This window comes from Agelaius tricolor, unplaced genomic scaffold (genome assembly GCF_023055355.1).
Source record: "Agelaius tricolor isolate 1412-34295 unplaced genomic scaffold, bAgeTri1.0.p SCAF_11, whole genome shotgun sequence".
Classification (NCBI taxonomy): domain Eukaryota; kingdom Metazoa; phylum Chordata; class Aves; order Passeriformes; family Icteridae; genus Agelaius; species Agelaius tricolor.
Window position 1 is genome coordinate 1320209 of NW_027269271.1, and position 574037 is coordinate 1894245.

The 574037-nt window shown below is 45.8% G+C and overlaps 13 protein-coding genes across 37 annotated transcripts; 2 read left to right on the forward strand and 11 right to left on the reverse strand.

The window, feature by feature from the left end:
* Positions 1–65512: 65512 nt before the first annotated feature.
* On the reverse strand, positions 65513–70408 carry FASLG (Fas ligand). Its single transcript, XM_071435724.1, has 4 exons — positions 69511–70408; positions 69190–69235; positions 68204–68242; positions 65513–67021 (listed from the first exon to the last, which is right to left on the reverse strand). The coding sequence occupies exons 1-4, from the start codon at positions 70258–70260 to the stop codon at positions 66627–66629; spliced, it is 1230 nt and encodes a 409-aa protein (XP_071291825.1). The 5' UTR covers positions 70261–70408; the 3' UTR covers positions 65513–66626.
* Positions 70409–76959: 6551 nt separating this feature from the next.
* Positions 76960–117080, reverse strand: SUCO (SUN domain containing ossification factor). 4 transcript variants are annotated; one of them, XM_071435725.1, is made up of 24 exons: positions 116833–117080; positions 105419–105527; positions 102746–102841; positions 101337–101482; positions 97645–97785; positions 97323–97473; positions 96281–96401; positions 95924–96048; positions 95400–95467; positions 94671–94778; positions 93607–93712; positions 91674–91694; positions 91386–91441; positions 90359–90450; positions 89817–89882; positions 87508–87582; positions 86881–86977; positions 84809–85957; positions 83368–83455; positions 82047–82151; positions 81002–81156; positions 80569–80660; positions 79412–79467; positions 76960–78860 (listed from the first exon to the last, which is right to left on the reverse strand). In XM_071435725.1, the coding sequence occupies exons 1-24, from the start codon at positions 116895–116897 to the stop codon at positions 78414–78416; spliced, it is 3735 nt and encodes a 1244-aa protein (XP_071291826.1). In that variant the 5' UTR covers positions 116898–117080; the 3' UTR covers positions 76960–78413. The 4 variants fall into 4 exon arrangements, with proteins under 4 accessions (XP_071291826.1, XP_071291828.1, XP_071291827.1 ...); XM_071435727.1 differs by lacking the exon at positions 116833–117080 and adding an exon at positions 116551–116630; XM_071435726.1 differs by lacking the exon at positions 91674–91694.
* A 9395-nt stretch (positions 117081–126475) lies between these two features.
* Positions 126476–127614, forward strand: PIGC (phosphatidylinositol glycan anchor biosynthesis class C). The gene has a single exon (XM_071435606.1). The coding sequence runs from the start codon at positions 126636–126638 to the stop codon at positions 127512–127514; it is 879 nt and encodes a 292-aa protein (XP_071291707.1). The 5' UTR covers positions 126476–126635; the 3' UTR covers positions 127515–127614.
* A 6355-nt stretch (positions 127615–133969) lies between these two features.
* Positions 133970–305727, reverse strand: DNM3 (dynamin 3). Of its 7 annotated transcripts, none has more exons than XM_071435756.1 (22): positions 305539–305727; positions 288963–289036; positions 279842–279991; positions 278204–278407; positions 277550–277648; positions 276529–276689; positions 274702–274844; positions 272783–272918; positions 271806–271873; positions 270850–270988; positions 269685–269771; positions 267729–267799; positions 264285–264333; positions 262613–262642; positions 255860–255973; positions 201374–201483; positions 189953–190064; positions 186265–186276; positions 159422–159586; positions 154567–154793; positions 152350–152583; positions 133970–134370 (listed from the first exon to the last, which is right to left on the reverse strand). In XM_071435756.1, the coding sequence occupies exons 1-22, from the start codon at positions 305682–305684 to the stop codon at positions 134307–134309; spliced, it is 2595 nt and encodes an 864-aa protein (XP_071291857.1). In that variant the 5' UTR covers positions 305685–305727; the 3' UTR covers positions 133970–134306. The 7 variants fall into 7 exon arrangements, with proteins under 7 accessions (XP_071291857.1, XP_071291861.1, XP_071291859.1 ...); XM_071435763.1 differs by lacking the exon at positions 133970–134370 and adding an exon at positions 138341–147461; XM_071435760.1 differs by lacking the exons at positions 133970–134370; positions 262613–262642 and adding an exon at positions 135285–138332 and having other exon boundaries at positions 305539–305726.
* Positions 305728–314903: 9176 nt separating this feature from the next.
* Positions 314904–322701, reverse strand: METTL13 (methyltransferase 13, eEF1A N-terminus and K55). Its single transcript, XM_071435764.1, has 8 exons — positions 322279–322701; positions 320186–320933; positions 319318–319517; positions 318587–318782; positions 317828–317971; positions 317027–317236; positions 316545–316676; positions 314904–315606 (listed from the first exon to the last, which is right to left on the reverse strand). Exons 1-8 carry the CDS (start codon positions 322564–322566, stop codon positions 315332–315334), a joined length of 2193 nt encoding a protein of 730 aa, XP_071291865.1. The 5' UTR covers positions 322567–322701; the 3' UTR covers positions 314904–315331.
* A 95-nt stretch (positions 322702–322796) lies between these two features.
* ITPA (inosine triphosphatase) lies at positions 322797–326802 on the reverse strand. Its single transcript, XM_071435778.1, has 8 exons — positions 326648–326802; positions 326510–326567; positions 326282–326346; positions 325713–325786; positions 325086–325117; positions 324368–324483; positions 323336–323412; positions 322797–323081 (listed from the first exon to the last, which is right to left on the reverse strand). Exons 1-8 carry the CDS (start codon positions 326708–326710, stop codon positions 322961–322963), a joined length of 606 nt encoding a protein of 201 aa, XP_071291879.1. The 5' UTR covers positions 326711–326802; the 3' UTR covers positions 322797–322960.
* A 2357-nt stretch (positions 326803–329159) lies between these two features.
* VAMP4 (vesicle associated membrane protein 4) lies at positions 329160–339958 on the reverse strand. Its single transcript, XM_071435779.1, has 7 exons — positions 339670–339958; positions 338387–338433; positions 338035–338085; positions 331574–331674; positions 331033–331112; positions 330811–330862; positions 329160–329848 (listed from the first exon to the last, which is right to left on the reverse strand). Exons 1-7 carry the CDS (start codon positions 339733–339735, stop codon positions 329820–329822), a joined length of 426 nt encoding a protein of 141 aa, XP_071291880.1. The 5' UTR covers positions 339736–339958; the 3' UTR covers positions 329160–329819.
* A 65-nt stretch (positions 339959–340023) lies between these two features.
* Positions 340024–343448, forward strand: MYOC (myocilin). Of its 2 annotated transcripts, XM_071435771.1 has the most exons (4): positions 340024–340801; positions 341229–341348; positions 341435–341586; positions 341716–343448. In XM_071435771.1, the coding sequence occupies exons 1-4, from the start codon at positions 340300–340302 to the stop codon at positions 342217–342219; spliced, it is 1278 nt and encodes a 425-aa protein (XP_071291872.1). In that variant the 5' UTR covers positions 340024–340299; the 3' UTR covers positions 342220–343448. The 2 variants fall into 2 exon arrangements, with proteins under 2 accessions (XP_071291872.1, XP_071291871.1); XM_071435770.1 differs by having other exon boundaries at positions 340025–340801; positions 341435–343448.
* A 2797-nt stretch (positions 343449–346245) lies between these two features.
* Positions 346246–416351, reverse strand: PRRC2C (proline rich coiled-coil 2C). 13 transcript variants are annotated; one of them, XM_071435731.1, is made up of 35 exons: positions 416195–416351; positions 400246–400413; positions 398973–399150; positions 395509–395612; positions 392413–392544; positions 390344–390516; positions 389918–389997; positions 389176–389309; positions 389007–389094; positions 388603–388744; positions 387566–387640; positions 386238–386847; positions 385274–385440; positions 383654–383900; positions 382385–382598; positions 379419–381782; positions 378579–378787; positions 377837–377991; positions 377009–377348; positions 376456–376541; positions 375348–375536; positions 372722–372973; positions 367967–368056; positions 366143–366244; positions 361993–362200; positions 360974–361177; positions 360131–360252; positions 359433–359569; positions 357275–357509; positions 356771–356893; positions 355057–355275; positions 354197–354271; positions 352944–353047; positions 351628–351754; positions 346246–348091 (listed from the first exon to the last, which is right to left on the reverse strand). In XM_071435731.1, the coding sequence occupies exons 2-35, from the start codon at positions 400358–400360 to the stop codon at positions 347822–347824; spliced, it is 8070 nt and encodes a 2689-aa protein (XP_071291832.1). In that variant the 5' UTR covers positions 400361–400413; positions 416195–416351; the 3' UTR covers positions 346246–347821. The 13 variants fall into 13 exon arrangements, with proteins under 13 accessions (XP_071291832.1, XP_071291836.1, XP_071291833.1 ...); XM_071435735.1 differs by having other exon boundaries at positions 377837–377910; positions 385274–385443; XM_071435732.1 differs by having other exon boundaries at positions 360131–360243; positions 385274–385443.
* An 822-nt stretch (positions 416352–417173) lies between these two features.
* Positions 417174–427263, reverse strand: LOC139594106 (dimethylaniline monooxygenase [N-oxide-forming] 2-like). 2 transcript variants are annotated; one of them, XM_071435767.1, is made up of 8 exons: positions 426696–427263; positions 425094–425282; positions 424014–424138; positions 423490–423635; positions 421904–422103; positions 421372–421724; positions 420778–420847; positions 417174–419448 (listed from the first exon to the last, which is right to left on the reverse strand). In XM_071435767.1, exons 1-8 carry the CDS (start codon positions 426959–426961, stop codon positions 419073–419075), a joined length of 1725 nt encoding a protein of 574 aa, XP_071291868.1. In that variant the 5' UTR covers positions 426962–427263; the 3' UTR covers positions 417174–419072. The 2 variants fall into 2 exon arrangements, with proteins under 2 accessions (XP_071291868.1, XP_071291869.1); XM_071435768.1 differs by having other exon boundaries at positions 424014–424176; positions 426696–427022.
* A 1964-nt stretch (positions 427264–429227) lies between these two features.
* Positions 429228–436133, reverse strand: LOC139594010 (flavin-containing monooxygenase 1-like). The gene is made up of 8 exons (XM_071435607.1): positions 436008–436133; positions 434632–434820; positions 433937–434099; positions 433440–433582; positions 432146–432345; positions 431315–431670; positions 430668–430740; positions 429228–429570 (listed from the first exon to the last, which is right to left on the reverse strand). Exons 1-8 carry the CDS (start codon positions 436131–436133, stop codon positions 429228–429230), a joined length of 1593 nt encoding a protein of 530 aa, XP_071291708.1.
* Positions 436134–470384: 34251 nt separating this feature from the next.
* PRRX1 (paired related homeobox 1) lies at positions 470385–510072 on the reverse strand. Its single transcript, XM_071435783.1, has 4 exons — positions 509581–510072; positions 478049–478224; positions 476669–476850; positions 470385–471475 (listed from the first exon to the last, which is right to left on the reverse strand). The coding sequence occupies exons 1-4, from the start codon at positions 509819–509821 to the stop codon at positions 471337–471339; spliced, it is 738 nt and encodes a 245-aa protein (XP_071291884.1). The 5' UTR covers positions 509822–510072; the 3' UTR covers positions 470385–471336.
* Positions 510073–534091: 24019 nt separating this feature from the next.
* GORAB (golgin, RAB6 interacting) lies at positions 534092–543663 on the reverse strand. Of its 2 annotated transcripts, none has more exons than XM_071435785.1 (5): positions 543518–543663; positions 541594–541945; positions 540146–540247; positions 538295–538435; positions 534092–535732 (listed from the first exon to the last, which is right to left on the reverse strand). In XM_071435785.1, exons 1-5 carry the CDS (start codon positions 543579–543581, stop codon positions 535282–535284), a joined length of 1110 nt encoding a protein of 369 aa, XP_071291886.1. In that variant the 5' UTR covers positions 543582–543663; the 3' UTR covers positions 534092–535281. The 2 variants fall into 2 exon arrangements, with proteins under 2 accessions (XP_071291886.1, XP_071291885.1); XM_071435784.1 differs by having other exon boundaries at positions 541582–541945.
* Positions 543664–574037: the final 30374 nt, after the last annotated feature.

Below are 574037 nucleotides of genomic sequence, written 5' to 3' on the forward strand. Positions count from 1 at the left end.
AGAAGGGGAAAGAAGGGGAAAGAAGGGGAAAGAAGGAAGAAGAAGAAAAAGAAGAAGGAAAATAATAATAAAAAAGAGAATAATAATGATAATAAATATAATGATGTAATGATAATAATAATGATAATAATTATGATAACGATAGAAGCTTCCCATGAATGCTGTGCTTTTGGACAGGGGTTGCTGCTCTCTGAGTGGAAAAGGACTTGTGACTCAGGAGGGAAAAAGGGTAAAATGTATATAAATGGCAGAGGAGATGCTGCTTCTGCAGGCATCACAGGACAGCCAGAGAAAGTGGCAACCCCAGAATTATCACACACAAGTAGGGAAAGGAGATTGCTTGGTGTCACTCAAATGGAAAGAGGGAATTTCCATCAAGGATGCTCCTGTTTGTCAGAACTCATTTAAGTGGCAGTTCTTGGCAGAGATTGAAGCAGCACAGGCTGAGCACTGCCCAAGATGAAAAGCTCTTCATCTCCCAGCTGGGGGAATCTTGTGCTGCTGGGCAGAAGGAAGCACAGAGGTGATGTGAAAATGCAGAGTTACAGGTAGGAAGACAGCTGGACACTGCCCATCTAAGCCAGCTCCAAAAATCCTCCTTTTCTTTGGCATGCAGAGCAGGAAGAGCCTCATTTCAGAACCATGACCCTTATTTAGAACCCTACTGCTTTGCTAATAAACTGGATAAAATAACACAAAACTGAGGGACTATTCTTACCACTAGAACATATTTCTTACGAGGTTATCTTTCTTTAAAAAATAAGAAGGATGTAAGCAGACAGTTCTACTTAGGAAGTGAACAAAAATAAAAGCACATGGGGAAGTAATTATTAGCAAGACAAAATTCAGGAAACACCTGAATTAAGCTTGCCTTTGTCCCTTCAAACACTCATGGTGTAACTTCCAATTACCCCTAAAAATAGTGGTTTTCCCTAATCATCATCACACACAGAACAGACAAAAGATCATTTGCTGAGTGTTAGTTGTCATTTGTCATCTCCTCATTGTTCACTACACAACCCTGATCTGATTTAAAAGCATTGACAACTTCCTCTGATTTAAGTCTCTTTAAAACTTCCACTAAAAAGGAGTAATTATTCCTCTTCTCAGAGAACTTGCTATAATTGTCTGTACGAAGCAGAGAGCATTGCAGCACTGTGAGCTGTGCACAGAAATAGGAGCAGGGGGGACAGGACAGCCTGGGGATGGACAGGGCAGAGGTGGCACAGCCCTGACACAGCTGGCTTGTCCAAAAACAGCCAGAGCATGATTTTTTGGGAAAGTCCTAACAGGAACAAGGATTAGGCTGCAGGCAGCTCCACCCAGCACAAAAGATGGGCCCCACCATGCAGACCTCAAGGCACCACAACCCCAAACAACCCTGTCACTGTGCAAGAATTGAGGAACCCCCTGGCTGAGATCCCATCCCTTTAGCCTTTGGACAGGTGTGCTTTGGCCCCTGCTGTCCATAAAATCCACAAAGGCCTGCACACAACCTGCTTGATCTTGGCTTCCTGGGGAAATTCTGCTTCAGAACAACTCACAGCATTGATTTTCAGCACAGATAGTTAAGATGGTCCAGGTTTCAAAAACTGAAAACATACATTGTTCCAGGCTGAGCCCTCAGCTGTTTCATTACAAAGAAACCATCTGCACCTCTACCTCTTTCCAAGCAGTCAAACCACTGGGAAGCAATGTATTGTAAATGCAGGGCCACCCACGAGGGGAGAGAATGGTGCATCTGACTCCATCTTATCAGAAGGCTAATTTATTACTTTATTATACTCTATTATATTAAAGAATACTATACTCTACTAAAGAATACAGAAAATATGTGAGAGCCTGAATGAGGGACGTGGGACTTCAGGCAGCTCTCCAAACTGCAGTTTATTCCATCCAAGGTGTTACAGCAGTCCAGGGTGGTGGGTGACAGAGCTGTGCCTACAGCTGTCAGCTCCAGCTGCAGGCAGCCCTGCAGATCCTTAGTTCAGGTTACATTGCATTCTATACTTTTCTTTGCTGAGCATCTTAATACAGCAGAACCAATCTATACCTTTTATCTATAGCCTATCATAACTACTATAATTACCATATCCATGTTACTATTCTCCAATCACTAAAAGTCAGTACATTCCAGATTAAGCTAGAAGATGTTTTTCAGTTTTCTTGCAGTAGAAGATTCTGAGACCTTTTTTCTACTTGCAACATCTGCTGCCTTGTTTGCCTGTGCTTGGTAAAAACATCTTCTTGTTTGGGGTGGGTTTATCTTTTGCTCTAAGTCATAAAACCCCTTTTAACTAACACATTCTTTGCCTCCTTGGTTATCCAGTAAGACTGGCTCAGCAATTCTTTTCTTCTATATCAAAACTTGCTTCCATCTCTATTCCTTCTTCAGATTTTACATTCAAAAATCTTTCTGCTAAGCATACATATCTGAGAGACTTCTTCGTCAAACTTCCATCCTTCCCAACAAAAAGATACTTGCTGAATGCTAAAAAGATAAAAATGAAAACTCGTGACTCTTTCCAGAGTCCCCACACAGCTTGGCCCTGATTGGCCAAAGAATGAAAACAACTCACACCAGAGACCAATGAAACAATCACCTGTGGGTAAACAATCTCCAAACACATTCCACACCAGCACAACACAGGAGAAGCAAATGAGAGAAGAATTGTTTTCCTTTTCTCTGAGGCCTCTCAGCTTCCCAGGAGAAAAATCCTGGGTGAAGGGATCATGTCCAGAGAATGTGAATACCACATCAATGTCCTTCCTACTTTTGTCAAGAATGGACTCAAAACAAGTGAGGATGGACACACCTCGTGTTTGAAGCAATTCTCTAGAACAGTAAAATACTTTCCTCCTTGGAGTTTCCATGACAAAGTCTGACAGCTCAGTTCTGCCCCGATATTTGACATGGAATCAGCTGAGGATCTTTAACATGCACTTGTGGTATTTGCTGGGTCCCCAGGACAAAGGAGGAATTGAGAATCTGACTCCATGTTCTTAGAAAGCTTATATTATATTATATTATATTATATTATATTATATTATATTATATTATATTATAATTATATTATGCTATACTAAAGAATACAGAAAGGATACAGACAGAAGTTTACAAAGAATGATACCGAAAACTCCTGAGTGCTTCCAGAGTCCCGACACAGCTGGCTGTGATTGGTCATTAAGTGAAAACAATTCACATGAAACCAATCAAACAATCACCTGTTGGATAAACAATTTCCAAACCACATTCCAAAGCAGCAAAACACAGGAGAGAATAATGAGATAACATTGTTTTTCCTTTTTCTCTGAGGCATCTCATCTTCCCAGGAGAAGAAATCCTGGTGAAGGGATTTTTCCAGAAAATATGACAGTGACATGTACTCATCTGTTGCTGTAGAGAAAAAGCTATTTCATCTTAGCCTCTATCTTACAGCAAACACTATTTCCCAAGAGCAACCCAGCATGGGAAGCAGGAGGTGGCAGAGATCACATTATTCATTCCCCATTGCTGCTAATTCCAGAAGACATTCCAAAGTCCTGATGAAGCCTTGCACTCTTCCCTTGCTGTTGCTCAAACATCAAAGCATTCACAAAAATGCGGTAAGGAAAATTGATTTTCTTCGTTAATTAATCTCTGATTGCCTGAGTAGTTTGTATCTGAACTTCAGTGCCCAGACAAGAGGATAGCTACAAAGGTGCTGCTACTGCTGACTTCCCACCTTTTAGGGCTCCATGATTCCCTCTGGCAGTGTCAGGGCAGCAGCTGGCCTCCATCTCAAAGGCGTTTCCCAAGCTAAATGATTCTGTGATCCCAAGAGCATCAGCTGTCCTGAGGATTGACCACTGATACCCTTTAGGGACTAGTTAACCACACCTTCACTCCAGGTGAGCATCACCAGGGTGGCCTTCAGAACCTGAAGAATGCTCAGAGATTTTAATTATCATCCAAAAAACCCCATTTATCATTCATGAGAAAAGCTAAATCACATTTATGCTGGTTGAAAGCCACTGAAGCTAAATGGAACTGTATCAAAGTCAAGTCTGAAATAGTTCCTGTGCAATGAAACCATCTCCATCTGGGAAGGCAAGGCTCCCACCTGCAGAAACATCCTTTAGTGATTCTGGAAAGCTGAATTCAGGGTGCTCAGTACCTAAAAAATGAAGAATTACTTCACCTTATCAGTATGTCCCTAGGGCTGGTAGACATACCATCTCCCTGCTCAGATGGACTGACACTCTAAAAAAATGAAATGCAACATTCCAAAGCAAAATTCCAACTTTATTGTGGGTGATGATCTGTTCTGTCCACACACCAGAGAGCTCCAACCCTGCTGTTCATCCTCAGAGCCTCCAACCAGCACGTTCCTCCTTCCACTAAAGACAGGCAAAGGTATTGTGTTTCCCTACCAGCTGTGGACAGTTCATGCAGAAGTTTTCAGCCACCCAGGATCCAAGGAACTGGACAATATTTATAAAAACATATCCCTCACAGGCTCTCTCTTCTACTTCCCCCCAGTAAATGCAGGTTTAGGCCTGGAAAAATGCTCACAGGGAACATTTTTCTTCAGGAAAAACTAAGTTGCACCATTTTCCCTAGAAAATTCACCTTTTTTTTTTTTCCCTCATTTTTTTTTATTCTAGAAACATCAAGTGATGCTCCTGATTAGGTTTTCCAAGAGAGAAAAGTAACAGTTTTTTGAAGTGCTTTTATTCAAGCCCTATTTTCCATCCAGATACATCAACTTGAAAGGCCTGGATGAAACACCAGGGCTAGTGTTTCCAAGGGTCATCCAAGGGTTTTATTTGTTCATTTTTATGAGCTCCCAAAATGCACTCCAGCTCCTCTCCAGTAGCACTGGATGAGATTTACAGGAACTTCTCCTAAATGCAAATTCCCCCACAGCACATTCCCTGGAGCCAGTGATGAGAAAAGGCTCCAGCTGGGAGATAACATGATGACATTTTTCTTGAGGAAAAGGCAATTTTCAAGTAATTGTTGATATCCCACCTCCACAAATAGTTCTGGGATTGCTTCTACTCAGTGCAGGACAAAAATTGGTATCTTTAAACATTCCTATTTGCCATGGGAAGAGGGTAGAATTTTATTTTTTTATCAATGAAAGCTCTGCAGTAGGTTCTGCAGTGTGATTCCCACTCCTGTTTAAGGACAGATTGGAGGCACCAGCAGGTCCATCCTATGGGAAAGCACAGTTTATCAACGCAATGCCTGTTCTCATTAATATATTTATTAAAGAAGATATTAATTTACCTTGGATGAGGAAAAAAGCAGAAGTGATCCATCCCTGGGAGACCAGAGCACCTCCTTTATCTGAGCTGTGCCATCTCACCTGCTTTGCAAAAGGACTGTGCCTTTCTGTGACAAAGCTTCTTTGAAATTCAAAGAGTATGAAAATAAATCAGTGCCAAAATTATGCTTGCACAGACTTCTCTGAAATGCTCCACCAGAAATTCAGGTAGTAAAGGAAAGCACCAAGAGGCATCAGACCTCAACAATGGGAGGATGACACAGGAAGGAAAAGGGTTTATTTTCAATGCCTTTCTTTTGCAGGTTTCTTTTCAATTCTTTTCATTTAAAAAGAGAGTAGGAATATCAGACAGGATTTCTGCTCAGTGACAGGACATTTTCTAGCACTGCCACAGCTGTTGTGCAGTTAACCACAATTTCCCTGGAATATGAAGCACATCAGATCTCTATTGTAAATGCACGGCAAGCCCTGTGGCAGGGAAGAATGATGCATCTGACTCCATCTTATCAGAAGGCTAATTTATTACTTTTTTGTATATACTGTATAATTATTATCTTACTACATTATACTTTATTATATATATTAAAGAATACTATACTATACCATACTAAAGAATACAGAAAGGACACTTACAGAATGCTAAAAAGATAATAATGAAAACTCGTGACTCTTTCCAGAGTCCCCACACAGCTTGGCCCTGATTAGCCAAAGAGTCAAAACAACTCCCAGCAGAATCCAATGAAACCATCACCTGTGGGTAAACAATCTTCAAACACATTCCACTTGAGCACAACACAGGAGAAGCAAATGTAAGAACTGTTTTCCTTTTCTCTGAGGTTTCTCGCTGCCTTTCAGATTCCCAGGAGTAAAACCCTGGGTGAAGGAATTTTTTCAGAGAATTTGAATGCCACAGGTCTGTAAAGGAGGAGCAGAGCCAGCACAGTGGTGCCAGGGCAGTGTCACACTGCAGTCAGGTTACACACCTGGTGCAAAGGACACTTGTCCAGGTGCTACACAGCACCCAAAGCCCAAACCTCAGGGCCAGGAGGGGTGTGGATGGAGAAAGCCACAAGGTTAAATCTGTCACAGGATCAGTGTCTGACTGCCTGATAGCATCAGGAGAAAAGAGGAGACATGGAAGGCAGAAGTGACTCTCAAAGAGCAGCGTCTGCATGTGCAGCAATGGATGACAAATACTGTAAATATTTGTGCTGGCAACAGCAGTGAGAAGAACAAACCCACAATAAATAACTGTTAGTGCCTCTCTCCAGTCAGTCAATGCTGCTGAAACAGAAAATCAAAGTGCAAAGATGTAAAGGTAAAGGAGGAGAAGGATCAGGCCACAAGGTGACAACAGGCAGAAGGGCACCAGTTTTGGCTGGAGCTCTAGAATTACAGCTCCTGGCCTAACTGGATCTCAGCCACACCACTCCTCTCTCCAAGACAAACCCATTAGAGAAGGGGATTTCAGAGGTGGCTGTTGTACCCTGTGCAGCAGGGAGTTGTTCCTGCAGTAGGTGAAGCACATTGATCACACACTGGTAAGGGCTTAGCCTTGTGTTTGCCTCACAAGAGTTCAAGGCCAATTTAATCTCAGCTCTTTCATTTCTGAGATACTTCTCTCAATGTTTCATTGGCTCCAGTGGATGTGTCCCTCACTCCCATCAGAGCAAAAAGGACCAATTAGGCTCACTTAGCTTCTCTCAAGGTACCTTATTTTCCCCCTCCTCTGGTCTAATGCCATCCATTTATTCTCCAACACATGCTGTGCCAACTTGCATTTCCTACTTTAGGCCAGAAATATTTACACATACTCCTCCCAAAAGCCATTTTGAACGTCTGTTGACCCAACAGCCAGAGCAAAAGCATGACAATCATCACATTAGCAGGTTGAGAGTCTTGAACAATTTCACAGAAAATGATCTTGTATGTGAGAGCAAGGCTAAGAGCCAATCACTGATTACACAAAAAGCTGAGCTGGTGGCTGCATGCAAGCCATATAAATAAGCACTCACATATGTATAAAGGATGAAGATTTCCCAGCTCAATTCCTTAATTCACCCCTATAAACTCCAGGAGGGAACATTTTTATAGCAGAAGTGGGAAGCAGAAGTCATCCCACAAGCATCTGAGCCAGCTGGTTTTTTTCATCCAAGTATAATACCCAAGTACAGGCTCAAACATCAGGAAATCACTAATAAAAGGTCTGATTCCCCCTGGAGTGGGTCAGCACCCTGCTGTGTCCTTCAGAGAGACTTTATTATCACCAGTTTTCTTACTTGTAACTCTACAACTCTTTGTTTAGGTGGGCATGCTAAGCAATGAAGAGCAAAGATGATAAAATAGAAGCCTTTTTCCTCATATTGCAGATTTCCAGTGTAGGGAGACTGGAAAGGACAAAAACAACACCCCAGCTCCCCAGATTTCAGCAGCCAGGTGAGAGGAACAAGCCAAGTCCTCCCCCTGCCCTCCTCAATATCATTGCAAGAATTATTTGCATGGCAAGGAGCAGATCTGTGCAAGGCACCCCATCAGTCACATTCAGGGCATTTGTGCACATTTAGGAGGCAACAGATTCTCACAGCATCCTCTGAAGAGTGTGTGAGGCTGCACATCACCCTCTGTGGGAAAAATAGAGAAGGCAAGAAGGCTTTCAGAAAGCTGTGAGAGCAGAAACAGAAAGAGCAGAGAACTCAGAGCTAGCTGCAGCTGCAGAGTCTGGAAGCAGAAAAGTTACAGTAGCAGAGCAAGCAAGGACATGAAACTATAGTTTGTGTTTTAGGCTTGGCTAAGACAGATCTTAAGACTGCAGGAGAATATGCCTAACAAGATAGCAGAAGGTTTTAAGCTTAATAATGAAGTATTGTGGATTGTTAATAGAGAGCAGACAAGCAAGCCTTGTGAGAAGCAGGTGTAGGTGTGCTTTTAGTGACTGGCTAGAACAACTATCTGTAAACTTTAGCAATGTGCTATTGGCTAGAAAGTTTGTAAAATGCTCTGTAACAAAGAAATCTCTGGCTGCTGCTGGCTGTACATGAGCTGTTGCCATCTTTCAATTGTCTCAGCCATGTGATGAGGCTGATGGCACAATAAAGCTCAAGGAATGTACCCCAGCAGTCCTGAACCATTTGTGCTAACCCCCAACAGAGCCTTCCACCCCCTGTGTGATCATTTGGCTAAAACCTAAGCAGCTTTCCTGCCCTTGCAATTTAGAGATTTCAGCTTGGAATAAAACTGCATCTTCTGTGGAGCTTTCTTGTCTCCCTGTGCTGCTCCATCCAGCTCTGTGAGAGCCACAGACCCTGCAATTTGTGAGCAGCTTCTTGGTGGGCAGAAGGGAAACAATACACCCATTTTCACTATGACTCCAGCAGTCCAAGTGACAAGAAACACCTCTGAGGGTGAAGAACTCCCAGAAGGTCCCTTCAGAGCAGGCAGTGGGGTCACACATGGAACACAAGTGCAGGACTGACTGAAGCAGCCCAGCTTGCCTTGCAAAACCCCAGCTGGGAAGGGCAGATCCAAGAATCTCCCCCTGCACTGGACACCTCCACTGCTGTCCCAGGCACCTCTCAGCTTCCTGCAGGACAGTTCCCTGGTGGGAAGGGGATATAAAGTGGATTTGCAGGCAAATATTCACTGATGAAAGGTGTATCTTTGCATCTGTGCACAGGATCAGGCAGTAAAGGGTAGCTGGGATGAGAAATCTCATTTACCTCGTCCAGCAAGTGCTTTAGAAGGAATATCACTGTGAGGATATACCTACATCCTTGTGTGGATCTTCTGAGCTCAAATAGCAAACTGTTGTTGTGCTTTTCCTAGCAGGAAATTATGCCAGGGTCCACATGGGAGATCCATTTCTTGGTGTCCTACAACACACTGAGGCAATGAAATCTCCAGGTCAGTCACAGGTCCCTGAGAGATCTCCAGCCCTTTTTTAGGAACCTTACACAACCAAATGCCCACACCCTCCATAAGTCATAAATATATGGAAAATTAGCAGAATATTGAGTCTGCCTTCTGGGAGATGATGCAGGGTCTGAGGGGAAAGCTCATGGAACCAGAGAACACCCACCACACCCCAAAAGGGCAGCAATTATCCCAAAGAGAGGAGGAGACCATGCAAACAAGGGAAATCTGGCTTCTCTTGTGGGTGAAACCACAAAAATTATGTGAAGCTTCTCCTTCCTTCCTCTTCCTTTCATTCTGCCCACACACATCCTATGCAATCCAAGCCTGAGAGCAATGAACAGAACTCAGCTGAGCATGAGAGGGGTCCTCTCAGATAGAAATCTGTGCAAAAGAGCAGAGTTTAGGGCAGTTGCAGGCTGGTGAGCAGGTAATTGCTAAAGTTCTGGTGGTTTGTTCTGAGCACATGCTCAGCTCTCCTCAGTTACTCTCCTACAGGATCCTCTGCATCTCAGGATTCAGGCTCCATGCCAAGAATGGGCAGCAGGTTGGAAAACCAACTCCTCTTTTCCCCTGGAGTCCTCAGCCTGAAAAAGCACATTAATGCAAGAATGTTGGCTTGATTTCCCCCTAACATTTCCAGGTAGAGCTTGTGCAATCTTTGTTAATATTTCCCTGCTCACAGTACAAAGTGCCTGCAGAGGAAAGGGAGCACCAGGATATGGTGATTAAAGATCTCCCAACAAACCAAGACCTCCCTTCCAAGCTGTCCACACGTGTCCCTGCCCACCACAGTGCTCTCAGTTCACACAAACGCACCCATGGCCCTCAGTCAGGGCAGCTGCTCTCTCTAACCCAACAGCTTCCCTCTGACACTGCTAAAAAGGGATTTGCAGAGTATAGAAAGGTGTGTGTGCATAGTGCAGGACCCTGCTTTATCCATCCCAGCAAGCAAAACTTGCTGACTTCCCAAACTAAGACATTTAAGTCAGTCACAGACCTACTTTCCACAAATGTAACTAACCCCTGTGACCAGGCACTTTTCTGGCCTCAAAAATATCCTGCAGCAATTCCTTGCACTTGGATGGGGTGTTGGGAAAACTCCACTTTCCTTTGGCTCACCTGCAGCTGAACCATTTCACCTGTGCCTCTGCACTTGTGCTTCACCTGTGATTGCTTGTAGCACATTTCAATTCCCTGTGGATAAATACACCTCTCCCCAAAACTGCCTCTTTCTCCCCCAAAACTGCCTCTTTCTAAACCAAGAAGCTTTGTGAGGTTACCTTGCACATGAAATCTCACCGCCCCAGCTGAAACCTCTGCATTTCCTACCCCTCTGCACTGCAGTTTCTCAGGCTGAAACTGCCACCAGCATTGCAGATGTTTGGGTTTCTATTTCACTTGAAATTAATATTTTGTATTTATACTAAATATGGAATTTATATTTCACTTTGCTCCAAATTCTCCCTGTTTGTTGCCACTGAGAGCTGCAGTGAGGCTTTCAGCAGGATATGTGATTCCAGCTGCCTTCCAGAGACGAAAGAAGCAATTGCAATGTCAATTTTTATGTGCCTAAATCAAGTCCTTGTTCCCCACACTCATTGCTGTTCAGTGATTGGTAACAAACTTCATTTGCTGTATTCTCATCCAGTCACGTGGATTTTGTGACATCCCCAGCACCCTCTCTGTTAATGGACAGACTGATGCAACTGTCTCTGTTTTGCAAATATTTGTGGTGTTTTGTTACTCATTTCCAAGGAAGATGTTGTGTTAGGAAAAACCCACATTTTTGTTAGTAGATAGCAGTGGTGGTAAATACTTTAAACAGGCTAAACCCTCACAAACTTATTTCCTAACTTCACTATTCCCAAATTCCTTTTCATTCCTATTTTCAGGCAGCCTAAAGAGGAGCAAACACTATCAATAGCTATAGAATAAACATAATTAAATCCAAACCACAGCCCAGAGCTAACTGTGAAAGATTTCCACCCTGTCCTGAGCTGCAAGGGTGTGCATGGGCAAAACTCTCCACTCTTCCCCGGGGTGTGGCGCCTGTGCTCCTCTAGCCAGATCCCCAGGATTTTAAACATCACCCTCTGAATCTCACTCCATGTCAAAAAATCAGCCATGAGAGCTGCAAAGTTTAATACCCACACTCAGGAACCCAAGGGCTCCACCAGCACCCAAAACATGACAGGAAAGGCCCCAAGATCCAGGCCAGCTATTGTTGGCTGGGGGCTGTGTACAAATCACAAACAGGAGAGGAGTGCTGGGTGTAAGAGCTTAAATGAGGGATGTGGGACTTGAGGCAGCTCTCCAAAATGCAGTTTATTCCATCCAAGGTGTTACAGCAGTGCAGGGTGGTGGGTGACAGAGCTGTGCCTACAGCTGTCAGCTCCAGCTGCACGCAGCCCTGCAGACCCTTAGTTTAGGTTACATTGCATTATAGACTTTTCTTTGCTGAGCATCTTAATACAGCAGAACCAATCTATACCTTAACTTTTATCTATAGCCTATCATAACTACTATAATTACTATATCCATGTTACTATTCTCCAATCACTAAAAGTCAGTACATTACAGTTTAAGCTAGAAGTTGTTTTTCAGTTTTCTTGCAGTAGAAGATTCTGAGACCTTTTTTCTACTTGCAACATCTGCTGCCTTGTTTGCCTGTGCTCTCTTTCTGCTTGGTAAAAACATCTTCTTGTTTGGGGTGGGTTTATCCTTTCCTCTAAGCCATAAAAACCCCTTCTAACTAACAGACCCTTTGCCTCCTTGGTTATCCAGTAAGACTGGCTCAGCAATTCTTTTCTTCTATATCAAAACTTGCTTCCATCTCTATTTCTTCTTCAGATTTTACATTCAAAAATCCTTCTGCCAAACATACATATCTGTGAGACTTTCTTGTCAAACTTCCATCTTTCCCAACAGCTAGGAATGTGCCTTGAGCTGTTTTATTTTCCAGCATCAGTATCATTACATGTGTCCTGGTTTAGGGCAAATTTGGGAGAAAAGCTCCAAAGGAGGCCCCTCCAGAAAGCAAACCCACAAAGCTCCTCCCTCCAATTCGTTTGGGAAGGATTCCTTGGAGAGAAAGTAGAAAGAACCTGTTTATTTAACAGGCACAGCACCCCCAGCACACAAATGAACAATACCAGATGACACCACTCTTTCACTGCTCTGTAAAAGATGACAAATTCAGAAAGTTTCTCTTGGGGGTGGTCACTCTGTTATCAGTCCATCCTGTGCTGGGGCAGCTGCTGCAGCCACAAGGTGCAAACTCTCAGTGTTCCCAGGTCCCAATCCGGAGCAGGTTCAAGTGGATCCAAGAAAAGGGAAAGGGGAAACAGTCCAGGGAAAAATTCAGACTGCTTAGCTAAACTAACTAATGAGCAGAAGCAAAAAGGAAGAGCAAAGCAGAAGCAAGAACAAGAGCAAAGCGAAAAGCCAAGTGCCCCAGATTGCAAGGCAAGATGTTTTCCATTACCATCTGTATGGCAGATTATCTTTTGTCAAGTGGGCAGTTTGCTTTATCTCTCTCTCTCTGAGTGATCACAATCACTCCTCCCTGGGGAGGGGACATCTGCTGATAACAGCTATTGAATGTCCCTGCATGGCTGATAAGAACTGCAGCATCCCATTGGGAGCTGCGAGCCCAGAGGGAGGAGCCAAGCATTGCTACCCAGATATAATCCTGAGGTTTTGAGACACCAGCACGGCTTCTGCACTGGATTCCCCAGAGAAACAGCAGCTGCCTCTTCCACTGGATCTTCAGAGGAAGAATACACCTTTCTACAGGATCCCTGCTCCAGCAGAACCAGCCCTGACACTGCAGGAGGGCTGAGCCACATTTCCAATGGGACTGCTGCCAACACCCTGACCCACAGGGTGTCAGGTCGGGTTCTGACTCTGTCAGTGTTGTTTTGGTTTACTGCATTGTTTATTTTATCCTTTTATTTTTCTTCCCTATTAAAGAACTGTTATTTCCTGCTCCCATATTTTTTGCCTGAGAGCCCCTTAATTTAGCATTTATAGCAATTAGGAGGGGTGGGGAGGGTTTACATTCTCCAATTCAGGGGAGGCTCCTGCCTTACTTAGCAGACTCCTGTCTTTCCAAACCAAGACACCAAGCAAAAAGCAAAAGCAGCACCATGTACTGCCCTGTCTCTGTGTCCTGCCAGCCATGGGGGAGCAGCTAATAGCAAAACCAAAACAAAACTTTCACTCTTCAGAGCCACTCTTGAAGGCTCTGAAGAACATGATATCCAGCATAAACAGAACACATGGATGGGGATACAAGCATCATAACATCACCCTAGGACACCATGGTGATGACAATGGGAAGCTGCCAGCAGCTCACATCTCAGGCAACAGACCAAGAACTTAATGTTACAACTTACTTTAAAAGTTTTTTGACCACTCCCACAAAGCAGAAGTATATTGACTGTAGTTCCATCCAACCACTATAAGCACATGTACCTTTGGTTAAACAATGCTTGCTTATTTGGATACAATACCTGCTTGTAAGCCTTAAAACACAATGCACAAAGTTCCATTATTAAGCTTAAAACTTCCTAATATCTTGCTAGATAAACTTTTCTGCAGCTTAGGGAGTTATTCTAGACAGGCATTAAAACAGACCATTGTTCTATTTGTCCTTACTTTTCTACTTTTTATATAATTTTTCTATTGACCAATCTCATGACTACAGCCTAGCTCTAATCCCAGTTCTGCTGTCTCTGAGGCCTGCCTTTTGCAGCTCTCCCAAAACCCTCTGATTTTATGGATTGCCACCAGCTTCCAGCTGCTCCTGGTTAGAGAACTCAGCTTCCCTTTGCAGGGTCTGACACAGGCACAGCTTCCTGAGCCCTGCCTGCAAGGAGTCTCCCAGCCCAGGGATTGAAATAGCAGGGACACCACACTCTCTGCAATAGCCCTGGCAGAAACAAGGTCTAAAAACTCTGCCCAGCTGGAGCCTCCTGGCATTCCAGCACCCTGCATTCCTCCAGCCATTCCCCTGGTGCTGTTTATGAGCTTCTGCTGTGAAGGAGGACAAGGAGCAGCATTTCAGGCACTGAGCTCACCTTCTGCCTGCCCTGGGGTGCCTTTATCAGCTCCTGTGCCACTGGGCATCCCTGCTCCTGCAGAACCAGGTGTGACACCCAGCTCACTGCTGAAGCTTCCTGCTCACAGCCAAGCCACGTGGATAAGTGTGGCATTCACATTCTCTGAACATGATCCCTTCACCCAGGATTTTTCTCCTGGGAAGCTGAGAAGCCTCAGAGAAAAGGAAAACAAGTCTTATCTCAATTGCTTCTCCTGTGTTCTGCTCACATGTGGAATGTGTTTGGAGATTGTTTACCCACAGGTGATTGTTCCATTGGATTCTGCTGTGAGTTGTTTTCACTCATTGGCCAATCAGGGCCAAGCTGTGTCGGGATCTGGAGAGAGTCACAAGTTTTCATTATTATCTTTTTAGCATTCTGTAAGTATTCTTTCTGTATTCTTTACAGTATAGCATTCTTTAATATAATATATTATTATAAAGTAATAAATTAGCCTTCTGAGAACATGGAGTCAGTTTCATCATTCCTCCCTGCTAATACAAATAGCTGAGCATTGCCTGCAGCCCCCATCACTGACTGCCAGGCTGCCTTGAGTGCTTCCAGGGCTGGAGTGGCCTGGCCAACCTGCTGGGGTGGGGGGCAGCATCAGAGTGTGCCCCTCATTGATGCCTCAGGATTTAGCTTTTATGTTTTTCAGATCCTGTACTGCTTTAGTGTCTAACTCTAAAGCTCCATAGCTTGTCAGCTACTGTCTTCCCATTTTATTTTATTCAATTTATTTTATGCAGACAAAACAGTCCCTCTCCCTGGGCCTGAAACTCAAGGATACCTTACTGTCTCAGGCCCTGAAAAGTATAAAAAAAAGTGAGTTGGAGGGGAACAAACTGGGGGAATATGACTTCGTTACCTGAATCTGTAATTGGAGGATTAACCCCTGATATGTAAATGCACCAAACTTAAAATTGTCTGAAACACTCATGACCATTGTCCATCTTGAGTGTAGCCCCCAGAGGCTTCTGGCTGCCCAAGGTGTGCTTATTGAACACCTTTAATAAATACCCACTTTTACTCTTTTAAACTTGTCCAGCCTCTGTTCTGGGTGGCCACTCCAAGGCATCACCACCAGCAGCAGACAGGGACCACCCAACCCTGACAATCCTGTTGGGCTCTGCCAAGTGCCCTGCCAGTGCCAGCACCATCCTGCCAAGGTCTCTGCAAATTGTTTGGGCTGCAAATGAAAAGTGCAGTCAGGAAGACCCATGGGGTTTTCTCACCCACAAAGAAAATATCTCTGCACTGAGATGTCACGGGAAGAAATCCAAGCAGGTAACACCAGCAAGGACTCTGATGTGTCAGAGTCCAGGCATTTATTTCCCCATCACGGAAGGTAGCAGGCTTGGCAAACAGCAAAGTTCATGTGTGTGTGTTTAGGATGGGGAGCAGCTGGCAAGCCCAGAGGCTCAGTGAGCAGCACAGCACTGGTGCACTAGAACTGGTCTCCAGGACACTGGCAAACCAAAACAGCAACAAGATGGCTTTCTTCCGAGGAATTGCACATGGGAAGAGAGTGCAGTATCCAAATTGTTTAAAAAAACAAAAACAAAAAAACCAGCAAAAAAACCCCATTCCCTTTCCTGCTGAATCAGTTAAGAATTAGTCAGGAAATCCTACAGAGGCAGCAACACAGTTGTCACAGTTATTTTTGGTATCAGGAAGAAATCAAGAGGGCTGCAACTGTACGGAAGAAGATTAATGTGGTGCAAAAGGAAGTTAAAGCATAAATGTTTAAACAAAGGCAATAAATCTAGAGGGAGCTTCCTGCTTTAAAAAGTAATTTGGCTCATCAGCTGATTTTGATTTAAAGGTGGTGTGTGCTGGTTTTTGCAAAGCCATCAATGCTTCCCTTGTAGTTACTAAGATATCTCAAGACACTGTTTCTGGCTCAGCTCTGCCTGACTTGCAGCCCCAGATGGCCTTGGAGAACAGCAGCATAATCAAGCCCAGCCACAATGGCAGCCCCAGCATTTCTGCTGGGCTGCCACAGAATCACAGATCACTGCAGGTGTATTTGTTCTTGCCACAGAGGCCTTTGAAATCCAACCACTTTCAGGGTCAAAGGTCCCCATACCCTGAAAGTAATACACGCTGAGGCAGTACACCTCAGTGTGACTGCCCCAGTCACAGAGGGGAAGTGCTGCCTACACAGAGCACGTGTTTGGGACAGGAAGGTTGCCTCTGAGTGATCTGCAAAGACCCAGAGCAAAACCTGAGCAAGTGGAGAACTGAGGAGTGCTGCAACCCCTGTGGCAGAGCCAGAAGGGCCCCAGCAGCTCCAGCATCCCTCTCAGCTCAGCAGATTGCAGCAGGCAGCCAGAGCTGTGCTGTGTAGGATGGAGGATCTGCCTGCCCCACCCAGGAAGATGTGTCCAGCTGTGCCTGAGCCCAGCTTGAGAGAAGGAGGAGGGATAAACCAGCCTCCTGTTGTATCTGGCACCAGTCTGCCTTCTGCCAGGGGCACCATGGGGCCCTGCAAAGGACACGAGCAGCCCTTGGCATCTGCAGATAAATACATGTGGGAAGTAAAGATCCATATCTATAGACAGAATATTAAATTTAGTTTCCAAACATAGAGTTAAAATACAGATAAATTGAAATAGCAGGTGGAGGCAGAGCTGTCAGGTCTCACATCCCTCAAAGGGTGCATAAGAAAGTAGTACCTCAGTCAGGAGCAGCTTTCAGGAAGCAAGGCTTTCCCACAAAATGTTCCACAGCCTGGGAAACCAGAGTTAAGCTTCCTCTACGCTGACAGGCACTTCATGACCTCACCAAACAAAACTGATTAATGGCAGGAATTAATTGAAAAGTCATCTATTATTGGGCAAGAAGTCAGATCTGCATTAGGAGGGAGGCCAGATCCTCTTTCCGTTGTGCATCAGCCAGAATTTCTGTTTGATGCTGTCACCCCCAGTTTGGATGTCAGTCTGTGTGTCCCACCCACTGCAGACCCAGGCTGGTGGAGTTCTGGATGCTGAGAATTTTGGACTTCCTGTGCTGACAGGCACTGACCCCCAAGAGAACACTGCACTGACCTGAGGCTGTGGAGAAGGCTTCCAAAATGGAATGATAGAAGTTTGGTTAGAAGTGTGCTATATCACAGGGTGGAAACCTTAAACTCTAAGTTTTCCACCCTGTGATATATTATAATATATAATATATTAATATATTAGTAATATATTCGTATATTATATGAGTACAGTATATATATTATTATATACTATATATATTAGTATAGTATTTATATTATATTATATATTTAGTATATTATATTAGTATATTATATATATTATAGTAATATATAGAGAGCAAGATAGAGGTATTAGGGCAGTAGCTGGTCCTTCTTCCTTCTTCTCCATGGGTTTCGGTGGTTTTGTGTAATTGGACAGAAAAGTCCACATTGTGGACTTCGAGGGATCAATTACTGGGTTAAAAATGAAAATAATTTAGGTGTCATTTCTTAATTGGATAGTTTAGCCTTAAAGGACCTTGTAGAGAAAGATAGTTAGCCATTTTGTAGCTTGTTAGTGGAATACTGCAGAACTGACTTCTGTGAGACTGTAACACAGATAAGAAATAATAAACACTTGAGTCTGAACACGAAATATCCTCTCAAGTGCCTTCAATCCCCACCTGGACAGAGAAAAGAAGCCAAGAATTGGCATTTAGTGGTGCCCTGTGTGAGGATTGAATTCATGACCTTCAGCCCATCCTGAGCCATTTCCTCCTGGCAGCAGCAAACCCCTTCCTCCAGTGCTGTGTCCTCAGTGCCACCAAGGATGGCTCCAGAGGCAGATCCAGGAGCTTTGAACCACCCTGGAAGGAGAGGTGCCAGCAGAGCCACAAATGGGACCACAAAGAGCTCAGCAAGCTGTCAGCAGTTATGAGAGGCAGATTAAATCTGTAAAAGTACCCGTGGTTTTTGTGTGAGGGAAACAAATGCACACTCTGGAATGAATAATTCAGAATAAGTGTGTGGATTGTCAATTGGGGCACAAAAATGACACAAAGCCCATGCAAAGCAGTTGAGTTGATTTGCGTGGAATGGCAGGGGTAGAACCTACAGACATTTCTCAATCGCTGTTTTTCTCCAAATTCACCCTCACATATCTGTTTGTAGGAAGATAAACTTTCCTGTCCCTGCCTCCTAGGACACTGAGGGTGTCAGATTTGTGCTGGATTTGCTGAGCTCCCAAGCAGCTCCCACAGAACAGTGAAGGAATTGCTCCTCTCCCAGGAGCAGACACAAAGAGGTATCGATGCAGGGCACCCCCAGGCAGGGAATAATGTGAATAATGTGCTCTGGCTCCATGATTTCAGAAGGCTGAACAAATACTGAACAGTATAGTATATTACACTAATACTATACTATATTACAACTCTATATAACTAGAATTAATTATACTTATATAATATATATACTTATGTTATAATAATATATATACTTAGATTATATAGTATATAATACTATAACTTATATTATAATATTATTATATTATATTATAGTATTATATAATACTATATTATAACTATACTAAAGAGATACTACAGAAAAACCTGTGACTGTCTCCAGACAGTCACAACACAGCTCTGACCTAATTGGTGAATCAATCCAAACAACCATCACCAGTGTCCAATTAATAAATCACTCTTGGTAAACAATCTCCATAACACATTCCACATGTGCCAAACAACAGGCGCAGCAAGAACAGATAAGAGTTGTTTTCCCTCTTCTTTCTCTGAGCTCTCTCACTGCTTTCTCCAGGAAAAATCCTGGGAGAGAGAATTATGTCTCTCTCTGTTCAGAGAATGTGAATACCACAAAGAGGCACCTGAGCTCAGGGCTACAGCTCTCAGCACCAGATTTAGGGTAAAATTGCTCCCAGTGCCGAGTCAGGCTAAAATGGCTGGGAGAGGTCATGGTGGCCACCCTGAAAAGTCTTGCAGTTAGTCAGGCTCATCTACCCAAACCTTCAGTACTGCTGGCCCAAAACACCTCCAGAATCAGAATTCCCCAGCTGAAGCTTGCAATTATTTCCAGATAAATATGTACATGAGCAAGTGCTGACAGTCTAAGTCTTCTTCCTTTTTGCCAGAAAAGAAAATATAGAAGGCTTACAGTAAATAAAGATGACAGTCTAATTGTCTGCTGATAAAGTCCAAGTTTCAGTGTGTTTCTTGGTTTTATATTAAAATCACACCCTGTTAAATTTCTTTAACTGTAATAAGATAGACCACATCATTAATACACATCAAGCCACAAGGAATTTATTAGTGGTGCTGTTTGAGCAGAGGCTTGTTTCATACCACGACAGTTTATCATACTGCATTGGCAGCTTATCTGTAATTTATCACTGTCTGACTGGCAGCTATGAAAAAAGAGCCTCTGCTTTGCTAAGTGAAACTCTGAACAGTTCATATTCTGCTGCTAAAGAAAGCTTGACCTGTTTAGACTTTACTGTAGAAAAATCAACCTTTTCTGACCCAAAGACTTTCCTGCACTCAATTTTCAGGAAGCTTCAACAACAGACTCTTACTAGAAAGTCAGTCTTGGTAAGCCAGCTATCTGGATGATTTCACTGCCTGGACCAGGAAAACAACAAGCTCCAACACGTACTTTGGCTTATAAACACAGTCCTGAAACAAAAACAAACACATGTGCCATTAACCATTTCACCCTGGAGTCTGAATTTCACAGGAATTTAAACAAACAGACTGCTTCTAAAAGGGGGTATCCCAGCTCAAAACTGTACCAAAACAGGAGAGTCTTTGTGGTGTTCCCATAAAAAGAAAAACAGCCTTAGTCAAAGTGAAATCCTAAACTCTCCAGTGGTTCTTTTAAAACCAGTGGCTTTAGGAGTAAGCTTGATATTTGGCAGTTGCTACACACAGAGAGATGCATTTCAAAATACAAGAGCTGCTCCTGATTTCACTCACATTGAGGGGGTTTAGAATGACTCCAATGAATTAATAAGCAAAATTACACCTCAGAAAGGAGGATGCAAGTGGGAAAAGAATGAAGCCCACAAGGAGACTTCTCCAAATGAGAATTTCTGTTTAAAAGCCATTTCTGAGTGACCCATCCAGCACTGAGTCACTGATAGGTACCTGTAGAGCTTCAGGCAAAATACACCTCTGGTGCTAAATCCCAAACCCAGCTCACTTCCCTCCAGCCCTGCCCAGATCAGCCTTTTCCAGCCGCTCCAAACAGCACAGAGAGAAGCCAGGACTGGGTGACTGCTTCACACTTCTGTTAACATCAAGGGCACAGATCAGGTGTTCCCACACTGCTCCAGCAGCTTCCCCTTTGTCTTGCCTAAGCAAGGCAAGGAATGAGCCATGCAGAGCTGCCCAGAGCTCCATTAGCAGCAAACACAAAGGTGGGACAGCAGAACTGCTTCAGCAGGACCCCCTGGCTCTGAGGGCAGCCACAGGGGGCTGGAAAAGGCACCCATGGGAAATAAACTCAGCAGAAAACAGCAATGTGAGAATGAGCCCCCCCTAGGGAGTTTGGAGCAATTCTCAGAACAAGCAGAATTCACATGGAAGGATGATGATTTAAAAAAAAAATATTTAAAAGCTGGGTTTGCTAAGGTGTAAGAGCCTGAATGAGGGATATGAGGCTCCAGGCAGCTCTCCAAAATGCAGTTTATTCCATCCAAGGTGTTACAGCAGGACAGAGCCTGTGCCTACAGCTGTCAGCTCCAGCTGCAGGCAGCCCTGCAGACCCTTAGTTTAGGTTACATTGCATTCTAGACTTTTCTTTGCTGAGCATCTTAATACAGCAGAACCAATCTATACCTTAACTTTTATCTATAGCCTATCATAACTACTATAATTACCATATCCATGTTACTATTCTCCAATCACTAAAAGTCAGTACATTACAGTTTAAGCTGGAAGTTGTTTTTCAGTTTTCTTGCAGTGGAAAATTCTGAGACCTTTTTTCTACTTGCAGCATTGGCAGGCTTGTTTGCCTGTGCTCTCTTTCTGCTTGGTAAAAACATCTTCTTGTTTGGGGTGGGTTTATCCTTTGGTCTAAGCCATAAAAACCCCTTCTAACTAACAGACCCTTTGCCTCCTTGGTTATCCAGTAAGACTGGCTCAGCAATTTTCTTCTGTATCAAAACTTGCTTCCATCTCTATTCTTTTTTCAGATTTTACATTCAAAATTCTTTCTGCTAAGCATACATATGTGTGAGACTTTCTTGTCAAACTTTCATCGCTCCCAGCACTAAGGGCCAACCTGCTCGACACCAGCTTTGGAACAAGGTCTTTGGGTTGCAAGGTGAATGTCCCCAGGGATGAGTGACCAGTGGCCTGACCCCCCAGGACTGCAGATGCCAGCCTGGGCTGGCAGAGCAGTGGATGCCTGCTTTGTGTAAGAACAATCTCCATGGCAGGGATGCAGGTTTGGGGCTGGAACAACATCAGCTCACACTGGCTGTGATTTCACTCCAGCTGCAGGTGGATGTCTTCCCTAGGCTTATTTCCAACGTGGAAATAACATTTCCAACATTTCCTGTGTAATAAACACCCAGACATCTCCAGCCTCATTCCTCACAGCTGCACCATGCAGGGGACCAGGGCTTGCCACAACTCACCTGCTGGATCCTCACACTCAATTTGCCTTTTTCACCAGAACATGGTATGGATGGTTCCTAGTCATCCTGTGAGCAGCCACTGCACTGACATCTTCTCTCCTTCTCAGTATTTTCTAACTGATCAGGCTCCTGCTAAAGAGCAGTTTTTCATTATTAGTCACTGCTGAATTTCACCCTTTTCTTCTGGTCTCAGCATTCCTGGTACCATGTTCCTTTCCATGCTGAAGCTGTTTCCTAACTTCTATCCAAAGCATATTTTAACCAGCACCAGGGGAATTAAGGACAACAGTGGCTGAGGTTGAGCCCTAAGGAGCATCCCTCACCTCCAGCCATGCCAGGACCACATTTTGCTGTAGCTGTCTCCCAATGGAGCAACTCCTGTAGTACCTTTTAGCAGTCCCTGTCTTTGACTAGGAGATGTTTTTCTTCCTGGAATGCTGCCCAGCTGGTGGAGGGGCACAGTGAGCTGGGAGCTGCATCTGCTGAAGCTGGACAGGCACAAAAGCTCTGGATGCTCATTCTCGTTTAGGGAATTGTCCCTCTCCTGCCAGCTTTAAATGACTCCTAATGACTGAAACCAGCTCACAGCAGACCTGGAGCCACTGCCTGACAGGAAAACCTCTGGGGTTTGCAAATCCTCAGAGGCACGAGTGTGTCCATGCATCAGTGGGGAGAGGCATGGCCTGCCTGTGATGCCTTAAATTTGAGCTTTCATGTTTTCCAGATTCTGTATTGAGTTAGTTCATAACTCTGAACTCCATATAAAGTGTTGGCCAGTTCTCCTCACAGCTCAGTCACACAGAACAATCCTTTTCCAGCCCCAGAACCAAGGGCACTGCTGCAGCTTCAGGCCCAAAAAGTGCAAACAACAGGGAATGGAGGAGAGCAAACTGGGAGGATGGGACTGCATCACCTGGAGCTGGAATTGGACAAATAACCCCAAGATGGAAATGGACCAGAACTTAGAAAAGTGTGAAAACTTGTGACCCAGGGTCCATCTTGGGTGGAGCCACGGCCAGATCTTGTACTGCCCAAGGTGTATCCTGTGAAGGCCTTTAATAAATCCCTGCTTTATTCCTTTAATAAATCCCTGCTTATTCCTTTAATAAATCCCTACTTTATTCCTTTAACTCTGACTAGCTCCAGGGAGCCTCCCAAGGCATCACCTGCACCCAGTGCTGTTCCCACTGGTCAAAGGTGGCCAAACACACATTTCCTGCTGCTCAGCAAATCCTAAAGTCATCCTAAACCAGCTGCATCCCCAAATTCTGAGGGTTCTTCTGTGGGTTCTACCCCAGTTTGATGGGCAAAGATTTTAATCACAGCATTAATTAAATCCAGGCAGCTTTTTTCCTTGTTTACCTACACATGGACCCCTGTTCCAGCCCACAGAAGGCAGAACACCTCATCTCTTGAGCTGGTCAGCTCACTGAGGGCCTGTCTTGTGTTCTCACAGTAAGGACATGCCCTGAGGAATAATCCTCTGCCTTGGCAGATGAGAAAGACATGACATGGAGCCAAGGAAAAATCTGAATACACATCCCAGACACCCAGGCACCATCAACCCTCCAAATAATGCAGTAATACAGCTGCTGTTCCCGAAGCTGAGACAGAAGGGACAGCTTCAAAGAGACTTCTCTGAATTTACTGCAGAATTTAGGCTGCACTTTCTTCAGTCTTTGGAAGATATTGCCAGAGGCTCCCAAAGCCACATTTTTATTGAGATCAGTTTTCTCCTGCCAGCTTCCCACTGGTTTCAAAGCTGCACAAAACACAGATGGAGCCCATGTGCATTTAGACCCAATCCCTCTGAGCAGGTTGGTTGGGCAATGTCAGACTGGTGACCATCCTGAGGGATTTTGTTGGAACCCTGCTTACTGAGAATTTCAGACTTTCTGTACCAACAGGCACTGACCCCCAAGAGAACACTGCATTGACCTGAGGCCGTGGAGAAGGCTTCCAAAATTGAATGATAGAACTAAGATTATAAATGTGTAATTTAAATAAAAGTGTGCAATATCACTGTCCTGGGTTTACTATATGACCCCCATATTAAAAAAAACTAAATCATCCTAAGATTCTAGAAATAATTACAAACTAACCAAAAAATAAAAACTTTAATCTTGCTAATAAAAAAACCAAAAGTAACACGTGCTAAAAAAAGCCACCATATAACCGACTACCAGCAGAAGAAACACGATACACTCTTTTTACTAATAATTCTTGCTGAATTGTAAAAATAAAACAAAAATAAAAACCAACTGTATAAAACCCCACACAACCAAATAACAACCAAACTCTACCTCTCCACTAATTCATAAATAATAACCAATGCTCAATAAAAATAGCGAAACAAAAATTAAAAGCTAATTAACAGCATAAAACCCCCCCAGTTTAAACTACTAATAAATAAAAAATCACTACCAAAGTAAAAAAGCTACCTGTAAAAATCCACCATATAAATGCCCATATCCCCAAAAATAAAGCAAATAAAAAACACCAAAACAATAAGCAATTAAACCAATCTACAAAAATAGGGGGGGAGAGGCCAATAAAATCTGCTTTCCTAAAACAACCCCTTTAAAAGTCCTGTCTGAAATTTGCCCTAAACCAAAACAAATACAATCACATAGTGAAAAACTTAGAGTTTAAAGTTTTAGAATATAATAATATATAAAACAAGATAAAAGTTTTAAAACAAAGACTAGTCCTTCTTCTTCACAAGTTGAAGTAGTATTGTGTAATTAAGTAAAGTCCACATTACGAACCATGAGTAGTCATTAAGTTAAAAGTAAAAATAATTTAAGTATCATTTCCTAATTAGACAGTTTAGGATTTTGCACCTGCTGATGGTGCCGTGACCCAGGTGCCTTAGGCAGCTCCTTCCTTTTCCATGGCCATGGTGAGGCACAGCAGCTCCTGCAGGGATGGGAATGGCTGCAGCACACAGGGACCTCTTGGGCTTGGAACTCTGGCACTGTTCCAGGCTACTGCTGCAGTCAAAAATCAACTCATTCCCATGGGCAAAACCCTCCTGGGCTAGGAGAGGTGCAGCTGGGAGCTCACTCATCTCCAGCCCTCAGAGCACCAAAATGAGAGGCCTGGTGTTGGCCATGGGCAGCCTGCCCTGCAGCCAGCACCTAAATCCCCTTCTCCTTAAAACCCACTCTGGCTGGGCAGAACCACTGCCCATCCTGCAGCACTGGGATGTTTTTCTCTGCTGGCCAGCCCTCTCCACCCTGAGAAAGCTTCTTCCTTTGTTACAGCCTCAGTCAGGGCCTGCCCATGTCCCTGTAGGGTTTTTGGAAGGGGAAGCAGATGGGTGAAGAGGGAATGGTTTCCTTCTGCAGTGCAGGGTCACTGGGGCCCCACTGAGCTCCCCAGCTGGTCTGAGAATTTTGGACTTTCTGTGCTGACAGAGCCTGAATTCCAGGAGAACACTGCATTTGACCTGAGGCCGTGGAGAAGGCTTCCAAAATGAAATGATAGAAGTGGATTACAGGTGTGTACTTTGAATAGAAGTGTGTAATATCATACTTGGAGTTCGGGGTTTTAGAATATAGCAATATATATGGGGCAAGATGGAGGTTTTAGGGTAGAGGCTGCTCCTTCTTCTTCCCTTTCTTCACCTTCTTCTCCATGGGTTTTGGTGGTATTTTGCAATTGGACAGAAAAGTCCTCATTGTGGACTTCAAGGGATCAGTTATTGGGTTAAAAGTGAAAATAATTTAGGTGTCATTTCTTAATTTGGTAGTTTATCCTGAAAAGACCTTGTAGAGAAAGATAGTTAGCCATTTTGTAGCTTGTTAGTGGAATACTGCAGAACTCACTGCTTGTGAGACTGGAACACAGATAAGAAATAATAAACACCTGAGTCTGAACGTGAAGCATCCTCTCAAATTCCTTCAATCCCGACTTGACAGAGGAAAAAGGAAGGCAAGACCCAGCACCCAACCTCTTGAGGTGGCAGTGGCAAGGCAAGGGCACTGCTTTCAGTGATGCCTGCAGAGCCACCAGCCCACACAGGGGCCATCAGCTGCTGTGCTTGACAGGCTATTAATAGCACCCCAAAGTCACCTGAGACTGGGACTTACCTCAAATATCACCTTTCTCCAAAAATATCTACAGCATCAGAACCTCTCAGTGCTTTCTGTTCTGCACTGGTGCCTTGTTGGTACCTGATCAGATATCACTGCTGGGTTACACACAGAAAAGGTAAAATGAAATGAGAAAAGGGTGCAGGGGCCAAACAAGCAGTGTGTGTGCCTGGCACTGCATCTGGGGGCCAGGAAATCCTTAAATTCAGGCCCCAAATACTGCCACTCCTTCTGAGGTTCCAGGATCTTTATCTGTCAGGAGCAGGCAAGAAAAGCTGGTGGGATGGCAAAACAATCACAGAAGAGGCCCCTCCTCAGCACCTGCTGAGGGGAAGGATTCAGCAGGTGGGAAGGATTCTGGATAGGATACCCAGAGCCCAGGTGGCACCAGCAAGAGCAGGGGCTGATACAGATAGAGGAAATCTCACAGGATTAATTGCCACAGGAAATCTCAATCCATCCTTCAGCATCGAGCAAACTCTGTAGTGAAGTCCTTCCCCCCTGGGCCTGCCAAAACAAAGCCTCTTGCAAGTGAGTAAGAGATAAAGGTCACAGCAAAACCAGCGAGTTTCACAAAAAACAGATAATTCTAAAAGAAAAAGAGGAAAGAGTTTTGTTCATTTCAGTGAATCTGAGTCAACTTTTCATCTGTGTTTTTTGTGAAACTCCTCTGACTTTCGGTGACCTTTCTCAGAGAGATGCAGAGCGCTGCCAGCCTCTGACATTGGAAGTTAAATGCAATTATTGCACAACACAACAAAAGGAAATGGGCCAGGCTCTGGGAGATGGAGCTGAACACTGCTCAGGCCAGAGCTCTCAACAACCAAACCCACAGTGATGCAAACTCTCTGCACTTCCAAATCAAATTTGCCAATAGAACATAGGGCACCTACCCACAAGGCAAACACAAACAGACATTTCTATTTCTAAGGGTCTCATAAGGGTTTGACCTAAGCAAAATATAAGAAAACATTGCAGGAAAACCTTGGCAAACTGAGGAGTCCAGCCCCTAAATATGCTACAGAGATTTGGCTAATTTGCTTCATATATCTTTTTTTCCCTTCTCTTCAAAGGAGGCAGCAGAGGAATATGAACTCAATGGCAGGAGGAAAACATCATGGAAAAACATCATTTCCTTTCTGGAAGAGCCAAAGAGACCCTTCAGTTCAAGAGGATGCTCCCAGAATTCCCTGGTTAGATTCTCATCTGTCAGGGTGGGATCAGAAGCCAGATTTTAATGCTGACATCACCTCTTCTCCAAGCCACAGTTTTATGGGAAATCTCTCAGGATTTTTACAAAGTAGAACATTCACCTTTCTAAAAAAAGGCTTTAATTGTATTCCTGTTTTCATATGAAATCTCTTCTCAGATTGAGTCTCAATTCTGGGTGACTTCAACCACCAGTTTCTATTTCTCACCTCCAGCTGCACAAATTCCTTCTGTTTGTGCCTCTCACTGACCAATTTTTGTTCCTTTGTGTGCTATTTTGGAGCAGAGCTGCAATCCCCTTCTCATCTAGGGCACCCTTTTTCCTATCATCCTCCCACTACCACTCAGACACCCTGCACATCTACTGCCCTTGCCAAAATAACATAAAATAACATTGCCAAAATAACATCCTGTCCCTCTGGCTACTGTTCAGCAGAGGCAAGAGGAACTTCCATCCCTGATTCAAGGGGTCAGGCCTTGTTGGGGGCTCCTCTTGCTGCTTTAGCTGGCTCTGCCAACTTGCTGCTGAAAATGCAGAGGGGTGAATGTGATATTTTTGGGGTCCTCCATTGTGGGGAGGAAAGATGAATTTGACTTTATGTTTTTAGAAATTTATATTATATTATATTATATTATATTATATTATATTATATTATATTATATTATATTATATTATATTATATTATATTGATACTTACAGAAGGCTTAATAAGATACTAATTCAAGAATCATTACTTTTTCCAGAGTCCCGACACAGCTGGACTGTGATTGGTCATTAAGTGAAAACAATTCACATGGAACCAATCAAGAAACCACCTGTTGGATAAACAATCTCCAAACCACATTCCAAAGCAGCAAAACACAGGAGAAGCAAATGAGATAATATTGTTTGAATATTGAATAATATTGTTTTCCTTTTTCTCTGAAGCTTCTCAGCTTCCCAGCAGAAGAATCCTGCACAAAAAAATTTTCAAAAAATATGATAGCAACAGGTGAAGATGCAGATAAGAGCACAAGAGCCAGACAAACTACAAGCTGAAGTGTGCTGAGAGGGCCCTGTTTTGCACCAGCTCCACTTCTTAGGTACCTTCTCCTCTAATCAGCATCTTCCTTCATCAGCTTATCCATATCACATTTTCATACCAAAGTGATTATGACACACTTTTCATAACCACCCTGCTAAGCCAAGAGAGGCCTCTCCTGGGCCTTGTGATTCATGGTCCTTCTCTGCAGATGCACCCACCCCAGCTCCAGTGGAACAGGGCACAGCATTTCTGAGTGAAGTGAGACACCTCAGGGTCTGGGCCAGCAGCAGTGTGGCAGCTCCAGACTGGAGCCAGGCCCTGACACAGCTGTGCCTGACCTACACATTCAGAGAAACCAGGGCTCCTGCCAGGTTTGTGCCCACTGTTTGGTTTGCCATGCTCTAGCAGAAAAGTCACAGATGTGTGGAAGGGGCTAACAGCAGCCTGTCAGCTAAAGGAGTGAGAAGAAGCTGAGAAGCAGGAAGAAGCTGATAAGGAGCTCTCTCCAAGGCTGCAACCAAGGAGACCATGAGGAGTGAGGAATTGAAGAAAGATAAGGAGAGCACTTTGTAGCTGGACAAAGTATTTTTAGAAAGTTAGCTGAAGTCACTGTAACTTTTCACCAATGGTGTTATGTTGATTTATTGTGGCAAATAGTTGGGGTAAAAGAAGCATAAACAATTAGAAAGTGTATAAAAGGTCAGCCATGTTCAATAATAAAGAGTTGCCATCTGAGACTGCTTGTGCTCTCTGCTTTGTGTCGTGACTGCCTTGACAGTGACAGAGATGCTCACAGCGTGTCCCATCATGCCTGGCCCTGTCACTGCTGTGCCACTGTGCTTTGGCAGGCTGGGACACCAGTGCCTGCCTTTTAGTCACTTAAAGCACACAGAAGAACCACCAGCAGAGCAAGCACCTTCAAAGCTCCTGTCACTGTGATATTTTCTGAAATATCCCTTCCCCAGGGTTTTTTTCCTGAGAAGCTGAGAAGCCTCAGAAAAGAAATGTAAACAATAATTATCTGATTGCTTGGAATGTGTTTTGGAGGCTGCTCACCAACAGGTGCATCTTTGATTTGTTCCCTGTGAATTGTTTTTAATTAATGACCAATCCCAGCCAGCTGTGTCAGACTCTGGTCAGTCGAGTTTTTATTATCATTCTTGTCTGGCCTTCTGATGTGTCTCCTTTCTCTTTCTTTAGTGTAGTTTTAGAATAGAATAGAATAGAATATAAATATTGTTCATAATATAATATAATATAATATAATATAATTAATATAATATCAGCTTTCTGAGAACTTGGAGTCAATTCTCATCTCTCACCTCGTCCTGGGGACCCTCACAACATCACCACAACAATTGGTGACCACAGCTCCCATCCTGTGGCAGGTCAACACCAGGACTCTTTGAATCTGTCAAAATTCAAGTTTTGCAGCTACTTGGCGATGAAGAGGTGGGAATTTGGCAAGTGGGGAATGAGACTGGCTACCAGCTGACCCTGGGGAGCTCCATCCCACCCTGGAGGGTGGCTGGGGTCCCCAGCAGCTCAGGGCTGTGCCTGGCAGGGTACAGCAGCCACACACCCTCACCTGCTGTGGGCACAGGGAACCCCCAGGTGAGGCTGGGAGAAGCTGAGGCTCCCAGAGGCTCCCCAGGGTATTCCCACACAGCATCTGAGCAGGGCTCACACCTGCCTGTGAAAGTGCACTCTGGTGATTCAGAAAATCAAAAGCACAGGAGGGCCACATGAGCAATGTTCCACGTAACCACAAACCACATCAGAGCAGCTCAGCTGCTGGGACAGGCTGCAGCTCTCAGCTTGCCTGAGGTATGCTCAGAGGAATTAAAGCACCTTTAGACACTGAAAGAACTCTCTGAAGAGCAAGAGTGAACCCACCAGACTGGCCAATAAATGGCTACAATGGGGGATTTCAGCTGGTTTTCCCTTAGACTTTATAGGATGAGGGTTCCAATCTTGCCAATGGAAAGGTGTCAGAGCTGCCTTCAGATGGGAGCCCATCCAGACTTGCTCAGCAGCACATTTCAGGAATGCCAGAGGCACTGAGTGCAGGGCACTGGGTGTGGAAGGCTTTGGCTCATTTCCCTGGCACAGTTTGGGTTTGCCCACTCATGGCTGGCTCCAACCCTGCATCCCCAGTGCTGTGACACAAACCCTGGCAGGGCTGGGGGTTACCCAGGCTCAGGGGGCAGTGACACAGCTGGGGACACAGCTGGGAAGGGCTCACAAGGTCTGGTGAGAGCAAATCTCCCACCTCCAGCTCCTGACCTCACCTTAAACCCCCAGGAAGGATTTTCCCTTGTCATCAACATCTCCAAACAGAGCAGACCAAACACCTCACCCACATGTGGCAGAGCAAGGCTGGGCTTACAGCAGGTCTCTGTGGTCTTGGGTGGCCTCAAGTCCTCTCCCAATACCTCCAAGGAGAATGCCAGCCCAGCAGTGATGGGCAGACCACCAGAACAGGTCCCACCTGGCTACAACCCTGCCAAGATTTGCTTGTTGGGGACCAACAGGCCAGAGGCAGCAGCCAAAATGACACAAAAAATACAATAAAACAGGAGAAGGTGCTGAGATGGGACCCCAAACCCAGAGATAGGAAATTAATCATGAATTTGAAACCCAGCAGAGGCCACAGCTGCAAACATTGCTCAAGGATTGCACCCCAGGCCCTGCTGCTGTCAAACCCGTGCCCAATCCCCAGGGTACCACAGCTGGAGCTACTGACAAACCTCCTCAGCTGGGAGTCAGAAAATGCAGCTCTGACCACCCACAGAACAGACTTCTTTGTTGTCCTGGTGCTCTTGGCTGCCCCTGTTTCCTCTCTGGGCTCTCTCTGCTCCTGCACAGGCTGGAAGTGCAGCCAGACAAGGCACAGGGAGCACAGCACTGGCTAAGGTGCTGGGCAAAGAGGTTTCTACAAGAAGAAAGTTCAAAAGGATAGAGGCAAAAGGAGATGGCACCTGGCAAAGGATGGCAGGTTCTGAACTCCTCTGGTGTTATGTGACTCCTCTGCTCAGCAAGAAACAAATCACAGCTTGCTCAGCACTGGTGCACCCCCTGATTCCAGTGGTGGAAGAGTTGGGTCCTGTCCCAGAGCACCCACAAAAACAAAGTATTTTTCTGCCTCAGCTGCCCTGAGGAGGCCTCTCCTGCCCACACAGCTCTTCTGCATCCAGCTGCAATCTCTTCCTGCCCTTGGGAGACTGCAGCAAAAGGTGCCATTTTTCTGCTGCTTACTTTTGGATACAGAAGGTGCTCCAGTATTCCCAGAAAGCACAAACAGTGTTAGCAATACATCTGCTTGGCTGGGGAGTAAATCCAGGGTTTAGAGAGTTAAAAACCTGATGATTATACATTAAATACATCAATCTGTAGAGCTTTAAAGTGTTATAAAAAACCTGTCTGTGTGACTAGGCTGCCTGAGGATACACACATCCATGCTGAGGGCACAGGATGCAAAGTTCCAGTTTGGCCCAGCCTAGCCTCCACAGGCTCCACACTCTGTTCCCAGCTGTGTCACAAAGGCAAGTGCTCAAAATTTATTTCCCAGGAAAGAAATACAGTCCCTTCCCCTTACACTTTCCCAAAGCAGCTGGCAAGTGTATTTTCTGGATTCAAAATGAGGTGCAGCAGTGATGGGCACGCAGGAGCAAGCAGGGATTATTTGGTTTCCCCAAAGGGTACATCAGACGTTGTCCAATGCCCTGATTTAACGAACTCATTTGGAAGCTATCTGTCCAAACTTTTGAGAGAATGCCTTGCTAACTGGAATTAAAGAAAAAAACAAAAAGAGAGGATCCCCAGGAGACACAGGGTCTGCTCCACACTTCACAAACACTGGCCCTGACAAGCCCCGTTGAGCAATACCCTAATGGGGCACAGACAGCTGTGGGCAGGATCTTCCTGAAAGCCCTTCCCCAGCAGCCAGACAAATGTGCTTTTTGGGAAGGGCAGGAGAGGGGGTCAGCTTTGTCCAGGAACCCCTTTCCTCATCTGCAGCCCTGCTATGGCTCCAGTGCCCCCTGCAATTCCCCAGCTCCCTGGGGCTCATCCTCCTGCCTGAGCTGCCTCTCCCTGGGCTCTGCCAGCTCCCCAGTGTGGGGGTTCCAATTGTTGGTTTTTCTGAGTCTGGATTGAAGGCACTTGAGATGATAGTTCATGTTCAGACTCAAGTGTTTATTATTTCTTATCAGTAAAACAGTTTCAGTACTGTGAGTTGGGCAGTTTTTCATTAGAAGGCACAAAATGGCCAACATTCTCTTGTTACGAGGTCTTTTAAGACTAAATTATGCAATTAAAAGCTGACACCTGGATTATTTTCCCTTTTAACCCAATAACTGATCCCAAAGAGCCCACAATGAGACTTTTCTGCCCAATTACAAAATGCCCCCCAAACCCAAGAAGCATGAAGAAGAAACCCAGGACAACACCCTGTGCCCTCCATCTTGCTTCCACCCACAACACACTAAAAATCCCAAATCCTAAATTTTTCACCCAGTGATACACCTACACTGCTCTCTATAATCTACTGCACACTTTTGTGGATTCCAGTCTATCTTGAAGTCTGGGAAACTTTCTCCATGGATGAGGGTCAAAGTCAGTGCTGCCCTGGGGGTCAGGGCACCCCAGAGCAGGCACAGAAATATTCCCTGTGGTGCCCTGGGCTTCCACACCCCGGGAATATGGAACACCAGAGGTCCCTGCTCAGAAGCTCCTGGTCCCCCCTCTGCTCTCCACAGCACAGTGCTCCAGCCTGGGCTGCTGGGGGGGTGGAACTGGGATGGGAGCACCAGGAACACCAGGAATGGGAGCCCCGGGAACATGGGAATGGGGATGGGAGGCCCGAGACCACGGGGAACAGGGGATGGGAACATGGGGAACAGGGGATGGGGGAGCATTGAAACAGGGGGATGGGAGCCCTGGGAACATCGAGAACAGGAGATGGGGGCACCAGAAACACGGGGATGGGAGCCCCGGGACCACGGGGAACAGGGGATGGGAACATCGGGAACATGGGGAACAGGGGATGGGAGCATGGGACAAGGGGCGGGAGCAAGGAAACAACGGGATGGGAGCATCGGGAACATGGAAACGGGATGGGAGCACCAGGAACACGGGGAACAGGGGATGGGTGCACCAGGAACAGGGGATGGGAGCAAGGAAATAACAGGATGGGAGTATCAGGAACATGGAAACAGGGGATGGGAACACCGGGAAACAGGAGGAACAGGGGATGGAAGCACTGGGAGCAGAACAAGAAAAGTCTAGGTGGATGAGAGGCGGTGTCAGCAGAGCAGAGAGGGAGAAGATGGAATTTGGGAGGGATTGCTCCTACCCCAGCCCAGGCTGCAGCACAAGCAGCTCAGCCAGGAGTGCTCAGGAGGCAGGATCGGATGGATGGATGGATGGATGGATGGATGGATGGATGGATGGATGGATGGATGGATGGATGGATGGATGGATGGATGGATGTCTCCCCGCAGGGATGGCCGGGCTCGCTCGCCCTGCTCCTCCGTGGAGCCTCCCTGCCCTCTAGTGGGTCCAGAGAGATTGTGCGGGAGGATGTGAAAAACGCCAATCACTTGTTTTTAAAATTTTAAAAGTTTAATAGTAATGAAATGGTTATAAAAATAGAAATATAATTAGAGTAATAAAAATTTGGACAATTTGGATTAGGACAATATGAGACAATAGAAACAAAGAGTTACAGACAGTCCAGGTACCTCTTTCTGGGCAAAACAAGCCCGAAAAAGGACCCACATTAACAGAGGATTAACCCTTAAAAGCAACAGCCTGTTGCATATTCATACACCTCATCCATGATGCATAAATTCCATTCAAACACAGGATTCTGTCTGGGCAGTGTCAGCTTCTTCCTCTGAATCCTAGTGGCATCATCCTGCCTGAGTGAAGCAGGAAGAAGTTCATTTCTCCTGATGATGGAGCAATAAATTCTCTTTCTCTGAAAGATTCAGGTGTCCTGTGGCTGCTATCTCAGTGTGAGTCCTCTCTTTAAAAAAAGGATCTCACATAGGATAGTTTCTATTTTAACATTTTGTTATAACCTAAAACTATATTTAACACACTACTTAAGAAAATTAATACAGCATCACTTTCTGACATAACACATATAATATTCATTTGAATATTTGCAAAAAGCCAATCATAAAACATGCATTTTTCACAAGGAGAAGCCATGGGAGTGCCCCTTCCTCCTCCTCCTCCTCCTCTCCCCCACAGTGGGCAGGAGGGCAGGTGCCCCTGGTGCTGGCAGCACCCTCAGGCAGGAGCAGAGCTGCTCTAGCAGGGACACAGGTCCCAGCCCCTCTGGAAAATCTGGAGAGCAGGGAGCTGCTCTCTGAGTGAGGGAATGGGAGCAGAGCTCCTTCTCACCACCCTGACCTCCCTGAACCACCTGAACCTGGAGCTTTGCATTTCCTTTGAGGCCCAGAGCACTCAGAATGCTCCACACACACCTTAATGCCCACCTCAGTGACAATGGGAGAGCATCTTGTTCCCTGGGAGAGCAGAGCTGCACCAAAGCCCTCTCAGCAGAGACTGAGGTGGGGTCAAGCCTGCAGCTGGAAGAATCCACTGAATTCAGGCCTCTCCTGCCATTAAACAAAATGAGAAGAAAAGGAGACTCAGGGGTGCCCTCATCACCCTCTGCAGCTCCTGAAAGGTGCCTGTGCTCAGCTGGGGCTGGGCTCTTTCTCCAGGAACTGACAGAACCAGAGCACACAGCCTCAAATTGCACCAAGGGAAACACAGGTTGGATATCAGGATAAAGTTTTTCACTGAAAGGGTGATAAAGTTCTGGAATGGCTGCCCAGGGAGGTGGTGGAGTCCCCATGCCTGGGTGTGTTTAACAAAGCCTGGATGTGGCACTGGGTGCCAGGGTTGAGTTGAGGTGCTGGGGCTGGGTTGGATTTGATGATCATGAAGGTCTCTCCCAACCTGGTCATGCTGTGAATTTCACTGCAGTTGCAGGAGCTCCTTGTTGGAGTTCTGACCACGGTGGCAGAGTAGTGTGGCAATCACTAGAGCACTGTGAAACGATGACATTAACCTGGCCCCAGGCTCCTGTGAGCCACCTCCTGTCACCATGATATTTTCTGAAAAATCCCTTCGCCAGGATTTCTTCTCCTGGGAAGCTGAGAGGCCTCAGAAAAGAATGGAAACAATATTTATCTGATTGCTTGGAATGTGCTCTGGAGGTTGCTCACCAACAGGTGCATCTTTGATTGGTTCCATGTGAATTGTTTTTATTTAATGACCAATTACAGCCAGCTGTGTTGGACTCTGAGGATTCTGTCACAAGCTTTCATTATCATTCTTGTTTAGCCTTCTGATGTATCCTTTCTTTTTCTTTAGTATAGTTTTAGAATATCATATCCTATCATATATCAGCCTTCTGAGAACATGGAGTCAAATTCTCATCTCTCACCTTGTCCTGGGGACCTCACAACACCACAACCTCCTGGCCATGCAGCATCCCCTCCATGCTGCAGGACCTGCCCCTGAACCCCTCCTTCACTGCCGCCCTTTGTGCTTCTGCCCCATGCTGGAACTGATGCATAACATGTAAATGTTATCCCCACGATGGAATCATGCATAACAGGTAAATACAGTGAAAAATTCAGTGTTAATAAAATTCATTTCAAACAAGCAAGCTAAGTGATTGACTTACAGGGTCAGCTGGTGCAATGTTAGAATCAAATTGGGTCAGAGTTTGTGAGCTTGAAGAGCATTGGCTAAATGTAATGTCTCCCACTGCTGGACAGACAGAGGAGAGAAGTCAGCATGATGAGGAAGATGAGAGTAGAAGATCACTGAGGAGATTTAGCATACTAGTTCAGAGGTTGCACTGGAAATAACCACATTTGCACAGGAGAGTACTTCACCTGGGAAGCAGATATAGATACAGATACAGATATAGATATAGATTAGATATAGATATGAAGTATTTCTATTTCTGGGATTGTTGTGGAACCAAGTTTGTTATCTGGCAATATTAATCTTTATATTCACATTTTATAATGAAGATACAGGTGCACAGGCCACCCAGAAGTACCTTCAGAGTTAACGCTTGCCAATGAACATCATATGAGTAAAAGAACTGGTTACACCGTTCGTATCATTTAGAGATAAAAATCAGAGACACATTGTGTGCATTTGTAGTCATAAAATCCACAGAAAGGTTCCTCACCTTTGTAGCTGCCCAGTTTCAAGCCTTTTTAGTAAGTGCTGATTTTGTTACAGGATCCCAGACTGAGCAGGGTACTCCGGGCACATCAATCACTTTGCCTTGCCAGTGCAACCCCCGGCCGTCAATCCGGGCTTCACCTCGCCGGGATGAGCCAACAAAGCGGCAGCTGGGAGCGCTGCTGGTCCCAGCCTGGTCTGTACAGACATCTAGTGGCCTCTGCTCAAACTCCACCCTTACCTGCACTGCACAGCAAAGCCAAGCCCTGACCCCAGCCGGGCTGCCACACACTCAGAACAAACCTGCGTGACCCCAAGGAGCTGATGCTTAAATAAGGAAACTCCTCAAATCCCACCCTGCTCTGCTACCCTTTAGGGAGCCCAGGCCACAAAACAAATTATTTCAAACCCGATGTTTTTGAGAGCTCAGTTTTTACAGCTAGAGGAGGGAGCGCACAGGCTGTGTGATGAACATCTGATAAACATCTGTGCATCCCTGCACACAGGAAAGGCAACGGATGGCACTGCCCTGATAACACCGAACCTGCCAGCCCAAAATAAAAAGCACAGGAAACCCAAAAATGGGAGATCTCAGCAAGCACAGCCCCCAGAGTGGCAGGACTGAAGGCATCTGCCACAGACATATTTTCTGAAAAATTATTTTGCCAGGATCTTTTCTCCAAGAAGCTGGGAAACTTCAGATTCTCCATGTTTTGCTGCTTTGGAATGTGATTTGGAGAATTGTTTACCCAGCATGTGAAATTGTTTTCACTTGATGACCAATGACAGCCACCTGTATCGAGGCTGTGAGCAGTCACAAGATTGTGACTTTCCTTTCTAGCCTTCTGATGAAACCCTTTCTGCTATTCTTTAGTATAGTTTTAATATATAATTTTCTTTTAATATAATATATATCATAAAATAATAAATCAGCCTTTTGAAACATGGAGTCAAGATTCTCATCTCTTCCCTCGTCCTGGGACCCCTGCAGACACCACCACAGGCATCACTCATTGATCAGTGCAGGGACCTCAGCTCTGCTCTTCCCTGTGTCCTGCAGGGATTCTCTCCAAAAACCACAGGGCTGGGACTCTGACAGCTTTAAAGAGTTTTTATTTCCCTCTGTGGCCTGAGATACTTGAAAGGTCCCCAATACACACCTAAACACCCATTTCACAGGGAAACTGCTGCCTGAGGAAGCTGTGCCCTGCAGGGCATGCCCAGGCACCACCGTGCTCAGCCTTGTCCCACACCCCCAGGGCTGTGACTTGTGGCAGCCATCCCCTGGTGATGAATTCACACAGAGCAGGGCAGCTCTGAACACGCTGAGTTCTGACACATCTTGCTGGAAAATAATATTCACACCACCCTGACAGATTCTTTGGCATAACCAAACAGGCATTAACTCAGCCTAAATTTGTGTTTCTACATCTCCACTTTGGAATGAGGACAGCCTGTCTCCCCCAGCAAACTCAGTCTTATTTCAGTCATTTCCACAGAGTGGTGGGTGCAGCAGATGGCAATGACTGAAGGTTCACACAGAGTTTACAATCAAACACCATGGATCAACAGCTGGGCACCACCACCAGGAGAGACCAGAGAAATCCTGAACTCCCCCTCTTTTGCCAAAGCAAAAATCTCAGGTGAAAAAAAAAGCATGAGAACTGCCCTGGCAGCTGTGTGTGCACAGCAGCCTCTGCACCCACAGCCTGCCTTGGCTTTCTGCAGTTATTTAGAGTGACTATAATCCCAAAATAGAGACAGCCTTCCCACCCTGCTCTGGACCTCTCCATCGGGCTTTCCCCCAGGGCATCCTCGCCTTGCTGTGCACAGAAACATCCCAATTGTGACTGTGTGACAGTGACACCTCCCAATTGTGACTGTGTGACCGTGACACATCCCAATTGTGACTGTGTGAGATGCTATTTCTTGTTGGGACTCAGGTGTTTATTAGCTCCTATCCATGTTACAGTCTCACAAACCCTGAGCTCTACAGCACTTAAACAAAAATGGGGCCCCATCTCTCTCTCTACAAGGGCTTTTAAGGATGTGAAAAATGCCAATCACTTGTTTTTAAAATTTTAAAAGTTTAATAGTAATACAATTTCTATTTATAAAAATAGAAATGTAATTAGAGTAATAGAAATTAGAACAATTTGGATTAGGACAATATGAGACAATAGAAACAAAGAGTTACAGACAGTCCAGGTACCTCTTTCTGGGCAGCACAAGCCCGAAAAAGGACCCACGTTAACAGAGGATTAACCCTTAAAAGCAACAGCACCTCATCCATGATGCATAAATTCCATTCAAACACAGGATTCTGTCTGGGCAGTGTCAGCTTCTTCCTCTGAATCCTGACAGCATCTTCAGGGCTGAGCCAGGCAGGAAGAAGTTCATTTCTTCTGATAAGGGAGCAATAAATTGTCTTTCTCTCAAAGATTCAGGTGTCCTGTGGCTGCTATCTCAGTGTGAGTCCTTTCTTTAAAAAAAGTATCTTCCATAGCATAGTTTCTATTTTAACATTTTGTTATAACCTAAAACTATATTTAACACACTACTTAAGAAAATTAATACAGCATCACTTCCTAACATAACACATATAACATTCATTTGAATATTTGCAAAAAGCCAATCATAAAATACACATTTTTCACAAGGATAAACTGTCCAATTAAGAAATGACACCTGAATTATTTTTAGACATTGCTCCCACTGAGGAAAGGACTGGAGCACAGGGCAGAACAGCCCTCAAAGGGTTCAAAAAGCCCTCAAAATCCCAGCTCAAAGCAGGGAAGAGAAAAGCCACCCCAGGAGGAATCCCCGCAGAGATGACCCTTGTCGCCCTGTTCTTCTAAGTTCTTCTGAGCCTTCTGATGTTTGCATTCTTGTCACAAACTTTCTCACACACTTTTCTGTAAATAATCATTGTTTTACATTCTTTTCTGGAGGAGGAGAAATTTGATGGCCTCTTGGTTTGTCCAGTGTCATTGGAGAGGTGGCACTGTCATCCTCCAACCCGCTGTCACTTTTGAAAAACCTATAAATGTTGGAGTCAGAAATGAAACTTCCCTTCCTTTACCTTGGAGGTTCCAGTGTCCGCGTGGTTTTATTTTGTGTTCTAGAGCGACAGACCCCGCCGTGGAGGAGGAGCGCGGCTCCTTCATCTCCTGAGCACATTTGAATTTGGGGAGGTGGGTGTAGGAAAGGCATTTTGTGCTGTTCTTGTGAGCCAGCAAAGGCTTCCTGAAGATAAGGAAAGCCCTGTATCTCTCTCAAGGAAGACACCAAGGCTGTCCCCATGACAATGTGATGGAAGAGAGAAAGTTAAAAGATACGGACTCGAGCTGGCTCACAGAGTGACGTGGCTCCTTGTTCACCTATTGAGAATTTTGTTTCTTTCTTATGACCAATGGGCAGTGAATGTGTCACAGACATCTTTTATGAAAAATCCTTCCCTTAGGATTTTTTCTCCTGAGAAGCCTCAGGAACAAAATGTAACCAATGGTTATCTGCTGCTGTGGAATGCAACAGGTGCATCTAGGATTGGTCTCATGTGATTGTTTCTAATCCATGGCCAATCACAGCCCAGCTGGCTCAGACTCTGTCCGAGACACAAGCTTTTGCTATCATTCCTTCTTTTTCTATTCTTAGCCAGCCTTCTGATGAAATCCTTTCTTCTATTCTTTTAGTATAGTTTTAATATAAAATATATCACAAAATAATAAATCAAGCCTTGTGAAACACGGAGTCAGATCCTCATCTCTTTCCTCATCCTCAGACCCCTGTGAACATGGTCACAAATGTGTCTGTTAAGTAAATGTAAATATCTTGAAAAACTGTAAAGGCCACATGTTGCTGTAATAAATCTCTCTTATGCACCCCTCTGATGGAGTTGTGGGGCTTTGCTCTGTGTCGTGCTCTGTAGTGACAGGTGGGGATTTGGGGAGGGGAGGTGTCACAGACATCTTTTATGGAAAATCTTTTCCTTAGGATTTTTTCCTCCTGAGAAGCTGAGAGGCCTCAGGAGCACAATGTAACCAATGGTTATCTGCTGCTGTGGAATGCAACAGGTGCATCTGGGATTGGTCTCATGTGGTTGTTTCTAATTAATGACTAATCACAGCACAGCTGGCTCAGACAGAGAGTCTGAGACAGCTGCCTTTGTTATTCATTCCTTTCTATTCTTAGCCAGCCTTCTGATGAGAACCTTTTCTTCTATTCTTACAGTATAGTTTTAATGTAACATATATGATAAAATAATAAATCAAGCCTTGTGAAACATGGAGTCAGATCCTCATCTCTTCCTTCAACATAAGACCCCTGTGACCACGGTCACAGGGAGGATTTGGGGAGGGGAGGATTTGGGGATGCCCTGAGCTGCTGCATCTCCCGGAGCTGCCGGGCCCGTGGGGCTGAGGAGGAGCCGCTCCCAGCGCGGTGAGCGCTCGGTTTCCTGCGGGGCACAGCGTGAGTCACCAGCGCTGCGAGATGCAAAAGCGTGGGCAGGGCAAAAACAATGCAGAGATGCTGGGGGTGATTACGGAGAGGCAGAATCACCACCAGGATGGGGTTTTTCCCTGCTTATCTGTAAGGTGTCTGTAAGGCTGATGGCATCAGCACAGCGTGCAGAGCAGCTGTCACCTCTCCCTGACCCTGTGCCAGGAGTGGTGAATGCCTCCCCTCAGAATTTGGGGTCCTGGGCTCTGCTCCTTGCAACAAAACTTGCTTGGGAAGGATTATATTTTTGGGGGAAGCAGCCAAAGCCGGAGGAAGGGAGAGGAGTTTATTGGATTTGCATGGCAAGGTAGCAAAACCTTGGTAGTAAAACTCTAGTTTGCAATTAACCATTCTTGGGAAAAAATAGAGAAAGCTTTTACCCTTACTCAAGAAAGGCTGGCACCTCTCTCTGCCCCTGTGCCAGGACTGGTATTCACCAGTCCTTCTCTTGGGGTCCTGTGCTCTGCTCTTTGTAACAAAACTGTCACAAACTTGGAAAGGACTATATTTTTGGGGGAAGCAGCAAAAGCAGGAGGAAGTGACAGGAGTTTATTGGATTTATGTGGCAAGGTTTTGGTAGCAAAACCTTGGTAGTTACATTCTAGTTCAAAATTTTAGTAAAATTCTAGTTCAAAAGTAACCATTCTTGGGAAAAAAAATAGAGAAAACTTTTACCCTTATGAGAGAAAGGCCACTGGTGAAAAACAGCCTGATCTGGGTGAGAAATGAAACACCTGGTGATTGAGCAAATCAGAATTTCTCAGGCTACTTATTCTCTAAACCTGCATTTCCCTTTCTCCCTGATTGCCTGGCATCCAGAGAGCCCCTTCCCAGGGTTCCCCCAGGGAATCCACCCTCCTTTTTCACAGCCTCCAGCCCAGGGCAGCAGGAATGGAGCAGGTTTCTTTATGCCAGGTGCCACCTCGGGCACAGCAAGCAATGCCACCCAGATGAGCTGCCTGCATTCATTCCCCCACACCCTTGATCACCATCAGTGTTTTCACCAGAAGCAGTGTTCACAGAATTACAAATAAACACAGTAAAAAAAAAAAAAAAAAAAAAAAAAAAAAAAAAAAAAAATCAGAAACAGTGCAAAACCTCAAAGGAAAAAGCATCACACAAGAATCTTGCTGTTCTTACAGCAGAACTCCAGCTAGAACAAAGATTTTATACCTTTGGGGAGGATTTTGAAACAGATTAAAGAAACAGCTACTCTCTTTACCAGCCAGTGTGGGAAAGTAAGCCACTAATGTGGTTTCCAAGCATGTATTTAAATGAAGAGTTGTCTGTTATCTTGGAAATAAACATGATGTTGTCCCCTATGCCTGGTGGCAAACGTTCATCCCCTGGCAGCAGAGCAAATAACTGAGCCTGGGCAGCTGCAATGCTTTTGCCCAAGCAGGGAGTTTCAGAGCAGAACAGGGCTTTGGAAAGAGAAATGGTATTTCTCCTGATTATTTTAAGTGAGCTCGTTTCATACATAAAAATAACAGCCCTGAAACAAAATTCTGCATCTCAGGAGTGGCAGAAACCACCTCAGCATGGGTGAGAGGGTGAGGCAGCACAGGATGGAGAGAGCACTGCAGGGAGTGAGCCTTCCTCACTCAAAGCCTTGCAAAAAACCTTCCCAGGCACTTATGGAAGAGAGCTCCCACTGTGCCCTCTCAGCAGCCCTGGACAGGCACATTTACCCTCTGTGGCAGCACAGCCTGGCACTGGGCACAGCTCTGAGCTCCCTGCCAAGGAGATGCTCAGCCTCTCACATGCAAAGAAACCAAAAGGAGGACACAAAAGTTAAAAAAATAATAATCATTTCAAAGCAAGTGATGGAGAGGTCTTTTTCCATCCCCCACAGCTCCTCAGTAGAAACACAGAGCTCTTTGCCTTTTTCCAGAGGGGAAGGACAGAAGCACACTCAGCTGAGGCACAGCAGGGCACAGGGTGAGTTCAAAGACCCATTTCTGCAGGGGCTGCTGACAAACAGTGCTGGGACAGCCATTCCTTGTGACTCCTGCTCCATGTCCCATGTCCCATGCAGCTGCAGAGCACTCCTGGGCTGCTGCCAGAGCTCCCTGGCATTCAGCTCAGCCCACTCAGCCCTCCTGCCTCCTCATCTCCTTCCACCAGGGCGTGGAACAAACGTGGTGGAGGTGGAAAAGAGGTTGTTTCATGTCTCATGGAAATGCCTGCCTGGTCTCTTATCTCCCCAGATCAGTTTTCACAGAGGAAGCACTTGCACTGCACTGCCTCTAATCAAACAGTGCTGAGGAGCTGGAGGTGCACACAGGTGTCCCCCAACACCACTGCTGGACCCAAAATACACCAGGCACAGCAGCCAACCCCTCCCTGCAGCAGAGCCCCTCTTTGCCCTCCACACCCCACAGCCAGAGCCCCTCTTTGCCCTTACCTCACTCAGTAGTGTCCACAGCCAGCTCCATCACTGCCTCCACTCCAGCCAGGCGCAGCTCAGCCAGTTCCCAGTGGGTTGATGGCAGCAGAGCTGGGAATGCTCCCTGTTCCCAGTGAATTGGTGGCAGCAGAGCTGGGAATGTTCCTTGTTCCAGTGGGTTGATGGCAGCAGAGCTGGGAATGCTCCTTGATCCAGTGGGTTGATGCCAGCAGAGCTGGGAATGCTCCTTGTTCCCAGTGGGTTGAGGCCAGCAGAGCTGGGAATGCTCCCTGTTCCCAGTGGGTTGATGCCAGCAGAGCTGGGAATGCTCCTTGTTCCAGTGGATTGATGGCAGCAGAGCTGGGAATGCTCCTTGTTCCCAGTGGGTTGATGCCAGCAGAGCTGGGAATGCTCCCTGTTCCCAGTGAATTGGTGGCAGCAGAGCTGGGAATGCTCCTTGTTCCCAGTGGGTTGATGCCAGCAGAGCTGGGAATGCTCCCTGTTCCCAGTGAATTGGTGGCAGCAGAGCTGGGAATGCTCCCTGTTCCAGTGGTTGAGGCCAGCAGAGCTGGGAATGCTCCCTGTTCCCAGTGGTTGAGGCCAGCAGAGCTGGGAATGCTCCCTGGAGGTGCCCGTGTTGGGGTGAAGCCTCCTACGCACCCTTTAGCCCCTCTGGCCCACGTGTGCCAGCCTGGGGGAGTGACAGAGCTCCAGCAGAGCTCTCTCATCAGGTAAAGTCATCTAGGGTGATTTCTTAGGTGGCTTCCTCTCTTGTAAACACTGTTTGATCCCTGGCAAGTGCTGCTGGGCCTTGCTCGCTCCCCTGTGAGATTTAAGGCTCGTAACTGCAGAGAAAGATTTGTGTAACTGCAGTCCTGAGAGCCTTGTAGCCCCAAATCCTGCAAACAGGGCACTGTGGAGCTGCACAGCAGTCAGGGGCACAGAGGCACAGCTTTCACTGCTTTTGCAGCTGGGCAGCCTTGACAGAACTGCAGAATTTTAGAGCCAAAGTGCCCCAGTCCCTCTGCGCGCCAGGCATCAGGCACAGAGGAGGGAAACAAAGCTCTCCTTGTGGGCTGGGATTCTGCTGCCTTTGGAGCAGCCCAGTCCTCAGCAGCTGTCCCAAAGAGCTCAGGAAACGTGGTTCCAAGGGGTGATACTGCGATATCCACACAGCTCTGGGTCACACAAAAGCCTCTGCCCACAAACAGATATTTGGTGCATCACTTAAACTCCAAGCCTCCTTTTGGAGCACTCTCAGCAGCCAGAGGTGAATTTGCACAAAGCCAGGCCACTTTCAAGCACCCACAGCAAACTCCAATCCATACACTGGCCCAGGCAGGAGCACTAAATTGCAGAATTTAAAGCAAAAAGGAGAAAAGCACACAGCCTCACCTCCCACCAGCACAGCAGAACTGACCTGACCCCCACTTCAGTAACTTGCCCAAGCAGGGCCATTAAGATTTGCTCTGCCTTGTTCTCCACACAGGTGTGGAAAATGAGCAAATCAGAGTTCCTCAGGCTACTTAATCACCAGGTGTTTCATTTCTCACCCAGACCAGGCTGTTTTTCACCAGTGGCCTTTCTTGAGTAAGAGCTTTCTTTATTTTTTTCCCCCAAGAATGGTTAATTTTGAGCTAGACTTTTACTACCAAGGTTTTGCTACCAAAACCTTGCCATGCAAATCCAACAAACTCCTCTCACTTTCTCCTGCTTTTGCTACTTCCCCCCAAAATATAGTTCTTTCCAAGCCTGTGATAGTTGTGTTACAAATATCTGACCTTTTTTAGGACAGTTTTTTGTATGCTGGGCTGTGAAGAGAGCAGTGATTCCTGGGCAAGGACATCTCAGTTAAATGGGTTATCAACAGCAGAGGAAGAGCAAGGGAAGGCTGAACCCCATCCAGGTATTGATGGGTTCTGTGTGCTTGGGCCCTCTGCCTTCCCATCACTTTGCTGATGAGCCAACCCAGAACTTTCAATTTGATACACTTCACATCAACTCAACCCACACTGGTCCCAAGAGGTTGATGTGACAAATCTTCCGAAGAGCTGGGAGAGCTCCAGTCCCTGAGCAGTTTAATGTCAATTTATCTGTCTACAGCTCTTCAGGACACAGCTGGCAGCGACATTCCTGGCCCTACCTGGTGAGCAGCCCCAGTAACTCAATGCTGGCAACATCCACCTCCAGCTTCTTTGAGCTCAGCCAGTGCTTCTTTGGATCCTAATCTACTTTGGAGTCTCATGGGGATTTTACTTTTAAGATTACTCTGCATTCAGCTTCCCATTTAACATTCTCAGAGCAGCCTGGGTATGGATGGATTTTGCCCAAACCCAGTTTGGTATGCTCACATCTCAACAGCTCTGCAGGTTTGCACGTGTAAAATGTGTTCATTTAAACAGTGCCCTTTGAGCCTCCTTTCCTCAGCCTTCAAGGCCTCCATGGGTTTTGATCACAGCAGTTCATAAGCTGCCATGACTTTCAGATTCTTCCCTGCAGAGCTGTTTCCTGACAAAATCTTACCTTCTTCTTTCCTGACAAAGTCTTAACTTCTTTTAGGCAGGGTAGGGATTAAATGTGTGAGATGGAATTTCTTGTTGGGACTCAGGTGTTTATTAGTTCTTATCTCGGTTACAGTCTCATCAACCCTGAGCTCTACAGCACTTCACTCTAACAAACTAAAAATGGAGCCCCATCTCTCTCTACAAGGCCTTTTTAGGATAAACTGTCCAATTAAGAAATGACACCTGAATTATTTTCACTTTTAACCCAATAACCAACCACCCATGGCCTGCAGTGGGGACTTTTTTATCCAATTACACAAAACCACCCAAACCCATGGAGAAGAAGGTGAAGAAGAAGGAGCAGCCTCCACCTCCACCCTAAACCTCCATTTTGCTTTACATATATGACTATATTCTAAAACCTTCAACTCTAAGTTTTCTACCCTGTGATATTGCACACTTCTATTCAAACTCCACACCCACAATCCCAGTTCTGTCATTCCATTTTGGAAGCCTTCTCCATGGCCTCAGGTCAGTGCAGTGTTCTCTTGGGGGTCAGAGTCTGTCAGCACAGAAATGTGGCATTGTGGGGTCCCCAGGACGAGATGAGAGATGAGAATTTGACTCCAAGTTCTCAGAAGGCTGATTTATTATGATATTATATTATATACTAAAGAAATAGAATACATCAGAAGGCTAGAAAAGAATGATAATGAAAGCTTGTGACTGACTCCTCAGAGTCTGACACAGCTGGCTGTGATTGGTCATTAATTAAAAACAATTCACATGGAACCAAAGATGCGCCTGTCAGTAAGCAACCTCCAGAGCACATTCCCAAGCAATCAGATAATTATTATAATTATTATAACATTCTTATACATATAATTATAACATTCTCATATATATAATTATAACATTCTTATATATATCTTATATATATATTAACATTCATATATATTATTATAACATTCTTTTCTGAGACCTCTCAGCTTCCCAGAAAAAAATCCCAGGCAAAGAAGATTTTTCAGAAAATATCATGGTGACACAGAAAGTCTCAAATTCTCAGCAGCCAGGGCTCCAACAACAAAGCTCATCCAGCAGTGACCGGAGGTGCAGGATGCAGAGCAGAGCCAGCTGTGTCTCATCCCTGCTGCCCTCAGGAAGCCCTCTGGATCTCCCCTGTCAGGGATTAAGGTGGTGACAGCTCTGGAGCACAGTGGATCAGCAGCAGCACGAAAAGAAGCACACATCCCCCACTGGCTGTCCTGTCCCTGTCCTCAGTAACCTATGCTTCCTGCCCACCATGCCTTGGTTTCCTGTAGCTGCCTTACCACCAAACAAAGAGACATTTTCTGTTTGTGTTTGCTGTGCCATCAGGCCCTGAGCTGTTTGTCACCCTTGCTCCTGATTTTGTCCCTTCCAGGTGGCAGAAAGGCGTCACTGTAGGAGCACCTGCAGCTGGAAGAAGTCTGTCACCCCAGAGGTGTCTGCAGTGGGGAGGAGCTGTTCCTCCCCTCCTGCACATCCCCTCCTGGGAGCATCACCCTGAGAGCAGAGACAGAGAGGGACAGTTCTAGCTGGGACCTGGCACTGAGATATGGGATCAGGAGGTGAGAGAGGCTCTCTGGGGAGTCCCTGCCCAGCCTCCTGTGCCAGGCAGGGCTGACAAGCAGAGCAGAGGGCTGGCAGATGTCATCCCATGTGATGGTGTTCACAGGGGTCTGAGGATGAGGGAAGAGACAAGGATCTGACTCCATGTTTCAGAAGGCTTGATTTATTATTTTATGATATGTATTATATTAAAACTATACTAAAAGAATAGAAGAAAGGATTTCATCAGTAGGCTGGCTAAGAATAAAATAGGAAAGAAAGAATGATAACAAAGGCTTGTGGCTCAGACAGAGAGTCTGAGCCAGCTGACTGTGATTGGCCATTAATTAGAAACAACCACATGAGACCAATCCCAGATGCACCTGTTGCATTCCACAGCAGCAGATAACCATTGGTTACATTTTGTTCCTGAGGCCCCTCAGCTTCTCAGGAGGAAAAATCCTAAGGAAAGGATTTTCCATAAAAGATGTCTGTGACAATCCCACCCCAGGGCTCCTGTCCCTGCCACCACCAGGTGACATGGAAGCCTCTGATGGTCACCTCCCACCCTCCAGGGAGCAGCAAGGGTGGTCACCATGGCCCTGCAGGACACATGGAGCTCTCCAGGCTGGGGAACACAGTGCATGGAGGGGGCTGGACACCCTCAGCACCATCCCTGCTCACAGGGAATGGCCCTGCTGCAGGATCAGGGAGGAAGGAGCTTCCAAAGGGCCTCAGCTCAGCACAGGCCATGGAGCCAGAGCATCTGGGGCAGGGAAGGCTCCAGCAGTCCAGCCTTTGTGGAAGGATGGGCTTCATCCTTATGGAAGGATGAGCTTCATCCCCGTGGGAGGATGGGCTCTGTCCCCATGGGAGGATGAGCTTCATCCTTATGGGAGGATGGGCCGTGTCCCCGTGGGAGGATGAGCTGTGTCCCCCCAGCCCTCAGCAGCACCAGCTGTGACTCACCCTCCCCAGTGGTTTGCAGGATGCAAATGTTGATGAATCAGCCTCGGTGTCTCCAGGCTGTTCTGGAGCCCCCTGTGTCACGGTGCCACACCAGCCCTGCAGCTGAGGGGCTGTCACAGCTCCTCCTGCAGCAGCAGGACACAGGGACACGGGGATGGTGTCAATGGTGCCCGTGCCAGGCAGCTGGGAGGTGCCCAGCTCTCCCTGTGCCATCAGGGATGCGCTGGCAGGGCCTGCAGCCAGCATGGAGCTCCTGCCAAAGCTGTGCCCATCCTGGGCCTCCCCTCACGGCCCTGCCCCAGCCCCTGGGATTGCTGCAGCCTTGGTGCCTGTGGCCACACCTCTGTCCTGCTGCCCTGGATGCCTTTTGGGGCTCCCCAAAAACAGAGGCCAGACAAAAATCAGGGAATAAAAAGCTGTTCTATTTATTGAGGGGCCTTCAGGTGCATTTAGGGCAGATGGAGCCCTCCAGGGGCTACACCCAAAATGGACCACAGGTCAGAGGTTTGCATGCTTTTATAAGTTTGGTCCATTTGCATATTGGGGGTTAATCTTCCAATTACAGCTTCAGGTAATGAAGCCATGTACCCCAAGTTTGCTCCCCCAAACTCACTTTAGTTTTACATTTCTCAGGGCCTGAGGCAGTGAGGTGTCCTTGATTGCCAGGCCTGGAGAGGAATTGTTGTGTCTGACCAAAATGGGAAAGCAGCAGCTGACACTGGATATGGAGTTTAGAGCTATACACTTAAAAATGGCAAGATTACAAATAGATGAAAAATATAAAAATCCTGAAATCCTAAGGCATCACCCTTCTGCTGAAATTGTAACTCAAAAAGGGCACACTGAGAGTCAGATCAGACCAGCGTCCTCAAAGTACCAGGCACTGAAGGGAAACATTCATATCTGTTTTGTTCTCCCTCCTTGCCCTGAATTGTTCTTTACTAAAAAGAAGTATTTCTTAGTTTCTATCCAGGCTTTCCCTTCCAGCCAGTAGCACAGAAATTTGACTTTTGGCAGAGCTCAGGCCACCACCCTCTCCTCAGCACACACCCAAGGGCTCAGCTTGGTGCATCTCCAGCAGCTCAGGTGGCTCCAGACAGAGCCACAAATCAAACAGAAATTCCATAGAAGTCCCCCAGGCCTTCAGGCTCTAAGAGTGAAATTGGGGGACTCACTAAGACAGGAAATAAAAGCATTACATAAATTGCAGAACAATTACATTCCATTTCCTTGCCAATTTAAATGCAGCACAGTTCAAGGGTCCTGCCTGAAGTGCTGACATTTTACCTGCCCTGGCTGGCTGTAAGTCGTATTATGGGTAGGTTTGCTTCATTTGAGGAGGAAAATGCCCGTCTACAGACAATGACAGCATTTATTAATAAATAATGAGTGTCATTTTCCACACAGACCGTTTGCCACAGCTTCTAGCAGCTCAGCCACATGTCGCCCACTGTGCCAGCACAGCCCTGCCTGTCTCCTGCACAGCCACCTCCAGAGCCTCCTGGTGCCCACCCCAACACCTCCCTTCCCATGAGTGCCTTCGAGGATCCACACCATGGCAGGGGAGTGCATGAGGGGGGAGGAAGGGCAGGGAGCAGTTTTATCAGCTGGGAGAGTCAGGGGAGCTGGGAATGAATGCACAAAGGGGAAAAAAATGGGCTGGAGGAGTGTGAAAGGCATTGCTTTGTCTTTGTTTCTCACCATGCAAGCCTCTTTGAGCAATAAATTGGTTTCCCCAGCTGAGTCTGTTCAGGCAGTGAGGGGAAGTGCTCTACCTGCATTTATCCCAGCCATGAGCCTTTCCAATGTATTTTCTGTGCTGTTCAGGAGGGGCAGTGAGGGTGGCCATGGGGGAGCTGACTGGGGTCAGCCCAATATGGAGATTTCAAGCACAGAGAGGTGTGTGCAACCAGCAGGTGTCTGTTCTGTAGCACACTCTGAATGCATCACACCAGGCTCAGCCCTGCTTGTCCCATTCAGCACACAGGGATGCTGAGAGGGAAAAAATGACATTTCCATCTGCATCTCTGTCAGGGCCCAGGGAGGGAGGGGTTCCCAGCAGGTCCTGCCCAGCTGACCCAGCAGCTCCGTGTGGGGCTGAGGGTTTACTGGAAATCACCACAGAGTCTCACTGCCCATCCCTTTTACACCCAGCCAGAAAGAAGAGAGATGCTTCACATTTCTGTGTTAATGTGCTCCTGGAGACCACAGGAAATAGCACTTTTTAAAAGTAGGTCTTCAGGAGAGGGGTAGCTGTCTTCTTTTTTTTTTTTGGTCACAGAGGAAATCAGAAGTAAAGAATGAGATGAGTAAAAAGCAGTTAAAGAAAGGCTGAATTTCCACACCAGTTACGTGATGGGTTCTGCCTGCAGGTGATTCAATGGTTCTGCACGAGGTTTTCACACCCTGAGAGCAAAAGCAAAGTGTTCAACAGTGGTACCCGAATTACAGAGGGCACAAACCACTAGAAAAGAGTTGCAAGAAAACAAAAAAGAGCAGTTTGGTGACAAGAAAAGGTCAGTCTTCCAAAGAAGGCTATACAAAGAAGGAACAATTGCTGTCTAAGTGTTCCTGGAGAGGCAAGGCTTTAAGGCAGAAACCATGAATTTATTTTCTCTAAGCCACATCATTCCTAGAACATTATTCTCTCTCTCTCAGTGGCTGTGGGCTGGTGGGGGGACAAGCTCCCCCTTGTCACCATTGCCACACACATTTCTGGTGCTGGGCATGGCCCCACCACCCCACCACGGGCACTGCAGGGAGCCAGGCAACTTCTCCTCAGTGCCTGCAACCCCAGAGCTCCCAGGCAGCTTCTCCTCAGTGCCTGCAACCCCAGGGCTCCCAGGTGATATAGAAGCCTCCTCGAGCCAGGTCTCATAAGCTCTCAGAGGCCTATAACACACCCAAGATAGCTCAGCTACCTTTGGAGGCATAAAAATCAGCAGGATGGCTGCTGTTGCAGTGTTGGAAACAAAAAGGTTTAATAACAGGCAAAATAACAAGCAGAGAAAAACTGAGCCGGGTGCAGGAGGTCTTTGTTCTTGGTAAGACACCTCACAAAAGCCATTAGTTTCTTTGTTCTCTTATTTTTCTACTAAATTGCCCAGGCAATTTAGTAATTTTTGGCAATTTTTAGCAATTTTTGGCTTCTGTGTAATTAGCTATCCTTAAGTTTGAGGTGAAGTCCCCCAGGCCTATGAGGAGGAGAGAAACTTCTGGGCTTCTTTCCTTTTTGAGGGGACAAAAGATAGTTTTGTCACTCTGTAAAGAGGGGGCACATTCCTACACCCAGGCAGCTTCTCCTCAGTGCCTGCAATCCCAGGGCTCCCAGGCAGGCAGCTGAGACCAAAGTGCTGCTGCCAAGTGCCATTTTTAGGGTTTGGGGGTTTTTCAAAGAGTTCAGTGGTTGTATGGCAGCTGGCAACTCTGCCTTCAGCCCCAATGCCCCCACCAGCACTCTTGAACATGGCAGCCTTGGTGGCTGCCACCATGTCCCCAGGTTCTCTTGCTTTGTCCCCTCTGTGCATCCTCCATCTTCCTTCAAGCACCAGGGTGAAGCGAGTCTAGAGACTTGCAGAAAGCATACAGGCTTGGCTGATGGAGAAAGGGCACGGTTATCTGCAAGGGGTGCATCACCAGGCCTGAAGGCAGCAGACAGTCCTTGAAATGCCCTTGGCCAGGCCATAAAGAGAAGTTGGTCTGTTACACAATGCCTCCAGGCCCGCTAGCAGACTGTCAGTAAACCCCATTGCAGAAGTAAGCAGGAGCATGAACAGCTGGCTTGCACCAATCATAGCATTAGTAAAGCTGCATGAACAGATACTTGTGACCAATAACATGTAAGCTACAGCCACATGGACAACTAACAATGGTATAAAAGAACCTATCACGCAGTAATAAATCGAACAAGATGCATACCTCATATTGAGTTGCTTCTTGATTCCAGACCCCTTCTAGAGCCCTTATCTCTACATCTGGCGCCCAAACAGGGACCTGGCGTTGTGCCTGATTTTAGAAAGCCTGCAATTCTCGGTCAGATGGCCAAGAGGGAAGCTGTGACAGGAAGAAGGGGAACAGGTGAGTGACATCCACTCTGCGGGTAGCTGGACCAGACTGATCGCAACAGTCAACGACCGCCACAGTATGACCGCTTACTCGGGTCATGGATGGAGAAGCGTCACTCTCACTGCTGGAAAAAATGCTCACTAAGCAAGAAGCCAGTGTGAGTACCAAAAAGCTCCATGAGCTTTGCAAGTGGGCTAAGGAAAATGGTCATCTTCGGGATCCTGGATTGATGTTTAGCTTGACTGAATGGAATGAGGTTGCAATTAGCTTGTGGGACGCTTGATTAGACAACAGCAGTAAAACTCTTTCGCAGTTGGGCAATACCTGCCCGGAGGTGATAAACACCCTGAAGAAGATGGCTGCGGAGAAAAGAATGGCACTTACTGCCTCAGAATTACTAGGGAAAGACAGTCCACTGCCTGAGCATACTCACATTTTGACAATGAATGCTCCCGAACAGCGAACGGTGTTATTGCTACTGTTAAGAACAGTGTCACAGAAATCATTTCGAGCATGAATGAGGGAGCGGGCTTGTCTGAAGTTGCAGGTTCATCTGTGTCCTCTCAATCCCAGGGAGACATAGAGGGACCAAGTTGCCGTTCAAAAATACCAAAACCTGTTGTTTCTGATTCAGATGGACTGGGAATTCAGTCAGACCCTGAATCGGAGACTGAAAGACCATCCTCCCCACTATCAAAGCAAAAAAGGTGAAATAAACCATCTAACCACCTAGTAGATTCGGTCCTTCAGCAACTGTCAGACCTGGGAGCAACAGATTTGGAGGCAAAAGAAGGAACTCCTGTGGGGGATATGCAAGTAATTACAACTGAAGGGGTAGCTATTAAGCCAGTGACCCCACAGAGCCGGTGGTCGGGCATTATCTGCGATGATATTCTGGAAGGTGAATGGCAAGTGGCATCAGCTATTGCCTGCCCGGTGCATATGGTCAACTTAGGAGACGGGCGGCAGGCTGGTGAATGGAAACCGTGTGAGTGGAAGCCTATGCAACAGATACACAATACAGTCTCAGACTATGGGTTGCATTCTGAACCAGTGAAACATCTTATCAACTTCCTTTCTGGTGCTGAAATTCTGACACCCATTGATTGCATGACTATGGCAAAGCTTCTGCTGACCCCAGCACAATGTATATTGTGGGAAAAGGAGTGGGAAAGACAGGCACAGCGCATAGTGTCAGTAAATCAGCCAGTGCAAGACCCGTTGTATGCAATTAACATTGACATGCTTCTGGCCAAGAAAATTATGCCAACACTGTGGCACAACTTCAGTTTCCTGCTGTCTTCCACAACGCAGCTGCTGAAGTGGCAAAACAGGCTCTATTTTTAGTCCCCTCTGAATGCAAGGCTCCTTCATATACTACTATTAAACAGGGGCTACAAGAACCATACGAGAGTTTTATCAACAGACTGGTGCAATCACTCGAGCAGGCTCCTGATCTATCGGATGACATGCATAATCAAATGCTGCTAACCTTTGCATTTGAAAATGTGAATGGCAAATCCAAGATGATTTTATCGACTTTGCCAAGAACTGCGACTAAAGAAGAAATGGTAGAACGAATGGCACACAGTGCCTTGAGCCAACAAGCTGCCTTTGTTTCAGAAGCTGTGAAAAGTGCTGTATCTACTCAAACTCAAGTTCTGGCTGCAGCATTAAAGCCACCGACAAAGACTAATAATCACCCCAGACCCAGGGATAAGAGGTGCCTGTTATCGATGTGGGAAAAAAGGCCAATTGTGTAGAACTTGCTCTGTTATGGTATAGTGCAACCACTGCCAGTCCAACTCCCACTCCACTTTGGCGTGTCGCAGTTTGGGAAACATAAAGAGGAGCACGGGGAGCAGTCGCGCGCAGACAATAATGGCTGCTCAAACTCTGGAATTGGCCAACCAGCAACCCAGGGGAGCTTGGGGATCGACCTGGCAACAGCAGCAGACATAACGCTAATCGATGACAAGCCACTGCGGATCCCTACCTTGATAAATGGCCCATTGCACGAATCACAATACCAGATAGGGGCCCTACTGATGGGCCAATCATCCTCCGGCCTTAAAGGAATCATAGTAATACCAGGTTTGATTGATGCAGATTTTACTGGAGAAATCCAAATTGTTGCATATACTATGTGTCCACCCCTACACATTCCAAAAGGCAGCAAGATTGCACAACTTGTACCATTGCAAAATCTTACCAGCCAAGTATGTAAAACCCCCTTGAAAAAAGTCAGTGTGTGAGGAGATACAAGTTTTGGTTCCACAGGAGAGATTGTCTGTCTTACATTGGACATGCATAATAGACCAGAGCAACAAGTGACTATGACAAATGGCAGTGAAACTATCACTCTCACGGCCTTGTTGGACACTGGAGCTGATATTACTATTGTTTCAAACAATATTTGGCCAAGGCATTGGCCTCTTCGGCATAGTGACGCGGCGGTGAACGGAGTGGGAGGAGTGTCCTTGGCATACCTCAGCCCACCACCTTCCAGATAGAAGAGAAGATTGCTACCATACTAGTTACAGTATTGCCACTGCCAAAAGGAGTGAACACCCTGATTGGAAGGGAATGCATGACACAATGGGGAGCTGTTCTTACCACCCCAGACATGGTTTTCTCGCAGTGGCCCCTGTCAAGCAGCCGCCCCTTTCTAAAGCTGACTTGGGTAACAGATGAGCCTGTTTGGGTAGAACAGTGGCTGCTAAGCCAAGAGAGGCTGCAAAAGGCTCATGAGCTAGTCAAGAACAACTTGCAGCTCAACATATCAAACCATCTACTAGCCCATGGAACACCCCCATTTTTGTCATTCCCAAGAATTCTAGAAAATATTGGTTGCTGCATGATCTCAGGAAGGTCAATGAGCAGATGCAAGCTATGGGAACCCTACAACCTGGTCTGCCACCACCTTCCATGTGACCAGCAGGGTGGCCCCTGCTGATTACAGATCTCAAGGATTACTTTTTCACCATTCCATTGCACCCTCACGATACTCAACATTTCACCTTCACCCTGCCAGTAGTAAATAAGGACCAGCCCGCACAAAGATTCAAATGGATAGTAGTACCACAAGGAATGCATAACAGCCCCACCATGTGTCAGTTGTTTGTGGCCACAGCATTGCAGCCAGTACGGTGACTCTGGCCATGCTCCCTGATCTGTCATTACATGGATGACATCTTATTGGCACAAGAAAATCCTTTCACCAATGATCAGTTGCAGATTCTAACAGCAGTCCTCTTCAAGGCAGGATTGCAGATTGCACCTGAAAAGGTCCAACGCACCTCACCATGGAAATATCTTGGATGGCAGATCACTGATAGTGTTATTTGCCCGCAAAAAACCACCATCACTACTGAAATCAAGAATCTTACTGACATTCAAACCCTGATGGGCGATTTGCAATGGGTCTGACCCCCCATTTGCAATGGGTCTGACCCCCCCCCATCGTCATTACTAATGACGATCTGGCTCCTCTGTGGCCTCTCCTGAAAGGTACAGATGCAGAGAAACAGATTTCTCTCACCTCAGAACAAGAACAGTGCATTTCTAATATCAGCACCCTTATATCCACACGGTGAGCACCCGACGCCACCTATGTCTCCCTATCCACCTCCTGATAGTTTCTCAACCGACTTCTGTGTTTGCCATCATGGCACAGTGGAAAAAGAAAACCAAGGGAAGAAGAAATGAAGACAAACTATACATCCTAGAATGGATATTTGTCAGTCTCCAACCTAAACAAAGTATTTAAACCCAACTGGAAACAGTAGGAGATGTAGTCCAGAAAGGATGAGATCGGGTGACAGCTATCTTCAGGATGGAGGCTGCAAGTATTCGAATCCCTATGAGCACAGCTGACTTTGAATGGGCACTCAGACATTCTACTGCTCTGCAACTTGCGCTCTTAGCTTACACAGGGTACATTTCAACAGCTCTTCCCAAAGGAAAAGAAGCTTAGTTTCTTACAGAGCAGTCTTAGATAGCATTGGAAAAATGTTCACATAGACCATTAAAGGATGGCCTCACAGTATACACTGATGCTGGAAAAAACACCAGAAGAGCTGCAATCACTTGGTACCAGAATGATCAATGGAAATATCAAATTTTGCAAGCCCTACCAGAGGATACACTCCAAACATTAGAGCTGGCAGCTGGCTGCTGGGCATGTCGCAATGGCTCTCTACACCACTGAATATTGTCATGGACTCTCTTTATGTTGCTGGAGTGGCCCAAAGGATAGAAGGTGCATTCATCAAGAATATACAGAACGAACAGTTGCTTGCCCTTTTCCAGCAACTGCAGACAAGACAAAGAACAGCTGCCTATTGCATTATTCACATTTGGAGTCATAAGTGGCAAGAAGGACTCAGGGAAGGAAATCACAGAGCTGATCAGTTGGTTAGCGTGGTAAAGAAAAATCAAGCACCAGTCAATCAATTTGAAGCAGCCAGAATCTCCCATGAACATTTTCATCAGAATGCTACAGGACTAAGGCGACAATTCTCTTTATCAATAAATGAGGCTAAAGGCATAGTCTACACTTGCCCTCAATGCAACAATCATGGGCCAGGCCTTGGAATAGGAGTAAATCTAAAAGGTTTACAAGCCTTAGAACTCTGGTAAATAGATCTAACTCATGTGCCCAAGTTCAGAAGATTAAAATATGTTCATGTCACTATAGATACCTTTTCAAAATTTATATGGGCCACTGCACAACAAGGAGAAAAAGCTGTTCATGTTTGTAAACATTTGACTGCCTGCATTGCTGTTATGGGCATACCAGAGCTGATAAAAACTGATAATGGGCTGGCCTATACTAGCGATGCAGTCCGACAATTCATGCTCACATGGGGAGTGCAACACAAAACAGGCATTCCCAACTCCCCTACAGGACAGGCTACTGTAGAGAGAACCAACAGAACTTTAAAAGACTCTTTAAGCAAATTCAAGGAGGTTCTCGATCCAAAAGAACGCTTGACTCAAACCTTATTTGTGTTGAATCATTTGTGTGTTTTGGGGGAAAATCAAGAACCTCCTGCAGTAATACATTCCAGTTGTGTTAATGCAGGAACGATAAAAAGAGATATGCTTGTGCATTTTCACAATCCAAGAACCAGGGAATGGGAAGGGCCTGTATCTGTCATATTTAATGGCCAAGGATATATGTGTGTTTCCACTCCCACAGTCCTCTATGGGCACCCAGTAAGTGGACTTGAGCAGCAGTAAGAATGACACAGAAACTCTCAACCCAGAAGCCCGTGCCCATGAGTAATACTGTTGGGCTCTTGTTTTAAAACCAATATTCGAGGAAGCAGGAGGAATACTGGGATTTACCGTATCCTGGCAAGATCCAGACATACTGCTATCCGCCATCAATGAGCAGATAACTGCCAAAGTCAAACCAGAGAATTGTTTCTGTGGAAAGACTGGTTGTGGATGGTTTAGAATTTACTGTGGGAGTTGTGAGAGAGATCTGTGGATAGCTAGAGTATGAAGAGCAGCACAAGGTTGCCTCATGTGCCAATTCTACCAACATAGAAGAAATGCACATAGATCTTTAGGTGAGTAGTTGGGGCAAAACCTCAGTGGACCAGAGTTCATCAACTATTTGAATCAAAGCCTCAGAAAGAGAGGGCTCCTAGAGTTTGGCAATTGCAGGGTCTCCTGAAGGAACTTAGACTTAGAAAGCTAACCAAGCAGTTAGAATTCTGCTGTGGAAGAGAGGTGTGTATGCCAGTACAATGTGAGGTTCCCAGTTACTGTTGGGCCGAGACTGGACAGATCTGGGCAGAAAAGAGACTGAGTAACAGGATGGTGGGTACTTGTCGTGGTAAATCTCGTCCCAATAACAGGAAGTAGCAGGAAAAGGTTAGAAATCCCTAGGCAATGGTTTGACCCTAGACAGAATGTGTGGGTATCCTTGGCACGAAGTTTGAACACTACTGCCTTTTGCACGAGCCTAGCTACACCAAGTACCCCATTTTTAACTTGCCTGGTAGGGGTACCTGTAAATGACTCAACAGGGAAATTTTTCACGCAAGCCTTAAAGGAGATGGGAACCTGCCGTTTACACACTGGAGGGAATGCCAGTGTGGGTATGGGAAATGATGACTCTTGGGATGATAAACTCCCCATAGGCCCTGAGCCACAAGAAATAGACCTACTGGATTCCCTTACAGCAAGCTACTGCATCTTCATAAACTCTACAAAATGGAAATGCAATGAGCCATTGCCAAGACCTTGTAATCAGACCATACCTACATCTGTTAGCCTGGTAGGTAACATAACAGAATGGAAGGTTAACTGGTGCAAAAATTTTAGCCCAATGAAAAAAGAGCAGTTGGCCAAGGCACCCTGGCTCAAACCAAGCGCAGCAATGGGATTTAACTGCTGAATGTGCTGGAATCCTCCTGGTTCAGGATTTCCTCCTGAAATCCTCCTGTTCCTTCACTGCTGATCTCAAGCAGGGAACCTGAGAAAATGGCATTCTCCTTTGTGCATTCTTGGTCTTCTATGGTTTGGATTTTGCAGCAATGATATTTTATGCAAAATTCTTTTGCTAGGATTTTTTCTCCTGAGAAGCTGAGAAGGCTCAGAAGAAAAGAAAAAATAATTATCTGCTGCTGTGGAATTCAACAGGTGCATCTTTGATTGCTCCATGTTGGTTGTTTCTAATTAATGGCCAATCACAGTCCAGCTGTCTCTGACTCTCTGGTCAGTCACAATATTTTATTCTCATTCCATTCCTTTCTATTCCTTTCAAGCCTTCTGATGAAATCTTTTCTTCTATTCTTTTAGTATAGTTTTAGTATGTAATTTTCTTTTAATATCATATATATCATAAAACAATCAATCAGCCTTCTGAAACATGAAGTCAAGATTCCCCTCTCTTCCCTCATCCTGGGGCCCCTGTGAACACCACCACAGGATTTCTCCTTCAGGACTGTAATGAAAGTTAAATCTCAGATACCTGTTCTTCATGCAGGAATCCCATCAGGAGGCACAAATGTTCCTCTCTGCTGCCTTTTTCTCTGACATATTTTGCCTCTGTGTTGACATAAACCTCACAGGAGTGAGGAGAGAGAGAAACTTCAGGGGAAATGGATGTGCCCAGCACAGAGCTGAGGAGAACATGCAGCCCAGTCCTGGGGGCCATTCAGGTGGCCCAAAAGGCCAGCTGTCCCCTGCCAGGGCAGCTGTTCAAGGTGAATTCCCCAGGGAATTAGGTGGCCAGCTGGCTTTCAGTCCCCAGGAATGACCTGACCAAGGGGAACCAGAGGAATCCCCAACAACAAAAGAAATCTGGACAGGGAGAGTTTTTCAACTGTTGTTGAGGGAAGCTGATTGTGGAATGTGGGAAGAAGAGAGAGGGAGACTTAAAATAAAATATCTGTGGTGGTTTGTAAGGGGGGAGAGAAGGTGATTCTCTCACAGCCCATGCTGAGGAATGGGGAGGCAGCTGAGGGAGATCCTCTCAAGCATGTTGTGGTTTGAAATTCCACCTGCAGCTTTGAGTCTCTGCTGCCCAGAGGAATGAGCAGCTCATTTCCAATCAAACCTGGGAGCTCCCAGAGCAGAAAACCTTTGTGCTGTTCCCACAGCTGCTGGGACAGGCCATGTGCAGGAACAGAGCACCTGGCTCTCCTCATTACCCCCAGAGATCAATCAGCAACAAACTGTCAAGCTTTTCTTCTTCCTCATTTCCTTTTTTCTTCAGTCATTAAAATCAACCAGAAATTCGCATGCAACTTGCCTCACGTTGCAGCAAAATTACTCTGTCTTTACTCATCTCCTCCTCTCTGCTGTGTTGAACCTCAGCCACTTAGTCATGCCTAAAATTCCACTTCTGTCACCATGATGTAATACCCCCATGTGTCAGAGCACTAGGAGAAGAAAAGCAATATCTGAATGTACCCCTCTTTCCTTTCCCCTGTCTCTAACCACCAGACAAAGTCCTTCCCAACTGGTAAAAATGTGCCAGAGTCTGTGCAGCTCCTTGGGCTGGAAGTGACCCCACACAGGACATTGTGACAGAAACTCAGAGAGCCCAGGGCTGGCTTCAGGGGAAAAAGGAAGCAAAAAGAGATTTAAAAAATAAGTCTGTGATGTAACCCCTTGGTTACAGCCCATCCTGAGCCTACACAAGGTTTGCAAGGCACTTGAACCTGGTCTCAGGTAAATGGGATACAGCATCTAATGCACATCAGCCCCAAGAGAGGCCAAATCTCTACCAAGCAGCTCTCTGTGCTGAACAAACAGAATAAATATTTGCCATAAATATTTGCCATAAATATTTGCAGAGCCCCAGTTTGGGCAGCCTAATTTTCCTCTCTGCTCCCCCTTCTCCTTTACACTATTCCCCTGTTTCTATTCCTTTATACAGCTCCCTCCAGAAATTCAGGTTTATTATTTATGTTCAGCCTCTACTAAAGAAGCCTGTGATCAGAGCACTGAGCATCCAGTTCAAATGAGAGCTCCCCTTCCCCTAAAGGGGAAAATTTATTGGTAGAGGAGTTGATGAGAACCCTTTCCCAATTTTGGGGTTTTTTTTTGGTTTTTTTTGTTTTGGTTTTTTTTTAATTCAGTATCAGAACAAATTTGAAAACAAGTTTTCTAATTAATAAAATTCTCAAGTGGGAACAAATTTAAACTTCTCAGATCTAGAAAAAACCGTCTAGAGGACTGAAAATTTCTTTCTCACTTGGCCATTTATGAAAAGGATATCCTCACTTATAATAATAACATGGAATGCAAAAGAAAAGCAACAGTTTGGAAGTTCAAACCACAGTTTTTAAATTGTTCCAAACAGCTGCCCACAGGAGCTCTCTGTGTGCCAGGCGGAGGGAGCAGACCAGAGATCTCTGATCAGGAGATGATCTGGGCTCCTCACTCCCTGTCAGCCACGTTCTCTGCAGAGGGGGATGGAGCCCATTTACAGCCTATTCCCTGCAGACAGGGGTCTCTGGAGCCTATAAATCTCTGTAAATATCTGGTGCTGAGACCCCTGAGGCACCTCCACACCTGACCCAGGCTGCTCCACCGGGGGAGAGGATGTCAGCTCAGGGCCTGCAGGGCAGAGAGAACCCAAACATCCCAATTCTCACCCTGCTGGTGCACCTGGGATTGCCTTTCTCCTGCACAGACCTTGCCCTTGCTGGGGAGAGAACAAAATACTTGGAAAGTTCCAATTAAATTTCAATAATTTATTTTTATTTTAAAAAGTTTAAATACAGCCCAAGGGCTATTAAAATCACAGAATGGTTTGGCCTAAAGTTGGGTCCAACACCCCCAGTTCATGGCAGGGACCCCTCCTGCTTGCTCAAAGTCCCATCACACCCCACCAGGCCTTGGGCACTTCCAGGGATGGGGCACCCACAGCTTCTCTGGGCACTGCCAGGGCCTCATCCCCCTCAGAGGGAGGAATTTGTTCCCAATATCCAATCTAAACCTGCTCCCTTTCAGTTTAAAGCCCTTCCCCATTTTCCTGTCACTCCATGCTCTTGTCAGGAGTCCCTTCCCAGCTCTCTGGCACTGGAAGGGGCTCTGAGGCCTCCCTGGAAACTTCTCCAGGCTGAATAACCCCAACTCTCTCAGCCTGAGAGAGCCTGATGTCAGCATTAAACATTAACTGAGTATTTAATGGTAACAATTAGCAAAAATGTCTTCCAATGAACAGCTAATTTGCTAGATTGGGGGATAACTTTGATAAAGTTGGTGTGGCACAAGCAGCCTGTGAATTGAGAAGGTCCAATCCTGCCTTGAGCTGGTTCCCAGGCTGCAGGCAGAGCCCAGGAGCTCAGCATGGCTTTGCTCTGGGCACTGCAGGCATGTTTGAGGGAGGGATCACAGAGCAGAGCCAGTCCCACATCCCACTGGGAGCTGTGCCCCTGACCAGGAGCAAACCTGGGAGCCCCAGCCTGGTCCTGCAGCAGCTCTGCCCTCCTCAGGAGGCCCAGACCTGTTTGTAACAGCACTGCCCATCCCTCTGTGCCCCTGCCCATCCTCTGTGCCCCTGCCCATCCCTCTGTGCCCCTGCCCACCGCCCTGTGCCCCTGCCCACCCCTCTGTGCCCCTGCCCATCCCTCTGTGCCCCTGGGTCTGAAAGGTGCAGCTCTGGGGTGCCCTTGGCACTCCAGGTAAGGACAGATCTCATCCCCTCCCAAGGGCTCCCCTCATCCTGCCCCAGAGCTGGCTGCAGCCACAGCCTGCATGGGCACTGTGGGGTGACCTAGAGAGCCCTTTGGGATCCTTCCAGCCCCATGCCAGCTGTGAGAGTCTGTCTGAGATATCCCTCATCTGCCTCACGATTGTTGTTTGGGGACCTCTGGAGAGAAGACCCCCCTGTTTAGAACCTCTGGCTCTGAAGGCAAAAGTCACACACCAATAAGGGCCTGAGATGTGAGAGCATTGCTAAGTTATTGTTTTCACAGGTGTTTGCTGTATGCTAAGAAGGGGGCACCGTGCCCTTTTTGCAACAACAGCCTTGGGAGCTGTCCCACCTCTCGGCCTGGCAGGACTTCTCCTGATTTTGGGTGGTCTCCCACAGAAGACCCTCACCTGTTTTACAACCACCATGACAGACAGACTGAGATGTGAGAAGCCTCTCCATCAAGGACTGAGACATGGAACCCCCATGTGAAAAGGCCCCTCTCTCCTCCTTCCAAGGACTGGGACTGAAACCCCCAGCCCGGGGGAGGTGTGTGGGGGATCAAAGCTGACCAGAGCAAGATGTTTGCCTGCAGGTTGTGACCACTGGAACAAGAAAACAATGGCTCTCACCTGCTGCCAAGCTTGGACTCTGTGTACCCCTGTTGCAGTGTGGTGCCATTTCCTGTTTCACCTATCCCAACCCCTCAGGTGTGCCAACCTTTCCTTTTGCCTCCCCCTTTGCCCTCCTGCTAAGAGCTGTCCATCAATCTTAACATTCCAGCAGGGTTGTGGTGTGGTTGGCAGAAGTTCAAAAGATGCCCCTCAGGTCCGGCCTGTCCAAGCGTCTTTATCCCTTGAGCCTTCCCCTCCTCCCACCTGGTTGGTCCTCACCTGTCCCTTCCCCTCCCCCTGTCCCCGGGCTTAAAAGGAGACGGGACCATGCGGTCGGGATTCTATTGGGAGCTGTTTCAGAGGTCTACCATCCTGGAATAAAACTCTGGATTAAAACTCTACGATAGAATCCTCTCCTTTCTCTTCACCATTGCCTGAACCTTTTCCACCAGAGGTAAACTGAGTTCCTACTATGCCTGGATTTGTTCCGAGTGCCCAGCTGCAGCATCCAGCTGGCCAAAGGTACCTCTGAGGTGAAACACCACAGCTGCTGCCTTTGGCCCAGCAGCAAGGGTCAGACGGGGCCAGGCACGTCCAGCCGGAAATATTGGGATTAATATTCCATATACCCCCCTTTCTATTCTTCCCCCCTGAAGATCTTTGTTTCAGTTGTGAAATTTATTCTCCCTTCCCCCATTGAAAGAGAGTGTAATCGGTGTCCAGATGAACTGTGCCTCTGAGATCTCCCCAGCGTAACAGGCGGATCCTCGACTGGAGCGGACCAAAGGACTTTGTCTCTACGTTTGGTAGCTATACCCCCCTCTTTCTCTCTCTCTTTTCTCTCTCTTTCTCTATATTTTTCTCTCCCTTAATCCCTCTATCTCATTTTGTTGTGGTCATTCAAACAGGTGTATTTGTTTTGATTATCACTGCAAACCCCCTGTGCCATGTTGGATTCTTGCACCCTGAGATCCAATCCAGGAACCATCACAAACCCTGTTCATAAGGACGGACTGTGACAGCAGCAGGCAGAGGAGCCTCAGGGCAGGTTCCCTGTGGGCCCCAAATGCCCTGCCTCTCTCCAGGCTGCTCCCAGTACAAAGGGAAGCCCCTGGTGTGCTCGGCTGGTTTGGCTGCAGAGGCAGCTGCACAAAGAGCATCCCACTCCTCACTTGGATGTCCCATCACCAGGAGAGCAGCACAGCCCAAAGAGCAAGCAGAAGAGGACAGCAGTTCCCAGCCTGGCCTGGAAAGCTCTGGATGCAGCAGCTCCATCCCTGTGCTGTGCAGTTTCACCCTCTGATATGTGCAGAGAAAAGGTCAAGCCAGAGAAGACCCCTGAACTTCATCCTTTTGAGATACTTTCCACCCTGAGAAATGCAGTGGAAACATCAGCAATGTTCACAGGGCTGCAGTTTTCCCCTCCCACTGGCCACAGCAGTAGCCAGACCACCGAGAGGTTTCAAAGAAATAAACTTCTCTGAAGCAGATAACACAAACCACAGCGAGCTGAGAGCAGCACAGGGCAAAGGAAACAAATGCTGCAGGCTGCTGAGGAGCCCCAGGCACTGGGAGCAGCAGTAGAGCTGCAGAGGGACCAGTGCAGCCTCTGTGTCCTGCCTGTGGCAGTGACAGCCCCACGGTTAGAACCCCATGGAGCTGACACCAGGGTGAACAAATAGGGTTTGGGGCTATTTTACACCACTTTGTCTCTCTCACTTCTCAGTGAGAAGTGCTTCTGGGGCCAGAGGTCACTCAGAGGGAGCCTTTGGGGACAGACAGCAGCAATTCTGCTCAGCCACCAGTGCCCAGCTCCAAACTGTGGATTGAGATCAGCCCCTTCCTGCTGGGCTTGGGCTGCCTGCTCTGTGCTGCCCACCCCACACCTCCCCAGGCCCCAGATCCTGATGGTTCAGAGCTGGAGCTCCAAAGCCTCATGGAGAGGGCCCTGTGCAGTGCCAAGCAGGCAGCAAAGAGGGATGATGGCACTGTCATATTTTCTGAAAAATCCTTTCGCCGGGATTTCTTCTCCTGGGAAGCTGAGAAGCCTCAGAGAAAAAGGAAAACAAGAATTATCTGATTGCTTCTCCTGTGTTTGCTGCTCTGGAATGTGGTCTGGAGATTGTTTATCCAACATGTGAATTGTTTTAACTTAATGACCAATCACCATCAGCTGTGTCAGACTCTGAGGAGTCAGTCATGAGCTTTCATTGTCATATTCTTGTTAAACCTTCTGTCTGTATCCTCCTCTTTCTTGAGTATAGGTTTAGTATAGCATTCTTTAATACAATATAATATCATAAAACAATAAATCAGCCTTCTGAGAACATGGAGTCAGATTCTCATCTCTCACCTCATCCTGGAGACCTCACAAACACCACAGGAGGAGGCTCCCAGGTTTCTGCCAGGCTGCTGGAGGAGGAATGGGGCCCTGAGCCCTGATCACAGAGGCCTTGCAGTGCCTTGGCCATGGCCCAGCACCAAATAAGGAGAGGACAGCACCACTCACTAGAAAAATATGTATTTACCATCTGTGTTTTTCTCAGGAGGGAACATCCCATGGCAAAGCCATGCCCTGACAGTGCCAGGTGTCACCAGCTGCACCAGGACAGGGGGGACAGAGCAGCCCCCATGGAGATCCCCCATGTGCTGAAGGTGAGGAGGGGGCTCGAGGTGCTGCCTTCACCTCAAACCCCAGTGCCCAGCCCTGCTGTGTGCAGAGCCCATGGGCAGCCCCACACCATGCTGTGCTCACACTGCCACATCTGGGACACCCCCAGGGCACTGCTGCTCCTAGCACCTTCCTTACAAGGCACTTGGGATGAGTTAAATAAAGAGGGTGGGGAGCATTTCCTGGGCTGGGAATGGTCCATAGCTTAACAGAGAGGCTGAACACAGCCCTGTCCCAGCCCAGCTGGCAGGAGGGACAGCAGTGCCAGTGCTGGGCAGTGCCAGCCATGGCTCAGGGGGAGCAGCTGGTCACACTGCTCATCCCACACCACTGTGGTGTCATGGCACAACACAGACACCTCCTTAACACCCCCAGCTGTCCCCAGCAGTCTGTGCCACCACGGGGAGCAGGTCCCACCATCTTCTCAGGCAGCAGGTAGTGAGTTCCAGCAGGGTCTGCAGCACGCCACATTCTGAGTTTGGTGGGTTTTTGTCAGGAGAACACGTGCAATTCTGTTCAGGCTGATGCAGCACAGCCCTGGTGCTTTCAAACCTTTCCCATTGCTTGGATCCCCTTGTGCTGAAGCCCAAACATGGTTTCTGGTGGGTTTGGTGGTGCCCAGGCAGCTCCCAGCCCTCACACATCCATGTGGGGCTGTGTGTGTGTGTGTGAAGGGGCTGCCAGCCATGCTCCACTTCAAAGCTTAAACAAACCAAAGAAAGTCTTGGATTCCTCAAAGTTGACCAGGGCGATTTTGGAGACGTTGACGTGCAGGCTGTCCATCCTCCTGAGCCTGAAGAGAGCCCCCAGGTAGCTGCTGCGGGCCCACATCCTCTGGCCCGAGCAGAAGTTGGTGGCTCTGTCCTCCATGAGCACCAGGCTGCCCGGGGAGGCCGGGTTCCTCTTGTACACCACGTGGGCCAGGAGCTGGGGGTCACAGGCCGTGCCCCGGAACAGCACCTGCGAGTACACAAAGTACAGCCCCGGCTCGCTGACCCGCAGCCCCCGCTCCTCGTACTGGATGCCGCTGGTGTAGGCATGGCCAGAGCTGGGCTCCCACTCTAGAGGCAGCCCCTGCTGGGCTGGGTTGCCTGGAAGGGAAACAAGGCCAAGGAAAAGATTGGGAAGTGGATTTGCTTGGGTGGGTTTGGCTCAGGTCACGCCCCACAGCACAAGGCAGTGCTCTGCTGTTGCAGTGGGATGCCATAGCCTGTCTCAGATATCCCTGTTCCCTCCCCAGGTGTGCCAATCACCTCTCCCTTCCCCTCCCTTGCCCCTGCTGAGTGCTGTCCGTCAGTCTTGGCATTCCAGAAGGGCCTCGAGTGATTGGCAAAGTTCAAAAGATGCCTTACACCCCTTGAGGGACATTGGGCCATCCAGGTGTCATTTGTCACCTGAGACTCCCCCTCCTGTACCTGGCTGGTGGCTCCCTACCCCTCCCCTGCCCCTCTCCCCGGGGTTCAAAGACACAGCAACCACGCTGTGGTTCTGTTGGAGCTGTTGCTGCATTCAGAGCCCTGTGGGCCAGGAATAAAGCTCTGGATCCAAACCCTCCATCAGAACCAACTCCTTTCCTTCACCATCGCCTAAAGCCTTTCCACCAGAGGGAAACCTGAGCTCCTGCATGCCTGGACTTGTCCCCAGTGCCAGCTGCAGCATCCAGCCAGCCAAAGGTGTCTCTGAGGTGAGACCACCACAGCTGCTGCCTCTGGTCAAGCAGCAAGGGCCAGATGAGCCCAGGCACGTTCCATCCGGCAATATTGGGATTTAATTCCAATATTCTCCAAGCTTTGTCTGCAGTGTGGAAAGTCCTCCTGGGCCTCACCCCTCACCCACACCAGCCCCAGTGCCACTCCTGCCCTGCACAGCCCAAAAACCGAGCCAAAGCCAGGCCTCACTGAGTGGCACAAGTGAGGGGGAGGGTTTTGTCTGTGGAGCAAATTTCCACTGTCAGAGCAGATGTGTCACCTGAGGAGAGCAGCAGGGCCTGCGTGGGGTGGGCTCCTCATAACTCCAGCCATGGCATCCCCTGACCCCGTCCCACCTGCCATGGCATCCCCTGATCCCACCCCACCTGCCATGGCACCCTCTGTCCCCCTCTCAGGTGCCATGATACCCTCTGGTCCCACCCCAGGTGCCATCTGGCCCCACCCCAGCTGCCTTGGCACCCTCTGATCCCGTTCCAGCTGGCTTGCCACCCTCTGATCCTGTTCCAGCTGCCTTGGTACCCTCTGTCCCCATCCCAGGTGCCAGCCCTGCCCCCCAGCACGTACCTGTGACATGGGCTGCCCTCCTGGCCTCCTTCCTGTGCCCTGCACAAAGAGAGGGAACATTGGCCACGAGCTCCATGGAGGAGCAGGGGACACCTGAGACCCTGCAGACCACCCATGGCACTGGGCAGGCAGGAGCTGGAGCTGTGCTCAGGAGGGGAGAGCAGAGCTGGGGAAGCTCTGCCTGCCCTGCAGGGCTGAGCTCCCTCTGGAGACATGGGCCTGTTCCAGTGACTCGGTGTTAGGAGCCCATCCACTCCATCCCTTCATTTTCCCCAACATCTCCTTCATCTTCTCTAATTTCAGAATCATCCTTTTCTCTTTTCTTTTCTTTTCTTTTCTTTTCTTTTCTTTTCTTTTCTTTTTTCTTTTCTTTTCTTTTCTCAAGCCTATTAAATTTTCCTCTTTGCTCCCCCTCCTCCTTTACACTATTCCCCTGTTTCTATTCCTTTATCCAGCCCCCTCCAGAAATTCAGGTTTATTATTTATGTTCAGCTTCTGCTAAAGAAGCTGTGATCAGAGCACTGAGCATCCAGTTCAAATGAGCTCCCCTTCCCCTAAAGGGAAAATTTATTGGTATAGGAGTTGATGAAAACCAGGACTTCCCTTTCTCAATAATTTTGCTATTTCAATTTTTTTTTTTAATTCAGTATCAGAACTAATTTGAAAACAAGTTTTCTAATTAATAAAATTCTCAAGGGGGAACAAATTAAAACTTTTCAGAGCTAGAAAAAACTGTCAAGAAGAGTGAAAATTTCTTTCTGACTTGGCCATTTTTGAAAAGGATATCCTCACTTATTAACATGGAATGCAAAAGAAAAACAACAGTTTGGAAGTTCAAACCACAATTTTTAAATTGTTCCACCTAAATTGAAACTTTTTTTTTTTTTTTAATGAAATCAAAACCATCTAAATGAAATCTAGGAAAATTGGCAGGTTCTTGTGAAAGTTTCAATTTCGCTGTGTTCCCCCTGCAGGCACGGACTCACCTGTGAGTTTCTGAGCGGCAGGAGGGATGTGCTCAGCGCTGGCAGCCTGGCAGGAGAGAAGAGGAACATTGGCTTAGAGCGTGAGCAGCCTTTGGCAGTGCTTAAATCTGGGGATTAACTCCATGGGGAGCTGAGAAATACACAGGGAGAGAGCAGGCAGGAGCACAGATATCCCGAGAGAGCAGTCCCTGAGGGAACAAGCACCCTGTTCCTCTGTGCCAGCAGCCACCGAAATGCCGCCCCTTGGGAGCATCTCAGCCCATTCCAAGGGTTCCTTTCCCCCTTTCCCCAGGGACCTGCGCCCAGCCAGGCAAACCTCACCTCTCTGAGTTCATCCACTTCCTTCTCCAGGTGAAAAATCTTAAATATGCTCAGCCCCACTCCGGTGAAGGCCACCAGGATCAGCAGGAACATCACGAGGAAGCCGGCGCTGCCCCTTTCCCCGCGCTCCCTTCCTTTGTTCCGGGGTTTTCTGCTCCGGTCCGGGACGGGCGGTGGGAAGGGAGCCGTGGGGACAGCGGGGGCGCAGGGAGCGCCTGTCTCGGCACAGCCATCCACCCAGAAGATGTGCGGGCAGTAATTCAGGTTCTGCTGCACGGGGGGCAGCGGCACGGGCCGGACCTGCCCGCCGGGCTCGTCCCCGCGGCAGCCGAGCCCCGCTCTGCCCTGCGGCGGCTGCATCCGTGCGCTGCGAGGGAAGGATGCTGAGGAAGGATGCTGTGGCTTCGAGAGGCTCCGAGCATCAGCAGCAGAGCCCTTTCCGGCCCCGCAGGACCCACCCTCCTCCCACAGCCCCGCTCCGGGGGCTCCCGCAGCCGCTCCCCAAAATCTGCTGCCTCCGCAACGCCCGCAGGGCTGGGGAGCTGCAAGAAGGACAAAGCCTGCGACATCCCGCACGGCAAGGGACAGACAGAGCCCAGGATGGACAAAGCCTGCGGCATCCCGCACGGCAAGGGAGGGACGGAGCCCTCCCCGGCAGGGGATGTGGTACCGAGCCCGTGGGATGAGGGATGAGGGATGAGGGATGAGGGATGAGGGATGAGGGTGGCTCCGTTCCTGCTCCCCGAGCATCCCTCCCTGCCTGTGAAAAATGCATGTATTTTATGATTGGCTTTTTGCAAATATTAAAATGAATATTATATGTGTTGTGTTAGAAAGTAATGCTGTATTAATTCTCTTATGTAGTGTGTTAAATATAGTTTTAGGTTATAAAAATTGTTAAAATGGAAATGATGCTATGTAAGATACTTTTTTTTAAAGAAAGGACTTGCAGGGAGATAGGAGCCACAGGACACCTGAATCTTTCAGAAAAAAAGAATTTATTGCTCCATTATCAGAAGAAATGAACTTCTTCCGGCCTTGAAGGCGCTGTTAGGATTCAGAGGAAGAAGGACACTGACCAGACAGAATCCTGTGTTTGAATGGAATTTATGCATCATCTATGAGGTGTATGAATATGCAACAGGCTGTTGCTTTAAAGGGTTAATCCTCTGTTAACGGGGGTCCTTTTTTGGGCTTGTGCTGCCCACAAAAAGGTACCCAGATGTCCATAATTCTTTGTTTCTGTTGTCTCATATTGTCCTAATTCAATTTGTCCAAATTATTATTACTCTAATTGTATTACTATTTTTATAACCATTTTATTACTATTAAACTTTTAAAATGTTAAAAACAAGTGATTGGTGTTTTTCACACTGCCTTTCCCCACTCCACAGGGCACAGCCCGGGCACAGCCTGGGCACAGCCTGGCATAGCCTGGGCACAGCCTGGGCACAGCCAGCTCCAGGGCTGCCCTCCTGCCTTCCAAGGAAAAACACAGAGTCCAGACCGTGCTGCACTGTTAAGAGCTCATTACAATATCCTAATGAGGAGAGACAGGGATATCTCCATTTTCCAATTTCCATTCCTTATGTACTGCAGATTTCTAAGTGGGGACAGCGAGATTTCCCCACAGATTTCCACACGTGAAAGTATTAGGAAAATAAGAATTAATAAAATAAAATAAAATAATAAATTCAGAAAAAGTATTAGGAATACTTTTTCTTTCACTTTACAGACAGGTGTTGAAGTGTGTATTTCCATGGGGCAGTGTTAAAAAAAGGAAATGCTTAACACAAGAGCAAACCAGAGATTAGTCTCCTGTGGTTGAAGGAAGCAATCACAATACACAGGCTTTGATCTTGAACATCAAAACTGGGATCTGAAAAGGGCACATCTGAACCTTTGTACACTTGTTTCTCCGAAGCAAGGGCTCAGCTTTGCCTGCAACCACACCAATAAATCAGATGTGCCTACAAAGTCTTGCACCACCAGACACCCCAGTGCTCTTTGAAGATATTCACCAGCCCTTTGCTTCAGCAGCAATCCACAGCACAGGTTTCAATAACCCCATCTGGCTCTTCCTCACACGTCAGGGTTTAAGAGACACAAAAGCAACAAAAATCCAACTCTGACAAGGTCAAGCTTGGTCACACCTGGCCTGGCTCAGTCCCTCTGCCTCTGTCCCAGAGCAGTCACACAAGGACAGATCCCCATCCTCTCCCACAGCCACTACAAGAGAGGGTAACACGGTGGCTTTGCCTGGGGAGGATCCACTTCCACATTCTTCCGACACTGTGTTAATGCCAACAGCTTGTTAAGGTGGGATTGAAGAGAGAGTAGCAGCTTCCCTTAAATGCCACAAGTGTTCTTACTCCACACCCACTGCTTCCCACTTTCACAAAGATGCTTTTTTAAAGGGTGGCTGAGAGGGAGAGACAAGGAAACCAAGTGAAGCCATTTCAGCTGCACCTGCTTTTTTGGGTGCCCAGATCAAGAGCCTGCTAATACCCCGTGTGGAGGCAAAACAAAGGTTGGGGCTATTTTACCATCTAAAATGTTCTAAAATGTTTAGTGCCCAACATGCTTCCAGGGACCTCTCCCTCTGCTCTCCTGCTGTCACTCTCTGTTTTCCTGCCACCCCCTTCAGACACCATAAGATGCCAGACACTGACTGGGAGATGGTGCCAGGCAGGGCTGTGTCTGCACAGCACATCAGGATCACAGAGCCTGGGGCTGGAAGGGACCCCTGCAGATCCTCTAGGCCAAAAACAAAAGCAGGTAGTGGTGCCTGCAGGCTCTGTGTTCTGCTGGCTTCCTGTGCCCAAATGACAGGATAGGAGCAGGACTGCTGAAATCATGGCAGGACAATTTGCTGCAGGTAGGCACTTCAGTCAGGGGAATTTTGCTAGAAGGGCTAGAGCCAGAATTTCGAGAAAGCTGAGGCCTCCTAACAAGGACAGCTGGGCATGAGAAGGACAGAAGGGGTGTCAGATTTGCCTCCACCACCCTATCCCCTTCTTGAACCAGCCTGCACACCCTGTTTCCAAGCAGCCCTGTTATGTCATTTGGTCAGGAAGGAATATTTTCCAATGGAAACACCTTCCATAGCACTCATGAGAGAATTGTTCCCCTTTACCAAACCAAAAAAAAATACTTTACACAGACTGTGAAAGAGGATTTGCTCAGAAGAACACTCTCCTTCCCCAGCTCACCCCCAGAGGAGAGGTGGGAGCTCTTATTATTAACAAGACACACAATTATGCTGAAGGTGATGGCAGAGAATCAGCCAGCAGCCAAGAGTTTGTACCAGCAGGACTTAGGGACCTGCCTGAAACAGCCCAAAGCAAGCAGGACTTGAACAATGATCCAGATCTAATACTTGACAGAAAACCAACCCTGAAACTCAAAACAAAAACTGAAGTGTGAACCTCTGTGTAGGAGAGGCTCTCACCATGTTTTGGACAGAGTCTCTCTGGAAGCAATTAACAAATATTTCCTATTACACTAATGACTAGTGGAAATGTTAAAAAGCAACTCTTGAAAGCCAACAGGGCTGCAGGAATTACACCCAAGAGCAACAGAGTAAGTTGAGAATCATTTGCATTCAAAAACACAATAAGGATTCAACATCACGAGCACAGAGAATTGAATCAGAAAAAAGCAAGGCTAGAAACAGAGACTGCAGATCAAGCTCTTTGGGTAGAAAACAATGTGCTAGAAAGAAAACAAGTCTGAAGTTGAGAGGCTCCTCAGCTGGACATGAGCTTCCAGCAGAGAAAGCCCAGAGGCTCCTGTGAGAGCTCACACAGCTCTGGGCATAGACCCTGCCCTAGAGATCCCCTGGAACCTATGGGGCAGACAGGATCCATGGGGCACAGGGGATCTGTAGGGCAGACAGGATCCATGGGGCACAGGGGATCTGTAGGGCAGACACTCCTGGAACTCACTCCACAAGGCTTTGTTCAACTCCAGAGAGGCTCTGGAAGAAGTTGCAGGAGCTGTTGGACAGAAAGGAGCTTCAAATCTGTCTGTTCAAGAGCAAATTGGCAGGGAGGGATGGACAGCGTGTGGAAAACCTGTGAAGAGAGGGATGATTTCCAGCAGCAGAGAGCTCTAAAATCTCACAGAATAAAAAGCCTCCCAAGGAGCCACTCGTTGTGAGCCAAATCTGAAGGAGTTTGAACAAAAAATGGATTTTTGAGTGAACACTGGTATGGATGGTTGTGAGAGCTGCCTCCAAAGGGAGTGGGTCCCCACTTGCTGAAGCCTCAGAGGGGTGTGGAAGGCATCAGAACTCACCCAGCCTTTGCAGCTAGCACCAACATCTTCATGTTGTTTCCTCTATTACGTGTTTATTAACAGTTTCATTTCTCGAATTTCCTCCACGACTGCTTTCCTTGCTAGGAGCATTTGTTGCACACATAAGCCATGAGAAGGACATTCAGATATTCACACACAATAACAGGTTTTAAAGTCCACTGTTAACAGCCCTGGCCTGGCATTACAGTGCTTAATACATTTCTCTTCCATGGAGCAAGGTGCTCTGTGCTCTCCTGCACCCTGATTCCAACAAGCAGCCAGCAGCCCTGGATTCAGCAGAAGAGGCCTCTGAGGTGAGAGAGAACCCAAGGAGCCAAAGCAGATGAGGAAAAGAGTAACTAAAATATTACTCTGCTGCTTTCATTTCTTTTGTGCCTGTGGTAAGGGCAGGGAAATGAGGTGGAGTGGCTGTGAGGTAAAGGGCTCTATTCTGAGAACAGAGCAGCAGGGTCATTCCTTGGTGCCACAGGACAAAACAGAACAAGGTGCTGGGGCCAGCTGTGAGGAAGACCAAGAGAACATGCAGGTGTTGAGTTCCTGTCCCCTCAGCTGAAGGGAGAACAGGACATTCCCAAGGGTCTCATTCCCAAGCCCTTCTGCAGGGTCTGTGCTCTCCCGCCCCAGCCTCTGGGCACAAAGGCAGCCCCAGCCCTGGCTCTGCTGGCCAGGGGGCCTGGTCGGTGTTTGACAGTTTAATTTCTTCTTGGGAGCAGCCAGTCTCAGCCCATTCAAGGCAAACAAACTGTAACTGTGTCATCACAACTCACAAAAGCTTCAGTAGCTGCTGCTTTCAGTTATTTTTCTGGGAAAAGAGAAACAGCAGCCAGGGACTGTTGTTTGCTGCGAGCTCACTGAGGGCACCGCAGCTGGACCAGGCTCCAACCGCATCTGACAGGGGAGAAAAACAGGGCAGAAAAACAGGCCCCAAGGTGGCAAACGCTTCCTTTGCATCTCTGGGTCCACAAGGGGCAGAGCTCAGTTTCTGCATTGCCTCCCAAGAGCTGCCCTGAGCGTGGGAGCTCCTGGTGACTCAATGGAAAGCAGCACAGGCAGGGCCAGCCCCAGCCCCTGGCAGGGTCAGACAGCAGGGAGGCAGCAGGAGCTCCTTGGAAGCTTCTTCCAAATCCATCCTGCTTAAATTAGAGAAGGGCAAAGAGAGCAAGGTGAGTTTCAGCACTAAGCTTTGACCTGTGGAGCTGTCACAAAGCCCAGCAGCAGCTGCAGTGGGACACTCAGGGTTTCCAGGAGATGAGACAGCCCACAGCACTCCGTGGGCAGGGCTCTCCACTTCTCTGTTCCAAAGAAGTGGAACATGTTTGTACCTCATTAAGCAAAACCTGCTAAGCTGTTCCGCCTCGTGCTGTCACTTGGCAAAAGCAGAAGCCACACACCACCTTAGATCTGAGTTTTCTGCTTACATCACCACACAGCTGGCAGAGTGTGCAGCTTTCAAAAGCCTGATTTCCACTGGTAGTTACTGTATAGAACCTCAACACCTTGGCAAACACAGCAATGCACTTACACAAGGTGTGCTTGCACCCATCCACCCTCACATGGAAACCTTCACATTAAAGATTTTTTTGACCTTGGGCTCAGGACCTGCCCAAGGACTGAGGGACACCATCCTCACTCCAGCACACACTTTGCTTCTGGGTGTTTTACACCAACAGCTGTCCAGCCTGTGCTTGCAATACCATGAGACTGTCACACAAGAATTTGAGATGTAAAAACTCTCTTCATTAGAAACTATTATCCCTACAGAAAGTCTATAACCAATCTAAAAGACTTGATTCTAAAGAACCAAATTTTGAAAGCTACATTGCATGACATTAATAAAATTGAAAGTAAAAAAACTACTCAAGAGCCCACATGAAAGGAAAACATTAGGCAATAATAACCTGATGGTAAGAGAATTTTTTTTTTTAGCAGTGGTTACAGACAACTAAAAGCAGGGTGTCAGCAGCAGGTGGAAGCTGTGGTTCAGTCTCCAGTCTCTTACCAGAACACACTCTCAAGTCTGCAAAACCATAATTGGCCCTGTAGGTTCCTTCAGATGCTTTATTCCCACGGCACACTTCCCATGTGTTCATTACAGGACAGGCTTTATCACTGATACCTTTCCACAAATGCATCAACTCCTCAGACCTAAGTCAGGCCCAGTATTACGGGAGCAGATTAGAACACATTTGGTTTTACATCTGCAATTGTTAACTTGGAAATCTGAATGTGTGATTGGGATTTCAACATGCAGCCTCATGTATCAGCACAGGATAGAGCTGGGAGTCCTTTAGTTCATAGCCAGTGTCTGCTTTCAAAGAGGGGCTGTTTTAAGAATTCAGTCACATCCAGCTTCAGGTGATTCTTCTGGAAAGCCCAGTGGTTGCCTGGGCAATAAAAGGTACATGTGCTTCTAACAAGTGACATAAGAGGAAGGAGTAAGTAAAAGGAACCCACACTTCCCCCCACAAACCACCCAGCACTCTCCTCCCTCAGCAAACTCCACACTCGGTTTTATTTTTAAATCATAGTTCTGTGATGAAGCAGAGTCCTGAGACACACACTCCAGTGGAAACTCAGTGCTGGGGAGGTCTCTGACAAGCAGCTGCTGGCCAGCCTGTGAACTTGGCATTTGGCTGCCCAAGTCCTGCTGGGCTTGACAGAAACAAGTCAGAGGGAGAGCAACCAGTACGGGGCAAACTTCAAGCTGAAAACTCTGGTTTGAGATAATGACTCTCTAACTTTCCTTTCAGGGCCTTTTGTACCACCCTTCACAAGCCTTAGCTCTGAGTAGCAAGAGGCCATTTCATGCAGTTCTTCTCACAGAAAGCCAGCACATGCAGGGGTCCCCCAGGGCAAGGTGTGAGCTGACCTGCTGGAAACCTCTCCAGCAGTTTCACAGGGCCACAATTCCTGACCTTTCAGACAAAGCACCACTGAGCCCTCAGAAACCACTCCCCCACACTTTTCTTTATTGAAATAGAAAAACACATCTAGGCTGACAAGTTTATGAACTCCTTACTACAGCCCAAAGGATCCCATGTCCTAGTCCTGGACTGAAATTTTAAGACCAGTCCTTCTCAAAGAATGTAAGCCACAAGTTTCATTCTCAAAGGAAAAAATGCCAGTAAATGAAAGACAAAGTGTTCAGATTTATTTGGAAATTCACAGTTTCTAATGGCACTACAGCTCTGTAGTTACATACTCTTGCTCCACAACATTGGATGCTGCACTCTGGTGGTATGAATTTTCTTCATCCAGGTTTGACATCCTTCTGAATTCACGTTCAAAACGTCTGGTTCATGTGCTCTGACTGGCTAATTGTGCAGATCAACTCTGAAAGTACATCACTTTAAAGTACTCATAAACTAACAAGAAAGCAGCAAAAAAACAGAGGCTTTAAATAAGTCACATTACATACAATACCTAGGAAAGGCATCAGATCTGTTAAAAAGGGTACCACTAAAAGTGCTCAATAAATTAACTTATTTTGTACAACGTGAACCTGTAACACCTGTCAAAAGGAATAACCTTTTGTTCCACTCACTCAGAACCACACTCAACAGCTCAGCAACCACACATCCTATAGTATCCAAGTACACAGTCACAGTCAAAATAAAAAACACTTGAGTATGAAATACCAGCCATACCAACACTGCACATTTGTTAGCCAATACAAAAGCAAACGTTGTGGAAACATCTGCTGTGAGCCAGCCCCAAGGCTCAGACTCCCAGGCTTGGCAACCTCAGCACACCCAGAGCAGGCTCTGAGAATGCACCCTCACATTCTTCAGCACAACAGCAGTGAGCATTCCTCATCCACCTCCTCCAGAGAGCTGCAGCAGGCCATTCAGGTGACAAATGCATTCCTCAGCCTCCATCACCAGCAGGAAATCCTCAAGAGCCACCGTCACTGATTCTGCACATCAGAGTAAGCTCCGATTGTGACTGAAGGTGCAAGTAAACACAATTGCCATCCCTGGTGAGAGATTTTCCTCAACAGAGTTTGCAAAACAAGAATCTAGTCAGGCAAGTCCATCTCTTGGTATTTTTACAGTATCCAGTCCACATTACTGAGTCCAGCTGAAGGCCAACATGTCCCTTTACAGCACTGTAGTGTTGCATCTTCAAAAAAAGCTAGAGAAATTACAAAATAAATCAAATGACAAACAATTGTATCTCCCCTCTTCCAGTGGCATTATAAATAGACAAAAGGCACATAAATATGGGAAGGTGCAAGAAATAGGAACAAAGCTAAAGGAAGAGGATTAGGCTTTTATCCCTATTCCACCCAACAAACTGGGTTTCAAAAAATTTCTGCCCCAGGAACTGTGAAAAAAAACCTTTATAAAATGAACCCTGCCCTCCCTCCCCCCCACGCTGTTCTCATAGGAAATTATCAGCCTTGTAAAGCTGCAGCTTATAGCCAAGATTGACACAATCCCATCTATTTAAAAAGGCAGAAACCAAATTTCTGAATACTTTCCAATGAGTCGAGCTCTTCGTCTCCCACTATCCTCCCCCAGGATACCACAGACTGTTCTCAAACGAACAAACACTCTCCTGTTTGAGAAGTTCAGCTAGGTTTAGATGTGTCCAGAGACTGTCGTGACACCGAGCGTTCCCACTGTGATATCTTTGTTTCCTTTGATTATGTCATGCAGGCTTGGCATCGACCCCGACTTAGTCTGTATTAGAGTTTTTATGAGCTTCCCTTGGTCTGAAACTTTCGACCTCCTCCTCTTGACAGCTCTCTTCTCAGTCTTTGTCTTTTGGGTCTGCCCGTTGCACAGGCTGGTGCAGGCTGAGATGCCACAGAAATAGGACTCGTCCGACTGCGACGACGTCTCGGAGCTCCCTTCCGAGGGAGGGCCCTTGTAGGAAGAGTGATAAACCTCCCCAATGTTAGAGAAGTCCCTCTGGTTCGTGAAGGGCTTCCTTCCTTTGATCTCCCCGTTGGCTATTGGGTGCAGGGGCTCTGTTGTTGGCTTAATAGTCTCTGGTTTTTCACTTTTGTACTTGCAACGCTTTTTCTGAAACCACAAGTGAAAAAAAAAATTAATGGTGAGCTTCTGGGAGGCAAGCAGAGCATGCAAGCCAAGCCTAGGAACCAGCAGGGAGAGCAGCTGAGACGTGCACCACCTGCCAGCACAAACACCTCAGCCCCAGTGTCACTGAGATGTTTTATGAAAATCCTTTTGTTAGGATTTTCTGCTGAGAAGCCTCAGAAAAGAAATGTAAACAATATCTGATGGCTGTGGAATGTGGTCTGGAGATGGTTTACCAACAGGTGCATCTATGATTGGTCTCATGTGAATTGTTTTTACTTAATGACCAATGACAGCCAGCTGTGGCAAGGCTGTGAGCAGTCACGAGCTTTTGTTATCATTCTATTCTATTCTTGTCCAGCCTTCTGTCTGTATCATCTCTCTATTCTGTAGTATAGCATTTTTAATATAATATATCATAAAATAATAAATCAGCCTTCTGAAACATGGAGCAAGGATTCTCATCTCTTCCCTTGTTGGGGTTGCCTGCAAATTCCACAGCCCAGCAGCTCCCTCCCCACAGGGTGAGACTGTACCTTCTTCTCTGGGGAAAACTTCAGGGGCTCCACAATGTACAGATCCTCTGGATCCACTGCAAGAGAGAACAGACACTCAGCAGTGCTGACTCTGCCAGCTCTAGAGCAACACAGTCCCAACTAAACACAGCATGACAAAGTATCCCCCTGAGCAGGCACATTTCTCCCTCTCTCCCTAAGTTGAGGGAGGCACAACACGAGCACTGTAAGTAAAGTCAGCACAGAGAAATCCCCCTGTGCTGTTGTGGCAGCTGTCAGTGACACACACCCGAAAAGCCCTGGCCTCCTCACAGTTATGGCCATGGGAGAGGTGCAGAGAACATCCTTTGGGAGAAAGGAGCAGTCAGAGTGCTGCAGTCTAGGCAAACAAACTGCTCCCAGTGTAAGAGTGTGTCATGTGCAGCCTGACACACTCAGAACACCAACAAGGCAGATGTTCACACTGACCTGAGACCAGTGGGGAGAATTTGGGACAAGTGTTGTTTTGAAAAAAAACAGTCTAGGCCTTAGCTAGTGTTCATGGCATCACACTGCCAACTCCAGAGTTTTAATGGAGTTTTATTCACACAACAAACCTGTGAGGCAAGTTTGCTGCACCCAAAGGGCTGTGTCAGCAGCATACTTGCTAGTTACTATCATCTGCAACACTTGCTTTTGCATGGCACTCATGGCCTAAGAAATCATAAGTCAGCTGTCCCAAATCTACCATGAATACTGCAAAGATCAGATCATTCCTCATACCCAAGCCAAGATAAATGGTCTAAGTTTTCTTACTGAAGTTGCTAAATTTGAATCCTAAATACCTGCCAAGTTTCAAACATAGGCTATCAGGACTTCAGGAAAGTAGGACACTAAGACTTCCCACGTCTGGCATTTCCAAGAGAAAAAAAAAAAAAGCTGTTTTCTGCAAGCTTCACAGCTTTGCAGACCTGAGTGCCTGCACTGATTGCTCCTAACCCTAAAAAACCATCTGCAGAGCAGAAGAGATCTGTAGCAAAAACTGCATGTAAGGTTTTAGCATAATTCAGCACAGTTCTGTGAGTATCTGGTAACTTGTTCACAAACCACCTTCTGTTACAGAACACATACATGGACACACACACATTGTGCAGCACCAAGAGCAACAGCACAGACCAGATGTATGATATGAATAATACCTTCTTTACCAGCTAGCTGAAAAGACTGGGATCTGACCAGTGGAAGGGAAGTTCTTCTTTTCAAATTCATATCATCATAGGAAGAGAAACACCTAGGAAATTCCAGAAAGCTTTTTTTAACACATTTTTCTCAGTACATTTCTCATGAAAAGTCATTCCTGGCAGAAAGACAGAACTGTCTGTTGAGATGCCCAAAAAAGCCTGGCTATCAGTCACAGTCCTGTGTTTGCTACAAGTTATCAAGACATGTTTTTCAAGTACAGGAGCCCCAAAAATGCTCCTAGGAGAGTGTTATGATGAGAGCCCCTTGCTATCAATTCTGAGTGTGCAGAAAGAAAACTCAAAATTAAAGCAGATGTGCCAGTACCAGCACACTTAGGAAACATTAATGAAAGCTGCAAGAACAATTAAGTTTCAGATATAAATACATTACCTTTTGGGGCTAGGGTAGTGATTGCTTTTGGGAATTTTTGAGAGGTAATCTTCACAGAACTGAGAAGGGCTCCTGCAGCGCTGCACAAAAAGCACCAAGCCCAGGATGAGGCAGAGAACCAGAGAAATCACCAGGTAGGTCTGGCGGTCAGAAACCTGCAGGGATTGAACACAACTGCTGAAGACACAATCCCATGACATTGCCATTCTTATGTTCTAAGCTCTAAAAGACAAAAGCTATGTTCTCAACTCACTTTCATTTCACTAAACACCTGTTCATGTTTCAGTAATTTTTCAGAGGTTTGATGCAGTCTATTGGCTGTGCAGCATTTAGGAGTGAAGGCTGATAACAGGAAAAGATCCCCCTGCCTCCAATATCAGCACAACTACAGAAGCTGCCACCCCTTGCTAAGAGCATCCCAACCTCCCTGAAAGCAATACACTTCCCATAAGAAACCAGGCTCAGAAAGTAACTTCTCTGGTTCACAGCTGACATGGATGCAACACTATGGCAAACCTAAACTGACACTGCAGTATTCACAAAATACCATTACCATCACTTGATTCAATGTGGTTTCATTGACCACAGCACTCAAACAGGAGCTCAGCCAGCCAGGCATCAAAAGAGGAGCCTCACCAAGTGTGTTAGCTCAAGGGAGGTCTTTGGCAATACCCACAAAATATAAAAGATCATGTTTATGGTACTGCTTGAAATGTCAGGCGGGCAGAACATAAACATTGGAGAGAAAATGTTCCTAATATTGTTGCCAAGATTTCCCTAATCTCTAAAGATGACAATAGCCAGTAGGGAAAGGAGAAGGGTGCCTTTGCTCAGACTACAGTCACGGGGGCTAGGGGGGGCTGCACTAACCATGACCAATTTTGCTGTGACCAAAACAGCTCATGTTACTCTAATTTGCAGCTAGAAGTTTCAGATAGAGTAGGCTGAAAGCAACCCAGCAGACAATTTAAAACTCCATTTGAAGACTCTGGTCTCTGCAAAAAGAGATGTGTTGATGCATCCATTTCCTCTGGACTGTCATTACCTCACGTTTCAGCTCCGCCACGGTGGCTGACAGATTGGAAGCCAGCTGGGTCATGTTGGTGAGCTGTGCTTGCAGCAGCTGGATTGCCTCTGTCTGACGCTGGTCCTGTGGAGAACAGTCATGGGCATGCTGTCAGTGGCCAGTTCCACTGTCACCTGCCCTCATGGCCATAGAATTAGTGTTCTGTCTGTCTGACACAGCAAGGCACTCAGCACAGCCTACCCAGCATTGTTTCCAACACAGTGCTCACATAACATCTTTGTTTGTCAACACTTCCTACCATCATGCCAAGTGCACCTCATTAGAGACGCTTGTGCTGTCCTCACCACGGGCACAGGGAGCAGGCAGCTCCACACAGTCACTGTCAGGAGGCCACAGAACACACACACAGCTCCAGCCCAAGGCTGATGCACAGGACAGGAGCCCACACCAGCCAGGAATGGCTCCTTCCCAGCTAACAGCTGCTGCCTGCAAGAGCCCTAACATGGCTCAATCCTATGAGAAATTAAGGAAGGTGAGCAGAACACCAGGGAGACTAACCTCACACTGACCAGCACTGATACTCTTGCAAAAAAAGCCCAAACCCAACCCAGAAAAGGCAACACATGAAAGCTGTCATTTTCTTCACTGTACATGCATGAATAAACTCCAGGCCTGGGGCTGCACTTCAGAAGCTTTCAGACAGTCTGGGATCAAGTCTGCTGTGCCATGTGCACAGATGCTTTAGTGAATGTTTAGCACAGCAGTTACTGCTCTATTTCACAGCTGCTCAGGAAAGCCAAGATGGCAGAGCAGGGAAAACTCACATTTTAAAGAATGAAGTTTTTGTTACATGCACAACATTTTTAAATGCAGATTTGGCCTAAGCCATTGCTGTACCCCTCTGCTTTTCCATAGCCTCAGTCTCTTCAGCAGCAGGGAAATTGTCCATCGATACTTTAAATCAGATATGAAAAATGAACCAAGTTAAAAAAATTGTTTTGAGTGCAGTTACAACCAAGAAACAAGCGTTGGAACTGACCTGGGTAACTTTTTCATTGACAAAGACATTGAAGAGTTGTAGCCATTACCAGCTGACAACTGATCTTGTCTTTAAGTACAAAATCAGAAAACAGAGCTGAAAGTGGCTTTATTCTGAAACAACTGAGAACATGTCTAAAAATTTTATAATGGAGAAAAACAGGGAAGCATGGAATGGATGCTCTTAAAAGGCAGATATACAGCTCAGTTGAAAGAAGATTTCTGTACCTCTGTGTAACTCTTCATTAAAAGCAAGCCTTTCTAACTAGGAAAACACCTCAATACTCCAAACAAATCATACCTGCTCTTCTGCTATTCTTGAGGTGTTCTGAAGCTTTATTATTGTTTTATTGAAAGCCTTCTGCATTTCTTCCATTTGTTTTCGGTACCTAAAACAAAAGGTGTTTAAGGCTGAAATATTAGTGCATAAAACTCCTCAGCTTAGACTTGTCTTTAAGTCTAAAACATGATTATGCCAGTAAAAACCTTCTCTTTGCCCAAAGAGCTTTATTTAAACATCAAGTGGTACCTGCTTTTAAGTTTCACAAATAAAACAGATGTCCCTTTTGTTTTGTTTTTCTTCCCCCAAGGTTATGGTCCAATCTATTTCAACACCTTCAAGCTCGGTGCCAATTTACTGAATTCACTCTGCACAATAATTATAACTGTGAGCCCCTTCCTTGGAACCAACTCTGAAATGGGTGTAACTCCCCACTCTGCTGTAGCTAAGGAACACCACAGATAAACACTAATGCACAGAGACATCCTTCACAGGAAACTCTTGAGTCCCTCTCCACAGCCACTTATTCAACCAGAGTTACTACAGATAACAGGGTAGTTTAAGTGGAAACAATTTAATAAAAAAGGCATTGTAGGTGTGTGCCATTCAGTTCAACAGTAACAGAAGGATGTGCCCTTTTGTAGACAGAATTATGGACAGGATTAGTGCCTACATCCTGACAACACTATATTCTCTTAAAAATCCACAGCAATACTCCTCAAAATAAAACAAACAGGATTTTATCTGAAACACAAAGAGGGAAGAAGCCCTGATTCACACAGGGTAACTCCAACAGCCACCTAGGCCTGGGTCCTTTCCTCAGCTTTCCATAAAGCTTTAAGCTGTGATTTACTACTGTATTGCACTAGGTGGTTTCTTCAGTTATTGTTTTGCACTGAGTGGTGGTGTTATTTTGCATTGAATAGTTCACACAGTTTGTTCCACACACACCCCTCTCCCCTAAGCCCCAGTGGAGGTGATCTTGTCCTGGGTCAGTCCCTCCCATCACCTCTATCCCATTGGCTGTGGTCCCTCTCCTCTGCCCCTCTTCCCCTGGGTTTAAAATCTCCTGGGATGAGACCCTGCAGTCTCTTTGGTCTCTTTCCTCCCAGGGACTCAGCCTTGCCCAGGTGGCTCCTATCCAGGACTAAAGTGGGGCTCTGGTCCTGAGAGGAAAGAGCTCCTTGAGTCTTTTACTTTTGCCCTTGTAAGGCTGTGAGGGGCCGAGGGTCCAAAGCTGGCTGGATCAGACCTGAACAGCCCCGAGAGGTCAGCCCTTACCAATGTATCCCCTGCTCAACTCCCCTGTACCTCACAGCCTGGACATTCAGCCCTTACAATGTATCCCCTGCTCAACACCCCTGTACCTCACAGCCTGGACATTCAGCCCTTACAATGTATCCCCTGCTCAACTCCCCTGTGCCTCACAGCCTGGACTCCTCCCAGCCCTGCTCAGCCTCACCTCTGACTGAGCTCCTCCAGGTAGCGGCTGCTGAGGGACATGTTGACCTCCAGGGCCTTGATGCGGTTGTTGAGGCGCATGAAGACAGATTCCTTCTGGTTGGATCCATGAACCAGGTTCCCATTGGTGTAGCCCAGCTCTGTGGAGTTCTGCAGCTCAGCATAGAAATCTGTGGCTGTTCTCTGGGGCCCCCCTGAGACAGGGAGTGCCAGCAGAGCTTCCTCCGCTGCCTGCTCCTCCTCCTTTGTCTCAGCAGGCACGGCAGGCTCAGCAGGAGGCACAGCAGGTTTCTGCACTTCTGGAGTGCTCCCCTTCCCTTCCACAGCATCACTGGCTACCACATCCACTGTGCTTTCAGGCTGCACAAGAGTCTCTGTGGGCTTTGGAATCACTGGGGTAGCAACAGGCTCTCTTGTGCTCACCTCCTTTACCTCAGTGGCCACAGTGGGCTCGGGGCTTTCTTCTACAGCTGAGCTCTCAGCCTTTTCCATTTCAGTGCTGAGCTCTGGGACATCCAGCTGGGGAGTCACCCTTGGTGCTACCTGGCCTGAGTCTTCTTTTGGAGGCTCCAGCACCGTATCTGTTGTGGGGGATGGCTTTGCTTCAGAAGTAACTTCTAGCAGGAGGGACTGAGAGACAGTTTGAGGATGGCTTGGCTCCAGCTCAATGGACTCTGTGGTATCATTGCTGATCTCCTCATGGACTGCACTGAAGTCAACTGCAACAGCAGACCCAGGGGGTTTCTCAGCTTTGCTGTCCACTTGCTCAGGCAGAGGCTCCTGTGCTGCTGTGTGGGCAGACTCAGCCAGAGCTGGCTGCGGCTGCTGCACATCCACAGGGTGAGGAGGCCTCTCCTCCCCTCCAGTTTCACTGCGCTGCCGATGCACGGCTGCTGCAACCGAGCACCACTTCAGCAGGTACTCGGAGAAGGTGGAGATGCAGCACACTGCTGCCATGTCACTGCAGTGCTTCTCTGTCTCCAGCTCAAACCATGCTGCTGCCTCCTCCTCCTGCTCATCACTGGACAGCAAAGTTACTGTGGACTGGCTGCTATCTTCTTCATACTCCTGCACTAGCTGAACAATTGGGCTTTCTTTAGTCAAATCCACTATTATTTGCTCTATCTGTGGAATATCTGTAGTAACAAGTCTACAACAGAGTTAAAAAGACAAGGTGTTAGTTAATTCAACAGTTTTACATCTCTGCTCTATAAGACTGTGAAAATAGTCTTTTAGAAAATTAGCAAGGCTTAGTCCAGTGACCAAAAGCCAGTTTTGAGACAGAAATTCGGCAAGGTAATATTTTCTCTGGTGATTTTCAGTCCCAATAGGCAAAGAAATTATTTCAAACCCTGCCTCTTAAACAGCAAGCCTTCTCAATTAGATATTGCCCCTTCCCTCACCCCTGAAAAAAGTCACCAGTTCAAATCCTCTTTTTTACACAGCAAGCATCTTACTCTGCTGATGCAATCCTCAAATGCAAGAATCACAACATTCCCACTGACCTTCCTGAGCCTCACAGCAAGAGTGATAGAAAATTGTAAAGCCACTAAATACAGCACAAGTCATGTCTTAATATTTAAGAGGCAGGGTCTTGGCCTTAAGCAGCCTAATTATCAGCAATGTAATTACTGAAAAACAACAGACTCTATACAGAACTTCTCATCTCAAGCTCACTCTGTACATCTGCATACAGGTTTCATTATGGAAAGTCTACCAAACTATAAGCTTCCAAATCAGAAGTTTATACAAACCAGAAGTTTATAGCAACACATTTTACATTCCTAATTAGTCTCCCTTGCAGGAGACCACAAAACCTGGACCAATATGAAACCAGTTTCTGTGTCAAAACTAAACACACCATAATGGAAATAGCTATAATAGACAGCAACAAAACCACTAAATGTCTCTGATTAGTGCCATTACCATGGTACAGATTTACCAAATACTTGCTTTTCCCCTTGTTTAAGTCTGCATGCCATACCTGAGCATGCTACCACCAAGGATTGCAGACTGGCCCATGTTTGTCTCTGCTGGAAGCACATTACAAACACCCCTAGAGCAGTCACTTACTCTGGTGAAGGAACAGGTGTTGGTTCAGGCAGTCTTGGTGCAGCTGTTGAAGTTGCAGGGGTGGCAGTGACATTTTCAGACACACTTTTGTTCCCAGCTGCAGGAAGGAGGAAAATGTGAACATGGAAACTCCAGAACCATCTTTGTTTTCAACAAATTCTGAGGTCTGGGTTTATTATTGGTGGTTTTGTTTTTTATGATTAACTGTGCTACCAAATTAACTGCAGATGTCACCCCAAGTTATCTGAATGAAATGCTACTGACAGTTTTTGAGTATGATGTTGTAGACAGTCTCAAAATACTTCAGAGAAAGAAGCAGCAAGTTAGGACAGCTCCAGCTGGGTAACACTGAGTAAAGATCTCTAAATAAAGCTGAACAAGCACGTGTTATCTTTGTATTTTTGTGTTTTCTTCTCAGCAAATTCAGCATCTTTGCTCCACTTTTCAGTCACTAGGTTCTATGACACTAATCAGATGTGTCATAAAAGGTGAACAAAGTCATTTAAACCATCAGAGAACATCCAACTCCCCACCAAAAAAAAAAAAACCTAATAACAAACAAACCCCCAAACTTTACAAAGAAATGCAAACTTTCCATAATGCTTTTCATCTAAAAAACTACAGTACCTTCAGCTTCAGATGACTCTTCAGTTTTGGCTCCAAGCATATTGGCAGCAATATTCACCATACTCAGGATAGCATCTAAAAGAGACAACAACTCCTCAACAAGGGCACTCTCAGAGGGCCCAGAGATCAGCAGCACCAAGGAATTTGCTATTTTACAATACTTGCTTGAAATTAATCACAGTGTAAGGACATAATATCTGGTCATTCTATTACACTGGAGGCAGCTGTTTCTTTTTAAGGTAAATGTCTAAGTCAGAAACCTGTATTTGAAAACCTGCACCATAACACCCACAGATCTGGCTTACACATCTATTTATTTTAAGGAGCTGTTAAGTAGGACAGTTCCTCTCCCCTCTGAATTCACAGAAGTAAATTCCAAGAGGTCCTACTCTACATCAGCACAGGAATTAAATACAGCTCCTCTTTGGTCTTGATATTGACAACAAACATAATGGCCAGGTTTATTTAGAAGCTGAGGATCAGGTAAAGAGTACTACACTGTAAACACACAGGAGTTGGCTTGGTTTTGCCCCTTTCTCCCCCACCCACCAACACATGGCAGTGGCACATGGCCAAGATCCTCATGTTAGAGAGGCATTTTAGCAGCAATGACAAATTCCTTGGGCTCCATGAAGTTGTTTTCAAAACTTTGGTTCTGCCTTTCCTCCAGAAAAGGAAGCTGCAGAAGCTGCTGCCAGAAGCTGCATTCCTAATTTATGTTAATTTATCTTGGTTTGTATAATGAGAAAAGTCACAACAGTCAAAAGATGCTGAACTTCAGCTGTGGATGGCTTCTTACAAAAATGAGAAAATGAGGGAGAACACAGAGTTTGTACAGAAGCTTTAAAATGTGAGGAAATGGCAGGAGAGGGACCAAGACTGCAGAATGCTTCTTAAGAGATTAAATGTCTGAGAACCCCCACCTCCTCCTCTTTCTCACTCCATTTAAGATGCAAAAAGGAAACCTGTCCTATTTGTCTATATGCATCTAATAAAAGCCCACTAAAAAACAATACCCACAAACTCTACTCCTTCCAAAAGAGGAGCACTGACCACCCTGACAGAGAGGAAACTCTCAGTAACAAAACCCACCAGCCAGAACTAAATACTGGGCACTGCAACATTTCAGTGCATTAGAGAGCCAGCTGAGCACCATCAGCAACAGGTGTTTCAAATCTTTTAATCTTAGCTTTGGTAGTCTGAAAAATTAAATGGAAAGTCACTGCCTTTTTCAGACAGTGAATATAAACTTGTAATACTGCTCTTGCAGACAGATCATGTGAATATGCATCACCAAGATAGCTTGAAGATAAAAGTTTAGAAGTCACAAAGAAGAGATAAGCAGTGTCAGGGAAGAATTTACTGTTTTATCTCATCTGTGAGAGGCACACATGTAGAAATAAACTGCCTTTTCCACTATCTATTAGCCTTTTGAAAACTCTTCTAAGCTGTGAATATTCCTAGCCATTATTCTCAGGAGAAAACCATGTTCTAGGAAAAAACATGAAAGATTTCTGTGGCTCTGATCCACTGGAGGATGAAAGCAAAGGCTGACTCCAAACAGCATTACCTGAGTGCAGGCCTACACTGGAATAACAAATCTGCATTAGCTGGGACAGAAGGAAGAGTGGTACAGTGCAAGAGCTCCTTAGGAAATGGTGTGAGGAGGTGAAACCATCAGGAATAATTCAGCAATGAAGACTACCATTAAAACTGAATATTCTAGGATTCTCAGGCAAACTAAGCCTACACATGGAGGTTTTCCAATGGGAAAAGTGAGAGGAGACAGTCAAGAACCTTTAGTTCTCTCAAAACAATACACAGCCCTTATGAAGAAAATGAATTACAGTATTTACATAAAGCCTCCTCAGAAATTGTAGTATTCTCCATCCTTCTCTGCCCCTAAAGTTGTGCAAAGTAAATCTTTATATTGTCTCCTGTAGGTTAAGCATTTTAATTAAACACAGATTTCCAACTTCCTAATAATTACAGTTCTACAACACTTTAGCACTGGCCATTTACAGCCCTATGCAACTTTTACATGATCTTCAGTATTCAGAATCCTTCAGCACAAAAAAAGTTTCCACAAAATAGATATCCGTATAAATTGAAAATTCATTTTTAGAACACTAAGAACAACCCCCCAATTCCAAATTTTTAATGATTCCTATGAAACTAAAGAAGAATCACAAATTGCTTCAGCAGAATAGAAAAGCTGTAGATGTTGCACAACAAAATGTCATTCCACTTTCAATTAGCACATCTTGTTTTAAGCACAGGAATAACTTTTTCTAATAAATCATACTCACTTGTAGCAGAACCAAGAAGATTTTTGGAAGATTTTTCTTCCCCTGTGTTATAATCCAACAGATAATCTATGTATAAAGAAGAACAATTCGTGACTATTAGAATTTCATCTGTCATGGGCAAAGAATATGAACCTCAAGATTTAACATGTCATTCAATGATGTCAACTTGACAGTGTGGAAATACAACTACAGAAAGCTTGAGGTCAGATATAATGAACTGAAATGGACACTAAGAATAGAACTTTCCATGTAAGCTGCTTTATTTTAGTAATCCTTTCCTACTGTCAGCACATGAAGAAATTGTCTATTCTGCCAAGTGAAACAGAGACTCATTACTATAATTTTAAAGCAACCCTCTACGTAGCTACATTTAAACATATTGTTTAAAACTTCAAAGGATTGTTGGAAAAGCCCAGAAATGCTGAAACACTGTCAACAAGTAAATTCAAGGGTCAAATCTTTCATCATATGCAGGAAGTGATGAGCCACCAACAGCACAAGAGCTGTCTGAATGGCTAAAAACGCACAGAATATTTGCTTACCATAATCTTCATCAAACAGTTCTTGTCTTTCAGACTGATACTGAGAATCAGCTATTTCTTCATACTCTTCAACCATGCTAGTACCAAATACTCTATGATCAAAGTTTGAAAATAAAAACTTAGTATTAGGAATCATGTGACATAATTTATAGGCAGTACTACCTTTATGTAACAAGTAAAGGAGATACAGCAGTTGGAGTCATTTAAGCAAGATCAAGCAGCAGGGATGTTTATTTCCTCTAAGTTCTATCTACAAGGAACCTAAACAAGATCCTGTTTCCCATTCTAATTCCAAAGAGTCTTTTCTTCCTTTTAAACTCACACCTAGACTTCTTTGTCTTTGGCTGTCCATGAGTTCTTACACCTCCTCTTCAGTTTCACCTTTGACTTGCTCTAGGAATATCTGTTCAGAACTACTCCCTTTGCATACCGCATTCTCTTTGACCTCTTCTGCCAAAATTAAATCAATTCAATCCAATGTAAAGCAACCTTGTGGATTGAAAATATGGTTTGACTTCTAATACCAGAGACCTCCCAGGTTCAAAACCTGTTTTTTAGCAGTACAGAGGCTGATGGTTCTCTGAATTAAAAATCCACAGGTTTTTTTACTCAGCTATTGCAAACATTACTGACTGCAGGCACTGTGGTGCCAAACAACCCAGCAGCTTCCAGAAAGCACTCACCACACCTGCTCTTTTTAGCTCACCACTTGTTCCCTGTTTTGCTTGGTCAGCTTTGAAATGCTCATGTCCTGCTCTAAAGCTGCTCAAGGCTCCTGTTTCCTCCTCCCCTCCTCCTGCAAATATAAACTATTCCTGACATACCAGAGAAGCAAATAAAGAGATTCAAATCTCCTTTACACAGACATGAAAGACACTACACAGCAGGCAGGTCAGGCAACTTCTTCAATCCATAATGCCTACAAGTAACTGCAACTGAAAATTGGAATTGTTGCCCAACTATTCCAAAAGCAGACTAATCTTCACTGCAAGGAGGTAGGAAGACTAAGCAAAACACAAAGTATTACCTTATAAGACTTAAAGGACAAAAATGTTCTGATCCAAAGTGTGATATCAACTCCACCTAAAGAATAAAAGGTACTTAAAATAAAACTCCGAAGACCCACAGAGCCAAAAATTCAGTTAAACATAAACACTCAATCTTGAAATTGCAAGTTTTGTTCACTCCAGGGAGTTGCAGATTGCCCAGAGCAGAAAAGGCCAGATTTATTCTTGCCATGCATTAAAGAGCTGAGCCGCAGCAGAGAACACCCCCAGCCCCATGCATCCATCACTCCACAAGAAGAGTTGCTAACCTTTATGTACTTGATGAACATCTGAAGCGAGAGAGAGGAAAGGAGAAAAAACAAAAAACAAAAAGTAGATGTCAGTACAAAGGCTGAACACATGCCACAGGCAACTACAGAGTCCTGCTGGGTTTAATTCAGTACTATAAATGCCTAAGAGGACAAGCTGGGAAGGATTAAGGTGTAACACAACTTCATCTGCCTTGGGTAGCAAGATTTCATTTAGCCCTTGTACCTTGCAGATTGAAGGTAACATGCAACAAGTGTTTTATTAGGCAATTGAAGTTATTCCATTTTTCAGGGCAGCATGACTGCAGATAGAATACTGAAGTGTGTTAAATGTACTAAGTGTATTTTCTCCCCTTAAAGAACACAGACTACAGAAAGTGACTCAAAAGGAAAAACAAACCCACATAGCATGCACTCTGTATGTACTGCTCGGGCTTCAACTCACTGTAAAATACTTCCACTTACAAAGCACAACTGCAACAAACAGAGCAGCTGATGACAGACCTAGAGCTTCAGACATCTGTGTATCTCTAGTGCAACCTTGACTACACACTGGTATTTATTTAACCTGAATTAATTTGCAAGCATTTATTAAACCACTATGTAGACACTATCACTGAAGGACTGGAATAATCTGCAAGTGAGACCAAGACAATCCCACAAAAATCCCATTGTTTTTGATACAAGTTCAGTAAGCCACTTCAAAAAAATTAACTTTTGGAAATATTTTGGAGTCATTCTGTAGACCAGACATACTTAGAACTTGCTTGCTTTTCACATCATGAAGTGAAAATATTATGAGAACAAACCTTTGGAAATGTTACCATGCTGTACTATTCAAGGCAGAGCACTGTATCCACCAAGGAATTAAGTGCTGCAGCATCTACAGGAATTCTGCCACTTCAGTGACAATGGCAGCTACCTTAAGGCATTAATTAATTCAGCCAGAAAACAGAATTAAAAATAAATGAAATCTCTGTTCTGTGACTCATGCAGGATTTCTAGGTAAAGAAGTTAGACAATTATCATTCATAGCTACTTTTTCATAAAAGCACAAAGCATAATTAAGGAGCACAAACTAATATTTTTGGCCATACCATAATTGGAAGATAACACATCACTGAAGAGGACCTAAAGGTCTGTATTTTATTTCAATTTAAACCTTCACTACAACCCAATATTTTCACAGAAGCTTTTATCCAAGTTCAAGTATCACATTAATTATTTATGGAGTTTTATTCCCTTTCAGTCTCCTGAGTAAAGATAGCTCAATGCAAACTGTTTTGAAGGTGGAGGTATCATGGCAATGCTCCAGTAGCAGTGAGCATAAATAATTTGCCTGAGTCAGAGTTATGGTTGAATAACTGGAAAACTGCACTTGGAGTCTCTTAATGAGAACCAAGATGCAATCCCATACACTTTCAGATTCACTAAACTGTACAGCCCAACATGGTACAAAAATATCAAGAAATAGGCATATTGTGATCTGTGCTCCAGGGACTGAGTGGGCAGTGTGTGTATATACACAAATAAATCTCAATAGGTATAGATATATGTGTGTATATGTAAAGCAGGTACAGCCAAGAAACAAAATAGGTCAAGATTCTTCTGCTCTTACATTCAGGGGACAGTTGGGTAAAGTCAAATAGAACAGAACTTTGTCTAGATTTTCCTTACTTCAGGTATCAGCTAAGTATGTACTTGGACCCAAGGGGCTTCCCAAGATCCTCTCAATTACCAAAGTGAGCAAGGTAATAAGGTCACAACTGTGACAAGGATTTAGTACCCAGACAAGCCCAGCTGGGGCCACTAATTAACCAAGGGCAATTAATGGTAAGGCAGGCTTTGATAACACATTTCTTGTTATACAGAGGAAACCCAGCAAAGCCCTCCTTCCCTGAGGAGCATGGATGCTTCTGCAGTATTGAGTTACCTTCACATATTTTGCATACATCTGTTCATCCAGAGGAAAGCTCTGGACATTCCTCTCATCTCTGGCATGGAAAGTACCTAATTTAATCCATTTGTTTGTTGGATACCTAGAAAGGAAACAATGGAGTCAGGTAATGAAATGCAGGAACTCACTGTTTACAGGTATTTACAGAAGTTTCTCCCAATGCCTTTCCAGAGCAGAAATACATTTTGTTCTTTCCAGCTGCAAGGCAGCAGTGAAGTTCCCAACCCAAAACCTCAGCAGGACCCTCACACAATGACAGCAACATGCAAGCCCTTGAAGCACAAAATCCCAGACTTATCCAACCACTGAAATTCTGCCAGTCTGGAGTGAAGCCCCCCCAGATGAACAGAAGAACACAACACCTGGCAGGTTGCATCACTGTAGGCAGGCAGCAGAAAACTGAGCAGAGCAGAGCTAGAACTGCACAACAGAACAAGTGTTCAAAGTCTAACCCCACCTGCTTTAGGCAGCCCAGAAGTAAAGGAGTTTTCCTGATGCCCTTTGAATGCCTGCTCACTCAGACCAGAATTCCCTGCTTACTCCAGAAAGCAGTGAGGGCACAGCACTGCCTAAATCATCCTCAAGGCACCCTCTAAGCAGCCATCTGAGAGATGGCTCTCTCACCCCTTCCAACTTCTCAATGGTGAACTACTCTCCCTTTCTTTTTGAATAATCTGTGGGGTTTTGGACATGGTTCAGCATTGAAGACAGCTCAAACCATGTGAAAATGGTCTGAATGACAAGGGAGGGGAGAGCCCACAACCTCAGTAGCATTTTATTAAGGAATTTTATAATCTGCCACCCACTACCCAGCTACTGTATCAATTCTGCTCCTCAACAAATTTTTCCTTTTCATTTTTAAGGTGGCACAGGAAAAAAAACCTGCTAGCAACTGACAATAGACACAAAGAAAAACCATGTGACTTCACATTACATTACAGTTTGCATAATAACAAACATACAGATATCCTGCTTCATAAAGCCTTGCATCAGTAATTATTTCATTTTTTCATTCAGAAGGATGAGTTTAGGTAACATACCTGTCACTAATTGACACCAGAAAGTCCTTTGGAGTGGAAGAGAATAATTCATGATTTGCAATGTCAAACTGCTTAACTTGCACTGGTTCACAGAGCTCAACAACAAACCTTAAAGACAAAAAGGAAGTATTTTTTAAGAAAAGACTTCTCCTTCTGCAGTTACAATCTTCAGCCCTTCCCCTCATCATCACATCCTTCACTGGGTGTAAGGAGGACACTATAAAAATGCTGTACCATTAGAATCACTGGTGGTGTTTTTCTGAGCATCACCTTAAATAACTCCTGGCAGCACCTGCAGCTACAAGAGCTTCATCCATCTTGTACTCAAAGGGATCAAATCACAGAACTAAAAACTAAGGACAACAAACAATTTAAATCACACCTGAAGTGCCAATTAATGTATGGTAAATTCTGTTCACCTGTCCTACAATTATTTGACAGTCAGGGAAAGAAACCAAGAATCTTTATTTGAATGCTCAAGTGCCTTATCTGCCATAAGATAATTATGCAAAACTTACACATATTAAGATATATAAAAATATCACCTTAATATTACTTGTCAATACCAGAGCTGGATTTCTATGAAGACATAATTTATTATCTTGTGCTAATTCTGCCAGAGTTCCTCACACACCCATTCCAAGAAGCAACACATCAAGGTCAAGTCAGTCCCACTGCAATGGAAAACTGTCACCACTCCTGCCACAAATGTGAACCTCAGGAACCTACCAGATTTTAGTACTGCAAGGATTGAGCATATAAAGGTCCATGTTTTCCATCAAAATAGCTGAAGTGCTCTGTAGAAAGAAAAGAATTTGTATTTTAAATTGCATGGTAGATACCAACAGCATCAAGGATTTTCCCCTCTTTCCAGCAATAAATTGGAAATTAGGTTTGTAGACTAGTTTCAACAACACTCTGAGCAAGACAATTATCCAGGACACAGCAGGCCATACTTTGGGGTAATCATGGATTATTTACTGTGGTGAGCTCTTTAATGTAACTCTGTTCAGTTTCTGTAGGAAGTAGACTCTGCTCCCATTTTCTGAATTCACTTAAAAAGACATCAAGTTCTATAGCAATCCCTCTTAAAAAAAGCACTGACCATTGTTTACATCCTATTTTTATTAATCAAAATCCCAATAAATTCAAACACAGAACAACAACTTCACAAACCAGTGCTCAGTTTTAAGTGTACTTTGTTGCATAACAGTACACTAAAAACTGAACACTAATAATTAATAAATGCTTACCTTTGCCTCTGGATTTGCTGCCAAAATTTTGGCACCACACTCTACAGAGGCGTAGTTATTCCTGTTTTTCTGGACCTTTTTAGTGGAATGCTGCCCACCAACAGCAGAAGGGTGCATTGACTGACCTAGGAACAAGAAAATATTGCTACTATAACAAACCACACAAACAAGCAGTATTTGCACTGTCAGGGAACTTCTGCTCACTGCTTTTATATAATGAAGGCTATTAATTACATAGTTCTAGCAGAAAAATGAAGTTCCAGGCTGCATTCCAAATGGAGACAGTCCTGCTATTCAGCTCTGCCAGGAGATGACAGTGCTCTGGATTTAGACCAAACTAATGAATCCTGAACTTACTCTTTTCTTTCTCCACTTCCATGACTTTCTTCTTCCATTCATCAAATGTTGGAATGTCTCCAGGGTCCTTTGGAGTTATTACTGATGTAGGGTCAATTTCTCCTGTCTTCTTAAAGTCTTTCTGCAAAAAAAAGAACCACTGCTTGTGAATATTTTTCAGGACCAACAATGAAAACAAAGATGAACTTGAAAAAACAAAGCATGCTCTGATCAAGTCAAGGGCAGACACATCATTTGCACCCATGTTAACAACTTAGAGCCAATGTAAGCAAGATTATAAGCCAGAAAAAACAAGTGATGATTTTCTCTCAGAATTACAGATTATTTCACTGAAATACTGGCAATTTTTGTGGCTAAGCTAATATATTTTAAATAAAATGTCAGCCTTCTTCTCCAACACCTGCATTTTCTTCCCAAGTTTTGCTTTTCCTCTTCCTAATGAAGAAAGCTTTCCCTGTAGCAAAAATCTTTAAACATCAGTGCTTGTCATGACAGAATTCCAGAGGTTCTCTGGGATTTCTGAACCTCTCAGAAACAGCAGAATGATTAAACATTAAAGGAACCATTTTAAGTATCTCAGAAATAATGTTTTGGACTTGCCTGACAAAGCAAAAATCCTGTCAACTAAACTGTACATTATTCCATTTCAAGTTTTCATTTCTCCTTTATACAAACATATTCAGCACACCACCACATGAGTGAACATTTTTTGGTAGACATTTCAAGTGTAGAGGTTATTTTGTGGACAATATTTTAGAGGTAGTTGCCAAGTGACAGTTTAAACATGATCCTAAAGCAGCAAAAAATGGTATTGCCACGGCCTTAGTCATTCTGATTTTAAAAAGAGTTAATTATTAAAAACCAGAAGCTTTAGGAAGTACTTCACAACCAGAGCATGAAAAAAGTCATACAGTTAGAAGGCCTGGCCAGCTACATATCCCCTTGTAACAAGGGCCAAGTGATACTTCTGGGACAGAATAAAAGCACACCACATATTTTACCATAAAAACAGAGGGCATTACTCCTGTGTGTACCAACTTACCTCCCTTTTTAGGTTCTCTGAAGCATTAAGAGCAGATTTTTGCTCATCTGCCCCCTTTTCAGCTGCTGAAACTTTGGACTCAAACTCAGATTTTGTCTTCTTTCCCTTGCCATGTGAAGATGATATGTTCTCTATATGTTGGCCTGCAAGGCTGGAAGTTGAAGGAGTGTCAGGATCTGTAACATGGTCTCCACATGCAGTATCACACTCACACAAGTACACAGATAAGCAAGCACATGCAAATGTTTGTTGCAAAGCCAGCACAAGAGAACAACTCCCTTTGAAGTATTCAGAGCCACACACAACCTGCTTGGATACTCACCTCTCTGGTGGACTGACAAAAGAGGAAGGCTCACTCTGAGGGTCAGCCTCAAGTGTCCCACCAATATCACAGTCAGGTTCTGACTGCTCAGCTTCACTAGAGCTGACTACAGGGATATCAGCACGGGAATTCTCTATTGCACTGAAGGGAAACAAACAACAGCCTTTTTTAGCCTTCTGATAATACAAGGAACCCTGACAATCAACCACAAAGATAAGTGAAAGGTTTAATACAGCAACAGTCTGACAGAAATAATTAAGAAAAGAAGAATGAAGCACACTGTACTTGTGGAAGTGCATTCTCAGCCGTACCCATGAAAGAACAGAATTTCCTTTTCCAGCCTGTTTGTCCCAGAAAGGAACTCAAAAGAGGCTTCTCATCTCCCAGTACTCTCATCCAACATCCAAACACTGCACTGGGTAATTCTTCCCAGCATCACTACAAGCTAACAACATCCTCACAGTTACCTGGCTGCCAGCAATTTTCTTTTCCCTTTCAACAAAAGAAGCAAACAAGAGACTGAGTTCCCTCACTAAAAGCTCCTCATGCTCCCAAGTCAAGAGGCAGCAGTGAGAACAGAACTTGGCTAAAACTAGAGGAGAATAGGGGGGAGAAAAGCAGAGCCAGCCTTTCTACTCATGTATTTCTCTTTTTTTGCTGGTGTAATAAAAATCAGGTAGCCCAGCAGACCATGATCCCAGCTGTACCAACAGCCCAAACCAGCTCATCTGCCACTGCTTCACCTCCTGGCTCCCAGAAAGGCTGAGCACAGCTCATCAGACAAACCCTGAGACACAAATCCAACAGAAAACCTCCCTCTGCTCTTCAGGAATGATGGGATGGGCAAAGAGTGACTTTGAGGTGCTAACTTCTGACTGTCCTCTCCTCTCCAGCACAGGGATGACTCCCATGCTGATCAGCCCACAGCCAGGTCTAAGGAAAGGCTTTACTCTGCATTCTAAATTTCCACATAAGCTTTCTTTAATGGAAGCAGCAAACTAGGTTAATCCAGTATCATGACAGAGCTGCCAAAACACAAACAGCACGTCAGCAACTTCAAAGGGGATCTTTTTGGTTCCCTGACTGCTACAATTATCAACAGAAGCAGCTGCAACCAACCCAGGGAGACAATTTTAGTACCTTTCATATGATAAATTTCCTGTGGAATAAAACAAAAAACTCCTAGGTATTCCAAGACTTTTTGCTATGTAGCAAAATCTAACAAACATCATGAATACAAGAATGTATTAGCAATAAACAGAGAGTATTTACCCTGCATGTCCCAAAATGCCTCCATCTGAGATGCAGAGTGTTTGGCTCTGCCTGCAACTCTTTACTGACTAAATAATGCTGACCACTACACAAAACTGAAAAGCTGCACATATTCTCCATTTCAGTGGGTAGGTGACTGTATGAATAATTATCAACTGAATAAAATATGGGACAAGAATGAACTTAAAAATTCCTTGTTCTCAGGGTGTACCTGACTGGCCTCAAGTAACTAATTTTGGCAGAAGGTGAGTCTAAAAGCTGTGGTGCTCCCTCTCCTTTGAGTACCTTGATTTGCCTTAATTTTTAAAATGCATTATGAAGGTCACTTTGCACAGCATGTTCCTCACTTCCAGACAAAAAGAGCTCAGATTATTTTTCAGTATTTTTTCCTCAGATTAGACTGAGGTAGAAAAGTTACACTCAGTGCTGTTCTAAAAAAAGATTCACTACAAAGTAAAACTTGTTTGGGATAAAATTCCTTCCAAAATATTTTGACTAAGAGGTTCTGCTGAAATATTAGACCAGTAACACCTGAGAGAGCTGGACTCGGTTACACTGTCAGGAATCAGCATCTAAACCAGCAAAAGGTAAAAAATGTCTGAAGGTAACAAATGCAACTGTGTCTTTCTAAAGACCTTGTTTGAGTATGGAGCTGGACCACAGCTGGTTTGGATATTCACCTGTTCAGTAAGAGACCACCTGTGAGTACTGAGAGCTGAAGTGCAGTTGGAAATAATGGATAAACATTATTTTTTTTAGCTTCTCTGCTACACCAGGTCTGCCCTTTCTTCCTGTAAATGGCACTGGTGTCCCAACACCACTGCCCAGCATGAACTCCTCCATCAGGTGCTCCAAACCAAGTTTCTATTTTCATTTGTTTCACAGCTCAAGTCTTTGGAGTTCAGCACTCCAGTATTCCCCAGCTGTGACAGCCAGACAATTTCCAACAATTACCAGACACCAAGCTGAATGTTTCAAAGGAAATAACATCCTGTCTCCTTCTAGGACCTGACAACAGTAGAGCTTACAACACATTACACAAATAAATCAGTGGAGTAGTCAAAAAAAAAAGCTATAAAAAGAACAGGCTGAAGCTACATTCCAGTTTTGCCTTATAAAAACTGCAAATTTTGGAAGGCTTCCAATTAAAGACATTGATGAAATACCAAAATGTGTTTAAGTGTTAGCCCTGGCAAACTAGGCAAAATCAGCCAGCAAACAAAATTTCCATACCTTTTCTATGGTAAAGAAATGAAATTTGGTAAAGCAGAAAAACTGAAATCTTAAAAAACCCAAAACACCAAAGACACATCTACTTCATTTTCACTATGTTCAATTTTTATCCAGCAAAATACTTCATCTTCATCAGCAGTCAGAACAACATTACTTCCCTTAGCACACACCCAAAAGCCCAACAGGACTTTGTGAACATCCTTGGAAGATCACACACGAATTTCCATACTACAGTTCACTTTTACAGCACAACATCCCACAAAAGGGAAACAAAACAAAGTTCATGGACTCCAGAAAGATGCCTGCAGCAGAGGCAGCTCTGCAATACACTACTGAGCACTAGAACTGAACTGCCTTGACTGCATTTATATGACAATTTGCTATTTTGTCAGAAGTCTCCCAATATCAGAACTTGAGACTCTCTGTTTTTAAGTCCCAAGATAAAATTCTGCAGAGTTCCTCCTTAACTGAAGGCAGAGGCCATTGCTGAAGCAGCCTCAGTGCTTGTTGACACAGATGTGAAAGCACATTTGTGAAGGCAGAAATGCTAATGGTAAAGCCCTGAGGGCTTTTCTAGTACAGATTATCTAAGCATGCTGGCTTAGAAACTGCTCATGGCAATGGTGTCCCCCTCGTGCAGGGGCACAACTCTTCATCCACACACTGAGGAAATGGTGGCACGCTCCCTGAGCACTGACATGTCACTGACAGATTTTATGAAAAATCCCTTTGCCAGGATCTTTTCTTCTGAGAAGCTTCAGCTTCTCCATGTTTTGCTACTTTGGAATGTGATTTGGAGAATTGTTTACCCAGCATGTGAATTGTTTTTAATTAATGGCCAATCACAGCCAGCTGTGTCAGACTCTGAGTCTGTCACAAGATTTTATTACCATTCCTTTCTAGCTTTCTGATGTATCCCTCCTTTCTCTTTCTTTAGTATAGTTTTAGTATATCAGTTTTAAAAACATAATATAATATCAGAAAATAATAAATCAGCCTTCTGAAACATGGAGTCAAGATTCTCATCTCTTCCCTTGTCCTGGGGACCCACAAACACCACCACACTGACACCATAAACCAGCAAAACAACTGTGGGGAGCAATCCCATCTTATCCCTACTACACATCTTAACAAGAGCAGAGTGAGATTCTCTCAAAGACCAAAAGAACAAAATTACAAGAGCTTACTCAGGCTGTGAGACTGGAGGTATCTCTGAGGTAGGTGAACTGGAAGTGTTTTCAGTGCTTGGAACTATGCTGGAGGAAGCTTCATTTACATCTACTGAAGGTGGACTCACAACGTCAGGCTGGCTTGTTTCACTTATTTCTGTTGTCTGTAAAAACATTCCAGGTGAATATACATTTTTCAACACCTGAGTAAGAAAAGCATTCCCACAGTAACATCTAACATGGAGTTCTAACAGTTTGCATTTCTGTCAGAAATTAATAGTCTTTCTTCCTAGACCTGTGTGGCATTCTGTGCTACTCTGGGACAGCTGCAATAATCATGTAAAAATATCAACTGGAGTAGGCCTGTGCAACAGCTTCCTCAATGATGCATTTCTACAGAGACTGACATGAGAAAAGCAGTTTGAATATTGCAGCAACCAAAAGAAACACTTCTATTTGCATGTTCCATTACAATTAAATTTACTGTTTTCATCCTAAACTAAATTTTAGAGAAGAAGGCTTTTAATTTCATCACTCCAACAGAGGTCCAAAATTATTTAAAGCCTATTCCATGCTGTAAGTGAACAAAGAGATAAATCACTTTTCTCTTTTGAGTGTTTAGTAGTCTTGACTCTTATTTATTCTAGGTCTTCAGTTGTCATAAGCACACTCAAAATAAGGCTTTGTAAATCTGAAAGAGCAGATAACCACTGAAACAGGTCAGGTTAACTCCTGCAGCAAAAAGAAATAATATTGTACAAAAATTGCTTGTCAATACCTACATTACTCTATGTCATCTCACTAAACATGAAGGGGTCAGGACTTTTTAACACATTTAAACACCCAAACCATGAAATAAATATTCTGAAGTATGTCCTGCATATGATATTTTGTAAACTACAAAACAAAAATATGCACTCAAATAAATAATCTTTAACAGTTGGTTTGTAACATTTAACACCAAGCACAGACTTTACAGTATCAATGGCACAGAGCTGAAATACAACCCTTTTCCCATTTTAACAAAGGAAATGAAAGTGATAGAAGCCATGAAGGATCAAAGCTAAAATGGACTGCTATAATCTCCAAGCCTGATCTACATAAAAGACCTCAGAGAAAAGACTTTTTATGTTTTATTTATAAATAGACATCCATACCTACAATATCCAATTTTAATTTATCTTGGAAAGTTTTTAGTCAGTACCTCCAAATACTAAATTACTCATTATTTATGCACATGGGAAATGCAAGGTCTGTTAGCTCACACATTTTCTCTTTTACTGGAAACATGAGTCTGACAGCAACCCAGTGAACAGGTGAAACATGAGAGATAGTTACTATGAACTCTAGATAACCAAAGTGAAAGACTGAAATCCAAGAAGCATTTGAAGACTGTATGAAGAGAGTGAATGAAACAAAAGCCTTGCCTGGTGAGATTTTGTCAAGTCATGGAGCAGCTCTTCCATAGAGTAACTCCGTGTGCTGGAGTCCTCGGGCTCCAGGCTGGGAGCAGCCTCTTCCCCCTGGGAGAGTGAAGGTGGAACATCAGTCAGTCTGCAGGCACAGCTCCACGCTCAGCCAGAGCAGCTGCCCCAGGGACACACTCAACAGCAGCACTTCTTTCACCAGCAGAACATCAAAAACTAAACTACATTCACCTTCAGAACTGCTGCTCACCTGTGTTTCAAATCTCATCTGCACAAAGACTACAGCAAGTTAAAATGATTCAATTAAATCTTCCCTGGAAAGATCATTTTAGCACTGTCTTAATTCAGTTTGTTTGCTAAGGAGATTTCCTCATTCTTCTATGACTTCCTGTCACAGACACATTTTATGGAAAATCCTTTCCTTAGGATTTTTTCTCCTGAGAAGCTGAGAGGCCTCAGGAACAAAATGTAACCAATGGTTATCTGCTGCTGTGGAATGCAACAGGTGCATCTGGGATTGGTCTCATGTGGTTGTTTCTAATTAATGGCCAATCACAGCCCAGCTGGCTCAGACTCTCTGTCCGACACACAAGCTTTTGTTATCATTCCTTTTCTATTCTTAGCCAGCCTTCTGATGAATTCCTTTCTTCTACTCTTTTAGTATAGTTTTAATATACTATATATCATAAAATAATAAATCAGCCTTGTGAAACATGGAGTCAGATCCTCATCTCTTCCCTCATCCTTGGACCCCTGCAAACACCATCACAACTTCCCATGTTGACAAACTCTCCCCTATCTCCCTGCTGCCCAAAAGAGGAGAAAAAGAAAATTCTAAGCTGACTTGCATCAGACAACCATCAGAAAATAACACGTGGCACATTTCAGTTGTAGCAGCCTTATCAGCAGAACTACAGTAATTACACAAATCTGCCAGAACCTTGTAAAACAACCTTTTCTTCTACAGCTAAAAATTCACCATCAACAGCAGGGAATTCACAAAATAAAATGTATCAGACCTTGAGAGGAAAAAAGTTTTAACCCCACCAGACTAAAAGCAGCAAGAATTTACACTTGCCCTTCAAACATTAAGTCATGACTACAAAATATGCAAGCTGGTTTTGAGCAATACTTTAAAATACAGCAAGAAATGTGGTAGAAATTTATACCCATTTTGTTGTATAAGGGCTACCTAAAACCCCATGGCCAAATACTGGAGGTGCCAGTGTTCAGACCCAAAATGGGCTGCTGTGCTATACAACACTCCATGATATTCATTTGAGAGAATTAAGCATCCACTGAAGTGCAGGAGCCACAAATCTGAGCTGACAAACCTTAAGAGACAACGGAGCAACATTTTCCCCCAAATAACTATTAACTCATATCCCAGTCCCTAAGATGAAATAGCATCAATGGCTGAAGAGACAACTGATCTAAGGCAAGCTGATCAAGGTTGCACAACTGCTCCTCTGGAGCAGGACAGCTCCAGCAGCCTCATCAGGAGAAACAGACACTTGCTTAAGATTTCTCACCCACCCTAGACATCTTCTTTAATGAGTCTAACAGTGTAACATCAGTTTTCACATCTTTGGGTTTAAGTTCAGAAATCTGCTTACCTATGCATCCACATTAACAGAATGAAAGGAAGAATGTGGCAGAGTAGGAAATCATTTACCAGTGGCTTCCCAGTCTCAAAGCTTACTTAATCTTTCCAGTATTATTGCATCAGACATTAAATTCAAGCAGAACTTCTTTTTAGGCAGCCTGAGGAACAGGAATGCTATTTGGCTGCACAAGCTGGCAAAAAAATAGAGCTACCCTAGTTGGTGCAATGCTTAAGAAACCTACAGTATTTAAAGGGATTTTTTATGGTCAGGCAGCTCTCCACTTGAGCCAGCCAGACTGCTCCACACACATTTTCCAAGTTTATTGTGGCATATAAAAGCTTTTTTGGAATGAGGACTGTGATTAACACTACTACAGATTGCTGGAGGAAATAGGAAACCCAACATATCAATACTACCCATGTTTAGAACAGGACTGATTCTGTACCTGGGTAAATAAATAAATGAATGAAATCATCATGATTTTCTTACTCAACAGCTTGGGAATTTGCTATGCAATGCAAGATGCAGAAACTTGCCATGAGTTAATCAGGGTGGGACAATTACACTCAATTAACCTAAAGTGCTGAGTAAAGTAAAAATGAAAGGGACCACAGCTAATTTATTATACTTTTCAGAAACACATTTTAGCCCTCTTAAGTTTTATTGAACAGAAGGAATGCAAAGTGATAAATACTGACTTGAACCAATTAATCTTAAATCTTCTCTTTAGGATAACAATCATCTGTGGCCTAGACTTACCCATCCCGGCTCTACAGAGTCCCACACTTGCCCAGTGCCCACTTCTAACATCTGGCCCCCAAATTAAAAAAAAAACCCAAGCATCAGTAGCTTTACTATTCATTCCTTCTCTTGCCCCAAACTATCCACCTGAATTGTTGCATGACTGCAAGAAATGAAGTAAAGGAGAATAAAACCATGGGAAGATATCACTGCTCAAACAAGTGAGTACATTAAACATTCTAGCCTTGAAGAGCCTATGAAGAATCTTATTTTACAGTTTAATATTTAGTCAGAGTGAGTAATTAGCATGATGTATCCAGCATACCTTTTCCTGGACATTTTCATCCTCGCTGGCCAGGGCACAAGCATCACCTGAAGCATACTGCACTGCTGATGAGAGAGTGTCTTTACAAAAGACATTCCAAACAGGAAGCCTATGAAAAAAGGTCAAAAAGCTTTATTTAAAATGAAATTTTAGAATTCCCTCACATTGTCTCCCTCAATCTTCTTCAGCTGTTCCCATGAGGCATCTAAAAAATACATGTACAGTTCATGGATACTCATTCATAAAATCCATTTGAGGATCCACTAGAAGTAGTTAGCAACAGAAAACACCACAAATTTACTGCTTCCAAAAGAAAAAAAGTATCACCAAACCAGATCCTGGAGTGTCACCACATTAGAAAGTGAAAGCTGGCACAAATTAGCTAAGTTACAGCAAGTTAGGAACAACTTGAATCAACATCCTTTGACACAAAGCAATGAGATATTTTTAGCAATCATTATTACTAAGCAAAAATTTAAGTCACAGACTAAAAAGCAAAATCTCCTTAATCCCCTGTACAGAGCCTACCTGAGAAGGTTTTGTATAGTCAACATCACCAAGCACATTGAAGAAAATTAGAGAAAATAAGTACACTAAAAAAAAGCCCCAGGCAAAACCTCCCATGAGATTTGTTTTGTACTTTTTTCCAACAGTTTAATTGTCACCAGAAATGGATTTATTTCTGCAGAAAAGCAGCCATCCCCTCTATAAACACTGGTACCAGAAGGCATCTTTTCTTTCTCATCATACACGGTCCCTTCACACCCTAGGGAGCACCTGCACAGTGAACCACAGGCTTGGAGGCACAAAGGTTTCCATGCTGATTTTAACCAAGGCCAGCAGAACACGGAGCAAACTGAGCTTTTATGGAGTCTTCAACCATGCTGGAACACCAGCAAGCCAGCACTTTAAACACAAACATTTTCCATCCAGGAAATGCTGTTTACATAACAATCAGGTGATTGGAATGAGCTCCTGTGAACAAACACAAACATCACCCTGCACCCTGAAAACAAGAGCCACCTTCTCCTCAGAGGAGGGACAGGGCTCTAGCACAGAACAACCTGCATGCAGCAACTTTGTGACAATGGTTTTGAGAAAGGAAACTGCCTTAACATTAATCATAACAGTAAGATTTTTAGCAGGTCATTATTCACACAACTGGGATCACTACTGCTTGGAATTTGAATTACCAGCTTTCTTCAAACTTGAATATCAACTTTATTGGGAAGCCTGTGCAGTGTAGAGTCCTCCACTAAGAAGGAACCCATGAAACAACAGACCACAAACAAGTATTCAAAATTTAAGTTTCATGCATATATATATATATAATATATTTTTTCATTGGCTCTCTCCACAGAAGAGACAGTGAACAAGGAACTTGTGGAATCTGACATATTACAGAGATGAGCAAGTCAGGTTCTCCACCTCTGTCTCAGCCCCAAAGCACCTCAGTAATTTCTCTTCTTTTTGAGGTAGCATCTTTCTTCTATACTAAATGTAAGCCTTCAAATCAGGCAGAAGCAGCTGCAGTCGATGGAAAATAAAGAACTGAATGTAAGGTATGAAAACATAATACCACATATTATAGCAGGTACAAAGTCACATCTCAGTTGAGAATTAGGCATAAGCTTCTCACACAAATTCCCAAGTTACCTGTTAGTATTGAGTTTTCCATCAAACCTCTGTCCTACCCTATGCACAGGAGGCTCACTGCAGAGCATGAATGAAATGTTACCAGATTTCTATGGCCTTATTACCTAGCTCTCACTTGGAAAAAATTAGTTATGCAAATCCTTTGAGTCATTTCTATTTCTGAAAAGGGGTTTCAATCATTTCATGGTGAAATTCCCAAGCTCTTAGCTCCAGTACATCTCTTCAGAGATATAAGGACTCCCTGGTACTTCATAAAAATACACCAGAAACATCAAATATTACAGAGCATCATCCCATTCCTTCATTACTCAGGCACAGGCACTTGTTTCCCATTTCACTTCCACTCTGGGGGGCACCTTGGGTGAGCTGCACAGAACAGCAGTAACTCCTTGGGGGCAGAAAAGGAAACATTTCAATGGCTGTGAATTGGCATTTTAAAACACAAAGGTCTACCCTCAAAAATGCACTAATAACTGCTTTAGCACAAAAAGCACAGAAGGCATAGATTTCTTACCTTAATCTACTGAGAGATTTCATGCAAGAAATCAGGCATTATCAGGTCACAGATTTTAGAAGAATGCAGACTGGCAGCTCAGATTTAAGTTACTCTGACATGATCTGTGTCCAATGTCTGTCTTACTTATTTTCCAAAATTCTTCTTGGTCTACTCCCCAACTCCAACAAGATGCCTCAAGTCTCCCAAAAGCCCTCCAAGCTAGGGAGGGGACTGAGAGCTCATTTTGTGTGTGTGCATGCACCCACAGGAAAGCCTGATCCCTTCCTGCAGCAGAGCATGCAGCTCTCAGGATGCATCACTCATCAGACAGAGCACTCAGAACACAGAACCATGAGACACCAGCCAGTCTGGGAGAAGTCAAGTTAATAACCTGAGCAACACCACCAGCAGTAGTTTTCTCCTTCTGACTTCTAACATTTTGCATATTAATTCAACAGGCTTCTTTAGCTGAAAGGATAGAGCTCACAATAAAAATAACCATTTAAAAAAATCAACAAGGAAACCAAGAGTTAATTTACAGAGAGCAAAATTCCCCTTGAGTTTAACTGACTTGCAGGGTACACCCAGTGGAAGTACAGCACATGCTGATCTGTCTTTCTCTGCCTTGTGACCCAGGAGTGGGATCTGAATGCTGACTCAGAACTGAGCAGACCTAATGCCCCAATGAGATCAGTCCCCAGAGACACTGTCTCAGGTACAAGGTAGATCTTCAGATGAAGAGATTGTTCCAAACACATAACCCACAGCTGCTGACTTACGTGGATGCTGAAGTTCTCAATAGTTCCATTTTTGTAGGCATGACTCAAAACACCACCTGCTATTAAATCTCATCAAGAACAAAGGAGCTTAAGCATGACTCTTTGTCCTATCATTAATGCAGTTTAAAAGCTATTTTCTCTAATAGCACCACGAACTTTCCAGCTTCATGTGCACAAACCCAAAAGAAAGGCTACAAGCTCAGACAAAGCAGCAGGGGTGGGTGGGGGAATCTTGACTCTTCTCAGGGCAGGCTCATACTGTGGTTGCCCACTGAAGCAGAAAGGCTGCTCAGCCCTATCTGGATGGTTCACTACACTCACTGCTGCACAAATTGCCCATGCCCTGCTGATGAACGTTCTGCTTTTGAAAAGGAACACACTGAAATTCAAAAGGGCAGGTGGCTTTGAAATTGCAGTGTAGTTTCATGTGAAAGACCATCCACTTCTGATATGGCTGAAACTCTTCAGGTAATTGTGACGAAGGCTGCAGAAAACTACCAGAGATAGTGAAGCTATGGATAACTGTTCTAACAGGCATAAAAATCAAGTAGAAAACAAAAAAACTGGAAATAAAAATTAATCATATAACTTACAGCTAAAAAAAATTCAAAATATGAAGGTAAGAGGAGTTTTTCCACAATTTGATCAGAGAGAAAGAGCTTGAGCTTTCCTTTCCAAAGACTTCATCCAACACTGACACGCAGCTTCAGTTCAAACACATCTGTCCCCAAAATTATTAATTTCATAGATTCTCCAAAAGCAGGACCTATTTCTGGACACTGGAGAGTGAAGCAGTTCAGAACAGTTTACATTTGGCACCTGCAAGACAGAGGAATTTGAAGCAAAGGGAAAAGAAAAGGAATTTATCACCAGTGCACCAATTCCAAGGCCTCCATGCAGGGTAAGCACTGACAGATCCCAGAGGGCTGTGTTACCAATAGTGCAGCTGTGCCAGTGCCCACCAGCTAAGAGGGGAAAGAAGATGTCACTGTCCCTGCCAGGGCACAACTCCCTACCCAAAACATTCACAGATCACTTCAGAGAGGCCTGTGCAAGAGGAGGGGCTGGAGCCAGCAGAGCAGGCCTGTGAGTGCTGCTTGCTGAAGATCGCCTTCATTACAGAGCAACTGACTTCAGATCAACGAGCCTGAAAGGGCAAGGAAAGCAGCAAAACCCAACACCTCTTGCTGTGAGCAAGTCCCACAGGTCTGGGACTGCTTTCACCAGCTAAATGACAAAGAGTTTGAAAAAGGCTCTGCAGGAATGAGGAGCTCAGCAGATCCACAACCAAGCTCTGCAGTCAGCAGCAACCTGCCTGGCAGCCTCTGGCAGCACAGGAAAAACAGCAAGGGCAGGGAACCCTCCTCTCTCCCCAGCGACTTCATGGAATCAATCCTTCCCTCCCAACAGTTCAGCCAGGGGGACTTGTACTTGAGAGCCTGCAGAACAAAGTAAATGTCATGGAAAATGAAGATCAGGACATTGTTTTAACCTGCCACAGGAGAAAAGCCACTTGCAAGACACTGAAGTGCTGCAGCACAACCTCCCCAGACACAACACTCATTTCTGCAGGTGAAGTGGAAATACATCTTGATAAATGCAAAGAAGAATCATTAATCTTCTTCAATACAAGTAAGAAAACCCCAAAGAAAACAACACCATTCATTTAGAAGCCATTTATTCCCACAGAAGAGCAGCATGTGTTACTAAGATAATTTTGAACTTTATGATGGACCTTTAAGGGAGGAAAAAGCTGAAAACTACAAGTACAGATCTAGACTAAGCATCACTGGTATCACCTCACTTCCTACCACTAACTCAATTCACATGCTCAAAAAAACCCAAGCCCAAAATAGCTGAAATTGGAGCTTTTTTGCAAATTCTTTACCAATCTGTGGTATTTTGCAATTAAGTTTTTAATAGCTTGCCCACACTTTGCAAAGAATGTGCTCTCCAAACAGTTATTTCACTTACTCAGAGGAGCCAAACACAAAGATACTTCTGACCATACTGAATTTCATAGCTGCATACAATGAGATTCCAACCTTTGGTTTCAAATAGGGCTTTCAGTATTTTATATACCATCAGCATGCACAGCTTGCAAAAGGAGGTTCCAGGAGCACCAGATACTTTATCAGATTGAACTGATTTACTGCATCCCCCCTTGAGCCACACAGGAATCTGCACCCTCTGCTCTGATCTGGAGATTATGGAGACATTCCACTAAGTCCTGAGGGGGGAAGAAAGTCAGCTCTGAGCCAAGGAATGCTCAGATATCCAACCCAAAAAGACACAGTGGAACACAATATTTGCTCTTGACTGTCCACTGCTCTCCCAGGTTAAACAACAGAGACCAACTTCATTCCTTGCTTGCAGTGCTCCCAGGGTTACTCCCATTCCCTCCTGGAAAAGGCTGCTGAGATAACAGCACCTTCACAGGGCTCTGTGACCACAGCAGACAACAACCTACCTTAAATGCAGGTTCCAGTGTAACACTGAAACAAACACAAACCTCCTCTTCCTCCAAAGGACTATCCAGGTGCCCTACTTTAGGCACTAAAAGCAGGGCAGATGTCACAACCCCCTCTGGAAGCACTCAAAGGAACAGGCAGTTCCTGGTGTTCCTTGGAAGCAGACTTCTGCAATCCTGAAGGAGGATTGCAGAGTATCAGAAGCTCCCTGCATTCTCAAACTCTAGTTATTTTCTCTGATGCAAGAGTTTGGGGAAGAGCACCCGCTCCAAAAAAGAAAACACAAAAAAACCCAAACCACACCAAAAAACGTGATAGGAACCACAAAGGCTACAGGGAAACAGCACAGCCATGCACTGTCAGTAAACTTTGAGGTTTTTGGAGGCTGCAGAAATGTATCACACACACACTTTTCAAGACTTCCCTCACTGCTTAAACTCACAGCACAGCAGCAGCAGTGGCAGCTGCTCTGCCCCAGCTCTGCTAAAAAGCCACCCTCAGTCAACAGAGCTCAGCACAGTGCCACGGAGGGGGGGTACTCAAGTGTAGAAATGGCAATTTCAGCCTTTTAAAGCCTTGTAAAGCTGCTATCACCTGACTCCCAGACATGGGTGATGTATTTTTAATAGGCTTCTTATCTGTAAGGGATTTCAGCATTATCTTGATTGCCATTTCAAAACCCAGCCAAGCCAAGGCATTGCCACTCCTTTGTGCACCCAAGCTGATTTTTGAACTGTTGGAACCTTTTGCTAATATTCCAATCCTGTTTGCCATTCACATCAACATTTTCACCCACCCAAGCTGTGGGACCAGTCTGTTACACCAGCTCAGTATTTCCAGCAAGAATTGAGGAAGTTTTCAGATTTACAGTTCTAGGTTAACCTGGTTTTGGCTAAAACTTTTCATGCACATCCTCTCCAGGATACAGCACCTCCAGCGTGAACTTTAAAAGACACTGCATGTCCTCCCCTTGAAAGAGGCACACAACTTCCCAAAAGCTGGATCAGTAATGAAAACTAAAGACAAGAAAAAAATGTCTCTGTACAAGACACAGTAAGAACATCAAAGTGCAAAAGAATTAATAGCAGCTTAGAGAAAGACGTTTCAGAAAGAGTTCAAATGAAGTGCTCAAGGGACACATTTCACTGCAACAGGCAGGGTCTCCTACACCAACACAGACACCTCGTGATGGGGTAGAGGCCACTTCAGTACACCATTTGCATAACAAACAAACTAACTTGAAGTTTCTAGGACAAATCTTTTAGAAGATACTGCATGAAAGCAGTTCACTGATTTCCAAATCATCCTAGAAGGAAAAATATTCAATAATTGATTGAGCCAGGCACTTGGGCCCCTGCTGGCATGTACCATCTTCAGCATGAGCAGGCTGCAAGCTGGGCACATTCGATTTTCATTTGTAGGAGTGCAAGAGTTGCAGGGCAGCTTTTGCCCCAGCCTTAACCACAGAGCAAAGACCCTTCCAAACAGGATACTCCATACCTAGGAACACACTTCCCATTCTGAAATCAGATGCCTGGGACAACAGTTCTGATTAGATCAGTGCTCAAATAATTTCATTTCTTCCTGCTATAAAATGCACATGCACAGTGTTTATTTTAGCATCAACCTTCTAAAGAGATTTAAGTTCTCAAGAGGAGAATCAGCAGATAAAACTCTGAGCCCTACCACAGGCCAGTTACTCTTGTAGTCCTATCCAGATCATGAGGGCACTCATGAGAAAAAAAAGAGGATTTCATTGGTAAGGGGCACATTAATGAGGCACACTGGAACACAAACCTCTCACTCACACCTTTCTGCAATTAACAGAGGTGAGCTCTAGGTGTGAGCCACAAGTCAGTAATGAGCAAATAAAGGTTCAATCAGCAGAAGCTCCCTGGTGTGATATGCACAGCCCTCACCTGTGCAGCAGCAGCACACAATGAGCCTGGTGGTGCTACCACAGTCCAGCCCAGCACTGGGGTTCTCAGAGCTCCTCCTGTGTTACACCTTCCAAACCAAACAGGACTGCAAATGCAAAGCCAAACTAGAAATATCTTCTCTCATGAGAATCCACACATTACTAGGTGTCAATACAAACCAGTATCCCTTTCCACTGTACTTGGTAACCCAGGCTTCACTCCTGGCTGTGCTACTGACCCAATCCAACCTTTACAGTTCTCAGGGCACGCCCTCATGGTGGATTTCAGTCAGAGCTCCTAGGCCAGGGCTTTGCCATCAAAACCAGCACATCTTGCTGCTAAATCACTTTGACACAAGGCATTTCCTGATGCAGGATACTCACAGAGTAACAGCTGAAGGATCCTGAGGTGCACATGCACTGAGCCCATCCTCCTTTTACTCACAGCTGTAAACCCAAGCAGCAGAGTTAATAAAAGCTAAGTAGGTCAGGATATGACAATGAATTTTCTGGGATAGAAAGACATAACTGGATGCACGATTTCTTTATTAGACCCCCAATTAAACTTTGGAAGTGCAGCTTATGGCAGGCAAAAGCTGATGTCAGAATAATTTATACAGGTCACTCTTCAAACAGCCATCACAGCTGGTCTCACCTCACAGAGTCCTGGTATCCTACAAGCTTCTAAACCTACTCCACTTACTCAGCTCTGGATAGAGGCAAGCTACAAAGCACTGCAAGTTTGAAATGTGTTTTTTACATTATGATCATGCACAAAGGGATTAACTGGAGCATTAAGGAGGTCTCTGAATTCAGGACAACAGCAGACATTTGTCAGGCCCAGTGGAGGCCCCAAACTGCACAGATGCCCATTATTTTTGGAGCACTGCATTCCTGAGCCATACCTCCAGCAGAAGGATTTCCCCAAAGCCATCCTGCTCTTTTGACACTTGGAACAATCCCGTTGGCTCAGGGCTGTCAGAGCTGTGGCTGGCCCAGCTTCAGAAAGCCTCAAGCACTGAAAACTGACCCAGAGAGCATCACATCCCCTTTACTGAAAAGGCACAATTTGGCAACAACCCTCTACTCACTCCTCTGCTTTTCTGGGCACCTCCTAAAACACTGCCACATTTTCAATGCCCAGGATGACATCTTCCAGTTCAAGTTCCAATCATTTTTTCCCCCCACTTGATCTTTACTAATCAGTACTTCCCCACTGAACCAACTCTCTTAGGTGAGCTTGAAAATGCATCAGGAGAGATTTTGAAAATTCCTATTTTAAGCTGAGTTTCAAGGGAAGAAGCAACAGCTACTCAGAAAGAAAACAAAGCCCAGATTAAAAAAAGGCAACAAGTCCAAACAGCCCCAAGTGTTCTTTGAGCAGTTGTTTTGTCTCATGGACTCTTCCCTGATTTTGGGGTTCTATTTAATCATCTGTTGACCACCACTTCACCAGTTACACCTATAAGGAAAATATTTCTCTCCTACTAGCACAAAGTCCTTTGAAAATTACATCTCAAAACAACTAAATTTAAAAAGCCAACATTTCTAACACAAATCCTTCTGTTTGCTATTTGAAATTTCTTAACTGCTGAAGTGAACAAAGGTGCTGATTTTCTTTACAGTAAAAAGTGAAATAAATCACAATTTATCAACTTCTATAGTCCACCAACTATGTATGAACCAACAGACTTCAAGACTTTCTAATTACAACTCTGACATGGCTGCTGAAATTAATGCAGGTCCGAAAGCCATCCTGCAGCCAGGATTTCAAACTCTCTAATGTGAATTCATGCTTGAACAGCAGACTAGAAAACTAGAGTTGCATCTCTCAACATTGAAATTAATCCACTGGCTCCTAACCAAAGGCAGCCAGTGAGCAGGCTGCTTTTCTCAACTCTAAAAAAGAGTTTTGCATTGGGGCACTGCACTGCAAGTTCTGACATCAGTTAGGACACTGCCTGAAAGAGCAGCTCCATTCTCCTCCTAACCACACCAAAGAAGAACACAGAAGTTGTCAGAGATTTACAGAACAGATACATTACTCCAACAAGATAGCTGAACATGACATTCCTTCTTTCATATGGAATTATCCTGAAAAAAGCCTGAACTTTTTCACTAAATCAAGTCCTGGTGAAACAGCAGACTAAGAACACAGCAACAAAACAAAAAAAAAAATCAACGTGCCCACCTATTGATCATTAAGCTAAAATCCCCTTCCACTAACAAAGGACCTGGAGGCAGGAACAGATTATCAGCCCTCAAGGCACTCTAACCAAGAAACAAAAACTGCTTTCCTGATAGGAACCCAAGCTATACAACTAAAACCTGCTGCCAGAACTTCACTGTCCAAGGAGCAAAAGCAAAGCAAAGCTGTCTGGAGACAGTTCCTGAGGCTCACAGCTCACCTGATCAAACCCACATGGCCAGGAAGATTGTTTTGTTTTCAATTTTGCTAAGTGTAAACACAGCAACCGAGTTTTCAAGATGTGCTTTTGTCTCCAAACCCCAAAATGTCATGACATGAACCAAAGTTGCTTCAGGACTGTCCAGACACAGTAACACAAGCACCAGCAGCAGATTTGTAAATGATTGTGTAAAAGAGAGGTGCCTGGGCTCCCACTCCTCAACCAGCTGTGAGACAAGCCAGAGCTTCAGGATGATTTCTTTTTTTAAGCAAACTATCTGAACAATCTACTGTAGTAAAACACCAGAGTGTGGCTGTTCCATTTGCAATATTTGCAGTTTGCTGTTCAAGCTGGCTATCAGTTCTCAAACAGTGACTCACCAAGTTCAAAGAGGGCCAAAGTTTAAGAAGGTTGGAACTTACCATGCAGAAATACATTCTATTAATATTTGTATTCTGTTGGATGTCATCTCTTAAAGGAAGTTTGAAAAGAAAGCAAACAGGAGATGCTGGAACTAAGTACGGTTCAGGTAATCAGTACAAAAAATGCTATCAAAGGCATAATCAATGCAAAAATAACAGGGTTCATTTGGTTTAACTTAACACTACTCCTGATAGACTCAGAGAAAGGTTTCAAGAATAAGGCACCGTAATCTTCCAGAGGAGAGTGCAAGACCTCAGCCTGAAACTGGAAATGCAGGGATTCCTCCGGTAAAAGCACAGAGACAACAACACACATGTAACTCTGACCCTCGGTGTGTGGGGTGAGCCCACACCTGCCCCCGCCGGGTGACCACTGCCGCTCCTGGCAGCGGGAATGGCCCTCCCGAGCGCTGTCACCTTCGGGAATGGCCCTCCCGAGCGCTGTCACCTTCGGGAATGGCCCTCCCGAGCGCTGTCACCTTCCCCAGGGTGCCACTACCGGGGAACCCATCCCGGGCAGCCCGGGGGCAGGGCTCACCATCCCCAGGGTGTCAGGCAGGGCACGGGAACCCATCCCAGGCGTCACTGAACGGGAATGGGAACCCATCCCGGGCAGCCCGGGGGCAGCGCTCACCTTCCAGGGTGTCAGGGCACGGGAACCCATCCCGGGCAGCGCTCACCATCCCCAGGGTGTCACTGAACGGGAACGGGAACCCATCCCGGCAGCCCAGGGGCAGCGCTCACCATCCCCAGGGTGTCACTGAACGGGAACCCATCCCAGGCAGCGCTCACCTTCCCGAGGGTGTCAGGGCACGGGAACCCATCCCAGGCAGCGCTCAGCTTCCCCCGGTGTCACTGCACAGGAACCCATCCCAGGCAGCGCTCACCTTCCCCAGGTGTCACTGCACAGGAACCCATCCCAGGCAGTGCTCACCCTCCCCAGGGTGTCAGGGCACGGGAACCCATCCCAGGCAGTGCTCACCTTCCCCAGGGTGTCACTGCCCGAGAACCCATCCCGGGCACCGCTCACCGTCCCGAGCTGCCCGGGGAGGCCGCTGGGTTCCTCCCGCTGGAAGCTCTCAGAACGCACCCGGACGCGCTCCCGTGTCACCTGCCCCAGGTGTGCCTGCCCGGCCTGGGGGCTGCACCGGACCCTCTCCACAGCTCCCTTCACACTCTCCCGGCCCTGCGACTGCCGCACCCCCCGGCTCTCCGCAGCCCGCCCAGGGAGCGCTCCCAGCGCGGCGGAGAGGCCGGCACTCACCAGAGCAGGGCGCAGAGCAGGAGGCAGGAGCCCAGCGCAAGGGGCCGGCGGGGCGGCTCCCTCATGGTCTGGCCGGTGTGGCTGGCGCGGCCGGGCCGAGGCGGCGCATCCTCCTCCCGCGGGCAGCGGCGGCGGCGGCGGCGGCGCTGAGGGGGATCGGCCGTTGTTGCGCACGGCCCCTCCCCGCGCGCGCGGCCGTTACTGCCCGCCGGGCCGGGCCCCCCGCCCCGCCCCTTCCACAGCCTCACGCGCTGAGCTGGAAGGATGCGCGTCACCCGCTGCGCGCCGCCAGCCAATAGGCTGAGCGCCCCGAGGGCTGGCCCCGCCTCCCCGCCCCGCCGATTGGGCAGCGGCCTCGCCTCTACCCGCCCCTCCAAGGACCCCGCTCTGTGAGGTGTCTGCGGCAAACAAGCCGTTAAAGGGAAATCGCCATAGTGATAAACGACTGCTGGCGGTCAAACCACCGGCTGCGAGGCGTCTGATGCGCGCCGCTGCCTCCGTTTCCAGGGGCGTTTCAAGCACCAGCGCGCCCACGTGACATCTCTTAATTATTTGATTTTTATTTTGATCAGGCTTCCCTGCAGGCTGCCGAGCGCTGAGGCCCGCAGCGGGATAGCCGCGCGGGGGCTGCCGGGAGTTGTAGTTCCGGGCTGGGTAGGGCCGACGCTCGGGTCTGCGGCCGCCATTTTCCGCCGCCCTGAGGGGTCCGTGAGCGGCAGCGGGGCCCGGCTTCACTGCGGGCTCGTGGGCGCGCCCGAGATGTGTCAGCGCATATTCCTATCCATCGTGGGAGCGGGGGGCGAGCGGGGAGCGCTCCTGGAGTGCAGGCCGGGTGGCATGTGGGACAGAAGCGAGGAGCCTCCGCCGCACCGGGACGGTAGCAGAGCACCCCGGCTGTTACCAAACACGTTCCGTGGGTAACCCGGCCCAAACCTGCCCCTCCGCAGCGCTGGTCTCCACCCCGAGGCAGGAAAACCTTCCCTGCGGCTCACTCCTGCCAAAAACACCCTCAGGATTGGGGCTCTCCGTGAGACGAGCGGGGGGAGCAGCACGGCCCGGCCCGGCCCGGGAGCCCTGCAGGGAGCAGGGGGTGAGGCAGGAGCGAGCCACGCTGGAAATGTGCACATGGCAGGACTCTGACCGGGGAAAGCCAGCTCAGCCCGCAGGGAGCGGTGAATCACGGCCATCCCGGCAGCAGCAGGTCACAGCTGCTGTTTGCCCAGAGCAGCTCCAGCCTCATGACCCGGCCCTTATGGAGCTGTGGGATGCCGTGAATGGAGTCAGTCAGTTCTTTCCCTGATTTTTCACCCTGTAACTTTGTGCTTTCGCTAACACCTGGCACTCCCTGCCCCTCTGAAGTTCCCAGAGCAGCGCGGTCCCAGCGCTGCTGTTCTGTTCGAGCCGGCTCCGGGAGCGCCTCTCCCCGCCGGGCTGGGGGCGCCTCGGGGCGTTTGCCCATCCCAACACACAGCCTTCCCCACAAAGTACCCGATGGGCACGGCCAGGAGCACAGCGTCCATCCATGAAGCGCTGGAAATTCAAACACCTGCTGATGTGGCTGCTGGAAGAGCTGGTAAACATTCATTAACCTGTTGCTGAGCACTGCCAGCTCTCGGCCTCAGCGCTGCCACAGGGTATGGCTGGGCCTGTCTCCATTCCAGGGACAGGAATTCCTGCAGCCTCCCCCACTACTGGAGAAGGCTCTGAAGCCACACTGGCTCAGCCCATGGGGCTGCTCCCTCCTGGCACAGCTCCCACACGCTGTGATCCCGTTAGGAGTGAGCCCAGCTTGGACCAAACCCAGCCAAAGAGCTGACACAGGGGACACATCATTTCAGGGGAAGCTTTACAGAGCTGGGATCCTGGAGGAAAAGCCCCCTTAAGTCAGTCCCTGAGAAGAGCCTGGATCAGCCAGGCAGGGTCCTGATGTCCCCACCTCTGCCATACCCAAATACCAGTGCTTGCTAAGCTTGTTTCCCAACAACTGATGAGCAATTCAAGAGTCAAAAAATGACAGATTACCCAATCTCCTAACTAGAGCCCCTAATTAACCCAAAACCCAGTTGCCCATGGGGTTACCAGGGAGCAAATATTTGTATGGAATTCTCACAAAGTGCTGTACGTTTGTAGCAGGGGTTTTTTGTTTGTTTGTTTGTTTTGGTTTTTTTGCTTGCTCTTGGCCAGATTTTTTATGGAAAACCTCAGGAGGAGGTGAGCTGGTGCAGTTCCTGTGACATCCTGGGCTGAATTGGAGCTCACCCTGCATCCCCTGGGCAGGGAACATCACTCTGCTGACCAGGAATAAACCTGGGCTGTGGAGTTTGGCACCCTGGGCAGGGAAAGCTGGAGGAGGCCACCAAGGGACACCCTGGAAGCAGCAGGAAAGAGGAGGTGGTGCTGTTTTAGCTGCACAGTGATGGGGCAGTGCTTGTCCACTGCACCCCAGCTTTCCAACAGGCTGGCTGTAGTGTCCCCCAGAGATTTGGGCATTTCAGGACTGCTGGAGAGACACCTGACCCTGGGCTACACCCTGGCCTCTGCCTTTCAGCACTTTGCAGCATTTGTTTACTGCAGTGGCAAAGCCTTCTCTGCCATTCATCCCTATCTGCTCTTTACAAAGGCTTCTTGTTTTCCCAAGTGTTGCCTTTTTTTTTTCTCTTTTTTTTTCACGTGTGATTTAATTCACACAAACTCCTTCCTCTTCTGACTATTGATCTTGGCTCCTTACTGGTTAAAATAAACTAAATCTTTCATAAGCAGGTTCTGACAACACAACTTTTGTTCCTTCCAGACACAATTTCCTGTTTAATTTCCTGACTGTTTCTTACTTGGTCAAGGAAAAGCTGTAAATTGCAAGATTGCTCCAGAGACCTTCCTCTGACTTCAGATGAACTGTTAACCACTTACAGGAGAGAATCCAGCAAACCAGCACAAAACTTGTAAAAAAACCTCAATTTCTTTTATGTCTTCGGCCATTTGCACCGAAAGGAAGGCTGTGCAAAAAATAAAGGTTGGAATAATTTTCCTTGGGAAATCAAACGGGAGCAACTCCCCCTCCAGCTGAGCAGGTAATTGCTCTTTCATCACTCAGCACAATGCCTGTGACACACGGGCCGTGCCTCTGTGCTCCCAGATGGGGACGTGGGCTCTGGTTCCACTCCCACACTCCCTGAATCCCGGGAGAGTCCAGCGGTCACAGCGACCGCCGGATCCAGCGCCACATTCCGGGCTCACCCGGGACATTCCCGCAGGCGGGGTCACCTGAGCGCTCAGGGTTAATTAACGTGCTCAGCGTTAATGAACGTGGGCTGGCGCCGGGCAGCCTTGGCGAGCAGGGACACGGTGACACCCGGCTGGGGCTGCCTGACCTGCAGCAGCCGAGATCGGCAGCCACAGCCCCAAAGAGCCCGGAATTGTGGCACGGGTCCCAGAGCAGGATGGAGCCAGGAGCACCTGTGACAGCCCCGGGGCACAGCCAGGGCCAGGTCTCCTCTCTAGTGGGGATTTAGTGGGGTTTTAGCTCAAAACCTGGAGGTCAAAACTTCATGTAAGATGAAGAAAATGAATTGAGGTGAGAATGTCACTTTTGAAAATGTTTGTAGTTTGGTTTCTCATGTCATGTGGCTAAAATTTAACTTTGCCTAGAAATAGGAGATAAAATGATTGCTCCAGCAGGGATGCCCAGGTAGGGTTCAGCTGCAGCATCTCCTGGCCCTGCTGCAGAGCCACAGAGCCTCTGCATGCCAGCAAACACTCTGTGCTACAGCCAGTGCTTGGGAATGGCTGGGACACAGCTGCCTGGGGAAGGAATCCACCTTATGCTGCTGGCAGCTGTGTTCCAGGCACAGCTTGGGCAGCACCTTGGCAATGCTGTGACACCAGTGCAGAGCCTTGGTGCTGGAGAGCACAAACGGGCTCAGCCACTGGGGAGCTTCTCTTGCCATCTGATGGGGCTGATGGAATGGGGAAGGTCCACAGGCTGCTGACAGCTGGGACACAGAGAATCCAAATTAAGTCTTGCTCTCGTGATGGAAATGTGGTGTGGGCCTGGGGCCTTGCAGAGGGGTGAACCCACCATGGTGGGTGTCTGGGTGCCCCTGGTGCTTCCCAACACCTGCTGTCTGAGCCCCCCTGGGAAAAGAAAAATCAGATTTCACTGCAGAAACCGAGAAGCAGCAAAACTTCACAAGGAAAGTGTGAAGCTTTTTTAGCCTTCATTTCTGAGAGGACAGCGTGGGCTGAAGCTTCCCCTTCCCTCTTCTCACTCTGCCCCAGGGGTGGGAGGAAGGGCTGGGAAAGCACCTGGTGCAGCCCAGGGCTGGGTTCCTCTATGGCCCTGGGCAAGTCAAGGCCACAGTGGGGGATGTCCAGGCACCTGCTCCAGCAGGGCAGGGCAGGGCTTCCGTGGCTCTCTCAGCACAAACCCAGACCTGAGACCCACCCCCCGGGCTGAGGGGGGGTCAGAGCCCGGGGCAGCAGTGCCAGGAGCACGGCAGGGTGGCACAGCCCACTCAGGAGCACCAGCACCTCTGCTGGGGATGAGGGACCCAAAGGGCTCACCAGGCACACACAGGGAACCCCACAGGCTCAGCTGCCTCCTTTCCCTTTCTGCCCACTGCTGAAATAAACTGAATTCCCACCTGGCTCCATCCCCTCCCTGCCAGATATTTAAAAATAGGCAGGGGGGTAGGGGGTGGTGGCAGCAGGAGTGTCACTGCTCAGGGACTGGTGCTGCAGGGGAACAGGCACACCAGGCACCCCTCCCTGTGCTTTGTGGCAGGGAGAAGCACTGAGGGGTGAAACAAACACCCCTCAGCCCTTACTGAGCACATGGCTCCTGCTTGGAGCTCCAGGAAGAGGGCAGGGAGGGCTCCTGGTGTGGACATCTCCTGGGAAATCTCTGTGTTCCCAGACTGAGGCCATGCTGTGCTTGAACAAAAGCTTCTTTACTTCTTTACTGGGCAAATGGGAAGGGGAGCATAGGGGAGGATCCTCTCTCAGCACACCAGGCTGCAACAGGCAGTTGCAACCTCTTTTTGACCTGTGCACAGCAAGTTTTTCCCCAGCTACACTTCTAGAAAAACCAACAGTGTTTGCATGCACGGTTTCATCCAATATCCCCCTCTCCATTTATAGAACAAAAATGTCTCCATGGCAGACACTAAAACCTTGTCAGAAACTCTGTGTCCCTTCACACTCCGTGTCCCAGAGCTGCAAGGGGAGGGAAGCGGCTGCTGTAGGAGGCTCAGGGTGGGCAGAGTTGGTGCTGGGCAGCTGCTGTGGGGCTCCAGCCACCACCCCTGGGGGGACACTGCTCTTACCCTCTGGGCAGGTGGGTTTTGCAGTGTTCTGCCACCTGCAGCTCTTGATGCCTTTCCACCAGCTGTGGAAGAGCTGGGTCAGCAGTTCACATCCATCCCTACACTACACATTTAGGGCTAAACAAGGGGGAACAGAGTGAGAAACCACTTGGCAAAGCTTTGTTTGGAGCCCCAGCCCTGCTGTGCCAGGTCTTGGAGACACTCTGTGCACCATAAGACCCTCCTTGTTCCCAAATCTCAGTTTTCACCTTCCATCTTCCATGACAACCCCTGCTCAGGTCCCACAGGCAGTTTTAGTATTTTATCTCTAAGGTCTGGTTTCCTCCCTGCATCTCTGTGCTAGAGATGTGCCACATACAGCTGAAGGTTGAGCTGAGCTTACCTGAGCAGCTGAAGTTTGGACTCATCCCACCCTGGAGCACCCTGCAACTGCCAGAGGACATTGCTGGTGTCATTTTTGGCTGTAGTTTCCTAGGGGTTTTCTTTTTCTAAAGCAGATTAAAAAACAAAAACATCTTTACTAGGTGTCAGCTTGACCCTGATGAGCTCCCCTGCAAAACAGGCCCTGCTGCCCTCCTGCCCTGGAGCTGCCAGGCCCTGGGCTGGGCTGGGCTGGCTTGTCCCTTTCTCCAGAGCCCACAGTGGGTGCTGGGGAGGCTGTTTTGCCAGAGGGCTGCAGGGATCCGTGCTGACCGGCAGGGAATGCCAGGAGCGAGGCAGCTCAGTTTCACAGCCCCCCACGTGCTGTGCTGTGTGTTCCAGAGGTCACATCCCTGCAGGCACGTGTCTTTCCACATCTCATCTCTCCTGCCCCAGATCCTCAGCCTTCCCGTCCTTCTCCCCCTGCAACAGGCTCAGCAAATCCCAAACCTTGCCCTGGCAGATGCCAGTCCAGTGTGGGCTTCTCAGACCCAATCCCATTTTCCTGGATTGCTCTGCCAGCTCTGAGCAGGGTTTCTCCAGCAGCCTTGGTACCTCCTCAGCTCAGGAAATGTGACCTGCACACAGGAAAGGGAGAGCCTGGGAGAGCTGGAGCAGCACCATGGGCAGGCCCTGCAGGGCTCCCAGCCCTGTCTGCCCCAGTATCCCCCCAAGGCTCTGGGCTGCTGTCAGCCCAGTCCCTGCTGGGGACTGAATCCAAACAATCCTTACATAGGTGACTGCAGGAGAGCAGGCACAGCCCGTGCCATGGGGCCTTTTAAGGCAGGAGACATTTCTGGGCATGGAAAAATGCAGCAGCTGGAGCTGTGCCAACCTCCCCCCTCCCTGAGCAACATTCCTGTGGAGGGAGGGTTTGGCTCCAGGGTCAAAGGGGAAGGCTGGGGGATGGCTTGGCAGAGAAAGGAGGCCCAGGGATCTATAGCTGTTCCCTGTCATTCCTGTGGGGTGACACAGGGGAAGAGCCTGTCTGGGGGACAGGGAGAGGCACAGGACCCATCCTCCTCCATGCAGGCTCAGGCTGGCTCAGCCCCTCAGCAGAGTGTGCTGCTGAGTTATTTGGAAGCCTCTTTCTGCAGCACAAGTGATGGTCCTGTCCTGAGGGGAATCAGACACACCTGGAGGCAGCCCCCAGCCGGGGGGGGGAGCAGTGCCTGCCATACTTTGATATTCAAATGTTTCCAGTGGAGGTCCAGATCAATCCCAGCTATTTCAGTCCCAGCCTGTCACCTTTTCCACCTTCCCTCCAGACAACCCCAGCAGTGAATTCCAACATTCAGAGGAGGCAGACTCTAAACAAATCTGCAGTGGGGTCCCTTTGCAGAGGGCAGGGCAGAGCCAAGCCCCAGCACACACAGAGTTTGTAGGGCCATGGCACCCAGCTCCTCATCCCTGCATCTCAGCAGAGGGGCTCAGAGCCCTTGCCACCCCACAGCCTCTCCAGAGGCCAGTGGCACTTGGGGACACCGAACTGTGAGGTGAGGGAGGTCTTGTGGCACAGAACCCAGAGTGGGAATTTCGATGCTCACAAAGAACTTTTGTATTCTTGACCTTAGCTATTGCTTATCCTGCCAGGAGAGCTCCCAGGAGGGCTGGGGGGTGACTCCATGGCACAAGGTCCCCTCTGAGCAGCAGGGCTGGCTGGTCACGGTGACGTGGCAGGTCCCATGGCAGGTCCTGCCAGGACAGCTGTGCAGGCAGGAGAGTCACTGCCCCTGCCAGTCACTGTCCCTGACAGTCACTGCCCTGGACAGTCACTGCCCCTGCCAGTCACTGCCCTGCGGCAAAGTCTGGGCCACCTGGGCAGCGCTGAGCTGTCCTTTGCACCGTGGGCGGTGCCACCACACGTGGCAGTCACAAGCTGTCCCCTCCCAGGGACATGGTGCCAGCACAGCAGTGGCAGCTGCTTCGTCACTGGGGTCCCCCAAGCACCAGGTGGGTGCCAGGTCCTGTGGGTCTTGGCCCTGGGCTGGCATTGCCAGGGGTGCAGAGCCAATGCCAGAGAGATCCCCTTGCCCAGGTGGGCACCCGTGGGGGGCTCCAGCTGCTGTGCTGGATCTCCCCAAGGGTTTGGTTTTGCTGGCATCACCCAACATGGCTCAGGAGCACTCTGAGTCACTGACCAGCCCCAGCTTCCCACCCTCCCTGCCCCCAAAGGCACTCTGCTGGCCCACAGCAGAGACTTGAAAGGGCACACAGAGTACCCATCACCTCTGTTCTCTCCACTGGGGTTTCTGCATGGACCTGACCACATGGAAGCAGCCTCATGCTCCAGCCCCATGCTCTTCTTGGTCCCTAAAGCATCACAGATGTGCAGAGAGCCCAGGGCCAGGTGACAGCAAACCTGCTGGCACCACCCACAGTGAGAGCACAGCATTGCCCTGCACCTGCCCACAGGGAATGGCTCTCTGCCCTCCCAGCTTTCCTCTTGCATGCCCCAGCTTTACTCCATGACTCTGGGAGAAGGACATTTCGTTCAAAATCTCAAGTTCCCAGGCCCTGGGCACCGAAGCAATGCCAGCAATCCCAGGAGCTGGCAGCACTCCCTGTCCCTGTGGGCGCTGCCTTGTGCACATGTAGGCACGTGCATGGCTCTGTGCAAAGCTGGGGCTGGGGGCTTTCAGGGAGGGCAGCTGAAGCTGAATCCAGCTCCATCCTGGCTTGGAGCCTGCTGGCATTGCCCCTTGGCAGGGGGTACCTGCACAGGGTGAGCAGCTGCTTCTGCCCTGCCAAGCAAGTGCAGTGACACAGGGCTGGGAGGTGGCACTTGTGAGGTGTCACTGTGGCGTGGCCAGCCTGAGGCCCCCCCAAAGGCACAGCAGCAGTGTGGGTGTTTCCTGCTGCTCTCACGTATCTCAGGAGGTGGGATCTGTCTGGGGAGTCTCCTGTGGCAGGCTCTGGGTGAAAACAACTGACAGCTCTTCGCCTGTTGCCGCTGGGAGAGCGGGGCCATGAGGGCCCCTTCCCACAGCACAAACCAGGCCCTGTTTGGGGCTGCCTTGCCCTGGGCCGAGGCCTCTCGGGTGAGGCCAATGAAGCAGCTCCTCAGCAGCAAACACCTCTCTGGGGCTGGGAAGGCTCTGACCTGAGCACAAGCAAACACAGACTTAGGGAAAACACCTCTGGCCTCTGTGAAACCTCCCTTAATGTGCCCCTGTCCCCTTGCTGCACATGCTGAGTCCCTTTGTGGACATGGGCAGCACAGGAGATGGATGTCCCTGCAGAGCTGCCCCTCTCCTGCCCTGCTCTTCTCCTCCTGCTCCTCTCTCGGGCAGGACAGGACTGAGCTGTGAGCAGGCAGGAGCTGCAGGGGAAGGGAGCCCTGTGGCATCACACCCACATTCCTGAGCTGCCTGCTGGAGCCTGGTTTGGCCAGAAAAGCAGGTGCCTGGCTGGACCGGGACAGGGAGTGGGGCTTGCAGCATGGGCTGGGGTCACGCTCCCAGCAGCAAGGCTGGGCACGCACCGGGATGTCCAAGCACAGAGAGGCGCCCTGGCTAAATCCCATCGGCCGCTGTGCCCTCCTCGGCCGGCTGCAGGGATTCTGCCCTCCGCCACGGTGTGGGAGCAGGGCAGGGGCATCCCTCCTACCCGCTGGGCCGGCTTGCGGGGCCAGGCAGGAGAGAGACCGCCCCGAGCACGCTGCAGTGGGACACGGACTTGAGGCTCTCGGGATGAGGGACACGGGCACGGAGCTGCGCTGTGCCCTGAACCCAGCCCAGCTGAAGCTCACACGGAGCGGGGAGCGCAGCCGGGGGGAGGCGACCCTTCTGAGGCGGGGCGGTGCCCGCCCGGGGTTTGGCCCGTGGCCCACGGCTTCAGCCCGTGTCCCGGGGCTCCGGCCTGTGTCCAGGGGCTCCGGCCCGTGGCCCAGGGCTTCAGCCCGTGTCCCGGGGTTCGGCCCGTGTCCGGGGGCTCCTGCCCGTGTCCAGGGGCTCCGGCCGGCAGGTGGCGGCCGTGAGCGCCCCGGCGTCCCTTGCGCCACCTCCGGCAGCGGCGGCGGGGCCGGGGCCGGGGCCGCGGAGTCCCCGCCGTGCCGGGGCCATGGAGCCGGTGCCCGGGCGGCGGTGGCAGAAGGTGCTGTACGAGCGCCAGCCTTTCCCCGATAACTACGTGGACCAGCGGTTCCTGGAGGAGCTGCGGAAGAACGTGCACGCCCGGCAGTACCGGTACCAGGCCGTGGTCTTCCAGTCGGGAGCGGTGGTGCAGCAGCTGTGCAGCGTCTGCGTCTTCGTGCTCACCTGGTGGTACATGGACGCCGGGCTGCTGAGCCCGCAGGGCCTTTTCGGAGCGGCGCTGGTCTCCTCCCTGCTCGGCTACGTCCTGTTCGACGCCGTGGACGGCGGGGCCGGGCGCTGGGCGAGCGGGCGGACGCGCTGGGCTGACCTCAAGAGCACGCTGGTGTTCGCCGCCTTCACCTACGGCTTCTCGCCGGTGCTGAAGACGCTGACCGAGTCCATCAGCACGGACACCATCTACGCCATGTCGGCCCTCATGCTCCTGGGGCACCTCATCTTCTTCGACTACGGCGCCAACGCCGCCATCGTGTCCAGCACGCTGTCCCTCAACATGGCCATCTTCGCCTCGGTGTGCCTGGCCTCGCGCCTGCCGCGCTCCCTGCACGCCTTCGTCATGGTGACCTTCGCCATGCAGATGTTCGCCCTGTGGCCCATGCTGCAGAAGAAGCTGAAGGCGCGGACGCCGCGCTGCTACGTGGCCGTCACGGTGCTCTTTGCGCTGGCGGCGCTGGCGGCGCTGGCCACCGTGTCCAGCGTGGGCGCCGTGCTCTTCGCCTCCCTGCTGCTCGCCATCTCCTGCCTCTGCCCCTACTGCCTCATCCGCCTCCAGCTGCTCAAGGACAACATCCACGGGCCGTGGGACGAGGCTGAGATCAAGGAGGACCTCTCCAGGTTCCTCATGTAGCCGTGGGGGACCCTCTGCTGTGAGCAGTGGAAAGTCCTGGCTGGGGGACAGCCCTGTGGGGGAGGACACCTGAGCCAATAAAGTCTCACACGGCAACAAGGACCAACCACTCTTGTGTTCCCCCAGGATCCGCTTCTAGCCCTGACTTGCCAGGCTGTGGTGGAGGAAGAAGCTGAGCCCTGCAGGGCTAAGAGCAGGGGAGGGGTTGGCTCCAGCCATGCAGCCCCAGATGGGTACAGGGGATGTGTCCCATGGAGTGTCAGCCCCACACTGGGGTACAGGGGATGTGTCCCACAGAGTGTCAGCCCCTCACTGGGGTACAGGGGATGTGTCCCATGGAGTGTCAGCCCCAGGACCCTCAGGGGGTGCTGGGGACTGGGCACTGCCCGGGAGGGCTGCAGGGCAGGGCCTGGTGAGGTCGCTGGGGCAGGGGTGCTGATGGAGCTGCAGGGCCACTGCACCGCGGCCCTGGTGGGTGCCAGAATAGCCTCCCACCACCGCCAGACACCACGTTACCCTAAATCCCTTGGGAGAGGGGGCGATGAGAGGGCATCACGCCCTCCTCTCACCCCTAACCCCTTTCCAGAGGCAGTTCTGGCCTTGCTGCAGGGCCAGACCCCGAGGCACAGGGATGGAGCTCAGCGCAGCCCCCAAGGGCGCACACCCCGCTGCTGGGGGGATGCCAGGGGCCGGGAGCTCCCACCCGCCCCCGTCTGTCCGGCGTCCGTCTGTCCGGCAGCGCTCCCACACAACAGAGGGCGCTCCTGGCAAGCGAGTCCCGCTGGAGGCCGGGCCGGGCCGGGCAGTCGCGGTGCCGGCGCCTCCCCTGTCCCCGTCCCTGTCCCCGTCCCTGTCCCCGTGCCCGTCCCTCGGGCAGCCAGGCGGGCAGAGCCCTCCGGAGGGGCACCCCGGAGCCAAGGGATGCCCACACCTGCCCCAGCCCCATCTCCCAGGGCTGCATTTGGCACCGCCCCGGTGTTGATGGAATTTCTCTTTCGGAAAAGCTGCAGGAGTGCAGCTTCTGCTCGATTTTCCCGTCCCAGCGAGCCGGAGCTTTTCAGGCGCTCCTTTCTCGGAAATGAGCAACCCCCGGCGGAGTCCCCAACACCTCCAGTGCTTTGTTACTGCTCTTGCCAAGTGTTAAATGTTGCTGCTGTCGTCGTGGTAACGACTACATCTCATTTTGCTTTTAATTAAAACCTGTAGAAGTCTGGAGCCCGTGCTCAGGTCTCGCGGGGAGCACAGCTCGCCAGATGCTCAGAGTCAAGATGACATTTTTTAGCTCTTTTTTCACAGAAGGGTTCCCAGAAAGCTGCTCAGTGACCCCAATGTCCCATCTGACACTGGGCTAATGCCACTGAAACGCTGCCATCCCAAACAGATTCACAGAACCCATTGCTACAGGGGCAAGGCTGGAATGTAAATCAGAACTAAACCAAATCTCATCTCCTTGGCCCCTGGCTGTCACAGAGAGGTTGCAAGGAAGCAGAATTTCTGTTGCACCCACTCTCCAGGGGGAAATACTTCCCCACAAAGCACCTTCCCAAATTCACACAGTCAGAAGCAGCCGTGGGTTTGGAAAACTGCAGGCACTGACCACTCAAACACTTCAGGTGGTGGAGCTGGGCACAAGCTGCCACCTTGCCCTCAGCCCCAGCAGGGACCTGTGAAGATCTGGGGACCCACAGCAGGCTCCATCCCCCAGCTCCAGGGGACGCAGAATGTCCCACCCAGCCCTGCCTGCTGCCCACAGCCCCAGATCTCTCTGCTCTGCCCCATCCTTCCCTTCACCTCCTTAGAGCCAACCACAGAATTCTAGGATTAGATTGGAACAGCCTCAGTCCTTGCCCAGAGACCCCCTGGGAAAGGCTCAGCTCCCCTCAGCTGCCCACAGAGACACCCTGCCCACCCTAACCTGGGAAATGGAAACCAAATCCACAGCCTGGATGCACAAAGGGACCTGAAGGAAGGAGGAATGCAGAAGAGAGCCAGGGAGAGGAGAGGAGGAGACACAAAGGGCAGACAGGGTTTCCCTGGGACTTCCCTGACCTTCTCCTGAGGACACGTGCTCTGCAGGGCTGTTGCTATTTAAGCTGCTGTATAAACGGCCATTATTGGTGTGTCTGCATGCCTGAGGTCAGAATATCCTCTACAGAGCAGGATTTGGCCATAACTCTGCACTGACTCAGTAAAGCTGGATGCCCTTTGGGCATTTTCTCCCTGAGCAAACCCCCCCTGAGACCCAAGAAGTTGGTCCTGGCTGTTGATGCAACAAACACTTCATCAACCAACCCTAAGGGGTTAAATGTTCTTTTGCATTCCAAATTTCTTTCCCTTAAGGTTCAGTCCACTGAGATCAGTCCTTGCATGGGATTTTCTTTTGATTTGAAGCTGGCCAAATGTGAGTAGCTGTGAGGTGGCTGGGGATCAGCCTTGCTCCTGGGGGAGCTGCTGACACGTGCCAGCTGGAACCTCCATCCATCTCCAGCTTTGCTGCAGGGAAAGGCCAGGGGCAGCCACCCACACCGCGCTCTCAGGGGCCACGTCCCTCCCACGAGGGGGCCTGGAGCTGGGGAGCCTGTGGAGAACAAAGCCTGGCTCTTTGATCAGGAAAGCAAACCAGGATTTTGGTCCTAACCCATCCACTGCCCTGTAATGTCACCCTTGTCCTCCTGCCCCTGGCCACAGCAGCAGGGCAGGCTGCAGGCAGCACACACGAGGTGAAACAGCTTCAGGGAGCCTCCCTGTGAGCTCATGTTGAAGAGTGTGCCAGGGTTTCCCAGCACACCAGCTCCTGTGCCTTTCTACTGAAGATTTTAGAAATGGCTGCCACAAACCCATGGAATCTGGAGTCCAATTTTCAATTTTTTTTACTAAATATTTCTTAAGAAGGTAAAGATTTGCGTGGAGGATTTCCCACCATAAAATGCCCCAAGAAACCAGTTTGTGCCTTCCACCCCAATGTGTGGAGGCCAGCAGGCAGCTGGGAGCTCAGCAGCAGCTCCTGGCTGGGTGCTGTGGCCAGGCCATTGAGATAAAATATCATCCACCTTTAATCTGTTGTTGCTGCTGTGCTGTAGCTCAGAGGGACTGCAGGGAGAGCTTCCCCCAGTGCAGAACAGATTTTTGAACAACCTGGAGAAAAAGCAGTTTGTAAAGTTCAGTCCATCCCCCTTCCCTTTGACCTGAGGCATGGGCAGAACCTCCTCAAGAGCTCCCCAGTACCAACACTGTTGCTTCTGCAGTAGTCCTGAGATGCACAATTCCTGAACTCTGCTGAGGGGTTTCTGCCTCAGCACCTGGTGGGTTCCACAGGTGAGAGCTGCAGCCACCCTCAGCTCCTCCATTCTTGGGACAGTTGTTTTGCTGGAACTGTAGATCCAGTTGTTTTCCAGTTGTTTTCCTGCAGCTGTAGGTCTCCCTTTCTCCCTGTCTCAGGGTGCTGGGAAGCACCTGGGCCAGTCCCAGCAATTCCCAGTTTAGCCCATGCAGTTCAAAGGCATTGAGCAGGGTTTGGGGTTTTCCCCCACTTTTTACTACACCATTGCTGCTTCTCTGTTCTACTCTACCAAGAGACCAAGTCTAAGTGAGAAGAAGGAGAAATGTCTGTAAGTCCACACCTTTCTGGGCTTATATTTTGAGCAATCTCGGTGTCTGCTATTTACCGGCTCATGCAGGTGCTTCAGCAGCTCCCTGGATATTTTAGAGGTCAGCAGGACCTAAATCAGCTGCAACAAGAGGAACTGCCCAAATTCAGCAAAGCTGCATCAGACCAGGCTGGAAAACAAGCTCAGGCTGGCTCGACCTGGCCCCTTCTGCACACACTGAGTGATCTCATCCCCTCCTCTGCCCATCCTGAGCAGCAGCCCTGCAGCTCCCTCTCACCATCACCTCGCCTCTGCTTTGGGCCCCAAAACACCAAGGTGGAGTCCAGTGCCCTGTGGTGCCCCCTGACTCACCTGCATGGTTTGTGATACCCCCTTGGCTTTCCTGTGAGGAAAACAGCCACTTAAACCCATCAGTTTCCCCCCTTCTCAGACTGACCCTTCACAGACTTCTCTGGCACCCAAAACAAGCACATCATCTAAATCCCAGATTTTCTCTTTCCCACAGGGATGGACACATTTGGAATCCCAGAGGTGGCTCCTTACAGCTGCTTGAGCTCAGATGCTCCAGTGAGGTTGGCTTGCAAGGAATCCAGAGGCTCAGCTTGAAAAAAATGGTCAGAACAGCTGCAGTTTATTTATAATTGTGCAGATTAATCAGTCTAGGGACTGTCTGGAATCTGCTGCAATCTTCTCCTTCGAGTTTCCGCTCAGCCAGGTGCTGCTGCTGCTGCACTGGACATGTTTTGGAACTCTGCTGCCTGTTCTTCCTGCTCATGCTAAGCCAAAGCCATTTGTATGGAGCAATCCTGGTGCTGAATGCATTCACCAGTGCTGGAACTCCAGCAGAATGTCCATCCCTCCCTCCACAACCTTGGAGGGTGGGAGGCTCCACAGAGCCCAGGGTAAGAATGTCTCCATGTGGGAAGAGGGAGTAGACCCTTCAACAGAAACAAAGGACACACTCCTTTTGTAGTCAGAATTTTATTTTCTTTACATCCAGGCTTATCATTGACATCTGAAAATAAAATCTTTCATTTACAAATAGGCTAGTGCAAATTAAAGGTAATTTTGGATTAAAAAAAAAAGACACTGCATGTAACACAAAAGAAATGTGTGTGTGTTAGGATGATCTTCCTGGAACAGCTGGTGGAGGTCGCCTAGGAAAAAATCAAAAAATAACCCAAAAATCACAGGGAGAGGGGGAGATTTAAAACAAAAGGCCAAGATACAATAAAATGACTCATATAGAAAATTATCTTAATAAAATGGGTTAAGAGAAAAAGGCACAGAACATGCATATTAAGGAAAAGAGCAAGAGCAAGATTAGAATCAGCTGGCTCTCAGCACAGCCTGGCTTTCATCCTCACCCCTCCCTTCTGACCTGCCAGTGCCAGAGAAGCAGAACAATCCCATCCCAGGTGTGGAGGTCACTGATCACAGCCTTTCTAATTTTCTTGCAGCAAATTCTACCCTGGCCAAGAGCTTTTCCCCAGGCAGCCTTAAAATCCTCACCATTATCTGCTTCAAACACTGCTCTTGAGTAGAACTTCTGTGAGGCTCTGGTGAAATGAGGAATGATCAAACTGGATGGCCCTGGGGTGACAGGAGGGGACATTTCTGGGAAAGAACAGAACAAGGCTGGAGAGCCCTGGGGCAGTGAGGGCACAGAGCACAGAGCCCTGAGCTCTCCTGGTACCCAGCACAGAGCACTGAGCACCCCCTGGTACCCAGCACAGGGCACGGAGCACTCCCTGGTACCCAGCACTGAGCTCCCCTGGTACCCAGCCCTGAGCTGCCCCTGGTACCCAGCACTGAGCACCCCCTGGTACCCAGCACAGAGCACTGAGCTCCCCTGGTACCCAGCCCAGGGCACTGAGCTCCCCTGGTACCCAGCACTGAGCTCCCCTGGTACCCAGCACAGGGCACTGAGCTCTCCTGGTACCCAGCACAGGGCACTGAGCTCTCCTGGTACCCAGCCCAGGGCATTGAGTTCCCTGGTACCCAGCACAGAGCCCTGAGCTCCCCCTGGTACCCAGCACTGAGCTCCCCCTGGTACCCAGGGCACTGAGCTCCCCTGGTACCCAGCCCAGGGCACTGAACTGCCCCTGGCCAACATTCCTGGCTCCAGGCTCGTGCAGGGGGCCCTGAGGGGCTGCAGCAGAGGGGACACATGGGACACTGCTGTTCCCTCAGGGGGAGGGCACAAACTGCCTCAGCCACGGCCATTAAAGACCAATAAAAAAATCTCCAAATCTTACAGGAAACAGCAGAGATGTTCCTGCTGTGCTCATCCCACCTTTTGCTCCCTCTTTTCCCAAAACCGAAGGACCCCCTTAGGCACTGTGGGGTTCCCAGAGGAAGCTGTTGTGTTCTTTGTGCCCCACAGACCATCTCCAAGCACTGATTGCAGACACTTGGCTGATCCTGATCTGCAGGAGGAACTGAGTAATCAGGACATCTGCACATTTGTACACAATCTTTAGGGGGAAATCCCTTTCAGGCATATTTTAACTCCAGCTCCTGCTTTGGAGGACTGTGTCTGGCCTTCTGCTCAGCTCTGAAACTCCTCTGAACGTGCTTTCCCCAGCAATGCAGTGAAGCCCAGGTACTGCTTGTAAAACATTCATCCATTTCCCAGCAGAACATCTCTGCAGCACTCCGAGCCCCTTGCAGGGGAGCAGGCTGAATGCTTCCCAATGGGTCCCCCTCCCCTTTAATGACATCTCCAGTGCTCTCAGCACAGCAGCACCTCCAATAAATCCTCCCTGCAGTCCCCACCGAGGCACTGTGGAATGCTGAGATGATGGTGCAAGAGACAGACGACACCACTCATACACATCCAGAAAGTAATAAGAAAAGCCCATCAAGAATGACAGTTTATTTTGGGTTCAGAAATGCAGCATAACATTTTTACAGCAGGTGTATGTGATGCTCAGTGATGACCACGGTTTCGGGAATCCACTCGCTGTGCTCAAAGGTCAACACCAGGAACCATTTACAGATTACGAAACCAAAGGCAGATGTTTTGGCTCACATCAAGTACGGCATTAACATACAGAGCAAAAACAAAAAAATCAGAAAGAAATTAAGCGTTTGCTTCTTACAAAAAAGAAGTCATGGTTTAGCCTGTCCTGGAAAAGTAAAGAGACAGCAGTAAAGCAAACGGCCGGCAAGGCGGGACAAATCATAGATCAAGCAAGAGTGGAGGGCTGTCGGGACGGGAGGAGGAGCCGTCGGCATCAGCTCGCCTGCGGACAAAGCAAGAGGAAAGACAGGCAGAGTAACATTCATTTACACAAGGGAGCTGCTCTGCCCCAGCCTGGGAGCAGGGCAGTGCCACAGCAGGAGGAGCTGGGCCAGGAGGGCACCGGGAGGCTCCCTGGTGGCACAGGGACAAAGCAGGTCTGCTCTCAGCTCGGGAGGGTTGGGCTGTTTTAGGACAGAACTAGTCAGGAATGTCAATATGCTGTACACATCATGGTTAGTGGAGCTCTCTCAACAGGGAGGATAATATTTTCTATGTTATACTTGAACACGAAGTGCCATAACCTATAATGTATCTTCTTTAATATAATAAATAATCTACTTTTAGGAGGCTTACTCAGAAAGTGCAAGAAGATCAGCAATAAAATAAACACACATTAACTATGTACATAAAGCCTTTTTGTTGAACATACAATCTTTTTAACCCTAGCACAAGATCCCTTGAGACCCCAGGCCCAGAGCTGTTCACAGCACACACAAGCTCTTCAGCTGCTGGTCAGCCCCAGCGGGGTGAGGTGGAAATGTTCCCTGGGCAGAGATCCAGGCTCAGCCTAAATGCAGTGTCAGATGAGCACCCTCCTGAAACTTAGCAACTACACCACCCAGATCTTTGTGCACCTCACCTAAGATCAGAAACTCTGGTGTTGCTTCATTATTGCTCCACTATGGCCTGGCAAGCAGAGCTGTGCCAGAGGGAAGCAGAGAAGGGCAGAGCAAGCTGTGCTCCTCAGACACAGAGCTCAGACCTGGCTCATCCCACCTGAGGGCTCTGCAGAGGTGCTCAGTCCCTCTGGCAGACCCACAGGGTGTTTGTCCTGCTTTCCTTTGGGCATGGAGTGAGTTGCTGCCAAGGCTGCTCCTCCAAGAACAAGGGACAGGATGGATGGGATAGGCAGCATCAGGAGTAAGTGGGACAAACAAACCCATTCCAGGCACTCCACAGCAGAAGGAAGTGGGCCAAGGCTGCAGGACAGTACTTACTCAACTGGATGTGGCAATTTCTTGGGAAGCATTCAAGTGGTTTTCCTAGAAACAAGATTCTGTGGTTTATTCTCACAAGCACATACGCAAGAAGAGGTGAAATCATCAAACCCTGGATTTGTGCTTATGTTTTTTTATTAACCTGGACACCTACAAGTGTTGCATTTAGGGCCCAGGGCCAGATGTAGATGAGATCTGAATGAGGATGCAGAGGAAGGAGGGCTGTGCAGCTGTGTCCTGCACCCTCAGCATCAAGCACAGGACCAGATGGTGCTGATGCCTCACTGCCTCCTCCTCCTCTTTCGGGTAAATCCACCCTTGAGAGCTTTATTTACAATTCAGGAGTACTGCTGAGAAATAGTTTCTTGGGGGCAGAGTAAAGGACAGTGCTCAGTTGTGCCACCTATTTCCTTATGCTTGGCAGAAACAGTCATCAAAGTAAATCAGGGAGTCTCAAGGAGGGAGCATTTAAAAGCACATTTTAGGCCAGGAGCTGTGCCATGTAATTGAGGCTCCTGACTTACCAGCATTGCCCTTGTGTCCCCTGCAGCCACACTGGCCTGAATCCCCTCCTGGGGGTCATGCTCTTCCCAAAGGACAAAGGACAGCTGAGTCCTGGGGCTGTGGTGGGACAAACCCAGACTGTGGCCTTGCAGTGTCCTAGAGTGGGCTGGGTTGGTCCCTGCTCATGGATGGTGCCACGAGCAGAGACACCTTCCACTAGACCAGGCTGCTGAAAGACCCATCCATCCTGGTCTTCTATCACCATGTGGGTATCAGAATTTGATATTCTGATATCAGAAGTGATATCAGTGATCTCTGTGGCTCAGGCATTAAACCTGGCTTCCCATCAGCAGGCAGCTGCCAGTCAGTAACAGAGTTCTGTTAAACTGTTTGAAAATACAGGAGTGCTGGCAAGGCTATTTACAAAAATGTACCCAACAGATGCAGCACAGCTTACAGCAGAGAGCACTAAGCAGTGGAAAGCTGTGTAGAAGACAAGAAGAATCATCAAAATGTTTTCTTTTTTGTAGTAAAAATTAGTATGACTGTGCTTGTGTTTTCAACCTTTTCTTTTCCTTGAAAGCTGATTCTGTGCACTTGGCACTGGAGATGTGGACCTGTTCCCCACACAAACAGCAGCAGTCTGCTGAGATCACCAGGATGCCAGGGCTCTGACAAACTCCATCTCCACCGTGCCTCACATGTGACCTCCAGACTCCCCAGGAGTGTGGCACAAGTATGGGGTTGACAGAAATGGAAGTTAAACTAACACACAAATCATGATGCTGTCCCAAGCTCGGCTCTCTTCTGCAGGCTGAAACATGATTTGCTGCACTGGTGAGCACAGCTAATCAGCAGCCTGGGAATTAACAGAGTGAATCCCCATTTGTTGTGGCTCTTTGATTGGATTCTTCCTAACCATGGGGCTACAGCATACTGGAGCCCTACAAGCAGTCTCAATAAATACATTTATTAGACTGATTGTACTGGGGCCTTTGAAACCACCAATTGCTTTGCCAAGGGATCTGTAACCATAATTTTAATAGCAGCAATTCATATTTTCTGAAGGAACAAGGCCAAATTCCTCTCTAGTTTCATTCTGTTAACTCAGTAAGTTCTAAGCTTTAAGGGTGACACTGACCCTAAGTGTTTAAAGTGAAGTAATGCAGTTAAGACAAAAGGTTTTTTATAATGCATTAATTTATAACGTGCAAAACAAGAGGCAGAGAGCACCTCTGCAAGTGAGCAGCTGCTAAAATAATCCAGGATGCACAGCTGAGCACTTCCCAGAACTTAGCTGGATAAAGCAACAGTAAACCAAGGTGTGTGCAAGGACCATGTAATGCAAAAAGAAAATCTTTACACAGGGGACACAGGGAAACTTTATTGACTGGCATGTGAAAATATCACAGATATCTCACATCCAAACCCCTTGGGAAGCTCAGCTGCCAGTCCAGGCTGGAGCTCCCCCGGTGGGCACAGGAGGGGACCCAGCCCAGCTGTGCATGTGTCTGTGTCTCTGTGTCCTTCTGGGTCACAAAGGGACCAAAAGCAGTGCTCAGTTTGCAGGCTCCTGCACACAGCACATTTCCATGCACTCACTCCCCTCCAGCACTTCCCAGGAGTGCAGTGGGAGCAGGAGTGGGAGTAGGGTCAGAGGGAGCTGCTGTGTCAACCCCAGCCCTCCAAACCACCCTGTCCCCTCCTGGCTGTGGGGTGGGACAGCTCCCTGTGAGCTGGGGCACCCCAGCCTGCTCCTCACCAACCCAACCAACCTGGCATTGCAGCTGCCAGGATGGGAATACAGCAAAACATGCCTTGTCCCATGCACACCCTGCTCGTTTAACAACATTCCTTAAAACTAAAATTTGGATAAGGCCAGTTTATAGGAGAAGCAAGCTTCTTACAAGAGAGACCAGGAAGTGTGGGGCCTTCAGAAGAGCTTGGTAAGAAACCACATGGCTTCTCTTTGCCCAGTTTAGCCATTACAAGAGAAAATAGAAAACCTAGAAGGTACAAATAAAAGCAAGATTCCTTTCAGGTAAGGGAGAAAAAAAAGCAGCAGATCAAATCAACACATGCACAAAGACACACAGAGTCAAGCCCTCCAGCTGCTGTAGAGGACTGTGAGCACAGTTGTCTGGGTGGAGATATGTGTCAGTAAGTTAGCTAACATCAGTTATTGCAGAAGGAAAGATCAAGGCAGCACAGACCTTCCCCAAACATTGAAGACCTCATAAACAATGCAGAATGGACAGAGAATATCAGTAAAATTGGTTACTTGCCTAGAGATGTCCATACATGCGACTATACACGGGTTATTGTGACAGTTACCAAGCAATTTGTTTCCACATATTTGGTTAACAACGAGTGACATGCCAGAAACTCCTTTTAGTCTAACAGGGAGGAGTCTAACGGACGGATTACAGTGGGCCGAGTAGGTGAAGGGGGCGGTCTTCGACTGGAGAGAGAGAGAGAAGAAACAATGAGCACAAGCAATGAGCACAAACATTGAGTACAGACCCTGAGCACAAGCACTGAGCACAAACCCTGCGCACAGACACTGAGCACAAGCACTGACCACAAACACTGAGCACAAACCCTGAGCACAAACACTGAGCACAAACCCTGAGCACAAACACTGAGCACAAACCCTGAGCACAAACCTTGAGCACAAGCACTGAGCACAAACCTTGAGCACAAGCACTGAGCACAAACCCTGAGCACAAGCACTGAGCACAAACCCTGAGCACAAACCTTGAGCACAAGCACTGAGCACAAACCCTGAGCACAAACCCACACCTACACCTCTGGCTGTTTGACATGGACATGCACGTGCTCATACACACAACAATCCTACTGCCACGTACACCAAAGCCAGACACCCCTGAGCATGCACAGGGAGGATGGAGAAAATGGGTTCTGCCATTTCTGCCATGCTTTACCCTCTCACCCATCACTGTGCTCAGCCTGGGGGCTCTGCACACACCACTGCCTTCTGGAGCCACGCAAACCAGCAGGGCAGGGGGGTTATTCCCTGGTTTCAGGGGTCAGTCCCAGCCTGGACACTCACAGAGCAGATTTACAGGTACATTTCAGAGCAGGCACAGGACTGGGGAAAGCAGCCTGCAGCAGCTTCAGGTCTGCCTTGCAGGAGCAGGAAAATCTGCAGCTTCTGGCATACCTGGGCAAACTGTAGCCCTATTGATGGGCCTGAATCTGAGGCACATTTTGAGGCTTTAAATCAATGGCCAGTCTTGAAAATGCCAGCCATGGCCAGGGCTACTGGATTCATTAATTTACCATGAATGCATTTTTCTATCAACTTCAGGAAGTGCTACAGAGTGATGGATTTTTTGGGAAGACTTAGGTGCCTTCATTCAATTTTCCTTTGTACTGAAAACCCCTGCATTTTAATTTGGACTCTGTCATCCTCTGATAAGAGACCCCAGAGCAAGGGTGAGCAGCAGTGATCTCCAAGCACATCCTACCTGCAGTCCAGGCTGGCACTTATCCCTCTCTCCCTTCACCAAGGATAACACCCAGCTCTGCTGGAGCTGTAGACAGAGTCTCTTTGGTAGCTGTGTAACACTTTACCTGTTTGTGTGCAGGAAGGTCCCCCTCAGGGCTGTGTGGAGGTAATTCCCTCAGCTCAGTTACAAAGAGTATTTTGTTGCTGCTCCATTCCACCTCTGCCCATGCACAGAGCCTGGGCTGACATTGCCTGCACGGCTGGCACGGTCCTGCCTGGCACTGCTGTGTGCTGGACAAACAGCCTGAGACTGTTCAGCCTGCTCCTCACTCAGCTGTCCAGCACCCTCCAGCCTGCTCTGGTGCTGCATTTATCCCAATCCATGCCTTACAGGGTGGTTTTGCTCCCTTTCTTTAGCAGGAACTACCAGGTACACTCTCTCTATTCCTTAACCCAGCCCAGATCACCAGGAGAGCCCATGGCTGCACCCACATTCTGAGCAAGGTGGGGCTAAGGCCGGTTCCCATCAGCTCCAGCAGAGCTCATTAATAATTTTTTAATAAGAATAGATTAATAATTAGCCCCAACAAATGTGCAGCCCTTTCTAACTCATCCTCCACCTGTGCAAGTAGGGACAGTTGTGGCTCTGAAGAAGATTAGGAAGGAAATGTGTCTCATTCTGCTAAAGCTCAACTGAAGATGAAAAGAATGTAACACTGTGTTAATTTTCTTTGAACAGGAACAAAATATGTGAGACAAATTTACACTTGACAAAAAAAAATTTCGTTTGGCTCAAAGTGCATCTTGTGCGACAATATTCTCTTTTGGTGAAGAAACGAGAATTTTAATCCCTACCATGCAACAAATACAAAATATGCCAACTAAAGCATTCAAGTAAATCAACAAGCTAAAAAAAAATAGGCAAAATATAATTTCTTCATGGTGTATTTTTCTTACAGGAAAAATGTTACTGTGTTAACTATTGTTTCTTGTGTTGCTCCAGTGTAGGTCTTCTGGACTCATTTCCAAAATTTGTAGTTTCATAAAGAACCACTTCTAAGGCTCTGCATTTCTGATGGGTTGCATTAAATTATTCCTTTGTTGAAATGCCTCACATTGCATTGTTTAGCGCTTACTGAAAACATTGTATCATATGTATGCAATTGACAAACAAGGGAAAATGCATACAGCTGTCTTCATATCAAATTTAAAAGCCCAAACATGCATTTTAATACCAGGCTAAATGCAGCCCACTGGATTCAAATAATGCAATTTAGCCAAGTTGCCATTTAACACAGAAGGATCAGAAACTGGAGAGCACAGTGGGAAGATTTCCTGCATACAATCAGTCAAACCAAACCTGAACCACAATCAGGCCCAAGCCCTGTTCCCGCCTTGAACCAGCGCTGTTACTGCACCCTGGCCTACTTTGAATTTCCACTCAGGCCCAGTGCAGACCTGAAGGGAAGAACCCTCCATTAGCTCTTCCCACTGCAGAGTGCCAGGCACTTCAGGAGAAGCTGATTACCCCAAGGGGATGCTCTGATAAGGAGCTGCTGCCCAGCCACCCATCCTTGTCCCTGTGTCACTGCCCTACAGACAGGAGTGCTCAGAGCAGGGAGCTCTGACCTGGGGAGCTCAGTCCTGTCTGTGGATGCTCTGTCCTGTCTGTAGGTGCTCTGACCCATCTGTGGATGCTCTGACCCCTCTGTGGATGCTCTGACCTGTCTGTGGGTGCTCTGACCTGTCTGTGGGTGCTCTGACCTGTCTGTGGGTGCTCTGACCCATCTGTGGATGCTCTGACCCCTCTGTGGATGCTCTGACCCGTCTGTGGATGCTCTGTCCTGTCTGTGAATGCTCTGACCTGTCTGTAGGTGCTCTGACCCATCTGTGGATGCTCTGACCCCTCTGTGGATGCTCTGACCTGTCTGTGGGTGCTCTGACCTGTCTGTGGGTGCTCTGACCTGTCTGTGGGTGCTCTGACCCATCTGTGGATGCTCTGACCCCTCTGTGGATGCTCTGACCCGTCTGTGGATGCTCTGTCCTGTCTGTGAATGCTCTGACCTGTCTGTGGATGCTCTGACCTGTCTGTGGGTGCTCTGACCCCTCTGTGGATGCTCTGACCTGTCTGTGGGTGCTCTGACCTGTCTGTGGGTGCTCTGACCTGTCTGTGGATGCTCTGACCTGTCTGTGGGTGCTCTGACCCCTCTGTGGATGCTCTGACCCCTCTGTGGATGCTCTGTCCTGTCTGTGGGTGCTCTGACCCGTCTATGGATGCTCTGTTCTGTCTTTGGATGCTCTGACCTGTCTGTGGGTGCTCTGACCTGTCTGAGGATGCTCTGTCCTGTCTGTGGATGCTCTGACCCCTCTGTGGATGCTCTGTCCTGTCTGTGGGTGCTCTGACCCGTCTGTGGATGCTCTGACCCCTCTGTGGATGCTCTGTCCTGTCTGTGGTTGCTCTGACCTGTCTGTGGGTGCTCTGTCCCACCTGTAGATGCTCCCACGTGTGTCTGGGATGCTGTGACACAAACACCCGTGTGTCCTCCCGGTGGGCCTGGGCAGCACATCCGTGAGGAGCAGGCAGAGCCCTCCTCAGCTCCAGCCCCTCAAGGGTGCTGCCTGCCTGCCGTGCACTTCCAGCTCCTTAACCCCCCACATAAAGTGGGGCAGCAGCACCTCCGCCTGCAGAGCCTCCTGGAGGAGGGCAATGCTTGGGAAAGGCAGTGCTGGGGAAAAGAGCTGTAGCAGCAGCAGCATGTCCCTCCAGCCCTGCCGCTGACAGGCTCCTGGAGTATCTGCAGCAGAGCAGGAAGGGGCACCGTGCTCCCGAGGCCCTGGGCAGAGCAGAGGGGCTCAGCTGGGGGAACAGATTGGGGGGGATCTGTTCCTTTTCCCTCCCTTTCTTTGCCTCTGGCACTCGGCATCAGCTGGAGCTCAAGTGCCAGTGAAGGAAAGAACAAGCCCTGAAGTTGCCTGTCCTAGGCTTCCCTGTCAAGGTGACAAATCATTCTGTGACCATTTCTACCCTGGGAGTAGCATTCAGACTTTTTTTTTATCCCCTAACAAGAATCTCAACCCCAAAAACAAGAGGCGAGGTTGTATCTCTTGTCTCTCCCTGGCTCCTTCAGGGCCGGATGAGTGGCCGGGAGTCCCGGGAGCGGTGCAGGAGCCTGGGCCACGTAGAGACAACAGAGACAACAACTCTGGGGCAGCTGCACCGAGCACAGCCCCGAGGCAGCCGAGCGTGGGCTCGGCCCCATGGCCCCCGAGCCCCGGCCCCTCACGGGAGCCGCGGCCCCGGGCAGGCCGGGGAGCGGGCCTGCAGGGCGGCAGGGGGAGCTGCAGCCTGCCCGCGGCCCGGCCGGGGGACAGCGGGCACAAACAGCCGCGAGCTGCCATCCCAGTGAGTAAATATGTGACTAAGGCCGGTTCAATGTTTAGTCTGAGGCCAGCGGGTGATAGCGGCGCAGACGGCGCGGCCGGGCCGGTCCCGGTTATCGCAGCCGGGCAGCGGCCCCGGAGAAAGCTCCGAGGGAAGCGGCGCTGCTGCGGGAAACCCTTTCGGCTGTTGTCGCCAACATTTCAGCTGCCTTTTCGGGCCGGGTCCCGCTGCCTGGCCCGTTTAACTCACTAACTCACTCTCTTGACTTTGGGGTTGTTGTTATTTTGCTGCTTTTTTTTTTGTTTTTTTTAAACTGTTTGTAAAAGTTAGTGTTAAAGGGGCAGGAGATCATAGGTCCCCCCGGGGTTGAGTAAACGAGTCTGCAAAAAGAATCAGTTCTTCTAACTAGCACACATTAAGCAGACATAAAGAATTTACCAATGAAAATTGTGGACTAAGTATGTATTTAATAACTCCCTGATGTTGCTGCAGAGACTTCTCCTTTGAAGAGCTCAGTGGGGTTTTGAATGGAGGGGAGCTCTTACCCCCTTGCAAAAACTTTTTAAAAAAGGCAAAGTTTTTACATTTATTTTTAACCTTAGCAGCACCCCCCCCCCCCCCCCCCCCCATGTTTCCAGTTTTAAAAGAACTCCTAAAAGCTTTAGCTAGGCAAATGCCGAGTAAAAGAAACTAAATAAAGCAAGTCTAGACTTAAAATTAGATCAGAAACATATGGGAGTTCTTCGAGCCTTTGCCTTTTGAGAAGCCCTATCGCTCCTCACACAGAGTGCACAAAATGTGCTTTCAGTAAAGCATGGCTGTAATTACCATGGGAGGCCCCGCTCGAAGATGGCTCCTCACAGCACAGCCAGAGGACTCCGAAAGAAAAGGCTTTCATTTCCACTTATATTTGACATTCTTGCTTGCTTGTGACCACCAGAGAACATTTGTGGAAGGCATGCACAGAACTCTATTTTATGATACATCCTATAGATCTGAAGCTGTGAACAGAAGCCCATTATTCTCTCCCTTTTCCATCATGTTGGTTTCCCTATAACGCAGCCCTCTCGGATACCCCAATACGTGACATCGTCTTTGTAGAATTTAACAAGAAAATACTTCAAATCTCTAAGCAGCTTTAAGACTGACTGCAGGCAAATTTGTTTTAGGTGACAGAACAAACCTGGAATGTGAGGCATATGCTAAGAGTGGAGTGACTTACTGCAGGTGAGGAATAAGTCTGGTTTCCTGTTTGGGCAATTATTTAGAGAACTAAGTAGCTTGATCCTGAGAAAGTTATAATGCTTTGACTGGTTTTATTTTTGTCCTGTTTCTCTGGTTTTCTCTGTTTCAGTAAGATTCTGAGAGACCCACACCTTCTATTACTGGTTCTTGTATCAACTTAACTTTTATATGGCATCTCTCGACCTCCATCAGCCTCAGGATTTGGAGGACAATCCAAACCAGAAGTGGAAGTACTGTACCTATCATGCTTCAAAAACAGAGGCAAGACATGGTTTGTAGACCTAATTAGTCTTCAGTCTGTGCAGGCTTAAACTCTGTCCTACAGCAGATGCAGCACAGCTGCTGCAGAGTCTCCCAAACATCAACTCGGGAGTGGAAGTGGGAAAGCCAGGGGGAAGACAGGGGGAGGAAAGGCACTTGGTCCTGCTGACACAGGTCATAACAAAGCAGGAAAAGCAGAAAAAGGATGATGACATTAGGAGGACTAAAGCAGGAATCACAGACAGGGATCAGGAGGAGATGGTGATTGCAGCGGAAATGAGAAACTGCATGGAGTGGTGATGAAGGGTGAAAGGAGCTGGGGAATATCTGCCTAAGATGGTCCCTTAGCCCAGTGGAATGGTCCAAGAGAGTGAGAATTGCTCAGATTTGTTTCTGTACTGGAAAATGTAATTTTGTTAAACACAAAATGTCTGTAACTGTTGCCCAGAGGATCAGTACGGTCAGGCAGGCCAGGAAGGGAAGCCCTCAGGCACAGAGCACAGCTTTAGAGGGTGGCTGCTAGTTCTGAAGCATTCTCCAGCTGAACTCAGGCTCTACAAAGCACAGAGGCCATGCTCAGACTGTGCTGCCAGGGACTGCCTCAGCTGTCCCTATAGCTGAACCCCAAAACTGCAAATGACCCCTCTGCACAGTGCTCTCAGTGGAAGAATTTTTTTGTTCAGTATAAGCAAGTTAAGGTTATTAGATTATGCTGTTTTATCAGATAACTGAAAGAAACAAATAAAAAACCGACACTGCAGAGTATAAATCTCCATGAATTCAAAGGCTTACCCTGTTTGAAAGCACTGGGTTAGTGAGGTTCCACTGTGTGTGATTTAACTTAATACAGATACTCCTTTCAGAGGCAATGTGGTCCAAAATATGATGTTCCAGCAGAATAATTTATTATCTACAACTCAAGCTATGTTTTCTATATGACCATAATAAATCAACGTCCATCACACACACATACAAATATATTGTATGTTTATGTGAACACTGCATTTTCAAATTAGTCATTTCAGGGAATTAATGTGTCATATGAAAAGCTCAGCTTGAATAAACACAAAATTAATTCAACGGAGTGACCCAAGACAGAGTATTATTCTTAAGAAACTGTGTGTTCTTGTTTGCCCTTCAGCAGAGAACATGTCAAGTAAGCAAGTGTGCAGTGCATCTGTGGAATTCTGCCCCAGCCTTTCAGAAACCTTAGGTTGGGATGGTCCAGAGGGTCACAACTGGCCATGAAGAAGAGAAAGTTAGGAGTGCTGAGTGGGAGCATTCAGAATGCTGTTCTGTGCATGGAAGATGACAACAGAAGGGCCACCAAATCAGCAGGAAGAACATCTGATCTCTTCACAGCAGCTCAGGACCTGTGCACTGCTCTGTGTGAGCTGCAGTTTGCCATCAGTGTGAACCATGGACCCCCTTTTGAATACATCTCCGTTCTTCCTTCCTACTCAGCTTTGACCTTCCTCTGCCTTGTTGCCTCTCTCCTCTTTACTTACCTTGGTGCAAGAAGGGGAGCAAATGTCCTGGTTGTCACCTGCAGCTGGAGTTGCTCCTCTTCTTGTCCATGATGCCAACTAATGGGATTACCACTGTTGTTAGTGGAGCCATGGAGTGCCCTCATCACTACTGATCCAATACAGCTCGAGGGGACAGGAGAGTTTCAAGACAGCCTTTCAAGATGCCTGCAGGTGCAGGAAGTTCAAATCATCCCTGTTTCTCTCTGTTTACTCTCAGATGTTTTCTCTTCTAGCATAAGGCAGCCTAGAAATGCGGTGCTATTCACCCACTCTCTCAGACAAGGCAGGAATTCCCTGCTCAACAGCATCGCTCTTAATCCTGCAATGTCTTCATAGCAACTGTTATTAAACCACTCCATTATGAACCTAAATCATTTCTTGGCACAAATAACATCTTCATGTTCCTGTATTTCTGTCAAACAACTGCTGTTGCTTGATTCTACTTTCTTTCTTCAAGTAGAGAGATGTTAAAAATAAAACCATTTCCTTCTACTAACAGTATCTTGAGAGAGAAAATGCTAGGAAGAAAAAAAAGAACCAAAACCAAACCAAACTCAAATTTTTGCTGAAATTCATTCACTGCATCAGCTGACACTGCCACTATATTTGAGGACTGCACTTGCAACATCATCTTTATTCCAGAACCACTTCTTTTGATGCTTTTCAGGTTCCTTGTTTTTCTGTCTTCCCCTCTCTTGCATCTCTTTGCCTACCCTTCGCCATCACATAGCTCTGGTCTACACTAAGAGTAATGAAAAGCCATTTCACTGCCAGATCCTCTTTGCTGAACTTTTAAAGTGACTTGCAGCAGTCCCAGTTGAATGTCACTTTGTTTTAAAACAATTTTTTGTTGAATAAGGCAGGAGCAAGTAGCTCAGGAACAATACTCAAGATGATTACAGCTACCTGAGGTGCAGTAGATAGATCAAACCTCAACCCTATGCAGGACAAGGGATTCTTCAGATACTTTTGTTAATTGCCACAGTGAACTGCCCATCAGAAAATTCCTGGGCCACTGAAGATATGATCAGCCTGTCTCTGGCTGATGGAGGGAGATGCTGAGAGAGGTTAAGAGTCAGTGGCAGCAGACATGGTACCCAGTCTGAAATGTCTGCCATCCCATGAACTTTGTTCTCCTCAGTCTTCAGGACAGCCATCTGGGGGAGAGGAATATAAAGGAAGGCAGTAACAAAATCCTACTGCCAGTGTAAAAGAGAGCCCTCCTTTTTGGGGCAGCAATCACTGAAGCTCCTGGAGCAGAAGTGAAGACTCTCCTGTATCTCTCATGGCATTACAGCTCAGGCAGCTGAAGAATCAGTTCTGTGCAAATGCCATTCCAAATCTCTCATAAGATCAGTACTGCAGAATTACAATGAAACTGCCAGACTTGCTGGATTGTGACATTTTACATGTTTTTACAACCTGCTGGGACCTGCTTTGTGGCCAAGCCCTCCAATACTTATCCTCATGCAGAATGCTCCTTCTTTCAGTGCTTCTGTTGTCTCTCTTCATTGCAGGGGGGTTGGACTAGATGACCTTTAAAGGTCCCTTTCAAACCAAAGGACTCTGTGATTCTATTCTTTGATTCTATCCCATGACCAGAGTTGCAAGATGAGCCCAGGTTTGCATCTGGCAGTGTGACTGCCCCAGGCAGAGGAGCTCGTGTTTTTTGTGGGTGTCACAGCCACTGCCACCAGGATGCTGGTAAGAAAGATTGCCAAATATTGCATTCTATGGCTTGAAAACTGTCTGAAAAACTCTAAAAGACAGAAATGCCACGTGACAGATTTACAAAGGTGGCAGGGATGGGATAATTTGGAAGGAAACCAAGACAAGGTGGTGAGAAGGAAAGGAAGGAATACATGGGGAAAAGAGACAAACGTACCAGGCAGGAAACCAGGTGAAAGGAGGAGGTGAAAGAGGAAGCAAACAGGATGGTCAAGAAAGGGACAGAGAAGGAAAGGCTGAGAAAAAAAGGGAAAATAGTGAAAAAGGACCCAGTGGAGGAGGGGAAAATGCAGAGCTTCTTTCTAAGAGATAAGAGAAAATAAATGGAGTCTGCTGCTGCTCAAAGCAGTCAGCAGCAGAAGTAACATATTACTGGGTGTGCATTTCAACAAGAAATGTACATTAGACTGGTAACAAATTACACAGGGCTGTCTTGCCCCTGGGCAGAAATCACAGAAATAATAACTGATATTCTCCTAAGTCTTGTGATTTTGGGGTCCTTGGACAGGCAGAGTTGGAAACATACTGGCTACAGAAGGGCAGTGTCCCCCCTGGGAGGGGCTCTGGCTTTTCCCATGTAGCTGTATATTCTTGACATGAGATGCAGAATTAAATTATTCTTTGGCTTTCTTTTCTCCTGAGGTTCAGCAGGAATTTGAATTCTGTCCATGTAACACTTTTGTCTCTTTGCTTGCATGAAACAATCCTAATTGCAGACTATACTTTTTGAATATAACTTCTGCCAAAGATCCATTCAAAGAGGACAGAGAGCTGTGCTCTCCTACTTGGGTGTTCAGATTAAGATCATCCAAGTCAGCATGCAAACACTCTAAGGTGGCTCTCACTCATCCTGCCAGAAGAATTTGGTGAAATGACTATTTGATTACAATTTATATTCCATTAAAAAATACAGTAGTAAGCTTTTAAAGCTGCAAGGTCAAACTTTCAGGAGAAAGAAGATTCCCAGGCTCAGGCAGGATAACCCTTCTGGCCTTATATGCCTATGCACTGTGACAGATTTTATTCAGAGGATCATGTGCAATTTTTGCACAAAATCTCCTTATCATTCAATGCACAGGGTTAGACATTTCATGAAATCTTTTCAAAGAACTCTAATCCATAAAAATCCATCAGAGAAAACTTTGTGAATGGTTGATATTTGGCAACCAAAGAGTTGAGTGGGAGCCTGTGGGCTGGGAGTTGTCAGGCAGGAATGCTTTCTGCACTGCTCCTGACTTTGTCTGAAAATTTCTAACTGCAATTACTGTTAGGTAAAAATACCTTTTCCTGCCAGTTTGGCAGAAAAATGTAATGGTGGCTTACAAGGTAGATTAGCTACCAACACAGCAGGTGATGGAATCAGCCTTGGTGGCATAACAAAGGGGAGCTGCAGAGCTGCCACCAGCCCTTCCCTGCTGGCTGCCTGTGGGTGGAAGTAAATTGCAGGGACAGTGTGTGAGCAGCACAATGTGAATTTTCTCCCCACCACTTGCCTCACATGTAAAGACCAGCCCCAGCCCCTGGGGAGCAGCCCCAGCCTGCCTGAGGGTGACACACGTGCTCCAGGGTTTCACCTCCTGTGGGGTCACCTTTGTCTCAGTGACAAAGTCAGGAACCATCTCCTGGTTCCAGACCAGGGCTTTGCTGGGAAAGCCCTGGTGAATCCACAGTAGCAGCACACAGGGAGAAAAGGGCAGCACCCTTCCACCCCCACAAACACCATGGGCTCTGCTGCCAAGAGAGAAAAACATTTCCAGTTCAGTTGTTTTCCTTGTGGCAAAGCTGAGATTTCCATTCAGGACATTTAAAAGCTGAAAATCAGGCATCCACAGTAGAACTTAAATTGGTCAAGATCAGGCTTTCCACACAGGCAGGCAAACAAACATCAGGGTGAGCTGGAGTGCTTCTAGTGCCTGCCTAAAGCTGTCCTACCAAACCAAGCACACAGCTGCATTTTCTTTCAAAATACTACTGAAGCCTTTTAAGAGAGAGGGGGAATAATCCAGATTCTGGCAGTGGGGAATATTTCACAAATCATATATGCTTTGGCATCAAGCCCTTAAAGCCAGGGGCCTTTACTCACAGGCTTTGCTGGGAGAGATCCACCCACCTCAAGTGGGATTAATTAAAAGAGGCATGTATCATGCAAATAGTTTCTGTTTCCTTACAGAAATATTCAGAGCACATAACCCAAACCAGCTTTAGAATCAGAGCGAAGCAGGGAAGAAAATGATTTCCTGTTCTCCTAACTCTTTTCCTTTCCCTGTACACTAAGGGAGGAACAGTGAGAGAATGCTGAGAGCTCACCATTTCTGTACAGTTCCTTTGATAAATCCTAACAAAGTAGAAGAAAAAAATCTGTGTTTTCAAAGATGAGCTGTATCTCATGGTAAGGTGCCAAATTTTCCACATCAAACGTGTGCTGCTAATCTGCTCATTGGACAAGGACAGACCAAGTCTCACCCCTGAAAATGATCTTTTTAGCTTAAAGCAGAACAGGAGAAAATGGAAACTCTGTATTTCTTCAGCATGTCAGATTTTCAGCTCCATGTGACAGGGACAGGGGCTGTAACAGAAAGCTCCTTTGGAAAGGGAGATAAACTTTAAAAATACTACTTTCTTCTCAGGAAGTTAAACTATTTCCCTAGATAAGAGAGATCCCAACACTTCAAGGAATCCCTGCAGAAAATGGTGGTGGAACAGTCAGAGCACAGCGCCCCAGTTCAAAAATAAGTCACAGAAAAAGCTCAAGTTTCCACAAGAACTCTTCCTCAAAACTCTTTTTTCCCCCTTTTAATATCTCGGACCCATTTTCTGAGTCAATTTCCTATGATCCTGCAAAGGCTGTTATTAAAACCAGACCAAGCGTAGCTGAAATTCCAGGGCTCAAAAGAAACATTGAATAGGCAAAGGAGCTGGCCACACTGTCCCCCTCAGGTGATTTCCCTGCAGCCCCTTCCCTGGGATTTCCTCCCTCACACTTTAGTCAGCAGAAGAAACCTGAAGTTTCAGCAGAATGTCAAACCCTTCCTTCATTCTTTAGCAGTTGAGATTTTTTCTGTCTGAGGCTTTCATAGCTCTAAAAGACAGAACTAGGATCTAGTCCAGAAGATGTGTATTGCAGATTATTTTTTTCCACAAAAATGTCAGGCAGTCTCACATTCAGTTCTGTATCCAGCTACAATTTGAAAATCACTGACCTCCTTTATCCACCACTGCTTTTCCTGCCACCAGTGGCGGTCCCGAGCGGAGGCGTTCCCAGGCTGCTTACCCCCGTGTCTTTTGCGTGCTAGAAAATTCCTTCCTGGTCTCCATCCCACCTTAGCCCTCTGGCACGAAGAAGAAGATCAGCAGACATGCTCTTGGCAAGGCACCCTGGGAAAGCAGCGTCCATGCACAGCCAGGGCGGGCAGGGGAGGGAGACGCGCTGCCTTGCGGGGCAGGGCACGGGAGCCATGGTTCTCTCGGCTGGCACAGCTGGCACAGCTGCACCTCAGCCCTGCATCCCTCTGAGGTGGCCCCTGATGGCACAGAGCAAGCAGCAGGGCCAGCGCCCTTTGGCTCAGCCCCAGGCTCTCCCAGCAAGGGGATGGTCCTTGGGTTCTTCCCTTCCAGCGCAAAGTTTGGAAAGGCAATTCCAGGTTTCTCCCCAGCGGTCCCTGCTGCAAGCTACAGGATATCCACTGAGGTGAAAGGGTGTTTCATGGCTGGGCATTGATGCAACAACGCCCTTTTCATAGCAAATGTAGAAAAATACTTCATTCCTTTGATATACCTCATTTATTTATGCTTTCTATTATAAAGGGTAATTATATTAGAAACACTGAGCCTCAAATTTAAGTTACTGACAACTGTGACAGATCTCACCTATTTAAAAGAAAATTCTTCTCCAAAGCTTCTCTTCTCAATTACCATTTTTAAAATTGAAAATGTGCACATTTTATTTTGGTTCCTATTTAGCTGGCTCTTTTTTTTTCCAAACTGTGAGTACTTTCAATGTAACAGCTAATTTATCAAAAATGGAGAAACCCCTTTGTTCCAACATTGCCTTATCTGCCCACGCCTCTCATAATTTAGAAAGTTAATGAATCCCTCAGAATCAGAGGTTTTTATATATATATATATATATATGTGATTAAGTGTATTACATCATTGTGAAAATAAACATTAAGGACATTCTATTCATATAACATATAAAAAAGCAATCAATGCCATAGAAAATTATACAATATGCAAAGCTACTTTAAAAGGGCTTGATAAATGCAAAGCCCTGAGAAGGAAAGGAAATAATGCACTGAAGATAATCTTGTTCCTTAACTAATTGCTTGGTACCATATGATGTACTCTGTAGGACAACCAGGGACTGTTTCCAACTGGCTGGGAATTACTGGCTTTGCAGGACAAGAATCAGACTCCTACCAGTTTGTTCCACTGGTTCTACAAGAATTGCTCTTGTTCTCTCTCCCAGGAGAGCCCCTGCTTCCTCTGGTGAGGGTTCAGAAGGGCAGAAGTGAGGAGCTGTACCCCTGCCCCTCTCCTCCTGGGGGTAGGTGACCTCCCTCTCTCTCTGGTCCCTTATGAGGGTACAACACAACCAGAACTGAGGTTCTTAATGCAAGCAAATCAGGGTCTTCCAAGTGACTGACTAGAGTTTTTTAAAATGAAAAAATCTTTTCAAACAGGCTAAGTGCTAAAAAGTGCTTCCATCAAACACCTCTGGCTGCAGAGAATGCCCACTTTTGCTTTGCTACAAGCCCTTGGCAGCAGCAGCGCTCGCGTCCCACGCAGGGAGCAGTGCAGGCTTTGGCTGTGGTGCCAGGGGGAGAGAACCATGGCACCCCCAGGAACACCAAGCTCTTACCTTGGCACGCTGGGAGGAGCCCGGCTGGGCCGAGAGGGAACCTGGGGGGGTCCTGCGTGGCCTTCGGCACTGGGGAACGGAGGCAGAGCTCCCGGGCGGAACGGGACCGGCGGAGCCCCCGACTGGGGGCCCGGGGAGGGGATGGCAGGAGCGGGTCCTCGGCCAGATAAAGGTCTGGTGGGGGGGTTGTTCAAGGTAGGTCTCCTCGGAGTTGAAGGACTTGGAGGAGGTGATCTGGTGAAATATCAGAAATTTTAAAAGTTCAGTAAGGTGGGGGTACGGGTTTTGGGTTTTCTTTGATGTATTGTATTTTGCTTTAAACAAAAGTTAAAACTTATGACAGATGGTTTTGATTGGCATTTTCCTTTGCTGTCAGTGTCAGAGGATCACATACAATTAAGACTCACGTGTTTCCCACTGACAGCATACAAGCAAAGAGGTGAATAAAATGGATTTTATTATTCAAGTCCTAATAATGTTTTGTTAAATGGAATTTCTAGGACATGGAGCCTGACGTGCTGAATTATTATAACAGCTTGCAAAAGGAGGCCAAGTGGATACACAACTGGGGTGACAGAGGCAGCTGCTATTTGAAGCATCAGAGAAGCTGTAAATCCACAGCATGGTCTTCTTGCAAGGCAAATATCCTGTCTGGTGCTCACATAAGCATACCCACAGAATAGGTGGGTATGTTTATATATATAAACATATTCCCATATTATATATGGGAAAATGTTTTGATTTTCCTCACAGATGTCGTTAAGACTTGGAGGAGCATCTTCCTAAAAGGACAGGCAGGCAGGGAGCTCCTGATCTTGTTGGAACCCTGGTTACTGAGAATCTGAGACTTTCTGTGCTGACAGGCACTGACCCCCAGGAGAACACTGCATTGACCTGAGGCTGTGGAGAAGGCTTCCAAAATGGAATGACAGAACTGGGATTGTGGGTGTGGAGTTTGAATAGAGAGGTGTAATATCACATGGTGGAAAACTTAAAGTTTTAGAATATAGTAAATATATATTAAAAAAAGATAGAAGTTTAAAGACAGAATCTAGTTGTTCTTCTTGATAAGTTTGAATAGTATTGTAAAATTAAATTTAAAAATCCACATTACAGGCCATGACTAGTTAGTTATTAAGTTAAAAGTAAAAATAATTTAAGTGTAATTTCTTAATTAGACAGTTTACCCTTAAAAAGCCTTGTAGAAAAATAAATACCATTCCATTTTTAGTTTGCTAGAGTGAAGCACTGTAGAACTCATGGTTTATAAAACAGTGATAGGAATAAAAACTAATAAACATCCAAACATAAAATACCATCTCACACATTTAATCCCAACCTTAAACAAAAAGAAACAAAGACAGTGGCAGTGCCCCAGACAGGCTGACCACTGTGGCATTTACATTTTTTGAACATGATTTTTTTGCCTAGGGTTTTTCTCCTGGGAAGTTGAAAGGTAGTGAGATGTTTCAGAGAAAAGAAAAACAATTCTTATTTCATTTGGTTTTTTTGTGTTGTGCTTATGTTTGGAGATTGTTTATTTAAGGTGATTGCTTGATTGGACTCTGGTGTGAGTTGTTTTGACTCATTGGCCAATTAGGGCCAAGTTGTGTCAGGACTCTTTTCAGAGTCATGAGTTTTTATTATTATTTTTTTAGCATTTAGTAAGGATTTTTTCTGTATTTTTTAGTATAGTGTCGGAACCCAGGACATTCCTCTGGCTGCCCTGGAGGGCTCGAGACCCTGGCAGGGGGCTCAGAGACCTTGGCATGGAGTCACAAACACCTGTGCCTTTGATTTTAGCCCATGGAAACAATTACCAACTTTGTGTGAGGATTTACAAGCCACAAGAGTTTGAGTAGGATGATAGTGAATTTGTCACAGGGTGAAAAAGTAGAATTTTGGGAATTTAGAATGGGGGTTCAAGAGGCAAGATGGAGGAATCTGGGCATGTCCTGTCCTTCTTCTTCCTCTTGTCTTCCATCTTCTGCTGTGATGGTGACACTGTTTGATTGGTTTAGAGACAGACTGTCTAACATAGGTGATGGGTATTGGAAAATTATTGTAAATAAAGCACAGGTAGTTCTTAGTATAAAAATTTAACACCACCCCAGGGGCAGGGACTGTGCCACAACCCGACCTGCTGGACAAATCCCAGCAGGTCAGAGAAGGAATGTGACAGAGCACAGTGCCTGTCCTGGTGCCATGGCTGCTCACCTGCGTGCCTGCTGGAGCCAGGAGTCATCCACGGGCGGGGGAGCAGGGGTGGACACGGTGCTGGTGCTGATGTCCCCGATGATGGCCAGCGCCTCCTGCAGCGCCTGGTACATGCGCAGGGTCTCGTCCCGCCGCTGCGCCTGCTCCGCCGACTCCTCCATCAGAGTGTTCTGGTCCTCAGAAGAATACAGGTGAGCCAGCAGCTCTGCATTGATAAATTCTTTTACCTGTTTCATCAGTGGGAAAAATGTGTATTTTATGATTGGCTTTTCACAAATATTAAAATGAATAGTATATGCGTTATGTCAGAAAGTTGTGCTGTATTAATTCTCTTAAGTAGTGTGTTAAATATAGTTTTAGGTTATAACATAATGCTAAAATAGAAACTATGCTATGTAAGATACTTTTTTTAAAGAAAGGACTCACACCAAGATAGCAGCCACAGGACACCTGAATCTTTCAGAGAAAGAGAATTTATTGCTCCATTATCAGAAGAAATGAACTTCTTCCTGCCTGGCTCAGCCCTGAGACACCATCAGGATTCAGAGGAAGAAGCTGACACTGCCCAGACAGAATCCTGTGTTTGAATGGAATTTATGCATCATGGATGAGGTGTATGAATATGCAACACTTTTGCTCTTAAGGGTTAATCCTCTGTTAAAGTGGGTCCTTTTTCAGGCTTATTTTGCCCAGGAAGAGGTACGCAGCCTGTCTGTAGCTCTTTGTTTCTATTGTCTCATATTGTCCTAATCCAAATTGTCCAAATTTTTATTATTCTAATTATATTGCTATTTTTATAACCATTTTATTACTATTAAACTTTAAAAATTTTAAAAACAAGTGATTTGCATTTTTCACAATCAGACAGAAAATAAAATAATCCAAACCACCAAAGAAATAAACAAAAGTCTCTGTGGAAAATACAATGCTGAACAAATATAGGGGAGATCAATGGAAGCAGGAGATTGAATTCTCTTACTACATTACACCAGCTCTCCTGCAATTCTGCATCTCTGAGGTGACACCTCTGCTTACACTTCATTTCCCAAGAGCTCCCAGGAGCCAGCTGCCATTTTGGGCTATTTCTAAAGGGCTGACTGGGAGGTAAATGGTAAATAAATTCCCCAGGGAATGGGAATTTTCAGGCTTTATGACATACCTGTCAATTACTTTCTTAGCAACAATTTACCCTACTGTAGACAGTGTCTTTCATTTCCAGCAAGTCTGTCAGATTCTGAATAACCCATCCACACACATTCAAACTGAAGGGAGAAGTCTCCAAGTAATCTAACTTACTATATTGATTTCCTGCTATGCCTGCCTTGGTTATGGAAACCTGGGCCACATTAAGAGACATAAAAAGCTAGAGGTACACTGATTAAATAAGATTGTAGTAAATAGACCAACTGCTGACCTACTAAATCCTTGCATTTGAGACTTGGTGCTGTTCTGATCTATTTCTCATCTGGTGCTTTGCTCCATAAAGCTTTTTTGAGCTGGAGGTAGCGATGATAATACATTCCCAGGATTCTGATTACATAAACCTGAGCTCCATTTGCTCATGGGTTTGTGCTAGTTTTGTGATTTAAAGGCTGACAGTGAGACTAAGGCAATGTTTGTGTTTAGACAAGGTCAGTGAGAGCAGTGAGCCAGCACAGCCAAGGGACCCTTTCTGGTCACCAGCAACAAGCAGGCAGCCAGGACAGAGCTCAGAAGGAAACAAAACCACATTGCCTGGGCTTGGCTGTCATTTCCCATTCACGTATGACAGGAGATGCACAAATTCTTAGCAAAGCCTGCAACATTTTTCCATGAGTTTCATGCTGTTTTCCAGTAGATGGTACTGATCAAGAGCCAGAGTACACTACTTTCCTTGTGATTGCCAAAAACTCCACATTAAAAACAGATATCACAGTTAAACAGCATCACATTCTGCTTGATGAAATGAGCATTTTAATGGCATCACTTCAAAAAAAGAAGTCCTAAAATTAGATTAAGGCCAGAACTGATTGTAAAGGCATTGTTAAACCACAAATATCTGTTTGAAAAAAATCAGCCTGTGACAATTATCATGAGAGGTCCCTGTCTGTCACTGGCAGAGGATTTGAGTAACTCCCTCCTCTGGAAAGGGAAGACTGCTGTGTTAAGGATGGATCTTGGATCAGCCTCCTGCCCTCCTATGCTGTACTAGACAGAGGAAGATCTTCCACCAGAGCCACTTTCTCCAGCTTGGAAATGGAGGGAAAAGTGATGCTTACTCATGTTTGCTCCTTTCTGGAAAGCAGACTCACAGGAACGGTTTAAAACATTTTCCTTCACAGACCTGCAGTCAAAGCTGAACCATAGCAAGCATCCAAATGCCAGTGCCCCAAATCTGCCCTGGCACCCTGAAATGGGGCAAGGTGGGCTTGGAACCTCCTCAGTGGGAAGACAACACATGGCACTGCCTCAAATGCAAACACAACCCATTCCTGGACCTGCAGTCTGGCAGTAACAAGTCCTGTGGAGTTTTTCTCCTCAGCTGAGATCAGTATCAGCCCTGTTTATGGAGTATACACTGACTACTCTTAAGACCACCCCTCTTGTATAATCCAGGATACCAAGGCACCATGAAATACAAACTTGTGTATGTGTTTTTTGTTTGGGCATGTTTGAATTGGTAATGGTAACTCAATGCTGTTCTGTGTGGTAAATGTATTTTCTTTTAAGGTAATCAACATCCACCCTAGGGGAAGAACAAGGGATGCACTTGGAACACAACAGTGTAGGCTTAGGCCCCAAAATATGCTCAGGGACAGCATGTAATTATTTTCTGTACACTGAGTTTGAATCTGATACTTTCCTTGAATTCTAAGTACTTGTTTATGGGCCCACAAAGTGGAAAGGAAGTTCTAGGAAAACTTGGGAGGTTGCAATTGTCATGGAAACAAATTCCTTGGGATCGATTTGTTTCCAGAGTTTTGGAGGCAACATGATGGGGCAGCAGAAAATGCAGAATATGTTGATTAAGGGGGAGGGAAAGTGTTTTCACTTAACTCCTGGTGTATGGGTTGGACTTATGAATACTCCAAGGAACACACACAACTTCACAGGACCCACCTTCAATCACAGCTCCACTCCTTTCCAGATCTTTGCACTATCTTTTGGCAGGGCTCAGCACTCTTGATTCGGCCATTTCTTTCTCTTTTCAATAGCCCTGATTTTTAAAAATTGCTATTTTATCTATTGTTTTCAATATGGTATTTTACTGCCTATGCTGTACAGAAAGAAATTCATTAATGCTTCTATGTCACTTTTCACAGTTCTTTAAAATGTTTGGATTCTTTGCCCCAGATTTAACCTCTAGGATGGAGGTGTAGGCCTCAGCTCACTAGGAAGCCCAAATGCAGCTTGGGACGATGAGGTCAGCTGAAAGCTTGGTGATATTTTAAGTGTGTGGTTTCTGTGTGCCAGTCTGGCAGGTTTTATCAGTGTCACCAACAGCTGATGAGACTGAAAGCACAAAATCTCACAGTAATCTACTTCTGAGAGAGAAGCACACACTTCAGAGACCCCTAAACGGTTCCAGATGAGGAGGTGAGTGGCAGAAAATTTAATGTAAGCTTTCAAAAGCAACTGCTCACTGAGCTCTGCTGTTTATGAAATGAAAGCTAAACCCCAGCCTTTCCAAGGGCACTGGAGATAGGCTAAGTCAAAGCAGTGAGCTGCTAGCAATGATCTGGAAAGAGCAGTGAGGACACACACTCAACTTCTGAAGTCTAGAGCAGGGCTGATTTCCAGAAAAGAAAGGCTGTTCCATTGTTCCCATGGTTTTTTGTAAAAACTCACCCATGACTAGAGCATTACTTACATTCTGACTCCCCTAAACCTGAAGAAGTTTAATGAAAAATCTCTTGCCCTCATGCAAAAATTCTGTTCGTATTAAATGTACAAGGAAATCCCACTGAAATTTCCTGTCCAACCACCTAACTCTTAAGTGCAACACAAATTCCACAGGGCTAATGAAATCCATCAGATGAAGGCTAGAGGTGGCTCTGAGTCAAAAGTAAATGCTACCTTCTAATCACATTTGCCTCCCAGCATATTGCACTGGTAAAGGCTGAGTGGTTTGATGACCTCTCAGAACTAGCAGGGGCTCTGGGTCCCATCAGTAATTTGTATGGCAGCAGTGGCACTAATATTAAGCTCAGTTTTCAACAAGGTCCATTCAGAACTCTGCCAGGATGTGAAGGCTGAGATCCCACTGCAGTGGAAAAACAACGGTATCTCAAAGCTGGTTTTAACCAAATAATCTTCAGATCTAAGAAAGACACACACAATAAATCAACCAACCACATCTGCTTATCTAAACAACAGTGTCCAAAGCTTCCAGATTTATTCCTTGGAAATGGTAACCTGAAAATATAAAGAAACCCAAACAAAATAAGAACTGCTTTATGAACCCTGACAAAGGCCTGCAGATGGAAAACCAAGAAAGCACAACTCTGCTCTACTGCTCTCACAGGCTGCCCACACCAAGCTCCCACTTCCTCTTCCTGTTATATCAAAAGCAAGACATCAAATAAAAACCAAAATAAAACTACCTTGATTTACCTTTAAATAATAACTTATGTTCTGATTAAGATGTAAATGAATTCTTTAGGATTTTGGGATAAGCACTCAAGGCAGTGTGCCACCCTTTGAGAAGGCTGCAGAACTTCCAAGTACTATGGAATATTGGAATATTTTATCCACGAGTGTGACATTAATTCTTCTCTTTAGTAGCTGCTGTTGCTGCTGTGTTCCAGAGGGGTGTTTGAGAGTGAGAGATCTGACAGACACATTGAACTGATTTAGAACTGTGGCTGCTACTTACATTATTGATCATGAGGTGCATGATTGTTTTCGGGATCAGATCTCGGATACATTTGTTAATAATGGACATGTAGGAGTCCACAAGATTTCGAATTGTCTCCACCTGTCTTTCCAGCTGGGGGTCCATTGAAAAATTATCTGCTTGGCCATTCTCTTCAGTCTCAGTCTACAAAGAAGAAAAAAAAAAAGCCTTTCAGATTTAAGTAAACTTGAAACATATTGGGGGAAAAACCCCTGGACTTACACTGTAGTAATCCAGCAACATAACTCATACAAACACTATCCACAGGTTAAAATATGAAGTCTTGGCTTGTTTAACATTAGAGTTCAGCATCATGAAATTTGGACCTTTATAGTTTAATGCCAAATGAGACCTTTTGCACAAAGCACATGTACGTATTTCTACACAAATTTGTAATTTTATGTTAGAGAAAGTTTTCGGACAAAGATGCACAGTGGTAAATGTCACACCAAGAAATTATTTCAGATCACTTACTGCAAAACTTATTATCAAATCTTTTACCATTCACATTCAGCCAGCTGGACCCACACAAGAAAGCAGCACCATAAGTCTGGATTTTTAATTTTACCCTTCTGTGGGTTAAACCCACCTTTGTTATTTAAAGCTGACTTATTTGTGACAAATTTTGCAGTTCAGTCTCCAACCTGTTAGATGTGAATAGCACCTATATAAACAAAGGGATTATAAAAGATAACAGCAAAAGAATCATTGCTTCCAATGCTCAAGGCTGAATTATATATTTGTGGTCTCTTTTTCACTGGATAGAAAAAAATCTTTGTATGCAAACAGCTGACCTAATTAAATACCAGGAACCTTAACTGGAAGCTAAAAGGCCTACACTTTGTCTCAATCTGGCCTGTATAAATATAGGAAAACCTAAAAGAAAAATAGTAACCTTTTGGTGAAAATCAAACTGCTGTCTGAGGCTTGCAGATGCCAAAAGAATGGAATTTCTACCCAGAGAGTACAAAGAACAACATTCCCCAAACTCTGATATCAAACTTCTCCCTGAAAACAACTGCCAGAGCATTAATAGCACAAACTGTAAAATCTAAATCTGAGTACCTGAGTACCTGAGTATGCTTCTGTGGGTACCTAGAAGCATAAAATCATAGACCCACAAAGTGCTTTTGGTTTTGACTTCAGCCAAAGTGCTCCAGCCTTGCAGCTGATGTTGTTCCAACCCCCCTTGAAGGCAGGGACGTCTCCCACCACACCAGGTTGCTCCATCCAGCCTGGCCTTGGACACGAGGAACACAAAGAAACAGAAAGCACTTGCAAAAACTGAAGAAGCCAACAAGGAGAATGAGTTGTGTATGAGCCAGAGCCCTGCCAGGACAGCTCCATTTACAACAGAGCTTTTAGCTAAAATTGGCACATGGCTGGTGCTTTAAACATTTCTGGAGCAGCTGAGATCAGTATCAAACCCACCAGTGAAAGGCCATTAGAGCTAAATATGCAAACATGTCACCAAAGAGGCTTCTCCCTGCAGGAAACTGGGCCAAGAAGGGACTCCTGGTTTCATGTCCTGGTGCAGGCTCTGCTTCTGCTCACGCAGCATTGCCAGGGAGAGCACTTGGAACCTTTTCAACTACAGCTTGGTCAGTCCAGGCTAAATGAAATGGAATGTTTGTCATGTGTTAAATTCTAGTTTTGTTAAGAAACGTACCTTTTAGAAACAAAACTGAGTGTTTGTAAAAGAACTTTCAAAAGTACAGGTGAATTACTGGAAAAGCAGCTGATCTTTACAAACAATTAGCTGTGCTTCCTAAAAATCCTGTGACTGTGGAGGACACTGAAGGGGCTCTTGACGAAAACAGGGTTTTCAATGCTGTAATATTGGTAGACACCACCTTAAAAACCTTAATCTTTTTGTTAATAAACTGCATGTAGGCAAAAGTCTCCATGCAAAGACTATTTTCCTTAGCCTCCATGTCTAAAGAAAAACTAACAGTAATTTTCCCTGTGAAATACCAAAGAAATAAAAAATCATACATCTCTCATATATCTGCAGATTTTAGCCAACTACAGACCAAAATGCCCCCTTCCCAGTTCCCCCCTATTTGACATCTATTCTCTTTCTTTTCTTCTTTGCTGTCTATATAAAGTGCAGTTTGTTCATGTATTTTTTCCCTTTTATTTTTTTTTTCTCTTTAAATTACAGATTGCAATAAGATTCCTAACTGGCTAAGCAGCAAAGTGACAGATGTTTATCATTATCCTCATCAAGAGAATGTAAAGTAAAAATAGTACTTTGTCTCTGATCTTTCAGGCAAAGGGTAATAGTCTCTTGTTTGAAACTAACAGAGCTGACTTCATACTGTTGATTTATTTTCTCTGAAATCAAAAAAGATCAATCTTTCATTACTTTACAGTAATTTATTATGAAAGCTTCTGGCCATAGTATTCCTAATGATTTGATGTCTCAACTGAAGGCTTTTCGTGCCAGAAACCATTTTGTTTGCATGGCATCATGCAGATGGAAATCTGCTTCCAGCAGGTTTCTGTGCCCTCCAGGACCCCTCCAAGCATTAGAAACCTTTCTCTGCTCAGCTGCCTCAGCTCTGTGCCAACAGCAGCAGCCAGAAACGAGGGTGCCTGGCAAGGCTGGGCATCCCAAGTGACAGAGATGCCCTATTCCACCTCCAGGCCATTGTTTCACAGCAGCTCTCGTCTCTGTGAGCCTCACAGTGACCCCACCTTCAGTGCAGGTCACCCCTCAGCCCCTGTCCCTGTTTCTTACAGCATGGCTCCTGCAGTGAAAGCCTGCTCAGGGAATAAACCCAAAGCAGAGCACAGGAGCAAATCCTGCCAGTCTCTGCCCACTGCTACCAGCATGGCCAGGCTGAGCAGGAAGGGGGAACAAAGAAGGTGCAAACAGCTTTCCATGCCTCCTTTCCCAGCCAAGGCAGCCCAGTCCTTTCAGCTCCTCATCCCCAAGCCAGAACTCACCAGTTCCAACAGCAAGTGTTAAGTTATGAATCTGGACTAGGTTTTTAGTCAGTTGACTCTTGCTTAATGCTGCTATTAATTGTTGACAGGAATGGAATATTACTACTTCAAAGGAATGCAAGTGCAATTACTTTAGGGAGTTCTGTAAACCTCCAACAAAGAAAGCTAAAGAAGAAGCTAGAGTGCTAAAAAACAGGTAAGAGAAATGAATTCATCTGGGAAAACTCTAAATCAGAGTATGTGATGGAAACACACCAGGGCTACAAAGAAGCAACAGGTAAAAAAACCACAGATGAAGAGAAGGTAAGGTGGGAGCCAAGGGGGTGCTTCCATGTACCCTTCCACACACCCCCAGACATCCTTCCCTTCTGCTCCCTGCACTTTAGAAGACTAAAAATACAGATCCCTTGCACTGTGCTGTGGGCTCACCTGTCTGAAGCTGCTCTGGGATCCCTGCAGAAAAAGGTGCTACTGAAACCCAAGGTACAGCTCTGCTGCTCTCCAGCTTCCCTGCATGCACACACCTGTACTGAGAATGTGCTAAGGATTAACTAATGTGTCCTACAAGAGCAGACTGAAAACTGCCTGTGAAATCCAAACCACTGAAGTTTGTGGGAATTTTACTGTTGGCTGCAGTGGGAAGAGGATTTCATCATTTCTACCACAAAAGTTATCGATCTTCTGAAGATTGCGAGCTCTCTGCTCCAAGAGGAATGATTTAGTGTGGTACTGGGGATGCAGTGCAATCCAAAACAAAGGAGTAATACCTTAGGATATCAGGGTAATTTTTCTGATTGTAGAAATTATAAGCAAGTTCAAGAATGTCCCAAGGAAATTTAATGAAAAGTGATTCCTTTTGAAATTCACAGCAAAACTGGGTAACACACTGAAAACAGTCTTGAGCTGGCCACACAGAGAGAGCAATACTTCTAATTTCCATGATTTCATTACATTCAGGGCAGCTGCCAGCATATTTAAGAATGTCTTGTATAACATTCCTGATGTCAGTTCCAAGAAGGAGCATTTGTCTGGCATTTTCATTAGAGAAGTGTATCAACCAATTTTCTGTAATCAAAAAGGCATTCTATTAACAGTGACCAGGAGGAAGCAGACTGGAAGGTGACTGACTCAAGGGTAAAAATCAGAGCAGCAGCAAAGCAATGCTCTGTGCAGTACAAAATATGTCCATGGCTGCAGTAAGAAATTGCTCATTTAAAAGCTATTTTCAGCTCTTTCATTTACAGTTCCAAGGTTCACAACAGCAACGACCACCTGAGAATTAATTATTCCAGCCAGATTGCATTTATGTTTTAATTCACAGCTGCTGAAAATACATATAAAATCTATTTTATGTATCCCTGTCCAAGTAAGTTTTTCTTTAATGCCCCAACACTCAGCACACTGCAGTTGTCCTAACGCCCCCTGCTTTTCCCTAAATCTTTGCAATTGATTCTCTCTTCATTGCAGTTAGATGTTGGATATATAATTTAGCTAAGATCCTCTCAGCTGTACATAGTGTGCCTTTTGCCAGAGGACTGCTGAAACCACATGATGGCTTCACACAGTGAGGTTTTCTTACTGGAAGGAACCACAAGTAAATGACAATAGATTACTTTTGTGTATTTACAACAAAGCAAGCAGCAGAAAAAGAACACTTCCCGGGCAGCTTGGAAGCTGTCCTTTTCCCTCACAGAGGGTGACTTTGCCACTCCCTTCCATGCTTTCAGCATGTCCTGACTTTGTACTGCTGTTCCCTTTACTGAGCCACCCACAGGCTGCCCCTTTCAGCTGCTGTGCCTTCATTAGCAGCCTGGAGCTGCTCTGAGCAGAGGTTATGATCTGGCTTTCCCTCACACACAGCATCTCTCTCACTTCATAACCCCCAGAAGAATGATACACCCTAGTGCAGTTTGGTTCACAAGTGTTTCACTCCCTGGATTAGCTTAAATAATCATTTATTCCTGTTCTTCTCTGTGGCTACATACATTGCTCAGGACAGACCATGAGCTAAATCCTCCTGCTGAATGCACACACTGTTCCCCAGGTACCTCCAGGCCTTTAACCATCCCAGACATTCCCAATCTGGCAGGCTCTCTCCCTGCCTTACTGCATGGAGAAGCTGCTTTGGAACTGTGACCCTGGGAGGAATGATGTATTACCTGAACTGCCAGAAATCTGGACTTACTTCCATCTCACAGGTTGATAACTAATCATGGCAAACCAATCCAACCTCCTTTTAGAGCAGGGATTCAGATCTTACAGGTATTAACACAGATACCACACATCTCAGAGCTCAGTAAAGCTTTCTGCCACCATCTCAAGTGACATTTTCATTAGTGGAAGTGTGCTTTCCCTGCAGTTCATGCTTGCATGCTCATTGCCATAGAAAAGCTGTCAATGGCTCGCTGGCAAAGTGGAGAACTGTACCAAGGAGACTTTTCTATGGAGTTTGGTTTATAATGGGCTTATTAAAGCCTCAATGCTCAGGATGGTGGGTCATAGCCTGGGCCTGTTACAGGTACAGATGAGAAGAAACTGGAAGAGAGTATGAACAAGTTGGATGACAGGACACAGTTCACAATGACCTAGAGAAACAGGTTCAAAATCTAAATGAGTTCATTCTGAATAGAAAGTATTTGATTTCACAGATTCTTCTCAGCTGGAAGGGACCCACAAGGATCATCAAGTCCAACTCCTGGCCCTGCACAGGACACCCCAAGAATCCCATCATGGGGTTTCTTAGGCAGGAATAAATCATTTAGATGTGAGAATGGAGCAGTTCAGCAGAAAAGGAGCTGTGTCCACAGTGCAATATAAACACAGCATGAGTCAATAATATCTTGCTGTTAAAAAATCATGACAAGAATTGTGCAGCCAGTGCTGCTTATCACACCACCAGAAATTTAAGGAACATTTTGAGAGTGTTCACATGAAGCCATTGAAGATTGTTCAGGGCTCTGTAAAGTATTCCCTGAAGGGAAAAGGTAAGATTAAATTGGGACTGATGAGTTCACAAGAAATCACTCATGGAAGGGTAGAGATGAGCATCTTTGCAGCCAGCAAAAGATGTCAAATAAATATTTGGAACGTGTTTTATGGTAAGAAGAGTGAAGCACAGAAATAGATGGATTAGGAGAGCTGCAAATCCCTTCCAATGATTGGAGCAGCATCCCTCAGAAAAGACCTAGGTACAGAGACTTTTCCTTGAGAAGAAGAAATAGGCAACCTCTCACATCCCTTCCATCCAGCAGGTGCTACTGGGTGCAAAGTGGTGTGAAATTACCCACTGCAACAAGAAAAGGGATTTCTGAAATAGCAAAAAAAAAATTTAATTACAGTACCTTCTACTTTTTCTTCTATGCAAAAATCAAGTAAAAAATAAAACCTTGCTGTGAATTGCTTTCTCCCCTCCAAGAATCTGCACTCCAATTTCACCATTTGCTGCCATGTACATCTCTCACACAAAGGACTTTTACATAACCCTCCCTCCACTGCAAGTTTTGACTGAGGGCCAACAGCTGCTTCATGCCTTTCAGAACAGACTGCTGGACAAGCAAAAGCAGAAAGAGGCTGGCATAAAGAAAACAGCACCTTTGTTTATAAAACAAATACTACTGTGGAATTTGCAAACTTTTCAGTCAAAGAATTTCCTTGTCATAACAACGCATGAAGTGCCCCATATTTATAAGAGCACATTAGAAAAAAAAAATCTAGGATATGAGATACTATTGGCATGGTATTTGCTATTATTTCACTGTAGAAGGATGTCAGTGGGTATATTGGGAAGTCACAAACATGGTGAGTTATCCTGGAATTCATCATGATGATGATGACTCAAAGTGCAACGATTGGCCCAGATGATGTTCAGGCTGAAATTTATTGTGGATTTGTTACCAAATGCATGAAACACATTCCCAGAGCCAGCAGCCTGATCCAGCAGTGGCCATTAGTGAGGGGAACAGGATCATGTGCTGTGGAAGGAGGCAATCAATGGGTGGAGGCATCAGCCGGACATGTCAGGATTAAAGGATTAAAGCTACTGGCTGTGGAATGCAGTCCCCTAAGAACCAAAACAAATACAAATCCCAGAGTTTCTACCAAAGAGGATGAAAACAGAAAGCAAGAAAATTAGTCATCCATGAGGCTGATCAGGGAAGTATTACAGGAAGACTGAAATCACACCTTGCCTCTCTTCTCTGGTATTTACCTCCCCTCAGCAGTAGCCATGCAAGAGAGGGTCACTAACAAAATTCTCCTAATTCCAGCAACAAGGCTAAGCTGAAGGATTCCTTTAGGAACAAGGAATTTTCTTATTCTTGAGATTAAAATGGGCAAGTAAGTGCTCAGTGCACGGACAGGGGCTGAGTGAAATACCTTGGCTGAGATGACATGTTTGAAGTGCAGCTTACAATTTAACGTGTCTGTGTCTAAGAGCTGCACTTTTTCCACCAAATGTGATCATTTCAGTGGTAGGTACCCAGAATAATCAATTAAAATCATAATTCTGTTTGAAATTAATCCTTTACTGAACTCCTGTTCTGTGGTCCCTCCTCATTTGTTCCAGTTGAGGTGGTAACTTCTGGGTACTCAGCAGCCTGGTAGAAGTAAGTGTGACTAGAGGAGGAGGAGGAGGAGGAGGAGGAGGGCAGCAGATCCCTGTGCAGATCCCTGTGCATGCTGGGAGGGATGGGCTCGGAGGGGCCTTGCAGTGGGGGAGCTCTGTACAGCATCCAGTGCTGGGCTCTATAAATTCCAACCTTGTCTTTGATTTTTACTTGATCTAATGCAACGTGTCCCCTGTAACTCTGCTCTTTTCCATCATTAATGGTTTCTAGGAAAATATTCTGAAATTCTGCCCTGATAAGCACCTAGACAAACTTGATGTTTCCTCTCTGAGGCACAAAAGAGGACGTTAAACTGTTTTCACCCCCACATCCCTGGAGCCATGAGAAGTACCAGATCTGTCTCTGCTGGGCCAGACTAAGCCCTGGCTCACCACAAACTCAGTGCAGCACCGACAAATGATCTCCACAGTAAATGATGCAAATAAGAAATGTCAGCATGTTCCAAAATTCCTCACTTAATCTTATTGCCAGTTGTATAGTCTGGATAATCAGTAAATAAATCCCTCTAACTTTGCTCAAATCCTTAGGGGCTGAATACACAGAGAGCACTTTCTAATTCATTCTCATTAACCTTCCCAGCTCTAAACAAAGTAATTTCCTACTTCTCTTAGTGTCTGAATTTTCCACTGGCCTCTGCAACACCTGATTTAGCAGCAATGATTTCTCACTTGTGATTTCTCTTTCGAGCTGGCATTGTTCTTTTTCCTCACACATATGCTTGCTGGAATAGCACGAATCAACAAGATTTAAAACCTCCCATTCTTAAGTTTGAAGCCCCTGAAGGGAAATTGCAGTTGTGATGCCAAGGAACACAGCCGTACGTTATTTGACTTTTCCTCGGCCAGGCTGACAGCACAGGGGGAGGAAGGGAGGAAGGAAAGGGGAAGGGAGAGGAAGATGGCATTTTAATAGCACCCACACTGCTTTCACACAGTTGGATCTCTGTGCTCTGGAGCAGCACCATTTCCTTTCCCTTTGCCTCACTTTCAGCCAGCACTGCTCAGCCAGCCTCTATGGGAAGGGTTCTCAATCTTGTTTTCCCAGCATGGACCACATCACAGGGCAGAAATCTCTCTTGTGGACAACCCCCTAGCCCACCTTTTACCCCCCATTTTGACAGCCCATTACCAACCCAAGCCTTGCAGGGACCACCCCACCCACATCCCAGATGTGACTGTATGAGCCAACATTCCTGCCAGGACAAGATGGATTATCTCTCCAGCTCTTGGCCCAATTCTCAGAGTCACTGTAGTACCCACAGAAATTGCCTATCTGAAAAAAAATTAGTAAGAAAAAGGAAGGTATTTAATCTAATTTAGTAAGTGGACACACAAGAACCAGCAGCATCTTATGTTGACAAATCTGCCTTTCCCAGATGTGAATCATATCTCAAGCATAGCTTGGCCAGAATCCTCATCAGAACATTTTATTTGATAATTCAGGTCCTAAGATTCAAAGTTCTCATCCACATCAGTGAGTGTTCCATAAGCTCTCTGTCAGGCAGAGTGACAGTGGGCTACAAATTCTGGCAGGAACTCCATCAATGATCACCATATCCATATTCTCCATTTAAGTTCCCCTTTAAAGCTGCAAGCAAAAATGGGACCTGCAGCATTGCTGTAGCAAAAAAGCCTCAAAACAGAGTAGAGGAGGAATTTAAAAACATTGAGCACTTTACTGAAATGTAACAAATACTTCTAAACAAAAGAAAAACAGGTATAGAGAAGCATTTTGGATTCATGCCAGAAAAACAGACATTGAAAATTCTTGGGTAAAATTATTTTCAGGGTAAGAAATGAGTTGTGAGCAACTATGCTGTACATAACATTTATGACATGGCTTCCATTTTGTATAACTATGACAAACCCCTTCTATGTATTCTATAAAAGCAGTAGAAAATGAAAAAAAATTTTTTCCCTCCTAAAAATAAATTTTATTTAAGAGAAGGTGAGATTTTGGTAAGTTAATACACATGTCTGTAAACAACAAACATAAACACTTCATGTTATAAGACCACATTCCCTTTGGCACAAACCACAATGAAACTATAAAGTTTAAAGCTGAAATCACTCTGACCTCCTCTCTGTGGGGAAGGAAAAGGACATCAGTGATTAGGACTGTGACCATATGGAGTTTATCTTTGCAGTTAAAATTACCTGGCTTTGCTGTTGCCACAAACAACCCTAACTTGGCACTTCAGTTGGTTATTTCTGCAATTTAACTTTTAAAAAAAGTTAAATTACCTATTATGGTGCTTTCAGTTCAAAAGGATTTATTGGTTTTCCCCCTTCTGTCACTGATCAGCAGCAAAAGGTAAAGTCAAGACTCAAGGAAACCCTGTCCTGGTGGCAGCACAATGAGGAGAAGCAGCTCTCACACACAATCCTGAGGATTACAACTGCTTTTGTCAAGAAAAGAAAAAACTGCCCCTCCCATTAGGGCTCTCCCTCCCCTGCTCCAGGGTTTGTGCCTGTTAAGCAAAGCTGGGGGGAAGAGCCCTGGTTTAATGCATCATCCCAAGCACTGAATGTCTCACAGTGGAGCTCCAGGCAGGAAATTTCCCTCTTCTTCCCCTATGGTTCTAAAGGTTTTCTGCAATGAAATTACTGGGAGACAGCAATATCCAGGGGCAGGCATGGAATTTGAACCCATGGCCTTCTGGCTTGGAGGTGAGACTATTCCTAACTGAGCCAAAGTGACACATACATAATATGCTTTCAAGGTTTTTAGAGAGCTCTGTCATGATTTAAAAACACTAAGTCTTTGTGGTACAAACCACAGGGCAGGAAAGAGCTGGGGCTCCCTTTTTACTGCTAATTTTAGCCAATGAATTGTTTATAATCTCCTGCAAAATACATAAAGCCTTATTCTGCCTTAAGCTAAGAGAGAACAGCCTTTCAAAACTGCTTCTTAATTATAGTGTTCCCCTGCTAGATGGGATGGAGGCAAGTTCCAAAATTGTGTCAGAGTATATGAAGTGATAAAATGAGGATGGGTGAGCTATTTTTAAACATGCTCAAAGACTTTGAGGTCAAAATCCCTGAATTTATAGCCTTATGGCTGTATTAAAAGTCATGGACTATTAAGTCTTTTGTGGCAAGACTGGAGTATCATTTCATTTGAGACACCTCTGCCTTCAGAGCCCTGTGTTCCCTCCCTCTCTGCCAAACTGGGGGGCCTGGGGAACCACCTTGAAGCCCAGGTTATTTCCCTGCTGTAGCCAGGCTTTGGGGAGATAAAGGGGATGAGACACTTCCAGCCCAGCACATTCCCTCCTCCTCTTTTTTCCCAAGACATTCTGCAAGTGAGAGGCTTGCCTTTCCAGATGGCCAGGAAGTGAGTGGCTTAGAGAGGGCTGGAGGAATCTCAGGCAAAAGCACATAATTGCTCCTTACTCTGCCCAGTCTGGAAACCCAAACCAGCCCCAGGCCTGCTGGTATTTGCTCAGCACAGTTGTGTTTCCCATCTGAAGAGGGCAGCTGGGCACCTGCTGCTGCCCAGGAACACTCAGGTTTAGCAGCAGCCATCCTGTCCTCTCCTACACAGCTCCTTCCCCAGCACAGGAAAAGGACTTGGACCAGAATAAGTCCTAAAATACATTTTTGACTGTTTGGAAAATCCAGACTCGTACCAAAATCATTGTTCTACTTGTGGGAATAAACCATGCACAGGCACCAGCTGGGATGGTGGAAGGACTGGCCCTGCCTCTGCCCCCACAAGCCTGAGAGCAGCACTCCTCATCTCAGGTCTGACTCAGCATGAGTAAAAGCTGTCACCTGCTGTACACACTTTGGTTTCTTTCAGTAATGATCAATATACACCATTTCTTTTTCATAGGAAAAAGGCCACACAGTGAGAAGAAACCCAACTGAAAGGCTTTCCCTGCCTCACAGGCTGAAGTGGAAATAACTCTCAGCCCCTTTTCACCATGCACATTCTGCATCACCTTTAGGTGTATCTTACTCTAGAGGCCAAACAAGTGGCAGCAAAGGCTTTAGGGCTCTGAGGACACTGCAAAATTATTGGCACCATATGCATTGGTTATTTTCTAACTGAGGAAAGGTTTTATGGGAAGCCACTGCACAGAGAGGAGCTGCTACTTTGGAAAAGACCAGATGCAGGTTAGGAACATCAGAGGAAGACAACAGACTCTAATGCTATTTTCAGGTGAGGAGATTTGTTTGTCCAATTTTGCAATTACATTTACCTGAGCATCATTTAAACCTGTAATTTTGTTCCATTTGGATTTCAATGCAGTGATGCATAACAAAAAATATTAAAGAACTGTGGATGGCCCAAGTAAAAGCAAAAACTAGTCAAAACAAAACTCAAATCCTTTTATTGATTGCATATGGATTTATAAAGCCATAAAACCATGGAACAAGCACAAAACAAAAGCCGTGTAAAAAAAGGTTCAGTACAAAAAAGGCCAAGTGAGGAGTAGAAAAAACCATCCAGTGTTGTTGGTTCTGTTAGGAATTAATGGACACTCATGTTTCAGTCCAAAGGAGTCACTGGAATGGGTTGTGCATTTTATCCACCAGAAGATCCCAATGCACTTATTATCATGAGAGGGTCTCCCACTTGGAGCAATGCTGGATGGATCCATGTTCCTACTTGGGTATTCTGCACACATTTCATATTTTTACAAATTCATGGTATTGGTTCATCCTATAAGTATTAAAGTCAAATTCTTTCACAACTTCCCTGTGTCAGTGTGAAAATCTGTACCGTTTCAGGAGAATGTGGTGAGTTCAGGACACTTTCTCTCCTTGAGTTAATAAGCTGTCATTCCTGGACGGATGCACCCCCATTACTTCAAGGAGAATTGCTCCTTTCAGGAATTGGGCCTGATCCATCCTCAACCACAGCCTCCAGGAATCTCCTTCCCAGTACCCACTGGCATTTACTTAGGACTACAACTGCTTCCTTACATTTCTGGAGTGGCAAAACCAGTTTGAATGCTTTTCCTACAGGTGTCCTTCACAAGATTGATTTTAAGGCACAAAGAATTCCTTAACTCTTCACTGCAGCACAAATCATCCTCCAGCTCCATCCTGCACTCCTGCATCCCACTCTGCTCCCAGCCAAACCCCTGCTAGAATTCCCACTGAGTTTAATAGTCCTGTCCTATTCCCCCCACCTCCTAACTGAGGTTAATTTCTTTTCTCCAAATATAAACAGAAACCAGCAGGTAAAAAAGTTTTGTCTAATGTGGCACTAAGGCTGTGGAATTTACTCCCATGTGAGAATGGCACAATAAAGTCATTTGTTTAAAAGTAAATTGAAAACATTCCAGTCTTCTCAGGCTTACAACTATTAACTTTGGTTTCTGCACAGCACTGTAGAATGTCTGGCATCAAAGACACTTTGTACATTGCACTGAACTTGCACTGGACACTGTTAGTGGGCCATTAATCACAGCAAACAAAGATCCCATGCAAACACAAAAATTACTGATTTTTCCCATGTTCAGCATGGCCTAGCAAAGGTTAACACCACAGCTGCTGGATACTGCACATTTTGAGGCATGGAGTGTTGACAAGGCATCTGAGAACGTGCAGATTTTCCAACTAATAATTACGTATTCCACATGAAACAATTCTTATTTGTGCCTAATGCTGTCTAGAATGAGCCAGACACCTACCTCAGCATGAACTAGCACAACTTCAATTCAGGTGCCTACAAAAGCATGTCCCTCTTTCCCCCACACACAGATAGGATGTGTGAGTGCAGGGGCACGGGGTAGTGGCAAGAAAATGGAGAGGATGTGATCCAAGGTTCACAGGAAGCACTGCTGGAGGAAGGGAGGGCTTATGGAAACAGGCACTGAGATCAACTTGCCTGAGGGAATGTGGAAGAGGAATGGGAACTGAACCAGAGAAAAATGAAAGAATCTGAAAACAAAAACCACTCAGTGGCCAGAGAAGCAGCAAAGGAAGCACAGGAGAAAGACCATGGTCTGGAAACACAGGCTGTGTTTCAGGGTGCAGTTCACTGATAATGGCAAAGGAGAAAATGCTATGGCACAGGAGTGTGAATTACTGGCACTCACAGGCAGTTTTCTGTCATCCAGAGCAGGGCAGGGGAAAGCCTGAGCCATCTGCCTTGAAGCTTCCTGGCTGACAAGATGATTTCCATTGGGCTCCTCAGACCACAGACAAAATTCTTGCACCAGCTTTCTCAGGTGAAAGAAACCTTACTGCAAAATCATCATTCTCTCCTAACCAGGGCAGGAGATGTGAATTGAAGCAGTGAGGGAATAAATTGCTACCTTCAGAAAAAAACCCCCCAAACAAACCAAAACCCACACCAAAAAACCGCCACCACCAAAAACTCAAAAAACCCCAAAAAACAACACAACCAACCCCCCCCAATCCAAAAAAAAACCACAAAGAACCCTAAAAACACTCCAAAAAATCCCAAACCAAACAAGAAACTTCAGCCATCAGTTCCCAGTAATGCAGCAGCTCCTGCTGCTGCCCATGGAGTGGGTGCAGGATCACAGCATGAAGGTGCCAGCATGGTACCCAAACTCAACAAAATGAGAAGAAAATTGATGCAAGTACAGGCTTGTTAGTCAAGCCATGACTGTATGCAAGGCTTTTAAACATGCTTCTAAAGAGCTTAGACCTTAAATAAAATTTAAAAAAAGAAAAATAACGATGGCAGAGCTTGCCAAACTCAGTAAGTTAACTGATTTTGCTGACTAAAGAAAACTTGACAGATCTTTGGTTCAACAAAGGGATACCCTTAGGAGACTGGCAAATAAGCTTATAAAGATGAGTATTAATGAAAGAATAGTGCAGTACAACAACTCTCTAACAGATAAATAAGTTATAATGTGGAAAGAAAAACTAGCAGCCTTGAAGGATTTGTTTAATGTGGAAAGAAGAACAAGCAGCCTTGAAGGATTTAATCATCAAAGGGTTGAATGGATGGGTCTTACTGAAATAAAATAGCATAAACTTGCCAGTTAAATTTGATTCTGCCCATTAGACAGAATTGTGAGGTAGTGTCAACACAATGGGAGTCTGAACAGTGTCCTGGAAGACAAGGATAACTTCAAGGATTGGGAAAACAGAAACAGGATCAAATCATAGCTGTATGCTGACAGACCAATGACAGCTGCTGCATGGACAGGGAGCTCAGCAGCTGGCAATGAAAATGGAAAGGAGAGCCCAGGCACAGCCAAGTGAGCATCAGATGATTCCAAGACACTGCTAGGAGGTGCCATGGAGGAGCACAAGTGCTGGTGGTCTCTGTTCTGAGCAGTGCTTGCCCAGTAGGAGTAACACTGTTTTGTACAGGACTGGGCAGTGATGGAGGAGGCCATGAGACTCCTGGTGACAAATGACACTTCTCCTGTTCCCAGGGCTGCTGCACTATTTCCTTAAGAGTCAAATGAAGCTGCACGTTGAGAACAAGAGTATTTTATTTTCATTGCATTGGAACTGCTTTTCAGGCTCCCCTGGTAGAGCAGTGCAGCCTCTGAGAGCCCTGGACAGTTCAACTGGAATATCTCTGCCTCTTTCATGAACTATCTGGCCCTCTCCCTTCCTCCCCCAGGAGATCCTTGGCCATATCTCAAACCATACTCCCCTGCCTTCAGGCTGGAACGGGCTCTGCAGCAGCTCTCAGGTTAAGCTGGGGAGTACCTAAGGGAGGAAAGAGAGAAGGGCTTTGGAGAGTGCTCTCCAAAACCTCCCATGCACTCACTGATCCACCCAAAGCTGCTTCTGCTGCTTGGTGGAGCTGGAAGAAGAGGAAATGTGGCCTTTGAAGAAGACTTAGGCTATTGGGTAAGGACATTATTGTTTGAGCACTTTCTTCATGTGGCTGGAGAAGCAGTGCATGTTCCACAGGTGCGTGCAGAGCAATTTGGGAGCCTGGTCAGACCAGAGTAAAACAGCAGTAAAATAACCCCTGCCTTTTGAAGCAGGATTTTCCCATTGCCTTCTCCAAACTGGAGGATCAGTCCTCTGAGTTTTCACCTTGTGAGAGAAGAGCAGGCAGCTGAAAAGGCAGGTAAAGAGCTGACAACAGACCTTGATGCTCCCGTGGTCTGCTGGTTACAGCTTCCATGTAATGGAGGGGGGAAGGAAAACTTGATCCAAGACCCTAAAATTGACATTTAAAGTGATGAAAGCAAGCTGGACTGGACTATCAGTACTAAGAGACAGTGACCATGTCAGAGACTGATCTCATCTAACAGAAGATTGCTTTAGATTTATTGGAGGATCAAATGACACACTTGAGAATCTGCTACTCCAGCTAAAACTCCATATCCATCTAATGAAAAGTTTTGGGGTGTTTATCAGAAGGGGAATGGTAGAAAGGGGTGAGAGAGAGGTGAACTCCTTAAAACATAATTTGTTTTCTGCCTACCTTCCTTTCATAAGAAAAAGACAAAAAAGAATTCATCTTAAATTACAGGCATACAGACAAGCTTTCTCAGCCCCAGAAATTCATCCTACATGTTGATTAATGATCAAACTACTAGAGCTTTAGCATGAAAAATGGGCTAGGCTTCAACTGAAGATTGCCTGTAGCTAATGATGCAGTGGAATGAACATTTTCATTCCAGCTAAACCATTCCTGTTCCTGTAAAAATAAAGAAACCCAATCTTGGGTTATGAAAAAGACTTGTTGAATTCTGCATATTTCTTGGGTTAAAATAATGCCCTGCATCTTAACAGATCTGTAAATGCAGAGTATTACCTGTGAAGTCAGACACCCATATGATTACACACATGTACACCCAGAGTTTAAATACTGAGGTCAGGTCAGGAAGAGAAGCTGGTAAGTGCAGCCTAGAATTTCACACCTATGGGCACATTACTGGCTTAGTAGATTTAACACAGCTCCTGTCTCAGGCTCAAAAATGTAAAATGTAATAAAAAACCCCACAAGGAAGTGCAGTGGGCTTCACAGCATTTGCCTGGAGGGAAGGCTGACACAGGCACGGCTTGCCCGGAGATCTCCTTGTGGTTCAGCCCCTGGCGCCATCAGTTGGGCTTGAACTCAAAAGCTGTGGAGGGAGGTCATTAAAAGTGACTCTGCACCACTGAAAGAGGGTGGGAAAGGATTCAGGCATATGCAGGGGAAGGGATGTGTCTCTCCAGCTCTGGTGATTTCCATCATGGAAACACAGCACTTTACAGCTTTTAACCTTTATGCCGCTGAAGTCAACTATCAACGTTCTTTAAAATTTTGTTTTCGTTTCAGCACACGAAATGCAAACTCCAGTTTGGGAAATGTCAACAGCACGTTCTCCCTTAAACCACAAGGAAGGTGCAGAGTTGAAAAAGCAGCACAAGGCAGAAAGCTGAGAAGTGGAATCACACACACACAGTGATCCCACCAGCATGTTGGCTGGCCAGAACAGTGATTTTCAACACTATGGAACTCAGAGGGAGTGTGAGGGGAAGCCAGGAGGTTCAAACCATCCTGCTGGCTGCAGGGACAACTATTTAAAAAAATTAAGAGGAAAGTCAGACCCCAGAAAGAGCACAAGACACTGTGTTCCAACTCTAACCAGCTGAAGGAAAGTTTATATAAAAACAATTACTTTGTTAGTGACTCATAAGGAAAGAATCCCCAAGCTTTCTTCAGGGAAACCCCAGTAAATAACAAGTCTAAAAACACATGAAGATGGTGCTGTCTGTTCTGTTACAATATTCAGTCCACATGATAAAACCTTTGGCAGAAGAACAACCTACTGAGCACAGATCCTTTTGGGAAACCCAAAACCCAGCAAGAACTGCTGTGGCTGCTTGCTAAGGCTGCCTCATCTTCCAGATCTTGTGTGACATGTCTAATCCTAACTGGGAGAAAGTGGAGAAAAAAAGGCTTTTTGTAACAGCTTCTCTGTTGACTACATGCAGGTGCACTCTCAAGATACATAAATGCCTGGATTTCAATGCATTCTGCAGGTTTAAAACTAAATGTTATAGATTCAAATATCCTGCCACACTACATCCAAAGACACAGAGTGGAAAGGTCGCTGCATCTCTCTCTGGAGCATCTTATGAGACACACAGCAGGCTGGGCAAAGAACAGTCCAAAGAAGGGATGGATAAACTTTGTATACTTTGCAATGTAGAACTTCTTTGCCTATGAAGATGTTTTTCCCTTTTATTTTCTTTCTTCTTTCTCTTTTTTTTTTAAATTAGCACAACATTCTGGAAGTATGGGTTTTTAAGCACACCTTCCAGCAAGAGACTTTAAACTCAGTAAATTTGTAAAAATATGAGAAATCACAGTGGTTTCCCAACCAATGACCATATCTGAACACTGAACCAGTGATGCCTGAAACTTGGACTGACTGGGAAATTCCAGGTAGGAATATTAACAAAAATATTCTGTGTCAAGCAGAGATTATGTTCTGCAGCAAAATACTTAGTTTTTGAAGATATCTAAGAGGACTGAGTGGGAACCTGGGAGCAATTCCTTAGCCATTTTATCTCACTCTCTGATGAGTTTTTAGTCTCCATGTAAATGTGGACATGTTATTTTGTACTGGAAAGCTCCCCTGCCCAAAATTATACCTTTGCATACTGAACAGAACATGTTTTAGTTTACTCTCAGCTGCTGTAGAGCCATAGCAGACTCCAGAAACTTTCCACGATATAGCCAGAAAATTGTCAAGAAAATAATAGAAGGTTGAAAGCATTGAATAGTCATTCCCAAGGGGCTGAGAAGTTACCATAGTAAAAGAGTGTTTTTTACCCAAATGCTCAGCAACAAAAGCAGTAGCATCACCAATATTTGAACTGTAATTTTCCATTGTCAGTTGGAGGCTGAATTTGGAAGGAATGGGGCATTTGTGACAATCTTTCAGGTATTTGTGACCATAGCTTAATGTTCTTCTCCTTATGATGAAACATGTTTTATAAAAAGCTATGAACCATCATTCTAAAGGCCACCAATACTGAAGAAGCATGAGCAGCTACACATAAGATATAAGGAACTCCTTTACAAAGGGAGCATCTTTTGGGTTAAGTAAATCATTCCAACATCTCAAATGGAAGATTCAACTAAAAGGAGCATAGACAGGAAGAATGCCTGAAAAAAACCCCCAAGCAATGCATGGGAGAGGGACAGGTCACACTAGAGAAAAGTTGTGTGTATTTAAGTACTCCATTGGAAATTTGAGTTCCCTCGCTTTGCTGCTCAGAAACAATTACCTAAGGACCTGGCACTTCCAGAGACCCATTGTCAATGAAGAGAGAGTGAAGCAGCTCAAGAGATCCAGACTTGGAAGGAATAATCATTGATTATTCTAAACACAAACTCCCAAAAATGCAATTCCCCAGTAGGAACCTGTCAGAAAAGACCAGAATTCTGATGGAGGGAAGATGTTGATGGTTCTATACACTAAAGGAAGCCTATCCAGTGTGCCTGAACAAAGACATTAACCAGGGTCTTGGAAAATAGACAGACACTCAGTCTTGGGTACACAGAAGGAGGGAGAGCTTCATTGCATGCCTACATCTAGGATACTTCACAAGGATTATCTGTGTTTTATCACTTGAACAACTAAGCCAATACATGCCTTTGAGCAATTTTCATACTCTAAGCCTCTTCCACCATGTAAGGATGGACACTCGAATCAACAAGTGTCAAATTTCAGAGAAGAATTGAAGAGTATCTGAGAAATAATCAGAACAGGAGGATTAATCCCCTTTATATGTAAAAGACAGGAAGAAAGAAATCCCTGCATACTCCAAAGATGTTGGAGTGAGGTATTTTTAAAGAACAAATGTCCTTTGCTAGGCAGACGAGTGCCAAACAGGTAGTGTGCCCCAAACCCCTGTTTCTAGAAGCACTCTAGTGCTAGTGACAAACCTTTAACAAGCAACACTGTCCTGCAATAATTCATTGATTCTCTCGTGCCATTCTTGGACTGCCAGCAACAATGTTCTTACTCTCAGTTTGTAAAATGGGATCCTGATCTGCAACTGCAACTTCTAGACAAATAGTATCTATTCCCAATATTAAAACCAGCTGCTGGAAAGGCATCATGCTGGGGCTTACAAAAGAAACTGTAAAAAGAAGAGGGAGCTCAAGAAAATAAATGGGACATGGGGCAGAAATCACAGCCCCAGTGAGACAAAGACAGGATTGGTTCTACGAAAGGAGAACTTTATTTTAGCAGAACACTAATCAGACTGCAAAAATCACTGGAAAAACCCAAACAGCCCCCGAAGTCATGCAACACTAAGGACAACACCCCCACTCACAACAGGTGAAATTCTCACTCTCTGGAAGTGATGCCATTGATTTCCCCATGCCCATCTTCCAGCCTGACCATGACCCAGCCTGGCTAAAATGAAACCATTTCTGAGCCCACATGTTCACCCATCACATTAAGAGGTATTTTCTGCAGAGCAGTGTATAACAAAGAGGGAGCTGATATTTTCAAACTAAAAAAGACAACTGAAGGTGAAGTTTCCTAAAGCAAGAGCCTTGATTTTCACCAACCAAGGGCAACCCAGGTGGTGTTAAGGACTGCAGACAATTCTGCATTTTGGTCTCAGGAGAGAGACCATCACCTGTGTCAAAGCCCTCAGTGGAGGAACAGCAGGGAACTCTTCCCACAGAGCTCTTTGGTGCACAGAGCTGACATGAGCACATCTCTGGAGTGTTTGCAGCCACATTTTGAGGCACAGGTGATCTGAAAGAGAAGCTGAGCTTTTTGGGGATACCTGCCCTGTATGCAGCTGCAAAAGTGGATAAAAGCTAAGCTTAGAAGAGCTAAGGTCAGTCCTTAGGAGAGCTAAGCACAATCTCACACTAGTACTGAGAATTTGCTGCCTGAATCAGCCAGATAACCTTTAATAACTATAATTTAGAAATCTGGTACAGCAGTTGTTTCTAGGCCATGGTCATGAACAACTCCATATTTTTACACAATGCCAGCACAACACAGCCAAGGACAGCTGGCCTGTGACTGGAAGGCTTCTGTTCACTACAAGAAGGTTCCTGCTTCTACTGGAATAATATCTAGATCTGAAAATCAAACAGTATTAAACCAAACTACAACTGAACATGAAATTACATTGCACAAGACTGATTTTTCTCTCAGACTTTCTCTTCCATTCTCTGCATTAGTTTCTTTACTTGATTTCCATAAATGCCTTTAGGTTTGCTGCCACCAAGTTTAGAAACCCCAGCTGTTGAACAGGTCAAGATAATACTGTGCAGCAAATGGAACCAGAAAGTTTGAGTATCTGCTGCTAAGGGGTCTGATACTGTGTGTTACTGCTCTTGGCAATTTTGTACTCACCCACCAATGAGCTTCTACCTAACTCAATAATGTGACCTGTTACCTGAACTCAGGAGCACATACAATGGTAAGTAATTCTCTCTTTTAATTATAAATAACTTGCTTATAGAAGAGGAAGAGCAGAGGTTGAGTTTCAAAGAGAAGAATATAAAGGAAACAGAATGAGATCACTTGTTTCTCTGCTACAGGAACTGAGGCTTCAGGAACAAAGGTGTGAAAGTCACCCAAAAACTGCATTGATCAGACACCTGAACATGTCCACAGACAGCTCTTCCTAGTGGGAAATCACCATTCTCCAAAGCTGGCACTCCTGAGATATCAAGTGTCACACACCAAACACAGAAGAACAGGGAAGACATCAGTCAAAGGCCTCAGTGGAGCTGAGGAGTGACCACAGAACAGAACAGATCACATGACATCCTGGAAGGAGAGTTATGGAACTAAAGAATGCAGCTCCAGAATGGAGGCTTTTACACCCTTAATATGGGCCTTGATTCTGACTCAGCACATGGAAGGTAATCCTAAACCTGTCTCCACAAAAAAAGGTAGGTAGAGAAGGTTGAAGAAATCCAGGATGAACTACGTCAGAGTAGGCATTGCATATCTTCATTTTAGTCCAAAATACAGTCAGGGAAAGCAACATTCAGCTTCTCCTGCTCATCTTGTTTTCCCTTCTAGATGAGAAAAAAGGAGTATCTGGCTGTTCACCAGCTGCCCTCCACCCTCATGTGTAATGATGACATTTCCTGTTACACTGTAAATGCTATGGAAGAGTGAGCCTAGTGACATTTTTGGCAGGAAAAAAACATCAAATTTTAATTTACTCCTAATTTCTATTCAGTTTTTGTGCAATTACTGACTTAGAAGACAAGGAAGGTATTTTAGGATTGTCCCAAACCCTTGTGATAGTTGTGTGTTTCCCCCTCTGTTCAGTCCCCCTCAGGGGTGATCCCATATGCTAAAGGAGCCACCTGCCCTTCCTGACCACAGCTATTCCAAGAGCTGGAGCCACAGGGACTCCAGCTGCAGGTATCAGCCTGGGCTCCAAAGCACCTTTGTGGCTGAGACTGCTGCAGCTCAGTCTAGAAACACCTTCCTCTCCTCCAGCCAACTTTCAGTGCTCAGCTCTGGGAAAGCACCCTGAGAGTTTGGCCACCCTCACTGCCTCCCCCAGGGCAAACCTCACTGCATGTCCAGAATGGGGCTAATATTCCTGAAACTCCACAGCCAGACAGCTTTCACCTTTCTGCAGAGTTTCATCAAAATCCCTCACTGGAGTAGAAGTGGTGTAAAAACTAGCTGCCCCATAAAAAATGAAGAATTTAAAAATATTTTCAGTATGCAGACATCTTGCCAAAAGTACAGTAAAGAGCCCACCGTGAATACAGAACAGAAATAAAAAATGTTTGCTCATTTCTAAATTTCCTGGAGTTTGCTTAATGTCAGCAGGCTCAGCTAAGAGCAGGAACATAAAACCCAGTGACAGCCATTGAACCCCCGACCCCATCAGCAGCTTTGCTGAGACTGGCTTTGGAACCACTCAGAACATCAGCCTGCATCTTGTTACACTCCCTGCAACTGATGCAATCCTGTGAATCTCTTCTCCCCTGGCCATTTTTAACTCTCTCAGGACAGAAGTTCTTTTACTCTTACAGGAATATGAACCAGGGCTGCGCTGTTTCTTCAGCAACATTTGGGGAGCAAGGTTTCATCTTTTCAGTTTTTGTTTGAAGGAGTAAATATTTAGGAGAAGCAGAAGATAGCTTTCATCTGAAACATGTTTGTACATCCTTGGAGCAGCAGGCAGGGAGAAGGGGACTGAAAACAGGCTGCCATTTCCTTGCCTGCCTGCCTTTGGACTGCCTCTGACCCAGCGTGTGCGCATGCACCCTCACCCCTGGGGCTGCTCTTTTACACCGGCACTTCCTTGTAAAATCCAACTCATCTGTTCAAAGCAACGACTGAAACACTGTCTATAAAATTATGGCGTTTTTCCACTTGAAAAAAAAATAAATTAACACTTCATTTAAAAGTTATTTTTAAACCTACTTGGCTTGAAGCCACCTTTAGTCACAACTGAAATGAATTCTTCTTTTCCTAGAATTCAATGCCTTCCTTTTCTAAAATATACTAGTTTAAAAAAAGTAAACTCAGTAAATGCAGAGTTTATACTTCTGACTACACTGTTTTGCCCTCTGACATATCAGCAGTTTGCTTTTCAACAAACCCAAACAAGTCTTTACTTTTTCTACTTTAGGGACTTATCCCAAGCAGGGACTTGAGCAATGCCAGAGCAGAACCACTGAATCTGGCTGGGGCACTGGCAGAGCATCACCACAGCCAGGAACACAGTTATGTCTGGGAGGGAACTGAAGCCCTTTCAGAAACATGGCCAGACTTGAAAAGAAAGCACCAGAGCTTTATTCCAGCGTGAGACACCTCCAGCTTCTGGCACTGCACCTGCACTTACATGGAAGAGCCAAGCCCAAAACACATGAACTTAGAGCACTGCTGTCATATATACAGAGAGAATGGGGATCCTGACTTCACTATGTTCCCATTTTCCAGGACTGTCTCAAGAGACAGAAGGACATCTGGACTCCTTAATGAAGTAGCTGATCTGGAATCTGGGTTTAGTAACACTAATTCACCTTTAAATAAAATAAGAAGTTTTTAAAAAATGGGGAGAGAAAAGTATTTGAAGGACCAACAGGCAAACTGACCTGACAGAAAGAGTATTTTCCTTCTCTTTTCAGGGGGACTCTGCTGTTCCCAAAGAGAAAATGCCAACTAAATACACTGATTTTATATTCAGTGACCATTTGCATGCTCAGCATTATCTGCACAGTGACAACTCCACTGAGATGTGAATATGGAGCTCACAGACTTTAGTTCTACACATTCTGTAAAGGGCATCAGCAAGAATAGCAATGCAAAATAATTTTAAAAAAATTTATAGTCACTATATGTAAAAGGTAATTTAAAGAGATTTTGGGTTTCCAAGTCAAAGTTTCTCAAGTCTGAGATCAGCATTTAAGTGTCTGGTATTTTGAATCAAGTAGAATTTATTGGCTAACTCAGGGCTTAGTGATGACAAAGAAAAGGTGGCTTTTTATATTAAAAAGTGGCACTTTAAGCTTTTGAGATTTTTCTGTTGCTTCTGTTTTATTGCTTGACTGCCAAGGGATTCAGAATCAAAATTTCCTAAGGTCCCAGCAACTATCTATTCTTTTAACCTAGTAGTGTTAGAAGCCCATGGAGGTGGACTCTGGGAGAATGGTTCAGATTTTGGTATTGTTCTCAAACAGCAGCATCTGGAGAGCTGTTTCGAGGGGATTTGCTTTTTAAATGGGGTAAAGAAGATGCACAGGGTAAGCAACAAATCCACAATGGTGGGTTAGGACAGTCAGAAGCTCTCAGCTCCTCTGTCTTCAGCAGCTGGGCTGAAGTATAGTGCTCTGCACAACCCTGGACAATTCTGCACTCATTCCCCATGCTAGGCTGTGGAGCTCAGTGTTAATATTAGCAAAATGCAGCTTGCCAACATGTGCTAGCTGAATGAGGTAGGTCTCCATTACCTCATTCCACACGACCCTTTTACAGATTTTATCCAACAAAGCTTCTGAAGATATATTTATCTTTAACCATGTGAGAAATCTCACTTACAGTAATGATTGTGCAACAATAAAAAGTAAAAATAAAAATGATTAGTAGTCCGCTGACGATTATAAACCCTCTTCACTTCCCTTCCTCCCCCTTTTTCTTACAGACTCATTACTCCAATGTTTATTTTTACTTTTGTAAGTCCAAGAGTGCAAAGCTAAAGGCAGAGGTATAAAAGAGGCCACAGTCTGAAGGGATGGGTGAGTCCAGGATTGTGACATGTGAACACATGGCAGGATCCAGTGCAGGAACAGCACACTGGGCAGCACTGGAGGAGGGTTACAGCTCTGGGAGCAACCCAGGAAAGCTGTGCCAGGTCAGGAAGGAAGGATTCTGCAGCTTTTCAGCATAAAGTTGCATTAGAAGCTTTAAGACACTGTCACTGTCAATCTGCCATTCCTCTCCGCCCTGACCCCTTCTCAGAAAATCTCTGGTCACCTCTCAGGTTTATCCATGCCATTTTCCAACTCCACTAGGTACAGAAATCTCAAGACTGTGGGGTTTGAGCCTCTGCAGGCAGCTGCAGGTTGGTTCCATCTGTCCAGCTGGGATCAGGAATGATCTGTGTGGAGGAGAAGGGGGGCACACAGATGATGAGACACAAATCCTTACAAGGAACTGGGTCAAAGAGAAAGATCAGGATGGTTTCCTGGAGATTTCTTTTGGAGTTATCTTCTGGATGGCAACCCAGGTCAGATGGAGTTTCTGAACCTACAGCAAGAACTGTCCTTGGCTCAGAGTGAAGGAAGAGTTAAGAGCTCCCAAATCCTCACATCTCACAGGTTTCTCCTCTCCCTGCTCATGGGTGTCCTGCTGAAATCTGTCAGCTGCTTCTGGTGCTGACCTCCCTGGGGTGCCCCACAGCTCACAGCTCTGCAGAACAGAGCAGGTCCATGCAGCTCGGTTTGTGCCAGCCCCAAGAGCTCAGTGTGCCCCATCTCTCCCCATTTCCCTTAACAGAGCATCTACAGTCTCCTCTGAGATCAGAGCAGCATCCCCTGCAGCAGCAAAGCCTTAAGCCAGCATGTTGTAAAGAAACATTATAAACACTACCTTGACATTTTAGTGTACACAGTTAACATTTACATTTCACACCACCTCCTATGTAAAGTCCCTCTCTCCACGCCATCAATTCACCAATTCTCTTAACCCCTCCCCACCCAACACTAAGAGCATCTTTTCTCAGGCAGGCCAACAAAACAGAGTATTTTTGGTGCTTCTGAGCCCAGCCGCTGTGGAGAGAGGAGTGGTCAAAAACTGGTTAAAAATACAAAAATTAGAAGCAGACAAAATTCCCCAACCGTCAAAACCTTTAAAACCCACCTGGGTCTTTCCCAAATATCCCAGAAAGTTTCCAGCTCACAAAGAGATGCTACAGGCAATACTCAAAGGCTACTTTCAGTGTTTGCTGTGAAGCATCTTTTGATGCTCCAGATTCATCTTCCTAAGGGTTAATATACCAAAACAGGAAGGAGGGGGGGTGAAAAAAGTCACAAAAGCTGTATAACTCCTTTCTGAGGTATGACAAACTCTCTCTGCATCTTATTCCAAAGTGTGAGATGTGAAACTTCCATTCTTAAGCTCAGTAAAAATGGCATTAAAAAGTCCCAACCCTGGGAACTGCATGATTATTCGTTTATCAGATCAACATCAGCAAAACTGTCTTTTTATGTGCTGCTTACTTTCAAAAAAAACCCCTACCACGCATATTTCAGTTCTCCCTCTCCACACCCCACACCCTTCTGCTGCTGTCCAGCTGGAACACATCAAGGGTCTAGAAGCCAAGTCAAATGTTGACCCCACCCTCCTCCATCCATTTTAAGGCACCTTCAAAGCCAGTACACTGATCTAGTTCAGCTTAGCCAACAACGCCAGCAAATCTGTTATTTAAGACTTTAGTGCTGGGTTTTTATAACTGCCCATTAATACAAGCTTTGATGTATGGTCAAAAAACCCAGCTGTAATGAGTTTCATCAGACTGTAGTAACCTTTCCTCAGAAGGTCTTTATTACTATACCTTCATAATCTTTGGGCCCGATACTTTTATAGAAGCATTCTTACTGAACCTCCTTAAAAACAGCTCTGCAATACTTAACACTCTTTCCCCAAAATTAAAACAAAGAACCAGTTATAGTTTTTCTTGAAGACACTTTTGCACCCACATTTTAACCATATTTTGTTGTTAAGAGCATGCAGGCAATAGCTGTGTGAACTGAAAGACAAACTAATTTTCATTACAAAGTCCTTCAGACAGGATACAAAAGGATTTTGTAAAAGGACAAACAACTTACTTTGTTGCTCCCCTTTGCAGGATGCAGCACAGAAGAAAGAGGGGGGAAAAAGAAATATTAGTTATATTTATTTTACATGCATTCAGCCTAACTTGCACAGTTCTGGAAATGGCTCAAACCAAATGAGGAACTGACTCAGGGAACATTCATGGAATCCTTGCAGTCAGACAGCTTCCAGGGGAGCACAGGACATTCACAAAGGACTTAAATGTTCAGCAGAGCTGTTTTCCTCACTGCACAAACATTCTGACCTGGTGCAAATCAAGAGCAGCTCCTGGGAAGTCGCTGGATACAAATACAAGGGAGAAGAAAAGGAGGCCTGAAGTGATGATTGGGATGGGATGGGATGGGATGGGATGGGATGGGATGGGATGGGATGGGATGGGATGGGATGGGATGGGATGGGATGGGATGGGATGGGATGGGAGCCAGAGGGATTTTCATGTGTTGGTGACACTGAACTTCCAGTACTCAAAGCAACCAGCTGGGCTGAGCTTTCCACGACAGCCATTCCCTACAACTTGCCAGCTAATGGAAAGTTTCAAGATTCAAAGCATTTTAAAAAGCAAATGTTGAATTTTTAGATTAGTAAAAAAAATAAGGAGGAGATGGCATGGGGGGGCATGGGGGGAGAAGGAATGGGCGGTGCTAACAAGGTAAAGTGTGCAGAGCAGTTACGACAAACATCTGGGCTATTATTTTGGTTTAATTGTGAGTTTTGCCATGAGCTGGCATGAACAGTGTATATTATACAGTGGGAAGCCAGCCAAAACAAACACCAGTTGAGAAATACAGTCTGGAAAGGTTAGTCACAACGTTGTAGTCATTTTTTAACAAAAAAAGGAGGGTTTTGGATGCATTGGTCCAGAAAGCCAGCAGCAAAGTCAGCTGGTAAATGGATATCCCATTTCAAAGTGAATTGGCCACAGGATGATTTATATCAAGCAAGCTGACTTGCATATGGGTTGGAAAAATAAAAACACTGATTCATTGCTATCTGGGTGGCTGTCAAAGCCCACAGCCTCACAAAGGCAAATGGATTGGGAAGCAGGGACTTGGAAACTGCAAAGAATTCAGAGCAATACTGAGGGCTGATCAGAGGTAATTCATGGGACAGTGAATATGGGAACACAGTCACTGTGCATCCCCATGGACAGAGGGGCAGGGAAAACAAGCACAATGAAGCAAGGAAATGGAGGAAGGGGGTGATATATGGCCTTTAAAATATTAATGGGATTTGCTTAGGCAAAAAGAAAGATTATCAATCTAGAACCTTGGACTTTAAATGAGCAGGATTAAAATAGCAGCACTCCATATTAGTGGCAGCAAGTACTGAGCCCCATTACCACTGTAATCAAACAACTGTATGTAGCACTACTAAAAAAAAAAAATCAGCAGAAAATGAATATTCTTAGATTCTTAGTTGAGAGATTTGTTCTTGGTGAGAACTCAGAACACAGTTCTTTAATCAGTGCCAGATTCCTACTTCTCCTTTAGTTTTCATTTCCAAGCAGCAATTCTTCTGCTTCTGGTGCCAAAGCCTGGATACTCAGAGTTCCCAGCTGTGCCTCACAGGTAAAAGAGAGAGAAGTTCACTCTTTGAAGGGGCTTAGGCACCTCTTTGCCTTTTCAACTCTGGGATCATGAAGCTGGGGGGAAGCACTAAAGGAAACTCAAGTTGCTGCCATTTCCTGGCAGTCCCTCCTACTTAAAAACATGGTCTATGAATCTTTGAAGGAGAATAAAAAACTGGGAGGTGTCTCTAAAACAATTTTATATTGTCAGAGGAAGGTGTGAAACTAAGGAGCATGCACAGGATTTTCATGAAATGCTGCTCATTTTTATTTAGGACTCACTGGATCTACTAAGATACCTGGAGCCTTGGAGATTTGGTTTTGCAAAATTCAAAACTCTGAACAGCAGACTCCTAGTCCACATTTGAACCTCCTTAGGAATAAAGTTTTGGAGGCCTAGAGTAGCACAGAGCATCTTTGCTGAACAGCTTGATAAACTACTGGGCAAATTTCAAACTACAGGCATTTGGAACAATAATATTTACTCTTTTATAATGTAAAGATAATTCCAGCTCAAAGGAGAACTGTATTTTGACTCCCTTCTACTTCTTTCAAGGAAGTCTCTCATCTTGCATCTAAGACTCTTTTGACAGACCAACTTTAAACAAAACCAAGAATTCTTTATAAACATATTTTGAATACCAAGTATTTTTAGGGAGAAGGGAGAGACAGGAAGACAGAAGAGAAGTTCAGAAATCCAACTAGTCTGTCTTGTTTAAGGATAAAGTAGCAGATATACCAATATGATAAAACCATCACAGAACACAAGATTAAACCAGAGGCAGCAAGAGTCTTTTGTAAAATCATCATTAAAACCTAAGCAAGAAAAACCCAAAGCAACACAGAATATTGGTCCAAGTAATTAATTAGGTAACCTCTCATAACAAATCCTTGTTACATGGCTTCTGATATTCTTAGGTAGGAACAGATCTACTGGAACAGGCAACATACTGAAAAGTCACCAACACTGTTTTACTTTTTAAAGGTAAAGTCTCAGATACCTGGTATGTCTCCAGCTAAATGCATATTTGCACTATTCTCTAAAAGAACATCATCATTACTATCATCACTGTTTATTTCTATAATAACTGGAGAATCCACTAGTATAAGAATTTCTTATTTATTTTTTAATGGCAGTCTTGAAACTTTGTATGAAGGGAAGAAGCTGAACTGGTTTGCATGAACAGCTCCTGGAGGAGCTGCAGACAGAATTGTACTGGAAGCCATGCAGGCATCACAACCAAGGGAAGAAAAAGATGAAGAGAGAAGACAGCACAAGAGCCTGGACTCAAGGAACCTGGCCTTCCCATGGAAAACAATCAGGAAGAAGAGCAAATTCATGAGAATCAAACATCCTTCCTCAGAGCAGATCTTCTGCCAAAGACATCCAGCACTCACTGCAGAAAGGTGAGCTGTGCATTACAGAAGCTTTAAAGGCTCAAATGCCAGGTATTTCTGCTAGTCAGCCTTCTCTTTGGATACATCTCAAACCTTCACTTGAAGTAAAACACCAAGATATCCAGGTCCAAAAAATATTAAATAGTAGCTGGACATATTCTGTTTCCCAACTTTCTGTCATTTCTAGTAAATGAACAGAGGCTTTTTTATTGTATCCTGTTCAATTTGCTCCACATGATGATTAGCTGAGTAAAATTGCCTTTGGAAAGGTTTAGCATGTGTTTCATACACAAAAAATGATGCAGTGAATAAGTAAAATAAATATACATGATTGCCTGGAATGCTTCTGTCAGTTCTGTAATCCAGAGCTTGAGGGAATAAACTCTTTAAAGCACATCTTTACCTTAGAAAACATTAATAGAAACAATGAAGCTCAGGAAACCCCAAATTGCTCAATGCTTTTACTACACAGATCCAATGAAAAACACGTTGGAAGCTTTGGTTTGTGGTTGGTTGGGTTTTCTACAGTGAGGTTTGACGCACAAATTGGTCTTAAAATATTTCATTATGAATATTTTAGAATTACCACAGTACAATGAAAAAGCTGCTCTTTGTTGAGATATCTGCATCAGACACTGTGTTTTCCCAGATGATACAGTTGGTTTTTTTTGACTCAAACAGAGCAGCTACTGGCAAACCAGTGAGCTTTAACTTACTGAGGATTTATCAGGATAGACACCGGCTCGTAGCAGAGATGCCTTCCAGCTATCCACCTCCTCTTGGGAGTCACAGGCTAGCTCAAGGAAACGGTAATCCTTGTAAACATTCCTAGAACAAAGAGCACCACATTGTAAAACTAACATTTTACTGCTCTCTATCATGCACACAGCATTTAAAACTAAAAATCATTTGGGATCAGGAATTACTCGGTAATTGTTGTGCACAACAGACTTTATGGGACAGGTGCTTGTTTAATAATTACATGGAGTAGTTAAAAATATCTTTGAATGCTACAGCACAGCTCTGGAAATAATAATCACCTGAAAGCACCGTGAAACTACTTCAAATCAATTTTCCTGCTTTTGCTAAAACAGAGGACTTTCAGGGAAAAAGGGTGTTGTGATGAAGAGGACAAACACGTAAGACACGCCAACACAACAGCACAGCTTGTGATGGATTGCTGCTGTAACCAATAAAAACCAAAATCATCACTGATGCAACTTCTTCCCATGTGAAGTCCTTTCAGTCCAGTTTATACCCGTTCCAGGTTTTAGACACCATCAGTAAAAGAGGAAAAAAACCAGCAATGATAATCAAGATATTTTTAAACAAACAAAACAAACCTCAGATGTCTCTCATCACAGTAAGAAAACTGGGACATGTTTAAATCAAACCTCTTACAGGTAGTTCACATAATGAGATAAATACAGGGGATCACTTAATGGAAGAAAAGAGAGAGGAGGGAAAATACATCTGTAGGAAGGTGGTGCTTGTAAATTCTTCAGTACACAGAACAGATTTTCCCCTCACGGTTTAGCCATTAGTTTCTGAATTCCAATTCTATAGACAGAGCAGATCACTGTAAATTTGTCAGCCAACAGTCTTTTTAGGAAAGGCCACGAGCTCAGCTGAAAAGGGTAAGGAAAGCACATTTTGCTAGATCTTAACAGTTGCACAGGGATCAATCTTCCATCCCAACCAGACTGTTTTCTTCCCTCAGCAGGCTGTGGAGGAGAGGGGTTGATGGAGATTGCTTCACTCTCAATGACAAGGGGCCCTTTGGTTTCATTGTGCAACTACAGAGGTCATTTCTGCCACATATTCTGAGAGGGAAAAAACCTGAATTCACTGTAGAACAAGGAAATAAAGCTATTATTGTCACTGCCTAGACAAATTTCTTTAGCATTTGGGGACTGGTGGGATTTCACTGCCACACTGCTGGAACACAACTGACTTGATGTAATTCCCACTCACAGCAGTGATTCTCTCTTAACCAACAATGGCACCAGGCACCTCACAGCCTTGCTTTTTAGGGGCAGGAAACAGGTTAAAAAAAGGTAAAAAAAGTGTAATTGAACCTGAGCATGAAGCAGCCATGAAACCATATCATTAAATTATCACCTATGAAACCACAGCACAGCAACCAGAGCACACCCACTCTGAAGAGAGCAAAATGTGGTATTTTTCAGCAGGCTCATAGGTTGAATTCAAAACTGCAAAGAATAAAGGACATACTCAGAATTATTTCCTTACATTGGTGATTCAATTCTCACCAAATTCAAAGGCTAAATCTGAGCACCAGGTTTGCACTACTCCCTTCAAAAACCCAGACTGGAGGTGCCACCAGGGCATTTCCTTCCCACAGAAACCAGCCCCAAAGGTCACAAAGAGGCAGTAATGGGCCTGATAGCACAGTTTAGCCAAAGCCCCTGACAGGATGAATAACTGGAAGCTCTGTGGATTCTTTTATTGATTGAGAAATTTAAAATTAATTCTTTTTCTTCCCTGACTCCAAAAGTACTAATTCTCTCTTAAAGCAAATAATAACCTGGATGACCTTATCAGATGCTGTTACCTTAAAGTGAGCAAATACCTGAATTTTATTTAATTTGCAATATTGTGGAACTCCAAGTCAGCATTTACTGAACAAAAAGAAAAAAAAAAAGATGTCAATTAAAAAAAAAAAAGAAAAAAAAGAAAGAAAAAAAAGAAAGAAGCATAATGAAATTGCAATGAAATTGTCAGAGAAAAAAATGCTTTAATTTATTGTTAGGAGAAACTTTTCCTGAGATAAGCTTTTCTGGCTAAGATAATGAAGCAGCTATAACTTTGAAGAACTAGGAAGCTGAAATGGTAAAAGCGTACTCTCAGCAAAGATGACTAAAAATAACAATAGAGCAAATAAAGGCTGTAAAATATAGTGATAGGGAAGTTCCAAAAACACTTATCTGCAAGAGCAAAACAACATGACACCAGCTTGTGAAAACATTTTTTCAGGCCTGTCATGTTATATATTACACTTTTTGGCATTTGGCATTGCATTTGTGGCTTGCTGCAAGCAGCGTGGCTGTGTGAGCAGGGATTTCAGCCAGGCACTCTGAACACGTGGGAGCTGACAGTCCTGCATTCTGTCTCTGTGCCAGGACTTCTCCTGGGGCTGGGGACACCTCATGGCCAGCAGCTGATGTCCCCACATCTCCCAGGCCCTTCTTTCTCCCTGTAGGATCTGAAAGCTCTTTTTTGTGCAGCTGATTTTATTCCACCACCACTGCCAAAGAGCCAGCACGTGTGAGGGAGTGAAGGATGCACACCCTGAGTGCTCCCACCATTGTCCCAGCAGGGCAAGTGAGGGGATGCTTGTCTCCCAGCTGGATTCCTTGCTGCTAGACTGCCCCTGCCTGTCTTTCTCCCAGAAAGGCTGACAAGCATAGGAACTTTTCAAAGGGAAAAAAAAGCCAAAGTAACTTCTTTCAGTAACTTCTGAAGAGAGTGTGTCCTTTTCCTGTTACCAGTGGAATCTTACAAAAACACATTAACATGTTTTACTCATTAGAATTGCACTGGCGTCTCATGGAAAGCTGTAAAAACTTTCTTGAAAACAATTCAGATTTTCTGTTTTCTTCTCTCTTCCACTTCTTAAAATTGCTGAAGCCATCAGCACAGCACCAGTTACTACTCAAGCCTCACCTAGGTTCTCCATATGGAATATTGTGAAGACATGCTCTCACCCTCACCTCTAGAGCAGCCAAATGGGATGTTGGACATCAAAGACTGTGACAGAATAAAGGATACCAGGAAAGATGAACTCTCAACAATACCAATCCTGCTGATATTCAGGTATCTGTAAATCTAAGGACTGCAGAAACAAGATAGATACAGAAAATGGGAACATGCTTAGAAGTACTATCTGCAAGTAGTATTTCCCTTGAATATTTAACATTTCTTAAATGTGAACACATAATTGAGGAAACTGCAAAGCTGTGTGCATCTACCACATCTACCTACTCCACTTCCTCCTGGAGTCTCATCACTGTAATTTAAATATCATGCATAGTCCATGAAAATATAACTATAGTGGCATATCCAGAAATCAACATAATAGTGATAACACTGCCTTTCTTTCCCAGAGTGAAAAATACAAAAGGCTACCATTTGTTATCTGCAGATTTTATTGTACTCTAGATAAATAAACCTCAACTTGGAACTGCATTTCCATTAAAAATGCAACATAATTGCTTATGAGGATGAACAGACAATTGGACTAAAAGCATCATTTCCAGTTCTGGAAGGTTCCACACTCAGGACATGCCTTCTCTAGGCCAGGCCCATCACCTCAAAGTCCAGCAGCCACCCAGCTGTGACTTTGCTTACTCTACAGCTTCTTCACTTTATTTTCACCTTCATTTCTTGTATATTTCAGAGTCTAATACAGAAATGTCCATAGGTGTTTCCTGAACTCCTCCCATCAGGAAAAATTCCTAACAGGACAGGATTGAGGTATTTGAAAGTGCCCAAGAGGAAAGTGAGAAATGCCAGATAAGTTTGAAGACTGACCCAGGTGTGAGTTACTGAGATTTCCCTCCCAGCCACCCTGAAGCCTGGGCTGTCAGCACTGCCTAGGGAAGGCCTGACTACCTATAAACCAAATTTCTGCACTCCAGGGGCAGGGATTGAACAACACACCTGGAAATCACCCAGAAAGAACAGCCCTTGCAACACCAGTGGGTTCCCTCCAAGGTGGCTGCACATCAGAACGTGCTGAGCACATCCCCTGCTGCACATCAAGAGGGACTGTACCTCTTGCAATTTCTTAATACTAAGATAAGGTTAAATATTTATCTCCTAGAAAATTTGGAAGGGCAACCTCATTCCAAGCCCAGTTAACATGTGTGATTATATATTAATGCATACTCACATATAAGCATGTGCATGGAGAGCTTTTAGGTTGAGCTGGATCTGGATATCACTGGCCAAAGTTGTACTGGATACGCATAAAATTTATTTTCATAAAGAGAAAATACAAACCAAAATTAACTAAAAATGCATTTATTCTTGCCAATGTGGGAGGAGACAGAACAACCATTAAACAGCAAGAATAGTGACATTTTTTAGAACTGGACCTATAAACTACTTAAATCTTCTTCTTTGTGTAAAGAACACAAATCCATATTTAGCTTCAGCAGTCACACTGACACAAGGGAAGCTACTCACAGACTGAAAGATAAAGGAATACCTTCTTTTACAGGGATTTCAAAGTGATTTTTTTGTAAACATCTCATCTCTATTAGGATGGAAACAGAACTGAACATTAGAAATCTAGACCTATATGCAAATTGGTCCCATTTTATTCCGTGAAAAACACAAAAGATTCAATTCTTAGGTATTTCTCACTTGATTGAAATTGGAAACACACAGAATATGGGTTTAATGAATAGTCACCTAAAATGAAAATGGGAGAAAATAACAGAATCCAGACACTCCAGCTACTGGGAAAGGTAATCTTGGATTAAATTGTACATTTTCCATCTATTTAATCTGCAACTCCACTGTGCACACTATGCTTATTCAAATTTAGTCTTACTCTGTGATTTTGGACACCTGTAATTGCACAATGGCTGGTTTGAGCGTATGCACTTTCTTTTTTTTCCAAATAGAAAAGCTCTACCAGAAGCTCTGCAAATCATATATTTTGAAGAAACAAAAATGGCCATCTGCTCTGAGTTAACAGCAGTGACTAACATTTTCTATCAAGGCATACCATTTCAGATCACTCCAGTGTGAATGCTAATTAAAATTAATTACACATGACTCTGAAGATTCTCTTTTTTTAATATCCATAAAAGCCAAGGAGACAATCTCCGAGACAATGTCATGAAATAATTACACTTAAGGATTTTGCCATCTGTGTCATGTGAGTGCTCTCCCAAAAGCATATGAATCTTTTCAAGTACACACACTCAAAGCACACAGAAACCCCCCAACTTTCAGGTGCAAATGAACAGAAGATGTGCTGCTCAGTACATAGGCCAGCCTTGGCAATGAAGTATCTCGAGTCCTATATGTAACCCAGAACAGAAATGCAGCCAAAACTAACACCACACAGGCCAAAATCCACAGTAGTAACAGGGACTGCCACTAAAATATTCCAGCAGTCCCTGGAGGAGAAGGTTTCATGCCTTTGGTGGTGAGGGATGGAAGCCTGGCCTGGAATTTGCCTCAGGGCCACACAGACACAAAAGCTGCCCCCAGCTGTCAATACCTGCACCATACTCTCTCTTATTTGTCATGTAAAAAATATTTGTCAATAACGACAAAACAGAATATATTCCAGGAAAAAATCCAACCTTTTTCTTTTTTTTTCTTCTTTTTTTTTCTTTTTTTTTAATAAGTGAAAGCTGTTGGCAATAAAGGCTAGCTATTCCTTGGGTTTGTATATTTTTCCTGTTCTTAAATATTGTACTCTCCAGCATTTTAAGAGTTTATTTAGAAATGTTAGCAGCTTTTTTTCTGGATTAAATTTGTAGGGCTTTTTAATTAAACAGATTCTCTCTCTTCCATTTTGAACAGAGAGGGCTCTGAATAGCTTACAGTCCAGCTCTTCCTGGGGCTTAGCTTTCTGAGTAATTCAAAAACAGTAACTAAACATACATCTCATTTTAGGCTTTCTCCTTTAGCCTGGCTTCTATCCAACACCTCCTCTGACCCGGTCTCCTTTCACTAGTTCCCTTTATTTTGGCTCTTGTCCAATTTCCCTTATATATGGATAGCAGTTAACCAGTTGCTGCCCATGGCCAGAAATTCAGTACTTACAGCTCTGGTACATTTGGAGTCCCAGAAACAACTTGTGCTCCATCCCCTTCTAGAGCAACCCAGAACCAACAACATTTATCCAAAACATGCAGTGATAGCTCTCACTGAGCAGACACAGAGTCATTTCCTGGGTCCTACCAGACACCAGCTCCCTGTGCAATATGATTCCTGACAGACAGAGTGTACTCAGGAGTCAGGAGCTACAATTCCTCATCTGGCAGTTCTATTTTCAGTCCTATTGTGTGCCCTCAAAATGGCCTTTTGCTCACTCTCCTCTGGACATTCATCTCTCTGTCAGATTAAAGAGCTGTTTTTACAGACAGCCAGCTCTGGAGCAGGGATGGCAGATTCTGCCCCACTGCTTCATGATTCCTGAGGGGCATTTTGCTCTCAGGAACCCACTCTTGTGAAGCAAAAGGAACAGTTCTGTGCTTTGCACTGCTCCTCACACCCCTGTATCACACAGAACCACAGAGGTGAGGAAAGCAACACCATTATTCAGCTTCATCTGGGTCCTGGTGATGCTTCAGGTTACAGCTTTTATATTTTCAGATTCTGTGCTGCTTTAGTGTTTGGGTCTGGGCTTCATATTATGGGATGGTGAGCTCTGTGCACAGATCAGGGAGACAAAACAATTCCTGCTCCAGCTGGGGACCAAGGACAAATGATCCAAATCTCAGGCCCAGGAGCACAAACAATGTGGGCTGGAGAGAGAAAAACAGGAAGGATGGGACTGCATGGGGTAAAGCTGGAATTGGACAATGAACTCCAATATGCAAATGGACCAAAACTTACAAAAGTATCAGACACCATGACCAGTCATCCATTTTGTGACCATTTTGGGTTCATCTGGGTTGTATCACTGGCTGGGATCTTGTGCTGCCCAAGGTGCATCCATTGAGGCCTTTAATAAATCCCTGCTTTATTCTTTAACTCTGTTACCCTCTGTTCTAGCTCAGCCTTCTCAAGGCATCACTGGTTGAGCAGGAAAGGAAAAGACACGAGAACTGGTGGCACCTTCCTCTGCAAGGAAAGCAGGATTTCCCACATTGGTTCTGCTCCTCTGGCTCCAAGGACAGGAGTGAGTCTGAAGAGGAGCAGAGGAAGGCTGCAGAGATCAGGGACTCTCCACCAGGTAACCCTTCCTCACTCTGTGGTTGCTACTCCCACTATTGGTAGAGAAGGCTTGAAAGTCACCAACTTAGCAAACACTTCAGCCTACTCCCATTTATAACCCCCCAAACCTGTACCTAATAGAATCCCTACTCCTCTAAAAGAGAATTCATCTCTCCAGAATTGGAGAAGAGGTGGAAAGAAGCCTTTTTTTTGCTTCTAGCAAATGAAGACAGGTTTTTTTACTCAGCATCATTTCTTGAATTAAAAGGGAAGTAGTATATAAATTGAGGTGTAATACAATAATACAACAATTTATTGACCAGTAAATCAGGAAAAAAGTGTAATCAGGCTACTGCAAAGGCAAGAGATTACTTTAGAACAACAGACAATCTGTCAAAATAGTACCATGTGGATCAAAAGGACAAGATCAATGACTGCTTGCCCTTCTCAGGGGAGATGGAGAGGTAGGACTTGCACAGATCCTTAAGGGAGACATATTTAAGACTACAGTTTTTGTTCCAGCCTACAGTACTTGGGTAGCAGAAAAAGCACCAAGAAGTGAATAATTTTTACAAGAAATACATGGAGAATAAATCAAGTCTTTGGAATTAAATCCTGTAAGGACAGTAAACTTTCTGGGGTGGACAGAATTTGTTTTCTTTGTTCTTGAGCTCTGAACAAGAGTCTTACCCACTCAGCAATGAGAACATGACATATTAATCTACTGAATGTGAGCTGAGATGCTGACAAATCCTCTCTTCTCCATTCTCAGCTCTGCCTAGAAAGTCAGTGGCTACATCTACACAACTTCACAGTAAGCTCTACAGCAGTACTGCAAACATTCTTTCTTTTCCTATAGCGTAATTATTTTAAAATACTCAATATATTTGATCTCTTTTTCCAGTCTAAAAAAAGCCAGACTTGCCACGAGTTTCCTGTGGAGAAGATGGTTAACACAGAATAGCACTCACTCACAGCTTTAGGTTAGACACACACTGTTTGAACCTACTTTAGTCACTAAAGGCAGGCTTGTGCAGATGGATGCAGCCAAAATGATCCAGGAATCACAGGGCACTCACTCAAATTTACTTTGGTTTAATATCTACTTCTCCTAAGGTAATGAAACTAGAGGAGTCCATTGCAAAGGCCTTCCATAGTGTCTATAAATTAAGTAGATGGCCCATTCAAAAACTTTAAATGTATGACTTACTTTGCAGAAAAACAAACCTAACCTCCCAGTTAAGTAATACTGTAACTATTTCAGGCAAAGTTTTCCTTTTCCCACCCTCACCTTTTTTTGTTGTTATTTTAAAGATTTAATTAGAAAGTAACACAAAAATAATTTAATTATTTCACAGCACAGCCTTTTCATAAACACACAATTATGTTCATTTCATGAGAATTTATCTTCACTGTGAAATCAATCGTCACAGTCTCCATTTACTCTACATTACCAAGTCACATTTGATTCCTGTCAGAGAACTGTTGACTTCTGCAGTAAATCAAAATGACAGATACTGTTAGTTTCCTTCTCCATCTACCCCCAGTCTCAGCTAACTCAAGATGGTTTTTCCTTCTATGCAGTGAAATGAGTATTTTCCTGGTAACTATATTTCAGAGCTGGAAAGGTTTTCATAAATGGAAAAAATGCAGTGCATAATCCAGGAAACTATTGAAATGTACAGTATCAGAAACATATGGCTGGAGCAAATACCTATGCAGTGAGGGGCTGGGAATGAAAAAGAGAGCAAGCTTATTAAAATTCTTCTCCTAAAGGGTTTTTGCTTGAAAATTAAAATAATTTAATTGAACATTAAGAAAGATTTTATAATCAAGGAAAAACATGCTGCAGATTATGGGGGGAGGGAAAAAGAGATGCAGAATAATCTCCATGCTATCATGGAAGCTGGAACAGATGATTTTGCCTTTGTTCTTTAATGATCTACATCTTAAATAGCAAAATGGTTCCATTACCAGAACCCTCAGTGGGCAGACTTCGAAAGCTGATTTCTTTCTTAGTTGCTAAGGTTTTTTTAATTAAAAAAAGCAACCCCTCCACCACCACCCCCCCCCCCAAAAAAAAAAAAAGCCAGCCAGAAACTAAGTTAATTTTTTACATGATCTTTGAAAAGCAAGCCATACGGACACACACAGAGATCAGAAACCAAGATTCAACAGATTACCACAAAGTAAAACAACAGTAAGAATTTTTATTTCAATGTACCTTTATCAATTCCCTCTTTCCCTCTTAAGAATGTGGGATAGTGGACAGTCCCCAGCCAGATCACTCTACTCAAGAACCAATATTCCGATTTTTGCTGACACAACTATCAATTCAGGATTCAGTGGAAAGTGATACTAATCTTGTTTTGATCAATTTGTGCCAGGAGGCAGATTTTTCAGAAAGATCAAAAATCAGCTGTTTTACAGTAACAGAGAAACTGCTGTTTTAATTAGAATTCAATAAATATTTCTTCAAAACCAACTTCTGCCTCCCTTAAAGCTGCAAGACTGACTCCATGATCTGCCTCTCCCAAGGCAAAGGTATTTTGTGGTCTTACTGCTGTGCTGTCATGTCTTAACATGCCCATGTGGATGTAAGGATGTTTTTAGAGCAGCTTGCTGAGGCTGCAGGGTCTACTCAGAGCCCAAAGAGGCAGGGCTATGGCAAATATTTTAGACATCTGATTTTGAAATCCTTGATGTCTAGTATGGATGAAAATCAAGGAAAAATGTGAATGTCCAGCTATATACCACCTAAATAAATCCCAAACTTGCCAATGGAAATGCTGCTCTTGGATTTTCACAGCAGTTCAATGATTAATATTTATGATGATAATAATATTCAAAGCCATTAGTTGAACCAAAGGAGAAACAATGAGTTAAATGAACAAATTTCTCCTGGAAGTAACCTAATATCTCCAGCAGCTATCAAGCCACCAGAACCAAGTTACCTTTCTTGATGGATCCACTCATATCTACAGCCAGAACCATCAGAATTACATTCATTTCCAGCATCCAAAGATCATTTCTGTTTTTAAGAACATGAAAAGCTTTTCAAAACTTTTTTCTGTGCTCCAGAAACACAAGGGGTCAAGCATTTGAAATGCTATTCCCAGCCAGTGTGTGTGTGCCATGCTTTCAAAGGGCATCTCCTGGCAGGCTGGCTGAGGCACAGGCAGAGCCTTCCTGGGCTGGTGCAGACTGAGCCTGACACTGTGGCCTCACATTCCTGGGGTCAGCACAAACCTGAGAGCCCAGAAATCCCAGGATTTGCTTTTGCTTTGCAGGAGGGAGGGGCACTCCTTGCTTCTGAAATTCTGGCCACTATGTCTGGAGCAAAGACAGCTGCCTCTGCAGAGAGCCACATCCAGCCCTCATCATCTTGAATATCTGAAGGTAATGCCAAGCTTTAGTGATGTGAGGGAGAATCAGGTGTGAAGGAATTTAGCAGAAGAGGGGAACAAGGATATCTATCCATGCTACATTTGCCTGAAAAAAAGCTTACAGAAATTACCCCTTATCTGCTAAAATGCAATTCCCCTGAGACAGCTACAAATGCAGCTCTCCTCCTCAGTTAAAAAAAAATAAAAATTACACATCACTTTTATGTCTTTTGTAACATTTAAGGAGACTGAGCTGGCTGTGCATCAAGAGTAGCTTCCATAGAGCACCCACACCACTTAAAACAGAGAAGAGTCTGAGAGGAAAAGTGTGGGGCAAAAACTAAAAGACAAAGATTGTATTAATTAAAGAAGTAGAGGAATCTAATTTTTCTCCATTCAGCAGTGTTTAAACCCAAACAAACCATCAAATGAGTCCCAAGATTAGTGACAGGCAAGATTTTCCACTGGAGAAAGTGAAAAGCAATGATGCTTTTGTGATTTACACCAGTTGAATCTGGTCACAAGGTACAGAAGTCATGAATGTTTTGGTAAGCCTAGGTGACTGCCAAATAAAACAAAAATAGGATCAGGAGATGATTATTCAGCCATAAGGAAGGACTGGCTGACTCATCATGGAGCTGTGGCTCAGAGGACACCAACCTCTCATCCCATGGTTATGCAACAGCAAAGCAGCAGATAAATCAAGAATATCAAGACCTTGTGTACTCAACATGGTGGAAACAGCAGAAGTGCACTCACAGTTATTGAAATGCTCAGCTAGATACTATCTGATAGAAATATCTTCAGAACAGCACATTTTCTTACCTCTGCTCTGTGTTAAACAATGCAAAGATGTGTTTGCTGGACATGAAGCTCTTTTCCACATCTCGCACTTTCAAGTTGTCCAAAGGCAGCATGTACTTCTTCTCTTTTTCCTAGAAAAAAAAAAAAGGATTAAAACAACACTGTGTGAGAAGAAGCCTGATGTCAGCAAGATCTGTTGAGTTGGTAATGACCTGGGAACATTTGTTATCATAAGGAAATACCCAAATTTAAATGTCTGCTTATCTTTCATAGACCTACCTGCAAGAGAAATGAAACCTCAGTTTCAGTTCTGTTTTTCACTGACCCTTTTAAAACATTTCCTAATGAAAAAAGTTCACCTCAAACACATAAACATCTACATTTGTTATTTTTTATTCTTCTGAATTCTAAAAAGGCAAGGGTCAGACTTCACTAAAATAAAAGTGTCTGATCAAAAAAGAACTCTTCTATGTCTGCACAGCAAGAGAAGTAACTGGTGGCATAAGTTCATCTCTACTTTGTTGCAATTATTAATTATTTAAGCATGGCATTCAATAAACCCACACATAAACTTTAATTCTGCCAGTCAAAAATACAAAACCCATACAAATTAATCAAAATAATACCATGTACAAACAAAATCAGACTCTAATCTAACCAGCTTATTTCTCCAAAGAGGAATGAGTTATTCACTCTTGCCGTAGCCAACTCCTTTGCAATTTCATCACAACCCTCATTTACAGCACAATCACTGTAATTTCACCTTTTCCAGGTTTCTTCCTTCACTTCCCATTAAGAACTAGCAATACTCCCAAGGTCATTTATTATGTCATAACAAAAAGAATCCTGAGATTATTAGCTGCTCCCATTGTGTTAAACTTCTTTAAGTGATGGATAAACTGAAGCTGACCTCTCCAGTTTGCTTTGCAAACACACCTGATGTTCAATAGAAGGATCCAAAGACAAGAAGCCATCCTCAAAGCCCTCATTCTGGGCTTGCCCATCACGACAGCACTGCTCACTGGGTTATTAACACAGCACAGTTTAACAGCTCCTAAAAGCCATCAAGGTACTGTTGAGGCTGATGCCACTATGGCAGCAATGGATGCAGAGAGGATTTATGCCCTGGAATTCTCCCAGTGGATATAAATGGGGTTTTCATGACTTTGGCTACCCAATGACCCTACAGAACTTCAATAAATCACCAAAGTTGGAGAGCTCAGATTCCTTCACAGTCCCTTATCAGCCAGCTTGAAGCAAAGCTGACTGGTCTCTGCCCAGCCACCAGCAGAGCCAGCTCTGAAATCCAGCAGCATTTCCTCAAGTATTCTGGGCTGGAACATCACTCATGGGGGTTGGCTCAGGAAGAAATATGCATGGGACAACAGTTTGTTGTATGCCAGGAAACAGGACAAAGGGACAAAGCAGCTGAGGACTCAGTCTTCTCTGTGAGTGTTTCCCAGAATACACCAAGCAGCTCTCAGTGCTCAGAGCTGGAAGATGTCCTGGCTGGGCTGAACGTGTGTTCTGTGAGGGCAGATGCAATTCATCTTGGCAGAGCTTCAGCAGATTGCAAAACTCAGCTGGATGAGAAAGGCCCTAAGAGTGAAACTATAAAAATACTATGACATGGCCAACAAAGGCTCACTTTCCTAGACAGCCTCCTAGCAGGCCTCAGGAGAGGAAAAAGCAGATTTCAAAAGCCCTTCTGGAAAAGCACAGTTTCTCTTGCTGTTGAATACAAAGGTTATCAAATTCTGTGTATTATATAAAAAGCATCTGATGGATTTTGAAACTGCCTCTATCTTAAGCACCCTAGAAATTATTCCTCACAAAAGAAGATACATAGGTTTATTCTTCAATCCCTCACCTAACATCTGGTCCCATGAAGGAGTCTGGTTCAGTGCCACTCTGTAGCTGTTTATCACAGCTCAGACCTAAATTCTGCTCCCAGGGAATCTGCATGGTCTGAAGCCCTGGGGCTCTCCCAGCAGGGACTGTAAACCACCACCCACTCACTGAGAATTACCACTGAGACAAACAAAACTAAGCCATGTAAATTCATAATTTAATTAATATTCATATTAATTAATATTCATACCAATAAAAATAATTGTAAACAACACTAAATGAAGATCTTATAAATATTTATATATGCAAATTCGAAGTATCTATCCTCTAATACTGATTTGTATTGATACGATCTCTTTTGCTATTACAAATTTATGTCCTACCTGGTATAGTAAATAAAAGTAACAATGTAATAAAAAATATTGTAGCATATATTAAACCTTGTATCAAAAGCAAATATCTTTTTCAGCTGAAAGCTGGACTGCAAGGCAATATAAGATACTTTGTATTATATTTCAAAAACTTAAGGCAGGTTATACATAAAAACATCTTTTGGGCAGAAATATTCTATTTGGGCAGATATATTCCATCATAGCTAAGGAAAAAACTCCAAGATAAGTAAGTTTAATTTTTTCTGTAAAACTAATCTTTCAGTATTACAGAATAGACTTATCATGATTTACTATTCAATTACTGAAAATTTAAGAAGTTTCTGATGAGGTGTTTCTTCTGACAGACACTATTTACTGACAAACCAAGCAACCACAGATGAATAAAAATAGAAACTGATGAAAAAACTATACCAAGAATCTGATTGTCTAAACAAAAATTCCACAAGAGGGAAAGTTATATAAATGTTTGATGCCAAACTGTGAGAAAGTGTTTCTTCTGCACCACCAGGAAAAAGGAAATGCCTACTGAAGGCTAAGAAGTGGTTGGTATTTATTTACATGGCCTCCTACCCACATGCTGAGACAGGGCAGTTTCCAAGAAAGGGGAATCACAGGGTGCCTGTGCTTGAGGCAAACAGAGTCACACAGGAGAGATCAGAGCTAAATACTGCTTAATTCCAGGAGAAAGGTACTACTGTGACATTAAAGTGTGGCAGCAAAACTCATTGCAATTTTATTTTCCCTCCAAAGTGGGAGAGAATATACAGAAATGGAGAACAAGCTAATTCAACAGCAGATGAGCCCAACATTTCAGCCTAAGCTCAATTAATATTATGTTATGGTAGGGCTAAAAAAGCTGCAGCCAGGACTGTTTTGCATGTTTCCCATCCTGAGAAGCTGACAGCATAAGAAACAGGGAATGCATGAAGCCTGGGAGGAATGGGGCTAGGCACCCTTCGACGAGTGACTACATGCACATAACTGTGGGTCCAGTTTGTCCCCCTCAGCATTTGTTCTTTTTTATTTATAGATTTTTATTTTTATAAAGGGGCAGAGAACTTCAGCGTGACATGAGGGGAAAAACCAGCACATGCTGAGCTCACGTAGAGACTCCCTTTTTCCAGAGTGGAGAGAAGAAGGAAAAAGTGGGAGGTAGAAAGGCCCATTCCTGTCCCTGTGACATGAAAAAAAATTCCCCATACTCCACCTTAGAAAAACAAACGAACCTGCTGGCCTGGGGAGGCCTTCCCACCCTGGAGACGATGTTTCACCACTCGTGGGCATAAGTAGCACTCACATCCTTAATGGACCAGTTCTGTTCTCTGACAGGCAAGGGAGCTGCCAGGAACTGACAGCATGATGTAAATATGCCATATTACAACTGCCCCTTCCTTCTGCACTGTTTAAATATACTAAAAATAAATACTGTTCAAGTCCAAAATGGCACAAGGGATACAAAAACTACAACAGCAACTCCCCTTCCCCCAGCAGGGTCTCAGCCAGCACTTCCAGGCTAATGAACTCCACTGCATTTTCAGCCAGGGGCAGGAACTGCTTCAGAAAGAGTTCTGTGCTTTTGGAACTTTCAGGCTCAGTCAAAACAGCAAAAGAAACCTTGGACACAACATCAGCAAACCAGATGATAAGAGGAACAGAACTCCCTTGCTTCAAAGACAGAGATTGTTTAATGACTTCAGCTTCTTCCAGCTATCAAAGGTGGTTCTTGTGTCACTTCAGGCTGGCTAAGGTGCAGCAGCAGCAGAGGCTCTTTTCCACAAGAGAACAGAATTCAATTTTATGCAGCACACCTCAAGCACACGATGCTCAGGCTCTGAAATGCAGGATTGAGCCAAGCATTGGCCCGATTGCACTTTCAGCTGCATCAAGAGAATTGAGCTGGTTTGCTCACCACTTCCCAATGCCTTACAGAACATCAGCTTTGACATGGAGGGTCATGACACCAACCAAAACCTGTCTATGTGGGGACCCCAAGTTCAAAGAAATCAAGCTCCCAGCTGGAAGCACAGGCCACACTGGAAAGGTTGGAACAAAGGCTGGTTTGCAGCAGGATTCATTCTCTGCATCAGCTGAGAGCACAAATCTCAGGAGTATTTACTGTGCCCTGAGAGCAAATGTAGATACCCACAAAATTCCTCTGCCATTACTATGAGGCATTAACAAGTATTAGGCATTGATTAGGCAAAAGAGTGAACTGCTTTAAAATCATAAACTGAGGAAGAACAGCTTTGAAATAAAGCTGGAGAACAGCAGATAAAAAACTTAGCATTTCTGCCTCTGGACTAGGTTTCCAGACCCTGTACTGCTCTCTGGATTTGTTTCTGCATTCATACTCAGGGATAACACTTACCTGACTCAGGCATCGTGCTCAACCTTGTTTCTGCCAGAGCCAGGGATGGCAGGGCATCATCAAATATCCTGCAATTAGGGCTCTAAAACATGTAGGTGGAACACCCAAGCCAAGCAACCACTTGGCAAAGCAGTTAAGCAGCAGAGGCAGAAAACAGTCCCAAAGCAAAGCTATTGTACAGTACTGTACTATTTCATATGGCCAGAGCAGTGTCCACATTCTACAGACACACAAGAAGCAGTGGCTTGTGAACCTGCTGAGCCAGAGTGATCCTTATTAAAGAAAGAAGAAGAGAAATAATACAAGTGTAAGGAACTGCTGGTGGTCTGTGCCTGTTTACTCCCAAAAAGGAAAGGCTCAGCCTTGTTTACACCTCAGAGCTCTGGCTGCCAGTGCCAACAGCACACACTGTGGCATTTGATGAAAGTGAAAACTATTAAGATGCCTCATAGAAACCTTTATAGTATTCAAATCAATATCCAATAATTTACCATATTCTGACTTTAAATATACCCAAGAGAATTTTCTTGTGTTTCTGTTTCAGTTTATATTCCTCAAAGCATACTTTGAAAAATGAAGCATGAGATTCTCAGACACTACTGCAACATTCTGAAGAAAACTGAAGCAAGTTCTTTTATTACAGACTACTTAGCAGTGTGGGATTCAGGCCTGAGCATGCTCCTGGATACAGATGTAGAAAACATAATTCTAACACGTCTATAAAATGAAGAAGGAGCTGCTTTACCAGAAAAACAATGCATACCTAAATTTTCTAACATTTTATGAAAAGCACTGCAAAAGAATACTTAATAAGTTGCAGAGGACAACATGTTTCTTCCATCTATGCACTTCTCCCCTCCAGTATTTTAGAGTCAACTCCAAATTGAAAATCTCATGACAAAAATGTGACAATGGCCCAGGCTGATAAGCTGGGCTGCTAAAAGAACAGAGCACAAACACCAAATCTTGTATTCCTTCAGTCTTACAACTCTTTATCTTTTGCCCCAAAATCAAAATATTGAGTTTCTTATATAAATCAAACCTGAAAGTGTAGCTGAAAGAAAGATCTCATGATAGAACCAAGCTATTTCAGGTTTCAGTTATCTTTCTATATTTTGCATTTGTACTAATTTTTTCAGGCAATTATGCATACTCCTGGCAATTGCAATTTTTTTCCAATCTTTTGTTATCTTTTTCCACAACATGTAATTAAAGAAATTTAAGAACATTGTTATATCTCTGCTGTTCCTTCAGAATTCAGTTATGGGACTAAACCTGATGCTAATGGTAAATCAGTCCTTAGTCTGGCCTTGTTCTTAATTTTACAGTGTCACTCACTTCTCACTGTGGTTTTCTCTCGTAAGACCCAGCATTATTATTTGTTTCTGCAACTTTTTGTTGCCCAATTTTTTCAAGTATAGAAAAATGAGAGTTCACAACTCTGCATTCAAAATACTTCAAGAAGCAATGGCCACTGGTTCTCCCTTGAAAGCAGTTTTCTATCCTGCCACATTTCAAGACTTCCCAGAAGGACATCAGGATAGGCTGTCTCTACATCTCTGTTTTTCAGGACAGGTTTCCAGGGAGCTGAAGCTGCAGTTTGAATTCCTACAGCACACCCCAGAGCAGAACCTCATAACCCCCCTGCTCAGAGCTATGCAGCCCCAGATTCCTCCTTCTCCTTGCCTGAAAGAGAGGATGGGCACAGAATCCCTGGGGAGAGCTGAACTGAGCAGCCAAGCTGGCCTTGAGGTGGGAGCTAACAAACCTATGAGGGGGGCTGTCTAGGCATCCCATTGCAGAGTCTGAATGGCTGTATGAAATAAAAAAAATAATTTAAAAAAAAAAAAAAAAAAAGGAAATCTAGTAATTCCACTGGTAGTCCACCCTGCCTTTACAGAATCAGTGCATCAAATGCAAGGGCAATAGTTTCTGGAGTATATAACAACTTCAATGTTAAGTTTTCCCCTCTCCAAAAGAGGTGTTTATTATCACAAGTGAAGGGCTGGTCTTTCACTGCTCTGTGCTGTCAGTAAAAGGATCAATCTGAGAGAAGGCCTGATGAAGAGGAAATCTTTGTTTAGCTCCTATTAGTTAGGATCTTGAAAGGTCATTTTGAATTTGGGAAATCTTGTCTGGGAAAGAAGCCAGCAATTCCTCTGAACTGAAGTGATGTTGGCATTTAAAACTGAGAGAAAGCCCCGACTGATGAGCCAGTGACAGTCTGGAAAAATTCTGCTGGATGCGCCAGGTGGCTGCTCCAAGGTAGAGGGGGATAAATGTATCCTCTGACCTTTCTATCCCTTGCTAGGAAGCCTGCTTAGGACAGCTTGTTTTTCTCTGCTGGTGCTCAAGTTTTTGTTTTTCACTCCTCACCTCTGCAGACCATCCAGCAACCACAGTGATTTGTGGGAACAGCAGTGCAGGATGAAGGAGCAGCATGCCTTTGCTGGCACAGAGGGACAGTGACACACCAGGGTCTGTGAGATCAGGCTTCTCAGCTGGCAATCTGCATTGACAATTTGCATTATCACACATATGTGTGTGTGTGTATAAAAATAGTGTGGTTTTATATATATATATATGTGCATATATATATGTATACACGTGTTTTCGTGGTGGGAATTTTTTTTATTTACAGAAAAAACATAATTCTTGAAACCTCTTCTCTTTGAATTGAAGTGCAGCTCAGATTTCAGTCTTGGAAAGGTGATGGTCTGGGTGGATGAACCTCTCTAGTTCTAATGATCTTTTGCATTAGGAATACTAAGATAATATGGAAAAAAACACAGGAAGCTGCACTGTATTTTCAGCTTCCTCAATGCCCTTAACTTGAAGATAGAAAGGGAATCTTTCATTTATTAGCCTCCTGAAATTCCTTGGTAAGCACATGAAGAAGATGCACCTTTGATACAGTACAATTTTGTCTGCTGGAAAGGCATTTCCTAAAACTCCTCTTCCTTTTTATCTATTTCAGCTTCTCTAAAGTGAGCCCTAGGAAAGCTCAAACTCAGAAAGCCACCAGAGACCTTTCCCTGGGTACCAACAGAAGTATCTCCAGAGACCCCACATCCTTTGTGTATGCAAAAAAAAGATCTTTCCTGCAAAATGTAAAATGATAAATCTGCAATTACATAATTCTGTAAAAAACATTAAGCAGGATTTTCCTGAGGTGATGCATCTGTCTCTACAGGACTCCTAAACATGCAACATCATGCACACACACAAATTAGCTCATGGCACTTATGCTGCTCCACTTGCTTGTTATCATTAAAAGCTTTCAGACAGCAATCAATTTCACTGTAGTGGAGATTACTGCAAAATGCATTAAGAAGTTCACGCCTGTGGCAATGGTCATTGAAAATATTTTGGAAAGCATCCCAGAAGTATAAGACTTTTTCCAGACATTCGAGAGAAACTCTGCTGTGACAGAGCTTCTGGTGTCAAGACTTCTCCCTCAGCACCCCTCCTCTTCAGTTGGTTTTTTTTTTAATAGCAGCATTTTTTGAAAGGTACATTTCAGCTTTTTCCTTTTTTTTCTTTTTCTCTTTTTTTAAAATAGAGCCAAGATACTTGGGTCACGGAAAACATTAACTTCTGAGACAACTGTCTGAAGCTATCTCCTTCCTTGCTCCACATCATATGTATAAATATACTCTAGCTTATCAATTTTGTCAAAGAAAAGCTGTTGAATTATAACACTAGTGATAAAAATCACCTGACTGTCATATCCCAACAACATATTTGTTTGGTTGGGGTTTTTTGGTAAACTAAGTAGTCCTGGGGATGTTCCTATAACTAATAAACAAAGAAAACTGAGACCATCATAACCACCAAGTACAATTTCTACTTCACAGCAAAAACATTACCTTCAAATGGTAAGTCACCAAATAATGCTATCAAATCTTCAAGGGAAGGTTTTGAGATGTGTCTCAGAATTTGACAAAAGTTATCCTAAAATAATTGCAGCGATGTGTAGCAAAACCTGCTGTCCTTGGAAACCAATATTAGATTGAGATCTCCTTAGAAATATTCATCAGGAATGTTCCCATGAAGCTGTCCCAGACTGAAGCACTCCTGAAGCTCAGAGCCAAAGCTGCTCCTCAAACTGACCTTAAGTTTCCTCTGTCCTCAGCCAGAAGCCACCTCTCAATGTCCATCACCTGTCCCAGTAAGTACTGGAATGTGAGTGGGGATTGATTCAACTCAAAAAAGGAACCTGACAAACAGGGGCATGGGAATGTGCAATAAAAGGTTAGTAGAACATTGTCAAAGATCCCCTGTCAAGGTCCTCTGGTTCAACTTCAGTCCATTTCCTCTTGTCTTGCTGGTTGTCTGGGAGAAGAGACTGACCCCATCTGCCTACAGCCTCCTTTCACAGAGTTACAGAGAGCACTAAGGTCATCTCTGAGCCTCCTTTTCTGCAGGCTGAGCCACCCCAGATCCCCCAGCCTCTCCTCTTATGATTTGTGCTCCTTCCCCAGCTTTGTTGCCCTTCTCTGGACTGGCTCCATCAAAGTTACTGCCATCAAAAAAAGTGACTGCAAGTTGCCAGGCAGTGCTGGTCTCCTCCTGACCCCTACCACCAGGAGTGTGTGCAGAGGGAAGTGTGTGTAGGAGAGCTGCCAAATATGGTGGTTGTCAATTTGCAGATGCTGTAGATTAAATGCAAACATCCAGCGTTGCTCCCTCCTGATAACTGTATGTTTGTCACAGGCAGAAGTGTGTTCCATGAAGGACACTGCAAATCATTTTGATTGCAAATCATGACATTGCAAATCATTTTGACTGTGCTGATCAGCTGTTCCCTTGCAGCACAATACAGAAAACAGAGGGCCTGTTGCAGCATCAGCCCAAGGGAAAGTATGTCAACCCTACAGCACATCCTCAAAACACACACCTGAAACAGGGACAAACTGCACTGCCCGGGCCAGGTGCTCCCTTGAATGCTGAACTCAGGCAGATAGCTCAGCAGGAGGCAGCACACTCTGGGGAAGCACACAGCAGCACCTCTGGAAGGACAGAGACATCCTCACACTGAAATAACCACAGACTGTTCAAGTGCTGTCAGTGCCTTTCGTGGGGTTATTTATTGACAGATCACCTTTGTCAGCTTCATCCAAGCCCACCCTTGTGCCCTTGCTGAATCACAGTGAAGGATAACACTTATAGCAGCAAAGCCTTAGAGCCTGGCCATCCTTGGCACTCTGCAGGCCCAGAGCAGGCTGTGCCATGTCCAGGACAGATCATCCAAAGCCACCTTTGCAGCCAGCTCCAGCAGAAACAGGCAAACAAACACTGCAAGCACAAACTCACAGTAACGCCTTAAATTTTAGCTTTTCCATTTTTCAGATGAGTAGTGCTTTAGTGTATAACTCTAAAATTCCATAGCTTTGTCAGCTACTGTTGTCCCATTTTATTCACACAAAAAGAATTCTCTCTAGGCTTGAAACTGAAGGACACCTTACTGACTCAGGCCCCCAAAAATGTAAACAACAGTGAATTGGGGGGGGAATCTCTGAGTAAATTACTTCATTACCTGAAGCTGTAACTGGACAATTAACCTCTGATATGCAAATAAACCAAACTTTTATCTGCCTGAAAAACTCCTGACCATTGTCCATCCTGGGTGCAGCCTCTGCGAGCCTCCTGCACTGCCCAAGGTGTGCCTATTGAAAACCTTTCAAATAAATACCTACTTTGTTTTCTAACTCTGCCTAGCCAGCCTCTCCAAGGCATCAGCAGCACATCCTCAGCCATGTGGGATCAGTTTCTCCATGTCAGAAGCAACAGGCAGAGGTTTGTGCTGAGGCAGATCATGCACTGTCACAGCCAAGAACTGGAAACAAAGCTGGATTGCCAGTGAGCACTGTGAGGGGCACAGGGGAAGTGGGGTGCTGAAGTCAGGACACAACATCTGTGATGCTTCTGGCTGCCAGATTGATTCTTAGCACAGCAGCAACAAACTCAGCCAAGCAGAGACTCCATCGTCACTGCTGTGAGCAACAAGCACGAAAAGCTGCGCAAGGAGAGAATCTCTCAAGAGTATCAGCACCTGGGAGGAGGCATTTCCCTTGCTTTTGCATGGGGGATGAAGTCTTCAGTAACTGCCAGATTTAAGAATCTTACAGTCATATTCTTTGGCTATCCCAAAATAAAAACCTTACTAATAATTCAAAAGTGTTTTTAATTGTTTTTCTACTTTTCTCCATATCTCTTCCAATCCAGACTAATGCCAAACCTTGTCTTTTCTTGCAGTGACATTTAAAAATATGTCATTTCTCCTCTGTATGAAATAACATCATCTTTAAAGAATTCCAGTGCTCCCATGTCTGGATTCCTGCAATCAACTACTACTCTGATTCATACCTAACACCCTCTTTTATTCCATGCTTTTTGCTTAGGGAGGGAAATACAGATTGAATACACCATTGTGTAGACTGAAAGTTGTGTTAAGATGACAAACACCTGCATTTACTTAATCATCTCTGTTAAGATACTGTCAGTTGGCTTCCCCAAGAGCACAATTAGAAAAGAGCTCTTTCCTAAGGAAACAACTTCTAACCAATGATCACAATAGCTGTAAGAACTATCTTCATCATGCTCTAAAAAATTGTAACATGCAGCTTAGATAGCTATTGTTGGTGAAATTGTATTGTGAAAATAAGACTTTAAAAGATTCAACAAACAAGGTGTAGAGTTTTGCTTCAGCAGCACTGGCTACACGTGCTTAAACCTCAGCTGTTTCAAAGAAACCATGAAAGGTACAATGGCTTTGGAAGTCTCCAGGAGCTTGAGAACTCCACACAAACAACAGTAATGCAAGAGGTGAGGACATTATTGCAAACAAAGAAGACAACAAAAAAGGTGCATTGAAATCCAAAAGTTGAAAGATGCCTGCAAAAATGGTGAATTTTTACAGTACACAGACAAGGAAGATGAACACCACTGCCTCTCTGGAAGAAAGGGAATTATTTACTGTTCTGCACTTCCTCAACAGTGCAAGTCCTTATCAATGCTGACTCAAAATATTGGAGACTATCAGTTCCCTGGCTCTAAACTTGCAGGACCCTGTAACAATTGTAAAGAATCACTGCAGCGTACGTACACCAATTCTACACAACACTGACATACGGCACTGAATTCCCAGACAGTCAGTCAAAGTTCTGGGCAGGAAACCAAATTCCATGGGTGTTTTTTTTCTTTAAACACTATGTCAAAACACCCCTATTACTCGTTACTAGTGCTCTGAAAGATATATTCCTTACTCCTTAATGTCGTTAGCTTTTACAGATACTGCAACCAACGAGGAACTGCTGCTGGAAAAATCCATCTCCAAAAGCCATTCTGGGAGTGTTTCCATGGGAAAGCAGCGTGGTCACAACAAAAATCCAAGTGAAAACAAGATAGCTAACCTACAAATATTGGTACACAATCAAATTTCAGTAAGGGATCTAGAATAGTGAATCTATCAAACTCCCAAGTCTGTAATTTTTCACAAGGAGGTTGGTTCTACAATGGATTCTGAAAACTGCATTCATACAACTAAGCCTTACTCATATAAACCATCTTATTAGCTGCCAATGAGCTCCTTTCACACACAGTTAATTCTGTTATCAGAAATCATCCTTTAACGTGTTCTAAAGCAGTAAAGAACATTTTGGACAAGCATTTTGTTTTTAGGACACTCAAAGGTACAAAGAAGGAAGGACAGCTTATTGCAAAGTTGTCCATGCAACGAAATTTTAAAAATACAATATAAAACAAATAAAACAATTCAGCTAGTTTCCCTCTGGCCTTCAAAAGCCTCAAAAATATTGAAATAAAATACTGAAATAAAAAGTTCATTAAAAGAGTTCTATGTCTGCTCAAGTGCTAATTTAATATCTTATTCAGCAATTTGATTTTCTGTGATCCATTCTCTGCATTTATATTACTCAAATTATATGTATATTTTAATTATTGTCTCAATTCTTTACTTTGCTGAAATAACATTCTGTGCTCTTTTAAGGATATTCCCAAGCTGACAAAAACTAGATTGTCTAACAGTTTAGATTTGTTTTAAATGTCTAATAATACATTATACTGAAATAGCTTGAAATAATGAGGGGTTTATACTAATACATTACCAAAATATAATTACTAGTAATTCCCAGGAAAAAAGTACATGACAACAGACAAGGCTAAATCCATGTATATTTACATAAATGCATTACAGAACTAATTTCCATTACTCAAAAAAGAAAAAAAAAATCTCCTCAAACCAAGTGTTATAAACCTTGAAAATTTACATTTAAAAGAAATTCACATTCCCTAATGAAAACAGAAGACCTCAAAATACATTTCAATCTGCCCTGAAATTGCACTTTGGAAATGTAGGTGGGAAAAACCTAATTTAGAAGGGGAAAAATACAGTTTAGTCTAAGAAGACAAAGCTATGGTTTAAAATCAAATTCACTTGGCAGCTGCACAGAGCCTTTACAGGTGACTCCTGAGTCCCCTTGTTTTCCTTGCACTCACTTCCTTTTTCCATTCACCTCCCACATCTCCTGCAAAAGACGTTTGTGCAAGAAGTGGTTTTCAAGTTGGGAAGTACAGAAATGCAAAGACAACCCTGACCAGTTTGTGTGTGGACAAAGACCACCACTTGTAGGTGGTGGTCTTACAGAGAAGGGCACTGTTGGTAAAGCCACTGGAGCTGTACACTGCACTTTTACAGAACTGACACAACCTCCTCCTAAAAGGGAAGTGAAGATGGGAAAGTCTGGTATCAGTGACCTCTGATATTTTCTGCAGGCATAAACAAAATCCCAGACCTTTTCAGAACACTAAGACACAAGGTCACATTGAAGAGAAGCACATTATGGAATCTTTCTTCTGCTCACTGAAAAGAAGGAAAATTTTATATGCCATAATAGGTGCATGCCCCTCAATCTAAAATAATTATACTCTAATTACCATTGGATACTAAGTTATTTCAGCTTAAACAACACAGCCAAAAAGTCTTCATTATTTCATGATTTGGATCATTTAGTGTAGAAGTTGACTAGTGTCAGGCCCTGAGTTCCATAAAAAAACATTTCTAATTGATTTGAATTAGGCTACAAATTCTCAGCTTACTCTGCAGTTTAACAAAGTCCTCACTGCCCTCACACAAACATCCACACACACACAGCATGGCTTCAAAAGGAAAAAATCCTACCATAGAATGGTTTGGGTTGGAAGGGAGTGAAAGTTCATCTCATTCCCACCCCCTTCCATGGGCAAGGACATCTTCCTCTATCCCAGACTGCTCCTTGACACTTGCAGTGATGGAGCATTCCCAGCTCCTCTGGGCACCCTGTGCCAGGGCCTCACCACCCCCAGGGAAGGATTTCTTTCTGATCCTTGATCTAAACCCACTCTGAATCAATTTAAAGCCATCACCCCTTGTCCTATCACTCCAAGCCCCTGTCAAAAGTATCTCTCCAGCTCTCCTGGAGTTCCTTTAAGTTACACTTTAGCTGTAAGGTCCCCTGGAGCCTTCTCTTCTCCAGGCTGAACAGCCCTAACTCCCCCAAGCCTGCCCTCATGGGGAAGGTTCTCCAGCTTCCTGAGCATCTCAACGGCCTCCTCTGAACTTGTTCAAAAAGAACTGTTAACTACAGAATCATGACACTCCTTTCTCTGCTGTTCATGTTCTAAAGGAGAGGTGGGGCTGGAAGGGAGCAGAATCAAGCAAGGAGCCAAAAAAAGCAGTTCAGAGTACCTTAAAGATGAAAATGAGAGGTAAAAAGACCTGTTGATAGCTACAACACATGGTGACCTGGAGAAGTGGCTGTAGAGGTGGGGATAAGGTTAGGAAAAGGTTATGGAAGAAACTGCTGCACAGTTATCTAAAATATCTGTAGACTGACTTAGTAATGGCACACAAACAGGAAAAGCTAGAAAATTTTAATACAAAACCAAAATTTCTACTTAATTGATCTAGCAGAGATCTAGTAGAATAATTAATCTGGAAAACCAACATATCTTTATATTCTTGTTTAGAGAGCTAGACAGAAAATCACTGGAAAAGCATCATCTTTCATATCAAAAGCACACGGATTGGTGTGGGGTTGGCACACACAGAATGTTCCCAAAGGCAACAAACAAAACAACAAAGAACATGTGCCTCACCATCACCAGGACTTTCAGTGATCACAACACAGATCTCAATGAAGTATTTTAACTAAAATAGACACACCAAGGGAAAAGCTGACCTACTGCTTGGTAGAGGGGGAAACCCATTAATAGGCAATGTTGAGAAAGCTCCAGTGTTCAATCCTTCTTTTACATTACTCCTCACTAAAAAGCCTATAAAGCAGTAAAAGTTATTATGGCTAGATATTAGGAAAATAAAATAAGGTTAAAGAAAATGAAGCACTAGTATAAACTGCAAAGTTCAGTTAAGCCCCCACCCCATTCCTTCACCTCTCTCAAGTGCCCAGTTTTAAATAACAGCCTGAAGTAATGAGAGAACTCTGCAACTGATATGTGTAAACCTCTTATTTAAATTACAGAGAAAGAAAAAAGCAGCAAATCTGACTTAAAATGCCCAAGAGCTCCTTGGAACTACACCCTGCTCTTACTCTGCTATTTACGCTGCAAGCAGCATCTCTGCTGTTCAAGACAACACAGAGACTTCACCAAAAGAAAAACCTGAGAATCTCAAATGCTTTTATATTTCAAGCACATTCTCTTTTCTCCTCTGCTCCATCCTGGTGCAGACAATTTTCCATGCTCTAGGCCTGGATCTACCAGCTCCTTCTCTCCAGAACTTTTCCAAGTCCCAGCTCCCATCCCATGCTCCTCAGGAAGGTGCTCAGGGTGGTGTGCTTGAGGACAGGGACATGAGACATGGGCTCTAACAATAGAACTAAACAAACTCAATTTATCAGGAATGATGCAACTTCTTGTTTGTGGGCAGCTGAAAGGCACCAGCACCCTGTGCTCACCCCCAGTCTGAGGAATAAACTGGGAGTTCAAAGCAAACCCAGGGAGGAGGGTCCAGCTGGGCAGGAGACTCCATCCATAGAGGCACCTTCATCTTCCATTGAGGAGGTCAACACCTGGGTCTGCTCCAAAAGCAAAGGGCTCAAGGCCCTGGGAAATAAAGCACCACACCTTAATTTATCCCCTCCTGGCTGGGTACCAGCCTAGCCCAGGAGTAGCTACTCATCTTTTCCATTTGGTAGAGTAGGGTGTTGGTCCATCACCTCAGTGGCAAATAATTTACAGAAAAGCACCAATCCACGTCTCACATGAAGGCCACAGGAACTTGTGCATTGTACACAGCAAAGAAGATCATGATGAAAATAATGAAGAACTTAGAATTCCTTGTTTCACATAGCTTGTGCCAATAAAGTGTTGCTTATCCCCAAATTTAGCCTGCTATACAAACTGTCCCTAAACTGTTGAATATTTTTTTATAAGCAGGGAGAAACACAACTATAAATGTCTGAAGTCCTTGTCCACATTTTGACCTCAGATGCCTAAAGGCACTTGTTCTGCTCCCACAGTGTGGAATGCCCTCCCACAAAGCACCCGTGTGGAATCTGCAGAGGCTATTTTCCCAAAGCACAATAAAAAGACATTTCTTGCTAGACTTTCTGCTGTTAGCAGCACAGCTTATTGACCACCTCTCTGGATGCCTACACTTTCCATAGTATTTCATACAGATGGGATTTCTTATGTGTATTTACAAAAATCTAACTGAAAATTTACAGTTGTCGACAATGAGACAAAGGAGGAAGCAAACTTCTCTTTATGTAGGGATGTATCTGTCTTCACAGTGAAAAAAGAAAATATTATTTTCACGAGGTTTACTGCAAATTTATTATAGCAATTAAACTGTCCAGTGAATGTCTGTATCAACTTATTTTCAGATCCAAAACCAGATGCAAAAACCACCTTTCATTTAATTTGATTATTCTAACTTGTGTAGAGTATGTAGAAACAGATATTTTGGCAACTGGTTGCTAACGAGCTTTCCTAACTCTTTAAAGCTGTTCTTGCAATGCTTTTTTTTACAGTATTTACCAGAAAAAGCCAGTGATTAGAAAACAGTTCAAATCTTTGCTCTTCCTGCAGCAGAAATCACTCCATCTCTCCTGCACAGAGAAAGGTTTTAGGAAGAGAGCTCCCTAAGAATCCACTTTGCTGCTGGCCATGGCTCCAGTGTGTTTGTCCTGCAGCTGCACAGCAAAGGGTTAGCAAAGCATCCACACTACAACGCCCATTGCCTACTCCACCCATCAGGGCTTCTAAGGTTTCCAAAAATGTGCAGGATTTTTAACCCACTGTTGGCCACTGGCATTTAAATGCTCAGGAAGTATTTGGTTTCTGACTTTATGCATTTTGTAATGGAGCTATGCACTCTCCATAAAGATTAATTATGAAATGGAAGTCTTACAGGGAAGATGCACAGATTTTTATCAGTCAGTTTGCAATCAAAGAGATATTTATTTGATGTTTTAATCTAAAACAAAAAATCCCAATACTGGATTCAGTAGTGTAAGGTTCTACCTGTTCCTCTAAGCACCCACCTACCATTCTGTGGCTTTAACATTAATTTTCTGTGTTTGTGAATATTGTTTTCTCCAATATAAACAGAAGATGAAATCTAACAAGTCACTGACTGTTGCATTTCCTCTGTGAAAGCTGATAAAGAGAAGTTTCTTTAAACAAAGCACATACTTAAGCTATGATCTGCACTTATGCCAAGCATCCTTGAGACTGAGAACTCAGTGTGACTCAAGGAATCCTTTCCTATGCATGTTCCCAGCTGCATTAGAAAAGGAAGAAGGAGCCCATGCAAGGAAAATAAAGTTGCACAAAGCCAGGGAGGGAGGCAAATGCTGCCCAGCTCCTGCTCTGGGGGCTGCAGCACTCTATTAGATTTGGCTCCTCTTGAGCATCTGGCATTTGCTGCTTTGACAAACACACTGATCTGATTCAGGACAGGAATTGCTACTTTTCAAAATACTGTCATATACACTATGTCAAAACTGGAGATTTTTCTTTCCTTAGCTTTTTCTTTATGGTAAAAATTTGTTTACATCTAAGAGATAAGAAAATTGCAGACTGAAGTCTGATTTTATGTTGACAGTATCTCTTTACAGTGAGTTTAACAACAAGATAAACAGTAGAATCAGAAACCCAATCATAGCTTTTAACTTTTCATCTTATGTTTTAGTTACAAGACTATTCTTTCTTGCAAAATGTTTAAACCACTACCCTGAGTTTACTTCTCACTTGTTAGCCAGGCAATAAAAATAAAAGGGCATTGCAAAAGTGGGAAATGAAAAAAAAAACTTAGATAAACAGATAGCACATTAGATATGCTTAGAAATATGCATTAGCACATGGGATGTCTCTGGTAAGAGATGATGGATCACATAAAAGATACTCACATCAATGAAAGTTCCAGTCCATTTTCATGACCTTTATCAATAGCCTAAGATTGACCAGAAGTTACAGAAAAATAACAGAAGAGATACTGTACCCAGTCCTGTAGCCAATCCCATCTGCAGTGATTATTTCCAGATTAATTAAATAGAACATTCCTTATTTTCAGACTGGAGTCACTGGCATCTTTTACACCGATGCTTTTTACCATCTCCAGTCTCTCCCACTTTTTAAGTGACTCCATGAATGGGAAAAATAACAAATTTCACTTTAACAGAACACAGAGGTACAACAGCTGATGCTCAAATGATTTCTTCCTATGCCTGTTTCAGTGTGTTGGTCCTACTGAGGCCCCACACTGTAGCAGTCAGTAGAACAGATGTGTTCCAGTGAATGCCAACACTGCCTGAAAGACTTGTTTACCCCATGGCCACCTTTCCTAAGTAGAAAACAAGGACTTTGGTCACTTACTCAAGATTCCCAGAAGGCAGGTAGCCAAGGGAAAGCCCCTGCAGACAGAGCTGCAGCAGTCTCCATGCCCAGGGCACATGGGCTTCAAGCCCTCATGTGCTCTGAGCTCAGTGCTGGACCAGAGTTACCCACTGGGCATTCATGACCTGCCTGGCACCTATGGGAGCTTCAGTGAGGACATTCAGAGGTTTTTGCTATTCCTGCTGCAAATGGCATCAAGTTGCAGAGACATGAGGCTTCAGGACTATTCTCATTCCTCTCCAGTTGGATACACCAAGGTGACCATCAGGACAATCCACAGAGCTGTTCTGTGTAATATTGCATAGGAAGAGGGGATGTTTTTCACTTTCAGTGGTGATGGCAACCATGGGTACAGACAGACAGCAAGACTTGAAATACAAACAACAATTCAGGACAAAATTCAATAACTGTACCTATGGCATGAGCAGATGCTGGTCTGTCCCCTCAGTACCAGCACAGAAAGGAAATTAAGGCAAAAGAAAGGACTGTGGGAACTCTTCCAAAGTGAGTGTGTTCAAATATCAGCCTCTCTCATTTGCCATTCTAAAGAGACACAGAATGAATTCAAGTACCATTCCCTTAAGGATCTGATCTATGAGCAACGTAGCCCCCAAATGATTCAAGAACAATAGAGCACATCTACCATACAGTTCTCCAGTGGGATGCTATCAACAAATCAAAAATAGTGATGCCTTTTTTTTAAAATAACCCTCAAATATGTGCAGGGGAAAACCCCAAATCTTTGGAACAGAACACAGAAATGATCATGACAACTACCAGTCTGACACACAACCCAGTTTTCTGATCCCATTCCTCCTAGTTTTTGCTCCAGCATATATGTTGTACTCTGACTGCCAAGACAATAATTTGGTTTCCTCAGCTAATAGAAAATACCTTTCAAAAATTAAACCATTATTTAAAACCAGTGGAATATTTAATAGGCCAGCTCACTCATCCAAGCTACTAACATAAGCAATTAACAAAATGTTTCAGCCAAAAACCTGCTATAGTTATTATGGTTACTTGTGGTTAATTGAGAGAGATGGCTCAGTAGAACTCCAGTCATATTCTGATTACTGGTAAAAATATACATTCAAATGTGTGGGTCTATGATGCAATGGGAGCAGAAAAAGGTGGACAGGTCTGAGAAATGCAGATTCTGTCAAACTACTGCTAAACTCAGGACTGGTAACAGGACTCTTACCATCACCTGCACTGTGGGAACATCTAAGGAATATTCCAGACTGGCACTGTAAAAATACTTGTAGCATTTCCTGCCCCAAGAGCTGACAAGCCTTGTCACCATGAGCAAAAGCCTGGGGCCATCTGGCAGTGTCCCAGTAGCACACACTCTCCTCTGATGTTGGAGTTAGACCCTATTTCAAAGGCTGCAAAACCATGTCATGGTGGGAGAACGAGGATTATTTACAAACTGATAACTACTTGGTAAGATTTGCCTGCACACAACCTCACTCAAAATAAGTATGAAGTGTAAAGCTGTGCAACTGCACAACAAACTGCATGGGCTAGTAACAAAGGAGTGCTCAGACTAGAGAGTTCAGTAGGATTTAAAGGCTGTTGAAAGGACAGATTCCACCCCTCATCACTATTACTTCAGATTCTTCTCCCTTGTCTTCAGAATTGACAAATATCAAAGATCCTTTGCCTTCTGCTAGACTGACCAACACTGGCAGAGAGAATCCAGCATCATCTGTGCTAAGGACAAAATATCTAAATATCAAAATCCACAAATATCAAAGATCCTTTGCTAGACTGACCAACACTGACAGAGAAAATCCAGCCTCACCTGTGCTGAGAACAGAGATAACCTGTCCTCAGGTTATCTGAGGATAGAGAACTCAATGCAGGAGTTGAGTTTGCCCTGCTACACTGCTCTTTGTCACCAGGGTATCATTCTACACATGGCAACTCTGAACTGAATGAAGAACTGGAAGTAGGACAGATCTGGTTCCAAAGGGCTACACCCAGGTCAGTGAGCCCTGAGTTTTCATCAGGTTATCAGCACAGGTGCCTGAAATACAGCTGGGCAGGAGAGATGCTTTGGAATAACCTCTGATCCTGAAGAGCTCAGCAGCTGCAACTCCAACAGCACTTAGGTACACTATGAGTAACTTCTACAATATATTCTACAGCTCCATCAGCTCCCAGGCACAAGAAACCATTTCTCAGGTCTGTCCAGCACACTCCAAACCAGCTGCCATCGACTGAGAGATCACAAGGAGCAGAAATGTAACCACACCCGCTGAGACAGCTCAGTCACAGAGTTCCACAGCTCAGCACTAGAGGCACCACATCCCACGAGCGAGAGCACACAATGGAGCTTGGAAAAGCATGCAATAATCACTGTGGTATGCATGAACCCCTGAGAGGATCCAACAGTCCTGGACAATTTGGGCTGGCTCCAAGCTGTTTGCAATAATTATTAACTGGAGCTTTGGGCAGCGTCTCGTAGGTTTGTTTTTTGAACATTGCAACTGAAGTCAGTTCTTCTTTAATTTACATGGGACTCACTACTCTAACCAGGTGGTTGTGATTTGCAGAGTTTTCACAACACTTGCTCCTCTTGCTGCTTTTTTCCCCTCAGCTTAAGGTTCATACCATGTTTTTTCCAAGGGGTCTTTTGTTTTGTTTTCAGATTTAAGTTTAAAAGCATGAAATAACATACTCCCTGGTTTTTGCCTGGTTTCTAATTAATGCCATTAAATACCACCACCCAAAAAAGACACAAGGTGATCTGAATCTTTGTCAAAATTGACCAAGAAGTGCAATAATTGTGAAGGTAGGTGAAAAATTTACATGACCCATCTCTCCACCAAGACATACTTTGTTAGTAAATAAATTCAAAAAAGAGCCTTAAAGTTCTTTTGTAGGCCACTGGTCTCATAAAATAATAATTTGAAGTTCTCTGGTTGAATCCATAATACAGAGGGAGGGACATGCAACAGATATTCCTTGTGAATAGTGAGGTGGGAAGTGATTTTATATTTTTTTTAATTAAACAGCTGTGGGAAGCACAAAGGACTGGAAAACAACAAACTGGAAAGAAAGCATAGTACCTGTGTGTCATGAAAAAAGTCATCACCATTTGAATGCCTGTATTTGTAATGCAACCATAAAACCAGGCCAATTTCATCTTTGGGGGCTTTCTCTGCTAAGTTTTAATAGATTCTTCTAAATATTTCCTGCTTGCATTACTCAAAACATTGAAAAAAGCTTGGAATCGAAGGTATAAAAAGGAGAGAAAAATGAGTTTAGGTAAAACATTAACTGCCTTATGAGCATAAGCATAATTAAAAAAAAGTTATACAGAGAGAGCTTAACTTCAGCATTTAAAGAAAAAAACAAAAATGAAGACAAATTGGGGATTCCCCCCTCCCTTTTCTTCACTGAACAGGATTCAGCAGTTGAGCTTTCTGGGCTCCAGGAAGGCTACACTGAGTAAACTCAGCCAACCACAAGGTTGAAAATGTAGCAGACGTACCATAAAAATTTAGTAATGCTTTTAAACTACTTCTCACCTCACTGGTTTGATGGTGGTGTGGTACTGTTATACAATATGTGCTGTTGCCAAGGCAACTCCATCTCACCTCGACAGCTGCTGCAACTTCAGTGAAGCAACACGACGAGCTGTGGCAACTCTGAAATTTACTTTTTTCTAAAGAGTCTTTCCAACTATAAAGCATTTTCAGATGAACTTCTGGAGCTCTTTATCCAAGGACTATGACTATTTTTCAAAAATATCCATCACAGTATTCTAGTGGAAATGCTGTGACACTAAGTTCAAAAGCATATTCACATATTCTATTAAATCAGATTTGTGCCAGGCACTTTTATACCTGGTGTAGAAACAGTATCATGCCTCTGTGCTTGTTCAGTTTAAGTGCAAGAATTTTACATCCCTGACAATACCACAAGCCTGCCTGGACAGTTCAGCATGTCCATTAGAGGAGGGAAAAAAGTCAAATTTCTTGAAGCACAGAAAGCCTAAGTTCTAACCCATCCCTTCAACAGGACCCAAACTGTAATATTGCTTCAACGCCATTTTAAGCAGAGCTAAAATAAAGGGTGAAGTCCAAAACAAGATTCTGTGCAAAGAAATCAGCACAGAGTCCTTCTGTGATAAAGCCTTTAGTGGAGGGAGGTGGCTACAGTCTCGTGGTCCAAACCCCAAAGAATTTTTTTATTTTCATGTCCTTGGCTTCAGGGATAGTGCTGTGTGAGCAAGGACTAGAAAAGAATCAGAACATTACGAGCCTTCCCCGCAGTAAGTATCGATTGCAGCTTTTAAGAAGATTCAGTGCTATTTCTTTCTTTTTTCTCAACCTACTTGGGTACAGAACCAAAGTAAACATAAGACAGTAGAGCAAGCTGGTGAGGGTGTTTTGTGAAACTCAGCCAAAGTTTCTGCTACTTTAATTTGGGGAGAAAAAGAAGTGTTACAAAATGTCTAGGAAAAGTTTGTGCTGAGAAAGCACACAAGAGTTTAAAAGTGGACAACGCAATTTATTGAAGAGGAAGAATAGAAAAAGGGCAGCAAAATAATCATGGAAATGCCAGATTTATCTATTCCTTTTTAAATCAACAAATCAGTAAAGCAAAAGTTGATTTTTCTTCAGTCTAGGCTTTTTTCCTCCCTTTCCCTTCCCCTTTTCTTGCCTTCCCGTGCCTGTTGTAAGAGCAAGCAGCGGTGGCAGAGGAACGAGGCTGGCCCTGCCTGCGTGTGCTGCCTGAGCCTGACATTTAACCAGTTCTGCTACCAGCACGTTTGCCACCTTCCTTTCCACTCCAATCTGTAGAGACAACACAAGGAAGGGACACTTTTTTTTTTTTCTCCCTTCTGTTTAGTAAATTCTCTCTATATAAAAACTTTCAAGTGTCCCTCTGCCCCTGAACCAACCTTCACCACGAAAATCTCCTGATACAGAACTAAAAAATGCCAGGTAGTGGTCATAAAATTTTCAATGCATAACACATAAACACATATGCAATCCTCCTGATTCTCCTCTACTATCCTGCAGCTCAAATCGGCGAGGCAAAAGCTCCAGCAGTAACACTGAAACTGCAAAGAATCTGCTAAATTCAGTGATACTTAGAGAGTTGGAAAAAACCAAAACAAAACCAAAACAAAACCAAAAAAACCAATGAGCAAAGAATGTACCTAATTACTACTAATCCTGCCTATTAGATTTCATTCAGACACCACAACTTCTTTCAAATAACCCCAGTTTATTTTTGAAAAAAATTCCTTTCTTCAGGCAGGATATGGGGGAGGAGTCAATCAGTGATGTTTTACACATGCACATCTGGATACAGTCCAATTATTCCCCTTATACATTCCTCCAGTTGTTTTCATTTTGCTCCATGCTCTGGCATTCATAAATTTGTGAGATTAATTGTGTGTGAGCGTCTGCAGTCTTGGATCTGGGCACGGGTTGAGCTGCAACACAGCTAGAAGTCAACATTAAAGAGAGCTCCAGTTCAGAAAACACAATTTACATTTATACATCTCTGGTACAGTAAGAAATGAAGCAGCCATCATCCTTACCACATGCATCAAATTGGTAAGATTAATTCAATATCAACTACATTTTATTACCATAGTTAGTGTGAACCTCATGAATACTTAATTACTCAGCATTAACTGCAAAAGAAGGATTTTATTATTTTTTATTTTTTAGGATTTGTTTGGTTGGGGATTTTTTTGGATAGTTTTTTGTTTTTCTTGGTGTGATTTTATTTGCCTTTGTGAATCATAAGCCATTGCAAGGACAGAAGCATTTTGAACCTGGGCTCCAGCTAACCCAGAGGATTCTGCCACTCTGGCCACCACCAGGGTCTGCAGAGCTGGCAAATCCAGAAACCTGGGAAATGCCCCTGTCAGAGGCTTTCTTGTGGGAAGCTCCCACTCCTTGCTGCTGTAACTTGCTATTTACAATCTCCAGCAAAGGCAGACACGAAGGTTGTGAGTGAGCTTCTGCAATGCTCTGGCTATTCCAGGCTGCTGGAACAGCCCCCTTTGGGGCCAAAAGCAACTGAGCTCAAACCAATCACCAGCACGGGGAAAGCAAGGGGGCTAAGCCCTGCTTCTCCTCTCCTGGGACCAAGCCTTCCATTTACTGATGTTTTGTATTTTATATGCAATTTACTAACCAAAACCAGCTGTTTCCTCAAGTTCTCTGCAATTTATTGTTTTGCAAAATCAGTTTCACGTTACACTCCTGATCAGTGCAGTTCCACATGAGAGCTACACAACTGAGGTGAGGTATTAAAAAGCCAGGGGTTGAAGACCAAGAATCTGCTCCCTTGACTGCAAGCTTTGTGACCCAAATACAGGGCTGGATGCACAAATCCCACTTGGGTCCAAGAGCACAGGCAATCCCAGGCTGTGATGTAGGAGTCAAGGCAGGGTAACAAGGGAGACCAACTGTGCCCAGCTCCTGAAACTTAGGAATAGCTTAGGACAGCCATAGGTTGTTTTGGTTTGGCTGGCTTTGTGCAAGATGGCTGTTGTATTTTTGAACAATTATCCATCAGATTTGATGGGATTTTTACAGAAGATAAATTGAACCTTTTTACAGCCACCTAGTCTTTTCCAAAAACCTTGATGAACTGTGCAAGAGTCAGTTTGGGTATAACACCATTTCAAATTCAGCAGATGATACTAATCTAAAATTCACTCCCTCACATTTCCCATTGCTAATCCATCTTGTGGATTAATCCTTGAAGATCTCTCAAATCTGTAGCTCTTGATAAGACACAGCAGAGGAAAGAAAAAAGAACAAAACCAAAACAGCTCTTCAAGCCAGGAGATTTTACAATATTTTTTCTCCAACCTATGAAATTCTGCTTCACTTTTCTTCATGCAGAAGGAAATCATCTTGCATTGGGCATTTGTCATGACCACATTACCTGAATCTGACAGTGAATTGCCACTGCACTGAGACAATTTTCTCGTCCTGCCAGCTACCACTGCTAATCCCTACAACTGCTCTGGGCATGCTGGAGGGTGAAGGTCTAAAAGGCAGAGAGAGTGGTTACAGTAAGTTTATTACTGGGGCAAACATAGCTGATCTCCCCAGCACTGCAGTGCTCCCACAGCTTGCACTGTGACACTTGAGAACTGCACCAGCTGTGATGCTCGGCCCCTCACCCCAAACCTCCATCCATAGAATTGCATCCAACCTCAAGATTTCAATAAACTCTTTTAGTCTTCCTTCCTTCTTAAAGTTAGGAAATCATACCCCAAACCAACCAATGTTGAATGAAATTCTTTCAACATCAAACACCTGAGAGTCAGGGAAGGTCAGATTATGGCTGCACACAGAAGCCCTGTTCTGCCCTGTGTGTGCAGGCATTGTGATTAACTCTCTGATTCTGTGATTGAGCCCTGCTTTTCTGCAGGACTCCTGCCTCATTCACTGTGCAGAAAGCATATACAAGAGGAGAGAATTACATTTGTACAAACAACCATAAATCTACTATTTCCTAGCTTCTGAGTACTTGACTTTGCAAACAATGTTTCTTTCATGTAGATTTCTGGTTGTAATACTGGTACAGCCTACACCTAAAAACATTGCAGCAACCTGATTGACAGTCTTGTCCAAGAGTACAGAATCAATTTTTGAAACCTACTCATTTTATGGATGTAACATTTGCAAAAACTCTCATTTCATGGTTGCACTATCAAGCTTATAAAAGTCATATTTTCCACACAATAGAAGCAGTGTAAAAATTAAAACAAGCTGCAGACTGATTGACCAAGTTGTCTGAATTATTCTCTTTCTTCCTAACAATGAACTGTGCTCTCTGAGCGCCAAGTAAACAATTAAGAAGGGTGGGGGTGGGGGTTGCAGGGCAACCTATAGTAAATAGCATTTTAATTGCACTTTTGCAAAAAATACAAGGAAAATAGTAACACATAAAATAAGCCTCATTTTCTCTTTAAAGCCCTTGGAACTGTTTTAGTCAAGCAGAAGCTCTGAGCTGCAGGCAAGGGCACAAATCTTACCCAGCACAAGTTGAAAGAAAAACAGAAAGTAGCTCATACAAATTTCTGGAATCATGTCTTCCAAGGCAGTATAAAGTAGCCTTTATACCTGAGTTAGACTATCAGAGCATCAACTGCTACGATGGAAGAGACCCAGTGCACACTGCAGTTGCTGGCTCAGCAGGTGGCACTGGATAAATACACACATGATACTTTTACTTCATAGCTCCTAAACAGATGTCCAAAAGCACTGCTTATTAAGCTGGTTCTGTTTAAAAAATAAACACCCATAAAAATACTATTGAAGGGTCCCATATAATCAGGGCTCATTGGTTTTACTTTGAGAGCTCATGGAGCAAAACTTCTTGCCAACTCAGCCAGGGCTCTGTGCCACACCTCCTAAAGTCACATACATCCTGCAGTTCCTGGTACTTGGCTAAATCTGGCTCGCTCACCTCCTTTAACCACTGGGGTATTTTTTACTGAAGAGAAGCAAACAGAACTTTGCAAACTACTGTTTGTGCTTTACTCTCTCACAGCTGTGTGAGCAAGTGAGGCAGTAAAATTAAAATCTCGCCCCCAAATAGTCATCACTAAGAAGATTACAAGTCGAGGTGTGATATCTCCCTGAGTATCCATCTCCTTTTCTGGTCACTTTCCATGCTGTCCAAGGCTTGAAAGAATTCTTAAACTTTCCCTTTGACATTGGGAAGAAACTGGCACAAATGTCTGAAGGCAATATCCGTAGCAAATTCAAGATTTTCACTAGACAGAATAATACTGCAGCTAAATTGGGTTTCTCATTTCTACTGGAAACAGGTAAGCAGGTCTCCAATTCTGCCATTCATTCAGGAATTTTCATAGCATGGCTTACAGCGAGTCTTAATGGAGATGGAAAGCAGATTGCAGCCTTTTCCAGTGAAATGTGACTTTATTACAAAAGCTGCATGGAAGCAAGGAGAGGTTTCTGTTAATGTACATAACCATGCTTTAGCAATGCCCTCAATACATAATATCTACACTGAAAGGCACAAACAGGGTCATTCATTTTCAAAGTTATAAGAGATAATTACAGGACAGCAAAGCAGCATTTTTCCCTACATGCACACTAGAGAAACAACTTTGCTTCAAAACTAATACTGTTCAGAACAGTATTAGCAAACCTCTGTGAACAGAGTAATGAATATACAGAAAGAGCCTCTAAGACTAAGCCTTAACTGCCACGTGGGAGTGTTCAATGTCCTTCACCTGCTCAAACCAGCTCAAGGGGAACATATTCAGGTACAACAGACACAAAGTGCCAAATTTAATGATCTGCAGGAGACAGAACTAACATTCCTTCCTGAGCAGCCACCCAGCTGTGACTGAAGGGTTAACTAGACACCAACATCTTCATTTTTTAACTAGTGAACAAAGTCTTCAAGCACACCTATTCCAACCTTTGGATGCTCTTTTGGCATCTGACACCTGCACTTGCACCACAAACCCTTGGAGTATTTAGCTGCTATTGCCAAGTTGAATTCTTATCATTAAACTTACAACCATCACATGAAGATTGCTGGGAGGCTGCCAATATTATTGAGGCTCCTGATGGATTTTCTAACAAGGATTGTAGTGCCACCTGTTCAGGAGACAATCTCCACCCCAGAGCCTGCTCCTTCCCCAGGTCTCCTTTCCCAAGCTTGCTGTCCTCCCCACTTCTCCATCCTTCCATCTGATAGCATTTGCTCAGCATCTTTCCTGCTTTTTTCCTTTTACTGACATAGGCTCCACTTTCCCTTTCTCCATAAACACATCCCAAAGTTCACAGAAATAAGAACTTGAAGATTTAGCAAATCTTAACAAGATGAGGCTACTTCTGTAACATTTACTCCCAAAACACATACTGAAGAATTTAATTGCCTCAGATCAGCTACACCACTATCTTTGCAAACCAAGAAACAGATTATCTTGGAGAGGCTAATTAGGGGTAAACAAATGAAACACTGTTATGATTCACCTATGCAAAAGAATTAAGATCAATCCCACCAAAAATATTTAACACAGACTCAGTCAGATAAGTATGTTCTGATATGCAACACAAGAGGACAAAATTCCTTGATAGTAGCAAAGCTACATTGAAAGAATGAATCACCAACACTTTGATAAATAGCAGGAGTGGAGCATGGAGCAAAATATCAGATTCTACACAGAAGACTGAATTGGGCACTGAATTTATTACCCTGATGTTATTTTCTGATACTGTAAAGCAAAGCCGCATTTCTGACTTCCTGGCTCTAGAGTATGTTTTTCTTTAATTATATGCACAGACCCTATGTTAAAGGAATTTACCATTAGTTTTTTGGCCTTTAATAGACATATTTAGTAATTACTTTAAAATATTGACATTTATGATCAATAGTGAAGATAAATATAACCTTTATGCAAAATTCTGTGGGAGGTTTAGACTGCAGCAGGTGAATAACACAGGCATGATTTCCACAGGTTCCTCTCCAGAGGATGTTCTTTCCAAACTCAACTCCATGTGGCATAGAAAGGTCACAGATTATGAAAGATTGGCCACAATCTAACAGTTTTTCCTTCAGTATGACCAGATGAGTGCAAAGCAACAAAACAACAGAAGAATAAAAGAAAAAATAAAAACCAGATGTCCATCAGAGTATTCATGGATTAATGGCTAAATGGTTAAGTGGGACTAGACTGGTTCTGGGGAGCAAAGGGACTGGGTGCAGAATGAATTGCAATATTAAATCTTCCTGAGGCAATTTTTTTTGAGATCATGGCTTGCAGATACAATAGTGGAAGAGGGAAAGTCACTGGGGGAAGGAATTGAAGGTCCCCTAAGTCAGAGATTGATAAATGGTGATAGTAGCAGTTCAAGAAACTGAAAGAGGACACAGGAGTTGTGGTTTTGAAAACACAGATGGGAAAATACAGCCTTCAGGCCACAGAGCAAAGAAGACTCCACTCAAAGCCCAAACTTAATCCCGCGCATTGAAGTTCAGTGAAGTCTTAGGCAAATTCTACAGGTGTTAAAGATCCAGAAGCACTAATTGGGAGACAACATTCTAGTCAGCTTGGATCCAAGCATGACCTCTGTAAACCTCTTGTCTTGACACAGAGGCACTATATTCTATAAAAAGTTCTTTTCCCCCTGTAGCTGTTCAAATGCAGGACTTCTGAGAGTTATCATAAAGGGGAACACTGTGGGAGATTCTGTGGGACAGAATTCAATCTTACAGCCTATATAACATATCTTTACACATAAACCACCTGCGCTTAATTTCCTAGTGTGTCTTGCCTAACTTCAAACATTCCCTACTACCTATTTTTTTTTGCTTCTATTTTGTCACTTACCCCAAACAAACACTTTCAATTGCATTTCAACAAGTTCTTCTGAAGGCTTTACAGAAAAGAGAAAGAACCCAAAGTAGAAAAAGTTTGCTCAAGGTCATATAAGTATATGAAAAGACAAGAGCAAAAATCTTGATTCAGTCTTCACTCCAATCATACTGCTTATTCTCACCATGTTATCAATAAATACATTTAATTCTTCAGAATGTTTCCAGCACTGATGTATTATGGAGCTCCTTTGCCTTCTCTCTTCCCTGAGTTAATCCTTTTTCAGCATACCCTCCTGTGGATGGAATCATCATCATTGTGTCTCTAAGTCTCCAGGTCTGTCATGAAAAATTACCATCTTGTTAAAACCAAACCCCAATGGTTTCCTCATTGTACAAAGCACTGTGCAGATCCACAGGTGTAGTCTCAGCTCAGGAGCAGGGGTTTGTGCAGACCTCACACAGGTCTCTCTTTGGAGTATCATCTGCAGTTCTTTCACTGATTTTGCAGCTTGCTGTAAGAACAGGCTGGTTTGAGTGGCACTGGAGTTAATGAGCAGACTGAGTAATCCATCACATCCATGGCTGCTGTGGGAATCCCTTCTCAAGGAATTCAATATTGCCTTTATGCTCTACTATCTCTCTGTCTCCTGTCACTGATCACCTCATTTCAACTCCTATGTTATGATTCTATTCCAATTGCAAGAGATGTGCAGTTTTTAGAAAAAGAAAGCTGCTGGTGTAATAAACAGACAATGAACTGTGGCCATGAAGAGAAATAGTCCCATTATATGGAGATTTATGCAAACTTGCCCTCTTGTACAGGAAATTTTCTATCAGCCCTTCTAAGAATGAACAAAACACTAACAGCTCAGGAATTGAATGCACAGTATATTTAAACATAACTGAGACTCCAAAATAGCAGCATATTGACTTCACATAATGCTTTGTGGATCTTCAAAGTCAAGAAGGGAAGGACAGTACCAACAATATTTTTTTAAGTGCTCATGATTGTTTTTCCTAGTCAAGGCAACAGTCTGTCAATACCTCAGAGTATGCCAAATGCAGTTTCAAAACAGGAGCTTGAATTATGAACGAAAGCTAAAAAAACACCACAAATATTTCTCAACAGGTGGAAAGCATATAAATAAAATTTCAGATAATTCAAATACATTCAAACAGCAACATTTTCCACACAAAAACATGTTTCTTCCTAGCTAAGTGGAAAACTTCAGACTAAAGGCAGCATTTTGATTTATCCAACCTGAAAAACAAAATATTTCCCATCCCTCCAAAATTAAGGGACCCAATAGAAACTAAAAACCCAATCAGATTCTGTGAAACAATGTGCAAGCCAAACCTCAATGGTAAATATTTTTGTTATAGCAATATCTAAATGCTGTAACTTAGGGTCACATCTTTATATGGAGATTTGGATGCACACAGAGGCAATTCATATTTTTAAGTGCTTACAGTTTAAAGACACAAGCAGAAAACATTAAATGGGAATGAACTATACCAGGCAAACATATTTTATAAGAATTAACATAATTTTGTTAGAGTTCTTTGGGATTTTGATGAGTCAGATATGTTTACATATTATACTGTAGTAATCAAAATAAGATCTTACATGCTTTGTCAATAAGATACAAGGATACAATGATTACATCTCCTGTCTACTCAGCACTTCATTATTACATAAATTAAAGTATCATTTTTTCCCCCTTCTCAGTGCAAGGTTTTGACCACACCAACCCTAAATCACTCTAGTTTCTCTCATAGGACAGGGATCTAAGTGCATTTTCAAAAAAGAGCCAATACAGGAATCAGGTATGTATAATTAACACCTTTTTGAGGAGAAGGAGAGGAAGGAGAGGGAGGAGAGGGAGGAGAGGGAGGAGAGGAAGGAGAGGAAGGAGAGGAAGGAGAGGAAGGAGAGGAAGGAGAGGAAGGAGAGGAAGGAGAGGAAGGAGAGGAAGGAGAGGAAGGAGAGGAAGGAGAGGAAGGAGAGGAAGGAGAGGAAGGACAATTCTCTGCTGTATTTGATGTTCAGAAGGTAGGAATTCAGAATTACATTCCCCTGAGTCACATTTCCTTTTTTTTTCCTGCTCAGAATTCAAATACTCCGAGAGAACATTTGAGTTGTGTGACACTGACAGAACAGCAGAAACATTCCCTGGCTTTTCTGACTTGCTTTTTGGTTAGGCCCTTATGTGCCTTCAGGTCTTGGCTGTTAATTGAATCAAGACAGATTTCAGCCAACTGCACAACAGCAGCATCATCAGCCTGTGATCCACTCAGGCTCTCAAAAGCCCTCCATGGCTTTTGTGAGCTCAGGGCCTCTTTGTGCAGTTCTTCACTGTTTAAAGTCTGCACTGTCACTTGATCTGGGCACTTCTACTGCTCAGAAAGCTCCTTTAGCATTCTTGTAACAGTTAGATGAAAACACTGCAAATCTCTTTAAAGAGATCTAGAAACTGAAACTGGTCCTTCAGCCTTGGTTAATCTGTGAAGCTGAAATTGCAGAAACACTCCTGACTGTCTGCAATGTTCCTTTAACATAGTGGTGTTATTTTTCAAGATTTCAGATTTAGATATTCTCCTTGGAAATCTAAGAAAACTGGACCTAGGGATTCATGTCTTTTGGTTAATTTTCCCTACTACCCTGACCAAATGAAATTCCTTACCATGCTGTTCACACTGATGGATAACACAGCCTGAAATCACTGGCCAAATCTGGGTGTTTCCCATGTGCACACATATTGCTGAGCTCCTGGTGATTACCACTGAAGAGTTCCATTCTCTACAGCTTCCAAAAAGTCTGAGAGGGAGAAGACCTTCACAACTTCTCTTTCAATCCAGTTAAGTCCTTCACTCACAGATCTGAACTTGAAGTACAACATATCCAATACATGAAAAAGCTGAACTCTGCTCAAAGTGTTCTCTGTTTTATTTGTCCTGTGGTGCTCCTTTTCCCAGACTCTGTGCAAAAACCAAGGGACTACCTCAGCACTGAGGAGTCTCAAGGAACTCTTAAAAACTGAACTTCTGCTCAAAACCAGGCAAAAAAATCTAAACCCTGAGACTCTGAGGAAATCTACTGCACTGTTTTCAGAGATGGTGAAATTTTCCACAACTCCACAGCAGCTTAAGGATTTTTTACTATTTTGAACAGTATCAGACACTAGTGCAGACTTCAGTTCTGTGTGCAGTGTTCATCAAGACCTTTACATTGTGGTGCCTCTCCTGTGCTACAGCTCTATCAACTCAGCAGCTTCACAGATCTTTGATATCAGTTCAATTCACTAAGACTTAAATTAACAGATGTTCCAACATATTCTATACAAATTATCTTCTTTCTATATAGAATCCTACATGAAATTATACTGCTGATCAAATTTTTTCTTCACTTAAAAAAAAAGGAAACCACACTCCTTTCATTTTAAGCTGCATACTATTCATCTAGCAGTTTGTTTCTCTCTCCTCTACTAGCAGAAAATATAATACAGGAAAAGATTTAAATGAAAAACAGATCTGTGTAGTGAATTGCATATGGTTTCCATTTGCCTCCATGCAATGTTTCATAGAGAGTCAACGAAGAAATCCCTCCCACAAATCCAGATCTGAAGTCCACTTTCAGAATCTTGTCAGCACAGGAGTTAGAGACAACTCTGTGCATGAAAATGCTGCAAGCTGCCTGTGCTCTATCTTGTTAGGGTAAATCATTCCTAGAAAGTACCACTGGATCTAGGTAATAAATCAGTGTTTAGAAAATATGCACACCCAAATGATGGTGGCTGTGTGTGTGTGAACCTGCTGGTTTCAGGCACTCCAGGTTTGGTGTACAGCACACAGCTTGCTGCATTTTACACCTCTTTGCAGCAGGGTTTTCCAGCACTAACAACTTTATACTTAGTTGACATTCTCCATGCTAAACTAAACCCAGCCAATAAATATCGCTTCTGCCAAAAAGCCTCCATAACTATGACATTCCATCAGCTTTCCTAGCTGATTTAAGTAATTATTTCCAAAGTTTTTCTGACTTTGTTTACATAAAACTCATCTTTTCTTTCTATTCCTCATAGCCTGAACTATTTTTTTTTTTTTCCTTGCATTCTCAGCAGTTCCTGGTGACATCCAAGCACCAAGGCAAGTGTGCCATGTTTCTATCAGACACCAAAGGAGGTTTACAAAGCAGGAGGCTCCTTCTTTCCCACTCTCTGGGGGTTTCTATGGCAGGGAATGAGAATGAAAGATGAGCTGCTGTTTCTCAGATGCCTTTGTTGTTTCTATGAGTTAACAACTGTTTGGATTTCACTCCTTTTAAAGATTGGCTTTAAGTGGGGCATTGAGTTGGATGCAAAAATGAAATAGAAAATCTGGAACACCTTCTCTTGTACCTTCTCAAGGTAAAAGTCCAGGTGGGAGGGGATGTTTGTGTAGAAAAATGTTCCCAAATGTACGACTTGGTGAGCACATCAGAAGCACACAGCACTGCTCCCTTGAAAGACAAGACACTAAAGTTCTGCTTAGTTGCAAGACAGAAGCAAAGACCAAGTTTAGCAAAACTTAGCAAAATCATATCTGACAGTATCTTGCCTTGGAGAGAATGTGCAGCAGTATGGGATGAACACATCCTGCCTGACAGACACGATGTGCCTGTTCAGAAAAATCCAGAGCACACAGGTTACCTGGATTGTAGGTCTATTCCTCATGGAGAATTGTGGGCTGAGAATTCTTTAACATGCTAAAAGAAGAAAAGGAAGTTTTGCTGACTCTATGCCCCTTAAATTTGCACATATGAAAATGAAAAATGGTACCCAGGGAAAGAAACAGTCAGTAGAAAACTAACAAAAAATGAAACATAGGAATATAGAAGAAATTACTTTTTTTTTAAACACCTATTAACATGGAAAACTATCTGTACAGCACCATGTGTTCTAAAGTCATGTAGCAGAACTGGCATCCCCACATTAGCTCAGTTCCACCTGGCACTTCAGACCTTCACATCCTTGAGTGCTGACCCTAAACCCAGCCAGGTCAGGGTGTTGAAAAAACCTGAGTATTTAATGTTTACAACAACACCTTCTAATCCCAGAGTCTTCCCATTAAATTCATGTCCAAACAAAGCCAAACTTACATGAACAAACCTTTCTGTTGGTTATTCCCATTTCCATACAGTTATTTCTAATTTTTGCGAGCTTTACTAAGTTTTCACCATTCCAAACTCTGAAATAACTTTCAGAACATTCTCAGATACCTGACAACCCTTCTCAGTTTACTAATTTTTACTGTGAAGTCTACAGTAAAATATTTTCTTTGTTAAATGCCAAAAACCTGTGGAGGGAAGCTGTGGGATAACTCAGGACATCTCCCTGGAGTTTTCAGCCAGTCCTGGTCTACAAGGTATGAAATCTGGAAACCTTCTTCCTCTGTGCATCAGAGACTAATACATCTAGTAACAACTAGAACATTTGTTGAAGTAGTCCAGAAAAAGTATAGAGAGGTACTGGGAAATAATATTGTACTACAAAGTCTTTTGGGTTTTTTTAATACATACACCAGGTATGTAAACTTTTAGCTGTAATGAAGTTCAGCTTCATCAGGCTTGTGAACTCTGCTTGATTGCAGAGTTTCAGAGGCAATCTCAGGCCTCTCATGCATATACCCATCATTTTCCTGGCTCTCTCTTGATTTTACCCTTTTAACTGCATTTTCAGGTCTCACTCTACATGAATAGTGTTTGTGAATGATTTGACAAGCAACATTAAAATGCATAAAATTGCTCCTCCTTCTTGTATTTTCCACATTTCTCACATGATACCCAACACAAGGCAATGTTTTGGTGCAGCACTCAACCAAAAAATCCTTTTGTAAGGCTTTAAGAAAAGACACATTTAATAAACCCCCCTTGCAGCTGGAGTAAAAGATGACAGAAATCCCTTAGGGAATCAAGAACAGAGCTGTCCACTTCATCCCTAAACTTTATGCAGTCCTCAGAATACACTGAGGTTGACATATCACAAAGGGAACCACTGCAGAGATGTGAGCAGTGAGCAGTGATGGGACAAGGTGACCTTGGGTGTTACCTATGGGAGCTGCCAGAAAGGGCTCTGGGTGGGTTGTTGGCTGTTTGGGAGGTTCTGCTTTTCAATCCAGGCCAGATGCTCAGGAGGTTAAGTGTTACACATAAAAGACTTGGATAAACTTGGATATTTGCTATCTTGGGTTGAAGTACCCAGTTGGACAGCAGAGGGGGTAATTCTGTACATCCAAGGAAAAGCCATTCCATCAGCAAAAGGAAGGCCTGGGATGAAGCTGTGGAGACTGACATGAAAGGAACAGACCAACATGCAGAGATGGCTGCTGTCAGTGAGAGACCACAGAGCACAGATCAGCATGGCAACAACATGAAAGGAGAGAAGAGTCATGAACCATCCCCCAGAAAAACATGCTGAAGCAGGAACAGGGACTTCAAAGAATGAACACTGTTCCTTTTGGGGTTCTGCACTGCAAAGGTGAAGTTATTGCTGTGATTTCAAACAATTATAGGGAGAGGCAAGAACTTTGTGATCTCTGAAGAGTGTGAACCGAGAGGCATCAATGGAGGTGTTGGTCCTGACTAATACTTTTAAAGCATCCCCTGTGTCTAGCATGATCCACAAGGAAAGGAACTTCAATCAACTCTTCAAAAGCTCTCCATAGTCTCTCTCACATCTCTCAAACTTTCAGTAAAGTGCTTAATTTTTCTGGAATTTACACAGGCATTTGAAAATGCTTAGTAATTTGAGAAAAGGAAACGACTATGAACATAACAAGACTGAACTTCTGTCTTACTAAACTACTGGTTAGTAGCTACAGTGAGTTTAGGCAGTTGGGTATTGTCAACAGTATGAAATATCTCCAGGCCAACATGATGGCTCACTGCTTTTTAGAACACATCTCACCTCAACTGCTGAGAGAACATTGGTAAAGCCACAATAAACACACATCCTCCTGCACTGCATGTAAATCTACAGCTAAGACTAACCACTAAAACTTTATTTGTAAAGCAGACAGGTGAAGTAAATAACAGAGAAAGTCTGTTAGTAGCTCAGTTTTATCAGAATTTTAAACTGATAAATCATCCCTTGCTTAGCTAAGAACAACCAACACATACTGCCAGGAAGGCAGGACACAACCTCACTTTTGGCTTCAGGAGCTCAAGTAACAAAAATTTCTGTTTCTTTTAACTGAGAGATACATAGAGTGGTAATGAGGAAGTTTGAAGCCTCTCTTCCTAGGGAACACTGATAAAAAAAGCAACTATAAATACTAGGGACAATGTAACAAAAAAGTGTAACATTCTGTTGATCTGTTAACTCTTTGTTTCCCCACATCTTCATTGATAAAAAAAAGATAACTATAAATACTAGGGACAATGTAACAAAAATTGTAACAGTCTGTTGATCTGTTAACTCTTTGTTTCCCACATCTTCAAGAAATTCAGTGTTTCAGGGAGGCTGTAAACGATGCTTGAGAGCACTGCCATTAACCAGTTCATATGAAAATTTTGCAGAAATCAGATCTCAAAATCTTTGAGCAATCAAAAAGCTTTTAAGTTGGCCCTTAATTCTAATTAAAATGCTTATGTCTACATAATTAACTCAGACAGCAAGAGTAGGTGATTAAATCTTCATACCTACAGAAAAAATCAGATATGACTACTGCTTGGCTATCACTTATTAATCTTTGGAAACCAGATTTAGATTTCATAAAAGAGGATGAGTTATTCTGTTATGGATTTCATGGAGCTGCAGCAATGCAGCTTTGACAGTCGCCTCTCCTCCGAGTTTACACCTTTGCACAGCACAAATGACAGATTGCTGTATCCAGCCTCAGGAAAGGAACTCACAGTTTCACATTCCACAACCTGGCTCCATATTGTTAAGTCTTTATCAAAAGCAAGAAACCTATGAATAAATTATGTTATGAACAGAAGTTTTGGCAAGACAAAGACGACACTTCATGCAGCAGTTAATATAAAGAGAGGATAATAGTCCTGCCAAAGACAATAAATACTAGAAGAAATGGCTTTCAGTTTTAGAGGCCCTGAGCAATATTGCTGGTGTTCATTTTAAGATCTGCTTCTACAACACAATTCCCTTAAGATTGTTCTTAAATGTGAAAAGGATGGATGTTTTTGTTTTGGGATCATTCACAATGTTGGAATTGCAAACCACAGGCTTGAACTGAGGTGAGAGTTAACATCACTTTGCCACTAATTTCTTTCAACTGCATCCTTCTCTTTTGTGATCTCCCTTCCCCCCTCTAAAAAAATCTCCAGGCATTACTATCGAAAATATACTCATGTAATAAATCATGTATTTGCTCTCACGTGACTGGTATTCATTAGAGTCAAAGATCTCCAAGATCTGCCCCCAGAGTGTATTATGTTACTGAAACATAGAAATAGCTGCAACACAAAGTTTTGCCAGAAAAAAACCCACAAAAGTAACAACAAACTGTCTCTCAGTTGGGCAGAAGAAAGAATGTTCATAAAAATATTTCTGAGGGGTAAATCAAACCCCAAAGTCTAATTAGACAAAACCAGCAGTTTAAACCAACAAGACACAGGATTTTTAACTAGAAACTTCTAGAAGTACACACTTTTTTCAGTCACCCCGGCAGTTCTCTTTTCAGAGAGAATTTTTTTTCTAGAACAGAATGGAAAAAGAAACATAAACCACTACAAGTTTATCCATTCTATATCCTGGCTTTGGTTAAGCAGTAAACAACAGGCTCCTACATTCCCTCAAATGCACCCCCTCACTGTGCAGTTATTTTGCTTTACTGAATGCTACAATCACTTTGTAGCAGAAGTGACATCTCCTGTGAGAGAGGCAATGCTATTCCAGTGATGTGGTAACCTGACTGAAACATTGCAGCCTGAGTGGGGAAAAGGAACACTCGCTTCAGCTGCACATCTGGGTTTTATAAAGGGTCCAAAAGCTTAACACTAACGTGCTGCAGGGCTAAAACACAGTTGAGGAGATCACAGCAGTCAAGAAAGAGGACAGTGTTAATCCAGGGCATATCGTGCTCTTCACCACTGCTCTGAAAATTAACTTAGCTCAGCTAATTTTGCATCCCCACAAATTGTGTGTTGTGTATGAGTAAGCAATGACTAAGGAAATGTCAAAGCTATTCCATATCCTGTCCTTTTCCTGAAGAAAAACATGACAGGCAGAGAGGATACCTCCCATTAAGGCCACAACAATTCAAAAAGGCAGCTATTTTTTTTTTCAGCAGGAATGAAATAACCAATATGGAATCTAAACATTGCCAGTCATTATAATCACTTGTTACCACTGTGCTGAGCACACATGGCTCCCCCAAATCAATTTACTATCCAAATATCAGTTTAGATATTAAAATATATATAATATATAATATATAATAATGTATTATTTTATGTATATTATACTAGATATAATATGAGCACGAGTGCATACCCACAATTTAAGCTGAAAAATGCACAGTGAGCACAAAGTCAGTTGTACATTAAAATACCTGCTCTGTACTACACTGGCTCTTTTCCAGTGTTTCAGATTATTCATTGATAAACTTTGACCACTGGCTAGAAAGGCAGAAAAAATACTGAACAATACAGACTAGAAGGTGATGCACATATTACAACCAGGGTGAATATAACCAGACTGCTGAAAAGGCAAAAAGAAGTGGCATAGATATTGAACCTGCAGTTGGGTTCCTCACAGCTGTGAGGATAGAAATCAGCAGTGGCTCTCCATAGGTGTCCACCTCAGAGGTGCTGCATTGTCCCCTGCACACCAAAGGTAAAGGAAACACAGGCTCCTGAACGTGGTTGTTATGAATTTCATCTCAGATATCCAAAATAGCTGGACTGAGCCCTTCCAGCTCTGCCTTCTCCCCATTTGTGTCTCTCCCATAAACCTGAACAAAGTTTGAGACAAAGCACATAGAGCAGAAATGTGGAATTGAGCAGAGAAAAGGTGAAAGAGCAAATATCCTAAAGCATCCAAACTACATGTCTGGTGAGAAGGGAGAGGACAGGGGGACAAGTGATAAGGGATAGAGCAAGGAAAAAGGACTGGGAACAGGGAACAGAGTGTTTTAGAGACTGTGGTTTTCACCAGCCCATTATGTGTTACAGGAACTACACAACAGAGGGGCATTAGGCTGGAACATTGTCCAGAGCTGTACTAAACTAATTTATAAAAGATCAAATCACTGACTGCAATACTCAGACCAGACTGCCTGGAAAATTGTGCAGCACATAGATGTGGCTCTGGGCAGTCCTATAACCTTCACAGAGGGGTCCCAACCAAAGGGGGCTTCAGTTAGCACTGTTAAACTCCTGCCAGTCTCACAATCTTTCCAGACACCACGAATAATGCTAAAAACAACACATGAAGATGATGGGACAAGCTGAAAATGAGCACCACACTTCAATAGCATGTTCTCATAACAATGGGCACAGCTACTTAAAAGCACCAATCATGCCTACACGCATCGGCCAGAAGGAACAATATTGCTTAGGGACAAATTTTCTTGTTTGTAAATTTAAAATTTAAAAAAATTAGTCTGATCGCAGTGGAAGACCAAGAACAACGGGACTGCAGGACTGCATTAGGCCTTGCCCAACCATAAGTGACATTCATTAACAGAAGGGTCACAATCTCCACAGAAACAAAAATCAGATACTCTTGCCTCATGTGCTGCTGCTTCCTCCACCCTCACCTCTTCTTTCCCTGCTTTATCCCCATCTTCCTTCTTTCATCCATACCCCAAGCATTCTGCATAAAAGTGAACACAATTGGGACTGTTTGCATTTGTTCACTCTCACTGGCATTTATTCTCTACTCACTTTGTTCAAAAGCTCAGCTCCAAAACAGACCCTGGAGGTAATTTTGCAGATGGCAATGACAGTCTGCTCATACTGTTGCCTGTATCCTATGCCTACCTATTTTTAATCCTTTTAAATCAAGATTTAGCTTATTGAGCACCAAAAAGGGTTAACCTTTGCTGCTGTATGTGCAAAAAAAGCTACAGCAAATCATGGCAGACGACTTTCTCTTTGAGAATTTCCAAAATAGCTATGTACAATTGCCTGCTATTATTTCAACTCATTTATCAGCTGCAGACACCCACTTACTCTTCTGGAGTTCCCTGGATCATATCTAGTGCTTTTACGAAGCAGAGATACAAAATTTACAATTCTCCAGACACTTTCTGCAGTAACTTTTTAATGCAAAAAACGCATACTAATGGCAGTTCAGCCACTTCACCACGTAAATGCAGTCTGAGATGTTTTACAAATAAGGAGCACACAGCTCCTGTGCTACCCACACAGTTCATGACCATTTCTAAGATGTCCATCCCATTCAGTGTGAATAATGGCCTGGCACTATGTTTTTGTCTACCAGGAGAAGAAAACAATCCAGCAGAAATACAGCTATTTTCTTTTTCATAGTGGTCCTTCAAATTAGCATTAATGAAGAAATCAGACTTCTCAAAATCCCTAGTTTCCTCCAAGTTAAAAATCAAATAATATTGTCAGCTTGTGGAAAATAATTTAATCATGGGGCTGAGTTCATAGGAACAGCAGAACATCAGCATGATGATAAACTCATGAAAAATGAAAGTTTATCACTACCTTTGGAAGGCACTTAGTATAAACTATGGGGAACAGTTTATTATTGATACTGACTGTGTGAGTGGAGCCTGCCATGCTGCTGCCCTGATGGCTGAAAGCACAGCACAGCCTCAGAAGCTGATTGGAAGCAGTTCAAATCTCACTGTAGAGATGGGGAGCTATTCAGTGAAAGATTTCAAATATTTCAAGTCTAGTCTCAACTCGGTATCATAAGGAATGGAAATGTCAATGGCTTTTTGGGCTATTCCTTTCCAAACAGAAATCAAGTGGAAAAGGAGGGATTTGGTCTAAACATCTAAGACCGATGCGTGTAAGCAGCTGAGCAGCCCTTAGGAAGGAAAGAAAAAGTGCATTAGAGGTCTGAATGGCTTTACACTGTATTAGAGGTTCTCCCCAACAAGGCTTTAGCATCTTCCTGGGCTCCCAGAACAACCCAAACCCCCTGTTCTCCTTCGTCCCTCTCAAGTTCTGCTTTTGCCAGGAAACAAAACTTAGAGGGAACAAATTACCAGGCCGCAGTGTGGGGAGCTATTCTGGCTCTATTTAACCATCTCAGGGAAAACTCACAGACTAAAGCTGCTGTACTTGGCAGCAAGATTCCAAACTCCACTTCCCTCAGCCCTAAATCTGCTTGGTTCAATGTTTTGCCTTCTGTGTTATTCAACCTACATCCCTTTCTGCTGGGATGGAAAGAAGACCCCTGGAAGGCTGTCTTTCCTTGACAACATAATTTCTTGCTCTTGGTGACACATGCAGTAATTAATCTCTGACAGTTCCTCACTGGGGAAAATCTGACTGCTCTACTGAGGGTCCCACTCACAAAAATCACTCCTCAGTCTTTCCAAAATTGTATTCTTCTTCCACAAGGCAAGTGCCAAGTGGGAATACCATAAAAAAGCCAGTCCCTACACATGCAATGATACACAGACAAGGAGCCCTCCTGGTTTATGAATGGTGTGTAGCTCTACTTTCTCCCTTATTACAGTTTTATCTTCAAAAGCCCTTGCCCACCAACTCACTCTCTCTGACACACTTGCTGCTGGTTTTAAGAAAGCGAAGCACACATCACATTAAACCTCTCCAAACCTTTACCTCTGCTAATTAAACAAGAAACCCCAGCACTGCTTTGACACGTTAGTCCCCTGTGACCCAAATGGGAGAGCTGGAGGATGCACATTCTGAAACAGACACTCAGTGCTTGACCTGGCACCACCACAAAGCAGCCTGAAGGTCACTTTTCCTTTTCATTGGACTGAGACTCCAATTCCCCAGCATCCAAGTTTGTTGCATTCATTCTCCCTGAAGTGAGAGCTCTGCAACCTGCCCTGTGCACACCCCTAGGAGCTACAGCTCTCAGAATCTGCCCACACCTAGGAAGAACCAAATCCTGCAGAAGCTATTTTGGACACCAGAGCTCACAGAACACATTTTGATTTACACACATTCCTGTCCAGGAAGCTGGTGGAGATCTACCTCCCAAGACACTGATATTTGTCTCAGAATTCCAGGCAGAAAAAGAACTGCTGGCACCAACTGCATCCAGGGCATACTCAGACCCAGGCACAATCACCTCCAGGTTTGACTTGAGAAGAGCTAACTTGTTCTGTCAGCTGTTGTGTTAGACCACGGTCTAAGGAAGACTAAAAAAAGAAAAAAACCCACACAACAAAATCAATCTAAGTACAACACTTCGATTCAGCAGAATGAATAACAAAGAAAAAATATTTACCGGAGAACAAGGCTGGTTGCCTGTGGGGAGAATATCTTAAAATCTACGGTAAAGTCATAGTTGGCAAAATTCAATAGATCTGGTAAACATCAAAGATAAAATTCAGCAGAATAATTCCACCAAGTACCATTAAAAGAAAAATGGGACCAGCAGGGTTACCAGTGAAAAACAATGCCAGGCCTAATAGCACTGATCTACCAGAAGCAATTTATTATGACACCAGAAATAGCTATTTTCACAGTGGATGCTTGAAATGAAAACTTTAAAGCTTCTTTAAGTCTTGAGCTATAGCAAAGTATTCAACCAGCCAGCCAAAATAGCTGAAGGGAAATAGGAAGGCCACATGTGGAACTAATTACTCATGTAGAGGCTATGACAAAGAACATTTCTCCAGACTTTTCATGGGGGCTTCACTTTCAGGAAGTAACTCTAATTACTGTTCAAGTCTCGGCAGCCTGCATGCCGCTGACAGTTCCAAGAAAAAATGAACCTATTTGCCCTTTTCTTGGTCTGAAATGCCAAAATAGAAAAGCGCAACTAGAGTCATTAAAAAGAAAGAAAATAAGCACGGGGTTATTACACTAGCTTCCTGAGCAGAATCCTTTTTATAAATTCTGTTTTTCAGCCTTCACAAAAGAGCAAATTCTGCATCTACATTAACTCGCTCTCTGTTGGCTGCAGTGAAACTGTACATCTTGACTTTTTACAGCTTTTCCATACTGGGGCCCACTTCCTGCCCAGTTGAAGAAAAAAATCTGGCCTGAAGATGAAATGACTGCTTAACATTACACTAAAACATCTGGTACCATTTTATACACAGACCCATGTCTGAGAGCAGGCAATTCTAGCGGTCTCACCAGCGGCACAGTGCATACCCAAACCTCCCCAGGGTGACATCATCCCATATATGGACTCTCAGGCCCAGCCCTCCCCCTTTTCCTGGTCCTAAATTCATTGCCAGATCCCCAGTCTGCTGCAAATGTGCCACGTCAAGACTGGAAATCACAGCACTTCAGTGTGTTTCAGTGAGTGCTGCAGAGTGTGAGCGAGAGCCGAGCACAACCCGTGATGCAGGAAGGCAGTTTTTCCCCGAGACTAAAAGAGGATTTAAAATAAATAAATAGACGCGTCCGGAGATCCTGCTCCGTCGCCCCAGTGTTCAGACTACCTGTTCAGGACAATGCTGTTGTACAGTAGTCTGCACATTGGTTAGACTGGGCAAGGGAAAGCGGCGGCGTGGACTATTGGGGACGCAAGTTGCTCTTGCCAAGGAGAAGACACTCATTGCTCCTTTCAGATCTCATATCCAGTATTTTTCTTCACAGGTTTTGCACACTAGGGAATAAGAAACGCTAAGGGACACTGTGAAAAAGGAGGACTGCAGAATAAAGCGGGGAAGACATTCTGGTAAGGCCTGCTTTGGAAGAACACCTGGCCTATGACCTGGCGAACCTAGGTGACTCCCCTCCCCCCTTCCTCCAGTCATCACTGCAAGAAAGATGGAGCTCTGATGGTGCACTAAAAGCCATGCAAGAAATGAGAGAGGTATATTGCCTAGAGGTACACTGCCTAGAGAAGTGTACAGCAGTAAAGCTAAAGTCGGTCACTTCTTTTTACTAATTTTTTTAAAATTTAAAATAAAGCTTTATTCCCCAACAAACTAAAAAGGTAAATTTAATTTTTTTACTTGAAGCTTTCAGTATAAATATTTAAGAAGTAGATGACTTTTTTTCTTAGGCTTGCTAGAAGTATGTATTCTGAATAGCTCCTGTGATCTATGATCTGAATATCAATTTTTTAAAAAATTATTTTTGCTTAAAGTAATAAAATACTAGAAAAGAATGCATGAAAAATATTTTATATTATTGTAAAATATATTATATCACCTCTGGGAAAACTGTACTTAGCTTTTTATATGCAGTTGAAACTTCTTTGCAAGTAACTTATGCTAGATGTGCTAATGAAAACTGGGAGGGAAACCATAGAAAAACTGACTACTCCATACTAGACTTCTGCCCTGCAGAATATAAAATCTTGGATTGTCAGGAAAAATTACCTTTTAAAGTTCAGGATGTGATGGAAAATAAATCACCCAATAAATACAAGGGAAGAAAGAGCTTTCCAACCCGATACCTGGCTGGATATTGCATAGGAATGATCAGGACCGATCGATTGTTGCCGCTCTCATGTGCACTTTGAATCGCTGATAATTCTTCTACCATTCAAAATGATAAGTTACTTTGTCCTGAATCCCACTGATAAAAATGGAATTTGTAAACCAATGCAGAAGTTTGCTTTGGTGAATTTCCAGCTGTCCTGGTAGGGGAAAAAAACCCTGAGGCTGAATGAAATCCCCACGGACAAAATAATACAAAAAGTCTGGGCTGCAATTTGATACCAGCCGAACTCCAGAGTCAGCTCCCCTAAAGTTAACAGTAGTAACAAACTACTGCAACCGGAAAAATATCCCACCTATATGGTGCTCATTATTGCCAGGAAGGCTTGGAATAGCTGTACTGTAAAAAGAATTAGCATAAATATGCAGCCATTAGCATTGCAACCAGCCGATTCTGCAGAAGGTTTGCTGTATTTTAGACAGCCTTCATGCTATAATTTCTTTATTAAAAAAATCTGTATATTATGCTGACCTTTTCCACTGCTCCTTCGATAATCAATAGAGGAACTTTTGGGGAGGACTGCTCATGTAGTGTTGGTGTGATGGTGCCTGGACTGGCTGCCTTAAAGCTTACAAAGGAAGGACTAGCACTGTCATTTCTGCCTCCAAGCAAAACTTTTCTTTTGACCAAAAACCTCTTTTTTTAATGTATATACACACTTGTAAGTTATTCGGCCTCTCTTCCTTTTATTTTGCAGAAGATTATTTTTAGGATTAACTTAGTGGGGTTTAATCCATTATAGTATGAGTAGATGAAATTTTTGTTCTCATTCTGCTTTAAAGTGGAGTTACAACACAGATATAATTGTGGTTATTAAGAGGAAATCTGAAGCAAGAGGAAGAAATTAAAGGAATGGAACTAGAGTCAAACTGGCATTAATATTTCTCAATCTTTACATATGATTGCTGTCTTAGGCATCACAAATCTGAAAACTTTTTCTGACTTCGATTTTGCTTAAGCGGTAGAAAAATGTTTCCAAATCTTGTTAAGAAGCTCGCTCAGTTTTGCTTTCAAGGGGAATATGATCATTTGCAATTTTTTTTTCTCTCTAATGCTTACTTGCAAAGCTACTTTTTTTTTAAATTCTGATTTAGAAATTAAGGAAGGAAATACTTTTATCCAGGGAATAATAGGCTCTCCATGAAAATAGTGTTGCAGATAGCCTGTGTTAACTTTTGCTTAATAAGCAAGGACGATGGAAACATATGGAACGAGTGTTTCTCTTATCTCTAGTCCACTATTTGCATTAATCTTTATTTTAAATGACCTTTCTGGGTTTAGGAAGTGATTCCCCTCCCATACACCCATGACTCTTCAAAGTTACATTTTTAGACTGTAAGGCTGAGATCGAGGAGGCCCCCTTGGTTTGGGGCTTGGAAAGGAGGCGGGGGGGAAATGCAGAGTGCAAAGCAGCAGATATGGAAAGAAAGGCTGTATTGTTAGCAATGAATAAGGAAGTATATCGACCTCAGCTAAATAATCAAAACATTTTCAAAGTGAATTAAATGATTCTGTGGTTCTTAAAAGACTGCTGATTTAGTTGAAACAATTTCTAGTTGATCATAGTCACAGAGAAGAGATTTCAATAGTTATAAAACAAGATGCTTTAACCAGGCATGTCAACAAACACAAACAGGCTGCATATAAATATTTCAAGAGGAAAAAAAACCAAAAAACAAAATACCACCAAATATTACTTTTTGTAATGAATAAAAAAAGAAATTAGCAGGACCCAATGCATACAAATCATGGTGAGAGTTCTCTAAAGCCAGGACAATACCAGTGCTTAAGCCTGTTGTATGAACTGATACATATTACCATAAAATGCACATTGAAGCCAGTAGGAATATTTAAAATAGGTGAGTGTTTCAACACAATAGACTTACTTTCATCTTTAGGGGGTGTATTTTATTTAAGTGCACTAAAAAAATTAAATAGGGAAGAGGAAGAAAATATTTCAAACCTTTTCTAACTATTCCTTTAATGTTAAAAATCAAAGAAAAAGAGAGAGAGAAGGTGGGGAAAAGTCAGCTAACCTTACAGAAATAAATATAGATCAAATAAGTATCCAAATGTGAAAAAAACTAGTTGCTTTTTAAAAAGCCCATGTCATTTGCCATCTTTCTGCCTTGTCATTAAGCTGCATGCTGTCTCCTGTATGAGCATTGCCAGTGCTATTCAGTGCATCTGTATTTTCAGAGCATGAAGACACTGCCACCCGCCCCACGCTCCTTGCCCCCCTTCCTGTACTATCACTGAGCCTCCAGACCACCCAAGTAACATTTCTAGATGGAAAATATTATAACCAAAATAGTAAAATACCTGCATCAAAATTCTAGGCTTCTATATAGAATGCTCATTATAAACTTTCAATCAAAATCTGTTAAGCAGATTGGAAAATGAAAAGCCCTAAACTTTAATGTGTTGGGTTTTTTAAATAAGACATTTTAATCAAGGGCATAACTTTGCTTTTACTTGTAAAAGGCTTTGTTTCCTGAACTGTACTTTATTTTGGGGGAAAAAATCTTAATTGAAATACTATTAAGGGTCAGGTTTAAACCTACAAAAAGACAGGAAATGCCAGAGTTAAGAATGAAACTTTCCTGAATTATTCTACTGTAGTTCTGTACTGCATTTTACACAGCATTGCAAAGCAGTATCTAAAAATAACAGCCTTCCCTTAAATAAAAGAGTCCTCTACACTACTGGAGGGAATTCATATCTCAATTCAGTTTCCAAGGTACCAATATTTAAAGAAAGGTCCTTAACAAAAGTTTCTGTAAATATAATATTGGCAATCATGAGATTTTTTTTTTTTGTTATGAGTATTCTAAAATATTCTCAAGTCCTTTACTGACTTAGTATGTCAACCAGACACAGCACACAAAAATGTTAAGCCCTTTAAGCAAGTTAACTACAATTTCAAGGAATTTCAGTTTTTAACTAAAAATCAAGTGGAGATATTCATCTAGTCATGTCTAGCAGCACCCAGTGAATTAACTGAAGGGAAAACAAACTTGCCTCTGTCGAAATGTAAAGCTTTTTGCTGATTCTTTGATGAATTCTCCTCGTGTACAGTTATTAGAAAGACGGCACAAAGTTTCCACTTACAATTTTCCTCCCAGCACAACCTCCCTGACAGTTGTTAACTGAAAACCTATTTTAGAAAATCCATACTTCTGCTGTTCCAATATTTTGTATAATAGATTGCCAACAATTTTGACTGTACAATTCTGTAATTTCAAGAAGCATCCATAACACAGAAAGTCAGACCTAATTTTATTCCAGATAAAAGATTTTTCATTTCTTTAGCAACTAAATGCAGAACTTAAATCTGATTAGATCTATGAAACAATCAGTGTATTATATCTATTTTTACAATACTTTTAATTTTCCACTTCTGTTTTTCTTCAAAATGGTAAAGCAGACAGGAAGAAATGGCAAGTTAAAGCATACCCTTAAAATTTTACTTTTAGCTATAAAAATTTAAGTAAGCATTTTATAAAGACAAAGTATTTAATGTATTGAAATTAATTTTTCATCTCTGAATTAGTTAGCTGTTTTTTGTGGTTGATTCATTTAAGACATCTTATTCCACCTTGTTAGGTTCAAGGAAAATTTCATTCATATAATTGATAGACTTAACTTGTATAGTCAATTTGTATATTAACCGAAGTGCATATTATTCTTTACAGCAAAATTATTAGAGACAGAACACCTGAATAATTACATATTGACTTCTTATTAGTTTAATATAAAACCTCAGCACTATCCCCACCTTTAATCTCTGGTAATTTATAATCAGTTTTCAGGCTGGATTTAAAATTGTATTCTGAATGGGGTATGTTTGAGAAGGGTTTGAAAGCACAGCTTTGTTGCTTACCTATGGTGGCACTAGCGAGCAACAGAGATTCAAGAACATCATTACAAACCAGAAACATTTAATCTGTAGAGAAGACTAATACAATTATTCTTTTCCCCTTTAAGGTTCCAACGGTTTTTATACCTTCTGAAACAATACCCCAGAAATGTTGCAAATGTCACTGTGAAGATGGATTACAGTCACTGTGTGTAGGGACAGGGTATAGAGAAAATTCAGCAAAGCAGCACATCTTGTGATGTGAAATGATATTATTTGCATGCTTTGGATCTCTAGTAAAGTCTGTATTTGACTGAAAAAAAACTTACTGCAGTTTTATGAGGTTAATTTATTTTGTCAGAAAGTACAGATTTTGAGACAAAGCAAAATTTAGATAACATGCAAACCAAAATACTAAAAGGAATATAATATATGTACAGCAAAATCTATCCAAAATGCAATCAGTTTTCTTTCCAGCACAGTCCCTATAATGGGGTTAATGTGCAAGTTGCAGCCTCCATTTATACAGAAGGATTTTTATTTTTAACATCCCAGATTATTGTACTTATCTGCTCCTAGAAAATATGCACTGTATAAACATATCCTTTATCTTGAACTTCAGTATTTCTGTGCTTCCATGAAGAGTAAAAACATCTGGTTAAATTACTATGTGTGAGTAGAACGTGCAGGCACAACCCTACATGTATTGCATATAAAATAAACCACAGCTTCGGTTCTTTTTGCTTTTCCAAATGTCCAGCGTGAGCAGTCTGTTGAAATCGCATCCCTGATATGTGTCAGCACAATGATAACTCATGTACCAAGCTTCTTTTCTGAATAAAATCAAGTTCTGTTCTTGTTCTGCAGCTGCCAATGTTTTAAAGTTGAATTCTGTTATGTGTGCTCCCCCACCAAACGCCCCCCAAAGTGGACTGGCACAAAGTGTTGCACAGCAGCGGCGATGGCTCCAAGGGACTGGCTGGACGGAGTTGTCATGTGTCTGCCTGTCTACACTTGCTGTGCAGAACATCCTCTCACCTGTACAGCAGGCACAGACAGGCAGTCGCATGACAACCCAGCCTGAGGGACAGCCGCCAGTGGGACCCTGCTCTGACAGCCCAGAGCGTCTGCAGCACCAGCTCCAGCCAGGAGTCCTCTGGACCTCACTCGGCCGCTCAGTCACCAAGCCCAGAGTCAAAGCAGCACTGCCTGTCAAGTACAATAAAACCCACTGCTGAAATTCTTACTGTGCTTCCTATAGTACTCTTTTCCTAGCTGTTCTCAGGAGCTCACTAACAGTAAGTTGGATTTACCCGCAGCCCTGCGGCACCTCCGGATGTTCTGCCCTCCCGTCTGCTTCCCAGGCATCGCTCGATTCCTGCTGTATAACACTCCCTGAGAGAAGCCAAGAGCAGCTTGTTGTGTGGCAAGCTCATTCTGTAAACATACACAATGTCAGACCTTAGAGGAACTTCTCCCCTTTCCACTCTCTCACCTCCTCCCTGAGTTTTGTAAGTTCGCTCTCAAATCTCACATCATTTCACAACTGGGAACAAACTGTGAAATTATAAGACAAACTGCATCCATCACTGGATGTTGATAATAATATCATTTACTATTGAAACAGAATGGAAATATTTTCTTTGGAAATAAGACTACAGGAGATCTTTTCCCCATCAAAGTAAATTTCACATTTTTAGAAATTCTAATCCTAGAGTCCAGCTTGGCATCCTTTCCACAGCAATAATGCCAGTGAAATCTCTGGATGCTTTAGAAAGAATAATAAAATCACATTCTATGACTGTGCACTGTAACAATGTTACACCAGTTCACAAATGGCATCTATATCTTTACAGTGATGAAGTTTTTTATTCACAAGCTAGAATGACATTCCACATTCCCAAAGTCCATTTCATCCTAATGCAGAAGTGGCTAATTCACAAACTTCAGATTTGCAGGTTGACTCTCAAATGAACCTTAGTTACTGCTACTTAACAATACAGCAACAACAGAGAGCTAAAATGCTCAGATTTAATAATTTGTGTGTGAAGGTGTGCCTTATAATGCTTCAGCTAGGATTACACAGAATACTCTATGAAACAAATCTGTATTTGTGAGGTCACAGAGCGTGCTGATCTTGCACTTGTTTACAGCAGCCTCAAAGCCTGTACACAGCACTTTCCTTGCTTGGTTTTCAAGTAGAAAAGCACAAAGTCATGGTACTGGTCACACAGCAAAGTTACAAACAGAAGCAACTGCATGCAGGATCAGAAACTAATCCATGTCAGTTCTCCCAGAACCAATACTGTAACTGCTCTAAGCACACTGCTCAAACACCAACCTGGCATTTCCAGAACTGCAAGTCTAAAAACCCATTCTTAGGCACAGAATCCCTCTCATCAAGAATAAAATCCTGGTGTGGGTTTGACAAAAAGAACTGTGTGAAGAAACCAATAGTTTCTTCTCTAATATTGATATCATACAGGAAAATCTGAAATCTTTTGCCATACCAACTCACTTCTAAATACATTGTACTGTGGATTTATCGCTTACAAAGCGGCACCTCACAAAGGAATTTACATCCTTCTAACGGCACTAGCGAGCCACCACCAGTGATTTTGATCTCAGAGCAAATTCCAGACTAAAAACCAGGCTCAGCTTACACTAGAGGGGGTACACAGCCCTGGAGGCCCCAGCAGGCTCTGAGCTTTGCAAAGCACATTGTCAGAGCTCTCTGGTACACAGCTGCTGCAGCACTGGCTACAGGCACAGAGGGCACAAACTCCTCAGCACGGCAAGGGAGGCCAGGTGAGAGCTGACCCTGCACCTTCCCCAGCTGCCAGCCAGGGAAGGCAGCCCTAGCAGGGGCTGGGGCTCTGAACTCCCCACGACCTCGCAGGGCACAGCCAGACACACAAACACAGGGATCACTTCTCACATCACCAGACTGCACATCTCACTGGGGGCAAACACCCCCACACAGCAGCCACTGCAGCCAGCAGCTTAGGAGCCTGACTGATTTTTCAGTCTTACTAAGAAGGTCCAGTACAAAAAAAAAAAACAACCCACAAAAAACCCCAAAAAACCAAAACAAAACCAACCAACCAAACAACCACAAAAAATCATAACTTTTTAAACTCTTTTCCACGACAGAACAATCAAATTATACAGCTAATCTGTACTTAAGGAGCAACTTCTTTCACCAGCAGAGCATGGAATAGTACTCTGCTATTATCCTATGCAATTATTTTCTTACCACTCTAAGAAATCCCTAAGTGATCTCCCATGGCCTGAATTAACTACTGACATTTTCACGACTCAAAAAATAACTGTTTGGCAATTAAGAGACATTATCTTAAAATATGCATATGGAAATCACACAGTGGGCATTTCTTTCTGAGTACTTTCACGAGCTTCCCAGGTGACTCTCCCCAGCAGATTGTCAAAACTATTTCTTTTTAAAGTTGCACAGCACAAGATGTACCATTAGGATTTTCAGGAATTGTTATATTTCCCACTAAACAAAACTCAGATTTAAAAAAACAACATCAAAACTACCTAAAAGTAATGCCACAGCTCATCTTGGATGCACCTCCAACTGCTTGAGATAAAACACAGCAGGTGTGTTAGTTTTGCCACATTGCTTGTTTTAGTTACAGTTGCCTGTATCTTACCTAAGAAAGCTGGTTTGAGTAACTTCAAAGCATATCACAAAAAACAACAGCTTCAAATTTTCAAATTCATAAAGTCACTTTTGCATTTTTTTCAAATTCTATTTCAGCAATCTGAGAGTAAAATTTCCCCTCTTGACACCTGTCCCTTGGCTCCTCCCCTCTGCCTGACATGCACTAGTTTTCCTGTTACACTAAATTTGAATCCCTTTAAAACTTAAATAAAAGGGCAAGGGGCAAAATCCTCAAGATTAACCAAGTTTGTCCCTCTGCCTTAAGGTGGATCCTGAAATGGCTACAGACTGGGGGGAAAAAAACCTGTTTCTGAGCAGCAGAGTTCCCACCCCCAGCAGCATTACTGAAGGAGTTCCACATGCTAGATTTGCAGGAGGCAAGAAAGCTCTGCCTTATGCACTGCAGGCCTTCTCCCTAGGGCTTCCAGAGAGTTCACTGCAGTAAAACACCATGGTAGTTTAAAGAGAATATGAATTTGCACAGTCCCCATCAACCTGTTTTTTTGGGATCAACCAGTGTTTTGATTATTACTTAGAATAAGATGAAAAGATTAAGTGATGTTTTAGAGCTCATTTAAAGCTTTCTCTTTACCTGTGCTTCTTCCATCCATTGAACTGGTTCATCCTAAAAAGAACTAATTTCTTACTAAAAACATTTAAAAATTTTTGGGGGGATGACCCAAATAGGAAATAATAGATTTGTTTAAAATTTAGCCCTATTTTTCTACAAAAACGAACACAAACCTTAAAATCTCACAAAGGCTTTACCATAAATCTGATGGCACACATAATCCTGTTTTAACCTTGAAAATACTGCTGGAGTCTTGGATAAAATGTATCATTACACACTATTGAAAAAGTCATCAAACAGAACAGACAAGCTGCCTAACAATATATCCAAAGTGAGCAATGAGGATGTCCTTTTCTTCATTTCCATATCACTCACCTCAGATTTACTGATCACCCAAGAAAATGCATTTTTTGTCAAATTTGAAAATCTACACCAACCACAGAACTCTGCAGATGGGCTTTTCATCCTCTCAGAACACAAGACCAGAGAACAGCTGTTTTCATTAAATCAATTGCTGTAGTTACTTTCAGAAGTAAATTTACCCAGACAATTTATGATCAACTTGCAGTAGATGTGCAAGAGCAACCAAAGCAAGGATAGGACAATAAAGAGAGTATTTCAAAACATCCTGAGATTTTTTCCTTTTTAAAAAAAATATGTGGAAATCACAGGAAGAGAAGAAAAAAGTAAAACAAACAAAAATACTCCACACCACACCCTGTGTTTGTTATCAGCATTTCAACAGAAGTCTTAGGCAGTCAGCATTCTCCATGAATCAAACCAGAAATTTAAAGAACACAGCTAAAACCTTAAAACAATCTCTCCATTCAAGTTTACACAAACTGATAAAATATTTCAAGTTGATATCAGCATACTGTATTAATACTGGGGTTTTCCCCAAAAGAATAAAAACGTTCCTCATTCCTTACCTCATCATCTTTATACCAGGACAAGCTCTCTGCAGTCAGGACAAACCAGTATTCCTTGGATCCTCCTTTCATGATGCCAATGTTGTTGATGGTGAGCCAGCCTTTCCGGATGACCTATGCAAGGTGCAGTCAGGTACAAGTTTAGTTCATTACTCATTTGACAGAGTTCTGCTGCTGCACTCATTCTTTTAAATCAAGATTTGCTAAATGAAACACAAACAGGTGCATTTTTTCAGTCTCTGGGAAATTCAAGAGTTTTTGCAGCATTCCAAAAAAAACCAATAGTAATGAAGTGAGTATTACATTTTCAGTCTGAAGGTTGGAGAAAGAGAAGCCAAACTATGAGAACATTGTACTTACAGCAAGGGAGTGTGATAAGAATCAGGTAAGGTTGAAGATATTTATTTGCTGTATATGAACACATTCTGAAAGCCTACACAATTAATCTCTGACTACACTGTTCTGGTCTAATTGTTAAGGTCATCTCTAAAGGTGGATACCAGGAAAAGCACCTAAATTCTGGTAAAGTGAGTGGCTTCTGACACACTGGGGATTTTCAGAAGTGGTTGTATGGAGTGACAAAGGGGAGAGGTCTTCTAAAGTTAGGTTAAAATTAAGGCAGGAAGCTGTAAGGAGAAGCATGTGAGAGCCATCTTCTTCTCATAGGAGAGAAGAGAAAAAGAAAAGAGGGAAAAAACCTTAAGCAGCAATAAAAATTGGGGGGTAAAAAAGGTAAAGCAAAACTTTATAGCATAGCTACAAGCCAAAGATGAAAGAACAGATGTGAACATAGCTATAAATACTAAGATCAGGAGGCTACATCATGCACAGAGAAAGAAAAATTAGACAACTCCCCAGCAGAAGAGAATAACCATGAAAATTCATTTACAGATGAGATGGAAACTTTCAATTTTACTGGAACAGCCACTGTTTTCCAATATAAATGAGGGAGCAAATATTCCTTCCTATCATGCTCTGAACAAGACCACAGAACTCTCCTAATCACAGATGCAAGGATCCTCAGCTCTTCCCTTTCTCCCCACAGCAACACCCTTCACTTGCCAATGGAATACTGAGACAAAAAAGTGCTCAGAGAAGCCCTTCAGACCCCTCTCAACAATCTCCACAGGCTCTGACTTGTGTGATCAAACATGACTTTCTTCTTGTATTTAAAGAAATCTATGAGACCAACATTCCTCTCACAGGGCTTCACAAGACCTGTAACTCCAATACCAACAACTCAGCAAAGAAGAACATGGCTCACCATCTATTCTTTGCCATCTATAGAAGTTTCAGAACCAGAATTCACTCCTATTTAGCCTGGATGTTCATGCAAGCTCCTAAAAAAAAAACAGCTTTGGTTCTGCACAGGGTAAGGGACTGAATTCTATTTGATAACTAAACCAAAGAAGTTGCACCTGAAAAGCAGGAAATGGTATGGAAATGCACATAATCCAAGAGTATCAGTTTCATTTCAAGGAAGATAAATGTGCTTTCCCATTTACTACCAACCAGGCCAGCAGTGTAAGAAATGTCCTGAAGATCCAAAAACAGGCTGTAAGTTTTCAGCCTGTACAAAAATCTCTAAGAGAGCATTGATTTGGTTCTGAAGCCACATTAAAGGATGAGAGAACAGGACATGATTCCTGTAAAGAGACTCAAAGGTATGGCACAAGCAGATTAGATGGAATAACCTGTTCCACAAAGATTTCTACAAAAGTGGGTCAGGACTTTTAATATTTGTGGTTTTTGAGGGGGGAACTTAAGTGGAGAGGGGCATCAGTGAGTGCAGACACACATGGAATGCTTGCCTAAGTGCAAGGGAAACACTGATAAGAACTTGATTACCTATCAAATCCTCATTTTATTTTGTGATGTTTATTGAAGTAAGTTTTTAACAGGAAACAAGTAACATGTATATACAGCCAGTATATATACATGTTATATACATGTATATACAGCTGGCCTTCAGGCAGCTGCCACAGGACAAGTTGTGGAACCCAACTAATTCTATTTTTTCTTTCTGCACTGAACTATAAAAAATGTAAGGAAAAAAAATCAGGGAAAAATCAACAAAATTAAGGTTCTGCATTCACTTGAACTTAGTTCTGCAGCAAGGGGAGCTGTATTTGTGCAGCAGACTAAATCCTTCACAGCACATGTGCCCATTCTATAAAGAGGCTGGGAGAGAAGATGCTGTTGAACCACATTGTCTGAACTGAAAATGCCATGTTGCTCCATGCAAAGCTCACATCCACACACAGAAAGCCCAGGCAGCCTGGCCAGCACCTGGTTTGGAGAAAAATGTTTTGGAGAAATATCTCAGGGAAGGTAAAAGATTTGAACACAGATGTCAGTGAAGATAAAGAGGTGGTTTCTAGAAGCAAACCAGACAGGAACACCTAAGCAGCAGGTTCAAGAACCCTATAGGTGATGAGCACTTCAAAGGGAAGGGAAGGGAAGGAGCACTCTGCTTATTCCATCCTCTCCCTCACCATTACCACAGGCTCTGTAACAGCTTCATAAGAGTCCCATTTTCTCAATTCCACAAGAAGGCATTTGTAGTAGAGGTCTCAGAACAGACCAAGCCAACATTTTAAAAATTAGGCTATACAAAGCACTTAAGAAGCACTGAAGGTTTCAATACTTCTAAAAAGTAGGAATTGTGTCATGCTCCAGTCCAACACATCTCCCCACAAATGTGCAACCATCATGGGGTGTGGACAGAAACAAGCTGACTTGCTAGGACAATCTTTGGTCACTGGTTCATAAAGGAAGGAATTCGCCAGTAGTTTCCTCAAAAATCCTGTGTGCTGAGGATTAGATCCAGCTGTCATTCCCCCACAACCCTGCAGAAGAGCAGGACACCAACCTACAGCAATATTTGGGTGTGTGCTTTTCATGTGAAATTTCTAGACCTGTTTATCTATACCTCTCTGGGGAAACAGAGTTTTGTGTTCTCTAAAATATCCTGGACTCTACAACAGGTCACAACAATCTAAAATACTAGGAAGCTGTTCCAGGGGCCACCAAGAGGGAGAAGAAGAGCTTAATGTACTAAGCCTCAAGTCCTTTTCATTGAATTTTCCCATTTCCCAGGCACATTCTGTTAACTCCAAAAAGCTACACTTCCAGAAGACTCAGCATCAGTGCCGGACATAAAGGGGAGGGAGATGTTGGATCAAGGTGTAATGCAAGAAAAAGTGAGATTAAGGAACCATAGTTTCACTTTCCAGAGAAGCTGAATGACACATTAGATGCTGGCTAAATTCTCAAAAAAACAAAAAAACCAAACCCTCAAGCCATATTTTAGAAGTGTTCTTCCACAGGCAGTATTATGGTAAGATTTTCAAAGACACTTTTGAAGTTCAAAAAACTCTGAAGGAGAGTTATTATTTTGGAGTTTTTTAAACTGCTGTGTTAGCTATGTTTTATAGCACTTCAGCTTGAAAAATGAAAGCACTGTGTTTCATTATTGTTCTCACTAGTTCTTTTTCTCATTGGGTTGTATCTAAGAGATCCATTTCACTCTTTCCTATCCTATTTCTAAATGTCATTCTGTGCAGAGCGGATGTTAGTGACATAAGTTATGAACCTCAGGAAGGTGAAAAACATGGGCATAGCCAGAAGCTACTGCAGACAATATTCTGAGAGGCAGCTGGACTCCATGCACAGGATGAACAAGAGATGACACAGTTCCTTCCTTCAGGATCCTGATACCTAATCTGGGTGACTGAAAAATGAAACTCAGAGCCCCTGAATGCACACGAACAAGCCAGAAGGAAATCACTCTCATAGTTCAGCTGCACAAAACCCAAATCATATTTGTTGTTCTTACCCTCCACCACTTCATGGATAAACAGGAAAGCAGGATTTGACACAATAAGCACAATTTATGTGTTGCTGCATGACTTTAATAGCATTAAATCAAATAAGACATTTGTAAAAGAAATATATTGAAAGAAATGGGACACTTTCTGATTCTCTAAAGAAGTATTTGAAGGCTGACTTCAAGATAGGTGCGAGACATGAAACTGGGCAGAGAGAAACACAAGAGTGAGGATCATGAGACTGGACACTCCCACAAGAACACAAGCAGCAGTAACTGCTAATGTAACATCATTAAAGTTGTGTTGTGTAACTCCACTGAAATAATCTGAGCACAGCACACAACTCCCAGTACCACTCCATCTTCCAACCACTGTCATTACAACATGTGCTACTGAACAGTAGGCACATTTAGAGAATAAAAATTACAAAAACTACTCAGGGAGGCATCCTTAGAAGCTGTTGGTTCTTTGGATTCAGCCATGAAGATCCTCACACTACAGAAGCTGTAAAGTATTAGAGGGGAAACCTACTACAGTATTTCACTGTAATTTGCCAAATGTCCCAGCATAAACTGATCAGATCTGCTCTGATACTGAACACAACCAAGATCTTGTGACATTGCTTCCCTACAAATCACTGCACAATGTATTACATAACTTAAAACTTGTGACAGAGGCTGAAGTCCTAAAAACATGTCTGCTTTAAAGAAAAATTTAGTCTTTACTGGAACAAAGCTCTCAGGGGTAAAAAAACTGAAATATACTTCCAAATATAATTAAACAAAGATTGAGGTAAGTTAAACATGAAGGGATATTAACCTAAAAAATAAATAAAGGCCATTTAGAACAGTAATACTCCTCTAGACTTGATAAAGTGAAAACTCAAAACCAGCAGATTTCATGCTGCTGAATTTTGAAATATTTTTGAATGTGTTAGCTCACGGGCATCACCTCTTTCATAGAAATACTGACATTTCTTAAAAGAACAGCTTTGCCATGATTTTTCATAACCACCTCACTGACCATGGCACAAGTCTCCATTTCCATCTGGTTGCTTAGAAAAATTCTATAAACAGTTTTTTCCTGGGTCATGCAAGATAACAGGATTTAAGTATATCTGAAGAAAAGAAACAGCAAAGTATGCTACAAAGCAGGATTAAAAGAAAAGAAAAAAAAAAAAGGGGGTTACAAGGGGAAAAGTTACTTATTAGGACTATAGCTCAAGCCAGCTGATAGGGTCTGAATGCTACTTGTTTCCAGAAGAAATTAATCAGAAAATTAATCAGATTGTTGGTGTAACACTGAAGAGAGGCAGATCAAACAAACCCCTCAGACCTAAACCTCCACATCACATGGACAGTGCCTTGAAACTCACAGTTCACATTAAGCCCCTTCTCCAGTTACAGGGCAGCAGATTTTGCCACAGAAGCCAAGCACAGAATCTCCTATAAATGATATATAATCCTCTATAATTTCAGTGTCTTGCATTCTCACACACATCAATTGGGCTCATGGAGCAATAACACCTTCATCTTTAAAGTTTTATCATGAAGGGGAGTTTAAAACATTGAATTTTAGTCACCAAAACAAATCTGAGCACACAGCATACACAATTAAGAGTGGGTCAGCTTTCAGGAGCCAAGCCTTGCTAGTGTGCTGTGTAAAACCAAGCATTGCATAGAGTACTCCAAGCAAATGAGAAGACAGACTAACCTGTGGCTTAAAAAGAAACTTTGTGGAGTCAGGTCAAAACCTCAGGCGGTAGCAAAGAAAAGACAAACAAAAAAAAGGCCAAAGATTAAGTGTGAGAGGATAAATTAGTAGTAGAGGAAAAAGGAGAAAAACATGCTAAGAGGAATTTGCATTATTGTCCAAAAATAAGGTGTGGCTGTGCTCATCTTATTTCCAAGATACACAGAAATAGTTAATAGTTATCTGCATCATTCCAGCCCAAAGCAAGCTACTAAAAAAGAAAAGCAAATCATTGCAAATGAGCATCCCACTATTTTGGGAAAATTCAGTGATCTTGATCTCCCCACGGGGTGCAATTCAACTGCTGCTAAAGTCAGTGATGCCTTTTTCCATAACTGAACATAAACTTACTTTAAAACAACAACTAATAGAATTTGATGATGGCAACAAACTGAAAAAATGTACATTTTTATCACAGATATTGCCAAAGAATACACACAATACAAATTTATTTCTTACACCTTACCATCACTGAACCAATAGTAACTTGTTATAAAATTAACTGCAGTTTAGACAATTAATTCTAATTAGTAATATTAAAGACATTCACATATTTATTTACTCATGAAGTGGAAGGGTTAGAAAAGAGTCTGTCCGTGATATATTGATCCTCCTGGTGCTATGAAGAGAATGTTAAAAAGGCTTTAAATATTTTCATTCATAAAACTCATTTTTCTATCCAAAGTAATTTCTTGACATAAACAAACCACCAAGAACAGTACCTGTACCCATAAACAGCATGTTCATTTACACCAGAGCTAATGTTTCCTTTTGGTTACCAGAAACTTATTTGCCCACCTTACAAAGAGAGGTTTACTATGAATAGAGGCACTCACATCAGATAAAAACTGCTTTCCAGTTATATAATAAAATAAACACCAATTAGTCATTTTAGTTTGAGAAACTTGTTAAACTACAAAAATATTAATTTGATGCAAAGTCTTCTACAACATTTTAAGTTCTACTAGTTCAGACTGGTAACAGCAGGTTAGTAGCAGTTAAGTGATGAACTGCAATTACACTTTGTTGAGGTAGTGTTACAGACAAGACAGCTTAACATTAAATAGTTCAGCAGCAAGTACTTGACAAACCAATGAGTTAGAGACAAATTTTGCCCTCTGAGAAGCTAAATGAAAAAGCAACAATAAAGCTTACAGAACTTAGCTCGTACAATTTGCCTTGAAGGCGGTAGATTGGTTCCCTGAAATAGCAAATTGCAAAAATGAAGTTTTATTTCAGAAACATTCTCTCATTCTTTTCAACTCCAAACAATCAACTTACAAACATCTGTTTATTATCTCTACAATAAAAGGTTCAGCAAAGTCCTTTATACCACAAGTAACCAAGTTTCAACATTGAATTGAAAATGCCAAGCTTTTTCTTCACTTCTTTAGAGAGAAAACATTCACTCAATTAAAAAATCATTCATTTTATTTGTGTATTTTTGAAGAGCCAGATAATTGGTTGCTTTTCCTTTTATGGGACACTCCAAAGTGATGACAGTCCTTGTGTTTGACACATGTTCCGGCACAGCTAGATAAGAAGGAAATCTCTCCTCAGAAGGGAGAGGCTGCTCTTTGAAGCCATTGCAGTGTTTAGACCTTCCAGGGTTTTTTGGTTTTTTTTCATTTTAATCCAAACCATATATTATATCAAAAATGCCACTCATGCTGGTCAGGCTGTGGGGAACCATCACATCCAAGAAGTTGCTGGATTATTTTAAGAAATATCCTGAAAATAACTAGCAATTTCTTGGTGAGAGGAAGAGATTGAATTTCTAGCTCCAAAAAGATGACTACAACTCTTGCCAAGAACTCTTGTCTACAATAGCAGCAGAATAGGAGACTTTTTGAAATTTCAGGTTTATCGCTTGGATCTAAACTCAGTTGTCACATTTGAAGACTTTGATCAGGAGGTGAAACCTCCTGAGCATTGTTTGACCAAATTGCATGTGAAAACATCAGGAAGATATGCAAGACTGGTAATTAAACAAAATTTCATTGTCTTATTTTTACTACTATGTTTTAAGTATGTACTAGCTCCATAACAATTTTTTTTTGTTTAAGACTTTGCAAAAACCTCAAAGTGAGCAGAAACTCTCCAAATTGTAACATGTTGCTTATTTTCATCTCATATCAAGAAGAGGACCGATCCTGCCAAGTACTGAGAAACCCTGAGCCACACAAAAGCAGAGAGGGAAGGCAGGCTCAGGAGCACCAAGGACCTTGCAGAATTAATCCTATATTCTTACATGACAAAAAGAAACAAACAATTTCATTAATGAATCTCAGTGAAGACACTAATTAACCTGAGAGCATCAACTGCTAATTCTTTGTTTATTTTGAGAAAGGCCTATGGTACATAGTCAGCAACTGTGTGGTGTCAGCTGAAAGGTTTCAGAAGATGTAAAGGCAAATCCACATTTGCTTGCTGACTTGCCCTTCACTGCAGTTCAGCTGTGAACACATCAGGAGTAGCAAAACACACAAAGCACACACAGGCAAGTACTCACCAGCGTTTGGGATTCTGAAATTCACAAGTTTGCAGTTAATGACAAAACACCGATGTGTAACATGAGGATTCAAGGCACTGAACAGCATGGGAGGGAAGACACTCACCAGCAGTGCAAGCAGCAGCAGAAATGCTAAACAGCAAATGATGATAACAATGGAAGTCAGGTGGCATTGAAAAGTTCAGCAAAACAAGGCAATGAGGACACATTTATGTATGTTTGAAGCAAACAAAGGTAAATGATACACTTAAAACAGAAAATGCAGCCAAGAAAACCAAACAGCTTGGATTAACTTGCACATGCCATTATCCATTCTCTGTTAGGTGCCTACCTGATTTCCCACTGCACTTTTGTTAACCTGACTGCTTCTTTGTTGGGCACTAAGGGAAGCAGAGGAAAAGAGTTATGCTGAGGAAACTTGAACTAAGCCAGTTCCTGAGCAATAATTTTAGCAGTAATAGTTACTTTTGACCCCAGCAGAGAAAGCTAGATGAACACAGCAAAAGAAACACAGGAAAATCATTGCATTTATGTGCATATTTCAACTGCTTTTCTACCTGATTATATTTGCCTGCTAAGGACAGAAGGGACATGCACAGCAGTCAGCTCCTACCAATCATCCCCTTTGCAACAACATCCTTCTTGCATTGGTAAAGGTTACTAAAAGCACAGAGAAATTATGGCTCATGTGGGTAACTTTGGAAACATTAGCCTCCATAAATATTCAGAAAAGACAGAAAGCAAGCCATTTCTGTTATTTAGAGCAGTACAACAAAATCCTCCCCTGCTGGAGGCTCCTTAATAGCTTTGTCTTGACAGTTTGTTTTGGATATTATTCTAATATTTATATGCACTTTGAGGGTGTAAATATAACCAATGGATGAAGCCTTCATGAAGTTGGTTCAAAGTTGAAATCTTGTAAGAATAGAGCACATTTGAAACTAAACCATATTTAAAATATTTTGCTCAATTCTTGAACTTTGGTAATCCCAGTTCCTGAAACAAAACACACTCCTGTCTCAAAACCAAACAAGTTGCCATTAATTCTAAAAGCATTTGCATTATGTGGCAGTTTGTGTTAGGCCACAAAATTAAAATATTGTTGGAAAGAAGGAGAAAAGCGTTCCAAGAGCAGGCTTTGGCTACTCAGCCACCAGCCCTTCACTGGTGACAGGAAGTTTTGTTTGGATTAGATTATACCATTTCACCAGGCACTGATTCACTGAAGCCAGAAGCATCCATATGCCAGCAGCTCCAAAGGCTGCTCTGACAGAGGAAGGCAGAGGTGTGCTTGGATCAGAGCCTGTGGCCAATGCTGCTGTTTGGTGCACAGCTGCTGCTCCAAAGAATTGATGAAACACCCAACTCAACCCTAGTCCAAATTCTGACCCTGCCCTTTGGACCACACCATCAAGCCAGCAGTCCACATGCTGTCTGGGAGATCCACAAGGATATTTATTCCTTGTGCCTACTCACTGTGATCAGCTTGATAATCCTGATCCTTTTGACCAAACAACACTGCATGTCCCTGGTGCAACATCTAAGTTTTCTTTTTTTCTTAATTTTATCACCTTAGAAAAGTTAATTATACCATTAACATCATACTAAGAAACCCATGCCTTTTAGAAATAGCCCAGCAATTGGTCTTCTATTTAATGTTCTAAATACAAATTACCCTTCATGCAGATTGAAGCATGTAGCTGTTCTTGAGTTATACCAACTGGAAACAAACACAAGCCCAGAATTTTGCCATTAGTTCTGCCAAACAAGAAAAACATTAATATTCTAAGATTTTGCAATTTTATAACTATGCAAATTTGTTCTAAACACTGGCCTTATTAAATCCCTCTCAAGACAATTCACATTGCACTGTACCTGCCTCAGGTCCTGCAGTGCTGCAGAGTAGTTTGTAATATTTTGTGCTCTCGTTCTTATGGTTCACAGACTTACACTGTTACTGCAGCTGCATGAGACAAGGGGCTAGAGGAAAGGAAACACCAGGGAATCTGGGGAATCTGTAGTCCAGGTTGTTTGGATACTGCTGAAGCCCCTGTGCTACCCAACTTATTTCATTTTCCAGCTCTAACATAACTGCTGTAACAATAATACACTTATAGTTTCAAATTAGTATTTTTCTCCATTTGTCTCATTAGTGAATATATTTCAAATTCTTCTTTGCTATCCAAATTTTTTCTTTTAGTTGAGCAGAAGTCAACAAGGCTACTTTCCTTCCCATCTGTTCCAACCTAGCTTGCTATAACCCTTGCTTAAACTTACCAGTGAACTTAATCCAAGAGTCACTTGTTATCTGCTTATGCCCCATACACAGCACTTGGGGATTTCCAGATCTCAGCTGGCAAAAGAGGAAGCAGCTTTCCCAAGAAATTGAACTTGGGAATTGTAAAGACACAGCAGCAAGGACCATGGAGGCTGCAGGAGCAACACCCATGAGAGGAATTTTTCCAGGGGAGAAACATAATGCAATAGGTACAGATACACCTGGAACTCCAGAATCCAGTACTATAAAATATGGAAAGTTTCAACTCGACACAAGGAAAAGTCTTTTCATAGTGAGGTGAGGCAAGCATTGGAACAGGCTAGCATAGAAAGGCTGGAGAATCTCCAGTTTTGGGAATACTCCAGATCTGATTGGACAAAATCCTGAGCAGCCTGGTCTGAACTCAGCAGGACCCTCCTCTGAGCGGGAGGCGGGACTATGTGACTTCCCAAGGTCACAACACACACCATGAATATACATGGAGTGTTTTTAGCATCCTTTTTCCTGTCAGAAAAGGATGAAGAGAAGTAAATAGCAGGCAGGTTGTTATCTTGACCTCTAGAAGGCCAGCCACCATTCCTACAACATCCTGTTATTTGTCAAGAGAACTGATAACAATATCTAGGACCCACAAACAATTCTAGAGAAAGTTGCTCAAACCAAACACATAAACAGTGCCTGCCTTTGCTTTCTCCCCTCTCAGCTCACTGAACTCCATGTTTTAAACCTTCAAGGCACACTGCCAAAGATGTGCACCTTCCTTTACAGTGCTAACTAGACTTGGCCACAGTCAAATACTACTGTGGTGCCCAAATTTGTTGCCAGCATCTCACACAGCCCAAAACCTGTTGTGATTCCAATCACTATTATGGCAAATACAGCATGAATGTGTCTGAAGGAACATTTATTCTTCAAAGAGTGAAGACATCTTCTATGTTTTTACTAGTGTCAAAATGTTGGTATGAAGTCCCTGAGGCACAAATTGCTGGAAACTGAGGGAGAACATTCTGGAAAATATTCTCACAGCCTTTTCAATTAAGTGAGGAGAACGTCAAGCCAGGCCCTGCAGGGCATTCTGCTACTATTATTCTCTGCAGCCAAACAGCAGGCACACTTAGAATTCAGTGACATCCATTATTCTGAGCAAAACTGTTTCACACAGAATCACAGCTTCCAAAGTATGCATTAATAACAATGTGGAAAGACCACCAATATCCATTTCTGTGTCCTCAAATGTGTGTGACTCCAGACTAAGACACAAGCTCCAGCTTCAGTGAAACCAGGCTTGTGAACTGGGTGAAGACTCCCCTGCAACTGGGACAGACTTCAACATTGTGGCTATTGAGAAAGAGCATGGTCCTGCATGTTTGGGACTCTGCAGCCTGGATCCTCACTGTCATACTTCAGGAATTGTGTTCTGAGCATAATAAAAAAATGCCAAGCAAATAAACAAAAAATCCTGGCAGTGTCTTTCTAACAAATTTTCCATGTACTTACTTTGCAAAGCCAATGAAGTCTTCATGGTTGGTGTTGATATAAGAAACCTGGATATCAATGAGCAGCAGCATCTATTGTGGGAGGCAGGAGAGCAAAACAGGATGGGTAAGGTGGAAGAGAGAGATTGAAGAAAAGGAAGGAAGAAAAAAACCAGAACTCTTGAGTCTCTGCATTACTGAATATTGTTTTCATAATTGTTCAAGCCAAAAGCAATATTTTCTAAATTCCATTGCTTCTGTTTCTGTGCTTATTAAATAAGTTAGACTACAGAAGTCCTATTCCTTCTTCCTACTTTTTTTCCTAACAGACCTCATTTTTCACCTTCTTGGCCCTTGTCCATTCCATTAAGATCAATCATACAGAGGCAGAGAGAATACATAGATTCCAGCTCTGCATTTTGCAAGTTAAGCAAATTCTGCCTATCTGGAACATTCCAGCCAAGCCAGCAAGGAACCTAAACCTTAAACCTAAAATCCATATACTTCTACTTTATGTACCACATAAAGCAGTGATAAATAATCCAGTCCTGGCCCAGAAAAGGTCCAGTCCAGCCATTCTGTGTGCACATCTGGATTGAGAGATGGGCTATCAACAAAGTAACACAATGATTTGTGTATTTATCACTTGTCAGTCTTTCAGCAGCCCACAGAGAATTTGATTCGACCTTGACAATCTAACTCAGCAAAGAACTTGCTAAGATATCTGCAAAAAATTCCCTCCCACCCTCCAAGAGGATCTGGAATATGCAGGAGACTGCACTTCACCCCTGTCTTTTCAGGCTTCCATCAGAGGGAGCAAGGAAGGAACCTATTGTTACCAAATGGTGGCATTTCATCTCTTCAATCTTATTTCTATACAGCTCCTCAAATACAGCATCACTCCCAAATTCTTCACAATTCCCACAAGATATTAGATGCCTCACTTAGACTCAAATCCCCACTATGTTTTTCTCCATCTCTTATCTCTGAAGGATAACTGCTAACATCATAAATCATGATGTGAATGTGACAATAACCTATTTGGTCAACTTTTGGCATTTACAGAAAGCCCATATTTTGTTCTTTGTTCTGAGAAATAGTCAGGTATGTACATACAATGAAGAACAGGAAAATAAAACTCAATTATTTTAAACAACTTCTATTTTCTACAAAATTTTGAGATAATAATGTTCTGACTAGAACTCCCTGCAAGTAGAAGCCCAGCTAATCATTTTTTTGGTGAATTATTTTTATGACTACATTTTCAGCACAGATTAAAGCAGCAGGAGGTGCTGCACAGCTCCCTAACTTGCACAGGGACAGGACTAGGGAGCCAGGAATCCAGAACAGCTTAGAGTTCTGCTGAGCTCTTCTTCCCCAAATATTTCTATTGTCACACTCTGCACTCTCCAGACAATAATTCCAAATCCTTTCCATTGGATTTTCTCACATGTAATCTCAGATTTGCAATTTCCTGGATTTGGAGTGTTTGGCTAAGTGATGAATGCTTTAACCAAATTTCTCTGAATTTTAATTTGGTTTTTAGCTTTTTTTGAACTTGAAGGAAAGCTTGTCACTCCCTCTTGGGTTCCAGTACAATTGTTTGTGAGCCTCACTGTAATTAAGCTGAGGGGTGGGTGCATGGGATGGGTATGTTAAAAACACCTGGAAACAAAGTAGAAATAAGCTATTCCTTTGTGCATCTCTTTAATCAATATTGATTTCCCACAAACAGCTTTAGTGGCCCAGCTAACAAGTTGGCACACTGGCACAGGAACAAGCCAACACTACTTAACCATTCTGTAACAATTCTAGCCCCTATCAAAGCTCAGTGGTAAAGAAGCAATTTTTTTTCTTCTCTAAAATGTGCAGCCTATTTGAAAAAAATTAAATCTTTCACTGTCCTACTGCACTTTGGATGTAAGAACTCTTCTTCCCCAAACTCCTATTTATTCTCACATCTCCTATTTATTCTCACCTGATCCTTGGTCTTCTCTTCTCTTTCACGAATGTAGCCAGCAACAATTCTTTCTGTTTCCTCACACAACCTTGGATATGTTGCCAACTGAAACAGAAAATTGACAGAAATTTACACCTGCAGAGTGGCTTCAGTGGAATACAAACAGGGGAGCCTCCAGCTTTCCTCTTTGGAAGAAAGCAAATATTATAAATGCTTGGGACTAGAAGTTAAGCACACTGCAAAAAAAGCAAGCCTTACTTGCTATTGTTCAGGGACTGAAGAGACCTAAACATTTGGATTGTTGCTGTTCTTTTCCTCCAGGGAATACTGAGGAAAATACACTTTGGCCATATGAAACACAGTCTATCTGGGGTGAGGTTTCTTTCTCTTCTACTGGGCCTAATTCCAGACTGGTGCTTTAAATGCTTTCCAAATTTCTTGGTTTTTAAAGGCTCCACCTTGTGGCAACATCTTTACATAACAATACTGAAAAAAGCAAGATGCAGTAAATTTGGCAAATACCACTGGGAAATTTGGTAAATTTGGCAAGTACCACTGGGAAGAGCATCAGCACAGTTAATTTAAGTGACAAGTCTTGCAGACTTTGACAAAAATGAAAAAAACCTAGAAACTCTACTGAAAACATACCAGAGAATCTGTTTCTCTCTGTTCTTTGTCCTTCTGGTTTTAAAAAATATCTCCTTTACTTGCTCATTGATATAAGAAATTTGGGGTTTTTTCAGAAAAAATGCAAGAGGATATTTCTCAATAAGTTCATCATAGCTGTGCTCACATCCCAGAATCACTCCTGTACTTGCTATTATGGGGTACCCTGCACTGGGATGGTGGGACAGGCAGATGGACAGGTGAGACTGCAAAAGCAGCCAGTCAGCTAAGAAGTGAAAACATGGTTTTAAGGAGGAAACTGAGGGCATCTCTTGACTCAAAAACACCTCTCACCCTAAGAATAAAAACAAAGGAATCAAAAAATGAACTTTTCCATGATTACATTATTCTGAGCACTTCACAGAAGTTGTAATTAATTACCTGAGGAAGTGCTATTCTGTCCAACGAGTGACTGAATCAAAAATCTCTCATTACACCATAAAATGCAAGACAGCCTTTCTATTATGTACTATACCATTGCATTTTACTTACATTACCAGATCTATGTGCAAGCTACCTTTTTAGTGCACTTCTTGACAGTGTTGATTAACTCTTGCATCACCAGATCCACACTTTTTAAGCAAGGTCCTTTCAGCTTAACGATCTGTTTTTTAACAATGGCTTCAAATGCCATATCTGGAGTGAACAAACCTGTTCTGTGGACATAAAAGAATATGTAAGACAGTAATAAAAACATCAGGCAAGGAAGATTTTTTTTTTTACTAAATTGCTCAAATCTTCACTTTCAGAGCTGAGTAATAATCCCTACACAAACAGACTTCCACAGAATTAAATTTGCTTCTTTCTCAAAGGAAGTATCATTCTGAATAAGAATATACTCAGAATATAAGAATATAAGTAGAAACATGCTTGAAAGATGGAACTCCTTCAAGAGGACTGCAAGAACTCTAAGGAGTACTGCTGTAATGCAGTAAAGCCTCAGCAGCAGTGCATCAAACCTTAGGGACGAGTGGCAGCTGCAAGCACTCCATGCACAACCCCTTGCACAGCAAATCCATAAGAATCCTATGGCTGCACTTTTCCCTCACACCAGAAAATGAGGTTTTGTTACTCAGAGTCCAACATGGAGAATTTCACAGCTGGTCACTGCAGAGTAAATGAATCTATAAACAGGTACCCCACAGACCCAGTCCTAAACAAGTGGGCCTTGCTTCTCTTTTAAACACTCTTTTCCAAGGTCTACCTTGGCAGATAAATTCTATAAAAAAACAAACTATAAAAGCACACCCAAAACTATCAGTTCACTATGATAAACCAAGACCTCTCCAGCAATCAGGCAAGGAAAATTCAAATCCTGCACCACTGCTACCAGGGTCAAGCATCTGAGAATTTACCAATCAAGTAACACAAGAAACATTTCCCAAAACAGAACAACAAAGCTTGTAAGCAATGCTTTGGGAAGATATTCCACCTGTACCATGTGAGCAGGCAGGAAAACATGGGAGCACTTGCCTGATTCCATGTATGTTCTTGATGGCATAACTTATCTCTCTCCTCAGCTCCTTCTCGTTGAATTCCATCTAGAGGAACAGCAGCACACAAGAGCACATTAGGGGAAGGTTTCAACAAAACAGAAAATATCCCCTCTCCCTCCATAACCACAAGACAAGCAAGTTCAGCTGTTAAAATAGTAATTTCTAATTACACCAAACAATGCATAAGTATTTTAAAATGTTTTAGAACTAAGGCAACAGGCAGCAGTAAATATTGTTGCAAATCACATACTCTTCCATTCCAGATATGTCAAGAGCTGGAATGATTTTGAAGAGTTGACAGAGTAAGCCTGAAACAGGATTTGGAAGACTCCACTTTTTTTTTAAAGCATGGTTTCTTAAAGTGGTGCAACTTCCGTGATTATGATCTGTTTATCCTCCCCTTCCCATTCTACAGTTTTCAACTAAATTTAAGAGAGTTGTTGTCCCAGTTATGAAGTTATAAAGCTTTTCTTCAAGTTTCTTGGAAGGCAGCTGGCTGGAAGAGAAGTCAGTGTTGTCACAAATGAAAGGGTCATTACCTAGGTCAAACCATCATAGAATGATTTAGGTTGGAAGGGACCTAAAGGGCTATTTTCCATAACTCTCATTTTAATAGATACCAGCTACACAAGTCAAATTTACCAACTCTAACTGCTTGCATGCCCCATTTAACCAAAGAAAGATGCCATCTGTGATAAAACAATAGGAGAGCACAGAAAATAGTATGAAATGGGATGATAATTATATTCCAATTCTTGTATTTTAGAATTCTTAGCATGTCTCAGTGTCCAATCCTAGAAATTAAGCCAAATGTCTCAATTATAACTTCACATAATTTCTTCCACAGTTAAAAGCATATTCTTTCAATCAGATCTTTGCTTGGCTACACTACTATCAGTATGAACATAAGGAAACATAAATAAAATAAAGCACATCAGCAAGATGGATAAATACCTTCACAAGTTCAAAGGGAAAACGTTCATGGAAAATACGATTGATTTTGGCACCTCCTGAAAGTTCCAGCGTATCAACTTGATCTCCTGATCCTTCAATTCTTTTTTCAAAGTCCACTGAAAACTGCTGTACCATCCTAAATGGCAAAGGAGGGGAGGAAAGGAAAAAAGAACAAAAAAAACCTGGAACAATTTAAGCATATTAACTACCAACTCTTATTTCAGTACTATGCAACTAGTGCTGCCTATTCAAACATATTTAGCAATTGCCAAAAGTATCTGCACAACTGATTGAGCCAAGCTGCCAATCCATAGAATCCCTACCTACCCACATCCCCCTGCATCCCTGCTGTCTTGCAGTACAGTCTAATAGCATGATGTGAATCCAGTGCTGCAAAATTCAGAAGAGATTGGAAAGAAACTTCTTTTCCCCATGCCAAAAGGCAAGCCCAAGAACCAGTACTACCATGGTGATGTGTCAGTACAACAAGCTCCAGCTTACTTGGCTCTGCTTTGACTTCTGCAGCAGCAGCATTCAGAAAATCCCACAGAGTTTTTCAGAGCTCTCCCAGTCATGGAAAAGTCAAAGGTGATGTCCCTCTGTTTTTGCAACCAAAACATCTGCAGTAAAGTACCAAGGAACTGTCTACTCTTTTGGACACAATTGTTACAAAAATAAAGAGTAAATCAGAGTCTTCATCTGGCTCAAGAAAGTCTCTCTAGTTCAGCTGATTACTTTCCCCTCTGAATTCCAAAGTTTTAATTAGAGAATGAATCCAGCTCCAAACATACACATTAGCACAATCCAATGCTCTTACCATCTTATCCCAGAGAAATTAGAATGCTGAAAAGCTCAGAAATCAGAGCAGGAATGTGACAACAGGCATATAAGAGAGAAGAGCTAGGTACATTTTACACTTCTTCCTTCACATGCTTCCTCTCTAAGAGGTAAATTTTATTTGCATAGTAACACAGGGGGCTACAACTGAAGAAAAAAAAAATGGGAGAGCCAAAATGGCAGCTCTTTCAGGTGAAAAAATAGGCAGTACTGAGTATCCAGCACCCCTGGAAACAGGCCAAGGAAGGGAGGAAGCAGATGCAGCAAAGCAGCAGCTGCTAACTGGTGTTCAATCCACAACATCAGCATTGTCCTTTCTCCCTGGTGCTAAATCCACAATCAAGACAGGGCTGGGATTCCACCTGCACTTGATTCCAAGTCAGATGAACAGTGATCTCTGTTCCATGGCTAGTATCAAAGTCTCTTCAGACAGATTTATTTTGTGGATGAGACCCAAACCAGACAGTGACTTCAGCAGTGAAAAATCAGTTCAGAACTGATGATGATAATCCCCAAGAATTTGCCTTGCTGTTTTCTGAGAGCACAACAAACTTTTACTGACAACTCCTGCAGCAAAGATCTCTGGGTATTGGGTGCCCAAAATATGAAGGACGACCATCTTTGATTAATTTTGATTTTGCCATCTATAGGTTCTTTTGGACAGCTAAGTTTTTATACTAGAAAAAGAAGCATTCTTTATTCTTCTTCCAGCCTCCTCATCTTACAGACTTCCAACACAATGTCTCTGCCCTGCCTGAGGTCATCTTTTTGGCAGACAGAAGAATATGTCTACACAATCAGAAGCAGTTTTTTACCTTTGATCATCTCTGCTGCCCATCTTCATGCTTTTTTCTTGTTCTGCTTTCTCCCTTTTCTAGGATTACTAAAATCAATTTAGGGAAAATTCTGTTGAAATTGTAAAATAAATATCGTGTTCTGGAGCATCAAACACAGAAACCTTTGGAGCTTGTGTAAAGAATCCTTAATAATATCCTAATGTTTAAATTTAAACCAATCAGAAAGAAGGGGCAAAAAGGCAAAACAAACCCATTTGAAGTGAAAAAGCAGACAAAGACACTCACTGCAACAGGGCTTTTGTTTTTCTGGTGGGATCTTCTGGTCTGAAGTTTTTGTACACCTCTACTTCATGTTCTATAGAAAGCAGCTGGCTCTGGAGTTTGCTTCTGAAGGCTGGCAGGGTATCCCGGATGTGATTGGTAAGTTGCTAAAAAGCAAATAAAAGTCTTTTTATACTGTCAAAAAGATGAAAGCAGGAGCACAATCATTTCCTTCTGACTGCCAACCATATCAGCCACGACCTGTGCTAGTTTACCAGTGCTGTTCCTTTTGATCTCTGATGCAATGGAGACTTTTAAAGAACAATTCAATATTCCTAGTGCACACAAAATTCCTTCATCCTTTCACTCACTGAGCCCTGTTACTACACACCTGTTTAGTTACACCTGAAAAAGTTACACATATTACATGGGTAATTTAAAATTGCCTCTCATCTCTCTGTGCTGATGCCACACTCCCATTTTGCTGCTTTTCTTAAGGGTGTTTCACAATTCCCTACGTATTTGTTCAGCACAACAACTGCTTTATGCTACAGCCACAAGGAAAAGTGGGAAAGAAAGATATTCTGAGCACTCACAGCATGTTTTTACATATATACATATATATATATATACACATGTATATATATTAGGACAGTACTGTCTCTGACTTACCTGTGCCATAAATGTCTCAGGTATTGTACACATTCCTTAATTAAAAGCAAACTGGACTTCTTCCACTATGCCCCAAACCCCCTCCCAACCCCAGCCAGACAAGCTATACATTTAAACTGTCATACACCAAAAGATATAAACTTAAGTTTCAAGTTGCTCAGCAGACTGACAAGCACAAAATCAAAAGCTGGAGTTTCCCTGGAGCACCACCTTGTGGATACAAAGAAATTGAAATATTACCTGAAACACAAAAGTTCCCCAATAACTTGAGGACAGAACTTATGTAGATCTTCCCATATATAACATTCTACACACAGTAAAAGCAACAGAAGAGCAACAGCTCCTGCTGAATAGGTTAATATTGAAAACAGCTCTCAAAAACGTTAATAGCATATAAAGAGTCAGGACAGACAAGACAGTCAAAATGTATGTGCAGCTTGTGTTTCAGTCTCAAAACTAAGACATATGGATTAAACTTTCAAGATGTAAAACAAGGCAAAACATTCTAAACACAGAAAGAAATTCAGGATACAAGGAATTTCTTGCATCAAGATGAAGGCTTTGGCTCTGAAGCACAAATAAATGGCATTAGTAGTCTTTTTGAGCAAGCCCAGAGCATTTCATAGCCTGGCTTTGCAGTTACAGCTGCAAAGTCACTGTAGCAAAAATTAAGCAGAGCAGTCATTTAGTTTTCTACTTTAACCAGGAACATTCCAGCTGTTTCCAGCTGCTGTCCTAAATGGACAAAGCTGGGCTGACCTGGCCTTTGCCTGTTCCAGAGGAAAAGCTGCAATTTGACAGTGAGCTGCAAAAAACAGTATCAAGTTTGACTTGTAGGAATACCAAAAACACTGGGCAACTGACAAGTTAAATGTAACAATTGAGGAATAGGATGGTATACTTCCAGGGAGGGAAAGAAATCCTGGTTTTGATGTTCATATTCAGTATTCTAAAGAACAGGGAAGTGCAGAACTACCAGTAAAAGTCAGAAACTACAACTCACAGCAAGCTTTTGTATCTACATGCAATATATAGTTTTATTTTTACCTTGTGCAAATAAAAACCACTGAAAGCAGGAAAGGATAAGTGAGGTTTAGAGACCAATTTCATTTTAAAACAGTTTTTATATTCCCCTATCATTACAAAGCTGCCTTTCCCCACAAAGGTTTCAGGTCTTACCTGGTTTAGAACTTTCTGGAGATAGGGTGTTCCCATTCGATCTGCCATGTGCCTGTAGGATGGGTGGGAAAGAAAGAATTTCCTTTCTGCTAGAAGAGCTGCTTTTATGTCCTTCTTCCCATCAATGTCCTTCTGGCTTCTGTTTACAACACCAATGTAACCTAAAACAAGACAAAACCAATGGGTAAATCAATGCAGCTATTGCCTGAACTACTGAATTCATCTTAAATAGAACCAGACTGTCTCAGCTCAAACAAAACTTTCCAGTTCAGGCATTTCAGATCATGTCTGCAAGGAGAATAGTAACCTTAACACTGCCTAAATTGTTCATTCTGTTTACATATAGCAGATAGACTTCCTTTTAAATCACCAATTCAAATAGAGAAATATCTGAAACTCTGGTGAAGCCCAAACAAACCACTTCAAAAATAAGCAAACAAAAATCCAAAATAAAATTGAAATACAGAGATCTATTGAAACACAGAGATCTATGCAGATAAATGATATGACATTAACAAAACACAAAAAAAATTTCTTCTCATTTGCTGGACCAACTTGCTCCATGGGAGGAGACAGTAAATTATCAATAAATTATAACCATAATCAAAATTCTCAATATAATTAACAGAATGAGCAAACGTGACAGTAGCTGCCAGAACATGGAAAATTTCTGGCAAGGATCAAAACTGATTTAGAGTGAGATTACCAAGCTCTGGTGCTTGCTTCTGTCATATACAAAGAAAAAAAACATTTTTATGTTACAAGGAACCTGGCAGAAAATATTGGCTAATGAGATGTGCTGGTATTATACTGCATATTCCAGAGGAAGCAAGGATTTTCCAGGTCCACAAAGGATATTTTTAGCACAGCTACCTTTATGTTTGCTGACTGGATAACTGCAAAAGCAAGGAACACATCAAGTCCAGCATAACCTTTGATTCATCTCCAGGACTCCCAAACACCATCCTTATCCAAACCACTTGCTGGACTGCAAAGAATAAAGGCAACTGAACATTCTCACCTCTACGAAGAGGGAGGAGTTTGTTTTCTAGAACTTCTCTTGCATCTGTTCCTTCATCCATCAGATCCAATTTTGTGATCACACCGATGGTTCTAAGGCCTGACCAGAGTGGAAGCAGGAGGAAAAAGTTATAAAAGAATCATTTAGTCAGAAGAACAATTACACAATTATGTAACAACATATCTGTGCCCTTCTCAAAGCTATCACACAGTAACAGCTCCAACTCGAGTTATGGTATGTCTGGAAAAGCAGGGAACATAATTGCCAGTGCTGAAATGTGTTCCTCAAAACTCCTTAACAAGGCTCAGCATCCCTACAATATGACTGTATAAAATTTATGATGTAAGTATCCAGAAATCCCATCAGCACCATCCCCTATTCTGCCCAGTACTACAAAAATTCATAGATAACCACTGCTGCACTTGCTTATAAGAGATAGTGACAACACTTGAAAACTCATTTACAGCAACATTACCCAAACAATACTGAGCTAACAAACAGTTACATTGTGATGCTGAAGATTGCATGAGAATGTAACTAGACATCTATATTACATATTATAATTTGTAGAATTTCCCACAAGAGTTGGTCTGTTGTTTTCAATTATGTTATTACAGTTGAGAACAGAAAGTGGTGATACTCAATCCTGCTTACCCTGAGGGTCCACTTCCTTTGCCAGCTTCAGGGCATCTGAGTTGGCCAGGTCAGTGTTAGCTGGAGTCACAGCCAGGATCAGGCAGTTCTCCCTGGAGATGAACTGCATTATCATGTCTCTGATCTGCTGCTCAATGTCTGGAGGCTGATCCCCCACTGGCACTTTAGTGATTCCCGGCAAATCAATAAGGGTCAGGCTCAAGACTACATGGACAGGATGGATCATAAACTGGTTAGAACACCACACATGACAAAGGGCTCAACACAGCCATGGCTGCACACAAGTTTTGGTCACATAAAACCCCACAGAACTGCATGTACAGGCAGATAAATAGGTCAACAGTTGTCAACAGTTCAAACAAAATGCCTGACAACCTGCAAAGACTTGTTTTCCCATTGGTCTTACCTCTCTGGATTTATTAGTACTATTTAATATTAATATTTAATACTTGAAATATTGCAACTGGTATAAAATGATACTTATATAACGTATCCTTGAGGGCTCTAAGACAAATTAAATTAACATGGCTTTCTGAGCTTTGTCCAACAACAGGAGCACGGGCAACAGATCACTCTCATTGCATCCTCCAAATAAACCAATACAGTTGTTAGGATTTTTTTAAAAATATAGTGTTTCTCTGACCATGTCTTCAATCATGTCTCTAATTAAGAAATTCCCAAAAACCAATCAATAGTTAGCTTAACTTATATAGCAAAACTGTTGTTAAGGGGCTTGGGGATATATTGCTGGCTTGGTGGGTTTTTTTTGTTTGTTTGTTTGGGTTTTTTTTTTTTGTTTTTTTTTTTTTTGGTTTTTTTGTTTTGTTTTGTTTTTTTTTAATCTGTAACATCTTCAGGAAAGTCAGAAAGATGAAAAATAAATCTATTAAGAAAATCTGATTTGCTTTGGTATGATTTCCCTAGTAAGGGCCACAGTGCCAACTAGGGCATCATGGCTTGGGGTAAGCATCCTGCTGCTGGGGTAACAGGGCATCCTTTAGACAAACGAAAAAAATGCAATTCCTAGGAAGGAAATACCAGAAGTGTAGTTGGAGTCTGGTTAATATAGACAACTGTGGCTGAACTAAAAGATTGATCCTAACAAAACAAAGCAAGAGCAATTGGTAGGAAATTTTCACTTTCTCCTGGAGTCAGCATGTTCAACAAACAAGCTTTGAGGCAGGGGATTTAGTTGAGCTTCTCTGCAGCTAGAAAAATCATGCTTCAGTTAAACACACCACTTTTGTCCTATATCAAAGACAAATTCAATGGAAAACATTTTCTCTAGATTGTCTTCATTAAGCTGGGCAGATGGCAACCAGAGGAACCCACTTTGATATATACAGGGGGTCTTCACCAGAAAGCAACTTCAAACACTGTTACTGTCTGAATATATTTTTAGTGACAGCAAACAATAAATTTTCAGTAAGGCAGGGAGACACAGAGACTTTCTAGATCAGGGAATTCCTCTTGAGAGTGCCAAAAGGAAGTTTTATTACAAGTCCCATTACTGGTCTTTACTAACTCAGCCTCAAACCTTTTCCAGCCCAGATCAGGCAATAAGAACAGATACAAAAGGTAATGAGCTACATAATATGTTTATATAACATAAATGTAAAGTAGAATGATTTTACCTACCATGTGGAGAATATATTCTTAAATTAATAGGAACTGAAGAAATGCCTTTGTTCATTCCTGTTACTCTATCTGTTTCTACTTCAATTTCCTGACGAACTTCATCAAAATCAGTAAATTTCTTCCCTTTGCAGTGTAGAAATTCAGCATACTCTGTCAAGAATATCAATAACAACTCTGTATTGCACAGGCTCATTGACTTGCACACCCACTTTCAAGCCCCCAGTGTTCTTCAGATGTGTAGGCACAAAAGTTGGTCATCATGGCTATCAGAAAAGCTTTATTATGACTGCACATATGAAAACCAGCCCTCAGCAAGAAAGGCTCAGTTAAAAGTCAAGTTGACTGGATATGATTTATTGCTCCTATCTTTAGCACATCATCTTCTGGAACAATTGACTCTTTCAATTAGATGCCATTTACAGTAATAGAATAGGGAACAGATTGAGATTGAGTTTTCATCTGATCTCATTTGCCTGTAATATATCCTAAATGGAAAAGTAATTCAAATTCTGCACCAAGAAAGATTTTTAGCATTTGCTTCAAAAACTTACATCCCATTTTACACATGAATTTAGCAAGGGAATTCTGTAATTTTTTGCAAGTTCAAAATGAAAATAAGATCACTTAAAAACACTGCAATGTTTTTAATACAGCTTCTCATTTCCTAAAAGTGTCCTGTAGTCTAAATAAGAATCATGTTTACAAGTTTGCAAAAATGTCCATAGAAATAGCTGTGACTTTGCTGAAGTGGGACAACACAAATAATTCCCAAGCCTTTAATTTCATACCAGTTGCTATTTTACCTTAGAAAAGCATTGACCAGGAATCAGAGACAGATAATTTGTTAAACCCAAACGTGACATTTAGTCTCTGTTTTGACTTTTGAATCCAAATACTGATACTAATTATTGCAACTTTTAGGTTGCCTGCATAACCAAAAGCACATCCCAAGATTTTAAAACTGGATTTTCTTCCTTCAAAGCAGAACACAAAGGTTTATCTACATAGTGAGGCTGCCATCAGAAAGGATGACATAAACACCAATTCCAGACACCAGCTCATGTCCTGTCTCCAGCAGGTCGGAGCTGTAGGACTGGGGAAAGGCTGAAAAGATTTGTGCACATTCCAGTCCATTTCATCCTGCAATGGAGGCCTGATCCCAAAGCTCCCTTCAGAGGTTTCTTTCCCAGAAAATGTTACTTGGTAACAAGCCCAGATAGCCAGAGCAAAGAGCTTGCTCAGTACTCAAAGAACAGCAGCTGACAACACCAAATGTGAGAATATGGATTAAAAGAGAACTTTATGTGTCAGTACTGAAGCCTGTTCCCCAGAAGTCACTTTGTTACTATTACTGACAGAGCTGTTAAAAAAGTAACAAATAGTCAAAACTACAATAAATAGTTAAAGCAAACTGACAGAAAAAAAGGACAGAGTGGAGGGGAAAACATCAAATACCCACCTGTCTGCCCTACAATATCATAATCCCTCCAGATTCAGTGTGAGAGGAACAGGGAAACTCACCCTTGTTCAGACAAAAATGCATCACTTATTTTAAAAACAAGAGAGTACCTAAAAATAAGCACCTTATTTTATATCCTTTTTCCAGTTCTAGCAGCAAAATGATAATGAACGGGAGTTTTGTTTTATTATCTACTGTTTATTAAAAAAAATCCCAGGGAATATTGAAATATTTCAAAAAGAAAAATAATATGGTGCACAAAATAAAATATCTCAGCTGAGAATTTACATTTGTAAAATTTGTCATCTCAAGGCTGGCAAATAGATACCTAATGAAAAAAAGAGCTGACAAGTGGTTCATATTTTATCCCACCTCCTCATGCACAGCTCCTGGCATAAAACATACATATTCTTCTTAGTAATTTTTTTCTCCCAGTGGATCATCAGATTTTCTCAGGAAATTATTTCTGAATCCAGTAATTAACAGTTGGTGCCCAGCTGTAATCAGTTGACTCGGTAGCCAAGGAAGTTTTTTCTCTTTTTCCCACTCTACACTCAGTAATAAATTCACTATCTGACAAGGCTTCAAAGCAATCCGTATAAAAATGTTTGCTACTTTTTAGCTGGGTTCATGTTTATCAAATCTCCTTGCTCCTGGAGCCATGTGTGGTGCCAGCAGGGCTGAAGGAATAAACTCCAGGGTGGTTCCTAACCTGTGCTTCCACATGCAGCCTACGGAATAAGAATTCCCAGGGACAAGCAGAGCTTTGTTCTGCTCCTTTCAGCCCTCAGCCTGCCCTTGGCAGTGATGCCTTCAGCCAGGCTGGAGAAGCACATGCTTTAATGCAAGCTTCACTTTCCAGCTTTCATGCTCAGAAGAACTCTGGGAAAATGTTTTATTTATGGTTTTGTGGGAATGGACACAAAGCTAAGCAAGAAAAAGTGATCCTCCCTGATGTCTAGCTTTCAGACATGGATTTTTGTCTTAAACTGAAGTTACATTAAGAGAAAGAATAATTAGATACAAAATTAAAACAGTCCTTGCATGTAAAATAACTCTTTTTCCCCCCAGACTCATTAAAAGCACCTTAGATAACATACAGTTAAAAGGCTACCAGAGCATAGTTCCTTCAGTGCATCCACAAGTGATTAATTCTCTCTTCAGTTTTGATTAAATTAGACAAATCATACAAACTATTGATATGAGATCACATCTTTTAAAATGCTCCTTCTTTTTCCTGTCAGTTATATCTCTGTTAGCCTTTATGATTTAATCTAGCACAATGATATACTGTTATGAGCACTAAACAGCCATTGCTATTCTCAGACTATTTAAATTATATAAACACTTGAGATATTTCATAAATTTGTCTCTAAGCTAAAGAGAGCCAATGACAAGGATCAGCCCTTAGGAGTACATAAGGGATGCTTTGGAAAATATCCCTGACCCACATCAGGCTGAGCCCAAGAGCTGACAAAGCCCAAAGATTTTACTCTGTACAGAATAATCTGTTCTTCTAGGTCAGGAATTCACCAGGATCACAGCCCTGGATTCAGAGCTGCTCCCAAACTGATTTCAAGCAGAGCTGCTTCAAGTTGGTGGCAGTATCCAGTACTCAAAAGGGATTGAAAGTGTTCCAAGAAGAGGTTCATTAAATTGTAGGCCTGTAGCAAACATTTTCAATGTAGGCAGCACAGGAGGAGTATCTGCTATTACTGCACCTTCTATCTGCCCCTTGGGGAGATACCACTCAAGCAACAACACTTTTACCTTCAATAAAGCATCTCCCAAAGCCTCAGAACTCTTTCCAAAAGAGTGATTTCAAGAGGGAGTTTTTTAAAAAAACATGCAAACAAACATCATCAGCCAAAGTACTTCACCTTTTCTTTGATGATGGACAGCTTTTTCTGACCAAAGTAAATGCAGTGAAGGGAATCTGGACCATAGCAAATCATTCAATGGTGCTTCCTTGAAAAGAGAGGAAGTATCAAAAGCCCTTGTCCTACCCAATCTACAATCCCTCTTCTGCTTTGCCATTTCTGTAGCTTTTCCAACAAGCTGAAGAAGAAATTATCAAAACTGAGTTATTCCACTCAGGAATATTGAAGGTTATTCCTAACCTTCAAGCAGAAAGGCTATAAGAAACAGAAGTACCCTGGCATTTCCTGAAGCTAAAACAAAAAATCCTGGCAATGTAGAGAATGACAAGAATATCATAGCAGAAGATATTAAACATGGAAAACAGTGCAGATCTGACAAAGTAACTACCAAAGATAGCAGGTCACACTCCTAGGAGCCAGTGAAATGGTTCATTAGAAGGGCAGACACCTGTACAAGAGGAGGAAAAGCATTCTTTTGGATACAATAATCTTATACAACCTTGGAAGCGTTTGTTTGTAGAAGGAATTTCCCTCTGTTCTTTCAGCCATTTCCTATGGATGATGCTTTCTGTAGTTCCAAGCCCTCACCCAGCCTTCCTCCAGGCACTTTTTCCTAAAAATACAGAGGCAGAGCTTTCTCCTTCCCAGGACTGAGGAAAAGCAGAATCTTGTAGGACTGCATTTCTGTGCTGCACCTTGTACAAAATTTACTTCTGTATTTCACAACAGCCTGGCATCAGTGAGTTTTGCTGTGTCAGAAATTCACTGTGAGCACCAGGTCCTTTTCTGAAAACCAACCTTTTTCTCAAATACCAGCCTTTCAGTACAGATAAAAACCCCACCCAGGCTGAATTGCTTCTTACTCTGGGGATATTTCTCTTCTTCTGCAAGCAATTTGAATTCCAATTCTGCCCACCAGTACCTTTCATATTCTTGCTTGTATTTGCCAAACACCAACTTAATAAACACACTGCATTCTGCCATCCTACCAGTAATACAACATACTGCCCATGACCTGGAGGGGTGTCCCACTCTAAACAGCTGTGCATCCAGCTCACTGGAGTCCTTGCTAAATCCTATTTCCTAAGATTGCTCATGATATTTTCAAAAAAGGAATCATTTAAAAACCTTTACTGTGGCCAAGGTAAGATACCACCTCACCTCAATTTACAAGCCTGCTACCTTGTAATAAAAAAAATTTATTGCACTGATATGACAAGGTTATTTCCCTTGATGAGTTTGTGTTGGCTGCTGTTCATCTCAAACACCTTTCAGATCATTAGTTAATAACTACTTACAGATTTCTTTCTCTTAAGAGTGAACTTTGATTCTTCTGTCACTTTCCTTTATTATCTTTGTAAAGATGGGCATATATAGATCCATTTTTCAATCCTAATGAGGGGATTCCATCTTTCCTAATGCCACTGAGCACCAATCTGGGACCAAGGAAACAAAAGCCTCCAGGCAAACCCACGTGTAAAGCCAAGTATTTGTGGGTACCATGAATTTGTCCAAACATGAGCTGAAGCTCAAATCCCATTTTGAGGTCCTGATAGAAAAGTGGCTGAGCCCAGCAAGCCATCCTGCCAGACCTCAGCAGTCACTGGGATGAGCTCAGATCACCCCTACAGACAGCAGCAATTGGGAGATTTGCAGGTGCAAGGAACATCTGCAGTCTCTCTGACCTTACCCAAGCTTAAATTCAGGTTTCAGAGCAGCAGCACTGTCTCTCTTCCAGGATGTCAGTGCTGTTTGGGGGATGAGCCTTTCCTTAGCTCAAAAAGGGGTCACCATCTTTTTTTACCATCTTTTCCTCCTGCTGGTGGCACTTTTTAGCTTTTGGGGTACCCAGCTCAGTAGTTTTACTGATTTCTCCAGCATCCCTGTTCATCATCTGAATGAGAGTGGGATCCAGGAAATGCAGCCACTTTCTGCCTTTCCTCCCTGTAAAGTGCCTGTTCTCTTTCCTGCTGTTGGCACTGTGGCATTTTTCCAGCTTTTGGAAGAAGACCTCCAAATGCCTGCCATCTGATGAAGTCTCTAAGATCATTTGTGTTAGCTGGAATAACCAGTCTAAATTGTTTTTACATTTCTTTTTCTGTTCGAGGATTGTTTTTGCCACCAGATGGCAACAGAAGATGGCTATGTGTGAGGAGTAGTCTTGCAATACACGAAATTTGGATTAAAGCTCTACAACCTCAACAGAAAAGAGCATCTGCAAGACTTCAGAAAAATCAGAATGTCTTTTGAACCTTATGACTTAATTTCCTCTTAGTATTCTAATTAACAGAACTCAAGTGTGGGTATTGTAAATATGACTCATTTCTCTAACAAATGTCCACCTCAGCAAAGAATTTCAAAATCTGTTAATCTGCTGAAGCAAGAAGAAAATCTGAAATTGCTCCAAAACCAGTTATCAAAATAAGGAAAATAACTCTCCTAGAGCCAGGATATTTCAGATGTAAATAACAAATACCAGGATTTATACAGCAGGCAATGGATTTTTAACAAAGAGAAGACCTACTACAAAGGCTTCACATATTTTTTGTTGGCACTGCTGCTCAAAAACAATGTACTAGCTAATCTCTCAGAATCTAGTCATTATCTCACCTGCAGAGGCAGAAGAAAGCACAGCAAGAAGAACAGATTGCCTAAGGTTATGCAGAATGTGTGGCAGCAGAAAGAAAAAAAATAAACCACAAACAAAACCTGCAACAAAATGAACAACAAACAAAAAAACCAACAAAAACACCAACTCATCTCTCAAGATCTTAGAAATTTCAAGTCATTACCTTCTAAAGCTCACTCAGCAGCACCACTGAAAATATCTATTAACTCCAACAAAAACTATTTAATCTTCCTGCTGTGTTAGATAAAAAACCATCAAGCTAAGAACTATACTCAAAGTTGTGAAACAAAACCTTAGAATGTTGAAGAAATAAGATTTAATGGAAAAATGAAGGAACACCAACTCAAAGGAAGAAAAACCCACAAGCACACTCAAAATTCTCATCTCAGGTCATCTGTGCACTAACACTTGCATCTTAAAGACACACAATTTCTCACATTATCAAACTCAGAGAAAATACTCAAAACTATTAAAGACTGACTCGTTACTTGCAATATTTAATTTAAAACTTTGTATTTGCCTTCAGTATTTCAGCAGAGTACAACTTTGCATGAATGTGGAGTGCAAATGCCATAAAGCCATTTAGGAATTGTACTGGTACCACCAAAATATGGCAGTGACTAAAGGAGGCCAAGGGCACTGAGAAATAGCTTTGTACAAACCACACAGAACTTTTAAAATGGGTAAACAAAATTCTAAAAAAACAACACCCATACTAAAAAATTCAAAAATGCTAAAAATTCCCCATGTACTCCATATCTCTCATGATCTGTATTTCTTACTCTGGAATTGTTCATTGTTACCCCTGCAGGGGGAACAGCTCTTTACCCAGATCTCTGAGATGCTGGAGGATCCCTGGGAACCCCTCCCAGCCAATTCCTGCTGCACCCTTCCATGCCATGTCTGACCCAATAGTGGATGGGCAAAGCTTTCTCTGACTGTGGTGTGCACAAACACCTCCTCTGCTAATTTTCATCTCTTAGTGCAGTGACTCAAATGAAGCTTTAACCTCCTTTGTCAATCAAATTCACATTCCAAAACGTTGTATCTTGCAGTCATCTGTGCATGCCTGCATAGAAAGTGCCCCCTCTCTCCCAAGGAATACTCCAAGATTAAGAACAGTTACTTTTAAACCTCAAGAAAAATGCTAGGATTAAAAATTAGTTTTGTTTACTACAGCAACAAAAAGCTGATACAGCTCTCTAATTATTCTGTAACATTTTGGATAATTATGGGCTTCATAGAAATCAGCCCAGCATCTGCTTCCTGTAAAAGAACACTGTGCTTCTCTAAGCAGTTTTCTTTATTTTCTTTTCTTAAAATTAGTTCACAAAGATAAAGGTGACTTAAAAGATAAAGTTACTTGGAATTTCACCATCAAAAACAACAACAGTGGAACAAAGTTTAAAGAAAGTAACAAAATAATTAAAGCTTGCATTTTAAAGGTCTTGGCATTTAATCCCTAACAAGAATTTCACAGCATTTCCCAAAGGGAGAAATAAACCTTGATATCCAGGAAACACAAAATTAGGCTGAAACTCAGCTCTCCTGAATTTTTCAAATTTTTTGTTGTGTTATTTAAGCTATAATGAAGAACTCATTTTCAACAGAGAAGGTAGCTGTACAAAACCTAGAGGCCTAGCTAAAGGCAGTAATACTTTGGGAACATGGTAATGAGGAAAAGCAGATAGAGAAAAACACTGAACCAAGAGACAGTGATGGTTTTATAAAAGAGGTGAACTCAGAGCAGTCAGGGTAAGTTTAGGATGGGTGTCAATGAATAAGTATTTAACCACTTGAGGTCAGATATAAGACAAGTCCCCTCAGTTCAGTCTTTTTGAAAGGATTCAAAAAGCTCAAAGCTTTTGTTTCTTCTGCTCTTGCATCATGGTATGGTGCTGGAAAAGCCAGATGAAGGCTCTCCACAGCTAAGCCTCATTCATGCATTTCCTGCATCATCTGTCAGAGGCCAAAAGCCAGAGCTGCAGAAATGGCAAGTGGTCATTCCTCCAACTAAATCAAATGTAAATATCTACCATATATAAAGCACTATAAGTGTATGACACACTTGACAATCCCAAAGTTTCTAAGCTGAGCATACAGAAATCCTAAATTCCACTGTTTTTCCTTCCACATGTGTAAACACCATGGAAAATTTTATAGAGGCACTGAAATTATGATGGCATTTTAAAAGACTAATTCAGAAAACACCCTGAAGCTCAAGCAGACTGGAGTCTACCTTCCTGTTGAACACTGTGAAGACCTTCAGGAAAGAAATACACACAAAAACTTCATTATATCTCACACACAGGGACAGACTAAAGTTTTACAGGCAGCTATAATTTTGGTTTTTTCCCCAGTTTCATCATGGTACATAATTCAAAGACCATTTTTTGGTTTCAGTGCTGGTTTGGATGTTATTTTGTTTCTTTTTTTACTGTTTTGAGCAGAAGTAAATAGCAAACCAGTGAATTTTGTTGCTTACATTGGTTTAGAAGTAACAACACCAAAAACTGGAATGATGGTGAACCATAACTGCTTTTAGCTATGCCAGGGACCTGAGCTACACCACAGCAGATCAAGTGCCCTGTGGAAGAGTACAGAGTGGTGAATTCTCATGAAAGATCTCAATATGTCTCATAGCTTACTGGTACACCCAAAAATATTTCTATTTCTGACCAGACAAATACACAGAACCCTTGTTTTCCCCCAATCCACCTTCTGCTCTACTTAGTGCAGTGAGCCCAACGAAAAAGGACAAGTTCTGAAAACAGCCTGTGTGGAATCAAATCTGTGTGCACTGGAGCAAGAGCTAAAGGTAGAAGTGCAGCAATTTAGGTGTGTTAACTAATACAACTGCAAAGCTCATCAAGAAATGAATAAATCAAAGCTAATTTCCAGAGCATATTGCTCGTAATGATGTGGATTCAATTCACCATGTGCTCCAGGATTTAGATATTATCATTTTCCCACAATGGGAAGGAAATGTGATGAGTTGGTCCTGAGCACAATTTTGGAGCAGCAGCCCTTTGTTCCAGACAGTCTGGTGGTATCCTCCTTCACATTGCTCATGTCTTCTTAGAGAAGTTTTCCTCCTGTTGAAGTACATCAGCACTTTGTCCAGGCATTGACCCAACAAGAGGAAGGGATTACCTGTTTTGGCAGTGATGAGCTGCAGGACCAACGGCCGTCTTGTCACAATTCCAGAACCCCGTGGAAGAAAATCCCTAGAAACATTAAACAAATAGTTACTAGCCAGAAGTAATGTGCTGTTAGACAAGATATTGGACTAATTTGGCACCTCCTCTGCATGGAAATGGAAAGGTGGTGTGGATAGATGTATAACAAATACTCCTATGAAGTAGGGCTGTTAATTTTGGTTCAAGATAGTAGTTGGTCATTACATATGAGACAAATGTGCACTAAAGCTAAATTACTGTCTCAGGGCATTCCCAGGCCTCCTCAAGACCATCACATCCAACATCTCACCTTGCACTACCTGAAGCCATGGCCAGATTTCCCCAAAGGATTCTGGCATCACTGCACATTCAATCTGAAGAGGATCAGACATGGGAATACACATCACACCAGAGCTCTGGACAAACCAAGCTGGCAGCACTCTGCACTACTCCCTCACGTACTCAACTTCTGCCAGTCCAAAGCTCCAAATAACTTTTCCACCAACACATCTGCCCAGAAGTTTCTCAGTGAAAGCAGAACACCAGAAGTCCTGTGGGACAGAGGGGAGAGTGTCCTTGGACCAGAAAGGAAGCAAGAAAACAAAGACACCAGCTCTACCATATCATTATGCATCCCCATGGGCCTTTCCATGCCTCTAAAGACAGGGAGACTCCTTATGCAACTGGAAAGAAAGAAACCCAAAGCAAAATATCACATTTTTCCCAGTGTCTTCCCCAGCTGCCAGATCTATTAAACATTTAAAAACTATGAGATGAGATTCAGTGAGAGGCTTTGTAAAGTGTTTCCTTCAAATAAGCATCTCCAGAGGAACAAAATTCAGGGGTAAACAGAGTTTCACAGTCAGTGTAAGCTCATCAAAATCCCCTTGTTTTTGCTGCCTCCCAAGGGATGCTGAATCACTTTCCTGCCTGCCCTAGCAGCACTGCTAACTCCCCCCTCTGGCTCAGCTGAAAAGCAAATGCAGCCAAGGCTTAGGGCAGGAATTTTCAGTCCAAGGGCAGAGCTGATGTGGGTGACTGTTGTTATACCCCTGAGTGCCTGTACAGAGGGGAGACAGGAATGTGCAGTGTCTTTGGGAGGGATGGGGAGAAGGACACGAGCCAAAGGAACAAAGCACAGCCCTGGCAGCCCTTTAGACACAGCTGCTCAGACAGGTCTGCTCCAGGCACTGGGCAATCACCTCCTGCCTGGAACAGCCACTGAGGATCTTCACACTGGCCTTGCACTACTTAATGGAAGCCTGACTTTCACAGCTCCTTTAAAGGCTGCTCTCAAACCTGCGTGGTTTAAAACAGGCCTTGAGGGTACATCTATGAAAAATAAACCACATAAATATCCAGGATAGTATGTGTGCAAATCAGAGGATGTTAGGTCTGAGTAGTCCCAAGCAAGGACAGGTTCAGGAACACAAAAATGAACCTCTTTCCACAAGCACCAACAAGGTGACAAAGCCTCAGCAGAAAAGAAACACAGCAACTCTACCTGTGATAGGAGTACTGAAGGTTTCCTTCCTAACATCTGGACATAAATAAAAAAAACATATGCAAGCAGTCCTAAGGCTCTGAGGAACAAGACCACATATCCTGTGCCCCACAGCACTTTAGAACTCCCCAGCATTTGGAATGAAACAGTGTTAATTTGTAGCTAAATTGTGCTTCCCTTTCTCAGTACCTGTTCATGTGTGCTTACCGTGGGATCAGTCTGCAAACCAAAGCACACCAAAAGGGGAGGCTGTTCAAACACAAACTCACTCATTGAGTTCCCTACTCAAACTCAGACCTGCAGGCAGAAGTACAATTAATTAGGAATTCAAGTAACCTCTAAAGCAAAGACACTGCAAAAACATCAGGTGTACTGATTTAAATCTGCCGTGATGCTTTATAACACTTGAGACAGCAACAGCAGAGAGGAATTAGCTTCAAGAGATGCCAAAGGCCTTCAGAGAGGTCTCTAGCATAATTTCAATATCTGCTAATGGAGAGAAAGCTGCCCCTCCATGAACACCTACTGCTGTTTTCTCATGGGGAAACAGAAAATAGTAATGGGAACAATGGAAATTCTTCTGTGTGCACTGAAATGAACACAGCCAGGAGGCAGCAAATTAAGATTACAGTTTCATACATTGGTTTTCAAACATTTAATATTAGTTTTTAATACATGTATATATTTTCCCATTAAGAAGCTAAAATGAATTGTCACTCAGGACAAAGTGGTCACCTAAACCAGTGTCCTCTACAGCACCACAGGAGACAAGAAAATCCTTTGGGGAGTCAAAGGCTGAAAAGATTTATTGATTTTGTGCTTCAGACTAAGCACATTCAGCAGTAAAGAACACTGCATTAATGCAGCTCCCCGTGCACACAATGCTCACCTTTCCTCAACAGCAAAATTACAAAGAAAGGTTAAGACAACAATTTGCCTTCAGAACATGCTCTTAATATGCCCAAAAGTGATGGCATTCTTTACCCTTGTCCAATGAGCTGAACTACCTTCTGTTCAAGCAAGCATCAGCAGAGAGAGGCTCCTGCTTGGTGAGAGGGGGAGCTGTGTTGATCACACAACCAACTCAACAGTGCAGCAGCAAGACATAAATTTCTGCTACAAATGCACATTTTCAAGAGGGAAGAAGTCAAAGAATGAGGGTAATGGGCTTCACAGGGAGAGTTCAGGAGAAAATTCTCCCCCACCATTTAACCACTGAATGGGTGTTTTGCCTCTCTGAAAGAGACACTGACGTCAATCTGCCCACAGAGATAGAGATTTCTTTTTAACATTTGAAATTTCAGCTACAAGGCAACAGCACCCGTGTACAGGTTCTGTACAGCTCTCTGTACAGCTCTCTACAGGTTCTGTACATTCTCTGTACAGCTCAAATCAGATGTTACAGATAAATACATAAACTCTACTTACAGAAAAAAGCACACTTCTTAAACACACACAGGAATGTAAGTCAAATCTGAAACATAGCTTGCACATCTTTAGGAAAATAGGAAAAACAACCTAGTACCACACAGCAGGGAATCAGGTGAAATGCTGCACAACTGCTTCTGCAGAAATGCCTGCTCTGACATCCACAGGACAGAATGCAGCTCCTCTTTCCCCTGGCACAGAAAGCATTCTCTAAAGGGTTTGTAAGTGGTGCTGAACCAAACAGCTCTGTATCAGAAATGGTCCCACAATTTATCCAAGTAACAGCAGCAAGAAATACAACAGGAATGAATGGAGCCAAGTCCCAAAGGTTCCTTCTGAGCAAAAGGACAATGGCCCTGCAGGCCCTGCTGGCACACCCTAACATTCCTCTAAGATTTGAGACAGCTGCCATCACACCTTTTGGTTAGCACGTACACAGATGTTCAGTGAAAGATGGGATAAAAAATTTACATCACAGTTGAAGCAGCTGCAAAGAAATCCATCTAGGAAAAGACTCATGCCTGAGCATTTGTGCTCAAAGACACCAGCAAGGGGAGAAAAGGCTGTTTGCTGTGGAGGGGGCAGCGAGCCTGGGAGCACCTCTGTGCACAGCTGCAGGGCCCTTAGCAATGAGGAGGTGCAGGAAAGGAGAAACACCTTGGGAATGAAAGCTCTGCTCCTCTAAGAGACACTCATCCTGCACTAAGATTCCAGCTACCTTTCCATCCTCACTCTCAGAGCATTCTCAGCACAAAGCACTGAGCTGACAGCAGCTGGACCAGCTCAGCAGTGACAGGACAGCCCAGCGAGGCCTGGCCAGGGCTGAATTTATCAAATGCAAAGAGGAGGCAAACAGCCAGATCTGCCAGGATGGCCCTTCAGGAATTTGTCAATCTTAGAATGCACTCAGCTGTTAGAATATTGTTAAATACTTTCAAGAGCAAAATATTTTCAGGGCTAGAAAATTTTTATCCTATAAAATTACTAATGTCTTTATATTTATTTATTTTATTTTATTTATTCTTTATTTAATTTAATATTATTTATAATATTATATATTAATGCATAACATAAGCTGTGTTGTCTTCTCCAGCACTGCTCATTTCCAGTATCAGAGATCTGGACAAGGGTATCTACTAAGTTTGGTGTCTACTGTTTGTTTAATGCATAAAGGAACATACAGCAGTTTGAATTTGACTTGCTAAAAGCGAGGTCTCAAACTTATGCCACAGGATGGTGAAACGAGTTGGCCATTGCAACACTTCAGCAGTTTATAATAACAAGCCAGTTTGGGCTTTAAGGTGAAAAAATAATTAGAATACTCATTCATTGAAGAGCCTCATGGATGAGATGGAAAGTTCAGGAAGGGCAGAAACTGTAGGGAAATGCTGAAAAGCAAACTAGACAGGGGCTCCTCAGTGGGGTGGTCTCATCATAATGCAGGATTGCAGCTTACACAGGAAAACACATAAACAAATAAACATAACTTGTTTCAGAGGATTTCCAGGAAAAGTCTCCCTTTAGGAGATCTTCAGCACACTAACAGTATTTATTATGTAAAAAAAAAAAAAAAAAAAAAAAAAAGAAAAGATGAAATGAAGCAGAAGAATCCCCAGTTTGTGTGAAAAGTGATGATGGATCACTGTTTAAAACTTATTGTAGTTTCAAAAGAATAACTTACATTTGCTTTTCTTTACCAGTGTAGGGCTGAGAAATGTCCTGTGCTTAGATCAGTTACATGGTCAGTATCACACAGGATAAATGGCAACTCATTTACATCAATCCCAACATCATTAATTCATACAAAACATAGGGGGAATCCAGGAAATCAAATAACCGAGAAAAAAGTCAATGATTACACAGTAACTGCATTCATTAAAGAGCTATGAACAATTCTAATTGATAGTGATGGATTGTTAAAAAAATCAGAATTGCCTCCAAAGAAAAAGGCTCCACATTGCTCACAAAGCACAGAAATGTGCCAGGCTCAGGACAAGAGCCAGAGTTTCTCACAAGAAGCAGAAATGACCCATCCCCTTCACGGTGCCAGACATCATCAGCAATGGCTCAAGAGTTCTCCCACTAACACCAAGTCCACCCCAAGGCCCCAAACCACCCCCAAATGCAGAAAGGCCCTGATGCAGCAGCTAATAAAACAACAGGGCATTGCTAGCACTCCCCACAGGCTTTTATTCCCAAGTTTTGCCAAGGAATGCAACACAGCTTTAATTGCAATTGGAAGCAATTGTGCCCAAAGTCAAAAGTTTTCCTGGGCCTTTTTCCAGCAGTGTTTATTGTTTTACACAACTCCAGCCTGGCACACCAGGAGCACTTGTGGCCCACATTAGCAGCTGAATGACCATGCCTTGTGCAAGAGACCACACAATTTCACAGGAACACTGACACATGTCCATACAGCATCTCCAAGTGCTGTGCAAAACACACAGAGGTACTCAAAAAGCTTTCATTTTTCTTCCATTTCTCATAGTTAGCCTCAAAGCAAAGTGCTAAAAAATTCCAGAAACAGGAAAAAGCATGGTCCAGTGTAAGCCTGAGGATGGGAGGCATGAAACATTCATCATTTTTAAAACCCATAAACCACACCCAGGTAATTTGTAACTGGAGAACTCTTAATGCTAAAAATAAACATCTGCAGATGTGCTCACTATCTCACCTGCTCCTGTGCTCACCAATCCCAGAGGATCCAGCAGCAGATCCTCCACTCACTTTTCATTCATTACAAAGCAAGGTATGTCCAAGAGATGGGAAATGTACTTTGCATTTACACAGAGGCCTTAGCAATTAAGTCCATGAGATTTGTCATCACCAACACAAGACACGCGACCCTTCAAGTGACAGTACAAAGATAACCCTAGGACAAAAGGCACTGCCTCAGTTGTGCTTTGATGTTCTCAACCAGGTGCCTTTGTCATTCAATTACACACTAGTGTTCCTACAGGACACTGAAATTTGGCCATGTAGGTTGTTCCTCCTCAGCTCCAAGTGCAGAGACCAGTTCTCATTGCCAGCCACCACTTGATCCCTCACCTCCTTTCATTAGTTACAGAGGAGTAAATGGTTTTTTGTTTGGCACTATGTCTGTCAATCAAAGGTCTCCCAGAGCTTTGTTCAATGGCCTAACACAATGGGCCTTACAGGAAGATGTACAAGACAATTAATCAGCTTTATTGAAGACCATGATACCGATCTTAATTAGGCCTCCCAGGCATGCTAAATGCATTTCAGAGGCTGTGGATTTTGAGTGATCTCAGATGTATCAGCTCCTGAAGCTCTGTGCTGATCATTCCAGTGGTTTTTTGGGAATCACACAGCATAGATGGCCGGTGTTTAGTTCATGTTTGGTGTCAGTTTGCAGCAACCATTCTTTCAAGGTAAATCTTCCTTCTACTGACAGATCATTTTAATTAACCTGCTCAATCAAGCACAGTAACCACACATTCAGCCCATGCAGAGTGTGCAGGGCTTTAGGGGCAAATAAACAGAGTATCCAGACACCTTAGGGCAGTCAACTCCTCCTCTCAAGCAGGGTACATAAACTTGGTGGTTTTGAGAAGCCATTTTCCAATCCATCAATGTCCTTCACCACCACTGCTGAACTACTGGACCTCAACAGCAAAGCAGAGACACCCCCATTATCCTATCCATCACTTCCAAGTAAGAACACAGGTTGAATTAAGAAAAATAAAAAATAAAGGGTTGAAAATCTTACACAGCACCACAGCTAGCAGCCTAAAATGTCTCTTTGGGTCCCTTTTCCCTCCACTCCTTTATGGAACTGAGACCAGCTATACAAAAACCCAGAAGGCAATGTTAAAAAAAAAAGTCTACTCAAAAAGACCCAGCTGTGGGAATATGAGAGTGTTGATACTAAATGTGACAAAAAATGTATTTTTGAAAAGCCCTTGAAAAACTGGCAAGGGATTCCAGTCACACTAACTGGGGACCTCCATAACAAGTATGCTCAATGCCAGTGCTTAGGCAGCACTCAGGTGAGAAAGCAAAGCTTGAGATTCCTCCTCATGCAGAAGACTGGGGAGAGAGCAGGCTCAGAAATCCCTGTCATTGTACTTCTCTTGGATCTGGAAGATGCTTTCTGTAAGTAGCAGCAGCATTTCTGCAACAAGATGACAGAAGTTATTACACCTCCCCCATTAGACATCAGGGCTATGAGAAAATCAGTGCCAAAAATTACTATGGTCCCAATGGTGAAGTCCTCCATTAAACAAAATTGGAATCAACAGGTTCTCCAAAGGGGACATTTGAACTCTGGCCCCAATGGTGAAGTCTTCCATTAAACAAAATTGGAATCAACAGGTTCTCCAAAGGGGACATTGGAACTCAAGTCTAGGAAGGCACAGACCTTCTTAGAGCAATCTAATGCTGTATTTTGACAGCACTCCACACCACATTCCCACACAGAAAAAGACAAGACTGTTCACTGGCTCCAGGAAAGAAAATGCACTTCCTAGGGTTCAAGCAAATGTCTTTCACATGATAGAAAGTTTTAGAATCTCAGCAATGCTTACAGGCCTGCAAAGTTGCCCTACACAGGCATGAGAAGCTGCCAGGCTGTGAGATGAAGAGTGCTCTGTGTGTGTGCAGTGCTGGGCTGTGCTGGGCTGGCTGGGCACAGGGGAAGCTGCCAATGTGCAGGCTCGTGGGCAAGGCACGGTATGCACGGTGCATCTGTCCTCCCTGGCAGGCAGCCAGCCCTCTGCTGCATCATCCTCCTTCCATGGGTGAAAATGCCCTTTTTCCTCTGTCCCTTTTAAGATTTTACAAAAGCTTCTGCTATTTCCTGCCCAACGGTGCTCTCTGTCAATTCCAAGCGGTGGTGGAAGGGGGAGAAAGGAAGCACAAAACACAAAGAAAGCCCAACAATTCCCAGAATTTTGGTGTCAAAAAGAATAAAGGGGACTTTGCAGAACAACTTATTCTCCCTGATCAGATATGTTTGCTTTTAGGAAAGGACTCATTTGCATAGGATGTTGGTGCATAAAAGCCCATCCATTCTCAGGATGAATACTAATGCAGCAAGATTCTGTATCTCAACAACAAAAATTCTTTACTCACTTTAAATTGTTGTCAGTGCTCTAAATAGACCTTGGCTGTTTGGGTTTTTTTTCAATCACTTCCAGCTGCCAAATGCAATTAACAATGTTTCTTCAGAAAGATTTGAGTAAGAAGTTTTCCTCCATAATAAAATCAGAGATAAAAATATGACTGCAAGGATCAGAAAGAAAACAACATGTCCCAACAAACCAGGCATATCAGCTACATGAAGCTAATTACTACAGAAATACTTGTATTTAGCAAATAATGCACCTCTTGATACTCTGTCAGGACAAATCTTTTAGATATTGTGAATTCCAAAAACCCAGAAAAAGCAATCTGCTGCTCTTCCTCCCAAATCCCACAGTCCTGAGCTGGGATCCATCAATACAGACTTGTTAAACAGAAGCACAGTATACAGTCAGCTGTGACACAAAATTCAAGGACTTTTCAGAAGCATTGTGAAAATACATTTCTCTTTTGTAGCAGACAAGGTGTCAAACTGTACAATTACTGGTTTTGATACAGTTTTGATATATTTTTTGTACAGTACAAGCCATTTTAGATCATTTTGCAGAGCTGGAATGTATCTGAATTCAATTCCTGTACTCCCTCTGGAATATATACACAGTGGGAACTGCAGTATAAAGAGCATGAATTTATTTACAGGAAGACAATTACAGAAGGAAGGGGGAAAGGAGATTGTTCCCAAAACAAGTGATCCAAGTTTCTCAAAGAGCTTCTCTTCTCCAGCCATTTTATCCTTTTCTACCTGCCCATTTATCCTTCTCTGAGCCTGTGGTATGTGCAGATTAATATATTGTCCAGGACAATGTAAATTCTGTTTAGCTCAACAGTGAAATTTAATATCAGCCATGATTTCCCATCTCTCTGCTCACCAGAAACTGAATTATTACCCCAAGAAAAATTGATATTAGAAGTCTGACCCAAAGAGTGTTTTGTGCTGCTACTTCCCAGAGCACTAACAAAGTCATTAGGCTGCAGGTCTCAGTCCAGACTCCTGAGATTCTCAGCCTCTTTCCCAGATCTGACAGACATTGAGGATCTTCTGCCAACATTTGTTTAGCACCACAGCAAATAACAGGTGAGCACACAAGGGCACAACACTGCCTCTGATGGATTATGCCAAAATTTCTTCAGCAGCTTCCAGCTTGGCTGATGAGCAGGGCTGGAAGAGAGCCCATACTCCCCCTGACATGCAGCAGAGAGCAGAGATGTCTCCCAGTGGTTCTCATCCTTGCCCTGTCTGCTCTCTGCAGGTGAGTTCCACACCAGCAGCTTCAGAGCATCCTCTAGAGCTGAGCACCACTGGGTGGATGGGCACGGTTTAGGCACCTGCAGTGCACAGAGTAAACAAGAGAGCAAGTGCCCAAGTTTCTCTGACTTTGATCATCTCATCTGTGAGGGCTGAAATTCTGTATTACAGCACAGAGTGCATCTCCTGCACACCTGAACAAAGAAATCAGGCGCTGAATTAAAAGCGTAACTTCCCCACACACGCATTATAAAAGCTGCCATTATCAGCAGACACTTGGGTTGAAAACCTCTCTTATCTCCAGCTACAGTCTCCTTTACACCCCAGAGGCTATCACAGACAACAGTGCTTGGCAGCACATCAAAGCCCAGCACCCAGTTAAATGGGATTTTGCTCCTCTCTAGTTCAATAATGCTGCCTTGTTCATCCCCATGCAACTTGCTGAAGAAAAGGATGCAAGGTCACAGTTAAATAATGCTCATTTCCTGTTCTCAGCACATTTACACTGCACACACACACAGCATTAAAGGGAATCTCAGTAGCCCGTTACACACAAGCACAGCAAATGGGGAATTCACTTCTGTATTTACTGTTGGTGTTTAAAGCCCCACCAAAACAGTAAGAAAAAGCTAAACACCAGAAAAAGCTAAAAAGTCTCTCCCCCTCAAGCCTGCAATCTAGGCACTGTTGAGAAACCCATAAATACTTGGAGGAGCATCATCAATTTGCTCAGTGATCAGCTGAGGGAAGGCAAACCACAAACATGATCTCTCTCTCAATGACTAAGCTATTGCTGGTGCCTTTTTGGGATGAGCAAACACTGGCACATCTCAGCTGTGCAAAGCAGAATCCAAGGGTCAGTTCTGGTTCCACACAAATCTATATCAGTCATCACTCAAACAAGAGAAATGTATAACAACAAGGTTTAGACAACAATCAGTTATCCCACACTGATTTTAAGATTATGTGCTACCATCTTCCTTTACAGGTAGAAGCAAGGTAAAAATAAAGGAATAAAAATCTATATTCTACATCCAGGTAAGGCATGTGTGGATACATACAGGTAATATTTAAAAAGCTGTTTGAGGTCACACAGTAAAGAGTGGCAGAGAGCAGGGTCCACACTTCCATGTCTGTGCTGCAATCCATGGCAGCATCACTCCCAATGTTTACTGGTGAATGTCCAAACAATCCCATTGCTAACATCTATTTATCTAAACTGGAAATCCTTGTTTGCTCTTTCATCCACACAGGAAAGTGACATAAGCTTGAAACATCAGCAGCAATGCCCATCAAGAAACAGCAAGACAACAAAGGTGTTGGTTATTTGTTGATTTCAACACTACAAAATCCCAAGTGTGGGCTCCTTCCTGAAGGCAGTGAGTAACAGGATTTAGAATATTATACAAGAGTCTAGAGAGTCAGACAGCCTGTGAAACTTTCACAAGTGCCTTTGCAGTAAAAACCAGGGAAGTCTGGATAAAGTGAAGTAGATTCCTGTGTGTGGCAGCAGCTCTCTGGCCACAGAGAGCAGGCACAGACTTTCCCAGACATTTTCCTGGGGAAGGCTGTGAGAAGCTCAGAGAAAAGAATGAGAAACAATTCTTATCTCCACTTGCTGCACCTGTTGTTGTGCACATGTGGAATGTGTTATGGAGATTTGTTTACCAAAGGGTGATTTCTTAATTGGACACTGGATGGTGTTTGGATGGATTGACCAATTAGGCCAAAGTTGTATCAGACTGTCTGTAAGGGTTATGAGCTTCTTAATAAGTATAATATAGTGTAATATATGATCCAGAGAATAAAGCAATTGATCAGCCTTCAGCAATCATGGAGTCAATGCTTATCATTACCTGCCTGGGAGCCTGCAGTGACACCTATGGTCTGGAAAAAAGAAAAAGCCCAACCCACAAGCCTCTCCTGAGATGAGTGCTCTCCTCTAAAAACCATCAGAGGAGTGCAGCCACCTGCAGTACCCTGATGGATTGAACTCACAACTGCCACTGAATCTGCAGCACTGATTTCTCACAAGGCGCTCGAGACCAGACTGGGGTTTTTTGAACATTGCTTTTTGCAGGGTTTTGAAGTTTTTCTGAAGTCTAGAGCACAGACTTCAAATACTACACTTGTATTCACTAAATGCTACAATACCCTGGTCGTACACAGCATGCTGAAGTTAGAGTAGGACTATGTATTCTCACTTTACAAAAGTGAAGTGTTACCTATTGATTTAGCATCTCTGAACTGCCTGATATGCTGAACTTCAACGCCACAGTAAAGGTCAGAGCTCCCTACACTATGCCTGCCTCATCACAGAGTAAAGCTGTTCTTAATTGGCCAAATTTACATGCCAAAAATAAAAGAGACAAATCCTCAAAGTAGTTTTAGAGGAAAAAAATTACATGCAGGGTGGTGCTGAAAAAACAGCATATTTTTTGCATGTCTGTTTTTTAATACACATTTCCTTTACTCTGTATATACCAATTCTCAAGACTTGAAGGAAAAAAAAAGAACTTGAAGTCAACAATGGAGTTACATTTAAGGACAAAACCAGGCCATCTGTATCCCATCTAAACAGCCAGTTTGTTCTTCAATGTATAAATGCAAAGCCTTATTCAGGGAAGAAACCCAAATGAGCTGTCTCATTTGCTGCTGTTTCTAATAAATGAAATACCCAGAACATCCTTGCTTTCTTTGCACCAGAGTATTTTGATAACTAGGCTAATATACTCAATAGGGTACTCCAAGCTGTACTATGTCTTAATTAGTCAGGAAAAGGAGTGGCTGACTCTCATTTCCAGAAGATCCTTAAGATTAAAAAAGAGTACACAGCACCACATCTCAGTTTGTATTCAGCTTGACTGCTTAGCTTTTTCCTGCCTGTTTCACAAAAGAGGAGATTTTCTGTCAAAAAGTTTTTCTGTCAATGCCTAGTAACTAAAAGAATAAAATACCTGCACCAATCTTAATACATCTCCCCCAGGAAGCATCAATCTAAATATGTGTCTACATTCTTCAGAGAAATTTTCTTCTCTAGCAGCCAGAGTTAAAGTCCCTTCTCTTCTCCTAATGACTCAACGCAGTCTTTTCACAACCGCCATCTCAAGCAGAACAGAATGAGCTGAGCACACATGGAACAGTAATTTCAAAAAGAAATAATCACTACATATGTCATAATAAATAGCTCTACTTACATGCAGTGGCCCTAAGATTGTCAAAAGCATCTCAGATCAAAAAGCTGTAAAGCTGAATTACACAATCAGACCTGGGGCTCTTAAAATGAAAGTGCCTGTTTGATGATGACTGACAGGCTTACAATCAAGAGTTCATATCTCTTATAAAACAATTCTTTGGCCTCATGCAGTTTGTACTACATTAAGCAGGAAGGGAAGTGAAGATCTTTCAAGTTGGAAACGTAATTATTAATTTCTTGCTATTTTTAAGAGTAAAACAAGGTTCTGATTTCTGAAGAAGGAGACCCTGACAAAGTAGCTTGCTGTCTGTGCCTTCAGTTATCTGAAAAATCCATTTGGGTACAGATGAAATAAAAGAAAGTGCTTTCTCTCCAAATACAGTTTACAGGGATTGCTTCCTGCCAGTAGTTTTCTTTTAAGTAACCTAATTATTATCAAAAGCCCATTTGAAAAGCACAAACAACATCCAGGCTCCTGGCCCTGAGCTGCTCAGGAGCACAGCACTAAGAGAGGCCGAGTGCCTTCTCCCACTGGCAATTCCCTGGCATTTGTTGTTTGACTCTCTTTGTGCTTTTGAGTTGCTCTCCAACAACCCCTACCAGAAGGCTGCATTAGATCCTTTGCTCAATGCTGGCTCAACATTTCCTGGGCACATTAACTCCTGTTCCAAAGGGAAGCAGAAGGAGGTAGGATGAACATTTGCTCTTCAGACAACTTCATTTCCTCAAACACACACCATGAGCTCCAGTTATGAACACATGAAGAGCTAACCCGTAAATGGAAATGACTGCTGTCCTCAGGTGCTCTCCAGAATCTCTGTGTGCATCTAAATGTAACCAGAATCCTGAGAGAAAAACCTTCCTTGACTACCAAAAGAAACTGCCTCCCTACCCACAGAGGAGCAGTACTCAAAGAGGAAACTCTCCACATTCCTCAGGGGATGCTAATCCAAATAGCAACAACAATGGACACTTGGGGAGATCTGACACATCGATTCCAGCTTGGCTACAACAAGACAAGTAGTTCTGGATGTCCCACAGTTCCTGCAGAATCCATGCTCACTTAACACCAGCATCTATGCAAAACACATGTGAGCTGATGCCAACACATTCCCTGCCTGCTGCTAGTCACTAAGGGTGCTGTGTGCACCTGAACAGGCCCTGCTGCTGCCCTGCAGGCAGTGATGGATGTGTGGCATTCACTCTGCAGGACCCAGCTCCCCCTGCCAGCCCACACCACTGTGCTACACCAGATTCCTCACAGCCCTGCTGAAAAGTGATGGCAGTGCATAAACAAGGTAGGGGATAACCCTGCACAGCCCAACACGCTGCCTAGGAGCCATAAACTCTGACTCATGATACCACCTGCAAGTCAGAAAATACCAAGTGCAAAAAAAAGTAATCTTTGCACAACCAGAGGTCTTGTGGAAGACTGAAACCCCCACAGTGCTATAGTGGCTACAGAGAGCAGGGAATAACAACCTAATCCTAGAGTTAAAACCACCCTGCCAACCTCACCACAGCTCCACTGCCAATACATGTTAACAACCAGCAGCATGGCTATAGCAACACCCATGGAGGATATCCTGCCTTCCTCATCCCAATTACAGCTACTCCTGAAGAAAAGAGACCTTCAATATCTCTCTGAAGGCTAAGAGTTCAAAATCTACTAATGATAATGATTCATGTGGTAAAAAAAACCCAACAAAATGAAACAACGCAACAAAAAAACCCCACAACCACAAAACAACCCAAACCAAAAAAACTAAACAAAAGCCATGAGAACTAGTGGTCAAACTTCAGAGCAATGCAAGGATTGTTTTATTTTCATGTCCATTTCAAAGCTGTGTTACTGTTAGTCAAAATTGGCTCTGTGCTTGCTAGAGGTCATGCAATATACCAGTAACAAAGAGAAACGAGGGCAGCACGGCTCTACAGGGAGATTTTCTACCTCTACAAGCCATATTAAGACAGATGTGGATGAAACAAACTTGTGTGCAGAGAGCAGCTGCATTATCCCATAAAAACAGGAATATCCATCCTATGGCTTACTAAAAAGAGACACGGGCCATTTGTCTGCTGATCTAACAAGCAAAATCCTCTTCTGAGCTCATGGATATTTATTAATCTGGTTCTGAGGGTTCACAACCAAGTTTTCACAGCTTAGCCAGGGCACATCTGCTGCCCACACGTACTCAGCCTGGAGGAAAGGCACGAGCAAAATATCCGTGCTCAAGTCTCGTGGAATAGGTTTGGAACAATGCAGTTTAATGTCATTTTTGCAACAGGCTCTAAGGTTGCAAGTAGGGAGGTACAACAGATCAGTTTGTGCTGAATCTCAAGAAGTTACTGCATAAAACAACGATGTGGAACTCTGAAACCAGGCTGAAAGAATCCAAATTCCACATCCCATGTGACAGAGACATTCTGGCGTTTCACAGCAGCCTGTAATCTCTTCTCTGAAGAGACTGAAGTGTCTGCAGGCTGCACAGTGAATAACTACACGAGTAAAAAAGTTACTGCCCTTAGCTCTCCTTCCTAATTCCTGCTAGAAGTGCCCACAGCTCACTCGTGCAGCTGGCTCCAGCCTCCTGGCCAAAAAGACCAGATCAGCACAAACTGCTCGTTTTCACCTTTTGCTCCGGCCGGGCACATCCAGGCGGCTCCAAAGAACAGCTCCACCTGCGGATCAGATGGAGCAGATCCCTCGGGCAGCCGAGCAGTGACGAGCATCTGGGAGCAGTATGATCTTCCATCGGCACAGCTGGATCCAGAGACCGACATCAGCCCACCTCACTCAGCCCCGAGCCCAGGGACCAAAATAGCCTCACTGACAAGAAAAATGAAGGTGCTTTTTCCCCTCAGCACATGTGCTTTGCACAGCTTTGTGGACACGTAGCTCAAAAAGTCGAAAGGTTACCAAAATAATTTTTAAGGACTTGTTTAAAGAGAACAGTAATAATTTGATAGCCAATTGTGCTTTCTGAGGATCTCATTTATGTTTTCCAGAATCGAGAGACTTGCCAGTACTGACAACACCAGTAGCTAGCTACAGTCTTCAAGGAGAAAGAAGAGGAAGAACTGACATTTAACACAGTCAGTTCTGAAGAAGAGATAAGAACCACTATACAGTATTTTTATACCGGGTATCAAGAGCTATTGCAGCCTGGCACACGGCCAGGTTGTGGAGTGTCACAGCATTTAATATTACCTTCGGTGAAGATCTCCGCACATCAAAGTCCCCCAATCACCGACACACAACAGTATTTCCACCCCATAATCCGGACTAGGATCGCAGCTCGGCTGCGGGAGCACCACCTCCCTCCGGGAGCCCGCAGCTATTTGAGGCAAACGCAGCAGGAACTTCATCAAACAGCACGTGAAGCCCATGTTTACCTCGGGATGTCTCGAGAGGCACAGCCTGGCCGTCAAAAAGCACCGCCTGAATCGCCAGGCTTCCCCTTTTCCTGTCAGTGACTTGTTAGAAACGATGCGCATGTTGGACTTGCGATCTTGGAGGTTTTTTCCAACCTTAATGACGCCGCGATTCGAATACCCACGGGCGCGTCGGGACGGTGCGAATTTACACGCGATAGGATGGGAGGAATGAGGCGCCCAGAGCCAGCACGCCACCGAAATTAGGGTTTGGGGCTTTAAACACCTCGTTCCTCTCAGGCAGCGGTCACCCCCCCCCCCCCCCCCCCCACACACACACACACACGCACACACGGAGCGGGCACACGAACGCGCTCGCACCGGAGCCGCGGCGGCTTCCCCGCATCGCGCACATCGCATCACGGGCGCTGCCGGGCCAGGGCCCGCCTCGCCACCCCCGAGGCACCGCGGGGGGAGGGACACCGAGCATCCTCGGTGGGGACGAGCACCCACGGTGGGCTCGGAGCCGCGAACTGTCCCCCCAAACCCCTCCTCGTCCATCCCTGCCCGACACCGCCCCCCCCGCCCTGGCCGCTCTGAGGGGGGCGCGCGCCGCGGCCGTTGGGAGCAGCGCGCGCCGCGGGCCGTGTGGGGGGAGCGGGGGGGCGCGCGGGGGTGCCGTGCCCGCCGCCCCTCACCTGGAGACGCAGTTCTCCAGCACGGAGCTCTTGCCGGCGCTCTGCCCGCCCACCACCGCGATCTGCGGCAGGTCGAGCAGGCAGTTCTGGCCCAGCGCCGCGAAGGCATCCTGCAGCCGGTTAACGAGCGGGATGAGCCCCTCCATCCCGCCACCACCTCCTCCTCCTCCGCCCGCCGCCGCTGACAGGTAACGGCCGGCGCACTGCGCATGCGCGCCTCCCTCCTCTGGCCTGGGGGCGGGGCCTCCGCAGGGCGGCCACGCCCCCTCCGGTGCCGGTGCCGGTCCCGCGATTGTCCCACGATTGTCCCGCAATTGTCCCACGATTGTCCCAAAATCCGTTTTCCCCCCGCTGTGCCAAAGGCCCACCCACGCTCAGAGTCAAGGGGCTGGATTTGTTTGTACTTCTGCGCAGAAAGATGGCTGGGTGGCAATTCCACAAAGCCAGCACGACAACTGTCAGAAGTTTTCCCTTTTTGCGGATTTTAACAAACCAAGGCGTTAATGTTTATTGGCTACAAGTTATCTAGTTCGCTTATTAATTAGTGTTCTGTCTTCTGTTGGTTAATGATCCTCTTGTTTCCAGTGCTAATTAATCTGCATGCTCAGTCTTTCTCTTATATTAGTGGGTTTTTGGTCTGTGAGTCAGTGGTGACAATTTGCCCCTGCCAGAATTAACCAGCCAGAGCTGATTGCAGCACAGTTGCTCAGTTGTTTTAATTAGTTTCTTCCTTATCTTGGGTGTTCTGCGAAATAGCCTTGTAGCTCCTAAATTCTGCATTCTTTGTGTCAACTAAGAGTGGTACACCCTTCTCCCCTTTGGTAACATCCCCCTAGGTCTGAGATCACTGAAACATGTCAAGCCCTAAACCTTAGCAAGGCAATTCTACAATCCGACAAGTAATTTGTCTTTTTACCATCTGGACATCACTTAGAGCTTGCTTTTTGGGATTGCTTTTTCACAGATTGCCCAGAGAGGCTGTGGAGTCTCCCTCACTGGAGATATCCCAGCACCAACTGGACACAGAGCCTGTGCTCTGGGATGACCCTGCTTGAGCTGGGACATTGGACCAGATGCCCCTCTGTGCTCCCTGACAACATGACCCATTCTGTGATTCTGTTTGTTATAAATGAATATTCCAATTTAATAATGAAGGAAATGTATTAAATTATCAAAGTATAAATTTGGAAAAAGCCACAAGCAATTCAACTCTGAGCCAGGTGATCAGTGTTGGGGAGACTCAGGATTTGGCCTCTATTGCACCAAAGTCCCTGTGAGTCTCTGAAATGTCATTTTGAAGGGGTCTGTTTCATACAGTCCTTTGGGCTCTGGAAGGGAGCTCTTCTTTAGCATATTTTAGCATATTATCATAGTTTTTCTTTCTTGCTGCTGTGTTTCTTGGAACCAGTGGATAATTCCTGAAATCCTGTGTGGTTGTGTTCGCAGGGGTCCCAGGATGAGGGAAGAGATGAGAATCTTGATTCCATGTTTCAGAAGGCAGATTTCTTATTTTATTATATATATTATATTAAAAGAAAATGATATATTAAAACTATACTAAAAGAATAGAATAAAGGATTTCATCAGAAGGCTTGAAAGGAATAGAAAGGAATGGAATGATAATAAAATTTTGTGACTGACCAGAGAGTCGGAGACAGCCGGACTGTGATTGGCCATTAATTAGAAACAATCAACATGGACCAATCAAAGATGCACCTGTTGCATTCCAGAGCAGCAGATAATCATTGTTTTTCTTTTCCTCTGAGGTTTCCGAGCTTCTCAGGAGAAAAATCCTAACTAAAGGATTTTTCATAAAATGTGTCTGTGACAATTCTGTCAGGTGAAAACTTCCTGGCATAAACTTCTGATGATGCCTATCAAAAGCCTCCTGCTGGTGTCTTGTCAGACAAAAAGAAATCCCTTGAAATATAGAACCCGAGAGACAGTGCCCTCCTGGTGTTTGAATCTCCATTTTTTATTTGTCCGACACTGGCTTGGTACACAAGGTGCTGTGGTTGTAATTTCCTTTAGCACGAATTATTGTATAACATATATCACATGTTCCTGCCTGAGGACAAGTCCACCCCAGTGCTGGGACACTTGGACATGAGGAGCAGGGTTCAGCCATGGCTGTGTGTGTTGGAATTCAGGACATCCCTCTGGCTGTCCTGAGCAGCCCAGACCCCTGCCAGGGGGCTCAGAGACCCTGGCACAGAGCCCAAAACACCTGTGACTTTGAGACCCATGGAGGAAATTACCAACCTTGTATGAGGATCTGCAAGCCATGAAAGTATAAGTACAATAATAACTAGTTTGTCATGGGGTGAAAAATAGATTTTTGGGGTTTTTAGAATGGGGGTTCAGGGGGCAAGATGGAGGAATCTGGGCATGTCCAGCCTTTCTCCTTCTTCTTCTTGGCCTCCATCTTCTGCTGTGATGTTGGCACTTTTAGATTGGTTTAGATTAGAAGCTCACTGTCTAACATGGGTGATAGGTATTGGGAAGTAATTGTAAATAATGTATACGTAGTTTTTAGTATAAAAAGATAACACCACCGCCCCGGGGGTGGCCAGAGTGCCTCTGCCTGTCCTGCTGAGCGGACCTCGGCTGGACAAGAGAAAGAGCTTTATAGATAAGAATTTTTATAGATAAGAATTTTATAGATAAGAAACAATAAACAACTTTGAGAGCGAGAACTGAAGAGCTCTGACTCCTTCTTCGACCACCGGGCTGGGAAAAGAGACTTTCGAACACATCTCGGGGTCACTGTGAGCAGCTAAAGCCCGAGCTGTGTGCTGCCCCTGAGAGCACCACGCTGCCCCTCTCCCCTGGGAGCCCCAGCTGACCACTGGGAAGGGCTGAGCGATGCCCAGGCACAGGCAGGAGCTCCGCCAGGCTCGGGCACGTTCCGAGGAGGAGGAGCTGGAGCCGGCAGGGCGGGCAGCAGGTGATGCTCAGGAGCAGGCTGGGGAGGGACATCGAGGTGCCAGCCGTGTCACTGCAGCGGGTTCAGTCCAAAATGCACGCTGGGGCTGAGCTAAAAGCTCAGGCACACAACAGAGATGAGATTTAGCTGCGATTACTGGCAGCAGTCACATCATGAAAATATCCAAATGCAGGCTTTGGAGTCGTGCAGGGATAAAAGTTCCCCCCGCTATTGGAGCAGACACTGGCCCCGCTCAGCAGGAAAAGCAAAACAAAGGGAGCTGGGAACATCCCGCAGGCTGACGGGGACTAACGATCTGGAGGATTATCAAAACTTCTTGGCCACAGCTCTCAATAAGTGTGAAAAATTACTCTACAGCAGGCAAACCTATAACTGTGGAAACAAGTAAGGGGTTTGAATTGGCACAGATGGATTTGAATCGGCACGAGGCAGACACGGCTTCTCCTCACTGCTGCAGTCAGATCACAGCCTCTGGGAAAAGCCTTGCCATCATTTCTGTCTACTTGGGAGCCTGGGAGTTATTGACATAATTATGCCAATTAGCAGCATGATTATTTCTTTCCCACTCCTGGGTGAGAGAGCTGTGCCAGGAGGCACTGGAGTAGCTGCCTGGCCTTCCTCCAGCTCGTGGGTTTCTATGGAGGCTGGAAGTTGGGAAGTGCATTATGAGTGTCCAGAGCACTTTGTGCTGCCCCCATGAAATAATTAAGATCCGTAGAAGAGCAGCCTGGCCCTAGGATTGCATCTCCACAGGAGACAGATGAAGATTGAGAAAGGCACGATGCCTGGGGAGCAGCACCATGCACACCTTCAAACTGATCATCCAGGGAACTCTCCTTTCTGTGAGGGCTGTAAATTACAGCTTTGTCTGCTTCCTCAATTAAAATAAAATAAATTAGGAAGCAACTAATTTAGAAAATTAGGAAACAATTTAGGAAAACAAACTAAGATTAGGAAATTTGAGTTATTCCCCCAAGTCTGGGAAGTTTCCAAACCAATTTTTTTGTCTGGTGAAGCAGAGTTAAAGCCATTAAGTGCCCACATTCACCCTGCAACTCTATCACTTACAAAAATCCATTTTCTCCACTCCAAAAAAAAAAGAGCCACAAACAGCCAAGTATAGATTCCCCACCTTCTGGAAAAAGCACAAACAATTTCATGATGGATGCTTGTGATATCATGAGAGGTTTTTCTCATTTTTCCAACACCTCCAAGAGAGCAGGGAAGGAGAGAGGAGAGGCACCTGAGCATATCTTTAGGTCTCTGCTTTTCCTGACTGACTCCTCTGGGCAGCTTGTTCCAAACCCCCGTGCAGAGCCCAGCCTGGCTTTCTGAATTTGCCAAGATTCAGAGTGGCTGAACTAAAGGAAACAGGGGTGCTACTAGACCACTGCAAATCTTCTTGTAACAAATAACCCTGAAATACAAGACCCAAATCAGTGTCAGGGGGCCATGCAAGAAATTGTTCTCTGGGGGAAGAGTAGGGGCAACCCCCAGGAGCAGAGAGCTGTGCTGCTCACTGGTTAACCAGCTAAACACAATCTGGTTTTACCCTGCTGTGCTCACTTGTGCCCCTAATAATACAATACAATAAAATACAATATTTATAATTTCCTTTTGCTGCGTGCCAGGCCCAGCAAGGAGAGAAAACCTCGGACAAGCACCTTTCCTGGCATGGCAGGAAGGGTGGGTGCCCTGATCCCCAAGGTGACTCCAACAGTGTGGTCTGATGTCACATGTCACCAGCTCCAGCACAGCCTGCCTGGGGCCCCCAGTCACAGCCTCCAGTGCATTTCAGATCAAGGCTACAGACAGCAAGCTTGTCCTGCCACGACTTTCAGAGAAATATATGGCAAAAATAGCCTGGCTTCAGGGTGCAGCTGAACCCACAAACTCACACACAGACACTTCTCCCTAACCAGGCAGTGACGTTAGCACTGAGGACATTTGGACCAGGTCCCCAGGCTGCTTCCCAAGCACACAGCAGTGCAATTCCCTTCAGGAGAAATGAGTTCTGTAAAAAGCAGCCGAGTGGGGACTTGCAGATGGCTGCAGTGAAGAGCCAGGCACGCTGCCCTGCCCGGGGCAACAGAGCACAGCAGAGGCTGCTCCTCTCCCCTAAGAACAGACAGTTCCTCCACACCTGCTCGTCTCTCCAGGGACCTTCCTCACCTCCTTCTTGCTTCAGACAAGAGTTTAGGCAGAGCTTTTCAGGCAGAGGATGGGCACAGAGCAGGAGGAGGTGTGGGCAAGGGGCAGCTCCAGGTTCTCGGCAGCGCTTGGCTCTGCAGTGCTGCCAGTCAGTATCATCCCTGTGCATCTGCCAGGACAAGAGCTCAGACCTTGAACCTGCAAAAGATGGAACTCCAGCCCGTGAAAGAAAGCCAGAATGGCTGCAGTGCTGCAATTATAGTGGCTGCAGCATTTCTCCATGTATAGAAGATGTGCTTTCTGCCTTCCCCCACAGCCCGGGGCACTGCTGACTCACTGATGGCAGGACAGCTCAGTCCCTGTCCCATCTCTCCTCTCTCCTGCCCTGTGACCTCCAGCTGCATTCTTTAGTCGGGTGCATCCCGTTGCAGGGTAGAAAAAGGGCACGGTGCTGCATTGCAGCCTGCAGAGATGTTTCCCTGCAGCCCTCAGCACCCTAGGGAAGAGCTGCACTCCCTCCCTGCAGCCTGGCAGCACGCCTGCTTCCTTGGCCACAAAGCCAGACAAGCCAAGTGCTTCCCCAGGGGAAGATTGCATGGACAAAACACTTCCCACGTGCTTCCAGCCTCTGGGAGTGGCTGCTGCAGCCCTCGTTGTGCTGGTCCATGCCATGCAGCATCCCCCAGCAGTGGGGCCAAGGCTCTGCCCAGCTGAAGGGAATCAGCCCAGAGCTCAGTCCCTGCAGCTTTTGCTGCTGCAAAATCTCTCCCAGCTGCTTGCTGTACTTTGAGCTGATGACAGTATGTCCCTCATCCACCTCCACCCTGCTCCTGAGAGAATTGGAGTGTCATTCTCTTCTCCAGAACAGGGACCTGGGCTGTGACACCATATGGGGTGAACATGTGGCACCCCATCAGTGCCTGCCTCAAAGTGTCACTGTCCCAACAGCTGCTTGCTGACAGCCACCCTGGCCAAAATTCCTCTCTGCATCCTTCTACCCAAGCTCAGGAAGCTCAGGGCTGCCCCACCAACTCCAGTGTCTCATCCCCTGCAGAGCAGCAGGACATGGATGTGATGCTCTGAGAAGGGACCAGGACAGCCCAAAGCATCCCCAGGTGGCTCCAGGCTCACACCTGAGCCGTGGGGTGAGTTCCACACCCGGCTCTTTTTGTGCTGGGAAAGCCAGAGAGGGAAAAGTCAACATCTCCGTGCCCGTGGGGGTTGCTAAGTGACGGCAGAGCTTGCTTCTATCAGCGTGCCTACGCTGCAAGGGAAGGAAGTGAGGAGTCAGGGATGTAAACACGAGCACATTGCCAAAACTCTCACAGAATCACCCTTGCCAAACATATACATTAGCTGCGTGTTTTGGCTGCCAGCAGAGAAATATTTACTATGTGTCAATTACACCAGTCGTGGAGCATTTTACCTGCAGAGGAGGATTTGCAGCACTCATGAATTTGCCATTTTCCAGCTGAAATTAATTTTCAGACCAAAGTTGCCAGGCTGCCAGTAGCTGCAAGAACAGCTGCAATGAACTGAGATTTCATCCTTACATTGTTTCTAATAGATGGCTTTTGTTTTTCCACCAGGATGTGGCGTTATGCAGCATTTTGGAAGCACAACAGAAAGGCAGGACTGGACAAGGGAGGGATGAAGGCAGCCTTTGTATGAGCTCCTGGGGAGGAAAGGAGATGGTTTCGGTACAAAAAAAAGGCACACACACAAACCTACGTGGTTAAGATTATGTGGAGAATTGCAAACTAAGTTAAAAATAGAGTAAAGGCAGCACTGCTGATCTAGTTGAGAAATTTGCCATTGCTCAGCTAGGTGGATAATAGATATCTTTCAGAACAGTGCTCATCACAGAGCAGCTTTAGAAACTGCATGGGGGCAGGAACACTTCAGCTCCAGCTCCAGCCTTGTTTCTCCCCCGTGCTGTGCTGAACTCAGCACAGGAGGAGAATCACTCCAGGAGTGACTGGGTGGTGGCACAGAGGGCACCCAGCCAGGCTGCCAGCCTTTATCTGAGGCAGGGAACAGGCCAGCCCTGCTCTCCTGGGCTGGGAACCATCAAAAGCACTTATTAAAACAGCATCTACTCCTTTGTGTACTTGCAGGTTAGCCCAGGGAGAAAGTAGGGCACCCACGTGTCCCTCTGTGGGAAGGGGAACAAGGGAGGAAGCATCAGAGAAGGGATCTGAGCAGAGCAGCTCCCAAAGCAGGACCTGCTGGGAAATTGAAATGAAAACACACCCCCAGCTGCTGATCAGAGGGAGGTGCTTGCTGGCAGCACAGCTGCCATGGGGCATCCTAGGCACCAACAGCCCCATCTCCTGCATGGGGCAGTGCCCACATGGACCCCACTGCTGCAAGGGTGACAGCCTGTGGGAAATGGATTTGTAGAGAATTCTCAAAGCCTGACAGAGGGCTCACATAGTGTGCATCTGTATGCAAACCTTGAGATAAGAAATGCTGACTTAGAAATGCCATGGAATAAAACATATTGTTGAGAGAGAAATGGAATGAGAAACAAGTTTCAAAAGATGGCCTTGCAAAAAAGACTGGATACTTTGGAGAAACTATGAAACTATGAACATAGAACTATGAAAAATGCATTGTAGTAGGTCCCACAAGGAGTAATTTTAGATGATTGGCTTTAAGGCATTTACATCATGCTGTGGCAAAAGCTGATAGTCTAAGAAATGCGTATAATGTATTGTAATTAAGAAATAATTGGTTTCTGATTGTGATGGCATGAATTTTAACATCTGTATTGCCTCACCCTTCACTTGAGACTGAAAATGGAAAGAAAAATTTTAAATGCCTCTCAGTTGCCCCATCTCTGGGTCAGAAAGGGGCATAGTCCAACAAGAGCCTTTTGGGGTGTCCTTCCCCATGAGCTGGGGAACTGCAAACTCTCAGCTCACACAGCCTCCCACTCTGCTTTGGAAGTGGCAGAGGTTTTCCCACAGATGGAGGAGAGCTGGCTCCTTCCAAGCAAGGAAGGGGCAGCCCAAACCCTGCTGGGACAGGGGGTGTGAGCTGCAGGGCTGGGAGATGGCCCCAGCAGGGATACTGAGCCAGATCCCTCCTGGAGCTGCTCTGGTGTGCTGTTGGCTCCTGGGGCTGTGGAGAGGTGGCTGGGGAGGGTTTGCTTTGGGAAGCAGCTCTCAGAAAGGCAGCTTCACAGGTGTCCTCTCAGGCTGCCAGTGGCAGAAGGGACCATGGAGTGAGGGTGCAGGATCAGTGGCAGAGCAGCAGTTTGTCACCTTGCTGTCTGCAAGCTGGTCATTTTGGTACCGTGTCTCAGGCTCATTTTGGCACCTGCTGTTGCAGGGGAGAAAGACAAGCCCCCCCCCCCCCCCCCCCCCCCCCCCCCAAAAATGGCTTCTGATGAATGAATGAGAACCTGCAGGTCCATGCCCAGCCAGGATACACATGATGCCTCAGGTTTGAGCTTTTATATTTTTCACATTCTGTTCTGCTTTAGTGTGTGGGTCTGGGCTTCATATGAGGGGATGGTGAGCTCCTGCACAGATCAGGGAGACAAAACAATTCCTGCTCTAGCTGGGCACCAAGGACAAATGATCCAAATCTCAGGCCCAAGAGCACAAACAATGTGGACTGAAGAGAGGAAAACAAGCAGGATGGGACTGCATGGGCTAAAGCTGTAATTGGACAATTAATTCCAATATGCAAATGGAGCAGAACTTATAAAATGAGAGACCCAAGAGACCCCATGACCAGTCATGCATTTTGTGACCATTTTGGTTCATCTTGGGTGTAGCCCTGGCTGGGCTCTTGTGCTGCCCAAGGTGGATCCATTGAGACCACCTAATAAATCCCTGCTTTATTCTTTATCTCTGTCTAGTCTCTGTTCTATTCAGCCCTCACAAGGCATCACACAGGCCAGCTCCTGACTAAGCTGCCTGGGCAGGATTGGGGTGCTCTGGGAACACCCCAATGGTGTTTTCTTGCTGTTCTTTCATACTGCAGGAAGGCTGACCTGCACCAGCTGGGTGAGTGTGGCCAGGAGCCTGAGCACAGGGCTGGGTCCCTGCTAGCCCTGGGGCAGAAGGGTTCTGAGCTCAGGGGTTTCAGTTCAGTGGTGATGGCTGGAGAGATTCAGAAGGGGGAAATGTACTGGGATGCTGAGTGGTGAGGGGGCAGTGGGGTTCAAGTTGCCTGCTCCCAGGACACACCTCTGAAGTGCAGTGATGACCGTAGTTTTCCCAGGGGTGTGGGTGCTTCAGAAATAAGCCAGAAATAGCAAAGCACTGCAGGCCTCAGAGCACCCCTGAGCACTTTATTCTCACAGCTCGCAGCCCACCCACACACACCCACGAGCAGCCTTGGAGCAGGCCTGGGGCCCTGCAGAGACACCAGAACGCTGGAGACGCAGGGAGAGGCACCCTCAGAACAACAGGAGCTGTGCTGAAGGGCAAGGAGAGTCGGAGGGTGGGAAAACAACGAGGACAGACCCAAACCCACAGCCCTGCCAGTCCCACAGCACCGTCCTCACCCCACAGCTGCCCCTCGGGCTGCACAGCCCTGCACGGTGCTGGAGCCATTCCTCAGGAAGGGCCTTCCCGTGCCAGCAGGCCCAGGCTGGCATCGGGCAGCAGTGCCAGCCATGGCTACCCTGTTGTGTCCCACAGGAGGCCCGTGGTGCCCGAGCAGAGCAGCAGAGCCCCCTCAGAGGACAAGCACGGCCTGCAGCATGTCTGCCAGCACATAGGAGCTGTCCCAGGGCCGGCCCGGCTGGCGCAGGGCCCCCTCCAGCGCCCGTGCCCGCGCCCCCAGCTCTGAGGGGCTGCGCCGGGCCGCGGGGCCCGCCTGGCACAGCAGGATCTCGTTCACCTCGCCCTGGATGCGGCGCGCGTAGAGCAGCGGGAACACGGCCCTGAGGGCGGCCAGCACCGACTCCTTCAGCCGGGCATCGCGGCACACCAGGTTGAGCACGAAGACTCCTGCAGCAGGGAGAGAGGAGGGAGCTCAGAGCAGCCGGCGCACCCCACTGTCACTGTGACATTTATGAAAAATCCCTTCCCCAGGGTTTGTCTCCTTAGAAGCCTCAGAAAAGAGATGTAAACAATAATTATCTGAGTGCTTGGAATGTGCTCTGGAGGTTGCTCACCAACAGGTGCATGGTTCCATGTGAATTGTTTTTACTTAATAACCAATCCCAGCCAGCTGTGCCGGACTCTCTGGTCAGTCACAAGTTTTTATTATCATTCTTGTCTGGCCTTCTGATGTCTCCTTTCTCTTTCTTTAGTATAGTTTTAGTATATAATTCTATATACTATAATTTCATACACTATAATTTCATATACTATAATATACTATAATATACTATAATATACTATAATATACTATACTATACTATAATATAATATAATATAATATAATATAATATAATATAATATAATATAATATAATATATATCAGCCTTCTAAGAACTAGGAGTCGGATTCTCATCTCTCACCTCGTCCTGGGGACCCTCACAACACTGCAACCATTGGTGACCACACCCCAGCCTGCTCCCTGCCACCCTGTGCCACCCTGGTGAAAATGTCTCCCTCACTAGTGTGCCCCTGGCTCCATTCCACATCCCTGCTGCCACATGGGTGGTGGGTGGCTACGAGATCTGTTCTCAGGTATTGCCCACACCTTCTGCTTCCAGAAACCTCTGCTGGCCCCCTGGGATGTCTCAGCCTGTCTCAGGCCATCCTGCTGTCACAGTGCCCACTGAAACACCCAGATGCAGGACCCCCAGGAGAAGGGGATGCCATGCACCAATCCTGGCTGTAGCCAGTATTCTCCAGGATGAGAAATGGTGGCACAGCCCCAGCTCCACAAAGAACCGACCAGCCTGGCCACAGGGACATGGCCACATCTCCCCTCCTACCTTCTGGCTTGAGGATGGTTTTAACTTTCTGCAGAAAGGGCTTCTCCACAAAGGCTGGGGGTGGGCAGCTCATCCCCACCGTGAGGTCTTTGCTGTCCACATCAAACATGATGGCATCATACTGGGCTGGTGCTGCAGGACAAAGCACAGACAGCTGTTACCCTCTGGGACAGAAGTGAGCTACACACGTGGGAAGGCCAAAGATGGGATGGTCAAGACACCCCTTCTGCCATGTTATGGGTGACTTCTCTGCTGGGGTTTCTCTTTACAAGCCCTTGGTGCTGGGGGAGGCACCAACCTCTACACAGGTTGGCAAGGACAGGCTGTGAGCTGCAGAGACCTGGTGAGGCTGGGGACTGTGACACAGGGCAGGAGATGGGCAGGAAGGGGAAGCAGGTGGTGACAACAGCCCAGGACTCTGCTACCCACGGTGGCACCCACTGGGCTCGATGGGGCACCTGAGATGCTCTGTGAGATGGTACCTTCAGCTGCCAGCTTGGCCACGTAGTCCAGGCCATCGGAGACGTGCACCTGCATGCGCTCACCCTGGCAGAACCCGAACCAGCGCGTGGCCACTTCCAGCATGGAGGGGTCGATCTCCACCACGGCCACGCGGGCCTGAGAGAAGTAATCGTGGACAAAGAGGGGCAGGCTGCCCCCGCCGAGCCCCACCACCAGCACTGCCAGCTCTCCTGCCAACCAAGAGCACCCAGTGAGCCTCCAGGATGCCACAATCCCACTGCTCGTCTGTCATGGACATATTTTATGAAAAATCCTTTAGTTAGGATTTTTCTCCTGAGAAGCTGAGAGGCCTAAGAAATTAAATGTAAACAATAATTATCTGCTGCTGTGGAATGAAACAGGTGCATCTTTGATTGGTCTCATGTGGTTGTTTTTAATTAATGGCCAATGACAGTCCAGCTGTCTCAGACTGTCTGGTCAGTCACAAGATTTTATTATCATTCCATTCCTTTCTATTCCTTTCAAGCCTTCTGATGAAATCCTTTCTTCTATTCTTTAGTATACTTTCAGTATATAATTTTCTTTTAATATAATATATATCATAAAATAATAAATCAGCCTTCTGAAACATGGAATCAAGATTCTCATATCTTCCCTCGTCCTGGGACCCCTGCAAACACAACCACACTCATCCCACCCACCATCCCCAAACCGCTTTGGGAAGGGTGCCCGGGGCACCTTGGCCAACAGAGCCTTTCCCCAAGGGGCTGTGGCGTGGGGACACCTGCCCCAGCCCAGCCTCCCACTGTTGGCCTCGTCACCTGGGAGGGCGTCGGGGCCCCCCAGCAGGCAGAGCCCCGCAACCATGGCCTTGTGGTGCTCACAGCACAGGTAGCTCTTGTCGATGGCTCCAGGTGACTCTGTGGGGCTGGGTTTCTTCTTGTCTTTCCTCCTCTTCTTCTGGCCTGAGTAACAGGAGACACCAGCCAGTAAGGCAAGGGGGGAGATGGAGGTGCTTTCTGAGAACCAGCCACCCTCAGCCCTGTCCCACCCACGGTGTAAGAACACTACCAAGTGTCACAGACATCTTTTAGGAAAAATCCTTTCCTTAAGATTTTTCCTCCTGAGAAGCTGAGAGGCCTCAGGAACAAAATGTAACCAATGGTTATCTGCCACTGTGGAATGCAACAGGTGGATCTTTGATTTGCCCATGTTGTTGTTTCTAATTAATGGCAAATCACAGCCCAGTTGACTCAGACCCTCTGTCCTAGCCACAAGCCTTTGTTATCATTCTTTCTTTCGTATTCTATTCTTAGCCAGCCTTCTGATGAAATCCTTTCTTCTATTCTTTTAGTATAGTTTTAATATAATATATATAATAAAATAATAAATCAAGCCTTGTGAAACATGGAGTCAGATCCTCATCTCTTTCCTCATCCTCAGACCCCTGTGAACACAGTCACACCCAAGGCTGCTCTAGAGCATGACAGGCAGGTCCCAGCAGGACTTCTACCTTCTTCCTGTACTGCTCTCACTCTCTGTCACCCTAAAAAATCAACCTTGGCCCCTGCCCTGTGTACCTGGGAGAGGTGTGGGGGCCAAGAGCCGAGCCTCAGACTGCACCACGTTCCTGTTCTGGAGGAAGATGAGGCGGCGGAAGTAGCAGCTGCCATCTCCCTTCACGTCCTCCACCACGAAGTCCCCGCTCAGGGCGCTGCTGCCACGGTGCCGCACCGCCCGCACCCCGATGTCCCCTCCCACAGACAGGAAGGGCACCTGCAGGGAGGACAGGGCTGCTGGGCTTGGCTTTCCCACTGTCCTGACTGAGCCAGGACGAAGCAGACACAATAGAGGAGCAGTGGGATGCCACAGGAGAGCTGGGGATCTGCACTGGATTCACTCCCAACACAGGGAATGCAGGGAGCAAACACAGCAAGAGTTTTTACAAGAGCTCAGATGGTGTGGAGTTGGGGCAGGAAGGAGAAGACAGAAGGAACAGAAGTTAAAGCCAGGATTAAGCCAGGAGACTAGATGCTTTTAGGGTTTCTGGATCTCTGCTTTTCTTGTGATGTTGGATTTTGGAGAGCAAGGACTTTGTACTGAATCCTACCACACAAGCACCTCAAATCCTGCCTCCAAGCACAGACAGACAGCTGGAGGGAAAGCCAAGAGAAGCTGCACCTGAAGCCCATTGCCTGCCCACCAAGGCATCCAGCTCAGTCTCCCTTGGAGAAGAGGGTTTCCCCGGTGGCAGAGCCAGCCTGGCCGTGTTTTGGGAAGCCCACCAGGGGGCTGGGCAGTGGGGGCTCACCTGCTGCCGGGCAGGGAGGCCCGGCGGGGCCAGCTCCATCACCTTCCCTGAGAGCTCAGCCTGGATGGCGGCCATGCCCTCGTAGAGCTGCTCCCTGTGCAGCGCCACCGTCAGCAGGCGCCCGAAGCCCGCGCTGGCCGCCAGCTGCCGCCGTCCCTCCTCCGTCCCAAAGAGCCACTCGGTCTCCCTGCCCTGCGGGACTGCAGAAGGGGCTGCCATCAGCCTGGGCTGCTCCCGGCCTGGAGCCACCAGGGGAGGAGCCACAGGGAATGGCAAGACATTCAAGGGAGGTGGCACTGCTTGGTTAGAGCCAGGATCTCCCCTGCTTTGGGCAGACTCATGGAAAAAGCTGGAAAAGCCACATCTCATTAGAAGGGGTGTCCAACAGGCTCCTGAGCTGTCTCCAGGCCGTGGGAGCTTTGCAGGCATGCAGGGAGGGAATGGTGCTGCTGGCAGAGGCTGACACATCTCTGTGAGTGCAGCCCCAGCAGTCTGGCCCTGCAAGCCAGGACATCCACAGAGAGCAGCGACGCCTCCCTGGCTCCAAGGTGCTAACCTGGCTGTCACCAGCATCCAGGCAGGAATCACCACCTTGGAGGCAGGGCAGGCAGTGTCCTTCTGCCCAACAAGCTCCTCTGTGCCACATCTGTGCTTGCACCACCCCACTGCAAAGCCAGGACTAAAACATCACCCCAACGGCAAAACACATACCCCACCGCAAAGGCAGGGCTAAAACATCACCCCAACCTCACACAGGTGGGTTATTTCCCTCTCCAGCCCCAAATTCAACAGGCCCTGAAGGGCTGGCTGTTTTGCAGCTCCTGGCCAGGGCAAGCACCTGGCTGCAGCCTGCACGGGCTGTACTCACTGATGAAGATGGCAAAGTGATTGTCCCGGGAAGGTTTCACCGAGGGGCTGTCCACCACGTGCAGCGTGTAGCGAGGCTTCCCACTCTCTCTGTCACACAGATCCAAGGAAACCTGCTCCTTGCAGGGGGTTTTGCTGATCTGGCTGCAGAGCAGGGCATAGTGCTGCCTGTCCTTCACGGCTGCCAGCAGCCGCTCTGCGCTCTCCACCCGCACGGGCCTGTCCTGCTCCTCGGGGCACATCTCCAGGATCTGCGCTGCTGAGCCAGGCACCTTCCTGAACTTTGTCATCACATACACAAAGACAGGCAGCACAAACTGCTGCTTGTCCCCACTGCTGGCCACCTGGTGGACTCGCACCACCCAGCCTTCCTGGGAGAAGTATTCCACAGCTTTCTTCAGCACGTGGGCTTGTGCCAAGGAGACGCAGAGGTAGCGCCCTCCCACCTGCAGCACCCGGCTGATCTCAGCAAACATCTGCTCCACCTTGGCTAAAGTGGCCTCCTCCTCATCGGTCAGCAGGGCATCCAGCGTGCCTTTGTCCAGGACCACTTGGAAGTGGGCATCAGGGAAGTCCATGTGGAGCATGTCCATCAGCAGGTAGCTCATCCCGGGCCGGGTGCTGGCGCTGCGCTCCCGCATCTGGCGCACGGCGGCGTCGCTGACGTCGATGTTGACGATGTCCTGGCACATGCCCACGTCGTACATCTGCTCGCTCAGCTCCGAGTTCCCACAGCCCACCACGAGAACCTGGGCAGCAGCACAGAGCAGGGAGATGGTGACAACACCCTGGAAATACCCCCCCTCATTTAAGGAGCAAATACCAGATGTGTGTGGGGCCCTCTGTGAAAAGCACACCCTTGGGGCCTGCAAAGTCACTCTGCATGGCCCAGGATAACATGTCCACAGGGCACAGTCCCGTGGCACAGACGTGATGTGTCTGCTGCACGTTTTCTGAGAATGACCCCGGAGTTTTAACCCCCAGAGCTGCCCAGACTAGGGCCAACCAGGGGTTTCTCCTGTCCCCTTGCTAAGGCACACTGGGGGCTTCACATTGAGAAAAATGCATGTATTTTATGATTGGCTTTTTGCAAACATTAAAATGAATATTATATGTGTTGTGTTAGAAAGTTACACTGTATTAATTCTCTAAAGTAGTGTGTTAAATATAGTTTTAGGTTATAAAAAAATATTAAAATAGAAACTATGCTATGTAGGATACTTTTTTAAAGAACTTGCAGCGAGATAGCAGCCACAGGACACCTAAATCTTTCAGAAAAAAAGAATTTATTGCCCTCTTATCAGAAGAAATAAACTTCTTCCCACTTTGAAGGTGCTGTCAGGATTATGAGGAAGAAGTTGTTGATGACCAGACAGAATCCTGTGTTTGAATGGAATTTATGCATCATGTATGAGGTGTATGAATATGCAACAGGCTGTTGCTTTAAAGGGTTAATCCTCTGTTAACGTGGGTCCTTTTTCAGGCTCGTGCTGCCCAGAAAAAGGTACCCGGACATCCGTAACTCTTTGTTTCTATTGTCTCGTATTGTCCTAATTCAAATTGTTCAAATTATTATTACTCTAATTGTATTACTATTTTATTACCATTAAACTTTTAAAATTAAAAAAAAAAACCAAACAAGTAATTGGCGTGTTTCACAACATCATCTGTGTCAGTCCTCACACACAGAACCAACTAGCCTGGAAAAGATCTCTGAGAACGTGGAGCCCAAGCGATGACCAAACACCACCGTGCCAACCAGACCACGGCACTGAGTGCCACGTTCTGTTTCTCCTGAAACATCTCCAGGGACGGTGACATTCCAATGTCTAAGCGCCCTTTCTCTGAAGAAATTCATCCTCCGACTGTCCACCCTAAACCTTCCCTGGCGCAGCTCAAGACTGTTCTTTCATTCTGTTGCTGGGTGCCTGGCAGAAGAAGCCGAGCCCCAGCTGGCTACAAGCTCCGTTCAGGGACTTGTAGAGAGCGGTAGGGTCAGAGCTGACCTCCTCTTCTGCAGGCAAAACCACCTCAGAGCTGGCGGCACAGGAGGAGCGCGGCGGGGACACAGCGCTGGCTGCCAGCGGGGCTCACCTTGTCGCGGGGCCGCACATACTTGTGCAGAACGGGGCAGAGCTCCGGGAAGGCCCCGTACCACTCGAAGGGCCGCTGCCCGCGCTGGCGGAAGAAGCGATCCCAGTAGCGTGCGGAGCCGAACTCGGCGGGGCTGCGGGGCAGCAGCTCCATGGCCGGGCCGGGCAGGGCCGTGCCCCGCTCCCGCCGCCGCCACGGCCCCACGTGTGCGCCGCGCTGACCGCTTCCGGCTGCGCGGCACGGCGCGCCCGCCGCCCATTGGCTGCCTCCGCCCTGGCCACCGCCCATTGGCTGCCTCCGCCCAGACCGTTCCCCATTGGCTGCCTCCGTCCAGACCGTTCCCCATTGGCTGCCTCCGGCCCGGCCGCTCCGCGGCCCCGGCGCGCCCCCGCCCGGTGCCGGTGCCCGTTCTGGTGCCGGTGCCGGTCCAAAGCCGCCCCCGGTACACAACGGCGCAGCTTTAACAGCGCACAGCGCTGGGCTCTGCTGGAGCAATAAAAAGGAGAGCGAGGCAGCGGTGGGTTCGAAGGAGCAGCTTTAATGGCAGCCCGCAGCGGAGGGAGTCTCTGCGGCGCTGCCTGTGACATGCACCCCGCCTGCTCGGGCAGGGCTCGGACACGGGGATCTCCAGGGGTCCTTTCCCACGTAGGAATCCCGTGCGGCTGTGTGAGCTCCCTCGGCGCTAGCTGGGAGCGGGGCGGGGCTCTGGAGAGTCGCTCTGAAGAAAGAAGGCGGAGAGCTCGCTCAGCGCCCGGTACCGGTGTGAGATGGAGTTCTTCACCGCCTTGGGCATTTCAGCGTAGCTGCGGGGGACAGAAACAAGTGTCAGTAGCAGGGACACTACAGCACATCGCTGGAGCACCGAGAGCTCCCCTCTGCCTCCCTGCTTGGCTCATCTGTAGTGACAGAACCCCTGATCCGGGGGTTTCCCATCACCCACTGTGTTCTGATCCAGGAGAACATGTCCCCTGATGCCCTTCCTCACAAGTAAGTTCCCCTGGACACCCTTGACCAAGGTTTGCCTTACACCAAGAGCTGTAGGTAAAACACCACTTACGTCTGGTTGTAGCCATTTGGCTGAAAGCAGGGATCCCAGCCAAAATCCCGAGGGCCCCTGGGCTCCACTATCACTCCCTGCCATGAGAAAGCACAGAAAAACATTAAAAGAACACAAAAAAGCACAAAAACCCCTTAAAGACTGCACACCCTTGCAGTCACATCTCAAACACAGACAGAGACATGCAGCCACAGCTCACAGTGCAGCCACCACAGGCCCTGCACGTCCCCTCCCCAGGACGTCACCAAAGTCAGCAGCTCCAAACTCACACTGCCCTATGGTGACCTCTCCAAACACCAGAGCTAAGAACTGTTATACAGAGGGAGAATTTACTAGGAACTAATATTTAAATTTACTAGGAACTAATATTTAAATTAGTGCATTCACTAGGAATTAATATTTAAATTCCATTTTACACATTCATTTTTTTAATGTTGACATTTTAAATTTTTTTTAATCAACTAATTAAACCATATATCCCTACATTATCCAAATAATTTGTCATCAACACACTTTCAATTAACCTTCCTCTATATTTCCTAGTATCAAAAACAATAACCAACTGTCATCATCACTCCATAACCACCCCCAAACATAGAATTAACCCCAGAACTAACCCCCCCAAAAAACCAAACAAAAATACAAACCATGATCATAAATCATCAACCAATCACCCACCAAATTTTACGTTCTTATAACTTATAAAAAAGCATGACACTGAAGATGTCAAGATGGCTGCCACACACACCCAAGGACAAAAGATTTAGTCCTAACCTTACTGTTAGTTTTTGCTAGGTATATACATGCAAGTATCCGTGCTCCATACAATTCCCTAAAAACTGAGCCCAGAGGAGATGGGGCTGAGCAGACTGAGGTGACGCTCAGTGAGCACCCCTGAACACAGGGCTGCACCCCAGCACCCACCTCCCACCAGCTGCGCCCTCCCCAGCGCCCCAGAGGCCAGCACAGTGTCCCCAGCAGGGGCACAGTGGCAGTGGCAGCAGAACCCCCCTCCCAGCACACAGCACCTACGTGGGTCTGCCCTTTGAAGAGCTTCACGGGCTCCTCGGGGTTGCCGCTGCTGAAGGCGAAGGTGCAGAGCGCGTAGGCAGACTTGTCCTCAAAGCCAGCCAGCAGCTTGTACAGCCCTGGGGGACACAGGAGGGAGCCTGCAGCTCCTGCTGCTCCCTGGGAGCACAGCACAGCCACCCAGTGTTCCACATGGCCTTCCCAACCCCCCTGGGAGGTGACAGAGCTCAGGCACCAGTGTGTTCTTGGCAGGATCCCTGCTGTGACTGAGGCCAGAGCTCAGCTCTCATCTCCAGAGCCCGGCCATGAATCTGGGAGAGGAAGCAACCCAGCATAACTAAAGCCCCTGGTGCTTGAAAGTGATCAGTGCTCATGTTAATGACACCAGCACAGGATTTGCAGTCACACTCTGAGCTGTGGGGTCAAGGCACAGCAGGGGAGGGGAGTGTTAGTGGAGAGGGGCTTGCCATGAAGCCACAGGGAGCAGGAGATCTACCAGGTCACATTGAGGACAAACAAGATGCTTCCATGAGCCCTGCCACCAGCCTGCAGAGGCAAGAGTCTGGGAATCCAGGGATGGAGCTACTGAGAAAAACAACATCCCAGAAAGGAGGGCACAGAACAGGCTGGAGGAACCTGCTGGTTCCCCCAGCATGGGCAGGGAGCCACTTCAGGGGCACAGGAGTGGGTCACACACAGAGCAGGGACATGAGGGCAGTACCTTCTGGCTTGAGTTTCTCCAGGAACCATTTTCTGAAAAGGAAGGAAAGAGGGAAGATCAATTTTTGCAATTATCTCTCAGATATATAGACATCCTTGTGACATTGTTGCTTACATTTTCATAGGCCTTTGAATCCCTCTCAGTATGCTGTAAGATCACTCATTCTGCACTATTTACCAGGAAGGACAGACTTACCTCCTAAGCTGAAGGGGACACAGTGAAACAGCAGTGGGGTATTTAATTTACTGTATCCTAGTTTTATGTATATAAATACATAATAACTTTGTTACCTTCTGGATTAAAGCTGTCCCTAGGAGAACCTATGGGGCACTCATGGCAGAGTCTTGCTGAAAGGCTTGGTGCCTTTACTGCTCTTTGGACAGCTTCCCAAGCTGCCAGAGCAGGCAGCACAGATTAAAACCAGAGCCAAGAGCCCAGCTCTGTCTGTCCATCCCTGCTCTGTGATTTACCACAGGGCTCAAGGAGCTCAGTGCAGCCCCTGGCGTGCAGGATGAAGGGCAGGGCACAGCCATCACCTCCCTGACCCCACTGCTCCTGCAGTGTGGAGCCCACCCTGCCAGCCTGGGCCCCTAACCCTGGCACATGAAAGGGGAAACAGCCACTTACATGTAGGGTCCTGGGAGCCCCCCCAGGGCATTGAAGCACAAGCAGGTGTCCTCTACTATAACAGGTCCCTGAACCTACAGTGACAGCCCAAGAGAAGAACATCAGACCTAAAGGAAGGCATTGCCTCCAAACCCATTCCCATGCTCCGTCCCATCCTCATGTTTCCACCTGACATCAAAGGCAACACACACCAGAGACAGACACAATGAAACCCAAACTCCCCCCAGGCAGGCCAGAGAGGCTGAAACACAGTAGGGAAGGTTTCACATGGAGAAAAACAAGCAGAGCTGAACACTCCCTGCCATTCTGGAGGACAAGGAAAGGGAAAGCCTGTGTTCCAGAGCCATGCCTGCAGGATACCCAGCCCAGAGCCAGCAGACATCAAACTCTTTGTCCTGCAGCCACTGGGCCTGAAGGAGCTTCTGTGACCTCCCGCTGCTGGAGGGACACAGCATAAACCAGCACAGCCGGGTGATGGGAGAGCAGCAGGGCCAGTCTGGATCGTTCAGTGTCCCTGCCTGGGGTCCCCCCACACCCATCCCGCCGGGAAAGGAGAAGGAGCGAGTGACCTGCCGGGCGGCTTCGCGGCACTTCTGCACCGAGATCTCGTCTGGCTCCCCCTGGTACTCGGGCACTGCGGACACGGGGACGGAGCAGTGCTGAGCACACGGCGGGGCCGGGCCGGAGCGGTGCTGAGCACACGGCAGGGCAGGGCCGGAGCGGTGCTGAGCACACGGCAGGGCAGGGCCGGGCCGGGCCGAGCCCTCGCACCCCGCCAGGCCCTGCCAGCAACTTACGGTCAATTTTCTTCGCCACCAGCGTGTAGGGAGAGGAGTCCCCGAGGATCTGCGTGACCTGCGCAGGAAGAAGGGAGTGACAGGGCAGGGAGGGACAGAGGCAAACCCGCTGGCCAGGCTCGCTCCCGCCGCCCTCACCTCCTCCAGTTTCTTGGCGTTGCCCGTCACGAACACGACGCTCCGCCGCGCCGGCGCCGCCATGCTGACCGCGCGCTCGGCCCCTGCGCGCCCGGCCGCCAATCAGCGCCGGCGGCGCGCCGCGCCCCGCAGCGCTCGACCAGTGGGGAACGCGCCCGCCCCGCAGCGTCCAGCCAATGGGGAGGGCGTCCGCCCACGCCAGAGAGGCGGGAACTGCCGGCCCGCGGGAGGCGCGCGGAGGGCGGGGCGGGCCGCCATGGCAACCGCTCCCTCACGGCCCGGGCCGGACTCACAGCCCCGGCCTTTACAGCCCGCGCTGCCTTTCCTGAAGTAAAATCAGCTGCAGTCGGGGAATCGGTAAGGGAATTGTGCTCCAAGCTCTGATGCTGCTCAGCCTCCGACCTCAGGCGCGTCTCTGTCATCGAGTTTCCTGTGTCGGAGCCATAAAGTTCCGTCGTTGTTGCTTTGCTGCCGGTGGCGCCTCTCACAGCCAGAGCTGTCCCTTGGGAACGTCTGTGCCCAGGACAACCCCAGCACTGAGTGACTTGAAGCTAAAAGCGATCAACAGCCAAGTCTAGCAGCTCGGGGCAGTGCACTGATGGCTGCATTGTGGCAGCTCTCCCTGCCCTGCAGCAAAAGCTCCAGGCTCGAGTTCTGTCGGTGGGGCCGGTGTGGAGCCCTGCAGGAACAGGTCAGTGCAGGGGGGCAGCAGGCCCTGGGAAGGAGCAGCAGCACAGTCCCAGCTCTCCCAGCGTGTACCCACTGCCAGACCCTGCCAAAGCTCCTGCTGTGCCAGGGGACTCCTCAGGAGGGATTTCTTTCCCCTGGGCTGCCTGGCTGCCACAGCCAGGAGGCCTCTCTGCACCTGCGTCCATCCCTGTCCCTGTCCATCCCCCTTCCCCGCAGGCATCAGGGTCACAGCACAGCCTCACACAGCAATCCTCAGAGGAGGAATGCACTGCTTTCGCCAGAAGATGCCATTCCCTGTACAAAAGAAATCATGTGGAAAACAGCAGCTGATGGTCTGTCCTCTGCATGATGAAGGAATGGGTAAAACAGACCCAAAGCTTGGGTGAAGGAGTTGTTTTTGTTGTAGAAGCTCCTTCATAACATCTCCTAAGTGAAAACCAATCCCCAAGCATGCAGACAGTGCTGGAAACAACACCCCTTCCCTTTCTGCTGACTGCAGTTCTCTCTGCCACCAGTCCAGGGTGGGACAGCACAGGCTGCAATATAAAACCACAACACCAACGGAGTATGTGGAGGACTGCTCTGTACCACCCCAAGAGCAGACACTTCTAATGGTCTTTCCAGCCTTGTGGGGGAAAAAATATTTCTATAAAACTTGCTTAGCAAATTCTATTCCTGCAATGTTTCTGACCAGGACTCCTGTGGCACCAAGGTCCTGCTGTGGGTGGCAGCAGCAGCAGGAGCAGCAAAGGCAAGGCTGGGCAGTGGGAGAAAGGCAGAGGCCCAGGCAGGGCTCTGCAGCAGCAGCAGGAGTGAATTAACTCACTTTCCAGCTGGCAGGACATGGCACCAAAGAGCTCAGTGAGATCTGCAGCCCCCCTGGAGACAGACACAGTCCCTCCTCATCCACCTTCATGAGCCCTTGCAGGCAGAGAGTAGCCAAAGGAACAGACAGGATGACTTTTGTCCCTTCCACTGAATGTATGATGTTAAACCAGCCTATACATCAGGAGGAAAAACCCAGCTTGCCTTCCTGATTCCCACCTGCAGAGATCAGCTCTCACAGAGGGGAAAAGCTCTGTTTGTATCCCAGCTGGGCAAGGTTGATGTTGAATCCCATCCAGCCCTCCAGGCTGCCCTGCTCACTCCTAATCCCCTTCTCTGCATGGGGCAGCACTCAGGTGGAAACTGTGCAAGGTCCTGGGGGCAGGCTCAGAGGAGGAAGCTGGGACATGGCACTGGAAATTCTCTGGGGCACCATTTCCCCTCCCCAGAATCATTTCAAACACGTGCTCAGCAGGACAACAACGCTGCTCTCATCAGAAAAGGAGAAGCAGAAGAGCTTGGCTCAGCTGAAGTGCCAGGCTCAGGGCTGGAAAGGAGAAGGCTCCCAAAAATAAAGGGCTGACAGAAATGCCACCAGCACTTCTGGTGACACCAAGGCTGGAAACATCAAAACACCAGTCCCACCCATGGATAGAGGAGCTGAGCTCCTGTTCATTCCAGCACAGGGGTCCCCAGTGCCCATGTCTGGAACAATCCCCACCCCACTGGATCACAAGGAAGTGAAAGTGGCTGCCATTCAGAACCATGCCCACCACATCATGGTGAAGGGCTCTGAAATGAGCTGGGCTTCTTCACTGTGCATGGAGTCAGGAGGAGAATTGTTCTCCAGCTGTGTCTTTATACCATCGTGCTTCTTGCTAGGTTTTACACACATTTCTTACTTTTGGTTAAGAACACACAGAAACAGGGACTCCCAGCCTCAGAGAGCCCTGAATGGCCTCCAGAACTTTATGAAGATGTGCAAAAACTCCACGTGTACAGTCAAAAATAGGTTTACTGGAATGTCTTTAGTCACAGCTGTAAGCAGCAATACTGAAAACACTGAGCTTGTGCATTCCCATGGCAGGACCAGAAAGTCTTCTGGATTGTAAAACCTAATTTCACTTTTTCTCTTTTCTTTTTTTTTTTTTTTTTGAACAAGAGAAAAACAACACCCTTGCAGTTGTCCTCAAAAGAATCAGTTCCCTATAATGGTGCATTTCCCTTCAGACATTTATCCCCTCCTTTTCTCTGATTCAGAGTCCCCTCTGCCTTCCACAGCAGGCAGCAGGGAGCTGCTCAAACCATATTATTATTATTATAATTATTATTATTAATATTACAACTCAACCATATATACAGATAGACCATAGGGGCAAGTAGCCAGCTCCAAACCAGAGACCCAGAATTCCACAAAATAGGTGGTTTGGGACCTGAATCTTGTGTTATAAAAAAAGTCTGACAGCAGGACAGGTACTTGACTGGAAAAGGGTGGTTTGGTAGTTCTTCAAACGCTCCCTTAGAGCTGGCTGCTTGCCACCACCTCCTGCTCCCAGGAGAAAAACCAACTTCCAGGCTATATACAGATATCTCACTTAAATTACACAGCAGATTGGTTATCCCAGAGGCAGCTCCAGCAAAGCCTCCAGCTGCCCTGTCAGGAACGGTACTTCAGGACTATGGGCACTGCAAAACACAAAGAAAGAAACTCTCAGCTCTCCCCATCCCTGCCAGGGAGGAGTCCTCCCATTTCTGCAGTGACAAACCCCAGCAGCTGTGAGCAGAAGTGTGTTCCCAGCCCCCAGCTGAAGCAATCTGCTGTCTGCACACATGCTAGACAACACATCCTGCTACCTTCATCTCCTTCCAGCTTCCCAAAACTAAACCAGATGGGATTTTCCATCAGTCTCTCTCTCAGCCCTGCTGCCAGCTTTGCCTCTCCCACTGCAGGCTGTGTGTTAGGAGGACAACAGAGGCCACAAAGGCTTTGCTGAAGGAACAGAGCTGCCCCTGGACACCTCAGAGGGAGGAAAAGCCTCCAGAGCCAGTGGCACAGAAAAGCTGCATGCCATGCTGGACTGCCTGCAGCATGTCCTTCTGCAGGCAGAGGGATCAATTATTCCTGCCTGGAAGAAACATGCTCTGGTCATTCTGAGCTGTTTGGTAGGAAAAGCAGTGACATCCCTGCTCTGGGGAGGCCAGGAAAGGCACAGAGCGTGGGAAGGGACCAATGGCAAAGCCACAACAGCTACTCAATGGAAATTAGGGAGCACATCAACTTTGGGGAAGAGCATTTGTACACAGCAGGCTCACTGCAAGGTGCCTGATACATGCAGAGATGTTTCTGGAAGACATTGCTCTAGCCTGAAACTCTTCCATGTACTCCCACCCACCCTGGGTCAGCACAAGGCTGGCAGGGCACTGCTGGCTTTCTCTGGTCACAGTCAGCAGGACTTGCTTGGAGCCTGCTCCCGTGTGGAAGAGGAGCACAGAGAGCTCTGCAGGCACCCCTAATGGTCACTTAGGGCAGAGTGGAGCCCGTGGGGTGGCTCAGGCACTGTCCCTCAGGGCCAGCAGCACCACAGCGTCACTCCCAGCATGGAGGGCCACCATGGCAGGCATGGCTGGGCTGATGTGGAGCTACTCACCGATGATCACGAGCAGGAGAATGACCACCACCATGGCTATGATCGCCTTCATCTGCAAGGGGAGCACACGGGCACCTTACACAGGGAGCAGGGCCAGCTGCTTCAACCTGAAAGGAGCTCTTTGCTCCCAGCTGGGAAGCAGAGCTGCTCCACCTCCTCCCAGGGCAGGCAGCTCAGCATCCTTCCACAACCCCAGCCCTGCCTGCTCCCCCTCCTGCTCACCTTACAGTCTCGCCACCACATCTGTCTCCGGAGATGCTTGGCTCTTTTGCTAAAAGCTGCAGCATTGTCTGATAAACTGTCTATTAAAGGAAAGGAAAGAGTCAGTTCAGTGGTGCACACTGTCACAGCACCCACTCACCTGTTCTAACTCAGTTCTATGCAGTAAAAGACCCAACCACAGCCACAACTGGGTCGATGTGACACGCTTCCCCAGAGCACACAAGTCCCACTGTGCTCCCTCTGTACTGGCTGCTCTGAGGACAGGAACATGCTCTGCAAGCCAGTGGCCAGTGCCAGTGGCCAGTGCCAATCTACCTTTGCTTGAAGGACCAACTAGATCCCAGCACCTCCAAACTAATGCCTCTGCACAGAGCAGCAGGTGAAGGTGGAGAGAGACTCAGCAGAAAGTCAGATGTGCAGCCCAAGGCTGAGCAACACCACTCTGAGCAAGGACAGAAATGTAAACCCAGGTGTGACAGGAGGTGCTTTCAGAACTGAAGCAGGTTAAGCTGGCCCAGCAGAGCTGTGTTTGCCATCACACCTGATTTATCCTGCAGGTCGTCCAGGCGCTCGCCCCTTTCGATCACCTTGGTGATGTTCTCCTGCATGACATCGATGACTTCATCCACCTGGTTCTGGACACTGGGGAGGCAAAGGCAGCGTGAGAGGAAGGAGTGAGCACCAGAGCTGCCCAGCCTGGCAGGATCTGAGAGCTCACCCACAGAAATGAAAGGGCACAACAGTGGAAAGAGGTGGATGGGATGCAGAGAAAGCCAGAGGCGTGGCATGGCATGGGGTGGATCTCCAGCACTCCCAGGAGGGGCAAGGGAACACAAGGGGCTCAGAGGAAGCACTGGGGAAGTCAGCAGAAGTGGGACACCCTCTCTAACACCTTCAACCCACAAATGCAGTATGAAAAGGCACTAATTGCTATTGGTGGGCACCTCTGCTACAGAAGAGCTCACAAAGGGGAGAAAAGAAGTACAAAAACCAAACCTTATCTTTCTACATTTCATAGACCTCCACATCACACCTTTGCTCAGTAACTTGGGGTGAAATCAAATCAGTTCCCTCCTCCAGGAACTGAGTTACTAAATTAAACCCACCCTGCCAGGGGCATTGAGAGGATAGCAAAGAAATGGCTGATATTAACTAAACCAAGTTATAATTCATCTTCTCCTAGGTTATGTAACTCTGTGGGCAGCCTTCAGCGAACAGCAGCCTAAATCACACCCGTAGGGTTATTAAAAATGCATTTATTCACTCCAGAAAAAAAAAATACACTGGCAAGAGAGAAAAATTTTCCTGGTGGAAAAGTACTGCTCCATTCTGGTTTGTCTTTTGGAGCTAATACACGTTTGTTTTCCTGGAGATAGAAATGAGGATTTTCTTGAGGCCTGGGGGATAATACATTGTTTGAGACATACCGTTCCCAGAAAGGCAACGGCACTAGCAGGATCTTGGAGACAACAAAACAGAAATAGCTCCTGAGAGAAACAGCGTATCCTCCCCCAAGGCCCACGAAACTGGAGCCAACACAGACTCAAGGCCAGTCAATGAACCACAAACAGGGCTCTGTCCTCGCCACCATGCCTCTAATTAATTGATTAATTAGAGACAGAGGTTCACACTGACCTATTTCTCTTACCAGCTACATGCCTCTCAGCAAGCAGACACCTGTGCTGATGAGGAGCAGCTGCAACCAGCAATAGTGGTCACAGTACTTGCTCACATTTATTTACTGTTCCAAATACAGGGGAGAATGGTCATTTGAAGGCATTTTCCTCTCCAGAAAGCTCTAGAAAGAGTTCCACATCTCTAAATATGAAGGGGTTTCCCATCTTAGCCTTTCAGATCAAGCTCCTCAGCACCACTGAACTTCCAGAGTGAGAAGAGCCAGGCAATCCCTCTGGAATTTCTGAGTCAACAGCTGTGATAAGGCACATGCTGGACCCCAGCAGCACGTGTAAAAATTTGCTTTAGAACAGCTTTAGGACAGCATAAGAAAGGAACCTGCCCTCTCTGCTGCATCGCAGAGTCTGTGGGAGCAGCCTCTCTCTGAACCCTCCTACACCACACAGTGGCAGCTCCTGCCTTCCCCACTGCCAGGAGCTCCTTATCTGGAGGGGAAGGGCACAGACAATGCCCAAAGACCTCTCAGCAGGAGCTGCCCCGTGCCAGGAGCCTGCTCTGATCCCCTGTTTGTTTTACACAGCCCGAGGCGAGTGGCAGAGCTGTTGGCAGAGCTCAGAGGGTGGCACTGAGGACACGGACAGGAACACACAGCAGTGCCCTGGGGGGCCAAGTGTCCATCCCACACAGGACACACAGCCCCAGGGCCCATCCCTGGGCACTGGGGGACAAGCAGGCACGTTCTGCAAGGGGCTTTCCTTATCTTGGCACAACAATCCCAGCTTGGAGCTGCCAGCAATGCAGCTACAGCTTGGGGCGAGAGGAAAAGCACCAACATCTGCTACCCCAGCTGAGCCAACTTGGCAAAACCTCTAAGCCTCAAACATCGGCTTCACGCACACAAGTCTACATTTGCACTATGTAAATGTTTCTAAAATCATTTTCTGGCTTCAAAATAGAGAGATTTCCTCCCACAACAGATTTGTCACCAAGTTATCCTGGTACAACTAACAAGTGGGAGCACACAAGGTTACAGTGCATCTAGGAACTTGCAGAGCAATGCAACAGCACCTGTAACCCTGCCAGTGCAGGTCAGAGCCCTGAGGGGGCTGCTGCAGTCCTGGGACACCCCAAAGTGCTGCAGGCAAAACAGGCTGGTAACTTCCAGCTGCTGGGGTGGTTAACAGCATTTGAGGGAGAGCTATGAAGCACAGACCCTTAGTGCCCAAGCTGCTTCTCAGCATCCTGCCTCTTCTCACTTGAGCTGCTGGCAAAATGCTAAGGGCCCTTGTTACCTGCCCAAACCCTGGGCAAGCTGTCAGCTGTCCCCAAGAGAACAAAACATTGCACACATGAAGAATGGAGGCACAAAGAAATCAAGGCTTATAAACTCCCAGAAATGTTGAGGTGTTGACTCCTATGGAACACAAATGCATTTGGGTAGCACAGTTTGCCATCTGGGGGAAAAACCAACAAAACAACACAGCAAAGAACAGGAAGGAAGAGGCCTAGCCAGGGAAATTCAGACCCCCACATAGCACCTTAACCAGACCTTAAGCCAGCCCTTTCTTTCTGCTCTCTCCCACCCTTCACTGCTGCCTCTCCAAGAAGGGGGCTGAAAAATGCTCAGCCTATGTATTAGCCCAGCAGCTTCAGAACAAATTCAAAAATTCACACTAGTCTGGCATGCTTGAGGTAGGAAACTCAAGTCACATCAAGAAGAAAATATTTTCTTGTTTTATTTGGCAAGAGGGAATGAGTCCTCTAATACAAAGTGTATTTCCTCTTGGGGAGCTATGGGCTTTTGACACATACACTTCATGTGCTTTACTCCTGCCAGACTTCCAAGAGAAATAAAATGGAATAAATACCTGCCAGGAAAGGGAGCCAGACAAAAACATGAAATATGTCTCCCATGACCTTCTTTCTTACTAATTACTGCAAGTCTGATGCTTTTAACAAGGACAGCAAGTGTATACCATCAAAGCAACGAGATGCAGTGGCACTCAGCTTGCTTTAGACTCCTCTCTTCTTGTGCTCCTCTGCTCCAGAGTGGGAGGAATAAGCCTCTCCATTGTGCCCAGTCTGGGTTAGGTACTGAAAACCTGCCTGGGCTGCTCAGGGTGCTGGGCTAACACCAGTGCTGCATTCTCCAGACACTGTAAACAGCCTGTGCACACACAAGGGGTGTGCTGCCCAAGGCTGCTGCTTGTCTCCAAGCTGGCTGTTTGCAGCCAGCATGACACTCCAGTTTTCCACCCCTGTGATATTAACAGTGTATTTTGGTGCACATTCCACCCAAACACCCCTGGTTGTGGCAGCCACCCAGGGAAGAGGGAACAGCAGGAAGAGCCAAGGCAGATGGAGGGTACAGAGGCAGAGGCTGCACAGCACTCCCCAGCTCTCTGCAGAGAGCCCTGCTGCTCCCAACAACGGGGTAACAGTGCTGAACCCCACCACACAGCCATGGACTGAAGGTGCTGCTCAGTCCCAGCTGGGAGGAGAACAGAACAGCAGTCTGTGCCTCCCTGAGGACTTTCAGTCACTGAAAGGATTATATCCAACAATGATTCCTGTCAGCATGGGCCTGCTATCACCTTCAGATGAAAGCCTGGACTGTGGTTGGGGTTCACTGCACAACCTGCAAGGAGCCCTGGGAAGCTGCAGTCAGCTCTTGCCTCAAGAGTTCAAACCATTCCCCAAACCTTCCCCTGCTCAGGGCCAGCCAGAGCCACTGGGGCTGGCAATGCTGACCCCCCAAAGCTGCACCATGGGGGATTCACAGAGACCAAGGGCTCCTGGGGAACCCCAGCATGAGCCTCAGCAGCAGCATGAACAAGAACCCAATAGCACAGCTCCCTGAAAGCACAAAGATCAGCAGTACAGTGAGTCAAGCAGTGCAGAAAAGGGGCTGATTTTAGCAGAATTTTTAAAAATATGGTCTGTGATGAGAAGCTCCTTTTCCAAAATAAAGAAATCCAGCTGGAAGATGAACATCCCAGCCTCCCTTGAAAAGACTCTCATGCACACATTCAGCACTTCTTCCAAAGCCTCAAAGCAAAGGCAGAGCAAGGAGAACAGCTCTGCCTTACCTGTTCTTTGTACCTTTGGGGAAAAGGATAAAAGCCCTTTAAAAGCTGTGTTTCAGCTCCAGCCCTCCCTGGGCATGGGGGCCTCAAAGGGACCCCATGTGGCCTCTCAATTACCAGAGGAGAGTCCACCCCCACCAAGCAGCTCCAGACACATCAGGACAAGGCTCAGCTTGAAGGGGACTGGCACTTCCTCCTGTCACTGTTGCTGACTGCCACTCACCTCTTTCCCCTACAAGGTTTGCAGTGTTCCCCACAGCTGAGCCAGCCTTGAGGGTCTCTGCTGCCAAACTCCACCCTGACCCAATCCATCCCCCTTTCCTGCCAAGGACAACTAGGAAAACTTTCCAGTCTTGCCCCTCACGTTGAACATGTTCCACACCTTTGCTCCCATAATCCCATCACTTTTTCCTCTACCCAATCCTCCACCCAGTTTCCTTTTACACCCCTCTTCACACCTCGTTCCTCCAGCCCCACGCTGCCATGGCCTCTCCAGCTTTGCCCAGCTATGCCTCAGCTCTCCAAATGCTCAAATTCCTCCTTAAAATGTCTTTTCCTTACAGCTTTTCAGCAGCAACCCAACCCTGTCTTTGCTGAAACAAAGAAAACTGAGTCACTATGAGACCAGGCATTGATCCTTACAGCACAAGGGTTGAGCTGATCAGAAACTTCCCAGTGATCTCCATGACAAGAAGTGATGATTGCATGGTGTAAGTGCTTATTAAACAAAGCAATCAATGCTGATGAGAGCAGAAAACAAATTCTGTTGTGTAACAGATGCTCTGGATGCTCCACAGGTGTAGCCCCTTGACAGCCCAAGGGCCATATTCCATGCCACATCCACTGTGTCCAGGCAATCTCTGGCAATGGGCAAGCCTGGTGTGTGGGCCATTAGTCACATCACACCTATGGACCCACCAGCTCCTGGCTAAATGCTCCTTTCACTTTTCTTCCTTGTCACAGTGCCATGTCCTCCTCTACCTAAGCCACTGCTCCCTTCTGCCAGCCTCAGACAGGCAAGAGAAGAGCTCCTGTTGTCTCCCACCAACAGGGAACAGACGCTGCAGGTGCTGTCCAGCAGAGAGGCTGAAGGGATGGACACTACCCCATCTCTACCTTTCTGTGGAGGTGAGACCCCACTCATAAACCCAGTTCTCAGTCTTATCATTCCCTGCAGGTCATGCCCTGGAAGGGAGGCTCTATCCACACTGGCTTACTCCACAGAGCAGTTCCTCTCAACCAGCAGCATCCTCACACTCTGGGGGGAACAGAGATGCCCTGAAAACTCAGGGTGCAGCCACCTGCCCTCTGCCTCTTGTGCAGCTCAAGTGCCCTTCACCCCTCAAGATAACAAGCACAGCCTGATGCTGATGGTGGCAGTGAGTCATCCCAGAGCTGTGCTGGCTTCTTCCTGGCATGGAAAAAATCCCTAACCAAGAGCCCCACACAGGCTGCAAACAATGAACAGCCTGAACAATGCCCAGGCTGCAGTACCCACACAGATCTCTGTCCTGGCTCCACAGACATCAGCAAAGAACAGGGCAACACAGACCAGAGGTCTGTGAGTAACCCCACACTTCTCATTAAGTACCACCACCACATCCTTCACAGGAAAAACTGGAGCCCTGAACAAGCTTCATCCAGGAAATGACTCGATGGGAGAATGATCCAGAGTGTTCACTCCTTCCTTCTTGCCCCACTCCTCCTCCAGCTGTAATGGTTTCCTGTTTTCCAGCTGCTTTGACCCCAGTGAGTCACTGCTCATCTCCAGGTGACCTATATCAGGTTTTTATCTGGAGAAGAGGATGCCAGAGCACCAGCTGCTGCCCAAACCCCATGGTCCTGGTGTGTTCCTGGCCACTTACTTTCTTGAAATGTTAAGGAGCATGTTACAGGATGAGGTAAAAAAAAGCCTCAAAAATCAAAAAATGATGCTAGGAAAGGTTAAAATTTGGGGTTAATGCTGTAGAAAAAGAGCCTCACAAAAGCATGGAACAGGTCACCACCAGAACGCAGCCAAGGGCTTCAGAAACTCCAATAAGCTACTGTGATGTTATTTTATCCCCTTGCCTCTGTCAACACACAATTTCTTGACAGGCTGCATCAAAGCTGAGATTTCCTTTAGCTGTGGACACATGGGGTAGGACAGGTCAGTTAGAAGAACACAGACACAAGGAATGTTCATATGATGAGCTACACAGAAATACTCTGACAAGACAGCAGCAGGGGCTCCCAGTGCCAGAATAAATTATCTCCATGACACTAAACAACAACAACTTACTGCCTGATCTTGTCATTCCTGGGTCCAAACCTGGTTCCAGAAGGGCCCCTCCTGCAGGCAGAAAAGAGCAATCAGGACAGAAGGTACAATGAAAACATGTTTTTAAACCAGAGCCAAAGGATACAGAGGAAAGAACCAATGCCTTGTGCACAGAGAATTGTTTTCATACTCCCATCAGTCCCTCCCACGTCTAAGGATCCAAGGGACATCTCACTCTTACAAAAGGTCACACCTATTAATTCATGCTCAAGGCCAAGGCTCTGGAAGAACATCCCAAAGGAATCAAAGCTTTTCATTCCCAAGCCCCCAGCCTCAGAGCTGCAGGCAGGTATGACACTGCATTCCAACTCACAAGAAAAAGTCTTCCTCTTCATCCGAATCTTCCTCCAACAAGTTCCTCTGCAAACACAGAAAAGCCATTTCATCAATAAGCACCATTTCACACCCACATTTCCAGCTCTTAGGAGGCAATCAGCATCCTCTGACTGCAGGAAGGCCCTCTCTGCTCAAGGGACAATCCCCAGCCCTGCATCCAAAATCATCAGATCACCCACAGACACCCTGGGCTGTCCCATCCACACAGGAAATCAGATCCATTCCAGATATGAAGGACGAGGTTTCTCCTACATCTGATGGCAGCAGATGTAAGAGGGATGACAAGTGAACCTTGGGCTGGAGGGCAGAGGGGTCTGGCAGCTCCTCTGTTTCACCCCAAAGGGCCCCCCAGGACTCCCCTTTGCTGATCCACTACACTCCATGAGAGGATCCAAAATCTAATTTTTTAAGGGGAACCCCACAATCCCACTGAAGCCTGAATGTTCCAGACAAAACCATTTCTGTTTAGGGTCAAAAACAATCAGGAGGGGAAGGTGACACGCTAAAGCTGTGGGCCCAGGGACCCAGCAGATGGTCCATGGGGTACCAACAGTTGCTGCTTTCCCGTGTGTAGCTCTGGGCTCCCACCTGCAAGCCTGATGCTCTGATGCTGCAGCTCACCTACATTTCCATCTATATTTGCTCAACCAACTCAAGCAAACCTGCAACCCCGTGCAATAGTTCCAGCCAGTGCTTCCCTCAAGGGAGGAGCAGCCTGCTGTGGCAGCACCGGCTCCTGTTCTCGCTGGCAGCTGTTGGAGCTGCAGCAGCGTTTCCGACCACAGCCCAAAGCAAGCTTCAGCACAGCCTGACCCCAGCAGGTTAAATCCACCTCATCCAAACCAGGCAACTGCTGGGACCTGTACTCAAAGCCTGAAAGTGACGGGACCGTGGTGACAGGAGAAAAAACCAGCTGTAAAGCACAGAGTGACTCCACTCAGCTCCTTCAGCCAACGTGGGCAGCAGAGCCAGGCCGTGTCCCCGCCCGGCTCTGCGGAAGGGCAGGAGGCTGGGGAACACCGGCATCTCCTGGCCACGAATGCGGCCCGAAGGAGCCGCAACAGGTTTCCAAAGCAGCCGTACCGGGGCCGGTGTGACACACACGGACAGCCCTCACCGGCTGAACGGCGCTGTCACGGCGCTCCGGGCCGCTGGGCCCCGCGGCTGAGGCTGCGGCGGCACCGACACCCGGCCAAGGCCCCCGCACCGCGGGCACCGAGCCCGGCGAGTCCCGCTCAGCCCCGCAGGAGAGGCACTCACCCGCTCGCTCTTCACCGAGCCCGTCACCTCGTCGTCGTTCAGGTGCCGCTTGAATTTGGGAGGCATGGCCGGTCTGTGCCGCGGCTCTGTACCCGGGGAGAGGAGCCTGGAGGGGAGAGCAGGGAGCGCCGGGCAGGCCCAGGACGGGACCCGCCGCCCCCGCGCTCAGCGGGCCGGGCCGGGCCGGGCCGGGCCGGCGGGAAATGGCTGGTGCCGGAGAGCCCGGTCACATCGACCACTCCGCCCGCCGCGCCGAGCGCCGAGCTGCCGATAGCGGGCGGGCCGGGGCGGAGACACCACGGGGAAACCGGGCGGGACCAGCCCGAGGTGGGGCGGGGCCGTTCTGAGGCGGGGCCGTTCTGAGGGGGGGCCGGGGCCGGCGCTGGCGGGTTCGGTTCAGGCCCCGGACCCGAGCGGTCCCCGTGGGGTTCGGCCCCGGACCCGCCCGCCCCGGCGTCACCCCTGGCACACGGCCTCGGCCAGCGGCCCCGGGGAGGCGGCGGGGCAGTGCCAGTGCCCCCGCAGGCATCTGGAAGGTTCCGGCTCGCCCGCCCCCCGCCGCCCCGACCCTCTTGCTCTATAAATGCGGGCGCCGGTGGCCGGCGCGCTCAGAGGGGCGGCTCCGGGACCATGCTGGGGGTCTGGCTGCTGCTTTGGGGTTCCGTGGCCCTGGGCGGCCGGGCGGACACCGCCTTCCTCCGCCGCGCCCATGACAGCTCCGGGCACTGCACCTACTCCTTCACGGTGGCCAGCCCCGTGGAGGCCGCCTGCCCCGAGGCTGCCAGCGGCGTGCCCGAGCTGCGCGCCGAGCTGGCCGCCCTCGCCGCCCGCCTGAGTCGGCTGGAGAGCCGGGAGCGAGGAGCGGGGGGCTCGGGGCCGCGGGGAGCCGAGCCGGGGGGCGCACGGGACCCCCAGCAAGTGGCCGCGGCCTCCCGCCTGGAGGCTGCGTACGGCGAGCTGCTGCGGGCCAAGTCCCGGCTGGAGGAGGAGAAGGGGCGGCTGGAGCGGGAGAAAGAGGAGCTGGGCAGGCGGCTGGAGAGCAGCGCCCAGGAGATCACCCGGCTGCGGGCCGCCCGCTGCCCCCCCGGCAGAGAGGGGCCCGGCCGGGACACGCTGCGTGCCCCCGCCAAGGGTAAGTGCCGGGGCCGGGAGCCCTGCGCGTCCCTGCCGCCGGCTCCTTCTCTCCAGCCGGGCCCCCGTGCGGCCCCCGTGCTGTGCCCCCACTGCTGCCCCCCGCTCCTGGGGACCCTGGTGGGCTCAGCCGTGCTGGGAGGTCGCAGCCCATTGCCCCATGCCTCCCTCCCCACCCCGCCACATCCCATCGCCTGCCCCACAGCAGAGGGGGGATGCAGGGTACCGTGCTAATCCGGGCTCTTAGGAGTTTGCCCCAAAGGGAACGGTCACAGATGTGCCCTGCTGCAGGGGGTGGCAGGATGCCCAAAGCATCTGCATTTCGGGGGGCAGCAGCCCGGCACGGAGTCCCCCGAGGGCGGCAGGGGCAGGCAGGCGGTGAGGGGGGCTGGCTGAGCCCGCTCACGCTGTGCCTGGCCCCGCTGCAGCGCCGCGCTGGGAGCCGCAGCCCCTGAGCTACCAGGAGCTGCAGTCGGAGAGGAGCGAGGTTCCCGTGTCCCGGCTGCTGGAGGAGGCGGCGCTCGGCCGCCCTGGCAAGGAGGACTCAGGTACGGGCAGCCGGGCCGGCCCCACGCCCCGCCGCTCCCGAGGGGCTGGCGGTGACCGCTCCGTGTCCCGTCCTGTCCCCGAGCAGGCTGCGGGCAGCTGCTGTGGGTGGGAGAGCCCGTGGTGTTCGGCCGGGCGGACTCCATCGCGGGCAAGTACGGCGTGTGGATGAAGGACCCCGAGCCCGTGCCGCCCTTCACCCGGGACAACACCTGGCGTGTGGACACCGTGGGCACCGAGGTGCGCCAGCTCTTCCAGTACGAGGAGGCCGAGCAGCTGGCCCGGGGCTACCCCGCCAAGGTGCACATCCTGCCGCGGCCCCTGGAGAGCACGGGGGCCGTCATCTACCGCGGCGGGCTCTTCTTCCAGCCCCGCCAGTCCCGCTCCGTGGCCCGCTACGACCTGCGGGGAGAGAGCATCACGGCCGAGAGGGAGATCCCCGGCGCCGGCTACCACGGGCAGTACCCCTACTCCTGGGGGGGCTACACCGACATCGACCTGGCGGTGGATGAGACGGGGCTCTGGGTCATCTACAGCACCGAGAAGGCCCGGGGAGCCATCGTCCTCTCCAAGCTGGACCCCGAGACGCTGGAGATCCGTCGGACCTGGGAGACCAACATCCGCAAGCGTGGGGTGGCCAACTCCTTCCTCATCTGCGGCACCCTCTACACCGTCAGCAGCTACTCGGCGCCCAACGCCACCATCAACTTTGCCTACGACACCGCCACGGGCACCAGCCGGGCCCTCAGCATCCCCTTCGAGAACCGCTTCCGCTACCTCAGCATGCTGGACTACAACCCTGCCGAGCGGCAGCTCTTCGCCTGGGACAGCTTCAACATGGTCACCTACCCCGTCCGCCTCTCCCGGCCGTGAGCCCAGGCTGGCAGTGCGCCGGCTCAGCCCCCGGGAGCTCGGTGCGTGCCTCGGCACCTGCTTCCCTCCCCCTTTCCCCCGGGAGCGCCTCCTCACACAGCCTCGGGGGTGCTGGGGGCCACACGCTGCCCCGCCACAGCGCATTGTGCTCAAGTGCGGCAGAGGGAGGCGAGGCACTCACTGCTCCAGAGCCTGGCAGAGCCAGGGAAGTGCCTCGCACCAGCCCCGGTGGGTTTCGGGTGAGTTCCAGCAGTGCCCAGCCCTGAGCTGCTCCAGCGCCTCCCTGAGCACCCAGCCTGGCCATGAATGTGGAGCAGGGAGGGCTCAGGCATGGGGAGGGCTGGGCAGAACAGGTGGTGGAAGGGCTGTGCAGGAGGATCCTGCCTTAAAATAAACGTGTTTCCCCTAGCTGTGAGCAGCGACCCCCTCTGTGGGGTCAGGGTTTGTTGTTTCCAGGCTCCAGCCCTGCAGAGATCCCACAGCCTCCACTGGCATCCCACACTCCCAGTGCCCAAGGGCATCCTGGAGCTCAGCCACCTCCAAAAATCATCGAGTAGGCTCAAAAGCAGGAGAAAACACAGACACACATTGCACAAGCCTTGTTTTATTGAGGAAAAAAAGCAGCCAAGAGAGCAGGGGTGAGGAGTGCTGGCAGAGCACCCTGCAGCCGGGTGGCCTCTCTGTACCCAGCCCTTCCAGCCATGTGCTTCAGCTTTGCAGCCATCCCAGGCCAGCAGCTCTCCCCAGCCAGTCTAAACCACGCTGTTTTATCTGTTTATTGTAGAAAGCTTCTAGGAGGAGGCTTCTTTCCCCCTCTGGCACCCGGGGCAGCAGCAACCACATTCCCCAGGGGCTACATGGGGTCCTGGCCCAATAAACACTGCCAGCATCTCTGCTGCCTCACACCTCGTGCTGCCAAGCCTGTTTTCCAAGGAGTGTGGTGGGCTGGTGCCCCTCTTGATGCACCTACAGGCTGGAGGTGCTGGGGGGGACCTGCAAAGCCTTGAGCAGGAAAATGCCACAGTTTGGAAGGCAGCTCCTGACAGCAGTACACCAGTTATTGGAGCAGTGGGAAAGGACAGAGAACACAGTGGGACACTTGTGATGATCACCTGCAGGGATTTTCAGTGGGAGGCTTCACCCCACTGCTGTCCTGACACTAACACTGTTTTCTTGAGTGTAGCAGCACTGTATGTTTGCATATCACAATGAAGCATTTGGTTAATCCATCATCCCCAGGCTTTATTTTGGAAAAATACGAGATGGTTGTAAAAAGTGAGATGATACATGTGAGGAATGTTTGCTAAGCTGCAGGGGGGGCAGCAGGCGGGAGCCCAGCACGAAGAGGGAGGAGGCTGAAAGACCCATTCCTGCTCCTGGGCAGGAATCTCACCTGAGGCAGGGCCAGCGATGGTCCCAGGAGGGTCAGGAACACATCAGCCCTGTCTCTGTCACAGCCAGAGCTGGGGAGCCCTGGGGCCAGGGCAGGATCTGGTGAGGGCAGGGGAGAGCCAAGCAGGCAGCAGCCAGGGCCAGCAGAGCCCAGCAAACCTGCCACCAAGGGTGGGGAAAGGCAATTCTGTCCCAAAGGCATTTCTGTCCCAAAGCTGGGTGGGAGGTGAGGGCGCAGGGCTTGCACAGAGCCCCGGCAGCAGCAGCAGCGCCTCACTGAGCCCAGACACCGAGGGCAGACACGGAGGGCAGACACCCAGGGCAGACACGGAGGGCAGACACCGAGGGCAGACACGGAGGGCAGACACCCAGGGCAGACACGGAGGGCAGAGACCGAGGGCAGAGACCGAGGGCAGACACGCAGGGCAGACACGGAGGGCAGACACGGAAGGCAGAGACCGAGGGCAGACACCCAGGGCAGACAGCTCCACCCCGCCCCGGGGCCTTTTCAGGCCGGGAAGTGCATCTCTTAATTGACTGAGAAAATAAAGGAGGACAAGCCAATGTACACAGGATTTCCAGAAAGCTGGGCTGGAGCTGAACAGCGCTGAATACACTGCTTTACTTAACAGGCTTTGGGAAAACAAGCCCTCCCTGCCCACATCCCAGCAAGAAGCCAGCCTGAGCCCAGGGGGTTGCTGGATCTGGCCCCAGTCACATTCAAACCCCCTCTGGCTCTTGCCCTGGAGAAAAGTTATGACCTTTTCACAGCCTCAGCATTATTAAGGAAAAAAAAAATTGAATTCCCCAAACAAAATTGTTGCCTAATTTCTGTGAGGTTCAGCACAATTATTTCTGATGACCACAGTCCTAGAAAAGAGATTACAAACCAAATCCCACTCAAATTAAAAAAAAGCAAGAGCTACTCCAGTGTAAATAGCCAGGAGCAAAGTTATCTGATTAAATGTCATAAAATATTCAATCAACCGGGGTCAATGACTGAAAGCTCCACCTGGCCTCAAGGCAGCTGGCGTGGTTTGGGGTTTTGGAGAGGCACACATCAAACCTGGGTTATTTGGAGGCACAAAATGCCCAAGCATTTACTTTAATTAAACTTCTGCAGAAATACTCCCCTTGTTCTGCTCTGAGCACAAAACAGTCCAAGGCCTGGTACATTCCCACAGCCGACTGTGGGAAATTCCTCTGACTTCCCAATGGAATTATTATTACAGAATTGAACATGAATCCTTTTAGCAGCACTTCCTTAAAAATAGAACTCTGGTGAACGAGTTCCCATTTTTGGGGTGTCCTTTTAAGATGAAACAGGCTGAAGGCAACCTCAAAGCAGGGAAACATCACCACAACTCAGTTACTTTTATAGCACATTTCTGGATGGAAGCAGTGTCCACATTTACTCAGTGTCCCATGTCCACCCTCCTTCCCAAGCATTTACTGAGCTGTGCTCATACAGATCCTTGTGAAAAAGGTCATTTACCTCAAGGAGTGTGACCTGCTCAGAGGTTCCTTCTGCCCACAGCTGCATTTGTGGATTCCAGCACCTTTGATTTACTCCATATTGCTGCAGTTTTACCCTGAACAAAACCAACCTGGGCAGGAAAGGACTGCAGCTCCTCTGGTGGCCCTAAGCTGCTGCTTCCCAAGCCACCCAGGGCTGGCAGCGACACCTGTGACCAAAGGTCAGCCTGCCCAAGGTGGTGCTTGCAGAGCCAGCCCAGCACTCCTGGCTGCAGCCTCCCTTTCTCAGAGGTGCAGAGCCAGCCAGCACCTTCTCCCCAGGCAGGAACAACTGCCCAGAGAGCAACACCAGAAGTTCCTGGTGTTTGTGGGAAGCAAGTTCCCTCTGGTGGCCAGGGCTCCCTGAACTCCTGCTTGTCCCCCGCTGCTGCTGATGCCTTGGGAGGCTCCCTGGAGCAGAGGCTGGGCAGAGTTAAAGGAATGAAGTAGGGATTTATTAAAGGAATAAAGTAGGGATTTATTAAAGGCCTTCACAGGATACACCTTGGGCAGTACAAGATCTGGCCGGGGCTCCACCCAAGATGGACCCTGGGTCACAAGTTTTCACACTTTTCTAAGTTCTGGTCCATTTCCATCTTGGGGTTCATTGTCCAATTCCAGCTCCAGGTGATGCAGTCCCATCCTCCCTGTCTGCTCTCCTCCATTCCCTGTTGGTTTGCACTTTTTGGGCCTGAAGCTGCAGCAGTGCCCTTGGTTCTGGGGCTGGAAAAGGATTGTTCTGTGTGACTGAGCTGTGAGGAGAACCTGCCAACACTTTATATGGAGTTCAGAGTTATGAACTAATGCAGTACAGAATCTGGAAAATATGAAAGCCCCAACTTAAGGCATCACTGTCACTCACTGGTCTATGGGACAAGGGGCACATCCCAGCTCCTGTCTGGAACAAGCCCCAGCTCCATCAGCTGGGGATGGAATTCCCTGCAAACACCCCCAGGCTTCTGCTGGGGCAAGTGGTGGCCACATCCTGCGAGCCCCTGACTGGAGAAGGGCTGGAAAGCGCCAGGATAACAAAGGAGCTTCTGGGAGCATTTTCCTTCAGGAGCCTCTCTCTGGGAGCGCCGCTCTGCTCCTGCAGCAATCACGAGAGCAGCCAGGGGCTTTATTTAGAGAATACTTTATTAGTTTCTGTAATCAAACCCATGTAAATAAGACCGTACATATTTCATACAGTGCGTTACCCCTGTACAAATGGAAAAAAAATTAAGTTTAACATTTCTAGACCAATATGGCTGTTAATTTCTGTACAATGCCAACTCACACTACAAGTGGGATACTTTTTTCCAAAGTTGACATCACAGCTAGTTTCCAAAAATTCAAATTATATATATATTTATATAAAAAGATAACCAATAGCGATTCACTAGGCATCAATAGCAGCAACAGCCTTTCCAGCTTCTGCAGTCATTTGAACAAAATTATACACATTAGACTTTCAACTCTTCCTTCCAAAAAACGTAAAAAAAAAAGAAAAAAATCCCAGAAAAAACCAGCAAATTCTGCTACTGATGTGGTACCTGGTGCTTTTTATTAGCTTTTTCAATCATTGTCTGGAAAAAAACCTCTAGAATAACATTATTAAAAACAGCTCCAGTATAGCACAGTCACTACTACATATCATAAGCAGGTACAGGATATCTTACATTCACAGAAGTATACAGTACTGTCCTACAGCTAGAATACTAGAGGATACAATTAAAAAGGCATTTATTTGACTTGATTCTACTTTCCAGCACACTGTGGGCAAGGAGGTGGTGCGACGCAGCTCTGATATAAAGAATGCACCTTTGAGATAAAACTCTCGTTCATCTGATAAGGTTTCTTTTATTCTCGTGGCACAGTTTAAGTGCTCGTTGCTGTGTTACAGACAGAAACTGGAAACCGTTTAGGGACCACTCGCATCATATCAAGACAGCTGGACAGGGGTGAACGGAACAACTCTGACTATTGATGCAACGAACCTTCAACTCCAGGGGTGAGAGCCACTGAGGGGGCAGCGGGTGGAGAGGACACAGGTGGCCAAGTAGCTTTTTCATATGGTGATCTAAATGCAGTAAATTGTCATCCAAGCAGCAGCAGCCAGCAAAGCACTGCCTTCAGAGGGAAATCCAACACTGCCAGTGTTACTCTGGGTTAGGTTAAGCCTCGTGTGGCAAGTGTGTGGATCCCTCTGTTTATACAAGAGAGAAGCTTCTTAAGTCACTAAAAACTTAACACACATTACTTGGCCCAGCACCATCTTCAGATCTGCATGTTGTCATACTCATGGGTTTATAAAAAGATAAATAGCAGCTGAAGATCAGAGCCTGAAGAGAATAAGGAGTCATTGTGTCAGCCAGGAAATGCCTCCCCACCGCCGCTGCTGCTCCGGGCTGTGCCTTTGGGGAGCAGGCGGGTGCGAGCCAAGCGGGGCACACACGTGAGGCACGTGCACACCCCAAAGCAGCCTTCATGCTGTTAGAGCAGGTGTGACCCCGAGAGCCAGGCCTCAGCTGGCACCACAGCAGCTGGCAGCACCTCTGCTGCTGGCAGCACCTCTGCTGCTGGCACCCACGCCCTGTGGGGCTGCTCAGAGCCCGGCAGGGAGGGCAGGCTGCTCTTCATCCTTCGGGCCACCAATTGACGCTGCTGACACCTCGCCCACCCTCCCCTCTCCCCCTCCACGGGAACACAGCCTCTAAGATTTTGTTTCCTCGGTTTTGATTGCCTGAGGTTTGATTGGTCCAGTTCTGACGGGTTTGGGTGTGGCAGCAGGCGCAGGGGTGGCCTTTTCCTCGCCTTTGTCCTGGCAGACTCCTGCAGAGTCAGCAATTGCCTCGCTGGGTTTGCTCCCGTTCTCCTCCACTTTGGGGGCTTTGCCTCCCATGGGTTTGTTCTGCTGCTGCTGCTGCTGCTGCTCAGAAAAGAATCTCTGGGTGGACTGAAGGACCTCTGCTCTTTGCTTTGCCTTAAGAGAGGGAGAAAGTAAGTTTACTGAAGAGAGGGCACTGGAACTGGAGCGACTTCACAAGCATTTCTCATATGGAAGGGGAAGGACTGAACACAATGGCCAGGTTTTCCTAGACAGGCAGTGTCCATCCTGCTGCTGCCCTGATGTCACCAGGGCTGGGTGCCTGCCTCCTCAGCAGTAGTTTAACATCATGCCTAGGCTTGCCTTGCTCTTCCTAGCCCTTCCCCAAAAAAAGAGGACCAGGGACAACAGTGTGAAGTATTACCCAAGCTGTTCTCATGCCACTGCTACCGCAGAGCTGTACAAGTAGGAGCACTGCTGACAGCAGCTGGAGCTGCTCACAGGTCAGACAGGAGCAGAGCAGCTGTGCCCCACCTGGGCCCACTCCAGCTGTCCCTGCTGCTGCTGCCGCTGCCCTTCAGAGCACGGGGCTCTCTCTCCCAGCAGCACAGTCTGAGCACGCCCTTCCCTCCCGTGGCTCTGGGCACAGACTGAGCCTGCACTGGGATGGAAATGAACCAGGTCAGAGCTGTGCTCTGGGTGAGCTGAAGCCTCATCTGCCTCCTGCTCTGAGCAATCCCTGAGCAGCACAGACTGCCTGCCTTCCTTCCTTCCCTCCTCTGAATCCTACAGCACAAACTGCCTGCCTGCCTTCCTTCCCTCCTCTGAATGCTACAGCACAAACTGCCTGCCTGCCTTCCCTCCCTCCTCTGAATCCTACAGCACAAACTGCCTTCCTTCCTTCCCTCTGAATCCTACAGCACTAACTGCCTGCCTGCCTTCCCTCTCTCCTCTGAATCCTACAGCACAAACTGCCTTCCTTCCTTCCCTCCCTCCTCTGAATCCTACAGCACAAACTGCCTGCCTGCCTTTCCTCCTCTGAGTCCTACCAGCAACCCTGACCTGCACCTGTGCAATCCCCCCTGTGACACCTTCCAGTTACCATTTTGATACTGATCAGACACTTCAGAGCAAGCACTTGTCTGTCCTGCCCAGACTGCAGAGACTCATCAAGAGTTCAATCATTCAGAAGTTGAACAATAAAAGCTCAGTGCAAACACCTTTTTATTTTAAATTCAAAAGGAGTACCTTAACACAAGGAACCCCAACTACAATACAGGCACTAAACCTCCCTGTACCTCTCTGAATATTTTCTGCTTTTTTACAAGAAAGAGGGCTGGGACACACACACACAACAACAGGGAGACAAAACAGCAGAAGTCTGGAACAAGAGGCCTTGGCTCTCCTGCTTTGTATCTGCTCCAAGTAAGTCAAGCAGCAACAGAACAGAAAACAAACCTGTGAACTCTCGTTTGCAGCAACAGCCTGATTTCACTGGAGCCAGAGGGACACCTGAAACCTTCTGCCCAAATTTCAGCCATGCCCTGAGGTTAAGGCTGGATGACTTGATCACCAGAAATCAAGCACAACAGAGTAACTCTCACTGCTCTCAGCAGTGTTTGCAGGAGACTGAAGACACCAGAACTGTGTCAGGATTTGCTCTGACTGGCTACATTCAGTGCACACTCAGGACAATCTGTTAATCATCACCTGGTAAGCATCTACAGGCTGCATGAACTGGTGGTAGGAAATGGACCAACCACCTGGAATTGAAGGGTTAATCAGTCCTTCCCCAGCCAGGCACAACCAGAACAACTCTGTCCTGCTCTGACACCTCAGTGCACAGGTTCCAGGCATGGCAGCAGACAAAGGAGCCCCTGAGCACCATCTGCTCAAGCAACCTTTCTGCAGCATTCAGGCTGTGACAGACAGACAGTGCCCAGCAGTGTCCCCACACAGATGTCCCACCCTGCAATGTCCCACCCTGCACTCCTGCCTTGGAAGAAGAGTTTGCCTCGAACTGAAGGGTCCCAAAGTGCTGTAACAAGTTAGGGTGACTGTCATCACCTGCCACTGAAATGCAGCCCCCTGTTCTGCAGAGTGCTCCAGGTTCTGCATTCTAGCACAGAGAATTCACCACAGGCACCTCAAACCACGGGGAAAGATTCTCCAGAGTGCCCAAGGAGTGGGGTGGCTGCAACAGGAGGAGCTGGGGGTGAAGGGACAGCCAAGAGGCAGGAGTGCAGCCTCACTGCTCATTCCAGGAGAAGCAGGCTCTGACACCCCACTCTGCCTTGGCTCTTCCACAGCTGCTGACCACCAGACTGCTTGAGACAGGAACTCCCTATGAATATTTTAGTCTAAAACTCTTACTAAAAACCACCAGGACTCAGAAAAGGTCTGTTAAGAGCCTGGCTGCTGCCTTGGGGTCCAGAGGCACTTTCTAAAGCCATGACTTGCAGCCCCAAGCCTGCCTGGGAGCTGTCAGACTGAACTGCTTTTCACAGCCCTGCTGTTCACACACTGACCTTCACATCTCGTTCAGCCTTCAGCACAGCCTGGGCCTGAGTGTCTCTGGCTCCAGGCACTGATCCACAGGGACCTCTGGCCACACGTGGTGCCTGAGGGGGGCTCATGAGGCCTGTGCTGATCTGAGATGGCATCTGACTATGCAGAACCCCCAGCAGCCTCTGAACAGCTGCTGGGAAGGTGTTAGTAAATGGGGCTCTTACCAATGGAGGGAGCAGGTTAGGCTGAAATAAGATCTAAGTGTGGGAAAAACGACAAGAAGAGACATTTCTCAATTAGAAAACTGCCAACTCGACTGCAGGTTGGTGTTATCTCAAAGGGGAAAAAGCTGCTACTCTGCTATGAATGAATGTCAGGAGAACAGGCTGGAACTGCAAAAGCAAAACAGCCCTGCAGCACCAACAGCTTCAGCAACAACTTCAACCCAGCCTGTGAGCAGGGAAAGACCCTGACAGGGCAGTGGAGCAGCCACTGGTGAAAGGCAGCCCCAGGAAGGTGAGGCAGTTTCTGCCAGTGACAATGCAGAAATCAGATCTCAAGTCCTGCAGTCAAACACTCCAAATGCTCAAAGGAAGACAGGAATGTCCTGCACTTTTATTTAGAGGCTCCATTTCCCTGGCAGCCTGGCTCCAGGCACCTGCAGCTCCCTTGTAAGCTGTGCTCCCTGCAGTGCCAGGGCAGATCAGCCCCTCTGCCACCAGCCCTGCCTCGTGTGACCTCAGGGATCCCTTCCAACCTGAACTGCTCCTTCCACACGTCAGAGCTGCACATCTGCTCTGTCCTTACACGTGTAAAATATGCACTGGGACCCTTGTGAGACACTGAGCTTCTCCCCTTCCCCAGCAGATGACCTGTTTCTGCAGGATGAGAAATTACAGCTGCCTGGGGAAGCCACACCACCATCTGTTCTACATCATTCACAACTTGGACTGAATTCCTCAGCCTGCACACAACTCTAAATTAAACACCACAAAATCAGCACTGCTTGTAAGCAAGATCAGAGAGGTAATTTTTTGCTTTGATCTTGGTTTCTTACACCATTGCATTTTAAGGATTCCATTTTGTATCTCCCCATGAGAGAGCCTGAGGAGACAGAGTCGAGTCAGAGCCACCAGGTGACACAGAAGAACAAATCTGTTTGCAGGAAGCCACCAATCACCTACCTGTGGTGCAAACTGTGCAGGAAAGGGCTGTGTCATTCTCACAGCTGCAGCTGCTGACTGGAACTGCTTCTGGTACACAATGCTGTTCATTTTATTGGACTGATTGTTAGGACTTGTAGAACTGGCCCTAAAAGAAAGAACTCCAGTTAAAATCAACTGCTTTCATTCAGACGATGTTTCTGCCCCAGTTACAACTTAACTAGAAATTCAGCACTGGAGGGGGGAAGAATCAATCTCTGAATTAAAAAAAAAAAAGTGTGAAACTTTTTCTATATAAGAAGCTCAAAAAACCTCAGAACTTCAGAATTCAAAGAGAAAGCATAATCAGAAATATTGAGGCTATGAAGAGGGTCCAGGGCATGTGTGTATGAAAGAGCCCTTTCCCCCAAGCACTCATGACACAAACACTGATGTCAGATTTGTGATGTTAGATGCAGTTTCCATCCCTGCTGTTTTATGTTCAGTCCTGCTCCTTTGCAGTCACTCTTTGCTCTCTCATGGCAAGTTCAGAGCTTGTCCCAGCAGGCAGTGAACATGCAGCTGCTCCTGCTCTGACCTGCTGTCCTGTGTTTCAAAATGCACTTGAAGAGATTTCAAGAATTCCCCCAAAATGCTCTCCCTGATTTATCTGGCTGAGAACGTGACCTTCCACTAAAACTTCCAAGGTGTTGAATCACCAGGAATTCCATGAAGCTTGACTGATTATCTGTCAGGGGAAGGGCAGCAAACAGCCCTCAAAGAGAAAAGAGTGAAAAAGAAGAAAAAGAAGAAAGAGTGAAGAGGCTTCTTCAGGAAATAGAGCTTGCCTTGCAGAGGGTGTGGGTGATGCACTCCTGGCAAAACGAGCAGAGGAGCACCAGGGCAGGGACACCAGCTAAGCTCCACACATCAATATTTTATAAGCTTAAAGGAGTCTGTTTTCTTTATTAATTTCACTTGTGAGCAGCTTACAGACCTGGCAACAACACTTACTCGTCTAACAGAACTGTTGCCACAACTGCTGTCTAAACCTTTAAGTGTTTTTTACTTTGAACACCACAATTCAGATAAACTCTTACAGTTTTATCCCAAACCACATCTTCCCTGCCACTTCTTGTTTCTTCATTTACCCAAAAAAGTATTTTCCACCTTTTATTTCAGAGCCATTTCCTTCTGTTTAACACAGCAGATGTGATGACCTACTGGAATGCTGCTCATGAGCTCAGATCAAGCAGTGTCTCATGTATCAGTGGCCCCTCACCTCATACTGCTCATGCATGACTAGGTACATTTTCTAGCTCTGGTTTTAAGGAATGTTGAGCTGAAGGGAGATTTACCTGAAGGGACTGGAGGTTGGGGTAGTGCTCCTGCCAGTAACTGGTGGTGTTCCAGGTTTAACATCAATGCCACCTCCAAAGGCCTTCAGGTCCATTTCTGAGATCTGAAAAACACAGCAATTGACATGTTAATTCTAATTTAAAAAATGACATTTGCTAAGCAGCTGTTAGCTTACCTCAATGAAAAGAGGTCACTTAAGTGGAGATGAAAGCCTGACTGCAGAACAGCCTCTTATAATTAGGACAGGCCCAGCACCACAAGCACCTCTGTGTACAATTTTCCTGCCCTATCTGGCACTTGCAGCAATGGTACTGGCTTTCTAACTTGCTCCTCCTGCATAATGACAGGGGGTTTGAGAGTCATTTCATCTATTTGGCCCTAAAAAAAAGAAAAAAAAATGTTTTGGAGTTGAGATCTCCTTCTCCAAGACTCCCATCTCAGGTACCATATGAAAATATTTAGAAATAATCCTGAAAAATGCTGAGAAGAAGAATACCACCAAGTAGTCCAGGTCTATAAAAATGAACAAACCCAAGGCACAGCAAAAATGGAGCTGTCACTCATGCAAAACAATCTCCAGACTAACTGGAGCAATGACTCTTGAATGCTATTTTGCAGATACACTCAACAGAATAAATTAGTCTTTGGAACAGTGTATTTCCACACATGGCCATGAAGCATAACAGCAACAATAAATCACTTAAAATGAGAGGCTGTTTTAAGTTGACTTGCTTTAGCAGCAACATGATGGGAATCTCAGAGCAGGGCAGGAAAGTCATCTAAGGCCAGTATCCAACTGCAGCTCTTCCCTCATTTTTTGCTGAAATGAGCAATCATTTTCCAGTGACAACTGCAGCAACAAACATGCTGCTGCCTGCAAAATGGGCTCCTAACAACTGCCAGGCTGAAAAGATTTGGCCACATCCCATGAAACTGGGAAACTGCTCGGTGCAAAAACCACCATACACACTCTGGGGGTGAGGAGATGCAAGCTTCATCTAGGTGGTCTGAAATTCTGGTTGCCATTACTGTCCAAGACGTGGAATTATTAACACCCGAGATGTTTCTTATTGCAGCTGTAAATCACTGGGACTGTGGGGTTATTTTATATTGACAAGCACCCTAAAATGGAGGCCAGAAGCTGCAGGGATTTCAGGTGCAGAGGTGGATCAGTCCCCCAGGTGGGAGGACCTTGCTGTGGCTGCCAGCCAGCTGAGCTGTGTCCATGTCCAGGGTGTCACCCACTGCTCACCTGGAAGCGAACTGCAACTGCCGAGTGCTGCACACTATCCGAAAATCCCCGGTGCCTGTAAAGCTGGGATTCCATCTAAGACAAGAGACCTTGTGATTGGAAGCCAGCTCCACACATCCCCTCATCAGCAATTACCTTAGCAGCTTCACATAAAGGAGAGGAGAGACTGCCCCCCATGATACACGAGTTTCTTGCACTGTTTTAGTGTTATTTCCTTCCTAGACCTGTTGCTCAGTTTTCCTGAGCCGCAAGAGCAGACTTTTCTTTTTTCATTACAGAAAGATCCTGTCTTGCATACAATGCTACATTCTTAAATGTGCACCATGCTGTGCTGCTCAGAAAGGCAAATCCCCAGCAATAATTACAGAGTTCAATTCTTAAGGTCATGGCTGATACAGAGTCCACTGAAGCCCCTAGAACTCCCCATTTTGCACTGGAAACCCCTGAACCCAAACAGCCTGCTCTGGTTTGAGTCCAGAAGCAAAGCAACCAACTCAAGCAGGCCCAGAATCTGCCACCAGCCCTGACAGAGTCCTGCTGCTCCCCTGCTGCTCTAACAGCATCTCAGTACTGTTTTCCACTGTTTTCTGCATGAAATCCCCTACTAGTCCATGATGTCACTATCAAACCAGCTATTCCTGCAGTGCAAATGGAGCAGCACCAAGTTAGCTACAAAACCTCAGCTAAATGCACAGAGCCAGTCACAGGCATTAACCCTGACTAGCTTTTTTATCTTTTAAAGCTGAGGCAGATTTTTAAGATGCAAGCAGTCAGCATGAGTTGCTGTGCTGGTTACATAAACCAAAGCCCAGCTGTGCTTCACATGAATTTGTGTCCTGTAGCTGTGGCAGTGCTGTTACCTTCCCAGTTGCAGCAATCATGCTGTGCTGAGTTCCTGCTGGGATCAATCCTCTGAAGGGCTGGGTCACCTGGGCAGGTCTGCTCAGGTTTTGAGCCTGAGCTTGTGGTGGGGTGTGCTGTAGTGGTGGCTGCAAGGACTGGGGCAGGGCTATCAGTGGCTGTGCTGTGGATCCAAAGTTGGGCAGGGAAATCTGTGATCCTGGCAAAGGTACTGTCACCTGGAGAGAGAGCACAAAATCACCAGTAACAGACACACAAAGGCCATGATGGCACTGTCATTGCTGGCTCTAGTTCAGCTTTATCCCAGGCAAATACCTTAATGAGTTCATTTATTTAACCAGAGAGCTGCAAGCAAGTAAGTGAATTTATTGCTCAGTTTGCCTTTATAATCAGTTCTAATGGCATTTGGGTCTTTGCTTTTCAGAAAAAAAGGTGCATGAGATCTCCTGCCTCCAACATCATTCAACATGATTTCACTGTGTGACAGGGAATTCAATTCAACTCAGAAAACAAAAGCAGTTCTGGCACAGGTAGGGACAGGACAGGACTGGTTTATTTGTTTACTTCAAATAATTCTAGTCAAAGGACACTGGGATAAAAATTAGATTTTACTTTCCAGGAGTTCCAACAACCAGCACTTTGAGCTTAAAAACAATGTCAAAAATACACAGCCTGTCCCTTGCTTGCATTTACCACTGTGCTGTGGGTAAATGCACAAAAAACAAGAGAGTGTGGTAGTGATAAGCATGGAAACACAACAGCAGTGACCTGACAGGCAGGAGTTACTGCAGGCCTTGGTCTCACAATCCACTACCTGCAAAATCATCTTCTAAGGGTGACAAGGAGAATGATGAGAGATTCCCAAATGTGAAAGGCTTTACAAGGATTCTGCTCTTGCAGGGTGACAGATTAAAATCAGAGAGACAGGCAGAACTGAACACACTGAAAGTACCAACTCTTCTAAAAGGTCCTTAAAACTGTGCTAGATTTCCAACAGACAACATCCAACCTTTTACCACTCTTCTAGATTTCTGTCTTGGCACCTTTTCCAGTGTAGGAGGTAGGCTACTATAATAAATCAATCCATCCCAAGTTTGGTTTTGGAAGCCATTTCAATAAAAAAAAACAACCAGAAGATGGAGACCACTAGACAGTATCCTGCAAATATGACAGAATGCTTCCACAGAACAGTTTAGCAGTTCTTTCACAAAAGAGTGAAAAAGCCCTCAAATCAGTGGAGCTATTTTATTGACCTGCCTGTCCTGCATGATCACCTATCTGCTGACTGCTCAGTTATTTTCTGTGAGCACTCCTGGGTTCCAGCTCAGAGAACTGGTATTAACAATTAGGCTGCACTAAGCACCTGGACTTTGCCTCTCTCTCTGTTCACCACTCCTGGTATCTGCTTCCAGAAAGGCATCATGTGCCTCAGTCAATTAGCACTGTGCCAATTAAGTATCTGCCCATCACTGAAAAATGAACTATTATTCAAGGGAAGGATGCCAGGGACAAATGATCAACATGACCTGCAGGCCACCCAACCCCTGAGCCACCCAGTTTGTGCAGTGCTGCTGCTGCAGCCTCCTTCACTATTAACACTCCAGTTTTATTTTGGAGGAATTAAAGGCTGTCTCAGCCCTCCCCTCTATTCCCAGCCCACAGACACCACCAACCACACATGCTTTTAGGAAGAATACAATGCAGGAAATTTACCATGCCATAGTTTACCTGCTGGAGAGCACTGGGAGACTGTGCAGTGTTGTAGAAATTGCTCTGGCCAGGCTGCTGAACCTGCCCAGAGTAGAGATTTGAAGCCTGAGTGAGGGTAGCTCTGGCCTAGGAAGAGAAGAGACACCTCCCATCAGGAGCATTCAGGAGAGCAGCTCTGGTGCAGCAACCAGTGCCAGAGAAAGCCCAGCAAGGGAAGCTGACAATGTGAAAGTTTCACTTTGTGCTAAAGCTCTCATTTGCAGCTGGTGGAACAGCCCTTTACCACCACTGAGAGAATTTCAACCTGAAGCTCTAATTAATGACAGAAGCACAGGGAGCCCTGTAATTTGGGGAACAAGCCTCGATTCAGAGATTATGCTAATGTACACATTAAATTAAAAGAACACTCTCCTCCAAGTGTTTTCAGTTTGCTGCCACCCAAACTGAGCAAGACCTGATGTCCTGCATCAGGCCAGAGCAGAAGGGCTGCATGGGAGCATCTCCTACCTGCAGGATGTGGGTGTCAATGAGCTGAGAGCCTCCCAGCCCTGAAGCCTGCCCAAGCTGGTGCTCATACAGGATGGGAATAGGCTGAGTGTTGGAGGTCTGCTGGAATGCCAGGCTGGACTGGGCCTTGGCCAGCTCCTGGTGCTGCACTGCTGGGAAGTTGTGTAAGGCTGTGCCAGACAGAACCACTGGGGATGGCTGAGACAAACCACTCTGCATGAAAGCTTGCTGGGATCTGCAAGAGATTCAAGTGGCATTCATAAAAATTCTGACAGAGCTCAACAATGAACCACCAAAATGAACAGCACAGTTTATATTCTTTAAACAGCATTAGGATGCTTAGCTCTACTGAACACCTTTTCACCTGAGAAAGGCAGATTTTTTTCAATTTACTCTGCATACAACAAAATAATAGCTGCTACTAAAGGCCACAGGAAAAAACAATGAGGCTTCTTACTAAAATCTTAAATCACAATTACCTATTTAGATGTTCATGCTGCAATAATTCTTGGATAATTAACTGTAACACAGAAAAGCTGCCAGTTCTTAGTTCCTGTGCTCCAAGGTAGGATGGGAAAGCACCTGTGAGCAGCCCCACTTAGTCACTAAGGGAACTGCTTTCTTCCCTTGACTCCACAGTCCAAATTCCATTACAGCTTAAATCACTGGATACTGACCATGGTAACTTCCAAATGAATGTTTTGATTTCAAAAGACCTCACAGCCTTTAATTTTAACCAGCTATTCAATTCCTCTTTCAGCAGCATGGGGAAGCTGCAGTTTGTTTAAAGAAGACTGAAACCAGTACAGCAAAGCACCACAGACAGGTTTAGTCCATCAGAAATCTTCATCTGAACATCCCCACTAGGAACTTGGTGAGTGGCCACCTTCAGCCTGAAGAATCAAGAGTTTTTAAATAACTGCTCCTCTCAAAGCTTTTGAGCTCAGAGCAGAGTGTTTCTGATGTGAAAACACCTTTTAATTTCCCTGGTGCTGGCTGTGTGTGAGCAAAGCCCTGCTCCTGCTCATCTGCTGCTGTGGTGGGGTTTGCTTGTGCCCACACCTGGGTGAGCTTTGCTCTGCACCCTCCCCTCACTGCAGAACACTGGAAAAACTCTTCCAGACTGGATGCAAAGGATTGGCTTCAATGGAGCCAATTTTTTTTTCCCCCAAGTTGTTTTTTAGCTCACTTTTAACTTTTGGTTGTAATGTTTTAAACCAGCAACCTGTGCATCTCCAAGCTTCTCCTCCTCTGCACATTTTCTATGTGGGAGAAGCACTCCCACTGTTAGAGCTCCATTAATGCCATGTGTGATCACATGTTTGTGTGTGATCAAATTTCTTTAATCTGGACCACATGCCAGCCTGATTGTGTTTTTGCAATTAGCCAACTGTTTGCAACAGCTTTTGTCAGCTGTAGCAGGACAAGCAATATTTGGTCCCACAAAGTCAGCCAAGCACCAAAGTCAGGATACAAATGTGGTTAATTAAACCTTCTGTGGCCTCAGCCTTCTACATTGCACCAAGCAGATTTAACTACAGCCCATGCAAAACCCTCTAATTAAACTTCCAAAGCAGCTTTCTCAAAGTGGAACTAACAACATTTGTCAGAATTCCACTGCTGTGGAGCAGCTTTCCCAGGAAGGGCAAGGGAGCTTTGGGAGGCTCACAGTGGAAGAATGTCTGTCTGTCCATCAGGGCCACTGCAGAGATACTGGTGCTACTGTTACCTTCTGCAGCAAACAGAAATATTCTGAAACACACCATGCAGCCCCTCACACATCTGCAATGAGATTTTCACTACCTAGGAGTTCAAACTGGAACTTCACAGTGTTTCAAGACTCCAGTGTTGGTTTGATTAAAAACAATTGCTGAACTACAGGGACAGACATTTTCTGTTCTCTTAGCATGACAGACTGATGCTCTCAGCTCTTTACCCTGGGTTTTTAAAGATACAACTATCATGCATCAGTTTTTAACCCAGATTTCACAACTGCACCTGTACAAGGCAGATCTGCATACAGAGTTCTCAGGCAGAAGAGATTGTGGGGAAGACAGGAAGGTGAGGCAGCTATGGAGCACATATCACAGGTCTGCAGGGAACCAAATTCAACAATTCTGGCACTAAAACCCCAAAGAAATGTGCATATGCTACCTACCTGTAAGGTTGTAAGGAGGAATTGAACAACTCTTGGGCTTGTGAAACAGCTGGTGCTGCTCCTAAACTCAGCTGAGCTTGGTGCTGTCCCTGCAGGGGTGCATAGATGGGGATGGGGATCTGCTGAACTGAAGCAGGCTGCGTAGAAGAGAAAACATTAAAACGAAGTTATAAAGAAGAGAAAACGTTAAAATTAAGTTAGAAAAGCTACAGCTGAACGTGTGTGAGGATTTGTGCAGCATTATGAAAAGTAAAATAAGAATGTCAAATCCCCGAGGCTGCATGCAGAGCTAGTATTGCTGCCCTCATGAAAATTACTTTCTAGTTGAATTTTCTACTTTTCCTCACAACCAACCAGCAGAAACTGAGTGAAATATTCAGATCTGCATATAAAACAACTGTTTGAGATTGCATAGGATTTTGTATGACAGAAGTTGAGTAAGCCTGCACTCACATGGCCACAGAAACACAGGAATAGAAACTTTCCCATATATTTGTGAATGGAAGCTTTTCTCTCAACTTCCATGGCAAACAATCAAGCACTGCCTGCATGCACCAGAAGAGACAGCAAAGGCAGGCATGACCTCATTTTTTGCAGTCTTTAGTCCCACTCTCCCCTGCCCTCATCAAATGATTAGTGGAACTTGCAAGGCAATATGGATAGGGGGGGAACAGGGTGAATGAGGAATCCCCAGATACCTGAGAAAGGCCTGGCTGAAAGCCTTGCTGCTGGGCCAGGGAAGGTGGTGCCAGCCGGGCGTGCTGGGTGTTGAACAGGTGACTTGTATCCATGTAGAATGCTGGGATTTGAGCTGCAGTGCCTCAGGAAGAGCAATACAATTAGTACCTGATTTCAGTACCTGATTTCAGTACCTGATTCCCAGCAGCACCCCTCTAGAAAGGTTTTCATCAAGAATTAGAGATGCAGCTGCTGTCAGTCCTTCCCACTCTAACAGCTCCAGAGGGCCTGGGAGAAAGAGCAGCACTGCAGAGCTGGCTGCCTCAAAAGCTTTGGTATCTTTTCCAATTCACCCCCAGAATCTATCGGTCTTGCAAAGGTATCATTAATCCCACACAATTTTGGAGGGATGAACAACAGATTCTGGGCAAAAAAGGCATTTGGGTGAAGGAAGGGTTAGAATGTGTTACACTGCCAGGTAATTTAACTGGATTGCTAACTAGATGTAGGATTTTCCTTAAAGAAAAAATGCCACAACTCTCAACTACTGTAGCATTTTAAGAAAGAAAACTAAATCACTCCTGGTCTTAAATAGCAATTTACAATTCTGCAACAGAAATTTGGTACATTAAGAGACTCAAACTTACTTTCTTCAACAAACTATACAGCACTATCTTTGTACTTCCTGATAAAGCAGTGCAGATTCAGAGGAAGACAATTAGTGAATCTGAGTACAGAACACTCTTTATCATTCTGTCTTTACTGCAGAGCAAAACCAGAACCAAATTAAACTCTCCAGCTTCAAAATTAAAAAAAAAACCCAAAAAGCAGATGTGTGGCTTGTCAGCCACAAACAGCATTACCTGCTGCAGACTGAGACACATAGACCTGGGGACTTTGCTGCTGCTGGGCAATGAGGGATGGCATGCAGCTCAGCTGGGAGAAGTGGCTGGCAGAGGCCAGGCTGCTGGTCTGCAGCTGCTGGGGTTTCACTTTGCAGATGTTAGGAGGGTCTGAGGTGCTTGCAGTCTTCGTACTCAGCGAAGAGGTTGTGTATGTTCCAGCTCCTAGGAGGAGAGAAGCCAGGGATGCAACAATCAAAGATATTTTAGAACCTCCTCATTCAAAGATCAAAGTTTTGGGAGAGTTCTGTAAGCACAGCCACAACTAGTAAAGAAGACTGAAACCTAATGCAGCTGTTTCAAGGAAAACATGGAGCCAATCCTGTGGAGTTCACTGTGGGAAGTGCTGCAACCCTGCCACATCTCCCTTCTCAGGAGCACACAGAGCTACTGAAGGAGGCAGCTGGGTCAGCTGTCCAACAAAATATTGCAACCCACAGTGGTTGTGCCTCTCATGGAGATATATTTTAATATTCCAAGGGATGAAGACAACCAGATTTAGCATCTTTTGTTTGCTGCCAAGAACCAAGGTGACAACTAAGTACTGGTTCTGAAAAGCAGCTGGACATTTGCTCTGCTTTTTGCAAATAGGTTTTGATATGAGTTCTTGAAGCTTTAACTTAAAAAGCAAGAGTACAAATAGCAGTAAAACATCAGAATTATCCTCTGCCCCAAAATCTACGTGCTTGCCTCCATTTGGCTGAACAAAATTAAACCAGTAGACAAGAGAAGTTTACCTCCTCTTTCAAGTCCATGTAAGCAGCTTAGGCAGAGAGTGGTTTAATATTATTTTCAGGTGACTGAAGTGAAACAGGTGAAGTCAGTTAACAGGTTATTTGGGAAGTTGCTGCTCAGATCTGCCATTCCATTTCTAGCACAAACCCTCTGTTAGCTTTGCATTTAACAATTCCAAAAGGAATTCAATCCAAACATAAGCAAGGAACAACACAAGGGGACATCACTGCTTTGGCATGAGTTACCTGAGAGGGATGTTGTGGGGGTAACTGAGGCCACAGGAATAGGAGGCATTGATGCACTTGAGAAAGAGCTGTAAGTGCCACTGCTTGGCCCAGTGTTGCTGCTGCTGCTGCTGCTGCCACCAGCAATGGGAGACGCTGCTGAGGTCACTGGTGAACTCTTCTCCCCCATGTTTGGGGAATTCTCCCATGCTTTGCGTGCAGACTCCATCTATTTAAAAGAAAACAAAAATCCTCATCTATTAGGAAGTTTCAAGCAGTCCCTGTTCCTCTTTTAACAGTTCTTTTTAGTTAAAAGGCAATTGGGGCTTCATGCCAGCCTCTTTTGGAAGTCGCTGTCATCGTGCAACTCTGTTCATGCAAAAAGCAAACAGCCTCAAGTTGGAGCTGCACATGTGCACAGTTCATCATCTTACAGCCAATGCTCAGAAGAGAATCCACTCACACTAATTTGGCTTGGTTTTGTTTGACATGAAGAGCAAAGACACAGTGAGCAAAAGAAAGGGAAAACCCCCTCTAAATACTTCCATCAAGTCCTTTCCTTCCAGGTTACTTGGGCCATTCAAACGAAGCAGCCCTTTGCTTTCTTGGTCCATCATCCACTTGGAGTGACCACCAAGGATACCCACTGCACACTTCAGTGAACATGACAGCAGTCAGGCTTGGATTTCCAAAGCAACTCCTGCTCAAGAAGCAACCACAAGCTCACACAGCTTGTGTATGCTGCTTTATGTTAAAGCTAAACAATGCTTCATGCTCCTCTGTTTCTGTAATTATGAGCTTATGTCTTGCACAGCAAGGGAGATGAAACTTTCAATATTATACACACAGTTATCTTCCCCCAGAAGTGGAAACAACCAGTGCTTTACTGCAGCCAAAAAAATCTAATTCTTGCTACGTTAGCCAGACAATGCAAAATCTAAATTGAGACACTTCTGAGGGTCCAACGAACAAGAAATATTAATGTTTAGACTACACTCACTAATTTAAAAGCTCAAACATGGTCCATGGACTTCTGCACAACCTTCAGGTGTCTCCAGTGGAAACACAAGTTTATCTAGCAGAACTGAGATTGCTCACTGTCAGTTTTTCAAGACCAGGTGCTGCCTTTAGTGGTGGACATTAAGGGGCAAATATATCCTCACCACACACCTGTCCTCACTGCCTGCACCAGAGAGCCCCCCTAGCTCAGTCTCTCAAAGCCACACTTGTCACCCTGCCCTGCTTTACATGAGTTAGGCAGAGTCTGGACAGATCAAACATGGCTCAGGTTATTTGTCTAGATGCTTCAGAAATGATAAAAAAGCAGAGCAGTATCAAAAGAAATGGGTCAGGTGATCAACACACACCCATGTGGAAAATGAGGTTCTGGATTCCTGAAGAGAATGAAGGGGGAGGAGGGAAACTTAGTTACACATTAAGTCCTCTGGGGGCAAGTCACCTGTTTTCATTTTTGAGATCATCTTGCCCAGCAATCATTCACTGTCTCCCCTCCACAACATTCTCCTCCAAACTGCTTCTGATTCTTACAGACAAGGCAAAGTTAATCCATCACTGATGTGCTGGAAATGATTTTGTTTAGGCACTGAGAGAAAGTGAGTAAGTACCTGAGACTGTCAGGCTACAGAAGGTGTAGAAGGCTCTATGTCCACTGATTTTCATGACATCCTGGAGAAACTACTGATAGCAAAAGCTACACACTGCATTTTGTCACATCTAGAGCATATCACAGAGTCCTGAAGTTTTCTTTTGGAAAGCCTCTTAGCAACATCTAACTTTTATAAGCTAGAGAAAAAGATGCAAGAGAGATTGATACTCTAGGAATGTCTATTCAGCACCATCTACAGACCAGATATGGAGGAATAAGAGGCTTTAAATTAAGTGAGACTGGGGACAGTGTTGTAGTTTCACTGCTCAGTTAGGGAGAAAGGAAGGCAACAAGGAGGAGATCATGGCTGCCTGAGGCTTCTCTTCATCACTGATCCACTGGGGCCCTCACCCAGCAGAACAGCCCTGCCCATGTTACCCAAAGCCTCCACTGGAGACAAACCCCAATGTGCCTTTCCTTAAATACACCAAAGGCTCAATGGTTACAAAAACAAAGTTCAAACGTGGCAGTTTCTTGACCAGATGCCTACAGAGGAATTTTAGATGAAACCTTGGACATGAAGAGGGCCAAGCAGCTCAGTTTGAGACTGCTTTGGACTTTCTTCTGCTCAGCTCCTTACCTCCAGCAGCCCTTTGAGCCAAGTCCTTAAGAAGATGACTGAGTAAAGGTGTCCTTAGCAAAGTTACTCTAAGGAAACAAGATCTCAACAAGGAGCACCTCATAGCCCCACTGAAGAATGATGCCAAGCAGTGGGAGCAACTGGGGCCAAGTGCCCTACAAGCCTCTTCACAGACAGCTTGCTGTGACAGGGGATGGAGGGAAGAGCAGGTGCAAGGATTAATCCTTTATGCAGGCAGAACCTGGACATTTTGTTCTTTTAAGAAAATGAAGGAAATGCTTTCCTCTCTCCTGCTGCACAAGTATCCTTTGAAAAATGCCAGGGCTGTACTGGAAGAGGATGACAAAGAGCAGAGCTGTGCCTGCTGGGACAGGGACAGTCTCAGAGTGTGCTTTAGAACAAGCCTGCTGCCTTCCGTGTTTGTCAACAGCAGGTAGAGCTCCAGTGGCTGGAATGAAGAAATCAGGGACAAAGCTGCTTCCAAATAGCTTTCCATCCAGATTTCAGTCACAGGGTTCTTCAAGATAGCCTCAAAACATGGATCTTTGACCTATTTTGTTGCCACACATCCAAAAATCTATTACTCACTGAGAAATCACTGACACCACAAGAGCAGGAAAAGAAGTGCAGGATGAATGACACAGACACCACAGTTTGCTCTGTAACTGGGCAGTGTCCCACACTTTGAGGTAACTTTGAGCCCTACCTGTGACACAGGATTGCATCTCCAGCTGCCAAACAGTCAGAGACTATTTCAGAACAACACTTTCAGACGCCAGAAAGTCACGTTAGGATAACTCATCACACAAGAATGTACCAGAAACCCAGTTTATTTTAAACTCCTTGTCCCTCCACAGTGCTCTCCCCATTTCTGTAGGTCTACTGCTTGAAAGAGGTGTTATATTCTTTTTAGGAAATAAAGTGTTAACAAAAGAAAAGCAGAGATTCAACAAGAGAACATAAATATTTCTCATTTTTAGAGAACACAAGCAAGCAGCTGTCAAACCAAGCCAGTGAGACAAGTCTCACTGGGACTGACAAGCAAGTTCCTCCAAAGCATGAGCTCTGCATCCAATCAAATTTAATTTCTTCTTTTAAAAACTTAGACAAACCAAGGTCAAACACCACTATTCCTCAATACCAGAAGCAGCAACAACACTTCTACTGGCTCAGTCACCTGCACTCACAATGACAAAGCAGATCTAGGACACCAAAAGAAGAAAAAACCCAACAACTTCTAAAAACACAGTAGCAAAGCTAGAGCCCAACTCTGTGTTAGTGAGTTATACAATGCACACAGTCCAAAATCCAACAAAATGAGAAAACAGCACTCAAAATCTTCTCCACACTTGCTCTGCACTGGAGAGCAGGAAACAGCAGAACATTTACAACCCTACAAAACGTTCTGGCTTGCTGATCTAACAGCGCTTCAGAGACACCAACACACCAGCTACGTGCCACTACTTAGAACTTCAGCCATCCAACTCAAAACCTCATTATCACTGCACCTAAGTCTTAGAACTAAGAAGAAATCAAGCTTTGCTTATCAAGCAAATCCTTCAAGCCTTTACACCAAACCAGGCAACTTATTTTAAGCTCAACACTCAAAAAACCTCAGCCAGATTCGGATGGTTTGCCATGAGCACTGTGGTCCAATGCTAAAACTCTAGGATCTTGGTTTTTCAGGGCAGTGGGAGCCAAGATTGGTTGAGATGCCAAGTGTTAATGCAAAACGGGGTTAGAAATTTATGGTTTAAATGCATCCTTCGACAGAGTCTGTGTTTCAGCCATCCATTTATATGCAAAAGCAGTTCAGCAGAGGAAACAAAGGAAGGCTCTAAAAAAAGGTTCACCAGCAAGTTCTCCAATAACTTTTTTTTCCCCTGCATGCAAGAAAACGACCCTTAGAGGGATGTGGTACATACCTTGAGGGTGAGGTCGACGGTAGCGGGAGAAACTGGAGTTAGGCTGGAGCTCTGTTGTAAAGTCTCCCTCCTAGGGAGGGGAAGGGTGTGGGGCAGGGGCACCTGAAAGGCAGGCAACACACATCACATTCTAACTAAGTCTACTAGAAAAGCCCCAGAAAGCAAAGCTCAAGCTTTATCAAGTGAGCTACAATTTCTTCAAGGCTTGAGCATTTGGCAGGGAGACTGATAAAATAAGGTGAAAATTTGGTAGGCAAGGAAAGGCCACTCAGCAGGTGCCAAGATGCTTCTCATCTCTCAAAGAGGCTGAAGATTAAGGTTTTAAGGTGTCCATGTCCTCTGCATAAACAACACCAATTGTCTGTTTGGGGATTTAATTTCAAGTACCATTTCAGTTTACTGATATGCAAAAATTCTTCCCAAGCCAGGTTTGTCCCTTTTTGTACCAATACAGTACAGGGGGCTTCATGAACCTTGAGTTCTTAGATGCAGTTTCTGAAAAGAGGAAGCTTTTATAGACCTGCAAAATCACAGGACCATGAAACAAACTACAACAGATTTGCCATCCAATAATTGAGTTCAGTTATTTTCTCTTTCAAAAGATGAAAGATGTGATACTTGGGGAAATAAATCTGACATAATGCTATTGCTGTCTTTGCCTATGAAAACTGCAATGAATTTCCTAGAAGTTTTAAAGGAAATGAATCAAAAATACTGCAGTGTCCAGTCTGTTACTCCTAACTATTCCTTTCTCTCTCCATAGCTTAGCTAATGGACTTCCACTGGATGAGGTAAGGCTAATCCACAAGACAGATCCTGAAGCTTTGAAGCAGGGGATGGCACAGATCCTTTGTGGCCAGGAACCCCTAATTCCCGTGTTAGAAATTCAACTCTAACATCCACAAGGATTGGACATCATTAACACAAAAGAATTCAGTCTTCCACACTAACCACCAAAGTCAAACACCACAACACTACCAGAAAAGCCAGCAGAAGAGTAAGAAGTTCAATCAGTACTGCTCCAAAACGGTGCTGCAGTAAGCTGAAAAGCATTTTAGACGGAATTCACAAGACATCTTCATAAAAAACTGAGATCCTGGAGAAACTATTCATGATTCTACCTTCCCCCATCAACAAGTGACTCAACCCTGAGCTAATTCTGTTACTCAAACAACAAGAATCACAAGATCCAAGCTCCCTGATGCCCCAGCACACTCAAGACAAACTTGATTTTGCTACAAGTCACAACCCAGCTGGTTCTCTCAATCACTGTGCCACGCTCACAAGTCAGGACCACTGCACTGGCTTTGAGGGCTGCAAACATCTCATCTCCATAGCAACTGAACACCTGAAGTCTGCTGTCTGCTCTCACAACCATTCAGCTTCTCCCTCTGCATGCAGCTGCTGTGATTTCAGGCTACAGTTCAAACCTCCTTTGTTTGGAAGAGCCTTTCTTCAAACTCAGCCTCCAGAGCTTTGCTCCTGGTACCAGGCTCAAGTGCCAACTGCTGCCAAGAACACACTCCCTCCCTCATGATGCCTACCTGTGCTTTTTTTAGAATTGTCGCTATAAACATCTCCACTTTCTGTGCTCTTTAGCTCACTGTGATTGTTCAAAAGACAAGAAAACACCTGAAGAATTCCAGAGCAGGTACTAATCAAACCAAATGTCCTTCAGAGTAAGATTACTGGAAAAAGCCCAGCTAGTTCACATGAAAGGAACCCTGTGGACTTGTTCACTGAAGGCACTATTTGGTGCTTTAAAAGAAGTGTGAAAATATTTTCTTGTCTTCAAAGTCAAGACGATCACTGCAATGGACTTACGTTCGTCACCAAAGTCTCCTCCATTTTTGTACTGCTAGTAGCCACTGTGTTAGGATGAGAAGAAGGTGTAGTGTAGTCTGTTACAGACTCCTGTGAAGAAAAACAATTCCATTAAAATATCTCCCTTACCTAAATTCCATTTCAATTTCTTGGACAGATGTCAGCCTTTCTACAGGAGGAGTTCAGCAAGCAACAGAAGATTAGAATTTCACACTGATTTTACTAACAAGTCATGTCTAGCAATCCTTGCTGCAGAAGTGCTACTCAGGTCAGGAGGATTCTCAGAAGATTACAGTTTGCCTCATGACCTCACAATGTACATCTGGAGAAAAGCCAAAATACAGTCTGTAAGGCAAGAACATACAGAGCAATGTATCTCCTGGGCACTGTAAAACTGGACTGTGGTGGTGCAACCAATCATCATTTGTCACCCAAGGTGCTTCAGCCACCTGCAGGCCCTTTCAGTCTGCTTAAAAAGTAAAATACCTTAGCTGAAAGCTTTCTGTAGCTTTAAATAAATACAGAAATTTCTTAGAATATCAAGAAAGGCCTTCCAGATTAAAAAGAACACAAAGGGATGGTTGCAATTTGCAAAACAATTTTCTCTCCTGTAAGTTTTGTCTCTGAAAATCACAAGACTCAGATTCTCTGGATGGTGCAGGCTACCTTCTGATTTCTGCACTGCTTAATGACTTCAAGGAAGAAAAGGACTGAGGTTTCCAGTGTGCTCAGAGGCTTTCCTTGAAGCTTATTTGTCACAGTTAAGTGGCCCTTCATGTGCTCAGCAAACAAGTTCCTTTCAGTGCTGGCTGTAGGCAGTGACTCCTGCAGCTGTATGTCTGAAGTTTTACATCCCTGAAGCCCAGGAAAGGCTCCACCATCTTGACAGAACCAAACACCACAAAGGAACTGAAGGACAAATCAGCAGCAGAACTGTTACCCAGTGTCTGGACTTGCCAACCCATAATGATTTTGAAGACACAAGCCATACAATGCTTGTTTAATTGCATCCAACCAGTAGGATGATAAGCTACTAAAAAAGTGCACACTCAATTTACTCCTCAGGCCTGTGGCAATGCCTCTAAAACAGCAATTAGAGCACTGAGATAGAAAGTGACAAATAAATGCCAAAGAATCCTCCTTAAAAGGATGAGCTCATTTTGGTACAAGACCACAACAAGCTAAACCCTAACAGGGTGAGAGAGGACAATGTGCACAGTGATTTGGTTTTATAATTTATGAAGAAAACAGAGAACTCTTTTCTCTGTTTATTTACTTCCTTTACTTGTTAAACTGGTGAAATACAAGATATATGGTGCTTCCCACAATGCCAGCCACCAAACTGCAAGTTGCACATTTGCACTGGATTCCAACAGGCAAATTTAATCTGGGTAAAACAAGGCAAGCATGCAAGGCTGCTTTAACCACAAAAGCCTTCTAATGAAGGAATTAATGTTTTTTAAGGATGCATCACTGCATAAGAAAGAGGAAGCGTTTTTATTAAATTTTCTTCAAGTTCTAGATGCAATTTTTTCAGGGTTTGAGCAGTGAAATTCCTTATGAAAGGAGATGGATCAAGACTACTGCTAACCTTCTTACTTTGTAAACTCACAGCAGAAAAGGAGTTTTTCACTAGAATTAAACCCAAAGCACTGTACCAGCTCTGGTGCCCTTACAAGGGCATGTGCAATGCTGAAGCACAAGGGTGGTTTACAGGCTGAACATGAAGACAAGACAGAGCTTTAACCACATGAACACCCCTCCATAAACTGCAGATTAATCTCCATCCTTCATTTCCTGGCACATTAAGTCCAGGATTCTGTTAGATGTGGCTTAGCACCATAAGCTTTTGCAATTCAGTTGAAGTGATTCTCCTGGGCAACTGTTTGACTGAAGAAACCAACTGATTACTTTATTAATAACTAGCTAGAGCCAAAAGCTCATGTTTATGCTTTTTCTGGAGTTCTCCACAAATGGTTTGCACCTGAAGAAAAAGAACAGGCAGACTTCTTATGACTACCTCCTTGAAAAACAAGAGATCACAAAACCTCCAGTGACTGATGAACCAAGAACAAGGCAAACCTCAGAGCTGACCCTGCTGTAAAGGATCAGGCTATTTAGTGGGATGAATCAGCTATTTGATTGGTTCCTGATTTACATAAATCACCCAAATTAGAGCTTGAAAGATACTCAAAATCTTCTGAAAAGCAGTCTGTGTGTCCTTTTAGCCATGATCTGTAAGGCACAGCTGTTGCTCCCTGTACAAATACTTCACTGATGTCCACAGCCAGGTATTGACCTTCCTGAGATTTGACAGGTTCAAATGGAAGGCTGGGAAAGGGAAGGGCCAAGATGTTTTACCCAATTGAGAAAGTTACACATCAGACTGCCTTTACTACAAAAATACTGTAAAATCCAAGAGAAACAGCTGCAATGGCTTCTGAGGATCATACTTATGGACTACACTTAAACATCTCACTGTAGGAGTTCATTTCTATTTCTACAGTTTCTAAGCAGTCTTGTATGATTAAATGCACATGCTCTTATCAAGATGTTTGTTTTGGAATGGATGGGGCACTCTCACAAAGCTTCTGAGGGAGGACAGCTGGCTTTTACAGCCATTTAAATCAAATACACCACAAGTGTGCATTCCTAGAAGCTGAGCAGGAATCACTGAGAGGGATGTTTAAGACTATCAAAAGAAAAGAGATTTAGGTTTGCCAAAACTTCAACATTTGACATTGTAAACAACAGGTTAAAGATGTCAACACCTCTTCCCTCATGAGTAAGCAATGGAAAGAGTAGCAAGACAAGAAAAAGCAATTGCAGTGTGCTTCAGTACAAGAACTCCAAGGCTGGAGCAGTATTTGAAGCCCTCTTAAAAGCCTCTTAAAAAAGAAGGGACATTTCTTGTAGGTTTATTCCTGCAAAACCTACATGAAGGTTATCTTATCCAGTAAATTTGCAGGTTGTTGGCTTAACTTCCAGAGATGTAATTCTGTTGGTTTAATTTCCACTTCTTTCCTAGAAAAAAACAACTTACTATTGCCTCAGGAACTATTCCTAACAAAGGAATTTAAAAGCACACCTGGTGCTGTTAAGACAGGAGCATTTAGGCCTATTATTAAAGGCTTCTTTAAGCAACCACTCAATAAAGAAATTATTGGGAAGTTCATATGCAGCACAAACTGGAAAGCTTCTTTCCACTCTGGTTTTCCTTCCAGAAGACAGAACCTAGGTGCTTTAGTACTGTGGTAGTTCAAAGAACCTTGGCAACCCAAGTTAAACTAAACCTAGACTGGCACAAAGTCCAGCCTCCCCTTCTGAAAAACTGATACTTCAAAAATACAATTGCAGAGGGGAAATGTTGCTGATTTTAGCAGAGATACTTAACTACACTCAGGCTGCAGTAACCAAAGCTCTGTTTCCTATTCTGTTTGTGGCTTAGAAGAAGCCTCTTCTCCTGTCTTGAGCTCTGGCCACAGGAGTTTGTGGGACCTTGGGAAGCACAGGATCCAACCAGGCTCACCAAACACCTTAGCAAGGTATTTGCTGCTCTGCACTTCTGATTCTTATACAAGGACACTTTATCAATTTCTGGTGTGAACATAAACCACTCACACCTACCTACAAGATAGAAAATGTCAGGAAGGATGAGAAATCCCTGCACTGAATTTTCTTAAGCCGGCAGCTTTCATGTTGGACACAAATATCCTTCCACTTGCTCTGTAGCAACACTTCATTGAGACAGTATCTTTTATGGCAAAAAGCTGCCTAAAAAGCTTGTTTTGGGGTTCTTTCCCTAGCTGTGGGTGACAAAGATGAATTGGGGGTGATCTACACTCCATATTCTCCAACTCTCAGTGTAACTCTCAAAGAGGATCAGTTTTCCTAAATGACATCAGAAGATTTCTGTTTAAAACCAGGATGGTTGAGACAGTAGGCAACCAACCTGGGTCTGTGCCTACAAAACTGCTTTTCAAACCTGCAAGGAGAATTTTCCTGTACCAAAGCAGGTGTAACTACTAAGCAGTAGCTACTCAAACTGAGAGAGCTACTCAAACATTTGAGAGATGACAACCAGAGTACTTGCTCAAGACACAGGCAGAAAGGAGATGCCTCTGGGGATGTTTTTCAGCCCCATCTAAGAACTGACCTGCAGAGCAATGAATCCCAACACCAGATCACCATCTCACTGCTGAGCAGTTATACAGAAAACAGGGGACTATGATGACTCCTAAATATTGTGAAGTTCTGCAAGGAATATCTAGACAATATCCAAGCCAAGAGGATACTCATGACCATCCAGGGACACAGAACAAGCCTTATCTAAAGCTTTAGCACATTGCTAGGATAGAGATTTCTTTTTTTCACAGAACAGCACTCAACTCACAGCTTGAGGTCATCCATACACTCGTCCAGCAATCATGCACAACTTCACTTCTCTGCTGGAATACATCACATCATCTTGCATACATCACATTGATGTGAGTCTACAGACTCTGCCCACACCAGGCTCCAGTGCCACTCTCCACAGCAGTGCTCAGGAATGAGTTTTGCCATTCAGCAGAACAGATTTCCAAGACAGCACATCTCTGCAGCACTTTTTAAAATTCAAGCAGCACCAAAGTTTCCTATCAGCCACTCAGTGGGCTCTGCTGCCCAAGCACCACCAGCAGGCAACCAAGTGTCAACCACCTCACTGTAATCACATTTTACATCCAGTGCTCAGTAATGTGGCAGGATTTTTCTTACCTTTGTGTTTGTCCCAAACTCTGGAGCAGACACAGAGATCATGGTTCCTATCTCGGTGCTCAGCTCGCTCGCTGCTTTGGTCTCCTTTGCAGTGACAGGTTCTGGGCTTCTGACAGAGGTGGGAGATGGTTTCTCCTGTCCCTCAGGCTCTCCCTGCTGGGCATCCTTCACCTTCCTGTTCTTTAAGGAACGCTCTTTCCCAATAGGACCAGGTTTATACTCTTTGTTTTCTACTGGGCTCAAGTCTGGAAGCTAAGTTAGTGTTAACTTGTCAGTCATGCCTTCCTCTCTGTGTCCTATCCAACAAAAACACTTAAACATGCTAAAAGTCATTGCTTAAACAGAACAAAGCCTTTTCTAGCAGGTAAAGAATTTGAGACTAAGTCATAAGTACATGAAATGCACTGATTTTGAACATTAGGAATCTAAACCATTGTTTTCAAGCAATGAATTTTTTATGTGAAGTGGCAGAGTTCAAATAAAATACAAAATAATGTCAGTTTGATTGTCCTTACAAGAAAAGCACAAAAAATATAGAAACCACATGACTTTGTATACCTACAGGTTATTGTAATTTTCAGGGATTCAGGATTTTATGGGACCCCAGGAAACCAGAACAGAATTATTTGAAATTATCTTGCCATATGGATGTTGGCAGCATTTTCCCCTGGAAAATGATCACTAAAGGGATCCAGAAAAAAACAAAACCACCTACACACAAGTGTTGCCTTACACTGCAGACACCATGGCTGGATCCCTGCTGCAATTCAGCACTTCCTTCCTGTGCAGCTGAATTACAGCAGCATGAAGGGCCCTAGGGAACCTGAATGCTCTGCTGTTTCAACAGCCACGTCCTTCCTGGCTGAGACTCTCAGCCCACTTCACTGCTGAGCAGCACTAAAATCCCTTCAAGGCAGTCCTGAAAATCCAATTCCTTAAGCTTTGACAGCAGAAAGACAGAAGCTGCTGGTAATTGTTTTTCTCAATAAACCAGGTATTTTGGGAGTGGATGAAGACTCTCTAAAATACCCCAAATAATTTTTTCTCTAATAGTTTATAGAGGCTGAAATTCCTCCAGACACTTTAAGGTCACTTAAACCTTCACTCTTTGCCTTGGAAAGGTAAACTGCTTTGTTTCAAGCATGGTCCTCTTATATTGCCCATATTAATTCAACAATACCAACCTCCAATCTTAAATATAAGCTTGCATTTAGGCTTCACAGCAAACAATATCAGCACAGGGGTGGGTGAGTGTGTAAGAATTGTTTGTTTGTTTGTTGGCATTTACTTTTTGTCATCAAGGCAGTTAGATTTACAGCTGCCTCACTCAAAGGAGTGTAAACAATATTACTCTCCAATGCATTTACTATTTAGTCACATAAGTGTCTTTCAATAAAATCTGCAGAAGTCTTGATAGCTCTAAACAAGCAGAAAAAAGGAACTTTCTACACAGTGTCAAGCAGACTGTCTCTCTATATATTTAACTTTGGAGTTCAGTATCTGAAAGTGGTTTTACTGGGCAGTTTTAGGCATGCTGCAGTGTATCTGAGACATGGGGTACTGCAATTCACCAGCAGTTTTAATCAGTGCATATTTCTCTGCTGAACAGGTTTCATATTCTGCAGTGAAAGCCATGAACTGCAACACATCCACTCAGTGTCTCCTACAGCAGAAGTTAAATTCATTCTGTGGCTGAACTTCCAGATTTCAGCTCTTTTTTTGGAGGGGGGGGAGAACCCAACAAAGAACCAAAACGTGAACAACCAACACAAAGAAACACCCACTCTTCCAGAAAGACAAAAGGGCTTTAATTGCATCAGGACTGCTGCCAAATCTCAGCCATCAAGAGGGACTGGAATAGCTGATGCTCTAAGTCACCAGACAAGTTTATCTGCTATAACCTTCTCTTTCTGAGAATTAGGAGCTGGTGCTGAGTGCTAGTGATGCACACATTAGTGTGCGCTGGAGGTGGAAATAACAGAAAATCCCTGGAAGGCAACATACTTATTTTTTTAAGCTGATATAAGTTTGATTAAAATTTAATTATTCAGACATTTGAATTCTCCAGTTCATCAATTTGAACTGGAGACCTCCAACTAATGCCCCTAACATTCCTCCCTTTCCTCAGAACACTTCTTCTCCTGCAACTGCAAGTACTGATCAGTTATAACCTGGCTACAAAACTAAATAGGGCACCATTCATCACTTCAGAGGGCAGGGCAGGAAGAACCAACTGCACCTGCAGACACAGCCAGGGCAGCACTGCAGTGCTGCTTCCAAACAGCTCTCAAGGCCTGAGTGAGGCAGGCTCAAGAAAAACCAGAAAACTCAAACTACAGACAAAGCCAGAGCACTCCAGCACATCCACAGCTTCCCAACAAAGCTATCACAAATCCATACTCCCATCCCTGGCTCCCAACACAGAACCAATGTGCAACCTCTGCTGGGCTAAAATGCAGTTTAATTACCTTGCACATCTTCTCTGCAAGAACTGCCTTGTTGTTTGTATTAGGAAATATAAAAAGGGATACAATTTTAATGGGTCTAGTCATAACTCACTGTATTCTGTTCTGCTATTTGTGACCCTTTTTTGATTGAACTTTGTACTGCAATTATGAACTTTTACCTTTTGTGCTTTGATGGGTCCAGCCCGAGGCTGTTTCTGTCTCTGCTCTTTGGGTTCTGGTAATTTGTCAGTGGACTTCTCAGACAGCACGGGACCAACTTCATTGTCACTGCCACTGGAAGCTGGGGCTCCAAACTGAATGGTTTCTATACCAAGATCGACTCCACCTTCTTGTCCAGGCTTTGTCCCCTGGTTAAAAAGAAAACACTTAACCCATTCTGAGAAATTTCTGTGTCAGTACTATGACAATGGATCAGAAAAGAACACAAAACATGCTCAGCTGAAAACCACTAGAGGGGTACTTTTATCTCTTGCAGAGGTACCATTCATGACTGCAACAGATTTGCAAGAATAAACAATATCTGAAGCTACACTTCCTCCTCCTCAAGTCTCTATTGTTAAAGGAGCTCAAGAACAAAGCAGTGAAGACATCACCAAGATCAGGAGGAACAAGTGCAATTCAGATTCAGGTTCACGACATTCTCTGGGAAGTTCAAAACTTAATGCTCAATTCAAGAGAAAAAGTGAGAAATATAAAAGTATTTCCAGATCTCTTGTGCAGTTCAAATTGTCTCCTACAAGAGCTGTCTCAACATTCTTGCTGTTTAAAACAATTAAGACCAAAAAAGTACCAGGAAAGTAAGACCACAGCACTTTAAGTGTAAAATTTCAGGCTATGCAAATTCCATGGGAATACCCACAGATAATACTGTCATAAAGCACTGACTGCTTTTTGTATTTCCAATTTAAGGAACACAAAACCCCTTTAGTTCTCTGGAGACATCCTGTTTCTGTCTATATTACTGAACCCTACAGAAAACCTACACAAACAGGGCAAAATTTTTCCACTGGAAATGCAATGAATAACAGCTATCAATAGAATCTGTGCATGGCTGAGTTATTATCAAGAGAACAGCTTTTCCCTGCTGCAATTATAAAACCACCAGCCTATAGCCCATGCTTCAGTACCATCTCCTGATTTCATGGAATTTTACACATTAGTTTAAGTATCTGCACTCCTGGATAAATGGATAATCTGCACCCAACCCCAGTGAGATATAATTTGGGTAACTTCACACACAGCTACTCTTCTTCCCCTCATTCTTACCTCTGGAGATGGAGCTGAACCAAAAGATGTCAGAGGCTTGTTCCAGGCACTGACGGAAGGTGGCTGAGGGGGGCTGATGGGTCCCACTGGCAATTAAGAAAAGAAAGAGAGTTAAGAAACCCCTCAGTGTTGCCAGAGGTATTCAAATCAATGTATTGACTGACTGAGAAGTAAATTACAGATGTCTTGAGTAAATAAGCTTTAATTAACCTCTTCAGTGGTTAAAAATGTGCTATCTGTTCAGTTGCTTTCAAGTGGGGCAATTAACACGTCTGGAACAATGACCAAGTCTGACAAAACAGACTCCTCAAGGGAGTGACAGTTGCTCATTTCGTGTGAGTGAAGAACACAGTAACATAAAATACTGACTAATACTCTACTGCAAACCCCTCTTTTTGGAGGTTACTGTGCTGCACTTGGGTATGCTGCCCTCATTCCCTGTACAGAATCCATCAGCAGGTAAAAAGACAACTAGAGAGCTAGATGGCCCATCAGCCTTCTCTAAATACAATGCTTGCTTGCCCCCACTTTAAATCCAAAAGCCAGCACTTACATTTTTTGGAGATGTCATTCAGAACTGCTGTAGGAGGCACTTTGTTGTCCCATAATTCAGCTCCCAGGCCGTTGTGAGGCTGGGTGTTCTGCAGGACTTTGCCTGACACGCTGTAGTCTGTGCTGGCTGTCCCTCCTGCAGCCTGGCTCTGTGCTGCAACAGGAGCCTGGGGCTGGGCTGGAGACTGGGCTGGGCAGGGAGGCTGAGCCTGAGCTTGGGCCTGAGCCTGCTGTGCAGCTGCAGCTGCTGCCTGCTGCTGCTGCTGCTTTTTGGCAAATCTGGGGGGCAGCTTGGAATTCTGACCTCGGCCTTTTTCGCTGGATCCTTTTTTGGTCCAAACCTGTAAGGAGAAGCCAATTTTATTCTTCCAGGTGACAACGTGTACAGACAGCAATTGCAGAGTGCAAAATGCAACAAGCAAACCGATCAACCCAGCCTTACAGGAAATCTATTTTTTGGGGGGGTATTTAACCACAAGAACAATGATTTCATTTCTCATCCGTTTTCTTCTTGGAATCAACTGATATACAAGCAATAGGGTAAATCTTTATCATAGTATGAAAAATGGTGTTTTTATCAGTTTGCCAATTCCACCTCCCTGACAGTGCCCGATTGAGAACTACAGAATCCCAAGGTAACTAAATAAAAATTAATTTATGAAATACAAACAACTTTAAATATAACTAAGTAGTTGTTTATTTATTTAGAGGGAGTTGTTTATTTATTCAGAGGGAGAAAATACAGCTTTTTTGGAAGGAAGTTTCTGCACCCCTGACAATCCCAGTACTGCAAGCAGCTTTTTCCCCACTATAAATGCTGGTCTTGTACCTGCACTGTTTGTTCTTCCTTCTTTCTGCGCTCTTCATCTTGCAAACGTTTTTGCTGCTTCTTAGACACCACTTCTGTGAAACCATCATCATTCAAGTTAGATTGGGAGTCTTCAACTACTGTCACTTCAGGGTGATCATCAATGATCACAACACCTATAGGAAAAGGAAAGGTATAGATGCTGCTGTTTCAACAGCTTCAGGTGCAATGCACCAAGCCAAAATTGGCTTTGGAGTGGAAGTTACTTCCCCACAGACACAGATGGGGGCCCTGATCAGTGGCAAGCTTCTGCTTGCCAAGTGCTTTGCTGCTGAGCTCAAAGGCAAGGAGTTCATATTTAAGAATTCTAAAACTGGAGCTCCCTGTACCAGATTCTCCAGGAAATTACTGAAACACAGTAATGAACAGCCCTCCCTGATATCAAGTCTAAGCCTAGCAGTGATAACCACTGCCCTTACTTTTGAAAATTAACTAAATTATGAGAATGTGATGGAGAATGGTAGGAATGAAAGGTTATGATTACACAAAATTGTTCTCATCTAGCCATAACACACAATTAGGTTTGCCATCTTTTAGAGGCACATACATTATTAGGTATCACAAAGATAGCCATGCTCAAGTGCGCAATTATTCTGGTGTTTTTTAAAAAATCCCCTTCTCTTAAAGTTTTCAAACATCTAGCTCTATATGCAACAAAACTAGCAGAACTATCAAAAATTATTAGGATATTAGCAATACATACTTGCATAATTATTAAGATCAAATTGAGACAAGGCATCCACTTTTTCCTTAGGCTTCTTTGGACCAGCCTTTGGTTCTTCTCTCTTTTTGCCACTTGCATCCTTGGTGGTCTTCTGTCCTGCAGCAGTGACACCTCCATCCTCCTGATGTACAGAGGTGCCATTGGCAGGATCAACACCAGGCACAGGTGCTGCCTGCTCTTCAAATGGCCTGTGTTGGAAAAAAACCATTTCAAAATTAAGCCACAGAGAATGCTCAGGAGGGAGCCAACAACCTAATTCAGATCCCACTGTAGGGCTGTACATGTTTACTGACTTCTTAGTAGGGTCCTGACTTTTTACTTTCAGCTCCTAATGAGAAGCTCAACAGCAAAAGCTGTTTTGAGGAAAGATCAAATGCCCTGCTAAATTTTCCATCAAATTAAGCTTATGGAAAAATGAAGTTTTGTGTAAATGGTAAGCATCTCTCAACCTGCTTGTCCATGTTAGCTGATTGATCTATAATGCAATGCAGCCATTTATATATTAACTGCAAAACTGCTCACATGAACATTTCTGCTTGCACCCAAATCTCAAGAAACATAGCTCAGCTCAGAAACAGCAATGCAATTTTTTAAAATTAGGCTTTTTTTGCATTGTGCATACAAGAACACTTCACTCTCAGCTTCAGGCTCCAGGTGTCTGTACATAAACAGAAAAAATACAAAGTACAGAGCCACAGGTGTATCAGCGTCTTTTCTACTGCTCCACAGATCTAAACTAGCTGGTTATGGTTTCAAACCACAAGAGGACAACAGAAGACCACCACCCCATGTGCATCCTCCCAGAGGCTGGGTACTCACCCTCTTTTTCCACTTCTGGGAGGAGGACCACTCCGCCTTTCACTCCGGGGCCCTGAGAAGTTCCTCCCTGGCTTAGGTGGCCCATTGTTGCCACGTCGGTTCTGACGGTCTATCCCAGGCCGCTGACTTGAGAAGCTTCTCTTGGCTATTTCCCTTTTTGGAGCTCCAGCATTTTCTCCTGCCTTTGCAGCAACCTGTGCTGCTGCATCTGCTGTTTTCTTCTCATCCCTTTCCCGTCTCTCGTTGAAGTCGCTGCTTTCCGAGGCTGTTTCCCACTCTTCGTTTGCCTGGTCTGAGGAATTCTGGTTGGACAAGTCTGGTGTCTTACTTCCTGACACATCCAGAGCAGGGTTGGAGGGCTCATTAACTGCATTATTAACTGTGGCACTGGTTGTGGAGCTGGTCACCACCTCACTGATCTTGGATGCAGCCTCTCTCTCCTTGAGGCGCCTGAAGCGTGGTGGCTTGTCCTGCCGTGGAGGCCGGGCAGGCCTCTGTCTTCGTGGCCTCTCTCTGTTTGGATCAAACTTCCTCTCAAACTTTGGAGGTCTTTTATCAATTGGTATAGGACCATAATGCTCATTTCTTCTTGGAGGCTCTCCATCTTCTGGTTTAATGATCTCTGTTTGCCTGGGGTTCCACTGATTGTCCCTGTAGGCCGGTCTCCTTATTGTGGACGGGCGTGGAGGACGTCCCCCGGGATCCCTGCCACCACGCCTGTACATTCCCCCTCTGCCTCGTCTGGAAGGCTCTCCTTTAGGAAGAAATCCTGGTTTGGGCTTGTTCTCATAATCTCTGATGTATGTTTTTTCTAGGGATCTGTTGTCTACTCTGATATTGTTCTCAGGTTTGAACGACAGGGGCTTTGGAGGCTTCTTGCCATCAGCTCTTTCTTCTCTTTTCGGGTGCTTGCCCTTGATGCTGCTGTCTTTGTCTGAGAGCAGGGTGTCACTGGCGCTCTCGTGCACTTCGCTGTCAGAATCCGTCTCCGAGCCATGCTGGCGCCGCCGCTTCGGGATCACTTCAAAGTCAGAACTCTCACTACGAGTTTCACTCTCTTCTCTTTGCCTAACAGGCCCTGAAGGCACATGCTCTGATCTAGGCTTAGGATCTCTGTAGTGTGGGTACTCTCTGTTATGGCCTCTACTGCCCCGACCACGTCCTCCGTAAGAACCCCTGTAGCTACGGCCCCTAGAATAATACTCGCCCCGACCTCTGCCTCTGTATCCCTGATCTGGGAACCAGTCCCTATCCCTGGCCTCCTTCCAGTATGTCCTAGGTGGTAAGCCAGGCTCTCTTTTCACTGGCCTGGTTTCTAGGCGTGGTTTCTCCACCACCTCCTTGCTCACCACCTTCTCAGGCTGTTTGTCCTCCTTGCTGGGGGGCGGGGGGGGCTGCGTGTGGGGCAGGGGCTGAGCGGCCGGCGGGGCGGCCGGGGGCTGTGGGAGGGCTGGGGGCAGCTGGGCAGTGGCAGGCTGGGCAGCTGGGAGCTGCTGCTGGGCTGCAGGGGCAGGGGGCTGCACCACGGCTTTAGCTGCTGCCTCGGGCTGACTGCTCTCCTGGCTTGCTGGTGCTGGGGGAGCATCCTGGGTTATCTTCTTAGCCACAGGAGCGCTGCCGGAGGTGGATCTCTCGGGCTCAGCCTGAGACAGTGGCACTTGAGGTGATTCCTTTTTGTCACTTTTTTCAGGCTTGCCTGGTTTTTCACTAGCTGTCTTCTCTCCTTCCTTCTCCTTTCTCTGCTCGCGCTCTTCTCTCTGCTCACGCTCTTCCTTCATGTCCCTAAGCACAGGTTTCTTAATAGGACCCGATCTTCTCACTGGTCTGTCACCACCTTCATCTCTCCTGCCATAACCTGGCCTAGGACCCCATCTTGTTTCAGACTTAGGTTTGAAAGTTTTCTCAGGTTTTGGTCCTTCTGATGTTCTATTAGTGATCAAAATTTCTTTTTTCGGTTTAATCTCAAGTCTCTCAATTGTCTCCTTTGTCTCAATAGGTCTGTTAGTTAATTTAGGGATATTTGCTGCTGTTTCACTCCTCTGGTCTTCTGATTTTAGAGAGTGGCTTGAACCATGGGAAATGCTTCTCTTTAATGAAGAGTGACTTTCCCCCACAGGCACCAATTCTTCTGGAGAACTACGTGTAACCTTCTCACTCACTCCTTCAAAATTAACTGCTGTGCTAGGTGTGTCAGTTTGGAGAGGTTGTACATCCTCCAAAGGCCTGCTTGGGAACTTATGTATCTCTACCTCTCCTGATTCTCTGAAAAATTCTGTCTTTGGATGAGAGTCCAGTTGGTTGTGTTCTACAGGATAAGCACTGGCAGGGACAGCAACTCGTTCTTGCTCCAAGTGTGCCTCAGACCTAAGCAGAAAGCAAATAAGAGTATTAGAATATGGGGGAAAAATTTATTCATACATAATTACTCAAATCAAATCATTTTCTATTAAGGATCCATGTCGCTTCTAGGAAGGAACAGGAAATAATTTTTAATGGAGCTACCAACTATTATACATATGGCAGCAGAATAAAAAGAACTTCTGAATACTTCTAAGAAGCAGAGGAAAATCCTGACCATTCACCATGGATCAAAGGCCAAAAGGACTTTTGCTTTAAACCACTTGTACTTAACACACCACTTTTGAAACAAATACACAAGTTCTCTAAAATGGGGAGAACTGAGTGCAAATGGAGGAGAACACTGTAGGAATGTTCTACAAAACTGCAAATTCAAAATATTCTGCCAATCACCATTCATCTAGGCTAATGATCCTAAACAAGGAGTAAATTGTCTTTCTACATCCTGCTACAAAGCAGGGTCTTCTGTTTTGTACAACAGCACCAAGCACTTTGCATCCCCCAGTCACAACTCCTCCTTTCAAGTTTTGTGTGAAGCTACAACCCAGTCAGTCAAAACCCCATTTTACAACCTGTGTGACTTGGAGAGTGGCACAACTCAAGCTTACCTCAAATCCTCAGGCTCTTCTAAGACCTTGGGAGGAGAAGTGGACTGCTGAGACTCTGCATGGGGGTAGGGCTCCGAGCCCCACATCATGCGTGGCTCTGACAGCGGCACGCTGTGCTCCCTCGCAGAGCGAGCCATGTGCTCAAAGGACTCTGAGCCAGCTGCTGAGCCCTCCAGCTGCTCTCTTCTCATCAGTGGCTTGGGAGGCATGATTCCTGTGGCACAGTGAAGTTCAGCAATTGAAACATATTTAACACTGGCAAAGAAACCGACCTCAATACAAACAAAGCCTGTCAGGAGGTACCAAGGAATGCTGTTCTCTCCCCTCCAATCTCCTTCCCTTTGAAACCAAATGTCTATTCCCTGCCAGCCGACCTCAGACTGACTAAATCACACTCAGCACTTGTATCCCATGTCCCAACAAAAGGAAAAAGCTGTCTGCTTTCACTATAATGGGAAGAACCAAGCCTGTGGACCTGTAAACTCATGGATGAAGATTGTGCTCCAACATCTGAATGGCAAAATTCAAGATGAGTGTACACACAGGCAGTTTTTTATACTCTATTATTCCAGCTTTTTCCTTTTGTACCATTTCAAAGAGATTTTGTAGTTTTCACTATCTCTGCTTAGCCTGCTATTTCCTCCATTCATTCCTTGCACTCACTGAGGATACCCTTTCCCTTGCTCTTTTAGTTGGGCAGGTATCTTCATTACATTACATGACAGACTTCTATTGTTTATGCCCAACAGCTTTCCTAACTGCAAATCAGATGGCCATTCCACAAATTAAAAAGGACTTTTTAGGGTCAAGAGTCTGAAACCACAAATTTATTAAGACACTGGAGCTGTTAATATGTAATGTAAAAATAGCAAAGTTTCATGGGATTTTTTAGGAAGCAAAGTAGTGCTAAGTGTTAAGAGATAATGAAACACAAATGGTAAATACACTTTTTCTCAGTTCAACCTAACTCTTACCAGCTTTCTGTCTGTAACAAAGAAAGGCTAATGAAGACATTCTCCATCATCTTAACTGTCACTCACATGCCTGCAGTGTGACAGCTGGGATTTTACTTTAAAGTCAAAGGTATACATTCTCACAGGACTACAATTTTAGTCACATATACTACAATCTATTTTGTCTCAAACAATAAAATAATGTAGATTTTTTTCTTAAAAACCCACCAATTCACTAAACAAAGCGTGGTCAATGAAAGAATTCTAGCTCAAAATCAATAAGTCCAACAGCCAAAAAAACCATTTCCAGGTTTACCTGGATGAATAGGAGGCATATCCATGGCAGGTCTTCCTGACATCATGCGTGGGTCCATGTAGGATTGCATCATGAGCCAGCGGGGGTCGAAGCCCATGGAAGCCAAGTGCTGGGGATGGGGCTGCATGGGCTGGTAGAGGGGTCTGTGCTGGGGGGGTGGGACAGGGCCACTGGAAGGCTGGGAGGGAGCAGACTGTGGAAGGACACCTTGCTGCTGCTGCTGCCACTGCTGCTGTTTCATTTGCTCCTGCAGATGAAAAACCAGTGTTACAGTATAGGAGTGTGCTTCTTGTTGATGGAGTGACAAAACTGTGGAAGGGGCTAACAGCAGGCTTGTTAGCTAAAGGAGCCAGAAGAAACTGAGAAGTAAGAAGAAACTGATAAAGAGCTCTCTTTAAAGCTGTAACCAAGGAGACTGAGAGAAGAAAGATAAAAGAACTTTGCAGCTAGACGAAACCTTTTTAGAAAGTTAGTTAAGTCACTATAACTTCTCACCAATAGTATTATGTTGATTTATTGTAGCCAATAGTAAAGATAGAAAAAGCATAAACAATTAAAAAGTGTATAAAAGTCAACCATGTTCAATAATAAAGTGTTGCCAATTGAGACTGCTTGTAGTCTCTGCTTTGTGCTGTGACCACTTAAACAGCGACACAAAACTAGTTTTTGTCTTCTTCAAAAGGAAAGAAGCTTAGAAGTTTTTCTTTTTGATTAGGTGAAAAAGATATCTCATAGGCCTAAAGGACTTCACCTCAAACATAAGGACAGTTAATTGGACAGAGCCAAAAAGTCTTTCTTAGGCAACTGACTAGAAAAAGTGAACAAAAGAAACTAATCGTTTTTGTGAGGTGTTTTACTAAGAGCAAAGACATCCTACACTTAGCTTAGTTTTTCTCTGCTTCTTATTTTGCCTTTTATTAAACTTTTTTGTTTCCAACAATGCAACAGAAGCCATCCTGCTAATATCTATGCCTCCAAAAGTAGCTGAGCTATCTTAGGCCTCTGAGAGCTTATTAGACCTAGCTCAGGAGGCTCCTATAACATTACAGGACTTTTTGATAAGATGAAGACTTGAGCACAGCTCTAATAATCCTTGGGAACAGCAAGGACAATTATCTCCAGGACAGCAAGTATTCTGAAAGTTAATTGTGAACATGCATCAGGATGATGTAGGAGAAAAGGGAGAAAACCAGACTGGGCAACTTACAATAGCTACAGCTTAACTGGTGTGCAGCTGAGACACAGAACAACCCATACTTTGTGCATGTCATTAATGCAAAGTGCTCCTCAGACCACAGGACCCAAGTTAAATGTGTGTGTCACACCCTTTTAGGAAAAGCTGCAGAAATAATCAAGCATCAGACTTGAGGCTCCACAGGCAAGCCCAGGGAAATGCCAGTGTGGGCCAGTTTCAAAGCCTCTCCAGCCTTCTGCTCACTTCCAGACCTTAAAGTGACAAAAAGTGTTTCAGGCAGAGCAAGTCCTGCCAATATGATTTTCTAGAAGCTGGGAAGCAAAAATTCAGGATTTCTGAAACTCCTTTGGTCACTTTCTTCTTCAGAATGAAGCAGAACACAGCATTTTTTAAAAGTGCCTCCTTTTAATGAACTGCTTTGTTACCTGCTGCCTCTGAAATCTTGGTGGTAATGACTTCTGGAACTGCTTAGAATAGCCTGAGGAAACAGCAGGACGAGGTTGGGATCCTGAGTCTGGCTCATTCTCATGAGTCACCTGTGAAACCTCCTTCTCATTCCGACCACTGTCTTGGCGAGCAAAGACTGCTTGATCTTCTGAAAAAAAAACCAATGAAACCCCCACCTATGTGAGACAACAGTCAATCTTAAAACTGACAATTTTACCAGAATATCAGCTAAAGAATGTTCTAAAATGCCTTTCTTTTAAGTCCACAGTTCCCAAAACCAGTAAAGGCACAAAAAGTCAAGGACAACCCCTCAAAACAGAAGAACTGCTGTTAATACACCTCTGTCTTTTTAAACTCATTGGGATATCAACCACTGGCATTCAGGTTGCAGCTATTATGTGATTTAAGAAGTGTTGTACCAATGACACCATATTGCATTTGGATCAACTTTTTTTCATTAACTAAGGTTTGGTTTTACAATCAATTTTATCCACTTAAATTTATATAACCTTACCAAGCACAGTCTGACAGTTTTCTCATGGCATTCAAATTACAGTACAAAAAAGGCACCACATTTAAATAGGTGCCCTTTGTGTCTACTTCTCTAGGCTTGGTGAAAGAACAGAATAGCTGAAATAATTTGCACTGCTTTTTAAACAACATGGGTGGCTGACCCTTCTTTAGGAAGAGAAGAAAGCCTGCTTTTCTTTCTGTATTCCTCAAAGTCCAGCCTAAATCACAGAAGCCATTTTTCCCCTAATCTTTTGATGAGCTGGGCAAACAGGCTTAGCTCAAAGGACAGTTATCAGCTGTAACGCGCCAAGAAAATAATTGGTCTAGATGCACTAGGTTAATTAGGTATGCAAATGAGACTTCTAGACAACAGCTAGGCACTGTGACTCAACTTTAAGAAGGACAACTCCTACTTGTGTGCAAGCATACCTTTTTCTTCCTTGTTATTCTTGGTTTCACTTTCTTGTTTTTCTACTACAGGTGTTGCCACAGGTTCTACAGGCTCAGGAACCTCATGTGCTGGTTTCTCCTCTTCTTTCTCTTTTTCATTCTCCTTCTCTTCTTTCTCCACCTCTTTTTCTTTCTCTTTCTCCACTTCTTGTTCTTTTGCCTTCTCCAGTTTTTCTTTTTCTTCTTTTTCCTTTTCCTTCTCCTTTTCCCTCTCTTTCTCCTTTTCCTTCTCCCTCTCTTTTTCTCGCTCCCTCTCCCGCTCCCTCTCCTTTTCCCTCTCCCGTTCCCTCTCTCTCTCCCTTTCCCTCTCCCTCTCTCTCTCCCTTTCTTTCAGAGGGTCTTCCCGGGAGGGTTTTGTCACGCAGCCGAATTTCTCGTTTAACCGTTTGAGCTTTTCAGCACAAGCTGCTTTGCGCTGCTCTTCCATTCTCCTCTCTTCCTCCTCGCGCCGCTTACGGGCTCGCTCCACTGCGGCCGATATCTCTGACTGCTGCCTCCTCCTCTGCTTCCAGATTTCATCTTCATCTGGCACTGGTTTAGGGGGAAAGGGTCCCTGCCTTCCCATCTGCCGGTCAGGGGGAGGAGGGTGCTGCAGGAAGAAAATCAGTCGGGTTGTATATGTGTTACATAAGCAGCCAGCTGAAATACTACATTTTAACTATTTCTCCACACAGGTGTATCTGCATGGCATCCTTTAAAAGCAGGACTTGGAAGAAAAAGCCAGCCCCCACCTTCCTGATCTGGTTCAGACTCTCACAACCTGGGCTCAGAAAGGAGAGGTAGAGAAGCACTTGGGCTCATGTCTGCTCTCCTCCCCACCACCATCAAGGCAAAGTGACAGCAAAGATAACAAACATGTTTTAGATTTGGTTAGAGGCTGCTCTGAATCTCAGACAGAAGTCCCTTTAAGGAGCCAAGAATTTCAAGGTAGCTCAGGATAAGAGAGATTTTAGTTCACATTTCATTTGGGACTCCATCTCCTCATCTGTGTTGGCAGCCATCCCTCCAGCACTGTTCCCCTGCTCCCGTCCTCTCCAGCTCCCAAGAAGGGCTGGATAACTGAAAGCTCCTGAAATTCTTCTGCATTTCATATGGCACTTACAAGATGGGGCAGCTTTACACAACTGCAGCATGGCTGTGTTGGGGTCCCATTCCTACCAGCCCCAGGCACTACAATCATTTTACTTGGTAAAGGAAAGTTTTATCATTATGTGAAGTATATTTTTACTTCTCTTAGTCTAAATCCCTCTACCACAGCTTTAAAGAATTTAACTCAAGGAAATGAGGACAATTTTAGTCTTTCTTACCGGTGGTAGAATAGATTTTGGAGGAAGAGCAGGGCCACCTCTTTCATGTATAGAAGGCTGTGGTGGACCTCGATCCTGTTGGATCAAGCACAGTACCAAGGTTAAACAAGCTTCTAACCACAGCCAAGCTGAAAAATTCTAGATTTACTCTTTTCTACTGCATTAAGATACTCCATCTAACAAGGCATCTGCATTCAACACAAATCTACACGTGAAACAAGGGCAAAAACATTTTCACTTTTATGTACTGAGAGCTGAACAATTTAAGTTCATGTTTCTGCACCATTTTTCCTTAGATTCAATGTAGCATCAAACCTTAAAGAACAGTGTGATCTTTAATACAGAGAGAAAGTGCAAGTAAAACTGCTCTCAGACTTCCCATCTTCATTATTACTGGTGTCAAGAGAAAATACTTCTGGGAAATTTTCAAAACCAACAGCAGCTTTTCCTGGGGGAGGGGAGGGGGGAAAATAGGGCTGTAGCAGGGATAAATTGAGGTGGATGGCAATATTCCTCTACTAGAGGAAACAAAAAATGGCTGAGTTGATGAATTCTACATGGTCTGTATAAAATCCATTAGTGTGAGAAGTGAACTCACATTACAGCTAAGCTGCACTGCACAAAGTGGACTGTGATACTAAAAAAACATCCCCACACCCATGAAAAATCTGTGGGCCATTTATCCACTGGAAAACCTGATAAACAGCAAAATGGCTTCATCCAGTTCCAGGGATGGACACACAGAGTATGGAGCCTGTCAGCTGAGCCCCAGTGCCTGATGAAGAGCTCTGCCCCCTCAGGGCTGTGGGGCAGGACACACTGCATAAAGCCAGGCTATTTTTGTGCTGCAACCAGAGGCAGCTAAGTTGTCTGAGCAGCACCTGATCAGTTAGCAGAGCTCAGATAATGCTTTCAGCAGCTAATGCCTTCCCTCATGTTCATAACCTTAATTGACCTGACAGTTTGGAAAGACACCTGAGTCGGAGCTCTCCTGACAAGGCTGCTGTCACAGGAGCTCAAGAGAAGAGCACACAAACCTGATCAAGCTGAGAGCTTTTGCTGTAAGACCCTTTGGCTGCTGCTGTGGAAACCTGGGTGGTAGACTTGGCATTTGTCTGTTCTTCAGTTTCCTTCTGGCCATCAGGACTCTGGGAATCTTTTGATGGTGTTTGTTCATCACTATGTGCAAAGAAATAAGAAAAACAGAATGCATACTCCACACAGGTATTTGGTGATTTATCTCCTAGCCTCAGCATTTCTTAGTCAGGATAATTTCTACTCCACACCCAGCTGACTGGAGTCTGCAGGCAGTTATGCAATTGAATACAGCATTAAATTACTGGAATTAGTGCTACTGGAATGAGTATTTGCACTAATTTCATTAATCTTTCCAAAATCTAGTTAAGTGACATTTCCCATCTAATTGGCAGCACCAACTCACCCGCTTTCCTTCTCCTTCTGACTGCTTCCTTGCTCATCATCATCACTGAAATTCAACTGCTCAGTGTAATCCACTTCACTCTGAGCACCTGATGCATAAACAAAAGTTCAATTAACCTTTCAGAAACATTCAGCATACAAATAACAGCCCATTAATCTGATGTTCTTACCTGCCCAGCCTTCATCAGCCTCGGCATCCAGATTATCAAATTTATCAAGCTCTTTGAGTTCACTAGCACTGAGGATGGACGGGCGTTCAATAGGTTCTGAGCACCATGAGGGTGGGCCTCTTCCCCTTGGGCCTCTAAAAAATGACAGAAACAAAAGCCACTGTCACTACTTATCCACAAGAGACAGAGAAAAGGTCAGCTTGTATGATCATTATTTGAAATATACAGCAGTGTTGTTTCAAGCACAGTGAACTCTCATGCACTGTGTGTCTACCAGAATTCAAATAATTACTCTTCCATGTGCACAGCTATCCTACACTATGGAAAAACACACAGAAATGTGGAAAATTAGTTTTATAGTGCATTAGAGCTAAACTTTAATTGGAAAGCATCAAAGTTGACAACCAGGAGTTGACTACTTTCACTGTAACAATGGAAAAGTCTTTTTATGGGCAAAATACTGGTTTAAGTTTCAAAGATGCTCCTGCAAGTGACTCCTGCTCTTCACAATCATAATCCCTGTAATATGCAGAATTGCCTCAAGTTTTCCAGCTGAGCTCTGAAACTCCAGACACCCCATGACACTGCTCCACACAAGCAAAACTTGGGAGGCTGACCAGTGTCAGTTCTTATAAAGGGTATAATCACCATTGAGATACTCAGTGCAAATGATTTCTTTTTTGAAATTAAGTCACAGAGTTCATATCCAGACAGAAACCACAACCATTTTTAGGGTTCTTACCTGCTAGGCTCAGAATTAGGAAATCTTGTTGGACCTTGCATGGAGGGAGGATATGCCATTCTGGGATACTGATTAAACATCTAAAAGGGGATTAAAAACAGAAGCCACTCATTAAAAAGTATTACTGCATTAAGTACATTGAGACCATCAAAAGAAGTAATGGAAATAAAGTGAAACTCTCCACTCAAGTCTGCTTAATACCTCAAGTGGGTGACATCAGGTCCCCAAGGGGAAGCGCCTGAAGTGTTCATCAACCCCTGACAAGTTCAAACTCCATGAGCCACATCCTGTGCTGGCTTTCAGTCCTGCCCTTCCAGCAGAACTGATAACAATTCCATGGAGGGGACAGCAAGGGGCCTAAGAAAATCCCACTAGCCAAAACCCAATCCCTGCTGCTTAAAAAGGGTTCATGCAACCACCACTCACATAAGGAGGCATCATTGCTCTGTACTGGGATGAGATGGGTGGCTGCTGCTGGCCATTCAGCTTGGGCTGAGGGACCTGGGGCAACCTCACATCCCTCTTGTCTCCTGCCTTCTGGCCATCATTCTGTTCTGCTGGTGTAGCACTGCCATCTTCTTGTCCCTTAGCTTCTTGATCTGTTGGAGAAGCAGGAGAGTTGTTCTTATTACCCCCATCCCTCCAATCAGTAGCATCTGCATGGACACAATCAGCACACAAAAAGCCAGAAATAGACTTTAAATTGCAGATTTCCAGCCAGGGATGGTGAGAACACGTTGTTCCCACGCAGCCCTTGGTGACACAGCAGATGCATGTTCCTATCTGCTACTGCAACAAGCACTGGCCACTCAAGAATCAACAGAAGCTGCTCCTGATCCTCTTCAGCCCTAGGTCCAGCTGTGTTCCTCAAGGGTCAGAGCTAAATTTATGGACTGCTCTAGTTGTCCCATTCTACCTTCCAAAACACAGTGCAATTTTGGAAGGATACTGATTATAGCACAAGAAAGAAAACAGATTCAGCTGTGCTAAGTGGGCCACTGTTGACTCAGTGTGAAGATGCTGTCAAGGCAAAGATCAAGGTTCCTAAGCAGCAAAGGCCTATAAGGAAATTCTCAAGCAGCTCAAAAAGAAAGGTAATGCACAGAATGTATCCAGATGAAGACAGGTATAGTCTGGTTTGCATCTCTGACTGATAAGAATGGAATGAAAGTGATAAGGGCTGTACTTCTGGTGTGAATGTCTACCTAACTGTCCAGGAAAAGGCAGGGATTTTAATGACTTATTTGTGCCAGGCACTCCATTCTTTAAGAAATTTCTACCTGCAGAGCACAGGTTAAAACAAAAAAATCCACCAGGGTAAACTTAGCAGCAGTGCTCAGATCAATGGAGACAAAAATTCAGAGACACACACAGTAAATTATGTTCCTTTAGGGACACAAACCTTTAAGCAGAGTTAAACTCTGCTCCTAAGTATCCATTACAGTTCTTGCACTTATCTTTGCTGGGAAGCACAGCTGCTAAAGGGGGACTGACTACTTGCCAAGTTCATTTAGCTTTCTGCTGTCAGACAGGAAAGAAGGGCTTAATATAGCACGTACAGTGCTGACCAAAACTGTAACTGCCTGCAGGAGGCTGCACAGACACGTAGCTGCTCTCATTTGGGGCTGGACACCTCTCCCTTTTCCTGACAATTTCTTCTTTAGATCAAAATCAAGACAAGACATGAACAGGCACAAGGCCTTGGTCTGCAGGACCTGACAAACCAATCAAGGAAAACCAAGACCTGTAACAAGGAAAGAAGTTACAGACTCCTTTCTAAAGTGCCTATCACTGGCACGGGACAGCTCACCTAGTCCATCAAACCTCATCAAAACCAAACTTCTGAGGGAGAAAGGAACTTGGTTTTCCACTGGTAACAAGCACAGTCCCAAATACCTTCCCATTAAAGTGGTCTGGGGAAGAAATACACATTACTTTCCTGAGAGATGTAAAGTGTTATAGTTGTTTTCACCAGATCTAATCCCCCCCACTGCTGAAACAGATCCAGCTGGTCAGAGCACTGCATCCAGGAGCTGAAGATGCCTTTAAAGGCACAACCCACTCTTTTGGCATGCTGTAGACTGAACTTCCTCTTCAGGAATTTTCAGGCTCCACTCTTAGGAGTACGAACAACTTGAGGCCAGCCCTGATCACCATTTGTGTAATTAGTTAATTCTAGGAGAGCTCTTTAAAGAGGTATCCCACCTGCTGTGGCATTAGCAACTGAAGTAAGAAAATGCCAGTATTGTGCAACTAAAAATGCTCCTCAGAGCACAACTACAGTACTGAGTACCCTGGGAAAATGGGAAGTGATTAAACACACTTATTTTCCACACACCAGATACACAGAAAAGCAGAAAAAAAGCCCCAAATATCCACTTCTTCTGTTTAGGAGTGTGCTGATGGAAACAACATTCATCTACTTCTTTTGTACAGGGCACAAGCAGTAAGTTCCACACAAACCAATTTCACAACAATTTGTAGCTCACACTTACTCTGTGGTCGTAGGTTGGCTCCTGATCCATCTTCAGCTGCATCCTTATCCTTGCCTGACTTCTCCTGATCCCCAGCTGCCGGCAGACTGGGGAATTCTTGCTGGAAATAACTATTGATTGGAAGAGGTGGGCCTGCACAGCAAGATATTCACAGAGTCACAACCTGCTGTAGTCAAAACACTTCAGAAAGCAACAGAAGCCTGATCATCCTTTAGGAGTGAACACATAAAGCTTTAAAATAAAAACCATGAAGTGTTAAGGCCACAGTCATTTACTGGCAATATAAAGGGTTCCAAAGTTGTTAAATTTACTGGACCAGCTATGACAGCTGCTGAGGCTGAGAAAAATCCAGAAATACTAGAGAGCAACAATGGACAATGGAACAAGACTTAGCCCTGGGAGTACCTGGAGTTCCTCAGCTCTGTAACACTTTTCCCCACTCCTTCCAGACAGAAATTTCCTTCTTTTCACTCTAAAACTATAGTCCACCCAAGAATGGGCAAGTGTGTAATTGCAAATCTATTAATAATTATTGTTCTAGTAAGCAATCTCCAGGACTTTAAAAGGCCACAGCTTTTACACTATGAAAAAAATATCAGAACAACATTCTTTGATTTCTAAAACCCTTGACATCATACTCAAGCCTGGAATTCAAGACTTCTGTTGCACATAGCATGGAAGCCACATATATAGGTTTTCCTTGTTAGAAGGTTCTGTTGGCATCTGCTTTGCATCACTTTCCTCCCCATACACACAATGTATAGTGACCTATTAGATCAGCAGCATTCCTGTGCCAAATCACCAATAACCTGAGTGTAGATTTCCATTCCAACAGTGTGAATAACAGCCTGTTCCTGTACCTGTCTCTGCTACTGACCACCTTAAAGGATGTGGTACATGGATTGTGGGAGAGGGCAAACTCACACACAAGGATCTGAATATATGGGGTCCAAAACCTCCCAATCCTGACTACTGACTTTTTTTAACAACTGCAAGAACTTCTTTTCTCTCCAGTCTCTGACAGAATCATTCACAAGGATAAAATGCAGGGATGTCAGTGGGCTTTCATTTGGTTGGGTTTTTTAAAGAGTTAAACACAGGAGAAATTCCTTACTCTGTGCTATGTAAAGGCATGTCAGCAAATACCAGTATTTATCCCTGTGCCTACAAATTTCCTTAAACTCTTTCAATTTTCATTCTGACTTCACATACTACAGACCACATTAATTTGTTTTTCTTAAAGGACACTGGACTGTAGCTGTTCCCAAGCAGCCACATGCAGTGACTTACTCAAGGGGAAAGAAAAGCAGTCCCACTGACCAGATGACCTGCCAGGCAAGGGAGCCCCTTCTGAGATCCTGTGGCATGCAACATTCATGAGTTTTATGAATCTGGAAAAATGCTTCCTGCTCAAGCCTACCCAGTGAGCAACATTTTAATGGCAAAGTAACAAAACCAGAGATCTCCTTGACTGTGTTTAAGCTAGAAACCTGAAAAAGCCAGACTGGCAACCAGCAGTTCAGAAAGAAGTTAAAAGATATTTTGGTAGCAATTTACTCCAAATTTTAGCTGAAGCATGGGCTGAAAAATACACACCGCTGTTACATTTTACAAGTCTTTCCCCTCTCCATGGCCACCAAGAGGATCAGAGCAAGGTTGAGCCCTGCCTCACTCAAGTTTTACAAGAGCACGAGGCTGAGTGAGTGCTGGAAAGCAGCAAGGTCTGAGAGCCAAGTGCAGCTCAGGAGAGCAGGAGCACAACAGGTGGAGCCTGGGTTTCAAACCCAGGACAGCAAGCAGCTGCTGCCAATTCACAACCAGTGCTGCTTCCTGAAAGCCTGAAACTGCAAACCCAGTGCTGCATTAATTGAATGAAATGAGGGTGCCATCTGGGCTTGGCACACGAGCTGCCATGGTAACTATGAAATAATTAGCTAAATGCATTTGGAAGCTACTGAGCCCAATCACTATTTCCTGTGTCATGGAGATGATCTTATCAGCTTCTGCAGGAAGGCTGCTATGCAGATCACTTTGCATCAGTGTTCATTCTTGGTTTTTAATTGCACAGAAATCCTATAAAAGCTTAAAGGAGAAAAGTTTCTATATTTGACAGAAGAGCACTGAACATTAAGCAGCAAGAAATGGAGTATTTAGAATTGTCACTTCTAATTCTCAGTGCAAAAAATCATTAGATATATGATGTTAATGAACTCCATATAATATGTAAGAAATTACCTCCATGCTATTAATATTTTATTATTTGAAGAACTCAATTCTTCAGCTGGAAAACCTAAACTCCATTTTATAGACACAGAAAGCTCACAAGTCTCAAACTTAAGGAATCAAACACACTGCAGGTTATTTATCATAATGGGGACAGAGGAATTTAAAGTAACCTCTCACTCTACAAGCATTTTAAAAGAAGATTTAGTTCTGAACTTACATCTGTAATAAAAACACTCAAGCTGAGAGTCACACTGATGGAAACAATTTTCCATCCTTTCATCCAATTATATTAAATAACCCTCAAAACACACCTTCAATGTTTTTCCCAGAAAGAAAACTACTTAAACACTATCACTTTAATACTAAAATACACCTTCAATGTTTTTCCCAGAAAGAAAACTACTTTAACACTATCATTTTGATACTAAAATAACCAAGTAACTTATAAAATGAAGGGAAAGTATTGCTGTTTCACATGTTTAAACAGAAGCAAAACTACACATACTTTGCACCAAATGATCCAAAACTATGATCAGAATGACCACCAACTGTTTACATCTCTCCTTCCCATGCCAAAATTGTTTGTATTGGAAGAACTGACTGTGATTTGCCCTCCTCACCACAGCCACACTGAAGATTTTATGGTGCCACCATCACTTCCCTGTCAATTCAAAAGAGGTGACTACACCAAGCTTGCAGAAGTGAGCCAGACCTGCTGATGAATGCAGTGGCTGGGATGGGCTCATTTCCCAGCCTGGAATGTTGCTCCCACGACTTTCCCCAGTCCCAACTGGCCAAGCCTGAAGGGGCTGCTGAGTGTGGGGGTCTCTCCCAGCCTGGTGTGCAGTGCAGAAGCTGAGCAGCACTCACCATCTTGTCCTGGCTTGGTGTTGGCCCAGGATTTGGCAACAGGAGCTGCTTCTGGAGGAGCAGGAACAGCAGGCTTTGGCTGGGTCTGCGGCACGTCTGGCTGCCTGCAAGGAGAGGAAAGCACTTGTGAATACAAGAGGGTGAGCACACACTAACAGTGCCAGGATGGCTTCTGCAAACAAGGGAATAAAACAGGGGAGCTGTGCAGCTGAACAACCAATAACTACTTTTCCTCAGAAAAGGCATTTTCTTACATAAAAGGAGTTGTTATAGTAACAGTTAAAAAATTGAATAAATTAACTAATTATTTCAAGATTCTATTTCCCAAAGAGGAGAGGAATGAATGAAAATGGCTGGGCAGAAAATGCAGCCAGGCATGAACTGAATTACAGCTTTTAAAGAATTGTATTGGACAATCAAAAAAACCAATCCATCTCCAACCATCAAAGGCAATAATCTGGATTAATGTTCTCTTGCCTTGGGAGTTAACAGAGGAAAGCAGTTCAAGACCACCATGAACTGAGAGAAAGAAGTCAAATACATGTCAGGAATTCCCAAATAAAAGGAACTGATAAGGAAAGCTAAAGATATCATGAAAAACTCTATGGGTATCATGAACTAAAGCTTAGAACATTAAGTCTTAAGAAATGGGCTCAGTCCCACCATCTTAACAATGAAGAGGCACAAGCACTCTTTTTGTCCAGGGTAAAAAGCCCAGACACAAGCCCTTTCTAGTCTGCAGATTCACTCATATTGTACAACCTCCTTCAATAAAGGCTGTTTCTGAAACCTGCCTATTCAGGTAACTTAAGACTCAAAGCATTAGTGTCTAAAACCAACTAAGACTCCTTAGCTCCTTAGTAAGAACTTTTGATAAAACAGCAACTCTGGGGCAAGTCCTGTAGTCTAGAATCACTTATCCACCAGTGAAGAGAGAAGCAGTGTGGTATCATGTCACTTCACTGACAAGAAACAACTATAAATGCTTCAAATAGATCCTAAAGTGATCCTAAATTGCTGAGGACTACCACTCAGAAATCAGTTCCATTTGGGTTCTGCAGTGATCAACCCATGCAACTCCACAGGACTCTCAGAACTGACAGAGAAGCAAATGCCATCAAAAAGATCACTGCTGGCAGAAACACACAGCTTCTCATAGGGTAACAAAATGCAACTTTCATGTTCCAAGAGAGTATTACAATCTAGGGAAAAAACCCAGTTCTTATTTTTTCTGTTTTGCACTTGCATTTCTTACAGCTGCACATTTTCTAAGCAGGCTTTGGGAAATTTATGACTTACATGGCTGAACTTTGTGACACAAGTGAAACAAGGAACAAGACTGTTAAAGAAAATATTCCTTGTATTTCTCCTGTTTCAAATACAAGCTCATTTAGAATTTGAATTAGCTAAGCACTGCCCTGCAAATATGGATGAGTGAAAGAACTGAGCTGAATTTATCAAATCACTACACAACAGCCTGCACTATCCAGGAAAGAGACTGAAGCAATACCCACAGAATGAGTGGCAACTCAAGAAAGCAGTAAAGTAATTAATTTTCATAATTACAGGGAATAACAAATCCATGTGAACTCCAATGCAATGATACAAGAGAAAATGAATTAAACTAAAGCAAGCTGTTATCAAGATGTAACCTTTATCTGCAACACTTCTGAGAGGAACAATAAAACACTTCACATGTAAACTGAAGCATTTCAAGTTGAAATATCACAAAGACAGCAGTAGTCAAACAAATGATCTTGAGATCTGAGCAAACACATCAGATATTCCAAATTTTGGAGAATTTCCTCATGGCCTGGGCATACACACCTGTTCTTGGGAATGAATCTCTCCCTCAGTAGTTTTATCTGGATTCTGAGGCCCTTATCAGAGTAATACATACGGAAATACAGCTTCCAGTTGCAGATAAGGGACAGTTACTCATTTGTTTGTAAACAGAATCTCCTAACACATGGTCTGGTATCTCCTAGCACATGGCCATGCAAAGGCCTGCTTTAGTCAAACAAGCTCAACACAGATTTAACAGGGCACAGTGTGACCTTGAAGCACAGGGAGATGGTGTTAAAATACCAAAGAAAACCCAGGGCAGAAAACTGGGACTCTGCAGTTTCAAAAGTTTAAAATAAAAGGCTAAACACAACACTATATTCCTGAAGTCTATCAGCTTTTTAGGGAGATGCCTAAAATTGGTATTTAAATGAAGGAATGTATACAAAGAAAAATAAAGGGTGAGAAAGGTGAGGAAGGAAACCTTTAAACCTCATCTTTTACTTTCACAAGCACTAGGAACATACAACCACTGTCCCTAAATTCCAGTGTTTTTCAGAGCAATTTGTATGAAAAGAATTAACACTTAAACCTTTCTTCTACTAAAACAGTGAGAATCACATCCTATTTTAGGCTTACATGGAAAAAAAGAACTGCTTTAAAATACTTTCCAATTAGAAACTGAAAAGTTTCAGTTTCTATTTTATTTCTTCCTGTGCAGGACCAGGAGTTGGACTCCATGACCCTGATGGGTCTCTCCCAAGTCAGCATTTTCTAAGATTCTATGATCCTTTCATCCTATTTTCTTTAGCTGTACAAGTGTGAAACAAATCATGCACTGAGCATGGGAAATTTGTATCACACAAGGTATACAGCAGTGCACCAACATTGCCACAACTTCTGTCTTGTTTATTTCAAATATTGGAGGAGTCTGAAACAATAGTGTAGAGCTTCAGATTAAAAAAAAATTTGAAAGTCTTTAGAATTTATGGCATTCCAGCAAAAAAAATTAAAGTACAAATATTAAAACCATTAGGAAAATAAAGCAGAGACTTAAACAAACATATGCAAACCAAGAATTTTTGAGTTTCCTCTGCCATACATCAGCACAAGCAAATTAAGCTGATTTTTACATACTCATGAACTTGCAAGCTATTCTCTAATTTTCCTGCTGTGCTCCTTGGGGTTTCAAGAGAATTTTATTTAAGGTGATGACACTGATCTTACAAAAACATGCTGTAGTATTTCCTGTCAGCAGACATCAAAATTTACATGTCCAAGGAAATATTCTTCCCCTCATACGGAATTTATAAGCAGATCATTTTCAACTTAAATGTAAGGAGGTTTTTTTTTAAAACTTTCCTTCTGCTAGCAAGATTCTGCCTCACAGAAATTAATAGTGGTGCTATTTCCTCTCTGATAGCTACACTGAGAACACTCCAGAGTAGCCAGTTTCTTCCCAGGTCCTGCCAATCTCAAGTTTTGGGCAATCCTGAGAGAAATGGCCCTGCAAACCAAGCCAGAGGTTTTGTTTATTTGTTTGTTTGTGGTTTGTTTTTATTCCACAGAAATCCTGTAAAAGCTTAAAGGAGAAAAGTTTCTCTATTTGACTGCAGAAGAAATGGAGTATCTAGAATTGTCACTTCTAATTGTCAGTGCAAAACAAGGTGAAAACTCACTTCTCTTCTTCATGCTGTTCTTGTTTTGAAGCCCATCCTGTGCCATCCTTAGGCACAATGTTCACATTGGGGTCGTTGCCTTTGTTCTCTGCTTTGAGGCTGGGCAGATTAGCTGGGGGAGGCATCCTCCTGGAAATAGCAACTTTTCCAAGACTCTGCAATCCATGGCGTGCAGCAACTGTGTGCCAGAACAGAAAGTGCAAGTTAACAACTCTGTTTAGGCAGAGCTACATAAAAATGTTTTGTAAGAAAGTCAGAAAAATTTAAGAGTGTTAAGAATTAAAAATTTTAAATGCTTGAGAATTTATTATTTAAAAATAGGAATTAAAAACACATGGTTTGGGAAGACCTGAGTACTTTTTGAGGAGTGAGTCATTATGCCTATTCCAGATATTAAAAAGGATATATGGCCCCACCTTTATATATAACATTCAGTGACAGAAAGCTAAAGAAGCCTTTTACAACATGATGCTAATGTCAAGCATTCTTCTCTTGCTCTCCTGGAGCTTAATGTACATTGATGAGTCCAGGAATACCCCTATGGGTCTGGCCCATTTCCTTATTGCTGCAAATTTCAGCTGGCAGACGCTGCCCTTGCAAAAACATTCCTACAAATTGTATTTACTCCAGACCACAAGTTTGAAGCTAATGCACCCCACAGGACATTCAACCTACCAAGCACCTAACTCAGGAAACAAGCACAAGTTACTGCCCTGGGTAAAAACCAATATTGTGGCAACCTTCAACAAGCTTGGGCACTCTTTTTCTCTTTTACAAACAATTTAGGCAACTTTGTCAAGTTCAAAACCTTCAGAACATCATTTCCCCCTGGTTCTCCATTCAATGACTCATGAAAAAGCAGGCTCACAGTCACCTTTTTCAAGATATCAGTGTGTAAGTTTTATCTAGTGTTTGTCAAAAAATCCAAGTCCCTGAGCTGTAAGTGAGCATTGCCTTTTCCTTAATTAAACACTTCCAGCATGGCAAATGTAAATGCAGTAAAATGCACAGCTGGGGAATGGCACATCTTTATTTACCCACATTCTACTTCCTACTAGGCTGCAAATGCTGTCTCTCTGAATTGACACTCCTGTTTACAGCTAAGCAGAAGCTCTAATGAATGCTGCCTTCCACAATCCCTCCATTTCACTGCTGCACCAAGCAGTTATGAAAAACCATGCTGTGGTTAAGTGCTCATATACTCTGCACTCTTAATTAGCACTGCAGTAATGATGAAACTGCAAGAATGCAACTCTAAAGAGAGCTTACTCACCTGTGGTTTTCTGAGTTTCCAGTGACTTTCCCTTGTAAGTATTAAACAGACTGAGTGTTGCATACTTTGTTTTTCCATCCTTTGCTTTTGTACTCTGGCCTGACTTTTCCGACATTTCGCTGGAAACTCATCGAGTCCGGTACCTTCCGTTCGCTCCTCAAAATCTGCCTGTGGAGAAAAACAACAGAAAAGTGAAACAACCTGAACAGGAGCCAGGACTGAAGTCAGAGTTCACAGGGCAGGAGTGGACAGCATATTTAACACCATTAGCACTGTTTCATTTAAGAATTCTGCAGGATGCCAAGGAATGCATTAATTCCAGAAACCTTATCCTTATGTAACATCAGGAATTTTTAAGTGTTTCTGTATCTTCAATAAGAATGTCACAAAATCAGGAGGGTCAGCATTTAATTAACATCAAACACTGTTAAAATGGTAAATACCATCCATGATTTCACTAGAAAATGAATAATAAAAAGCCAATCCCAAAGCCCACAGACACACAGAATTTCCACCAGCAGCTCCTTCCCCACTGGGGAAGCTCAATGACCTCACCCACTCCCAAAGCCAAGTACTGAGACAATTACAGTTACTGCAGTACAGTATTTCTGGAATTTGCTTCTTTTTTCTCCAATTAAAACCATCATGAACACAGCAGCCAGAGACACTAAATACACAGAGTAAGAATTTTTTGTTTGTCAAAACCAGAACACAGTCTGCTCAGAGGAGGAGAGTGAGAATTCCTTAAACCAAGAGTTACACTATTCTTCCTGCAGCAGTAAATTACAGGGCTCTTGCAGCAGGTCATTCCTCTCCTCCCTCCTTCCCCCAGAATAACAGGCCTTGAGAGAAAGAACCCAGTAATTAACTGTGATACTTCTCTACAAGTTCTTGGAAGGAACTTGCAGAGTTGCTGCTCATCACCAGGCAGGAACACAAGTGAGCATTCACTCAAACAGAGCATTATTATACATGTTGATTTCTCTTAACAGTCAAAAATCCTGCCACCCTCTTCACAACAATTTTTAATCTGTTTCTATATGAATTCCAGAAGAGTTATACATGCTCAAAGCCTTGTGTTTCAGTCTAAAAGCAGGCAGCAAGAAGCAAGACATCCTGCTCAAACCCTTCAGTGATCAAACTCCCATGTCAAACCCAGAGCTGCAGATCTTCAAAGGGAACGTGATTCACATGCAAGGTGCTCATGGATTTAAGAGTCTGCAAGGACAAGCAATCTAAAGACCAAAGCACCTACTTGGGCATGACAGACATTCAGCAATGTCAAAAGACCATGGAAATTTAATTTATACAGGTATGATAACACTCCCATCCTCCTCTGCCTTCTACCTCAATTTACAAGCCATGATTGAAAAGAAATTAAGATGGCAAATAACCTTGGGATGGCTCAGCTTCAGCATAACTTGGGCCAGAAGCTATTCTATTACAATCCATGCAGGCTGCTGCAAAGGGGATAATCTCCAGCCTTGTATGGGGCCAAGAAAATATTCTCCCCTTAGAAAAAGGCAGCAACTCCCAGATTCTTCTTCCAGATTAGTCAGCACTTGGCTATTTCAACAGCAACTGTTCCACCAACAGTTATTTTATGTGTCATCCAAAAATACGAAATGCAGGACGGGAGCAGGGCTGGGAATTAGAACTCTGGATGAGCTGTTTGCACTTGACAGAACGTGTGAGCACAGGGATTGCAGTTCAAGGATCACCTGAAAGCTGCTTTGCCACCCTGTGCTCCTGGCAGCTACTGCCCAGCACCTTCTGTGGTGCTCCAGGATGACTGTGATGGATTCTTTTCCATAAATACAAGGCTGGGAACAGAGAGGAACAGAGCAGTGGAAGGGACAGAGTCTGCCAGGCTCTTTCACAGAACTCCTTCTGGTGAACTGGATCTCCTTCCAGAAGGAAAGGCCAATGCAGAGGCTCATGTCTGATGCAGACCCAGCCTGATAAACGAGTCTGCCTGGATTCAGGTCTCCAGACAGGCTGAAAGCAGCAGTCTGGCCATGAATAACACTGATGGGCAAAGCCTGACATGCTGGATTGCAAGCAACTCCTGGGGCAGCCTGAAGAGTGAATGGTTGCTTGATAACTCCAAAGATAAGCTTGTCTCAATTCATGTTTCAGACTGGGTGGGTGTTTTCCTGTAAAGATATTTGAGTGTTGAGCTTTGGCTCCCAGTGGAACCTTGCAGTGTCGTTTTTTTGGAGAGATGAGGGACAGCCTAGCAGCCAAGTCTGTGGCTGGAATGTAGATTCTGTATTTATGATAAGGAGTCCATCACAATCATCCTGGAGCATCAGAAGGTCCTGGGCAGTAATTGCCCAGTGCAGAGGGTGAAAAACCAGCTTTGAGGTGAGCCTATAACTGTATCAAGTCATAAACTACAATCACTGTGCTCACACATTCTTTCAAGTGCAAACAGCTCACCCAGAGTTTTAATTTTTGGCCCAAGACTCATCCCAGCCAAGGAGTCTGTAAACAAGAAGCAGCTTCACAAAGGTGAATAATCTAAAAACTGGCAAACAAAACAAATAAATTAAAAAAAGACAACTTGGGTCATTTTTTACCCACAAAATTGTCAACAGCAGCAAAGCCCTAACAGATACAGACAAAGCAAGCAGAAAGCAGTTTGAGGGTGGTTTAAGATAATGTTCTGTCATATTCTTCCAAAGCCTGCACTGCTGGTAGAGATGAAATATGGGAAATCTTAATCATAATAACACTTTTTTACAGAGCAATACAGATTTCACACTTGGGCAGACCTTCACTGTAACAACTGCTCTTTCTAGAACATTTGACAGCTTCAAGAACAGGGCAGTGAACACATTCCCTGAATACCTCTTTTTATGTTTAATTGAGAAAAATTAGTCTGCTCATTACAACTGAGCTCTAAGCCTTTTATACTATTAAAATTCATGCTGTTTGACAAGTTTTTCCCAACTTGTATTACACAGAAAAATAAACTGTTTTACAATGATTAAAACTGCACATTCCTCAGTAATCTGACTTGCACAAAATAAATAATTTCAATTAGGCAGGTCAATATATTCGATAATATACAATATATAGATATATTTAAGTACATTTAGACCTGATACTGGTTGCCAAAGAAGATATTCTTACAAAATTAGACTTTAGACCAGGTACTGAAGCCAGGGATGACAAACCCTCCCTCTGAAGAGCCTTGAACAAACATCCTGCCGAGTCACACATTAAACAAGCACTCAGAGCCACCTGACATCAGCTGTGAAGAGACAAATGCCTGACTCTGAGCCATGTGAAACCATCCAGCTCCAAGACTTCATCCAAACTTCAGCTGTGTGTGCCACATTGCTACACCTGAGCACTGGAATCACCCCCTCTGTACAGAACACCTGAGGTGTTTCACCACAGGACACATGGAGCCCTTTCCTCCCGAGGTGATTCTCCATTTGCCCAGCATTTCCATGTTTTGTTATTGTTAGTCAAATCCTCACAGTGAAGTGCTGCTCTGCACTAGTTTAGGCTGTGTGCTGTAGCAGAGGCAGCTGTGAGCACCCCTAAGGACACACAAGGTGGCAGGAGCACTTTCCAAGCTAAGAAAGCACAGTGACAGCCACCAGGACAGGACAGCACACGCCACAATGGCACTTGGCAGTGTTCACTGCACCATCAAGAAACTTAAGCAAGTCAGCTGCTCACTGGGAATGATTACAGTTACTATCATGCACAACTACAGAGAGCACAGTGCTCCCAAAATTCTGGAGCAAACCTGCTCTGCAATGTTATTTAATAAGTTAACTGAACGTCACTGTGCCTTGAAGATTTTAAAGTAAAAATTATTACTCTAATTTCTGTACCAGACTATTTTTTCAGACTCCAACTGGTTGACTGTTTTAAATCCTTCAAGGAACTCAGAAGCTTGTGTACAGAAAATAGCACACAAAGAGGCTGCCACAAATTCTAAATATCCTGGTCTCTGTTAAGGAATATTTACTTGTGCCCTCTTAGACATTTAGAGCTGGTACAAGAACAAACTGAATGCAGTGGATTCCAGATTACAAAAACATGTTTTTAATAGTAAAACCCCAACAAACAAACCCCCACACATATTCCACTAAATTCCTAGCTCTCCTGATCATTTTAGAACTCACCTCTAGGACTTGTTTAGAATTTACTGATACCATTTGTTACTCCTGCAAACTTTGCACTGTGTTCCATTAGGAACAATTGCAGCCTTGAAAAGGTGTCACCTCTGCTTCAGAAAAAAGTTTTACTTAAACAAGGGAAAAATCTTGCGTATTTTGAGGTCACTTTTGAGGACTGAGTTGCAAGAAGTATAAAACATTTAACAGCTTGACTCCTAAGTTCTTGTCAGACCAGATGACAAACAATATTTCATACACTGCATTTTTAAACTCCTACCTAGACAAAAAAGGTGTGATTTTTAGTGCAACATGTCAAGAGACTTCTTCAGCAGTATTACAGTCAGATTTAATGCAGTCCTTCCATCTTAACCCCCCAGCCCACACCTCTTCAGCCTGCAAGCTCAATCAGAACAGGAAACCTGGACAGGAGCTTCCCAGGATTTAGAGCATTAAAAATACTGGAATAATTCTCACAATTCCTATTCAACACAGCAAGGATCCCTAGTCCCTGTCAGCTCTACTCCAAGGGCTGAGTTTTGGCCACATTTGGAGAAAGATGCACTGACATGATTTAAGGCAAAGAGCACCACTGAAGACTCAAACCAGGTGAAGATCTGAACTCTCAGTGCCTCAAATGCCCATCTGTGAAGGGGGAAACATCACCAAAAACACTACATGAAAGTTTATTCATAACTGGGACACATTAGCACCTCTCTCAAAACAGAAACCAATCCAGAAGGAATTTCCATACATTATTTTAAGCACACTAAAAGTAGTGAAAGGGTAAAAACCATCTTATACAAATCTGTTATTTGTATCCAGCCATAACTTCACTTTTCTAAGAATAGCTTTGTTTCTGGGACACTGAACAATGTGGTTCTGGTAAATCCTGGAACTAAATACAACTACTAAAAAAATTTTAAAATTATATATAAATATATTAAAAAAATATTTATACACATATTTAATATATATATAAATATATATTTATACATATATTTAAAATAGATAAAAATATATACATTTATACATATATTTAAAAAAAATATATAAAATTAAACTTTTTAACCACATATGCCATTGGTTGTAGAGGCAGATGCTCCCAAATCAGTGTTAGTAATTAAAAAAAAAAAATTCACTACACATAAAAATGTGGCATTAAAAATTTTACACAAAGTTTTCATTTCAACTGTAAGTCTGGCATATTTAGATTCTAGAACTGAAGAAACTGCCCACTGCTGTAAAATCTAAGCATAATCTCCAGCTAGATATGAATTTTTGAAAAACAACTGTGTGATCTTCAGAAAAGAGACCAGTTTAAATCAATTACAGAAACAGAATGCCAATTTAAAACAAAGAAACAGAGGATACTGGAGTCAAAGCACTTGGAACCCAAGAAAGCCTTTTTTGTGCTTTTTGTAAGCCAGTCTCATGGAATCCTATTATTTTAAAAGGACACTCCAAAATACTGTGCAATTACTGAGTACATGGGGTTTGGATGTGGCTTTGAAGGGGGAAGGCTGCACACAGATAAAAAATGGAATTCCAATTAAACATTCCTCTGACATGGATGTTTATCAACAATCTCTTCTTGATGGCCTCACACTTTCACCTCTGGAACCAGCATTTTTAGCCCAATTTTTATTTACAAAAACATAACAAAACAAATATACAAAAGCTCTGGTCATTTATCCCACTATTAAGAATTCTTAAGAACTGCAGCACTATCAGCTTAATATGACCCAAAAAACAAGCTTGGTAGCAAAGAAGTCTCTGTCAAATCCAAGCATCTAATAAAACCTCTCAAATCAGGATTTCCCTTCCCTCCAAGAGCCACTTGCAGCAAGGTTTATTATCGAGCAGATTTCTGTTAAGTAGGCTGAAAATTGCAGGAAAACTTGGGGGATTCCAATCTTTTTTCCTTCATGTATGTCCATCAAGGCTCTAGGACCTACAAGAGGAGAAACTCCTTAAAGTTTTGAAGAGTTTAGGGTAGATCTCAGTACAGTTCATTCTAAACAAGTTTACTATCCTTAGAAAGTCTCACTTATACACTCTCCCATCTCTAGATTTTGGGCTCACTGGTTTCCAGCACAGCTTGAATGAGGGTACAAAGCACTGATTGCATGGACTCTAAAATCCATGGAGACTGGCAGCCAAGAAGGACCAAAAACCCCTTTAATCACCATCTCCTCTGTACCCATCACCTCAGTGGGAGAACTGTGGGATGGGCACAATCTACAGAGGAGTTCAACAGCCACCAAATGGAAAAAAATCAAAATTAGTTTGGCTCCTCAGAAGCAAGACACTCCATCCTGAGACAAAGCTGGAGCAAAGCAGGCTTTGCTAGTTCAATTATTCCTCAAATAGCTCCTCTTTAAAAGCTAAAAAAAGTCTTTCCAGAAGAGTACCAAAGCTGAGTGTGCCAGGTGGGAAACACACCATGACACAAGACAGCCATTTTAGGGCATCATCCCCACAAATGCATCTATAAAAATGCAGTTTGGGGATGCCAGAAATGGGCATCCACAAATATGTCAGCATCAATTCTAACAGACATGCAACAACAGTCTAAATAGAGCTAAGCAATGACAAACAACCCAAATTAGCCACCCACAAAAAAAAACCTCTACTCAGAAACTACTTCAAAGCATATGTTCCTTTGAACCAGCAATCTACAGGGCAAGCAAATGTGCTGCCTTAGAAAGGCTGCAAGGCAGCTTGTGGAACCCATTTTTGGGAGAAATACTGATCACCTAAACCCTGGCTTTCCAACAGGAAAACCAGCAACAAGCCACAACAGCTCAGGGAATTTTTGTTGGGAGCATTTTAAGGCTAACATGGCACTAAAGAAACTTTTAGGATGATTACTGCAGAAAAAAAAATTATGTCAGTTCTATTCTTTTTTTTTTCTTGAGAACAAAAGAAAAAATAATTTAAAACCCCACAGATTCAAGTACAGCAAACCTTAAATTTGTCTCTATCCACAGATTTAAGTATCTATTTAACTGTAGGTGCATGAATATTTCAATGCAACCATATTCCTGTGGAACAGCCCTGACAAAAGAAGCTTGATCAGCAGGCTCAATCAGAATCAGCAGGACTTAAATGTGTCCACATAACAAGGGATTAAAAAGGTACAGACAGGTTAAACTCACACTGGCAATAAAGCTGTCAAAAATGCACTCAATACTTTCAGGTGTCACACAGCTGCTTTTGTTCATCTGGTGTTTCTAGTGCTTATGAAATCTTTTCCTTTTAGGTAACTGAGAGATTCTGGTCCCATCCCCTCTCCTCACAGGCAGAAATGATGCCAGTGCAGCTATTTAGGAACTTTGGGTGGAAATAAAGCAGTTTCAATTTCATTTTTTGTGGAATTTTTTTTTTGCATGTTTATAGTCAGAGCATAAAATAAAGCTGTTCAGTGTCCTCACAAATACTATTTCAATATTACCTACAACAATGCAGTTATCCAGGAATTCAATGCTTTCAATGTTTGTCTCTTTCTTCCATATTTTACACCAATGGCCCAAGTCTGGTCTTCAGCTTCCTACTGACTAAGGGAAGCTGTTCATCAAGACACCCCTTACACTGACCTCTGCCTTTTACAAGGAGCTAAGGAGACAATTTAGAGATGCACTCAAGCATAAATACAGCTATTCTTAAAACAAAATGCTGAAATTAGAAAGTTCCTCCCTAAAAATTTCGTTCAGTTCTCAACTACTGCACATGCAGAAGATATAATAACCCTGTCTGCTGTAGCTTTATAATGAAATACTGTTATTTCTATTGTAATAACTTTACAATTAAAACAGAAATTGATTTCAAAAAATATCGATTTTCAAAGTGGAGTATCAAGCAAGGTAAAATTAAGAAACTCCCTTCAGTGAATTTTGTGTCTGGTAATTCTTTGCATTTCCAGAGGTTAGATAATGAAAAATGGTACAAGAATCACCAGAGAGTTTTAACAAAAGCTCTTCTACTATTCTGGACTGAAAGCCCAACATCTGCCACCTCAAACAGCAGCACTTTCAAGCAAGTAAGACTCCTACAGAAATCCTACTCTGGTGGTCAAGTACCCTGAAGAAGTGAAATACATCATGTCCAAACTCAGCCTTAAGGCTCAAATTCTTAATTAAAAAAAAAATTGCTTGGTTTAAAAGATCTAGATAGAAGTGATTTTAATTTGGTTTCTGAGTTCAGAAAATTTACTTTGGTCATTTTTTTCAAACTTCTTTGCAACACGAGGAATATTTCTTTAGGCTAACAGACTGATGGAATTTGCATACAAATACTAAAGAGAAAGGACCAAAAGGTTGAAGTTGTGAACCTGATTGCACCAAGTCATGAGCATCAGAATGTGCCTGGAGGTGCCCAATGCACCCTGGGCTCAGCATTCCCCTCTACTGGGATGGTCCAGACCGGTCCTGGCACAGGCACAGCAGCCTCAGCACTGCAGCATTGTCTGTGTGTCTGTCTGTCTGTGCACCCACAGGTTTGCAGGGCTGCCCACTGCTGATGGAGGTGATGTGGAACCATGTTCAGTGAAACAGTTCTCCACATGTCTGCTTGCAGATTCCAAGAGTAACAGCCATCACACTTACCCAGTTCTTCTCAGAGCAATTCCCAGTTTGGGCTGAGGCACAGCAGGGCAGCAATGCAAACCAAACCTTATTGCTCACTGGCACATGAATAAAAAGCTGTCAGAGGCCCAAAAGCCTCCTACCTGTGGGATGGGAGCAGCACAGGGCAATATGGCAAACACAGCACAGCCCTCACTGGTACTGCAGCTGTCCAGCTCCTTTTCCCATTTGTTCTACACAAACCACACCAGTGCAGAGAAACTCAACACCACAAGCACAGCTCAAGTGCAGATGAGGAGTTAACCACCAATACCTGTCCTAGAAGCCTTCCTTCAATGTCAGCCCTTTGCAAATTATCTGAGTTTCTCTGCCACAAAGGATTTTTCAAGAAATTCCAGTAAAGAGACTCCACCTAGATCAGCACCAAACTGGACAAAGGCAATGCACCAACCCAACACAGCTACAATTTAGATGTTTCAATAGATTACCAAACATGTTCCAACCAAAAATCTATTCTTTTCTGAAAACCCAACATCCCAGATTTCTCTGCAGGTCACTTTTAGAGCAGGTTATTTTATTTCTTCTTAGCCTGACAAGGTCTTTACAAGTCTTTTCTGATTTCTTCGACATCAAGTATTAAGTGAATTTTTTGCAAGACAGATTTTTGATTTTCCAGCTTCATGCAGCTGGTTAAGAAACTTTCATAAATTGTAAATTTTTAATTGAGGCAGGAGTTTTGAAGTTCTGGAAGAAAGCCAGGGCCAGAAAAAAGCCCAAAACAGTTTCTATAGAATTAAAGAGAGCATCATAATGATAAGCATTCTCATTATTTCTGGGAACAGAACAATGCAAGTGCTTTTGCCCAATTAGCTTTTCAACTTGCAGATGCCAAATGAGACTTATTTTTAAGATTTGCAAAACCATTTATTAAAGAAATTTCCATTATTTGGAAGAATGAGAAAACTTCAAAGCTCACCAAACTGAATCACTGCCTATTTTTGAGCACAAGATAAGGGAATAAATTAAGGCAAATTCTTGCAGAAAGAAGCTGTGTACCTGCTATCAAAGTTTAGGATTGAAGCAGCAGCCTGGGAGGCAGCATTTTCTCTGAATACAGAACACTACCATGACCTGTCTTACCTGTCAGAAAGATTTTTAACTGAAAAAATTACAACTATTCACCAAGCTTCTTCATAGCTAATTGAGATCAGTTTATCCAGACCCCAGCAGCTCTCTGTAAAGGCATCTGGTAATGGTTAGGATCACAAACAATCCCTTAAAAATTACAAACACACTCAGCAGACTGTCACAAGCACCACTCTGTTTCTTGCTCAACTGAACCACACCACCCAGCAGAAGCCTGGAAAGGCAGAAATCTCAGCAAATCCCTTCTCCCCACACACGAAGTGACATGGGGAGCATCCTCCTTGGTGGCACCCTGAGTGGTGGCTGCTGTGTCAGGCTGAGAAAAGGGGGACAAAAGACAAAGGCACAGCGGGGCTACAGCAGCAGCCTCAGCCTCTCCTCTGAGGTGAGCTGGCTCTGCAGGTGCTGCCTGGGGGAAGTTACCACAACAACAGCTCAGCACGATTCCCCTCCTGAAGCTGCTCCCAGTGATAAGCTGGTGCAAAACACTTCCTTCTAGGAAGCTGGTGAAAGAAAATCAATAAATACATGAAAAAAGACCAGATGCCCAACAGATGAGCAGAAGCTGCAGCCATTTACAGCCAATGCCCATCCTTCCACTGTTTCATTTTTCCCTTTAATACTTACTGCAAAAACCTCTTTATTACCAACCCTCACATTTCAACTCTTCCTACCCACCCCATGTAAACCTGGGCAGTGGAAGAGAGCAGGACAGATTAGGAGAAAAAACTTAAATCACTCCTTTGCTAGGAGTAACTCAAGGAATCTCTTTCAAAACTTCCATTTCCTGCTCCTTTACCACAATTTCCAAGCCCCATGAAATAATTAATGTTTTTTCACAGAGGAAGTGAGATCTTTTTTCAGCATTCTTCCCCAGGAACAACAACATTGAGCAGATTTCTCATCATGCTTTTCTGGATCTTTAAAGTATCCCTGACCCCAATTGCAAATAAGTAAAAATTTTTATACTTGTTTTTCCAAAGCCCATATTCACAAGTTAATCCTTAAATAAGAAATAATTACATCTAAAGGGTTTTAATTTGGAAATTTGTTATTAGTTGCTTGGAAATAATGTTCAGGCAAGTTCCTCTGTTCATGAGCTCCTACAGAATATTTTGACAGAGCACAGGAACAACTTTAGGGCCACATCCTTAAGGATTTCCCCTCTTCTTTAGAACACACGTGCCAAAATTATTCCCCTCTTTGCCAGCTTCTTTCCCCCAATTCTTTTGTGCTCATCTTCTCAAGGTGTTTCTGTTGTGAAGGGTCCAACCTGAAGATGAAAGCACTCAACAATAAGAACCTACAGAAAAAACCAGTTTTGAACTCTTGTACAACCTCACCATTATATAAAAAAGTTTAAAACAGTTACTCTAATCACTTATGTAATGACTTAAGCTACTTGTCACCACATTTAAAACTTCCCACCTTGCCCAAATTCTTTGCTGCCCATTACTCCTATTATTCCTAACCTGACTCATGTACATCAAAAATAAACATAATTTCTTCTCTGTGTTAAAGAGATGTTCCAGCATTATTTTGAAGGTTTTTAAGATACTCCCACTGTGATAGTGAGAGCCAGGGCTGCCAAATACTCCAGCTTGTAACAGGCTGTCAGCAGCAGTAAAAAAATCTCACTGCAATGCAAATAAAGGTGGCAGAATTTTGTTCCTCGGCCTGGTCCAGCTTGGAGAGAGCTCCCAGCCACTCACAGGCTCTTCTACCTGCTGCCCATTATCCTCTGGAGCTCTGGTTACATGCTTTTCCCTGTGACTCACTCAGTTCTTGGAACAGACACATCTCCTTGTTCACTGAGGAATGCTCAGCATGGAAGAGATGCAGCTGCCAACACCACACTGACAACAGCTCTGGACAACACCAGTTCATTACAGTAATGGTTGACTCCAGACCTCTGCTTTACACTGGGTTGGACCACAGAAAAAGGGGAAAAGAGAAGATGAGAAATAAGTTGAAAAAGCCTTATCAGCACAGGCAGCTTTCTGCATCTGTCTCTCAGCACTCCAGAATCCATTTTCCATGGAAGTTAACTTGCATCTGCCAAATGGCTGCAGAGGAGCTTTAACATCTTCACTTGCTCTGGCTTCTCTGTTTATTCTGCTCAGAAAAAAAACCAACCCACACATCCCTTGACACTTTGCTTTCAAGATGCAGTAAATAATTCAGGCTCAACACATGATTAAAAAACTTAGCAAGGAACTTTTTGTTATCCAAAGCTCTGTGTGTCCCACAAAGCTCTGTCCATGCTGCTGGCTTCATCTGTGGCATGAAAACACCTCTTAACCAAGGTGACTGCAGCAAAGCAACCACTCAGAAATGCCACAAGCCAAAGGCAAGCTTTTCTTGCTAAAATACATCTTTCTTATTTGCACTATCAAGGAAAAATATTCTTGTTCCTTTTCATTAGAGGACTTCTGCTGTGCACCCATACAAAGCACAGACTGTCCTGAACATGACTAAAAAACAAGCCCTGTAAATCAGTATTTATTTTTTTTTCCAAAACAAAAGCATAAATTCATTGATATTAAGACTGAGGTCCTTCAGTGGAATATCTGGTGAGTTTGAAACAGAAGTCCTAAAGCAGTATCAGGTGTTTAACTGAGGAAATTATTGGGTTCTCAAACAAAAAGCAAATGTTGCTGCACTTCCACCTTAGCTGAAGGTACAAATCATTTTAAGTCCATCTTAAATCATTACTGCTGCAAGCATTCCTTAACATTTTAACTGTAGATTGAAATTGTAAGTTAAAATTTACAAACAATAAAATCCAGCAACAGTCACTTGCTTACAAAATATAAATTTTAAACCAAGGAGTAGTGATTTATTTGATTTCATGAGGACAGCCTGAGAAGGGCTGCTTTTCTAAGCACACAAAGTTTGGTTTGCTAACTTAAGCAAGCAGGACAGCAAAAAAGGGCAGCCTAGTCATTGCCAAACTACAATTTACAGCCCAACTAGGTAAAATCCCAGTAAGGCTGCCATTTCACTCAAGAATCAGCTGTACATTGATTAAATTGGCATTTAGGAGACCTCTCTTCTCTCAGTTACCCAGGACTGGGGGATGCCCCAGTTCTTCAGGCAGTACTTGTGCATTTGCTGAACACAAAGTGCAGCCATTCCTGTCTCTGATGCTGGAAGACCCTGGAAATGCAGCCCACATTTTTTCAAATAAACATCAGTTAAAATTTATCACCATCATCCTCCAGACTGAAGACATGTAAGGCTGATTCTGCACTCTAATTTCCCCGTTAATCAAGGCAGTGGCAGATAATTTAAACCATGAACAATGGGAATGTTAAACAGTTTCTCCCTCTAGTATGTGTTTGCAATCTGTAACAGACGAGCTCGTTAGCATTGACTTAGAATGTTATGTAATGGCTGAGGTATTTGTAATAAAAACAGTCTATTTCTGTTAGCCTGTTCTTCATAGACATAAAAGCTGTCTTCATCTGATTTTTATTAGGACTTCATCTTCCTCTGCTCTTGATGCATTTTTTAAGACTCCTGTGCACTCCATTTTCATTTCACCAATGCTCAGTGTTATTTTCTCCCACGTCCTCACACGAATTCCAGTTTTTATTTTCACACTACTTTCACCCGTAAGCTTCCACTGGGTTTTGTAAAACCCAAACCCAAAAGACAATGAGAGCACGAAGCTGAGCAAAGGAAAAATTTCCTGCAGAGGATGAACCGGTTCTACCAGTAAAACACCACCAGCAGTGCTGTCATTACAAGCCCAGCATCCATCCTCAGCTAGTGGGAAGGTGCTGCATTTTCATGTGGTGGTTTTCCCTCTCAAACCCTCCACTACTGCAGGAGCCTCTGAAGAGAAGTGTTTTTCCTTCTCTCACATCCCAATCCACTACACAAGGGTTTACTCCTCTGTAAGAGCACACTGTGCAAAGCTTGAGCTCTTCTGTGAGATTTTCATCTCCTCATTTTATCCATACCACCCCTTATATGGTATTTATCCTACCCTCTCTCCACTCTCACATCCCTGCCATTCCCTAGCCTGGGAATCAGCCTGCAACAAAGCAATTCCCAGTCCTGCAGGATACCTGGCTGAAATGGGCCCCACAGACCAGAATCCTGCTCTGACTTCCATTCTTTCTCTTAACTGGCACCCAGCATTCATCCAGACAGCCCCAAACCCACAGGGAGCTCCCTCTGGAATTGCATCATCTCCCTCTTGCTCACTGGGGCCTGTTTCACTTTCCCAGGGACACAGGACCTATGGAAGGTGCATCCCATAAATCTCCAGCACTGGACCAGGAGCCCAAGTTAAAACTGGAGACTGATGTAACATTCTGCTCTACAAAAAACCAGGGCTCCCATTCTGGAAAGTCTAAATGAGAGCAAAGATATTATAAATTGCTACTAAACTGCCAAGACACAGGATATTTATATTACCAAGACTCACAGAAGCAACTGTATATTGAGTTATACATATTTCATGGCCTATTATCTACAAAAGCCAAGAACTTCATACAAGCACATCCACCCAGCAAGGCAGAGCTTGAGGTGGCACACAGAGCCTCAATCCTGGTCTCCAAGTGGCCTAAGAGAGAACCAAGCTCTCACTTCAGTTTAAAGAGTGACCTCTCAAGCCCACATCACCAAACCACCTCTGCACTGAACGCCTGTCCAACTCCCAAAACTTTGAGATTCTTTATTCTCAACCGAATGGTTGCAGAGTTGCAACAAAACACCACAAAATTAATGCAGAAGCAAAATTCTCTAGACTATAGAATTAAAAAAAAACCTGACAGGCACACTGAGCTCCTGGCAGTCAGTATTTAAGGTCAATCCTTTTGTTTCTCATACATGGACAAATGAGATCATGTCCTGTTTCCTGCCTCTTCAAAAGCAGTTTCTAGTCTGAGCAGAGCTCTTTAAGATGAGACACCAAGTAGGCCAGGTGCCTCACTGCACAAGGAATAAAACTATAAAAAAAATCACAGCCCCGTTCCTTCTGTTGGAAATATTGCTGTAATATAGCTATTTAATCCCAATAATCAGGGCAACAAGGAGAAACGGTCCTTCCTTGAAAATACTGACTTCAAGACCTTCCACCAAATAATATATTTACAGAACACCCACGTGAAACACAAAAAGGAAGAAAAACCACGATGCTCCATGTAGGGCCCAGCACCATGCTTTCTGCATGTCCCCTTCCTCAGCAAGAGGGCCCAAACTATTACCTTTTAGCCTGAAAATGATCTTTTAGCCTAAAAATCTTCAATCCCTGCATCCCTGGATGGTGCCCACTGCAGACCAGCTGCCTGAATTTCAGCCGTGTCATCTCAGCACGCTCACCCATCCTTTGAGCGCTATCCATGAGCGCACCCCCGGCTTGCCCACCCCGACCCCGGGAGCACAAACAATGCCTTCCTTCACTCAGCCCCGCACCGAACCACCCAAGAACCGCCTTTTACCGTAGGCGAGGAGTCAAAGAGCCCCGGATGCGGATTCCAAGTTGGAAAAGCGAGGCGCTCTGCCTCCAGCACCCGCAGGACAAGGCTGCGCTCCCCCCGCGCTCCTGCAGAGGAATCACAGCCGCGGAGTGAGCGCGAACGCGCGCAGGGCTCGGCGCCTTCCTCCGGGAAGCCCCAGAGAGAGAAAAGGAGGGAGAGAGAGGAGGGGAAGGGAGGAAGGAGCAGACCAAGCGCCGTTAAAAAAAGGAGAAAAGCGAGGGGCAAAAAGGAGAGCGGGAGAAGGAAGCAGCAGCCCCGCAGGAGCGGTCCCGGCACGGCCGCCTCTCCCGCCGGCCCCGGGCGCGGCCCGGGCCGTGCCCGGCGGGGCGCGGCCGGCCCCGAGCGCCAATGCAGGCGGCCCGGCGAACCCCGGCCCGGCCGCCCGGCGCCGCCGCCCGCCCCGCTCCGTCCGGCGGCGGTGCCGGGCCCGGGGCGCCCCTCACCCGCCGGCCGCGGGCCCGCCCGGGCGGAAGCCGCCCCCGCCCGGGGCCATGCGGCGCAGGCCGCCCGCCCGCTCCTGCCGGCGCCGTGCCGCCACGCGAGCCCGCGCTCCGCCGCGGTGAAGCGGAGGAGCCCCGCCGCTTACCGGGCGCGCTGGGCGGCGCTCGGCTGCCCGCGGGTCCCGGTGCCGGCGGGGCCGCTGCCTCTCCCGGCGCCGCCGCTTCGGCCGCTCGCACACAGGGGCCAAGATGGCGGGCGGCCAAGCCGGGCGCCAACGACGTCTGACGTCACCGCGCACAGCGCGAGCGGCCGGCCCCGCCCCCACGCCGTCGGTCACGTGACAGCGCCGTGCCGCAGTCGCGCGGGCTCCCGGGGACAGGAGCGCCCCCTGGCGGCGCGGGGCGGAGGGCGGGGCCGGGCGGAACCGGCCCTGTCCCGGTTCTGACCCGTTCTGTCCTGGTTCCTATCTCTGTTCCCATCCCGGTCCTGTCCCGCTTCTGTCCCGGTTCTATCCCGGTTCTGTCCCGGCCCCATCCCGGTTCTGTCCGGGTCCTTTCCCGGTTCTGTCCCGGCTTCCTTCCCCATTCTGTCTCGGTTCTGTCCCGGTTCCATTCCGGTCCAGTCCCGGTCCTGTCCCGGTTCCATCCCGGCCCCATCCTGGTCCTGTCCCGGTTCTACTCCGGTTCTATCCCAGTTCTGTCCCGGTTCTGTGCCAGTCTTGTCCCGGTTCTATTCCAGTCCTGTCCCGGTTCTATCCTGGCCCCATCCTGGTTTCCATCTCGGCCCTATCCTGGTCCCATCCCTGTTCCCATCCGGCCCCATCCTGGCCCCATGCCGGTTCCCATCTCGGCCCTATTCCAGCCCCATCCCTGTTCCCATCCTGGCCCCGTGCCGGTTCCCATCTTGGCCCTATCCCGGCCCTTTCCCGGTCCCATCCCTCTTTCCATCCCTGTTCTTATCCCAGTCCTATCCCTGCTCCCATCCCAGTTCCCATCCCTGTTCTCATCCCTGTTCCCATCCCAGCTCCATCTTGGTTCCCATCCTGGCCCCCATCCTGGTCCCTATAATTCAGGGTACCCTATAATCCTAAGGCTGCTGGGGCAATGTTGCTTTCTGATGCTTGCTTTCTTGGATTTGTCACTGTATGTGTAATTTATTATTGTATATCAATATATTAACATATATAACAATTCTCATCTACCTTATTTGTTGATATTTCTATCTATACAATGGGTAGATTATACATACACAAGGGCAAGAGTGTCCCCTCTGCCACAGCTTGGGATCCACCTCACACACCCTGATAATAAACCATTAATAAAACCATCAGCAAAGAGCAGATCTGTCAGGTTTATTTGTGGCTCCCTCCTTCACATCCCAAGTTACCAGACAGAGAAGTAGCTCTCTTCAGACAGTTCATGTTTCATGAAATCTCAAGGTGGTATGGGTCTTGCCCAAATTTCAGGGAGCAGGGGGAGGAAGGCTGGCCTCATGCTCAGAATGGTTCAGGGTGAGCTCTCTGTGTCACCTTTGGTGGAATGTCAGAAGGAACGTTGTCACTACAGAGCATGACGCAGTGCAAGCACCAAGACTCCATCAGAGGGGTGCATAAGAGAGATTTTTTACAGCAACATGTGGCCTTTATAGTTTTTCAAGATATTTATGTTTACTTAACAGACACATTCACTGCCCATTGGTCATAAGAAAGAAACAAAATTCTCAATAGGTGAACAAGAAGCCACGTCACTCTGTGAGCCAGCTCGAGTCTGCATCTTTTAACTTTCTCTCTTCCATCACATTGTCATGGGGACAGCCTTGGTGTCTTCCTTGAGAGAGATACAGGGCTTTCCTTATCTTCAGGAAGCCTTTGCTGGCTCACAAGAACAGCACAAAATGCCTTTCCTACAGAACATCAGCAGGAGGTGGCTAGACACATATCTCCCTGATTTTTTAAGATTTTCTAAGCCTTCTGATGTTTACATTCTTGTAACAAACTTTCTCACACACTTTCTGTAAATAACTTACTGTTTTGCATTCTTTTATGGAGGAAGAGAAATTTGACAGACTGTTGGTTTGACCAGTGTCATTGGGGAGGTGGCACTGTCATCCTCCAACCCACTGTCACTTTTAGAAAACTATAAATGTTAAGGTAAGAAAATAAACTTCCCTTTTTCTTCACTTTAGAGAAAAGAAGAAGCAGTGTGTGCACTTGTGTTGTTTCATGTCCTATAGTGACAGACACAGACAGCCCCAGGCTCCTGCTGGTGCCAGCTCCATCCCTCTGGCAGCACCTGGCTGTTTCAAGGCAAGGTGTTTTCCATTGCCATCTGTATGGCAGATTATCTTTTGTCAAGTGGGCAGTTTGCCTTATCTCTCTCTCTGAGTGACCACATTCACACCTCCCTCAGGAGGGGACATCTGCTGATAACAGCTATTGAATGTCCCTGCATGGCTGATAAGAACTACAGCATCCCATTGGGAGATGTGAGCCCAGAGGGAGGAGCCAAGCATTCCTACCCAGATATAATCCTGAGGTTTTGAGACACCAGCACGGCTTCTCCACTGGATTCCCCAGAGGAACAGCAGCTGCCTCTTCCACTGGATCTTCAGAGGAAGAATACATCCTTCTCTACAGGATCCCTGCTCCAGCAGAGCCACCCCTGACACTGCAGGAGGGCTGCAGCCACATTTCCAATGGGACTGCCGCCAACACCCTGACCACAGGGTGTCAGGCTGGGTTCTGACTCTGTCAGTGTTGTTCTGGTGTACTGCATTGTTTATTTTATCCTTTATTATTTTTCTTCTCTATTAAAGAACTGTTATTTCCTGCTCCCATATTTTTTGCCTGAGAGGCCCTTAATTTAAAATTTATAGCAATTAGGAGGGGTGGGGAGGGTTTACATTCTCCATTTCAGGGGAGGCTCCTGCCTTCCTTAGCAGATTCCTGTCTTCCCAAACCGAGACACTGGCACAGCTTTGCACCATGCCCACATCACCTGGCATCACATCTCTCCGTGTTCCTCCTACAGCCGGGGGCTCCAGCCTGGCTGGGGGTGTTTGGAGCAGAGCCAAGCTGCAGTGAGAGCTGCTGGCAGAGCCAGGAGGCACATCCAGCTCCAGCCCCAGGAGCTGCTGGAGCTGTCACCCAGCATCCGTGTCCTCAGGGGCCGCAGGGAGCGCTGCCACTGGGTGAGGATGGCAGCTCTGGCCCCGCTCCAGCTGCCCCTGCCCTCCAGCCGGTACTGGTAGGGGGAGCAGGGCCCAAAGAAGATGGCCAGGCCCAGCTGGGGGTCTGTCAGCAGCAGCCTCAACACGCTGGGCTTGACGCCGGTGCATGCAGCGATTTTGTCCACGTAGCTGATGAAACTCATCTTCAGGTTCTCCCTCTCAGACGGGTTCCTTTGATGGGACATGAGAAATAAAAGTCAGGTGGCATCATCCTGCTTCATTTCCCCGCTCCATGGGCAGCAAAGGCCTCAGGCTCAGAGATCAGGTGAGCCCCAGGCTCTAGGGCAGAGCTCTCTTAGCCCCAAACAAAGCCAAAAACACTGAAGGAGCCTCTGTGGAGTTGGTGCCAGCAGTTCCCCAGGGCACGGGACAAGCAGAAGCTTGTTTTGTCTCTGCAGCATAGTTGTGGCTTCAAAATCAGCTCTAACTTAACAGTAGCATCATTGTAATGCCACAGGCAGCCTGCTATGTCCTTCTCTGAGGTTCAGGGGTGTGGATTTGGCAGATTTTGAGAAGTAGAGATATAGACTTTCAGAGATAAGAATGCCAAGGGGAAATCTGAGAAATGCAAAAAGCTGCCCATGCTGGGAGGGACCTCCTAGATTTCTCTGCTTGAAACCTTATCTCCCTCACAGAAGGAAGGACGTGCTGATCTGCTTCAGGAAAGTTTGAGACAGCCTCAAGTTTGTTCCCCTTGCACCTCAGGCTTCAATATTTCTGTGTAACAGAAATTTCCATATTTCTGTGTAACAGCACCCTGGTGCAGTCATTGGGGCTCCTGGTCATTACCCCTGTGGCTCTGTTTTGTCCCAGCTTTTCCCCAGTGTCCCATGAGCCAGCCCTGGCAGACCCAACCGCGAGGTCCCCTCCTTGCTCCATCATCATCCATCCCCCATCCCTGTGGACACATCTCCACCTCCTGTAAAATCAATCCCAGTGCCAAGGAGGCAGGCTGCCAGCTCCCCCACACACACACATCAGCCTGGTGGGATACTCACCTTGACCTGCCAAAAAGTGACACAAACTGTCCCCCACCCACACTGCCCAGCTCCAGGGGGGTTCTGGATGGAATCTGGATCACAGCTCTCCCCAGGGCCTGGATTTGGGAGGGAGAAGCCACGAGATGGCACCCTCAGTCTGGAGGAAACCAAACCTTCATCTGGACGTGCTGGGAACAAGGACATGGCTGGGAGGCCTGGCAGGGGGGGATCTCCAGAGAACAGGAGAGAAAGGGAGGGAGCAAAGGAGGTGGGAAGAGAGGGAAGGGGAGCTGCAGGCCCTGGTCTTGTAATAAACTGCTCCAGAGAAGCTTATGGTGTCTTGTTCCATAAAGGAGCCACGGGAGCATTTTCCCAGCTCACTGTGGGTGGTGAGGCATTAAATGCAGAGTTGGGTGTGCTGAGCAGGTCCCTCCCATGTCTGCCATCGAGTCCCCCCCTTCCCCAAGCTTGTCCTGGCACACAGAACCTGTCTCATCCTGACTGCAGGAGCATCACACACCTTTTGACTGCTGGCTTCCTCTTCAAAACCTCAGCCATCATCCTGCTGGGGGGAGGCAGCTTGTTCCAGCCTGAGAACAGAGAAACCAGCAACTGCCCATGACATCAAAATAAATCAGAGTCTTGGGATTTTAACTCTTGTTACACTATGTGGTCTTTTCTATTTTGTATGAGGAAGAGATACCACGGATGCAAAGAAAAATGTTTTCCAAATGCCTCAATTTAATTTCAATCTGTACATTGTATGAGCCAATTTGTTAAGTCTAGAAGGTGGTCTCATTAACTGATTTGAAGCTGGGTTAGAGCTTTATAGTATCTTTTCACTTTCTGAAAGCTTGAAGCCTCATTTAATGATGTCAGAGTTTTTAATTCTAGCAGGGGTAAACCTAGACAATATTCATAAGTATATAATAGTTCCAGCAGCACCTTAAGAGAACATTCAGCCCCTTCCCAAGATCCCAGCACTTTTCCTGAGGTGTGGGATGCAGCTGGTGGACAGAGGCTACCCATGGAGCTGAAATATGCCCTAACCTGTGTAGGCAGCAGCTCAGGCTGCCCCAAACCTCCCAGCCAGAAGATCTTCCCCATCTCCTACCTGCAAAGACCCCTGTGACCCAGCGAGCCTGCATCTCTGAGCCCACCATGATGGAGCCTGTCAGCTGGATCAGGCCAATGATGGCCAGCGTGGGCTGCTCCAGCTGGGGAGGGAAGATGCAGTTGTAGAGGGAGCGGTTGTCGTGGATGGTGCCCCCAACAGACTCCTCGAGGAAGGGGAAGGAGAAGTTGTAGCCCGTGGCAAAGAGCACCACGTCAATGTTTCCTTCGGTTGTGCCGTCTTCGAAAACAGCAGAGCTTTCAGTGAACTCCTTCACGTTGGGCTTCAACACCACAGTCCCAGAGAGGAGGCAGAAGGGCAGCTCTTCATTGATAATCATCTTAAATTTGGAGCTTGCAGCAGAGAAAAGAGCGGTGTTAGTATCTGGGAGAGACCTAAAATGACTTTTTTTACAGTCAGAATTCCCCTCCAACAGTTTGCTATTCCACAAATATCCCCCAAACCTGAAACTTAAGCATTTCATATTATAAAGACCCCCTGAGCACCCAACAAAACAACCAGAAAAAAACACCTTTTGCTGGAGGCCAAGCCATAGTTTGTGTGGTTGAACCATGAATTGAACTTCCGAAACTTGATCCTCCTTGTGAGGGCTGATGGGAGAAGCCAGTCCAGGAGGGAGTTGAAGCGGGTGGTGCTGACCATGTCCAAGGGGAAGCCGTGGTCTGAGACCCGGCTGACGACCCACGTGTGGCTCCTGGTGCTGAGGAACACCTGGGGGGAAGGCAGGTCTCAGCCTCCTGCCCAGGCATCTCCTCGGTTTTGCCCTGAGTGGCAAATCCCATCTCCTGCACTTGAGCTGACACAGAGTTACCCCAAGGGAAGGAGATGACATCCAGATGAACCAAACAGCTTGGGTGGCTTTGATAAAGTTCCCACAGCTGCTCAATGGCCAGTCCTCAGGTGGGCCAAACTCTCCAGGAGTTGCAAAGCTTCTTCAACTGCCCTCAGTGAGAAGTGGAATTTATGGAGGAATCTGGGGGCAAAGCTCCCTCAGGTACCTTGAGCTGATGCCTCAGGTTTTAACTTATCTATTTTTCAGGTTCTGTGCTGCTTTAGTGTGGGGGTCTGGGCTCCATATTATGGGATGGTGAGCTCTCTTCATAGAGTAGGAAGACAAAACAATTCCTTCTCTAGCTGGGGACCAAGGACAAATGAAACAAATCTCAGGCCCAAGAGCACAAACAATGTGGGCCTAAGAGAGAAAACAAGAAGGATGGGACTTCATGGCCTGGAGCTGCAATTGCACAATTAAGTCCAATATACAAATGGAGCAGAACTTGTAAAAGTGAGAGACCCCTTGACCTCTCGTGCATTTTGTGACCATTTTGAGTTGTGCTGCCCAAGGTGGATCCATTGAGGTCTCTTAATAAATCCCTTCTTTATTCTTTAACTCTGTCCAGCCTCTGTTCTTGGTCAGCCCTCACAAGGCATCAGAGCCACTGGCGCTCAGAGGCCCTGTCTGGAGCGGCATGGAGCTGTCCCTTGGTGGAGGCCCTGTCTGGGGCACCATGGAGCTGTACCTTAGCAGAGGCCCTGTCTGGAGCAGCATGGAGCTGTCCCTTGGCAGAGGCCCTGTCTGGGGCACCATGGAGCTGTCCCTTGGCAGAGGCCCTGTCTGGGGCACCATGGAGCTGTCCCTTGGCAGAGGCCCTGTCTGGGGCACCATGGAGCTGTCCCTTGGGGGATGCCCTGTCTGGGGCACCATGGAGCTGTCCCTTGGCAGAGGCCCTGTCTGGGGCACCATGGAGCTGTACCTTGGGGGATGCCCTGTCTGGGGCACCATGGAGCTGTCCCTTGGCAGAGGCCCTGTCTGGGGCACCATGGAGCTGTCCCTTGGCGGAGGCCCTGTCTGGGGCACCATGGAGCTGTCCCTTGGCAGAGGCCCTGTCTGGGGCACCATGGAGCTGTCCCTTGGCAGAGGCCCTGTCTGGGGCACCATGGAGCTGTCCCTTGGGGGATGCCCTGTCTGGGGCACCATGGAGCTGTCCCTTGGCAGAGGCCCTGTCTGGGGCACCATGGAGCTGTCCCTTGGCAGAGGCCCTGTCTGGGGCACCATGGAGCAGCAGAGGCCCTGTCTGGGGCACCATGGAGCTGTACCTTTTCAGCCACTCGGCTCAGCTCCACGGACAGGTCCCCACCGGTGTTGCCGATGCCAAGCACCAAGACGCGCTTCCCACGGAAAGCCTGCACGTCCCTGTACTCCCAGCTGTGCAGGTACTGCCCTTTGAAGCGACTTTCAATGCCTAGGCAGAGAGCAGGGAGCATTTCCTACTGCCAGATACATTTATTCACCCGGCTCATGCCCAGATCATCTGCAGCCCCCAACTCTCCCCACTCCCACCTCCCCTAGCAGCTGAGAAGCCCATGGAAGTGCCCTGTACCTCCTCAGCTCAGTCTTGCTTTGCAAATCCTAAGGGAAAAGCCTGGCTGCACCCTTACAAGGTTTTTTTCCCATTCCCTGCAATGCCCCCCACCATTTCCATGGGGTCAGGGTCCTGCTTGCTCCATTGTGGGGGCTTCATGGAGCAGGCAGGCTCACAGAGCAAAATCCAACCAGGGATTGGGGGAACCAAATCCAACCATGGGTGCTGGGGGAACCCCACTGCTGGGACAGGCCTTACCTGGGAAAGAAGCCAATGGCAAGTAGGGCTCCTGGTAGTGGCCGGTGCAAACCATGACAGCGTCGAAGACGTGGGACTCACGGACACCACGGCTCTCGGTGACCACCTCCCACCGGCCTGAGGTGCTGAAATCCGGGCACTTCCTCACACTGAGAACTGTGGTCTTGCACAGAAGCCCAAGAGAGCAGCAGTCAGGGATCATGGAGATGTGCCTGTGAAAGGCTGGGTCCCTGGGGAGCTGTGTGCCGCTTCTGAAGCTGTTAAAGCCCACCCTGCATTTCCCCTGGTGATGGCACTGGGGGGCAAGCCTGTGTGAAACCTTGGGCCTAAAGTCTGCATTCAGGACTCAAAAGGGCCTTGAGGGTTGGCACCCAGCCTTGTCCCATCTCACCTCCACTCTGCAGCTAGCCATGGCTCTTCTCCCCGTGGGTTTGGGGTCCCTGCTTGTTGGAACCCAGGACATTCCTCTGGCTGCCCTGGATGATTCCAGACTCAGATTCCAGGCAAGGGGCTCAGAGACCTTGGCACAGAGTCAAAGACACCTGTGCCTTTGATTTTAGCCCATGGAAACAATTACCAACTTTGTGTGAAGATTTACAAGGCACAAGAGTTTGAGTAGAATGATAGTGAATTTGTCACAGGGTGAAAAAGAAGAATTTTGGGGATTTAGAATGGGGGTTCAAGGGGCAAGATGGAGGAATCTGGGTGTGTCCAGAGCTTCTTCTTCTTCTTGTCCTCCATCTTCTGCTGTGATGGTGACACTTTTGGATTGGTTTAGAGTAGAGACAGACTGTCTAACATAGGTGATGGGTATTGGAAAATTATTGTAAATAAAGTCCATGTAGTTAATAGTATAAAATGTTAAAACCACCCCAGGGGCAGTCACTGTGCCACAATCTGACCTGCTGGACAGATCTCAGCAGATCAGAGAAAGAATGGAACAGATAAGAGAAAATAAACAACCTTGAGAAGCAGAACTGAGGAATCTTGACTGCTTACTTGATTGTGGGGCTGGGAAAAAAAAACCTCTTGAACACCTTGGGAGCCATTCCAGCCACACAAAACCCAAGACCTGCTCACCTGGAGGCGAATGTGCCGCAGGAGGTCGAAGTGCCGGGCGTACATCCTGAGGTATTCCAGGACCAGGCTGTGGGGCAGGTAGTTGGGAAAATCCTCGGGGAAGGGGAAGTCACTGAAGCAGGACATCTCCTTGGAGGTGTTGGTGATGACTGAGCGGTACACAGTGATCCTCCTGCTGTCTGTGGAGTCCTGTGTGAAACCAGTGCTGATGTTTCCAGGGGGGCAGGGGAAGACTTTCTCCCCATCAAGTATATGAGTATTTTTCTTCCTCACATTTTGGTACAAGGAATAAGCCAGGACAAGCACCTGGAGACAATCATTACTTCTCCCTCTGTCAGATTAAGCTCTTTTCTGACCCAGAGGTGGGGCAACTGAGAGGCATTTTAAAGCTTTTATTCTATTTTTAGTCTCATGTGAAGGATGAGACAATACAGATGTTATTATTCACTCTATCACAATCAGAAGCCAACTAATTCTTAATTACAATACACTATAAGCATTTCTTGGCCTATCTTGGCCTTGGTTTTTGCCACACCATGCTGTAAATGCCTTAAAGCCAATCATCTAGATGACCTCATAGGTCTTACTACAATGCATCTTTCATTGTTCTATTTCTCCAAAGTATTTAGTCTTATTGACAAGGCTATCCTTTGAAACTTATTTCTAGTTCCATTTCTCTCTCAGCAATGCCTATTCCATGGCATTTCTAAGTCAGCATTTCTTATCTCAAAGTTTACATGGAGATGCACACTATGTGAACCTTCTGCCAGGGTTTGAGAATTCTCTACAAATCCATTTCCCACATTTCCCTCTCTCTCTTGAACGGAAAAAAACTTCTTTGATGGCTTTGTTTGTCGTTTGCAAGTGAAGTACAGAAGGCACAATCACCAACATTGTCACTACAACAATCAATGCATATAAACCTATTTTGCAAAGCTCCTTTATCTAAGGTGCAAAACTCCATCCATTTCCCACCCCTTCCATTTCCTTCTCCATCTTGGAGTCAGGAGGAGCCCCACGAGTGGGACAGGGACAGTCCCTGAGGGTGTGGCCACCCTTTCCTCTTGGCTGCAGTCCAAGAGCATCCAAGGAAGGGGATGAGAGGAATGGTGGATTTGTCTTTACAAACAAGCTGTGGGTCTGCTGGTAGATAAAACTAGCACTGGGAGAGAAAAGAAACAATGGGAAGGATTCCACTGATTGATGAATGGAAAAAGAGATTTGATTTTACAAATAAACTTTACAAATAAACAAATGGAGAAGAAAAAACCCTAAATTCCATAAGAATTAAAAATTAAAAGGGAGGGTTATACATTAGAGGGGAATCTCTGGTATCCCAGGTATTCTGGGAAGTCTGAACCTCTCAAGTACCTCAGCCAATGGAGAAAGAGAGAAGGGAAATGTGGCTGGGAAATTGGGATAAAAAGGAGGCTGTGTCCTTCAAAAATTGGAGAGATCCCAGGGGAATGCCCCATGGCCTCTGCCTTTATTGGAATAAAGTAAAAGGGCTCCTCTGTCTCCTTTAGGACATAAACCTCTGGTGTCTATGGATGAATTTTCCTGAGAGGAACAAGCCCGGGGACAGACGCAGGGGGCACTGACCGTGTAGCGCCAGACGCCGCCGATGTCCTCGCTGCTCTCGAAGCACGTGGGCTCCAGCCCCTCAGCCAGGCAGCACTTGACAGAGGCCAAGCCCCCAGCCCCAGCTCCAACCACGGCCACACGCTGGACCATGGTGGCCTGCAGCGGGTGACAGGCTGGTGTGACAGCAGCTGGAAGCACAACAGCCTGGGGATCAGCAGAAATGCCACTCCCTTCTTCCCATCCCCACAGAAACACCCCTGGTCTTCTCTGCTGCAGGTGTCCATGAAGGAAAACTGTCCTGGGAGAGCCCCACAGCCAGCTGCTGCTGCAAGTGCTGTGCACAGATCCTGCTCATTCCCCTCCCAAACCCACTCTGGGGGTCCAGGAATCTCCCTCCTCCATGGAGGGGGAACAGGAGGCACTTTTAAACCTCGCTGTTCTGCTGCTTCAATTTCTTCTCTTTTCCAGCCCAAACCAGGGCATGCAAAGAAGTTGCAGCTATCTTCTTCTGCCTGAGTATTCTGAAACCTTTGGGAGAAGCAACTCCAGCTACGCTGGCTCGTTTTCACGCTCTCCTTTTTAACTTCCCATTAAAGAGCAATCTCTTGAAAACAAAAAGGGTTTAAAAAGAGGGAAAAAAAGCAAAGCAATGCCTGACTGAGCAGGAGCAGGGTGCAGCCATTCAGCAGTTAGACAGCTCTGTGAAAGCAAGGCTGGGATTACAGGATATACAAAAGGTAAAGAACCCGGGAAACGCTGGGGATAAATGGGAGGAACTCAAAGCTGGGGTGTGTAAACTGAGCTGCACAGAGCTTGCCTGGAAAGCAAAGAAACTAAGAAAAAATGAACCCACGTGAACTTTGATTAGATAAGAAAAAATTGCTACTGCAGGGTCTGCAGAAAGAGTATTTTATAATTTTTTCTATCAGTTTTGTGTCAAAAAGTAAGTTAACATAAATAGAAACTGTAGGAAACTGAAGAAAGCCAGGGAAAAATGAGGGAGGTGCAAAACAACCCCTTTGGCATCCACAAGCCTGGCCTGAGCCACTCCTTAATCTGCAGGAACAGGGCAGGACATGCCCACAGCTGCCTGCCTCGTTTCTGGAGCCTTCCTTGACTTCAGGAAAGGGCAGGCAAGCTCAGGGTGCTCAAGCCACCCCACTTTTCCAGGGCTGCCTGCAGATGGATTTACTCCAGAGGGTCCCTGCAACACGCCTCTCCCCCCACCAGCAGCAAGGCAAAGCCAGCAGTGAATGCCAAAACCCTGGAGAGCTGTCTGCCCACTTTTAAACCCTGCCAAAGCCACCCAAGAGAATCGAGGAGCAAACCTTGCAGGACAGCGCTGTGCCTTCGCCGCTCTGCCTCTCCAAATTTCCCTTGAGTTCCTCCTCTGGCCGTGGATTGGAAGGGAAGGCTGAAGTCCAGGCACAGCCACAGCTCTTGCACCACTGACCTTTACACCTGCATTCCCCCGCCCTGTGGGCTTAAATGCACTGGAAGAAAGTTCTCAACCTCCCTGTGGCAGTGCCAGGTGAAAATTCAGAGCTAATCCCGAAGGGAACATGCTTGCAAGGACTCCCACGCTGTAACTTGTCCCTGCCCCAGCCCAGGCAGCAGCGTGGGGCTGTCCTGATCCTTTTGTGGTGCCCGTGCTGGGCTCTTGTTCCCTTGGCATCCCCAGGAGATCAGCAGAACACGCTCCCTTGGCCAGCAGACAGCGTGGATGTGGGACATGGTGCACTGTGCAGCCTCATTTTGGGGAGGCAGGGAGAGCCCTGAGAGCCCCAGCCTTGTGAGCTGCCCACAGCAATTGGTGGCACAGCCCCCACTCAGACACAGCCTCTGTACCCCAGCTCTTCCCATGCACACAAGAAAAGCACAGGGAGGCATCTGCAGCACACTCCTGCCACAGCCACTGAGATTTTATTCATTCAAAGTCTCTCCACGCACAAAACAAAGCCTCAGGATTGTCCAGTGGTGAGGCACACAGGGAAGCAAAGGCAGGAGTGCTCAGCCCCACAGGCTCCTGTGGGACAAACCTGGAATCTTTCCAAACAACTGGAAAGATGCACCAGTTCAACCCCAACTGGGATTTTGGGTTGCAGTGTTTAGGTTTGGAGAAGGGACAGCCTGACCTGTGTGCACAGCCCAGGTAATTCCTGTGATAGATAATCACAGGAATATTTTCCCAGATAATTCTTGCTCCTGTGACACACCACCACTTTTGCTGGTCTTGTCCTCTCTGCATCCTGTCTCGTGTGATGCAGGCACAATTGTGGCACCAATCCCTGCTCTGCTCCTGGCAGCAGGCAGGGGAGCAGAGGGGTAAAATACACTTGGGCAAGGCTGCCATCCCTGGTTAATGACGCCTGCAAAGCTGGGCTTGGGGCTGAGCTGGAGCAGAGGGAGGTTTATGCTGCAGGTTGCAGATTAAAGTTTGTTGCCATCTACTGAAATCCTTTTCCCTAGTCCCGTGGGGCTGTCTGACCTAAGATAAAATCCCTCAGGACAAAAAAACCAACCCAAACAAACAATAAACAAACAAAAAAGCTATAGGAAAACAAAAATCACAGCAGCCAGGAGCAGAAGGAATCCCACCACAGTCAGGAGAGACAGGGAAGAGCTGGAGGAGCCAGCAGGAACTCGTGTTCTGGTGGGCTTCAGGACACGGTCCCACTGGGTGAGGATGGCCTGCCGTGCCCCCTGCCAGCGCCCAGGACCCCCCAGCCTGTACTGGTAGGGGGAACAGGGCCCAAAGAAGATGGTGAGAGCCAGCCAAGGGTCTGTGCAGAGCAGCCTCAACACGCTGGGCTTGGCACCAATGAAGGAGGCCAGGGTGTCCAGGTAGACCAACCACTCGGTTTTGAGGACTTCATCAAAGGTCAGACCAAACCTGAATGATCAGAGAAGAGAAAGAGGCAGGAGGAAGATTGGTGTCAGCAGGGCTTAGAGGAGCTGGGGTGGACATCCTCTGCATCCTTGGTGTTATTGCATCTGGAGTACAACTGGGCTCCCTAGGAAAGGACTGGATGTAGGTGAGAACGTGGGACACAACTCCTGGCCACCACACAGCTCCTGTAAAGGGATGCTGGCTCCAGTCAATCTTTCTCTTCCTCACTCACAAGTTGCACTTGTTCCTCCCCTTCCCCTTGGTGAATCTTTGTTAACAGACTTTGGTTAACAGTTTGGGGTCTTTTTCAAAGCAGGCAAACAAAAAACCCCTCAAACCCAAATCCCTTTGCTTTTTGCAGAAAAGTCGTGTGCAGCATGAGAAAGGTGGCACCCTTTAGTATCCCTCACGTTCATTTCCACCAAATATTGTTGCAGGAATACACAGTGGCTTGGAGAATTGCTCCCAGTTCACCTTCTCTGCAGAATTCATAGCTTCATGTCCCACCTTCAGAGGTCTGCAAAAGCCCATACCCACTTAGCCTTGTATTGTATTCTGTGCAATTCTGTACTTGACTCTCCTATACCTTTTCTCCTATAGCTATTTAAGTGAGCCATGGATTTATCTATCACCCAGTTTCCTGGGATTGGCTCATTCATTCCCTAATCCTTTTAAGCTTTTTGCCTGCCTGTGAACCACACACCAGTGTGCTCAGACACCTGTTCACAGTGAGTTAGGTCTCCATGTCTCCATGCTGTGAGATGAGACAATCTCAGTGTACACCTCGCTGGTTGTAGGTTGGCTTTTCCCCCCCAAGCTGAATTACTTTGCATTTATTTCCATTTATTTCTCTGCCATTTTATCTCTCAGTCTGTGGGGATCCTGATGTTCTTCCCCAACTCCCAAGCAAGCTTTTGCCTTGAGTACCCTGAATTAATTTTTTCCTGTCGCCAACAGGCAAAATATCAGTGTTAAATCAAAGGTTACATTGGCTCTTTGCAAGTGAGTAAAGGGGGAGCTGGATCCAGGAATCCTCCCCAAAAACTCCAGAGGTTTTTCAATCCACCAAAAAACCTTTGGGGCTCTGGGGAATGACTTACCATTGGATTTGGTTTTTCTTCTTCTTATTTACTTCCTTCTCCATGACAGCCTGGGGAGGCAACTGACACAAGCCTAGAAAGAGAGAGTGTTCTGCAGAGTTTAACTCCTGGAGGGAAACTGTGAACTCACTCAGTGATGCAAAATGTGGGAATCCCTTCCCTGGGAGGGCAGGAAACTCTCATTGCAGGCAGTTTATTTGGCAATGCTGCAGTCCTGCCCAAAACCAGCCCTCCAGTATTCCAAATTCACCCACACCTCCTCCTGCTCTTACAGATGTGTGCTGTCAGGGCACAGGCAGGTGATGTGGGGGCAGATGGGCTGTGCAAGCCCCAGAGAGGATCACCCCAAAGAGAAACCCCAGAACTTCTCATCTCTGGGGCTTAGTCCTGACCTAGCTCTCCACGAGGTTATTCTTACAATTTTTATAAAAAACCCCAAACAAAACACCAGTAGGTTTCTTTCCTCACTCATGTTGCTGTAGCTTAGCTGAGGTGAAATAACTTGGGAAATCTGAGCCTCAGAAATGCTCCCTCATCCACTCTGAACTTCTTAGCTCTGGGATCTCCCTGGGTGAAGGGACAAACCATGTCCAGTTTTGTCTGAGCTGCATTTTGGGCCACAGGAGGCCTCACATTTGCTCCCCTACCTTTGAAGACACGGCTCACCCAGCGTGCCTGCATCTCTGCCACGGGCATGATGGCTCCAAAGGGCTTAATCAGCCCAAGGACAGCCAGGGTGGGCTTCTGCAGCTGGGGTGGGAACACGTATTTGTAGAGGGACGCGTGCTTGTTCTCCACCCTGACGATGGATTCTTCCAGGAAGGGGAAGGAGATGGTGTAGCCCGTGCAGAAGACAACGATATCGATGGGCTCCTCCTCGGGGCAGTTGTGGAAAAGGACTGAGTTGTCCTTGAACTCCTTCACACCTGGCTTGATGGTGATCCTGCCTGTCAGGATGTAGCTTGGGAGCTCGTCGTTCAGCACGGGCTCCCGCACCAGCCAGCTGTGGAGAGCCAGGGCCTCTGAGAGTGGGGCACCACAAACAAGCCTTGCTGCTCCCCTGCTCCTCCTCCCACCAGCTCACACCTCTTGGTGTCGTTTTCTCTGAGCAAATAGCCCTGCCTCCCACCTCCAGGCAATGACAGTGTCACCAATGTCACCCTGTCCCACGGCGGGAGTGATTCACTGACATCTCCTGCCACCTTATTCCCCTCACTCAGTTACTCTTCAAATCATCTCTTTCCAGAACTTTAAGCTTTAAGCCTTCCTTCTCCTCTTTACCCAGAGACCCTCCTCTGGGCCTTCCTGGGCTTTTCCAGCATGCCCAATCTTTCATCACTTAAGGGAGCTACAGCTTATTTTCTCCTCCCCACTGGAGATCACCCCAGTCTGGGCATTGGTTGATGCTGGTTGCTGAACATCTCCCCCTGCCCACACCACAAGCCCATCAGCATGGGATGGGGACCACCAAGAAGTACCTGTTCTCTGGCTGAAGGCCATAGTTTTCATGGTTGAACCACTGGTTCACCTTATAATTAATCAACCACCATGAAAGGGGTCCAGGCAAGTTGGTTTTGATCAGGCTCATCAGGCGAGTGTTTAAAATCATATCCCAGGGGTAGCCATGCTCAAACACACGGCTGAGCAGCCAGGCTCCTCGAGTGGTGCTAATGGTCACCTGCAAGGGAAGAACCAATACTTCAGGTGATGAATTTGCTGCTTTTCCTTTATAAAGAAACTCAGAGGGGCACGGCGCAGACAGCTGCGTGATGGAAAAGGAGCAACAGCATCTTTAATTTCTCCTGGCTGCTGATGATGGAGGTGAAACAGGAGACAAGAACAAAACCAGCTTGCTTTCAAGGTAGCTTTTTGACCAAAAAATTCAGGCTCAGAAAGACTGTTTGTGATGACAGCACACTGAGCTACTGTCCCCTGTTACTGTGATATTTTATGAAGAATCCCTTTGCCAGGATTTCTTCTCCTGGGAAGCTTCAGCTTCTCCATGTTTTGCTCCTCAGGGATGTGATTTGGAGAATTGTTTACCCAACATGTGAATTGTTTTTAACTAATGGCCAATCACAGCCAGCTGTGTTGGACTCTCTGAGTCTGTCATGGGTTTTTATTATTCATTCTTTTCTAGCCTTCTGATGTCTCCTTTCTCTTTCTTTAGTATAGTTTGTCACAGACATCTTTTATGAAAAATCCTTTCCTTAGGATTTTTCCTCCTGAAAAGCTGAGAGGCCTCAGGAACAAAAGTAAACAATGATTATCTGCTGTTGTGGAATGCAACAGGTGCATCTGGGATTGGTCTCATGTGGTTGTTTCTAATTAATGGCCAATCACAGCCCAGCTGGCTCGGACAGAGAGCCAAGCCACAAACCTTTGTTGTCATTCTTTCTTTGCTATTCTATTCTTAGCTAGCCTTCTGAGGAAACCTTTTCTTCTATTCTTTTAGTACAGTTTTAATGTAATATATATAATAAAATAATAAATCAAGCCTTCTGAAACATGGAGTCAGATCCTCGTCTCTTCCCCAACCCGAAAACCCCTGTGAACACCGTCACAGATGGCACTGGCACAATAGTTTTAGTATATAATTTTCAAATAATATATAATAATATAATATATAATAATAAATCGGCCTTCTGAGAACTTGGAGTCAATTTTCATCTCTCACCTCATCCTGAAACCCACAACACCACCACAACAATGAATAACCACAGTCCCCAGTGTCCCTGTCCCCAGAGGCCGGGGGTGGCAGGGTGGTGGCACCTTTGCAGCGACCCGGCTGGCCTCCACGGCGATATCCACTCCCGAGTTGCCCATGCCCACCACGAGGACACGCTTGCCCTGGAACACGTCAGGATGCTTGTACTGCCTGCTGTGGAAGTGCTGCCCTCGGAACCTCTCGATGCCTCAGGGGAAAAACAAACAGAGCTCTGAAGCACTCCAGCATTTGTGGATTTTGTTGGGAGAACTGGTGTTAAAAAGCAACCCACATGGTAAGAGCAAAGAGTGCAATCTCTGGCCACCAGGGTCTCAGGGAGGTCCAGCCCTCCATCCCATGCACACAGAATTAATTGATGCTTCCTCTCCAAAATGGGGTCTCAGAGACAAAGCTGCTGAAGCACGGGACAGTATTGCTGTTGATGCCAGCAGGTTTGGAAAGCAGAAGCAAGAAAAGGAAGGGAGGATTTTCCCCAAATAACCCCTAAATCTTCCCTCCCCAGCCCCTGAAGCAGGTAACAACTTTTAATTGTATACCGTACCAGGAAAACACTGCAGGGGGAGGGATGGCTCCGAGAAATTGCCGCTGCAAACCATAACAGCATCAAAGACCTGTGATGTCTGCTTCCCCCCTGCCTCTGTGACCACATCCCACTGGCCCGTGGTGGCAAAGTCGGGGCGCTTACGGATGCTGACAACGGTGCTCTGAAACGTGGTAGTGAAGCAAATCACTGTCACCATCATATTTTCTGGAAAAATCCCTTCGCCAGGATTTTTTTCTCCTGGGAAGCTGAGAAGCCTCAGAGAAAAAGGAAAACAATATAATCTCATTTGCTTCTCTTGTGTTTTGCTGCTTTGGAATGTGGTTGGCGATTGTTTATCCAGCAGGTGGTTGTTTGATTGGTTTCACGTGAATTGTTTTAACTTAATCACCAATCACAGTCAGGCTGTGTCGGGACTCTGGAAGAAGCCATGGGTTTTCGTTCTCATTCCTTGTAGCCTTCTGTCTCTATCCTTTCTCTATTCTTTATAGTTTAGTATAAATATAATATAATATAATATAATATAATATAATATAATATAATATAATATAATATAATATATCAGCCTTCTAAGAACATGGAGTCAGATTAATCAATTCCTCCTCCGATGAGGACCCTGAAAATACCACAAGTGCCCACGGGCACCCAGGGTGGGTGGGGAGCAGGGCAGGGTGGAGAGCAGGGGCATCACTCACCCCAAATCTGATGTGCTGCCTCAGGCTGAAGTGCTCGGTGTAGCGCCGAAGGTAGTCCAGGAGCAGGGCATTGGGCAGGAACACGGGGAAGTGCTCGGGGAAGGGGAAGTCAGAGAAGGCAGACATCTCCTTGGAGGTGTTGCTGATGACTGATGGGTAAAGGCTGGGCCGGCCAGCCTCGATGTGCTCCTGCCACGGCAGCCCGGGTGCATCAGCCCTGTGCCCAGGCTGGGCACTGTCCCCCTGCTGCCCTGGCCTCTGGGGTGCACCTCAGCACGCAGCAAACCCTCACAGCCACTCCAGCCACCCCACAGCCCTGCAAAGCTGCAGCTGCCAGAGGAGGTGAGGATGGCCTTAGCAGCTGGTCTGCAGGCCAAACAACTGAGCTAACAGAAGAAGAGATATCACTGTCATATTTTGTGAAAAATCCTCTCTGCCCAGGATTTCTTCTTCTGGGAAGCTGAGAAGCCTCAGAGAAAAATGTAAAGAATTATCTGATTCGTTTCTCCTGTGCTTGGCTGCTTTGTAATGTGGTCTGGACATTGTTTACCAATAGGTGCATGTTTGGTTGGTTTCATGTGAATTGTTTTTCTTAATGACCAATCACAGCCAGCTGTGTCAGACTCTGAGGAGTCAGTCACAAGTTTTTATTACTCATACTTGTTAAGCCTTCTGTCTGTATCCTTTCTCTTTCTTTAGTAAAGTTTTAGCATAGAACTATAATATAATATAATATAATATAATATAATATAATATAATATAATAATAAATCAGCCTTCTGAGAACATGGAGCCAGATTCCTCATCTTTCACCTCATCCTGGGGACCTCACAAACACGACAAAGAAATTGATAAAATATGAGTTTATCCATAGCAAGGAAGAAAGCAAGGCTGTTAGCATGGAAACCAATAAGATAGACACAAAAGGGATATTTACAGTTAGAGCATCCATGCCTTAATGAGCAGCCTCTGTTTAATAATAATTTGTTGTAAATAATAATAATTAATAGCTTGTCATAAACTTAAACTTAATAATTTGTTGTAAACTCTTACCAATTAATTATTGACAATTATATAATATGAAATATAATATAATATAATATAATATAATATAATATAATATAATATAATATAATATAATATAATTTGTACATGCTTTGTACAAATAAAATACAATAAGCTATTGCTTTGTCCAATGAATATAACGAGCTGGTTTGATGTAACTAATGACTTTAGGGGTATAAAACTTGAGAACAACTTGCAATAAAGAGGAAGCTGTTGTTGTCACTGCACAAATGTGTGTGTGTATGTGTGTGTGTGGTGTCCCCACCTCTCAGTGGCAGGGAGGAGAACATGTCCCCTTGTCCCCTTGCTCACCGTGTAGCGCCAGAGCCCCCCGATGTCCTGGCTCTGCTCGAAGCAGGTGGGCTCCAGCCCCTCGTCCAGGCAGCACTTGGTGGCTGCCAGCCCGCTGACCCCCGCACCCACCACGGCCACTCTCATCCCTGTGGGCTCTGCTGGGCTCCCAGGAGCTGGAAAAAACCCCCACAGATGATCATCACTCTCTCAGGGGGCAGCTCCTGGTATGCCTTTCATAGGGAATTTCTCTATCTGCTTTTCCCAGTTTTTTTTTCCCAAATGCCATTCCATTTCCCAGCATTCTGGGCTCTTTGTTTACAAGTTAGATAAAATGTCTTAAAGAATAATTTTCTTTTATTCCCCCTTTATTTTAAAAAATCTCTCCACTTTTACAGTGTGCTCCCTGGGCTGCTCCCAAACTCCATTCCATTTCCCAGCATTCTGGGTTCTTCATTTACAAGTTAGATTAAATGCCTCAATTAATAATTTTCTTTTTTTCCCCCTTTTTTTTTAAAAATCTCTCCACTTTTACAGTGTGCCCCCTAGGCTGCTTTCAAACCCCTGCAGCTGCCCTGGAAAACTGGCTTGGAAAGAATGTAGTTGAGCCACAATTCACTGCCAGTTTGTATTTACAAGCTGGGTTTAAACTATCCTGCCTTATCAGACTAGCAAATATTTGTATTTTATCTTTGGATATCTGCCCCTGCCTCTCACAGAAGAAAAAAATAAAAAATGCACTGGAATTGAAAATGCACTTTATTTTATCTTTGGATATCTGCCCCTTCCTCTCTCAGAAGAAAAAAATAAAAAATGCACTGGAACTGTTCAGTTTGTGCCTCTCTGGCAGGGTCCTGTCCCTGGTGGCTGCCTTTGACATGGCCATTGGGGCTGACAGAGGGGCTGCAGGTGTGGCACACCTTGGATTGAGGACGATTTTGTGTCTCCTGCAGGGCCTGAAAGGCAACAGCCCCTGGGTTGGCATCCAGCCCTACAAAACTCCCAGTGGGGACAATGGATCCTAATCCCTGGCAGTGCCAGGCAATGAAACAAGGGATGAAGGCCAGGCTCTGTGGCTTGGGCTGGACAATTCCAGAGGCAGGACCCTCACCCTGGTGCCCTGGGGGTGCTGCTGCCATCTGTGGTTTAACCCCAGGGCTGGAGGGAGCCCCCTGCTCAGGTGAGTGATTAGCTCAGCATGGCAGGATGTCACTAGGGGTGGCACCAGTCCCTCTGGCCTGACAGGGGCTTTCAGCTCCCACCAGACACAGAGGGTGGTGTAATCATCAGGAAAAAGGAAAACAAAAACAGTCTTCAGTAAAAAAAATGGGGTTGGACACAGTATTTTTTAAAACCCACCAAGTTCTCCAGAATTATTTCAACTTTCAGACATAAAGCAACACCTAATGAATACTCTGCTTTGCCAGGTTGGAACAAAACCTGGACTTTTCCCTTTATAAATCAAGAAAGCACTAGCAGGACCTGCTCACTGTTAACTGGTTTGGGGGAGACTTTTTTTTTTTTTTTGCATGGTGGGAACTAACTTATATCACAAACACCTCCCAGCTACATTTGCTATTTGATTCCCAACCTTCTCGAGGAGAAGCTACAAATAACAACCAAGAAATACCAATTCTGCCACACTTTCCACCCTAACCCTGCAAGCAGCCAAACTCAGAAGAGCCCAGGTGTGGCACAGGAAGGGAAGAAAAGGCTTCCCAGCCCTCTGGAACACTTACCTCCAGCCCCAGGCAGCTGTGTGTCACCTCTGCTCTGGGAAGGGAGGGTCCCTCTCGCTGGGATTTATAGCGAGACAGGAGCTGGGCAGGGGCAGGGAGGGCAGGCAGCCACCCCACTGCCAGAGCATTACACAACTGCTGTGGGAGGAGTGGCTGCAGTGTCCTGCTGTCCCTGCACAGCCCAGATGTGGCTCCCTGCAGGGAGTGGAGCGATCCAGCTGTGCCCCGTGGTCGTGCCAGGGGCACCTGTGGGTGAGGGGGCAGCTCCAGCTGGGGGATGTTTTCACTTGCTCCATGTTTTCATTTGCCAAGAAGGGGCTGAAGCTGCAGATGAGCAGCAGGGGTTTGTCAGGGCTTTGCTCCCAAGTCACCTCTGAGGACAGAGCTGGGCTGGTGTCACTGCTCATGGGGCACAGAGGCCACGCCAGCGGTGCCAGGGCTGGGCAGGAGGCTGCCCCTGCCACCTGAGAGAGCAGGGAATGGCCACAAAGCCAGTGTACCAAGGTCCCCTGCACACAGGAAGGGCTGAAACATCAGTGCAGGACATAGAGCCCATCCAGGTATCTCCCAGGAGTAAATGATCATGGAAATGATAAGGGTGGCTTTGGATATTCAGATATTCAATATATTTAGGGGTGGCTGGGGAGAAAGTATGAAATCCCTGCAAATGAATCCAGCTGGGCATGGAGAATATAGAAGCCATGGATGGACAGTTGATGGAGGACTGGGTCTTTAGGAAAAGCAGTGTTTAGAAAAAGACAAAGGTATTTGTATCATGGGGGTGACAGCAAAATTCACAGAGTGAGTGCAGGGGACACAGTCAGGGCTGCCAGCCCCATTGAGATCTCACCTTGTCACTGACAAAGACACTGCCAGGGCATTGGCCCCAGATTTGGCACCAGCTCTTTTAGCAGTTTGAATAACCAAGGAGTCCACAAGGGAGGAGGACAAAAACCCATCCAAGGTCTGCAGAACAGAGGGTGGTAAATGAGGTATCACTGAGGTGTCTGCTCTGGCCCTGTATTTTGGTTTGCAGAGGCTGAAGGGATGTGTTTACCAAAAACTGGACCCTTCCCCAGGTGCACCTTGCTCCTGCAAAGATGCTCACCAGCACTCAGCAGAAAAGAGTCAGGAATCCACTAAGGCAAATATTCTGCTCTTTATGTGCTTCTGCTTTTCTTGAGTTCCTCAGCAGGCATTCAAGTGAGTTGCACTTAGAGGGATGCCATGGCAGCACTCCAGGAGTGGTGTTAGTGCTTTTAGGAGGGCAGCTCGGGGAAGCTTTCTGAAAGAACAAGTTGTTTTTGGCAAAGAGGAGCTGCTGGTACAGAAATGGGACCAGGTGCCTTTGCTGCAGCTGCTGCCAGTAAGGCTGGCCCTGATTCTGGGGAGGAATCCAGCTCAGAGGTGCAGGGCTGGATGCAGTGAGTGATACCATGTGAGTATAGGGTAGAAATACCTCCAAAACCTCAATAATCTGCCTTAGGGCTGTGGTGTTCCCCTCCATACATATCCCAGGCCAGGGTCTGGGCCAGGTGTGCAGAACAAAGTATCAGAGGAGATGGAGATGAGATAGCAGGGAGCAATTACTGTAATTATGCACACACATGCCCAGGGCACTGCAAAAGCCTTGTCAGAAAACACAGAGACATTCTTGCTCCTTTACTCACCTCTGCTGGGCATGGCAGCCCTGGCACAGCTCAGGAGGAGCCAGGAGCAGTGAATGTCCAGAGGTGGCTGAGGATGAGAACCAGGAATGGGAAATTCATGTGCCTGTCCACTGGTGAGCCCCTTATCCCCTTGAGAAGCAGAGCTCCCCAGCACTGTGGCACAAACCTGGGCTCTCTAACAGCCTTTTTAATCCTTAAAGCAGGAGGAAAGAGAAACTAAATATATCCATTCAGTCTGAATTAGGAGGGAAACTCACCTTGTCTGCAAAACTCTGGCACCGGTTTTACAATTTCTGTTTAAAATGATACTTCAGGTCTAGGAGGGGCAAATTTCTGCACAAACAAGTCTCAGCACAGCCCACTTTGCTGTTTTCTAGGTTTGTTTCAGCAGCTTCTGGCATGTGCCATGCTGAAGGGGGAAAAGAAAAAGGAAAACAAAAGTGGAGTTTCTTGTTAAGCCGGTCTCAGAGCAAGGCAGCTGCTCAGGACCTGGAGGGATGTGAGCTTTGGGCTCATCACTGAAGCACTTCACTGTCCCCTCCCCAATGCTCTCACTGCCTCCCCCAGTGTCCTTTAGAGGCTTTCATTGACATTCCTGCCCCAAACTGCCTCCCCTGCTCGCTGCAGAGCTGCAGCACAAGGCCATGCACAGAGTGAGGGAAGAAGCTGCTGCTGGAAAAATGAAAAATGTATTTCCCCCCCATTTCTTGAAGCCTGGATTTTGATCTTTTAAAAAAAAATAATAAAAAAGCTTTTCCTTCACTTCCAAGGCCAAAAAGCATTTTCCTGCTCAAAACCAAAGAAAACCCCTGACCTGTTTACTATTCCCAGCACACAGAGGATAATTCCAGTGACAAACACTGGCAGGACACTTCTGGTTCTGCTTAAACTGAGCTGGATATGTTCAATATCTTGAACTTTTCCTGAAACCTCTCAAAAGGTACCATTTTTAAGGAAATCCAAAGGATGTACTGGAGCAGACATGGGCTGTAGAGTGACTTTGGGAGAGGGGTTTACTTGTTAAGCATGGGGGTTTCTGAAGTGTTTTACTCCAACATTCTTGGCAAAATTTAACCTGATTTAATAAGTCACCATGTTTTCCAGGCATGTAACCTGTGGAATTTCTCAAGAGAAGGCTGCTGGTTGTTGAACCTATTGTGTTAATAAATCCTGCAGAGCTGCAGGTTTTAACTTCATGGCTTTGGAGTTTTTCAAATGTACATTTTACATCTTCCCAAGCCCATGGACATTTACACCCTCCCTTTAGCACCATATCCTTGAGCCAGGACTCAGAGTGGATAAACACAGGGAGATGCCCCTAGGAAGGATCTCAGCTCTTCTGAGCCATTCCTCAGTGTCAGGAGGTCTGTGCCTGATATTCCCCAGGCAATAAACCACAGCTGCTGGAGAGACTGGCACAGCAAACAGCACTTGAGGAAACTCCTTAGCAGAACAATCCTAAGAGGAGCTGTGTGGGGAGCACAAGGTTAATGCAGGCACAGCCTGAGCAGGAGGTGCCTTCCTACCACCACCAGCAGAAATCATCCATCAGCCTTTGAATGCCTTCAAAAATTCTACTCAGTGCTGAGCCTCAAAAATTCCACTCAGCTGACCCTCAAAAATTCCACTCAGTGCTGACCCTTCCCTTAAATATTGACTGAGCTGCCAGGCCAGGCACTTTGAATGCTTCCAATTCCTGCTGCCTCTCCCAGAGGCTGGGCACTCCTGCCCAGCACAGGGACACAGCTGAGATATTCCTAATTCAGGCAGAGATGTGCCCCTGCACCCCCTCAGCCTCCCACCCAGGGGCACTTCTGTGCATTTATTGCCCAAAATGAGGGGTTTTAAGAGGACAAACCCCCAGCACAGCAAGGCAGTGCTCTCAGAGCCCTCAGTGGAGCTGCAGGAGCTCTCAGCACCTGGCACACCTTCCACCTGCAACTGCTTCACCACCAGCCCCCAGATGGGGAGGGACCTCAGGGATGGCTGACCCATCTCCTCCCAGTGCAGCTCCAGCTGACCTGGACCACCTTGTTTCCTTCACCTGTTGTAAGAACTTCTAGTTTTGGAGACTCCCATACAGCTCCAGGCTTGCCTTTTTTTTTTAGTTTTTTTTTTGTTTGTTTGTTTTTTTTTTTTAGTTTTTTTTTTGTTGTTGTTGTTTTTGGTTTTTTGTTTTGTCTTGTTTTTTGGGTTTTTTTTTGTTTGTTTGTTTGGGTTTTTTTTGTTTTTTTGTTTTTTGATTGGGTTATCTTTTCTCCCCACATCCAAGCCAGGCTGACATTTGAGGATAACTGAGAACATTTTGCAGCCTCACCCCTCCCTCAGTTTAAATGAGAGCTGATTAATGGGATGGAGGAGCTCTGACTGGCTCATGCCTCGGGTTGCTAATTAATCTGAGAAGCTGCTGGGCACCCACAGGTGATCCTGGATTTCTGGGACCACTGAAAATTCCTGAATTCCTCAGCACCACTGCAAATGAACCCCACGGGCTGCTGTTTCCTATTTGCAACCTGCAGGAGGACTTCTATGAAATAAAAAAGATTTATGAGAAAAGAACACCCAGGAGTGATGCACAGCATGAGAACATTGTCTCATTGCCCCATTGCTGCTGGCCCTGGCATGGGGACAGGAAAAGTCATCCCAGGACAGAGGGAGGGGAAAGAAGCTGCAGGAAGAGTTAATCATTTACCTGGATTGACACAGATATCAAGCAGCTGAAACAGGAAAAGGCCATGGACCTCTTGACTCATCGTTTCCCAAGTGCAGTTTCCCTCAAAAGAGAAAAAACTGCATTTTGAATGTTCTTCTCTCCTCTCTAAGAAGGAGAAACAAAGGAAAGAAGAACTGCAGGTGTGGGAAGGCAGAGAAAAGAAGAAAAGGTGCTCAAATATCCCAGAGAGAGAGAAAAATAAAATCAAAGGCCTCAACATTCCTAATGGCAATGGTTCTGCTCAATATCTGCAAACTTTTGATGGAATTTTTGTCACATGATGGAAGAAAACAAAAAGAGAGGGCTCCCAGCATCCAAAAGAGCACAAACAGTTGGGAAAAGGCATGGAAATCTCACCCACAAAATCCTGCCACCCTCCAGGCTGCAGCTGCTCCAACCTCCTGGCTGAGGCTGGAGGTGCCTCCTGAGGTGCTCAGGGGTGTCACAACAGCACAGTGGGGATCCTGCTGGGGATGGAGCCTTGGAGTGGCCACCTAGAACAGAGGCTAGACCAGATTAAGAGGATAAAACCAGGTATTTATTGAAGGTGTTCAATAGGCACACCTTGGGCAGCCAGAAGCCTCCAAGGGGCTACACCCAGGATGAACAATGGTCATGAGTGTTTCAGACAATTATGTTTGGTCCATTTACATATCAGGGGTTAATCCTCTAATTACAGCTTCAATGAAGTCATATTCCCCCAGTTTGCTCCCCCCAGTTCACTTTTGTTCATACTTTTCAGGGCCTGAAGCTGTAGGGTATCCTTGAGTTTCAGGCCCAGAGGGATGGTTTTGTCTGACCAAAATGTGAAGACAGTAGCTGACACTCTATATAGAGTTTAGAGTTATACACTGAAGCAGAACAGGATCTGAAAAAGATAAAAGTTAAAATCCTGAGGCATCAGGGACAAGCTGCAGTGGCAGGAGCTGCCGGAGGTCAGTGGCACAGTGTGACCCTGGGGCCATGCACCATGCACAGCTGGTGTGACTGCAGCTCTGTGTGCCCTGGCTGCTGCTCCAGGACACCTTATTCCCTCCCAGAGGGCAGATGGAGATCTGGGCTGGCCATTCCCACTGGGAGCAGCAGCAAAGCAGAGAGAAAAACCCATCCAGCATTGATGTTTTGGCTGCCTGCAGAGGCTGTCTGGGGCAGGAGCTACAGGGATGCTCAGCTGCAGGGATCCCCAGGCTGGGCAGCAGCTGCCCCATTGCTGTGCTGCTCCTGCCCCAACACCCCAGATGCTCCCCCAAGGAGCATTCCAGCTGGGAACAGAAGGATTCCTCACTGTACCCCAAAGGAACAAACCTCACGCTGAAGATTGCAAGGCAAGATGTTTTCCATTGCCATCTGTATGGCAGATTATCTTTTGTCAAGTGGGCAGTTTGCCTTATCTCTCTCTTTGAGTGATCACAATCACTCCTCCCTGGGGAGGGGACATCTGATAACAGCTATTGAATGTCACTGCATGGCTGATAAGAACTACAGCATCCCATTGGGAGATGTGAGCCCAGAGGGAGGAGCCAAGCATTCCTACCTGGATATAATCTGAGATTTCAAACATTCCTACCTGGATATAATCCAGAGGTTTGGAGACACCAGCACGGCTTCTCCCCTCGATTCCCCAGAGGAACAGCAGCTGCCCCTTCCACTGGATCTTCAGAGGCAGAATCCATCCTTCTCTGCAGGATCCCTGCTCCAGCAGAACCAGCCCTGACACTGCAGGAGGGCTGCAGCCACATTTCCAATGGGACTGCTACCAACAGCCTGACCCACAGGGTGTCAGGCTGGGTTCTGACTCTGTCAGTGTTGTTCTGGTGTACTGCATTGCTTATTTTATCCTTTATTACTTTTCTTTTCCCTATTAAAGAACTGTTATTTCCTGCTCCCATATTTTTTGCCTGAGAGCCCCTTAATTTAGCATTTATAGCAATTAGGAGGGGTGGGGAGGGTTTACATTCTCCATTTCAGGGGAGGCTCCTGCCTTCCTTAGCAGACTCCTGTGTTTCTAAACCAAGACACCTCAGCACAGTGCCTTGGCCAGAGAGCTGCAGCTGGGCTCCCAACCCATCAGCCAGGGATGCTCCAAAGTGGCCCAGCTGGGAGCACTGGGAGCACTGGGACTCTGCCCCACAGACACCCGCAGCTCCTCCTGTGCTCCCTGATCCCTCGGGCTCCCCTCAGCCCTTTGATGTGCAGCTGCATTGTTCCAGCAGCTCTGAAGCCCAAAATGAGGAACAGCCTGGGTGGAGGCTGGGCAGAGCCCTGGGAGCTGCCAGCAGCAGCACCAGCCAAGGCTGCTCAGGGGACAATAAATCTGCAGCTGGAGCAGCACAAAGCCAGGCACAAAACATTCCCCTGGCCTTGGCTCTGCTCTAATTGCATCCCCAGCCAGCTCTTGTTTTTCTTGAGCACAGCTAAAGGTCCCTATTTCATTTGCTTTTCCACACCCTTCTCCCCCTTTTTTGTTGGTCAGCAAAATCCTTCCAGGAAAGGGCTGCAGGGCTGCTCCCAGGAGCTTTGGGGTGCTTGAATGGAGAAGCTAAGGCCCTGTGATAGGGGAGAAGATGTTACAGTGTCTCTTCATCCTCCTTAAGGCTTCCATCTGCCCTGGAAGTTGGTTTTTGCCATTCCCCAGTGTGATAAACGCAATTTAAAAGTTTAAAAGTTTAATAGTAATAAAATGGTTATAAAAATAGGAATACAATTAGAGTAATAATAATTTGGACAATTTGGATTAGGACAATATGAGACAACAGAAACAAAGAGTTATGGACAGACTGGGAACCTCTTTCTGGGCAGCATAAGCCCAAAAAAGGACCCACATTAACAGAGAATTAACCCTTAAAAGCAGCAGCCTGTTGCATATTCATACACCTCAGACATGATGCATAAATTCCATTCAAACACAGGATTCTGTCTAGGCAGTGTCAGATTCTTCCTCTGGATCCTGATGGTGTCTTCAAGCCTGAGTGAGGCAGGAAGAAGTTCATTTCTTCTGATAATGGAGCAATAAATTCTCTTTCTCTGAAAGATTCAGGTGTCCTGTGGCTGCTATCTCAGTGTGAGTAATTTCTTTAGAAAAAGTATTTTACATAGCATAGTTTCTATTTTAACATTATGTTATAAACTAAAACTATATTTAACACACTACTTAAGAAAATTAAGACAGCATAACTTTCTAACAAAACACATATAATATTCATTTGAATATTTGTGAAAAGCCAATCATAAAATACACATTTTTCACGCCTAGGGACCTGTTCTGACCCTTTCAGTGGAGGTAGGAGCTCAGAGGGCATCACTCACAAGGACAAATCAAACAAAAACCCAACCTTGCCTCTCATGGAATCTCTGCACACAGCAGCTGCAGCAGGTGACACATCTCACTGCATCTTCTCTGAGACATCTCCCCTCTTAACCCCCTTCCCCTCCACTGCTCCCCAGCCTTGGAGCTTGGTGTCCTGCAGACCTCCAGACCATTTCCACTCCTTCTCTGGGGTCTGTCCTTAGGCAGATCCTCCCTCTGTCCTCCCTCTTTTTCCCTTTCCCTGCCCATGTGGTGTTTTACAGAGGCAGGAGCAGCAGAAACTGCTGAGAGCATTGGGTGAAGCCACAGCCACCCTGTCACAGCACAAGCTGCTTGGGGGTACCTGGCTTGGAGGATTCCAGAATAACCCTTCCCTTGGGCAATCACCAGGCACAAAGGGGTTCAGCAGGCTCAGGCTCTGCTCCCAGCCTTACAGCACCCAGCTGGGAGGAGCACAGACCACAAGGACTCTGTCTGAGCTGCTTTTGCTGGAGCACAGCTCTGTCCAGCAATCCATGTGCCCTCCAGTTCTCCTGGGGCCAGGGGGGCTGCAGGCATGGAGAGGCCATGGGATCTGCTCCCAAACACAGGAAATCTGCCAAGGGTTACTCTCCCTTCAGTAAAATACATTTCCTCCCCTGGTTGCTTCTCTAACCCATGTCCTGCCAGTGATGCCTTAGGATTTCAGCCTGTATATTTTTCATCTATTTGCAATCCTGCAGTTCTTTAGTGTATAGCTCTAAACTCCATATGCAGTTTTGTTCTCCCATTTTGGGCAGACACAACAATTCCTCTCCAGGCCTGGCAATCAAGGACACCTCACTGCCTCAGGCCCTGAGAAATGTAAAACAAAGTGAGTTGGGGGGGAGCAAACTTGGGTAAATGACTTCATTACCTGAAGCTGTAATTGGAAGATGAACCCCCAACATGCAAATGGACCAAACTTATAAAAGTCTGACAATCTGTGACCCATCATCCATTTTTGGGTGTAACAAAGCCCTGGGGAGCTTTGTGTGCACTAAATGTACCTGAAGGTAAATAAATATAATATATTTAATAAATATAATAAATATCAAACAATAAATATAAAAATCAATAAATAGAACAGCTTTTTATTCCCTTAATTTTGTCTGGCCTCTGTTTTTGAGTAAGCCCAAAAAGGATTTTGTCAGCCCCAGGGTAAGGGCTGTCCTCTGTCACCCATGTGCAAGCCTTGCTTGGTGCCCCAGGTCTTGGTGAGGCTGGAATTTCAAGGTTTTCCCTGTTTTTCTGCAGGAGGAACAAACACAGCCTTTGCTCAGCAGCGGGACACCAGCAGCTCAAGTTTTAGCACCCAACTGCTCCAGGATGCTTTGTGGCTCTACCAACCCGCACAGTTTTTGTGGATTTAACACTCCCAGGTTTTTTGGTGATTTTATCTGTGCTTCCTCTTTTGGCCTTGGAGAGAGGTTCCCAGCAGGAGGGGTCTGGTTTAAGCCCCTGGAGCTAAGCAGGGACTAACCCAGGGCAAACCCCTCACCCCACTCCTGCCTCCCAGCCCCAGGGGCACAGAGCAGTTGCCATCCATGGCTTGAATCACTGCCTTTAACTCAAGGGTCAAAGGCAAGGATCCCTCCTGGCTTCAGCAGAGAAGTTTTCCAGGGGTTTGGGACATTCAGTGGGATGAGGGCTGCCAAAGAAGGCAGCCCAGCACCTCCAGGGCTGCATTTCCATGGGGGCAGCTCTGGTCCCAGCTCCTCCAGTGGAGATGAGACCCAGTGTGGCATTCACATTCTCTGGAAAAATCCCTTCACCCAGGGTTTCTCTCCTGGGAAGCTGAGACGACTCAGAGAAAATGAAAACAATAATTATCTGATTTGCTTCTCCTGTGTTGTGCTGGTGTGGGATGTGTTTGGGGATTGTTTACCCACAGGTGATTGTTTCATTGGGTTGTGGTGTGAGTTGTTTTCACTCTTTGGCCAATCAGGGCCAAGCTGTGGCAGGACTCTGGAGAGAGTCACAAGTTTTCATTATTAGCTTTTTTGCCTTCTGTCTGTATCCTTTCCGTATTCTTTAGTATAATATTCTTTAACATAACATAGTATCATAAAATAACAAATTAGCCTTCTGAGAACATGGAGTCAGATTCATCATTCCTTCCTTCATCAGAGCACCCTGCAAATACAATAACCCTGGGTACAGGTTGGTGCAAACCCAGAATTCCCAAGCTTTCCCCATTACATAATTTCTGAGGGCTGCCAGGATGATGGGCTCTTGCAAGCTGGACACCTTCAGTGCTTTCCTGCTGCTTCCTCTGAGGCAGTGGCACAATGTCCAGCCTGGCCCTCACATTCTGAGGGAAAAGCTGTTAAAAAGGAGCATCACCTTTCTTTACACCAGGGATTCCTGGCCTACTGTAAAGGGGAAAAAAAATTTACACCTTAAAAAACCCCTAAAGTTCACCTCGAGCTCCCTCTTGTGACTCCTGTCCCATCCAAACCCAGGCTCTAATCCGGGTTTGGATAAAGCTTTCCTACTGTCACTGGGGGAATATTTATAGCTCCCAGTCATATGTTAGCATTACTTAACACACAATTAAAGTAAAATGGGTCCAGATGCTTAAACGGGCCTTGACATCACACACAGGATCCAGTTTGTCCTGCTGCTGTGCCAGGAAACCTGGGAGAAGCTCTGAATCAGCAGGTGAAACACCACTGCCATTCCCCTTCAAAGCCAGATCTTATCCCCCAAAGTGCACCTTGAATTTGGGTTTTCCTGTCCACACTCTCCTTCCAGCTGGGTCTGTCTTTTAGGATGTTAAATCCCTGCTGCCCCAGGGAGGGCAGCCCAGAGGAGCTTCCCCAACACACATTTTATTTGCCCTGCAGGTTGCTTGCTCCAAGTTGTATTTGGGTGTTTACCCCATAACTCTGTGAGCTGATTTATGTACTTATGCATCTATAACCTCCCCTAATTACACACTCAAAAGGAATATCCCTACTGTTAGGAAGTTTTTGTGTTGTGTTATTTGTTCTGCTCACCTCAACACCCACAGCCTGTTTATATTTCCCATTTCCCATTCCCAGATGGTCCCAATGAGCAGATGGGGATTGAGCAAAACCACCAAATTCCTGGTGGCACAAAGAGAACACTTTGACCAGCAATGGGTGCAACACAGATCCCTTGGGTCTGGGACCTGCACTTCTACTCACCTACAGAATTCTGCCCCTTTTTTTTGTCTCCTACTGAACAGGAGGAGCTGGCAGCTTTTGGGTGGAGAGGACTTGTGGCTGTCACTGCTCCCTCATTCCCTGCTCTGTGAACAGCCCCTGCAGCCCAGAGGCTGGAGAGAAACATCTCTGCATGGGAAAGCACTGCTGGGCTGTTCCTCTGTGGTTTGTAGCCCCAAGAGCTCTGGATGAGCAATTCTCTTGGCTGAGCCCATCCCAAACCCCACAGGAGTGGGACTGATTTCTTCCCATGCCAGTGCCCTTTCCCATTGTCTCCTTGCCATTGCTCTGCCTGTTGTGCAAAGCTTGCAGAAATAACCTCAGAACAGTCCCTGGCCCTTTTTGCTGTAGGGATATTGCTAAATCATATTATTCTTGCTGTCATGCTAGAAAAAAAATGATCCACTTCAGTACAACCATTAACCATAATTAGTGCTCAGTTGCACACACAATCTGGAATGAAGGGATCTGATCTTCTGCTACCAGTCAATAAATCTCTCCAAATGCTCAGGGAGCAGACAGCAAAGTGAGCAATCACTCATTTCTGCTCCTGTAACTACTTTTAAATGCCCTGCCAACAAGCTCACAAGAATATTTTCCCCCCATTTTCTGTGCCAGTGGTTTCTATTCACAGCCAGTATCTCCTGCTGATGGATTTCCCTGGATCACCAGCCTGGGAAACTAAGAGCCAGGGACTCACAGGGCTGCTACAGCATCTTCTTTTCTCTTCCAGGAGATCCTTTACATCTCTGGATGCTCAACAACCACTGAAATTAAAAACAAAACAAAACAAAAAAAAAAACAACCAAAAAACCAAACCAAACAAAAAACCCCCAAAAAACAAAACAACAACAAAAAATCCCCAAAAAACCAAATAACAACAACAACAACAACAAAAACCAAACCAAACAAACCCCCAAAAACCAACAAAAAACCCCCAAAACAAAAAAAAAACCACCCAAAACCCCAAAGAAATAACAACAACAACAACAACAACAACAACAAAAACCAAAAACCAAAACAAAACCAAAACCAGCCAAAAACCCCAAAAACAAACAAACAAAAAACTCCCAAAAAATTATTCTCACTGGACTGGGGAGGCACCCTATCTTTGAGAAGAAAAACAACCCCTAGCAGTAGAAAGTCTGTCAAACTGAACCCTTCCACTCAAAATTAATGCAGAATCGAATTTTTTGGCTTGAGAAAATTCTCAGGAAACAGACAAATTTCTGAGCCTCAGCTCCCATCAGACTCCCAGCACTGAATGTTCTTTTGGAGGGCCCAGCTGAGTCTCCTTGGGGCAATTGAAGCCCAGGAGACCCTCAGAACCTCAATGGATGAATTCAGTTTTTCCCTGAGGCTCAGGGGGGTGGGCAGCAGGAGCAGGGAGGCCATTGTGCCCCTGTCCTTGTGCTGAGGGCACACCCTGAGGGCTGTGCCCAGCTCTGGGCCCTCACTTTGGGAAGGGCTTGGAGACACTCAGAGGAGGCAACGAGGCTGGAGAGGGGCTGGGAGCACAAACCCTGTGAGGAGCCACTGAGGGAGCTGGGGGTGCTCAGCCTGGAGAAAAGGAGACTCAGGGCTGCCCTCATCACTCTCACAGCTCCTGAAAGGTGCCTGTGCTCAGCTGGGGCTGGGCTCTTTCTCCAGGAACTGACAGAACCAGAGCACACAGCCTCAAACTGCACCAAGGGAAACACAGGCTGGATATTAGGGAAAAGTTTTTACTTTTTCCTAATATCCAACCTGTATTTCCCTTGGTGATAAAGTTCTGGAATGGCTGCCCAGGGAGGTGGTGGAGTCCCCATCCCTGGGTGTGTTTAACCAAGCCTGGATGTGGCACTGGGTGCCAGGGTTGAGTTGAGATGCTGGGGCTGGGTTGGACTCCATGATCCTGAAGGTCTCTTTGAACCTGGTCATGCTGTGATTCTGTGAATTAATCCCAGCACAGGTTAATGAGCAGCATTTTGGTGAGATACCCCAGCTCCTGTCCCAGCTGCAGCCAGGGTGGCTCAGGCTGAGCAGCCCAGGCTCATTTCAGCAGGGCTGATCTCTCCTCTCCTCCCCCAGCTCCTGGGGCACAGGGATCCAGGGCATGCCAGGTTTCTGTGCCCACAGCTGTGCTGCTGAGCCAGGCCAGAGCTCTGGGGTTTGGGCTATGGGGAAACCTGTTGGTTCTGCCCCAAATCCCACCCCATGCACAGCCCAGGCACCAGACATGGGGAAGGGGAAGGCACATGGAGCAGACACCCAGCATCCCCCTCCTTTCCTCACCTGCAGGCTCCAAGTGCCAGGCCCTGTCTGGGTACCAGCACCTCCAGCAGCCCCCACAAGCCACGTGGGGAGATGTGGTGGCTCCTAATTCACTTTGGTTTGCTCTTCAGCCCTGTCTCTCACTCCAAATCCTCTCTGGGGCTGAGGTTTTTGATGAGCTGACTGTGGTCCAGCATGGAGCTGCTGTCCCTGGGCTTGTGCCAAGGTGGGAGGAGTGGGATGAGACATTGTCCCCCTCCCACCCTGGCTGAGCCCCTGAACCCATCACCCCATAACCTGTGGCACAGCCCCACGTGCCCCTGGGTGACAGCACCAGCCCAGTCCTAGCATTTTTGGGGCATTTTTGGGAAGTCAAGGCTCATCACCATCACCCTTGGGGCTGCTTGGAACAGCCCCAGCTCCAAGGTGAAGGAAGAAATCTCAGAGATGTTTCTGGGCTGATTGAAGTTGATTAGCTCAAATGATGCCTCTGAAGGGAAATGTTTTTTATTTTGGGTTCCTGCCAAGCCTGGTTTTCATAAGGCCAGTAAGTGCAAACAGATAGGGCCCTTTCATTGGAAACAGGCAGTGCAGGATGTAATTAAAGAAGTGTGCCCTGGCATGGCAGGGACCCGTTTTCAATTACTGCTATTGCAAGGGGATTAAGGGGAAATATTTTAAACAAGGCCACTACAAAAATAGATTTTGTTTGTCATTAGCTTCTAAATAATATTTGACTTCAGGGCTGAAATTCCCATGTGCCAGCTCTGCCCCTGGTGGCACGTTCCCCCAAGGGCTGGGAGGAGGGTGATCCATAGGGGCAGAGCTTCCTGTGCATGGCCCTATTTCCATATGGGAAGTGCTCTCCTTTTCCCCCTGCCAATTTTCTCTCCGTGCCGGCCTGGAAGTGCCCAGGGCAGCCTCAGAAGCGAGGAACACCCTGCAAGGGACTTGTTTGGTGCCAGCCTGTCCTTGGGCTGCTCTGGGAACACTTTGCCACTGCCTTGGGACGGGAATGAACACCCTCCTGCAGAGGGAGCGGTGGCTCCACTGCTCCTGTGCCTTCCTTGGCCAGGACAGCTTTGGTGTGCTGCTGGATCTCTGCACAGCTCATGGCTGGGAATTTGGGATGCTCTGTCCTGCCAGGGGCTGCACAGGTGGCCTGGAAGATGCTGTCACTGTCACAGCAGCAGTGCAGCCCAGCTCCCTGCATCTCTGCCTCTCCCAGGATGGGGCTGTATCCCAGAGAAGGGATGGCACTGGAGCAGTGAGGCAGCACCTGTGGGCCGTGCTGGGAGCCCTCCTTGGGCTGCAGCTCTGCAGAAACAGGGGCAGAAAAGGGTGAGAGGGGTTTGCTCTACTTTCCTTTGCCAGCCTGAGGTGTGTGGAACCCATGGAGCTGAAGAGGGGCAGCCACACTCCACGTGCTGTCCTGTCCCCAGGTGGGACAGGGACCACCTCACCCCACCACAGAGATCACTGCCAGCATGTGGGAAATGGATTTGTAGAGAATTCTTAAAGTTTGACTGAAGGCTCACATCTGTTTGTAAATCTTGAGGTTAAGAAATGCTGACTTAGAAATGCCATGGAATAGGACAGACAGTGCTGAGAGAGAAATGGAACTAGAAACAAGTTTTAAAACATGGCTTTGCAAATAAGACTGGATACTTTGGAGAAATAGAACTATGAAAGATGCATTGTAGTAGGATTTATGAGGGGTAATTTTAGGTAATTGACTTTAAGGCATTTATTACACAGCATTGCAAAAAATGATAAGCCAAGAAACGCTTATAATGCATGGTAATTCAGAAATAATTGGCTTCTGATTGTGATGATGTGAATTATAACATCTGTACTGTCTCACCCTTTACGTGAGACTGAAAATGGAATAAAAATTTTTAAAACACCTCTCAGTTGCCCCATCTCTGGGTCAGAAAAGAGCAGAATCCAACAGCAGCACTTGTTGAGCACCTTCTGAGACACCTGTAATCAGGGGGGTCAGTTCCTATCCATGGAAAAGGATCCCAAAGCCGTTCCTGCAGACTCACCACCAGCAGCTTGAGGAAAATGAGGGGTCCAGGATTCATCTGGCACGTGCAGAACAGGCACATGGACCCTCCCTCTGCCTTCCCAGAGGAAAGGGCTGTTTCTCACAGCACCTGGGCCACTCCTGGCTCCCAGGGGCTCCCAGGGGCTGGGTGCAGCAGCAGCATGGGGAGGAAGGGCCACTGTGGCCACATTTCTCATCACAGAGAAAAGCAAGGCACAATTCTTCCCAAGAATATTTCTGGGTTTCACATTCTCTGAACCTCAGAGAAAGGGAAAAGACAATTCTTATCACTTGCTGTGCCTGTGTTGTGCCAAAGTAGAATGCAACATGGAGATTGTTTACCCAAAGTGATGGTGTTTTGTTTCCTTGGCCTATCAGAGCCAGGAGTGTGTGTGTGTGTGTTGGGACTGTTGGGTGACAGTCACGAGATTCTGTGCAGTGTGAGCAGAGTGAGTGTGTAGCCATATTTTCTGAAAAATCCCTTTGCCAGGATTTTTTCTCCTGAGAAGCTGAGAAGCCTCAGAGGAAAAGAAAAACAGTAATTATCTGCTGCTGTGGAATGCAACAGGTGCATCTGGGATTGGTCTCATGTGGTTGTTTCTAATTAATGGCCAATCACAGTCAGCTGGCTCAGACTGTCTGGTCAGTCACAAGATTTTATTATCATTCTTTCCTTTCCTTTCAAGCCTTCTGATGAAATCCTTTCTTCTATTCTTTTAGTATAGCTTTAATATAATATATATATCATAAAATAATAAATCAGCCTTCTGAAACATGGAGTCAAGATTCTCATCTGTTCCCATGTCGGGGCTGCCTGCAAATTCCCACATGAGTGCTTGGCAGATTCAGTTTAGATGTACAGAAATAATATAATATATATATAATATATTATTAATATATATAATATATATTATATAATATATATTATAATAATATATTATATATATTATAATATATAATATTATTTGCAAATAATACATAATATAATGTAGTATGATATAATATAATATAAATAATTTTTAATATTGTAATATATGGTATTATATAATATTTATATTATATTATATTATATTATATTATATTATATTATATTATGTTATACAATATTATATTATATTATGTTATACAACATTATATTAAATTAGCCTTCTGATACCCATGGAGTCAGATTCATCACTCTCTCCCCTCGTTGGGGCCATCCCAGCATTGCAAGAGGCCATTGCTGAGAAGGGCTCTGCTGACATCTGCCCAAGCTCGAGCAGCACAAACCCTGGCCCTGGCAGGATCATGAGAAACCATTCCTCTGTGCTATTTACAGCACCCAAGCACATATTTGTCCTTTTGGAAGCACCACAAGGAGGATGTTTCTCATGGCTGCTGGGAAAGAGGGGGGCACCTCAGGGAATAGCTCGGGCTGGGGGCAGCCGGCAGCACTTCAAAGGCAGCAGGGACACCAAAACCAGAACTTGGCCACTTCCATGTCAGAGGGCAGAGCTGCTGGCACCAGCTCAGCCTCTGGGATGTGAGAGGAGCATCAGCAGCCTGCAGGGATGTCCAACAGCAGAGGCACCAGAAGACGGCTCCTCTCCAGAGGCGTTTCCAAACACGAGCACACCAGAGCTGCTCTGCTCCTGGAGCAGCTGCAGGCAGTGGAAAGGCTGGAAGGGCTGGGCTGCCATGCCAGTGGGGCCAAAGAACCCACGGGGGCACCCACACTGCTCCACACCTCCAGAGCAGCAGCTTCCCACAGCACCAGGGGCTCAGAGGGCTCCCCCTGACCCACAAAGACCCCAGGCACACTGCAAGGACTGGGGGGACTGAGGAAAGGCCACACCACTCCTCTTGCTGGGATATTTCATGAAAAATCTCTTTGCTAGGATTTCTTCTCTTGAGAAGCTGGGAAGCTTCAGCTTCTCCATGTTTTACTCTTCGGGAATGTGATTTGGAGAATTGTTTACTCAGCATGTGACTTGTTTTTAATTAATGACCAATCCCAGTCCAGCTGTGTCAGGACTCTGGTTTGTCACAGGTTTTTATTATTCATTCTTTTCCAGCCTTCTGATGTATCCTTTCTCTTTCTTTAGTATAGTTTTAGTATATTGTTGTAATGTAATGCAATATAATGTAATGCATGTAATGTAATGCAGTATAATGTAATGCAATATAATGTAATGCAATATAATATAATATAATAAAATTAATATAATATAATATAATATAATATAATATAATATAATATAATATAATATAATATAATATAATATAATATATACAATATCATATAGTATCAATAATAAATCAGCTTTCTGAGAACTTAGAGTCAATTCTCATCTCCCACCTTGTCCTGAGAACCCTCAACAACACCACAACATTCTCCAGACTGTGTCAAGTAAGCCTGGACATGTGGGGATTTCACACTTTTGGGCTAAAAGCACCTGAGAGGAAAACACAGAGTCCTGGGAAGCAGGGACTGGGAGATGCAGCTTCTGCTGTGAGCTACAGAGACCTGCAAAAATAATGTCACCCAGGAGGCAGAGAGCAGGGACAGGAGGGCAGAGTCAGGAGGGGACATATCTGCAAAAATGGGGACAGAAAATGGATACTTCAAGCAAAGAGCAGCATGGGCTGGGAAAGGGCTCTTTCCACAAGCAGCATTCCACCCCCTGTAAAATCCAGGGGGATTCATCAATAGTGCCATCAGTTCTGTGGGTAATGCAGCATCTTCTCATGGAGACCCTGATGACACTTCCAGGGACCTTGTAGGAGCATTGGGGGGGTAGGAGTGTCGGGATGGACGGAGATGAGAGATCTCTGGAGCCAGGGCTTGGAACTTGTGGGTTATTGCAAAGGGCCTGGGTGCAGGGCCCTGCTGGAGCTGCCAGGCACAGCTCAGAGCAGGCCCCAGAGAAGAGAGGGGGAGAGAGGATGAGAGGGTGAGAGAGTAAAAGCGTAAGAGAGTGCAAGGTTCTCGTTACAATAGCATAAATTTTCTTCTGTGCTGAATATTCTATTTCTCACTAACCAATCTAGTACAAGATACAGATCCTATAGCATTTACATACAGCCTATAAGAATCATTACATTACCATACTGTGTTACATTTTAAACCCTAAAAACTCCTCTTTGGACCCCTTCTGCCAAGCCAGTAGGGTCTGCTCTGACCCTTGGAGCTGTATGCAAGCAGAGGGTGTTGTTTCATCAAAAGGGGATCACCTTCAGCTGGCCATGCCATTGTTTTCCCATTGTTTAGTAACTGAGGGATCTCAAAGCTTGCTTTCATTTCAATCTCACTTATAGTTTCCATATTCTCAAAATCTTTTGCCAGACAATCATATTTATAAGGCTTTCCTGTTTCATCTTCCCCAACAGACCTGAGGTCAGCCCTGTCCTCACAACAGCAGGCAGCAAAGCCCAGAGAGGGGACACAGCAGAGCCAGACAGGGGACACAGCAAAGCCCAGAGAGGGGACACAGCAGAGCCAGAGAGGGGACACAGCAGCCCCCCTGCTCCACAGAGCTTCCCCTGCCCCCCTGGGTGCCCCCACGCTGTCAATCCCTCCTGACCCAGGTTTCCAGCACAGCCACCAGCTGCAGGTGACAGTTCTGTGGTTCCCACTTGTGCTGCTCTTTCCAGGCAGCAGCTCCATCCCTGTCCCCATGTCCCCATGTCCATCCTCAGCCCATTCCCCAGCTTCTCTCCATAGAGCTGCTGTTTCACCTCTCTCCTCCAAGCATCTCCAGACATTCCCAGTCTCTCTCACCCTTCTTGGGTGCCTTGGGCCCTGAACCAGGACCCTGCACCAAATCCGAGCTCTTTCTCAGCATCTCTGGATGCTGAGAATTTCAGACTTTCTGTGTTTTTAAAAAAACACTCAAGAAAACACTACATTTCACCTGAGGTCCTGAAAAAGGCTTCCAAAATTGGATAATATATCTCAGATTATAGGTGTGCAGTTTAAATAAAAGTGTGTAATGTCACATAGTAGAAAACAAAGAGTTTAAAGTTTTAGAATATAGTAATATATATAAAGCTAAGATAGGAGTTTTAAAGCAGTAACTAGTCCTTCTTCTTCATGAGTTTAAGTAGTATTGTATAATTAGACAAAAAAAGTCCCCATGACAAGACATGAGGAATTAGTTCTTCAGTTAAAAGTAAAAATAATTTAAGTGTCATTTCTTAATTAAATATTTTTCCTTAAAAGACTAAGGATTGTAAGAACGAACACAAAGCCATTTTTGTAACTTGTTAGTAAAATGCTGTAAAACTCACATAAATAAAAAATAACAAACATCTAAGTCATAATATAAATAAAAATAATAAATATCTAAGTCCATAATACAAATAAAAATATTAAATATCTAAGTCCAATATAAATAAAAATAATAAACATCAAAGTCCAAACACAAAATACAGTCTCAAACACTTTCAATCCTAACAAAAACAAAAAACAAAACAAATCAAAAGAAGCCTGGCAAGGGCTGAGTCATGTCTGGTGCTTGCCAAGCCTTTATAGGGTCACAAAGCATCCCCAGGGCCCCTCCAGCAGCAGCTCCTCTCCCTGCAGGGTCAGGCAGCCTCTCTCAAGGCTCCTCCAGGAAATCTCCTGTGGAGAACACATGAGAATTCAAAGAGCAGAAGGGTCTGAGCTCTGGCAGGTGCCCAGATCTGGGAAGGAGAAAAGCATGAAACATTTATCAGAGGACAGTGAGAAATCAGATGTGGGGCACTCAAACCCCAGCCCTGAGGAAAGAGGTGAAGCCCACAGGGTAAAGCCCAGCTGGCTGGGAGGCAGCCAGCAGAGTTTTTTGGAGGGGAAACTGCTCAGTTTGTTAATTTGGTGACATCCTCCAGGCTGGGCTTTTCCTTTGCTTGGGATAACAGGTCTGGCCCTAGAGCTCAGTCCCACTCAGTGAGTGCTGCTGTGCCTCCCCTTCCAACCCCACAGAGGGGCTCAGCCTCGAGGTGCTGCTCAGATTTGGGGTTTATTAAAAGGAGCTGCTGTGCCTCCCCTTCCAACCCCACAGAGGGGCTCAGCCTGGAGGTGATGCTCAGATTTGGGGTCTATTAAAAGGAGCTGCTGTGCCTCTCCTTCAGCCCCACAGGAGGGCTCAGCCTGAATGTGCTGCTCAGATTTTGGGGTTTATTAAAAGGAGCTGCTGTGCCTCCCCTTCCAACCCCACAGGAGGGCTCAGCCTGGAGGTGAGGCTCAGATTTTGGGTCCATCAAAAGGAGCTGCTCCTCCCACCCAGCTGGGCTTTACCCTGTGGGCTTCACCCCTTTCCTCAGGGCTGGGGTTTGAGTGCCCCACATCTGATTTCTCCCCACCCTGAGATAAATGTCTTCATAATGCTTCTCTCCTTCCCAGATCTGGCCTCTGCTTGCAACCCCAGAGAAGGGCTCAGGCTCAGGAGGTCATGCTCAGATTTTGGGTTTATTAAAAGGAGCTGCTGTGCCTCTGCTTCCAACCCCCCAGAAGGGCTCAGCCTGGATGTTGTGCTCAGATTTTGGGTCCATTAAAAGGAGCTGCTCCTCCCACCCAGCTGGGCTTTAATGGGAAAATACTGAAAATATGTTCAAAGGAGACTGACATCATCCTGCCCCTTGCTCAGAGAGCCCCCACAGTGCCAGTCCCTGGGGCTCCTTGTACCCAAAATGTTGGCATGGCATCCTCTGGGCAAGCAGCACCTGGCTCTGGCTGGTAGAACCCCTGACACTGCTGGGTGGTCTGGACCCAAAATCTGAGCATCACCTCCAGGCTGAGCCCTCCTGTGGGGCTGGAAGGGGAGGCACAGCAGGTCCTTTTAATGGACCCAAAATCTGAGCATCACCTCCAGGCTGAGCCCTCCTGTGGGGCTGGAAGGGGAGGCACAGCAGCTCCTTTTAATAAACCCCAAATCTGAGCAGCACATCCAGGCTGAGCCCTCCTGTGGGGCTGGAAGGAGAGGCACAGCAGCTCCTTTTAATAAACCCCAAAATCTGAGCACAACAACCTGAGCCTGAGCCCTTCTGGGGAGCTGGAAGGAGAGGCCAGATCTGGGAAGGAGAGAAGCATTATGGAAGCATTTATCACAGGGTGGGGAGAAATCAGGTGTGCTCTGAGCAAGGGGCAGGATGATGTCAGTCTCCTTTGAACATATTTTCAGTATTTTCCCAATATTCTCAGCTTTGGGGAGTGGTTTTCTGGCTGCTGTCTGACAGCCTGTTGCACACATCCAACTTCCACTTTCAAAACCAGTTGGTTTTTGACCGTGTTGTCTCAAAGGGACTTTTCCAAGAGAAGAATTTCGAAATCAGCCTCCTGGAGCTCTTGGGGCATTTGCAAGATGTTCTACTTTTAAAACATAATCTTTAAAGGGCTGACATTTCCATGTGCCAGGCCCTTTTCCCTTTAGGAAAGGATTTGAGGCACTGGATAGGGCCCCATGTGCCAATCAAGTTATCAGCAATCCTTGTGTTTATCTTTAACTGTGAAAAAAAGGCCTTTTTTTTTGCTTTCAGGAACTGAGAGTGGCTGCATGCACCAGTGAGCTCACAAAATGTTTTGATTACCTGGCCCTGTGTATTTTGGACATGCTACCAAGCAGGTTAACTGATGGGTTGACCTCCTGAGATCTTCCAATAATGCTGCAAATATTTTTTTTTGAGAGAAGCACAGATGAAAGAGAAGCATTTATTGGTTTTGATGGCTTACATATGTGAGTGTCCACTTGGAAATTATGGGATGGGATAGGCTGGTGAGACATCCTGAATGGGTAATTGTACCAGTCCTGGTCCATCCCTGGAGAATTCCCAAAACCAGCATCCCCCTGGAGGCTGCCAACAATGGGGGAAGCCAACAATGGCTTCTTCTTTATTGCAAGTTGTTCTTAAATTTTATACCCTCAACAAAGTGTGATCTTAAGTCATTACTTACATCAAACCAGCTCATTCTATTCATTGGACAAAGCAATATTTGTATTGTATTTTGTATTTTTGTACAATATTTGTATATTGTATTTTATTGGTACGAAGCAATTAATGTCAATAATTAATTGATAAGAGTTTACAACATTATTTATTTACATTATTTACAACATTATTTACAAATTATTAAGGCACATAGGCTGCTCACTAAGGCATGGATCTCTAACTGCAAATATCCCTTTTGTGTCTATTTTGTTGGTTTCCATGCTAACAGCCTTGCTTTTTTCCTTGCTATGGATAAACTCATAATTTATCAATTTCTGAGTAATTTGGCTTGCAGACCAGCTGCTAAGCTCATCCACACTTCCCCCTTTTTGTATTTCAGCTATAAATATAGTTTTTAAGGAGAATACAGTTGTTAAGGATTCTTTGCAAAAATCCAAGTAGGTAGGGGAGATATAAAGTAATAATTATAGTTACTAACAAAATTAGTAATTTAGTTTTTAACAGCGTGGTGCTTCCACTCCTGGAGGGAAGGGGGTTGAAATCCTCCCCTCTCCTGACCTCAGAAGGAGCAGCTCCCAGGAGCTCCCAGCACAGCCAGTGGGTCAGAATGGTGTGGAATCCGTGTCTGCTGTGCTCCAGCAGGGGGAAAACATCCTGCACTGCAAGGAAAAGCAAAGTGAGAGAAGCAAGGGAGGAGAGGCACCCTGCTGGAGGAGAGGGGAGCAGGGAGGAGATGCTGGAAATCCTTGGCTCTGTGGGCAGGTCCATGACTGCCCCAGCTCAAGACAAGGATTCATTTGCAGCCTGGGATGGTAAAATATTGGCACAGAAAGGCTTTTATTTCTTTTTTTTAGCTACCCAGGCTGTCAAAAGCTCCATTATTTATTACTCCACCATATCAGTACATGGTTTTTCATCCTGTACCTCACTGAGCTGTCAGAGCTGTGTCGCAGACATCTTGTATGGAAAATCCTTTCCTTAGGATTTTCCTCCTGAGAAGATGAGAGGCCTCAGGAACAAAATGTAACCAATGGTTATCTGCTGCTGTGGAATGCAACAGGTGCATCTGGGATTGGTCTCATGTGGTTGTTTCTAATTAATGGCCAATCACAGTCCAGCTGGCTCGGACTCGCTGTTCGAGCCACAAACCTTTGTTATTCATTCTTTGCTATTCTATTCTTAGCCAGCCTTCTGATGAAACCTTTTCTTCTATTCTTTTAGTATCGTTTTAATGCAATATATGTATCATAAAATAATAAATCAGCCTTGTGAAACATGGAGTCAGATCCTCATCTCTTCCCCAATCCGAAAACCCCTGACTCTCACAGAGCTGCTGGATTTTCAGCTATTGGGACAGGGAGCAGATCTCATTCCCACACCTTCCCTTGTCCCTGTGGGATGGTAAAGCCCTGTTCAGTGTCCTCCTGGCTTCCATTCCTCACAGCAGCACAGATCCACCAAAAAACCACACCTGGCAAGGCTGGGAGGCCCCACCAGGAGCTCCAGGTTGGTCTCGGAGCTCCCAACACAGGCAGCAGAGACACTGCAAAACCAACAGCACCAAGCCAGGCAGAAATGGCATTTAAGTACAAAGTTGGTTGAAATTGTGTTCCTGTGTCCAACAAAAACAAGTCCTTAACAGGCATGGAGCTAAGTGGAGTCACCCAGAGTTACAATTTCCTTTCAGCAGATATTTCATCTCCAGGCTGTCATTTCCACTCAGGCCATGATTAAAACAACAAACCCTGGAGAAGCCACCCTGTCCTCCCAGCAGCTGCTTCTCCTCCACGCAGCCATTCATCACTGGGAAAATGGAGGTGAAATCAGAGGCAGATTATTGCTATTTATTGCTCCTAGGTGCCATGTCTGGCCAGCCAGCTGTCCTTGGTGAAGGGAGGCTGGCCACAGCTGCAGACTGAGGAGGGAGAAGCCACCCTGGGGTGCAGGAGATGCATCAGTGCTGCACCAGGACCTTCCCCTCCGGCCTCCTGTGACAGCCAAGCCATTGCATTGGAAGGATTCTCCCATTTACCTCGGGAAATCTCCTTTTGGAGATTTGCATTCCATCAGTGAAACCCCACCTTGACAAATGGTTCGCAAAGGGAATGGAAAGAAAGGAAAAAATAAAAGGGAAAAAAAAGGGAAAAAAAGGGAAAAAAAAGGGGAAAAAAGGGAAGAAAAAGGGAAAAAAAGGGAAAAAAGGGAAAAAAGGGGAAAAAGGGGAAAAATAGGGGAAAAAATGGAAAAAAGGAAAAAAGGGAAAAAAGGGAAAAAAAAGGAAAAAAGGGAATAAAGGGGGGGAAAAAGGGGAAAAAGGGACTAAAGGGGGGAAAAAAGGAAAAAGGGGGGAAAAAGGAAAAAAAGGAAAAAAAGGAAAAACAAGGAAAAACAAGGAAAAAAGGGGAAAAAAGGAAAAAAACAAACAAAAAAAAGGAAGTCTCATAGTATCATGCATTGCCAGAAGAGGCAGTTAGCACATTCACCATGGTTCTTGTGCTTTTGGGCAGCCCATCCCCCTGGGGTTCTGCCCTTCCCACCCAGAGTTTCAGTCTGGACAGCACTGGGAGGTCATCATGGCCTTAAAACACCTGGGAGATGGGCATGGAGCAGATGGAGCAGGGACAAGGCTGTCCCTGGATTTGCCAAGCTGTGCTGTCCATGCCCACCATTCCTGTGAAGATCCAACCCCTGGGCTGCCCCAGGGCACTCCCAGGAGACACCAGAACTGCCCCACAAGGCAGAAAACAGCCCAGGTCCTGCCAGGCTCAGGAGCCCTCACTGGGGGCACAGACATCACTGAAATGCAACCATTTTCTTGGGGTGTTTTTGTTCCAAAAGCTCGACCTGCTCCACTTCAGCAAGGCTTCAAAATCTCCAGTGTCAGCTCTTCTGCCATGCCTGTGCATATTTGCATTTTCCTTGCAGTATTTTTAGAGATTTCCACTCCCCAGCCTGATTTGGGACAAAGTCAAATATGTAAATCTTGGAAGCTGCCACAGGAAAAGAAACTCCATTTTTCAACCAGCTTCAGATACAGCCTCCAGCCACAGCAACAAATCATCTGCCAGCCTGGGGAGCTGTTCTAACCTCTCAGATAAGGGCTCAAGCATGGTCCAGGAGGTCTTTGTCCTGCAGCCAGTTTGGGGAGGTGCTGCTGTCCCACCCCTGCAGGATGGGCTGGATGTTCCCACAAGATGCTGGTGGGAGGCAGCAGAGGAGGGGGCACGTGGCAGAGTTCCCTGGCTCCTTGTCCCATCCAGATGAGCAAAGAGCTCAGCTCTCCCCCAAGATATCCCCTGAGGGTGCTGGGTCTCCAAGACTCACATCTCTTTGCTGAGGCAAGGGAGGAGCTGATGGGGCTGACTGGAAAATGGTTCAGCTCCCAGGGCTGGGGCAGGACGAGCCCCAGCTCAGCCACACCAACCCAGGGGCAGCTGAGGAGTGCCCAGCACAGCTGGCACAGCTGGCACAGACACAGACACAGCATTTCCTGCACTGCTGCAGCAGCTGGGCACAGCTGGGGGGCAGCCCCACAAACTCTGGGGTGCAGCCCCAAACTGGGGGTTCAGTCCCACAAACTGGGGGAGTCCCCTCCTTCCAGTGTGGGGTGGCTCTGATGCCTTGTGAGGGCTGAATAGAACAGGGGCTGGACAGAGCTAAAGAATAAAGCAGGGATTTATTAAAGGCCTCAATGGATCCACCTTGGGCAGCACAAGAGCCCAGCCAGGGCCACACCCCAGATGAACCCAAAATGGTCACAAAATGCATGACTGGTCATGGGGTCTGACACTTTTATAAGTTCTGCTCCATTTCCATATTGGAGTTTTAATTGTCCAATTACAGCTCCAGGCCATGAAGTCCCAACTTTTTTGGTTTTCTCTCTTCAGCCCACGTTGTTTGTGCTCTTGGGGCTGAGATTTGGATCATTTGTCCTTGGTGCCCAGCTGGAGGAGGAATTGTTTTGTCTCCCTGCTCTGTGCACAGATCTCACCATATGGCACCCAGACCCACACACTAAAACAGCACAGAACCTGAAAAATATAAAAGTTAAAATGAGGCATCACTTCCCCCCTGGCTCCTCTCCTGGCTGAACACACTGGTCTGTGCTGAGCTTCCCAGACAGGACAGCTCCCACTGAGCTCCTCCTCTGGGGACTGAGAACCCCTCACATCCTTGAGGAAGGCTCCTCTGCTCCTTGGGGGTGGCTGTGGAGAGCACTCACCTCCTTCACACAGCAGCTCTTTGGGCAGTGGCACTGAGCCCATCTGAGGCCACTGAAATGTGGAGCTGGTGATGCCCAAGGATGGGTTTATGGTGCTTGGTGATGCCCCAGGATGGGTTTATGGAGCTTGGTGATGTCCCAGGATGGGTTTATGGAGCTTGGTGATGTCCCAGGATGGGTTTATGGTGCTGGTGATGCCCCAGGATGGGTTTATGGAGCTTGGTGATGCCCCAGGATGGGTTTATGGTGCTGGTGATGCCCCAGGATGGGTTTATGGTGCTTGGTGATGCCCCAGGATGGGTTTATGGAGCTTGGTGATGCCCCAGGATGGGTTTATGGTGCTTGGTGATGCCCCAGGGTGGGTTTATGGAGCTGGTGATGCCCCAGGATGGGTTTATGGAGCTTGGTGATGCCCCAGGATGGGTTTATGGTGCTTGGTGATGTCCCAGGATGGGTTTATGGAGCTGGTGATGCCCCAGGGTGGGTTTATGGCCTGGCTGATTTTAGCACATCCCATTTGAAAGGAGGGCTCCACCTGGCCTTGCCCTGAAACCACCTCTGGGCTGTGGGACAACACCTGGCACAGCTGGGACAGGCAGAGGCAGGAGGCAAAGGAAAAGAGCAGCCTGCAGGGACTGCAGCCAGACTGAGCAGCATTTGGCCAGGAGGCTGGAAAGAGTAACTCTGATCCTAAAAAAGTTATTCAAATAAAAAAGAATGAGACATCATAAGGTGCTGGTTGCCATTCTTCACCCTCCAGGCTGCTGTGAACTCCCACCTCCCTGCCATGGCACAGAGATGTCCATCCCTGCCCCAACAAAGTCACTTCAGCTTTGATTTCACAGCTGGAGACCCTGGGGCCCATCCCAGCCCTGCCCTCAGGGCTCCAAGGTGTCCACAAGGCACAACCACCCCCCAGCCCCACCTTGGGAGGGGCCACTCCTTTCAATGACCTTTCAGTGTCATTTCCATGTCATTTCAGAGCCAGCACCTGGCTCTTGGATGATCCCCAGGTGTCAGGACCCAGGACATCCCTCTGGCTGTCTTGAGCAGCCCAGACCCTGCCAGGGGGCTCAGAAACCCTGGCACAGAGCCCAAGATGCCCCTGTGGGTTTGATTATGACCCATGGAGCAAATGACCAACCTTGTATGAAGATCAGCAAGCCACAACAGCTTAAGCAGAATGATAGTGAAGTTATCACGGGGTGGAAAAGTCGATTTTAGGGTTTTTGGTATGGGGGTTCAGGGGGCAAGATGGAGGGAACTGGGTGTGTCCAGCCTTTCTCCTTCTTCTTCTTGGCTTCCATCTTCTGCTGTGATGGTGGCACTTTGGGATTGGTTTAGAGTAGAAGCTCACTGTCTAATGTAGATGATAGGTATTGGACAGTAATTATAAATATTGCATGTGTAGTTTTTAGTATAAAGACATAACCCTGCCCTGGGGGCAGGCAGAGTGCCTGGACTGTCCTGCTGAGCTGACCTCAGCAGGGCAGGAGAAAATTTTTTATAGATAAGGAACAATAAACAACCTTGAGACTGAGAAATGAAGAGCCCTGACTCCTTCTTCAAGCACCAGGCTGGGAAAAGAGACTTTGTGGCACATCTTGGGGTCACTGTGAGCAGCAGAGACCCTGACACCCAGCCTGGCCAGAGCCCTCCCACCCAGGGCACTCTGATCCCTGCAGCCCCAGAGGTGCCCTCCTGCCCCCAGCAGCCATCAGGGGCTTGGCAGAAGGTTTGGACACAGCACATGGTCCCAAAATCACTGCTGGCCTGCCTGCCTTCCCTCACAGAGACTTTTCTTTTTTGCAAGACCTAATTGTTGGTGCACTCTGCATCTGTTGAACATCTGCTGGAAGGACACACGGGGCCTCCTGGCTTGTGGAAGGACCTGGGCCTTCCCCACTCCTCCTGTTCTCCTGAACTTGGCAGCTTCAGGTGGTTTCATCCCACCTGACGGAGAGGCAGAGACACAGAGTGAGCCACTGGTGCCACAGCTGGCTGAACTGTCAGGGTGAGAAGGTGACACAGTCAGAGGTGCTCCAGGCAGCTGAGGGGCACAAAAACAACTGGATGGAAAGCTGGGAAAGACAAGGAGAGCCCAGGAGCAGTGCTAAGCCCAAATCCAGGCTGCAGAGACCCCAGCGAGGTGCTGGGCACTGCCCCAGCTCACCTGGATCTCACTGGAGGGGCAGGAAGGGGAAGGGTGAACAGCAAAGCCCCTGTGGGCAAACCTGTGATGGTGTTCACAGGGGTCTGAGGATGAGGGAAGAGATGAGGATCTGACTCCATGTTTCACAAGGCTGATTTATTATTTTATGATACATATTACATTAAAACTATACTAAAAGAATAGAAGAAAGGATTTCATCAGAAGGCTGGCTAAGAATAGAATAGCAAAGAATGATAACAAAGGTTTGTGGCTCGGCTCTCTGTCTGAGCCAGCTGGACTGTGATTGGCCATTAATTAGAAACAACCAACATGAGACCAACCCCAGATGCACCTGTTGCATTCCACAGCAGCAGATAACCATTGGTTACATTTTGTTCCTGAGGCCTCTCAGCTTCTCAGGAGGAAAAATCCTAAGGAAAGGATTTTCCATACAAGATGTCTGCGACACAAACCCTCAGTCATGGGGACACTTTGCTGTCCCTGAGGATGAGCAGCAGATGTGGCTTTGCTCTGAAGCAGGACCCAGGCCCATGGTGGGAGCACCACAGTGTGCAGTGCATGTCCAGGAGATGCCTGCAGGGAGAGGGGAGGCTGCCACACCTGCCTGGGCCACAGCTCCTGGGGATCCTGCTGGAAAATCCAACCCAAACTGAGAGCTGGAGCCACCAGGTGAGAGCCACAGCACAGCAGTGCCAGGCCAGGAGATGGACACCTGCCCAGGTGTGGCTGAGAGGAGCTGGCTGCAGGTCTGCGTGGACACCCAGGCTTGTTCCAACTCTCTCCAAACCACTCCAGTCTCTAAATCAACTCAGAAGCGATGCTATTTACAAGCTTACTTCTTTTGGCAAAAAGAAATAATAAGCAAGAGGGTGATACTATTATTATTTCAGCTTCAGAGGAGGGAATAATCAGCTTTCCAAGGAATGCAAGCTTGGCTGAGTGCTGAGGGCCATGCAGAGATACCCATCTCCCCTTAACTCTGAGCTCTCTCTGGGGACTGCCCTGCTGAAATTTATCTGCCAGGGAGGCTCAGAAGGCAGATCAGCAGGGAATAGGATGCCAAGCCAGACAGAGCTCCCCAACAGTTGGCTCAAACCTGAATCCATCCTTTAGTGACCAAGAGGGGAAGCTGCAGAAGCCCCCCAGCATCTCCCCCCAGCACAGCTCACCAACTCCAGCCCAGCTCCACATCTTCAGGAGACAAAACCAGCAGCACTCCCACCCTGCTTTACCAGCCCTCACCAATGAGCCCTGAGGACCCTCTGAGCTCCTTCTGCCCCCCTGCCTTGCTGTGAGGAGGGATCTCCCTGCTGAGCCCAGCTCTGCTCACTCCTGCACAGAGATGGGACTCAAACCTTTTTTAATCTTCATTTATTGCTCTCCCTCTCTGCTGGTCAGCCATCCCCAGCACCCACAGGGGGATGCCCATCCCTCCATCCCTCCCTCCCCTCGCTTCCTTGCTCCCTTTCTGCCCCACATTCAGCCCCACCTGGTGCCTCACCAGCCCTGTGGGGTGTAGGGAGCTGGGACAAAGCCATGGCTGTGTCTCCATCCCTCCTGAACTGCATCTCTTCTAGGAGAAGGCTTTGTGGATGTTTCCTGCCTTGCACTGCTGCTGAACCCCAAGCCCAGCTCCACAGGCTCCCGTTCCCCCCCGAAAATGCTCCAGAAAGTTCCCAGCCCCAGCCAAGGCTGCAGGACACCCCAGGACAGCAACACACGACACAGATGTGGCAGCTCATAGAAAGGATTGAGGAGTCTCTTCCCCCTTTTATTGAAAATGTTCATTTCTATTCTAGTGCAAACACTGTACATTTTACATCACAAAGCAAGAGATAATTTACAGGATAGCTCCCATCTGGAAATCCCATGCCATGTCAATCATCCCTGCCATGCACAAAATTCCCACTTGGAGGGAACCAGTCACCTATTTCTCTGCTGGGAGAGGGGGAGCCTGAGAAAACAGTGCTTGTACAGAGCAGGCAAGAGGAAAATGCCTTAAGACACATTTTCTGCCCTGAATGGTACCCAAACTTAATGCTAACCATGGTAACCATGGCAACTTCCCAGAGCTACAACTGGAAATCTGCTGAAACCCTGGAGAACTCCACTCTTTGAGGATAAGGCCCTTGATTTGCACATATATTTACATGGTTGAATAAAATACAGATTAGACACAGGCAATTCTAAAATTTCACTTTGGCTTGATGGACGAGGAGTCGCTGTCTTTTGGCTGAGGTCATCAGCAATCAACAAATAAACACCAGAAGCTGTCTGCTCATCCAGTTGCACTCTGGTTAACAAATCCATGTAAACAAAGCAATATTGGGGATGTAAAGGTCTTATCTGAACTGCCAACAGCCCAGCCAGCTGTGGTGGCACCCCTGACCAAGCAGCCCAACCCAAGGCAAGATCCAGCTCAGACTGGAGGTGCAGCTGCTCCCAGAGCCTCCCTGAGGAGCAGCCCCATGCCAGACAAACCAGATGAAATGAAGAGGCTGAGCAAGGGTTGGCACAGGGATTTGTGAGCCCCTTGATGTGAGCATCCCAGCGTGGGGATGGAGATCTCAGTCTATGGCTGGGTCATGGGGTACCAGGAGCTCCAAGCTCCCTTGATACCCTCAGAAAGTGCTGTCCCTACACAGACAACAGCAAAAGCTGCTCAGGGTGGTTTTTCTACTGCAGAGAAGCTGAGCAAAGCCTGGGGGAAAGCCATAGGCCAGAGGGATGCTGAAAGGTGAAAAGGAAAGAGCTGAAACTCCAGGGAGAGCTCTGAGGGCTCCCAGGGGAATCCAGCCAGGCTGGCATGGGGTGGGCTCTGGAGGAGGGCAGCAGGGCAAGGGGGTGCAGAGCACCAGCTCAAGGTACTCAACACCCACTTCAGCCTCTGAGTGATGGTACTCAAAGGCACTGGGTCCTTTCTGACCAATTCTGCTGTGTGTTTGTGGAGGCACGGGAAGCAGGAGTGAGTTTCTAAGTGCAGCCTGAGATTTCCAACATCATCACTTGGCTCTAGGAGCTGGACCTGCCCTGTGCAGGGCAGAAATATTTTGGTTTACACACGTGAGTTTCTCCAAGAAAAGGGATCAGACAGAACATGATGGATTTCTTAAAGCACAGTCCTCACCCTGCCTCCCTTTCCCTGGTGTTCTGCCTGTGACTTTCAGCTTTTTGTCCTGATCAAAATTAGGGGTTTTTTCCTCAAAAATACCCACATTGGGAGGAAAAAAAAAAAAAATCCAGTAGCAATGCATACAATCACAGGCACAACTCACTCCAGTTTGGATTTGGGGCTTTTTCCCTTGTGCTAGCTCAAACATTTTGGCTGGATTTCCATTCATCCTCTGCCAGTTTAATCTTCACCTACACTTTAAAGAGATTTATTCCTCATTTCCTGCAACGTGCTGTTTGAGGCTATCAGAGCCCACTGTCAGACATCTCCACACGCCCAGGGTGTCTGCAGCAAACACCAGGCTGGAGATCCAAGCCACTCTGGTATTTCTCATGGCTGAGCTCCATTCTCCTTCCCTGGTGGTGCAGCCTGGGCCATGGAGCAGCTCTGCTGCCTTCAGTGGGGCTGTGCCATGGCCTTGCCCATCCCAGCTTGGACACAAGTGCTGTTTGGCATCAACCAACCCCTCCTCCCCCTGACATGAGAGGCAGCATCACCAGCAATGAGAAAGATCCTGATTTCCTCAGGATATCTGCGTGGAAGAAATGCCTTTTGGGCTGCATCTCTCTGCTCTTGGTGGAGATAAATTAATTAGGGGCTAATTAGGTCTCCAGAGCCCAGAGGGAGGACAGCAGGTAGGGGGAATGGTTAAGGTTATGGGACAAGCCTCACTGAGCAGAGTTAAGGGATCTTTGGTGGGATGCTCCCTGCTGAGACATCACTTGTGCCCAGAGGGATTTCCCTGGGATATCCCAAAAACCACATGAACCAGCAGAGGAGACCCTTGCTGTGTTCTGTGCAGCTGCCCATGGGGAAAACCTGCAAAAAGGAGTGTGGCTCCCTCCAGCACCACTTCTTTGGGGTTCCTCATGGAAACTCTCACGAGCTGCCTTTCCCAGAGCTGCCCAAGGCTGCAGGGAAGAGCTCTGGCAAGGCTGAGAGAGGCTGTGGCTGGAATTTCAATGCACAGCTCCACCTGGATGCAGCACAAACATCCTGAACGTTTTCAACGGGTTTTATTTCGTTTAATAAAAAACACCAACCAAGCTTGCATGTATTATCTTATATATATAAATATATACAGTATATATAAAACAAATGCATCTGGACAATGCCTTTCCCTGTGGCAAAAACTGTAAGGCATAGGAAGGAGTGTCCTGACAGTCCTGATCTTGGCACTACAGAGAGATCCCCCTGCTCACACACCCACGTTGGCTTGGCTCTCTTCTTTGGCTTTTTGAGGCAGCAGTGCAGGGAATACTCAACCAAACAATGGAGCTCTGCAGAGCCCAGGGAGGTTTTCCAGGCAACTCAGACAGCAGGAATCCATCTTGCTGCACTAAATGGGCTTCTGGCAGGCTGATAGGAACGTGCTGCCTCTGTGGCACAAGGGACTGGAGGGATGAGGGTGGGGTGGATATCGTGGAAATTGGTGACCAAACAAATTCTTCTTCTTCTAGGGTGAGCTGGGGCAGCAGGGAGATGAGCAAGCTTTGGATCTCAGCGTGCTGGGGCTGGGACTGGTCCATGGGCTGAGACTGGCAGAGGTTTCTTTTTGCAGTCCCTCACAAAAATGGACACCAGCAAGGGTGAGACTGTCCTTTACTGAAGAAGCTCGCAGTATATTGAGCAGAAGCAATAAACCCGACGATAACAAGAAAATAAAAAATGGTGGCATTATCCCAAAAGGAAGGAGGAACCTGATCACTCACAGGTTCTGTTTGCTCCCCATGTTCAGTTCTGGGTGAGGGTTGGCTTTTTTTCCTTCTTTTTATTTTTTCTTTTTTTTCTCTTTTATTTTGACGGTGTTGTTCTTTTGTTGCTGTTGTTGCTGCTGTTCTCTTTTTCTTTTATTTTCTCTTTCAGCACAGACAGTTGCAAAGCAGGACGGGTGCTGTTGTGTCTTCTCCTGCAAGGCAGCTGCCCCCAGCTGTTAATTGACTGTGGGCACCTGATTCCTCTGTAAACTATATTCCTTAGCCTTCAGTCTCAGGTTGGCAATACTGTTGGCCATGTTCATGCCCTGTGCTGGGCTGGCGTTGGTACACGTGGCAGAGTAGGTGGCCATGGCACTGAGGGATGGAAAGAGAAACATCATGTCACACGTGGCCTCCAAACCACAGCAGAGCCTAAAGCCTGGTTTTTTCCATACCTGTGGGATGTAATCCTGCTGTGGTGTCAGCAGGGAATTACCTCTCCCCTTTATTTACCAAATCTTTCCGCTGCTCTTCACTCACCCAGCACCAAAGCTGGTTGAAGTCAACGGGAAAAATTTCCACTTCCTATTTTCTAACCCAAAAAAAGGTTTGCAATGAGGTCAGCCTGCCAGTTAGACCATTGTCCTTAAAAGTATTCCCAGTGGAAGCAGTGTCTGTTTGATGAGACCAATTGCTGGTTTTACAGCCTGTGAAATCACGTCACTTCTGAAACACATGTGACATTAAAGAAACATTCTGGGAAAAACCCCTTTCAACAATTGGGATGTTTTCTTGTTTCTGCCTTTTGGAATGAAAATTTCCACATTTTTTCCCCCCTCAAAACTTCAGCTGATTATAAAGAGCATGTCCTGAAGGCTGAAGGAAGAAACCCAAAACATAAACCACTTTTTCTCCCTTCAAACTGTGACTTTATTCATGAAAAACATCACTTCTAACAGCAGAGCCTGAACAAAGATCTCCAGCTCCTTTCTTATCCTACCAAAAAATCTGCAAAGCTGCTTTCCAGACCACTAGAAAACTTGTTTAATCCATGTGTCCCCTGGGTTTCTGTGAAAAGCAGCTCCCCCTGCCAACTCCCCAAAACCCCAAAGTATTTGACCTGCTGCATTTCCTTTGCATGGCCCACAGATCACAACCAGTTGAGAAGCACCACATGAAGTGGAGGTGCTCAGGAGGAACCCCCAAATGCTCTGCTGGAGGCCAGCTCAGCTCTGGTGCTGACCTTTCCCATCTGCCTGCCCTGCTGGCTCCCAGCTGAGGCTCTGGGAAATTCTCTGCTCCATCCACACATCAAAACACCAAGATGGGCTGGGATTTTTTGCCCTTTTGTATTTTCCTTTATCTGCTATTTTATTTTATTTTATTTTATTTTATTTTATTTTATTTTATTTTATTTTTTAAATTGTTCCAGCACTGATGTCCACAACTGGAAATGCAAAGAGCAAATCTCCCTGCAGGCACAGGGGCACTGCTGCACAGACCCAGGCTGGAGCTGTGCCTGCTCACCCCGAGGTGCTGCTGGTATTTCTGACCTCCCAGAAGGTCAGAAAGTATTTCTGGAGTATTCCAGGAGTATTTCTGACTTTCTGGGAGGTTATCTGCCACCCAGTGCTGTGTGAACCCTCAGTCTGCAGGAGATCCAGAGCAGGGAGTATCTGCATTTCACCAGCATCCAGCACACGTGGATGTGCTGTTTCTGGAGCTCTTCTCAACCAGCTGCACCCTCATTCCCTCTCCATGGCTGGGCTGGTTGCTCTCCTCACCCCCAAGTGCTGCCTGCAGGAGGCTGCAAAGCTCCACAAGGTCTCAGGTTAATCCCCCATGCCCATCTGCTTCCACAGGGTGCATCTCTCCCGTGTTTTTGAGCTGGAAGCAATTTGGAGACCTTCAAGGGTACCCTAAACTGGATAAAATAGGAGTTTTCAGTCAGGGCTGCAAACTGTCCCCATTCTAAACCAGTTTGTTGGCCAAGTCTGGGCTGAAACTCCAGGGAGCCTCTGGGAGCTCCCCGGAGGTGTGGGGAAGGTGGTTTCATTTACTGATGCCAAGTGAAATCCCTGCTAAACCAAAAATCTCTAGCAGTGCTTCCTTTCATCAGGTTATTCCAGCAGGAGCAGTGCACAAGAAGGCTGTGTCCAAACACCAGAACAGCCTGAGGGTTGCTCCAGAGACTCTCCAGGGTCTAAGAAGGGTTGAAGTCACCCTGCTGCCCCCTCCCTCTACCCCATTCAGGCAGAGAAAATTCTCCTTCCTCCACTCAGCTGTCTGCTTTCATGAAACACAGAGGAGCATCATGTTTCTGAGGCCTAAAATCCTTCTTTCAAACAAGGTTTTCAGTGGCCCGTGGAGCCAAATGTTGCTGGAGTGGGAAGTGTGGGCTGCCAGTCCTGTTTTCTTAGGAAGCTAGGCTAAAAAATGCCTAAGTAAAACATTTCTCAACTTCAAAAAAAAAAAGCATAGTATCTACTTGGCTGTCTGTGTGACAGAGATCTGCAAATAGCTTTGGTTGACCTGTGGCTGAGTGTATTTGGAGAATAAACACAGGGACTGCAAACTTTTCCCAGATCTGAGAGGGAAACCAGCCCTGGCCACGCTGCTCTGGGCCCTCCCCAGGAGTGGCTGCTAATCAGGGGCTGCTCCAGCACTGCTGGGAAGATGGGCAGGGGGCAGGGGGCCATGCAAACACTCCACAGGGCTGCAGGGTTTCACTATTTCAATATCTGAATGACCTTACTGCAAAGCTTTAATGAGGCTGAGACCCTTTCAGATGAATGTGATTGCCAGGAGAGGATCAGAAGGATCAGAAACCCAGGGGAGCACGGAGTGTCTGAGGGTGCTGTGCACCCCAGAGTGTGGAAAGCAGCTGCTCTGCTCCTCTGCCTGGGCAGGGCAGTGGGAGGGTGCCACTGCAGCCTGCTGGGAGGTGGAAGCTGCAAATAAATGCCTCTGCTGAAACATCCTGGCTGCAGACAAGACAAGGGGAAGGTGTGTCTGCATCCTGGATGGGCACAGCCTAGGGCTGAGGGGCTGGAAAACCATCCCTGAGACTGGAAAACCATCCCTAAGGCTGGAAAACCATCCCCAAGGCTGGAAACCATCCCTAAGGCTGGAAAACCATACCTGAGACTGGAAAACCATCCCTAAGGCTGGAAAACCATACCTGAGACTGGAAAACCATACCTGAGACTGGAAAACCATCCCTGAGACTGGAAACCATCCCTGAGACTGGAAAACCATCCTTAAGGCTGGAAACTATCCCTGAGGCTGTCCCTTCTCCCCTGTTCTCATTAGGATATCCCAGGTGCTGCAGGTGACCTCAGACAGCCCTTCCCAGGTGCCCTTGGGAGTTACCTTTGCAGGGGCTTCTCCTAGCAGTGATTATGAATCTCCTAGCTCATGTTCTAGCAGTGATTATGAATCTCCTAGCTCATGTTCTCCTAGCAGTGATTATGAATCTCCTAGCTCATGTTCTAGCAGTGATTATGAATCTCCTAGCTCATGTTCTCCTAGCAGTGATTATGGATCTCCTAGCTCATGTTCTCCTAGCAGTGATTATGGATCTCCTAGCTCATGTTCTCCTAGCAGTGATTATGGATCTCCTAGCTCATGTTCTAGCAGTGATTATGGATCTCCTAGCTCATGTTCTCCTAGCAGTGATTATGGATCTCCTAGCTCATGTTCTAGCAGTGATTATGAATCTCCTAGCTCATGTTCTCCTAGCAGTGATTATGAAGCCCCCTGTGTAAACATCATCTCAAGGAAAGATGATCTCTTTTAAAAAGTTTAAGAGGTGGAAATAAGCCATGAGCATTGAGTAGGGATCTGGTGCTGTGACCAGTGCAGCCCCATGGGGCTGGGGAAGGAACTCACTCTCTTCCCTTCCCTGATCTCACCTCCCCAGAGTGCTACAGCAAGAACACTGCACAGGGAGAAAGCATTAATCCATAAAAGAGGGATTTTGACAGGCAGCAGTCATCAGAAAAAACTCCAAAGGGTAAGGGCCATTTCTAAGATGAAGCTGGTGGCCACCAGGCGCATCCTTTCCCATATCTGCAGTGGGTGGGTCTATGACTTGTTCTGGACATACAGGGTGGATGAGGAGGACCCCCCTGGTCTGAAGCAACAAGCAGGAAGACCAGACCATGTGTTTGCAGCTCTTGCTGTGCAAACAATGCTTGGAGCAAAAAGGGGGTCAAGGTGACCCAGCAAGAGAGGTCCTGAGCACCAGGTGTGGCTCCTGGAGGGCAGTGGGAAGCTGGCAGTGACCAGGCCAGATGAACAGGAAGAAATCCAGCCAAAGGCTTCATGGTCCTGACCAACAATGAAGCCACTGTGCTAAAAACCACCCTCCAACCTCCTTTTTAACTGCCTGTGAGCCAGCTGGCTCCCCACAAACCAACACATCCTGTGGAGCTCGTGTCCACACCCAGCTCCTGCAGAGCCAGCAACGGCACAGAGAGGACAGGCAGCGCTGTGATGTGCACACACATCCCAGACCCTCTGAGGCTGGGCTTGCCACATCCCTGCTCCTTTCCTGCCATCCCTTGAGCAGCACTGAGCACCAATGTGTCACCTGGCCCTTCCTGCAGGCTGGCCACAGTGCAGTGCTCACACACACACCTGGTCTCAGGCAATAAAAGATCTGCTCACCAGCCCAGTGCTGAGAGCTCCACGGGGATGGAGGCGCTCCCAGCCTTGCTGCCATCCCCAGCAGTGGGACAGCCACAGAACTCCCTCTTCTGGCCACTGCGTGCTGGCTGAGCCTCCCCAAGTGCTCTGAGCCCCCTTCCCTGGATCTGTGTCCCATGGAAAGTTTTCCTCCTTGCTATAAACCAGATGCACTGGGGAAAACCTTCTGTTTCCATGCACTTCTAACTGAGCCTCTCTAGAAACTCCCTGAATTGCAGAGAAAGAAGCCCAGAAGCTGTCAGAAAGACCAACAACACTGAGCTGGGATCACACTACAAAACTGGCAATGAGATGGTGTCACAGTCATATTTTCTGAAAATTCCTCTGCCCAGGATTTTTCTCCTGGAAAGCTGAGAAGCCTCAGAGGAAAACAATAATTATCTGATTTGCTTCTCCTGTGTTTTGCTGCTTTGGAATGTGTTTGGAGATTGTTTACCCACAGGTGATTGTTTTGACTTATTGGCCAATCAGGGCCAAGCTGTGTCAGGGCTCTGGGAAGAGTCACAAGTTTTCATTATTATCTTTTAGCATTCTCTAAGTATCCTTTCTGTATTCTTTAGTATAATTTAGTATAGTATTCTTTAATAGAATATAGTATCATAAAGTAATAAATTAGCCTTCTGAGAACATGGAGTGAGATTCATCATTCCTTCCTACATCAGATTCATCATTCCTTCCTACATCTGGGGGCAACCCAAATACAACAAGATGGGGTGGGAACAGGTGAGGAGAACCAGTGGGACGGTCAGGCTGCTGTATCCTCCAGGTGTGGATGCATCAGAGCTGTCTGAGGGCGCTTTTGGGGTGGTGCAGTGGGGTCAGTCACTCAGTCAGTCACTCCCTCCATCCCTCCCTCACCTGTAGGGCGAGGCAGTGCCCCAGGACAGGTAGTCGGTGGCCCTGGGGGCGGGCCGGGGTACGATGGGCTGCTCCACGGCCGCCACGTCCCCGGAGTAGGATTTGAGCAGCGAGGCGTTCTTGCTGGCCAGCATGGCGCGCTCGTTCCGGCGGAACTTGGCTCTCCTGTTCTGGAACCACACCTGCAGGGGACAGACAGGGCCAACAACCATCACACCTGCTCTGCCACTGGCCACGTACCCACGGGATCCAATCCCCATCCCCATGCGATCCCATCCCCATTCCCATGGGATTCCATCCCATTCCCATTCCCAAAGCTGGCTGCTTCCCAGGCTGGCCCTGGGAACCCTGAGGATGGGATAACCCTGGTGCCTGCTCTGACCCAAGCCCTCAGGTGAGGGGCTGGCTGAGGGACATGGGTGTGTCCCGTGCAGATGGCTGTGGCAGTCGTATTTTCTGGAAAAATCCCTTTGCCCAGGATTTCTCTCCTGGGAAGCTGAGAGGCCTCAGAGAAAAAGGAAAACAATATTATCTCATTTGCTTCTCCTGTGTTTTGCTGGTTTGGAATGTGGTTGGAGATTGTTTACCAACAGGTGATTGTCTCATTGGTTTCATGTGAATTGTTTTGAATTATTGGCCAATTATGGTCAAGCTGTGTCGGGGCTCTGGAGAGAGTCACAAGTCTTTTTTAGTATCTTTCAGCCTTCTGCAAGTATCCCTTCTGTATTCTTTAGTGTAGTTTAGTATTCTTTAGTATAGTTTTGGTATAGAATTCCTTAATATAATATATAATATATATATTTATATATATATATAAATATATAATATATATAATATATTATATATATTATATAAAATATATTATATTATAAAATATATTAGAAAATATTATAAAATTATAAATTATAAAATATATTTTATATATATATGAAATATATTATATATACATGTGTATATATATAAAATATCTTAAAATAATAAATTATTTTATTTATTTTATTGTTCCTTCTAAGAACATGGAATCAGATTCATCATTCCTCCCTTCTTGTATTTTTGGGAGGGAACCCCACAAATACAAGAGATGGCAGCAAGGCCTGGCAGTGCTGTCCAGCACCCTGTGTTCCAGGGTCTGCTTTCACCTGCAGAAGGTGCAGGCCTGCAAGCTGAGAGCTCAAGGTAACATCAGCAGCCTGAGCATCCAACAGCTTGGCCATATGGACACATCTGAGTGGGCAGGTGGTGAATGGAGGGGCAGGTCAGGCCTGGCAGTTTCCCTGTGATTCTTTTGTGCCACACAGACCCCAAGGATTTCTGCTGCCTTGCTGGAGTGGCCTGATGATCCCCCAGGTGAGGTGGGAATTACCTGAATCATGGGATTACCTGAACTCTGGCCTCAGTGAGGTTGACTCTGCGTGCAAGGTCTTCCCGTACGAAGGCATCGGGGTAGTGAGTCCTCTCAAAGACCCTCTCTAGTGCCTGCAGCTGGCTGCTGTTGAAGGTAGTCCTGTTCCTCCTCTGCTTTCTTTTCTTCTTCTCTTCTGAGTTCAGCTGATCATCTATGAGAGACAATTGGGGATGTGAAAAGTGAAAAAGCCAAGAGCCCAGAGCCACCATTGAGGGGTGAACGACTTCAGTGGTTTCAAGAGGGAAAGGGCTTAGGAAGGGGCTTGCAGAGTTTTAATACATTAACCATGCTGGGTTACTCCCCACATGAAGAGGAGGTGGAAAGTGCACCAATCTCAAGCATTCATTTTTCAATTCTACTGTGTAAGACTTGTGCCAGATCTCTTAAGCTACGCCAGGTCTCAGCTTCCTTTTCTCTAAAAAGCAGCAAAAAAAGCCCAAAATGCATCTCCCCATTCCTCACAATCCCAGAAATCTTTTCTGATGGCAAAGAATCACAAAGCCCTGTTCTCTCTGCTTCAATTTCCAAGGACTGCTCTGACTGGGAATTAACACAGCTCTCTGGGGTAAGAGCACACTCTTGGATGCTGCTAGTGAGGAGCAGCTGTGCCCTCTGCAGCATCCTCCTTGCCTTGCTGAGCCCAGCAAGGTGTTGAACAACCACCCATAAGAGCATGTATTGTTTTGGACCTGGTTTGCATTTACTCAGAAATTAATCAACACATCTGGATCATGCCAGTACGTGCGTGTGCCACCAAAAAATCCACATTACCCTGGGGGGGACCTGAGGCAATATTCATGTCAGCATTAAAGTGTATTGATCCCTGAATCCATAAAAATGCACAAGCTAGGGAATCATATTCTAAGTTCATCCCTGCACACCTTGGCCCAGGTGAGTGTCACCACTGGGAGTGCCAGGGCTTGACCTGCTATGTACAGAAGGAGAACACTCCCTCAACAGTCACTCCTTTTGCCATGTACAAATACGACAGCTCCCCTTATCCCTCTCTTCTCCAGGGGGTATGTAAGGCACAGGGAGGGGCTGACAAGGAAATTAAAGTCTGCAGTTGTTGTCCTCACCACCTGTTTGTGTTGCTTTTCACAGCCCATCTGGTACCAGTTACTGCACCTGAACACCTTTGGAGCAAGGCCCATCCATTTGAGAACAAAAGGACATTCCTCTTAAATTAAAGCATGGCTTTCAAATTCCTGCAGGTTTACAGTGCCTCCATCCCTAATCCTCCTCCAACAGCCTGATGATCCCCAGAAGGCTCCTTTCCAGCCTGGGGATTCCTGGGTGCAAAAACACACCCTTGGTTTTCCCGCATCCGAGAGGAAGTGTTGGGAGAGCAGTTATTAACAGGAACACTGAGTTGTAAAGCTGAGCTGGGAAGGGACTGGCAGAGGCAGGAATGTGCAAGGAAAACAAAGGTATGAAGGAATTAAAGCAGGGCTACAGGTGAATCTACCAGCTCAGAGGGATGGGATTGAAGTGCTGCTTGTGCAGAACACCCTGCACACATTTCTCCCTGCTGGGGGGTTTGACACCATCACAGGCTCCATCCCCTATAAAGAAGGAGAAAAACCCTGCATGTCCCTCTCTTGACTCATCACCAAACCCTTTTCAAAAAGGGTCAGCTATTTCCCCTGGCTCTGCTGTGCTGCTGTGCACCACACAACACAGCAAACAGAGCCTCAGGGCACAAATGGCCCTCCAAATGCTACAAACACCGCAAGGCCAGCTGCTGGAGAGGCCAAAGACAACACGGCCTCCTTTGGAGTTACCCACTTCATGCTATTTTCTAACCTAAATCCTGCCTATACAGAGCATATGAACAAATCAATAGAAGCCTCTGGGACCCCTTCAGAATCCCATCCAGGCCTCTGAAGCATCATTTCTGCCCAGAAGACAACACCCGGCTGCAGGGAACACGAGTCTGGCCCTTGCTCGGCCCTGCGTGACAGCTACACATGAGGAGGGGTGAGCACATCCCTCTGGGGAGCAAGAAGAAGGGCCAAAGTCTGTAAAACACCAGAGAACAAGAATTAATTCCCCCTGCCAAGCACGTTAGCACAATTTGCCTGGTTTCCTCCCGGCGTAAAGCGAGACGCCGGTGATTCACGGCTCACCTCGTAATTACTGAGCCCAAAAATAGCCAGGACAGAAAGTGTCCGTGCTGGGTGACTCATGGCTGGGTCACTGCTGGCTAAAGCACCCCCAGCCTGGGCTGCCACGGAGCAGAGATGTCAGTCACCCCCTTTTTCCAGGACAGAGCTGCATGGAGGTGACAGCAAAGCACGACCTGTGACGGGGAGCTCTGGAATTTTGGTATCTCCCATGGCCGCACCTCTGGAACAGCACGAAATCCAAACCTCTACAGAAGTGATTTGGGTAGCAGGGGAAAAAAAAATAATAACAGGATATTAATCCAGAGCAGCATGAGGTTGGTCAATCCTTGTGTTTTGGCATGTGCTGCTAAGGAGGGACTGTACACACCTAAACCCAGCCTGCCTGCAAATGTCACCTTGCTCACAGCGCTCCCCGGCTGCCTCCAGCACATCAAAAGGGTGTTTCTTCTTCTCTACCATTCATTTCTTTATCAGGAAACAACCCTGAACACTGGAAAATGGTATTCCTGAAAAATAGTATTCCTGAAAAATGGTATTCCTAAATAGTGTTGACAGCACAAGTGACTGGGGTCAGCAGAAACGGAGAGGAGAGGGAAACAGCTCTAAAGATTTTTAGGTAGGTCAGAAGTCTTTTGTCAACGTTCTTTTAATCAGAAAAATTTTATTACATGCAGAGTTCTCAAAAGCTGAGCAGCTTGCAAATGTGCCTCACAGAAAGACTGAAATGTGTGTTCTCCTCTCGGGAACCCAGTGCTGGAAAATCTGGGAATTTCATTGCCAAATCCCAACCTTCCACGCTGGGACTACGTTTCCTGTTTCCACATTTGCGTTTTCCTGTGCTATTTCTACATTTCCCCATAACATGCAGGTCCTGGTGTCATACACAAGTGCACCAAAGCATTTTCAAGTGCTCCTAAATGATTCATCAGGAAACATCCTGTTCTTTTTTCCTCTTGCAGTGAGGCAGATCCACACTTGCAGACACTCCACTCTCTTCTCCTCACTGCACAGTGTCTGTCCCAGTGCCTGTAACTATTGCTGAGGCACCACCAGACAGCTCCTCTTTGGATACCACATAAAAAAAAAAAAAAAACAAACAAAAAAAGACCCCAAAAAAACCCCCCAAAACAAAAAAAACCCACAAAAATTAAATTAAATTAAATTAAATTTTAAAAAATCAGAGTTGAAAACTAAATGCCTACGTAGGAGTTTCAAGATTGGTATTTTTTCATCAATACTTACAACCACAACATATTTCAGATTTCCAGTTTGCAGGAATGCTTATGCATACTTGCATTCATTCCAGGTCAGAACAAAAGCTAATTTCCAGATGGGATTTACATTTGTGGGCAGTTTGGAAAAGTTTTGACCAGTTCTATTAAGTCCAGAACCAGCTATTTTAGTTCATTAATTGGATCCGAATTGAAAGTAAACCATTGGATTTAATTAAGGGAGGGACAGAGACACTTAACCACAGAATAATGTATGGTAAGGCAGCAAAGATTTGTCACATCAGTTATAGAAACTGTAAACTGAGAAAGGATTCCAGGACGAAAATAAGGAATCACACTCTAATCACAGCCTTCAAAATAAGAAGTTAACGTTTGAACACAGATTTAAGAACAAGCAAGACAAATTATTTCACAGTGAAAAACCCCTAAACTATAAATTAAAAGGAAACAATTCAAAACTCTTAAAATATAAAAAAAATACTGCAAGCAAGTGAAAGTTTTATTCAGATTGGTGGATAAAGAAAGAAAGGAAAAGGGAGAAAAGAAGGGAAAGGAACAGGGCTTTTTATTTGGTTTAAACTTAAATTTCATGAAGCTTGAATAGAAATATTTCTGGGTGTTCCCCCAGCTCTGGGCAGGCTCCTCTCCCCAGCATCAGCCATCCAGTTTTTAGCCCCTCACACCCTCCCAGTCCACTTTAACTCACGCTCTGCTCTGCTTTCGATTCCTGACATCCCTCTAACAACACTGCAACACTTTGCGTGCAGGGCAGCTTTGTCAACTGGCATCATAAAAAACCCAAAACCAAAACCCAAAATGTTTAATCAAAGCAAAACCAAGGCTCCGAGCAGAGCAATGGGGACACACAAACCCCACACGGTGACAGAGCCCAGCCCCACTGATTTGAGACAAGGCTCACTGATTTTCCACCCCGCTCCTCCCGAGGGCTCCTTGTCCAGCAGCAGCATCCATTGACTTTGCCAGATGTGAGCAGGGACAGAAGAGGGGCAGGGGGACATAAATGGAGAAGATTTCATGCCCAGATCTGCCTGAAGTATCTTTCTTCCTAAAATCTCCCAGGAGAGAACGAACTCCAGCTCGTGCGGATTTCTGCGCACAGGAGAATTATTTCTGAACGGAAACGGGGTTTAACTTCAGGGCACACAAATGCTACACAGAGAAGGTGCAGCTATCCCACAGCAGCCATCACAAATGTAGGCAATATGGAATGAAGATAACAAATAAAAGTAAATATGTTAAGGTAGGAGATGCCTGTTAAGTCATGTACTTCAGTACAGCAGCGATAGCGAGCCCAGCTGTACAACAACGATAACAGAAGGTTTTTATTCTGAGTATAGGTCAGAATATAGAGATTTTTGAACTATCATTTTCTTCTCATTACACAACACCAGCTGAGCTTTTCTCCTCACCTCTACTGTTTTTTTTTTTCTGCATTATCTTAAGGTTTAAATTATTTCAATTACACAGAAAATTCAAGTATCCAAAGTTCCAGTCTTGTTAAGAGCATCAGGAACACAGAAAAAAAAAAAAGGTAACAAAGAAACAGATGCTCTATTTCCTTTAAGAGCCATCTCTTGTGTCAGGTTCAAGTTTTGCACATAAATAAGAAGTTGTTCTGTGCATGAGCATGAAGCTTCAGAAAGGTGACACTGAATTTTTCATACTAAACCTGAGTTTTAATGTTAAACAGAAAAACATGCATATTTTCAGTGTTACCCGTGGGGCTACAGCAGTTCCTCTCCGAAGTGTCTGCAATGTGGGACCTATCAGGGTGATTTTTAGCTGCCTGCACACAAACCATTACAGATTATTACAGAGCTGTGAATGGCTGGGATAGCAGGGAGAGCCCTGTATCCTTTGGAATAGGATAATAAATACCTACTTTAATAAATACCCACTTTATTCCTTTAATAAAGGAATAAATAATTTCATCAATACCTACTTTATTCCTTTAACACTATCTAGCCTCTGTTCTAGGTAGCCTCTCAAGGCATTACCTTACTGAATTTGGCTCAGCCTGCCAGGACCTGCTGAGGTCCTGCACAGCCACAGCGTCACCAACGGGAAGGATGAAACCCTCTGGCTGTCCTCCCTCAGGAGCAGAGGGAGCTCCCACCTGCACTGTGGCCAAAGGAGACATTCCCAGGTGGGATTGGAGGCACAGCACAGTCAGTGACTCTTGGCCCCTGGAATGAGGTCTTGGGGTTGTCACTTTTCAGGTGGAGAGTCTAGAGATGCCTCCAAGCTTCTGAAAAGAGCTTCCAGCATGCAAACCATCTTCACCCAAACTTACCAGGCACTGGGGACTTGAGTGCAGAGGCTTTCCCTGTGTTCTGTTCTATCCCTATCCAATGGGATAAGGTCCCATCAAAACCCCAGGCTGCTCTGCTCCTGACCCAAAGACAGGGCAGCATGAGAAGCCAAGAGCCCTCTCCCTCTCCCTCTCTGTAAGCCAGAACTCCTTTTCAGGGTGGTTTCAGCTCTGATGCTCTGTCTCTCATCTGGTGGCAACCTGTAGAGCACATGGGCAGTTACAGCAGCTAAGATGTGAGCCCTCTCTAACCATTTCAGTGTTCCCACTTGCTGGAGCTGACAGAAGAAATTATATTTGGGGGAAAAAAAAAACCAAAAAAGAGTAATCATGATCCCATGGAAATCCAGAGAGTCTCGCTGGAAAGACTTAACATTCAGTGTTAATTATTGGGAGAACAACATTTGTGGGGGCAGAAGTTTACCTCCTCCTCCAGAAATTGGTACAAGGCCATGAAAAGTCCCCCTGCATCCCACAGACCAGTCTGAGCTCTGCTGCAACAGTTCTGCTTTTATATTCACTGGAGTTTTCCTTCTGGGCATCCTACAGCTCATAAGGCACATGGCTTAGTCCTGCTCTTCTAACAAGCCTTTCTGATGGGTCTTGGGGTCAGAGTGTTCCCATAATACAATAAGCACTGTATGGATCTCATAAGCTCCAAGGCACAGTATGTTATGTGTTTGGAATTCCTTGTATGCTTTTATACTTTGTTTTACATATTGTAATTTTTATATGCATTACCGCATTGATCCTTGGAAAATTAATTTAAAAAAAAAAAACCAAACCCCAAAAAAACAACAGACATAATCAAAAGCAAACACATACATTTTAAAGCCTGCCAGAGGCAAATCATGTTCTGTGAGGCTGCACTTTGTAACTGACAAAGAGACCAAACCACCAAGCCGTGGCAGAGCTCCAGAAGTGTGGATTCACCAGGGGATCCAAGGGGGCTGAGCTCCCCCATGTCCCCCCCAGATCAGCCCCACAGGGCAGAGCCAAGACACAGGAGCAGAAATGCAGAGACACTGGAGCCATGGCACAGGAGCAGAAATGCAGAGACACTGGAGCCATGGCACAGGAGCAGAAATGCAGAGACACTGGAGCCAAGACACAGGAGCAGAAATGCAGACACTGGAACCATGGCACAGGAGCAGAAATGCAGACACTGGAGCCATGGCACAGGAGCAGAAATGCACTCACAGGGCTGTGCCAACCAAACCCCCCAAAGTGTCCCACCCCAATGTCCCTGAGCTGCCACAGTGCCAGTGGGACCCCCAGAGCTTCCTGAGAGCCTCTCAGCCTCCACAGCCCCTCCCTCACTCCTGGTTTTGATGCCTTGTGTAGGCTGACCTAGAACAGGGGCTGGACAGAGCTAAAGAATGAAGTAGGGATTTACTAAGAGGTCTCAATGGATCCACCTTGGGCAGCACAAGAGCCCAGCCTGGGCTACACCCAAGATGGACCCAATTTGGTCACAAAATAGATGACCAGTCATGAGGTCTGACACTCTTATAAGTTCTGCTCCATTTCCATATTGGAGTTAATTGTCCAATTACAGCTCCAGGCCATGAAGTCCCATCCTGCTTGTTTTTCTCTCTTCAGCCCACGTTGTTTATACTCTTGGGCCTGAGATTTGGATCATTTGTCCTTGGTCCCTAGCTGGAGCAGGAATTGTTTTGTCTCCCTGCTCTGTGCACAGAGCTCACCATCCCCTACTGTGAAGCACAGACTCACACACTAAAGCAGCCCAGAATCTGAAAAATAGAAAAGCTCAAACCTGAGGCATCAGTTTCAGATCTGGATCAGTGCTTGAACGTGTGTGAACTCATGGCTTTGCAAGGTCAGGGGTTTGGCTTCCAACACCTCTTCCCATCAGCTCCCCTTCCCGAGTCCTGATGTTTCATCTTAGGAATGGCACAGATTCAGCACAGAGCAAACTTCCCAACCTCCGCCCTGCTGCATCCGCATCTTCTCACTCCCAAAAATGTCTGTCCACGTTCTTGATCCCCTCCCTGCCCCAGTTCATTCCAGAAAAAAAAACATAATAAAAATTTCTCCTCTCCTGTCCAACACCCTTTCCCTTCCCTCTTCCAAAGACTCAAAAAGCCAAGCTCTGGGACACTGCTCCCTTTCACGCACACGTGGTTGCTCCAAACCAGCAAATCTGAGTGTCCTCCAGAGCCACCACTGCTCTCAACTGGACTGTGCAATTAACCCTTTCCATGCAGGAGCAGACTGAGGTGTCAGGAAGGCCAATATCCACATCCTCCTGGACATAACCACAAGCTGCCTCAAAGACAGTGGCGGCAAGCACCAGTGCAATTAGGACAAACAGGTTAATAATCCATTTTCCACACTCATATCCACCTGGAGTGAGCTCCATGGGGTTTCACGTTATGCAAAAGGCACATGGTATTATTTCCACCTGCTCCCCTGTTGGATTTTTCTAGTGCCCCCTTCTCTTTATGTACAGAAGTGACCCCCCCAGCCCTATAGCATGCCATGAACCATGAACAGCTGGAAGCCATGAACTGAAAACCTGGCACTGCATGCTCACCTGAACTCTGGGCAACACTGCTCTTAATAAATTTATTCTTGCATTTAGAAAAAGTGGCAAAAAATCCTTGTGAACTTCAGCTAGAAAAGCTTTCAACTAAGGAAAATCAGATATTTTTACAACAAGCTGACTAGTCCAAAAATAAAAAGGAGGGTGGGGGAAGAAAAAAGAAAGAGTTTTTGTGAAGACAGAAAAGAGCTGCTTTGGCAGGGGGATTTTTTTCCAGTGCACATATCCCTTGCAGATGAGCCACTTGGCATTTCAGCTGGCTCATTTCCAAACACTGTGGCAGCCACAAGAGTCTGCAAACGCTCCCCAGCAGGCTCCTCTCAAGGGGAAAGACTGACTCAAGCTGAGTGTCTCCATGAGTGTCTCTGCTTGTCCAGGTCCCCCTGTGTTGCTGAGAAGTGCCATTATCCAACAGCTCTCCCAACTGGATCTGGAAATTCACTTGGATGGGTTTTTTTGGGACCTACACAAACAGACTGACGATGACCAGTGGGATGCACACGCCAGCTGGCTGCTCTGGTAGACAGGAACACTGCTCCCAATGGATATTTCATCTGTGTATTCCTGGAACATCCAGGAGTGCAAACTGCATGGCACAGAAAGGCTGTGCCAGGAGCACAGGAGGCGCGAACGGCGGCGAGAACACGGCCACGAGCTCTGCAAAGGCTGTGCTCCCCTTTCATTAGCATCCAAGAACAAATGGGTTTCAAGGAAATTGGACCACCACCACCCCTTCCCGAGCAAACTGGACTGGAGCTGTTGCAAAGCTTAACTTAGAAATCCATTTTTTTACTGCTAATGGATTTTATGGGTCCCTCTTGATCACAACTGGAAAAACGATGGCATCCGAGGTCCAGAAATAACATAACTTGAGCCTGGCTCTCAGCATCCAGCCCACCTGCCTTCTGCAAGGGCTCAGCATCCTGACCAGGAGCACACTCCTTGGGTGGGGAATAAAGGACCTTAACAGCAGCTGCAGGAGGCAAAGGGATCAGAGCATGTAGGGCCATTCCAGAACAACTTTCCCCTTCCAGGTCCACAGTGAAACCTGCTCTTCTGAGGAGAATGGACAAGGAGGATGCTGCTGGTGTCTGGGAGATTTTTGTTGGACACAGGGACATTCAGCAAAACAGGAAGGCAGATGGGACAGAGCATGGGCTCCAGGATGCTCCACACCCCAGCTCTGCAGGACACAAAGGGAAACCAGGCTCAGACCCCCCCTCCATCCTCTGCCTCTTCTGGACGGCGAATGCATTTCACATTAGCTAATAAATTGCTACATCTTATGTTTCTTAGCCTGCTGGAATGATGAATATTTTGGAATGTATTTTGAATGGTTTCTTGCCAGAGTGGAACAATCATCCAGAAATCTGAAATCAGAAAGCTGAAGAATGGAAAGCCCTGTCTTTCCAGAGTTCACCGCAGTTTGAAAAGCACAACTCCCAGCAGAGGAGGCAAAATAATGATTATGAGAGATCCTGTGAATTGAGGCACACAAGGGATATACTGGAAATGACAATCCTTAACATGGAGTAATAATTTTTGCCTCCAGGTGATGAATATATTGTAGGATATCTGTTTATTCCTGCCCTTAATCTGCCTGAAATGTCAGATACTCTAACCTGGAGTTAGACAGGACAACTGGACAATTTGGGGGACCTGTGCAGAAATGTGAGGTATCTCAGCCACAAAACACTGCTTTTGCTCTGGTGCAGGGTTAGCAGACAGCTGCTGCTGCTCTAGCAAAATTTAACACAATTTAAGCCTTTTATAAAGGAATCACACCCAATGCCAGACCAGCCAAATCCTCACCTACCCAGGAGTATCTCAAGACCAGAAAAAGGTTGCACAGCTCGCCCAAATCAGTTCCTGTGGATCACCAGGCACCAGGCTGAGCCAGCTCAGCACAAACCCCAAGCCTGGATGGAAAGTCTCCATGGATAAAGGAGACCAGAAGTGGTCTGGTCTCACTGGAGCAGCTCCAAGAAATAAGCTTTTCTCTCCCCCATAGAGATGGGCTGTCTAGACACATTGGCAAGGCTGCGCTGCCGCATTTGCAGTGCTGCATCCTTCTCACATCCAGCCTGTCAAATACAGCAAATTCCTGTCCCCCAGCCTGTTAGCATGGGCATTTTTTCAAACTTTCTAATGTTACTCACGTCCAGAAATGCCATTATGTTTAATGAGAAGTTTTAAAACAGATTTCTCCACACACGCAGGACGACATCTTAGATTTTCTTTATCAACCCTCTGGCAAAATAATTATTTCATTAAATATTTTTTGCTAACAACTAAAGTAAAAATAAAGTAAATTGAGTACAAAGTATTTTTAAGCCAAGAAACACTGATATGTGAATATGATTTGCAATGGAAATGCAGGAAAAAAATTGTTCTCCAAATAATAAAAATACTACTCAGCAAAACCTTTGGGAGTTAGGTGATGTTTTTCACTGGAAAAACAATGAGAATATTTAGAGAGAGCCTAGCCTCAGGGCCATGTCCAACACCGTATGGAAGTGCAGATTTAAACCCATCCACATCAAAGCTGCCCTGAAATAAGCAAATTACCTTCCACCAGATTCAAGACTGCAGGGGTGATTAGTGTGGGTCACACAGATTTCTCCATCCTCAGAAGTCCTCAAAGCAAAAAGCACATTAAAATTCCATATGGCCCTAGAGTAGAGGTGCACTGCCAACTCCCTTTGTTCATAACACATCCAGCAGCCCCGTGCTTAAGTGGGGTGCAGACAAAAAGCAAATCAATAAAATAAATAAATAGAAGTGTGATTTTAATCAAATCAATCCAAATAAATCACAAGTGGGATGCACTGGCATTACGTTCATGCTGTTGACCTTCACAGCACAGAAAATAAAATAACAGCAAGTAATGCAAGCACTTTCAGTGTGTGGTATAAAGGTACAGAGAGCAGCTGTTTCATTTCAGCTGCATACACAAATGATAGCTGGTGTGCTGGTGAGTCCTGCAGCCCCATTTCCCAGCCACTGCCAGTGCTAGCAGGGCACAGAGCCTCAGATCCCCCCACTGCTGCTCTGCCTCGCTGACTACTGACCCCACACCTGGCATTTAGACAGATTTAGACAGAAGCATCCATGGTGTTGGAACCCTGAAAGCTGAGAATTTTAAACTTTCTGTGCTTAAAGGAACAGACCCACAAGAGAACACTGCATTTGACATGAGGTTGTGGAACAGGATTCCAAAATTGATAGATAGCACAGGGATTAAGGGTGTGTAGTTGGTTAGAAGTGTGCAATATCACAGGGTGGAAAACTTAAAAGTTTGGGGGTTTAGAATATAGTAATAAATATGAATCAAGATGGAGGTTTTAGGGTGGAGGCAGGTTGTTCTTCTTTACCTTCTTCCTTCTTCTCCATGGGTTTGGGTGATGTTTTGTAATTGGGCAAGAAAGTCCACGGTGCGGGCTTTGAGGGATCAGTTATTGGGTTAAAAGGGAAAATAATCTAGGTGTCCTTTCTTAATTGGATAGTTTAGCCTTAAAAGACCTTGTAACAAGAGATTGTTGGCCATTTTGTGCCTTGCTAATGAAAGGCTGCAGAACTCATGGTTGTGAGACTGTTTCACTGATAAGAAATAATAAACCTCTGAGTCCAAACATGAACTATCATCTCAAGTGCCTTCAATCCAGACCCAGAGAAACTGATACCATGGGATGGGCTTTCTCTCTGCTTCACTGCAGCATCCCTCAAGGGGACTCCTGAAACCACCTCATCCCTAGGAAAGAAAGCTCAGCTGCTCCTGGCTGCTCACCGAAACCTCAAGGGCCTTCAACTTCACTTAGGAAATCTCTGCCCACCTCTCTGGTCCTGTGAGCAAGTGTGCAGGTCAGAGGTGTCCCTGTCAGAGGTGGCCTCCTCCCTCTCCCTGTTCCTCATGCAGCTCTCCACACATCTCCCAGAGCTGAACACCCTCTCAGGGCAGCCCCAGGGCCCAGCCAGGTGCTGGACAAGCTGAGCTGGAACCAAGCTGTGAGCAGCCAGAGGCTCCACCACTAGCCCAGATGCCTGTGGGCACATCCTCCAAATGGCCCCACAGCCCAGCCCACTCACACCAATTCTCCAGGCTCCCCTGTGGTCACAGAAATTGAATTCAATTCCTGCATGGGGAATCCTACAGTGTCCTGATGTGCCAACAGCTGTACCTGCAACCTGCACAGAGCCTGGGATTTCTGGTACAGGTCAGCTGCAAACGTCCTTCCATCCCAGGCACTAGGGACACTCCAGGATGGTGCTGGGTGCACTGAAACATCCCCCAGTCAGGTCCTGGAAGATGCAAATTGCTCCACAAAGCCCAGTGCCATGCAGCATAGTGTAACAGAGATCAGAGCACCCAAAGAACCCCAAACCAGCTGGGAGAGAACTAAAGCACCATGGGCTGGTCCTGAAATAGGCCCTCTTTTTCTTTTAAGCACAGCTCATTAAATGTTTGCTGGAAAAACAGAAAAGCATTTTCCACAGAGAGGAGGACATCCAAGAAAAGCCCTTTTGGACATAAATTGGCAAGAGACTCCCAAGCATTTATCTTCAGCATAGAATGTGCTCTGTCAGGAGGGCTGTAACTAACAATACGCTGAAAAACACGCCACAGACTTCCACTGTATTTTACTTGGCACTAAGGGGTTATTCCTCAACACAAAGTATTCACAACTGGCATCAGTTAAACGAGAAATTACAACCTTCAAAAGACCTATTTAGCATCAGCTGCAGAAAGTATGGAATTTGCCATGGGCTTTGATGACAACAGATTATTCCCCATAAAACGCTGCGAAGGCGCTCGGCGACAATGCTCGGCACGAGCTGCTGGTTCAGCAGGGGGGGATTGGGAATTCAGCATTTCCTGCCCCTTCTCAGGAGGCTGCTGCCTGCTTTGGGACTGCTCACATCCCTCTCCCCAGCTCTCCAGCTCGCTGGCAAGCTCAGCCACAGGGCTGGGACACAGCGAGCTGGTTTCTGCAAGGGGCCTGCTAAGCTGAGGCTGCTAAGCTCTAAGCAGGCTGCAAAGATACCCTGAACTCATCTGCCCCACAGTTCATTAAGGAGGAATATGAGGGAATCATCCCATTCCTCCAGGCTGGATGGTCAGCTGGAATAGACTGAAGTCAACAGTGTGGAGGTCTGGGAGCTCCATCACCTCCTGATCCTGCACAACTCAGCCACAAACCAGGACAAAAGGCAGCCTCCCTTCCCTGTCCCTGGATTATTCCCACCTCCCCAGCAGGAGGAAAGAGCTCTGCCACCAAACTCCTCAGGCCCTCAGGCTTTTTTCCACTCAGGCTCTGGCAAAGGAGAGCTCAGAGCTGGGAATCCCTGCTGTGTTTCTCGGGATGAATGCTGTGTCCATGCAGAGTGCACGCAGGGGAGAGAGCCTGGGGAAGGGAAAGGCCATCACTGGCTGTCTGCGCTGCACCAGGGCTATCTTTAGTTAACCTGGAAAAAGTGACAGTCCAGAAACAGTCCAGAAACAGTCTCCACCCTGGCTCTCAAAGGGGGCTCCAGAGAGGTCAGCCTGAGCTGTGTTTTCCTGCCACAAACCTGGAGCCTGCTTGGTGAGCTGTAAAACATTCCTGTCCCTCTGCTTGGCAAAAGCTTTTCTGTTTCCTTCCCCAGACTTACAGAAATGGGGTTTTATTGGGCAGATACCCTTTGTCTGCCTTGTCCTGGAAGCAGATTTAGCCATCCACAGGACTTGTGCAGCACCAACAGAGAAGAAAGGGGAAAACCAGTCCTTTTTGCAGGCAGCTGCAGCCCGTGGCACACGGCCTGCCTGCTCCAGCACCTGTAAAACCCAGCCTGCACCAGCTAACCCCTGCCCCTGCAAGGCCAGCAATTGTAACCTGGCTTCAAATTCAGGGTGTCTTACGGGGCTGGGGAGAGGGGAAAGCTTTGCCATGGCTGTGCCACTCAGAGTTGTTCATGCACAGCAGGAACAGCCAAAGCAGGACCAACCAAAATATTCACGCATCCTAAACTGGATCCTCCCAGAACTGTGCTACTGCCCCTGCTGGAGATTAGCATGGACACAGGCTCCAGACTGGCTGTGCCTTCTCTCACTGCATTCTCTGCTCCTTTCTAACCTTAAAGCTGGCTGAGTCTCATCCTCCCACCATACACACACTGACAGAGTTGTGCTTTTGTCATCCCAGGTTTTAACACGACCCCAGAATCCGAAGCCTAAAATAAAAATCAAATAGATATTTAAAAGCCATGATCCTTCAATCAATGCTGAGACTGGGCTTTGCTCTTGCTGTGCTGGCATTGCACATTCAGGTAGTAAGTGACAGTCTTCCCATAAAGGCTCTGGGCACTCTGTTTAGTGAACCAGGCATCCTGGCAGTAATGGCCTGTTGTCACCATGATATTTTCTGAAAAAATCCTCTTTGCCCAGGATTTTCCCCTGGGAAGCTGAGAAGCCTCAGAGAGGAATGAAAACAATAATTATCTGATTGCTGCTCCTGTGTTTGCTGCTTTGGAATGTGCCTTGGACGTTGTTTACCAACAGGTGAATGTTTGATTGGTTCCATATGAATTGTTTTAAATTAATGACCAATCACAGTCAGCTGTGTCAGACTCTGAGGAGTCAGTCACGAGCTTTCTTTATCATTCTTGCTAGCCTTCTGATGTATCCTCTCTCTTTTTTAGTATAGTTTTAGTATAGCATTCTTTTAATATGATATATAATAAAACAATAAATCAGCCTTCTGAGAACTTGGAGTCAGATTCTCATCTCTCACCTCATTCTGAGGACCCTCACAAACACCACAGCCTGTCATTAGTCAGCTGTTTTGTTTTAAAAGCTGAAGTGTGTCAGCTAAATCCACCTGTAGAAGCAAGTGTTGCTCTAGGCACTCCCAGTCAGGCACAGAACTAAAGGCTGAAATGCTCAACTTTAGAAAATGCACAGGACAATCTCAGCCATTTCCCAGACCACAAGTCAGACGGCAATTTCTATAGGGCAGAGCGTGGAAGGCAAACCCTGGAGTCCTTTAGGGAAAAATAAGACCTTTTAAATTGACTCTCCCAAGCCAAGATCATCAAGTGAGTGTCCTGGAATCCTGCTTTATTTCCTGAGCTCTGACGGGAAGGAGCGCATCACAGCACTGCCATGGATCCTGCCCTCCCAGCTCCCACCCTGCCTTCACTCAGCACATAGCTCAAGTGCCCCCTGATGAACAGAGACACTTTCCTGAATCAAAACCAACAGGAACAAAACCCCAGGTCTCCACACAAAGTAAACCCAAGTTGTATTTCAACCAAATCAGGTCCCAGCATTAGAAGCATTACAGGAGCTGGAGATGAAAATCTCCTTTGGAGCTGGAAAACTCATCCCTGATGAAGGATGGGTGAGTTACTAAAACAAATATTACATTTGGTTCTGGCTAACAGGACTCTGCTCAGGGGAGCCAAAGTACTCCCAAAGATTATCATTTATGCACAGCTGACTTCAAGTTCTCTTGCTTGTTGAGCCCAGGCTGTGATAAAACCTACAGATTTCTCCCACAAACCTCTTCAGCTGGTCAGGCATTTGTTTCTCAGTTGCTCTGGCAGTTTTATGGAATCTACCACCTGGGCACAGATAAAATACCAAAACCCTCAGTCCTGGGCATGGGTTATACCCTTTCCTGGTTACCTGCCAGCCTTTGGCCAAAATCAGGTGTCCCATCCTCAGTGCCTGCCTCGGGAGCCCTGCTGCTGCACTCCCCCAGAGAGAAGGGTGCCCATGGCCACCCTCATCACAGATCTGCCCCAGAGCTCCACCAGCACTGGCTGAAACAGGCCAGGCTGCCCCAAAACAACACCAAATCCCTGCAACTGCCCAGACAGCTTTGGGGTGTCCTGTCCCAGCAGGCAGCCCTGGTTACTGGGACCAGCCTGCCTCACCTTCACCTACTCCCCATGCTTCCAGTTTTCACACAGAAAGGGCTTTGACTTCTCTCAAATCATCAGAGAAAATAAGGAAATAGAGGAAATAAGGAAATAAATGTCAAAGGCTTGAAACCCAAACACTTTAAAAGTTGCTACTGACAGTAACCAAAGGGGTTAGAGGAGAGGAAATGCCTCCTGTTTGCTAGAACAGAGATGCTGCTCCTGCACCATCTCCTGCTGTGGGTCTTGCCCTTAAACTGCAAAATCAAAAAAGAGGGAAAAGCTGCTGGAAAGCCCCATCAAAGATCTGTTCCCCTCTCCTGGCTTCCTGTGCTCCCTGCTCAAAGCCCAGCTTGCCATGCTGGAGTGAAGCGAGTTGAGGATGCGCCCTTTGAAGCAGCCACAACAGAGAGAGAGAGAGAGAGAGAGAGAGAGAGAGAACATCCTCTCCTCAGGGACCTGCTGAGGACATCCTCTCCTCAGGGACCTGCCACACAGGGCTGGCCTGGCCACCAGCACAGCCAAGCCAGCCTGGAATGTGTGGCAAACAGGAGACAGGGAGTGATGGGGAAGAAGCCATGGGGCAGAGCTCAGATCAGCCTCCCATAGGAGATGGGTGGTTTTGGATTGTGCCCTCAAATCCCAAATCCCTAGAAGTGCCTTCCAGAAGGGCAGCCCAGCTCTCCCAGCTGGTTTCAGCTGGCTCACCAGAGGAAATGCTTACAATGCAACGTGCTCTTTGCCTCTGATCTCATGGCAGTTTTTGAGGAATTGGCCAACTTCAACCACGTTTTGACCATTTGAACAGAAATCATGAAGGCAATTTAGCTCCTATTAGTTTTATGAAAACCTGGTGGCTCAGTTAAAGGAAAGAGGGTTACTAATGACAGCAGCAAAGACCAAGGAGCTGGGTGAGCCCAAGCTTCTACAAGACACAAGAACCCAGAGTCTCACCCTGCTGCTGCTCTAACAAAACAAAGGAAAATGCCAGCAGAGCTCAGCCCAGGCTGCTCCATGGGCATCCCTGGAGGTGCACAGTGGCTTGAGCAGCATTGCCACCCTCACATAAGCCCCCCTCACCTTCCTGGTAAGACCAGGACTGGAGGAGCTGACTGAGCAGATTTTGGTGTTTTTAACTATTAATCGTGGGGAAAGCAGAGCTGGAGACGACGGGGAGTGCAGCACCAACTGTGCCTGTGTGCCCTGCAGGGAGGGAACGCAGCCCCTGCTCCTGGGGGAACACTGGCCACCCCACCCCGGCCATCCGTGCTCCAGTCCCCGCTGCCACAGACCTTCCTGAGGGCTTGGGCCAGTAGATGGCACCAGAATGACAGTGAAACCCCTCTGCATCTCCCCCCCATCTCCGGCAGCAGCATCCCTTCCCCAACACACAGCACGGGGCACTGGCACCAAACGATGGCTCTCAGCTCTCAGTTTTAAAAGCCTGACTTCTTCAGGGCTTCAAAAGTTCTACCAGTTTCTCTAGGAGAAAAAAAGAGATTTCCAACTAAGAGGTACCCTGCCTTTTGGAGGCTTATAATTTTTTTTTTTTAATTCCTGCATCTTAGGTCTGCTTTTAAATGAAACACAGAAACACAGTATTAAGTATTAATTATGGAGAAAGCAGCTGCTTTCTCCATAATTGCTTTACTTTGGAGAAGGCTTCCCCTATCCAGCCAGAACTGACAGAAGTTCTCTGCCTGCTGCATTTGAATAGGATCTGCATTTCTTGATGTAGAAGCAATTCACTTGTGAAGTGCCAGGCTACATTTTTAGGTAAGAAAGTCCCCTTCTCTTTGGCTCTTGTGGACAGACCAGTGCTGCCTCCCCAGCTCTCCTCTGTTGTCAGATAATTACAACATCCCTGATTCCAGCGGGTTCAGCATCATCTCAACCCTCTCAAAACAAGCAACAGGACAGGCTCAGCCAGGGTAGACATTTTCCCCAGGAGGTACCCACCTCTCTCTTGCACACCAGGTGTGCAAGAATTTTTCTCTTTACAAAGAAGATGCCCCAAAACAGAATTAACAGCCAGTGCACATCTTGCAGCAAAATCCATCAATGTCACAGAGAGTTAAGGATGATCCTATTCCCACTCCTGCCTTGTGGTACCTCCTGATCATCAAGGTGGAATGTTTTCAGAAGGACCTGGGCAAAGATGATGGTGGTCTCCAGGGATGGTCTCTGCAGCACAGACAGGATTCTCCCAGGGAAATGCATTTTTTAGTCCCTGTCTCAGCTGTGACAGGTGACAAGGCGTGTGTGGGCACTACGTGGTGGCACCAAACAGCCTGGAGCTGCAGCCACGGCTCTGCCTGGGGCAGGTCTCACGTGCTTAGGGAGGCACCAGGATAGACTCAGAACCTTGAATCCTGCTTGGAGGATCTGGGACAAATTCAGAGACCACCTAGCTTTTCACACCCAGACTGAGTTTTGAACATGGCCCAGCCCAGCAAAGTCTTTAGAGCAGTTTGATGATTTTGATCTTTCCCCCACATCCCCGTTATTAATCACACTGAAGGAAAGTGTAATTCCTCCAAACCAAACCATTGCCAAACCATTTCTCGGCACACTTTTTACTCTATGTCCCTTCTAGGAACAGAGCACATTTGGAAACCTCCACAACTCCACACTCCTTGGCCAGCAGCACATCCATGACCACATGTCCACAAACACTGAGCTTTGGGGCTGGAAAATGACCACGCCAGCCAGGTGGAGAAAGGCTCCCATTGCCACAGGCTCAGTGGTGGAGCAGAGAACCAACCATGAGGGCTTTGTTTAAGGAACCTTCCTGGAAGAGCTGTCCTTCTGCAGCTCTTTGGGCATTCCTGGTTTAGCAGCTCTCTCCCTGCTGGTGACAACTGAATGCACAGTTGTGGACACAGGGGGTGGGTGACTGCTCTCATCATCCCAACCCTACAGACCCTTCTGCTCCCTTCCCTTGGTGCCAGCCCTGCACAGCCACCCCCAGGGAGCTCACCCCACCACTTCAGAGATGCTCTGTCCCACGAGGATGCTGAGCATGTTTATCCCTCTTCCCAGCACTGATTAGATTTGCAGCTCTCCCTGTTTTCCTCATTTTTCCAAAGCTGGCAGGGATGCAGCTACAGGAGACACTGCTCACTCAGAGCCTCAAGCTGGCCAGAAATAGCAGAAATCACACACAACAGCCTGCTGCCTTCAGAGCTGCAGTAAACTCCAAAGAGCTCCTGAAATACAAGAGAAAGTTGGGCTATTCCCATGGCTGGTGTTTGCCTTTCACAGCCCTGCAGAGGCTTTCCTATCTCTCTTATTCCTAATAGAGGGATTTTGGAGATTTGGGATTTTGGAAAGGGGATTGTCCCATAAATGTGAGGCAGCTGGTTCACATAAGGGCCTGAGTTATGATCAGAGATGAGGACATTGCCTTCCTGTTGTGTTTCTCGCTATGTTTTGGTTCAAACCTGTAAACAGACTCGTACCAAGTGGATCTGTGCTCTCCATCTGGTCCTGTGTTCTGATTTCCTGGCAGGAACATGCCTGCAGCACATCTCCCATCCCTCAGGCCGAGCTGAGCTCTTCAGTTGCTGTGTGGGACTCAGCCACAGCATTTCACCCAGTTACCCCACTGGTGAGACCAATAATTCATGGCTGACAAAAGCTGCTCTTCCAAAAGGGCTTCCAGACATTCATGGATGCAGCAGCCAGCGCTCTCCTTTGGAGTTATTTCTAGTGATTACACAGCATCTCACAGCTAAAAAATGCATTTCCTACCTCCTCTGAATGCATGTCTGGCTTTTGCTCCCAGCCATTGGCTCTCATTCCACCTTTCTCTGATGGATTAAAGGCAGGGGGGAGAAAGGTTTCTACCTAGAAAGTCACAGAAATGTGGATTTCACTCCATCATCACAAGTGTCTGGAAGAACCCTTGCCACTTTGTGCCCCAAAAGGGACAGTGATCCATCACACAACCTACAGTGCTCCCACTCAAGAGTGGATATCAGGGAAGCAGAGCTGAGAGCAAAGCCCTTCTGAGGATTCCTGGGGAGCAGCACCATGGGTGTAGCAGGACAGGCAGGGAGAACAGGGATCCTGGCATCACAAAGCAAGAAAACCAGGATTCAGCACCCAGCTCCACACAGAGCTCTTCAACCCCCCCAGAACAAGACAGACATCAGCTCTCTCTGGTCAGAGGAACACACAAAATACACAAAATGCACAAAGGCAAAGATGAACCTGCCCAGACTGATGAAGAGCAGCTTTCTGGGGTGGTTTTTCTGCTAACCACATCCTAGTTTTTCTTTTCCATCATTCCATCCAGTGACTGTGACCCTTGCCCATCCACACTCAGCTCCATGGGTGCCTCCTGCCCCACAGGCATCCCAGCTGAACACAGCACCCTGCCTGGAATGGGGGGGGGGAATTCAGAGGCACACCATTGTGCTGGCCAGAACAGATGAATCTCAGGATTAAACAAGTTCCCACTAAAGTCACACAGTCCCTGACACTTGGGAGGATTCCCTTCCCAAGGTAGGATGAGCTCTATGCTGTTTATTCCTTTGTCTCAACAAAGTTTCCTTCCAAGGAAATCTCTTCCAAGGTCTCCTTACCCTCTCTAGACCTGGGAGGATTTCCCTACTGCCTCACATCTGCAACGGCAGTAGGTGGGCTTGGAAATCAGTTTTTACTTGAGCCTTAGCACCTCTTCTTTCCTTCTAAACTGGAGCCAGAGCTCTCTTTACCTCTTCTCTGGACTCCTTTGGACTCAGTTTGCACCTTCTTGACACACAGAGCCCACCTGGAGCCCTCCCCAGGGCCAAGCAGCACAGGGAGAGGATGCCCCACAAACAAGGCCAAGTTGTAGGACATGCTGGGGGTGAAAAACATCTGCCTCTCATAAAGATGTGGTGTTCTGCATTGAGCAGCAGAGCTGGTCCAAGGCCAGACAAGCAGATTTGCAAAAGGCATGGATCCACAGCACTCCAAGGGAGCCTCTCTGCTCCCAGTTCATCCCAGATCCTGTGCTGCTCTCCTTTCTCAATCCACCTTTCTCTGATGGATTAAAGGCAGAGGGGAGAAAGACTTCTACCTAGAAAGTCACAGAAATGTGGATTTGGCAGTCACAGCTGCAGGATCCACAGCACTCCAAGGGAGCCTCTTTGCTCCCAGTTCTCTTTGCTGCCCTCCTTTCCACCCTGCACTGTGACATGGGGAAATCTCTGTGAACTCACCAGAGGAGCACGGGCAACCTCTTCCCCCAGCAAGCCCAACTTCTCCCCTGGGAATCAGTGGTGGAGACGAGAGGGATCCACCCTTCCAGGGCTCCCCGGCAGCTGGAGGCCTTGGCTGGTGGCAGGGCACTGGGCAGGAGGCTTTGCACCAAAATAGGTCATTAGTGAGCAACTGGAGCTCTGCATTCTTCTCCAGGCCCTGCATTTTCCTAACGGGAATGCCTCAGAAACCCAGTGGGGGGAAAGAGGAATTTACAGTTCCCTTCCAAAAACCAGTCTTTGTTTGTTTGATCGTTTTTTTAAATGATCGAGTAACTTGTGAATACATTTTCTGATGATTCCCACATCCTCCCAGCTGGAGAATGGCTCATGAACAGACTCCAAGCTCTGTAAATGAGCTTGTTAGTCATAAGTCTTCAAACAGGCTTGATAAACAACTTTCAGCCTGCAGGATATTCATCAACCATTCTGTCTGCCTGGTCTCCTGACACTAATTTATTATTTACAGTGAGAGATCCTTCTCCTAAATCACAGGTGATTGTTTCTTTTTACTGATTAGTTGATTTAAAAAAAAAAATTGAGGGGAAACAATGAAAAACAAATCACAAACAAGCATAGTGCTGCAAGCACTTATTCCTGACCAGTCCTCCTAGTTTCCATGACACGTATCAGAAGTTTTCCAAATGAAACAAACTCTCAGTAACGATCTTTTTTGGCCAAACACTCAAGAGCAGGCTGTAGCCAAGAAAAAGAGTGTGACCATCCCAACCAGCCGCTGGGAATTTCACTGCCTGCCACCAAACACGCCAGGGACCTTCCAGCTGATCAGCACGTGCTGCTCCTTGCATCTCTTGGGCTTGTGGAGAGCCCAGGCACCCCAAGATGTTCAGGAGATTCACATTCATGTGCAAAAAATCTAAACCTGAAAGCCACCCAGCCCATGGGTGGGTGCACACAGCAAACAGCTCTGGCCCCAAGGGCATGGGGTGCACTCAGCAGCACCAGGTGGGTTCCCTGCAGGAACAAACCTTGCTGAGGTTGCTCCAGGTCTTGGAAGGGGATATTCTCAATGCTAACTCCACAAAGACAAGCAGATGCAATAGCAGTTTGCTGGGGATGGTGCAGAAGCAGGAGAATCTTCCCAAACTGCTGTTTAAGCCAAGCTCTTACATAACACACATAGCCAGAAAATTCCAAAGCCCCTAATTAGGGCTCAGGGTTGTACCCAGTTATATTGGTAGGAAAACTGAGGCATGGCAAGGTGATCCTGGTCAAGTTATGGGAGGGAGTATAAAGTAAAACAGTGGCCAACACACAAAGGTGTATTTGAGCTACACAAGACAGGCTGGGTCACCTGGTCTGATGTTTGAGGGAAGAAAAGACCTTCTGTTCCAGCTGAGATTTTGGGTGTAAGCCTTTTCTGGGTAGGCTGCTCCCAGCACCAGCACACACCTGACCCTAAAACCCTGCCCTGCAGTTCTCCCAAATGGAGCAGCCCTCACTGCCTGGGGAACACACAGAGCAATCACCCTCCTCACGGGGCTGCCTGCTGTGTGTGCATCAAACCCACGCTGTGCTTCCACCTTTACCTCAGCTCGCCTGGACACACATGGACAGAGCCCCATCAGCACTCACAGTAAAGGCAGCAGGATGCAGAGCTTGGCTCTGGGCTGGTCTTGAGAGCTTCTTCCTCTCCCTGAGTGTGAAATCACCAACACATTTCCTCTGACAAGCTCAAGTACTCGGCACTGGGCAGGCAGCGCTAGCAGCCCGTGCCTACACAGCCAGCCTTCCCTGGGACACAGCCTGGTCTCCAGCCTTCCTGGTTCACAGGAACCATCCACCCTGAGCAGGAACTCTGTGCTGGATTCACAAACCCCTGCTCTGTGCCCTCCACCCAGGGTACAGGTGATGCTGCTGGTGGGACGATCAGCACGGAGCACTGCCGGCACTTCGGGCCACAAGGCAGGGAGAGGGCTCTAAAGCTTGATGGGAAACCAGCCCAGGCCTGGTGGGGACAGGAGCTGCCTGCAGAGCCACCAGCAGGGCCAGCCCTTTGCAGCAGCAGCCCCAGAGCATTAACACTCTGTTTTCACTGTTATGGCTCAGGCACTTTTCCCTTTTAAGTCCAATCCATCCCCACCGAGCCCCGCCGCGGCTGAGCTGACACGGGGAGAAGTGACAGCTCTTTGAAAGCTGCAAGCATCCCTGGTTTGGTTTTTTTTTCTTTAAACAAATGTGGATCGTATTAGCGACACTTCCAAAAAAGAAGATGATTTCCAGAGGCACTGAGCAGGTCTGAGGGCCTCGCTGGCACACTGGCTGCAGCTCAGCCCAGCTCTGCCACCACTCACTCAGAACAACAAAGCCCAGAGCAGACAGACCACTGCAGGCACCCCACGAGTTCAAATCCTCAACCTTCACTGCTCCAGCACCTACACTGAGAGGGCTGGAAGCTGCTGCTTTCTGCAGCCACCCACCCTTGCTCCATCAGCACCAGGCACCCTGCTTTGATCCCAGTGCCCTGCTGCTCCCTTCAGAACCTGATTCCAGTTTCCTTTCCCAAGCCTGCCCACTCAGCAGCTGCTGCTGCTGGCAATTCCCTCTTGCCCCAGACTGGCAGGACCAAGGGGAACTTTGATTTTGCTTTGGTCAAGGAGGCCAGAGGAGAAGTTCATCTGCTGGTGGGCTCAGAGCAGGAAGCAGTGGCCCCAAGCTGCTGATGAGTTTCCAGCTCTTGGTGCAAAAGCAGTTTTGCTGCCTGAGCAGCTCATCAAGACGTGGAGAGGGTCCCAGCCAGATCCTGAGCGTCTCTTTGGAAGTTTGCCCTGCCCAGCAGTCTTGCTGACTGGCTGGAGTTTCTCCTGTAGGAAAATTTCTCTAGCCAGAATGGGGGGAAAATTTGGGTGGAATATGAACTGGATGCTGCAATAGGATGTAGTGATTTGTTAAGAGTGCAGCTGGCTCCCTTTGCCTCTCATCTAACCTTCCCTTCCAGGAACACGAGGCACCAGGATGTCCTGGGCTGCCACCCCAAGGCAAACGTTCACTTCACATGGGCACGTATGAAATCCAGACTGTCTGGGACAGTGCTTTAAACTGTGCTGTAACCTTTTCTCGGCCCCTGGAGGTGAGAGAGGAGCCCAGAATGCTATGTAAGCTGAATTAGATGCTCCCTGGCTTGCTCATCAGGCCTCTCTTGGCCTTCACAGACTCATCCTTGCAGAGGCTTTCCACTGCAGGAGGTGCCCTCAGCTTCAGCACCTCTGCTCCCTTCCCTTCTCAGCCAGAATCCTCCAGACACTCTCACTTGAAAGAAACTTCTCTTTAAGTGATGCCCCCAAAGTGCCAGCAGACAGGCAGGGCAGCTCTGCTGAGCTCCCATCCCCACCTCACAGCATCTTCCAGGGATCAGCAGGGCCCAGCAGGAACAGGGCAGGAAAAGAAACATGGATTAGGAACACAGCACAGATTTCCAGGGCAAACCTACATTTACAATGCAAAGGTGAGCAGGGCTGTGACAAGCTTCAAATTATCTCCAGCTAAGGAATGGACAGAATTCTTCCCTGTGAGACCCTGGCACAGGCTGCCCAGAGAAACTGTGGCTGTCTCTGGATGCTGGAAGTGTCCAAGGACAGGCTGGACAGGGCTGGCAGCACCCTGGGACGGTGGGAAGTGTCAGGGTTGGAACTGGATGATCTTTAAGGCCCCTGCAACCCAAACCATTCTGGAATTCCATAAAACCAATCATAGCTGAAAAGCCCCTGAAGTGCTGAGGAGCTTTGGGAGCTGTGCTGGCCCCGGACAATGGGAAAACTGTCCCAACACAGGGTGTTAAAGGACAAATCCCTGCATTGTAGGGCTGGTGGCACCTACATCTACACCTGTGAGCTTCCACTGAGTCTGTAACACAGAGCCTCTGTAGAGATCTCCAGTGGGTGGTAAGAGGTTGGATTTGTGCTGCATCTCCCCCTCAGGAGGAGGCACTACTGCCATCCTTCTCCATGCCCTCCAGACTGCCATTTCACCCCTCCTTGGAGCTGTCTGCTCTCCCCCAGAGCAAACAGTGGGTTCTGAAGATATTTCCCACATGCAGCGACCAAACAACAGGTTTTTCTTGGGGGAACCAGACGAAAAACCTGCTCCACCACCCAAGCAGAAGCTGAAGCCTTTCTGGACCCTGCATGTAAAGCCAAGAGGACAGTTCAAACATCAGAGCCGTGGACAACAGCTCCTCCAGCCAGACTGTGCTGAGCCTCGCTTCAAATCTCCATAATCCGCCCCAAAATCCAAGGCTCCTTTAGGAAAGGCGAGCAGGGTGGGGAAGCAGCAGTGCAGTGATTCATCCTCCCCAGAAACAGAGGCCCAAGGCTGGAATACTGTGACACTTGGTAAATATTCGTGATGTACTTCATTATGCAACAGAGGCCCAGCAGGAACACAGCTCCCTCAGGGCCACTTAATATGGGTTTCAAAAACGATTAAATATATCATAAACAACTCCCAACCAGGAATAAACACCTATAATCCCATCAAGTCATTCTGGTGATGTCAAAAACCATGGGAGTCAACTCGGTTACCGGGGGGAAAAATAAAAATACATCTTTGAAGGAATTACAGCCCTGTAATTCCGTGTCTGCCTTGTGAAAGACCCAACTCTCCCAGACCCTCCTGGTTTTGCTCTGTCCGTGCTCTTGCTCTTTTCCTTTCAGACTCCCTCACATCACAGATTTTGATGCATTCTGCACTTCTGCTGAGAGGAAAAAGGATGGAGGTCCCAACTGCAGACAGCAAAACCGCTCCATGCCCGCACAAAAATACTCCACTGGCTGAAAAAAAAGACCTTTTTTGCATGACTCAAGGCTGCTGGTCAGGTCTTCAAACACTAATACTCATCAACTGGCACACACATAAGTGGTCCATTGAATCACATGCAATGACTTGTGTGAGTAAGGCCTGCACAAATTAACCCTGAGATAATATTTTCCCATGCAATCACTGCTTTATACATCATCAAAAAGATGGAAAATAGACCGGCTAGCAGTGGAAACTCAGTGCAGATGACAGAAAGCTGATGTTCATTAAAAGCGTTCGAGCAGTTTAGACCAAACCTTTCAGTTTTATGAGAGATTTCAAAATCTAATTTTCATGGAAATGTTTTCATTACATTAAGGGGGGAAGGAGGGAAAGTAAAAACCTTCGGCAAAATCTTTTTCAAATTAAAAAGTTGGAAGCTCTGAGTGGATGGATTGAAAACACAAATACCATCAGCAAATTATGAGACCATGAGAACCAGGAAGCAAAACTGATTATGATCAAAAAAAAGTGAAATTCACAAACAAATAGAAGTTTCTTTTCACCCCCTCAAAAGGAAAAGCACTCAAACAGAGCCAGCTCCCTCCTGTACATTCACATGGTTCTTTTTACTTTGTTAATATCAGTACCTTGACCACTTTAGTTTATTTCCTTGTGCCTTTTTTTTTTAAGACTCCAGATATGTGGCAGAGCCACATTTCCATCTTCTGTCTTTGCCCAGAAGCTGCAGAAATTTACATAACAAACCCAAAACGCTTTCCCACTTCAAACTGCAGGATTCAGGGATGCAAGAAAAGTGTCTGACACTGTGACAGTCGCTGCAATAATCACACATCTGCCAGCCTGAGGTCAAAATTAGATAGATATGCCCAAGGAACATAAATGGAAAGGAGTTAATCAAGCTTCTAACAACTGCTTGGTGTTAGTTATCTCAACCTTCATTCAAGTGATCTCTCCTCAAAGCCTCGAGGATACACGCAGTAAAACCGGCACGCGCAAAGATGCTGCCGACCAAGAACCGCGTTTTTCACACAGATAATTTACAACAAGCGCCTTACAAAGAGTAATGATCTGATCCTGGCTTTTCCTACATCGGTTTCTGGAAGTGGAGAACTCTGGAGAGTCTTTCTTGAGGAAGATTTGCCGCTGTTGGTGGGGACTGAGGCACCGGCGGCTTCCCCGGCGCTCGCCGCTGTAACCTGGGGACACCAGCACCAGCTGCTGCCCCAAGACTCTCTGTCCATCAGCAGGACAAGACAGGAAGAAAACTCCAAGGTTTAATCAATTTTCCCCTCTTCTATCTATTGGTTGTACATCCCTTGTCTACGGACTCAGCATTTTCTGGGAATAGGGGCTGTGATTTACTAACAAAAGAGATGCTCAATACTCTGAGATAAAGCAGAGGTTTGCAAAGAAAACTCTGCACATGTCCCAGGTGCTTCTTCTCACCTTCATCCTCAGCAACTCAGCAGCCCAAGGAATTGCTTTCCACATTTCCAAGCAGTGGCAGAGCTTTTCCACCTCTTCTTGCAATTTTCTTTTTTTTGGGTGAAGGATGGGGAGGCACAGGAGCACAGACAATTCAGGACTTAGACACTCTCTTTTACTCCCGCAGCAACCTCACTTGTTCTGATTAAAAAGAGGCAATTAAAGCAAAATGAAAAGCCATGTGGGAGCAGACCCAAAGTCCTCCAACTCAGGATGCTGTTTCAGACAGCCAGGAACAGCAGTCAGAGGGTTTAAGCCCAGGCAGCAAGGAAGAGATCTCTGCCCCAGCTCATCCTTGCAGCCTGTGACTGGCGGCTCCCTGAGCTGGACACTGCCTCCAAACACTGCTGCAGTGAGCGGCCATGCTCAGCCCTCCCTGAATCTGCCAGTCCTTTCTTGAAATAACACCTATTTCTGAGCTGAGCCCCATCACCCAACAGTGAGAAGGCTGAAAAAGCCTTTCCTCAATCTGCTGCCAGAGCAGAGGGGCTGAAGGCACTGACTGACCTGCCTGAGCAGAGGAACTCACTCACCTTGTCCCAGCAGGGCTCCTGGGATTTCCTTGAGAAGGAGCAGCAGCACTGAGGGGTCACGATGCTCACTGGGACAGGAAAAAAATAATGGGGGGACTCAGGCAGCCCGTGCCCAGCTTTAATTGGGAATCAGCCTGATTTAATCTGCCAGCCACCTGAGTGCCAGCACTTTTATACTGAAGAGAGATTAAAGGACAGCAAAAACCCCCAAACACAGAACTTGAGCATGTAATGGACTGAAGCGTGGTTTATTCACTCCTTACGAAAGAAATCCCAGCGTAACAATTTTTCTTTTGCTGTTCATGCTTTCTCCACACCATTTTATGAGCCATCAACAGTGAGCCTCAAACAAACTAAGCAAAAAAAAAAAAAGCAGAAGTCAAAAATGCCCATTTGAAAAAAAACCAAACAATCATTGAGAATTACAGAGCCACAAGCTTTGGGAACCCAGAGGCAAGTGACAGGTTTCTGTCACCCTCATAGGGCACAAAAGCAACAGGAGATCATTGCCTTTTCTGGGAAGTTTGGGGGATCCCCTCAGCTCAGCATTTTCATCCCAGCTTTAGCCGGACTCAGCAAAAGTTGAGCTACCACAGCAAGAGTTGGTTTAACCTTAACAGGTTATTTGGTGACAAATTGGAACTGGGATTGCAAAGCCTTCCCAGCCAAGCAGCAGAGGCAGGGAGGTTTGCCCTGATGTTTATCAGCTTTTAGGTTAAGGTGTTCAGAGCTCCGAGTTGAAGTGAGCTTGGTAAGAATGACAGCTCCGCAGCGCTGCTGCAAACTCAGCTCCTTAACCCACGGACAGCTCTCCCTGCAAATGTTACAATCACAGCTGCTCCCAGGAATGTTTTTTTCTTTTTAATAAGAGAAATGTTTTATCCTGAACATCCCTCAAATAAAACAGAGGTGAAATATTTCCTTCAATATCAAACATTCAAACAAAACCTTTTGTAATTTCTGCGTCAAACTTCTTCTCTTAAGTTTTGTTTACAAAACCAGCACCAATAATTTGGTTTTCCCCTTCAGTTTGGGACAAAAATCAGGGGCAGACCAGTTGATTTTTCTTCAGCCTGGAAGAACATTTTTAGTATTCTTGAGAAATCCACAATTTCTTCAAACGGCTTTTACCTTTTCTCACTTAAAACCAAGGAGAATAACTGAGCCCTGTGTTAGATTTCCCACTGAACCAATTCTCATTTTTCACACAGAAAAGCTCCTACCTCTGTTGCATTTCCTAGCTCCAGCACAATCCCTTTCCTGCATGGATTGCTAACACTTCACAGAGCACACACAGCAGATAGGGAAACTGAGGCACAGAGACTCCCGGGATATGCTAAATGTATCCATGAGAGAGCCAGAAAGCCCAGATGACAGCTCTGCCCAACAAACCTAGCAGAATTTATTCCTCTCCCTTTCTTTTTTTTCTGTCGTTGCTTACTTTAGAATACTTCTAAAACTTTCTAATTCACCGCAACGGTATTAAAACTTTTACAGCATTCAGAGAATTTCTAAATTATTTGAAACTGTAGTTTGGTCCCTGCTCAGCAGTGCTGACTAGAAAACAAGCCCTTGGACAGCTTTTTTTTGGGTTTTTTTTCCCCCCTGCTTTAAGAGCAAGGTGAGTATTGGTGAAACACAGTTCTCCTTTTCCACGCTGACTGAGCTTGCAGTTGGCAAGGGGCAAAATCAGGAGTAAATCGGAGTAAATCAGGAGTGAATCCAAAGAAAATATGATAAACTAAATTGGGTACAGAGCAGAAGTAAAAAAAAAAAGTTGTCTGCATTTGATATCTTGCGGATTCTCCAGCGGCACAAGTTGGGGATTCGGGGGCAGCCGCAATCGCTGTTTTCCCCGCTAAAATACACACCTTTAAAGCCAGAAATTGCAGTTTTTCGGGTCCTGGGAAGGCAATATTTTAAAGCCATGTCCCAGCGGCGGTGGATGCGGCTCTCGGGGAGCAGAGGAGCCGCTCCGGCAGCCGCGCTCCGCTCGCTCCGTTCCGAGCGCTCCTGGAGGATGCTCCCCGCCGGGACCGCATCCGGCCGGGCCGAGCCCGGGCATCCCACGGGCGCTTCTGCAAGGAGCGGCTGCTTTGGGAAGGCTTCCCGCTTCCCCAGCTCGGATTCCTTCGGAATACCGAGAAAACCACGTCGGATCCACGGAGAAAAGAGGGTCGGAGGCGGCTCCGGCGGGGAAAAAAAAAAACAACACAGAAAACCAAACCAACAAAAAATCGAAAAGCGAACGAAAATTGCAATTCGCATTTTCGTTCGCTTCTCGTTTCGTTTTGTTGTTTTTCCCCCCGTTTTTCGCCGAAGCTCCCTCGGAAGCGAGCCCGTGTCCGCAGCCGCGGCCAGCCCGGACCCCCACGGAACTCCCTGCGGCCGAGGATGTAATTATTTTAACAGAGAGCGGCTAAACGGGGGTTACTGACCCTGCACAGCCCCTGCACAGCCCCCTCAGCCTTTCTGACAGCGCTGCCCTTGGAAAACAACACGCGGCGCTTGGAAAACGCCGCGCAAGCCGGCGCCCATCCCGCTGCCCACGGCCGCGGGGCTGCTGGGTCACGGCGAGCTCGGACTGTTCAGGATGGGCAGCTCAGAGCCCGGTCTGGCCTCTGCCTTGTCCTGCCCGGGTCGGGGAGAAGCGGGGCTCGGGGCAGCGGCAATCCGCGGCTGCACTCGGGAGCTGCACTCGGGAGCCGCGCACGCACCCTCGGGCTGCTGGCGAGCCCCGGCGCTCCCGGCAGGGCACCGCACAATGGTCCGGACCCCATCCAGACCCCTGAGCAGCCTACCGGTGTCCCGCGAAGCACGGCGCCGTGCCCGCTCCCACGGGCCGGACGGACGGACAGATGGATAGATAGGATGGATGGATGGATGGATGGATGGATGGATGGATGGATGGAGGCTCAGCGCCTAGCGCGCCTCGCCCCGTCCAGCCAAGCGCCGTTCTCAGCGCACCCCGGCAAGGAATGGATGAGGGGGCCGAGCCCACGGGCCCGCTCCTGCCCGCTCGTGCTCCCCGGGATGTTCTCCGGTTCCCCGCAGGGTGCAGGAGCCACGGCACCGGACCCGACGGGCACGGCGGCGAAGGGCAGGTCGCCCCTTTCCCCGGAAAACAAGGGTTTCACACTCCGGCGGGTGCCGACCCCGCCGGGGCTCCCTGCGCGGCGGGGAAGGGCGGCTCGGGGAGCGGGGCAAGCCGGGCTAAGCACCGGCGGAGCCCCCTCGGAGCCGGCACCGCCCGCCGCGGCTGCCCCGGCGAGAGATGGAAGGGGAGGATGCCCCCGCACTTACTGTCCTGCTGCGGGGTGTCGCTGCCGCTGGTCAGCCCGGGGGACTCCAACAAGCTCCGGCCGGGCTCGCCGCCGCCCTCCTCCGCCTGGGCGGCCACCATGTCGCCCGCCTCCTCCAGGTCCAGCAGGTGACTCACGGAGAAGTTCTTCTTGGCTTGTAAATTGTCCAGGCCGGCGGGGCCGTCGAGGCGGGCGGGCAGCAGGGCCTGCCTCTCCATGGCGTGGGCATAGCTGGACGCCATGGTGCCGAGCGGGGCTGCTCTGCCCTCGCCCCCCGCGGGCGCCCACCGCCCCCGCGCCCCCCCAGCCGCCGGCGCTTCCAGGGGGGGAGTAGCGAGGAGCGGAGCGGGGCGAGCGGGACGGGACCCGACGGCAGCGGCGGGTAGGGAAGCCCGAAGGGGAGCGGGCAGGGCCGGGCTTAAAACATGCCGGAGGGGAGAGGCGGCGGCCGGCTCGGGGCGCCGGGGCGGCGGCGCGGGGAGCTGCCGCCGGCCGAGAGGCGCAGGGCGGCTGTGGGGCCGCTGGGGCGGGTGCGCCCCGTCCCTCCGCCCCCGCTGCCGCCGGCTCCGCTCCCTCCGCCCCTGCGCTGCCCTCCCCTCCCTCCCCTCCGCCCCGCACTTCAAACGGCGGGGGCGGCTCCGGGCACCCGGGGGAGGGCGGCCCGCGGGGCCCCGCCGGGACGTGGCACCGGGCCGCGGGTGGCAGCGCAGGCCCCGCGGCTGAAGGGGGGAGCCGGGCAGGCCCCCGTTGTGGGCCGGCGCTGCACCTGGAGGGGAGGGTGGACCGCGGCCCTGGGAGGGAGGGAGTGAGGAGAGGAACAGCGAAAATGAGAAATGCAGATGAAAAGGTGAGCGAGGGTAATGGAAGAGAAAGTGCGAACAGGAGAGAGGGAAGGAAGAGGAAAAACCAGCGAAAGAGGAAGGAAAAGTGCAGCGGAGAACTGAGAGAAACAGAGCGATAGGGGAGTAAAGTGAACAGAACAGAAGGGAAGGGAAAAAACAAACAAAAAAACCGCGAGGGCACAGTCGGAGCTGCTGAGGCCGGCAAGCACAGCGGTCCCCCCAGGCTGCGGTGGCCCTGGTGGCCCCGGTGGCCGGGGACAGGTGGCGGCCCTCGGACCGTGCCCAGCACAGCGCGGCCGCTGAGGGGCCGGGGCCGCCTCAGGCCGCAGCTCCCGGCGGCCGCGGCCGGGGCTCCGAGCTGCCACAGCCAGCCCAGAATTTCCATCCCCCCTGATCTGGGGAAAGAACATTTGATGCCATCAAAGGGCTCCAGATTGAAAACAGATGTGCTTCCCCGAGCCTCTCCATGCATTTAATTAAGGCACAGGCATGGAGGAGACATTTCCATCATTAGTTTGCTTTCAGGCCCCCCCCCGGTCCCAGTTTACCCTTTCCAGTCTCAAAGACCCAAATGAGCAGGACAGGGCTGCAGAGCTCTGCTGTCCCCGATTTGGGGGGTAGACAAAGGTGGAAAGGCAAAAAAAACCCCAAGTTTGGGGCAAGTTGTGCATGTGCACAGAAGCACGTGAGTGTACATCCACCCAAAATGCTGTGGGTGCATCTGTGTATGCAGCAGAGAGTGACTTCTTCTGCATCAGAAGGACGATTTGTGTGATGTCCTCTGGTACATGTCCACATGTTGGATGGGGAAGGAGCTGTGCCCTCACACGGGTGTGCAAGGCTGGCTTTTGTATACTGGCATCTTGTACCCTGGCTCTGCAGGTTCAGGCAAGGCAGGGTGGGTGATCACCTGTACATGCCCTGATCATGAAATGCCCTTTTCTCTGCCTTTCTCAGGTATCTGGTTGCTGCCTCCTTTCTTGGTGAGCTGGGGGTTACCCTCTCTCTCCCTGATCTGGTTCAGATGCATGTTTGCAGCTGGCTGTCCTGAGTGGGTGCTGGAGAAGCCCAGCCATAAACATGCCTTTCCACGGGCAGTGGGGTCTGCTCTTGGCCTTGGATGTCAGCAGGAGCCACAGAAACCAGCCCAAGAGGTCTCTGTGACAGCAATGCCCTCACTGACATCACTGCTGAGGTCTCCCCATGTCTAAGTGCATCCTTCAGACCATGCTCCCTGCCAGCCCTGGGGTTGGGAATGCAGCCTGAATTTCCCCTGGAAAGAGGAAACAGCCAGTTCCAAAAGTGAGGCTTCATCCTGAAGTGAGTCCTGGCTGCTCCCCTCACATGCATTTTAAAGGATTGACTCCCGTTTCTCTTTCTGCAAGGCAGGCTCCCAGAAATGGGCGCACACAAGGGGATGGATGCTCCCAAGCACTCCCTGTTCTCACAGGGGTCACCTCCAGACATTCTAGGGGTCCCTCTCTGCCTCCTACCACCGAGACCAGGACAAGTCCCCATGGAAGGGGTGACAACCTGCAGAGCAAGAAATGTTCAAGTATTTCAGCCTCTTGAAGGAAACATGGATGTTTTCAGACCAGAGCTGGGCTTGAGGGAGTGCATGAGAAGAGATGGATCAGTTCTCCCCCAGTGCCACCTCAGACCCTCTGTGTGGCCCAGACAGGTCCCTTCCCTTCCCTTTCAGCCTGGGTGAATTCCACAGGCTGCATTCCAGAACAGGGTGCCTGATTCACATTCTCAATGTGGCCTGAACCCCTCCTACAACACAGCTCTGGATTTCTGTCACTGGGTGGGAGGGACAAGCTGAATCCAAGGGCAACTCTGCCAACTCTGTCTGTCCCAGAAGGAAGGGGAGTGGGAGCAAGGCCTGCACAGAGCACAGCAGGGCTGCAGTTCATCTCTCAATTATCTCTGTTCTGGCCAGACAGGCCCTGTGCCAAGGCACACCTAGGATGTGGAAATGAGTGCAGCAGGGACCTCCTGGGCTCTGACAGGGATAGTGCCTGTGCTGCCAGCTCGGTTTATGATGCTGAGGTGACAGGATACCCCAGTTCTCACAATCCTGAGGCTGGGGAGGGCTGCCATGCCACAGATGCCCATGGCAGCAGAGCCAGGCACCCTTTAAACATCCTACAGGCCATCAAGAAGTGATCAGACATTTATTTCCTCCTCACCACCGCTCTGGTGTCAAGCTGAGCAGGTAGCTCCCCTTCCCCCCATCCTCCCATCCCACTTTTCCTCTCCAATGTGCACCTGCCCAGAGGCTGCTCACAGCCCCATTCCTCCCTCTCCCAGCTGTCCAGCAAATGGGTGCCTTCTGCTCACACTCTCAGCAGGGCAGGAGCCTCTGAGCCACTTCTGCCAAGGGAGAAGAATAAAGCCCAAAAGTCCTGAAACAGCCAGAAATCTGCCAGGTGAAGCACCCACAGCTGAAAGACCCAGTCTCACACCACAGCCAGACCCCAGTTTTGCCCTTTCTGCTCCCAAAAGTGGGTATCATTTTGAAGGACATCAGTGAGACTCACCAGTGAGCTTTGCCTCAAAACCTCCCTCCCCTCTGCTGTGATCATGTCCAACACTGGGAGAAAGTGAAGCAAAAACCACAAACTCCCCCATTTTCCCTTCCCTAGTTGCATTTCAAGAAGGGGAACCCCAAATATCTGCATCTCTGCAGATGACCAACACATTTTGCTTCTGCTTTCTCTTCTCATAGAAAATCACAAGCACCCTGCAGTGCCAGTGAGAAAGCCCCTAACTGGAGTGTATTTTTGATTCTTGAAGTTTCCCATGAGGTCCTACACTGGCAGCTCCTGTGGTTCCCAGCTCCAAGGATGTTCTAAGCCCTCAGAAACATTCCCTTCACATCTGTCTGAACAGCAGCTCTGGAGCTCCACAGTTTTGCTGCCACTTTTCAGGTACAACAAACAGGATCTGATGAGCCTCCCAGGGGTCTTGGAACCAACAAGAAACAGCCAGAGCAGGTGAGCAGCTGTAAAATCCCCAGGGCAGCTCACAGCCCTTGGGGCTGGCATTAGTGGGATGCAGGAGGGTGCAAAGCAGCAGGAAAGCCAAGCCTTCCTCTGCCCTGACCACCACACCATGTGCCTCTATCAGCACAGATTGCCCTCTTCCTTCAGGTGCCCTAAATATCTTTTCTTCCACCTGGGTTTGAATAAAAGAAATAAAAGAAGGACTTTGAATAAAAGAAACCAGGCAGAAGAACCTGTGGTACCCAGGTGTGTCCTTAGCTGGCTGATGGTGTCATGGCATTCAGGTGAAGAAGCATTTTGCTCAGTGAGGGAAAGTCCTTTGGGTCTCCCCTACTTCATTTTCAGTGTTTAAATTCTTAGAGCCTTTTTTTTTTTTTTGATCTGCCAAATGTGTTTCATCCTAGAAATTAAAGAAAAAAATGCAGGGGGGCAGTGAGGAGCAGGAGCTGACAGCCAGAGTGCAGGAAACCTGACCAGAATGCACACACCATCTATTCCTGCTCCTTGCAGGGCACTCAGCTCTTTGCAGACATGCTGAATGCCCTCCAGCTTTGCCCTCTTGAGGGTCTGGATGGGGTGCAAGCAGTTTAGAGTGGTGATTCAGAGGGCAGAGGGCACAAATGATGTCCACTCCTCTCCTAGACTCAGCAACTTTGGGGAGGGAGTGCTCCTACACACCTTCACACCTTTGCTCTCCAAAACATCACCAGGGCTCCTTAGGGGAAAGCTGGTGAGAGGCAGGGATTCAGAGCATCTCTCTGGCTCTGCCTCTTCTCAGCCTGCATCCACAGTGTCCCATGCCCTGCCCAGCCCAGTGAGATGCCACTGCTGGACTCTCTGATGCTGCAGTGCTGTGGAGCCAAAGCACAATTCTTTCCCTCTGAAAAGTTTTCCCCCAGCCCTCCCATGGTGCTGGTTCACTTTTCATGCCTGGCCTCAAGCCCTTCTGCACTTGCTGCAGCCAGGGCTGGCTGAGATCTGTGTGGAGCTGGGCACAGAGAGCACCTGCAGGGACCCTTGTGTGCATCTCACATCCCTTTACAGATTTTGGGGGTCTGTGCTCATATTGGGGTGTGCAGCCAGGGCGGGGTGAGATCTGTGTGGAGCTGGGCACAGAGAGCACCTGCAGGGCCCCTTGTGTGCATCTCGTATCCCTTTACAGATTTTGGGGGGATTTTGGGGGTGTGTGCTCATACTGGGGTGTGCAGCCAGGGCTGGTGAGATCTGCCTGGAGCTCAGCACAGAGAGCACCTGCAGGGACACCTGTGTGCCTCTCACATCCCTTTACAGATTTTGGGGGTCTGTGCTCATATTGGGGTGTGCAGCCAGAGCTGTGCCCCACAAACTCCTGCTACACACTTGGACCAAGCCTCCCTCTTTTCTTGCCTCCCCACACTGAGGTGTGTTATTACATCTGTGGGGATCAGGTAGTCTACAGTCCTTCCAAGCTGTAAACTCAGCATCAGGGTTTCTTTTAATCCCAAACATCTTGATGTCATCTGGAAATGCCATGAGCAGTTTATAATTAGGGTTTAGCATGCAGATTAATACCAGCAGCTCCAGGGTGAACAGACCATCAGAGTCTAATCAAAGCTTAAATGGGGCAGCAATTTAGTACTGAGATTTATTATTCCTCTGCACAATATTTTGAACCAGAGGCTGAGTTCACAGCACACACAATCATTCCTGGAAGTGCTATCACATCTCCAGTCAGAGCAAGGTGCCTTGTTACTGGTTCATGGGGGTGATAAAGACTTGGCTCTGGGAACTTATTTAGGAATATCACAGCACTGACACTGTACAAGATTTAAAACCTGAGGCAGGAGAACACTTGCACACATGCTCCAGCCCATGTGGATGCTGGGGCAAGGCCATGCACTTTTATTTTTTTGCTGTGCACCAGGTGTAATAAGGGAGGTGTCCCAGGATAGCAGCTGAGGGTTTTTTTGCCATCTGTCCTGGCCCTGTGTGGGGAGGAAGGATGGAAAGCTTTGTGGGGATGGAGCCACCTCACAGCAACAGAACCTTCAGGGGACCTGGCACTCTGCAGCAAGCTCAGCTGAGGGCTGGGGAGGGAGTTCTGTGCTCAATGGAGCCAACTATATTATTCAAGCACAACTCCTCCTGAATAATATTTCTGCCAAGCCCCCTCTGGATGGCTCCTGGGAGTACCCCCAAGTGTCAGAGGTTTGATTTTCACAGTAGGGCAGCTGGGCTGGCTGTGCAGCACCTGGGCTGGAGATTTCACTAACAGGACTCCAACCTGCCTTGCCTGACCCAGCCTCCTCTGCCCCAGCCTGGGCTGGAGCCTTTCCCTTGCCTTGTCATTTCTAAAACACAAGTGGAGGAGGGGGCTGAGAGAGTGGAAATTTGTTTATCAGTTTGTCTGCACTAGTCCCAGTTTTTAGATTGCAAGGCAGAGCTGCCACAGCTGTCACCCAGCTTTCAGCAGGGATGACAGGCACATTCACCAGCTGCCAGTGGCAAAAACTGCTTTTCTGGTTCCTTTTTCCATCATCTTTCCACCAAGTGGGAGAGGGGCTGTGAGGAGTGTCCTGATCCCAGCCTGGCTGGGTGTGGATCTGAACTTGGCTTTGCTCTTGCCAGGGATGCCATGGGGCTGGCACCACTGGGCTGCAGGGGACAGATGTCACACACTGTGGCCTCTCAAAACAACCCATCACCGTGGGTTCCACCAGGTATCAGCACAAACACCTCCTGAGCACAGATTTGCTGCAGTGGCTGTGAGCTGTGTGAGCACAGGGCACAGTTCTGCAGTGGATGATGTTTATTGCTCCAGCACCTTGGAGGCTTTAGTGGATTTACCTGCCTGTGAGAAACCAGGCTGTGCCACTTCCAGGGTTCCTATTCTCCTATGACAGCGACCTGGTGACACTGAGAGAGCCACCAGGAGCTGCAGCCACTCCCCCCTGCCCCAGGGCAGCTAGGCAGGGCTGGCCAGGCTGCAAGAGGGCTAAGCTGCTGTCCCAAGGGCTCAGACTGGAGCTGGCTCCAGAGCTGGCTGTGTAAGGAGCCTGGGTTTGGATAAGCCAGCCGTTTAACCGGGGTTTTATTACCAGGCAGGGGAACAAAAGCACTCAGAGGTCACCCGGGAACTTTAATCAGCACCGAGGGTCATTGGATAGCAGGATAGGAGGGAGGAGGGCAGGGCCCAGGGCACACAAATAAATAAATAGATGTATTTAAACCACCTTCCTCCAAGTGATCTCTCTCTCTCTCTCTCTCCCCTTCTCCATGTACACACTCTGCTCCTTACAATCAGGCCTTCAAATGGCCCTCATTTCCCCAGCAGAAAGTCCAAGATCTCCTGCAAATTGAACTAAGACGTTTATCCACAAGGTTTGGTTGGGTTTTTTTATTTTAAATCCCTTGCTGCTGGAGATGAAAGTTCAGTCTGCTGGACTGCTCTTGGGCTGGGTATCAGATATCCCTAACCCTGGAGAGAGAAAATGTCCCACCAGCTTCTCTCCCCTGCAGGAAAGGAAAAAAAAACCCCACCACCTCCCATAATCAGAGTCTGGGCAGACAAATTGGCACCACTCTTTTCTCCCTCCACCCCCCTTTCTGCAAGAGGACTAACCCTTCAGAGCACAGTCACAACTCACAAATATTTGTGGGTATTATATTGCAAGAGGGGAAAAAAAAATCCAAAGGAAGGTAACTGTTAAAAGCTTAGTCCCTCTCCCATGGAAAGCAGCTTTATGCACGTCCATAAATCTCCTTTGTAAGTGGCCATTAAAATTGCGTCTTGTTTAATTTTTTTTTTAATCTCGTTTAAACACTTTTTCTCATCTTGCAAACGAATGATGTCATTGGCAGGCCCAGTAATGAACTGAAAAAAAAAAAAAAAATCAACTTTCTAATGTTTTGGGGGATCTCTCTAAACGCAAACCCTTCAAAACCAGTTTGCTAATCCAGCCAAATACTTAAGCACGTGCTTAACAACCAACTTGTGTTTAAGTGCCTTGCTCCCACATCTGTCCACACTCATCTCTGGGCACAAATGATGTGCCTGAAGGGAGGAGAGGGTTTAAACTGTGCCAGGGTGAGAGTCCCTGGCTGCTGAACTGTTGGGCTGCTCCTTGCATGGGCAACACAACAGGACAGAGAGCCCACAGCATCTGCACAGGACAAGATCCTCACTTTGGCTGAAAGGCTCCTTGCTGGCTGCTTCTGTTGTTTGGGTTTGGTGTGTGGCTGGAGGTTTTAGGTTTATTTTTTAATATTTTTTATTTTTTAAAAAAAAATTTTTTTGGAAGCTGTTTTAACAAAGTGGGAGCAAAACCAAATAGCAGGCTGAGCAAACGGGGAAAAATAAATGTGAGACTTGCAAATGAATAATTGGTGTGGTTCTAATTAAAAAGTGGTTAACTGTTTCGGGGTGAAGAGCAGGGGTTTGGGCTGACACCATCTGAACCCTGGAAGGAGCACGTTAAGCTGTTCACCATACTGTGGGTTAAGAAAATGGGAAATAAATACATCCCAGCCCCTTGGAAAACTAAACCATCTTTAGGGCTCAGCTGTAAACTTTCTTCAGCAATTTATTAGAGTTCCAGAGAACACTTGTTGAGTAGCCTCGGCCTGTAATAAATATCAGTCCTTGTTTGTTTGTTTTTGTAATGGGAACAAAACCACATCTTTTTCTTTCTCAAGTGGATAATTTAATTACATGGCAAGAAACACATTCATTGTCCAAAATACCCAGAGAAGATTGCCACGAAAGTCACAGTTCTGTGGTGAGAGGAGGAGAGCAGAGCCAGCTGATACCAGAAGTGGTTTCAGGGAAGGTTTCTGTGGTGGCACATCCACTTTTGCTGGAGCTGGGGTTTGTAGTGACACTGGGCCTGTCACTACAAACAGGAGACTGGCACCTCTGGGCAAGGCACTTCTTACCCTACATGGAGCACCAGAAGGGAAAGGCAGAGGGAACCAAAGGGAATGAGGGGAAGGGAAGGGAAGGGAAGGGAAGGGAAGGGAAGGGAAGGGAAGGGAAGGGAAGGGAAGGGAAGGGAAGGGAAGGGAAGGGAAGGGAAGGGAAGGGAAGGGAAGGGAAGGGAAGGGAAGGGAGGGGAGGGGAGGGGAAGGGAAGGGACCTGTCTGGACCACACAGAGGGTCTGAGGTGGCAGTGGGGGAGAACTGATCCATCTCTTCTCATGCACTCCCTCAAGCCCAGCTCTGGTCTGAAAACATCCATGTTTTCTTCAAGAGGCTGAAATACTTGAACATTTCTTGCTCTGCAGGTTGTCACCCCTTCCATGGGGACTTGTCCTGGTCTCAGTGGTAAGAGGCAGAGAGGGATCCCTAGAATGTCTGGAGGTGACCCCTGTGAGAACAGGGAGTGCTTGGGAGCATCCATCCCCTTGTGTGCCCCCATTTCTGGGACCCTGCCTTGCAGAAAGAGAAACAGGAGTCAATCCTTTAAGATCAGTTCTTGATGGGCTTGGTTCACTCATTACCTGCAGGCAGCTTTGGGTTTAACCCTGGAAGAGTCTGAAATAGCTGAAGGGAGGCACTATCCAGATAAGCAATTACCCAGTGCTCTTTCCCAGGGATAGCCTGGCAATTATGGTCAGAATCCAGGAATCAGATGGTTGCAGAAAGACAGACCCTGACTCCTCTGAGCTTGTCTTGAGGGGCACAATTAACATGCTGGTGTGATTAAAGCCACGTTCAGCTCTGGGATACGAGAGCCAGATGCACCAGGTGACTCCTCTGAAGGTGCTGGTTACCTGATTTGTAGCAAATCAAGTAGGAATCAGCCATTCCTGTCCACACAGCTCCATGGTGCTGTTAAACAGCCAAACCCTCTTCTCTTACATGTCTTTGAGGGAGATGAAATCCATATGGCCCAGAGAGTGAGCACAGGCCAGGGATGGAAGGAAGGACAGAAACACCATTTCTTCAGGACAGAAGACAATGGAAATGTTTCCACTGATTCCAACAGGTTCTGAGTCAGCGGCTGCAACCAATTTTCCTCCTAAATGGACTTCCATATGTCTAAAAGAGTCTTGCAAGTGCTGGAATTTGTTACAGAACAAACCTGTACTTTATTACTCTGCTCCCTGATTCCCAGTGTTTCTCCCTTTAAATTCCTTTGCTCAGCCATTTCTGGGCTTGGGGGTTCACTTCTGAGAAATGCATTCATTTCTAAAGCAAACATTTTCCATGGGACAGACAGAGTGAAGCCTCCCCCCTGTGCTCCCAGGTTTCACTTTGCTTTGCTGGGAACTTCAGGTTCATCAGAAAATGGTGTGGTTCTCTGTGCAGAGGGAAGCATGGTGAGGAAATCAGGCTCATCAGACCTGAAACCTTCTGTATTTTACAGGTTTCCTCTGAAACATAGATATTTGGGCAAAAGTTGAGCAAAGCTGGTATTTACCAGAATTTTTTCGTTTGTCACATCTCTTAAAACAGAAGAGGTTTTGCCTTCTTTGCAGCAGGAATCTTAAAAGATTTTTCTGTTTCCTTCTTTCATTAAATTGAAACAAAAATTAGCAAAATGGACTTTTTCCTTTTCATCAAAGGCTGTTTTTTTTATGGAAAGAGAGTCACTTTCCTGCCCATGGTACCATTTACTGCATTTAAAGGGATTTAGGAACTGTTGTACCATTTTCAATAGTGGTTTAGGGACTGCATGGGACACTTGCATGACCTGCTTCATATCCATATTTGAGAGCTATCAGTAAATGTTAAGCAGTGAAATACCTTTTATCTCATCCTGAGGTGTCAATGAAAGACAAGCTTTCTACAATGTCTTGAAAATATGACTCAATTTAAGCTCCTTAAACTGAATATAATTTTCAAACTTACTGCTAGTGCTACACTGAAACAGCCATAAACATTACAGTTTTCAAATTCATCTATTTAAGCAAAAACATTTTCTGTTTCCCTGCAAGAACAAAAACACAGGAAGAAACTTTCAAATCAACTCCCCCAAGGAACATCTCTAAGGCCCCATTTAATTCAGAATTTTAAGAAGTTTCTCAGTTTCCCAAGTGTTTTTTTTTAGTTCATGCTGACATTACTTTAAGGGTGTTGGTTCAAAATGAAATCTCAAAACTTTTCATTAGAAAACAAAGCCAAAACCTTTGGACTTCTTTTTATTCCTTTGCCAAAACAGTTCTTCAAGCTGATGTGAATTCCCAAACATTTTCAGCCAACTTAAAGCACAGCCTTTGGCAAATACATAATTTGCCTAAAAAAAGAAGTAATTGTCCCATTCTAAGAACTAGGATAAAATCCATCCGTGATTTCAAGTGCTCAGACTGAACAATGATGAAGTATTTGCCCTGATGATAGGAAAAAAAAGAAATAAATTTTGCTTATTACTTTACACATATATTTATACATTTCTGAAATTTATATACACGCACGGCCCTTTCCGTCCAACATGAATATTTTCAACACAGAAAAAGTAAAGAGAAGAGATTTAGTGCTGATTAGAACAAAAGTTGCACTGTACCTTACAGATTTCAGCATGTCTCATTAAAACTGGGCTTGAAATATACATATCCTTTAATAAATAAAGCTTAAGGTACATAAACACTGCAGCGGATATAAATTATTTTAACCAAAGTATGTAGGGATGAAAAAAAAAAAATTACTGGAACACCATGATCCAGGGCATTTTACAGTAAATTGGACTTCATCAGCGGTTTTGCATTTTTATTTGATTTTGGAGTTCCTCCACTAAAGCTGTAAGTTTTGTAGAGTTTATTTCACACCTTGTAATTTAAAACGTTACACTCCATCGAAATTCCTCTCAAAAAAAGGACCTGAGTAATTAATGTCTTTGGGTTCAACGTTCATTATATCCCACTAGTGTGAAAATTCATAAAAATAAGACATGGGATTAGGAGCTTAACAGCCTCACACATTTGCAGAGCTGCTGCATTGGCAAATATTTCCCTGCCCTTTCGGAGCAGAGCACTCTCCTGGCTGCTCTCATTTGTTTCACTGCATCATCCAAGTCATTAGAAAGTGCCTGGAAATCAACTTCCATGTCTCACACTCGTATTTTTTTTCTTGGAAGCAGATAAATAAGATGGGTCAAAGCCATTTCTTCCTATGCTCTTCTCCTTTCTCCATTTGGTGTTTTCTTCATGTCGTGTTTTAACTCCTCATGGAGACAATGGGAATTTTGGCCACGTGGAGCCAGGGGACTCCAGATGCCCTTGGAAAGGAAGCACGAGCTGGGGTTTGATTGCAGAGAGCTGAATCGTTTCCTTTGTGCAAAGCCCTGGGTTCTCCTCCCTGGCTCCAGCAGCTCCAGGTGGAATCACAGGCTCCGTTTTGCCCTGGGCACATCCATAGATACAGTGGGTGAATTTGTGCAGCAAACTGTAATTTTGACCAGAGTTTAATTTTGGAGGGACATAAACCACTCACGAAATTGGGCTGAATTTGACAAGCACTCTTTCCCAAAAAACCAAACAAAACCAACAAGCCTAATACAGGAGGCTCTTTTTTAAACTTCAAAACATTTCATTCCAAAGTGTTTTCAAAGCAAAGGGGTTGACTTCATGTAGGTGTTTCTGAAATGAGCCTTTTGGAGGTTTTATTGAAAAACCCGACTTTAGGGAAAAAAAATGAATTTCAACTCTAAAATGGAACATTGTGTTTCAGATCAAACACCATGTCCTAAGTTGACTCAGGATTTCTCGTTTATTTTATATATATATATATAAATATATAATTTTCCCCCTCCCATTTCTTTTTTTTTGGGACTGTTTTGGTTCCAAACAAACAGAATTGCCTCATTCCCTGCTCCCCTCCCCCAGGTATCTGAATCTGGCACAAAGCATCCTTTATCCACCCAGGTCGCTGTCGTTCACCCCAGAACACGCTGGCCAGAAACCCTAAGGAGCAGATCAGATCAGATCAGATCAGATCAGATCAGATCAGCCCGGCTCTCCCCGCAGCAAGAACTGCACAATTCCCTTCCAAACAGGCAATTCCCATTGTGCTGAGGCTCCTTCCACATCCCAGCCTCTCATCACGGCTCCCTCTATGGCTGACAGGGAGGAATTCCAGCCCAGGATCCTCAGGACCAGCCACATTCCAGGGAACCAAGCTGTCCAGTTTGGACTCGGAGGTGCTTTCATCGAGGGCAGGTGAAGTCTGCAACAGATCTGTTCTTGGGCAGAAATATCAGTGGAGATTGCTGCTTTCATTGCTGCACGTGGCTGGGCAAAGGAAAATCTTTGTCCAGGATGGATCAGTTATTGCATCTGTCCTGGAAATGAATTTGGAGACCTGCAGCAGCATTTGAGTGCTTTGCTGCTGGCTGATACGTTGAATTTACCTTTCTGCCAAACAGTTTTTGGCACAGTCACCAATCCAAGAAAGGGGTTTTCAGAAAGTTCTCTAAAGAAGAAAGAGCATGCCAAAGGAAAGGCCTCTTAGATTTTACTCTGTACATTTTTGAGCAATGCAATTAACTTTTAGCATCCTAACACAGGTTTGCACATTTTGCCCCATGAGCAGTTCTTCTAACTGAGTGTAGTTAACACACACTTTCAAAAAAATGAAAAATTACACATATTCTTTGAGCTTAAGGAAAGAAGCTCCTATTTCAAGCTTGATCTGGACTGAAGCCTCCCTTTGCTCTCAACCCCTAGAGAGCAGTTCTGCCCTCAGAGCAACCCATCTTTGCAGCAAAAGGGCAAAGGGATTCTAAGGAAACATCAGGGCTCCTCAGATGGGTGAAAACTGGGAGATCTCTCAGCAAAGTTATTCTCTGGTTCAATCAAAAAAAGCTGTCATCATATGCTGGGGCTGGTGAAGGGGTGATAAAATCATTCAGCTTTGGGACACGAACAGCTCTCTCAAATTTAAATCAGATGGAAATGGAGTTTGGAGAAGTAGCTCAGCTCTCAGCAAGGATTATGACTCTTATAATTTTCCTGTAGCTGAAAATGGAGTGTATTTCAGAGCAATAAACAACCACCAAGCTTTTCTCATGAACTTATCTTGCATCATGGCCCTGTCCCCTCGTGAGGACAAAGCACCAGGAACCCAGGGCTGGTTTTGGGACAGCAGGCAGGGAATCAGAGCCTGGAATCAGAGCCTGGGATCAGATCCTTGCTTGCTCTGAGGATCTCTCCATGAGCTGACGCACAAGCACGGGGATGAGTCACAGATGGCTGGGGTGCTGTTGGAATCTCAGCAGATCTGAGGGAGTTTGGGATGTTTCCCACCATGAATTCTTCACTCCCTGCCTCACTGCAGAGCCTGCTGTGCACGTGCTGTAAGGGGTAACATAGAGAAAGGCCTGGCCCTTGGGAAGAGAAGAACCACTCTGCTCAAACACAGCTCATGGGGCAAGGAGAGCCAGGTCCAAGTGTGGCCGTGGAGTTTCCAGTTAGATCTTGGGTTCCACTCAGCTATTGGGTTTCTGTGGCTGAGATGATCTCCAAGGTATCAGAAAGTCTCTTTTTTCCCAGCCCTGTGACCGAAGAAGACATCGAGGTTCCTCAGTTCTGCTTTTCAAGGTTGTTTATTTTCTCTTATCTGTCACATTCCTTCTCTGACCTGCTGAGATCTGTCCAGTTGTGGCACAGTGACTGCCCCTGGGGTGGTGTTAACATTTTATAGTTATAAGAACTACCTGTGCTTTATTTACAATAATTTTCCAATACCCATCACCTGTGTTAGACAGTCTGTCTCTACTCTAAACCAATCCAAAAGTGTCATCACCACAGCAGAAGATGGAGGACAAGGAGAAGAAGGACAGGACATGCCCAGGTTCCTCCATCTTGCCTCTTGAACCCCCATTCTAAATCCCCAAAATTCTACTTTTTCACCCTGTGATAAATTCACTATCATTCTACTCAAACTCTTGTGCCTTGTAAATCTTCACACAAAGTTGGTAATTGTTTCCATGGGCTAAAATCAAAGGCACAGGTGTGTTTGACTCTGTGCCAAGGTCTCTGAGCCCCTTGCCAGGGTCTGGAATCACCCAGGGCAGCCAGAGGAATGTCCTGGGTTCCAACACTCAACTTCCACTGCTGAGAGACAGATTCTCCATCACTGCAGGAGGCAGGAAATATCACCAAAGGGATACTGGGGACAGCCAAAGGTGAGACTGAGACTCCATCCTCAGAAGACATGAAAAAGCACTTTATTATTAGAAATACACAGTTCTTATAGAAACAATGGTGGACCAAAGACCAGATTGGCCTTTAGGAATCTTCTCTCACCTATTGGTCAAGAAGGGACAACTCCTTGTAAACATCTTTGACAGTCATTGCCTGCCATGTGCAGAGATTGAGATAATAATTGTTTTAATTCTTTCTCTGAGCTTTCTCACAGCTTCTCACAGCTTCCCAGGAAAATCCTGGGAGAGCTATGTCTCTCTCTGTTCAGAGAATGTGTGATTACCACAGCAGGGACTATCACACAGTTACCACTCAGGACACACAGGGTGGACTTGGTAGTGGCTATGAGTTGGAGGATGTGTTGAGATCCTTTCCAGTTTTGCCATTCCAGAACAGGAGATCACCCCAGCTACACCTTAATCTTGCTTGGAAGGTGCACCCTGAAAAGACAGGCTACAGGTCAAGTCCATGCACAGCAGCTCTTGAAGTAGCAGAGTAAGAAATAACAGTAATGCAATGTTTCAGCAGGAGCAGAGTCATGTTTTTCAGGGAAACATCATAACCATAACACATACCAGCACAGCTAGGCAGTACTGAGACAGAAAATTTTGTTTGAGGGTACCCAGGACGTGATTAAAACTGTTGTGATCCCATGCAGCAGAACACTGATGGAGTGTATACCACTCTGCCTGGTCCAATTCATCATCTGAATTGTCACAGGGTAACTGTGCTCCAACAGGATTTATGCCAGATGGGGTATAATGTGTCTTCCTGCAGTCAGTGTAAAATGTAAAGCCAATAAAAACACTATATAACCATGTTCTAGCTAATTGAACACAAAGAGCAGCGTGCACACACCTGACGTGGAGTGGATTTGTCCTGCCAGGTGATTTTGCAATAAACAGCCTGAGTGTTACTGAGGTGAAATCCTAGCCCCATCTATGGTCCTGACAAGCCCCACCTCGTGTTCCCTGCCTGAAGAACCCTCCTGTCAGCTCAAGCTCATGTGCAGCATCCAGGGACAGCAATTCTGTTCTGACAGGTTATTCACCATGAGCCAAATCTGTCAGTGCAGCCTGCAGGGAACTCAGCAGAGAAGGAATATTGATGTTTGCTTTGTTAAGCTTTGGGCTTAACACCAGAGACTCTCCTCATGCCTCTTGGCCTTGAGATAAAGGGAAGGTCTAGAGTTGCCACAGCCCCATCTCCTCAAGGCACTCAAGTTATCAGCTGAAGGCTTGATTAAGCTTGACTAAATTTCCACAGAAGGAATGCTAACCCTTCCTTACACAGAAACACATCCCAAATGCACAGACACAGGCACAAAAAATGAGTGGCCACTCATTTTAGAGTTAGCTGGTCATTTCCACCACAGAAATGACTGTGTCAGCATCTGCAAGTATTTAAAATTCTCAGGCTTTCTTGTTTTTGCCTTCTGGGCTTTTTTGAGGCTTTATGTCAGATGGTGCTGAGTTTTCAAGCTTTTCTCCCCAGGGATGAGGCCATTGGGTGATCCACAGAGTGCAGAGCCAGATCCTAGCCCTAACCCCAACCCTAAACCTAACCCTAACCCTAACATTAAATCTAACCCTAACCCTGAAACTGGGGAGTTGTGATGGCAGCAGATACAGTATGGAGAGAAAGTCACAGAAGGAAGAGGGAAGACCTGGCTGTGAGAGGTTTAAAATGACCCTGAGGAAATCTCTACATTGAAAGTTTGTAACACTGAAGGGGTGAAGAGGAAGGAAAATATTAGAGAAGAGGAGGAGAACTTCCTTTCTGTCTGAGCAGGCAGTGGAGTGGAGGTGATACCTGGGCAGACACACTGGAGGACAGTGCAGCAGGTTTCCATCTGGGCTCTACCTGCTCACCAAAACCACCCCACTTTAGGAAAACAAGGAGGCACAAATTTAGCAGAGGAGCCTGGGGAAGTATTGTCAGTATTGTCTTTTAAGGATATGTCCCTGACAGGAAGCTTGGCATCTTTTCTTCCTGACATAGGTGAGAAAAGCAGACAGAAGAAACCCAAAGAAATGTCAGCTGTTCTTCAGGTCCAAAGCAGAAGCAGGAATCTTTGAGGCCAAGCAGGATAGGGAAAGCAAAGCTCAGAGTTGCACCAGCTCTGTACCAGTTGGTGCTGTGTTTCCCTTGCATGGATTCCCTGTGCTCTGGTGTGCAGCTGAGCCCTGGCCGTCCACAGGGTGGATGTTTTAGTGCCTGGCTCTTTTTAACTGGCACATGTTAAGAGCTTTGAATTAACAGGTGCATAAAAACTGTCAAAAAACACTTAGCTCTCAAGACAGTCTGTCGGTTGTATTAAAAATATGGTTTTATGTAACCACATTCTCTCAACACTTGCTGGGTATTACGGCATGGGAAAGTCACTCGCCCTTCCCAAATGAAAGCAGAGATGTTTAAACTCTCCTGCAGGACAAAAAAAAAAGAAAAAAAAAAAGAAAGAAAATGAGAAAGACTACAGTTCCTCTGATCTTGCCAAGGATTTGCTCCTGTTTTAAACACTGAAGGTCGATTCCTTGCAGCAGAACAGGACCGGCCTGAAGCTCCAGACTAGGGGCAAGCACCCCAGCAGGTCAAAAGGCCAGTGTCTTGCAGGCTTAGTGAGGTGGAAATGAGGGGTTTTTGACAACTGAATGGGAAGATGTCTCTCTTGCTGACTGAGGAGGTGGTATTTACTGTAAGCATGGCCTGGGTTTTAAAAAAAACACCCGGGGTTAGAGCTAGGAAAAAAAGCCAAACTATTTGTGCCCATATTTCAGAAGAGGTTTAGAAATAGTTTTAGTTCTCAGTCTTCCTTCATTCTTGAATCCAGAACATCTGGGATCCCAGAAACAAAAGCATCAGGTTTCCAGAGTGGAAAGAGCTCTAAGACACAGGTCCAGAAGAATTTTTAAAACTCTTGAAAGCATTTCTGAAATCCGTTCCCTTTCAAATATGTGGCAAACACATTAAAGTGGGCTTTGGATTAGTTTTACTGCCTCTTGATAAAAGCCATTCACACCTTTGATGTGTGTGAGGATAGCAGCCATCCCAAATGCCTCCACCAGGAAGTCTCCTTCTGGCTCTCCCCAGGAATGCCCAGCTGGGTTATGATTTGTCACCTCTCCAGAGGTGACCAGCTCAAACCAGCCACCTCTGGGGTTACAGACACTGCAGGTGAAAGCAATGATTTCTGAATGTTTAGGATGTAATGGTGAACATGGATACCCCCAAAGCCTGGGAGAAGTGGGAAGAACAGCAGGGATGTGGGCTTCTAAAACTGGCTGTGAGTTTAATCCTCCTGAGTTTTAGTTCCATGAATTAAAGCATTTCCAGTACCACTCTGTGCTCACCCATCTCCTGGTGGCTCTGGGGAGCCCTGGTTGTTTGCCTGGCCTGGAGGACAGATGGGTCCAAGAAGTTTCTTGGCAGCTGCTGGAAGTAGAAAGGGAAACTGTTTGAAAGACAGGAGAAAAGAAAACCAGTGGCTTTGAAGGGTACAAGCAGTGAAAGGCTCCAGTGTGGCAGGCAGCTGGGGCAGAGGAGACTGACTGGTCCTTGAAAGAAAATGGTGACTCCCTTCTCTGAAAAGCAGATTGAGCTTTGTTAATGTTGAGGCCAGGAGCACAGAAGGAGCACCATGAGGGCCCAAGTGCAGCTTGCCAGGCCAAGGAAAGTATTTTCCAACAGCTTCTCAAGTTCTGCCAGCAAAAGCATCATCCCTGAGAGACTCACAGGGGGACTGTCACTGACAGTACCAGATACTGTCCAGGAGTGGAGCCTGCCTGCTTGGCAGTGCTGTTTTCCTGCAGAACTGGTTAATGTCACTGAGACTGATGAACACTCCACAGTAGTTAAAGGATGCAGTGGGATGTCATGGAGAAAAGTCCACTGCTAAATATTTTGATTTGAGGAATGAAGAAAAGAAAACAACTGGCATTTTAGCAGATGGGGGAAAAAGAGATCTGGAAGCAAGAAGAAAATCCTGCAGAGAATGAGGCATGACTTTTTAAAACAGCTGCAGGATGTTCTTCTTGGAGGCTCAGAGAAGCACGTTAGGAAAACCCTGGAATGGACCTGGATCTTCATGAGCACATCCTCACGCCAAAGAGAATCATCCTCTCCATGAAGCAAACCACCAAAATGTGGGAGCAGCTGCAGCTCACACGACAGCCAAGCCAGAGACACAACCTCTAGGAGACCATCAGCACCACAGACAATGAAAAATGCACCATCAGCAACCAGAGTCATCACCTAAACAGTTCAGAACTATTGAGGACGTGATGCAGGTTTGGGTGAGGCTCAGGAACCTACTCCAGATGCAAACTGGGAAACTTTGAAGAAAATGATGTCTGAATTGGATTAACCCCTCCTTGGGACAAGGACAGTGTCTGTCTACACTGGAATGGGCAAAGTGAGCTAAGCCTGCAAAGGCAGAGCTGTACCCAGCTCATGTGCCCAAGGCAGCGAGTGTACTCAGCAGAGATTTTGGCAGGGGCTCACAGCATGGCTCTGCCAGGGGTTTGTTGCCCAAGCTAACAATCCAAGGGACAGCCACTTTGTGACTCTTAAATGCAGTCCACAAACACCTCTAGTGAGGTATCCTTGATGGGCTGAGGGCTCATGACCTCCTAGGGCAGTGAAGTACAAAGGGCTTCCCTCCCACATGGAAAAAGGAAGGGAGCAAAGTAACTCAGCAAAGGCTTGCTGAGACACCATCTGCAGGACACTCAGCTCCTACCTGTGAAGGGACAACAGCAGGGAGCTGCTGGTACCTGCTGCCTAGGAATGACTCCCAGAGCTCTCCATCCCTTCACTGCCCCTGGGAATACAGTGGTCCACGTGGAGGCAGTGGCCAAGAAGGTCAGCTGCCCTTTAGCTACATGGCAGGCAGCTGAAGGGCTCCTGTTTCTGTAGTTGCTGGATTTAGGAGCGCAGGGCAGCCACAGCCTCATTCAGAATCCATCACCAGGCAGGCACCATTGCCCAGGAGAACCACTCCATAGTTTATCGAGTGCCCCTGTGCTTTGCTCTACTCCTCCTTTACTGGCTCCACAAAGGAGGAAGCTGTGGAGCTGAAATAACTCAGTGAGTCTCCTTCAGGACACTCAGGGACCAATGCAGGAGCAACACAAGGTCACCCATGGTGCATTCAGAGCTGCCCCTGCTGTCTCTTTGTCTGCAGCTGTTCCATTACAAATCCATCACAGTATCCGAGGGCTCCCAAGGCACAGCAAGTTCAGAACAATGCTTTCCCAGGCTGAGATTTGGGGCTCAATTTGGCCCTGAATAATCAGGAAACACCAGGAAACCAGAACAGAGACCAATTACTGCAGAGAAAAATGTCAGACAGACATTTGAAGGGTGGGATTCAGCCCTGGTAACATGGACATGAGAGGATCACATCAGTCATGTTCATGATACATCACCAGCCCTTACCAACTGCTAGAGTAAAGAAACCTTGTCTGGCAAAGTTAAAAAGGCCCATCACTCAGGGATTTATTTGTGACTCATGTTTCACTTTTATTACCCACCAAGCATTTTTTGGGTGTTTTTGTCTTACTTGGCTCCAGCCCTTGAAAGCTGACTGAGGGAGGGTCTGGGTGAAGTGACTCTGTTCTTCATTCTGCCACATCCTCCCCAGTTCTGAGCAATGTAAGAGACTAAAGGGATATTCCCAACACTGCAGCTTTTCCTTGGGATGGTTTTTTATCCACTTCAATGGCATCACAAATCCTGCAATGGGTTTCATTCTTTGCTGTGAGGAACCTCCAAGCTTTTCTCTTGCTGCCTGCAGAGATGGATCCCAAGGCTCCACAGAGCACTGGGCTGAACTGGGTACAGGGCAACCTATCCCATCCCAAATTTCCATCAGAATCCAGAAAACAGCACATGGCAGAGCCAAGGAAAAGGCTCCTGGGAAAGGCATCATGTGTTCCATTACTCAGCTCTAGAGCTGCAGCCCCACATGTGCTTTCCAGTCCCAGATATCACATCCTGCTGCTGCTGGACTTTCTGCCCTTCTGTCACTACCCAGCACTGCCTGTTCAATAGGACACCATTCCCAACCCCTGAAGGATGGTGTGGCTTGGAGTGCTCAGACTGTTGAATCCCTGCCACTCATAAGAGGTGTTTTACTTTCTTGCCTAAGAGCAATTTCTCCCAGTTCTCCCCTCCTGCACTCATGTGCCAGGTGTGAAAACCAGCTCAGACATCAAAACCCACTGCTCAGCACTGGCAGCATGGAAAAATAAAATCACTGGCTGATCAGCCAAACAAGCAGGTGGGAGTGGTAAGGACAGAGGCAGGAGAGACAAGGTACTAAACCTGCCCAGTGCTCCCAAGTGCCTCGTTAGACTGATTTATGTTTAGCTAATTGAGAAAATGACCCTAACTACACAATCCAGGCCCTAATTCAGAAAGGCCCAGGCTTTTTAGTGTCTCTACCTGAGCCTTAAGAGGCATGATTTAAACCCTGTAACTAACAGGCTGCCAAAGGCAGGGATTTGAAGGATCTGATGTCCTATCATGCTGAGGGGGTGAGGCTTGGCTCGCTTCTCTTGTTACTTGGTCTTTCCTCACTGATGTCCAAGTTCTCTGCTGGGACATAAATCAGGGAAACCATGAAGGAAACCAGTCTTGTGCCCCATCAAAGCAGCCAGCACTGGCTTTAATGGGACCATGCAGACCAACCTAAATAGGGCACTTAACAAGCATATGGTTTCTATAATACCAGCCCACGTCCCTACACCCTGTCTGCACTGCCACTGGCAAAACCCTTTGTCCATTGCGTGCCATACCTCCTGATATCCATGGAGTTAGGAAAGGGATTGTGATATAACACCATATAAATGCTGAACATAGGATTTCTGGGATGGATCAGGCCTGCAGAAAAATTTTAGCTCTCTCTCAGCAACTGCATGAAGCCTTGCACACAGCTATGTATGTACAGGCATGTGCAGGAGAGGAGCACAGATACCCAAGACACTCAGACACAGAACCCCACTCAGGTACCAGCCTCGGCCCAGGACGTGCAGATGCTCCAAGATCCCACACAAGGTGCACCTGGTGAAGTTCCAGGCCTCAGGTGTGGGTGTTTAATCCCAACATGAACCTTGACAGAAGGGAAGGGAGTTAGGAACAGTAAATATTGAGGTCCTACTGTCCTAAGTGGAAAAGGGAGGCAGGCAGGCAGGAAGGAAGGAAGGAAGGCAGGAAGGAAGGGCTCCAGAACTTCCCCAGAGGTCAAGCTGCCATGAGCATCCCTCTCTAGCATGTCCCTAATGCAGCTGATCAGGTAACACAGTACCCCCCACCACTAGGCCAGTCCCTACATTTCTCTCTTACTATTTTTTCCTCAGTTCAGATGGGATCCAGGCCCAAAGGAAGACTCCACTGCATCATAGTGAGTCTTATTAGGAAGAAAAATGGCTGATGGAAAACTTGAGTCCCTCCCCAGAAAACTCCCCTATGCTCAGACCTCTTGAGAGCCCAGTTTCATCTGGCTGGACACACAATCAGATTGGGGGTTGTCCAAGTGTTTTACACCATGCTCTACACATCCATGGGAACCCCAGGCTGAGTCATGACCATCTGTGCTCATTTAAACATTTCTTGACAGAGGAGGGAGTGCTAATCCTGACATCCTGGCCAAAATGCAACATGGATAATTACACTGTGCTTTGTAACTTTCTCAATGTGGTGTACATTGGTGTTTCCCAGTCCTTCCCATAATGGCAATGTGGTGATCCAACACAGGAATGGCCACGTTGCCAGAGGAGAGTGCCCTGTGCCAAGCCCTGCAGTGTTACTGTCAGACATCACACATCTATCTCCATTTTCCCTGCCATGGGTGTCCAACCCCAACCCACTTCAGACTCAGACTTTTACCTCTACCTGTGCAAGAGGTGCTCACTAAAAATCTGCCCACTCATTCCTGAGCTGTGCTGAGCTTTCCATTTTCCTGAAGAGACACAAAAGTGGACAGCACACCTGCCCTTAGTATGCACCTGGGGCAGCAGGACAAATATTGTGACATCAGCTACTACAAAGGTAGAAATGGATTTGCTTGAAGAGTCTCAATTCCAACAGTTCTTTTTCCTTCAAGGAGAAACAAGAAAAAACCCCAAGCTTTTTGTTGCACCAAAATCATCTCCTGGCATTTCTGACCAGCACACATGTTGTTACAATTAGGACTGGACTCCTTGGCTCCGGCACAGGGGGAATTTTAAACCGGCACACTGGCACCCATCAAAACATTTGTGAACTTCCAAAGTGGAACTGACACCATGGTAGTGGTTTATATCACACGTCAGAGAAAGGCTTCACAGCTGAGATCAAACAAATTAACTCTTCAGCTCCCTGTCCAGCAAGAGCAGCCTGATGCTGGGCTGCTATTGTTACTCCATGTGGCTGTTTCACGTGGCTTCCAGCCAGTCCACTTCACTTTGCAGGCTCACAAGTTAAAGACAAAGAGAACTGGCCACAACTTCAACAAGAGACTTGTAAGAGAACAGAAACTGCTGATTTTAACAGCATCTTCCCTCTCAGGCAGAAACAGCACCAGCATTAGCAGAATGGTACACAAGAATGTTTCAGCCTTTAAACAGTTTTGTTGCATATAAACTTACTCACTTTTAGGAAACTCATAACCTTAAGCAGTTGTCAAACAATCTTTGGACTTGGAATTTTTTTGGAACACCATTTTCAGAGTTTGAACAATAATCTTACCTGTGACAAGGTGTAGAAATATTCTAACCAAATTTTAGCCTACCAGAGAACCATAGATCATATGCAAAATGGTGTCTGTGTGATTTCTGTAAGTACCATTTGCAATTCAACTCTTCTGTCAGAAGCTCTTCTGTGTGTCCCTGATGAGCTGAACACAACTGTAATGAGGAACAGACCTATCCTCTAGGCCTTTGAATCTCTTGAGAACAACTGGGGACAGCTGCAGAGGATGGAAACAGGAATGGTACAATTAAATTATTGCTGCACTTACTGGTATCCCATTCTGAAAACCAGCAGCAGGTTGCTACAAGGTGTCCTGCAACAACAGAGACAGCAAAGGAAGTAATTTAAAGTTTTCTCACAATACCACCAAATCTTCTCTGCTTTTAGGTCAGGTTTTCCAGCAAAATAACAGGGAATGCAGTGTATCAGCAACAACAGAGCAATGCTTCATATGTAATTCTAATATTGCTTTGGAGTTAGATTCTAACTCCAATTACCCCAAATTATGAGTGGCTGCTCTAGGAGATGTATTTATCCCACTTTCTCCTGTGTATGGAAGGCACCAGGAGAGATTTTCCACTGTTGCCCTGAGCCAGTTAGTTGAAAAGATTCCTGCCAAGCTGTATCCTGCCATGCCTTTACTTCATGCATTTCCATATTTTGGAACAGCCTTTTTTGAGGTTTTATTTTCGCCCAGCGGAAAGTTGCCAAAGGACGTATCTGATTCTACCATTTATCATCTCCTGTGGAAAATCAGGCTTGGATCCCTGTATTAGGCTCAGATATCACAACTGAAAGTAAACACACTGCGTAGAAGATGCACTGATTTATTAATAGAATAAAACTGAAATGTAGTGACATGTTTTTCCACTGTTCAAGCCATAGAGACAATCACTGTCCCATTTATAGACTTCAGCAACTCATTCATAAACTCACACCCAGCACGTCCAGGTCAGGTATTCCAGGAACCATTCCCACATTTCCCTGGTATCAAGAGGTTAACTGTGAGTGCAGAGTTTGCAGCTGCAATCAGTCTATGGGAGATTTCCCTATGTTCTCTTTTAATTCCTGAGGCTTTCTCCACCTGGAATAGCTTTTTAAAGCCTTTCAACAGCAATGAACTTCTTTGGGGTACTAACCTGCTCTTCAGGCAGGAAAATGCATTAAATGTTCTACAAAAATAGGCTTATTTCCAATATACTGTGGGGATTATTCATTACAAAATTAATTATTGGCTAATTATTGGCACTTTGAGGCAACTACAACAGAGAAAATCTCTGCAATGGAACAGGTTTAAATGTAACACACTCTCTTTTGTGTGTTTCTACTTCTACATTCTGCAACTGTAACCTATCCTTTTTGTTAAGCCCTAGCAGCTGTGATTTCATAGCTAATAGTGTTATCAATGTACAGCTTCATGATTCAGCACTGTCTGAAAGGAAGTGATAAATATGAGGTATTCCAACTGACTCAATATGCAAATTTCCATTAAATCAGGAAAGAGTAACCCCTAGGAAGGCAATTAATGCAAGCACTAGGGTTTGACAGCAGGAGAAACCGTTGGAAACGAATCCCTTATGGATACAAAAGAAGACAAACATCCTATTGCAGTTGTCAGAATGTGCTCTGAAGGAAACCCAGGTTTCTCCTGTAGGTATCTTTCTCCTCCACACTGCTCAGAACAGGCATCCTTAAGTATCAAAAAGCTGAAAACATTTGGACAAACCCTATGTTCACTTCCAAGTGTCCTGTTTCAGGAAGGTACAAAAGCCCATGAAGAGCTGGGCAGTAGAACATGTACATACACCAGAATGATGATAGATGATGAACCCCAAATGCGTCTTGTGGAAAGAAAAGAGCCTTTAAAATTTGGAAACAATAAAAAAGAAAAGAGAAATGAAGTGCATATTACTGGCACTGCTGAAGCCCAGATACAACAGACAGCCACAAGCCTGCAGAGAGTACCTCATCCACAACCACTGTCTTATTTGCATCCAGTAGTCATGTGGCAGAACAAGCTGGGGAGCTTCCTGAAGTCACATTTACTGCCTGAGTTTGGCTGTCCACGTTGGAGAGGGATTTGGTCCTGGGGTTTTGAGACTGTTCAGAAACTGCAGGAGAAGAAGCAGCAGCAGCATGGTCAGCCTGCTGGCTCTGCTGCCCCACACCACTGGGAGCAGGGCTCTCCTGGGCAGTCTGGTTGGATTGTCTGCCTGCTTCTGCCTCCTGCTGCTGCAGCATCTGTTCCACCTCGATCTCCAACTCCAGATTCTCCTCATCTGCCTCCACGTCCAGCTGCTGCATTAACTCCTGCAGCTTCCTGGCCTTGCGGAGCTCGTTCTGCTGGATGATGGTGCACAGGTGCTCTGTCAGGTGCTCCTTGAGCTCTGTCTTGTGCTGCAGCTCCAGCTTGGCCGCCACGTACTCGGACTCGGCCTTGTCGTAGCGCTTCCTGCAAAAGCAGCAGCAGCATTTCTGGAGGGTTAATTCTCACTGCACCTCTCAATCTGGCACAGGCACAGGTACTTTAAGAAGCCCTGGAATGCAATTTGCTCTGCAATGCATTGTGCCAGCTGTTTGTGACATGCTGCCACATTAGCAAGAGGGAAGAAAACAAGAGTGAGTTGATCGAAACTTCTCTGGGCACTGGGGGCTCTGCTGTTGTGTACTCCAAGAGTTAACTTGCTCAGATTGCATCCCAAACACCCATTTCTACTGCTGTTTGAAGAGATGCATCACTGGCAGCAGAAAGAAGCCATCAGAAATGGCAGTGTTTTCACACTTCTAATGAACACCCACTCAGTGAACTGAAACACCCCAGAGCAGGCGGGTGTTTTTCTAACCCAACCACCCCCCCACAGATACAGATGCTCCATGGAGCACGTTGACATTTGGATCATGTGCTCTTCTGGCCACCCATAGCCATGTTCACAACATCAGGGGCAGCACAGACTGACACAGCACGTGGCATCAACACAGATGTAGAATTTTACTGCAAGCATCTGTCCCGACACTCACCTCCTGCCAATTTGCACTTCCTGTCATGACAAATGCAGCAAAAAGGGAATTTTCCAAGTATTTATTGAGTTAACAGAGAATTCCTAGCACTTTAATGGCTGGTGTCCACATTAATGATTCATCTTTCACTACTTCAGTGAACCTGTGTATTAATTCTAATTAAAAGATAGATGCAATTTTGCTCATCAGGAAAGGGAACACACAAAGGCTGTTGCAGCCTGACTACTCATAAAACTAGTGTTAGTAAGGTGGTTGAATAAAGAATCCAGCTCTTACATAAAACCAGATTCCAGTACCTGCTTAAACAAAGCAGCAGAAAGATGGGAGAGGTCCTTTGCTTAGTGAAACAGAAGTAAATAAGACATAGAAAAACCTTCCCAAGTATCTTCTTTTATATAATAACCACATGACTTTTACCCAGCTGTAAAGGCAATGTCTGCAGTGGGCAGAAGATGCCCACTTATGTTTCCCCCTCAAGAAAATCAAGATTTCTCTGGGTCAGATACCTGAAGTGGCAAAAGCAATGCTATGCTGGAAACATCTGCACAGCTAAACCTTTGGGCTGAATTCCTACCTGTTAGTCACATTGTATTTACAAAAATTCTATTCCACAGCAATTGTCCAATGCTGCTAACTAGGTATGTGCTCAGGACTATTTAATATTGCCCTTTTTAACACACTGAAGTGCTTTGTGTTTTAGCCCTAAAACAAAAGGCAAATAATAAGTAACTACTTTAAAAGACTCCACTTACAAGTAAATTGGCTTTGGCTCATAAGAACTACAACACTGGAAGTATCTACCTCACATTGCCAAATCCCTCCCTCAAGAAAACACCTACTAAATTAATGAAAGTCATTAAGATTTTGGTGAAGTTTACCTACTTGTCCTGCTAGCATCTCCTTTTGCTATTGTCATTAAAAACTGCTTTCCCAATGTCAAATCTCCTTTAGCTATTGTCATTAAAAACAGCTTTCCCAATGTCAAGAGCTGCCTGTGCTCTTTAGCCAGTAAGCATTTCAAACAGATATATTATTACAAAACTTGGGTAAGAAGATTTCAGGAGCATTTAATGTTTTTAGAAACCAGATGAAACCTAAAATCCATTGAAATGTTTTTCCTCTTGAGGACATGAAATTCTGGTTCACATGCAATCAGCTACGCTAACTAAAGTTAATCTTAGACATTTCAAATGATAATTACACCAAAGAGATCTTAATTATTTTAGCTACCACTGCTGTTTTTTTCAAGACTAATTACCAGCTTTATTGGCCTGTGGTCAGAGTGGTATGGCAGAAGTCAGAAGGAGAAATGAGCATTTAGCAGATTGAATGGTGAACCAAAAACCGCGAGTGAGCGTTTCTGCTTTATGAACTGGCTGCACAAACATGCTGCTGTTTATCTACTGATGTTGTGGTTTACCCACAGCTAATGGGGTGCTCCCATTAATTCCTTGCCTTTAAGGAACTCATCACACCCACAGTGATTAAAGGCACATTGTGAAGGGTTAAAAGCTTCCCTCTTCCTTCAATTTTTGGTCCTAGTTGCAAAAATGCTTCAGCAGGATTATATGTTTTAAGTTTAATTGGTCCCATTGATTCCAGCAGGACCAGAGCTGTCATGAAACAAGCAAATTTCCCTGAACAGGATTTTCATTTCAGGACTTTTCAAGAAAAACCTCTTTCCCCCTGAGACAAAATAAACAACCTTGAAGCAACAAAGCAGGGCTTATGGACAACTGCACACTTAAAGCAGAACCTCTATCTTGTGACAGCAGTCTCCAGTCAGAAAACCTGCTTCAGTTCCCAGATTCCAGGGGAAAAATTAGGAAATAAAAAGCATACTTTTACTTCCAGATCTGAAAGCCCCCCAGACTGTGACTGCTTCAGTTACAGTTATTACAGTGACAGGACTTCATTAGTGCTGCAGTGAGAGGAAGCAGCACTTTCCCTTCCCTCAGGCAGGGCTGCTCCCTGTTCCCCTCCCCTGTGCGCTCACCGGGCATAGGAGTACTCCAGGCTGGCCTGGTCGATGCGGTTCCTCAGGATGCCGATGTCAGCAGACACCATCTCATCCAGAGCCTGCAGCTCCTTCTGAATCCTCTTCAGCTTCACTGTTTCAGCTTGAGTTCTTTTGGATCTGCAAAAAGAAGATGATTTTTTGGTTGTTGTTGTTTTAATTTCCTTTTCAAGCCTCTCTTCTTGACATACTGGGCCCCATTTCACTTGCAGACCAAGTGACCTCTGTAGGACCTATTCAGAAGGTTTCTCCTTTATGGTGTAGGGCTTTTGATCTTTTTTAGCATCCACAGGGATCTAAAATGCCTGCTATTAAAGGACTAGGGCAAAATTATGTAATGACTATAATCAAAGTGCCTAAAATGGATTGTGTTTCTTCACTGTGGAAACACACAAGAAGCTGCTGTATCTAAATAGTTCTCAGGGTAAGGAAACAGGAAATGGCTTGGGGGGAAGTGAGAGGGGGAAGGGTTTTTAGTCCTGCAAATATCCCCTTTCAAAGGAGCCCAGTTAGTAGGGGCCAAAAAGTCATCTAACCTAAGCTTGATTTCCATTTTGCAAAATTATTCCCAAAAGGCCCAGCCAAACCCCAATGAAGTGAATGGAAAGTTTTACATTAAACACAAAGGATTTCAATCAAGCCTTCTGTAACCTTTTTCAACTAGGCCATTCATTCCTAAGTCCTGAAAATGAAATGTTACTAAGGGCAACAAGCTTTGATGGATTTCACTCCCAAGCAAGCCAAGTGACTTTCCACAAGCTTTTACACCACATCACTTTGCCATCATTCATCACCACCAGCAAAATGGTGCTTCTCAGCCACTGCTTTACACCCAAGGCAGGTCCCTGAAAGCAAGACTGGGTGTGCAGGCAGTGCCAGCATCTCTCACTTGACCAGGTGGAGGGAAACAGCCAGCCTGTGGCATTGCTGGGAGCCTGAGGAAGGCCTTTGAGTGACACAAGTAACTCCTCAGCTGTCACCTTCCGTGTTTTGTCTCTCCTCAGGCTTTGTTCCCAGGAGGAAGAACCAAACCTGGTGGCCACACCCATGTTTGATGTCCTGCAGTGACTCAGAATAAAGGTGCTCGTGTTTTATCTCTGCCTGGCAAAGGAAAATGAAATTTTCAGGACTTTAGCACAATACAGGCTGTGTTCATCTGTGCTACACAAGGGCTTTGATGGGCAGAACATAACACATGCCTGGGAGAGCACTGCAAGCCTGACAACTTCACGTCACTGTCCCTGACCCAGTTTTATCAGCTTTCCAACATCCTTCCCTACTAACTTTGCCTTCCCTGGCATCTTAAACTATCTCAGTGCCATAAAGCCTGGTCCCCTGAAGAGCAAGAGCTAACAACTGTGAGAATATATGCAATTTTATAATTTCTAGCCACCCAGTGGTAAAACAGTACCTTCTTAAAGCTGGTCATCTTCTCTTTTCAACATTTTCACACACTAATGAGCCAAAAGTCCAAACAGAAATAGCTTCTTCTCACAGGTTACAAATCAAATAAACTTCCCTTACATCCAGCAAAAACAGATCAGGACCAGAGCATGGACAAGCATCTGAGCACCCAACTTTCCAAACATGACCTCACTAACAAATTTAAGGACTTCAGCTACTCCTCCAGTTGTGAAATCATCTGTGCACAGAGCTGCAGCTTGGGAAGTGTGAAAAGCTTAGTCACAACTTCTTAGCCAGCACTTGTCACCCAAGGGAAATGTCCATCACAGCTGCTCACAGAGCACAAAGAGGAAAAAGTGAAATTTAATTCAAGATATGAAAGTGGTTGCAGATGCAGAGTCAGCCCCTGCCCAGGCTCAGCCCCACCTCTCAGCAATGGCTCTGGCCAGCAGTGCCTTCTTGCGTTTATTCTTCTCTTCTATCAGCCGCTGCTCCTGCTGGAGGATTTCCCACCGGGATTTCTCCTGCCTGCTCATTGACAAGAACATCAAAATTAACAGAAAGTTCATTAAAGTTCATTTCTCTCCCTGCTGCCCACACTGTAACACAAATATTCACCATCACATATTCTGGAGCAAGCTCTTTAAAAAGTCGAAGGAACAATAAACAGGTTTTGGTTCTGAGGAAAGAAGAATCATCTGCAAGAAGCTGTTCAGACCAATAAAACATTTCCAGATGAAATCTGCTGATCAGAACTAAAATCTGCATAACCAAATAGACTGCATGGAGCACTTTTCCAGAATTTTTCATGTAAAGGATGTGCTTCCCTACCAGGTAGAAGGAGTTTCAAGTTTTTTACTGGCTGCTGTCAGTCACCATCTGTTCAGTCTGCCAACACAGCCTCTTTTGTGGAAATGTTTTTTCCCATAAAACAGATTATTTCCCAGGTCTGCTTTAAAGTACAGCTCACAAATAATTAAATGGATAGAAATGAAAGGTTGGTAGGGTTATAATGAAAACAAGCAGCAAGGAAGAACAAGAATTTGTTTTTGCCACCAGTGAAAGACTGATACAGTTTCCATTTCTTAGGCTACATCTCCTCAGAAATAAAACCATCTCAGAGATGGAAGGCCAGGTGTCAGTGAGGGGCACAACTTGTGGCAGGATTTAGGAGAAACAAAGAACTGTTTGCTGCTTTCCACCCCACTATGTTCTTCACACCCTCACTCAAGGAGCCTGCACTCAAAAATACCCAAATAGCTCAGCTACTAACAAACATTTCTGCACATCTCTTCAGATTTGTCCTCATCCCTCTATTCCTAAGACCTCACATACAGAAATACTTTTAGTAAGATTTAAATTCAAGCATCCAGGCTGAGAAGAATCCAGCAGATTCAGGAGGTGACTGTTGCAGCTAAATGCCATTTGCTTTCACCACTGTGAAAAAATTCTCAGCAAAGCTCCAGCTGTTTTCTCCCCAGACAAGCAGTGCCTGTGTTTTTCCCACCACAAAAAGGAGATGAACAGCCAGTCCTACTGGTGAGGAGCAGTTTGAGTTCTCAAAGTGCTGCTGCCCTGGTGCAAGGAGTGCAGGCAGGTGATGCCAGCCTGGAGCTGGGCAGGGGAATCACAGGCAGCACAGCCAGCAGCCTCTTCAGGCCCATCTCTGCAAAACAGAACCTCCTGGATCCTTCTGAGTTTAGAATCTCAGAGAAGCCACTGGTGCTTCTCCATAGAGATGCTGCCTTGTAGAAAATGGAATTATTTGATCTCTCAGAGCCTCCTATCAGACACACAAAAGTTGACTTCACAACCAAAGAACGAATCAACAGAGAGTAACAAACCCCACCCCTTGATTTTACCGACTTACTAACAATTCCACTTTCTTTCTCTCCACTTGGCTGCTGGGCTTTGCAGGGCGGGGCTGGCCACTGTCCCTGCCATTACAAGCCTCTGCTGCTGTCCCTCCCTCCTGCTGCTCCCGGCTGTCCCTTTGCCTCTCATCCCCGGGAGCTGGCCCGGGCTGCTGGGGGTCACCAGGTTTGGGTTGTGGAGCAGAGAGCAGCTGCTCTGGAGTGACAGAGGCTGCTCCTCCCTGCAGCCCCAGCCTCTGGCTCTGCTGCTGGAGGGCTTTTTCCCGTTGCAATTGCTTCCGAGTCTTGGGCACGGCCTGGGGGCGAGGCTGCTGCTGCTGCTGCTGCTGGGAGGGTGAGGGCTCGTACAGATCTGTCAGGGTTAAAAACAAATCTCAGTATTGTGAAAAACACTAATCACTTGTTTTTAAAATGTTAAAAGTTTAATAGTAATAAAATGGTTATAAAAATTGTATTACTATTTTTATTTTTAGAGTAATAATAACTTGGACAATTTGGATTAGGACAATATGAGGCAGTAGAAACAAAGAGTTACAGACAGTCCAGGTACCTCTTTCTGGGCAAAATAAGCCCAAAAAAGGACCCACGTTAACAGAGGATTAACCCTTAAAAGCAACAGCCTGTTGCATATTCATACACCTCATCCATGATGCATAAATTCCATTCAAACACAGAATTCTGTCTGGTCAGTGTCAGCTTCTTCCTCATAATCCTGCCGGTGTCATCCTGCCCAAGTGAGGTGGGAAGAAGTTTGTTTCTCCTGATAATGGAGTAATAAATTCTCTTTCTCTGAAAGATTCAGGTGTCCTGTGGCTGCTATCTTGCTGTGAGTCCTTTCTTTAAAAGAAGTATCCTATATAGCATGGTTTCTATTTTAACCTTATGTTATAACCTAAAACTATATTTAACACACAACTTAAGAGAATTAATACAGTGTAACTTTCTATCAAAACACATATAATATTCATTTTAATATTTGCGAAAAGCCAATCATAAAATACATGCATTTTTCACAGTATCAAAGACGAGCTCTGCCAGAGCTGTTCTGGGCAAGCAAAAACCAAAATAAGAAAACAAGAGGCAGGGTGTCATGGGAAGGCAATGTGGGGGAAACCTCAGGAAGGTGGAAATGTTGTGTTAGCCTAAGATTCAGGAATTTTCAATGATACTGGTATCCCTAAGTGAGGAGAGGGAGGAGTAAGAGGCCTGGCCTAAAAGAGAAACCATAGTGGGAGTGAGGTGACTCTTGGGATAACCATGGCGAGGCAGATCTAGGGCTAAGGAAGGGTCCCTGCCAGCCTGGTGGGCAAACTGAGGTAATAAAGTGAAGAATGAGGAAGAACACGGGCAAAGAGGAGCCTGGGAACGTGAGGGGGGCGTTGGGCAGAGATCTGGGTGCGGGACAGGGGGCTGGAGAGCCCGGGATTTATGGGATTTTTGTGGGAGAAGCTGCGGGTGGAGAGAGGGGCTGCATGAGGGGAGCAAGGAGAGATGGGGCTGGATGGGAGGGACTGAGGGGCTGCCGGGGACAGGGCAGGTGTTTGATGTGGGGATGGACCGGGAAGGGATAGAGGTGTGGGTGGAGGGGCTGAAGGAAGGGATAAAGGTATGGATGGAGGGGCTGAGGGAACGGTTAGAGGTGTGGATGGAGGGGCTGAGGGAAGGGTTAGAAGTGGGGATGGAGGGGCTGAGGGGAAGCACAGAAATGCGGCTGGAGGGGCTGAGGAGAAGCTCAGAGATGCGGCTGGAAGGGCTGAGGGGAAGCTCAGAGATGCGGCTGGAGGGGCTGCGGAGATGGGGCGCTGAAGGGCGATGGGAGGCAGGTGCAGCTGCGGGGGCGAACGCGGTGCCAAGACCCGGGCTCTTCCTCCGCGCCCCACTGTCCCCCAGTCCCCGGGCGCTCCCGGCGCGGTCCGGTGCGTACCTGGGCGCTGCCCCCGCAGCCGCCGCAGCTCCTCCTGCGAGAAGCCGGCCCAGGCCTCGGCCATGGCGCTCCCTCCTCCTCCTCAGGCCCCGCGGCTGCCCCGGCACCGCCGCAACGCCGCCGCAGGCGAACGCCGCGGACAGCCCGGCCGGGGGCCTCGCGCCGCCGCGGCGGCGGGGCGGGACGGGGCGGGCAAGATGGCGGCCTGAGGGGGGGAGAGAGAGGGGCTGGAGATCGTCCGTGTTCCGGGAAAAGCTGCCTTAGCGGGCACGTCCCGCGGCTCCTGAGAACCCAGTGCCCTAAGGAATCACAGAGTCAATTAGGCTGGGAAAGATTTCTGAGCTTAGCGAGTCCAGTCTGTGAGGGAGCGGGGCTCAGTGGGTCCGGCCAGTGAGGATGAAATGGAGAGAGGCAGTCGCTCCCGGAAAAAGCAAACAAACTTCAAGGAACAACACACGTACTCCCATGCAATTTATGATTCGTAATTAAGTAGTTGTAAGCAGGTGAGATCCTGCTCTAGCGTGTCCAGTAAGTTACAGTGACAACACTGTGAAGAAATCAGACTGTGAGGAAAAAAGGCGATCCCTGGATGCTTTGGGCTGGAAGGAACTTTAAAGTTCAACCAGTTGCAAAGCCCTGTGATGGGCAGGGACACCTTCCACTAGACCAGGCTGCTCCAAGCCCTGTCCAACCTGATCTTGAACATTTCCAGGAATGGGGCAGCCACAGCTTCTCTGGGCAGCCTGTGCCAGTGCCTCACCACCTCACAGGGAAGAACTTCCTCATATCTAAACTCAATCTCTCCCCTTTTAGTTTAAAAACATTCCCTCTTGTCCCATCACAATCTGCCCACTTAAAAAGTCACTCTCCCTCATTTTCTATAAGCAGTGGGAGGCCATCAGGGAAAAATATTTTGCCCATACTGGTGTTTTTTAAGATTTTGAGAGGAATAGCAGCTTTGTCTTTACAAAAAAGCTGTGGGTCTGCTGGGAAATAAAAGGAACAATGGGAAGGATTCCCCTGATTGATGAATGGAAAAAGAGATTTGCTTTTACAAATAAACTTTAGGTTTGCTGATAAATGAAATTAGGCATTGGAAGATGAAAGCAACAATCGGGAAGAAAAACCCCTAAATAAGAATTAAAAATGAAAAGGGAGGGTTATACATTAGAGGGAAATCTCTGGTATCAGGCGTTTTGGGAAGTCTGAACCTCTCAAGTACCTCAGAAATGGGGAAAGAGAGAAAGGAAATGCAGCTGGGAAATTGGTATAAAAAGGAGGCTGTCCTCCAAAAATTGGAGAGATCCCAGGGGAATGCCCCATGGCCTCTCCCTTTATTCCAATAAAGCCAAAAAGGGCTCCTCTGTCTCCTTTAGGACATAAACCTCTGATGTTTGTGGATTAATTTTCCTGACAATCTGCTTTGACCATTGTGCACAAGAGTGCACACACTCGCTTTCACCCTTAGGTATAAACTGAAAAGACCCCACAACTTACAGCATTACCCCTCAGTATCCATGAAAAGAAGAATTTTCCTGCCTATCCCAGACTCCTGTGGCTGCTCCAAGCCTGTCAGAGGAGTTCACCTCCCACAGGGACACAGCACAAGGGCACGAGGCCCCGGCTTAGCTGCAGCAGCCCAGGGGCCTGGAGGCTTAAATAACCCATAATGGGCATGAACAGGGATGTTTTCAGCTCCACATCCCTGCCCAGCTCCAGTCTGGGAGGGATTAGTCAAGCTCCCAAGCCCTGCTGCCTCCCTGAGCAGATCCAGGACTCCTCCAGGGCCGTGCAGGACTCCGCGATTTCCGCGGCCGCGCTTCCAGCAGCTCCCGTGACTAATGTGTCCCATAAACACTGCTCGGAGGGGAATGCTCCCTGAGCTGGCTGTAAAGTGGTTCTGATGGGATTTGAGTGCCTTGGGGTGGAGCAGGCCCAGAGCCTGCAAGAATTCCCTGGTGGTCAGCAGCCTAAGATAGGAAATGCCAAGTCACGGTGGCTGGACCTTAGAAGCCCCTCTCTTCCACCTTCAGATCTCTGCTTATCTCTCTGTAAGACTGTAGGTCACTTTCTTTAACCCTGGCTATTGGACAATTTCCAAAACCCCTGTAACCTATATAAACAGCTATTTTGGCCTGGTTCTGGTAGAAGAGCTGTCCCTGGGAACCTTCACAGAAGATTCAATAAAGACATCGCTGTGGAACCTCACACAGACTTCCCCTCTCTCTCCCTGTGGCACCTAGCAAGCTAAGAGCTGAAATCACAATGAGCTGATTGTAAGAGCCTGAATGAGGGATGTGGGACTCCCAGGCAGCTCTCCAAAATGCAGTTTATTCCATCCAAGGTGTTACAGCAGTCCAGGGTGGTGGGTGACAGAGCTGTGCCCACAGCTGTCAGCTCCAGCTGCAGGCAGCCCTGCAGATCCTTAGTTTAGGTTACAATGCATTCTATACTTTGCTGAGCATCTTAACACAGGAGAACCAATCTATACCTTAACTTTTATCTATAGCCTATCATAACTGCTATAATTACCATATTCTTGTTACTATTCTCCAATCACTAAAAGTTAGAACATTACAGTTTAAACTGGAAGTTGTTTTTCAGTTTTCTTGCAGTGGAAAATTCTGACACCTTTTTTTCTACTTGCAACTTTGCTGCCTTGTTTGCCTGCGCTTGGTAAAAACATCTTCTTGTTTGGGGTGGGTTTATCTTTTGCTCTAAGCCATAAAAACCCCTTCTAACTAACAGACCCTTTGCCTCCTTGGTTATCCAGTGAGACTGGCTCAGCAATTCTTTTCTTCTATATCAAAACTTGCTTCCATCTCTATTCCTTCATCAGACTCTACATTTAAAAATCTTTCTGCTAAGCACACATATCTGAGATACTTTCTTGTCAAACTTCCATCCTTCCCAACATCTGATAATCACTAAAGAGCTGATTTCACTTAAGCTTGCTAAGGTTGCCTGTGGCTAAGAACTGCTTGGGAACTCGGACAAGCTGTGCTGAGCAGGTCAGAGCTATCTGGACCCTGTTGCAGCCTGCTGGGGACACCCCAAACCCAGCAGAGCTGCATTATTGGGGAAACATGAGTGCACCATTTCTCACCTGCAGCTTAGCCTTGTGTAAGATGGTCCAAAGTCTCCTTCATTTGCCTCACAATCATTGCAAGGGCCTTGAAGATCCCCAACAGGAGCTCTGGCCTGGATGAGGTGGATGTTTTTGGATGTTATCCCAAGTGATTGCTTGCAGGTGTGTTTGCTGTGCTTTCACAGAACACTGCTTCAAACAGGTTCTGGCAAAATGGGGCTTGTCTGTGCACACCTGCACCTGCCTCACAGACCAAGGGGTCTCAACACAATGGCCTATGAATCTTCCCCACCTTTTGGCAGATGCCACTTTGGATTAAGACTATATAACTGTAGGACTGTAAAAAGTCATCTCAGAAAGTTAAGACTGGAACTTTCTGAGATGACTTTGGTGAACCCCCACAGATGATGGCGAATCTGTGTGGCTGGACCATGAGGATCCCATCTCATTGGTAGCCATATTCCCCCTCCCCTCTTTTTCCTTTCTATCCTTTATTTCCTTTTCTGATCCCTCTTTTGCATTTGCTGTTGGGCCTCAATAAAGGTGCATTTGTTGTGATTAAACCCTGCTGTTTGTCTTTTGCACTTTTGGAATCAGGAAATGAACCACCACGAGCTCGCTTGCCCTAGTGGATTGTGACACGTTGGTGCCAAGCACAGATGCTGATTGAACAGAGAAGGAGAGCACGGTTATCTCATGCAGGGAGTCCTTCCTGGGTAAGCCTGGGGCAGAGGGATGCCCAGCAGCCCCTCACACGGGATTATGGCTTCTCTGGGAAACCTGACTGAGCACAGGAGACATCTGAATGAGAACCATAACCCAACCTTGACTGAAACGCTCTCAAACTCCAGGGAGGCCAGATGGCAGAACCAGGTGTCAGCTTGAATTTTACAATGGAACAGTGTTGGCTTACAACAAGGTGTAGGCACCTAATTCCCTTTGAGATGACTATATAAGAATCATGAGTCTAAATCTGGTGTCTAAATCACAGTAATGGGCAGTACCAAACCCAGAGATATTGACTGAATGTGCTTCACCAAGTACAAACACCAGATTTCATCTTGAACCTTCTTTCTTCTTGCAAGTTTTAGCACCACAAACAAAAGCAAAGCACCATATCCACTTTATTGTTGCAGATATTCCAGGCACAAAGCTCCCACATGTTTTATGGAAAAAGTAAAAAGAGTTTGGAGTTGTTAACTCTGATGCTATGGGCAAGGCAGCAATCCCTGCTAACAGTTTCCATCAGCCCAGGGTTTAATTGCCAGCCATTGGGCCAGCTTGCTCCAGGAACAATTGTGAAGTCATTTCACGGAGCATTTACCAACAGCAGGCTCAGAAAACAGAGGCTGGCCATGTTCTCTGGCTGATTAAAATCCCGTGAGCAGAACAGGGCACTGAACGTTTGCCACCTAGGAATGAAATGTTTTCCAGGCAAAGGCTGGAGGAGGCAAGATGAGGGGAAAAGAGAAACCTTTTCCCCAGGTTAGATATCCCCACAAACCTTCCTCTTACATCTGGGGCTGGATTTGAGTCCTGAATGTTTTTGTGCTTCAAGAGCTGCTCTCTCATGAGCAGACCTGGAGACCTCCATGACTGCTGCATCCATTTGCTCTTGGCCTAATTGCCCTGGAGTCTGCTGAGTAGGAGCAGCCAGCACCAACAGATCACAAAAACATCTTTTCTTGTGCAGCTCCCAAATCAACGTGGAAATGTCATCATGGGCTGGCAAATTGGGCTGCCCAGGTCAGAGCTCAGGGTCAGACCTCAGGTGACATTTCAACCCAGGACAGGAGCAATTTGTACCAGGGCATAACATCAATTTGCATCGGTTCATACTGAAAACCTGTGGGGTTATTAGGAGCCAAATAAAATCTTCTGTCAAAGGGCTCCCTGAGTTAGATGTATATTTAAAAGTTCATTCTTGCACTGCTCTGCAGACTGCCACAGAAACACACAAAGCAACATTTTCCCAGTAAAGGACTGAGCCTGATGTGAGACAGGGAAAGGCTTGCATAGGGAAGGAGAGTTTCCTTTCTGCTTGCATTTCACACCCTATCATGAGCTTCCAAGGACTCTGGCATACAATTCAAGAGACCTAGGGAAAAAAACATCCTGAAAATAACAGAGCCAAAAATTCCTAAATCAATTTAGCCCTTTTTCTAATGAAAAAAACCAAATCTGTCAAACTGTATCCATGTCAATACTACCCCATCCTTTCCCAGATAATAACACAGGCTGGCTTAGGAAGAACCAGCATGTCCAGATAAGCTATGGCACTATGTGAGCAAGGAGCAAGTCTTTTGTTTTGATAATAAATCAGGATTTAATTTGTCCTTTAAAATCACTTTTGAGATCCATGGATATATATTTTGTTGATTTTCTGCTGGACCATCTCAGGCTTCAAAGCCTGAGATGAACAATTTAATTTCTTTGCAGAAGACTGAATTAAAAAGTACAGCATTATTCCTTCTCCTCAGTTTCTGTTCCCTTAACTGCCTGGTAAGTGGGATTAAGTCAGCACTGTCATTTCTGGGACCAAGGCAATCTTTTGGTTTGTAAGAATTTCATAGAGGAAAACCAAAATCCACTTATCTAAAGAGCTACTGAGTGAAAAAAGGTGACATAAAACTCCCTGTTTTTTACACAAGATAAACCAAAGGTTTTCAACATCTCTTGATTTGTGAGTCTGTAGACATTTTCTGGGGAAGAGGCAAACTTCCCAAGGGCACTCTCCAACCTGGGGGGAGATGGTCCCACAGGGACTGCAGGGCTGAACCTGCTCATCCCTGCATCCTGTGCAGAGCTGGGTGTTTTTGCAGGACACTTCTCATTACAGTGATGTGTTTTCTTTGAAACTGAGCCTCAAAACTTCTCAGCTTCTCAGGCCCCCACCCTGTGTTTTCATGCTTCAACTTTTGAGCTTTTACCTTAAGATAAGTTTGACTTTCAGAAACTAAAATCTGAACTGGAAGGAAGCTCAGCATGCAATATAATTTTTTTTTTTTAATTCCTACTGACATTTTTGAGTCTTTCTTTCTTTGCTGTATTTAAGATAAATTTTCCATACAGACAAACATATTGTGTAATAATTCTTCATCTTAAAATATTTGTGAAAAAGAAAACCTAAACAGGATTAAACCCTGGCTAATTAAAAACACCATAAAAAAAAGCTGGGAAAACAAAATAAACTTCATTACTACCAGAAATATCCTGAAGATTATAAACTTACCATTTTGGCTGGCACAACTGGAGCTGAACAGTAAAACAAGTGGAAATGAGCAATTACTGATATATATTTTTATATAGTTTAAGAAATACTGTAGCAGCTAATTCCTTTTAAAAGATACTACAAATCATAAAAAGAATACTTTTTATAACCCCAAGTTTAATATTTCATGACAGTTCTAGAATGCATTTAATTGCCTTGCCTAATGTAAAAGTCATAATTCAAATCTTTATACAGAAAAACTAGAAAGCAATTGCTTTCATTCTAACCCTTTGTGTAAAAATTATAATCTGGCTGTCAAAACAGTTGATAAAACTAAAGATTTGAAGAGAAATTTCCTGAAGGTTTGTTATCTTTGGCATAACTTGAGTGATTAGAACCGCTGTGCTAAACAAATTGAGTATTCATCAAACAAACTTCTTGTTGTTACACGCTCCAGAGAATGAACTGTGCTTGTTTAGTCTGGATGGGAGAGAAGTGTGGGGGAGAGGACATGATAATTGTCTTTAAATATGTAAAGCAAGCTGTAAAGATAGAGGGTGATGTGTTTTCAGGGCCTGTGGAGGATAGAGGTGAAGAGGAAAGTGAGACTCAGGCTAGAGAGGAGGAGTCAGGGCAGCAAAACATGGAGAGAATTGACTGAAGACCAGCACAGAATCTCCATTCAGGTACTTTTAAGGATGAACATCTTCTGGGCAAGGTCAGTAAAGCCCTGGGAGAGCGAGATGCAGGTTTTGGAGATTTCAGGTGTGTGGATACCCAGGCAGGTTCCACAGGAGATGGGGACCCACAGACTCAGGGTTCAGGCTGCTCTGCAACTTTGGACATTGCTTTGTGCATCATTTCTGGTCTGAGTGCTGGCCAGCTCCTGACACCTCTGCCAGCCCTGTTCCTGTGGCTGTGGTGCTTCCCATACCATTCCCACCTCTTCCCACAGCCCCATCCCCTCCTCATGGGCACTCACATGGGCACCAGCAGCTGGATCACTTTGGGTGCCAGTCAGCCCTGCAGCCCTGAAAAAGTCTGTGAAAAAGACAAGTTTCACCTCTGAGAGAGTGAGTCTGTGGGGGAAATTCTTGTGTTTTCAGGGCAAGACAGAAGGATAGATGGCTGCCAAACACAAGAGCCAGCAGTGCTTGTAAGATATATTTGCAGCAGGGTATTATATGATGTGAAAATCACTTTATTACCATCACGTGCCAGTCAGCCCTGATGTGACAGCCCAGCCTGGTGTCTGTTGGCCACTTCATGTCTCTCCTTCCAGCTGCACAAGGAGGAAGTTGTCCTCTCACCTCTCCCAGCTCTGCAACACAACACATTGGGCTTACACAAGTCCCTTCTGCAGGGAAATGCTGCTGACCCTCAGAGAATGGCAGGGGATGCTGCTCCCATCCTGCTGCATTCCCACAAAGAGGCCCACAAGTGCTGCTGCTGTTGGTGTCTCAACCCCTGCCGGCTGCCTTGGCTCTCCTCAGCCCACCTGGCTGGAGGGACAGCAGGTGTGCAGTGCCAAAGGAGGACTCTGGTGTGACACCACCTCACCTGTGTGCAAACAAGCCCTTGCTTTTCCTGTATCCTTGCAGCAAGGCACTCTTCATGAAGCCTTGTTCAGAGCACAGCCACCTCACTCAGCATCTCTGCATCTCTGCAACACAAGCACAAATAAGAAATACAAGGCAGAAGAATCAAGGAACCCATTTGGAGACCAGCAAGCTGCAGGACATGCACCAGTTTGCTTCCCCTCCCCATCCTGCAAACACTTCAGCTGCAGCAGGCAGATGTGCAGGGTCAGGACCTCTCCATCCCTCAGCTGCCTGGTGCTGCCCTGCAGCCACAAGGAGAGGTGAGGGGAGCCCAGGCCAGCCAGGATCTCCTCAGCACTGCTCAGAGACAGCCCAGCAAATTGTGTGACAGCCCTCCAGGGTCACCCTGAACCAACTCTGCCTGTCAGCCCCAGCTGCAGGCAGCCCTGCAGACCCTTGGTTTTGCTTACATTGCATTCTATACTTTTCTTTGCTGAGCATCTTAATACAGTAGAACCAATCTATACCTTAACTTTTATCTATAGCCTATCATAACTGCTATAATTACCATATTCTTGTTACTATTCTCCAATCACTAAAAGTTAGTACATTACAGTTTAAGCTGGAAGTTGTTTTTCAGTTTTCTTGCAGTGGAAAATTCTGAGACCTTTTTTCTACTTGCACCATTTGCTGCCTTGTTTGCCTGTGCTGTCTTTCTGCTTGGTAAAAACATCTTCTTGTTTGGGGTGGGTTTATCCTTTGCTCTAAGCCATAAAAACCCCTTCTAACTAACACACCCTTTGCCTCCTTGGTTATCCAGTAAGACTGGCTCAGCAATTCTTTTCTTCTGTATCAAAACTTGCTTCCATCTCTATTCCTTCTTCAGATTTTACATTCAAAAATCTTTCTGCTAAGCATACATATGTGTGAGACTTTCTTGTCAAACTTTCATCCTTCCCAACACTGCCCATGTCTGGAGGGGCTGTGCCCCCCCAGCTCCTGCCTCCACCTGCAGCCTCAGTCCCTCTGCAGATAATTCCTGCTACAATTTGGGAGTCTTTAAGAGGAAACGTTGTGTCTTTCCTGCAATAAAGTTCACAAAATGTCGATGCTTTGTCTGTGTAACAAGCACACAAAAAGAAGATATAAAACCCCACGTGTTTATAGATGCTCTCAGTGAGCTGCTCTGTGCCAAGGCTGGATCTGTGAGGGGATTGCTGTGCTTGGATTGCTGTGCTTGGATCTCACCAAGGCTTCAGTGGGTAGCTCCTTGCCATGGCATTGGAAAGTTTCCCCCATCAGTTGCCTGCTGCCTTTCACAATATTTGTGTAGAAGCTTTTTTTTCCCCAGCACTTTCAGCAGAAGAGAGTGTTTACTTTAGTTTTTGAACAATGCCATGGCTGCACACCAGCTGACACCCACAGGGCCATGAACTAATGAGGATTTCCAAGTGTTGGTGTCACTGGCAGGGTTTGAAGCAGAGCTATAAAGCCTGCAGACAAGCAGGCTGAGGGCCAGGGAGGCTTAGCAGCTCTTTGGTGAGGTATCTGAGATAGTTGGAGAGAGATCTGTGCCACACCCTGGCTGCAAACTCTGGTATCACAGAGCTCAGCCTGCAATGCATCCAGAGGGGAATAAAGATTGGAGCAGGAGTAACCAAAATTCGATCCCTGACTGCTGCAGCAGGAAGGTGAAAACAAGGATGCCTGGTTTCTTCCAGTGGTGGAAGATTCTGGTTTTGGAGCTGAACTAAGATGAAAGACTTAATGTAATGAGAAAAGCTCGATTCATTTTGGGTCAACCAAAAACATTTTGCTTGACCAGGAACAAAATCTTCTGGTTTGCTTGGAGACTATTTTATCTTTTAAAAAAGTCAGTGTAAAAAAACACAACCCTTTTCCTTTTAAATTTAGGTCTATTGAAAATGAAAAGAAAAAAGAAAGCGTCAAACTAAATAATGTTCAATAAAGCAAACTGCTTCAGCTGAAAATGCTGAAGCGAAACATTTCAATATTTAAGGAAGTAAAGGAAGACTTCTATTGTTTTCTCTTGTCATTGACTGACTTCAGCCCAGATTTGTGAGTTATCTTAGTTGCCTTCATTTTCATAGGGGACTTAATTTTTTATTTTCCAACTCATTTAATGCTCTCTTGTTGTGCAGTTCGAGGTACAAATGGTCAGGTTCAGCAACGGTTCATAAGAACATGGCTGAGCTGACAATTTGCACAAATATCAGGCAAACTTCAGGGTTTTTTTTTTCCCCTCTTTGCATTTTAGTTTTCCTTTGAAATTGTACCTGAATTTCAAGAAGCTGGGGGGTTCTCAAGACCCCCACAACATGCACAGAATAGAACTGTCAAAGCCTGTGTGCTCTGCTGGGTAACCTGCACACCACAAAAAATTCAGATGCCATCTTCAGTCCTGCAAAATATTAAGCCAGGCATTTAAGATTTACCCCAGTGATTAAGCATGAGCAGCTTGTAATTGTTTCCAGACCCCTCTGCTAGCAGGAGAAAAGGCTCTGCAATCCCTGTCCACGTGCTCAGTGTAGCAATGCACTCACCAACAGAGAAACTGGAGATGAGCTGGGGAGGACAAGCAGATATCCTGAGTTCTGAGAACAAGCCAGCCTTAACTCTGAGTCCAGCATGGGCTGCCCAGCTCAGAAAAGCAGGATTATTTATTCAGCAATGTATTTCTTCATCTGTGCCCTGCCTGGAGCAACACCTGTGCACCAGCAAGTAGAAAACCCTCCTAAGTACATGTGGTCACATTCAGTCTGCAATTTTTCATCTGGTTTGGGAGTGTTAAATGAAGATCAACTGCTGAAATCGGCCTCATTTGGGGAATCTGACTTTACAGAGGAGACCTTTGTCCTCCAGGTTTTATCTGAAGCCCCAAAGGTTGCAGACTTTCTGTGTAAGCCACAAAACAATCCAGCGAGCATCTGCCTCACATCCCAAACTGCTCCCTCCATGCAAATCTACCGATGGATTTTCCCACAGACTGTTTGGTCATGAAAAGAGATCTTCCCCAACTTGCTCAGGGCTTCAGAAAACCTCAGAGAAAACCTCAGCAGCCCCAGCCCAAGTTTGAAAGCAAATTCAAGGGTTTGCCCTTGCCTTTGAACACAGCAGGGCTCTGCTCCAACAGGTTGGATCTCAGGGGCCACCTTGCTCCCAGGACTTAAACCAGACCACATGTGAAATGGAAACTACCTCTTGATTTTATATTTTATTTTATTTTTAAATAGGAGAATTTAGGGGCTATAGTTATTATTATTATTATTATTATTATTATTATTATTATTATTACTATTTCAATGGCAAATTCAGTGTGCTGCCTTCCCTCCTTAATGAGGGGAACCAGAGAAATTCACCAGAGCTCCATTTCTCCTACTTTCTAGAAATAGTACCTACAAATCCTTTGTAGAAAAATAACCACAATTTCCCCCCCCCTTTTCTCTCCCCCCTGAGATGGGGTTTTCATCAGCTCAGACTATTTTTCTTCCACCACCTCTTTATCTTAGCCTTTTCTCAAAGGTTACATTTATTTTCTGAGGTCCACAGCCAGGACAAGGAGACAGAGGGTGCAGCTGATGCTGCCCTTTGAGAATCACTGTCACCACTGCAAGAGGCACAAGCCTGGGGGGAAGGATGGAAATAGTCCCAGCCCTCAGCCAGCCCAGTTCACCCAGTCAGGCCTCTCCAGAGCAGCTGGAGTTGCTGCCATCATGTCCTTGCAGCCAGAGCTGAGTCCTGCCCCTGAGCTGTGCAAACTCCTTTTCTCCCCCTTCCCCAGCCCTGGCTATTGCCTGCACATCTGGTGGCTCCTCTGAACCTCTCTGCAATCATTGCTTCATCTCTGCTCAGCTCCAGGCTGGAATGGAGCTGTTCTCCCTCCCCTGGGACCCTGAGTGCATCCTCGTCTCCTCACCAAATTCACTGTGCAGGGGATCCTTCCATCCCTTCTTATGCAAAACCCTCCGAGAAGGGTCCTGTTCCAGCATGGAAATCTTGGCACACTCCTCAAGTAGATGATCTCAGATAAGCCCACTGCTGGGGAGAGAGGTTCACCACCCTCCATGGAAACTTTGCAAGCTCTGGTTTTCATCCAGATGAGATTTTTTTTTTTAATTTAAATTTGACCAAAAATGCTTCAATCTTTACAGCGTGAGAGAGGAGTGAAAAACTACATCACTGCCATTATAGTGGAGGGGTAAAAAAAGTAGTTCAAGCTGTCTTTGAAGAAGCCTGGTGCTGAAACAAATGGGCTTCTCTTGTTTAAGTTAGATGAGAATGGTTCTTCTGCCAGAAATGGCCTCTGCTTGCTTCAGTGAGGGAGGGGCAGCATTTGCTGTCTCCTGCCCAAGCCCATCTCCCCACGGGTGGGGTGGTTGGCACCAAACCTGGCACTGACCCCATGGAGTTATGTGGTGGACCTGGCTGTGCCATTTGAGACCTGCAGTGAGGGCCAGAGCTGAGCCTGCACAGGAGCAGAGAGGGGTGGCAGCAACTTTTCACTACATTTGCACATCAGGGTGCAACAGGGAGCTCCTCCATCAAAGCATGACCGTGCACAGCCTTAGGATTGTGTTTTACTCAGCATAAGTAGTTCTTATCTTGTGCACAGAGGAAGGTTTTCATTTGTGTGCTCACCCATCTGCTCATGGCCAAAGCCAGGCTTGTTCTGGTTTGCAGAGCTGAGTCCTGGCCAGGCTGGCCCTCAGCTCCTGCTCGTCCAGGTCATCTCTGTCAGCCTGTGGTGCCAGCAGAGCTCCTGGCATGTGCAGTGGCCCCATCTGCACCATGACCCAGGGCTCACAGCTGAATGGCAGCAGCAGGAACTGCCTGCAGGGAAGATATTGAGAAAGAGATGAGGAAAAACTACATCTCACCCCAGCCAAAAACACAACTCACTTCCACACGCCCACCAAGCACTGGGACTGTGGCAAAGCCAAGCTTAAAGGGGCCACTCAGCCCCCAGACATCTTTAATTGTACTTTTCTATGTCAAACCCAGACAGTGCTGGGAGAAAACAGATTGACAGCAAATCCCCTCAGTTCTCTGCCTGCAAACAGCATCACCCAGGGGAACACAGCCCCAGCCTTGGAAAGGCAGCAGGAAGGTGAAAACAAGGATGGCTGCTTTCTTCCAGTGGTGGAAGATTCTGGTTTTGGAGCTGAACTAAGAGGAAAGCCTTAATGTAACGAGGAAAGCTCAATTCATTTTGGGTCAACCAAAAACATTCTGCTCGACCAGTAACAAAATCTTCTGGTTTGCTTGGAGACTATTCCATCTTTTAAAAAAGAGGGCTGGGGCTGGGACTGTGGCTCTGCAGCGGCGTGGAAGGCATCAGCCTTTAAAAACACTTACAGGAATGGAAGGGTGGGAAGGGGGGAGAAAAAGAAATGGTATTTGCGGAGGCCCATTCCTCAGCACACTTTCATGTGTGCCAAAGTTTGTTGGCATGGCTCTGAGTTTGATAGGGAACATCTGGGCTGCTGTTGCTGCCTGTGTATTGGCTGAGGGCAGGAACAAAAGGGGTTTGTGCAGGAATGCGCGGGGAGGGACAGCTGGGAGAGGAGAAACGCAGCCATGCTCCCTGAAGAAGGAAGCCTAATGCACATCCCATGTTCCTGCTTTTTAAAAGGGAATAAAAGCCATCCCCCACCTTCTCTTCTCTTCTATTCTCTTCCCTTCTCCCCTCTCCCTTCTCTTCCCCTTCCCCTTCCCTTCCTCTTCCTCTTCTCTCCCGGGGTCCTGAAGCCAAGCAGGGTTCAGACACATCCGTGCCCTGCACATTTGATTTTTGGTGCAGACTGGGAAAACACTTGGGGTGGAGGGAGCAGAGGAGTGGGAGAGCAGGGGAGGCTGAACCCAGCACCAGCACAGACCTGTGAGAAACAACTGCTCACTTGGAAAATTTAAAGAGGTTTATTAAACCTTAACAATACAACGCAGGACTACATAAGGAAAAAGCTGCAGCAGTGGGAACTGCCCTTGTGCACACCACGGGGCCAGTTCATCTTCAAGATGGGTGCTCAGGCTTTTATAGCCCTGGGGGTTGCATCAGCCAGCCCTGGCCCCTCCCAAAGTCTGTCACTCAGCTCTGCTTTGCCATTTATCAGTGCAGACTGCTTTGTAACTGCATTGGAGCTCAGGTGTTGCCATGCCTCACCCCCTGAGCACCCCCAAGCTTTTCCATTCCCACCTGCCCCATGCCAGGGACACCTGTGCAGCTTCTTTGTACCTGTCCTGACAGCCCAGGCTGTCTGATGGCAACAATACAGGGGGAAAGGGAACTGTGGGGAGAACAGAGGACAGCTAAACTACAATAACATAACTGTACATCACTAAAGCTTTTCTTAATATTCACACAATAGTTATCTTTAATTGTGAGAGCCAATCATCTCATTATCCATCTATAACAGACCCAAGGCACAGCCAGCCCCATGCCACAGGGCAAGCACCCAGTGACAAACCCTCTCAGAGTGCACCAAGTGACATGGACACACCAACAACAGCACTGAGTCGAGTTCCTTCCACTCCTGTTGGAAATGTTGGGTCAGAAGATGAAAATTGGCACTGGGGCCACTGCCAGCAGCCCAAAGGCCAGAGACTGCTTCCTACAGACACAGGGTGCCATTGTGTGTGACACCAGAGGATGGCATGGAGGCATGGAGAAGGAGAGGATTCACTCTTGAAGAAAGCTGGTCTGTTTGGAGCTAGCTGAAAACTCAGGTCAGGAGCAACCCTTGGCTCTGAAGGTCACAGCAGCCATGCTCTATGGCCAAGGAGTCACTGCTGCCAGTGCACAGCCACCAGAACCTTCTGACTGAATCATCCTGACATGTGAATTCTTCCTTTTGGAGCTCCCTTCCACCACCCCACACCTGTGGTGTTGTTCACTCAAAGGTGTTTGTAACCTTCACAAACCTTTTGAAAATTTCACTTTCTGGAGTGTAGCCTTCACAAATCTTTTGAAAATTTCACTTTCTGGAGTAAGCCTCTCCCTCAACAGGAGTAGCTCTGGTGTAATAATTTCTTACCCTCTGACACCTTTCCCCCGATTGCATTTTTGTCCAGCTCAATACCATGAGCAATGGTTTCAAGCATTGAAAGTTTTTTTTTCTCCAACCAATGGAGAATTTTTCTCTTTTGTTGCTGGTATGTACATTTGGCCTGAATCCTCCCTAGCAGCCTATATCTCTCCTTGGCTCCAGTCTTTAGCAAGAATATGCATTGGATCAGCTACCTAGACCAAGATTTCCATTGCCTGTGCCTCTGGCTCTCCTTGGAGTTGCTCCAGAGAGGGTATTTGAGCAGCACTTTGTTATATAGATGGATAATGAGATGATTGGCTCTCACAATTAAAAGATAACTATTGTGTGAATATTAAGAAAAGCTTTAGTGATGTACAGTTATGTTATTGTAGTTTAGCTGTCCTCTGTTCTCCCCACAGTTCCCTTTCCCCCCTGTATTGTTGCCATCAGACAGCCTGGGCTGTCCAGGACAGGTACAAAGAAGCTGCACAGGTGTCCCTTGCATGGGGCAGTTGGGAATGGAAAAGCTTGGGGGTGCTCAGGGGGTGAGGCATGGCAACACCTGAGCTCCAATGCAGTTACAAAGCAGTCTGCACTGATAAATGGCAAAGAAGAACTGACTGACAGACTTTGGGAGGGGCCAGGGCTGGCTGATGCAACCCCCAAGGGTATAAAAGCCTGAGCACCCATCTTGAAGATGAATTGGCCCTGTGGTATCCACAAGGGCAGTTCCCACTGCTGCAGCTTTTTCCTTATGTAGTCCTTTGCTGTATTTTTGTTAAGGTTTAATAAACCTCTTTAAAATTTCCAAGTGAGCAGTTGTTTCTCACAACTTGGTGTACACATCCCTCTTCCCTGACAGGAAAACCCTCTGGGGATGCCCCAGGGAGCAAAACCTCAAGACAAAGGGTCCAGGTCAGCAAAGACCCTTGGGTCTGGCAGTGCAGGTGTCAGAACCCAGGACATTCCTCTGGCTGCCCTGGAGGACTCCAGACCCTGGCAAGGGGCTCAGAGACCCTGGCACAGAGCCCAAGACCCACTTTGTGCCTTTGATCTTGACCCATGGAAAAACAATTACCAACCTTTAAATGAAGAATTGCAAGTCAAGAGAGTTTAAGTAGAATAATAGTTGGTCACAGGGTGAAAAATAGATTTTTGGGGTTTTTTAGAATGGGGGTTCAGGAGGCAAGAGGGAGGAATTTGGGCATGTCCAGGATGGTCTCCATCTTCTGGGTGATGGTGGGACTTTTGGGTTGGTTTAGAGTAGAAGCTCACTGTCTAACATAGGTGATGGGTATTGGGAAGTTATAGTAAATAATGTACATGTAGTTTTTAGTATAAAAAGATAACACCAGTGGGCCTCAACCCAACCTACCAGACAGACCTGCAGCGGGTGGGAGAAAGAATTTTATAAATAAGAAATAATAAACAACCTTGAAAACGAGAATAAAAGAATCCTGACTCCTTCTTTGACTGCTGGGCTGGGAAAAGAGACTCGTACACATCTCGGAGTCACTGTGACCAGCAGAGATCCTGAGATGCAGGCAGCTTTTCCCAGCTCTAATCTCCTCCCCAGGTCTCAGCTGTGTGCCTACACACCATCATTTGGAGCTGACCTCACACCAGCCATGAACCCCAACCCTGCTGGCAGCAGCATCAGCCTGGGGGTGCTGGCTCTGGGGCTGGGCATGTTTGCAGATAAGCTTCCCTCAGAGATATTTGCATTTCGATGACATCAGTGTCAAGACAGCTTTTGGGCAGAGCCAAGCCAGCTCCCAGCACGCCAAAGAAAGCAGCCAGGCTGGCCAGGGGCTGTGCAGAGCACAGGGGGGGCAGCAGTCCCAAAGCAGCCCCGTGTGACCGTGTTCACAGGGGTCTGAGGATGAGGGAAGAGATGAGGATCTGACTCCATGTTTCACAAGGCTTGATTTATTATTTTATCATATATATTATATTAAAACTATACTAAAAGAATAGAAGAAAGGATTTCATCAGAAGGCTGGCTAAGAATAGAAAAAGAAGGAATGATAACAAAGGCTTGTGGCTCGGACAGAGTCTGAGCCAGCTGGGCTGTGATTGGCCATTAATTAGAAACAACCACATGAGACCAATCCCAGATGCACCTGTTGCATTCCACAGCAGCAGATAACCATTGGTTACATTTTGTTCCTGAGGCCTCTCAGCTTCTCAGGAGGAAAAATCCTAAGGAAAGGATTTTTCATAAAAGATGTCTGAGACAGCCCCCGGCAGGGGACAGCCAGCACTGCCACCTCTGTGCCACACACACATCACATCCCTCTTCTGTGGGCTGGGAGAGGAGCTGTGGGAATCCCAGCCAGCCTTTGGGGACTCCCCACAGCCATCACTCGGGAATGTGAAGCTCTACAGAAATGTACAGAAATGTACAACCGAGTTTAGTGGTCATGGTGCTGTTTTAGAGAGGAGGAAAAGAATGTCATTGCTGTGTTCAGTGCTCTTTGAGCCAATTTTGAGGACCAGGAGGGTTGGGGGCAGCCAATCTACTCCTGCTTTATCAAAAGTCATTTGTGTTGACCTCAGGGATGGGTCTGTGCCTCCATTCATCCTCTCCATCCTCCTCCAGGACACCTTTTCTCTTGGCTCTGCCTGACAAACTGCATGTCAGTGCACCAAGGGACAAAACATTGCTTTCCAGCCATACTCCCCCTGATCTCACTCCCAGCTGTCCTTCCTGGACTGGCCACTAAGAACCACCAGTCCCAAAAAAGCAAATTTCAAAAGCAGAGAAACAATTTAAGCACCTAAATCCCACCTTCCATGTGTTAAAGGCCCCATCAGGAGGCAAACTTTTAACATCCTAAATGCTTTTGAAGGCTGCAGTAGAAACTCATCTGTATCTCCAGTGTCCCAAGGGACTCCTGTGCCTTTGAAGTCCCTGCTGAGGGACCATGATGGTGGGAAAGAGGACAAAATCCTGGAGCCACAATTCAAATCAAGAGCCCAGTGGATCTCACAGTGGTTCAAGCTGCTCCTCCAGCTGTGGCTCCATCCCATTTGCCCCATCCCTGCATTTGCCCAGCATTCCCTGGGCCAGCTGGGACACTCCCTGTGCAATGGGCTTGGGAAGGGGAACAGTGGGAAAATGCCCATTTTACTTTTTGCAGGCAAGAATGGTTTGGACAGTTGTTTCAACTGGGAAAAAAGCTCAAACCTTTGTCCAAATTGTCCAAATGTTTGGCTTTTGTACTTCCTCCAGTGACACATCCCAGGGCTTTAGTTGAAAAGGTCTTCTCTCTTCAGAATTAAGCTGTTGTTGGAAAAAAAAATCCTATCAAAACAGGAAGCTTGAAATTATCAAAGAAAAATATTTTCATTGACCTTAAAAGATCTTAGCCTTTGGTTTTCTAGTTCACAAAATTTTTCAGAACTGACTCCTTGTCCCCCTGAGAGATGAGAAATACTGTCAGTACCTCAAAAATGTTGCCAGAAGGGAAGAGTTATTAATTACCAACCTCTATTTTTAACCTGCAACCAAGAGTCACTTCTAATGGGTGACAAGTGGGTTCCCTCGAGGCTCTGCCATTGGCTTCAGCAAGGCTTTTAAATCAGAGATAGGATTTTATTTGGATGGGAAATGCCCCAGGCACTCTGCAAATCCCAGCCCATCCATTTCCAAAGCAAGCATCAGGTATCACAGGCATTTGCTATCCATCTCTTTAGAAAAATGATGTCATTATCTTTTCCCCCTCACCTATATTCCAGTTGAAAAAACCTTATATTTTCTCCCCCATAACTCAAAAAGATCTACATGGACTTTTTTTTTCTCAGAGTTAAAAAAAATGAATAAATAAAAAAAAAATCCCACCTGGTTAAGGCCAGGCACATGAAAATTTCAACGTGAAAAGTAAATGTTTTCAGAAGTTATGAACTTATGAAAAGGAGAACTATAATGGAAACTGTTTTACTGCCATAATTATAACACCATGAACAGAGCCTGCTGCAACACATAACACTATCAAGCTCCTGTCAGCATTTAATAGAAGTCTTAATTAACTGCTGGGGAGGAACCTGGCCAAAATTTATTTTCAAGAACACTTTTGGGAGCTGTGCAATTCTGTTTTATTTTTATTTTTCAGGTCCATCTCAATTGGAGCCTTAGCAGAGTATGGAGCACAGATTAAATACAAGACACAATTGTGTATCTTGTTGGCATTACTTCATGAGAGGATTTTCTTTTCTCTTAAACATATAATCCAGAAACAACAATGTTTGTGTTGGCTCAGAGCCAGACACTTCAGAGCTAGATTTAAACCTTCCCCAGGTTTGGGGTCATCCAGAGCCTTTGATTCAGCTTTTTGGGGACAGGGGCACATGTGAGCCCTGTGGGGCTGCTCTGCCTCTGCCATTTGCTTTCCTCCCCACCTTCCAGCACCCAGAGATGCTCACACTCAGGATTTGGGGGAAGATCCTGTGTTTCCCTGCATGGCAGGGGCTGAGCTCCTGGGCTAGAGAGCCAGGCAGAGAGGAGAGGTGTGGGGAGGGCCAAGCACAACACTTGGAGGATCTTTGTAATAATTTCCTGCCAATGGTTTCACAGGGGACAGAACCAGCTCAGAACCAGCCTGACCATTGCATGGTTCCTCTGCCTTGCAAATTTGGGGAAATCTTGCAGAGGAAGGCTCCTCCTGCTGCAGCCTGATCTCCGTGTCCATCTGCAGGAACCCTTCTGTCTCCCCAGCACACTCCTGGGGTCTGGCCCCTGCACCTTGCTGGGGTCACCAGGCTGGGCTGAACAGGGAGCAGGGTAGCAAGGGAGGGCAAGGCCAACCCTGGGATGGCATCAGCAGCAGGTTTGGGGTGCCTGGGGCCCAGAGCCATCCTTGGGGGGAGCACGTGAAGAGAAAGCTCTTCAAACATGCTGCTAAGCTAGACAAGGAGCACAGAGGAGACACTGAGCAGGCGGTGATAAGGGATCTGCCAGGCTTAACCTGGCTCTCCTCACTGCCACACCCGACCTGCCAGATCACATCTCACAAACATTCTGGCAAGCAAAGAGCTTCTCAGCCAGTGCCACCACAAACACTCCCTCAGTCGGGCCTGGCAGCCCAATCCCATTTTCCTCCCCTTCCTGTCCCTCCACCCGCGGCTGGCCCCTGCCCCGATGGGAGCTGGCAGCCCGCATCCATTTCCCTGATAGCACCGATAGCCCGACAGCTGCTCTCTGTCCCTTCGGAGATTAGTTTGTTTTCCTAACACAATTACTGCCACGTGGCCCTGCTTTGTGCCGGCATCGGGGCTGGATGCAGATAAAGCAGCGATAAGATCCCAGCCCAGCCATTCCAGCCCCTCACAGCTGGCCATGCTCTCCTCCCTCCTCGTCGCCCTGGCTGCCAGTACCTGCATCCAACTGGGCTAGCCCAGGGCGACTTTCTGGCCCTAAACCCCGAGGATTTGGCTCCCAGCTCTTTGGGCAACACCGAGGAGTTGTTGTGATAAGATCCCAGCCATTCCAGCCCCTCACAGCCGGCCGTGCTCTCCTCTCTCCTCAGCACCCTGGCTGCCAGTACCTGCTCCCAGCTGGGCCAGCCCAGTCTCGGGTTTTGTGTGGCTGGAATGGCTCCCGAGGTGTTAAAGAGTCTTTTTTCCCATCCCCATGACTGAAGAAGAAGTTGAGATTCCTCAGCTCTGCTTTTCAAGGTTGTTTGTTTTCTCTTATCTGTCACATTCTTTCTCTGACCTGCTGAGATCTGTCCAGCAGGTCAGGTTGTGGCACAGTGACTGCCCCTGGGGTGGTGTTAACTTTTTATATTAAAAATTACGTGTACTTTATTTACAATAATTTTCCAATACCTATCACCGATGTTAGACAGTCTGTCTCTACTCTAAACCAATCCAGAAGTGTCACCATCACAGCAGAAGATGGAGGACAAGGAGAAGAAGAAGGACAAGAAGAAGAAGAGGACACATGTGACGGTGTTCACAGGGGTTTCAGATGAGGGAAGAGATGAGGATTTGACTCCGTGCTTTAGAAGGCTTGATTTATTATTTTATGATATATATTATATTAAAACTATACTAAAAGAATAGCAGAAAAGGTTTCATCAGAAGGCTAGCTAAGCTAAGAATAGAATCAGAAAGAATGATAACAAAGCTTCTGTCGTGGAGAGTCTGAGCCAGCTGACTGTGATTGGCCATTAATTACAAACATCCAACATGGGCCAATCACAGATCCACCTGTAGCATTCCACAGCAGCAGATAATCATTGGTTACATTTTGTTCCTGAGGTCTCTCAGCTTCTCAGGAGGAAAAATCCTAAGGAAAGGATTTTTCATGAAAAGATGTCTGTGACAGACATGCCCAGATTCCTCCATCTTGCCCCATTCTAAATCCCCAAAATTCTACTTTTTCACCCTCTGACAAATTCACTATCATTCTACTCAAACTCTTGTAGCTTGTAAATCCTCACACAAAGTTGGTAATTGTTTCCATGGGCTAAAATCAAAGGCACAGGTGGTTTTGACTCTGTGCCAGGGTTTCTGAGCCCCCTGCCAGGGTCTGGAATCACCCAGGGCAGCCAGAGGAATGTCCTGGGTTCCGACAGCCCAGGGCAACTTTCTGGCCCTAAACCCCAAGGATTTGGCTTCCAGATCTTCATGCAACACCAAGGAGTTGTTGTGTGACGTGGCTGTGCATGGTTGGGTGGGTGCAGCCATGAGATGCCACATGAAGCTGCTTATCAGTGGTAGTGCCCTGCTTTGGGTGAGCACAGCTGGCCAGCAGCTGGCTCCAAGCTGGAGCCTGCACCCAGGACAGCTGGCTCTGCCCAGCCTCTCCTCCTCCTGCCCAGGGTTAGCCCAACTCTGCCTGCCCATCCCACTGGTGAATGAGACAGCTTTAGGCCTGTGCATCCTCTCTCTGAGCAGGAGCATTGTCAGAACCCAGGACATTGCCCTGGCTGCCCTGGGTGATTCCAGACCCTGGCAAGGGGCTCAGAGACCTTGGCACAGAGTCAAAGACACCTGTGCCTTTGATTTTAGCCCATGGAAACAATTACCAGCTTTGTGTGAAGAGTTACAAGCCACAAGAGTTTGAGTAGAATGATAGTGAATTTGTCAGAGGGTGAAAAAGTAGAATTTTGGGGATTTAGAATGGGCGTTCAAGAGGCAAGATGGAGGAACCTGGGCATGTCCTGTCCTTCTTCTTCTTCTTCTTGTCCTCCTCCATCTTCTGCTGTGATGGTGACACTTCTGCATTGGTTTAGAGTAGAGACAGACTGTCTAACATAGGTGATGGATATTGGAAAATTATTGTAAATAAAGTACCTGTAGCTCTTAGTATAAAAAGTTAACACCACCCCAAGGGCAGGGACTGTGCCACAATCCGACCTGCTGGACAGATCTCAGCAGGTCAGAGAAAGAATGGAACAGATAAGAGAAAATAAATAACCTTGAAAAGCAGAACCAACGAATCTCGACTTCTTCAGTTGTGGGGCTGGGAAAAAAGAGACTTTCTGATACCTTGGAACCTTTCTCAAGCGCAGAAAGCCGAGAGAGGATCCCAGCAGGGCTCACTCTGGTGCCTGCAGCGCCAGCTCGGCTCCAGGAACATCCATGGAGCCACCAGAGGGGCAGCTCTGGCACAGCTGCTCTCCATCACATCCTGCAGTGCTCTGAGCATCTCCCAGAGCCTCCTGTGGGAATCCTTGTGCAGGGAACAGCTCCTGGAAGCCGGGCCTGGCGTGGTGCACGCCGGGAGAGGACACTCAGGGAGCCCTCAGAGAGACAAGCAGCCCTGCCAGATGTCTCCCATAAAGCTGCAAGTACTTTATTTTAATAATAAGCCTTAATGTATTCATTAAAGGCTCCCAGTGACCTGGGATGAATTTCCCCACTATTGTAAAGGGCTGTGGGAATCTGGAAACCGCTGCATTACAGTTAATAACTTTAATTTTACAAGGCCCAAAATAGACAACTGAAAAAATACACAGACTCACTGTTTCCAATTAAGAAGGGATTTCTTCTAATTCCTCTGCCACCGGTGCTCTTGTTTAGCAAACAACAGCTACAGAAATTCAACCATAGACAGGGGGAAAAGCAAACTGAGGGAGCTGCCTTTTGCATCTCTGTTACAGGAGCTGAGGAAGGAGCTGGGACCCTTCCTCCTCCCTGGGTTATCAGAGCATGGAAGGGCCACAGAGTGGTCAGCAACAACAAACCCACCCCGGGGCAGCCAGAGATAAAACTTTCACGCCTCAAGGGGCTTTGATCCAAGGGAGATGATTTCCAATCCATCTTCTCCCCGTTCTCTCCCAGCTAAGATAGTTAAAGGGGTTTGGTGGGAGTCCTGGGGTGCTGGAAAACCACCCCAGGAAGGAATATTCACCCCCTCCTCAATCAGCTTGGCAGAGATTGCCATGGATTTATTTTGCCTCTTTCTTTCTCTGTCAAATCAAGGGTAGATGGTTACCCAAGGGGAAAAATACCCCAAATCTGGGAACCAAAACCAAAACAATCCAGTCTGATTTTTTTTTTTTTTTTAAATTTCTGGGAATCCAGTGTTTAACAATCCAAATCTTTTAATTTTCCATTCGGTTCTTTTGGGTTTTTCAGTTAAAGCTGGAGCTTTTTTTGAAAAGAGGCCTGACATTTTATGTAGAAGCATTCATTTTGTGGCAAGTCCAGCTGTCTTGGGTGGAAAAAGGAGTTTCAAAGGCTAACACATCAGACTGGCTGTGTTGGCAACCAACACCTGCCTCCTCATGCACCTCCAGATCCTCCTTCCACTCGAGGCAGGGACATGCACATACTCTCCTTACCATCACCCCAGCATCAATCCATGCCAATCATCACCTCTCCTCCTTAAAACAGCTCCATATTTCACAGCAGATTCCAACACCTCCCTCTGCAGACTTGAACTGACACAGGGAAACACATTGCTTAAAACCCCACAGGTGATCTCAGCTCGTGCAGATCCCAAACCTCTCTCCAGGTCACCCAGCAAACCCAGCAGGATGGAGCACAGTAGTTTTGGGTAGTCCTGCAGGAAGCAGGGAGTTGGACTTGATGATGCTCATGGGAGCCTCCCAACAGAGGAAATTCTGTGATTCCCTGCAGCAACCCACTGTTACAGACATCTTTAATGAAAATCCTTTCCTTAGGGTTTTTCCTCCTGAGAAGCTGAGAGGCCTCAGGAACAAAATGTAACCAATGGTTATCTGCTGCTGTGGAATGCAACAGGTGCATCTGGGATTGGGCTCATGTGGTTGTTTCTAATTAATGGCCAATCACAGTCAGCTGGCTCAGACAGAGAGTCCAAGCCACAAACCTTTGTTATCATTCTTTCTTTTTCTATTCTTAGCCAGCCTTCTGATGAAGTCCTTTCTTCTATTCTTTTAGTATAGTTTTAATGTAATATATATGATAAAATAATAAATCAAGCCTTGTGAAACATGGAGTCAGATCCTCATCTCCTCCCTCATCCTCAGACCCCTGTGAACACTGTCACAACCCACCCCTGAGACCACATTGAGTTTTCCAGCCAAACTGATAAAAAGAAAAATGTTTTTCATATGCCTGGACTCAATTTCCTCATAAATAAGATGGAAATTGGGGAAGGGGGTTGTCAGAGCAGTAGGTCATCCATCAGAGGCACACTGGGAATGCTGATCCAACCCTGCTCCAGGAAAGCAACTTTATTTAGGAAAGCCAGCAGGCACATCCCTACTCTCTGCTGAAGCCCCTGAGAGCCAGGCAAGTAAAGATATCTAAAAGCCTAAAGGGACAGATAAGACCTAGAGGGCAAACCCAGAGCTTCAGAAGGTATTTAGGCAAACTGCTTTTAATGGAAATTAAGAGCTTATTTTTGTGAGCAGGGTCTTGAAGTGCACACGTGCCTTAAAAAAAAACAAAACAATAAAAACATTCCTAGTGGCTTTCCTGAAGAGATTCAGACACACAGGTTGTGTATCAGTGCTTGTAAACCTTCCTGTTATCCCAGAAAACCCAACCTCCAGACTGGTTGGGGTGTCTCCACTCTAGACATCCCCAAAACTTCTAAAAATGTGGAAAAGCCGAACTGCTGTGCCTCACCTACACCCCAACAGAGCCACAAGCAGCACAGACCTTCCCCAAATTTCTGAGCACATATTTCCTACTCCTGCCTGCAGTTCTGCTACTGCCTTTCTCACATCAGTACTCTGACTAAGCTGCTTGAAAAATTTCCATCCAAACAGTTCATAGCAGGTCATTCTTCAGTCAAAAGCAGATTTTTTGATTTTTTAAAAAAGCACAGAAAATATTTTTGTGGAAATTTGCCTGACTTGTCTGAAATGTCAAAAGAACTAGAAAAATAAGATAGAGTTTTGGTCTCAAGCTGCAAAATTCTTGGTTTTAAACAGGAAAAAATGCAATTTTTTGGTTTTTTTTAGTGAAAATTGAAATTCTCTTGCTTTCATTAAATTGTTCCTGGTGTGATGGGTACACTCAGATTTTCAGAACAGCGTGCCTCCAGGGATTATTAAGGAAACTAGCTGTTGTGCAAAAGGGAAGGAACTGGTTAGAGCCTGGCAAAGGAGCAGAGCAAGGATAAATGCTGATGTTACATTCACAGCCAGCCTCCAGATTTTGTGTATTTATCAGTGACCTGGGTGCAAAACAAGGTGGGCACAGAGGCTAAAAGCCATGGGGGCTCAGGATGGCACCAGCCCAAGCTGCTCCTGTCTGGTGGCACTGGGAGCAGCCAGGGGACACAGCTCCAGCCTTGTCCCTGCCTCCCAGGGGTGCTTTGTGCATCCCCCATGGAGATGCCCAGCCTGGCCCTGCTGTGGGGGTGTTTGGCTCCATCACCCTGTGGTGCTGAGAAGGCTTTGGCACAAGATTTTAGGCAGTGAGGAGACATCCCCCTCTCCAGATAGAGCCCTGCCATTCCAAGCCCATTTTGGGGGGTTCAGGCCTCTCAGCCAGCATGGGAGCAGGGGATCCACACGCCCTGCAGGCTCCAGGCAGAGCCCCCAGCACCCATCTGGGTTACAAGTGAACATCAACTCTCCCTCCCCATCTGGAGCCCATGTACAGCAAGTGGCAAGATTTATATTGTGCTGAAGCATTCCACAGTTTTGAGCACAGAAATGATTGAACTCCAGATGTTAACAAGATGCAGGACCCTTTTTTTTTATTATTAAAAACGTGATTTCTTGTTTTGCTCATGACAAAACCCATCAGATTAACTTATTAGGAGCGGAACTGCCATCAGGCTGGTGGAAGCAAGGCTGCCTGAGAGCTCAGGGGAACTCCAGGCTGCTTTGGAGCAGAGCTTGTGCAGCCACCCCTGCACTGGACCAGGAGCAGGACACAGGGTGTGGCATTGCTCCACACTGGCACTGCAGGGATGTTGATGTCCCCGTGCCTCAGTTTCCCCATTCCTTAGAGAGAATGTTGGTCAGAGCTGGAAGGGAAGGCCCTGAGCAAACACACACCCTGCAGCCTCATCCAAATCTCCAAAGCCAGTCCAAATCACATCTCCTTGCTGAAGTAGCAGAGCCTTTGCCTACAGGCCCAGGGCAGGAATGGAAACCTGCTCACATATCACCACTGAGTCAGGAACAGCAGTGAAGTGACACATAACTCTCTTCAGGAGGCTAATATTGGCTTTATTAAAAACCCATTCCTTTTTATACACTGTTCCTATACAAGTGGACCTGATTGGTCATTTAATCAGCACCCTTTCATCACTGGCTAATGAAGAAGACACCCTTTGGTAAATATCTTATGAGAAAACAACTGTCCAGAACACCAGCTGCAAGATTGCTTTAATTCTTTCTCTCAGCCTTCTCAAAACTCCCCAGAACAATTCCTGGGAAAGTTTATCTGCCTTTCTCCCTCTGACCAGGCTGTCAGTATCCACACTCAAGCTCCTCTGTCCACCCTTGGGAATGGCAAGGGGGATGGAGGATGTGGGGCTGGCACAACCCAGCAGGCAGCTCTCACACCCCGATTCCCCTCAGGAGAGCCCCACAGCACCTTACAGCACCACAAACTTCCCTTCCCCTCACAAAGGAAACAGATTTCCAAATCTGTTTCCAAACCCAAATGCCTCTGCAAGTCCTTGGTGAAGTTTTGCTGGGACCATCCTCCAGCAGTGCCAACATCTGTGTCCCAGAGCAGGGGCTGGGGCCTGGCTGGAGCTGTCACATCTTGGCTGCTTTATCACAGGAACTTTATCACAAGCTCATAACACACACGTCTTTGCACCATGAGATCAAACAGGTATGGGATGGCAGCACAGCCTGCTGTCACAGCACGGCCCCCAGCAGCTTGGCCTGCTCCCTGCTGGGCAGACAAAACATGTTGAGGCTGCAGGAGACCCACAGATGCTCATCACCCTGGTGTTGTTGAGCCAGACCAGCTCAGGGAACTCCCCAGCACAAAGCAGCCTCTCCTGCTAATCTGTGGAGGCACAGCAGCCTTAGGGGTGCACTCATTTCCACTTCCCCAAGCATGTGGCAGCTCTAAGGACAGTCACATCTGCTTGCTCAGGGGCACAAAAACACTTCTGGGCAGTGCCAGTGTCCTGCTTTGTAGGGGGATACAGTATGGGTAAAGGAAGGTGGCATAGAATGGAATCTTATCCCCTAAAGAGTTGGGGCTGAACCAATTACTAAAGATTAGGAGCAGGCCTGATCTGAACAGGCCACACCTGTAGCCAATAAGAACAGGGGTATAAAAGAGTGGATTGGTGGGGTCTGGAGTCAGATGGCTGCTGCAAGGACCAGGAGCAGTCAGTGCTCAGAGGAGCTGCCTGTGAGAAACATCAAGGAGGTACAAAATTCTGGTGATATGGAATCATTGCATTGTAATGATAATAGAACTCTTAATATGTAAGCCAACACTGCTTGGCCAGGCTGAGCTGGGGACAAGCCACAGTGATGTGGCCTCTCTGCCCCCAGCACAAACATCCTCCCCACTCAGCATGAGCCAGAAGAGGCGCTGCCCTGTCCCTCTCCCACACATTTCCCTGCTGACCTGCTCCAGGGGGACTCAGCTGCTCTCTCCTGTCCATGGCAGGCACCAAGCACTCACCTGCAAGCACGAGGATGCTGCCCTCATGGGCCAGCCTGCCCCAGACACCTGCTCTGAGCTCAGGACCACCCAGCAGTGCTGCAGCCCTCCACCAGCATCTCAGGAGCAAACCCTCCAGCCCACAGCAAGAGCCCCCTCCCTCCCTCCAGGCTCAGGAAAAGCTCCTGCAGATCACAGCAGTGTTTAGTCACCCAAAGGGGCCTCCAAACTGAGCTGAGAGCTTTGTCACTCTGCCTGAGCTGGTTTGATTCCTTCCTGCATGCTTTAAGTGGAGCTTCTTCCAAGGGAAACCTCTCCCTGCTAAGTGTCAACCTGCCTCCATCAACATTTCCTTCACCTCTTCCTCACAGCCTCCTGTTTAATGGCACATCCCCAGGCAGAGCCCTGGGGGAGTGATGGTGTTCACAGGGGCCTCAGGTTGAAGGAACAGATGAGGATCTGACTCCATGTTTCAGAAGGCTTGATTTATTATTTTATCATATATATTACATTAAAACTATACTGAAAGAATAGAAGAAAAGGTTTCATCTCAGAAGGCTGGCTAAGCTAAGAATAGAAAGGAATGAATAACAAAGGTTTGTGGCTTGGACTCTCTGTCTGAGCCAGCTGACTGTGATTGGCCATTAATTAGAAACAACCACATGAGCCCAATCCCAGATGCACCTGTTGCATTCCACAGCAGCAGATAACCATTGGTTACATTTTGTTCCTGAGGCCTCTCAGCTTCTCAGGAGAAAAAATCCTAAGGAAAGGATTTTCCATAAAAGATGTCTGTGACACTGGGGGTGCCACACTCCCTCTTGAACTTCCCTATAACTGACTGAATATGGAATTTTTCATTCTGGGAACAAGGGAATCAGGTGGAAGGAAAAACTGTAGTCTTCCACTTTTTTTTAAGAAAAATCCCATAAACCTTTAATCCTCCTCCCTTCCCCAGAATCATTCATCATCTGGGAGAAAAAAAATCTGAGTGCAAATGCAGTCAGGCAGTGCTGTGAGTGAGCACAGGACATGAGCACCACTCTTGGGCAGCAGCAGCTCTGGGGAAGCCCATATTGACCATCTCACCTGAGCACAGCTGCTGGGTTTGTCTGCAGTGCACAGGTCCTGCCAGACCCTCATCCCCTGCCTGGCAAGCTCCATTGAGCTGGGGCTCTGCAGCATCTGAGGCTCCCAGCTCTGCTGACACAAATAATTTCTCCCCCTGCTCTTGGCACGGTGTGTTCTGCTCAAACACACTTCAAAGAGGCAGCTCTGCAGCAAGAATGTTTCAAAAAATATAATATTTCCATCTGTTATTCCAATAGCTTATGCTGTGGGACTCTCCTCATGGACTATTTGCCTTTCTTTGCTCCTGTTAGATGTAAAAAATATTAAACCAGCAAGCCCTGGGGCTGGCAGGCAATGCCTGACAGGTCCTGTTCCCCTGCAGCTCTGCACCTCAATGCTCCTCCAGGGAGGAAGGTGCAGGCAGGGAAGCAGCTTTTCCTTAAAGGCAGTAAAATCCAGCTTTATTTCTGCCTTGAGAACAACCAGCACCTGCCTGTGGTTGAGAGCACAAGCAGGAGGAGGCACAGGGTGCTGGGCATTGGGTGCTGAGCTGCCACAGCAGCCTGTCCCCACTGGGGACACCCCCAGCATCCCTCTGCTCACCTCCTGCTCCCCACAAACCTCAGCAACCTCTGCCTTACTGCCAGCTGAGCCCAATCTGGAAGCAAATTATTGGGTGGGAAAGGGGAAAGCAGGCAGAGAGCTGCCTGCAGGATTCCCTTAGCTGGGAAGGGAACAGCAGCACAACGGGCACAGAGAGCTCTGATTCACATCTTGAGCCCTTGTTTTGTGCAAGGGCACAGACAGATGTGCCATGGACAGAGGGGACAAAACAAGCTCTGCCTTCAATGCACCTTGAGGACACCTGAGGGGTAGCAGGAGCTGGATGCTCCTTCCCTGGTTACAATAAGGACATTTTAGGACACTGCTGTGCTGGACTTTCCCCCCTCTGTGGTTTGTTTGGTCTGAGAGGGTTTCCCAACCATGTGAAGCAGCAAGGGCTGCTCCCTTACCCCCTCCCTGCCCTTTTCTGCCTCCCCATGCAGCCCTTCCCCCTCTGGGTGACCAAGGACACTCAAATCCAGTTTGTTGTGGGCACCTGAAGAAGCCAGACCCAGGGGGAAGAGAGCATGAGAGCAGCAAACCTTGCCCCCATCACCTGTGGGCAGGGTGCCCTGTTGGGTGGTGCTTGTCTCAGTCACCTGCTCTATCCCACAAACAGAGACACCATGGGGAAAAGCAGCTTTCCCAAGCTTCCCAGCAGCTTTCCAAGCTTCCCAGCAGAGCAGCCCCACACAGCAGATCCCTGGTGAGCAGCTTCAGGACAGGAGACTTCCTCAAAATCCATCTTCCCCACTCAGAGAGTCACTAAGGGAAACAATTTTTCAAAAGAGATTCAAGACTTCACAGCAGCAGCATAAAAGACCTGAGTCCCCTCCTCATTTCCCATTCTGTGGCCCAACTGCTAAGCCAGCAAAAGATTCCCAGCCCCTTCAGAGAGCTGGAGAGATGAGAACTTCCACTTGTG

What these genes read in the sequence shown, in the direction of transcription:
- FASLG (XM_071435724.1), bottom strand. Translation starts at nt 70,260, where the DNA reads ATGCTCGGGGAGCAGGAACGGAGCCACCCTCATCCCTCATCCCTCATC. An exon ending in AAGTGGATGAACTCAGAGAG is followed by an intron (nt 69,236 to 69,510) that starts GTGAGGTTTGCC and finishes CTCTCCTGCCAG; the next exon opens with GCTGCCAGCGCTGAGCACAT. An exon ending in GAGGGCAGCCCATGTCACAG is followed by an intron (nt 67,022 to 68,203) that starts GTACGTGCTGGG and finishes TTTCCCTTCCAG; the next exon opens with GCAACCCAGCCCAGCAGGGG.
- SUCO (XM_071435725.1), bottom strand. Translation starts at nt 116,897, where the DNA reads ATGAGGGAGCCGCCCCGCCGGCCCCTTGCGCTGGGCTCCTGCCTCCTG. An exon ending in CCTTGCAGTACTAAAATCTG is followed by an intron (nt 94,779 to 95,399) that starts GTAGGTTCCTGA and finishes TTTGTCTTTAAG; the next exon opens with GTTTGTTGTTGAGCTCTGTG. An exon ending in AGAGTCATCTGAAGCTGAAG is followed by an intron (nt 86,978 to 87,507) that starts GTACTGTAGTTT and finishes TCCTTCCTGCAG; the next exon opens with CTGGGAACAAAAGTGTGTCT.
- PIGC (XM_071435606.1), top strand. Translation starts at nt 126,636, where the DNA reads ATGGAGCCGGTGCCCGGGCGGCGGTGGCAGAAGGTGCTGTACGAGCGC.
- DNM3 (XM_071435763.1), bottom strand. Translation starts at nt 305,684, where the DNA reads ATGGAGGGGCTCATCCCGCTCGTTAACCGGCTGCAGGATGCCTTCGCG. An exon ending in ACTCCTCCCTCTTCGTAGAG is followed by an intron (nt 276,690 to 277,549) that starts GTGAGAATGTTC and finishes GTCTTGTTTTAG; the next exon opens with GTTACATTGGTGTTGTAAAC. An exon ending in GCTCCTCCCAGCGTGCCAAG is followed by an intron (nt 147,462 to 152,349) that starts GTAAGAGCTTGG and finishes CTTTCTTACCAG; the next exon opens with CATCCTGGTGGCAGTGGCTG.
- METTL13 (XM_071435764.1), bottom strand. Translation starts at nt 322,566, where the DNA reads ATGGGCGGTGGCCAGGGCGGAGGCAGCCAATGGGCGGCGGGCGCGCCG. An exon ending in GCCTCCCTGCCCGGCAGCAG is followed by an intron (nt 318,783 to 319,317) that starts GTGAGCCCCCAC and finishes TCCTCCCTGCAG; the next exon opens with GTGCCCTTCCTGTCTGTGGG. An exon ending in GGCCAAGCTGGCAGCTGAAG is followed by an intron (nt 316,677 to 317,026) that starts GTACCATCTCAC and finishes TTTGTCCTGCAG; the next exon opens with CACCAGCCCAGTATGATGCC.
- ITPA (XM_071435778.1), bottom strand. Translation starts at nt 326,710, where the DNA reads ATGGCGGCGCCGGCGCGGCGGAGCGTCGTGTTCGTGACGGGCAACGCC. An exon ending in ACGCCAAGAAACTGGAGGAG is followed by an intron (nt 326,568 to 326,647) that starts GTGAGGGCGGCG and finishes CTTCCTGCGCAG; the next exon opens with GTCACGCAGATCCTCGGGGA. An exon ending in GGGCTCCCAGGACCCTACAT is followed by an intron (nt 325,118 to 325,712) that starts GTAAGTGGCTGT and finishes CTTCCTTTTCAG; the next exon opens with AAAATGGTTCCTGGAGAAAC.
- VAMP4 (XM_071435779.1), bottom strand. Translation starts at nt 339,735, where the DNA reads ATGCCTCCCAAATTCAAGCGGCACCTGAACGACGACGAGGTGACGGGC. An exon ending in GAAGAGGAAGACTTTTTCTT is followed by an intron (nt 338,086 to 338,386) that starts GTGAGTTGGAAT and finishes TTCTGCCTGCAG; the next exon opens with GAGGGGCCCTTCTGGAACCA. An exon ending in TGTGGTGGCGAGACTGTAAG is followed by an intron (nt 330,863 to 331,032) that starts GTGAGCAGGAGG and finishes CTCCCCTTGCAG; the next exon opens with ATGAAGGCGATCATAGCCAT.
- MYOC (XM_071435770.1), top strand. Translation starts at nt 340,300, where the DNA reads ATGCTGGGGGTCTGGCTGCTGCTTTGGGGTTCCGTGGCCCTGGGCGGC. An exon ending in GCTGCGTGCCCCCGCCAAGG is followed by an intron (nt 340,802 to 341,228) that starts GTAAGTGCCGGG and finishes GCCCCGCTGCAG; the next exon opens with CGCCGCGCTGGGAGCCGCAG. An exon ending in CCCTGGCAAGGAGGACTCAG is followed by an intron (nt 341,349 to 341,434) that starts GTACGGGCAGCC and finishes GTCCCCGAGCAG; the next exon opens with GCTGCGGGCAGCTGCTGTGG.
- PRRC2C (XM_071435729.1), bottom strand. Translation starts at nt 400,360, where the DNA reads ATGTCGGAAAAGTCAGGCCAGAGTACAAAAGCAAAGGATGGAAAAACA. An exon ending in GGAAACTCAGAAAACCACAG is followed by an intron (nt 399,151 to 400,245) that starts GTGAGTAAGCTC and finishes TCTGGCACACAG; the next exon opens with TTGCTGCACGCCATGGATTG. An exon ending in GTTCAGCTCCATCTCCAGAG is followed by an intron (nt 375,537 to 376,455) that starts GTAAGAATGAGG and finishes CTTTTTAACCAG; the next exon opens with GGGACAAAGCCTGGACAAGA.
- LOC139594106 (XM_071435767.1), bottom strand. Translation starts at nt 426,961, where the DNA reads ATGGACACCTGCAGCAGAGAAGACCAGGGGTGTTTCTGTGGGGATGGG. An exon ending in GCGGCGTCTGGCGCTACACG is followed by an intron (nt 425,283 to 426,695) that starts GTCAGTGCCCCC and finishes GGTTTCACACAG; the next exon opens with GACTCCACAGACAGCAGGAG. An exon ending in TGAGCCGAGTGGCTGAAAAG is followed by an intron (nt 422,104 to 423,489) that starts GTACAGCTCCAT and finishes CCTTCCCCCCAG; the next exon opens with GTGTTCCTCAGCACCAGGAG.
- LOC139594010 (XM_071435607.1), bottom strand. Translation starts at nt 436,133, where the DNA reads ATGAGAGTGGCCGTGGTGGGTGCGGGGGTCAGCGGGCTGGCAGCCACC. An exon ending in GGGGGCTCTGGCGCTACACG is followed by an intron (nt 434,821 to 436,007) that starts GTGAGCAAGGGG and finishes CTGCCGTGGCAG; the next exon opens with GAGCACATCGAGGCTGGCCG. An exon ending in AAGAAAAACCAAATCCAATG is followed by an intron (nt 429,571 to 430,667) that starts GTAAGTCATTCC and finishes CTGATCATTCAG; the next exon opens with GTTTGGTCTGACCTTTGATG.
- PRRX1 (XM_071435783.1), bottom strand. Translation starts at nt 509,821, where the DNA reads ATGGCGTCCAGCTATGCCCACGCCATGGAGAGGCAGGCCCTGCTGCCC. An exon ending in CGACACCCCGCAGCAGGACA is followed by an intron (nt 478,225 to 509,580) that starts GTAAGTGCGGGG and finishes TGTCTCTCATAG; the next exon opens with ATGATCAGCTGAACTCAGAA. An exon ending in GGCACTGCCTCGCCCTACAG is followed by an intron (nt 471,476 to 476,668) that starts GTGAGGGAGGGA and finishes TCCATCCCTCAG; the next exon opens with TGCCATGGCCACCTACTCTG.
- GORAB (XM_071435784.1), bottom strand. Translation starts at nt 543,581, where the DNA reads ATGGCCGAGGCCTGGGCCGGCTTCTCGCAGGAGGAGCTGCGGCGGCTG. An exon ending in GCCAGAGCCATTGCTGAGAG is followed by an intron (nt 538,436 to 540,145) that starts GTGGGGCTGAGC and finishes TTCTTTTTGCAG; the next exon opens with ATCCAAAAGAACTCAAGCTG. An exon ending in CTGGAGTACTCCTATGCCCG is followed by an intron (nt 535,733 to 538,294) that starts GTGAGCGCACAG and finishes CTGCTTTTGCAG; the next exon opens with GAAGCGCTACGACAAGGCCG.